The sequence below is a fragment of the Sphaeramia orbicularis genome, chromosome 9 (genome assembly GCF_902148855.1).
Source record: "Sphaeramia orbicularis chromosome 9, fSphaOr1.1, whole genome shotgun sequence".
Classification (NCBI taxonomy): domain Eukaryota; kingdom Metazoa; phylum Chordata; class Actinopteri; order Kurtiformes; family Apogonidae; genus Sphaeramia; species Sphaeramia orbicularis.
In genome coordinates this window covers 25588446-26108749 of record NC_043965.1, presented here as the reverse complement: position 1 = coordinate 26108749, position 520304 = coordinate 25588446, and the positions used below count along the sequence as shown (strand labels likewise).

General features: G+C 39.1%; 23 protein-coding genes across 62 annotated transcripts; 15 read left to right on the top strand and 8 right to left on the bottom strand.

Moving 5' to 3' along the window:
• Positions 1 to 11089: 11089 nt before the first annotated feature.
• On the top strand, positions 11090 to 12654 carry cmklr1 (chemokine-like receptor 1). Its single transcript, XM_030142460.1, has 2 exons — positions 11090 to 11223; positions 11352 to 12654. The coding sequence occupies exon 2, from the start codon at positions 11375 to 11377 to the stop codon at positions 12458 to 12460; it is 1086 nt and encodes a 361-aa protein (XP_029998320.1). The 5' UTR covers positions 11090 to 11223; positions 11352 to 11374; the 3' UTR covers positions 12461 to 12654.
• Positions 12655 to 14240: 1586 nt separating this feature from the next.
• On the bottom strand, positions 14241 to 48635 carry wscd2 (WSC domain containing 2). 2 transcript variants are annotated; one of them, XM_030143375.1, is made up of 11 exons: positions 48402 to 48635; positions 48083 to 48263; positions 38729 to 38869; positions 29867 to 30783; positions 25749 to 25863; positions 23056 to 23240; positions 19905 to 20026; positions 19648 to 19822; positions 18573 to 18737; positions 18287 to 18487; positions 14241 to 16056 (listed from the first exon to the last, which is right to left on the bottom strand). In XM_030143375.1, exons 4-11 carry the CDS (start codon positions 30255 to 30257, stop codon positions 15704 to 15706), a joined length of 1707 nt encoding a protein of 568 aa, XP_029999235.1. In that variant the 5' UTR covers positions 30258 to 30783; positions 38729 to 38869; positions 48083 to 48263; positions 48402 to 48635; the 3' UTR covers positions 14241 to 15703. The 2 variants fall into 2 exon arrangements, with proteins under 2 accessions (XP_029999235.1, XP_029999234.1); XM_030143374.1 differs by lacking the exon at positions 38729 to 38869.
• Positions 48636 to 63813: 15178 nt separating this feature from the next.
• On the bottom strand, positions 63814 to 88475 carry LOC115426168 (sodium- and chloride-dependent GABA transporter ine). Of its 3 annotated transcripts, none has more exons than XM_030144164.1 (13): positions 87958 to 88475; positions 84644 to 84778; positions 77318 to 77528; positions 77056 to 77188; positions 75351 to 75485; positions 73408 to 73511; positions 72669 to 72793; positions 69583 to 69695; positions 67339 to 67479; positions 67131 to 67230; positions 66897 to 66997; positions 65972 to 66139; positions 63814 to 65833 (listed from the first exon to the last, which is right to left on the bottom strand). In XM_030144164.1, the coding sequence occupies exons 1-13, from the start codon at positions 88160 to 88162 to the stop codon at positions 65720 to 65722; spliced, it is 1785 nt and encodes a 594-aa protein (XP_030000024.1). In that variant the 5' UTR covers positions 88163 to 88475; the 3' UTR covers positions 63814 to 65719. The 3 variants fall into 3 exon arrangements, with proteins under 3 accessions (XP_030000024.1, XP_030000025.1, XP_030000026.1); XM_030144165.1 differs by lacking the exon at positions 87958 to 88475 and adding an exon at positions 81181 to 81300 and having other exon boundaries at positions 84644 to 84746; XM_030144166.1 differs by lacking the exons at positions 84644 to 84778; positions 87958 to 88475 and adding an exon at positions 81181 to 82813.
• A 3923-nt stretch (positions 88476 to 92398) lies between these two features.
• On the top strand, positions 92399 to 109382 carry limk2 (LIM domain kinase 2). The gene is made up of 16 exons (XM_030144433.1): positions 92399 to 92656; positions 92897 to 92993; positions 98581 to 98716; positions 102101 to 102210; positions 102557 to 102742; positions 103014 to 103119; positions 103833 to 104044; positions 104132 to 104318; positions 104430 to 104516; positions 104761 to 104892; positions 105449 to 105505; positions 105979 to 106044; positions 106302 to 106476; positions 106568 to 106623; positions 106909 to 107066; positions 108052 to 109382. Exons 1-16 carry the CDS (start codon positions 92641 to 92643, stop codon positions 108257 to 108259), a joined length of 1989 nt encoding a protein of 662 aa, XP_030000293.1. The 5' UTR covers positions 92399 to 92640; the 3' UTR covers positions 108260 to 109382.
• A 944-nt stretch (positions 109383 to 110326) lies between these two features.
• Positions 110327 to 116821, bottom strand: pik3ip1 (phosphoinositide-3-kinase interacting protein 1). The gene is made up of 6 exons (XM_030144434.1): positions 116581 to 116821; positions 116272 to 116400; positions 115586 to 115702; positions 113839 to 114006; positions 113659 to 113737; positions 110327 to 112023 (listed from the first exon to the last, which is right to left on the bottom strand). Exons 1-6 carry the CDS (start codon positions 116690 to 116692, stop codon positions 111807 to 111809), a joined length of 822 nt encoding a protein of 273 aa, XP_030000294.1. The 5' UTR covers positions 116693 to 116821; the 3' UTR covers positions 110327 to 111806.
• Positions 116822 to 118558: 1737 nt separating this feature from the next.
• LOC115426360 (thyroid adenoma-associated protein homolog) lies at positions 118559 to 135441 on the bottom strand. The gene is made up of 31 exons (XM_030144431.1): positions 135252 to 135441; positions 134978 to 135158; positions 134807 to 134893; positions 134697 to 134724; positions 134460 to 134608; positions 133646 to 133768; positions 133429 to 133570; positions 131438 to 131583; positions 131271 to 131355; positions 131060 to 131196; positions 130467 to 130664; positions 129673 to 130384; positions 129377 to 129529; positions 128234 to 128343; positions 127983 to 128143; positions 127726 to 127895; positions 127479 to 127643; positions 125830 to 125975; positions 125606 to 125743; positions 125422 to 125526; positions 125126 to 125326; positions 124848 to 124998; positions 124494 to 124746; positions 122755 to 122991; positions 122475 to 122679; positions 122209 to 122397; positions 121224 to 121471; positions 120959 to 121129; positions 120586 to 120849; positions 120296 to 120498; positions 118559 to 120200 (listed from the first exon to the last, which is right to left on the bottom strand). The coding sequence occupies exons 1-31, from the start codon at positions 135368 to 135370 to the stop codon at positions 119950 to 119952; spliced, it is 5628 nt and encodes a 1875-aa protein (XP_030000291.1). The 5' UTR covers positions 135371 to 135441; the 3' UTR covers positions 118559 to 119949.
• Positions 135442 to 140022: 4581 nt separating this feature from the next.
• tctn2 (tectonic family member 2) lies at positions 140023 to 144745 on the top strand. 4 transcript variants are annotated; one of them, XM_030144471.1, is made up of 18 exons: positions 140023 to 140186; positions 140330 to 140443; positions 140603 to 140673; positions 140884 to 141085; positions 141172 to 141272; positions 141385 to 141584; positions 141681 to 141801; positions 141907 to 142060; positions 142151 to 142234; positions 142319 to 142435; positions 142532 to 142609; positions 142704 to 142805; positions 142900 to 143017; positions 143102 to 143205; positions 143346 to 143493; positions 143588 to 143731; positions 143854 to 143942; positions 144440 to 144745. In XM_030144471.1, exons 1-18 carry the CDS (start codon positions 140090 to 140092, stop codon positions 144553 to 144555), a joined length of 2160 nt encoding a protein of 719 aa, XP_030000331.1. In that variant the 5' UTR covers positions 140023 to 140089; the 3' UTR covers positions 144556 to 144745. The 4 variants fall into 4 exon arrangements, with proteins under 4 accessions (XP_030000331.1, XP_030000330.1, XP_030000329.1 ...); XM_030144470.1 differs by having other exon boundaries at positions 142316 to 142435; positions 142535 to 142609; XM_030144469.1 differs by having other exon boundaries at positions 142316 to 142435; positions 143346 to 143490; positions 143585 to 143731.
• Positions 144746 to 145518: 773 nt separating this feature from the next.
• atp6v0a2b (ATPase H+ transporting V0 subunit a2b) lies at positions 145519 to 159593 on the top strand. Its single transcript, XM_030142848.1, has 20 exons — positions 145519 to 146084; positions 146333 to 146411; positions 146841 to 146938; positions 147405 to 147542; positions 147684 to 147781; positions 149357 to 149483; positions 149984 to 150066; positions 150155 to 150248; positions 151011 to 151223; positions 151493 to 151643; positions 152443 to 152582; positions 152687 to 152844; positions 153010 to 153100; positions 153296 to 153414; positions 153511 to 153721; positions 155446 to 155565; positions 155651 to 155770; positions 155856 to 155973; positions 156493 to 156664; positions 158728 to 159593. The coding sequence occupies exons 1-20, from the start codon at positions 145968 to 145970 to the stop codon at positions 158828 to 158830; spliced, it is 2550 nt and encodes an 849-aa protein (XP_029998708.1). The 5' UTR covers positions 145519 to 145967; the 3' UTR covers positions 158831 to 159593.
• Positions 159594 to 160630: 1037 nt separating this feature from the next.
• dnah10 (dynein axonemal heavy chain 10) lies at positions 160631 to 187250 on the top strand. The gene is made up of 78 exons (XM_030142901.1): positions 160631 to 161026; positions 161165 to 161256; positions 161372 to 161480; positions 161560 to 161675; positions 161847 to 162060; positions 162987 to 163144; positions 163393 to 163623; positions 163850 to 164040; positions 164179 to 164377; positions 164567 to 164761; positions 164972 to 165142; positions 165386 to 165562; positions 165656 to 165782; positions 165944 to 166100; positions 166197 to 166348; positions 166449 to 166613; positions 166703 to 166910; positions 167031 to 167187; positions 167284 to 167763; positions 167852 to 168010; positions 168088 to 168204; positions 168296 to 168398; positions 168524 to 168702; positions 168844 to 169055; positions 169236 to 169396; positions 169538 to 169767; positions 169854 to 169976; positions 170068 to 170301; positions 170414 to 170637; positions 170727 to 170996; positions 171111 to 171294; positions 171403 to 171537; positions 172225 to 172377; positions 172547 to 172735; positions 172857 to 173003; positions 173272 to 173463; positions 173575 to 173693; positions 173785 to 173943; positions 174037 to 174172; positions 174271 to 174393; positions 174491 to 174622; positions 174720 to 174936; positions 175650 to 175769; positions 176065 to 176210; positions 176720 to 176872; positions 176956 to 177216; positions 177300 to 177472; positions 177562 to 177655; positions 177769 to 177936; positions 178057 to 178245; positions 178512 to 178683; positions 178775 to 178978; positions 179064 to 179144; positions 179390 to 179587; positions 179685 to 179846; positions 179959 to 180133; positions 180366 to 180547; positions 180681 to 180817; positions 180897 to 181114; positions 181266 to 181487; positions 181647 to 181794; positions 181912 to 182191; positions 182388 to 182617; positions 182736 to 183009; positions 183116 to 183220; positions 183356 to 183510; positions 183597 to 183751; positions 183879 to 184059; positions 184166 to 184366; positions 184584 to 184793; positions 184903 to 184998; positions 185109 to 185280; positions 185376 to 185507; positions 185700 to 185911; positions 186019 to 186186; positions 186306 to 186486; positions 186571 to 186716; positions 186923 to 187250. The coding sequence occupies exons 1-78, from the start codon at positions 160795 to 160797 to the stop codon at positions 187067 to 187069; spliced, it is 13677 nt and encodes a 4558-aa protein (XP_029998761.1). The 5' UTR covers positions 160631 to 160794; the 3' UTR covers positions 187070 to 187250.
• Positions 187251 to 189299: 2049 nt separating this feature from the next.
• Positions 189300 to 251323, top strand: emid1 (EMI domain containing 1). 3 transcript variants are annotated; one of them, XM_030142874.1, is made up of 17 exons: positions 189301 to 189963; positions 195592 to 195705; positions 198486 to 198589; positions 238343 to 238432; positions 238531 to 238592; positions 238691 to 238823; positions 240361 to 240405; positions 240487 to 240594; positions 242757 to 242864; positions 245592 to 245681; positions 246032 to 246084; positions 246203 to 246265; positions 246341 to 246385; positions 246607 to 246651; positions 246834 to 246845; positions 248928 to 249012; positions 250348 to 251323. In XM_030142874.1, exons 1-17 carry the CDS (start codon positions 189791 to 189793, stop codon positions 250479 to 250481), a joined length of 1464 nt encoding a protein of 487 aa, XP_029998734.1. In that variant the 5' UTR covers positions 189301 to 189790; the 3' UTR covers positions 250482 to 251323. The 3 variants fall into 3 exon arrangements, with proteins under 3 accessions (XP_029998735.1, XP_029998734.1, XP_029998736.1); XM_030142875.1 differs by lacking the exons at positions 246834 to 246845; positions 248928 to 249012 and adding an exon at positions 249184 to 249274 and having other exon boundaries at positions 189300 to 189963; XM_030142876.1 differs by lacking the exon at positions 246834 to 246845 and having other exon boundaries at positions 189302 to 189963.
• Positions 251324 to 251515: 192 nt separating this feature from the next.
• On the bottom strand, positions 251516 to 254560 carry rhbdd3 (rhomboid domain containing 3). The gene is made up of 5 exons (XM_030142885.1): positions 254035 to 254560; positions 253551 to 253934; positions 252618 to 252744; positions 252270 to 252521; positions 251516 to 252138 (listed from the first exon to the last, which is right to left on the bottom strand). The coding sequence occupies exons 1-5, from the start codon at positions 254195 to 254197 to the stop codon at positions 251970 to 251972; spliced, it is 1095 nt and encodes a 364-aa protein (XP_029998745.1). The 5' UTR covers positions 254198 to 254560; the 3' UTR covers positions 251516 to 251969.
• A 1687-nt stretch (positions 254561 to 256247) lies between these two features.
• Positions 256248 to 264507, top strand: ewsr1b (EWS RNA-binding protein 1b). Of its 7 annotated transcripts, none has more exons than XM_030142864.1 (15): positions 256248 to 256333; positions 256809 to 256845; positions 257074 to 257125; positions 257323 to 257446; positions 257557 to 257752; positions 257838 to 258100; positions 258721 to 258880; positions 261900 to 261937; positions 262504 to 262536; positions 262641 to 262756; positions 262841 to 262970; positions 263061 to 263171; positions 263387 to 263513; positions 263638 to 263994; positions 264150 to 264507. In XM_030142864.1, exons 1-15 carry the CDS (start codon positions 256318 to 256320, stop codon positions 264184 to 264186), a joined length of 1797 nt encoding a protein of 598 aa, XP_029998724.1. In that variant the 5' UTR covers positions 256248 to 256317; the 3' UTR covers positions 264187 to 264507. The 7 variants fall into 7 exon arrangements, with proteins under 7 accessions (XP_029998724.1, XP_029998722.1, XP_029998721.1 ...); XM_030142862.1 differs by having other exon boundaries at positions 257308 to 257446; XM_030142861.1 differs by having other exon boundaries at positions 257305 to 257446; positions 261903 to 261937.
• Positions 264508 to 267773: 3266 nt separating this feature from the next.
• On the top strand, positions 267774 to 291610 carry gas2l1 (growth arrest-specific 2 like 1). Its single transcript, XM_030142837.1, has 5 exons — positions 267774 to 269006; positions 277763 to 277870; positions 283173 to 283269; positions 284108 to 284408; positions 286900 to 291610. The coding sequence occupies exons 1-5, from the start codon at positions 268308 to 268310 to the stop codon at positions 288950 to 288952; spliced, it is 3258 nt and encodes a 1085-aa protein (XP_029998697.1). The 5' UTR covers positions 267774 to 268307; the 3' UTR covers positions 288953 to 291610.
• A 247-nt stretch (positions 291611 to 291857) lies between these two features.
• On the top strand, positions 291858 to 319368 carry ap1b1 (adaptor related protein complex 1 subunit beta 1). Of its 6 annotated transcripts, none has more exons than XM_030142843.1 (24): positions 291858 to 291916; positions 293584 to 293644; positions 295379 to 295484; positions 295590 to 295725; positions 296413 to 296658; positions 297012 to 297202; positions 297315 to 297536; positions 297651 to 297771; positions 297901 to 297996; positions 298787 to 298902; positions 300001 to 300166; positions 300814 to 300912; positions 301278 to 301537; positions 303122 to 303326; positions 303530 to 303550; positions 303780 to 303866; positions 304477 to 304506; positions 304596 to 304733; positions 304824 to 304969; positions 305052 to 305181; positions 307360 to 307444; positions 309225 to 309311; positions 309945 to 310099; positions 317839 to 319368. In XM_030142843.1, the coding sequence occupies exons 2-24, from the start codon at positions 293608 to 293610 to the stop codon at positions 317911 to 317913; spliced, it is 2955 nt and encodes a 984-aa protein (XP_029998703.1). In that variant the 5' UTR covers positions 291858 to 291916; positions 293584 to 293607; the 3' UTR covers positions 317914 to 319368. The 6 variants fall into 6 exon arrangements, with proteins under 6 accessions (XP_029998703.1, XP_029998704.1, XP_029998701.1 ...); XM_030142844.1 differs by lacking the exon at positions 291858 to 291916 and adding an exon at positions 291960 to 291981; XM_030142841.1 differs by lacking the exon at positions 291858 to 291916 and adding an exon at positions 292081 to 292226.
• Positions 319369 to 320639: 1271 nt separating this feature from the next.
• rasl10a (RAS-like, family 10, member A) lies at positions 320640 to 334819 on the top strand. The gene is made up of 3 exons (XM_030142896.1): positions 320640 to 321677; positions 331713 to 331837; positions 333967 to 334819. Exons 1-3 carry the CDS (start codon positions 321462 to 321464, stop codon positions 334235 to 334237), a joined length of 612 nt encoding a protein of 203 aa, XP_029998756.1. The 5' UTR covers positions 320640 to 321461; the 3' UTR covers positions 334238 to 334819.
• Positions 334820 to 337105: 2286 nt separating this feature from the next.
• On the top strand, positions 337106 to 383873 carry osbp2b (oxysterol binding protein 2b). 7 transcript variants are annotated; one of them, XM_030142849.1, is made up of 16 exons: positions 337106 to 337644; positions 341543 to 341590; positions 343391 to 343599; positions 365730 to 365980; positions 370212 to 370410; positions 371564 to 371687; positions 372340 to 372406; positions 373151 to 373303; positions 373404 to 373649; positions 374141 to 374261; positions 374909 to 375012; positions 377032 to 377127; positions 377473 to 377657; positions 377798 to 378018; positions 379301 to 379318; positions 380116 to 383873. In XM_030142849.1, exons 1-16 carry the CDS (start codon positions 337487 to 337489, stop codon positions 380256 to 380258), a joined length of 2343 nt encoding a protein of 780 aa, XP_029998709.1. In that variant the 5' UTR covers positions 337106 to 337486; the 3' UTR covers positions 380259 to 383873. The 7 variants fall into 7 exon arrangements, with proteins under 7 accessions (XP_029998709.1, XP_029998711.1, XP_029998710.1 ...); XM_030142851.1 differs by lacking the exon at positions 341543 to 341590; XM_030142850.1 differs by lacking the exon at positions 379301 to 379318.
• Positions 383874 to 385278: 1405 nt separating this feature from the next.
• LOC115426199 (plectin) lies at positions 385279 to 400042 on the top strand. The gene is made up of 27 exons (XM_030144205.1): positions 385279 to 385368; positions 385501 to 385593; positions 386087 to 386174; positions 386257 to 386363; positions 386432 to 386486; positions 388014 to 388511; positions 389753 to 389827; positions 389915 to 390010; positions 390146 to 390225; positions 391424 to 391516; positions 391598 to 391710; positions 391816 to 391903; positions 391995 to 392114; positions 392777 to 392890; positions 392983 to 393213; positions 394142 to 394204; positions 394305 to 394400; positions 394580 to 394681; positions 394758 to 394940; positions 395035 to 395166; positions 395889 to 396121; positions 396197 to 396323; positions 396418 to 396501; positions 396593 to 396798; positions 398171 to 398234; positions 398352 to 398549; positions 399249 to 400042. Exons 1-27 carry the CDS (start codon positions 385279 to 385281, stop codon positions 399288 to 399290), a joined length of 3471 nt encoding a protein of 1156 aa, XP_030000065.1. The 3' UTR covers positions 399291 to 400042.
• Positions 400043 to 400308: 266 nt separating this feature from the next.
• On the bottom strand, positions 400309 to 403577 carry ccdc117 (coiled-coil domain containing 117). 2 transcript variants are annotated; one of them, XM_030142892.1, is made up of 6 exons: positions 403110 to 403577; positions 402668 to 402863; positions 401526 to 401573; positions 401177 to 401446; positions 400862 to 401008; positions 400309 to 400707 (listed from the first exon to the last, which is right to left on the bottom strand). In XM_030142892.1, the coding sequence occupies exons 2-6, from the start codon at positions 402808 to 402810 to the stop codon at positions 400464 to 400466; spliced, it is 852 nt and encodes a 283-aa protein (XP_029998752.1). In that variant the 5' UTR covers positions 402811 to 402863; positions 403110 to 403577; the 3' UTR covers positions 400309 to 400463. The 2 variants fall into 2 exon arrangements, with proteins under 2 accessions (XP_029998752.1, XP_029998751.1); XM_030142891.1 differs by having other exon boundaries at positions 401526 to 401576; positions 403110 to 403573.
• A 112-nt stretch (positions 403578 to 403689) lies between these two features.
• Positions 403690 to 407844, top strand: tcn2 (transcobalamin II). 2 transcript variants are annotated; one of them, XM_030142877.1, is made up of 10 exons: positions 403690 to 403792; positions 404088 to 404155; positions 404637 to 404826; positions 405121 to 405290; positions 405654 to 405806; positions 406420 to 406592; positions 406695 to 406869; positions 406965 to 407145; positions 407223 to 407341; positions 407456 to 407844. In XM_030142877.1, exons 2-10 carry the CDS (start codon positions 404098 to 404100, stop codon positions 407515 to 407517), a joined length of 1281 nt encoding a protein of 426 aa, XP_029998737.1. In that variant the 5' UTR covers positions 403690 to 403792; positions 404088 to 404097; the 3' UTR covers positions 407518 to 407844. The 2 variants fall into 2 exon arrangements, with proteins under 2 accessions (XP_029998737.1, XP_029998738.1); XM_030142878.1 differs by having other exon boundaries at positions 404088 to 404160; positions 404642 to 404826.
• Positions 407845 to 409190: 1346 nt separating this feature from the next.
• Positions 409191 to 412389, top strand: LOC115425373 (deoxycytidine kinase-like). The gene is made up of 7 exons (XM_030142890.1): positions 409191 to 409762; positions 409870 to 409979; positions 410058 to 410257; positions 410809 to 410956; positions 411095 to 411210; positions 411606 to 411705; positions 411891 to 412389. Exons 1-7 carry the CDS (start codon positions 409501 to 409503, stop codon positions 411915 to 411917), a joined length of 963 nt encoding a protein of 320 aa, XP_029998750.1. The 5' UTR covers positions 409191 to 409500; the 3' UTR covers positions 411918 to 412389.
• Positions 412390 to 412508: 119 nt separating this feature from the next.
• spaw (southpaw) lies at positions 412509 to 414855 on the top strand. The gene is made up of 3 exons (XM_030142886.1): positions 412509 to 413083; positions 413474 to 414285; positions 414372 to 414855. Exons 1-3 carry the CDS (start codon positions 412960 to 412962, stop codon positions 414522 to 414524), a joined length of 1089 nt encoding a protein of 362 aa, XP_029998746.1. The 5' UTR covers positions 412509 to 412959; the 3' UTR covers positions 414525 to 414855.
• Positions 414856 to 417975: 3120 nt separating this feature from the next.
• eif4ebp1 (eukaryotic translation initiation factor 4E binding protein 1) lies at positions 417976 to 423327 on the bottom strand. Its single transcript, XM_030142900.1, has 3 exons — positions 422871 to 423327; positions 419975 to 420154; positions 417976 to 418561 (listed from the first exon to the last, which is right to left on the bottom strand). Exons 1-3 carry the CDS (start codon positions 423004 to 423006, stop codon positions 418530 to 418532), a joined length of 348 nt encoding a protein of 115 aa, XP_029998760.1. The 5' UTR covers positions 423007 to 423327; the 3' UTR covers positions 417976 to 418529.
• A 1824-nt stretch (positions 423328 to 425151) lies between these two features.
• ank1a (ankyrin 1, erythrocytic a) lies at positions 425152 to 515876 on the bottom strand. Of its 13 annotated transcripts, none has more exons than XM_030142814.1 (45): positions 515550 to 515876; positions 478143 to 478235; positions 460160 to 460261; positions 457626 to 457724; positions 456999 to 457097; positions 456612 to 456710; positions 456250 to 456435; positions 456026 to 456124; positions 455831 to 455929; positions 455622 to 455720; positions 454907 to 455104; positions 454712 to 454810; positions 454485 to 454583; positions 454277 to 454375; positions 453785 to 453982; positions 453594 to 453692; positions 453417 to 453515; positions 453115 to 453312; positions 452884 to 452982; positions 452183 to 452281; positions 451400 to 451498; positions 451226 to 451318; positions 451004 to 451076; positions 450796 to 450816; positions 449019 to 449139; positions 448756 to 448834; positions 448279 to 448394; positions 447966 to 448190; positions 447595 to 447749; positions 447292 to 447503; positions 445233 to 445437; positions 444887 to 444983; positions 443669 to 443897; positions 443068 to 443196; positions 442833 to 442952; positions 442656 to 442740; positions 441294 to 441368; positions 440879 to 441010; positions 440622 to 440777; positions 435526 to 436183; positions 434869 to 435217; positions 432049 to 432132; positions 431546 to 431698; positions 430169 to 430267; positions 425152 to 429032 (listed from the first exon to the last, which is right to left on the bottom strand). In XM_030142814.1, exons 1-44 carry the CDS (start codon positions 515673 to 515675, stop codon positions 430196 to 430198), a joined length of 6126 nt encoding a protein of 2041 aa, XP_029998674.1. In that variant the 5' UTR covers positions 515676 to 515876; the 3' UTR covers positions 425152 to 429032; positions 430169 to 430195. The 13 variants fall into 13 exon arrangements, with proteins under 13 accessions (XP_029998674.1, XP_029998677.1, XP_029998679.1 ...); XM_030142817.1 differs by having other exon boundaries at positions 449043 to 449139; XM_030142819.1 differs by having other exon boundaries at positions 449109 to 449139.
• Between the last annotated feature and the right edge of the window lie 4428 nt (positions 515877 to 520304).

The following is a 520304-nucleotide window of genomic DNA, read 5'->3' as shown; positions in this document are numbered from 1 at the left end:
TGGTATCACTGCAGCATCATTCTTTCCCAACACCACCCAAACTCCAGGCTTCAAAACAGTTGATCAAAAACCATCATGAAATTTTTAAAGTCTATGGTGATATTAACTAAGACTCCATCCATCCGTCCAACCATCCATCCGTCCATCCATCCGTCCATCTGCCCATTTCCCGAACAGCTTAATCCTCATGAGCCTACCATGAGGTCGCTAGTTTATAGCATGGCTCAGATGTAACCCCTTAGAATTTTCTTTGTTTAAATCACTGCACAGGTTGCTAGGATGAATGCAAACAAATGAGGGGAAGTGCTCATCTTTTAATGTATGTTGTGAACTATTCACACAAGCAATTAATACAAATTGTCCGTTTTTGGACTTATGTTACATATTGTATTCATAAGATTAGAGACATTTTCCTTCAGGCCTGGTGTCATGTGCTCTGTCTGGTGCTAGATGTGGTCATCTGTTTGAAGGCCTCAGTAACAGGCCAACAGGTGAGTGGATGATGTGTGGCAGAGACAGGATAATAACATAATTAGGTCTGCCACTGTGGGGCAGCCATTACCGGGGACCCCCATCAGGCGCCTCTTGCTGTTTCTCTTATTATCTCACTTCCTCACTATTCTTTGTTTTCAAAGGAGTGGGAGTGCAAGCTACCAGTTCTGTCAAATACACCAATTCCAGCACTAACAAGCACATCTTACAGCACACTGCAATGACTCAGCAGTGGAGGCTCATTATTTCGTTCACCCACAAAGATATGACGGGACTGTGACTTTGTTTGGTTTCTTTGGTAACGTAAAGGGAGTGTATAACAATTCCAACACCATATAAAAGGATTAAGCATATTAAAACGCCACTGGGGGATCAAATTGCTTATGTGGAATCCTCATAAATTGCTCACCTACAGTTGTTTTGTAACTGTTCTTGAAACTTTGTAAATGCAGACTAATGATTCTACAGCAGGAGAAGCAATTTTATTTAATGGACATGTTCTCCTTCTCCCCTTTTAAAAGCAAAGATCTCTACCTGTGACATATATGTTACACATTTTAAGTTTTCATATTTTACATATTGACAAATGCTCACAACTAAATACAAACAAATCAAACCACCGCTGCTTCCTCCCATAACACAATGATCACTGTATGTCAATGACAAGTGCTATTTGTTCTCCAAAGATATTTAATGCCAGAGGCAACTGATTAATCACTGCAGGCCCATATGGTAATCATGCAAATCAAACAAGGATCCCATCTGGAGGCTGGTTTAAGTTTCTAAAATAGAAACATATAGCCAGTGGCAGCTTTGCTTGCATGTCATGATCCTCTTCCACAGGCCTCCACACTTCAGAGGAGATAGACCTCAACCCAGCTGTCTTCAAGTGAAGCAAAGGAAAAAGTGAAAAAGTATCATTTTTGAAGGACCATCTTCCAAATGTTCATTTTAAGCTCAGTGGCATTTGATAATGATATATTTTTTTATATTTACAATGATTATTATCATGAATGTGTGATTGTTGTCATGTTCTGGGAAGCACAATCTAATGATATAACACTTGATTACAAGCACAAATCCCATAATCATAAGGCAGGGTCTCTTCGAGGATTAAGGGCGTTAATTGACTACATGTTTATAGGATCTGTCTGATCACTCTAACAGGATTTAGATGGTTAAGAGCTGCGCAGAAATGAAACAGATCTAGAGTCGTAATAGAGTATGATACCAAATTCCATAATTTATGATGTGTCAGCTTTCTGTAAGAAAGAAGGAAATGTGTAGCAGATTGACACTGCTCTTTTCCAGCCACTCACACTATGCAGTTTCAAATGTTCTCTCCTCAGTGGGTCCTGCATCACATGGCCTCCTCTTGTGCAGTGGAGTTTTATAGGCAATTTCCCTCTGTCAGCTCTTTCTACATCATAAATTTCCAGTTCGTCACAAGAATAGCACAGAAAGGCTTTCAGTATGTGAAAACCATGAAATACCATGAAATGAAAACATGATATAATCCATTTTAACAAAAGGGTGTCAGCATTTGTCCCATATGTAACATAAAAACTAGCCATTGTGTGGGAAAATAATGTCATGGATGATAATGTAGAGCATGGCCTATTGACTGTAGTCTAAATGAGAGGAAGATGTATCTCTGAACCCTTCTAATCCCTCAGGATAAAAGTATGTTAATGTAAAGATTTAACATGGAGTCATGTCGGTCCATCTGTGCTTATAACTGTTGGCAAACAGCCAGCTATAATTCCCCTGAGTGTTCAACATATGTGTGCACACATACAGTATGTGATTAAATGCATGTCTTCCCCTCCGTCTCTTTCTTTGTCTTTCTGTGTCTGTAGTAGGTGTACAGAAAAAACCCTGAAAGTCCTACTGATCTCACACCTCTTAATCACACCTTCCTTTGTAGTATAGTTATAGGAGCAGGGAAATCAGTACAGGTTTTCCTTTGTTTCATCACCTCACATTATAACTACAGTTACATATCCTTAATGGTTTTCTATCTTATACATTTCAATTTGGGATTCATGATTGTCAGCTAAGTTTTTTTTTTTTTTTTACCTTTCCTTTTACAACAGTCTAAAATGGTACATTACTGAAACTCTAACCTTTTTTCACACAACATCATGACCCATCTCAATGTCAGACATCTATTGTTGACGACACTCATGCCACGCTGAGGAGAAAATCAATAATACTCTGGTCAGAAGTGAACTGGGATCCGATGATTGACTCGCCCACTTAACTTGCAGCTGCGTCAATGACAGGTTCTAATTATTCACAAAGGCATTGGGTTAGACACGAGTGCAATAGGGGCTCTATGCACAGCCCCACTACTTCCTGAACTTCAAGTAGCTCCTTTATTTCTTATCTTTCATTATTGGACACACTGATTAATCCAGGTGTGCCTGACCACAGTTGTCACAACAAGAAGTAACAGACACACCTGGAATAATCAGTGTGTCCAATAATGAAAGACAAGAAATAAAGGAGCTATCTGAAGTTCAGGAAGTAGTGGGGCTGTGCATAGAGCCCAGTATAGTGTATGGCAGCATATCTTGCCATTTATTTATCCCATGTGGTTTCAAGGAAAGATATTTAATGCAGATACTGTCACTAAGACTATCAGACTTGGTGACAGAGAAGTGTTTTAGATGTATTTCATATCTGTTTCACAAGTGAAAACTCTCCCAAAGAAGTAACATAAAAAAGAGTAAGTACCAACTATCTCTAAATGTTCAACTCAAAAAACACTTAAATCAAATTCTGTGAGTAAATCACTTTCTTTACAAAGTTGGCTTTAGTATCACATTTGAAGTGTAATATTGAACAGCATTTTCAGTAATTTCAGCACATTTTCAGACCTGGTAAAGATTCAAAAGAGCCTTAGCTCAGTAAAGTTAACGCTAAGTTAGCCAAATTCATTTGAATGATGATTTAACAAATTTATTTCAATGAAAAATGACAAGAACTAAGAAAAATGATAAAAATAAAGAAAAGGGCTGAAAATGAAGAAAAATTACAAAAAATACAAAAATGAAGAAAAATTACAAAAAGTTGGAAAGTGATGAAAGAGGCCAAAAATGTCAGGAATTGAAGAGCAAAGATAAAAACAAAGGAGAAAAAAAAAGCATAAAATTACAAAAATTATTGAAAACGAAGAAAAATTATGAAAATGAAGAAAAGTGACATAAGATCACATCAGATGCATCAGTGCAGTTGTGGTGATCTACAGTTTACATTGCATCAAAGTGTCTCAGTTATTAGGAAAACTACACTGGCCTAAGCAGTAAAATCACTTACAAGGGGTTATCAACAAATAAGAATGGATTTTTTTCTAAAATATTTAATACAATGATTTAGTGATTGTTTACACTGCAGATTTTTCCAAGCCTTTAGTACATAATACAAATAAATGCATTTTTTAATCAGGATGTGATTGTGGCTATGGTGAGGATTATCTGTCTGATCTAATAGCTGTTGGAGATAGCTGTTCATAATGGTGGCCATGGATCACAGTAGTTTCATGTGCCCCGCATTTCTTTCTGAACCACTATGACAGCGCTCACTCTGCTGCTCAAGCCCAACACATTAAAGCTATAATCCATAGTGATTCTAATAATAACAGCAGACTGGCAGAATGGAGTTGTATGAAGTTACAAGACAACTTCCTGAGGTTAATGCCTCTGCTTTGTTCTGCAGATCATTTTAACCCATGATTATCTATTTCTGATACTGTGACTCAAAATCAGCCCATTTTAATCTGCATTGTGGAGATGATTTTATGTAAGCAGCTTTCTGCTGCAGCCTGGTGCACTTCTGCTACTCTCTAATCTATATAATGCCTTTCTCTGAAGACAATAATGTAGTAATAATGCTCAAGTTACTGCAAAATACGATTGAAATGGCGCAGTGTCTTGGCAGGAGTGTAACCTGATACAACAGAGGACCCTCCATTAGTCCGGGGGGGTGGGGAATATTGTTGATTGCACCAAAAGTGAGTGAGCTTTTTCACTTCAAAAGGTTTAATCAATGAAGACATGTCTTGCTTAAATCACTTCTTCTATTTATTCATTGTGGCCAAGCTTGGGGTCAGTGTAAAATCATCCTGGTTGATGACTAATGCATTCAATGACCTGTTGTCATTTATTCACTGGTGGAGTTGAGTACACACAGCAGGAGAATTGGTGACCAACTGATGCCATGGAAACAGCAGCTTTGTATGATGAAAGTGGTATTAAAAGTAAATGTGGCATAATCATTGAAAATGTATAAGCATAATAATAATCACTGAAAATGTAGAAACCAAAAGTTCATTCTTCACCCCAATCAGGTCTGGGCTGATGTACAATATGTGTGTGTGTGTGTGTGTGTGTGTGTGTGTGTGTGTGTGTAGGTGTGTGTGTGTGTGTGTGTGTAGGTGTGTGTGTGTGTATATATGTATATGTTGTAACTATAGTCTGATGGCAATAAAAAAGACTGAAGTAAAGAGAACCTTCACTCTTGGCTCCAGTGTTTGCTGTGAAAGCCTGACAGATTTGTGACTCACCACAATCTCACATGTTTTGGTCACTTTTCACGGAAATGGTCATTTTCGCTTACTGCTGAGACCAAATATCACATGTTGGCTTTTTTCCCCACATCAGCTAAAAACACAGAAAACAAAACTCACAGTGAAATTTTGGGTAGACAAAACAAGCCAATGAAAGACTCCATCTCAAAGGACTCAGTGGACACAAACATGGTGCATCATCCTCAAGGTTTGTCATTCATACATGAGGTTAGCCTTTGAATGTGCAGCATCTGCCTGGATTACAGCATATAAACAAATTATGAGCCATCTAAAACAAGGGAATGTCCAATAAATACAATACAGTGTCCATGGTATTTGTAGACTTACACCTATTTGGCAAAAATATTATTCTTTCAGAGAAATATATGCATACAGTAGAACAAAGCACAACCCACTGTGACTGGAACACCCCTTTCTATAATCCCACAAAACAAATCACAGGATGATTTTACAGAATATTACATATATGACCATAAATGGTGATTCTGTATAAGCTTGGTTTCAGTTCCCCGTCGGACTCATTCCGCTCCATCTCCTCTTTGTCATAGAATCCCTCATTTCCTCCAAGGATAGAAAAGTACAAATGCCCCAACAGACACGGGCATATGGACACTTTCTACCAATATTCTGTTGTTAGACTTGTCACTTAATATAAACAGTATGGTTAGGTGACTTCATTTTTTTAAGTGTTGTCTCATTTTATTTGGGGTGGGAGAAGAATATGTTATGTATATTGCAGTGTTTCTGCCTGAGTGCTGCATATCTTGTGTAAAGTCTGGAAAAGTGTTTAAAGTTGGACTAAATTAAAAGGTGTATTTGTGGTTCATCGACTCCTTGGCTGGTCAGTGATATTTTCTTTGAATTATCATTGTGGTTCGAGCAGTGGACGTGTGTAAACTAGTCGACTTAAATAGGCCTGATGATTTGGTTTCAAAATATAATGAAAATGCCTTTTTCTAGATCAGACCAATATTGATCTGAAGTCTTTCCCATTACCTTATGTTTCAGTGATGTTTCAGTGAGATGAAGAAAATCTAATTCTGATGCCATCAAAGGTGACCCGTCATGTGTCAGTGGGTGGGTGGGAGGCATCACAGTGGACAGCTGGATCTGGAAACTCCGGGTGTATGTGGTTATTAACTCCAGATGGGAAGAGCACCTGTACTAGCACAGCTCCAGTAGATAATATGCCTGAAGCACCTGTAGAGGGAAGACCAGATATTTTGATCTTTACTTTGTTTATTGTTAATATTTCTTTGTTTTGTTTACCTCCGCCTTGATTTTTTTAAAGTCTTCTTCAGTGAAAATATCTTGTTTTTCCTTGTTCAACATTGTTACTATCTAATGAATAATATGATAACTACTCCAAATATTGCTGTTTTCCATTAAACGGCAGTTGCATAGTATATTAAACATTTGCCAAATGATCACAAATTAGATTTCTAAAACGGAAAATGTTTTAGGTGATAAACCCACTATTTCCTAACATAATCACGGAAGGGATATTGAGTAATCTTAAAATATATGGACGAAATAAGTTTAACTAACTAAAAGAATTTTCTGAGGAAAGGTTTGAAACTCATTGTTTTTACAATGCCTTAAACATAACCTGTATTAACTTGTAAATATAGATATTTAGCCTGACAGTGTAGGGCAGAGATATAAAAAAAAAAACAACTCTTGCTCAGGGGCTGCATACAACCCAACATGACCTGAAGTGGGCCGGACCAGTAAAATAACAGCATTATAATCAATAAATAATATCAACTCCAAACTTTCCTCTATGTTATAGAGTGAAAAAAGTAAAATTACAATATGAAAATGTTCACATCTACAAATTATCCTTTAAACATGTGAATAACATGAACAACCTGAAATTTCTTTAGAAAAATATGTGCAATTTTAACAATATTATACCTCAGCTTATCACTGACACATATGCATTACAACTTACAGATCACAGTGGATCTACAAATACACAAAACATTTAATCACAGGCAGAATATTGTTCAAATTGCACTTATTTATCTTGAGATATTTCATGTTCATATTTGTTTAGGTTTTTCACATTTTTTGTGAAAGGATAGTTTGTAAATGGAAATATTTTCATGTAACTTTACTTTTTTTACACTAAAACATAGGGGGAAATTTGTAGTTGTCATTATTTATTGGCTATTATGATTGTATTTTACTGGTCTGAACCACTTGAGATCAAATTAGTCTGTATATGGAACCTGAACTGAAATGATTGTTAATATCTTTTTCATTCCACAAATTCATCCCATGGACTGAATTGCACCCTTTGGGAGGCTAATTTTGGCCTGTTAGTCATGTTTGACACCCATGGTGTTGGGCAGGGGTCACCAACCTGGTCCTCAAGATCTACTACCCTGCATGTTTTAGATGTAACCCTCTCCCAACACACCTGGTTCAATTAATGATCAGCTCATCATTAAGCTCTGCAGAAACCTGATGATGATGTAATGGCTTCTAGGTGTGCAGGAAGAGGGAAATATCTAAAACATGCAGGATATCAGCCCTTGAGGACCGGATTTGAATCCCCCTGATCAAAAACATCCAGGATAGTAGATCTCGAGGACCAGGGTTGGTGACCCCTGGTGTAGGGAAACAGTGTTACAATAATTCAAGGGTTTGCCATCATTAAATTTGGGTCATTGTTAAAAGAGAATGAGAAATTAATATTTAAATGCTGCAGTGTCTCAAAATACAGTGAAAGAGCAATTTGTAGACCTTTTCTCCATGGTCAGTGTTTAAAGGAACCCAAATGAATACTATAAGTTTTCTGAATTGTTACTTTTCTGTTATTTTTCTCTTCCCTAGCTTAACAATGCTGCTACATTGAGAGCAGTGAGTAGTAATGAAGACAATGAATTTTGATTTATTCTCATGGATATTTTTTTCTCTAGCAGGACAGGTTGACCTTCTTGTCCGCAGGTCTTCTGTCGGCTTCACTCTGTTGAATAAACAATGTTTCAGTAATGCACTCAGCTTTTGTATGCTGCACAAAAGCTCTCTTGGTTTAGTCTCTAACAAAGTGGGGATATATTTATTATATGTATTTACTTTCCTTGGGGCGCACTAAATGCACCTCCCAGAAAGACTACACCTGAGTGACTGTGTGTGTTGTGTTTGATTATTTATAACTTCGGCCTTCATTAGGAAATCTAATCTCCAGGGCAGCAGCAGGTCTCTGTGTTCTCCATGGTGAAAGTGATTTTACTGAAATGCATCTAAATAGGTCAGGTAAAGCACACTGAATGCAATTAAATATTGCCTCACTTACCAGAGGGTTGTGTGTGGTTCAGGATTTACATGCATTAGCTTGTTTCCTGAACATGTAAAAATGTCTCTTATTGTGATAATGAAGAGAAAAATAAGGCATAAGAGAGAAGATGAAAGAGAGGTTTTTCAACATATATTACTGTATATCTTTTTATGTTGGGTGGTGTTTGGTCTGTGCAACATTGAGTTCTAAAAGTCACGATTGCATTGTGCATGTGTAATTCCTACATTCATAATGTGTCTTCCTTGGTTAATTGCCTTTCCTCACCATTGTGATACTTCCTGCAGAGTTGTCCAAATAATGGTTCAGTCATTGTTTAACACTGCACTTAATATTGTTATGTTTGTATAGGTTAGTGAGCAATTAACAAAGGTCAGGATGTAGGAACTGTTTGCTAAATGTGCTACTACTGTTCCAGGAAAACATAACCCTTGTTCCCTGAAAACGCTTTTTCTGTTTTCTTAGAAACTTTTTAAACCTCTGGCAGTTTTTGATCAATATCAGGCTAATCAGCTAACTTGAGCACAAGTTGTGTGTCATCAGAGAAGAAAAAAATCCACAGATGTTCAATTCTGGTCATTCGGTATATTTAGGTTCAGCTAATCTAATTTAAGGACATATAATGTTATAGAACCTAGACCTGAACAACTGAATCAACCCCACTGAAACACAGTCCAATCTTAATGTTGCTTACTTCTAATTGTTCATTGGAAGGCTTTTACTTTTTTGTTTAGTTAAATCCAGGAGATGACTACTTGTTTTGGCCAGGCAGTGCATTAATGCAGTTCAGTTTTTTTCTCCTTTTTTACATGTGATCAAGATTCAAGACACTGTAACATCACCTCTAAAGTTATTGATTCAGGATGTAAAAATGCTGAAATGGAATACTAAAATGTAAATATATTTAACAGGACTGGGATTGTCTCTTGGTACAGTCTAATTAATATTCTCCACACTACATCTTTAATTCTATGTTTACAGATGCCTCTTTGGATTCTTCAGACTTTCCTCTTTGTTTTTGATCATGCATACATAATATAAGGAAAACACTAAAGGTGAAAGCATTAATCCTGATTGGGCAAGAACGGCAGCTTTTGGTGAAATAAATGTTACAGGAAGTATCATTGAGATGAAAGCTAAATAATTGTAAATGACTAAAAGCTCATGTTTACTAGGCTCATGCAAATGTACACAGACACTAAAATCTACCCTAACCTTAATGGCAAACTACAAAATGCCTGAACTTTAACTTTAAAATAACTCTTAACCCTCAAATTAAATAATTTATGTTACAGCAACCTGCACTTTGTCCCCTTAAGGGAGCTGAGTCTTCAAAATGTGAAGTATAAACAAATTTACATCCCTATAACACACGCACACTCTGCAATATGTATTATGCAGCATTTTTTTCAGCAGTTTGGGTCTTTTTTCTTGTTCTTTGCAAAAAGATGTGAACGCTGTTATTTGCAAATCAACTAATGTGTGTAAGTTTTTTCGGAAATAGCATCACCCTCATTTTATTCAAATGTTATCTATGAAAAACCATAAAAACTGTGTATTTATTAAATGAGTCTGTTTTACTTTTCCTCTGTCTTCTTCACTTGTCATGGCTTTACCATCTGTGATTCTTTTTTTCTTGCAGCTGCTGTTGCTTCGTTGCTGTCATGAGAAACACTGAATATTGTGGATGGATACATCTGCCTCATGATTATGATTCCATGAAGCAGGACAACAACCCAAACTGATGTTAATGATAGCAGCCGTGTTTTCTGGCCTGTTTTTACAACAGCTGTTGCTTCTCTGTGTTATTAGAAACATCTGCATCAAATGCTTTGGGTGAAATATTAAATTAAAATCAGTGTGTTTATGCCCTGAGAACATCATCATTTCACCCAGTGCTTTATGGTTTTATGAACACTCCTCCGTCTGGTTTGAATGGACACATCTGGCTAATAACATGAATCTGGCCAATAAAAGACAAAATTACAATTCCAAGAAACAGAAAACTGTAACATAAAACACAGGCCAGTGGAAGAACATGACGGCTCAACGTGAAAATATTACAAATTAATATCTTATAATTGATTTGGAATGGTGACCAAGTAAAAGTGGTTTCTCACAGATTCGGCAAGAAAATGAGCCAGATCACTACAACGTAAAATTCTATAATCCCCCTGGGTTGTTTTAAAGAATGAGTATAGTCGATGGATGGAGGTAAAGGCAGCATTTGGGTTCAGAACTCATGAAGAGACAGCTAAATTGCTGCTGAATGGAATTCCCATTCCCATAATGCACTTCGCGACAAAATTTCCGAAAAGGCCTGAGTGACATTTTGGTTTGTTATGTAAACAAGTGGACAGTGTGTATGATGGAGTCATCTTTGAAGTTGTTCAACGAGAGGGAAATGATTCAAGTGCGTAAACACAGAAAGACAAATGAATAAGTGATAATTAGGCTGTCATTTGGGTTTTACACATTTAAAAAAAAAAAAATTGTGTTGAAAGTCATTTGCCGCTTTAAATATAATTGTCAAAGCTCAGGTATCTGTAAGCAAAGTATCATTTCCCTCTCAATGGTTGGTTGGATGTCAGTTATGGTGTAAAAGTTGTATGTGTTTTCTGATAAACAAATGTCTTTACAGATGAACAGTGTCAGAACAAGAAAAAAATGCAGTACTGAAAGTCTTCAGAGGATGGAAGTGTTGAGAAACCACCCAGTCAGCTGATTGCTTAGCAGCTGGTTGTGTTTCTGACACTTCTAAAGGAAGCATAGAGTTCTGCTGACACTCAGCTCTGGACATCATCACGGTAACAGCAGCTGATGACCTGTTCTGAAGGTATTTAAGAGAGTATTATCAAATTTAATGCTGCATTTAATTTGGGCTAAAATACAGTCTAATGGATTCTGTTGGAAATATCTGATCAAAACCTGACTTTTTTCTTAAATTTTCTTTTCTTTTTTCAGAAAATTCTGCTCCTTGAGGCAAAATGGATATTTCAGATGGCTACCAATTTGAGTCCTTTGATTATAATAATAATTACACTTATTATTACACTGAGGACTATGGGGGCAATTTTACTCCCCATGAGGAGCCAGTTGTTCAGCACAAATCAACATGTTTCAGTGAAGTCCTCTGTGTGACTCTGCTGTTGGTCACTGCAGTCATTTTTTTGCTGGGCTCCGTTGGAAATGCTTTGGTGATCTGGATCGCTGGCTTCAGGATGAAGAAGACGATCAACACCACCTGGTACCTGAGCCTCGCCATCTCGGACTTCATCTTCTGCGCCTGTCTCCCCTTCAGCATCACTCACATGGCCATGGATAACTGGATCTTTGGCCTGTTCATGTGCAAGTTCACCTCCTTCGTTATGTTTGTCAATATGTTTAGCAGCATCTTCCTCCTTGTCATCATCAGTGTCGACCGCTGTGTGTCTGTGATGTTCCCAGTTTGGGCCCAGAACCACCGCTCTGTTAAAAAGGCGTCTGTTGTTGTTTTTCTGGCTTGGGTTTTTGCCGTCGCCCTCAGCCTTCCCTCTATCATTTTTCGAGATGTTGCTACGCACATGGGTAAAACCAGTTGCTATAACAATTATAACTCAGACCGACACATTCACAAGATAATTGGAGTGGTGCGCTTCCTAGCTGGGTTTGTCATCCCATTCCTCATCATCATCATCTGCTACTCTATCATCATCCTCAAAATTAAAACCAACAGAATGACCAAAATCTCCAAACCGTTCAAAGTCATGACTGCACTCGTTGCTGCTTTTTTTACCTGTTGGCTTCCATACCATGTGTTTGTCCTACTTGAGCTCAACCACCAGAACTACGACCACAATGTTATAACCATTGGCCTCAAAGTTGGAACATCTGTGGCAGCAGCAAACAGTTTCCTCAACCCTGTCTTATATGTTTTCATGGGCAATGACTTTAGGCAGAAATTTAAGAGCTCAGTCATGTCAAAAATGGAGAGTGCGATGGGAGCGGAGGGAGCGGAGGGCCGAACCACAAGCCTGTCTCGGTACCTGTCTCGGTCCAGCTCCGTGGACGGCAGAGCCTCTACACACATTTAGTAGTTTCACACTGTAAACTGATACTCAGTCACCCTCTGACCGACAACACATCTTGTAAAATATGTAAATTGATTAACAGCAGATATGATAAATGTCTTCTCTCACTATGAATCAAGTCAGTAAGGATTCACCATGCAAGGTTTGAAAAAGCTGCTACTTGTCTTTCACAGCAAAATCAGCATCTACAAATCTAAGAAAGTACATATATTGTGTTGCATTCAAGGACTTTAGCCTTACAAAGCAGGAGGAGTGTTTCCAGAGCAGTATTTGTGGAATGTTTTGTGCACAGTTTTACCAACAGCAAACAGGGAGATTTAGATGTGAATTAAAAGATTATGAAATAGAAATTTATGCAGGAACATTTGCTTGTTTTGTAGCAAAGAAGTCAGATGTTTGTGTTTTTGAATAACACATATGCAGTGGTTGTGGTTTGTGCAATAGATTTTTATCTTTTTTTTTTTATTTCTGTTTTGTAAAATAAGGATGCCACCATTATAATCTGCTCCATTCTATTTTTTGTTGTAAAGTCTGTTCCACTGAATGTATATATTTTCAATTGCTGAGGTAAATAAAGTTATAGACATGTGTTACTCCCGGGCCACAAAAACAAAAACAGATTGGTATCATGTTGTATCAAGATGATTTTCTTTAAAATGACGCTTATCTTTGGTCACTAAGACAAGAAAGTCTTGCAATAACTGTATCTTTATGTTGTTATAATGTGAAACATTTCATGTTGTCATACTGATAACTAATTGTGTTTCATGTTATAATTTATAATATTCCATAAAGTACCTTGGTATACATGTTGTATAAGTGCGTATGTTATGATAATGTGAAAATATCTGGGAATGTGAAAGAAATGATTCAAAAAAAAAAAATCTGGGTATGCAATGAAAATATAGTGAAAATAATTTTTCATAGAAATAACTACTTTTCTGCGGAAATCTCCATCATCTAGTGGCAAAAAAAAAAAAAAAATCCAGATCTGGATCCAAGCTATCTTCTAAGAGGACTGAGATATGAGACAGACCTACACTGTGGAATATTTTCGTGTCAAACTGTGCTGTAGTTTTTAATTTACAAGTGTAGATAGAAACAGACAAAAACAATTCTGCTTTTCATCAGTTTTATAAAATTGTTCGTTTCCTCAAGAGGGTAACTCCATATACTGTGACGACTGTGAACCTTGTGTACACAGCAACCCTTCAAGTGGCCTTTGGTAAACCCACTTACTTCCTCCTTCTCACCAAAATAAGAGGAATCATGACAAGAACACAAACATGAACACATCTTGTGATTTTTTTGATGTTGAAACAATGAATGTCAGAGGGAATCCAGACTCTAAAGGTTAGATAAATCAGTAGAAATGAATCACGGTGAAACTTTACACATGATTTACTTTTAAAGCTGCCATTATCAATGTCTTTCTAATAACAATCATTCAAATAGTCACTCGTAACAGGAAAAGGGTTCAACTGTGGTGAACCTGCAGTAATTTATCATCTAACTCCAACTAATAGCCCTGCTAGGTCCCATATTACTTATCTAATCACCAATGTGCTTGAGATTTAAGAGCACACAGGTCGTAGCTGATTCACTAATGATGATCCTGGAATAGATGGAAACAAAATTAAACTGAACTAAACTTGATTTCCACTTGACATTACTTTTGCAATTTGGAGGCAGTATTTTCTTTTATCTTCATGAGCAAAAACTCACCATTCCATTCCATGCTTCTTCTTCATTCATTTGTAAAAGTATTAAACCACAACACAAATACCTTATATTAACTTTTATTGGGCCTTCACATTACATTCATTCCATAGAAAATACATTCAAATGTGACACCTATGTTTCAAAAAGTGCCAGCAAGTCAATGAATAGAGCCAAGAGCCAGTAAAGTTTTAAAGCATGTCTTAAAAATAGAAACAGCTTTTCATTTGCTTTTTGCAATAGAAATATTTTGATGTGTCAGCGCACACTATAAAAATATATACTGTATATATTGTACAGAAAATGGAAGTCAGTCAATGTTTTCTGGATCTCACCAGTGGTTTGTTATGTATTTATATATTTGTTTTTTTAAGCATATGGCAAAGCACATTGCGTAGCGCTATAAGTCGTGCTGCTTATAAAATCTGAGCACATTTCACACATTTTTCACATGGTTGTGGACTGTTGAAAATTTTTTTTGTACGTTATTGGGAGTAAAAGTACTACCAGCCTTTTAATCAGCTGAGCTCTTACTACAACAAAGCAATAAAATAAAACTGTTTTCACATTCAGCATGATTAACTGCCTTAAAACAAAAACATCTACCTTAAAACGTCTACAACTAAAGAAAACCTCCAGTCTATGACATAATGTCTAATTCCTCAGTGATCTTTGGGGCTAGTGTTGCACAGTGATGTGCTTTTTGGATTTCTGCATCAAGTCCAGTGTTCAGAAAACATATTCAACCAAATTAGTCAATAATAACAGAGATAAATATACGCTGTAGAGATAAATCCTCTTCTCTCCTTGAATCAGTGCCTTCAAGAGGGATTTCTTCTTGAATGAGAGGAGCTGAGAATTGAGTTGTTTACCTCTTTTTGTTGAATAACTTACAAAAACACACAGTATCTTCATCAGGTAGTCATCGCCTGCATATTGCATTGTGTTCCCTTCAATAAAGGGTTTGACATTTTAAAGTTTTCAGTGACCTTCATCTATAAAATAGTAACTTGCTCTAAAACTGTGATAGCAGCAGAAATTCTTAATCTTCTTAATCTTTGTGATGCAAAATAAGCTCATGACACACTTGAGAGTTTTATATTGTATCATTTGGATCACTGACTATGAATCAGCCTGCAGAGTCAGACGTGCCTCTCTGTAACATCACAGCTATATTGTACCGTCGTCATGTTAAGGCATGTGCACATGCCAACACAGCACATGTGCATAGAGCAGGATAAGAAGTGCTTTTCATAATGATCCCAAAAATAAGATAAAAAAACCCAAAAAATAATCTCTATAAAAAAAGCTGCACTACTATAAATGCATGGAGCTGTTCAAAAGAAGATGGATAAAAAATAAAATAAAAATAGGACCATAAACAGACCAATTCATCCCTACTATGACATGAAATTATGAAATTAAATAGAAAAAACTACTGAAGTCATGTAGTCTACAAAACATGGTGCAGAATCACAGAAGAGTCCAATTAAAAGAGTGGAAAGACAAACTTAAGGATCACATATATCATCTTGGCATGTATTCCTCTGGAACTCCAGACATGTTTCTTTTCTTCAGGGCAGTGTCTACTGTTCTGATTAGTTCATTGATGCTAGCTCGCATTTCAGGTGTATAAGGGTCATATTCTAGCTTGCGTAGCCCAGAGCGTTTAAAGTTGCCATCCTTTTGGCCTTCGACGCAGAGCAGCCGGTCCTCAGAAACCTTCAAACCCAGGAGCTGAACCATCCCTTTGAGCTGGGAGAACAGGTCCCTCTTCAGATCCTCAAAGTGGACCACATGGACTCTCTTTCCATAATGTAGCCAATCCAATGTGTGGGACGCCCACCAAGGAGCGTAGTTCTTCACAAACTCAGGCCACTCTACAAAAATGAGAGCAAATTAAAAGAAAGAACCCATTAAAAATCTGCAAGAGTTGGTGCAGTGAGTAAAGGTCCTGTAAATGATAAATACAAAAAGGAAAATTCAGTACCATTTTCACAAAATGCAGCACAGTGCAGGTCTATAACATGGTAATTGGTTGCAAAATAACTGAACTGTTGTTGATGGCACCTTTTATAAACGTAAAAAAGCAACCCTGTTTGCAGCTCTGCTAAATAAGATATTAATAAGCTGTTATTTGAGACTTTTGGAAGTTGGATAAAAACAATGACCTGTACATTTTACTCTGAGAGTTCATTTTTTTATCACGTCAAGTCCAACACAAAAAAGCAGTGACCACGTGGAAACATGAGGGGAATTAAGAGGATGTGAGAATCATGAAGGTCAAAAACTGAGGTCTTTTAGACGAAAGTAATTTTTTGAGAGGTTTTGATGATTAAATTGGCATTAATATTTACAGTTTCATTTCTGAGGAAAAGTCCTTCGCTTGCAACTTTTCATCCAGCGATAATCTACAGGCCCATAAAAGCAGCAGCTGGCAGAAGAGGTGCTGCATTAGCACACATCTTTACTGTTTGTAGAGGTTGTGTTTTTAAGTTTAAAGCCTGCAGCACTGAGTTTGCAGTGCTGTCGCAGAAAGCAATGTGCGTGACACCTGCAGAACCAATGTGGACAGAGTATTATGGACCGCTTGTACAGACACAAGCCGTATAGAATAACTGAGGGACAAAATATGACCACACTGTGTCCTTGGTGTTAGGTTTTCAACAAAAACCACAACTTAAAATAAAAAAGACCAAAATACTGTCAACTCTCATTGCAGTCTTGAACATCCTCTTGAGTTGAAGGTTGACTGAATATCAAATCGAGCTACTTGTGTTCATATTAAACCAAAGTAAAGATGCACAAGTTTTTAACTGAATCAACCAGATGAGAAAATAACAGGTGGGGCTTTGTAAAATGACATGCCCTTAAAAAAATGTGCCCTACCCCTGACTTTTGGGGACACAGTGAAAGGTAATGGGTGTCTGTAATTTCATCTGAGCCCACAGTGTCTGCTGTACATGGTGGGTCCTGTACACAATGTCACGCTGACTCTCAAACTGGAGCTCCTGTCTGTATTCGAAGTGGCAGCTGTCACAAAGCCTTTCTCTTACTGATGTCATCACATCATTTCCCACCGACAGAAGGAATAAACATTCATTGGAAATGGCAGGCCAAATGTGCTGATGTTTTCACAAAGAGAGGCAACTGCTGGGTCGGCAAGTCTCCAGCTCTGGAAAATCGATTAAACCTCAGAGAAAAGTCAGAGAGACGATACACGGACGAGACAAAACCAGTTGCCATGGTTACCAAAACACACGTGGGTGGCTGAATGAATGGAGGAAAATGGAAATATGGGATGAAATATGAAGATTGCTACAGAAATTAAATCCAGACTTTGATCTAATAAACAAAGAGCTACCTCACCATCTTAAAAAAACAAAACAAACAAAAAAAATACCCTGTGATCAACCAGCACGCAAACAAATACAACACAAAGCACGGTGACGCACTAAATGCAACACAACACCTATTGACATTTTTGTGTTTGTACTGCTCTATCAAATTACATGAAGCATAAAATTTCTGAGGAACAAGTTGGTTTTACTTGGTGACGCAGCTCCAGCTCATGAGCCGACTTAGGCTGAGGTTAGTTGGCTAACTGTTTCATTTCTCATTTCAGTGTGTCCTCTTCAAACTCAGCCACACCGCACTGGCGAATAAGGTCAAAGCCACTAAAATAGCCATATGCCTCATTTTATTAATCATTTCCTCCATTTCATCACCGTTCTACGTCACTATCTGTTTCATAGCCTATTGATCAACTGTTTTTCCTTGTTTTGTAATACTTAAAAAATGAATAAGCCCCTTTTTAAATCCCACAATCACTTCTAGATGTTTAGTTTTCATATACTGGTTCCTTTTTCGACAGCTTAAATATAGAGAAGAAAATCTTGCACTAATGAATGGTTTTTTTTGCAACAATCCTTTGTTCCATTGAGTCACTCATCAGATTTATACCATTTTTTCCTATATTGTTTGCACTGATTTTTCATATTTTCCTTTAGTTTGAAAGATGATAATATTCAAAACTAAAGATGTTTCTATTTACACACAAATTGAATATAATATAAAATCATATATTAGTTATTATCTTCAGTAGCTCACCTTTCCCTCTCCAATGGGCCTGGGAGGCAAATCCAATGTGGCCTCCATATTTGCGGTTAAACTCTGCCATGAGGGCTTTGTAAGGGTTTCGGATCATGAGGATGCTGGAGTCAAAGGCTTCGATCTCCTTCTTGCCGCTCTCATGAGTTTTAATGCAGATGGTTCTGCCGCTCCTCCAGTGGTCTCGTTCCCCTTTGAATCCTGTCAAAGAAAAACGTCCAACAGTCAAAGCTTTCATCCACAGAGGTGCACTGAGGAGCTGTGGATGTCATACACAGATATTTACCTTTATTATAAAGGGAGCCATCAAAGTAATAGCTGCCAGTGTAGAAGCCGGTGGCGAGCTCTATGAGGTGGCGAGCCCAAGTGTTCCCGGCCCCGGGGAAACTAGCAAGGGCCACAAGCTGCTTGGAGCGAGTTGAGAGGAAGTGACGGTCCATGCATCGGTTATCTAATAGCAACACATAAACAATATTAGTTTATTATACATGTACATATCAATGAGCCACTGAAAGGTCAGGCCTTGAATAGATTCTGAAAGTGGATCGTCTCCTGCTTATTGACATAGTTTCGTAATAACAAGGGCAAAAAAAAACCTCTCATGTTGAAAAATTGGAATGAAAGATATTTCACATCAACAGACAATGAAAATATGCTACAGAAAAGTCCAAAAGAAGAAATATTTTCAGTTTTAATTTTTTATTGTAATAGAGTCCTTTTTATAATAAATGACTTAACCCTCAAAGACCTACACAACCACCAGCCATCACGTCTGATGACTCTGGAACCTCTACTTATATCAGTTCATTTAATATGTTAGTCAGTTCAAAAGCCGTGTATTAAAAAAAAAAAAACAAGATTGTGCAAAATCCTGAGTGCAGAATATTCAGATAAAGTAAAGGCACTTCAATTTCTGTTTTCTGTCTTTTGTTTACTGGAAACTGTTTTGCTGATCCAAGCCACCGCTGTTTGGTGCAGTCAGCAAACACTGACAACAATGCACACAGCGGACACTGGACTCATGGAAATGGTCACAACTTATTGTATTATGAAAGAATGTTTAGAAATGTTTTAGCAAAAAGAAATAAAGAATAAGGGGCAGTTTCTTTTATAATATACTCTGTAAACAGACTGTCTAGATTGTTTGTCTATGAAAGCGGATCAGTCCACATTGAGGTACTAGAAAAGGGAACTGCCAAACAAACAAAGTATCTTCGTGTTTACAGAAAGTGCTTACACCCTTCATACTGCGGTGATCTCTATGCTTTATGTGTTTCCTGCCTGCAGGGAGTGGTTCATGCTTTCTTATTTGTACTAGGCTATATCTTTACAGCAAAGACAAAGCTGTCACCAAACTTTACCTTGCACCTGCGTCTGATACACCACAAAGTATTCTTCATTCCCACAGCTCTCAAACTCCTCGCCCTGGCAGTGGTGCAGGCACATGTTCTCATCCTCCAGCTCGTGAAGGGAAAAGAGTGGCGTCGGAAACCCGCAGTAACATCGATCTCCAGCCAGGACGGCCAGGGATTTCTCCTAAAACACAGCATCCATTACATACTGAACATACACTTATATGACCCATGCCTGGATATGGACACACCCAAAGCCTCCTCACCCTCTCCGTGCACATGTCGACACACTTGTCCACAGACATGTTCTGAATGACGGCGCTGAAAGGCAGAGCCAGAGTGACATTGTCCGGCCTGTGGAAACAGCCCTTGAAAATGGCGCTGCCGTCTGAAAAAAAAACAAAAAACAAAACAAAACCAGAATGTTAGTCTCTAAGAGCACAGAAAAACACTATATGCTCCAGTTTTATGGTTTCTGAGCACGGCGTCCATCAGCTTGGCTTCTGTCCAGTAACCCCGGCAGTAGAGATCCCACTGGGACCCTCTCCTGGGCTATTGAAGCCCTGACCTGCCAGAACCCTGAACGAACAGCATCACTCTCATCCCTGCAGTGTGTTGATGACCTTCAACCTCCCATCCCCACTCTTATCTGATGGAGAGACCATCATAAATCACTACAGCAGAGGAGATCTGCTTCCCCCTTTCCTGGACTTTTCACAGATGATTTTTCATTTGGTTATCCTGGATTAGCATGTAGATTAAACTAAACCAAAACAGAAGAACCTGAGAAAACAGAGCGCTTCAGTGTATGTCAGCCATTCTTGGATATAGTACATAAGAAGTGTCAGCACATTGTTTTATATTAATATTAATAATCAAAAGAAACACTTGAAGCTTCTTTACCATGACAGATAATGGCCAGTTGTTCAAGCAGCACTAAATAAAGTATGTAAATGGAGCTTTGTATCAATACGAGCACTTCACTAAGCTTAGAGAGCTTTACCAAGAGCATTAACTATCAATGCTGGGAGGCTTTAAATCAGTGTGTGTGTGTGTGTGTGTGTGTGTACAGTGTCTTATGTTTTATTTATGTATGACCTTCTGCTCTGATTAAACATGCATCTTTAATCTTATGTCTATTTTTCTCTTTGTTTCCCCACAGTATGTCTGTTATGAATGCACCTTCTGTTATCTGTTGTTGCCTTTGCACATTGTAGAGCATTATAAATCATACTGAAATGTATTCTATGCAGCGTTCAAAGACACAAGCAGAGGCAGCACAATCACGGATGCAAATACACAGTTGAGTTCAATCACATTCATAAACACAGTCTGTTCTAATAAAATATGGGCTGTACACCAAAGAGATTGCTAAATTTTTACATAGGTTTATCAGAGTAGACATTGCAAGCACGAAATAGTAACTGCATGTAAGAGTCAGAAACCACAAAACAGCCACTTCAACACATTTCCTGCATTTCCTCTTTGTTATTCAAACCATGGCCCTTATGGTAGAAATCAAGGTCAGAGGTTAAATGTAAGAGCCAACTCAGCAGTCTGATTAAAAGCGATGAAAAAAACAAGACAAATATATAATAATCCTTCTGAAATGAAAAGACACAGACCACTCTTTACACACATAGTGCATCAGGCTTATATTGTATGAGGCAAAAATTGAACACACACTGTGAGAGGCATCTGATAATTTGATCAAATCTGGCAACCATTTTTAAGACATGCAGAGGACGTAGAGTTTTGGAATGAGCCACACTACCCATATAATTATATTTATAGAAGTCTGAAACCTTACCAAAGTGAAGAACCCTGACTAGACATTTCCCTGTTTTTTTTGTTTTGTTACCTTTACGATGTGAACTGCAACAATACGATTTCTATACCACTGTTTAAACCAAAATAATATAAATACAATTATACAATTATTGTGCTGATGTGGGTGTAAATACTGCACTACCTGTGAGTTTGCTGAGTACAACCTTTTTTCATTACATTTGTATGTTTTTTTCATTTTTGCATTCATGTTTTTTTGTCTGTTTCTTCCATGTAAGTTTCATACATCAATAAACAAACTTGTGATACTAATAAAAAGGACAAACTGAACAAAGAACGTATGTTTATGTAGATTCAAGACTCTTAAATATGCACTACAAATTGTCAAATCCTCTGACATTTCGAACTTCTCATTTCTAAACTATTTCTCAGAAGTGGAAGGCATATAAGGGGAAAACCATTCAAGCAAAAAGGGAAATAATATCAGAAATACCCCATCTTATGGCCAAGCCTTTCTTAAAAGTTGTCAAGAAAGGAACAAACTATCTTGCTACATGTTGAAGTGTACTACGTCACCCCCACTTCTTCCTGCAAATGATAATTAGCATTTCCTTCCTTTGCCTCAGCTTTTCAGCTGCAGTGGATGTTTACAGTCCAGACATTTCTAACTGTATACGAGTTAAACCCCACAGCACAACCAGACGGTGACATACACCAGAACAAAACCTGCATTTCTACACAAAACAGTCACACATGTTACATTCCAGAATCACTGTGAATACTGCTTTTATCCTGGTTTTATTCTATTTGTTAAGTTTTTCTCTATTTTATCTAATATTTATGTATTTGTCATTTTAATTTACGTTCGTTCTGTCTTATTACTAGCTAAACAATCATCTGCAAAACACTCTGACCAGCAATGATTGTTTAAAAAGGGTTAAGAAATTTTGACTGAGTGATTGACTGATTGTTCGATGATGTCTATTATCCAGAACCCTTAGGTCTGTTCAAGTGTTCAACAGGGATGTTTTACTCAAGTCTACCTTTAAAGCATGACATTAACTTTGTGTTGGGTGACTACTCTCCAAAAACACAATTTCAAGAGAGAAGTTTGTGCAAAGTTATTCTCATTTTTTAAAGAGAAAAATGCCCTAGTATAAATAGGTTTAAAATAATAGTATTAAGTATAAGTACGTTTATCATTAAAATGTGTTCTCATTGTAAAAAATACTGTGTATTTAACTTGACTTAAAAACAATACTTAATAATACTGAACTGGATTCAACCAAAAACAAATTAAAATAGTGGTTTAAATGAGGAACAAGACTGTCTACCTTTTTCTTGTCTACGTTTTTCAGTGGAAGACTCTCATTGTTTTGGTTATAAATCTAGCCAAACTCTGCTCAATACAAGAAAATGTGGTTGTATTTTGTATTTAAATGGAAGTAAATAATGATAAAATAACACTGAACTTCAAGAAATGTTGTATGTGTATTGAAAAACATTACAGTACTGTATTGTGTTCACCTGATAGCCCTGTGACTGTCTGCCTGGGTGTGCTGGGACCTGTGCGTGTTTCCTATGTAGCCCAGGGGAGACTTTTTTGTTGTTAGTCAGTGTCAAACTCACAGCGGCGTGCCGACTCCTGGCTCAGCTCCAGCCGATAGATGGACAGTCGGTTGGCTCCTCCACACACGTTACTCTTTTCGCCTTTGCACTCCATGTTGCATTCAGACTCTGAGGTGTTGGGCGCCTGGATCTTGTGACCGCAGTAGCATTCTGCGCCAAACTCCAGACCTGCGTACATGTAACCTCTGAAAAGAGAGGAGAAAATGATGAACAATATGGGAGCACAATGAGGCTGAAGTGATTGTACTCTAAGCCAGTTATCTCCCAGAGACTGGGTCATGACCCACAGGAGATTTTATTTAGGTTCAGTTTCTTTTTCAGTTGAATGTCATGTCACATAGAATGAACAGGACTTGAGAAACACACTAGTTCTCCATTCAGTCAATACTATTTTTCCTTTAATTTATCCATTCACATAAATCTGACATTATGTGTTATTTCTTCCATTAAGAACATTTCTACAGTGACATTGGTCCTTTGTTGGTGGTTCTACCTTCCTCCACTTCCTTGTAATAGCCTTTTACTTGTTAATAGTATTTTGACATGATACACTCTGTTCTGTGAAACTATAAAACATAAATATCTCACAAAGAGTTTGTATCCTACTTTTTATTGTAAGAGCTTACATATAATTTCCAAAAGACAAGTAATTGATAACTGGTTTCTGTTATATGATCTGTACTCTCGACTGTTTCTGATTGAACTGCTTACTTTTCATCTTCAGTGGATTAACAATAATCAGATATTTTTCTGATACAGCACTGAAACTAGTATGGTAAAACAAGAATCTGTTGTGTATTCTCTCTTCAAATGGATATATTTGGCTTTACTTATAGAGTATCTGTAATGTTTACTGTTATATCTTCAGTATTATGTGCATAAAGCAAATGTGGCTCAATGGTGGGATAACCTATATACTCATATTGGAACATGAGGAGGAAATGCAAGTAAAAGTGGTTAAGAATGCAATCTACCTATGTTATCTAATGCTATATTTGTCAAGATGATTTGTTCATTTGTAAAAAAATAAAATAAATAAAAAATAAAAATAGGCCAGAGGAAATAAGTTTGGGAATAGGTGTAGTTTTACAGCTACTAATCACTCAGTCAATACAAAACCAGATGATGGGGGACATTGGGAGTAAATATGGGACCAAAACCAAACACTGTGAAATGATTTGTCCCTGTTCCTCTTGACTGAAAATGGGAGAAGTTATACTTGTTGTGTGGTTCTGAGGCAAAGCCAATTATAACTGAGTGCCGTATATTTGATAGCTAAATCCATCACACAGGACCTCTTCTCTCTTATGGACCCCTCATGTTGCCTCATGGAGGATTTGATTCCCATAGGCCTTTCGGATGCAATTATACAGCTAAACACTCCTCACACAGGTCAAATCCCATGGGCTGTCAATCAAACACAGACCTCTGTTTGCTGCTGTGTGCTGGTGGCTGTCATTTGTTTGCCTATTTTTTGTATTAACCTGCTGCTCTAGAAAATAAGGCAGACAGGAGGAGGAAGGAGCTGAAAACAGGCATCATTCTGCTCCTGTTCTCTGCTTTGCGAATCACTGATGGATGTAATTCAAAGCATTCAATAGAGGCGTCCCTGGTATTCCACAGGGAGAAAAAAAAGGTGAGAGAAAGATGGCAAGGTAGCAGAGAAGGAAAGATAAGATATGAAGGAGCAGAAGAGAAATGGAGGCCAGAAGCAGGAAGCTCACATAAATGAACTGTGTTTGAAACAGCATGGCTCCAATTTAGTTTCAGTTGTAAGTAAAATAAATCAACATATGTGGACACCTGAACATCACACCTTTACACATATATCATTGCAAAAGCTAAACTGAGATTATTCTGTTTGGAAGAGTAATGATGAAAAGATGAGCTACTCAAAACAAGGATCCCAGATCATATCAAACATATGCCAGACTTAGATTAAAAATCTAGATTTCTTCAAGGATACGGGGACGCTGACATTTGTGAACTGATATGTGCCTTTCTCTAAGTGAAATAACTGCGAGCTAACATTATCATTTTGTTTTCTCCCTGGGTGCTGGATAAACATATTAAAACAGATTTAGACCAAAAGAATTGGGACAAACAAGATATATGGCTACAAATGTTTGGTAATACATTGTAATTTAGTTGAACAATTATGTTATTCTTCTGTGCTCTGTGTTTACTTCTGTGCCTGATTTCCATTATGTGACTCAACTGAAAAAAAATTTATTTATATTCATGATCTTGTTTGCACTGAGCTGACGTTGATATGTGACAAGCCAGTATTGGCCAAGAACAAGCGCTCAGATTTACTGCACATGAGGAACCCAACTTTAATCACAGTCAGGTTTCCATTGCTGGTTCTTCTGCACCGTAATTTTTCTTTTATTTCTCAAACTGTCAGTGAGCATCAAAAACAAGGAGAAAGCAGAACCACCAAGGCCTCAAAGGCTTATAATAATTCAACCAAACACCTAGTCTTTCAATGTTAGACATGAAAAAAAAATCAGGATCTGCCTGTTTTTATGGATTTACTTCAAAAATACAAAATATTAGGGGTTTATCTTCCGCCACTGACCCAACCTTACCAAGCTTTATAAAACTCAGCACAGTATTTTTTGTGTGTTTTACTGCTGACAGACAAATAAAATATATGTCATGAATGGATGTGTCGGTTGTTTGCATCATACCTTTCTGCACAGTTGTCCTGGCAACGAAACACCGTCATCTTTTTGTAGTCAAAAAAGGAAACTCCTCTTAATGCTCTTTTCTGTGTGTCATCAACATAGCAGCCGATGTACTTTGCTGAAAAAGGCAAAAAAATACAAGTCAGTTGTGTTACTACAAGATGCAGACCTATAAAGTATGCACATAATGAATATAGTACAGGAATTTACTAATGCTGCTTAATGCATAAAACCCCCAAAGTCTGTTCTTCAGAAAGACTGCACAGCGTGGCAGCAGAGCACATGAGAAGTCCAAACTGGGGCAATGTCTTTATTTATTTATAAAGACACACATCCCCTTCTAGTGGCCTGTTACTGTAGTGGCAGTCATCTCTCTGCATTTTTCAGAAGTGGGAGGGGGCAGAGGGGGTTCTGAGGAAGAGACACTGAACCTCTGCAGAGGGAAACAGAAACAGCGATCCTTCAGCAGTGTCATTAAAACACTGTTCCCTCTGCACAGACTCAGGCTGTACCTTTAACAAACAAACCTCTCGCCATCTGTGCAGTGCCATTACCCCCCTGAACCTCAGTTAATAGTCTAAATGGGTGAAGCACACAGCCCTACTCCCCTGCATTACTTTAATTGTCATTGTCTAAAGGCCTGCATTTGAGCCGCATGTGGTGTGCTGCAGAACTCGGCTGTAATCTTCCTAATAACTACCGCTGCGCTGGACAATAATCTGCTCCATGATGAAGGGAAGTGCTTTAGATGAAGCTGCATTGCATGTGAGCCATGATATAAATGAAGCAACAGTAGGCCTACGGCCAATGAGTTCTGTATAGAATGCACGATGAAATAGTTTGTAAATTGTACAGATTTTGTCATTCATTTTAAATAACCATGATTCTTCATAATAACCATACCACTATACAGGATTGTGTTGTGTTTTAATCTACATTCCTACGCATGAGTGACATTCCAGTCTACTCCTTTTTCCCCCTCAATACATTGCACTTCTCTGCACCCAACAGAGCAAATGTGTTTATGTGCTGCAGTCGGCATCTTGTGCTGCAATATTCCCTCCAAAGGAAATTCAGAAGATTACACTTGGAGTGAGAAAAGGGAAAAAAGGAGAGTCTCTTAACCCAAACATGAGTGGTTAAGACTGCAGTGTAATGAGAAGGGCTGGATGTATTGGAGCAAATGAAAGCTTTGAAGCTATTAATTACTCTATCATCACGTTCAGCTGCAGTCCTGGGAGGTTAGCGTTTTAGAAAAGGAAAAGATAGGAGGGGAGGAGGAGGATTGAGCCAGACCAAAAGAAACCTACATTTGATCAGATAACCCAAAGCCTCAATATAAACTGTAAACATGTTTGTTTTCTTGGTCCTCAACTGGAAAAATAGCTCAAGAGGATGCCAGTAAGAAACATTTTTCTGTAATATTCTGCACTTTAAAGCACAGGAAACGCCTGTATACAGTGACTCTGTTTATGTATCAGCGTCACTTATCTATTCTCTCTAGCAGCTTTCTCCTCTTTACATTCATAGTGGTTGGAGTTTGACCTGGAATGAACTGGGTTAGTCAAGAAACTAGTCAAACAGACAAACCAGGGATCGTTGTGTTACTGTGGATGGTTCTCCACCGGGTTATACTGCACGGTAAAGGGAAACCAGACACTGGCACAATCACAATAGAGTTAAAACAAAGTCACTGTGTAATGATTTATGAATAGTTTAAAGTCTTGTGGATGGTTTAAAAGAAACATGGAGACATTTTCCAGTAAAGACATTCGAGCCAGATGTTTAGACTGTGGGACCAAATGTTTCTAACTGACCAACTCATTTATTTCTTTGTTTTGGTGGATTCATAACAATCATAATGCACTCCATCTTTAGATTCGTGTGAGGGTAATGACGTGTGTTCTTGCCATTTCAAAACACTGCAACAACTTGTATATTCAGCACATAGTTATGATGAAGGAAAATGTTGAAATAATGAGACTTACCGATTAGTAGCAACTCAAAAATGTAAAAAATGAAAAGTTTAATAATTTTGTCTAAGTAAAGTAACTAATTACGGTAGATGTTATAACTCGACTTACATATGAGTAACAAAACAACAAAGCTTCTATAAACATTACTATAAATCAGTAATATGCAGGTATATAGCCCTTTTCTGACTGCACAGTAAATGAGTCTGTACATAAGCATTTAGCCCAAAACAATATACTTTTATGTAACCTGTTTGTAATAACCAACATTTTGATTAGTAACTGTGGTTTAATTACATATCATTCATCCATCCATCCACACATTTTCTGAACCGCTTAGTCTCATCTAAGGGTTGCGGGGTGCCGGAGCCTATCCTGGCTATATATGGGAAAAGGCGGTGCACACACTGGTCGTGTCTAATTACATATAATTTCTCAGTAATTCTAACTGATTGCAGATATTTTCGGGGCTTTTTACATTTATTACCAACATAAAAGACTGGGAAAGAGAGGGAATAACATGCAACAAAAGACCTGGACTGGAAATTGAATGCAGGTCACCGCAATACGGCCTTGGACCATGTGGGATATGGTCTACCAGGTCAACCACGGGACACCCCGATTATTATTACACTTATTTTGTAATTCAAGTACATAATATTGTTAGATGTAGCTAGTTTCTACCTAATACTATTTATTGAATAAACTGTTGTCTCTGTTGACAGTCTTGAAGGTGTTACATATACACTTATATACTTTATATTTCAACTTTATGTTTATACTCACAATGTTTCATGGTTAAATGGGTGTAGTTTGGAGATTTCACTTACATTCCTTTTATTTTATCTACATCTACAATCAATTAGCCTATCTCAACCAAATACATTATTAAAATGTTAATGCATCGCCACTGATAATGAAATATGACATTGTTTTCTGCTTATTGTAAATATTTAGTACATTTTGATTATTATACTTAAGTACTTTTAAATGCACACAGGTTTTTCACTTGTATCTTGAATCACTTCCTTTCGTCCTGGACTGAGGGAACTGAAGGAAAGGAGGAGTGGGAGTCTATGACAGGAAGGTTCAGGTTGGCCTGAGGGTATTTTATTGAAGACATATTGCCTTTGTTTTTAATAATTTATACTCAGTCCAGCGGAGCCGAGATGGTTTAACATGGTAAGACAAGCAGAGACAGGGGAGAGTGCCAGGGGTAAATGATATCTTCTAATCAGCACATTTGATCATGTTTCATTTGGACAGGAACCAGTATGCAGGATATTGGTGCCTTTAAAGGTCTGGGATGTCAGCTTTGTTTTGAATAACAGTCCCTCAAAGTATATCAGGAACAAGGTCTGTGCTTGGCCAGACATTTGCTCATGCTGATGTTTTCAAAAGACTCTGTGGTTTGTCACATGCTCGTGCAGAGTTTATATGTAAACATTTTCTTTGGGGATTACATGGTCATGGGTTTACGATAAGATAAAATTGAAAATCCTGTTATCATGAAGCTGCGATGCGGCTGAACATGTGCCGAGCGGCCACAGATGCAGCGCAGTGTTCGAGAGCACTGACAGGAACGGGGATTTAATCGTACTCATCATCTCATTCATGTCAAGAGATTCCCTACACTGGAAAATCACATCTATGAATTCACAATCACTGAAAAAACTTTGCATCAATTATGCATTAAAATGAAGCGTCAGAGGGACAATAGCTGTTTAGGAGTTTGAATCAGATATAAATCAACCTCTAGAAAATTCAAATTCTGTTTCATATTATAATCTGCTAAATATTTTACAACAGTGGGAGGTTATTCATAATACATGCCCTATAAATATTAACCCAGTTCAGTATTACACAATGAGAGACCTGCAAGCATTTTACAATTCTTGGTAAAGGCTGCGATCATTCCTTTTTTTCATATGAACTTACACATTTTATTTGTGGCCTGTTGTGTGCTGCATTTGCAAAATTTAACAGCTATGTAAGAATAATGTGAAATCTAACACATGTTGTAGCTGTTTTCTTTTAAATTTCTGAAGTAGGAGAAGATGAGAAGAGGCTGTGGCGCTGAATTTGGAAAAACTACTGGACTGCAAACAACATATCTGCAACATGCTGTGAACTCTGAGTGAAACCCACCTCGTCCTTCATCCATGTCTTTGGCATTACGTCCTTTAAGTGCACGGTTCCAGTTATTGGTGTAATCACCTCCCCTGCGCTGCACCTCCTGGCCCTCGTGTCCAGTCTTTTTCATCCACGGAGGGCCATACCTGTGGCCGGACTTTCGCGTGTCCTTAAACACTCTGCTCATGATCCCAAGCCCCCGGATTTGTGACATTGATGTCCTGCTGCCCATCTCTGCAGCTACAACAGAGTCCCTGCCTCTTCGGGTTCCAGTGCTGCTGTCCCCGACGAAGCCAGAGTGCAGGAAGACGAGACTCCCGGCCGTCAGATAAAGGAGGATGAGGGAAAAGAACCGGACAGGTTTCCTGCGGAAATAGCGCTGTATCTTCAGCAGAGGCTTGGCCATTCTGGCTCCCCCTGCCACTGAAATACACGATCCCAATGATGAAAACTCATAAATCAGAAGAATCAACACCAGTTCTCGCTTCTCCAACCAAAAACTGGACACCAACTAAAACGGTGAGAGAGTCGGTAAAAGTGTCCAGTTCTGTCTGACAGTCATCCAAACAATAGCATGACTTTTCCTTCACTCAAGTCTGTTCAGTCTCATGAGGAAGACGCCTTACATCTGTGCAGCGCTGGTGAACGCGTCCACGTGAGACTCTTACCCGCTGACAGCCCAGCCCTGAGAGACGGCTCTGAGGCCACGGCATGAAAGGTGAGTGGCGCTGAGTGAAAGATGATCGCTCAACACTTCTTTCACTCTAGTTATCAGCCCACATAGATGCCACACCGGCTCTGCAGTGGCACTTTCTCCCACGTTGTGCAGAGGGAAGAGGGTTTTATTTACAGGCTGAGCTGAGATCCTTTCGTCTTTGTGTGGTCGGCTATTCACTGAGACGATCTGGGAGAGAGAGGGCGTGACTCACCATCTGCAGTAAGGACACAAGAAAGGAGAGTAAGTACACACCTGAGTAAGCTTTATCATAGGTGGAAATGGAGGAATAACATCAGCAGGATACAAAAGCATGAGATCAGAGCATCGCCTGCATTGAAAATACATCGCAGACATCCTACTAGGATTTCAAGAACTGTCGTCAGAGACACTGAAACTGACCTTTCAAACAATATGTTGAATTTATGTTATTACACTATTGGTCAAACCACATTCTTATTGTTTTGTTTCCTGTCAAAATCACATTAGTGGAAACAAAGTAAAAGACTGAGATAAGCGCAGAAACAAATAATGGGATTTAAAGTAATTAGGTTTCATCATAACTTATCATTTGTGGTAATTTTCTCCACAGAAAGTCAGAAATGCATGACTCCAACAAGCTGAAAGTTAAATTGTTACATTATCTATAATGAATTAGTTGAAGCTGAGAGAGAAAAAAGACACAAACTGCACCCTGTAGCATTTTCACTGATTATTTGGGAACTTGTGTATTCAGTAAAGGAAGGGAATTAAAAACATAATTCAAGAAGATCTAAAGAAATGATAATTGGTCTAAATATGCAGCAGGAAAAGATAAAAAAAAAAAAGGTTTTAAGTGTTGAAAACTATTACAATTTTGGAAAATGGTGTATCTGTAATGTATTATGCACTGCCTTTAAAATGCACTGGAATTGCTGCAAAGGCATAATTATGGGATTTGACAAATTACAACATTTTTGAGAGGGCTGAGTCCCGACTTCCCTAAATTCTCGACTGCCTCTCTCAAAGGGGTCTCTGTTCTGGGACGAGCTACAATTTGAAGGTGTAACGCAACACTCCTCAGGGTCAGGGAATTTTCCACAACATTTGAAGGGACACTCGCCCCTGTGGTTTTCTGTTTGCCCAAAGACAAATCCACAGAATACTTGTCACCTGAAACCCCACTGGTGGCACGGACCCCCCCCACCCTCCCCTGAGCTTTCCGCCCGTCTACTTTATCCTCAGGCAGTCTGGGAAGAGTCTTGGACACTCAAGGAGAAACAGCTCACATTCTGCTCATATGCTCCAACCCACAGCTCCTCATCCTGTCTCACTTATCAAAGCTTTCTCTCTGCATCCTGTTCGGTCGCTTCTAAATATGTACAAGGACAAGTTATTATTTCTTTTATTCGGTGTGTTTTTTCTTAGATTAAATCTGTTTTTTGGTTAAATAAAGTTTCAAGATGACAAAATGTTAACGTCTGAGTGACAGATGAAGGTTGTGGAAGCTGACGAAACTCTTAAATGCAGTTACTAGGCATAATAATTCCTTGTATTCATTGCTACACATCAGCAGCTGTACAAACAAAACTGAAAAGTGACTCCTACACTTAATCTGTAACCATGGCAATATCTAAGTCCTGTATCAGATTTTTCTCCTTGCGGTTGGAGGAATGATTTATATTTCAGTACAAATGAGATACAGTGAGTTTCATACAAGCTCGCTTTTGTTCCAAAGTGAATAATTTGTTTGCAGTAGGGGGTTTGAATCATATCTAGGTTAGGTTCCCTGCAGGGTTACAAGGTCTGTATGGAAGAAAAAAAAAAAAACCTGCATATTTCCATCTCAGCATGGAGGGAAACAGTGTGCTGAAAATGAGGACTAGTCACCTGACGAGGCGGATGTCCGACAGAGTCCTACAGAGTCATGAGCAATGACACACAAGGGAGCATTGTTCTGGATTTATGTGAACACAGGTCATGTTATGGTGACTACTATTAAACAGAGCTGAGGAAATGTCTCCAGTCAGAGATGCATTGATATTTGGACCTCATGATCGAATGCCAACGACTATTTTCTCCCCTACTTGTAATGCACTGCAGACAGATTTATGTTTAGTTTATGAGATGGCTCACACTGATACTGAAAAGGTGAACAAGTTGGAAAAAATGAAACACAAACACTTTATTACTTTAATAAATTAGAGTTTTCATTCATCTATATTTTACTTGAGTATTGATTTTCTGACAAATTCTTGACTTATACCACCTACAATTACCCATTTGCATCCATTTTTATTTTGCGTCATTACACTTCTCCCCAACATCAAAACTAATTTCATCCATTCATATGGGTGAAAAAAAGCACAGAAATGATCCTCACTGGCACATGTGATGTAATAGATGAAATTAAGATGTCAAAATGAGATGAAATTGACTCAAAAGACATTATGAAATCCGCAAAATAAGAAGAAAAGGTTGTCAAGTCTGTCATCTCTAATTTTGTTATTTAGTTAATTTAGCTTATTTTGATTTAATATTGTGGAAAAAATGAGTGGAGCGTTCTTACTCAATAGGACAGAAACAACATTCAAGACAAAACAAAATGAAACACATATGACATTAACAATATTTTGAGTTCTATCTTACATTTGACTTTTATACTTGGAGTACATGTCAGAACCTGTAATTCAAACAGTACTTATTAGTATTTTTACTAAAGATATCTGTACTTCTACTTGAATAAATAAAGTATTTTTTTCTACCTCTGTTTATATTATACACTGCTGTGGACTCATGTAGTCTTTTGAAGACTGTTTCTTAAAACAAAAGGCACTTGCTTATATTAACTGATGAAAAAGCAGACATGTGTGGGAATACAGAAAACTGAGGCCATGGTCACTGAGATGCATCGAGAACCATTAACGGGTAAATTAAATCAAGTGAGCACTGTGAGGCCAGTGAAGAGCGACATGTCTATTGTTAAATGGCATTTATTTGCATACGATCTGAAGAATCAGTGCACAGGTTCATGAGGATGAGCAGATGGAGAAATTAAAATAATTCATGTGACAGCACTCCTTCCCACTCGGCGTCTCACCTCGACAACGGGGACACACACAGGTTAATTACTGGTATTTATAATTCATATCCCCACAGTGATAAATATGGAAACGAACTCTACTTATGGGTAATTTCCAAATTTAAATGACAGTTAAAGAGTGTGGATTGATGCATGATGCAGTAGCCCTCATGTAATTTCACAAAAAACAAACAGGCACATCCAAACATATTCTCTGCTCTGGTATTGACAGAAACACATGACCTACTGTAAGTTTTTGTTCCAACAAACCTTCACAGAAGACTTCTATCTACATTCTGTGTAGAAAACAGGGCTACGCAGATAAAAATCAAGAACAACAGACAAAGGAAGGGGAACTGCAACAGATAAGAGACAGGAGGTGCTGTAGACGTCCTTTTTCCAAATCACGGCAATTACTCAAGTGCAGCGGACATGAACTCACTGGCCGCCCATTAATTCACATTCATATTAAATGAGCCAGCAAATATTTAATCACAGCAGATTTAAGGGAGGAAGCGTCAAAGTTAATCTTTGGTGAGCAGCCAACTCAGCTTGTGCTGCAGAGAAATGGATCCACAAGTCAATCCATAAAATATTGTTCATGTCTGTCCTGGGACTCATCGACTAGAACAGGTTTGAGCTCCACAGAGCTGCAGTGAGCTCCACAACACTTTTACCAGCTGTGGCTGTCATCCAGCTGTGAATATGGGTGAGTTCAAAACATGAACCGTACAAAGACAGATGACACCAACAGTGCAATGCTTCTAACAGTATGCATTCCTCTGAAAATCATTCTCACACACCGAGGAGGTCGGATGTTAGGGGTTGGATAATTTTTCCCAACCAAAGCAGATATGAAAAAATGCAGCCTGGATACATGACTCTGCATATGTTATCAATTTCCACCACCACCACCCCCCCACACCAAATAATGATTGCCAAAATGAGTTCTTTTCACTTGAATGTGGGTGAGGCTTTCTAGCCGCTCGACCTCAAAATCTCCAGCATAAATCACACTAGCTGAAGTAAATTAGTTATGCTGTCCTCCCATAGTTTAAAATGAGTTTTGGTTGTGATGTTTTCACAAGAGTTAAAATTGGAAAAAGGCACTTAAAGTGGGAAACAACAATATGATGAACTGTATAAAAAGTCAGCACTGATAGTCATTACACGAAGAAGGAGAAACACACATATAGTGGAAGGAAGAAGAGGTTATCAGGTACAAGAGCACGACAGGAAACCTGCAGACGTCTTTACAGTGTTTATGGTACTGTATGCGCATACTCTCATCCTGCAACAAAACTAACATTTACTGTAACACTTAGGAAGCCTTCAGCTCTTCAGCAGCAGAAGGGTTAACAGCAGAGCAGCCCTGACCCTCCCCTAACCCCAAGGCCTGTCTTTCCGCTCTCCTGGTGTGTTTTGGCCTGGCAGTGCGCATTAGCCATGTTTGTCAGATCAAATCAAACTAAGGATCGCATTCCTCCCCCGGTGATAACACTGACTATGCTTACGTTCAAGTTACAGCAGGGATCCTCATTTTCCAGGCCATCCAACTTATAACACTGACTGGTCTGACACAGACCTCGATCTGTATAAAGATAACCAGAAAGCAGACAGATTGTACACCGGGATCAAGATTTACACTGATGGGTTTTGTTTCAATGAATCTGTAACGTGGTCAGTAAATTCTAAGTGAAAAAAACAAATATCTTGCAAACTAAAGTCATGTGAAATGTCCTGGAGGTATAACAATGTGAAAATGTTACTCTCTAACCAGACTGCAGTTTGCTTGTAAAAAAAAAAGAAACGCTCACATAAACTGCTCAGATGCCAAACTTTTGCTTCATTGCAGAACACATTCAAGTGGCTCACTCGGCACAGATGGCGACTCTTAAGAGTGCATGACCCTTGAGTACTGGTGTGTGAACACGGCAGCTTCCAATAACAACAGCACCCCAGTGCCAAAGCAGTTTTCTTCACTTAGTATTTGGCAAAAGGGTCTATGGTATGTGCTACAGTTCTGGCTTCCCATTTCCATGTCAGTCATTTTAATTAAGCCAGGGTTTGATCTCCGAGTGCGCCGGCATCAGTCATTGGCTTCTTGCCCAATGAACTTAATTACTGGTGGCCACTCAAAAGGAAGCTCGAAAGATGTTAGCAAGGCAGCCTGCAGGAAGCCAGGAAAGAAGTTTCCAAACTCGTGATAAGCTTGCTTAAAATCTGTCATTGTTACTTTTATAATGAAAACCAACAAGAAAATAACAAGAAGGCTATAAACCATTTGTAGATGACAGATGACATTTACTCCCTCTCTGCCACTTCACATATGTCTAAGAATAGCCTTCCACTACACACACTATCATCTGCTGTGCAATATTTAGCAGTTGGCTACGTGTTTCTGATCCAAAGGTATGTGATTAAATGTGGAAAGAGCAAGCCTGATTTGGAAAAACTGTGGACAAGCTGTGATTTGGCAGCAAAAATATTGTATTTCATTAACCTCACTTTAAAGGTCTATTAAGAGACTAAAGACATTAAATGAATGAAACTGCTTTAACATATTTTAGATTTCATTCAGAGTATCATTAGATTTCTATTTGATCAGAACTTTTGTTTCTGACCATGTACTTTTATATAATGTAAATGTGTATATTATAGTTTGTATTAGAGTGGCAAATGCTCTGTGAATATAAAAGCTATATATCTAAATGTATTAAATGAATAAAAAGTAATGCTGTGGGCAAAATTAAAATAATAATCTGGGCAGGCCAAGTTATTCTGACAATGGTCCTGAAATGTTCAATTCACATTTTTCACCAGTGTATTATGACTGATATGTCTATATCTGAATACAAAAAGTAAAAAGAGGAAAAAATGGTCTAGAAGAATGAAAGAAATGTCTGCTTTACTTGGAAACACCATTTAGTTTTCAATTCCCATTTAGCTATAATAGTGATCTCACTCTACATTTTATAAATAATTTTGGCCACAATATCAACCAGTTTTTCAGCCAGTAGACCAGGCAATGCTGTGCTATAAACCTGCCTTCATCACAAGAGGCACTTATCAAAGAGAGTGGGTTTTCCTGCCTCTTGGTGTCATAAAATGATTGCAGTGTTTAGCCCTGCCAGATGCACCATCTCCATGCCTGTGGGTAATTACAAATACCAATGCATTTGATGTGAGCGAGACTGAATAAACCAATCACAGCGAAACTTTTAAGCACACCACTATGAAGCTTAAAAATTAAGCCTAGGATGGCAGGGAAAAAGCTCATTGTAATCCTGATAATACTCAATGGTCCATTAAGCCCACTGGTGACCTTTTATTCTGAAAGAGAAGAGGTAAATTAAAGCATCTAAAAATAATGTAATCCTCCTCTTTGGCTGGTGCACAGTAGCATTAAGCCACAATGTTGTAATTGAGTGACTGATGATCATGAATTTCCCCAGTATGTGGTGATAAGCAACGGGTAGAGATGACAGCAAATGGAAATGAAGTAATAGTAGCTCTATTGTGATTATGGACACAAAGCAGGAGATCAATTAGGTAAAGACAAAGACGGACAAATCATTTCCACAATGTCAGGATTTGAACTAAATCTTTCCAGTTGTCGGCTCGTTAAATTGTGAAGTATGTACACCATAACTGCTGAAAACACCCCTGATGCTGACGGAAGTGGTATTTTCCTCTGCAAATCTACACAAAATACTAAGATTCCTGTTGTGTAAGTCTCTGATCCCTTCACTCAGTGGTCGCTGCTCCCACATCCCACTTGGCCACATAGATGGACATTTGAGAAACAATCACTTGAATCGGTCCTCTCTAATGTCTTTATAAAAGACGTAATTATTCTGCAGTGGGGAGGCGCTGTCAATGGGAGATCAAATGATGTCTTCCTCTATCCAACCTTAACAAAGCTCCTTATTCAGGCCTGACAGAATATCTGCACTTTTTTTTTCCCAAAGAGAAAAAAAGCCTTTTCCCCCTTCTCCTCTCTCACCTTCACTAAGCACAGAGGATCCCTCTGTTTTAATTAAAAGTTCATTCTCCCAGCTCAGTTATGCTGTGAATCCCAGTCCTCTGTGCATGAATAGATTTAAGCCGGACTTGCAAAAGGTTTCTGCAAATGTTTAGTTGGTGTGGTGGAAGGAGGAGGAGTGAGGAGGGAAATAGGAAATGCCTATGTATGGAGCAACTTCTAACAGCACGTCAAACTGCGAAAGCACGACACAGCTCAACAACTAAGAAACACAGTTACATATTAACTGAGGACGAGACACTTTTTTTTCTGTGTAGGACAATGAGAAAAGCTACTGTTCACATAACAAGTTTTGTCTGCAGAAACAGAGAGTGGCTGTTTGATTCAGTTACAGTAAAAAGTGACTGTCATCTTAAAAATCTCGGTAAAAGCAAAACCAACAGAACTTCAACCATAATCTGACCTGATGACTGATATGGTTAAAGAAGCTGTGGCGCTTCTTTGTGCAGCCAGGAAACCGCACAGTCATTGTACCTCTTGTTCTCAGGAAATAGTTACAAACCACCACTTGAAACACAAATTGATAGTTTTCTACGTGTCTACTCTTAAAAAGGTTAAACAAACAGGGTGAAACATGTAAATTAGTCAGCTGATAGGCAGATTGTTTCGTGGGAGGCTGTTTTTCCTTTCACTCTTTCTACTCTGCAAGTCCAAGTCAATATTTTCATACTTATTTGTGACACATGACACTGAGGCTGTATGAGCTGTCTCTAAAAAGGTAAGAGTATTTCACAAAATGTTCAAGCTTTTTTTTTTTTGGATCAGAGCTACATAACTCACCGCAATCACACGATCAGCCTATTTTCAATTGTACAATCACTAAATGCCGCAATTTAATGGTGTGTGTTCGGTGACGCTGATCAGGAAGGTGTGTTTTTAAATTGTTAGTCTATAATTGAATATTTAAGTTGAAAAAAGACACATCAGAAAGTGATCAGAAATCTTTGCATTTCCTTTTCTCAAATCCCTCTACACTGTCCATAATCATCACTACGTGACTTTCTCAGTCAGAATACGATCCCGCAAATAGGAAATTACAAGTAAAAACAAACTGACGTTGCTGTTATGAATTCCAAGAGCAGTTTTCAGCAGTGGTGTCTTATCATAATTTTGTAGACTCAGTGGTGTGTGGGAAACTTATTCTCAGAGGAAGATGTTGACACAACTGTCCCTCTGTATCACACAGCTCCTTCTGGTCTGTTGGACAGAGTAAGAGCACAAAAACAGTCGGGTGTTCAGTGGTGCAGTGAGAAAGGAGACACTTTACTGCAGGACACACATTCAAGCTCCTGTGTCAATGAGCACCCACTCTGCTGAAGTGTCCTTAAGCAAGAATCTGAATCATCCAGCACTGCTGTTACAAGGCTAACCCTTAACTGTAACCTTCTGCAGTGGAGGAGGACTGAAAAAGCATTACATATTTATATCGACGGTAATGTGATAAATTGAATTTCAGTAAGGAATTACTTTACCAAAGGCAGCAACTATTACTGTAAGATGTGGAGAAGAAAGTGCTTGAGGACCACTAGAGACCGTCTGAGTGAGGATGAAGTCAATAGCATTTGAAGTGATCAATACTGACAAAGTCTCACTTCCCTCTTTTTCATTTTCGAAAATGACTAATCCCACACAGCTGCATTTATTTTCAGGAGTATCTCCCTTTGCCTGGTTTATCCATTGGAGTTTTCAGCAACTTTTTGACCAACAATATCCATGATCACTAGATAAGCCCTCAGCTTCATTCCAAACTGGGTAAAGAGAGGATTAGAGAGGTTACTTAAGATGTTGATAGGTGAAGCGTTGATCCCACCCTGTGCACCACAGGCTGGGATCATTCCAGACAATACAAAATCCAAAACCAGCCTGTTGCTGTCTCAGCATGACGCATGCTTAAGGCATTCATTAAAACATTCAAGTATATTGCAATTCTCAGAAAACAGCAACATTACTACATTAATCCAGTGGATACAGACATGAGCAATTTTGTAAACTCCATTCACTGCCTTCAAAGAAAATAAAAATTGACTGCATTGACACAAAAATCAATGACTCCGCAGTAAAGTAGGATGACATTGATTATTTTAATTATATGCCAGTTATATAAAGACTAATCAATTCATCATTAGTCTATGAAATGTCAGAAAATTGATGTAAATCCCTGATGCAATTTCAGAGATTCCACAGAGACATCGTATTTTGTACAACTGACAATACTACATGGTTTTTTCATAATACAGAAAAACAATATGTAATGTAACAAATTATCTACTACACTGAATCCAATTCTAGTTACAAGTATCTACATTTAACTCTTCAAATTAGATGCATGTGCCTTTTAATGATTAAACATTAGGCATTTTGACAATCTTCTTGGAAAAACAAGGCTTTTTGGTTCTTTTTTTCATATAATTAAAGCTGCAGGAGCTAAAATTACAGACATAAAATGGAATTTGAAAATACACCCTTTCCTTCTGCAGTTCTCTCTTCCATGTCCAAATCAAAAGGCTAAATCCAAACATAAATGACTTACTGCTGCGGAAAAAGGAAGCCACTTTTCCAACTGTCCTGTCGAGTAACAGAATAGAGCAGTATACACATGACTGATCACATACACACACACAAACACACACACGCACACACACTCCTTTCTCACCTTTCTAAACACTTGACTGTCAAATGTTTGTTCCCTCTAAGACACTTAAACTACAATATCCTGAATGGTAATTATGGAGGTTTTGCTCTATAGCAAAACAGCAACCAGTTTCAACTGATTGTATCATTAGTAGATCAGATTACAGTGTAAACGTTAAAAACTATGCAGGTAAAACTCTGCTTTACTATTAAAGATGAATACAAATGTGACCTTCTCCCAAGTGCAAAAAGCAGTTCTGCTACATTATTCAATGCATACATCTCGGCACCCAGACAACCTAGAGCTAAATCCAACTACTTCATGTCCCATTGTTGAGTCTTTTCAAAGACTATCTATAAGATTACACACACTGAAGGAAGAGAAGACAGTTACAACACAAGTAGACACAGCACAGAAAAATGCACAAAATTCCCTCAAAAATGTTGCAGTTGAGCTGTATGTTTGCTTGCCCCTCTAACTGCTGCTCTACACAAGTACTATTTAGTTGTTTGTGATGAGCTGAGCAGCAAACTGGGTGCAGCCGGCTGGATGCATTCATTTGAGGAACATGAAGTGTGTGTGCAGGGTGCTCTGTAAACATGCCTTGCAAAATGTGTACTGAACCATGGGCCTCATCAGCATCACGCATATCTGCCTGTAAAGGTCGTACAGCACCAGGGGCCTGCTGTCAACAAATCTTTCCCAATTACATATGAACATCATTAGACGCCTTGTTGCTCATACATTCTATTTTTAGTCAGCTGTTGTTGTCATTAAGTTGTCATTGTGCATTTCATGATTGTCACATGAAGTCTGAAATCTGAAATGACAAACCATGACAGTGTAAGTGAAAGTCAGTCTTCCACTTCATTTTTAATGCTATACTTGCACACATTAACTGTTACTGTAATTATCAAACATTAAATGTTAAAAAATACTGTAAACATAATTTTCATTTAAGATTAATACTGAGAAATAAACTGGTATAGCTTGATTAGAGGAAGTGAAATGTAAACATTGTGAATAATTGATAATATACTGACTAGGAAATTACATTAAGATGCTTATTTTGCTCATCATTAGCACATAACAGTAATCTGAGCACAATAGTGTTAAAAACCTTAAAGCATGAATGTGAAATCTAAAGGAAGTTGAGGAAAGGTCACTACTGCAATAATGGAAAGGTTACATGTATACACAGGAGAGCACAGTAGTATGCAATTAAATGCGCCTATGTGAGTGTGTGGAAACTGAAATGGGGGAAGTATCTGGGGATTCAGGCTTTCTGACAGCTGCCTGCTTTGGGCTCACAGCAAAGAGCGAGCCTCAGTGCCGAAGCCTTTCCTAAGATGAATAAAATATGACGAGCGCATACAGTAGTGTTTCAGTGTTACTCTGATGCAACACGGAACAACATCTCTAAAGCAAAGGAAAAAATGGACAAAAGCTATGTGTGTGTTAGTGATTGTGTGTTTACAACTGTGTGTCCTCAGAGAAGGAGGCAAAAGTACAAAAAAGTAGAATAATATATGCTCTTTAGCCCAGAATGGATAATTTGATCAAAATTGCTAAAACCATTTCCTCTCTTCCAGTTTCTCTACAAACACAAATGTTCTGCTCTATACACATTATGTTTGATGTTGAAATGCATCAAACCCATAAATATTAACCATTAATATAAACCCAGAGTTTATGTAAAAGGCTTCTACCGCTGGTGCCACAATGGAGCAATTAACACAGGCTGCATATTTTTTAAGTAATTTGTTTTAGTGCCTCAGAAATTCAAGGAGGTTCATGCTCAATATATACAAAACTGGTGAAAAAATTAAGAGACCGCTCCAAATGTCTAGATCTGCATCCCACTAAAAGCCTCTGAAATGGGATCAAAAGGAAGATGGAAGATCACAGGCCACCAAACACAGTTGATCTGTTTGCGTTTTTGTGCCAGGAAACGGCATAAAGCACCAACTGTAAAGTGAAAGACTGGAGGAGAGCGTGCCAACATGCTTGAAAGCTGTAATCCACAATCAGGGTTATTTCACCAAATACTGCATTGATTTCTGAACTAAGTTCAAACATTACTATTGTGTATATTATTTTTATTCTTCAAGCGCTGAAAAAACACTGCCTTTCTTCTTAATTTCAACAGTTGTCATTTTCTGCAAATAAATGCTCATAAATGACAATATATTTATTTGGAATTTGGGAGTAATGTCAGTAGTTTGGAGAATTAAAAAAGATGACTGTTTTGCTGAAACACATAAAACTAGTAGCTTCATAAGTGGTAGAGTGGCGATTCCTGATGTTATTTTACTGAGAGATAGCAGGGGTTAACTTTTAATCTTAGCAATGTGCAGGAATAAGTGTGCAGAAATACAATCCAAACACAGACTGTTGTTTAATGAGCAAATTGTTGTGGGTTCTGAACAAACAAAGGACGGCAATTAAAGTGCTCTTGGTCCATTCTAATAGTTCTATAAAAAAAAAGTTCAAGATCCACCACAAAAAGTCAAACAATGCCAATAGCGCAGCCTGTTTTGGCCTCAGTTAATTTACAAACACTGCTGGTCTGTGTTGAAGTTGTCACAACTGACTCAGGAGAGAGTTACATCCAAGAGTCAGTGAAGCGCTGGGTGGAAGTTGGAGCTGAGTCACTGCCTGCCCCATAACCAGCCTGTGAAAGCCATGAACACAGTCACAGAGGCACAGAGGTGACGGGTGCGTGGTTGACCAGGCGTGCTTCATTTACTGTGTGTGATCATTCCTAACATCACGGCCAACCTGGGCAGCTTCACAGACAGATGGAGAATATTAGCGCTGCAGAAGAACTAATGTGCATACTTACCCCCAGATACAGAAAAGTAGCTGATAAATGAATAGACTTAGACACTTGTGCTGCTTGGTGGTGCTGGTAAGTTAAAGGATGAACATAAGGCTGGTGTAAGAATAATAATCCTTAAGGCTGAATATATATATACAGTATATATATATGCTTGGGTATTTTTATGCATATATATGGAGAAATCCCAGTAGATGCAATTACAGAGCATGATCTATCAGGAGAATATGCTACATTTTCCCTTTAATGACACACTCCCCATAGAAAATACACACAAAGTAGTTTATCTGTTTCAATGCTAGGGTGTTTTATAATTCCATGATAAACACAGTGGAAGATGGGGGGTGTACAAGCACATCCAGATTTGACCGACTAGTTAATTTCTCACCAATGTGGGAAATTTCTCCAGTGGGTGACATTGCAATTAGAGCTCAGCACACTGAGAAGAGATCTGAAGTTGCTCATGACACTGACTGCACAGGCTGACGGACCCAGAGGAGCTCCACTCCTCCGACTCTTTATCACGTCGGGGCTCCTGCTGCTGCACTGCAGTATTGTTAAGATGGGGCTCATCAAAATCCCTCTCTAAAGAAAGGCCTGTCTAATTCTTCATAGTGCAGTCTGCATCGAAGATCGCTGCTTGAGAAAATACCTCTGGGCTGCTCACTAACATGTTTACAACATACAACACTAACATTACCGACCTAATAGAGCTTTAAAAAGAATCCTTTATATGCTTGCTATCATAAAACATCCCAGCAAACAAGCCTGAAATCAATGAAAACTAATTAGGATGTTTTTATCATTATTTCCACATTAATTTTCATGTGCTGCTCAAGTTATAAATTATTATAACGTGGGATCTCATTGAGCCGTACCTAGGATCTTTATTCTGACATAGAGCACTTACCAAACATAAACGCTCTCATACTAACACCCCAGTAGTACTGAGACTATTTTGTCCTCCAGTTTCCAAAAAGTGGAGTTGGTAAACTAAATTTCCCTGTTTAAAGTCTCGGCTGTTGCCAACTTGGAGCTCTGTGGGTACAGCAGGTAACAGAAAACAGAACCCAGCACTTTAACACTGACAAAGGCCTTTTTGTGAAGGAGGGATCAAGTTGAGGAAGGGACAACAGGGTCTGCTACTCAAGGTGAGCAATTACAGTGGTGATGTGCTAATCTCAGTGACTGGCAGTGTCTCAAGGTCGGCGTGGAGCACGCACAATGAGCCTTTATTTCCACATTTATATTCCCTATCTCATACCACTCAACTTTTGTTCATATTTTCTCACTTACTTTCACTGCCTTTTCTTTTTTCTCCTTATGAAGTATGTACTCTCATATGCATATGCAATGTAAATATTCTGCCTCGAATAAGCATGTAGTGTCAGACATTTTCAGAAGGCAAACACATAGTTCAGGTCAGTCTGAGGGGAGCCGAGTCCATGCCACATCTGGGATCTGACTGACCTTCGGCTGAACAGTAACAGTGTTGTTGCAATAACTCAGGTTTGAGGATAAACTGGTTTTGGAAGAAAGAAGACGTCTTTCTCTTCCCTTAAAACGCTTCTGTTTCTTTAACGTAGTTTAGAATATTTCATGCCTTAACACATTCAGACACTGTATCAGCTCAATATCTAATATCTTTAATAGTAGACAGTTTATTTTCCTTGTTTTGTATAAGCTAACACTCCCTCATTCCACAGCTCCAAATTTTATGACTTGATAGTTTTCTTTTCCGGTTAATTAGATTTTTTCTTGCTTGCTTAAATTTGTACTATCATTTATACACCAGATAAAAACACACACAAGTGTATATCACGTCTGAATATTTATTAAAACCATTTACTAAAACCATTTTCTTTGTATATTATGTATATTTTTGTAAGATGATTGATAGCAAGACATAACACCAGGGGATTTGGGGTATTTAAGACGGCTTCTCAGTATATATTTTCTCCAGAAGTCTGAAGTCTTGAAGAGCAGTGCTGCTTGAAACGTTATAGCTGGAATAAATCTTTGCACAGGAGCTACCCTGGTGTGTGGGGTTTTTTTCTTGTTCAACTTTTGTGATATTATTAATTACTCTGTGTGACTACTCACTAATGGGGATATGCATGTTTTGATGTTTTACAACACCAGATAAAAAACATGACTTCTTATTGCATCCCTATTGCAACACCAATACTATACTACACATGTTATGTACATGTAAAGACACAATAATGATCTAAACTAATGATGCAAGGAGTTTTTTCTGAAGCTCCACATCGACAAGGAAATAAAAACACTTGTAACTCGGCTCAATCTTCCACTAACGAGGACACAGACACCATTAACACCCCACAGTTCACATTAGCTTCAGTTGGATAAAATTCTCTCCATCCTAGCCCCAGCAGGGAGCCTGTCTGTGAAAGAAAAGCCACAACTAGTCTGAGTTTGAAAAACATCACTGGTCATTTAACTTTAATCCAGTCATTGTTGCATATATAAAAAAGGTCTTTCTTCACATACACTGTTTGCAGATCAAAAACTAGCTCAACAGTTAGATAGATATTGTTTGTGTTGTTTGCTGCTGAAATCTGTGTGTACTGACAGAGACTTGGCCTTATGTTAAAGATTAGATTTTGGATTTCGCCTGATGTCTGCCACACAGTATTGCCTCAACTGCCAGTCTAGTCCGTGATTAACTAGATACTTCTTACGGAAAAGGTCTGGTGTCGTAAATAATCCTTCCATAAGCTGAAAATCTGGCTGAGATGTGAATGCAGCATGGCTGACCCACTCCTTGGATCTATGTAACCGTAACATAGTTTTAAAGGCTATCCTCTTTTGCAAATAATCTTTTCTTTCAAGGAAAATAAAATGAGCAATTTCAAAACAAAATGTTAAGTGCACTTCAATTAAAATAAAACGCGATGTCATAGTGTGTGAATCTATCCGCTTTTGAATGTCAGATGCTATAAACAGTCGGTAACTTTCAGCATGTCACTGGCGAAGACAGCAGAGTATTTAATGCCAAGCTATTTTTGTATGAGCTTTAATGAGGACATCCTTCCTTGGCGGTGATATATGAGGAGCAACTACGCCATTAAATGTCCACACCGCTACTGTAGCATTACACCACTGTTACTGCAGTGTGGTGGTCAGCATAAGCAAACTCTAATTCCTGTCAGTTCCTCTGGCGGTCTTCAAAGCCTGAGTCTATTGGACATGATCCATGGCACGTCCCTGAGAGGTCGCCAAGAGGATGAAGAGATAAGCTCTGGAGGAATTCAAAGCCTTCTCACTCTGCTGCTGGCCACCCCATCGACACACCAAAGACTTCACATCTGAGCCACTTCTAGGTTCCTCTCTGTGGCCTGAGTAAAGCTCACCTCTGATAAAGACCTCAGCAGTAAATTTACAAAGACATTTTTGTTTCAGGATCCAGTCCTCACAGATTCACACCACACTGAGTATCAAGAGTGAGTCCCACTGGTGATGTTCCATTTTAATACAAGAGGGGCTCCAGGTGATATAAAATGCTGTGACTTTGACCATTATTATTCACAAACCAATGTCAGCAGTGGCAACAGCACTGTTTTTCAGTTTTGTTTTGTTTTTTTTGGCGTACAAATATGAATAGCTGCTCTTGGCTTATTTCTCTGGCGTCTGCTAACTTGTGCCTCAGGGTAGACTGGGCCCATGGGACGGCACAGCCACTACTAGCATCATTAAAATCAATGTGAATATGTGATTTTATTTTTAAAATGAACATCCTTGCATTTCTGCACAAGTGTAACCTCATTACTGCAATAATGCGATGGAAAAACCCCATTACTAGAGGGGTTCAATTAGAATTAGGAGGTAAGGGAGCTTTAATTTTCATTTTCCAGTGATGTTCATGGTATTGATTAATTTTGCTTGGTCTAGATTCATGAGCTATGGGCTGAACTGAGCGCTGTAACAAAAGGTCTGTATGGTTTTTATTTACTGCAGTGCCATGTGCTGAAATAGCAGCAACACAAGCAATTAATGCCATTCATCAATTGATTTTAACAACATTGCGATCAATCTTAACAACCATTATCTTCTTCTACTTCAACACTTCTCACTGAGCATTTGGTTCAATACAATGATCTACAGTACACTGAGGTCATCAGAAACAAGAAGTGGATGCTGCTGAATTTGCATTATTCCATTAAAATTGTAGTAGTGTGTGTGCGTATGTGTGTGTGTGTGGGGGGGGGGTAATTAATGTCCCTGCAAATAAGTGGAGCTCTTACTCTATAACTAAAGGACGAAATGAAGGGAGAAAATGCACTTCAGGTTCTTGGCGAGTCTGAAATTGCAGCTCTGGTTAAAAATTAGCAGGTGGGCTTTAATGAAAGTCAAACCACTTCACACTGTGGAGCAAATGAAGATCCTGTTCCCTGCTGCTTATAGTTAAATACTAACGCACCTTCAGCACCTACTAGACATGACAATTTTCTTAAGTCACTTTTAACATCTGTCTCCGATAAAACTAGAATCTAGTAAAAAAAGATAAAGCTGCCACTCCCATGTTAACTTGCCAATTCAACAACAAGTAAATAATAAAACTCAGGAGGTTTTTATATGCAGTAGACAGACATATCAGGACAGATCAGGACATTACCTTTAGTTGATTAGAGTATTTTCATGTCTTCAGGTATCAGAAAGATCAGACATATCACCTATAAGCAGACAACACCTCCTGCAGCTATACTTCTTTAAAAACAAGTGTCAGTTTCTTTGTACACACTGAAAAAGGAGTGATCATATAATAAAAGGATGATAATAAGAAGCTGCAGTGGCTCTGGTCCAGTTAACCAACAGTGTAGCCACACAGTCCTGTCTAATATCACAAATACAGACAACACCAGCAGCTTCTACCTTCTGGATCAGATTGAATGTATTTGTTCAAACCTTTCCTTACCTTAAAGGCGGCTTCAGCAGATGGTTTGGACGCAACTCAGCTGAAGATGGTCATGTCTCGGGCTCAGGCGTGATGTTTCATCTCCGCGATTTTGCAGCCACATCCGAGCAGCAGCAGCAGCAGCAGCAGCAGCAGTGTGTTGTCTGAAAAGCTGGTTTTTCTGCGTCCATCCGAAGGCCACCTGCGTTAGTTGGACAGTCAGATTAGCTCGTGCGGTTCTTCAGTGCTGTTCAATAACGTGCTGTAATGAAACGCTACAGATTCTAGCTCTCAGTCGGAGAAAAGGGGGAGTCATGGGAATGGCCCTGCAGAGGCTCACCAGTCCGTCCGAGGCGCAGCTCAAACACTCCCTCCTACGTTGGACTCGTTCCCGTCATCCTCTCGGGTCAAAGTGTGGATGAGATGCAGGCGGTGGGTCGACCTGTCTTCTTCTGTCGTCTGTCCGATGTGAAGGAAGGCTGTTTGACGGTGCGGAGAAGCAGCGCCGCACCGTGCGCTCTGCTCTCCCGCGCGGACCAACAGCACTGCCTGCTGTACTTAAAGGGACACAGCAGAGGCAGGAGCGGCGCGAGGACACACGGGCTGTCTGAACTGGGCGCGAGGATTCCTGGCCCACACAGATGTTTGACGCGGAGTGACAAATGTACAGATGTGGGGAAGTTCAAGTGGGTTGTGAGCATGTTGTTCACGCTCACGCAAAGGGATATAGCTTTCATAGACACAAAAGTCAAATGTATACTTTAACCCTCCGGCACACTTTGCTCTTCGTTTTAAAAAACTTCATATTATTTTTCACAATTTAAAGAAGGAATTCAAAAGTTGTTCATTTTTGCATGATCTTTAAAATTCTGGCCACCAACTAAAATTTTCACATTGTAAACAAAAGAAAATTACAAGATTAGCATCTGTCTCCCAAGTGTGCCTAAAACGCACTATTTCTTACATTTGATATGTATGATTAGGGCTGACCTTGATTTACAAAAATAAAATCAAATTAGAGCAGAAAAATAAATCAATATATATTTAATAGTTTGATTTATAGGTGTGCATTTTTGGCACACTTGTTGAAGGATGCTAGTATTTTTGAACATTTGACGAAGCGCCAAAAATAATAATACAAATTAACCAGTGTTTGAGTTAATCATTGACATATGCCAGGCTGCAAAAATCAAATAATATGTGATCCACTTTTTATGTAGTATACTGAAAAAAAAAATTTTTTTTTTGTGTTTTTTGCATCCAAAAAAAATGGTTAGTTTACATTACAAACACAGCATTTAAAGGGTTAAAAAATGTGACAGTTATTGAGTATTTGGTATTTTTATTTATGGCTCAAGTTGATGAAATAGAAAAAAGCGTAAAAGAATTAAAAACAAACTGTATGAATTTTTTTTTTTTTTTTTTTACATTATTCCACAAGTGCGCCAAAAAGGCTCACTTGGTGCTTAGCAATTACTAAGCACTTGTAAGGGCCTTGGTGGACGGGACACCGAAGGGTTAAACCTGGACAGTAAAAACCAAGAGTGCCAAAATAACTCTTAGAGAGTTGAATTTAACTCTGTTTCAAACAACATGTGGTCCCACTCAAAATGAGAATATAATTTATTCTATGGCCAGTGTCAAATTTTCAGAGTTAATTCTACACAATTCAGTGTTGAAATTAACAATGAAATGTGTAAAAAAAAAAAAAAAATTAGCACTGGTGTTTTCACACTGTTGTGAGTAATAACTTTGTAGTTATTTTTACCCCAAATTTTGTTACTAATTTTAATTAATTAATATTGAAACAATGTAGAGATGCAGGGGGTTGTGACATGATTTTCTAAATTTTCTTGAAGTGGTTGTTAGAGTAGTAATATAGATTAAATGATTTACTGTTATACTCTAAAATATGGATATTTGCTTTAAGGCAGGGGTGTCAAACTCCTTTTAGTTCAGGGGCCACATTCAGTTAAATTTGATCTGAAATGGGCCAAACCAGTAAACTTATATGGTAACATATAAATAATGTCAACTCCAAACTTTTCTCTGTTTTAGAGCAAAAAAAGTAAAATTACATTGTGAAAATGTTTGCATCTACAAACTATCCTTTCAAACAATGTGAATAATATGAACAAACTGAAAAAATAAGAGTAATTTTAACATTATTATGCTTTAGTTTATCATTTTACAAATGTACATTATAACTTACAGATCACAGTGGATCTACAAATACACAAAACATTTAATAACAGGTGTAATATCGTTAAAATTGTACTTACTTCTCTTAAGACATTTCAGGTTACTCATATTTGTTCAGGTTCAGGTTTTTGCAATATTATGCTTTGTTTTAGTGTAAATACATAAAAACATTTACATTTACAAGGTGAAAAATTTGGAGTTGGGAGTATTTATAGGTTATGATTGACCCACTTGAAATTGAATTGGTCTGAATGTGGAACCTGAACTAAGAGGATCATTAATATCTTAGTATGATATTTGCATTTCACAAATTCATCCCAAGGGCCGGCCTGGACCCTTTGGCAGGCCGGATTTGGCCCCCAAGCCCCATGTTTGACAACTGTGCTCTAAGAGATTCAGACAACCCAAGAAGTGCCTTTTCTTTAAAAGCGCCAAGGCCATCACATTTTAAACCATGATTGTAGCGACAATCAGATAAGGTATTGTTCTGCCTACAGGTTTGACTAATGGTGTCACATCAATAAAAAAATAAACATAAAAAGGCCAATAAACATTGTAAAAATGACACATTAACCTGAATAAACATTATCACAACACCCCCCAAACCCTTGCACAAAAAATAGAACACAATAAGTAGAATGTCCTGTACCCATAATGCAATGTGGGAGACTGGCACTAATTATCACTCTGTAGAGTTGACTTTTACACTGCATCTGTGCAGAACTTTACACTGACTTTTAACTCTACTGTTAGAGTTTGTTTACTCTCCATAGAGCTATAAATACTCTATCTAGGTTAAAATAGCTTGACTGAAATATTGACACTGCATTTTTTACTGTGTGGGGTGTCACTTATTTTAGTTCAGGGGCCACATACAGCCCAATGTGAGCTCAAATGGGCAGTAAAAGAATAACATAATAACCTTTAAATAATGTCAACTACAAACTCAATGGTTCAGAGTGAAAAAAGAACAATTACATGATGAAAATGTGGACATCTACACACTATCCACCATAAACATCTATGAACAACCTGAAATTTAAGAAATGTGAGTGTAATGTGTGCAATTTTATGCCTCAGCTTATCATTTACACACATACATTCACACACAAATATATACAACACATGTACAGATTGCAGTCATACAGATATACTAAGGCACAAAACATTTATTAACAGCCATTATATTATTAAAACTGTACCTTTTTCTAACGATATTTCCGGTTGTTTGTATTTGTTCAGGCTGGTCACATTTTATTGTGAAAGGATAGTTAGTAAATGTAAATATTTTCAGAATGTCATGGGTGCCACACTCCTTTTAGTTCAGGGGCCACATACAGCCAAATCTCAACTAAAATAATAACATAATAACCTATAAATGATGACAAGTTCTTGTTTTAATATCTTCAGTGTCATTTTTGCACTTTGCAAATGTACCCTACAAGCAAACTGGACCCTTTGGTTGGCCATTTTTGACCCGCGAGCCATATGTTTGACACCCTAGATCTAAACCATCCAAATGTTGTGGGACAGGATGGACCATAGATGTGCGATCCTCTGCTGTTTCTACTGATTGATATATCTGGAAACAATACAAAGTGGTAATGTACTTGGCACTAACTACATCTAACTTCCATGATATTGATGGAATTGGCTCAGGCAAGAGTGCTATCAGGGATTTTAGGGCCTGTGAAAAGAATAACACTCTGGAGCCCATCACTTCATTGCTGCAAGCCGTGCAATCCCTGAAAATATAACACTGCAGCCATGGATCAATAATCTGTTTTCAGTAGATTTCATGATTTTGCGCAAGATTGATGAGAAAGGTACAAGTTCTACCTGTAAGTCATGGGCCCTTAGAATCATTATCAGTTGTATCCCCCTTATGGTGCCCCTGGGCTCAGGGTCAGGATCCAGCTGGACCCTGATAAAGACTAACTGACTCAAATTTGTAAAGTGCTATATATTCAACCATCATTCATACATTAAAGTGTGCACATGGAGATATGGGGGATGTTTAGGGTAGCACAGATGTTATTGTGTATGTGTGCAATACAGATGTTAATGATTGGTCTTTAACCTTTATAGTGCCAAACTCACAGCAAAAATCCAAGGGCTGCAAAAAAGGCAAATGAGCTAAAATACAAAAGCCAACTCAGGCCACGCACCAGTGTCACACAGTTTTGATTAATTCTGTGACTTGTTTTGCCTGTTCTGCATTCACATTTTAATCCTGCTGCCTGTTTCTGCTTCTCCAACCTCCAGATGTTCAGCTGCAGTGTGCTTCCCTGCTGTACACGAGATTTCTAGCATCAGATCAGGGCGATCATCCATCCTGTTAAACTGCAAATCTCCTTGTGTGTTAACTGTGCTCTTCAATCAGTTTTATCATTCTGTCCCTGGCGGTCACTGCTGTTAAATCAATAGCTAAGAACAACTGCATCATTAGATCGTCCTTGAAAAAACAAAACAAAACAAAAAAAACATGTGGGCAAATAAACATTCACATGCAAACCAGAGTGCACATCTGGACACAGGAACATTTACGTAACAGTTCTGGCCCAAGTCCACTTAGTTTCAGAATATGAGAGGATATTTAACAAAGGAATGAATTTTTAATGAGATAGTTGTAGGTTTTTCTCCCCTACAGCACCAGTACCTGTAGTTTGAGTTAACCGCTCCCTTATTACAAGCTTAACTTTAGTCTGTCCTTAAGGAATCATGTGCTGACACAACAGAAATGACTCTGCATATTTCACTTACATCAATTCATGAATTGGTTGCTGTCTGTGCTGTCGCCCATAGCGCTGTCACCTACAATTATTCTCTTCTACATGGTGACTCAGCATTGCACTCTAACTTAGAGGGCCACTCTTGAAATTACCACTGTGCATTGGTGTTATTACTCATGCTGCATCAGGCAGACTGCAGCCAAACAACAGTGTCTGGTATGTGAGAGAGGCAAATGCTTTTGTGGGTTTCTCTAACAACACTGAAATACAAAGACATGCAGATACACAGAACAGACTTACAAGGTGTTTTGTATATCTGCATTTGCATACAGATAAGAGACGTTCTTCTTGCTTTTTGCATGTTTCTAGTTCCAAAGCAAGAAATCGAGAGTACATATCTGCATTTACATACAGATAAGCGACGCCCTTCCTGCTTTTAAGCATGTTTCCAGATCCAAAGCAAGAAATCAGGGGTACATTATGCGCTGCATACAATGAAGGCAGTATATTGACCTCTGTGTGATCACCACTGGTACATGTCTACCTCACATAAAGAGACAGAAGTAAATAAACAATAATGGGCTCATTGTGTTAAAACTCTGCACTCTCCAGGGGATATGTTGGCGGTGGTATGACGGGGGACGGAGAGAATTTACCCTGTTTTCAGATTGTGGTCAGTTAAATTGTTCTTCTGATGGTTCTGTTTCATGTCAGGATTTGACAGATGGCTGTTGTGCATACAAATAGTACACAACCCAGCAAATAGCTCAGATATGAAATCACACGGTTGGATCTGATCCTCATTACATCCTGTACAGCTTCACGTATTTAAAGCAAAAGCAAAAGAACAGTGTTTATAACAGACAGACAGACAGACAGACAGACAGACAGACAGACAGACAGACAGACAGATAGATAGATAGATAGATAGATAGATAGATAGATAGATAGATAGATAGATAGATAGATAGATAGATAGATAGATAGATAGATAGATAGATAGATAGATAGATAGATAGATAGATAGATAGATTAGGGCTGTCAAAATTAACACATTCATGTGGATTAATCCATCATCATGATTAATTAGATTAAAAAAGTTTTACACAACTAACCCATCAGAATCACTCTGAATGTCTCTGCCAATGCATTTGGGGCGGTTTGTCCAAGTAGAGCTACTGTCACGCATGTGCATTTGACAGTCCTAATATACACACACACACACACACACACGCACACGCACACGCACACGCACACACACACACACACACACACACACACTTAAATTCCTTGTTTTTAAAGAGAAGTTTTACACAAAAGACCAAACTCTTCTGCTATAAACAGACCCTCACAAAAAAGTAACAGGAGCTACTACAGAAAAAATCTCAATACTGCACTTTTGGGAGGGGAAAACATGTAATTTGTCATATACTATGTGACCTAGTGCATTGTGAACCTCTAACGCACTCCCAGAGGAATGACAAGTATTCACTCTAGCAGTCAACATCACATGCAAGGTAGTAAAGACCTCACACTGATGTCAGCCGACAACACGAGAACTGTTGTCACATTGTTATCGATCAGTTTCAGGTTGCTCCATGAAAACTGTCACGAAATGAAAATCAAAAAACCCCAAGCTTTGAAAAACACCATTGTCATGATGCTGGGGCATCAATGACAAATTTAAGGTGTGTTTTGAAGTGCTAAGCCTAAATTAACTGTCACATGAGATCAGAGGCAGGTAAAGTGCACTTGGGAATGTAAGTGTAGCCTCCAGTGAATGGGGAACAATAAAGTGTCATTACTGTAACTCTACCTGCCTGCAACGTTGACACAATTTCTGCCTGTAAACATTCTTTTAAAGGCGGTCTTTCAATTCCACATACATGTAACTGAGACGCAGAGGAAGAAGCACGAGTTAGTTCTCATCTTGACACTACACGTGAGCTTACTGTAGGGCAACAATTAACTTAGCTCTAATTATTTTCTTGATTAAATGTAGTTAATTAAAGTTTTTTTTATCTTAAGGTACTGGAGAATATCGATGTCAGTCACTTTTAATTGTGTTAGACAATAGCTCACTACTATAAAAAAAAAAATACTACTGCATTATATTTAGAATATATTCAAAGAGAAAAATAAAAAATCAGATAAAAACATTTACACAGGTACATTTTCCTGAGACAGTATGCTGTATATTGTTGATAATTCTCCTCAACTGATACAAAACATGCACTCTAACACTTTTGAGGCCATTGTCAATGGAAGTGAGGCTGACTGTAGCCGTGAATAACAAACACAGACATCGACCGAATTGATCTAGTTTTCGTTTTCTCTTTTTCTGCAGGGATATTGCTGATCGTGCTACTTTCTCATGTCAATTGGTTGATAATCACGTGTCATGTTTATTGATCTGCTTAGAGATTTATTATCTTCCCTCTAGCCATCTACTCATAGGACCCATCTGTGTTTTCGACCAGGCTCAAGAGTGAAGCCTCCTCAGTCTGATTTTTGACTGTTTACTGTTGTTATTTGCTTACTGTGTTTGTTTTTTTGATGTTCAGCCATTGAGAAACCTTGTCTTTTCTTTTTGGAATTGCTATCATTGATTTGACACAGGAATAACACAATCAATAGTGCAGTGGGTTTGGACTGTGTTTGACCTTTAAACCAATAAACACTTGCTTCCTAGTCCGCAGGCGTCTTTTTGGCAATAGCTGCAATTACATAATCGAGTTTTACAGCTCATGTTGTGAGTAATTCTTGTTTTTGAGGTGATATTTTGAGTATGTGAAAGAAATTTCGCTGCCATCAAGGACATTCTGGAAAAATCTTTGTGCTGACATAAGATGAACAGAACAGCTTTCCTCTTTAACAGTCTCTAATCTCTTGCATAAAACTCCTAAATGTTTGCATTATTTTCATGAATTTCTTTATAATGGAATGCTATACTTGTTCTTATGATAAAGACAGAAAATCTTGATCACTGTTGCTCTTGTGTGAAGACATTTAATCTCAATGAGTATGTTATATAAAGTATAAAATCTACAGTACTGATCTGATTGTGTAGATTAGCACCCAGGGGAATACAAGTCTCAATAGCCTCCTACATTGTTTCTCTAATGACACAATATGATTAAGAGGTTTTTTTCTCATCACTGGATGTTAAGTGATTTAAGAATAATGTTGCTGCTGTTGATACTTATGACTTTTTTTTTTTTTTGCTCTTGTTGCCTGGTGATAGAAGCAGTTTCATTTGTACATCTCATCTGAAAGTGGTGCAGAGGTTTCACTCAGATACAAAAATACTGTGGCTTCCTGTCAGAGCCATAATTAACATTAACGTTGCGCTTCATGTTCAGCTGTTTGTGTCATGATTTTTTCCATCTTCCTGTTCACCTACTGCCTCTACCTAACTTGTGCTGATTGTGACAGGCTGTAATGCTGTGACTGACTGAAGTCGTACATCATGTTTCCCTGACACACACTGACACTGACTTATTTTCTGTCAAACGGTGCCCTTCAGAGAAACATTGTGGACTAGGACTGGGGCGATAAGCCAGTCCTTCACAAACGAACAAAACACGTGTTTGTTACAGAAGAATTCTTATCTTAATCTGACTGGAAATTATGTTCTGTTTTGTATTAGGCTTCAGTTAACATATTATGTAACACTGAGAAACTAGATTACGGCTCTAACACAGTACATGATGTATGGGGTTGTAGTTTAACAAATGTTGATGAGATGCCTTCTGATGAAGTTAATGTAGTAACCGAGGGGTGCTGTGTAAAATAAAACAGTTCTGGATGGTCTGTTTCTTATAAAGAGGAGGGAGCAGGTGGAGATTTACTGAGGCAGCAGTCCTCATCTATTAAACTCGGCCACAGGTATAAATAATTCAACAGTCTTCTTGAAAACTACCAAAAAATATACCCAGAATTTTTTAAAGGTACACTGAATTAATGAGAAACATGAATTAATAATAACATCATCTTAAGCCTTCAATATAAATCCCTTTTAAAAGCACTCCAGCAATCAACAGAAGAATCAGTTTTTACATTAAAAAAGTCCTGCCTAGAGGATGAGACTTAAAAAATCAACCCCGCTCTGTAATTGTTATTCAGAAAGAGTCTCAGTGTCGTTGCTGCAGCCTGGGGTAGTATTACAAGAAACCTACATCCTTCAGTCACTATAAAAAAATAATGCTGTGTTTCATTTGATCCTGGTGAGTTTGCTGCCACTCGTGGTCACTCGTTAAATGCGGTAACACGGCTTGGGATGTTTAGTGTTTTGGTCAGTCTCATTTCCTTTGTTGTGCTATCGGTTTCACCTTACACCTGAATACTATTAAAAAAACATGATGTTTTATCTATAGCTGCGTTTTATTATTTGTTTGGTTGTCTGTAAATGAAACTATATTCAGTATAAGTTTTACATTTATGAAGGAAACCAATGTCATGCTGATGTTTATGTAGAACTTTAATCCAACAGCCATCAAAGCTATTTCACCAACAATTGGACAGCGATAAAACGTCCTTCTGTTCAAAGACTAAAAGGGGGGGGGGGGGGTGTGGATTTAGAAACGACTCAGATATGACACATGCTTTCTAGTGGCTTTGTTCTGGTCCTCTATATCTGCCAAACTGTCTGAGAACTCCACCTCTCCTCTTATGTTGACTTTGGCTCTTGTTTTATTAATGGCTGCAGTGTGGCTGATGAGTGACAACCAAGACAAAGAAGAACCATGGGGTCTACTGCTTGGGTGTTTGTTCATGAGGATGTGTGTTATCGTGACTGAAACAGAGATAGCAGGGGGTTTCTATTTTATAATTTCCATTCAGAAACTTCACAGCCGTAAAACCCGAGACATACTGGACATTGTTGGGCATCAACTGGACAGTAACTGAGCTCAACATGTTTTGGTTCCCACGCTTTTAGGAATTCAATACACTGTTTCATGCCACTGGATAAAATCCAGTGTTAAACACATCTGCCTTTAGGAGCAGACACTAAAAATAAATGGTCTCAAATGCCATTTCAAACACAGGGCTTTCTATGTTACATCAAGATAAGGCTCATATAAGTGGCTCAGCACAAACTTCAAAAATACCCTAGTTTAAGCAATTGTCTTCAGTCTTACAGTTTTATAACTTGGGTAATTCTGCCAAAGCCACTTAGGTAAACACTGTTACAAAACTCTGCTGCAACGCTATCCTTGTCTGCGAAAAAATAATGAGGTTAGAAAACCATAATTCATTCATGTGTTGTGAAAACTAATTGAGATTATGCTTCTTGATCCAAAACCAATTTATTGACTTCAGTACATGTGCCAATCCAAGGCCTGATGTGCATTAACCTACTTTACTGCTAAAGGATGTTTTTGTTTTGTTTTTTTTTCTACCAACTGAGGCGTGTTTGTTTTAGAAAGCTGTGTCACAAAACACATTTTGATAATTAGGGTTTGTGTCTCTAAAGGAAATTGCAGGGTGTCAAATTGTTTAGTCAGGACCAGAACACCAGTCGTTCACTGATAATTATACATCACTGGAAATCATTCATACATGCACATTCACCCACACAAACACACACAATGATCTCTGGTGTCTAATTACTAACATTAATTCAGCTAACTGGTAAGAGTCATGCCTTTTGTTCTTCACTCTTCACTGCTTGTTTCCATCAGGGTTTGTTGTTTATTAACTTTGAGTGAAAAACAATATGGATTTCTGAGCAGCTGTCAAATGGAAACTCAGTTGTGTCATCATCTGTTCTGAGCATGCCCAGGAGAGTTGGCCCACTTCATGTTGCAACAGGCTGCAGTGACATTCTGCTTCACTTCTGTCTTTTGACTGTCACCATAAATAAGATCAGATGACCTGAAAAAGGAAAGAAAGTTCACTTTTGTGTCGTGCAGTCCACGCTCCTGCTGTTTAAACAGTAAAAATCAATAAGGATCAACATGACTGCTGGATGTGTAGCATAGTGCTTTTATTTTTACACAACTGAAAGAACAAACTGCACCACACTGATGGATGGAACCACTGCTTTTCGTTCTGTTCATTAGAATACACTTTTCAAACACTGAGTTGTAAATTATTAAGTATTGAGTTCAAATCAGCTCGAATATATTTTTGCTTAATAATCCAAGGAAATTCCAGCTGTCTCCTCCTTGGATTAATCCTTGGAAAGCTACAGCCAAAAAGCCATGATGAGTGTTGAGGATAAGCAATGGAAAGAAAAAATAGAAACAGAATATTATCATTAGCAGATTACAAGCAACGAGGAAGAAATCTGAGTCAGATCATGTCAGATTAGGTTCTTTTACATGACAAACCAGGAGGATTATCTGTGTTACATTAAACAAAAGATGATCCCAGTGTAACATTGATATCAGTTGGCACTAGTCATATTTATTTCTTATTGGAAAGATCTAGAGAAAAACTGGAGTGTGTGGATGTCTTTAAATAGTGGTTTTTCTGTTTGGATTGTTGTCCATTATGTTGTAAATGTTGCATGTCTCCACAGCTGCTATTAGTCAGATCCCACAATAGAGCTTTTAAATAACAGTAAAATTAAATTTAACAATAGGTTGGAGTTTAACAAATGTGTTTTATGCCATCTATTTATAAGGGTTTGGTTTTATTTAGTGTTTGTAAGATAAAAATAAATAAATCACAAATAAAAGGAGCCATAAATCTTAAAACAAACTGACTACATAATGCACACAAAATTTAGGTGAAAGTTGATTAATTCAAAGACACACTGTTCTGTATAATGTGAAGTTAATGCAAATGCAAACAGACAAGTAGAAACTTCTTCAACCCTCAGAGAGGCTGGATTTTCCACATCAAAAGCACCACACTCTGCGGCTACAGAACTTTAATCTCTGAACATCAGTAAAGAGATTAAAAACACATTGATATTTTGTGTGACAAAAGATATATGTCTTCATTCCAGCTTCATCCAAAATCAAAACAGTCTACGCTGCTAGTTCTTTAGTATGAGCAGAAGAAAAGCTGACTTAAAAGCTGTGCTCCAGGACCCAAAAAACAAGAAAGTAGTTGTATGAGCAGATTTCAGAGCTGTTGAGTTCATATATATTTCATAAAATATGTTCTAATGTGTCCTGCGATGAACTGGCGACATGTCCAGGGTGTACCCCGCCTTAGCCCAAAAGTAGCTGGGACAGGCTCCAGCGATCCCCGTGACCTTAGTGAGGATAAAGTGGGTTCAGAAAATGAATTAATTAATTAATGTTCTGATGTTAGCACATGACCATCTTTTCCCATTCAGCCTCAAGCACCATTATGGAACTTTAAAAAAAAAAGACGTACTGTATCTAATAAAAAAAATAAATAAAAAAAAAACAAGCCGATTAAATCACAGAAAATGGATGTAGCAAAGCACATCCACTAGAAAAAGAGATTAGGTTTACAAATCTAAAACAATTTTTGCAGTTAAAATACATCTTTAAACATACTACAGAGTGTTTTTATTTGGCTCGCCCTCCACTAGTTTGCAGTCTGCACAGTTAATATATCATAAAAATTTACAGGCAGGACTTTATTTGAAGACGTTCTAATGCAAAACTCTGCGGACTCATGATAACCACATAACAGCGGTTCATATTTGGGAAAAAAGCCAAGTGATGATATGAGCTGTGGCCTCATTATCAGCAGGAGGTGAGCTCTATTTAGGGATGGACTTCTTATGTATGCGCATCCCAAACAGCCTGAAAACAAGCTACAGAAATCCTCATTAAACAAAGGCAACTATGGAGCCGGGGCACACTGTAGCATCCAGACCTCAAAAGCTCCATCTGCATGTGAATAGCTGGCAAGATATACACATTAGCATTTTGATGGCTTGAAGTAGAAATAAACAAATATGCTTATCAGACATGCTGTACAAATCCTCTATGTATTGCTACCATGTAAACCTGGCTGTGAATATAAAAACAGAAACTAAATTTAAAAATAATCCAGGGCTCAGCTGCAGCAATTTACCTCTGCATCCTCTGCAAGGTCAAATCTTACCTCTGGACCCGCACTATTCATGATTTCTTCACTGTAAAAAATCCAAATACATGTTGCCTAAATGTACAAATGAACCAACTGTGAGGTGCACACAATCCATACATTTGACCACACATCAATTTATTTTGAGATGTGCTTCAGCAGACTGAGAATGTGTTTTATACATGTCAGCATCTGCAGTACAGAAAGTGTGTGCAAACAGACGTGAACTCATAAAATACGGATTAAAATACAGTTGTTTTTTTTTTCTGGGGGGGGGGGGGGGGGGGGGTCTGCAGAGTCTACAAATGTATTGTAACACAAAAATATGCAACCAATGTTTAGAACAATATTTAAAAGTTTATTTTGGGGCTTTTAGACTTTAATTAAAGATTACACATTTCTAAACTAATTTTACTTTAATTAATATTTAACACAACCACATGGTGTTTAACAGGGTTAAGGCTGTTTTTTTCTGTTTAGGAATAAAAATATTGATGAGATGTGTTCTAATTTTGTAGAAAATGACTTGGTCCATTATTGATGAGTTAGTACCGGACAGACACGACAGATTAACATGACTAAATTCAGTCTTTAAATGAGTGTCTTCACCATGATTTCCCTAAATTTTTTTTTACTTAACAAATAACTACTGTGTGATCTGGGAAAATGAAGCTCTGGATGTTTGCCCTTTAAACATATCTGATATCCATCCATGCAGAAACTGTAGATGCTGCTGTGTCAGGGATAATATTTACAGAACAACACAGTGAGTTATTTATTTATTTTACTTTTCACCTATAAATAAGCAAAAATTGCTGTAAGTGAGTGTGACCTTAAAGAAACATGAATGGGTATGCGCCTGTGTCTGTGTGTGTGGTGCCATGTGGATTCAACATAATGTAGGACCAGCTGCTTAATAATGAGCTGAGCCTCCATGCACTGGACCACCTTACATTATCTGCAGCATCACACCCATGACCAGCGGCAGAATGTCATCAAGCCTGATTTCTGCTTCCTGTTCTTAATCATCACTGCACGCACACATACATGTCCACTCAAATTAAAGCAGATGGTTTACTCGTCCTTTAACATACCACACTGTAAAAAAGGAGAGTAAAATAAAGACCTTACAAGACGAGTTTGTGCGCCATTGTTGTTTAGTGGTGTACATTCTCCAAGAAATACCTGACTACATCTGAAACATCTCCAAATGAGTTGCTGCTGAATCAGCTTCTTATCTGGCACAAAAAACCCTCTTCACACCCCAGAACAGAGTAAGTATTTGACCTCATCTCCGAGGGCTTTGCCAGTTCAGGCTTGCAAATATTTCCCTCCAGACCTGTATAACCTTTAATTTACTGGCCCTTGGGCTGCCATGTCTATGGGTATTGATCAAACCCCACTTCCAGCACTAATTTAGAGCCCTTGATACATAGTGTCACGAGGGAAGCAGGAATAGACCATTGATTCACATATATTCCTGCTCAATGTAAAGGATCTCTATTCCCTTTAGGGCAAAGTGTTTTTGCAGCTTAATGTGTTGATCAGGACCAGTAGACACTTGGAGACGTCTTTAAATCTGAAGCTGTATGAAATCTGAGGCTGTATGTATAGAGCTCAAGCATATACTTACTTTAATGCACAAAAATAGGAGCATCAGTGCACATGCTGTAGTATAATGAAATGCTTATTTTATGTTTACCTGCAGTAAATCATGTATAAATGAGATAACACACCATCATGGAGGATGTCATTCTTAGAATTTTAAAATGGTTCATAGAACACAAGTGAATGGAATAGTAGTATAAACAAATGCAAAATAAGATTTTGACAATTTGTAATGCCACTGAACACAATTTAAAAAATTGCACAACAATCAGCTATTTAATTGTGATGTAATTCTAATTCTGTTAAATCAGTAATGGATATTGTAAAGAATTTGTTTCAGTTCGTTTACATTTTATGCTACTCTGCTGCCCCCTAGTGGCTCTCTAAGGTAATGGTCCACATGAAGTTTTATAAGTTTATTTCCATTTTATGTATTTGTACATCATAAACAGCAAGAGAAAAAACAAACACACAAAAAACCAACAACATTCAAACAAGTAACATCATTGTGTAGGAGAGGGTAGAAGCCAAAAAAGGCTTATGTGTATACCTCCCTGGAAATAAACAATAAGTTGATTCAGTGACACCAGAGAAGTGAGCGAAGACTTTTTATTATTTATACAAAAAATGTTAGACAAACACATCTTCACACTGCTAATATATATAATGAAAAGAGTAAGAAATAAGATAAAAATAAACATAGTCATTTAGCTTGAAATCCAAACAAAAAATAGTAAAACAATCATACATACTGTATGCAAGATTCTGAGTATTATGAGCAATCAGAAAAACTGCATTGCTTTACAGTACAATGATTTATTTGCTGAACATGAGTTTATCATATTGACCCTTTGACTTTTGGTGAGGTTTCACTGTGATCTCAAAGTTACAATAGAATGTCATGAAACTGCCACAAATTACAGAGCTACAAACGAAAGCTCAGTCTGTTGGTAAAACGGAATGTGGAAGAGTACTGTGATGTGATTTATGGAGAAATAAAGTTTCAGCAGGCTTCTACACCAAACACAAACTGCAGCTGCCATCTTCACTGACCAATTAATGATTATTAATTAGCATCACACACAGATAATATACTCAAATTTAATCGGTGAAATCACAGTGTGGTGCTAAAATAAAAACATGAAGTTGTTAAAATGCTAGCTATAGCTTTGGAAATTGCTTCAGATGTTCTTAACTTCCATTTTATTTGTTACTGTTTTGTCAGTATAAATATTTGAGTCCTTTGCAATTTCTTTTCTTTTCTTTTTTTTTTTTTTTTTACCTCACATTTCCTGATGGCTCCACTAGTCTGTTTCACTGATAATTGTTGACATTTCTGTACCTTGCCACAGTGGTCTAATAATAATTTCCAAGACTGTATATGTAGCTTTCTACTCAAATAAAACAAAGAGCAACTTATTCTTATCTATTATCTTTGTTATTTTAACAGATAACACACTGTATGGCAAGAGTTAAAACTAAAATTATGTAGCTTACCACAACATTTAAAGTTTGCAATTCTATAAGAATAAACAGAAGCTTTGGCTGTCAATTAATTATTGATTATTAAAAAAAAAACAAAAACACAAAAGGCACTTTAGGCAGGAAACAAAGTTCCTTGACAGTGATGTTCATTCTGTTCAGTGTTTAAAAATTAACCAACATGTTTTTTTTTTTTTTTTATAAATATGGAAATATAACTGGAGTGACCACATAAAAAAAATAAAATAAAATCAAGTAATAAACAGGACCTCACTTCATTTTATAAGCAATGCATGTTTTCAGTTTTCTGCATAAAAGGCGCTGTTAAATGAAAAGTTTGTTCTTTCCAAGACAAGAGGTCAATGATTAAAACACTTAACACTAGTGTAAAACCTCACGCTTAAGTTAAATAAATAATTTTTCACCAGAGCATATGTTTGTGTTCGACAGATTGTTGCAATAATGCTGTCAGTCAATAACTGTGGCCTCATGGTTTAACAAAAAATGAAACTGAATTAGATGCAAAGTCCCTGTGAAGATTATCCACTTCATTATCTCAGTTTAGTTTGATGACAGTAGATCAAAGTACCACTTACAATCTCTGCAGGCTTGTGACTTCCCTTCTTCCAAAATGGGTGAAAGAAAAGTAAAAAAAAAAAAAAGAAAAAAAAAAGAAAGTCAAATGGATTATAGCAAAGTAACACGATCAGACAACAGCCACTGCTAGTAGAGCGTGAGTTGGGCATAACATTAACCTGCTGCCCTGATCACATGGGTGAAGGAGGGGAGGCAACGGTCAAGGAATTTCAGAAAAACCTTGAATGTAACTCTTTTTATATGAATCAACTCTGTATTTAAATTTGTTTCACTTTTCATCCTTGTGAATGTTCTCAGTAACTAGAAATTAGCAAAGTATAATCGTTCTGAACACCACAGCCTCTTACTGTTCACATTTTACCCAAGTTCACACACACTTTAGATACACAGACACTACAGGCCAAAGGTTGTATGAAACACCGGCTGCCTCTGTTGGAGATTAATCCATTGTCCTGGTCCAAAATGTGACTGTCTTCGTCACAGATGTGAACGCTAATAACGCAGACAGTCGACACTAAAACACAGCCATGAAGTTATTGAGACTGTAAGAACATACGACGATCACCTGAATTCTACAATAGGAAACCACAAATTATACGAGAATATAAATTAACAGAATTCCCTGTTGCGTTTGGAGGACTCATCAGCTGCTTTGTGACGTATTAGACCTCAAAGTTTTGGTCCACAGGTATGTTTAGATGAAAAGGTAACCACAGGGGTTGACATGACACAGCCTCTCATGACGCAAACTCATTGACACATTGCAAGGAATAAACGTCAGTGCAACGTCTGTGCTTTTACTGATTGACACGCAGTAAACTAGAGCAAGTAGGACACATTTAAATGTCAGTCTTTGGTTGCTGCATACATGACATTAAAATAGTTTACGTAGTGGATAAAACCTTTCTTCTTCTTCTTTTCTTGTAATTTTACTGGAAATATCAGGGATGTTTTTGAGTTTGTGTTTTAGATCTTTCAATAGGATCTACCACTGGGGTTTAGTAACTTGAATCCATGGTCATACCACTGATTTACACAACGTTTCAGACACTGCGTTGTCCAGGTTTTGTTTTTCTGGCAGGGAGTCATCTGTATCCAGGTCTAGTGTAGGCGTCACAGCTGTTCTCAGCCTCTGAAGGTTAAAAAAAAGCAACATTTCAGAATTACGTCAGTTCAAAAAGCACAAAATATATGGAAGTGATAATAACTCATATTTATTCAGTATCTATGGATGTAGTAAAACTTAATCGGTTCTTTACGTTGCCCCTACCTGAAGAATTGAGCCTTTGTTGATGTAAAGCTCTTGAATGGCTCCCAGTGGGATCCACACTATGGAGACCAGTGAGATGCACCAGCCCACTCCCTCAGCCCACTCTGGGTAGGTGTACTTGCCATAGTGAGCAGGAGTGTATTGGATGATGCTGGACATCAGAATGATCTATATAGAGAAAAGAGTATAGTGTTGAGCACACATTTAACTGTTTTAACTGATATGATCCTACTGTTCATTAAGGTTGCTGATGATTGTCTTTTTATGGTTGTTTTATTCCTGTTACAGTTTACATATACACTTAATGAGGAATAACAAAATAAACTGCATGGAGTTTTCCTTCTAAGCTTCGTAAACTGAATCTCCACAAGGCAGATTTGACATAAATAACCAAAATATACAAAGAGATGACAGAAAATGGCAGGTACTAACAGAGGTGAAAAAGATGACAGTGTTTAAGGAGCTAAAGGAGAATTCAGAAAACACACATTTACTATGTGTAAATAGAAATTTGGAGATTACAGATTGATTTGGAAATTTGCTTTGTACACAAAGCAGTGTAACATACAAAAAATAGCCAAATAAATAGAGATGACTGGATTTAGATATGCCAAAAATATAATATATATATAAAAAAAAATAATGAAAAAGTTTTTGGTGTGAAATTGTTGTTTTATTTTTTATTTTTTTTACATAGAAAGCTCTAACCAATAGAGAGTCAAACAAGGGGGGCATGCTGCTTTCAGGGTCAGACCAGAGGCTTTGTAAATCTCAAAACTCACCACAGATAAAATAGACATCTACTACCCAACAATGATGTGAACTGATATAGAAATTATTTCCATGCATGTGTTTTTTAGTGGAGATACTAATAGAAATGTGCGGTGCCTGCATGGGTGCTGATTTCTACAGGTTAAAACCTCACCAGCACCAACACAGGACAGAGCAGCCTCCAGCACAGAAGAAAGTAGATGTGGGGAGGTCTTCCTAACATCCTCTCAACCATACAAGAGATGTTTGGTACACCTGAAAAACAAATCCACACACTGAACAATTGTAGTATGTAGTAACACAAAGGATGAAACACACACTAGGCACTCAATATGCAGCAAAACGTACAAATGGGTTTGAGTTTATGAACTTTCTGTGAATTTTTTACCAAAGAGCCAGCAGGCAGCAACGACTTCAGAGAAAGCCAAGAACATGAGAGAAACCACAGCTGTGTAGTGATCCATCAGCTGAAACACATAGATTCCTCCCTGAGCAGAGATGGGGTAGAAATGACAAAATATAGTTCATTAAGTGTTCCAAAATGTCATTTATCTGAGAAGCTCCAGGGTTTTTTGCTCATTTCTTTCATTATCCACCTTGGTTATATGAGGAATCCCCAAAATAAAGCAGATGACGCACACAGCCAGGACCAGCAGCTCCTCTCGCTTTAGGAAACGCAGGATCTCGGGGCCAAACTCATCCTTTATGAATGTAATAGCCACCTCAACGTTTGCAAACTGGAATATGCAGAGAGAGTAAGAGAAATACATGTATGAGTTAGACATACAAGTTGAAAAAAGAAAACAGTGACACCAGAGCTAGAAAAATACTGATACTATATGAGAGTTTTAATTAAATATTAGGTTTTATATATAAGGCATGGGTACATATACAGCTGAATAATGTATGGCTATGTAAATTTACAAAATACTGATATTTAAAACCAAAGAGCTAATGGCAACCAATGTTACCTTCTGTGTCTTCATTTTGTTTTACTATTATTTATCCCCATTTAACAAGTAAATCCTAATTATATAAACATAAAACTAGACACCGTTTTTAAGTCTTTCAGCCCTTCATCACATTATCTTTCAAACATAAAAACGATACATGATCACAATATATGTTTTCTGTATAAAACACTGTTTTTGTTTCTTTTATTTGGTTTTATTTTCTACAGATACGTAGCTAACTGCTCCTGAGACTGTAGGGAGAAAGATTGCTTTAGTTTAAGATGCTTTAACCTAAAGAGGTGCTTGTTTTAATTTGTACAAAGGGTAGGTGTAATAAGCCGTAATAAGCTGTTGTTGATTACTCTTTGCACTTTCAATAGAGACAAAAACAAAACTAACTGAACTGAACTGATATATTAGCAAACCTCAGCTGATACTATTGTCCAGCCGATGTATCAGGGCATCCCTAGAAAAATATATAAAGTATTGGTTGGATAAATAATAACTCATCTAAACAGCCATTGGTTTCCTGATCTAAAATAGTGACCCACATTTAACCATTAAACATATTTAATAATTCAGGTAAACTGCCATTTCTCAGCTTTTCAGTGGCATCAGATGTGTCTTGTTTCTATGTTGAGAGGCTCTGTAGTGAACATGGAAACATCATTATCTTCTGCAACTAATTCAACATCTTCTTCAAAAATTTCTGTGCAATAAACCATACTCATATGTATAATCTTTATACATATATATATATATATATATATATATATATATATATATATATATATATATACATATATATATATATATATATACATATATATATATATATAAATAGGTAAATGTAAATAGGTGTATGTATGAGACTCTCCCCTATCTTTTTTTATAGCCGTTATTTAATTGGAGGGGTTTTACAAAGTATTACAAAACACAAACATACCCATATATACTTAATTCATATTTCCCCACCCGTATTTACATCCACTCATAAAGAGACAATTTCCCATGTTCACGATGATGAATAAAAATAAAACATCTGTATATACACTTACACATAAATTTACATCAACACACATATATATACAATAACAAACGCACATGCGCTATCTCCCCTATCCAACCTGTGGCATGTGCGGCATGTGCACAACTGTAAATAGTATTTATAACCTTTTTGATTTGTCTTTGTCTGCTGTAAATCTGTAATTTCCCCTTGTGGAACTAATAAAAGGAATATCTTATCTTATCTTAACATTGATTCACCAATAAAATCCTTGTAGTTTGACAAATGACAGTGGTTGTAGGTTTATACGTTCAGCTACGAATATATTTTGCTGAGAAAGTAACGTTTTCCTCAATTTTCTTTGTTTTGGTATAATAATTTTCTCATCTATATGATTAGTAAATTAAACATATAAAAATACTGTCTTTAGACTGTAAAATGTAGAAGTTAATTTATCACCCACATAAATAGTGATAAATTACTTAAGAGAAAAAGTCATTTGGGAGTGTCCACAAAAATAGTCCACTTTGTAAAAACAGTAAAAACAGATAAAATAAGCATCATTTTAATTTAAAATCCAGTCACTAACATTCTTTGAACTTCTCATAATGTGTAGATCACCACTGAGTATTTATGATCTCTTCCTCTATCACCTACATAATACGGTAGGTTTATTTGTAACAGAACTTTGTTAGACAAATTTCATGTATATGACACTATGAATTATGAAGCTACAGACAGCTTTAAAATAAAAGTAGTGAACAGTCTAATCCAACCATAAATCACTGAATTATCAGTAATCTATTCCACATTTCCCACCTGATTCTTCTATTTTGCTTCTTGTGTTTTTCTGTGCTTTTCTATGTTCAGGAGATATTTACCTGGCTGTCAAGGCCCAGACACAGTAGCATAAAGAAGAAGAGGGGAGCCCACAGCTGGAAAACCGGCATAGTGGACAGAACTTCAGGATACACCACAAACACCAAACCAGGACCTGAAACATCAAGAAGTAAATGCATACCAAAAAAACTGACACATTATGAGTTAATTTTTTTCTCCATAATTTAATTTAAAATAGTCCAGTTTTCATATATGTTCATTACCAAAAAAATTGTTTTTTTGTTTTAATTTTGATTATGGCTTACAGAAAGTGTCAGTAGCCTTTTCTGTGGTTTTTGTTGAGTGTACTAAACCACTAAGACTAAGGCATTTATGTTGTTTAAACACTACTTTGCTGAATCTTTAAATGAAATGTTCTGATATTTTGAAATTTATTTTTCTACTTTTTTCACAGCTGTAGGTTGTAATTATCTGAAATTAAAGTTTAAAAAAAGGCTTGAAACATATTCACTTACATGTAATGAGTGTAGTATATACACAATCCTGTCATAAACGTATTTTTTTAACAATATGTGTCATTTTTGAGATGCACCTGTATATAGCCAGACATGTTGCTGTTTAGACAGAGCATTCAATATTAACTTTGCAGTAAAATTCCTAAAAAGTGTTTAAAATGGTCAGTGATAATGACTTTTTTTTTTTTTTTTTTTTTAAATTTTCATTTTAGGCTTTATTTAAGCATGGTTTCACATATGAGATACTATAGACTCCCATCAGATACTATTTCATGAAGGAATGAAATGACAGAGCCGGACAGTATCTTGTTATGCTAAACAGTCAATAAATAATACATTGAATTGATGGTACAGAAGGAGAGCAGAGTACGCTTTTACTTTTGCCTTGTAAATAATCACATTGAATATAGTGTGCACCTTAGAAAACACACTTTAAGCTGATTAAATTTCACGTAATTAGTATATTTGGACATATACAAGTTTATTATTGCAAGTTAATACTCCACCCAAAATATTTTCATACATAATGCAGACTGTCCTAAAGCTCATTGGGGTTTTTTTTTGGTAGGCCGACACATTTACAAAATACCAGGTCAAACATGTGATAGTGTGATATGAGCCGACATGGACACTGCAGAGGATTCTTATCTAACCAAAGAGCTGAATGCTGCCCGTCTCTGCTGTGAATAATACATCAGCTAAGTGACAAAACTCCTGTTGAGATCTGACCTTTAAGCTTTTGCTCAATGGTGACAAAAATAACTGGTTTAAGAGTCTAGAACAACGTTCTAAAAATGATTCACATGGTTAGTGATTAAAACTATAAAAAAATGTGTCTTTACTTAGATTTTGCCTTTGCTTCACAGTGTTTAAGTACTAAGTAAATGCAACTTGCAACTATTTTTACAGAGTTGTGAGATTAGTGACGTTGTTAAACTAGTGAAGTTCACATTAAGGTTGATGATAATCCCCACGTTGCCATTGTATATACACTGTCACCCATAAAGTTGGAATAATTTTGTTTGCAGACACATTCCTGTTTTTATTCCTATTTTTACATATCAGTAATCACCTTTGACCAAGTACAATGATTAAATACTGAGTCCCACTTACACTTTATCTATCAAGAATTAATCACCACATCACCTTATCACCATAATTTCATGAGAAGAAGTAAAATTATATTACAGAGGAAACCAGAAAGAAAATAGTAATGTTGCACTGGGGCTCTAGTGGTAAACAGGGCAGTGGGACATCTCTTCACTGTTGTTATTTCTACCATATTTCTGCCGACACAGTGATCACTCCTGTTATGTTTTTTTCCACACCCACTCAGGACTCATAATATTGTCAGGCATCTGAACTCTTACATCTAACATCATAATATTACAGAGCCGGTAAAACACGCCAGTGAAATTGGCAGAGGTTTTAAAATAAACTGATCATGAAACTGAACAGAATGATGTTGATAAAGTGATTAAGTTAATCAAAATATAAAAGTCTTGTGGAATTTACACAGTAATGACTGAGTTGGAATTACTGAAAAAGATCTACCATTATTGTTACCTTCACTTTTCTAAGCTACACCAATTTCATTTTTCACTCAACATAGTACTCATCTTAGTACTCTGGTACCATTTCGTCCAGACGTTTAAGAATATTTTGCACGATTATACATTTTAATAATAATATTAGGGGAGATTATATATTAGGGAGGGATATTATATAGGGAGACAATATTAGGGGAGATTATATAAGATGAAATATATATATATATATATATATATATATATATATATATATATCATCTTATATAATCTCCCCTAATATTGTCAACTTCATCTAAGTTTTGTTGAGTGTATTTATTACTGCTGCTCCGATGTATGGCTTTATATGCATTTCTTGCTGCTCCCTGATACAGCACCTTACTGTCTAACTACATACTACTACATATTGTTTGTATAGTGTTTGCTCTTATGTCATAGTTGTCTTTACTCCTGTTTGCTGTGGTTTTATATTGTTATTAAATGTGTGTCATGCTGCTGCTACACTGTAATTTCCCAGTTTGGGATAAATAAAGTACATCTCTCTCTCTCTCTCTCTCTCTCTCTCTCTCTCTCTCTCTCTCTCTCTCTCTCTCTCTCTCTCTCTCTCTCTCTCTCTCTCTCTCTCTCTCTCTCTCTCTCTCTCTCTCTCTCTCTCTCTCTCTCTCTCTCACTGTATCTCTCTCTCTCTCTCTCTCTCTCTCTCTCTCTCTCTCTCTCTCTCTCACTGTATTTGTATTTTATTGTATTTTTGCCAGTGCATCTTTCAGCTAAGAAATACCTTCTAATCAGTTCCAATAACCGTACAGTATGCTATCCTTGGGTGAATTGCACTCTGCATTTGACTCAGACGTGCACATCTTGAAGTACCTCTGTGCTGTTTTTCCATGGAAAGAGGCAGAAATGGTCCCAGGAGACAGAAAACAAAAGAGGCTCTGACAGCAAACAACAGCACTTGGAGTCTGTGTGTTTGTGCACATCTCTATTTCTGTTACAGCCTGACTTTATGGACTGTTTCCAAGCTTTGAGATCTATTTGTTGTGTTTTTAACCTCAGCTTGATACTTACCATCTGTAGCTATATTGTCCACTGGGAGGTTATGTATGTGAGCCATGTAGCCAATAGCTGAGAAGATCACAAAGCCAGCCAGCATGCTAGTAAATGAGTTAGTTAATGATACGATTAAGGCATCCCTGGTAAAGAAAGAGGACAAAATAAAGCACTTTAGCCAAGCTCAGGCATAGGAGAAACTCAGAAAGGCAAAAATATTGGATTATAAACAACTATATCATTATCAAGACAACAGCACAACTAGTGATTTTCAGTTTCTTGTAATGCTTTCTCCTTAGAATTGACTCTCAGTAAAAGAAGACATTCATCTCAGTTCTCTGCTGAATGGGTGTATGGACTAAAATGGCAGCTGACCAATACTGTGACAGCAAATCCAATCTATAAAAAACAAACCAAAATTGAGCTACTTTCATAAACAACTACTTCATTTTGTTTCTGTAGCTGGAAGCAAAGCAGATATCTGAAAGCTGCTCTTGTTCCACACGAAAAAATACACGTGGTCTCTCATCACATCACATCACCCAGAGGAGTAAAGGGAATGAAGTATCTGAATTTGTAGCTTTTGCAGTCATCTGAATTAGACATAGTTTTCAAGGTTTGTGGGGGCTGCCAATGTTAGGACTGGAGAAAGCTCAGAAGAAACACACACACACACGCGCGCGCGCGCACACACACACACACAAACAAAAAGACCGACTACAACAAATAATACACTAGCATACAGAAAACACTTTACCTGAGAATGTTGTTGTTGAATTTGTTGTAACTAGCCATTGACACCATGGAGCCAAATGCTATTCCAATGGAGTTAAACACTTGTGCAGCTGCATTTACCCACACCTATGACAAAAACAAACATGAAGATTAAATTCACCTTTGTTTGGTTTAATGTAATTTAAAATCTGATTTCAACTCATTTCCTTTCTGTGAACAACTGTGTATCAGATTAAAAATATTTCCATTTGTTCTTATTCAATTTTAAAGTTTTAAGTGACGGGTGATGTATAAAGACGTTTTTGGGGTGTGTTTTGTGCCACAGTCTAGATGTAGCTGAATTTTTCTAAGTAAATGAACATCGGCAATGTTTTTCCTTAATCTAACTTTGCTTTTTGTGCATTTTTACAGTACCTTTTACCTCTATATTCTTGATATACTCATTTGATTTCTGTTTCCTCACTCCCTGGTGCTGATTGGCCAAGGGGGCAAACCTTGTATAAACAGCGCTTGATGATTCAATAATCAATCAAGTGTGATGCATGAGAGCCAGTAAATGGAAATTGGCAAAGTTATTAAATCAAAATGTAAGGTGCACTGATTCGTAGCATAAACTCATGCGCTAAATATTTGGTAAGAAAACACTCCACCATTAAAGCTGTGGAAAAATTACACTATATTTAGGCTATAGATGCTCTTGTTCATTTGCATTTATTAGTCTTCATACATTTTTATTTGCTTTTACCTTATGATTTTATGATTTATCAGTGAAGTAATCTTGTAATAATGGCCTAACAGATGTGTAATATGTAGTCTGTGCAATATCTATCCACAGACTTGTTTTCCACCTATGGGGCACTGTTTATCTACATTATTTGTTATATACAGTGTTTTAATGTGTAGTATTGGTTGCAACATACACTATGCAAAAGGGAAATTTCCCCAAGGAGAAAATAAAGTATAATGTATCGTAAATCAAGCAGGAAAGGGAGATCTGATCATGAGTGGACACTTGAGACCCATGTGTCTAGACTCATTAGACAATGCCAAGTGTGAACAGACACACTTAGAGCTGTCCACTTACGATCAGATTGTGAAGAACACATGTTAATGCTGGGCTTGAGCGTCTTTCTCACTTTGCCAAAAGTGTCCTTAGTGTTGTATTGTTTTATGCAGTTCTATATAGTTTTACTGTTTGTGTTACTGGCTTTCCTGTTTTGGGATTTTGTTTTGGTTAGTTTCAAGTGGCAGCTTTTGGTTCTGGCAGCCCAATCAGTTCACTAGGTTGAGCCTGTTGTGTTTTTGTTTTTTTTTTCCTGGGCAGGGATACATTAATCACTTTCTGTATTTTCACAAACTGTTTAATATTAAATCTTGTTTTTGGCACTAGTTTGTTGTGGCTTCTCTCTTGTAACAGTAAAGTTTAGTTTTAATAATAATATACCGTCACAGAAAACACTATTAAAACAAATATGTATTTTCATTAATATGTATGTTTTCAAATAGACTCCATTTTTAATATTTATTTTTGCACATTCAAAACTAGGTTTGCCTAGATTTCTTCTTTGTCTGCTTTGAAACACCGAGCTGGAATTGGCCTGGGAGCGTGAATGAACCTTCTGCCTAGTCATCACCAGGGTCAGAGGAAACCATCACTCTGGTTTAGCTCTGGTTGAAATTTCCAGAGGTTCTTATTCTGGCAACTTAAACCCTTAAAATCCTCAAAGCTGATGATGACCCGAGATGACCTTGCTCTTTCCTCGACATTTGGCTCAGTTTAGCTTTTAGTAAATACAAGTTCAAAGCCTCTTCATATAAAAATTAGGCTTTGTTGTAAGAAATGTGGGACATGTTCACATACTTCCGTACTTGCTGAGACACACATAAATATCTGATGCCAGTGTGTCACCAGAGTCTTTTCAGTTGGCCTACCGGATGATGTTACTCATTCATAAACAGTCTCACCTTAATTTCAAACAGTTTGCTCCACACAGGTGTCACAAAGTAGAGAATACCATCCATGGCTCCAGGAAGCTGCACATTATTAATGAGCAAGGCAACCAGGATGAAGTAAGGAAAGATCGCTGTGAAATACACAACCTGTGTAACACAAACAGCAAAAGGCAGAGAGTGGAAGTTAACACACTCTAATGACATGTTTAAGCGGTGAAGAGAATTGTGCTTTTCTTTAAAGGAAAAATCTCACTCTATACTAGGGGGGGTGTCAAACTTATTTTCGTTCAGGGGCAGCATACAGACCAATTTGATTTCAAGCAGGCTGGACCAGTAAAATAATTGCATTGAAACTTAGTGAATAACTAGTGCATTCATTCATTCATTCATTCATTCATTCATTTTCTGAACCCGCTTTATCCTCACTGGGGTCACAGGGGTCACTTGGAGCCTATCCCAGCTACATAGGGGCGAAGGCGGGGTACACCCTGGACAAGTCGCCAGTTCATCACAGGGCTGAACATATAGAGACAAACAATCACTGTCACATTCACACCTATGGGCAATTTAGATTAACCAATTAACCTATCAGTGCATGTCTTTGGATGGTGGGAGGAAGCTGGAGTACCCGGAGAGAACCCACGCAGACACGGGGAGAACATGCAAACTCCACACAGAAAGGTCCCACCCCCCGTCGACTGGTGTTGGAATTGAACCCAGGACCTTCTTGCTGTGAGGCACGAGTGCTAACCACTGCACCACCGTGTCACCCATATAACTAGTGCAAAAAAAGTAAAATGATATTATGAAAACGTCTGCATTTACTAATATCGCAAACACTGGGCTTTAACATCAGCTGCTCTTTTACAGTATTGTATCTTGGTTACTTCCCAGATGAACTGGATTCAGACGATGCATACCTTCTAAAGATTTTGTTGACATCAGCTAAAAAATCCATAACAAAATGTTGGCTACAGAAGGAACCACACACAATGGGGCTTTTCATTTCAATAGTAGAAAATATAAGACTGATGGACAGGAGGAGCTGGTAAAAACACGCTGGAGAAAATGGACAATCTTTACAAACGGTGACAGTACTAATTAAAAATGGCTGATGTATACATGTTTATGTTATAATTGTCATCCCCAGATCTCACTTTCTTGTTCTTGTTTTGCAAAATTAAAATGCTTATAAATAAAAAGTGTAAATAAAAAAAAAAAAAAAAAAAAAAAAAAAAAAATGTCTGCATTTACAAAGTAAAAATTTGAATAACGTGCACAACCTGAAATTTTAACAGTGCATTTTCAACAACATTGTACCTCAACTTATCATTTATACATCAGCATTACAGATCACAGTGGATCTATAAATGCACAAAACATTTAGTAACAGGAATAACGTTGTTAAAATTTTAGAGTTTGGAATTTGGGGTTGCCATTATTTATAGATCATTATATGGTATTTTACTGATCTTGAGATCAAACTGGGCTGTATGTACCCCCTAAACTCAGATAAGTTTGACACGCTTGACCGCTAACATCTTGCACTTCACAAATTCATACTGTGGGCCAGATTGGAACCTTTGATGGGTTGGTTTTGGCCCACATACCATATGTTTGACACCTCTGCTCTACACCAAAGAAGCGTGTAAGATATAACAGGTCCTTATTCCTCACTCTGCATAAATACATTCACATGAAGAGGAAATGTACCAACCTTTCCTGTGGATTTGACTCCTTTAAATATGCAAAAATAAACAATGATCCAGGCAGCAATAAGACAGCCAAAGAGTTCCCAGCGAATACCACCAGCTTCTTCAATGCTACCAGTTTTCTCCAGGAGCCTGTAACTGGAGACATAAGATGACATATATGGATTTTTTTTTTTTTTTTACTAAAGTTGCAATATATCTATTATATCTATATTGAACACATTTGGTTATATTTTTATAGTTTCAATCACAATGAACTCTTCTCACTCAAAGAATTGCTGGCTTGCAGACTGCAGGTGGGTTGCATTGCCTGGGAAACCACTGGAGCAGTTCTCCACAGCATTCCAAGTGTTGTTGCAGGATGTCCAAGGGAGGGACGCTTCGAACGAGTTGAAGAGATAATAAAGTGCCCAGCACATGAGCACATTGTAGTAAGTGGAAAACACAAAGGAGATAACAACAGTGGCCAGACCGACACCTGTGGGGTGACACAGAATGACGGGAGAAACCCACAGTGAGAGACGGACCCTGCAAACACTTTCTCATTATCATCTGAAGTACAGTTAAGTGATTGTAAATACTTTCTCCATAGGATTCAGAGTAGATTATTTGGGCCTAGGATTAAAATTGTGAATACAGCACACAAAGACCTTCACACAAATGTAGACAACTGAAAAAGGAGAGTTTGACACAGTAATCTCTGTTGAATGGCAGCTAAGATAAAGTGGAGCAAACTTGGCAAATAGATGAAAAGCATTCCCAGAGCCACGGATTAGAAATACCTCTGTGTCATTTGTGACTGAACTGCAAAAAGGTGAGACCAAAGTCTTGCAGCAGAAATTAATAATTCAGTCTTTTAACACCTGTGATACTCAGCTGTGTCACGTTTCAGTGTGAGTTATGTGTCTCCTTTCTGTTCTTTTGTGCTTCTCCTCAACGACTCATCAACAAAAGCGTGGTCTCTGAGTTGGAAGGTGCTGAGTCAACATCAGGGCAAAATTTTAACCAACGTCCAAAAGCACAAGTTGAATGAGTTCATTTCCAGCTACAGCTTTAACTTTTTTCCAAATTCAAGTGTCTGGCATGTTTTCCAGGTTGCTAGTTTAGTTTTAATGTCTGCAATACAGTTGAAAATATGCTAGAAAAAAGAAATCTTCTAAAGTAAATATTTAACTAAAATAAGAAACTACAATATAATCTGACAGTCTGTTGTTTTTCCTTCTACATCTATTTCATCATTACTTTGTATTGACATTATAATGCTATAACAGTGTGTCACCTGTTTTTGGAACATTATTTTTTTCTAGAATGTTTTTCAAGGTCACATGTTCTTAATGTACATGGCGCAGGGTTTTCTCTTTGGTTATAAGACTCAACACTTAAGCTGTTGGAAAAGCAAACACCTCTCCTGGTCGGATTTCTCTACCACTCTGGAAAGACATCACTTTAGCCTATATAGACTGTTTTGTGCCTTTTTTGTGATTAATTGTAATGTAATTGTAATTCTGTGTTGACCTCAGTGACTAGACTTTTTGTGTTTCTTTGAGTTATTTTGAATTCACTGAAAAAACAATAGTCTCAAATTCTGAAAAAAAACCAAAAACACATCAGACCATATCACAATAAAACCACAGATCAGTTATAGCACTAGTCATTCATTTCAGCTTATTGCTTTCTAAATCTACAAAGTATTTCATATTTCATGTATCTTTTCCATTTTTATTTTTTTTCATTTCACATTGGCTTTACAAACCACAGGAACCGTTTCCTTTATGTTATTCTTATTCTTAACTCTATCAATAAACACTAAAATGAACCTGTTAATGTTACAATGCACAGTCATATAAAAAATATCAGCCAATAAAAAGAAGCATGACTGAGGTTCAGACCTTAAAAGACCTGGATAAGGTTTTGGGTACTGGTTCATAAAGATGTTATTTGACTTTAAGTATTCTAAGTTAAAGTTTTTGTAGTGTGTCTCTAGTGTGTAAACTGCAGTTTCTGAAAAAACAAAACAGAACACAATAACTGTGCTGCTCCCACTCATGTTATGTAGCATCTTTGTTATTGTGATTTTAAGCATGACCGAAGCGTTGTGTGTGTTGTTTAAGCAGTAATGGAACAAAACAAACTGAATGAAAGGAAGTGTCAATCAGGTAAATATTTCTCCACTGTTTTTAAGCAGTGTATGAACATGAAGCCATCTGAAAAATTTGTTTTTGCTGTAATGGAAAGGCTGGAATGCCACGCTCCATAGGATCGATTGTTTCTATTTGGTAAAATGGAAGGACAGCCGGCTGAGAAACAGCCCTGTGTCAACACAACAGAGCCAAATTAAAACCTCTGTGAACTCCTGGATCAGCTAGAGCTACCACGGTAAATCACTTCCTTTGTTATTCCCTGTTTGCCTCGTTCACTCTCCACATCTTGCTTACATAGCCGACTGCTCCATTGGTGGACCAGACACTCCCGAGTCATATCAGCCTGCTGGACTCAAAAACAAGGCAGAGCAGACAACAACACCAGGCATCCTCCCCTGTAAGGCTCCACTTCCTCATGGAAAGTTTTAGGCTCCAACAATAACTTGTGCCCTTTCTGAATTAGTTTATGGTAGTATGGTGGTATCTTCACTTATAGAAAACACTTCAATGGAAATGTTTCAAGGGACACCTATTTATGTGAGTGGGAAATACATTCATTTTAACATTTAACAGCTCAAATATGTTTTAGAAGGTTTCTGTTCAACTTCAAAACCTTTTGAACATTTCAAATGTACAATGTACATCTGAGTATTGGATGATTTTGGGAATACTGAATCTGAATTAAAAGGAGCACAATAAGGCATTAACTCATTCAAATACTGATCAGAACTATATGTTTTGCTCATCAGCTCAGTCACTGGTACATTTTAATTTACAAAGCAATTTTGGGAAGACTTCCTTCTTATTTACGTTCACTGTTAACCTGGAATCATAGCACTTACAATCTCCACTCAATGAACACTTTGAAACTGTTTGTTCCAAAGATAAGGTCTGAATTAGTTTTCAGCTCCTGATTCCTGGAACAAGCTTCAGACTGAGCTGCACCTACAAACACTGATTCCTCTGACTGATTTTAAAGAGAGCGTTAAAACTCTGGAATCAAGACTGTTGGTCTATAAAAGTTTCAAATGATTGTATATGTTTTTTTTTTCTATATTTGCACATGTTTTTATTATAAAATTGTAATGATGTGACTGTATCCCTGCCGTTTTGGTCAGGTCTCGCTTGAAAAAGATACCCCCATCTCAATGGGACCAACCTGGTTAAATAAAGGTTAAATAAAATTTAAAAAAAAAGAGATAGAAACCTTGTTAAACCTGCTGTGGTGGATACTTACATAACCACAAAAGATTCAGCTGTTGTTGAGATCATTATATATATTCTATATATTCATGTTTTCGATGCATTAGTGAACCTGTATGTAAAGTATAAGTAAAATGTCAGCATCTTTCATGTTTTTATTATTAGACATATCTCTCCTGCATCCTCCTAAGTCTACATACAGTGTTATGATCTGAGGTCACTTCAGTTGGTCAGGTCTACGTTCAGTAACATTATGCGTCCAAAAAATGAGGTCAGCTGAACCTGAATATACTGAATGACCAGATCTGAACATCAGTGGATTTTTTTCTTTGTTGATGACACAGACATATTCCGAGATGACAACACCAGGATTCATCAGGCTAAAATTGTGAAAGAGTGGTTCGGGAGCATGAGACATAATTTTCAGGCATGGATTGCACCCCCCAGAGTCCAGACCTGAACCCCATTGAGAATCTTTGGCATGTGATGGAGAAGACTTCACCCATTAGATCTCACTGAGGCAAAATATCAACTAATCCACACAATCCTGAAATAATAATCATTTCATTTAATCATTTGATTTCTGATCTCATTTCAATAATTACATTTCATCCACTTATTCTAATATAAAACAGAGCATCCTGCAGGAAATTAAGCATATTTGTTGATTTTAGTAATAGACAACAGTGAGCATCTAAATCCCTGCTCACAGCTGCTGTGAGCTCCTATCAAGCTCACTGAGTTGCACAGTTAAATCATTCAAAAGAACATACAGAGGAAAACTACCTGCTTTTGGCCCTTGTTTAGCACAGAGCATTAACCAGGAAGAAATGAGCGAAAAATCAATGGAAGGACCCATACGTTTTGACCGGGTAGAAAATCTCTGTCTTTAAAAAGATAAGAAAACTTTGGAGAAAAATCTTGAGTTAGAATCAGTCAGACAGCAATTGAAAGTCACACCCAAAGCAGTTATTGTTGATGGCTGGGCTCTTGTCTGATTTAGAGGATGATCAGCTGCAGGGTAACTACCAATCATTTCGCAAACACCTCATGATGATTTTTTTCCCACTGCAGGCTATAAAAAACAACCAGTTAAACTGATGCACATGATGCATTTGCCTGATGTTTAAAGAGGTATTGTAGATTAGGAGCACATGACAATAGTCACCCATAATTAAAAGAATTATATTTACACTGGATCAGATTCAAGTATATTGTCTTCATGGTTCAGATAATCGATTAATTAAAAGCTGACCATTAATTTGATTTAGGTGAATGCCCTTAAAATTTAAAGTGAGGATAATTGTATTTTTATAGCCCAGTAAAACAAATGCCTCAAGGTGCTTTATAATACACTGTTGCCCATAAATTTGGAACAAAATATTGATTTACCTCTTCTCCAGAAATGATTGAGACAATGTGATTTTTTTCTTGATAGATAAAGTGTAACTGGGACTCTATATAATCATTGTATCTGGTCGAAGGTGATTACTGATGTGTATAAATAAAAAAAGGGAGAATGTGTCTGAAAACAAAAATTATTACAACTTTATGGGCAACAGCGTATATAAAGCAGCCAAATCAGTCAAACAGGCCCTAATTACAGCATAATTTCAATTAACAAGTTCTCATCCATCAACATGTGAAAACAATTCAATTAATAAAGAGAAAAAAGGTAGATTTTTATTTGAAAACTTGTAAACACTGAATGATCTGTGAGTTATTTTTTCCATTAGAAACATAAAATACGGACCAGCTACACATATACAGATGAGTGAAAAATTAAAGGGAAAAAAATAACAGAATGAGCTTTGGTTGGTCATGTGTCTTTAGTGTACCCTGGCTTTGAGTCTATGAGTCTGTGAACTCTGTAAGAGTCTTATGAGTTTATCCATGTTTTTAATAGGGACTGATGACCCCTAAACTGTCTTTTTCATTTTTACCAAAGCTTTCAGTGCCCTCTGATGGCCTCTGGATGGACCCCGAGGGCATTTTCCTTTAATTTGTCACACATCTGTACAAGTGGATTGGCATCAAAAGCATAGTGATAGAGGATCATGGGATACATGAGGCAGAACATTTCATTTAATAGGTGCAGAATTTGAAGAGAAAACTGTAAAACTGTAAAAATATTGAAATATGTCCTGTCTTGTCCTTTGAAGTTTTTTTGGTTTGTTTTTTACTATCTGAAATACAAACACTGACACTTTATCGTCCAGTAAACTCAGTGACTTGCGTCCAGTCCAAATCTGGTGGGAGTGCATTCTTGTGAGATTCCACTGTAGGCAACTGTGCAGGTTTCTTGCACCATTTGTAACATTTTGTGCCTCAATATAAAAACCCTGGGTATAAAAACATAAATAGATCACCATTTAAACAATTTGCCATACAGTAAATTTTAGAAGTCCAGTATATTATAATGGATAGTGGTTAAAAATAGCATGGTTTAGTCATTTTTTATTGAATAAATGTAAACACAGTCTCTGTAGGATATGAAAAAAAATTACCAGTAACGTTAATGCATAGTTAGGTTTCATTTTACAATTTGAAAATAAAATTATAAAATAGGTCAGTACAAACACAACTGTGGTGTGTGCAAAAGTGTTCCCACGTCTCAAGATTTACAAGCTCAGATCTTGATCAGCTAATATGTCAACAATTCTCACTAGTATGTATGTATGTACGTATGTGTGTGTATGTATGTATGTATGTTTGTGAATGTATGTATATGTGTGTGTGTGTATTTATGTATATATGTATGTATGTGTGTGTGTGTGTGTATGTATATATGTATGTATGTATATATGTATGTATGTGTATGTATGTATGTATGTTTGTGTATGTATGTGTGTGTGTGTGTGTGTATGTATGTATGTGTATGTATGTATGTGTGTGTATGTGTATGTATGTATGTGTGTGTGTGTGTATGTATGTATGTGTGTGAATGTATGTATGTATGTGTATATGTACGTATGTATGTGTGTGTGTATGTATGTATGAGTGTATGTGTATGCTTGTATGTGTGTGTACATGCATGTGTGTGTATGTGTGTATGTATGAATGTATGTGTGTGTATGTGTGTGTATGTATGTATATATGTGTGTGTGTGCATGCGTGTGTGTGTGTATGTATCTATGTATGTATGCTTTTTTCCAAACTAGGTATTACTGTTGCTGATAATACTGTCCTTTTTTCACATCCTACACAGATTGTGTTTATATCTTTTCAGAAAACAAAATCACCAAATCATGCTATTTTTCCACACATGCCCACATTTTTTGCATACATTCATTTTAACATAAGGTTTAGACATATAATATCTAAAAATTGGCAGCTTAAATATGTACGAAAAGAAGACTATTAATGAAAGGGTGTCTGTTTTAGACAGGCTTATAAGAGCACATGTACCTGGTTGCCAGTCCATCTGTCATTTTGGCTTTAATGTCATTCATTCATTATCAGCCCTTTCCTGGTGGAATAAACCACACTCTGTAAAACAGCATTTCATTGTGTTTCTATCATACAAAAAGATAGAAAAAAAGGCCTGTCTTCTGATGCTTGGCACATAAAGGCTGTTTGAATTTTCCTTATTCACATGACTCAGCGCTGTCTGCTCTGTGTGGTTGTTCCTTATTTGCTTCTATATATCCTGTTAAGGCTTAATATGTTTTTATTTATTCTTTTTACCTTAAGTACACTCAGTACATTGGTCTCAAATAAATAATTCACTTGATAATTTTAGATTTATTTTAGTGTCTAGCTCACTCCATGAATGTACATAGCCCTAGTTCATGAGCTGCTCATTGTTTGCACTGAACTGTATTGATCAAGAGATGGTTAATAATTTCCTTTTTAAGGTGGTGAATTGCTCAGAAGGGATTTCAGTAAGATCTGTTTTATGCGAAGAATCTAATGTAATCATATAATATAATACATGGTAGTAACAAGAAGATAAAACCCTCAGATTATGTATTTCACTCTTAGGAAGTAATTGGCTTCAATATTAAAGTGAAAAATATTATTTTCCTAAATGTAACTGAAGACACATATGATTTATTTGATAATAGATTTAAATAACCTGCATTTAAAAAACCAATAGTGAATAAATATTAATATATTTTCAGGTTTTTGGATATATAAACATAAGCATTATAAATATTTTTGACGTTTGTGCATGCATCCATAGTGCTCCATATACTTTGTGCCAGTCTTTATAAACATGCTGAAAAACTTCCCGAGAGTCACTTACCTTTTAACAAAGGACAGATTTTGGCAAAAGCATGCACTGGCCCTAAGCGGGTATACTGCCCAATTACGAACTCCATGAACAGCAGAGGAATGCCGCACACGAACACCATGGTGAGATAAGGAATCATGAAGGCACCTAATCGAAAGAATACAACAGAACAGCCTATTATCACCAAGTACTTTTGTGCAAGGAGTTTGCTTTGGTAGCAAATAAAATAGGAGCAATTGAAATAAAATCAAAACATAACCAAACAGATATTATACATGTGGGTAGTAGCGATTTGAGCTGAGGGGATTGTTACCTCCGCCAAGGAGGTTATGTTTTTGCCAGGGTTTGTTTGTTTGTCTGTTTGTTTGTTTGTTTGTTTGTCTGTCCGTTAGTGTGCAACATACCTCAAAAAGTTATGGACAGATTTTGATGAAATTTTCAGGGTTTGTTGGAAATGGGATAAGGAAGAAATGATTAAATTTTGGTGGTGATCGGGGGTGGGGGGGGCCCACGGGGGGGCGCAGACCAGAAAATGTCATCAAAATCTGTCCATAACTTTTTGAGTTATGTTGCACACTAACGGACAGACAGACAAACAAACAAACCCTGGCAAAAACATAACCTCCTTGGCGTGGGGGGGGGCCACGGGGGGGCCACTGATCAGCCTTGGCGGAGGTCTGCGTTCTCCGAGTGCTTCTAGTTTGATAAAGGGTATGATCCTAAACACTTCTTCTCAGGTATCAGTGATCCATATTTAGCATAAGTGTAACCAGAGCCGGTCTACATTTATGTAAAGACCCTGGAGTGAATAATGTAATAATGTTTTACAGTGGTGCCATGTTCTGGAGCAACGTTCTGTTACACATTAAGTTGTTAAACACAACAGGGGGTTTATAAGTCAAGTTATGGTGTTGTTGGAACAGTCTAACAAGCTTGCACACTCCACTCCACTCGTAGTCTTGTTCTCATTGTATGGGATATTTTTATTGCTTTGTTAGTGGTGAGTGGTGCTGTTTAGATTTTATGGTAAATGCCTTGCACGATTTTTATCTTTTAAAATCTGGGAACTGTAATATAAACATGTTTTTACACTTTACAATGTGTTCCTTTGGATTTTCTTTGTCTGCCCGATCGTAACTTACATACATGAAATCAGCCAATCAGTGACTGAGGACTGTTGTTATGGTGAAGAAACTGTTTCTCAAGTTCGTGGTTTTGCATATGATGGACTTCAGTTTTTCAAGAATGTGTGAAAAAGTTGAAGGCATAGGTGTCTTGTTTGCAGTGCCTTGAAGTGATATCAGACTGCAGGTTATTATCTCCTCAAGCTTCTACCTTTCCTCTGTTGCAGCACAAAACCAGACAGTTTGTAAAAGAGTAGAAGTGCACCAGTAATGTCTTTAAGTCTGCTGAGCCGTCTTATCCCATAAAGACCCAGTGCTACTTTTGTGGCCATTCCCAAATGAATTTTTCTCTGTATTGAACCTTTCTTAAGTGATTTATCATCATTTATCGTGATATTATCCTCTGTATTTTGGATTTTTTCAGTAAAAATCAGTTTTTTGATATATTTAATTCACTGATCATGTAAATGTTCATTAAAGCTCATATTAAAATTGACGGTTATTATATCAGAAACAGACAAACTGAAGAAAAAGTGACTTTTTCTGTAAAATATCTCATTAACTGAACATAGAATAAGAGTTTCCATCCACTGTCACTGACCCAGCTCCATGGGTTTTACTTTTGAATCAATGTTGTAGAAGATGACGGTGTCTCCACGTTCACTATGGAGCCTCTGATCGTCCAAATGGGTCATATCTGATGACCATGAAAAGATGACAAACTGCATTTTACACCAATTATTTACATGTATTGATAGGATTAGTGGATCAACAGTTATTAAACATTTGACATGACTAGATCATTTTGGTCGCCAGTGGATGTTTGGGTATTTATGGGTTAATGAGTGAATGAATGTTGGTTGGTTGGTTGATGAGGGTCAGTGTGGTGGTGGGGAGCTTTTCCCCAGAAGTTCATCAGCATCTCCACTGTCTGCAGAGCACTGAGCTTACGGTTGTTCTGACTGCACCAGCTCACCTGTTCCTCCATCTCTGTCTTGTGTCCATTCACAAATTTCCAAGGTTTAACAGACTCATGACAGGTGCTGTCGGTTCACAGTGGGAGTGGGGTGAGGACTGGGGAAGCAGTGCTGTGGTTTCCTTTGAATGCATGGAATGCACTCTTTCTGCATAGAGTTGGATTCCACAATGTCTAGTACAGTTTCTCAAAATACGACCCAGTATGTATTTGGCCTGTTTAAATCCATCCTCATTCCCACTCTCCTCCTTCTGACCACACAATATGTTTTAGATTAATTGTGAACCAAGGTTTGTCGTTATTATAAATCACCCTAGTGTGTGATGGAATTCAACTACTGTATGTTAACAAAGTAACACAAAGATGCTACAGTCAGCTTGTATTCACAGTGACTGCTATGAAAGCGTTCCAGTACGTGCAGTCCAGGAAGATGCTACAGACACAACTCATACCTTAACAAATTTATAACCCCTTGTTATTTTTCACATAGTTTGACTTTATTGCTGTTTAATAAAATATGCATTGATAATTGGTTCTGAGCTACATGGTATAGGTCCCTCTGTTCACACTGATTTTTATTAAAGAGACACAAAACAAGAATCATTTCACTATTTTCAACTGCATGCTTGACACTTATTATTCTTCATTTTTATTAATCTGTTTTCCCAAATGAATTTAAGACAGAGCTGTGGTTTAATCACATCAGCTCAGTTACTATGGTAAATTCTTGCTGAGTCATTCTTGGCTGGATCATAGCAAAACCATGTCTGATGGTAGGATGATTAATAACAAACATACAAATGCTACTCACAATTTGTCACAAGCTCATTAAAACTACCTGTGCATCTGCTCTGGCTAATCAAATTAACCAGAGCTTAAAAGAGCATGTTTTATCTGGGTTACATTCATGAATCTCCTCAGTCAAAGAGGTAGAATGGTAACCATGAATCACACAGAATGAATGAATGAACAAACAGATATAAGCTGTTGAAATCTCCTTAAGTGTACAGAATGGCACCAGTATCCATGATGTAAGGGGAATATATATCAGAAAATTAAAAAGTAAATGACTAAAATATGTTTAAGTAGCCACCAGTGTGGTCTCCTTTAAGTTAAAACACCACCCTCCTCTTTGGGAAATAGAAACTAAAGCACTAACCCCTGTGAGTGTGAGACTGCATTAGTGACAGTTCATTCAACATGTCTGAATCCTCAGCAGATCTTACCTCCGCCGCTCCTGTAGCACAGATAAGGAAACCTCCAGATATTGCCTAGTCCCACCGCGTACCCTACCGACGCAAGGATGAACTCGATGCGTCCACTCCATGTGGGTCTCTGTGTTTTAGTGTCTCCACTCCTGTCGGCGCCCACTTTACCATCTAAGGGTCTCAGAGCACAGTCTAACTCATCTGAGCGCATCTCCACCTCCATCGTGAGCTTTCACTGTTACTATACACACCTCACAGAAAAATGGGGGGGGAAAAAAAGAAATAAATAAAAAATCCAGATTCTAGAGTCTATCTACTGCATCAGTTAAACGGATTTTATCGTCATCATCATCATCATCTAGCTGTTTGATCAGGACTCAAGAACCTCATCCAGAGTCTGTTACATGTGCTATTAAGTCACGGCGCAATGACCGGTATCTGCAAAACCACGTCTTTTCCGCACTCGATCGAGTCCGTCTTGTGTAATGTGACATAACTCCAGCCTACATGCGTCCTTAACATCCCTGCTGCTGCCGCGCGACCACTGCCAAGCCCACGAGATGTGGAGCTACGCCTCCTTTCAAAGTAAAAGTCCACCAGCAAAAGCAAATGCCTGAAGAAAATGATCCAAAGAAAAGAAAAGAAAAGAAAAGAAGAGAAAAGAAAAGAAATTTATTTAATACCACTCATTTCCCGTAAATCATATATTACAATATTTCAATCTCTTGCATTATTTTGAGATGCAAGTAAGCCTACATTGTATGTAAAAAAGATATGAAAAATAACAATAATATTTATATAACTAAAATAGAATAACAGCTACAATATTAATTATTAATACTTTTTTACCCTCACACCCAAAAAATAAATCTGGAACTTCATCATTCACTACATAAAGGCCCTCTGTGGTGACCAGTACAACTGAAATGTTGAGGGATTCGGCTTGTTTTGACATGTGTGTTCAACACAAGTACAAATGTTTTGGATTTTTTTTTTTTTTTTTAATGTTGAAAAAACAATAAAAAGAATGCTGATTAAAAAATCAGAGTAATTTGCATTGTATTGGCAGGCTTGTGAGTGAGATGGTCACTGCAGAAAGGTGTGCCTAGTAAAACTGGACAGGACTGCTAAAACTGGCATGTTCATTATTTTTGAAAGGTTCATTTTTTTTTTTTTTTTACAATGCACCACATATGGATAAAGGGTCATTATGCTTTCTTTACTATAATCTTGTGGGCCAAGTGTCTTGTAAATTTTTTAGATGTGTTTTGTAATCAGGTATACCCACAATACGAACCAAAAATCCTAGTTTAATCACATTGTCACTGTATAACTGATGTTCCACCCTGATTCCACAGTGGTTTATGTATACATGAGCTCCAAGATTTGCACTTGGTAAATATATGTATCCTTAATCTGATATAAGAAACAATGAAGAGAAACTTAATAATTATTTATTTAAAAACAAAATGTTTTATCACTATTTTTGTTGATTCCGTAAAGATAACTGCAGCTCACTCTGACCAGCAATGGAAAATTGATGTAACGCTGACGTATGCTTTTATTTTGAAGGATAGACTTCTGAGTCGAAAGTTTCCCATTATTCTTTATTAAATATTTGTACCATAGACTATGATTTGTACGGATTTCCTGCTAATAATGTTGTTCCCTAATTTGACTTAAAGCTCAATGAACCAAATTCAATAACTATCTTATATTAGGGGAATAGTTGTGTAGACAGACCTCACATGTCTGCCAAAACATAGATCTGGCAATGGATATTTTGAAACATTTCTAAATTACTAAAGGTCCGGGTCTCAAGGCTTCAAAATAGGGATTACAATAGAAAAAAGGGAACTGTTTGCAGCCTGAAGGAAATGACCAAACACTAGTATTGAGTGAGGTAAAGTGGTCTACATAGATACAAGGAAAGCTTATTGTGCTTAGTTCTAGGGAGAATGTTGATATTATGAGAAGCCGCAGATTTTGTGTTTCTCCAAAAACAAGTACTAAAGGTTTAAAGGTTCAACACAATATAAAAAATAATTTAGTGATTCACTTATCACTCCGGACAGAAAACACATTAACCATTTTAGTAGTTGATGTACAATGCTGTGCAAAAGTCTTGGACCAGCTTTAGCTTTGTTCTGTGCTGGGTTTTAGTGGATTTATGTATTTATTTCTCAGTTTCTTTATTAAGCTACAATGGAAAAATGAACGGAAAGTGTCCACAATATTAAAAACACAAAATAAAGCAGAGCCAAATGGCTTCAGCAGGCGAAACTCAGTGTCCTTCCACATTTAGTACATCTGGAACTTTCTTAGGTTGACTGTATGGACATTTTCTGAAATAATCTTGTGGTATATTTTACTAACCTTTCTTCAGAACGTCCCAGAATCAGACTTGGACTTGTACCTTCTTCTTATATGTTCAGATCATATTTACCACAGCACAGTTTCTATAATATTCATATTTTTAATCAATTTAATTTTTGATGTTTAATATTATTTACATATTTCCTGTATATTCTGGTTGTATAGATCTTGATACAGAAACTGAGAAATGCCTTTGTATGTGACATTGCTAAAACAACTAATATAAATCCTAATATTAGTCACACTTATACTGCTATAGAATAACAAATATTCTTTTCATAAGGTAGCAATAAAAAATCACACATTAATATTATATTTCATCTGGCCCAATGATTGACAATTAGGTCAGATGTAGGTGATGTAGATGTATAAATGGCAGGTTTTTGTAATGATGCCACCATGTTTTTTAGATTAAAAAAAGGGGGAAAAAATTATTTTCAATATGCTGTGTGTAAAGTTAATTTGTCTGTTGAATTATTACACCCATTTACACACATGCGTTTCTCAAGGTTAAACCTTAATGATTAAAATCTGTCTGTCTATCTGGTAGACAGTAGTAAAAATTATTAATTTCAAGGCAAAAGCCCAGAACGATACTCAGTTATAATAAAATGCATGCATCATGCTTTAATGGAAGCAGATCAAAAATTGTAGATTGAATGGGTTTCAATGGCATATTTTTTTGTGTTGAACAGTATGTATGTAACTTTCACATACACACTGTACAGTGGTGGAAAAGTTTTTGGACATTTGTGATATATTGCATAAAGAATCATTGTTAGGTCATTGAATTCTGCCAAGTATTGGGCCATTCTCAAAACCCACATGCTGACTTCTGCCTGTGCACTGTTCCATTAAGGCAGGGGTTCCCAAAGTGGGGTACATATACCCCCACGGGTACTTGGAAGAAGCCCAGGGGTACTTAACATTTTTTGGGGAAAAATACATTAAATAAGTCATCATGTACCGATTACAAAATAAATAATGGGAATTAATGCTGAAATATAAAACATAATAAATACATTCATAGTTTTATTGTCAATCATCTTGTTTGAGCTTTGGTAACATTTTAAGAACATTTCTATTTTATATTATTTAAAATGAGTTTATTTGAGTAAATAAGGAATAATTTTTTGTTGATGAAAGGTTCATTTATTAAATAATGACCAATTTATTTATTTTTCTTTTCAATGAAAGAGGGAACTTTTCTGTTTATATTTTGCAGACAAAACTAACTTAAAAAAAAATAGTTTTTTTTATATATTACAGTAAACTATATGTTGTTTGTTTACAAAGTTTTGAAAATATAAACAGACACCTTTGGCACAGGAACAAATTTTGCCTCATTTTTTTTTATCAGCAAGGCTGAGGTGAGGGTTGGGGGTACTTGGCTAAAAATATACATATATTTCAGGGGGTACTCCACTGTAAAAAGTTTGAGAGCCACCACATTAAGGTAAAAACCGGATGTTTCAGCTAGCTAATGCCCCTTGAAACACATTAAGGGCATGACATGTTGAAACTGTCAAGAATTTTGTATTATTTTTTTCTTAAGAAAACAACAACAAAACACATTTGCATTTGTTTGTCTGTCTGATGCAGCCACATCTTTTGAAACACAAAAAAGATTTTTTCCAGAAACACGTTATGATAATATTTGAGATTATGTAAAATTTTAAGGGTGTAAGAAAACTTTTTCCACCACTGTATTTTTGACTTACTGCAGGAGCGGATCTGGAAATAAGAAGATAAAATACACAATCTTGCCAAAATTCACGCCTTATATATGAAGACAGCCAAAATTCTAAAATAAAATAAAATAAAACAAAATAAAATAAAATAAAATAAAATAAAATAAAATAATGAAAACTGCATAAAAAGTCTTACACAGTATGTTTTTATTTATTTATTTATTATTGTTCATATTTTTTGGTGCACCCTTTCTCCTCCTCGTCCACAGACTCATGTGCGTTACAGTACTCTGTCCAGCAGATGGCGCTACCGTCGTTGTGTTGCGGTTTGCGGACCTCGGCTGTCTCCCTCTTCCAGGTGCTGCCGCTGGAGTCCTTCCGCTCTCCGTACAGGAATGTGTAGCCTGCATTACGTCACTGCCAGCGGCAAGAAAGCAGCCCCGTCCAGGAGGAGTTGGGTTACTCTTTTCAGAGGAGTATTACAGGGATTTGTGTGTTTTTTCCTGGTCCTATTCAGAGTTCCAGAGTCCTGGGTGGACGACGGGGAGGAAAGTGTGAAGCAGCGCATCTCGGCTCCTGCCTCAGTATGAAAAAGTAGAAGGATCTGATTATCGACGAAACCCCCAGAAAGTAGATGGAGGAACCAGTAGGTAAGAGATTTTCGACTGTAACTTTACCCTGAGAACAAGTTAGATGGTTTCCGTGAGGGAAAGTGCAGTAGTACCGTCATTTTACACAGCTGCAAGTTAAATACTTGACTTTTATGCAGTTTTTGTGCCGTCGAACAAACCTGATATACCACACTTTCCCTCAGACAAATGCTGTATTCGGACCTTTAATGAGTTGGGTCCAGTGTTGTTTTGAAGTGAATATTCCGTGGTTTCTTTCAGGTACAGATGGTTGTTACTGTTCGGGCTGTGGAGAAAGAATTCAAGACTCGTTTCACATGAAAGTCTTCCAGGACACCTGGCACAACGCCTGCTTTCAGTAAGACTTCAGTTTGTTATTTTACACATGACTGCAGTGACCCTCTTGTACTGTGAGCACAACTTTTTTTTTTTTTTTTTTTCTCCAAAATCCCATGAGTGAATGCTTAGTTGGGTTGCATGGAGAGAGAAGGGGGGCACAGTTTATTTTCTGTTCGTTAACATACTTGCTTTTTCTGTTTGCATGTACTTACAATTGGCCTTATGTGTAATCCCAGAAGCTTCTGTCTTGTAGCCTAAACACTGGTTTAGATCTTTTGTTAACAATTCGGCATTGTTCTTGTGCCTCTCTGCACAAAATGCACCATGTAGGATGTCATTCCTGCCAGTGGCTCCGGTCACAGCTCACATGTCTGCGTGGGGACGCCACAGATCCTTAAATTTGGATTGGTCAGTGAAAAGGTCCAGTTATCCTGTAGGACTTTACCCCGAAGCTTAATGATTGCCACGCTAGACTTGATGTGCACACAGTTTCACAGGTCACTGCCCAATAGTGTCAAATCTCAGTGTGTGGTAATAAACCACATACTGCACATACCGAGGCTATAAAACACTAGGGGGTTTCCCCTTGGTTTGATTGAAAGATTCACCAGTTACCACTGTTAGATGAGATTACACAGATTCATTATTTAAAAAAAAGGAAACTGAAAGTTATTGCCCCTTCATTAACCTGGATCTGGTCAAGTTGTCATGAACTTACACTGAGGCTGTATCTTCATACATTTAGTCACAGTAAAAAAGGATTAAGAACTGAAGGCCTGGGTCTGTGAATGCGTTTGTGTGAAGCTGAGCAGAGGCCACATACAATTGAAAATATCCAACAAACCATTGATTTTTATGATTGGACTTTGGCTTTAGAGGATGTCTGGCGTGTACAAAAAGCTGTAAGAATAGAACAGATTTAACTATGGCTTAACTTTGGCTCTGCATTTGTAGGAGTCAGTCAGAAACACTGAAGTGTCCTTACATAACCCTGGAGATCACTCTGACTTAATAATACACGCAGTATCATTTCAGAGGCAGAGCTCCTGACACAGCGACATTACTCACAATCGATCCTCCCCCCCGTGTCTGTATTTTTTTACTCCCTCACATTTTTGGCAACCTATTTCATAGCGTCATCTTTGTCTGAAACCTCATTAGTTTTAAATGTGTGTTTTATTATTTTCATTGTCACTTGTCCAAATGGGCCGAAGTTCGTCCCCTGAGGTCTGGCTTTCAACTCCAAAATTGTCCTTTTCATTACAAGGGTCAAAGTATCACTGCTACTGCAATAATACTCATCCAAAACACACTTGTGTATGTGTGAGCCAGTAATTCTGCTCAAAGAGGTAACCCTCTGTACACTTGAAGAAGGAAGTTGTCAAACAAAAATAAAACATCCTTTGTTAATGTGATACCCCCTGTGCTGCTCCTATTGTTTATTGTCCACATGCTGCCACTTTGCCCTCTGTGTACCTCCACCTTGTGTAACATTCTTACAACGTGACGTCATTCTTGTTCCAGTAAACCTGGCAGTGTTTTTGAGGCCTATAGGTATCGGCACGTTCAACTGTGCTGTGTTCTACATTCCTAGACAACGATTCAGAGATGTGAGCCCACTGTCCCAGACTTGTTTTTTTTTCACTGAAGGAAAACAGGATATTTCCTTTTTCCTATGTTTTGCTGACTGGAAGATATCTATGCAGTTAGCATCATATTAAGACATTCAGTTTTATTTTTTGCATGACATAATAGGGCATAGACTCTGGTCTTTTCAATCTACTCTTATTATATTTTATCTGAGGGTCAAAGAAATGATTTGCAAACACAACATGTAGACAGTTATTATATATATGATGGTTTTGGTCAGACCCAGTGTCATTGATCATATCACAAAAAAGCAGAGGAACTCTTGGAGCATGTGCTGAAAGTCTGACTGAGCACAAAAGACAAAACCACAGACTTTTTTAACTGGCACATACGGGAGGTTATCAACTGAATCCATACTTAGACTTTTAAGGACTTGATCTTTTGAATAAATTTTTCTGTTTTGCAGGCTGTATATTTCTGATCAAATGAAGCACAGTCACCAATTAACTTAGAAGGTACTTCACAGAAAAAAGTCTTAATATTCACTGGTTTTAGCTTTTAATTTTCACAGAGGTTAAATTTTTATTGTCACAAACTAATAAACTGATCGAGTCAAACAAATCACTTGAATTTTCCACTTAAGATGTTGAAATAATTTTGCTATTTTATGGACAAAGTGATTAACAGATTGATTAATACAATAATTTCATTGAAAATGATATTATTTGTCTGCTGTGACTAGATTTGTTCTAAATGATATGCATGTGCTGACTTAAATTCTGAGGTAACTTGTTTCTTTGACTGTTTCTATTACAGCCATTTCTGTCCTTGTGAAGCTGTGAATTAAAACGCAAACACCTTGGCCGCTGCTTTCGTTTAAGATTGTTAGGAAGAACATTTAAACACGCCCTGTGATAAGAACCCATGAAAGGTCAAACACTCCCTCTGTACGTCTTTAAGGCCACTATTAAAGTTCCTCTCTTACCATCTCTACGCCAACAAAGTAATACACTCCAGCAGGAATGTGGATTTAAGGAAATGAGTAATGTTTACTTTTTAGTGTTTGTGCAGACAGGACCATTGCATTGTTCATTGAAGAACCACCTGATTTCAGGGTGCCCGCCCCGTTCACTACTATGATGGACAGAGGGAAGTCAGGTGTTTTCATAAGTACACTTAAATCACATTTATCTTGATTTATTATAGTGGAATAATGGACAGTAATTATTGTTTATCAGGTGGTTTTGTCTAGGAATGTTTTTTTTGTTGAGAATGAAGTGGGTTAAGTGGAAGTTTCTGTTTTTTTAGCCACACCTGAAGATATTGCCTGTCATACATGCCAGTTGAAAATCTCCACCTTCTAGTTTTTGTCATCCTTGTTGATTTGTTGCTTTATCTGATGAGACTAAATAGCTGCTTTGGTATTGCTGCACAATATTCATACTGAGATTTCCTCCAATCTGTATGAGTCTACTATCTCGATGAATACTACTGTAAAGAATATTCTTTGTAATGTAGCATTTGAAATAGTTGTGTGTTGTTGTTTTTTTTTGTAAATAGGAATGTTAATTTACATGTTAAAGAAAAGGGTTTTGTAGTTAAAGAGCAGCACTTTTACATCTGTGGTCAGTGTCTTAGTTGGGCTGGACTGTTACTTTTCAGATAAACTCATAAATAGAAACTACCGTTTGATGTGTGGCCTTAGTCCAGCTGTGATCAGAGCAGCACATTTATGTTTACTAATGCAGTGTTTACATCAGCAAACTTGTAGCACCACTTCCCTTCATCATATCTGTGTGATGAATCAGACTGGACTCATTATTGTGTCGTCTTCATGTTCATTCTTTAGATTTGTTGCCCTTTATCTCATATAAACAGGCTGTTTAGTTTCCTCACATTATTCCTCAGGAGGACATCATCATGGATGCCACTTGATGCTCAGCAAACAGCCTTTAAAGCAGTGTTTTGTCTGCTTTGCACTGGGCTTTCCACAATGGAGACATTAACATGTGGTCTTCTCTCTGTTAGACGGTTCCCTCTTAAGTAAAGCCAGAAAACTCTGAAATATCTGGAATCTCTGCCAAAGTCAATAAACGTGGATCAAGTCTACCTGCAGTACAGAGAGCAGCATGATGTATTGGGCTCAAACAGAGGTCGTTGTCAGAAGAGTCCACCAGAAACCTTAGATTAAATAAAACCACATTCGTACTTTAAAGTTACACTGGATATTCTTAATATTGTAAGGGGCACAAATGCAAACATTGAATGAGCTCAAGAGTCAACAAAGACATCAGTAAAGATTGAACATGAATGGAAAAGTAGTCAGGCCAGTCCAGTGTATCTTTGTTATTGTAATTCTCTCTATTCTGAAACTGGAGTCAAGGAATAATTAGTGCTGTAAATAATTTAACCCATTCACCAGCATCACAATGTTTAAACAGGTATGATATGTGATTGTTTCTCTGTTTGCACCAGTGGCCACAAATCACCTAAATAACAGTTCAGAGCCTGCATTCCCTCTCAAATTACTTGGTGAAAAAGGTGAAAACAAAAAATCTGAGGAACTCATGGAGCATGTGCTGAAAGTCTGAATGCAGAGGACAAAAGACAGGACTGCAGACTTTTTAGTAACCTAATCTCTGACGGAGTGCATCAGTCGGAATTAAAATTTTGTAGTCAAACTTGCTGACACCATTTTGCATAACCAGTGGAGCTTGTTCAAGGAACACTCGTTGCCTGCAGGTTCTTCCCAGGCTGCTGGCAACTTTAGCATTCCTCCCTCGGAACATTTTGTCCCGAAGTCATAACAGTTCCCTCAGCTGGAGCGTTATTATAGTGAGCATTTAATGTGTTTTAATTAATATTATAACCATCTAGTACAAAGTGTCCATTTTTTACAGACATACTAGTTACCTTACTTTCAGCAGACTGACTGCTGAAACGGTCTGGTGGAGACGGAGGATAAAGCCATGTGACCAAGGTCCCATGGTGTGCACCTTTGACCCAATGCTTTTATATTTACATTAACCTAGATAAGACACTGTACAAAACTGAACAAAAGGTTTAACTAAAAACTGTAAATTCAGCAGCTTACAGATGTGAGGATTTTACCCCTGCAGAGCTTTGTCTTAAGTACATAGTTTTTGTCAAAGTGGTGCCTTATTTTTCACATTTTAACAACTGTATCCTATTATGGTGCTGGAAATTGGCAAAGTATTGTGGAGGCCTTTGGTGTTGGTTTGCAGATAGAAAGCACCAAACGTTCTTTTTATGCACCATCTGCAAAGGCTCGCTAAACTTTCCTTTTTTAAAGTGGAACAGTTCTTGGAGCTCTTTGTTCCTTTTTGTTCTGAAACACAGCACAAATAATAGTGCACATAACAAGACCCAGTACAGAGGTATTTACTGTCCCTCTCACCTTATTGCACGGAGAGAAAAGTACATGTTGTCATTGTTGGGAATTTGCCCCCAGCTAATGTTCCTCTCCTATGTTATCCTAGTTGAAAGCTGTTTGTTCACCAGTTTGATTGATGGTTTCTACTCAGTACATCTTTTCTCATAACCCATTTTAGTGCTATATCGAATGTGAGGTATAGTTTTTAAGTGTACAAAGGCTAACTGATACTGGAATCTTACCATTCACATATCAGATAAAATACTGGTAAAGTCTTTTACAGAATAAAAACACTGAATATTTTTTATTTCCCCTTTAATTTCAGCAAAAATGGTGGACAGATAAATATATTTATTGCATATTACAAGGAGTAAAACATAAAATTGTTGTGTTTTTGAGAATTTGCTGGAGATTGTGTTGACTATTGTGTATAAAACACAGACCTGAAACTCACATTATTCTAATGCTTCATGAGTTTCTTTCATGCATCAACTGCATGCCTTTGAAAGTATCGACAGGTCTTTCAGGTCATGCTCCAGGCCTCTGAATCTCTACCATGAAATGCTCAAGGCAATTGCTTTACAGCTGAAAAAGTCCCTGTTAACTGCTGTTATCCTTGCAGGTGTTCTGTGTGCTGTGACCACCTGACAAATTGGTACTATGAAAAGGATGGAAAGCTCTACTGTCGCAAACACTACTGGGAGAAGTTCGGAGAGCTCTGTCACGGCTGCTCTCTGCTCATGACTGGACCTGCAATGGTGAGTCTGTCAAAAACACTTTGATATGTTCATCCAGATTTTGAGACCATGGTGAAATAACTTGATTAAATATAATAAGCTCTTCATACTTTCAGCTTCATGTTTCTTATTTTGTTGTCAGTTAAGTTCTGGGAATCTTTGTGTCCAGGTCTTCGAAGAAAATATCCAATTCAAACACCACAACTTTTCATTTCCGCTGCTGTGGAGTCTATCAATGAAACACAAAATATATAGTAGTAGATAAAGTTGCAGGGGATCATGGGAACACCACATTAGCAGTTGAAAATGCTGCCATATATAGAAATCATACAGAAATGTTTTTTGCAGTAATGCTGAAGTTAACATTACACTTAGTAAAAAGTTAACATTACACTTAGTAAAACAACAGATTTCTCTAGATTTGAACATGGTCTGAACATAAGTAAACAATTCAACACAAATCCATCATACGGGATTAGTATTTTTATATATTTAATGGAGAAATGTTAATTTTAAGCCAGTTGGATTCACATTGAATTACTTGGGGACCTACTTGGAGGAAACAGGTATGAAGATGCATTATGGGAAAAGTAGCTAACCTTTTTGAAAACTGACTCATTCCTTAGAAGAAAATAGAAGATACCCCAGCCTCTGTTGCTTTTAATGTGACTAATACCCCTCCATATGCTTCTGTTTTGGTTATTCCTCTATAATGAGCATTACAGCTTTTTTTTTCTTCTGCTTTGTGATTCTTTCAGGCTGTGGTGTAATAAAATCGAACACTGACTAACACCGAGTCAAGAGTATTACACCACTGTTACTACATGTTCTTGACAATGCTTTGAAAGTGTGCCTAGCCATGATCTTACAACAATCGCCAAAACTTTCCCCCTCTACTTAAATAATACCAGACTGCCCACAGAGCGTGTCAGTGCTGTCTGTGTTCCCGTTTGTCCCCACCACTAAGATTAATACTAACATGCATTAAAGGCCAGGGGGCCTTCTTTTGTGGGAATTACATCTACAGATGAGTGATACTTTACATAGCATTTGGATCCGAGGCCAAACTTGTGAATGAGTTTCCCCTTCTTGAGGCCCCATGCTGTTCTCTACAGTTCACCTCTAGTACAGTAGGAATCTAGCAGTAGTGTTGGAAAGATGGTTGAACATGAGGGGGGTTTGGAGGCTGTTTTTTTTTGGTCATTTTCAGTCCGCTGTGGTAGGATGGCTCTGTATCTCCTACTAACTGCACTGTTTTTAGAGATCTGTTGTTGCATTCCTACCTGTTTGTTCTTGTTTGCAAATACCATTCTTTCACACTCTGTTGGTTTATGGCGACCTGAGCGAGCTTGTCTCTGTTTTCAGTTTCATTGCACATCTTGAGTATCTTGATGAAAGTTTTACCACTGCAGTGAAAAGAATCATGACAAGATAATCACCAGTTTTGTGAAATTTCTGAAAAGTAAATTGGATTTCAGTCAAATTACAAAATGTATGTCACAACCAAATCATAATGCCTTGAAGCTCACTGGGAAAGTACCCATGGGTGCTCCTATATAAATCTGAGGAGATTGATTTTGATCCAGATTTCCAAGTTGAAACATGAAATTCAGGTGACACCAACACTTGCTGATCACAACCGTGGGGTCAGTTGCCATAACTTGTCCAACATGGAGTCAGTCTGAAGTTTCTGCCACCAAGAAACACACATAATGGACTCTTCTATTTAGTATTGGCATCCTGCTTCATCTTTCAGTGTAGCCAAGTGTTTTTGGCAAAGCTTAATTAGCACTGCAGCCTCGTCGCAAGAAAGAGAATCATTGTGGTCCAGGGGCAGAGGAGGGTCATGCAGAGCTGCTGGAGCTTGTTAGGCATTCAAGTCCAGAACACTATTGTTTTTGTCCTGTTTTCATTTGTTTGTTAGATTATCGATTGACTAAAAATGGCTACTGTATTTGAGGATGCTGCAAAGAATATTTCTGGTGCATCTGGTGCATATTACTGCCTAGTATTAAGTCTAAAATATGAGATCTTTCCTCACTTTGACCTTATTTTGTCGACTCTGCATGGCTCAGTGATACTGTTAAAGCCTGAGGCAGGTTATGACTGTGGTTCTTGGCCTGGAGTTGGGGAGTCACAGACAGACAGACAGACAGACCGATATGTCACAGTGACTGACATCACTCTAATCTCTTTGTAGCAGTAGGGAGTCCTTTCCCAGCACTGACTCAGAGCTGTGGGAAATGTGGCTAAAACTGCGTTTTGCATCCGCTGAGCTTAAATTGTGAGTAACTCAACTTATATTTTGGGTTTCAAAGTGATCATCACCTCATTTTATGTTCACACTGCAAACTTTACAGCTCAATTTATCTTTACAGCTTAGATCAGATTTTGTTTGGCTGTTCCTGTTATTTTTGCAATGTGGTCTATGTTAGATTCCAGTGTGAACTGGTCAACCCCGAAATGACTCACATACACTAGAGAATAATAGTAAAGACAGACATCCTGCACAGCATGCTTGGTTTGAGTCTTAAGCCTCTTTAAACTTGGCTTGAAGGCTCTAACTTTTCTCTGACATGCAGTCCCTTTTCAGCCAAATCTTGCCTTTACAGTAGTGTCATCCCAAATCACAACTGTCTTCTGTGTTTGTACAGAATACAGAATATGACTTGATCTAGAGTGGTGTAAAAGTTGCATTAATTCTGACATGACTGATAAAAGGTTTCACTGCATATATCAGCCTTGTATTCATATCTATAGTATTTAGAGCCATTTATCTGTTTTGAAGCCCATGTGATTTCTGCCATTCAAATTCGCATGAAAAAAACAGGCATTACATATAAGCAAAAAACAGATTTGCATAACCTTAAAGTCTTCCTGTAATGTTTTATTCACTTGCTGTGCGTTGTTCTTGCCTGTACCTCCATACGCACATGCCAAAATCTGGCAATGTTGATTTCATAATAGAGCGTTAAACTGTGATCAGCTCCTAATGTTTGTACGGGACAGACACATTATCTCATCTTGTGTGAGAGGACAGTAAACAAGATGGGGTGGGAGTACAGAAAGGGAAATCAGTCAGGACAGGCCACGTTAATGAGAGAGAAAGTCTATGACAGGCTGTGAGCTGGTTCAGGAGGTTGAACTCGTGAACGTCAATGGCTGAGACCTGCAGAGTGAGATGACATCATAGCTGATTCCAGACAGGCTGAGAGGGAAGCAGGTGTTACCACTGTGTCACTGCTCACAGTGGGAGGAGGGCAGCACGCAACCCAGAGCATTACACACTCATATCTGACGGGTACAGAACCTCAGAAGAGGACAGCCACCGCACCATCAACATACTCCTCCTTTCTGCTTCATATCGTGGGAGTGAACATCAGGATATTTTGTGTGTGCTTTCAGGTGGCTGGGGAACACAAGTATCACCCTGAATGCTTTGTATGTCTGAGCTGCAAGGTGGTGATTGAAGACAGGGATACCTACGCCTTAGTTGAGCGGTCGAAACTCTACTGGTAAGTCAAGAATTTTTAACACTGCTTTCAGTAAAGTTGGGAGAAGTTGGAAACACATGCAGGAAGCAGTTAACAGTAGAACAATATTTTTCTACTTAAAACAACAGCTTTAATATGCAGGCTGATTAGATTATGTAAGAAAAGGTCAGGAAGTTCTTAGTCTTGTATGAAATGCGTTTATTTTTATTTGACAGTGGTATTTGTAGGACATGCATCATTGTCCTGAACTTAATGCTCATATGTCAAGTGTCATCAGCCTTTTGATTTTTGCACCTTTTGAAGAGTAAATTGCACACAAGTGCAAGTCCACACGTTATGATTCACACTCTCTTCTTGTTGTGTGTAGTGGGAAGTGCTACAAGCAGGTGGTCCTCACGCCCATGTTGGAAAAACGATCCCATGACTCAATCCTCGACTCCGTGCCCCACACAGTGACCCTCGTCTCAATGCCTTCTGCAGCCAACGGCAAGAGAGGCTTCTCGGTATCTGTACTGAGGGACGTCAGCGGCTCCGTCAGCGTTCAAGTCAAAGAGTAAGTGGCACTTGACACAGGCTTATCTCCGTACCTGTCTCACTCTCATGCAGGGGTAGGATGAGCAACGCCTTACGCAACTGATTATAGGTTTATTTAATAACACACTTATTGCATTTAAGTGTGTCGCCACAACAAATCTGTGTTTATTGATAGATGAAGCAACACTGTTTGAGCTGTGTTCAGTAGCACATTAGCAGAGAGACACAGTTTTTCTTAATCACGTACATTCACAGTTAACATGTAAATTTTTTAACTGTGTTGTCACCAGGGTCAGAGGAATGCTTATTAGTCCAGAGGTGCGGAATGCCATCCATGTTGGGGACAGGATCCTGGAGATCAATGGCCTCCCAGTGGGAACACTTATGGAGGAGGAGGTAGGTTTTATCCTTTGTGCACATCTCTAATGGCCATAGAGTGGACTAACAGAAATAATTATTTCATTAATGTACTTTTGAACAACTGTTTTGAGGAAGTAAATTCCTGTTAAGAGCTGATACATTTACTTAAGTATACTTTATAGACTTTTATATATATAGTATATGACAAATGCAAATGTGATTTTGGCATTCCTCACATTCCTTCACCTTTAATACATTCCTCAACCCAGAGAGGATGGTATGTGGAATGGCAGCACTTATAGGCTCATTCCCACAACCTCACCCTCACACCATTGCATGCCTTCCATTTCATTTTTGCTTTTGATTGTTTTAATTCAGTCCACACCTATCCTGTTTCCCTGTTGTTCTGTTTTAGCATTGCAACTCAAATGTTCAATGAACCGTTGATTTCAGGTTCATTACTTTTGCTGCAGTCATGCCTTTAATTATTTTTGAGTCTCACTGTCTTGGTATCCAGTCGTAGTCTTCTGCTGTGTCTCTGTGACAGACAAACTTAACATTAGCTTCTCTGATTTTGGCTTTGATAAACCATTGTTTGATTTAAGAGTTTCTGTTTTTATCTAACAAAATTTTGTTCAGCATCCTCACATGTCCACATATTTGTGATTCGTATTTTTTTTTTTTCTTTTTAAACGGTAATACCGACCGTTTATCCTTTAAAACTTTCTTCACTTTTCCCTTATGTTTAGGTGGACGATCTGATTCACCGCACCAGTCACACACTGCAGCTGCTTATAGAGTATGATCCAGTCAGGCAGCGTTTGGACCGTCTCAGACTGGGATCTCCACAGAGGCTAGGAGTCCCAGCGACCTCCCGCATGCGCCTGTCCTCCCCCTCTAATGCGGTCCTGGAGAGAACTGATGTGGTTGATGATGGCACACTCAAGAGGCGATCGTTAAGGTATGTTAAAAGGAAGCAGAGAAACGTGGGAAGTACAGCACACACAGTTTTTATCGTTTTTAATCAATTATGCAAACTCTTTTCCAGACGCAGTAACAGCATATGCAAGTCTCCGGGGCCGAATTCTCCTAAGGAACAGGCTTTTATTTCACGAGACATTGGACGTTCTGAGTCATTAAGATCCTCCAGTAGCTGCTCTCACCGTATATTTAGGCCATGTGATCTCATCCACGGTGAAATCTTGGGAAAAGGCTTCTTTGGACAGGCCATCAAGGTCAGCCTCCAACTGTAATTGATTGTTCAGCTTGTATTTGATATTTGTACATATCTATTCTTCTGTTGTGACATATGTCATACATATCAGTTGCTTTTGTCTCGTTGACAGGTGACTCATAAAGCCACAGGAGAGGTGATGGTAATGAAGGAGCTGATCCGTTGTGATGAGGAGACGCAGAAAACTTTCCTCAAGGAGGTTAGTAATCTGTAACAGGAGGCCTCCACTTCCTCATAGACAGCCGAGTCTTCCACCTCTGCTTGAAGCTGAGATGTATTATCCTCATAACTGAAAGCACGAGACACATTCCAACAATTACCTCTTTGTAGCCTCTTATTTCAGGTTTTTTTTTTTGTTTATCATTTCTTGTGAACACTAAAACATAAAAAATGTTCTGCTTGAAAGCCTAAATGTATACTTTTTTTTTTGTCTTAATTCTTAGGTCAAGGTAATGAGGAGCCTAGATCATCCACATGTTTTAAGGTTTATCGGTGTTCTATACAAGGACAAGAGGCTCAATCTGATAACGGAGTTTATCGAGGGAGGCACTCTGAAGGATTTCATCAGAGACACGGTGAGTTAAACCCATTGATTCACTTAACGCTCTTCCTCTCTTCTTTCACAGAAAGGCACAAACAAGCCTTAGTGACAGCAGAAATAGCTGCTTGTAGTTCCGAGGCCTGTGGGAGGGGGCTGACCCGGAGTAAACTCTGCAATGATAGACTCTATGGTGGGCTGGTTTCTTGGCATGTCCACTGGCCAAGACGAGGAATGAGAAAAGTTGTAGAAAGTGTTCCCAGGTGTAATTTAAAGAGTTGTGTTCCCCTCCTCCCACAGCTGACCTTTTTTAAGGAGCAAGTGAGCACAACATCTGGGTGGGTGTGAAGAGGGAGAATGGAGTGATTTTCCACTGGTGTGTTACAACAATGTCATGGGTTTAGATTTAATCTGCAGGTTTAATTCTGTCTAATGTCATTGTAGGAAGCTTTTTCTGTTGAAAGGTCTTGTTTTAAGATAACAAACGCCTGCCTCCATAGTCTGATGCATCATAGTTTTCTGTTTACTTAATATATTCAAAAAGAAGGCGGTATTCATTCCTCTTTCCCTTTTTCATAACTCTGGACTAACAGGACCCCTTTACATGGGAGCAAAGAGTGAGCTTTGCAAAGAGCATCGCCTCTGGAATGGTGAGTTGTCCTCATGCAAGGACTCTGCTACTATGTTCAGTGGTAACACTTTTTATTTTGCTTGACTATGTGTACAATGTACTTTAGATACACAAATACAAGGCATATTTAAATGAAGCATTGCAGAGTTTCATTTTGTATTGCACATGTGTGATATAGCGATAAACACAAGTTGATAACTTCTCATTCAGAGATGAATGATCAAAGATGGTGACAGTGGATGAAGAAGTGTGTTGCATACTATATTTTGCACAAAAGCTCTTCTTGCACTTGTGTGAACTTTACAGACAGATCAACTTTATTTACCTCGCAGGGGAAACTCATTTTCCATCTTCTTAAAAAAATAAAATTGTGTAAGAATAAAATTAAACAATCATCAGTCTATCAGACAAAGGTATTGTTTATTCTGATGGCAACAGGAATGTAGGATCTTCTATAACATTCAGTTTTATGTCCTGTCCTCTTTCTTTCAGGCTTATCTGCATTCAATGAGTATCATACACAGAGACCTCAACTCTCACAACTGCCTGGTTAAACTGGTAGGTGACACACACTCTGAAGCTGTTACACATTACAAGATTATGCAGTCAGGCTCTGTTTAAAAGGAGTTAATGTAAAATCAGCTGAGTTTAAAAGGTCTAAAGGGCAACGTTACACTGTACAACCCTACCTTCTGTAAAATGTTATTGTTAACTTTAGGTTTACTTATGGTTGTAATAAACATTTCAGACATTATAGGTTGATTAAATACAAATAAGATTCAGAGTGAACCTTTGACTCTATTTTTTACCGACAGGACAACACAGTGGTCGTAGCAGACTTTGGGCTTTCTCGACTCATAGTAGAGGAGAAAGTAAAACCACCTCCTGAAAAATCTTCCACCAAGAAAAGAGTGTTCAGACGTATAGACCGAAAGAAGAGGTACACAGTAGTGGGAAACCCTTATTGGATGGCTCCAGAGATGCTAAATGGTGAGTGAGGTCATACATAAGAGTCTCCAACATGAACTGTAAAAGATAATTCAGGTTGGTATATTTACTCTTTTATTTTATGTATTTTTAGGGAAACGTTACGACGAGAAGGTGGATCTTTTCTCCTTTGGAATTGTGCTTTGCGAGGTAAGACCATAACAAATATAATTTCCTTGTGATGAATGCAGTTATATGTCAGTTCATGCTCACACTTGCACAACGCTTACACAATCACAGCAAAACATGAAACATGAGCATAAATATTTTCCATTACCTACTTTAAGAATTTGTCCAGTCTCTGCCTATCCTAATAACATACCTCACAAAGAATATCTCACTGTTAATTTACTGTGTAGTAGAGTTATTCCTTGAAGTTTGTGTTGTACAATATTTCAATTGACTAATGGTCACCTCTGGTGTCTCATGATCCAGATTATTGGGAAAGTCTACGCAGACCCAGAATGCCTCCCCAGGACTTTAGACTTTGGTCTTAATGTTGGCAAGTTTGTGGAAAAGTTCCTTCCTGATGACTGTCCACCAGCTTTCTTTCCACTGGCTGTGGCCTGCTGTGACCTCACTCCAGACAACCGGTGAGCACCTGGTTTCTCGCTAGTAAACTTTACGTTTTGTAGAATTGCTGGTAAATCCCAAAATAGTATATTATTGAAACTGCACAACAGTAATTTGTGACTACCATGAATACCAGACTGCAGGTTTCCATAATGCAGTAAAGGTGTTTCTGGAAACTCTTAACCTATGCCCTCCCTTTTTCACAGTAAAGTTGTATTTGGAATTGTGTATTCTATGCATTCTAGTTCATGACAACAGTTCATTCACCTTATGCTCGCTCCGTTTCCCTTTACACACAGAAATTCCCCCAGATTCTTTTTTATTGTTTTACCCTGTAGAGGGCAAGCTGTCAAAACCACTTCCTATCTTTCTTTGTGAAATATTGTTTTTCAACCTTTCAGTCATTTTCTCACCATTTGTAGTCCAGTTGGTGACCTTCACTCCATTTGGCTCTAGGTCGAGATCACTTTTTTGTTGTTGTTTACAAGTTATCTTTTTTAGGAACAAGTTGTAGACCTAAATTAGAGGAATGGATTTTTATTTACAAATCATATGAAATAAGCCAGAGAAAATATTAAATATATTATTATCATCTTCAGTTTAAGTCAAAGCACATTTAGAAATCACTACTTTCTGTTTTTATGTGCAGCTTTTATAGATTCAACCGCTTTTGATAAAATTAAGTGTAACGCCAAAACAGAAACAAGTAGTCCATGATAAAGATGTATATTATCTGTGGAGAAAAAATACACAATTATCCTGTAAAATTCTTCACAAGTGACAGTGTGTTTCATCCAAATGGCCACATAAGAAAAGCCTCAAGCATCACAATGTTAAGAGTCTTTATAAACAGTGGAAAAAACCACTAAAACCTGCCATATGTCATCTTGACCTGCCTGCCTCTGCACTCTCAGAATCCTTCATCATGTTTTCTGTCAAACTTGTCAGTCTGGTTTTAACCTCAAACCCCTCTTTGTGCCCTCTATGCCCCCTCCCCTTTCACAGTCCACCTTTTCAGAAGCTGGAGGACTGGTTTGAAGCACTATCCCTCAACCAGGAGCTGGGGATCCCCCTCCCCGCTGAACTGGATGAACTACAGCAGAGTCTAAGTCAACTTCACTGGCCCAAAGATGGCTCTCCAACCCAGAGTACAAGTCAGCCGTCAACACCAACACCAGCGTCTCCAGACTCCGTGACAGACAATGGCACTTAGGTCCTGTGTCTTCATGATCTGTAGCCTGTGACCCCTCTCAACTGCTGCACTAACATGTGAAAGACAAATGGAGGAAAATGAAACCCGAGCCATTTTAGAAACTGGATGACCTGCAATAGCTGGACCAATTCTCCCAGTGTGGGATGTTTAGTGTGAGAGTGCCAGTGCACTGCAATGTGAGTGGAAACAGTGGAGGAGACGCATTTCAAGACAACAAGTGTTAGTTACTAATTGTTATCTTACTTAACCCCACTCACAGGGTTTTACTGATGTTTACTGTGTATAAAAACAATATGCACCTTCCTGTGGTCCTGCTCCTGTGAGCGGTGGAGCATCTTTGTACTGTGCAAGACCTTTTTGTTCACATTTGATGAGTCCCCATGTGACAGCAGTTTTGCTATTCTGCCTTTGAAATTGTTTGCTACATGTGGAATGCACAGAATCAGTCCTTGCCCAGGAGAGGAATCGCTTCACCGTAGCAGCAAAGAAAACAAAGGTGTTTGACGTTGTGGCTGATTGACATGTCTGAAAAAAAAAGAGAGATTTAAGGCAGTACAGGAAGCAAAACACACAGGGATCTTGAAAAGGTCTGACACAAGAAGGCAAAGGAATGTTGTGGCTTTTATTGTCTAGGCACCACTGATCTAATTTTTGACGAGACAGTAACAAGTATAGTTCTGCAATACTGTAATGATGTTATTTCATTTCCTAAAATGTTGAATTAACCCTTTTGATTTTTTTTTTTTGAGTTCAAAAACCTGGTGCTTGTTTTAACAACACATGAACAGAAGCTCTTTTTACATATTAGGGCTGTTTAAAGTTACCATAAGATGTGCTGCCACACATCATTACTTAAGATGACCATACAAAGTTGCTTTGTGAAGATGAACTGGATTTTTTCTTTTTTTGTTTTTTAAGAAACATATAAATATGTACATACTGTGGTTCTAATTTTATGTTATTTTGTAATTGAAACTATAAATTTGTAGATTTTTAGACATTTCGCCAACAGTGAGCGTTTTGGCCTTTCTTAAATAGCATCACATAAGGTACTGACGACCTGTTGTAACCACTATTATTTATATCACTGTAGTGTTTCTTAAATAAAACTCCTAAAAGGTGACTTTTTCTTGTCATTATTTAATTTTGCATGCTGCTAGAATCACTGCTAGTACTTACAAAAATATTTTTTTAATCAAAATACTGAAGCTTAAGAAATCAAAGAATTTTCATTTTTGTAAAGTACAAAATCAAATTTAGGAATTAGAAGTTAAAATTATTTTATTATAATTCATAATTGTCTTAATTTGCTAGATGTTCAGTGCTTTCAGGCTCTTTCTTAGATGCTGTTTTACATGTCACATGCATTTGTCCATTTTTTGTCCCTTCTGCAGGAGGAAACTATGAATAAGGTAAAGTTGAGGTTCCAGTTTTATTTCACTGGTGTTCCTTCTCATACTGTATGCTTTGTGTTTGTTCCCATAACTGAATAACTTCTAGACATGCAACCCGTACTTGAAATATTTATATATTTCCTTGTTCTACTTGTAGATTATTTCCTCTTTTGTAGGAACACTATTTGTACAGTGTTTCCTCAAACTATTTTCTCAGATGGATCCCAAGATGATGTTCAAGATTCACCAATAGAGGGAGCTGGCACAAGCAGTTCGACATGTTACACAACTTCAAATGGCAGGACATTTCTCAAGAATACATACATTTCTACTACACCTTTTTGTATTTTTGAGTCAGACAGTTGGCTTAAAAAAGAGCTTTTAGTGTAAATGGTTGCACGGTTAATTAATGAGGATGATCATCTTTGTGATAAACTCATTCATTCAGTCATACCTTGTATCAACAATATGAAATACAACATAGAATTTATGGGTGGTGAAGGTCTGTGGATATGATTGGATGTTACTAACCACATAGCTGTAGTCTATCATGGATATTACAAATAGCTGATTCTCCTCTGCCTGGACCAACACTTTTCTTCTATAGTACAGGGAAAATAATTACATCAACTTATAATGCAAATTGATTAAAAAAATTACATCGGTCACGGGGTTTGTGTTTAAAATTTTATTTCAGTCTCAGCAGTGAAAATCTGACATTCATACAACCACAAGACCTACAATTCAAATGGTGAAGAACAATATTATTAACATGTTGCTACTATGGAGAAAATCATTACATCCAGCACATGGACACATAAAACGATGGAGCAGTAGTAACCGAAGATCGCCAGTGACACGAACAAACAAGTTCTGGAGTGATAACAAATTCACTGACAAGAGGTGCAAAATAAAATCTTATATGTTAAATGATGTCGATCATCAGGCTTCTTGTCTCTAAATGTTGTATTTAAGATGTGAAAAATGGCCCCTGAATACACACTTACAGCAAGTAACCAAGTGCATGCATTCATGTTTTTGAATCAATAACACCAGACTTTGGACTTTCTATCCTACTCCATTCCTGACTCTACCCTGAAGCATCAAGTGCATAACTCAAAATGTCTGAATCTAATCTAAGCACTGGGCTTCTTCAGCACGTCAACACGCTTTGTTCAGCTCCGAAAAAAAAGCAGACTCAGTTTGCCTTTTTTCCTCATCCCATCTGCTCTGTGTTGCAGCAGTGCCTTTTTGTCCTGAGGACTAACTATTGTCTCTCATGACTCCCGAGAGCATACTGGATTTCCTGTCACTCCTTAACCTGTGGAAGAAAAGGGCATGTCCTCTTTCACGTATATCGAAAAAAAAAAAAAAAAACGCCATCATGCTCTGTAACTGCAATGGCCCATCAGTTGAGTACACAGAAAAATTAAGAAAAGATATACAAATACATTCAGAAGAATCATGCTAAGGCAGTTTCTGAGTTGTCTTCAGTGGGCTTATTTTATCTCATGTTCCCTCCATCCTGTCTCAAAGGAGGATGACTATTTTTGGACACATAACCATCTGTGTCACCATTTTGTCTCCAAGACAAAGCAGTCTTTATAAATACATGTCTGTGTCTTCCTTCGGCACAGCCTCTACGTCGACACAAGTGAAAATCAGTTACATATTCATACTGTAACCACACCTCCTGTGGAGAGCACCTTCACATGGAAACAGTAAAAAAACAAAAGATTATATGAGCTGTCCCTCAGTCAAACACCAGTTTCATCACACATTTTTATAAACACTGACAAGTCAATATCCGCTGCATATTCATGCTGTTAAGGAGGGCAGCCCATTCGCATTTCCTCAGCTATCAAAGTTATCAAACATGAAAATTAAAGACTGTGTGACAAATGCTCCTGAACAACCAGTTTACCTTAATTGTGTCTAGTTGTTAGGAAATACGTTTTCATCTGTGTCCGTTATCAGATATGTTAAAAAAAAAAACAACAACTGAGGAAAAGGGACACAAAGAAGACAGCATTCAGATCAAGTCTTTGGAGTGAACACCACTTCCCTACTCGCACAAAGGAGAAAAGGACGGTGGGAGTTTCTTGGTCCACTAAAAATGCATCTAAGGTCCAATCTGTGGACTATGTGTCTACTCATGCTCCAGGAGTACCGGCTTGTTGGCCCATAAGTGGGTCCCCGCCCTCAATTCCCTCCTGTACGGGCGTCGTTTCGTTCTCTGCTGTAATGACGATGGTGTTCTCGTCTATCAGCTCACAGGTGGGGTTGGAGAAAGCCGACAGCGGGAGGGTGATTCTTTGCATCTCGCGCTCGTAAACTCGCTGCTCATGCTGCTTCTTTAAGTCTCGACCCCTACATGAAAACACACAAAAGAGAGACTGATTACACTGGAAAAGAAACCACACAAATGTTTTATTATAGTTCTGACTTGAGGATTATACAGTCACTATTACACTCATCAGCAGTAAGCGCTAACTACATTTGGGAATAAAAATACCCACTGCTGTGCCGCCTTATGTAAACTTTCAGCTTTGTTAGTATGACGATAATATGCAACACAGCTTTCTGAGGGGCCACCCAAGCTAAACACTCCACGATAAGACACTTCAGATAACATATTGTACGTAGATTACAAAGCTGCCTGGTCTGTGGAAATGACCGGGGACAGACGGTGAAAGGAACGGCAGTGACAGGCTGGCATTTATTTAGCCCAAGACCAACAGCACGAGGCCTCCTTTCTACTGATCTTGAGCCAAAAAACAGGAATATGCTCATGAACTAACACCGCTTTCAGCCTGCCTGCTTCATTACAGCATTATGTTCAGCTCTGATTTCAAACATCACAGTTTTGTTCCGATTCAGTGCATCCTCCACTTCTTCACACCTGTCAGAAATTCTTGAATGTGAGAATATTTTTGCTTTTCAGAATGATATTTACAGATTGTATATTACAAGACTGAATGGAGAAATGTGGGTCTTCTCTACAGACACTTTGGTCACGACTACAGAGGATCATAGTTATATTTCTAGATGAGACGTCTGCATTGGATCACATCCATGTCAGTGCAGTAACTGCTCCTCCTGATTGGTCGAGAGCCCTTCCCACTGGGGGTATACTGTGAACACTGGTCGTTTCCAGCCAGCGAGGACCATGTTACACTCTGGAAAAAGTGGACATGACAGCACTTCCAGCCATGCTTCTATTGCATTACTGAAGGTGATACGAGTGTAAGCAGAGGGCAGGTATTACATCTCTGACATAACAGCTGCTCCTCCTCTATAATAATCGGCTACTAAAAATAGAAAACAAAGACACGGGCACTGCTAATCAGATTTGCCATCCACACACAGATCTGTCAGGGCATTTTGTAGCTTGCCAAAGGGGATCAGGGTCCCCTCTTTCACAACACTGGGGCCATCTTCTTGTCTATTATATAACTGTGCCGAATGAGCAGAATTCTCTTGCCAACACAACCCCTCCTCCACACTCTATTTTTTGTCAAGAATGTAAAATAAGATGGCAGGATTTTTCATTTCCTGCCATTTTCCTCAGTGTCTTATTTTGTGGTTATTGTAATGAGGGTATCTGAAATGGCTGCTTTACATCCAAGTGGACAGGAGAGCATATTTCAGGAATATGCACAACAGCTGATGCCCTCTTCTCAAGAGACCATGATCATGCCTGCTAACACATTTATTAACATTCATACTGGCCTTCTCAACAGCACTGTAGGTACCAGAGGGAACAAGAGTGCACAACAGGGCTCTACAGCACCAACTTTTAGATGTACATGCTGTAATAATGACATCTTGGGAACAGAAACACACCATATGAGGACATTTAGTCACTATTTTCAGTGATCTGTGATAACTGGATGTTGTTATTGATGTTCTGTCCTGTGCTTTACTACATAGTACCTCTTCCAAGTCAGTGAACAGATACTTAATAATCATATGTTTGCCTCTTGGTGTGATTAAGTTACTCACCTCTTATAGAAGTAGCCAAATGTGATGCCTGCACCAAGAATGATTATAATGGCCATCATGAATATGCCGAGGACATAGCCTGGAGACCGAAAAGAAAAATCCAATGTTACAAACTAAGAACGGTCAGGTAAGATCAAATAGCATAAATTGAATTCCGTCTGCACACTGGCTACAACGTACCAAGCGTGCCAAGGTCTTTTTTCTTTTTGGGTAATGTCCGCACTCTTTGGCTGATTCCCATTACTGGCTGTGCATCGACTTTCTTGGCAGGCTGAAAACTCTCTGTGGAAGGGGTAGTTCCTGTAGGGTGGAGGGATTCAGCTTCTGGTGCCACAGTAGAGCTTTCCTCTGAACATACAGTGACACAAAAGAAATGTTAAATGACTTTTAGTGAACGTGCTATAAGTTCTGTTAATGCTGATGAACTGTCAGTAGAAGCTAAATCACATTAAAGTAAAATTCAGGTGTACACAATTTTTAACACAGTCACTTTCACTTTTATTTTCCTTTTATTTTCTCTACCATTAGCATCTCTTACTATACCTGCAACTTTAAAACTGACCATATGTGGTTTGTGAATCATGTACTCTTAACACTGTTATTATCTGGCAGTTTCCGACTCGTGTTTTACTCTTAGACCATACCTCTCCTTATAAAATATCATGGTGTATTATACAATTGTTAAACTCAAGATTGTTGTAACAATGGCTTTAGTTGAGCCCTTTAAAAGTTGACTTTCCTGCTTTGAAAGGAAATACATTTATTTTTCACTTCTAGACCAAAACAATATCATGGAGATCTCTTAACATGGGCTGCTTCAGACATTCATCAACTAGTCGTCATCCTTTACTCACTATTTTCAGTATTTATTTGACTCCATGGTGTTTTAGTGTCTTATACTGTATATATTTGATTGTATAGTGGTGAAAACGCTTGTTGCATTAATGCACTTTACATAAGCTTAGCTTGACTATAAGTGCTTCATCTGGACAGTGTGGTTTCCACTTAGTGCTTGTCCAATAACATTACCACTGACCAAAGACCATCTAAAGAGCAGGGAAAAGCCCTGGCACTGCTCTTGTGTAATTCTAAGAAGGTAAAATCAGTTAGAGGAGTGGCAAGCACATGAATTTGTAACATGCGTCACATATAAACAGGCTCTGCACACTCGAGTCTGGTTTCAAGAGGCAGGAAGGTTCAGCTGCGGAAGTCAACATCTGCTCTTCTACTCTCCCCCATAGAAGTTGCTGTTTACGAACTCTGCTGGAGTTAAAGGGCATGAAGTCATAAATTGCAGCAGCCAATTACCTGCCGTCTCTAAGGGGAAGACTTTTCCTCTCTGCCAATGAGTTTAGGTTTGGGGTGTGGTCAACGGCTTTTTTCAAACTAGTTTCTGACATGTGACTGCAGGGCTTTGTTATTGTCTCGACTTTGCTTCAGAAATCAGAAGGAAACAAAGGCCAAAGTAGATAAGACTTCTCAGAGGAGCTTAACCAACTGACCTACAATATTCATATCTGTGAAAAGTAAACCATTAATAATCATTCTCTAACGAGCGGAATGGAGAAACTTTCCAAAACTTTTTGGTTGACCCATTTCGTTTAAAACTTGGCTCCATCCTCTCTCATTAAGTTGTTTTTGTGTTGTCTTTTGTGTGAACTAATTAGAACATTTGCATTTTTTGCTCAGAACCTGCTTTATAAAATAATGAGACGTTCACAGATACAAGGAGAGAAATTGCTGACAACATTAAAAGTGGTCCAAAAAGTTTCACAGAACAATATGAAAGATAAGTTTCCTTATACTAATTACTAACTAACTATTAAGTTTAACAGGTCAGGTCACCCATTTTGACCCTTGTGAAATCCTTTGCAAGTCTTTCCCACAATTCTTTGTTAGAATGCACACCCACCATGTATAAACCTACCTCTGCATGTGTCAATGGAGCAGAATTGTCTCTGAACTGCTCCATCTGGGCCAGCAATGTAGCACCAAGGCCTCTCAGAAGAGTCTGGGTTTCGGCAGTAATTGTGATCTCCCACACCTATAGGAGGAACGATAAAAAATACACGTTTGTTTATTGTCACCTCATGGAAATATAGGCTCGTCTTAGTCTGTCTGTCTGTTCTGCTGTGTGGGTAAACCACTGGATTCATTAATCATTAACAATACTTCATCACACTACAATGAACAGGCTGCCATGAGCACAAAGAAAGGAAACAGCAGCTGCAGAGTGGAAGAAGCCATTTAACACTGTAAACAGACAAATCAGTGGTGCAGTAAAATAAAAAATGACACATGTACTGTGCATATCCTGGTTTTTCTTACTGCTTTCTGTTTTATTAAGACGAGTTACAAAGTCATGTAGCAGTTTCCAATCTGTTCAACACTGGGTCAACGTCTCAGCAAACATGATATGGAATGTTTGTGTCTGTAAAATGTGCCTCCTGTAGCAACATGTTTAGTCTAAAAACATCACTGACATTTGAAATGTCCTAACTGCTGCCAGCTCAACTCCAGCACAGTAGAAAACATCAGATGAATCATAGTTACAGCTCTAATTTAATGGAAAGTGCAATGATGTTTCCAAAAATAAAGCTGCAACATGTTTACCTGTTTGTGAATCTGGATGGCTTATAATATCATAGTCCTTTGTAGAGTTGGTCCAGTTTAGACAGGTCAGACCTGAGGAGGAGCTCTGTTGTTCCCCTCTGTACTCCACTCCATTAGATCTCATACAGTCTGCAGGAAAACACAACAAAACATCAACAAAAAGCCTCACCATCAATGACTGGACGGCCAAAACAACTGATAAAACATCCAATGTAAGCATGTGTTAGAATTTCAATCAATAAGACTATATATTCTGTGCTTTCAAACAGATCAGCGAATATAAATGAAAAAGAATATTTGAAACCTTACCTTTTTGATTCTCATTGGGTGCACTGCTGTCCACAAACGCCACGCTCAGGAAAACAATGTGCAGAGAGAAAAACATTTTGCAGAGCTGACGGGTTGAATACACCGACAACATGGTGCACAGATGTGCTTTTACTGCTACAACAGAAAACTACAAATACACAACAAGAAATGGCTAAAATGGACGAAGAGCCTGTGCTGAATGGATCAGACACACTGCTCCTGCCGTCAGTCCCAGCCCTTGTTTTTGAGAGAGAGGAGCTCAGCTTTCTTGGTAAACAGCCTTCAGTGGGAGGAGGAGGAGGAGGTGGAGGAGGAGCAGATCTTTGCAGAACAAACCTCCAGGTCCTAGAGCCTCCCCACGTTCAGACGGAAAACAGCATCAGCTGACGAATACTCTGGCAACTAAGGATGGCATGCAGCCCTGCAAGAATAAACACACTGTCAAACAGAAACGCAAGAAGAGGGCCACTGTTTATTAGATAGTTTCACATCTGATTTCTACTGTGAAAAAGGAAAGACTGCTGGCTTATGTTCTTCAACTTTTTACTTTTCCATCTTCCCATCCAAGAATAATTTCCATACGGATGTCATTTTTGGTGGTTGTCTAAAAATAGTTGATCCGTTTTCCCTTTTCACTTCAAACACTCTGAGCCACGGTTTCCATTTATAATCCCCATCCACAGTCTTATCCATATGGAAGAGCTGGTGCATCTGCTTTGGTGCAGCACATGTGCTTTTCCTGTTTGCCTGGGTCATTGTCTGCAGAGGTGTGTGTGTGTGTGTGTGTGTGTGTGTGTGTGTGTGTGTGTGTGTGTGTGTGTGTGTGTGTGTGTAGGGGGGCTGTATACCCAGAGCACAGAGGCCCTGTCATTGTTGGCTGACTGGTAGAGAGCAGCCAACTCATGACTCAGTCTGTGTGCACTAAAGCCACTTTTCAAAGCTCAGCCAGTTTTCAGGCAATTACTAGTGCAAACACACAGCATCTGTCTGTTTCTCTCTGCCACACAGTTCATTCAGAAGTACATCCATGGGGGGCAGGAGCCTCTGCCAGCATCCACTGGGTGGGACCAAACCAAATGGCTGAACCCAGATAATACCTGAACTGCACTTATGTGACTGACTGAGAGTGACTCTTAGCTCAGGACCAGATTTGACGTATGTTTACTAGATGTTTTTGCCTGTTCTTATCTTGCCTTCTACTTATCTTGTACATTCAGTGATGGCTGAGAAAAAGCAGTTACTTTAAAACTTAGATACAAGACACAAAACAATTGTTGGCACACCAAGGTTAAGATTAGAAGATGACATCCGCATTTTTCTATGGTATTATGGTCTTCACATATCAGTGTCCTATGTCCTTGGCTGTGTTTGCCATGTGTTCTTCACGGTCATAGCTGTGAGGCAAAAGCAATAGTCTTTTTTTTTTTTTTTTTTTTTTAATTTTTTATACATATACACATATTAAAATATGTAATTATTAAATTCAGCAGCAATAATAAATGCAGTTCTTTTCTTCAGTGTAATTCTTGGATTTAAAAATATGTTGCCCATAATGTTGGGATAATTTTGTTTTCACATTCCTCTTTTTATTTATTTTATACATCAGTAATCACCTTTGACCATGTGCAATGACTAGATACTGAGTCCCAGTTACATTTTATTTATCAAGAATAAATAAGATCATTTCATGAGAAGAGGTAAAAACATTTTACTCCAAATTTATGGGCAACAGTGTACCATTTTCCTGCCTTGTAATCAACATGTAAAACAGTGGAAAAACACAACAGTCAAGCCTCGAGTGATGCAAACAGACATTTTCCTGCTTGAACACAAACACACACCTAATGGAAGCTGTTGTGCCTACTTGGCCTTGGTTCCTGTTGCCATAGGTAATCATTTAAATAGCAGGAAACCTAGAGACTCTGCTTTCAAAGTAACAAAAGCAAAGACGTTTATTGAGTCATGTGGTCATTTTGCAGTTCTTTACACTGCTGGAAATTCTTCTTTGTTTTCATAGACAGCACAGTCTGTCTTTGTTTTGAGACCACAAAAAAATCTGTCAAGGACTCAGGTCGCATTCTAGGTGTCACATTTAAACTTTGACGTGATCCTTTGTCTTATTTGAATCATACCAATGTCAAACTGTTTATTGTAATTTTTTATTATTATTTATTAAAATTATTACAAAATCCACATCATCAGTGTCAATAATAATATTTTGAGGCTCACACTTTTAGTGAACACTTAAGTCATGTTTTGTCCAGAAAGATGTATAAAATGTCTGCTCTACACTTTTCATTAGTATCTTCATTTAAAATCTATGTTTTTCACATTCTTAACAAGACTTACATCAAGCTGTGATACTAATCTCCTGGGGATGGATAGTCCGGGTGTTAATTTTGGCATTTATAATGTGGACATATGTTGCATAAGATTCAAGTACAGACCAGTAAGACAGGATTGATGTCATAGACATTACATAATATAGGTACTCAAAGGTACAATGGTGTATAGAAAATGGAAACCTGAAACAGACTCTGCAGTTTACAGTTAGAGTAAGTATTTTCCATACAAACATATAGAAATCCAAGGAATAAAAATCTTTGGTGATGAAGCACTGCTCCCATACTCTGATCTATCACGTTTTCCAATGACCAATGTCCAATGACCAAAATAGTTATGAAAAAGGTCACTGAACACGACATTGACTGTTTGATGCCAATGTGTGTCTAATACAGAGAGCCTCCACTCTCAAATAAAACCAGTGGGCTATCTGATGATGTAAGCCTGCGCTAGTGTGTGGTTGGTTGCGGAGCAACAACCAGCTCTCAATCAGATCCAGTCAATCATCCTTAGCCCTCATGTGGTTGTGGAAAATGGACACTTATCCAGGCAGAAGACCTCTAATGGAGCATTAAACCATACACTATATTCCCTGCTGGGCACAGAGCAGACAATTTCCCCAGATGTTGTTGCATTACATCACTGCATCAGTCTGAGCCCTACTGCTATTGTTGCTGGTAAATGTTAATAAAAATCCTATGAAAATAACTGGACAAAACCTTCCTTTTGCAATAAAAGGTAGCATAAAGACAGATCTGTTGTTGTTGCTAATGTGGGTGTTTTTATCAAGGGTCTGTTCACTGTAGGAGTAATGTGATGATGGATACAACAGGCTGCAGCCACTGAACCCTTGCATAACTTATCCAGCCTGCCAAGTGCTGATGTACTGCAGCATCAGCAGTTGCATCACTCATTCAAAACTATGACTGTATATGTACTGCGGATGTCATAAGCATTCCTGAAATATCCGCAGGTAACTTTATCCTGTGCACCATGAGCTCAATGAGTGTATGCCATGTAAGCTCCTCAGTTGTGCCACAGTGACAGATCTCCAGCCACAGCGGGTGTTAAAGCAGATGGAAAGTGGACACCATTCTGACTGAACTGAGCACAAATGTCCTGTACACTGTTGTGAAAACTTGAGGGATCACAAAGGTGTTGCATATCATCAGATGTTTTCAACAGTCGTAGCAGGAAGGCTGCCCTAGCGAACAGACCACACAGGGTGCTGTGGAAACGGGGGTGCATGAGCAAAGACACCCAGGTCAGCAGCTCACCTAAGGAGAAAAAAACCCACTTTGTAACACTGTGAATACACAGCAGCTTATTAAACAGCTTACATGAATCCCATTCTGAAAAAAGATAATACTACCTGACAGCAGCTCTTGACAGACTGCAAGGCCATCTAACACCTGTGGAGTGTTCTCCTCTGCCCAGGCACTCAGGCGCTTTGCCAAGGCAGAGGATTTAGAGTAGCTGTCAGCCATCTGCAGCAGATAAGGCAGCACCTGTGCAGACATCACTGAGGGCTCTGCAAACACATTGGCCTCATCCTGCTCATACAAATTGCCGCACCTGAACAACAAAACAATTACAGTTAAACAACATTCAATCAAGGTATCTCTGTTTGGACAAGTTTATTGATTTAGTTAGGTGACACACCCTATCTCTAAGGCTTCTGTTTGCACAGATCTGAGGTCAGGCTGCTGCAGGTGACTCAGCAGCACCTCTAGTGTACCAGGGGTGTCCCAGCACTCCTCCAGCATGTGGTCCAGCAGGAGAGGCATAGCTCTGTTGACCTGCATAAGGCATATACTTCCTTGACCTCCTCTTGTGGTATGGTGCAGCATGGAGACAAAACAGGCTGCTTTCATCCTCACCTGCAAGTTTTGGTCTTGCAGCAAGTAAAGGCCTGTGTTGATCAGCCTGTCCAACAAACATTAAATATTAACACTTTACGCTACATTAAAACACCAGTGAACAAACATCAGTGTGTATCATTTGAATGAAAATCATACTTGATAACTTTAAGTACCTGATCTTGATGGCTGGCTGAGTGTTAAGTTCTCTCAGGCTGGGGTTTATTAAAGGAACTCCAGCAGCACACAGAGCCTCAGCACAAGCCATTCTGAGCACTTCTGGGGCATCAGGCGACCGGTGGCATTCCAAGATATCAAACCAACGCTTAATCATGGAAATCTGAAAACTAATTTTATCAAGATAAACATAAAAAAAATCACATTTGCAGGTAGAAAATATTCAGTTTGTCAGTTAAGAAATTATAAAACCTGGATTCTAACCAATGGGGGAGCAGGATGCTGACAGCACACAGAGTCCAGGACAGAAATTCTGGCCCACCTCTTTGCTCCTCCAGATTCACAAGTAACAAATCCAGACATTCAAGTACAACCATCTGTTCCAGTTTGGGACACTGTGGTGGATGTTTCATTGAAGGGAAGTCACTGCCAGTCATCACCTCTACCAGGGCTGCCAGGTAAGTCCTGTGATATTCTACACAGTGACTCAATAACGCCTCCTTCAGGTGTGTCTAGAAAGCAAAATATATTGGTCATTTAATCCTTGAAATGAAACGGACCATGAACTGACAGCTTTGATGAAAATGGAAGCATCCTGCTTTTATTATGAATTCATGTAAAGACTCCAGTTTTGTAAAATAACATTTACAGCACAGCATTAGTGTTAAATCTCAGCAATGAACCGTTTCATTAAATAATCAAAGCACCTTGTTTACCTCAGGTCAGAATGGATAGAAATATATACATGTTGCAATAGATTCTATTTACCTTAAATTATAAAGCCCTACAAGTCTTTGGAGGCAATGCATAATAGTTTTAAATAAAGAAATATCGATTTTAAGTAATAGTAGTAGCTCAAACTGCTATAGTCCCATTTCATTTCTAAATAAGAGCCACATGATCAGAAGTCACTACCTCAATAGGATATAGAGAGAGCAGAAGCCATGATTGGGTTGTTAAGCAAAATGTAGGGTTTGTCAAACTGAACCTCCATCAGCTTTGAAGAAAGTTATCATGAGCTGGATGCTTAACTGTTCTGAATTCCAGAATATAACACTTTATACACAGTCTTCCTTATATACGAGAAGATTTGCCGACATGACTGGAAATATTATGTTTAAACCTGTCTGTGTTTCCTCAGTTTTCTCATGTTGAGCTCTAAGACAGTTGTTATTGTGAAAGTTGTCCAACAGGTTTTTTTTAGCTGTTTGTTTCAGTGCTGAAGTCAAGGGAGTAGATCATGTCTCACCTGCAAAACCCTCTGGATTACCCCTTTCAAGCCGGTCTTCTGGGATCTCCACCCATCCACCACCCACGCAACCAGTGTAAGTTTCAAATCAGGACTCAATGCAGAAAAACTGTCCCAGATTTGACCTGCCCAATGTAAGTCTGCACATAGAAACTGGATGGCTCTTTCATGGAAGGATGACAAACCAATCTGTAGAGGTGACAAATACAAAGGCTTAAAAACAAAGTCTGCTGTACATCTGTGGGTGGTGTCACTGTGTTACACACCTGAAGCCCTTGTTGAGGCATTTGGAGTTCATGAGTTAATGTGTTGCTGAGCTCTGAGAGGAACGTGTCACCGCAGAATCTTCTAAGAGACTCTACCACGTCAATGTAGGCTGCTCTCACCAGGGGGCAGCGCTGAGCTTCAGTCGCCAACCACATTGAGGCTTCTACCTTACTTAGAACCTCGCAAAGGTCAGCCGGAGGGGCACTACAGAGACAAACGCCAGGATTTCAAAGTCTGAAAACCTGTCATGAATAATAAAACGTGTCTTTTAAGCCTTACCTGTCATCACACAGAGCTCTGTCTAGAAGAGCTTTGATCTGCAGCAGCTGTCCATGGAGCCGGTTATGACAACAGCTCTCCTGTGGCCCTGGGACCTGAGCCATCAGTTTGATGAGGATGTTCATGTACTCTGAGGTGGGAGTCATGGCAACCAAAGCCCTAGAAGCCATTACTCTGACACTGTAAATGGGACTAGCAGAGAGCTGGAGTAAAGGTGGCAGGAAGTCTGTCAGTGTTCTGAAACAGAAAAACAAAGCACACCAATTTCTCAAAAAAATGCAGTAAAATTATGCAAAATTAATGACTATCATGATGAGTTTCGAGATTTTCATTTTCTACACCAGCCATACAGAAATGTGATGAAATATAGGCTGTAACATCATGAGTCATGTTGCCATATAAAGTATACAGCATGCTGCATACACCCTCTGGACATATGAGGATATATATTTAGAACGCAAGTACATTCAGAACACCCGAGAAAAAAATTACAAATGTACAAATATCAAAAATATGTTCCACATGTTCTAGACATACACTATGTAGACATAAGTATTGTGGCACTTTAAATTCAGGAATTTCATTCAATTATTTTAATTGATTAATAATTTTATATTGCAATAAATATTTTTATTGTGTCTATAGGGTTAATTTTGTTTACATTGCCGTCTATGCTAAATACTTAAAATTTTACTTGATTTTACTCAATTGATTTTTTTTTAAAATCAGTATAGTTATTTTAAATGTTCTACCTCTAGATTTCTGAAACATTTGTCATGTTCTGAACATAAATAATCATGTTAAACCACAAGTAACCATCTGGTTTCTTAAACTCTCACTTAGGAAGAAAGATCATCCTTTAAAAGTAAAATAAATTGATTTGACATTTATCATTATAATTATTGAAAACATCTGACATGGTAATGACATGGTAATATTTTTATCATGTCCCAAAATTTTTGCCCATAGAGTGTATACATGAAATTGTTTGAATTTCTCATTCATTTCATGTACAGTCTGTAAATATTGACAAGATTCATTTCATGAAATTCAGTCTATGTACTGTTCTGTACAAAAGTCCTACACTATCATCAGGTTTGTTAGTCTAGTAATGTTCTAATGACCACACATATGTATTTCTCAGTCTGCATTAAGATACAATCTAGATGTCAAGTGTGTACAGCAGTAAGAACAAAAGTTTCAGGGGAAAAACAGCTTCTATAAACTGAAGAGGTCAGTTAGTGTAACCTCCATTTGCACTTAACATGTCTTTAACCCTTTTGTTCAGACAATACGAAATTTAGCGCATTCATTTTCTGATGTTTTACACCAGATTTCATTCAACACAAGTCAGATGTTTCAAACTGTTTGTGCTGCTTCTTATCATGGGTTCAGGGGTCACACTAAATTGTAACTTTAACCCTTAGAACCATTTACTTGAGGGTTTTTTTTGTGTGTCTTTTCAGGCTATGCACATATTTCCCATATTTTCTTGTTGTATCTACAGAACAAAGAATAAGAAATAAATATGTATGCTCATTTCAACCCTGAAAAAACAACAGAGCTAAAGGTGGCCTCAGGCTTTTGCACAGCATTGTACATAAATTACATTTGTGTACAGAAACAAATAGTTGGTTTCTTAGCTATTCTAAAGCCTGTCTAACATTTTGATGGATTAAAAACCTCTATGCTTTCAAGTGGTAAGTTGAACGTTCTCATGTAAAATAAACAACACTCACTCTGTTGAGTCTTGGACACCAGGCTGGAGTTGGGCTAACAGAGTAAGAATTGGGTAGAGGGAGGGCTGGAGGTGAAGCCGGGCCTCACTAGATGGACCCTGAAGAACCTGTGCTGCCCGCCTGAACTCTCTCAGAAGGAAGGGCTGGAGGGCAGGATAGTGGAAGAAAAAGGCAGCAGGGGACATGCCATGCTGCGCGGGGCCACCCTCCTCACTGCTAGGCCACTGGCCGAGTATTCGAGAGCTCAAAGAACCTGGAAACAGATGTTTTGCATCATGTGGGGGTCTTACTACAAAACCTCATCTTATGAATACATAGAAATCAAATAAAGCTCTCAATGTGCTTGTGTCTTACTGTAAAGTTGCAGAGCAGCGTTTCTCATGGCCCAGCAGGAAGAAGTGAGCAGAGTGAGGGACAATATGGCAACAGCAGGAGCAAACTGAAGGACAGCGACACCTAGACCGGTGCCACGGACGAGGGCCTGCAGAGTGTGAACCGCACACACCTGACAAGGAAAGCAGGGTGTTATGAAAAAAGTGCAAAGTTACAAACAGACCACAACTATGTGACCACTGTCTGTAATTGTGGCCCTACAAAATAATTGGTTCATTCCTGTTTGTGTGTCTGTGAACCTGTGGGAGGTCCAGTGTTTGATCCCAGTTCTCAGGCAGAGGGGTGCTGGCGGTCTCCAGTAACGTTTGCATACTGTGGGCTAACAGTGGACGTGCCTTACTGGCCTGCTCTGCTGAAAGTATACACAGGATGAGCATTGGTAACCCTGCAGCCCGCCGGGTGACAGAAGTGGAGCTAGGGGATTGGATGACCTGCAGCCCCTTAGGAAATCAGACATAAAATATAACTGTAGTACAACATTCAGGCATCTACAGTATATTTACAGCATTGATCATCACGGGGCATAATAACTCACTTGTTTGAGCATGTTGGCTGGGATATTCCTGATCTCTGGATCATTGGTGCTCAGTAGAGAGGCACAAAACCTGGTGAAGCCAGCACAGCATCCCTCTACTGCCCCCTGGTGAAGACAAATGTGTGTTTCAGTAGGGAAATTACTTCAGATGAACACAATCTTTAGGTGTATTTGTAAAACATACCCAGTGACGACATTTGAGAAGAATATTCTTAAATACTTTCGATGCTCTTATTAGATCTGCTTTTGTTAGAGGGCACTTGTTGGGTTTGGATTTGGTGAGAATTTGCTCCACCAGAGAACCTAAAAATATTCCTGTTTCCTAATAAGAAAAAAAAAACACAATTAAAATCAAAAAGTCTTACCTCAGACATGACAAATTGGAAAATTACATGAATTTCTGTTCACCTTGAGGGAGACCCAGCAGCAGGTGAGAACGAGGCTGTGTTCTTCAGACAGAAGCACACACTCTGTGTCGCCTTGGCTTCCTCCAGATGCTTGGGTAATCAGAGAGGTGATGGCATTGCCCATATCACAAAAAGAAGGGGGCGCATCTAAGACAGAAGAGAGCCCTTTAAATCCACCTGCAGATGGTGACTGAAGATCTTTTATGCTGTTACTTGAGCTGTGTGACTTGACCATCCAGTATAAACACATATATAATTTCACAATTCACACTATTTTTTACACACATTTGACAACACTTACATTCTTCTATATAGGTACAGGAAGTTTTTTTGCTTATTTTATACAATTTATCATGAACTTCATTTTGCTGCCACAGTTAATTAGTATTCCATGTTTCTATTTGTTTTACAGTATTCATTTATTTTTTGAACAGTTCTGTTATTAAAAGGGTATTATATGTTTGGTTTTGATATTTTTGACCAGATTTTCAGGTCTGAAGTATATTTTTAATTTGTATGTGAAGCGTTTTCAATATTTTTACCTTTTTTACAAACTAAAATGGACAAAAATATTCATGTCAAGTACTTTATATAAATTGTGATGCAAAATAATATTATTAAGTATCAGTTAAATGCATCCCCTCAAACCCATGCTAGTACTGATGAATTCAGAAGGGGTCGACTGCTGCCAGTGTAGTTCAGAGTAGAACAGAAGTTACATGACATGTACAATATTATTATGGGTTTGCTCCTCACTAGTGCTTTCAAATAACATTGATCCACACTCACCATAAATATAAGACCAGGGACAGTGTGTGTTTCTGTCTAATTAATCAAATGAATAATTGGACCAAAAGTTCCTATTATTAAACTGGTCATTTGTTATGGAATGACCTTCCCTCACATATCACGCTGTTAAACTTAAACCTGGCTTTTTAACATCAGAGAAGGAATTTGTTATGGACTAGGGTAACAGACTAATAGATACATTTTTGCAATGGTATTGATATTGTAACCATTTGGGTTTGACTGTATTTGTAGTTTTCACTTCTTTTTTGGTGATGTACAGTTGTGGAAAAAATTATTAGACCATCAAAAGCCATCAAAAACAATGGTTATGCAATCACGTGCTAACTCCTGTGTATATCATGTGACTAAAACAGACAGAAAAGAAAACATGAATGCCTAAAAGCACTGTTTTTGGCAGTACAATGCCATAGATATTGATGTAAGAACTGAAGTGATTTTGGTTATTATTAAGAAACCATGGAAATTGGCCAGATAACAGCTCTGAAATTAAACTCTTATGAGCTATTTTTGTTATTATCATTATATTTATCTAAACAAATGCATCTCTAGTTGTACCAGGCATTAGAATGAACAAGAAACTGAAGAAAACAAGGGTGGTCTAATAATTTTTTCCACGACTGTATATTGGATGATGAGGAATGTTTTTTTGTATTATGTCATGGATGTTGTTTTTCATCGTTTTTTGTCCATTAACATTGGGGGACTCTGTAAATAAGTGTTTTGTTGATCAATCACAGACAATGTGCCATCCCGTAGTATTGATGGTCATTTAGGTATGAAATTACCGATGCCAGGAGACGAGACTTTGGTCATATTGCACAGCTGTAAATGCTCCATTACCTTGCTCTGTGGCACAAATGTCCTGGTCTCCATACAACACACCCAGAAGAAGCAGAGAGATGTTCTCCAGCAGGATCAGTACGTCACAGGTCAGACTGGGGTCAAGGTCATCGCAGATGCAGCTGGGTGACTCCAGCAAACACCTCTGAAGAGCACTTAGAATACCTGGAACATTAAGTTTAAAGACTAAGAGCTTTTACTAGGGATCCTCAGAGATGATGGAACATGTCATTGCCTACAGTCTCACCATGTATCGGCTTGGTCCTGGCAGCCAGCATCATGTCGGCTTTGGCTGTTAAGTAATGCTCCTCTAATTCTTTCACCAGAAATCTGACAAAGTTGAAGGCTTTGGTTTTAGTTCCATTGCTGACAGTCATGTTACCATCCAGTCTGCTGCCCTCAGACAGGTCTTGTGATCTAAAGGTAAAACAAATGATAACCACATATCAATCACATTGGAAGTAGGCATATGTTTATGTGAGGATATGAGGAGGCAGGGCTTACTTCAGAAAGAGCACCTTCATCATCACAGCTCCCATCTGAGCCTCCTGCACCCGGGGACTGCACAGGAGTTGTTTGGTTCGCATGAGCAGCACAGCAGCGACATCATCTGGAAAACTTGGAGGGAAAAATCTCAACAACAAACCTGCTGAAAGCTCCCGAATCTGTGAAGAAAAAAATACTGACTTAAACCTTCAATCTTTATGTTGATCTGTAACAATAAAGAAATAAGAGTCATGATAAGTCTGCTCTACCTCATTTGTAGAATCCTCTAAACAGCTGATGAGGATGAGCTGTTTAGTTCGGCAGAAGAAATCCCACAGTCCTTTTTGTTGAGCATAATTAATAAGACACCCTATGTTCACTGTAGAAAAGACATGTGGAGCTCATCAACATAAGAACCCACAGTAATACCAACAATATGGATAGATGAGAAGTGTAAGGTATACTAATGGTTCTCAACCAGTCACCTCCTCCCTGCAAATAACCTGTGTCTTTTGTCTGTTTAACCCATTAAGACCCAAACATCAACCAGTGATCAAAATCATCTACTGATCTTTAAATGTTTAATACCTGCTGATCCACTAATCCGATCAATCCATGTAAATACTTGGTGTAAAATATAGTTTAGCTTTTCATGTTCATCAAATATGACCCATTTGCATGTTCAGAGGCTCCATAGTGAACGTGGAAACACTGTCATCTTCTACAACATCCTCTAGTGATATGGGGTTGTAACAGCAAGAAATTAATTAAAAATCTAATATAATGCACAAGTACTCATTAAAAAGGAATAAAAGCCAAATAGGACTACAATCTGGTGTTATGTTGATCCTTAGTAAATGCACAATAATTAGTGATCTGACAATATATGACAATATGAAAAAGTTGAAACCCTTTGACACCATATGTTGCTGCAGGTAAATAGAACATAGGATTAGTTATCTAGCAAAGAAGTATAAACAATTACTTAAATGTGATGTAACTATGAAAGTATTTCACATTGCACGCTGAAAAAGATATACTTTAATGTCTAAGCTAACATTTTTTTAAAAAATTGCCTAAATGTATTAATAAACAGGTAAAATAGTAGTTTATGGGTAAATATTTGACTTTACAAAACAAATAGTGTTATATTGACTCAGAAAAGATAATCCATAGTCCATGTTAGGGGAATGTAGTGAGCCAGTTGAGGGGAATTTGAGCTTGTGTGACTGCTTTCTAGTGGTGCAGCAGATAAAAACGTTTGGGAACCATTGATACATAGCACCAAATAGAAGCACCATATACTGTATATGGGTATATTTTCTATTTTTTTCAAAAAGGAATACAAGCCAAATAGGACTCTATATGGGTATAGTTTCTATTTTTTTCAATCACTGGCTTTTCAAACTGACCTGGAGGTTGTCCTTTCTTCTTGCCTGGGCTCCAGGTGTCTGTGCAGGTTTCTAACACTGCAGACAGCAACAGCAATGCAGTCTTCTTCCTTTGATAGCTGTGTCCTGGTGCCAGATAACAGTATGGAAGCTGAGCCAACCACTCCACAAAACCTAGAAAAAAAAAGTAAGAAAATGTTTCTAATGAGAGTGATAAAACAAAGGGTATGTTTACCTCTTAATCTAAGAGTTATCTGTCATCCTCATCTGTTGATATTTTCATTTTTGTAAAAATTTTTCTCATTGAATCATCTCACCTATTCCCTGGTCCAGTGTGTCCTCTGCCTGCTGTGAGTGGGCAGCATCTCCTTTCTTTTTGCTCTTTTGTCCTTTGACAAAGGATAAGCAGCTATCTCTGATACGAACCAGGAATCTCTTCACTCCTGCCTGAAAATGCTGGCGAAAAGGCGACGACTCACAATTTAAGTTCTGAGGTATAAAGTTCCTTATTATCGACAACTCCTCTTGGGTTGGAGCCTCTTTGGTCTTTGGGCTGCAGCAGAGGAGGCTGAACGCAGCGAGACGGACTTTATCATCTGCAGATTCTAGTGCTAGACTGAGGATTTCAAGACCTGAGCTGCCCTGCATAGCCCAGGGAGAGGATCCGGTTGTGGCTCTGTAGGAGCTCATGATGCAGGCCCAGGCGTGGAGGTGTCCAGGATGACCTGGATCCAGAGGGGTGAGCAGAGGCTCCACAGCAGAAGGAAACACTTGAAAGGTGCAGGGCAGCAAGTGTGTTGAGCTGTTGTTTTGTAGAAGAGCCATATCAGAAGTCAACGCCTCAAGGAGGACAGACCGCCAACGCCTTGTCCAGTGATCAGCAAGATGCACCTCACTGAGCGAATCACCCAGTTCTCGCTTCTGCTGCTGGATCAGACACTTGTACAGCTCTGATCCACATGGAGACAGGTGATTGGTTGACAAACACTTCAGGAGATGATCGGATATTTCAGGATAGTGATCCAGCACCTTATTGATTGAAGAAAAGACAATCAGAATCATCACTTTTCACTCTACTACACTGTTAAATTGTAAGAATGTAAATTCTCACCCTGTCAGTACCCAAATATGGGAGCAGAGCACAGAGGTGATGATACTTGGCTTTGGTTTCCCACGGCAATTTGATTATTCTCTGAAGCAAAGTACAATAAAGAGTCTTCTCTGTGTCACCGCACTGCTCACAGTCCATCTGGTAGATGTCCAGGAACAGAGCAAAGGCGCTCCGAACTAATTCTGACACACCTTCCACCTGCCATTTCATACACACACAGATGTCACCCAATCAGTTACACTTTATATGAAGAGTGTGTTTCATAAACATTAGCGCATTTCACAGACAAAACATAAAACATCAAAACAATAAAAGAATAATGACGATAAAATAAGAATGTAACATCTACAAACCAAATTTAATAAAACACCATGTTGAATAGTATGTCTTAAAAAACTTGATGGTAATATGTTGTCTTTTAGGTGGAAATCTGACTAATTTTGAAAGGTTTCATTCTCCCACCAACTGTATTGTGATAGCACATTTTCAGATTGTTATGGTGCATTGTTTCACTGTGCGTTTCCACATTTCATTTGCGTTCTTTTAATAAATATGTTTTTGGTTTGAATTATGACAGAATAAGTTAGACTCACTGGGCTGTCAGCATTAGTCCAGATGATGTGAATGAGCTGCTGTTGCAGGCTGCTGTTGTCAGGCAGAAGGCGGACACCTGCCGTCTTCCAGATATCAGCCAGACATTCTTTAACTTTCTTCAGCCATAGCGTTAACACTGCAGGAACATGTCATATTTGAAGTGATGCATGTGCTATTTAAACATGAATAGCCGAGATGGACATTACTCACCTTCAAATGCAAAGTACTGACAGTTCAGCTTCTCCTCACATAAACCATAAACAAGAGGAAACAAACCGTCCAGGAGCAAACACATCTGAACACAGGAAACAGCGATTAATGACACTGTAGCGCACCAAAACATAAAAACATATTTTGCATGAATCAAGTGGATTTACCTCTGTGGCATCATCATGTGAACTGAGTAAGATGTGAGGTCGGCAGCAGGTCAGGAGGCCCCTGGTCACAGCCAGCCGGTCCACGCCGTCCTTTCTGGAGGAGCTGCACTGCACCTGGAGAACACCCACAGCCAGCAGCCACGACCCTGGAAAACAACAGGACATCTGTCAAGAAACTAAAACATTTCACACTCAACTGTAAAATCTTTAGTGCTCACAGCAATATCTGGATTTAATACAAAATATAATTTTGCTCCATAAAAATACATCATGCAGAATTATTGCTGTGAACAAGCAAGAGTTTAAGACCCTTTAAGGCAGTGTTTTTCAACCTTGGGGTCAGGACCCCACATGGGGTCGCCTGGAATTTCTAGTAATTGATAAAAGATAAAAAACAAACAAAAAAAACAAAACAAAAAAAACACCAACGTATTAATAAAAACTACATGGTGAGTTGAGAGAGACAATCCCAATACATAAAAGACATGACAAACTCTGAAGCTGAAGCACTGTGGTACTGTTTATCTTTCAAATGTTCATTGTGGTCAGTTTCAGATGCTGCAGCTCTTTCATAATTCATAGTTTGAGTTATTGTTTGTTCAGTATTAATTGTCATCCTTATAAATCCAAGATGGACTGACTGTACATATCCTGACCAAGGAAAACAAAATTCTCACTTTGTGCAGTAATCTACACCTGGATCTTCTATCTCCATCCATAATAATATACATTTTATAGCCTAAATGTCATCTAAAATTAACATTTATTTGCAATATAGTTTAGCAAACTATTCCATGATCAAAACAAATGGATTTTAGCAAAAAAAATTTCTCCGTTTTGAATGTCTGGGGTCGCCAGAAATTTGTGATGTTAAAATGGGGTCACGAGCCAAAAAACGTTGGGAACCACTGCTTTAAGGCCAGTGACCAAAACTGATTTAAAATGTTAAATTACTTCTGAACCACTACTCCTATCAATACAGGTAACCTGTAAAGACCAAGAACTATTTTTGTGGCAATGTCCAAATTAATTTAACCTTTCCTAAGTGATTTATCACTATTTATCATAACATTATCCTCTGCATTTTCAGTAGTAGGTATTTTCCTATATTTAAATTACTTATCATGAAAGTAAAATTAGAGTAGAGAAAACTGAAAAAAGTGAGTTTTTCAACAAAACATGTAATTAACTGAATGTAAAAACAAGTGTCTAAAACCAGTGTAATTTGTCAAACTATATGGGTTTTATTGGTGAATCAATGTTGCAGAAGATGTCTGTGTTTCCACGTTTACTACAGAACCTCTGAGCGCCCAAATGGGTCATATCTGATAACACTGAAAAGCTGACAAACCACATTTTACCTAAATACATATATACTCTGATCTTCTGATATAATAACCTTAAAATCAACATGAAATTAGTAAATAAAGTACATGAGAATACCACAAAAATACAGAGCGCAGAGGATAATATAAATAAATTGGGGAAGGTTGAATGTTGAGAAAAATGCTTTTGGAAGTTGCCACACGGATAGTTCTCAGTCTTTAAGGCTTACTGCCATAAACAACAGCTAAAATGAAGAAGGGGAAAAAGTCACTTAACTAAAAAAAATAATAATTAAAAAACAGCTTTCAGAAACATGGTAAATAAGACAGAATGGAATCAGAGGTAAAATCTGTGTTGTTTTTCTTCCCCCTTGACACAGGGGTTGCTATAGTACTTCCACATATGTTTGAGACTGAAACAATAACAGGCTAGTTTTTAATAAATAGTTGTTTTGCATAGTTATTTTTTAAGCTTCTGAAAATCAAGGGTTTCTTCATTACACCTGAAAAACCAAGCTGCATAACTCAACTAAACCTAGTCAGTTCTTCAAAACAAAAATAAAACTACTTGAGCATGAAAGAAACGAAACTGGAATAAACAAAAAAGCTTAAAGATCAGGCAAAACATCCTGACATTTTTAATAACATGATACCTGTGTGACAGACCTGAGTGGGAGACCTGGAGCAGATTCCACGCTGCTGCTGCTCCTGCTCCTGCTCCTGCTGCTCCTGCTCTGTGTTCTGATGCAGTGTTCAACAGCATGGCCACAGCGGTGCCTGCCAGCAGACGAGCGTCCCTGTTGCAGCACTGAAGCATCGAACAGACTGAGTTAAAGCACAGTAACTAAGGGACGAACCATCTCCAGGTATAACTTCAACAGACCTGTCCGAGTACGATGTCCATGAGAGCCTGCAAGATGTTTTGAGCTGCTCTGCTCCCATCCTTCTTCTCCCAAACTACAGAAGATACTTCAGTGGATAACAGCTGAAAGATCTGCAGACACACCTGTGGAGATCATATGTCTTTAGGTCCAGTGGTAGAAAGTAAGTACTGGTTTTACATAATTGGATTTCCATTTTACAGGTTTTCTACTCCTATTTTCTTCTGCAAATATTTAGTTTTGTTGTTTTAGCAGGGTTGTACTGAGCTTGGATCTTTATTTCTAAGATACAACAAAATGTAGGATATATGCACAGTTTTAAAAAACACACACACAAATCAGATCTAAGTTTGCAATGTAGATAAAAGCTTTTACATATTGTAACATCTATTTAGATTTAGACCTTCTTGAACTCTGTTGGGTCGACTATCCGGAAGTTTTCTTAAATAATCTCAATGTAATATTCCAAGATTCCTTCAAAATGTCCCACAGTTTTTCCTTTACACTTCTTTTATTCTTTTATTATTATTATTTTCTCTGTCTAGTTGATCCCATATAGCTTCTATTATATTCCTATTTTTCCTAAAATGCTGTTTACAAATCCATGTATATTCCACTTGTATAAATTGTGATACAGACAATGACAAACGTAAACACTAATCATTAGAACTTTAACCCTAATAGTGATCTAATATTTTGCATAGTACTGTGCATGTATTTTTTTTTACTGACATAAACATAATACGGCATAATACAGTAAATTTTACTGCTACTTCAACACTTTTATTTATGTGACACTTTTGATTGAGGACTTACCTTCACAGTAATGTAACACAGTGGTCCATCTCTTAGGGAGTCTTGTTGCAGTACAATAGGGAATAACTCTGCCACTTTATCCAGCAAAGACAGATATGACTCTCGCCACACCTCTCGACCAACACTGCTGTCTTCCAGGAACATACAGACTTTAAAAAGACAGAAGCAGCAATGTGAGAAAAAAACAAACAAACATATAAAATCTGAGACAAACATTTATTCTACGGTGACACCAACCTCTCTGCAGATCCTCCAGTGATAATATCTGGAAAAAGAGACGAGATAGGTAAGCATTTTCAGTACGTTGATGCAGAAATCTGGGCAGTTGTGTAAAGTGAGCGGTATACCTGGTCAGTATGGATCATGGGGTGCAAACACTGTTGGATTTCCCTGAAAACCAATTGGTGGTTCACCTTTGCCAAATGCTGCAACATCTGAGAAGTTAACAGGCCTCAATGAGATGACATTTTTATACAAATATTAATTTAAACTGTGGAAAGATATAGTGTGAGGCTGACCTGGTCTGCTTTACGACATGCTGTAGATATATTGACCATCTGCAGCTGCAGAGAGATGAGGAGTTTGACAAGCAGCAGGAGATGCCTGTCCTCCAAACCCAGAAGCTGTGTGTGTGATATGCGCCTCAGCAGCTGCACAGCCTCCTCTAAACACCGCTCTTTGCATCTCTTCACACTGCTCCTAGACATGAAAACCAGTATTACTCACATAAACTGTAGGAACAGGTTTCATACACTGTGTTTACAGGAAAAGGGGAGATTTAAATCATCCAACCTGGAGGATTCAGACAGTTTACCACAGAAGAGTGTGAGGGTGTGGCTGACAGGTTCCTGTGGCTGGTCCTCGGTGATCACACAGTCCTGAAGACTTGTCAACAGATCATCAAAGGACATTGTTTAGCTCAGTTTTCTGTCCGGACCTCAGGTGTTTTCAGACACACTGGAAGCACGTTGAAGCACCGGTCACGTGATAGAACTCTACTTCTACTTCGCCAAAATAGATTGTGTTCTTGGAGAAACAACAATATGCTGCCACCTAGAGGCTGTGTTGAATATAACCATAGACAGGGGAGTGCAAAATCTACCAGGTTAATATTAGAGATGACATCAGCTGGATTCGCTGCAAAAACTGTACATAACATGCTCACAGTCAAAAGAGCCGCTGAATATTCATTCCTTCATTTTCTGAAACCACTTTATCCTCACTAGGGTCATGGGGGTCGCTTGGAGCCTATCCTAGCTACATAGGGGCGAAGGCAGGGTACACCCTGGACAAGTCGCCAGTTCATCACAGGGCTGAACATATAGAGACAATCAATCACTGTCACATTCACACCTATGGGCAATTTAGATTAACCAATTAACCTATCAGTGCATGTCTTTGGATGGTGGGAGGAAGCCAGAGTACCCGGAGAGAACCCACGCAGACATGGGGAGAACATGCAAACTCCACACAGAAAGGTCCCACCCCCCGCCGGCTGGTGTTGGAATTGAACCCAGGACCTTCTTGCTGTGAGGCACAAGTGCTAACCACTGCACCACTGTGTCGCCCTAGCTGCTGAATAATTCAATAATAATCCAATGCTGGTTTTTAGTACTGTTAGTCATTTTATTTTGTTCTTAGGGTTGTTTTTATGGATTTTATGTATGTTATGATTACAGTTTTGGACAGCTGGTTTTAGTATAATCATAATTTATTTATTTCTCTCGTAATCTTATGCACATATTGTTGATTGGTTTGAGCTCAGTTGTTTTTAGTCTGTCATAATCTCTTTTTGCATGTGTGTAATTGTACTGTCTACACATATTGCACATATTATTCTACAGTTGTTCAGCACTTTGCCCACAACAAATTTCCCCTGGGGAACAATAAAATACATTTGATTTGATCATTTGATCTTATACTTACTGTATTTATAGAGCTTTACTTTACTTGCCTATTTACAGTTTATGGCACTTTTTACTCCTACTCTACAGCATCTCAAAGTACAAACCCTGTACTTTGCGCTTTGCTACATTTTTCTGACAGTGTAAGTTGTGTGTTCTGATAACATTCCTGTCGAGTGAAAACATATGCATATCTCCAAATGTTTTTGCTGTTTGAGATAAACTGCAGGATTAAGTGGTCTTTCATGTACTGAGAAAATACTGGTCTTCTTTAGAACGGTCTTGGATTATTTGGAAAATACATAGTCACAAAGATGAAATTCTGCTGTTTTTAGCAACGCATAAAATATTTTTTTCTCCTAAGAATGGCAGTAAAGGAGGATTTCCCAGAATAAGTGTGTATACTACATAGTTTTACTAAAGATTGCAGAACTTTTACATGCAGTACAGTATTTTAGCAATCTGATGTTTGTACTTTTATTTCAGTTAATGATTTGAATTAATTGAAACACTGTTCAAAATGATACATATCTGCACTATTTAATCTACCTGTAGTTCTTCCTTGAATCACTGATGACCCCTCCAAGGATGATCATAGACCCCCCCCCCCCACACACACACACACACACACACACACATACACAGACACTTTTAATTAAGTGATAAACATATTACTTGTGCCAATAAGGGCATGTTGCATACCATTAAAAGGCTTAGAGCCTCCATATTTTTTGTGATATTTTAGCATTTTTATCAAAATCATGAGCACTAAAGAACAATTCATCATAAAGTCAAGGCATGTGTCGAGGATTATTCATATTCCTTTTTAGTCCATAATAGTTAAACACTTTATTAAAATGTAGTTATACATTAAATAACATATGTATTAGCATTGTAACATTGTTATTGTATCAACATCTGTACTCTGTGGAGTCAACGACTCAACCCAAACAAAGAAATATTTAATGCTATTTCAACAATATACGTACTGCATGTATTTGGATGAAAAAGATGTTCTTCTACATTGCATTTGTATATATAAGTTATTTATTACAAAAAATGTTCGCTATAACTGTGTAACAGCACAACAGGAAAGAGAAAAACTAAGGATCAGGCTCTCACGTAGTGTGACCCTATGCTCTCATTGGCTGACGTTCTCTGACGCTGCGCTCTCATTGGTTGATGTTCTGTGACGCTACGCTCTGATTGGTTGATGTTCTGTGACGCTGCGCTCTGATTGGCTGGCATTCTGTGACGCTGCGCTCTCATTGGCTGATGTTCTGTGACGCTTCACTCTGATTAGCTGATGTTCTGTGACGCTGCGCTCTCATTGGCTGACGTTCTGTGACGCTGCACACTGATTGGTTGACGTTCTCTGACACTGTGCTCTCACTGGCTGACGTTCTGTAACACTGCACACTGATTGGTTGATGTTCTCTGACGCTGCGCTCTCATTGGCTGATGTTCTGTGACACTGCGCTCTCATTGGCTGGCATTCTGTGACGCTGCACTCTCATTGTCTGACATTCTGTGACGCTACGCTCTGATTGGTTGACGTTCTGTGGCGCTGAGTTCTCATTGGCTGACATTCTGTGACTCTGCACTCTCATTGGCTGGCGTTCTGTGACGCTGCGCTGTCATTGGCTGGTGTTCTGTGATGCTGTGCTCTCACTGGCTGGCGTTCTGTGACGCTATGCTCTCATTGGCTGGTGTTCTGTGATGCTGCGCTGTCATTGGCTGACGTTCTGTGACGCTGCGCTCTCATTGGCTGATATTCTGTGATGCTCTGCTCTGATTGGCTGGCGTTCTGTGATGCTACGCTCTTATTGGCTGGCCTTCTGTGACGCTGCGCTCTCATTGGCTGGCGTTCTGTGACGCTACGCACTGATTGGTTGATGTTCTGTGACGGTGCACTCCCACTGGCTGACGTTCTGTGACTTTGCGCTCTCATTGGCTGGCGTTCTGTGACGCTGCACTCTCATTGGCTGGCGTTCTGTGACGCTATGCTCTCATCGGCTGGTGTTCTGTGACGCTGCGCTCTCATTGGCTGATGTTCTGTGATTCTCCGCTCTGATTGGCTGGCGTTCTGTGACACTACGCTCTTATTGGCTGGCGTTCTGTGATGCTCCGCTCTGATTGGCTGGCGTTCTGTGACGCTGCACTCTCATTGGCTTACGTTATGTGATGCTGTGCTCTCATTGGCTGGCGTTCTGTGACGGTGCGCTCTCATTGGCTGACGTTCTGTGATGCTACACTCTTATTGGCTAGCCTTCTGTGATGCTGCGCTCTCATTGGCTGGCGTTCTGTGACGCTACGCACTGATTGGTTGATGTTCTGTGACGCTGCACTCCCACTGGCTGATGTTCTGTGACTTTGCGCTCTCATTGGCTGGCGTTCTGTGACGCTGCACTCTCATTGGCTGGTGTTCTGTGATGCTATGCTCTCATTGGCTGACATTCTGTGGCGCTCTACTCTGATTGGCTGGCGTTCTGTGACATTGCACTCTCATTGTCTGACATTCTGTGACGCTACGCTCTGATTGGTTGACGTTCTGTGGCGCTGAGTTCTCATTGGCTGACATTCTGTGACTCTGCACTCTCATTGGCTGGCGTTCTGTGACGCTGCGCTGTCATTGGCTGATGTTCCGTGACGCTGCGCTCTCATTGGCTGACGTTCTGTGACGCTGTGCTCTCACTGGCTGGCGTTCCGTGACACTGCGCTCTCATTGGTTGACGTTCTGTGACGCTGTGCTTTGATTGGTCGATGTTCTGTGACGCTGCCCTCTCATTGGCTGGTGTTCTTCGACGCTGCGCTCTCATTGGCTGATATTCTGTGACGCTGTGCTCTCATTGGCTGACGCTCTGTGACACTCCAATCTCATTGGCTGACGTTCCGTGATGGTGCGCTCTCATTGGCTGACGTTCTGTGATGATGTGCTTTGATTGGTTGATGTGCTGTGATACTGCACTCTCATTGGCTGACGTTCTGTGACGCTTCACTCTCATTGGCTGACATTTTGTGACGCTCCGTTCTCATTGGCTGGCGTTCTGTGACGCTGCGCTCTCATTGGCTGGCATTCTGTGACGCTCCGCTCTCATTGGCTGGTGTTCTTTGATGCTGCACTCTCATTGGCTGCTCAAAACAAATAAATGAATGAATGAAAAAAAGCCTGTTTTGTTTAAAATCATTGCTTCCTGGTGCTTTTTAAGGCTAAAAACTCAAAAAAGACTGTTCTAGGTAATTTGCAAATGCCCATGTTCCTGTGACTTTAATAAAAGAAGCCTCAAATCATTGCAACTTTCACCGCAATTTTTTGGAAAAGCTGCTGCAAAATCAGGCATTTTAGGCCGCAACAACCAACAAAAATCCCTACAAATCCTGGAGGGACATATATATATATATATATATATATATATATATATATATATATATATATATATATATATATATATATATATATATATATATATGTATATATTTTTTGTGTGTGTGTGTGTGTGTGTGTGTGTGTGCGCGCGCGCAACTGTGGACTCTGGAGGGTTTCCTATACAGTCTTCGGCTCAGTTTAATGCAGATCACAGACCTGTACCACTCCAGACCAGCAGGGGTCGGTCTTATACATTTATTTGTCAATGTGATTTTCAGAGTAAGAAGATTTCCGGTCTGTTACCAAGACATCACTAACAGTTTACAAATATGTCCACTTTATAATCTGAAGTGGATCTAATGGCTAACGTAGTAGATGTTTTCTTTTTGTCGCCCAGTTCATTCCGTCTCCTGTGTGTTCTGCTGTTCATTTCCCTCTCTGACACTCAAACACTTGGTAAGACTTTTAACTATACCCGCCATTCATCTGTTTTAACCCTAACTTAGCTAACGTTTACCTTCGCTTTAATGCTTTTATAACTAGTACAGTAGCGAAGTTAAAAAGCTAATGAACAGAAATGTCAACCACTTGCTCAACAGTATTTCGGCCGCCCTATGTAACTGCAACTGGACCCACGGTTTCAGCACTTTTACTTGGAAATGCGTCGGAAATATCTCTGAATTTGCGGACAGTATTACCCTCAAACACAACAGGTAAAGCTGTAAAGTCCAATAACAAAGTAATATCTCTGTACGAAATGATTCCGCTTACTTGCTCACATACTTTCCCTACAATAAGAATTATTACTAAGTCATAACCATTAGTTATAGTTATTATTAGTAAACTGTGATAAGATATTTTTTGCTTTACAGGTCGCTTTGGTCCTCCATCATGTTTACCTGGGGTAACACAGTGGAAACTTACAACGGAGCCGATGGGAAAGGTATGAAGCCCCAAATCCACTGTTCCCATTTTTAGTATCTTTATATTGCTGAAATAACCCTTAATTTTCCTATCCATAGGTGTCAAAATAAGTAGAATGCTCCAAACCTAATGTATAGACATTCTAATTTAGTGTGGATGTTGGACAGAGTGTATTTGTACTTTTCATTTCCTTTCTTCTCATGTTCATGTCATTTTTTTGGTTCCACAGACTGCCATTCAGGTCCAGCTACGACTTAATAGAAGTCTGCGTTTGTGTGGGGACAATGAGACAGACACAGACTGTTGTATAAAGCCACTGTGTGTTCTGGAGACCCTTCAGGTGTCTGCATGTGTGGGCAGTACATCCCTGGCATCATTACTTATCCAGGCCGAGATATATGCCCAGTTGTTTCCTGCTAACGATGGATTTGGTAAGTCAAAAGATCCTCAAATCTGATCATAGTGGAATTTTTGATACAAAGAATAGCAATTTGCAGTATTTTCCAATCCATTTCAGATAATAAAACCATCATTCCAAACCAAGTGTACCAGCCACTGGGTTCCTGTCCTTGTGATCTCACATTCAGAGCTTGTGATGTGAGATGTTGCTGTGATAAGGTATTTACATCCCTCAGGTTCTTACATACTATTAGCCAGGGAGTTGTACATTTATCTCAGATATACAGCACCTACTTCATGACATGAACCTGTTTTTATTTCCTGGTAACAGGATTGTTCTACTGAGGACTTGAAGCTGTTCCAGGCCCATTGTCTCCCAGGGCCCTTTGGTGGACAGGTTACTCCCCCTCCGGACTATCAGTGTTCTGTCCAATCCTCTGAAAACTCCCCAGATTGGTTTCCTTTTCTATGTGTCACCTCTCCACCTGAAAATAATCCTTACCTTGGGTTGTTTTACCAAGGAGACACAATGTGAGAACACTGACCAAACTGTAACATATATGTAAATTTTGGGCTGTAGGTGGTCATATTTTCATCATACATTTTTTTCCTATTTAACCTTGCTAGTACGCCAAAGCCTGGCCCATCCTTTGGAAGCCCTGTTTTGTCAGCACCAGTACCAACAAACGCGTACATGGAAGGAAGTCCCATTTTGACAATAAATGACGAGTACTTTACTGTTCCCCAGGTAAACTATGTGGTTTGTGTTTTTTAAATGAACCTTTTGTTACTAAATTGTGTTTATTGACAGATAGAAAAAAAACCTAATACCACTTGTATTTATGTTCAACAGAAAATTAATGGCCGATGTGTGAACAATGCTCCTGTTGCCTTTTTGAAAAACTTTGATGTTGAGTGCATCACCCTGTTGCGCTCCTGTCCCACTGGATCTCCCCTGCAGACAGTACCAACAGATTTGATGATAACCATCAATGGTGGGGAAGGGGGTATGTTTTTCCACAGATGTGTAAAATCACATTCTAGAGGTATTTAATCCATATTCCCACCTGTTTACACTATTTTCTAAATTACTACAGATGATGTTCCAGTTGATGTAAGTGATGAAGTTGCCACCGACTTGAGACAGTTTATTTCAAGCACCGGGGTTCTTGGTTCTTCAGGTACGGAGAGAGTAGCAACTTTTAAGATTGCATTTAATTTTACATCGAGATATTTTAATGTATTTTATTTCCTTAAAAAAGTAGGACAGGTATGTGAAAATATGACCTTGGCCTTGGATTACAAATTCTACTGGAGAGGAAATGGCATTACACAGACCACATTAACACGCACTGTTGGAACTGTCACTCTGAATGATAGTGGTAAGAAGCCATTACATTTGCAACAACTTTTTTATGAGGAGTACAAATTGATGGATGTTTGCTGAAGTATGGGCTCATTTTATTCTATGTCCTTAACAGTGGCAGTAACTACAAGGTATTCTGCTGTGTTTCTAAATGGAGAATTCATGGGTGAGCCCAACTCAGGGAACCCAGGTAAGAGCAAGAGGCAATATTTAATCCACTAATAGTCATCAAGATGATTCAAAAATACATGGTACTGTGGTTTACATGGAATTTGTAATTACAGGATATCAGGTGGGAAAGCCTGTTATTGGTGGAATCATGGATTCTTTCGTGGAGAATAATACAGACTCAATACAAAGGACATCAATCAACCTTTGGAGACCAGGTACTTCTTAGTTTCTCAGCAGTCAGAACTTGTGTCATTAATTAATGGTGTACTTTACAAAAAAGGCACAATATGTTTTTTTGATCCTTAACAGTGAATAATGGACTCTGCTCCACTGCTGAGAAGAAACCCATTCTTTTTGGTGAGAATTCGACATCAGGATGTCTGCTACCTGTCAGCCAGCAGAATCTCACTCAGTGTGACCTTCTGAGGTGAGTTCCAGGGTTCAGTTACTACTGTATATGTAAATGTAAATACATTTTTCTCACACATTAAAATATTTTTCTTCATTTTAGAGAGGCTGTAACTTCTCTTCAGAGAGCTTTGGTTGAAGCCACATATGTATCTAAAAATGGACGACCAGATGCTCTAACAATGACAGACTGGGTTAATATAAGCTGTAAGTAAATACAAGACAATTACAATATACATTTGTTAATTAACCGTTCGTCATGTTTACTTTCTTTTTTGAAAATTAATTCATATAAAGTTTACTCTCTTCCATTTAACTGAGCATTGCGTGTGACATACAATTTCCAGTTGGAAGCCTGAACTCAAGCATGCCCAAGGAAGACACAAATAGTTCATGCAGTGATATTCCATCCCATCTGCACATCCATGTTTTGAGTCTTGTCACTGGTGTAGTAGATGGCGTTCCTCAAAAGTATATCAGATCTGTACAAATAAAGTGAGTATAAATGTGTTTTATTTATTTTAATTCACAATCTTCTCAAGTAAGATTGAATAAAGTTACCATGAGTATTATTCTGTATTTGTCCTAGTCACAGTATGTCCAGCTGGAGACTGGAGTGTGGAGGGGGGGACATCTCTGTGTGTGTCGACCCAACAGAGACCCAGCTGTTCCCCATCACCTCCTCAGTCACCTTCACTGACATTCTCCTCAACACAGGACCACCAAAAACCAGGTGATTCCTCAGAGAGTGAGACTTCTCTCACAAAATACCTGTTTCTGGGAGTCAAATACTGTATGTTACTTCTGCATCAGCTGCCTGACAGAGTGTGTCGGTCTATTTTATTTATTTTGCAGGTTTCAGATCAACTTCACAGAGTATGACTGTAACAGGAATGACATCTGTTGGCCTGAACTTGCCTTCCCTATGACAAAGTTTTATACAGGTGGGAAATCTTCCTCTCTTCTCCTGTTCAGTCATCTACAGTTGGCAGCATTTCTTTTAGTTGTTTGGTTTTAGTTAAAATGACTAATCCCATCATGAAAGATGAAATGATAGCATTGGCAAATACATATAATATGGATTGAATTAGATTTATTATTGAGGTGTATTTTAATTTAATGTTTTTTGTGTCAGAAAGGATATACATTTTAACACAGTCTGTAAATGGTTGATCAACATTTTCAGGTTTATAAGATGTAGTAAAGATGAACAGAATGTTACTACAATATTATTTTGAATAAAAACAAGAAGATATAGCCTCTTTTGTATATTTCCTCCCCTTGGCTCCTGCAATCTTATCGGAACAACTGTAAAATGGGAAAGAACCATGCAGCCTTATCTGCAAATTTATAAAGTTGAGCTCAGTGCAGTGTTGTAAAACATGTAAGACAGAGTGCCTCAATATGATGGTAGATTCTAATTTCATTTTCTTTTTCACAGGTGAGCCATATTCTCAGTCACTGGCTAAAGGCCTTATTTTGGTTTTCTTCTTTATTGCTGCTTCGGTTCTTGGAACTCCATGGAGACAAATCAGACAGGTGTGGAATTCACTGTAAAACCCAAACACTTGCTGGAAATGCAGCAGACGATATAAGCGGAAGGATAAAAGGAGAGTGGGGCATCACTGATTTTTTTTTTTTTTTTAAATTAGTAGGCAATGTTTATATTATTAATTATTTCTGGTAAGCTTGTGTAAATACTCGTGTTGGTACAAACTTTTGTAAAGAATAAATATTTTTTCTACCAGTGTTTCTTGGGTTCAATAATTCACCATGTTCATCATATCATCATTCTTACAGATACTTTAGATTTTTAGTTATTTCAAAAATGAAGACTATTGTATTTGTTACTGTGTTATCTGTGATATTGTTACGTTGTTCTTGAAACCAGAGTTTTCATTGTTCAGATGGTATTTGTTACATTGATGATAACTGCAGTTTTCAGAGTCAGAAAGCACAAATGACCTTCACAAACTGCAAGACTACATTTTACATTGACTGTCATGAAATCACATATCACTGATATAATATTCATCCCATTTTTTGCCCAGTGTGAAGCTCAAATTTGTTAGGGGTCAAAAGCAATGTACTGTACTGTAAATTCCCTCAGATTTTTAAGTGAACTGCAAAAAAGGCCTGCACAAAGAGTAGTTTTCGGACATTTACTACAACTTTATGAAATGTCCACAGTATTACACTAGGACAAGACATTTGGTCACTGAGGTGCTCCAACAGCACCATCAATACTTACAAATAGTCTCCAAATAAATTATAAAGCGTAAAACTTTTTAGAATAATATTGGTAGATTTTGTGGTAAGATATAATTTATAAAAATAATCAAATTAAGACTGGATTTAATTGTACAGTCTGTTCAGAGCATGTTTTCTATGGTGAAGAGCGCTGCCGCTATTCACCTTCAGACATAGATGAGGGTATAACTAACCCTCAGTTCTTTCACAGACGTCTAGTGCGCAGACTCCGGGAGGCGGCGGTCATTGGTCAAAGGTACATTTCGCTGCTGTGGAAGTTGATCGTATTCAACAGTGTGAAGTGAAGTGACGTGGAGTACTATCGATATGTCAAAGTAAACGCCATTCTGAAACTTTACAAAGTATGGGAAGAGTTATGGACAAATTATTGGATATGCGACGACATCGGTCTTAAAACCGGACTTACGTCTTCAGATTCAACAAAGACGAAACAAGTTTTGACATCAAGAAGAATACGCTAGTTGCCGGCTAGCTCCTTAGCTAACGTTAGCAGAAACAGCTTCATCTGTAATGCTAAAGGAAGCGTCAATGCAACTCCGTTAAATATTACTGTCGACATTTAAGCATGTAAAGGGCTACGAATAATATAACGTTTAACTGACCGAAAACAACTTAACTTATATTTCACTCATACAACAGCCACCCAACTTGTTAATTTGCTAACATTAGCTCCCCGATTGAGAAGGTAAACTGTCAAAATGGGCTCACTGCTTCGGAGTGAAGAGATGTGTTTAGCCCAGCTGTTTCTACAGTCTGGATCCGCATACGACTGCATCAGTGAACTTGGAGAGCTGGGACTTGTGGAGTTTAGAGATGTAAGTCATTCAATTCACTGTTTATACAGTTTATTGACTCTTAAGAAGTTGCTGAGTATGCAGGAACCCGAAGAATGCAGCATCTAATCTTACCTGTTTATCAGGACTTACCAACAACCATCTCAGCGTAATCAACACCTATTTTCAATGATTTTTTATTTTTTTTACTTTTCTACTAGAAGGTGTGAATTTTACATTCGACGTGCAAATAAAGTAATTGGTTTGAATGTGTTTTGCTCCTATTTCAGCTCAACCCCACTGTGAACGCTTTCCAGCGAAAACACGTCAATGAAATAAAAAAATGTGAGGAAATGGAACGGATTCTTGGTAAGGATTAAGTGATTTGTTTTTGTTACACTTTTGAGATGAGTTTAACAGCAAACTCATCCACTGTAGTTGCATTGCAGGCCTACGCAATGGGTGGGTGCAGGAAATGCAAATATTCCCCTTGACAGATGTACTAAGTAGCAATGGTAAAGCTGTGAAGGGACTTTAGAAATAAAGACAGTCACAGAGTGCCTTCTATCTGAACTGAGTTGAGTGGCCCTAGTCATGGGAAATGTCAGCTGGTTGTAGATTTCGTTAAATGAAACGCTGTCTTTTCCTAAATGAAGGCTGTTTTATTAGATTAAGAGAGGAGAATAACACACTGTCTGACTGTTTGGAAACTTCATAGTGCATTTTAAAACAGCATTTGTGTTGTGGAAAATAAAGGAAACATTGCTGATGAATGATTGTTCTGTATTTTTTTAATAGGATACCTTTTGAGGGAACTCAAGAAAGCAGACATTTCACTGCCAGAGGGAGATGTGAACCCAGTGGCTCCTTTACCCAAGCATGTCATTGCAATAATGGTCTGTTACTTGCTTGTTAACTGAATTTATCATCTTGTATTGTGATATGAATGAATGCTATTGTTACTTAATGGCTGCAGTGGACTATACCTTTTTTGTGCACCAGTCAGTTTTTGATTGGTGTGCTCTTTCATTGTGCTTACCCAAATGAAATCTTAAGATGGCCATCAGTCTGAAACTCTTGTCTGTCTGTAGATTTTAGATAAAATGATTACATCATTTGAACCATTACAGATTTAGAGCACAATTGACCAAACTTGTCAGTCAGTTGTGCTCATAAAAAGGAGCTAACCCAAAAGTGTCTTGTTCAGTAGCTAATGCAGGGTCACTTTATCTTAGGCTTACTAGTTTAATGGTTTAAATGTAGAAATACACCCTAATTCTTGTGTACTTACAGGTAAAGGGTATTTATTCACTAGATAAGGTGTTATTACTGTCATGATTGGGTTTCTGTGTGTATTCACAGGAGCAGCTTCAGAGGCTGGAAGTGGAGTTGGGTGAAGTCACCAGGAATAAAGAGAAGCTACAGAAGAATCTGCTAGAATTAACAGAGTACACACACATGCTCCGTATCACTCGCAACTTTGTCCAGAGATCCGCTGAGGTTAGTGTGTCATGATATACTGTTCATCTAAGATATGTTTTTTTTTTTGTTTTTTTTTTTTACAATGTTGAAATTAGAAAATTTTTTTCTATCTGTTATGTTTTCTCACTTACCTTTTGTGTTTCTTGTCTTACTTTTTAGCGAGAGCCCTTACAAGTACAGTATGAGGAGTTTCCTTTTCTAGAGAAAGAGACAATGATGGACTATAGTAGCATGCAGAGGCTTGGGGCCAAACTTGGGTGAGTTTGTTTTAGTCAAGGAGCAGCACGGCGGTGCAGTGCTTGGCACCGTCACCTCCCTGGGTTCAAACCCAGGACTGGCATGTTTGCATGTTTTCCTGGTATAACCGAGAACACCAGCTTACTCCCACAGTGCAAAGACTTGCACCTAGATAGATAGACAGTAGGGATGCAACGGTACTCAGGAAAACCGTGTACCGTTCGCTCTGCTCTGCACGGGACAATCCGCCCTTATGGACCGCAGGATTTCAATTTTGCAATTGATTTTGCGTTGGCACTTTATATACTGCTCTCTCTCTTTCTCTCTCTCTCTCTCTCTCTCTCTCTCTCTCTCTCTCTCTCTCTACCTCTACATGTACGTGAGCATGCAGCGTGGGGAAGCCCCGCCCCTCAGTGAGAGACAGCGGATAGAGAAACGGCTTTAATCTCAACACTCATCACAGTCCTGCACAGATCCACCACTTTTCCAAGCCTGCACTCACCTGTACCCACATACATTGTACCCGTCTACATTTGATCCACAACCCGACTTGACCCGCGATTAAACGCATTGTTTACACATTAACACATTTTTAAATACCGAGACATGCTATTACAAGGAAATGTGTACAGTAGACATCTGTGGCGTTTTTATACTGCCGTTTTTTTTTTACATCCCTATGCAGAACAGGAATAAATTTATTTAAAGACAGCCCCCTTTGGGCCTTATGTGTGCACACGCCTGTTTTGTATGACTGTTTACAAGTAGTCTAGGGAGAAGAAAGGGTTATTTTATTCAGTACAGTGAAATAAGTTGCTCCTACTGTGAAATTCAGATTTTGCTGACAAGCAAAATAAAAATATAATTTTGGGAGAAAAAAAACTGTTCTCTTTACGCACAAAACACGTACTGAAACTGTGGCCCAAGAACCGAGGTTCAGACTGAACCGTGGGCTACCTGTGCCGTTGGACCCCTAATAGATAGATAGATAGATAGATAGATAGATAGCTTTATTAATCCCCAAATGGGGAATTTAATGGTTTAATTGGTATATCTAAATTGCCCGTGGGTGTGAATGTGACAGTGAATTGTTGTTTGTCTGTGTATGTTGCCCCTGGCAACATGTCCAGGGTGTACCCCGCCTTCGCCTGATTGTAGTTTAATGGTCTGCACAATCCTTATCTATCTATCTATCTATCTATCTATCTATCTATCTATCTATCTATCTATCTATCTATCTATCTATCTATCTATCTATCTATCTATCTATCTATCTATCTATCTATCTATCTATCTATCTATCTATCTGTGTGTGTGTGTGTGTGTGTGTGTGTGTGTGTGTGTGTGTGTGTGTGTGTGTGTGTGTGTGTGTGGGTGTGGGTGTGTGTGTGGGTGTACACACACCCACACACACACATTAATTTCTTGTAATAATAGCTCTATGGGTGTTAAGAAGGACATGTCACATAAATGGCATATTTCATGTGTTATACACTTCAGAAATTATCACCTCTGTTTTTGTGAGGATATTTTGAGAGTTTTTGCTTCATAGAAGATTTAAGTGTGTCTATGATGTTTTCCCTATTCTCTTGCAGTTTCATCTCAGGACTTATTCACCGTGTAAAGATTGAGGCCTTCGAGAGGATGCTTTGGAGAGTGTGCAAAGGTTACACTATCCTCAGTTATGCTGAGGTTGAGGAGTATCTGGAAGACCCTGACACTGTAGGTTTCTCAGTTGTAACAGTGTTTGGACTAAGGTGTTTGGTTTCTCATCTTTGCATTACAGAGTAAGATAAAAATACCAATACGTCAACAATAGGAAATAGTGACATGCATTGCGTAACGTAGTTCTGCTCTTAGTTTGGCATGTTACTTATGGATCTTATTTCCTCTGTTAACTTCTTGTCAAGATGCAGTAAAAAGCAGTTTTTTGCATTGATGAATTAAATATTAAATAACTTTAGAGTTACTGAGTTTAATACAATCATCTTTAACACAGCCTTTTTTCTCATCCAAATACAGCTTCTGTAGAGAATGTGTGTTATTTTCATCATTATATAAGAAGAACTATTTCATTAACCTATAAAAGTTTTATAAACAGTCAAACAAAAAATTAACCTGTCAAAACCCTACTCAAGGCTCAAATGCTTCTTTTTATCACCAGCAAAGCATCTGAGTCTTGTCAGTGCTAAATAACACTTCCTCTTCTTTTCTTCTGACAGGGTGAACCTACAAAAAGTGTTGTGTTTTTGATCTCTTACTGGGGAGACCAAATTGGCCAGAAAGTGAAGAAGATCTGTGACTGGTAAGGGAGATAACTTTGATCATCTATTCTCTCCGTCAGTTGCACTGATTGGCTTAAAAAGACCTCATGTCTGTTTCCTCCCCTGTAGTTACCACTGTCACTTGTATCCATATCCCAGTAGCAATGAGGAGAGGAATGATGTGGTGGAAGGACTGAGGACTCGCATCCAGGATCTGCACACTGTATGACATACATTTTTTAAGAGTCATTGCATTTAATAGGTGATGTAGAAAGTAGTTAAGTCAGTTTATAATCCACTAAAAGGTTACTTGCAAACCTTTTTGTCCCTTTCTTTGTTAAAATACAAGCTAGAGAAGTTAAAATATGTGATCGATGGGTGTTTTGTATCTTAAGTAAACTTTATCTTTGTAGCCATTTTCACAGTTTAAAATCACAGATGTATTTACAATAAAAGTGCAAAGTGGAATTAGATAAAGATAACGCATTTAAAATAATACATTAAAATACATCATATTAAAATAGCAATTAAAATAACACAACCAAGCCACCCAGTCAACTAAAAGCTTGTTTAAATAAGAAATACAACATTTTTCACTTCAAACTTAAAGTCCTTTTTTCACTGAATCATACTTTTTCTTTATGGTCAGAGAACTTAAAAACTAAATAAACATGATTAATTTTCTGAAGGATTAACTTGAGCTTTTTACCAGTGAGTGACAGTTTAATTGCACTCTGTGGTTTTGTATCGTGCATCAGTGCACACTGGAACTTTAACCTACGATGAGTAGAAGTCAGTCCCTCAAGCACATGATCAACACGAGGCCTCAGCTGAATGTATTGTTTCAGCTCCCCTTAACACACACACTTGCCATACTAAAACAAATGCAAGCTTTTCCACAAATCTCTTTTTCATTTATTCCATAGTATTTCTATATTTAAGTATTGTTTTCATGTAAGACTTTAATATCTTTGACTGTGTCCAGGTTCTTCATAGGACAGAGGACTATCTGAGACAGGTCCTGATCAAGGCTTCAGAATCCGTCTACACTTGGGTCGTCCAGGTCAAAAAGATGAAGGCCATCTACTATATTCTGAACCAGTGTAGTTTTGATGTTACCAACAAATGTTTGATTGCTGAGGTTTGGTGTCCCATCAGTGACCTACCAGCTCTGCGGAGGGCCCTGGAAGAAGGATCGGTAAGATAAGGCTGCTCTACTTTTGACTTTTACTTTCACACAGTTTCTTTGTTTGTTCAACCAGGGCAGTTATGTCTTTGACAGGGGTTTTATTGTTAAAAGTGCAAAAGCAAGTACTTGAAGAAAGATTGTTTAGAAAAAAAAATGTTCTATGTAACTTGATATGCAGTCTGTGGAGCTATTGTATGCACTTAGAAAGGCTGTATGTGGTAGTTTGTTAAAGGTACTTAATGATAACATGCTGTTTTGTAATGACTTTGATATTTCAGAGAAAAAGTGGATCAACAGTGCCTTCCTTTGTCAATCGTATCCCCACCAATGACACTCCTCCTACGCTGATAAGGACAAACAAATTTACCTCTGGCTTCCAGAACATAGTGGATGCCTATGGAGTGTGCAGTTATAGAGAGGTTAATCCTTGTAAGTGGGCTCCTTTTACTCCTTGAGTCTTGAGTATATGCAAACATTTCTCATCAGGTAATGGTCCAAAAATAACGTGCTCAGATCTAATTAAATTGCAGTCAGAACTTCATTAATTAGATTTGACATTTTGAAAGCTCTTTTATCAGTCTGTCAAAAAAACCCAAAACAACATTACTGCAACATGCTCAGGATAATGCTTTTGTAGCCATGACACACATCATTTGACTTTAAAGAGGTTTATACTTTTTACAGTGGTGTACCCCCTGATGTATACTTTTTCAGCCAAAGGTGTCTATTTATATTTTCAACAGTTTGTAAACAAACAACATACATTTAACTGTAATATATAAAAAAAAATTAAAAGAAATGTTGTGCAAAATATAAACTGAAAAGTGCCCTCTTTCATTGAGAAGAAAAATAAATAAATTGGTCATTAATTAATAAATGAACCTTTCATCAACCAAAAATAATTACTTAGCAACTCAAATAACCTCATTTTGAATAATATGAAATAGAAATGTTCTTAAAGTGTTACCAAAGCTTTAACAAGATGATTGATAGTAAAACTACTAATATGAATGTATTTATTGTGTTTCATATTTCAGCTTTAATTCTCATTATTTATTTTGTATTTGATACATGATGACTTATTTAATGTATTTTTCCATAAAAATTTCAAGTACCCCCTGGGCTTCTTCCAAGTACCCCTGGGGTAATGCATACCCCACTTTGAGAACCCCTGTGTTACAGTATATTAATATAGTCCTGATTTTTTTGTCCACTTTCTCCTTCTTAGCTCCTTTCACATTCATCACTTTTCCATTCCTGTTCGCTGTGATGTTTGGCGACTTGGGTCATGGTGCTATCATGACTCTGTTTGCTTTGTGGATGGTGTTGTATGAGAACAACCGGAAACTTAAAAATACCAGAAATGAAGTGAGTGAACAGTCCAAAGCACCTTGTCATGTAATACTGTTATAAGCTAATATGGCATACAGTATGTGTGAAGTGTAGCTAAATGAGTTAATGTGTCCTTGCAGATCTGGAATACATTCTTTGAGGGCCGATACATCATCCTGATGATGGGTCTGTTCTCCATCTATACTGGTCTGATATACAATGACTGTTTCTCAAAGTCCCTTAACCTCTTTGGTTCTGGATGGAGTGTGAAAGCCATGTTCAATGCTGGGGTCTGGAAGTAAGTGCTTCATGACAACAGGGATTCCATTGTGACATCTTTGTTTTGGTATTGTACATTTATGGACCAACATATTGAGCATCTTCATAGATATGAAAAAAGTATAATGTTTTAGAGAGGTTTACATTTATAACACACATTGGTGATATCATTTGTGCCAAACAGGGATGCTGACTTGCGTGGAAATCGTTTTCTTACTCTTGATCCAAATGTTACGGGAGTTTTCAATGGTCCCTATCCTCTGGGAATTGACCCTGTGAGTACAAAACATTCAGGACTTACCACCAAATATGTCATGGTTTCTCATAAGACCTCATGCAAATGTATTTTCTGTTGTTTTTTTTTAGCCATCATCATGCTAACAACAGTGAAATCACCATTATTACAGTATACCACCAGGAATTGTGCACTAACACTGTTTAACACAGTATGACATTTTTCCATTTTAAAGGTTTGGAATTTGGCATCCAACCGCCTTACATTTCTAAACTCCTATAAGATGAAGATGTCAGTGATATTGGGGATCATACATATGAGCTTTGGAGTCATTCTCAGCACTTTTAATTACTTGTAAGTATCACTTTTATGTAAGTTCTTCTTTTCCCTTAATGACAAAAAATGTATATCTAACATTATTTGTTGCTTTTCCTTTGTCAACGCAAACAGGCACTTTAGGAAGAATTACAACCTGTACTTGGTGTTTCTCCCTGAATTGTTATTCCTACTGTGCCTGTTTGGATACCTGGTGTTCATGATCCTCTACAAGTGGCTGATGTTCTCTGCTCAAGAATCCAAGGAGGCACCAAGCATCCTCATCCATTTCATTAACATGTTCCTCATGCAAGGTGATGCAGTGCAACCCCTCTACCCAGGGCAGGTAAAGAACTAATATAATGTCCCATTTCTCTGAAGTGGAACTGACCGCTTCTCTGTTCTTTCTGTAAAGATTTAGTATATTCCAGTTGAAGAGAAACTGCAGGTTACACAGATGATACATTCTATAGTAGCAATCTAGCTCCAAAAAAATGCCACTTGGGGGATTTTGAAGACATTTCCAACTCATGATGGTGTGTAAAAATAAGGTCCACCATGGATGTGCGTTTAATATTTTATTTACTTGCAAATCTTAAAAAACACCTACAAAAGGGATGAATGACTTAAAATGAGCTCATACACAAAAAGACAAAAAATACTAATAACACCCATTCAGACGGTCACGCACAGGCACTTTTGAAAAACTGTGTGGCTTCCCATGGCTCTAATTTCCTCTCTGATCACTTGTGTCTCCCTTATTCAGGACTTGCAACTGATGTCACTGGTCATGTGATTGTTGTTTACATCGCCATATTGGTAGGCACGCTATCTGGATCCAGAAAGTCAGAACTGTTGCTTTATATCATGTTTTTCTTTTGACTCGTGTTTGTGTGTTTTGTTATTTGCGAGTATGTCTGCTTGTTATAAAGGCACCATAGATGAATTTCAGTGTTTACTAACAACAGTGATGCGCACGCAACTCGGAGGCAAAGACACTAGTACCAGCTCCCAGCCGGCTCACATCAGCCGCGTACACCTCCAGGCTCTCCCCCGGAACTCGTGAACGAGCCGATATGTTAGCTCTAAAACGGTCCAGTAACTGTCTCTGTTCATAAGCCGATCCCATCTTTTCTTTCACGGCCGCATAATTTGACTTGACCGCATGGGGAAGGCTGTCCCATAGTAGAAAAGCAGACTTGCACAGACGGGTGGGGAGTATTGTCACCAGCTCCAGCCGAACTCACCGGTGTCACCCGCCGTAGCTCTGACTGCCACTTCCAGCTGAGGAAACTCTGGCTGCCATCGCCGGCAAAGGGAGCAGGTGGATCCACAATCACTCTCTCTCTATAGGGTGATAGGTCAGGGGAAGTCCTCCTGGTAGGTTTAAAGGGGTCTTCATCACCATACCACATGATGACAATTCTTTTTTTTTTCCATGCCGCTAAGCGCAACAGGCACGCAGGCTAACTATACTGAGAAGCTACGCTAACCGCGGTAATAACCATAAACAGCGGTCAGCAGAACAGAACCACCGCTGCCACCAATGGAACCAAGCGGTCTGTATGCCGAACTTATAATTGGTGAAAGCTAAGTAATAAACGGCACACAGGAGTTTAGCAGGTCCATCGTTTAACACGCTACGAACTTGGCGTGACTTCCGCCTCCGAGACTTAATGTATGCATAGGCCACATGAAAGTCATCTGTTGCAACCAACCCCAACACATGTGGTTACCATGATCACACTGCTTAAAGCTTTATGTTATTGTAGATCTACAAAGGAGAAAGATAAATATCACCAACAATGGGCAATTGTACTATCCAAGGAAACCTTGCCTACCAATATGGCATCGTAAACAGAAAACCACGTGATCATGTGACATATGTGCAAAACCTGAATATAACCTCTGCTAGCTGATTACTACCTATGCCCACAGGTGTGCAGGTGACCCTAGCAACCACGTGCCTCACCACAAATGCACGCCCACTTTCACACGTACAAACACACACGCAGCACATGTCTAAATTGGCTACAACACATTCATTCTGTATTCTTTTTCATCCTCTAGAATGGCCTGCAGATATTTCTAGTTGTTATTGCTGTGCTCTCAGTACCTCTCTTACTCCTGGGGAAGCCTGTCTACCTTTACTGGCTTCATAATGGCAGCCGTCATCTAGGAATATATAGGGTGAGTGTTCAAGTCCTAGATATGTCTGTGAATTTGTGTGTATTTTGCATAAATGCAAACAAGTAAAGTGCTTATACGTTTCCAGGGATATGAGCGTGTGAGACGTGATAGTGAAGAGGAGCTCTACCTGCTGAGGACTCATGACATGGAAGAGGGCAGTAGTCACAGTGATCTCTCCACCAGCGGAGAACACCAGACAGAAGAGGTCACCAAAGCAAAACTACCCAATCAGTTTTCACTGTTCATGGGTCAGTGCTGTATACTGAACTTTTATGTTTTTTTTGTTGTAGTTTAACTTGGCAGACGAGCTCTTGCATCAAGCCATTCATACAATAGAGTACTGCCTGGGATGCATCTCCAATACTGCCTCTTACCTGCGACTGTGGGCTCTAAGTTTGGCACATGCCCGTGAGTATCACAGTCAACTAACAATGCAGTTCATGCTGACCATTCAAGTACTTTGCACTTCCTTCCACTTCCACTTCTTTCCTTCCATGATGAAGGCAAAAAAGAACAGTTATACAATACATCAGACTGTCCCTATTAAGTAAACACAAGTTTACCTCTACAATAAAAGTGCCAATTCATATTCAGTTCCCTTCTCTCCTGATGTAAGTAGCTGTTTTTGTGCAGCAGATGTTGGGGAAGACAATAATCTCTGCACTTTGTCACAGTTGCTGTGTTTCCATGAATGTATCTATTTAGAAGCGTCACCTTTGAAGTTGTTTGTGGATATGTCCAAATTGGAGAAAAATACTCATTTGAGGTCATTGTTTTGCATAATGTGACGTGGTACGATCTTTATCGGAATGAGTTCTTATAAAATGAACATTTTACTTCCTCCACTAGCTCCTCCAGGATATTCCCATTAAGAGCTAGTGTCATAGCCATTATAATGGATGATGCACTTTTGTTTCTCCTGTACAGAGCTGTCAGAGGTACTGTGGGCTATGGTGATGCGGGTAGGACTTCGAATGGACACCCTACTTGGGGTTTTATTCCTAGTACCTGTGTTTGGCTTGTTTGCCGTTCTTACTGTGTCCATCCTCCTGGTAATGGAGGGCCTCTCTGCATTCCTTCATGCCCTGCGACTGCACTGGTAAGCTTCCACAGTAGATTTATCAGTAATGGGCCAATGGGGTTTGAATCATTAGTGTTTCTCAAAGTCAACAAAGAATCCTCAATGGCTTCATTTCCAGGAGTAATTCAATGAGACTGTCGTTTGAAGTATTTTCAAGGATGCTTAAATGCATGTTCTGTGCTCTTTAGGCACCCACTATCTACTACATGAATATCTTTAAAATGCAACTAAACAAAAAACTGCTTTGCAGGTGCAATATGTCTCTAAATTTAAGTGTCTTACTGTTGTCTAGCCATAGTACTACTTTGATTGATACTGCCAATTAATCCAGTACTTTAACCAGGGTTCCCGCGAGGTCTTAAAAAGTGTTAAAAGTCTTGTATTTACAAATCTGCATTTAATACCTTAAAATGTGTTTGAAAGGTATTCAGTTTGATATGGTAGGTCTTAAGTTATGTTGCCATAAATTTTTTGGCTGTATTGTGTTTAGATGTTTTTGAAAAATATCAAAGCTGCAAAGAAAGTAAAGTTAGTGAACTCAGTTCCAACCCGACAATTTATATTTACCTCCGCCAAGGAGGTTATGTTTTTACCAGGGTTTGTTTGTTTGTTTGTCTGTTTGTCTGTCCGTTAGTGTGCAACATAACTCAAAAAGTTATGGACAGATTTTGATGAAATTTTCAGGGTTTGTTGGAAATGGGATAAGGAAGAAATGATTAAATTTTGGTGGTGATCGGGGGTGGGGGGGCCCATTTCCAACAAACCCTGAAAATTTCATCAAAATCTGTCCATAACTTTTTGAGTTATGTTGCACACTAACTGACAGACAAACAGACAGACAAACAAACAAACCCTGGAAAAAACATAACCTCCTTGGCGTGGGGGGGGGGGGGGCACTGATCAGCCTTGGCGGAGGTCTGCGCTCTCCGAGTGCTTCTAGTTAAATTAGGAATCAATTATCGCTAACTTTGCGGCCCCCAGGGAGAAATGACCCGGAACAGTGGGAATCAAGATGTTTGAGTAAATACATACATTTTCCTAAATTCTAGGAGTCAAACGTTTTTGCCAGTATTGTTGTCAAATGGGCATGAAATTCTGTTCCAAGTAGTCTTAAAAAGGTCTTAAAAAGTATTAAATTTAACTTGTAGAAACCTGTAGGAACCCTGTTTAACAAAATTCTGTAACAGAATGGTTTTGAAATTATCATTATTATTATAGACTTGATTTTGTTGTGGTCATAGTGTGGGAAAAAAATGTAGATCACCATCCTGACGGATCAGATGGTGAATATGAACATATGAATGTGAATATTTCCTGTTATATTTATGAACAGTGGAACAATCAGCTAATCACCAGTCACTTTTAACCATTAACTCATGTTCATACTGGGGCATCAGGCTGCTAATATACTATTATGTAACATAAACAGGGCAGACAGATGAACTGTGAGTTAAACATCACATTTTGCATTTCTATGCCTGTATTTGACAGACTGTCACTAGGTTTTGGGACAGATCACTCATGATTCCGCTTGAATATCATATGCAAAAGTTCTGTGTCATCATGTCAAGTGTCCACTTCCCTGTTTACTCCTCTGGTGACCCTAGGTCTCTCATCTGGATTAAAAATCACAAAAATGCATCACTGATGAACATCAGAAATGAAGTTGGTCAGAGAATTTTGCCAAACAACTGTTATGTTACTGTAATACATAGGAGACATATATTTCTATTTTTCAGTACCATTAGGAAAATCAATAATGTCTGAGCTTATTGATACTCCAGTCTTTAATGTTTTGGCCCCAGTGCCCATTTAGAACCAGGGTTCAGTCCCCATCCATACACATATCAGCTGTATTTCATAAGTAAGGCCTCGTGAATAGACATGGCTGGTCTGCATTTGGGTTTTCCTTTCCGTATATGCATTACTCAGCCATAACCGGAATACTGTTTCACTGTTGTGTTCTCTGCCTGGAAGGAAGGGTACATGTGCAGGAGCAGACTACCATCCTGGACTTTGAGAAACACCCATGTCATTTTTGTTCTTTTTGTATTCCTAACAGCTGTTTGTTTCTTTCACAGGGTGGAGTTTCAGAATAAATTCTACAGTGGAGTTGGAGTGAAGTTTTGCCCTTTTTCTTTTTCTCTCATGCCTTCCAATTTTGAGCATGATGGCTTACTGTAAAAAAAACAAAACTCTCTGTATATTATTAGGGTTGACCAAAGCCAGAACATGCCAGCAGGGTTCACTGTTGACTGATGTATTCCAACAGAGTGATAGTGATTTGATACATTTCACATTGCTCATTTGCCATGTAGGGAAAAAGGTATAGAATCAAATATGCTAATCAGAATTTTCTGTATTTAGTGCAAAGGTATGTATTGCAGGGTATTATGCACAAAGTACACTAACAGTATGGGGGAAAAAATTATACTAAAAAAATAAAACGGTAAACCCCTAAATCTTTGTTATTAGGCATTATTGGCAATAGCGGTTGATGAAACTTACATGAAGGAAAGCGTCATCCAAAGTAAAAAACAAAACAACTCAATTTTAAGGAAGATACATGCTTTGAATACAGTATGTTAACAAAACTAAGTGAAGGATGCCCTCAAACTGTTGGTGGTCTGACATGTTAGGGTTAAATTTTAGTTGATATTGTGTTTTTAATGAGATTTGCTTCTAGACTTAAAATTGTGAAATTATATCACATTTTGCTTCACAAAGATTTATCCAATTTCTTTTTCCCTCTACTGTTGACACTAATTTTGGTATGATTAATTTGGTCTCTTTTGCCTTTTTTAAAAACACTGGATAATGAGACTGTACAGTCTATCAGTTATATGGCATACTGTGTTATTTTTCACTTTGTTTCTGGTTTCTTATCTTGTAGTACCAGAAAAACTACTAATGATGTTTGGCTTTTCAGCATTGAAAAGTGCTTGGGCAAAAATGTGACAAGATGTATATACTTTAACAGAATTATTTTTTTAATTTATTATTTTTTAAAATGTATAAGCAGAATTAAAGATGAATGTTATTGGGATGTAATTTTTACTTTAATAAATTCACAGTTGCCTCAGTGTATACTTCTATTAATAGAAAAAAAATCAATATTTTCTTGACTCTTTTCTGGTGGTTGGGAGCCAAGATGACAAGACGGTTATCATGAGATAACTTTTGATATGTCTGATACCTCTTTGGTTTAGCCAGACATTGTGTTCACTCTTTATGTATCTGGAGACAAACTGTATTTGAATTCTGACACCCATGTTACAGATTTCTTCACCAATTCAACAGCACAAGAACAAGGGTGTAAAATGGAGATTAGTATTAGTGACCAACTTCTGTTTTCTGAATGACATTTGTGCTGACCTGCAGCCAGAACAAATGTCACAACACGTCTCCTCTTGTATCGATGATTCTCAAATGTGATGTTTCTAATAAAATATTATTGTTTTAAGCTTTTTAAAACAACAGAATTTCCCATTGTGTACAAATTTGTGTTCCTGGAAAACTGAAGTTTGTAAAGTTGCCTTATTTTGATGCTATTTAAGTTGAATGTACACATGCACAGTCTTATGTATTAAAACTGTAGTGTGCATTGTAGGGCAGAATTATTTTTGAAAGCATACTTTCATTCATATATATATATATATATATATATATATATATATATATATATATATATATATATATATATATATATATATATATATATATATATACAGTCACAGCAGAGATTTTGACTTGTCACAGTCCTAGAAGAAGAATTGTATTCTGTGAAAAAGATGTATTTGTGGCTTTAAACTTTTCCTCATCTATTTTTACATTTCTGGTTCATTAAATTTGTAAATTAAATAAACCTATTTGTTGATTTTTCATTTCATATAAGTTAATAATTAGAACTGTAATAATGAAACGTTTGCCTTTCAATCATGACTCTGGGAAATTTTGCCCAGTGTTAACGGTTGTCATAGCAACGCTAACAGGGTTGCTGGTGATCGTCAGTAAAGTTAGCGTTAGGTGTTTTTGACAGTTAAGTCCAAGACAATGTAAGATAAGTTTAAAGACTACGACATTTTGAAACGGTAAGAAATGTTCTGTTCTTTTTGAATACCAGCAAAAGCCAGTGGTGTTTAGAAAATATGGTCCACGACGATTTACGGGTGGAGTGGATCCGACAGCGTGTCTGCACCGGGTTCAATTTACGGCAACAACATCTAGACTGTTTTGATGAGCTGCTCAAGAAAGGAGATGGAGAAGAAGAAAGGAAAATTATCCGCTTCTTGAATGTCGTATCTGAGGAAGACTTCCCGTCGTGTCTCATGTTTTTCAAAGGTGTTAGAGAGGAAGAAATAGAGATCAAAATTCCTCTGGGTAAGTTAATATTGCTAGGCCACAGGTAGCTCAGTGCATGTCTACATCTAGTTAGATTGTATAATGTGAATAGTCCATCAGAACATACGAAGAGCTTCAACCATTTTTTTTTTTTTTTTTTTTTTTTTTTTAATTCAGGCAACACAGACAGTGAAGATGTTGAGGAAACCAAAAGTGGAGACGACATAACCTCAGAGTCAGATGAGAGAAATGAACCAACCCCTATTTATGTGAGATGGATCCTCACTTCAGTCCTCTGAATTGTACCTGGAAAACTTTTTCATGTGTCACTGATGCACAGAGAGATATAACAGTTAACCTTGATTCTGTTTTTTATTTTTTCAGAAAACTGAAGCACAACTTGTCTATCATGTCGAGCTTCATGTAGAAGTGAACAAAGTGCCAGAGAGCTTCGTAAAATCTCCTGTTCTCTACTTTATGAGGCGTACAAAGGGTGAGATGACAATGGAGCATCACAGTCAAAGCAGGTTCATATAAAAGCTTTAACCACAACATTATTGTTTATCTTACAGAAACTGTTGTCGAACCACCGGACATGAAAGAAGCCAATAAGATGATGTCAAGGCAGTTTAACTTTCACCTGTCAAATGGGCACACCCTTCTTATGCTGCAGACCAAACTTGCTCATGTATGTTTAAAACATACAGTAACAACACAACAGTCAGCCAATACACTGAGAAGCAATACTACTAAAATGACTGAAATTAGAATGCTCAATATCAAGATCTCTTTAAAATTTTATTTTCTAATTGGACTAATACAGGAAAAATATAGTTATGTATGGTTTGTCTTTCTCCAGATATATACACCCTTTATTACAATCCAGCAAATGCAGAATATTGATGGAGGTGCTCGTACCAGAGAAGTGCCATCTCAGGAGACTAGTGGAGAACCTGGAAAGGTGCAACCACTGAATACTAGTCAGCAATATGTGATCCGTGATGAGCTACTCAACAGGTTGCACAAATTTTTGGGATTTATGAACAGAACTTATCAACAACTACAATTTCAAGGTTTGCTTTATTAATACACAAAACACTACACTTTTTCAAAAATGTGAAAATTCAAGGAAGCTATCAGAATTTGTCATTGTCAAACAATGTTAAAATGTCTAAAACACAGATGTACATATATATGAAAGTGTATAGTATGTTTTTGTATAATTGACACTATAATTATTGCATTTTATAAGAAATGGAGAATTTAAATGAAAAAATTATGCGGTGACGTTAAAATTTTCTTTGATTTGAATTTTATTGTAGACAGAATGAATACAGCATAATCCATGTTTTGTCAGGTCACATTCATTTGTAAATATACATCCATTCCTCACATTCACAAATGGCATTTTTAGTTGTACTTTGTATTCTGGAGTTTGACAAAATTTCTCCACAGTAATCCTGTGTTCAGTACACCTGCACTAGATGAATGATAGTTCCTCATGTGTTGTCTTCTGAGGGGTCAGAGATCACAATGTTCACCTTAGACTTGAACCGTTGTCCATTACACACTACATTACACATTACAAATATCATCTACAGTAGATTCCTTGAATCTTTTGATTCACACAGTAACCTACTCCAGTGATAAACTCAGTGAAATAATCAATAAAATGAACACTGTAAGTTCTGAACTGTTTACATTGAAGTGCAGTTAGTTTTGGTCCAGTTTCATTCTCTCTTGTGTGGGCTCTTAGAGTTTCAGTTGCTTTTTAACATTAATGTACAATGTGAATCTAAAATAAACTCTGCCTGTCACCTTCCCATCAAACGTACCTGACATGCCTACATACATATCTGTCAAAACAACATTCAGACATCTTATTGATAAACATTGTTCATTATTATTATTATTATTATTATTTTTTTCCCAAATACTTAGTTAACACAGAATGTTTGATATAAGTAGTGTAATCTAAAAATCAGTCTTTGTTCTGCAGATGAGATCAGGCTCCACATCCCTGATCTAGACCTGAAGCCTGATGTGAATGTCCTGCTTGCTGATCCAGAGGTGTTAGAACTTCTGGAGCAGTGTGTAATGAACTGGCAGACTCAAATTACTGTTGTTCTTGAAGAACAAATGAAGAAGAAGCCACAGGTTTGTGCTTCTCCTTATACTTTGGATTTCATTTCAGGTATCAGTCAGTGTACTTGATGTTAAGTGCAGCCTTCACATGTATTGTTGCTACTGAATTGCACAATGTAATTTGGTTAAACTGGTTAAGTGTAAATGTTTCTGTGTAAATGAATATGTTTGATTCAAAAGTTAATTACCAAGCATAAGCATGACACATACACCGATAGTGATAAATCAATATTAACCTTTTTATTTTCTAATTTGTCCAGGCACCAGGGCCTATGGCTGAGATAGTTTTTTGGCGAGAGCGTACATCTGTTCTGAGTGCTCTGAGTGAGCCATTTAAAAAACCTGTGGTAAAGAAGATCTTGGAGGTGATGACCAAATCTGATGCAGGCATTATTCAGGTCCTGGAAGGAACACTGGCTGAACTTACAAAATACAGAGTGGAATCAGAGGATAATTCTCGCTTCCTTGGTACCCTGGAAAGACACTTCATGGTGAATTACATCTTTTTCATACTCTCACATGCTTAATAAACCTTACATTTCCCTAAAATCTCTAAAATCCCTACATAACTCCTTAGACCTTACTCTCCTTTAACAGAAAACTGCTTGTAAACTTCTGCACTCAGCTGCAGTACAGGGATTTGCCTTACAAAATCACATCTGCAGGGATTTGTTGTACAATTCTAAATTCCCTGAAATGTTCCATTGTCTCTTGTAGAATTTGGCAACAGGAGTAAATTTTGATATCATGCTGGAAACCATTCCTCCTCTGATGAGCAGCCTGCAAATGGTGTGGATTATCTCTTGCCACTATAACACAAATGAGCGTATGGTCCCTCTAATGGAGCGTATTGCCTGGCAACTGTGTGAACGTGTGGCTGTAGTTATTGACGTCCACACACTGTTCAAGTATGTAGATTTCAGTTTACAGCTGCATTGAGATGTGTCTTATCTTGTTAGTGTTGTACTGTTCAGTAGCTGTTTTCAGTCTTTCTTAAAAATGTTTTGTAACAGTTTAACTTGGTATAATGTGCTGTGCATTGATAGAGATCAGAGAGAGGTGGCCAAATCAAAGGTTCATGATGCTAAGCAGGTACTGGACCAATGGAAGTCATCCTATTTTGAGGTACGCGCTGACATTGAAGAATCAGGCAGAGTTGGACGCTGGGAATTTGACCGCAAGAAACTGTTTGAGCGGACTGATTACATGGCTTCGGTTTGTCAAGACCTTTACAATATATTACAGGTTAGTGTGCATGCTTTAAATACTACTTCTACTACTACTACTACTACTACAATGATGATAATAATAATAATATTAAGAAGAAGAAGAAGACGAAGAATCATCATTTTCATCATCACAACAAATAACCGAATATGCTAACATTAACGGAAGCTCAGATTTTCAGAGTTCCCCTGGTTTTGTGTTGTGCAGATTTTAGAGGAGCTTTACACCATCTTTGGCCCAGAGCTAAAAAGTGTGACTGGTGACCCAAAACGCATAGATGAAGTGCTGTGCAGAGTAGACAGCCTGGTCTTGCCAATTGAAGAGATCAGTTTTGATCCCTTCTGCATCTCTAAAATGAGCAACTGGAAAACGATAATGCAAGACTTCAATACTACAGTTCAGGTAAGTTTAAGGTTTGGAAGCGCCTGACAGTAATTAAGTTGAGCAACACAATCTACTCCACACCCCTGAAACAAAGAGGTAGGCAGTTTGCACCAACAAAATGGTCTGTGTTACCCAAAACTCTTCTGTTTTTGTCCCCTTTTCCTCATTATGTGTTAAATGTGTGCCTTAGTTATCAAGTTAATTCAGCTTAAACGCATGTGTCCTCAGGCTATTGAAGGAGAGTCCATAAACTTCATTGACCAGTCATTCAAGACACTTCGCTCTTCAGCGGCTGCATTTGATATGCTCCTAAAATTCAAGCACATCCGCTCCAGAGAAGCCATCAACAACCATTTGATGAGAAAGTTCAATGACATCTTGGCACAGTATTGCAAAGAGGTACTTTTCAAAGACGAATTCTGGTTGATATTTGATTTTTCAGTCCAGTATGAAGTGTAATCACATTATATATTATTAGACTGAAACCAGAAGTCATTTCAGGAGTAATTACTCCATGCATGTATGTGGCCAAAATCTAAATAAATGACATTATAAAACAGAATGCAAACATAGTAAAATATATGTTAGTTACCTCTGGTATTATTTATTGCATTTACCATTAATGCATTGTTTTTGTTGTAGGTCGACATCATAAATGTAATCTTTGAGGTCAATAAGGACAAACCACCTCTAAATAAGAACGAACCCCCTGTGGCAGGAGCCATTAAATGGGCCCAATCTCTTTCCCACCGCATCAAAAAACCCATTCTTGCCTTCCTGAAAGTGACAGAGATGATGGAGAGTGAAATGGGCAAAACAGTAAGTCATTTCATATTCACACAGTTGTTTAGGTCTGTATATATTTAGTGTTTAAAATATTATTTAAAATGAGATTTGCTTCATTCTGCTCAGGCCAAGGACAAGTACAGGCAAATGTCAGTGAAGCTCAGAGACTATGAGATGAAGAAATATGAATGCTGGAGGGCTGAGACAGAGTGCAACTTGCCTTTGTTTATGAAAAAACAGCTGCTGGTAGCGAGTACCAGTCAAAACAAAGTCCAGGGAGACAGAGTACGTATCATTCACCTTTTTAGTTAGTTAAAACTCTGACTCAGTATTCTACAACGGAAGACAGTTATTCTCATTTTCTCTGCTTCTTTGCATTTGTTTGGATTTTTTGCCATTTAAAGGTTGTCCCAGCTGCTGAAATCAGTTTGCGGAGAAATGTGCAATATATTGTCAACTTTGCTCCAGAGATCAAGGAAATAATATCTGAGACAAACAATCTTTCGTCACTGAGCTACTCTGTGCCAGATCTGGCCAAGAATGTTGCTCTACAAGAAAGCAAATTCATTAGGTAATGATTCTCATCAATATCTATATAAAGACTACATTTTCAGTTAACTGCAGATAAATTAATGAGTGGCCTGTCCTGTTTCAAACCTGGTGTTAGGTATCTTGATGAACTACACAGCCTTGTCAACCGATACCACTCTGTGATGGACAGTCTGACTGATGCAAAGGTCATTATGCTGGTTGATCACATCAAAGCTGTCCAAGCAGACTTGGAGTTTGGGTGTAAAAGAGTCAACTGGAATTCTTTGGGTATGCTAGACACAGAAGCTGCAGTTTTCTGAAGATCATGTGCATTCAACAGTTTTATTTTTTACATGTAAATTCTCGTGAATATCCTGTTGAATTTAAGGTATCGCTGATTTCAACAATAGAGGTCTCCAAGCTGTGTCTAAGTTTGAGGCAGTTGTCAATCAGATTCTGAAGAATGAAAAAGATATTGACTCCAAGTTGCAAACCATTGTGACAGCCAATCTATTGAAATTTTCAGTCCCAGATAAAGTAAATGACCCACCAGGTAGGACTAATAGATGCTAATTTTTACTTCTATAATAATCTGTAAAAATCCCATTCTTATTCTTGTTAACATCATGCTTTTTGTCCAAGGTGTCAAGCAGTTTTGTGAAAGTATTGAGCAAGAGAGAACCAAGATGCTGAATTTGCTCACAAGGAAGTATGCTGACATTGGACCTCTGATCACTAAAACTGAACATTTGATCCTGGGAACCAGCACCGGTAAAGCCAGGTGTATGGCAGAATACTATATGTACTGGGAGCGTAAGATCCTAGACTCACTTATAAAGATGGTGCTGAGGTAATGGTATCATTTTGTAAATTATTAGCATTCTTTAACTAATAATGCTTCAGTAGTAGGTGTTCTGACTCTGATGTGCAATACAAACTGTTTACATATCTTGTTGACTTTCACATTCAGGAATATTCAAGCCTTCAATACTACACTGATGGGAAACACTCCTCTCTTCCAAATTTATGCCATCCTGTCTGCCCCCAAAATTGTGATGCAACCTCAGCGGAATGAGATTTACAAGTTAATAATGCAGTGTGTCAGAGACTGTGTAGAGAGCACAAAGGTAGAATCATCTCTCCTGTAGCACTGCATTACTGAAATATTACTTATGTGTCATCTAACAACAGAATGACTTGATTTGCTCTTATGTTTGTTTCAGCATTTTGTGCGATGGATGCATGGTTCCTGCAATGAATGCCCTTCACAACATGTGGGTGGAGAAGATGAGGTGGTGACATTTAGCTTCTACACTGATGTATGCCAGCATCCACAGATAAATGAGAGCGCCATGGCTGTGTCTCAAAACATCCAGCAGCTGCTCCACTCTGTGGAGCGGTGCCTTAACCACTGGAAACACTATCGGCCTCTTTGGGAAAAGAATAAAACCATTGTCCATGAAAAGTTTGCTGCAAAAAAACCACCATGTGTCCTGTATGATGATAAGCTGCAGTTCCTTGCTCGTATTGTTCAGGAGGCATTGCTTGAGCCTCTGTTTAAGAATGAGCACAGCATCTATCTAAACCTGGAGTCTTTAGCACAGACAGTGCAGGAGACTGCTGAGTCTTGGATAAGTTCATTAGGTAGCTTCTTCAACAAGTCTGCCAAAGATGACCTCTTCAGTTTGAGAGATGAACTCAAGGTACTGAGCATGCTGCATTGTCTGCGTACTACTTTGCAAAAATGTATTTCTTTTACTTCTTTCTTATGATTCTTATCTTATATAACAGCATCTCACTGAAAAGCTGAGGCAGAGTCCTGACACTTTTGAAGACCTTAAATCTGTCCTTGGCACAATCTCACACATCAGGGACATGTCTCTGGATGTTGAGATGAGGTTCCTTGATATCAAAGAACGATATAGAACAATGGCCATGTACAAAATAGAGGTACTGCAGTTCTGTGCGGAAATGTGCTTAATTGTAACTTGTTTTCTTTCGAGGACATGACATTGTTTCCCATGCAGGTTGGAGAAGATGAACTGGAGCTGGTGGCTAATATTGATCAGATGTGGAGGGACTTATTTACAGAAGCCAGACAAGTCGATCGTAGTCTAACACACGTCAAGAAATCTTTTGTTGTGGTAAGGCATCCATTCTTTAAAATACGGAAAAATGTTTTTACTTTGAAAAGATAATCACTTCTACTCCATATTCTGCCCCAATTGTACTCAGATTACCCAGGAGAAAATTGCAGAGTTTCAGCAGGATTTAACAATTTTTGCTGAAAGCTTCAACATGCATGGTCCTGGAGCTGTGGGAGACAATTTGGAGAAAGGTTCTAGTATACTCATATGGTGTCTTTAATGGCAAGAGAACAGAAATATATGTAATATATAAGAAATATATAGAATATGGAAGATTTACTATGTAAGATTGCTCTCACCATTTTCTTCTTTTCAGGACTGACCATTATGGAAACATATGAGGCAGACCTAGCAAAGACGGTGGCAGCACGACAGGAGTTAACTAATGCTGAGAAGCTGCTTGACCTACCAGTCACTGTGTACCAGGAGATTATTAGTATACAGAAGGATATGAAGGGCCTGAGACAGATTTATGATCTGTATAAAGCTCAACAGGTGGGACATAGTGACTGGCTGGCTGTGACTTTAAACACTTGGCATCATTACTGTAGCAAATGAATGAATGAAATTGCGTGGTAGGACATCTCAAACATGTAGTTTAAGTATTTCATGCATTTTTGTTCATTTTTTTTACAGAAAGCAAAGGAAGAGTGGTCTACAACACTTTGGGTGGATTTAAACATCCAGTTACTACAGGAGGGCATTGAAAGTTTTATCAAGAACCTGAGGCAGCTGCCCAAAGATGTGCGGGCGCTGCCTGTGTCCTTCTTTCTGGATGGAAGGCTGAAGGAGTTCAGAGAGTCACTGCCCCTTCTGTTGGACCTGAAAAATGAGGCACTAAGGGAGAGGTTAGTCTGCTCACAAGAACCTCACAAGAATCAATTAAACATTACAATGGCATTAATATGAATGAAATGTTAAATGTATAATATCCAGTATTGTAATATAATGTATATAATCCAGTATAATTGGTGGACTTCTTTTAACCACTTTAGATAAAAAAAAAAGTTTAATATTTTGGTTTACAGACACTGGAAGGAACTGATGGACAGGACAGGCACAAGCTTTGAGATGAACCCTGAAAGTTTCACGCTGGAAAACATGTTTGCTATGGAGCTCCACAAATACACTGATGTCATAGGTGACATTGTCACCTCTGCAGTAAAAGAGCTCAGTATTGAGAAGGCAAGCTGCCTTTTTATGAGCTTGTTCATTCTATTTATTTTCTGTTTACCTTTCAAATTATAAACAAGTGATGAAATGCAGATATACAGATATATTATGCAGGGGAAACATTATTCATACATGTGTTGTATATGTCTCCAGGGAGTAAAAGATGTAGTAGAGACCTGGGAAAACATGAATTTCAGTGTGCAGCCTTATTTTAAAGGCACCCAGGAACGTGGTTCTATCTTGGGCTCAGTGGATGAGATCCTGTTGAATGTCGACAATGATGCCATGAACTTACAGAGTATGGCAGGAAGTCGTTTTGTTGGACCATTTCTGGGAACTATACAACAATGGGAAAAAGATTTGTCCCATATTAGTGAAACCATTGAGGTTAGGACAACAAAATCTTCCATCACACTTTATCTGACCTATTCAATATCTTTTGAAAAAACATTTTGTTTTGTTTTTTTGTACAGGTATGGCTGCTGGTGCAGCGAAAATGGATGTACCTGGAAAGCATTTTCATTGGAGGAGATATACGTTCACAATTACCTGAAGAAGCAAGGAAGTTTGATGACATTGATAAAAAGTTCAAAGGAGTTAGTGTCATGAATATTTTACCCTGATAACAAATATTGTTACATTACAGGACATCTATTGATGATATTATCTCTTTGCGTATCTGCATAGATAATGAATGATGCAGTGAAGGACCCAAACATTAAGCGGGGTTGCCTTGTTCCTGACCGGCTAACAGATTTGCAGGCCCTCAGTGATGGTCTCGAGAGATGTCAAAAAAGTCTCAATGATTACTTGGACTCCAAACGCAATGCTTTTCCTCGCTTCTTCTTCATTTCTGATGATGAACTGCTAAGCATTTTGGGGAGTAGTGACCCTGCTTGTGTCCAGGAGCATATGATCAAGGTATCAGTCTACTTCGGAGTGAGAGTAAATGCATGTGAGTGTTTGTGAAACAACAGATGTATTGTATGAAAACATTGCTCTTGATCTCTCTCTCTTCTCCTCGTCCTACAAGATGTATGATAACATAGCATCTCTGAGGTTTGATGTGGAAAGCAATGGGGAGACCATAGTTGGAGCCATGGTTTCTGCAGAGGGTGAAGTGATGGAGTTCAAGAAGCCTGTCCCAGTAGAAGGCCGAGTGGAGGAATGGATGACTGGAGTCCTGTTGGAAATGAGGAGAACAAATAGACTCATCACCAAGGAAGCAATCTTTCACTACTGTGAGGACAGGAGCAGGTTTGTCTAAATTCTACATATGTCAGTTTTTTGTCTTGGCTTATCATAAAACTGAACCACAATACACTTGACATTTCCATATTTCTCAGGGTGGATTGGATGTTGCTTTACCAGGGGATGGTGGTTCTGGCTGCTAATCAAGTATGGTGGACCTGGGAGGTAGAGGATGTTTTTCAAAATGTGAAGAAAGGAGAAAAGCACGCACTAAAGAACTACGCAAAGAAAATGCACCAGCAGATTGATGAACTGGTCACACGCATCACACAACCTATGAAGAAGAATGACAGACGAAAGATCAACACTGTCCTTATCATTGATGTCCATGCAAGGGACATTGTAGACAGCTTTGTATTTAAGAGGTGATCTTTACCATTCTACTTTTTTTCAATTTAGCACCTTCTATTACCCAGTTTCATTGCAGGAGACATTGTAACTCAAATGTCAGTGGATGAATTATCTCAATTCTGTTTCAGTATAATGGATGCTCGAGAATTTGAATGGGAAAGCCAACTGAGATTCTACTGGGTTCGGCAACACGATGATCTGTTTGTGCATCAGTGCAGTGCCTCTTTCTCTTATGGCTATGAATACATGGGGTTGAACGGTCGATTGGTCATAACCCCACTGACAGACAGAATCTACCTCACCCTCACACAGGTCTGAGCAGCTTTTTAAAGTATACCTAAACAGACCCTTCTTAATTCATCTGTAAACTTATGTCAGTAACATGACAGATGTGAGTGTGGGAATGATGTTGTTATGTAGGCCCTTTCGATGTATTTGGGTGGAGCCCCTGCAGGACCGGCTGGTACAGGAAAAACAGAATCCACTAAAGATCTGGCCAAGGCTTTGGGCCTACTCTGTGTGGTTACAAACTGTGGTGAGGGCATGGACTACATGGTGAGAAACCTACATTTGCAAGACTAACCTCTACTTAAAATATCTAACATCTGTGTTTCATTTTTATTCTACAGTTTCTTAATATAAACAAAAAACAGACATTAAATTTCACACGTAATACATTATTGCATGCTGTCAAAGAAGTTAGTATTATCTTAATTCCTCGCACATTTTTTACAGTACAAATAATTCTTTTGTTATTTTCTTTCCAGTGTGTGTGCGTGTGTATATGTATATATATATATTTATATATATATATATATATATATATATATATACACACACACACACACACACACACACACACACACACACACGTATATATCTATCTATCTATATCTATCTATCTATCTATCTATCTATCTGTCTGTCTGTCTGTCTGTCTATCTATCTATCTATCTATCTATCTATCTATCTATCTATCTATATATATATATATATATATATATATATATATATATATATATATATATATATATATATATATATATATATATATATATATGTATATGTGTATATATATAAACCTCCACTGCCTTAATAACATGCAAAGTCTGTAATGATCTGGCAAATATTCTCGTGGAAGGTGCTTGCAGCAAAAGGACCAGAATGTTTGTTTGACACTGAATTTAGTCTGTCTTCAGATTTAACCCTTTTTGCTTGTTTCGCTCTTCTGTTTCTCTGCAGGCTGTAGGGAAGATCCTTTCTGGTCTTGCCCAGTGTGGAGCCTGGGGCTGCTTTGATGAGTTCAACCGGATCGATGCCTCAGTGCTCTCAGTTATCTCTTCCCAAATCCAGACAATCCGTAATGCTCTCATTCTGCACCTTAAAAGGTTTAGGGTATGTGGACTCTAGGAATGGAGAAATGACTAAATGTATCAAAATTATAAAAAAAAAAAAAAAAAGTCAATAAATATAATCAAATCTTACTTATTAGCCAAAAGCAGACATTAAGACTGTGATTGACTATTAGTCTTACTAATTGTCACTTTCTAATTATTCTCATTAGTTTGAAGGCCAGGAGATCAGCCTGGATGACCGAATGGGGATTTTCATCACTATGAACCCGGGTTATGCAGGACGCACAGAGCTGCCAGAGTCAGTCAAAGCCCTTTTCAGGCCTGTGGTGGTTATAGTGCCTGACCTGCAGCAGATCTGTGAGATTATGCTTTTCTCTGAGGGCTTCCTCATGGCGAAGGTGAGACATGAGTGCAAACTAAACATTATTAATGTTCTCAATTTTCATGTAGGCTCACAAATTTCCTTAACATGACAGTTATGTATTCAAGATTTTGTTTCCCCACTCTTCTTTAATTCAGCTTCTGGCCAAGAAGATGACAGTACTCTATAAGCTTGCTCGTGAGCAACTCTCCAAACAGTCGCATTATGACTTTGGGCTGAGGGCTCTAAAGTCTGTACTCGTGATGGCAGGAGAGCTGAAGAGAGGCTCGCCAGATCTCAATGAAGTAAAAAAAAAATATATATAAAACAACACAAAATACATTTATCTTGATCTGATGATGAAATTACCTTTTTTTCCCCATCAGTATGATGAAATGGAATACTTATGGAACTATGCAAATCTCAAAAATAAAATGCTTAACATCTGTAGACCACTATGCAAAATGAAAATGTTAACATTAACAGAGCAGTGGTCACAGAGACAGAATCATTTAAATTAAATTTGTGCTCTTCCTCACCTGTTTACTGTTTTGTCTCTTCCCCTTTCTACAGGATGTGGTGCTGATGCGTGCCCTCAGGGACATGAACCTGCCAAAGTTTGTGTTTGAGGACGTGCCTCTGTTCCTTGGGTTGATTTCAGACCTGTTCCCAGGGCTAGATTGTCCACGTGTCCGCTATCCTGACTTTAATGATGCTGTTGAACTCATCCTGCAAGAGAACAAACATGTCATTTTACCTAACCAGGTGTCCCAACAGGGTCTTAGCTTCCAGTCTACTACATTCAGACTTGTGTGATAAAGTGTGATAAAATGATATTTTAGAGGGAAGAACTGATTCACTGTTATTGATTTTTAGGTAGATAAAGTTGTGCAAATGTATGAGACCATGATGACCAGGCACACAACTATGGTGGTGGGACCAACAGGTGGAGGAAAGTCAGTTGTAATCAGTACCTTATGTCAAGCTCAGACCAAGTAAGTATTTGTTTATGCCATATTGAGTTTCATGCCACTACACTGAACATCTGGTACAGACTCTAATAGTGTTATTTTATGTCATCAACAGAATGGGGTTACAAACAAAGATGTATCCTCTGAACCCCAAAGCTATGAGTGTCATTGAACTGTATGGTGTTCTGGACCCTGACACACGAGACTGGACAGATGGGATCTTATCCAACATTTTTCGTGATATCAACAAGCCCACTGACAAAAAAGAGCGGAGGTAAAAAATAATGAAATAAATAAATACAGAAGACCTAGTAAGCTTTCACAAAGCTTTGAAATACAACATAAAGTCCTGAATTTTAACTCACAGGTACATCCTGTTTGATGGCGATGTGGATGCTCTGTGGGTTGAGAATATGAACTCAGTGATGGATGACAACAAGCTCCTTACTCTAGCCAATGGAGAACGGATCCGTTTACAGAACCACTGTGCCCTGTTGTTTGAGGTTTTTTCAAAATCAAGTCTAATATGAATATTATTTCTTCTATTTTATTTGACTTTTCTGCTGAGCAACTTTTAGTGAAACTTCATCATATGTTGCAGGTGGGAGACCTGCAGTATGCTTCCCCTGCTACTGTTTCTCGTTGTGGGATGGTTTTTGTTGACCCCAAAAACCTGCGATACACTCCATACTGGCAGAGATGGGTGATCGATAAACCTGTCAGGGTATGAGAATTGACCTTGACAAAGACAATGCAATAATTGAAATCACTTGTAGTAATATTAATAATAATTCAGCCTTCTCTTTTTCATGTTGTTGTAGGATCAAGAAGTGTTGAACAAACTGTTTGAGAAATATGTGCACAGCTCCATTGACATGATTGTGGATGGTATTGTTGATGGCAAACAGGACCAGAAACTCAAGACTATAGTCCCTCAAACAGATCTGAATATGGTAGGCAAATATAATCTATCCTAGAATATATCAGTTCATAAATAAATACTTATTCTCATGTCATGTTGGATTAATTCTGTGTTACTGTTTTATTCAGGTCACTCAGCTGTGCTTGATGTTGGATGCCCTGCTGGACAATGAGAGCAACCGTGCTAATGTTGTGGAATGTTATTTCCTGGAAGCCTTGTACTGTTCATTAGGGGCCACACTGCTGGACAAGGATAGGCTCAAGTTTGATGAGTTCATTAAAAAGCTGTCCTTCTTAAACACAGTGCATGACGAAAAATCTTTGGCTGGACCTGGTGAGATTCCAGGTAAAAAAAAACAAAAACAGAAAACCTGTGTGATTCTGCCATTATCAGTAGTATGCATATAGCGTGTTAAATATACCCTAGTTAGTTTTTGTCACCTGGTGCATACTGCAGGGGGATATAGCAATCAGCATGTCTGTTTCTCTGTCCAGCTGTCTGTCTGTCATCATTTTGTTTCTGGAGTGTAACTGTTAAACAATATGTTTCCACCAAATATGTTACATTATTTCAGTTATGTGCTGAAGTGGGTCCTTGCTGTTTGCTCTGTCATTCATCCATGTTGTCAGTCATGTTATTTGGCATCATTTTGTTTCTGGAGCAGGACTAGAAAACCATTCAGTATTTCTTCTAGCAGACTTGCTGTAATTTATCAGTTGTGTGTTGGATTTGTACCTTTTGGATCTTGTCTGTTTGCTGTCATTTAGTTTCAGCTGCCATGTAAATTCAGTTTTTTCTATATGATGCTGACTGATTGAAGGTTACATTTTCTGAAACTATTCGACTCCCAAGTCAATTTAACTAAGCTGTATCTGTAACAAGCACCACGTTTCAGTTTTGTTGGTTCAGCAAGATATGCCCTCATCTGATGACTCTTATGATTAATATTTAAGTTTGTAGATTAGTTTTAATATGTCAGAGTTATTAGAGAGTAGAAATGAATATTCAGTCAGCTTTTTGGTTGTATTGTTTTAAACATTATCTCTGCCTTCATGCAGTTTACCTGCCAACGCTGTATGACTTCCATTTTGAAGGAACACAGGAGAAGTGGATTCCTTGGAGCTCACTGGTGTCCAAATATATCCACAACCCTGAAATGAAGTTTGCAGATATTCTAGGTATTGGTCAGTTCTTTGAACTGTTAAGGGACAACAAAAATTCAATATACATTGAATGGTGTATATGAATTGAAAGTCTTTGCCTTCTCAAACTATTATTTTTCCTCACTATTTCTGTTTTTCTAGTTTTAACTCCTTTTATTTCTTTATGGCTACATACTTCTGTTTTTACTTTTTGAATCACTTAATTTTAATTTATTTTAATATACTTGAATTTATTAATCAGCACTTTGGGCAACATTGTGTTGTGATCTTAAATACATAAATATACCTACCTTGCTATGTCTTGCTCTAGTACCAACAATCGACACTGCCAGAACAAGCTGGATCCTGGAGCAGAAGGTGAAGATAAAGAGGCCGGTGCTTCTGGTTGGAGAGTCAGGCACTTCAAAGACTGCAACCATTCACAATTTCCTTAAGAACCTTGATGCTGACACAAAAGTGAGTTTACTGTCTAAGTGTGGTTGAGTAAATTATTACCCCGCCCCTCAAACGGGAGGCAAGGGGTATTGTGTTTGGTTCGGTTTGTTTGTTTGTTTGTTAACACTCTAGCAGCAAAACTATTGGTTGAATTCATACCAGATTGGGTTTATAGATTGCCAGTGACCCAGAATAGATGTCGTTACATTTTGGGAAAAGTAGGTCAACGTTAAAATTTTTTATTAATTTTTAAAATCTTTCTTTCCCCATTTACTTATAATGGGGGAAATTTCACATCTATAAAAACATCAATTTTGTTTCAATTTACTTTAAACTTGGCACATACAGTATATAGAGGCAATTGATACTGTATGTGGACATGACCACATGTATAGACATGATGACATCACCTGGATAGATGCCAAAATAAGCTACAATACGTGCGGGAGATGGGGTTTGTTGTGCCTGGGACCACTTGTTTCTAGTTGTGTCCAAGTTGTCTTTTAAATGTATTCTCTTTCTGTTTCTAGATTACCCTGACCATAAACTTCTCATCTAGAACAACATCAATGGACCTTCAGCGGAATCTGGAGGCCAACGTTGAGAAGAGGACCAAAGAGACATATGGGCCTCCGATGGGGAAGAGACTGATTGTCTTTATGGATGACATGAATATGCCGAAGGTTCTGCCTCCAAATGCTCAATTAACTTTGTTTTACCATTTACTGGGCTTATGTCTTACATAATGTATTATATACTTATCCAGGTGGATAGCTATGGCACACAGCAACCTATTGCATTACTGAAGCTCCTACTGGATCGAGGTGGCATATATGACAGAGGGAAAGAGCTTAACTACAAAACCCTAAAGGATCTTGGCTTTGTTGCTGCTATGGGAAAAGCAGGAGGGGGAAGGAATGAGGTGGATCCCCGCTTCGTCTCACTCTTCAGTGTCTTCAGTATCCCCTTCCCTGCTGTGGAGTCCCTTCACCTGATCTATGGTTCTATTCTCAAAGGTCATATGAAGGTGAGTAGCATTTTATTTTATGCAAATCCAGCTCAGTAATTCACTTCCCTCACAATCCACTTTAATAATACCATTTTTTTTAGACATTTGAGGATGTCCTTCAAAAGGTTTGCGACCAAGTCACCTCCTGCACGCTGGGGCTATACAGTAATATCATCAAAGATCTCCCACCCACTCCCTCAAAGTTTCACTACATCTTCAACCTGAGGGACCTATCAAGAGTCTACAATGGACTAACCCTCACCAGTCCTGAAAGGTTAGCTGAAACTTATGAACTTAATTAGTAGATAACACACTTCATTAAATGTTGGTGTGTCTAAACATCTCCTGATTTTCTTTGAACAGGTTTTTGACTGTTACCCAGTTTGTGCGTGTCTGGAGAAATGAGTGCCTGAGAATATTCCATGACAGATTGATTGATGAAACTGACAAAGCTTTGGTAATAGTTAATTTTATCAATCAACATGTACTACAAATTACCCGTCTATCTAGAATTATGAATCTTGCTTTAAAATCAAAAAGTGATAATCTTGTAATGCTGTTTCTCATTAGGTCCAAGGTCATATAAAAAATCTGATTGATGAGCATTTCAAGTCAGACCTAGAGACCATCATGAGGGACCCGATTCTTTTTGGAGACTACAGGACAGCCCTCAGTGACACTGAACCAAGAGTCTACGAGGACATACAAGACTATGATGCATCAAAAGCCTTGTTTCAGGTGTTGTAGAAGCTCTGCAGGGAACCTACAGAATACTATAATAATGTAACTACAAGCTTTTGTTAGAATATTCAGTCTGTCTTCAAATGATAGTCAAAAAGCACTCTTTGTGTTCTACAGGAAATTCTTGAAGAATACAATGAAAGCAAGTCAAGGATGAACTTAGTACTTTTTGATGATGCATTAGAACATCTGACTCGGGTGCATCGCATCATTCGCATTGATCGTGGACATGCACTGCTTGTTGGTGTGGGAGGCTCTGGAAAGCAATCCCTCACCAAGCTAGCTGCCTTCACTGCCGGCTGTGAGGTTGTAAAACACAAGAACAATAATGGGAGTGCGATGTTTCTCAATGAGTACAACTGTATTCATTGCTACATACTGAAATCAAAGTGCCATTTGTGCATCTTGGTTTTTGTATGTGTTGCTCAGTATAGCTGTGGTTTCAATGAATGAATGGATTTGAATGATCTCTTTGGGGGATCTACAGTTCAGAAAATATCCTCGTATACTTTAAAATATCATGATTTAATGATACATATCCATCATGTAATAATGGACTCTTCTTTTCCCAGGTTTTTGAGATAACACTAAGCAGAGGATATAGTGAGTCAAATTTACGTGAAGATCTAAAAACACTGTACTTGAAGCTAGGAATTGAAAATAAGAAGACAGTGTTTCTATTCACTGATGCACATGTTGCTGAGGAAGGATTCTTGGAGCTCATTAATAACATGCTCACATCAGGTTAAATATCACTCCTATCCTGACTTTATCTCTATATTCAATCAAACAACAGTTGCATGATGATCTCTCTGTGTATATGTGTGATGTATAGGAATTGTTCCTGCTTTGTTCCCGGATGACGAGAAGGAGTCAGTTCTCAACCAGCTTCGTGACGAGGCGCTCAAAACGGGGGCAGGTCCTTCTAAAGAGAGTGTATGGCAGTACTTTGTCAACAAAAGTGCCAATAATTTACACATTGTCTTGGGTATGTCTCCTGTGGGTGACACCCTGAGGACACGCTGTAGGAACTTCCCAGGTAAAATAAAATATAAAATAATGCAGACTTCTCTTACTATAATTTAGGACTTTTTTTTTGCTAATTGTGTACATTTTTTTCTCAGGACTGATGAACAACACAGTAATAGACTGGTTCCTGCCATGGCCGCCACAGGCACTACTTGCAGTGGCTCAGTCTTTCCTTGGTTTGTGGTTAAATATATATTTATATTGACATCCATATATGGTATAGAAAAAATGTAGCTTGACAACCATTCTGGGGCTTGACTTTGATGAGACCCACAACTGGAATTTCATAGCCCCTCCTTATAGTACATGCCACAGTTTCCAACTTTGGATCCCTATCTTAGGGAGTTTCCTGTCTACATCCTTGCTGTCAGCTGTCTTGTAAAAGCTAAAGTAATTTTCAACATGCTGTTTATTTCCACAGGTGAGAGTCCAATGATTCCTGAGGCACACTCTGCAGAAGTAATAGCTCATGTATGCATGGTTCATAGCTCTGTTGGAGAGTACAGTAAGCTATTCCAGCAGAAACTTAGACGTTGTAATTATGTTACTCCAAAGAACTACTTGGACTTCATAAATACCTATTGTAACCTCTTGGAAGAAAAGGACCAATACATTTTGGGTGAGAAGAGGGAACATGATAAAATAAGTGCATCTGTGGACAGAGTTGGAGTGTGTTGAGTATGGTTAACGTTGTAATGTGTCTCCTACTGTTCCAGCTCAGTGCAAGCGTCTAGAGGGGGGATTGGATAAGCTGAAAGAGGCCAGTGAACAGTTGGCTGAGTTAAATGTCAAACTAGCAGAGCAAAAGGTAGTCCTAGCAGAAAAGTCCACAGCCTGCACAGCTCTGCTCGAGGAGATTTCTACAAACACCACTGTTGGTCAGTAGTACCTGGAATTTTTTACCCACGGTTTTAGAATACAAATATATTGTAGACATACAAATCTTACCACACATTATTTAAAATACCAAATCATGACTTTTCCTTTTAGCTGAGGAGAAAAAGACCCTAGCAGAAAGTAAAGCCAAAGAAATTGAAGAGCAAAACAAAGTAATAGCCGTTCAGAAGAAAGAAGCTGAACATTCTCTAGCTGAGGCTCTTCCAGCATTAGAGGCAGCCCGCCATGCACTTCAAGACCTGGAAAAATCTGATGTTACAGAGATCCGGTAAGCTCCATGTCTGTTGTGGAACATTGTTTTCTGTTTCTTGTTGAAAAAGCTAATAATGATTTGATTGATATAGCAGTAGTTTGTTTAATATTATTGTACTTTACTAAATTTATAACAAATCATCACTTAAAAAACTGTGCGGTTCTGTTTCAGACAAATGTGCTGTTTAATTTTTAAACCATCTGTTTGTTTGTCTCTCTGTCTGCCTTACTGCTTCACCATTGTACAGATCCTTTGCCAAGCCTCCCAAGCAAGTCCAAGTGGTCTGTGAGTGCATCCTGGTGCTACGTGGCTACAAGGAGGTCAGCTGGCAAGCAGCTAAGGGGATGATGTCAGAGGCTAACTTCCTGCGCTCATTGATGGATATGGACTGTGATTCCATAGCTAACAGCCAGGTCCGGACTGTCAAAGGTATGTTTCACAATCAATGGAACCCTCAACATTAACAGCGCTAATAACAGTAATACCTATTTTGATTATAATGTTCCATTTGTATTTGCCAAATATGCTACAGTTTTCTTTTCTCTCTAATTGCTTTGGCTAGGTTTCCTAAAGAACCTTCAAACTACCTTTGAGGAGATGCAAGCCATCAGTAAGGCTGGCTCGGGAATGCTCAAGTTTGTTGATGCAATTATGGGTTACTGTGATGTGGCCAGGGAAATAAAACCCAAAAGAGAACAGGTAAAAAGTCTGCAAATACCACTGCATCATACTTATAAAAGGGGGTACAATATAACAGTTGCATCCCACATAATCTTAGGTAGCACGTCTGGAGAAGAACTTCTTTCACAGTAAGCAGGAGCTGGAGCGCATTCAGAGTGAGCTGAGTGAGATCCAGACAGAGCTGGAGGCACTTAGAGAGAAGTACCAAGCAGCTATCACAGACAAACAGCTGCTAGAGGAGGAGGCTGAGCTCATGGAGAGGAGACTGATAGCTGCTGACAAACTCATCTCTGGCCTTAGCTCTGAGAACAAGCGGTGAGGTTAAAAGGCACAAAATACCAAAGTGTCACATCACTCACAAGCCCGTTGAAGAGCTGCTTTTTCAAACATTTTTTGATTTCCTTTTCTCCTTCATTTTCATATTTTCTCAATATCCTTCCTTCCATTTAACTTTTCAAACTTTCAGGTGGACACAAGATTTGGAGGAGATGAAACAACGACGTGTGCGTCTGCTGGGTGACTGTCTGATCTCTGCTGCTTTTCTGAGTTATGAGGGCGCCTTTAGCTGGAGCTTCAGGAATGAAATGGTATACCAGTTATGGGTTAAGGACGTACAAGAGAGAGGCATCCCCTTAAGCCAGCCATTTAAGGTGGAAACCATCCTAACTGATGAAGTGGAAATCAGCAGGTAAGTGAGAATGTGTTATGTGGAATACATAAAGTATATGTATGGTAAATATGAACTGGGAAACATGCTCCTTCAACAGTTGTCTTGAGTAAAAGATCAGATTTTAGTAGGAAAGACAGGAGGATAAACTTTTGTTTCAACATAAACCTTGTGTGACAGGTGGGGCTCAGAAGGCTTGCCTCCAGATGAGCTATCAGTGCAGAATGGAATTCTAACAACCAGAGGCAGCCGTTTCCCCATGTGTATTGACCCTCAACAACAAGCCCTCAACTGGATTAAGAAGAAGGAGGAAAACAACCATCTCAAGGTAAACATACGTGTGCTTATACTCACATTATATATTTTTACTGCTCACAAGAACCTGAATGACATTTCAGAGTCACAACATGTGATCTTGACAGTAGGATCCTCCTTTTTTCAACAGATCTCATCCTTTAATGATCCAGACTTCCTGAAGCAGCTAGAGATGGCCATTAAATTTGGCTACCCATTCCTTTTCCAAGATGTGGATGAATATATTGACCCTGTGATTGACAGTGTGTTGGAGAAGAATGTAAAAGGAGCAGAGGGCAGGCAGGTCATCATGCTCGGTGACAAGGAGGTGGACTATGATCCTAATTTCAAATTGTATCTCAATACCAGACTGTCCAACCCTAAGTATTCCCCATCTGTTTTTGGAAAAGCCATGGTCATTAACTATACTGGTAAGGGTTTTTTTTGGAGGTACTTACAGTTTTTGTGATTTTTATATTGCAATTTTTTTTGGAGGTACTTACAGTTTTTGTGATTTTTATATTGCAATTTTTTTTGGAGGTACTTACAGTTTTTGTGATTTTTATATTGCACTCCAAAACGTTTTTGTCTATGTGTGCTTATTTATTGTATCAATACTGTTTGTAGTGACCCTTAAGGGCCTGGAAGACCAGCTATTGAGTGTTATCATGGGCTTTGAGAAGAAAGAACTGGAGGAGCAGCGTGAATATTTGATCCAAGAGACAAGTGAGAATAAGAAACTGTTGAAGAACCTTGGGGACTCTCTGCTCAGAGAACTAGCCACATCTACTGGAAACATGTTAGACAACACAGAGCTGATCTACACACTGGAGAAAACAAAGTCCAAAGCCAGTGAGGTGAGACGGTTGGAACTAGAGTACACTTAAAAGCATTTGAACTTTACTCCTTTATTTAAAGTTTGTTTCTTCTTCATCATTTTCTTATTATTATTTCTTGTAATGATTTCCTCATCAGGTATTTGAGAAACTAAAGCTGGCTGAGAAGACATCGGTTGACATTGATAAGCTCAGAGATGGATACCGACCTGCTGCTAAGCGTGGTGCCATCCTGTTCTTTGTACTGACAGAAATGGCTTTGGTGAACAGCATGTACCAGTACTCTCTTGCCTCCTATCTGGAAGTGTTTGACTTTTCACTACGTAAATCAATGCCTGACCCTGCTCTGGCTGTAAGACTGAAGAACATCATGCACACTTTGACGTACAATGTCTATAACTATGGATGCACAGGTAAGATCAGTGGGAACAGGTGGAAAATGATTAGTATCTTAGGATCAAGTACTATGTGATTATAATTCCTCTGCACAGTTTTATAAACCAAATTACGTATTCCTAGGGCTATTTGAAAGACACAAGCTGCTCTACTCCTTTAACATGACCATCAAGATTGAACAAGCAGAAGGGAGAGCACCTCAAGAGGAGCTGGAGTTCTTTATTAAAGGTGAAACGTTGAATTAAAACTTATTTATATCGTAAAAAAAAAAAAAAAAAGTAGATTGCAATAAACACAAGATTGCCCAAGTATGTGTGAAATTTTTGTACAAATTGTTCTTATTTTTCCATGTAATGTGTAAAGGCAATCTGTCCTTGGAAAAGAGCAATCGTAAAAAGCTGTGTGACTGGCTTCCAGACCAGGGCTGGGAGGACATAGTGAAACTATCAGAGCTCTTTCCTGACCAGTTTGGTTCTCTGCCTGATGATGTGGAGAAGAATTGTGATGAGTGGAAGTCTGTAAGTAACCACAGTGATTCCAAACAATTAGGTCATTTCACTTGACTGATTGAGAATTTAACTTTTAATGTACTCTTTTTCCTTAGTGGTATGACCTGGATGGACCAGAACAAGCTTCATTCCCCATGAAATATGAGGAGAACTTGTCAGCTTTTCAGAAGTTGCTTTTGCTACGCTGCTTCCGTGTCGATAGGGTCTACAGAGCTGTAACTGACTACGTTGCTGTGACCATGGGAGAGAAGTGAGGCTGTTTTCACTGTGCTAGTGCATTTGAGGATATCGCATAAATTGTGTAATTGTTATTATCCTTGAATGTTCCGTGATCCATGTTTAACATAGTTATGTGAATACGTTGTGTCTCTTTTCAGATACGTTCAGCCTCCTGTGATCAACTTTGATGCAATTTATGAACAGAGCACACCATTCTCCCCTATTGTTTTCATACTGAGCCCTGGCTCTGACCCAGCCAGTGACATCATGAAACTAGCAGAGAGATCAGGCTTCAGAGACAAGTTCACATTCCTTGCTATGGGCCAAGGTCAAGAGAAGGTACTATAAACATTCCCCATTTCACAGTTATAAAGCTTTATGTGTGATCAAGTGAAATGACTGTAAAGAGCCAGGGATAATCCTGTTTCCTGTATCTGTGATAAAGGTGGCCCTGCAGTTGCTGGACAAAGCAGTGTCCCGTGGTCAGTGGTTGATGTTGCAGAACTGCCACCTGCTTGTAAAGTGGCTGAAGGAACTGGAGAAGTCCTTAGAAAGGATCACCAAGCCGCAGACAAGCTTCCGCCTATGGATCACCACAAACCCCATTGATGACTTCCCCATTGGCATTCTGCAAAAATCTCTAAAGGTGAGGCACGATTCCTTTTTATCATAGGAGTGTTCTTCCTGCAAAATAAATGTCCAGAGATGAATTCAAAAATGGACAAAATCACTTGAATATGTCCGATTTATATTGTGGATTGCTGGATTATTTTTTATTGAAGTAAGCATTAAAGACTGGATATAACAACAATTCAGTGTATTACACTGACATTGTCCTTAATGTATTTTAACGCTGTCTGCAGGTAGTGACAGAACCTCCCAATGGTCTCAAGCTGAACATCAGAGCGACGTACTCGAAAATCTCCCTCGAGTCCTTGGCTACGTGCCCACACCCTGCCTTCTGCAGCCTAGTATATGTGTTGGCTTTTTTCCATGCTGTTGTGCAGGAACGACGTAAATATGGCAAAATTGGCTGGAACGTCCCCTATGACTTCAACGAGTCAGACTTTTTTGTAAGTGTCACAGGTGTCATTTAAAATCCACTGGAAATTTTTATTGACCAAGATTTTTATTTGTATTGTAAATTTTCAATTCATTAAACTGTGTTACTGTACTCAACAGGTGTGCATGGAGATTCTGAACACCTACCTGACAAAAGCTCACGACCAAGGAGACAGTAATATTCCATGGGGGAGTCTTAAATATCTTATTGGAGAGGTTAGAAGGGTTTCATGTGTTATGACATGGGATATATACAGTGCATGTTTTCATTTAACAAAAGGGTGCTTTGTGTTGCTCATTTACAGTGTCCATGTATTTTTATATAGGTGATGTACGGTGGGCGAGCCATCGACAGCTTTGACCGCAGGATCCTGACTGTCTACATGGATGAGTATCTTGGAGATTTCCTCTTTTACACCTTTCGGCAGTTTAACTTCTTCAGCAACAAAGATGTCATTTATAAAATACCTTCACATGGGCCCAAGAAAGTATATGTCGGTCAGTCTTTACTTTGCTATCTGTAGACTTTCTTTTACATAAAGAAAAAATTCTGTCACCACTCACGGCTTTGAGTGTGCCATTGTCTCTCACAGATGAGATTGAATCCTTGCCACTTGCAAACACACCAGAAGTACTGGGTCTTCACTCCAATGCAGAGATAGGATACTACACACAGGCTGCTAAAGACATGTGGACACATTTAATAGACCTGCAGCCTCAGACAGGTATGTCTTTTAATTGTCTGCATGCAAAAAATATTGGCAAATGCTACCAAAGAAATCCCAAATTTGTTCATTTTTGAACCTTTGATTTTGGGTTTTCAGCTCTAATGAAGAGATACTGTTGAAGCACAATACTCCCAAAGATACATACGAACCTCTCTTGAAATAATATTTACTTTTACTATGATGCTTTAGGTGAATCCAGTGGAAGTATCAGTAGGGACGAGCACATCGGTCAGGTGGCACAGGACATTCAAAGCAAGCTGCCTGAATTGTTTGACCTGGATGTAATCCGCAAGAAATTTGGAACAGACATCTCCCCAACATCAGTGGTGCTCCTTCAGGAACTGGAACGATTCAACAAGCTAGTTCTCCGCATGCAGCACTCTCTGGCTGAGCTGCAGAGGGTGAGACCCACAGACAGAAGATACAGCAAATGGAATTAGAATAACAGATTGATATTTTGGCCTTGGGCTTTACACAGTTTTTACATTTGCATTGTGAATTCACATAGGCCTTGGCTGGTGAAGTAGGTATGAGCAGTGAGTTGGATGAAGTTGCTCGGGCTTTGTTCAATGGTTACATCCCTGCTATTTGGAAGAAACTGGCTCCTGACACTCTAAAGTCTCTTGGCAACTGGATGAGTCATTTCAAGAAGCGTTATGAGCAATACCACTCCTGGGTGAGAGAGGAAACACACACGTCAACACTCATAAACCTGCTCAGTACATTATCTTGAATTGTTGACAGATGCATTGACAGTACATTTTAGTGTCCGGTGTTTGTATCTTATGGACTTAGGTTGATGAAGGAGAGCCAAAGGTTATGTGGCTATCAGGACTCCATATCCCAGAGTCCTACCTGACTGCCCTGGTCCAAGCTGCATGCAGAAAAAATGGTTGGCCTCTGGATCTTTCTACACTCTACACACAGGTGACACAGTATCGCAGTGAGGATGACGTCACTGACAGACCTGGACAGGGTAATGAAATGACACCCATCATTTGTACTGCAGAATTATTAATGTTAAGTTTTAAAAGATGATGAACAGTTCTTTTCCTTGCAGGCTGCTTTGTATCTGGCCTATATCTGGAGGGTGCAGACTGGGATGTGGAGAAGGGCTGCATAGTGAGGAGTAAACCGAAAGTTCTGGTTGTTGAACTACCCATACTTAAAATTATCCCTATAGAGGCACGCCGCCTCCGGTTACAGGTACAGACTGAAAGCATTATACCCCACCTTCATATCTCTATAGATGATAATAATAATAATAATAATAATAATAATAATAATAATAATAATGATAATAATAATAATAATAATAATAATAATATAGATTTATGCAATTATTTTGTTATTTTAATCTAATGTCTCTCTGTATTTGTATATTTTTTATATATTTTTTTTTTGTACCCCAGAATACACTGCGGACACCGGTGTACACTACATCCTTACGGAGGAATGCAATGGGTGTTGGGTTGGTTTTCGAGGCAGACCTGTTTACCATGGTACACCTCTCCCACTGGGTGCTCCAAGGAGTCTGTTTATGCCTTAACGCTGACTAATGACTAAAGTCAAAACTCTACAGTAAGAAACTAGACAGTTTTCATTGAGTTATATGTTAAATTAAGGACATTGTGCCTGATTTTGACACCTTTAATTTGCTATTTTCACACATTAATGTTATTAGAACTGATTATATAACTTTTCAAATAAACTGAAATATTTAAGGAAATTGTGGGTTTTTTTGGGGGGAGTAGATATTTTTGATTTTTATTCGCTAGGTGGCAGCACTCAACCACACTGAACACAGAACACTCTGGGAAGTTACTCCAGGGATTTCTCTCTGGGGTTAATGCGTCATCTCAAGTGCCAGTGGGTTACACTGAGTCAACATCTTTGAGGCCATAAAGGTACTACTTAATTTTCAGTCATTGTGTTTACACATAAGCGTGTTTGATTTTCTCTCATTTATCTCATTCTGATGTTGATTTTGTTAAATGTCCACCAGCTAATGCATACTTCTGCTGAGGCTGTAAGGGGAACATAAGCTGCTGCATACAATGGAAAATGTAATACTGACCAAAGGCTGCTAAAGTTTTCCACTTTTCCGAAGTAGCTTTTCAGCCTTCCTCTACAGTATAGGTTGCAGTGTTTGCTTTATTTTGACATTTAACAAACAGATCTAGTGCAGCACAAAGTAATTTAGGCTGCTGAGGTCAGCATGCCAAAGCAGGTGAAGTTTACTCCAAACATCACACGGCCCCAGAGGATCTGGCAGCTGGTGCAGCAGTGATGTCACAGAAACACAGAATTAAAAACTGCAATAGTTTTTAGCCATAACGCACGCAACATACATCATGCAGTCTGAGAGTGCAGCTGTAATCAGGGAGGGTTTGTAAACTCAGACTAACACAGAAACAACCAGCTACTTAAACTATAGCAAAATGTTCCCATAAAAGTCCCTCGTCTTGTGCTTATTACAGAGCTGTGTAGGCCACTAAAAGCCTCCATGAGTGGTAAAGGTTAAAGTTTGGATATACTTCTTTGTATAACCAGATCAGGACCTGTGTGTGATCATATATAGAAGGGGAGAGTTTATGCTTGAACTCTGAACTGAAAGAACACAGTTTATAATGAAATTACCCTGTATACCTCTGAGCATCTTCAGTAACTGCACACCTACAAAGACAATGGGTAATGGAGCTCTTTCTGTTGGAACAGAAAAAAGGGAGGAAACAATGGAAGCAGGAGAGTAACTACTCAAGAAATGACAGATAAGAAAAAAAAATCCTCTCAATGTAACCGACTCCTTCCTCTGCAGATGCCAAAATTATTTTCAGCTGCTCATGACTGGAGGGATTTACATTAACCCTAAACTGCTCCGGTTCCTGCTTGGCACTGCTGCCTGTGCTGAGTGGCCTAGTAAAATGCCACGGGTGCCCTGAAACAAAAAAACACTGACACATCACTTTCCAGTCAGCTACCCCCACCCCAAACAGTTTCCGTTTGTTGTGATTGAGAGCAGGTGGGCTCCCTTTGTCCCATTCAAGTGTGTATACTGTATGCATCATTATTCCTGTATATAGGATAAAAGATGATCAGTGGGGGTCAGAGTGTTACAACTATTACTGATGAGTAGAGGACACCAAAAAATATGTCTTAACAGGTTGCATTGCAAGTACTCTGTGCAATCTCCTGCATCTTTTGCAGCTGGTGAACTCTACCCACGAGACCTGAGAGGTGTAGTCACCCCAACCACAGATATAGATCTCGGCCCCAGTTTTTGGCTGCACTACCAGGTGTTTAGTTTGGAGCGGGCCAAAGTTCTGTGGTTGCTGGCTGCTTGCACTGTAACCCTACATGTCCCACATGCATGGGCAGAGTGAGGTTAAAGTAACCTCAAATATGTGACTGCCACTGTCTGACTGGGCACTGATGACAGAGACACACAGACCGGATAGATAGATAGATAGATAGATAGATAGATAGATAGATAGATAGATAGATAGATAGATAGATAGATAGATAGATAGATAGATAGATAGATAGATAGATAGATAGATAGATAGATAGATAGATAGATAGATAGACTTTGTGATCTAAATGCACTCAGTCACTGTGCTTCATAGATCTGTGTAGTGGTATAACTCAATAAATGAACACATAGTTCATCATCTGTTTTTTTTTCTTGTCCAGCATTAAACTGATGACCCTCAGAGAAGCAGTCCATACTTCATTTAGAGCATACACTATGTAATGCGTAATGTTGAGTCACCTTAAGCATACATTGTCCTCTGTGAGGTCGAAACGGGGCAGGGTAAAAGGACCCAGCAGGCTGTGCTGTTAAAAGACCCGGGGACATTATAAAAGTGGTTTCATGCCCGCTGCTGTGAAGGCTGGAGTCGATGCGCGCACAGACGGAGGTAGGCAGAGAAAGGAGGACAACAGCCCAACAACAAGGCGCACAGACGCACAGCCAAGGTTTACGCTCACATGTCGGATCTCTGTCATAGGTAGACAGACGGGAAGCGAGGAGCGGCTTTTCCTCGTCTCACTTAAACGTTTAACAACGTCTATTTCAACAGTAAGACTGAGAACCAGAGCTCATTTTTCCCTGAACAGAAGTGCATGTTTGCGCCTTCAGCGGACGGGATGCGCGCCTTCTCTCCAGCCAAACGCCCCGGTGCCGTCTGACACATTCCCCCAGAGCTGGAGTCTGTTTTCTTACCTGGGGAAGTTGGACTCTCTAAAACTTTTCTGGCCCTACTTTTGATGCCACGGAAATGGGTCCGCGCCAAAGGGAGAGCGTGTCCTCACTTTGCAGGAAAAGTTTGCTTTGGACCGGACTGCTTCTGTGGATGATCACATTTGTTGACGGGACCTGGAGGACGGGACTTTACAAAACCTACTCCGGGACGCAGACAGCAGCCTCTCACAGCTCAGTCTATCAGAAGAGGTAAGAAGAAAAAGACATTTGTTTATTTATTTTGATTCTGTTTTATTTATTTATTTATTTTTTTGCATTGCACAGGTATATGCACTATAATCTATTCTCAAACCTCTTCTTCACTGACACTGCAGAGCTACTCCCATCTCTATCCATTTACCGGGTTCTATTGTCTTCCTGACAGTTCTTTCCTTTTTCCTGTGCTGGCAGGACACTTTGCTCTGCTGACACCCATCCTTACTGTTGTCCCAGAACACCCACAGATTCTCTGTGTGGCCCATATGGCTCCTGAAAACACCTTCACTCACACTAAGGTGCATTTTATCCCTGCAGCTGTGGATGCAGCAGCAGCGGTTTAACATCTGCTTCTTTTTACCTATCTGGGTGCTCTTCAAAGAAATGCATCTGTACGATATACATGACAGCCACAAAGCACCACCTTTAAATCACCATGTCTCTACATAAAACCACAGCTCTCCTGTGGATCCCAGAAGTGAAGACAGGATGCATCTTTGTGTTCAAGAGAATGAGTGATGATTTCTTTCTTTCTTTCTTTCTTTCTTTCTTTCTTTCTTTCTTTCTTTCTTTCTTTTTAACGTCTGCAGTAAAGCTCAGAAGATCTCACAGAGGTCATTGATGAAAACAACCTGAGCTGTTGAGGATGATGAGGGTGTTTCTGAAGTGGAGTCTCTAGACTAAACAGCACTAACCAGCATGCATCCCTTCTGGAGAGAGAGTCAATGTTTAGTTAGAGATGATGAGAGGATATTTGTTTGATGATCTTATACATATGTCAGGTGTGTGTGTGTGTGTGTATGTGTGTGTGTGTGTGTGTGTGTGTGTGTGTGTGGGCCAGAGGCTGAACCCTCTGATGAGTCCTTCACTCTCAGGTGTGTCCAGGTGGCTTTCAGCAGCCCCCGGCCTCGCTCCACTGGCTCACCTCCCCACTCAGCTCCTCTGTCACTCCTGGATTGGAGCTTTGAGGCCATGTTTACTAAACACAAGCAGCTGGGACTCTACCACATCTGGGCTTGTTTTCGGAGGGAGAGATGAGTTTACAGTGAGTTTGCTGCTGTTTGTAAGTGGCGGTAGAGACACTCAGAGGGAGCCGCTGCCACTGCTGCTGCTGAAAGTGGGGCTGAGGCAGGGGTCAGCAGGTTTGACATGACATAAGAGGAACTGAAGGTCTAGGTCCACCTGCTGTCTGGCCTGATCTGTGAAAACATGTGTTTACAGTGTGTCAACAAAGCCAAACAAGCAGTGGGATTTCAGACAGAAGGACAATTTTATGTAAAACAGCAGAAACCCACTGCACTGAAAGTGAATAAATATGAATTTCCATACACAAGGAAAAGAGAAAACAACATTACCAGACACAGTAGCTCTCACTTCACACAGTGATTACCAAAATCAAAGGGGATTAACAACTCTTGAGTAATTTCTTGACTGGTGCAGTCGCTCTGCAGAGGAGCTGATAAAGTGCTCATTCACCCGTGTCTTCCTTAACAACTATATGAGCTCAGTGCGCTAAGGGGTTACAAAGGTAGCTGTTCCTTTATTTCTTGTTCTGCCTGTGTCTTTATCCTCCCTTAGAGGACTTGTCATGGTCTGACAGGCAGTCTGAGCCCTGTGGCCGCCCTCATTCCTTACCCATCTTAACCATATCCGTGTTTCTGTAGGCATGGGAATGAGATGACAGGGATTCCACTGACTGAGCCCTGTGTGGCTTAAAGCGGAATGCCTCTCAAATATAAAATAACTTTCAATACAAATCTTATATGTGCTCATGGAGAAGACTTTATACATAGTTGAAAGCAGTCATGCAAATACTCCCCATCACCTGGTCTCTTTTGACTTCCAGCCTCAAACACTTAAGGATGCACATACCATCACATGCAGACAGACACTCAAAGCTCACAGGTGTCCTCACCTGAAAGCTTAGAACAGACAAAGACAAATGAGAGTTTCCCTTTGAGTCTCACTTAGCAATGACCTACGAGGCCTGACTGCGGTGCTTTCATCCTCCTTACTGTTCTCTGCAGCTTTAAACCTGTACTATGATGGCCCACCACCCCGTGTAATTGCTCATACTAAAACTCTAATAATTTATTTCATAATCTTGAATTTTAGGTGAACAGAATCAAAATGATCATAACTGGATTATGGCCCAGTACAAAAACATAACTGTTATCAGTAACAGTTTTCTGATAAAGTTAGAATATGTCACAGCATTCCATTATAAATGATAGATGTACCACCACAATTTAATAAGTCAGATTCTCCAGGTGGAAGGGAACAGGCTTGTTTAGTATGGAACCCAGAAAAAAAACTGTGTAAATTTAATGCAAAAATGACCAAGCCACTAAATTTCATGTTGTTCATTCCCAGTTCTATTTAGTCTCTCAGTCTTTTCTATCATTTTATTTCACCTTCTGCCTCTGTTGGTTTCACTGATTCTTTCTGCTCTTCTTGTCCTTGTACACATTTATCTTATACCTCTTCTTCATCCCATGGGACATGTGGGCTTCATTATGGTCTTTCCTTTCCTTTCTGTTTTTTTGTTCCCATGGGAAGCTGCCTTGTTTGACCCTTATGATAAAGTGACCTTTGTGTGTCTCCTCCTCTCCTCTCCTCTCCTCTCCTCTCCTCTCCTCTCCTCTCCTCTCCTCTCCTCTCCTCTCCTCTCCTCTCCTCTCCTCTCCTCTCCTCTCCTCTCCTCTCCTCTCCTCTCCTCTCCTCTCCTCTCCTCTCCTCTCCTCTCCTCTCCTCCTCTGGCTTTTTGCCACATCTGTCTTTTGTCCTTTGTTCTCCTCAACTATTTTCCCACAGACAGAAATCTAGAGAAATTCCTTTAGATTTCTGTCCTGCAGCCATTCCGACATATCTTTGAGTGTGTCCGTCCTCCTCCCACAGTATGTGAATGTAGGATGGACAGAGAGGAGGTTGAATTTCTATTATGTCCCAGAAGCATGGACTTACTGAGATGTTTTTTGCCTTCTTGTCAGTTCACATGGTCTAACTCTGAGCTTCTTCCTCTGTTACAGTCTCCTGCTGGAAGTGCACTAATGTAGTGGTGTGTGATCATGAAAGATGCAGGCTGCACGTATAAAAAATGAAATGAGGGCACACACTGTTACTAGAATAGAGCATATAAGCTTCTTTGTCAAGTCCATTGTCAGCATTTACATTCATGTAGAGTCCAGTGTGTTTTTGTTTCTCCTTCCCTGTCTTGGCAGCGGTAGTTTTGAAGAACAGATGGGCCCACACTGATTTTTCCCGTCCCTTAAAAATTGTGAATATCTCTCTTAACTGTTGGCTGTATGTGACTGCATGAGATGGCTGATGATTTATTTAGCTTGGGCTAAAGCATTCTGATTGTGCCATATGTGCTTAGAGACCTGATACTCACAGAGGGCCTGCTCTGTGCTTTTGCCAGTGAAACAGCATGGTGCTGGTGGGTTTCACACTTCATACCATACAGACGCCTGCACAAAGACAAAAGTGATGACTATGAGAAATGTAACATGCAAGAAGTGGGTATACACCAAACACCTGTATCCCTCAACATCCACATACCCAGAGAAAATGCAGTGAGTCAAGACACAGTGGTTCTTTGTAACAAACTGAGAAGAGTTAAAACAGGGTTAAATCTTTTTTCTTTTACAATAGTGATGCCACCTGTCCCCAGTTAAGATTGCAATCTAACATCCAGCCTGTTCTCTGCACAACAGACAAAGTATTTTGTATGTATTTGTCTTTAAGCCATTTGGGAAAAAACATATTTTCCCAACTGGTTCATTTTCTTTTACTGTAGCACCAGTGGTTGGCACTTCCTCTTTGGTAATTGCATAAGTGCAATGCAAAGAAAGAAGGGGAGGGGAGACCATAAAATCTACCCCCACTTCCCCCTCGTACCCCCTGGTGACAATCTGAGCTGTTCCCAGGTGAAACTGCCTCTCAGCCTGGGAAACTCTGATGTTTATCTGTTGGGCCTGAAGGATAAGTGCTGGGGAGGAGTTTGGGTTCGTAGCCCCCACACCGACCCTCAATCCCAGCCTTACCTGACCACAGCCCCTCTCCTCAACTGTCTGAAATTTTCCACTGATGATTAGAACAATTCTTTCTTGACAAAGGAAAGCAATCATAGAGTAATCATATAGATAAATGTTCGTTTTTGTCGTTTTATGACTAATGGATATACTGTACATGTGGTGTTGGCCTATATTTAAATAACATGTGTGGTAAAGGAATTCCACTTTAATGAGATGTATAAGATGATTTCAAAGGGTCTTCTTATTCTGGGGTCTGATTTTAAAGTAAAATACAGCAAATTAGATAAATGTCATTCTGTAGTCTACATAATGGTTCAAGAAGTCTCTCAGTCGTCAGTCAGCTGTGTGCAGTCAGGGGAATGATCTTTGAAGAGATGCAGGCATGTGCAGATATTTCTCAGAGGTACCCCCTCTCGTTGGCTCAGGTCTGTGTGTGCGGTCACCACAACATGTGGGGATTGTTAATGGGAGCTGGTTCTGGGCTGCTTCGCATCCTCTGCCTTTGGCAGTTTCCTTTAGTGTAAACTGTCTTTCACACACACAAACATATGGTCTCACATATTGACAAACAGACTCTGGCGGGAACACCCTCCCACTCTTGCAAACACATTGGCAGCAGAACACACAGAGTGTAGTTCAGTGCTGCGAGCCACAGACTCTCCTTTGTGGTTGCCACATAGAGCCCCCTCTCTATACATCCATTGATTGTGTAAACACTTCCTATGGTAATTGATTTCCATGTTTCCTCCACATTTATAGCCATATGAAGGAAATCAGTTTATTTGTCTACTTTATAGTCAATAAAACAATGGTAACATGTGGTAGCTCCAGCAGTCAATGCTTGTTTTCTACACATTAGTTCATCTGCTTCCATCCTGCAGTCATTTCTTGACTGGATGAGTAGTTTGATGGACATTTGGTGACTTTTAAGTCAGTCTGCTGTATGTGAACCCTTTGCCTCAATGATATCCTCAGTATATGGCCCTCAGCTCTGACATTTTTCCCAGCAGGTCAGTTTCTGTACAGACTTGGTGAAGTGTCTCATGAAGCCTCTTGGGAGGTGGGAGTGGAGTCATGACCCATCATTAACCTGTGTTGAAAAACTCTAATCTCTGCATGGGACCTCATCTTCCTCTCTGTTCCCTCCTGAGGGACTTTATATCTTTTAAGAGGTTCGAGCCGAATGCAAACGGATGTGTATTGATAGAGCAGCGGCTGAAGTGTAAATAAAGCCCACAATGCACTCCTGCAAATCTCGTGGCTGATTAAAACCGTGTAAACACCATAAAGGAGGTTCAAAACAAAAGGGTGGGGGAAGGGAGACAAGAATCAAAACTCTCAGGAAGACAACAGACAGCAGTATTGAATGTGACTGAAACTCATTTCCTTTTGTGGACAGGCTGTAGTGTGTGTGTGTGTGTGTGTGTGTGTGTGTGTGTGTGTGTGTGTGTGTGTGCATCTGTGTGAAGGAGTCTTAAAATATCCACTGGTCTTGAGATTCTTGAAATGAAAATCTGATTGTCCTCTTTGTCTAATAAACTACTTAAGACATTTTTCTTCTCTACATTTGTGACTTCTCCTTCAGGAACTGGTGTCCCCATACAGTGACTAAAACGGTGACCTGCCAGGTGCAGAATGGGACGGTGCTACAGCGGGTCTACCAGACCTGCCGCTGGCCACAGGGATGTACAGGGGGCAGGTGAGAAAATGAAGAGACATCACCTCTAGTCTTACTGATGCAGCTCTGATGAACTGAAGTGAAAAATCTTTCCGTCCATTTTCTGAACTGCTTATTCCTGGTGAAGAGTCAGGGAAGTGAAAAATCCAAGAATCCAAAACTGTCAAGGGAATTTCCACCACCCTCTGTGATCAGGTTCCAAATGACAAAAGTGATGATCTTAGACACAAACTGAAGCAGCTACTTTAAAGTCTGAAGAAAATACATTCAGAGATTTGTTTATGAACATATTATGTTTGTGTATATTTCAAAGTGTACAACAGTACTGGATTGTGGCGTTATACTATTACAAGGTTTTTCATCAATATTCTTATTTTTGGACAGGTCAGAAATAACAGCTCAGTGACTCCCTGGAGCTGTAATTAGCATAACCATCGACAGAACACTTCAGATATCAGTTATAGATTTTTAAAATTATTTTTATACTTTAGCCCAAAATAAGTTGTAACATTTCTCCATCCACAGCAGCTGTCTACTTTTTTTTTTTTTTTTTTTTTTTTTTTTTTTAAATTTCTGTGACATTTCTCCTTGTCTACTGGCATTTACAAGTACAGAATACTGATTTTGAAAGACCTAGAACCATTTTTGTGGCGACTTCCAACTGAAAGTTATTCTACATTTAACTTTTCCTAACCTTTAGCAGCATTTATTCTGATATTATCCTCTGTATTTCATATTTTTCAGAGTGTGAAAATCTGTAATGTTCCTCCATTCAATTTACTGACCATATAGATGTTCATTAAAGTTCAGCGTAAAATCAAAGTTTATTATATCAAAACAGAGAAAACTTTAAGTGAATGTAAAACAAGCGTTAAAAAACCACTGTCATTTGTCAAACTACATGGGTTCTGTTGCTTGCAGAAAATGATGGTGTTTCCATGTCCAAATGGATTATATCTGATGCCAGTGAAAATCTGAGAAACTGCTAACCCTAAATTATTTAAATGTATTGAGCGATTTAATGGTTCAAACATTATTAAACATTTTAGATCAGTAGATACTTTCCATTTAGGTCTTTGAGGTTAACCAGTAAATGTCATGTGAAGATCTCTCTTGGCCTGTGTGAGAGGCAGCAGCACAGTTAACAAGATTTAAACAAACAGGGTTCAGTCAAAAAAAAATCATACAAATCACAATAAAATAAACTCAATAGAACAAAACAGAGAAACGAGATAAACAGGTATTCATTACCAGTATCAGTATATAAAAATGCAATCGGGCTAAACCTCTACAGCCATATGTGCCTTCCTCCAGCTCATTTAAAAGCACTTTGAATCTGTTTAATAATAACAGCTCCTTAAGTTTCAAGACATTTCATAGATCGCTTCTCTGTTTGGAACAATCTGCAGTGATTACCATGATTGTGAAACCTAATTTTATATACTTAGTAATTTTTAATCATTCAAATATGGAAGGGTGGATAAATATTTCTTCTGTGGTGTGACAAATTCAGAACAGATATCACTATATATTAAAACCTTCTGTGCTTTTTTTTCACCTCTGACCTCACTATATACAGGGTGTCCCAAAAAATGTATACACACTTTAAATAATTGTAAAGTAGGTGTTTATTAAAATTCATTTAATTTTCCAATTGTAATAGAATTTACAAACATCATTTTATTGTTTTGTCTGTTTCTCCTGTTCTCGAACTGACGTCCGTTCTGGTCCAAGCACTGGAAGTCTAGTGGTGTGAGGTCTGGTGAACATGGAGGGTATTCAACCAAACCCCTCCGTCCAATCCACCTGTTTTTCCAGTTCACCAGACCTCACACCACTAGACTTTTTTTATGTGGATACCTAAAAGACAAAGTCTACCCTATGAGACCTGCAACAGTCGCTGAATTGAGAGCAGCCATTGAATGTGAATGCACGCAAATACCAAGGGAATTGTTTGGTGATGTGTGTGATTCCATTGCTTGGCGTTGTCAGCAGTCTGGACCAGAACGGATGTCAGTTTGAGAACAGCAGGAACAGACAAAACAATAAAATGATGTTTGGAAATTCTATTACATTTGGAAAATTAAGTGATTTTAATAAACACCTACTTTACAGTTATTTAAAGTTTGTATACATTTTTTGGGATGCCCTGTATATTCTCAAGATACATAAATCATTGCTGCTGTTAAAAATATTACCAGTTTAGAATGTTAAAACATGATATTAAACACCTTTGTCACTTCTTGCTTCTGTCTGCAGACAGTAAAAAAAATGCACAGGGAAGTATGTTGATGGTTACCAAAAAGTGTAACCATGTCACAATCTTTTCATTGTGTGCATAAGAACTCATTTCATCAGCAGTTTAAGGGTTTCTTGATGATATTGATGGCTTTCCATGATCAATCCCTATCCCATGTGCTACAAGCCTTATTCACTAGCATTCAGCTTCTATTTTAAATCTGATGTTAAATCTCTTTTACATGTCCCTTGGTTACAACAAACACTACAATGTGACAGAGCTTTAACAGTTGCTTTTTCACAGTTGTGCCGTCAGCTGCTGCCAGATGTTAGATGTAATGGTTCCATCTCAAATCTGGGTTAAAAACATGATTTTATTCATTGGCCTTTGTGGCACATTGTTGTCATGCCTGTAACTCTGTATTTATCCCTTTTTGTTTGTTATTGCCACCAGCATTTCTGAACTTTTACGAACTTGCAACATGCTCTCGAAATAAACTGTACTTACTTAGCACATTTATTAGCGTTTCACCCAGACTTTAAACCTTGTGTATGTTTTCCAGCTACAGGACTGTGGTCAGACCCTCCTATAAGGTGGTGTACCGCACTGTGACCTCTCTGGAGTGGAAATGCTGTCCAGGATTCAGTGGAGCTGCCTGTGAGGAAGGTAAGTCTAGACAGAAGGTGTTCCCATATCCATGTATAATTTCATACAGCAGGTGAAAGAAATGAGCAACGTTTGGGATTTCCTCAGCGGTCTGTCTCACCGTGTTGATTTTTCATTCCTTCCTCTGTTTCCTCTTTTCATTACTGCTGATTGGCATCTGTATCTTTTCTCTTTTTGCATTGCTGCCTTGTAGTCAGTTTTTGTGCCTTCCAATACACGTGTCCAAGTGTATGGGCATGCTTTAAAACAGGAGTGATTTCCATTAGTCTTACATAATGCTGCTTCTGTGTTCTAAATGAAGTTAAGAAATAAGATCCCTTGGTTCCTTCAGGCTGAGTCAGATACCTCCACTGAATTAATCACTTATTATGTGTTCAGTTTAATGTCTTTGGAGTACGTGAGGTTCTATTCTTCTGTGTGGTTTTACGGTCCAGCTGGAACTAGGCCTTCACCCTCTTAAAGTACCATGCTAGCACTGCTGTTTTCATTTTTCAGCTACAGTAGCTGGCCACCACACACCGACACATGCACACACACAATGCAACACACACTCTATGTATAATGACTTCCCCTGGCACTGGCCCCCATGTCTCAGCAGTCTGGAGAGAAGGGTGGAGCATCTGTTTATACTAGGACCCAGGACTTGACTGGGTGTAACATAAATTGTTGGGCTTTGCAACACAAAGGACAATAAATGTTTACAGTGGGTAAAGTGGTCACTTTTTGTGGTGCTAAGAGTGGAGGCTGTTTTTATCTTTTATTCTCCTGTTTGTAGGTGAAGCTAACTGCTGCACTGTACTTTCAGCCGGAGATGTAACCCTACTGCTTCTGATCACACATATTAAAACGACCTGAATATGATGCTTGTTTGAGACCTTCCCACTCTCAAAGTCACATACTCATTCGCAGTTAGACAACCCAGACTTTACTTAACAAATGCAGAGGAACACACAGTCAAACAGGGGGAAATTATCCAATTAAGTTGTTGCTGGAGGAGATTCCCCTCCAGTTGTCATGGCAGTAGGGGGCTGTCGAGCCAGCAGGGATGCTGGGATTAGCCACTTATCTGAGCGTCGTTCCGGGTGGTTTAGATCACAGGCGGCGCTGAGTGGAAGTGACAGGTCCCATTCACAGGGCCTTTACTCTCCGGCACCATGGATGCTATCCAGGGCCACCGGCGCTTTGTTCTGCCCCTGCCGCGTGAGTAGAACTTCTTGCCAGCGCAGAACCTGATACCCCGTTGCCGTCGGCCTCATTCACTGCTTTAAGGAGAAATAAAAGCTTGCCACACGGACAAAGCTGGAGACCGGATTGTGCTTAAATCTGTTGCTATACTGTTGCCAAGTGAAGTTAAAGCCGCACTCATAGTTCAGTGGGTGCAACTTTCACATCCAAGCTTTTAATACCTGTGTGGAGCTCCATCTGTAGAATTGCACATGTTTCTTTGTGGATTTTCAAGCATAATGTGAGAATTTGTTTGACCTTGAGTTGAACTGAATTAAAAGAAATGAGTAAAAAAGCACATCCTTTATATAAGAACAAACGACCATCTTGAAGGCTCCTCTCAAAACTAGGTCTGTCTAGGACACACACACTAAAAACACTTTGCTTCTAATCTGTTAAATCTCATACCTAGTCAACTCTGGATGATCTTTAAATGCTGGTTATATACATTCTCACCCATCATCTCGTTTCCTTTGAATATCTGTTTTTCACAGACTGTGGAAAATGTGAATGATCCACTCACTTACACACACTGCCCTGCTCCTACCTCCACATTTCTCTCACCGGGCCACCCTAAAAAGCCCTTGGCCGTGTCTGACTCTCAAGGTCGGTCTGCATTACGACAGATCTCAACAATGCCCATATAACAGCAGGAATCTTGGGTTTAAAGGTGCAAGAAAAGGAAGGAGGGTTATTACAATCTGTGAGTGCAGCCGCTGATTCAGTTACATTTTACATGGAGATGAGAGAGTTGTTTTCTCTTGTGTCCCTCCGTTCTCACCCCTTGGCCTGCCAGCCAACTGGACGACGTATGTAAGTCAACAAGTCCAGTCTGAGGTAGAGATAACATGTCTCTGTTTTAGTTTTGGGTTACTCCTTTCCAAAGCTAAAGCAGCAGTGTGTGAGAGATAAATGAGCCAACATTATGGGAACAGATCATGCTGTCACACAGTCATACACTGGCTTGTGTGGATTTTTTGGCCTGTCATATTCAGACTGAGCGATCCAAAAGCAAAACATTACATCACACCCAGGCTGATAAACAAAAGCACTCCATCAAGTCCAAGCAGAGTAAGATAACACTGCAACAGACAATCACCTTTCACATTCACTCTTTTTCTTACTTCCTCGCCCCAACCTCAGGACTTGGCTGGAATTCCAGGCCAGTGGTGTAATTACTGGGTCCTAATTGTTTTCTATGAGGTTTGGGAGATATTGTCTTACTTCTGGACCTGGAACACAATGGTCTTTATCTCTGATTGAGCCGGAGAAAAAAAAAAGTCTAAGTATTTGCAGATGGAGGCACTTTCATAGCCTGCCAGAAACAGGGATTTAATGTATGCCTGGTTGGCTTTGGCATTCCTAGTAAGTAAATGCTTGTTTTCAGATGGGATATCCCAACTTATGCTACATCAAACACAAATATCAAAATTATACTGCATTTAGAGGCAATTTATGATACGAGAATATCAAATGTATCCCATAATAGCAGTATTATAATATTAGAGCTGGCTCTCAAATACACTTGTATACGTTACATCACATCATCACACTCCGCTGTACAGTAGTGAAGGATTTTTGGAGACTAATCACTGATAGAAATCTGTCAAATTCATTGATGTTTTACACGTTTGCCTCCTTTTTGCTAATTCTGATTGACTCTTAAAAGTGTGAGGTTGAGGCGAGAGACAGTAGTTGACTTTGCTGTTCTCATTTGATTTATAGAAGAAAGCACTTAAAAGAAATATGGTTGCAGCTTATCAGGAGGGGGGGTGCCGTGCAGCAAAACATATGGGGGAACGTAGACTTGAATTAGCACGGCTGTCAAAGCTCAGCCGCGGGGGTCCCCATCAAGCCATATCTTGCAGCCAAGCGGAGGCTGCGGTTTTTGGGTCGCAATTACGATATGGCTGGAAGGCAGAGGCGCGCTGTCTGTAATAAGCCGCAGAAATGTAATCTGTGTTTTCACAGCTCAGCGCGGCTTATCACAGGCCTACACACTAAACCCTGTGCTTTAAACATCAGTCGGCTGCAGCACGCCATTAGCAAAGGAGGAGTGGGAGTGCGTGGACGCCGGTGTATGTGTCTGTCTGACTGTTAGAGTGAATGTGTGGGTGGGAGAGCGAGGTGTGGAGGATTTGTACAGTGAGGGATGCAGCTGTTTAGTGTGATTAGCAGCTTTAATGGCAGCAGGCTTTAGTGGAGGTAGTCAGACCCGAGGTCAGAGGTGAGGAAGCCGAGGAAGAGCAGGTGACCTCCACTCCCACTCCTCTTGGACCACACAGAGCACCACTATCAAAGTCATTATGCTGACCAAACATCTTATGATTAAGAGTCGTCAGAGCAGCTGATTTATTTAGTTTCTGTCACATTCCTGGATTTTCCTACTTCTGAACTAAGCAGATGTTAAATCAGTTATTCTCTCTTGCTCTCATTCATTCACAAAAACAGATTCAATGTCAAGCCTAGCTGCATTCACACCCACATCACTAGCATTTATGTACCCATGAGAAGTGCTCTACACAGACACATAAATCACATGCATACAGCGGGGAAGGCTGCAGCGTGCACAAGAGCCACAGCAGCTGATATTCTTGGTTATGTAAATGGCCAACGCAGCACAAGTGCTGAGCTTAAATTGGAAGCAGCTGAAGTTAAGGCAAACTGGGCAGAGGGCCTCAGATGAGATTAGACATTGCAATCATCCAACCCTCTCAGCCCCCACTGCTCTGCTCAGGGGACTTGTCATAATAGTCATTAATTAACAAGCAACACTGAAGAAAATTGCCAAACTAACCTAAAATTAAATAAACCAAACTGGGACGTTTTTTCGCTCTGTGCCGTCCTCTTTCTCTTGTGACAGTGCTGGTATCTACATCAGGGCTATGAAAAAACCCAAATTATACCTCACATACAAGCTCAAGTATTAGAATAAAATACATACTAATAATTATAATAATGTAATTTTAATATTGGTTTATTCTGAAATGTTCCATACAAACCACATACAGGGTTTACATTGTACAACAGAACCTTGCAAGCAGTGGAATAATAATAATAATAGGGTCATAGTGCTTAAAATTATAACTTCCAGTGTGTTTATGGTTAACGTTGCCTATATATAAAGAAAACGAGAGGCACAAAGATGTGGAATATCATCTTCCAGAACAAGAACGAGGCTTTCAGTAAATATGATAATAAATTAAATCTATTGAACATTCTGTTTTATTTATTTGATATCCTCACTTTATATAAAAATCAGTTTTGCTTTGGATTGCTTTATGCTCCATTTGTTAACCTGCATCTTTTTCTCTGAAGTCTGTCCTAAATTCTGAAATAAATGCCAGTGAGCTTCAAGAAATACAGATCCACAGTTCTTTGTTGAATCATTTTTAAAGTTTCATACATACTTAGCCTTGAAACTGAGTTAAGTTTTATGTATCTGGCTCCTGGACTGGAAATGCCTCTTAGGCTCACTGATTTATTTATTATTTCCCAAGACTTCCCCCCGGGAGGGCATTGAAAACTGTTTTTCCTGCAGTCAGAAAGAAATAAAGTGGGCCTAGTCAGCACTGCAAACTTTTAGGGATGAAAATAGACACACACAGAGACACAAACTGTGGCAGCTGGAGTATTCTTCTGTCCCTAATAAAGCAGAGGCATTTCCCTTCACCCGGTAGTTTAAGTGGACCATTGTGCTGACTGAGTGACCCACAAACAGACAGGCACTTTACAGCCTGACAGATCACACAATCAGAAGCAGAACGCATAAAGAAGACTAAGATAAAGTGAGTTTGTAGCAGGGCTTTCATCATGTTAAAGATAAAGATGACAAGAAACTTTAAAACCCCAAACCTTTTTTTAAATCCTCCTCACTAGTGGAGGTGTAGGACCTACCTCCTCTCTCTCATCTCTGATCTCCTCAGTAACTTCAGCGTCATTAAAGCTGCATTAACCCTGCCTGCTCCCTGCCTTTCAACATCTTACCATCTCTCAGCTCGAAGGTATAGAATGGCATGATGTAGGTAATGTATAACACAGCGCTACTGTCCTTAGGTAGGCTTTGAGAAGGTAATGAAGCATATTTGGCATTTTGACGTCAAAGCCAAGACAATGGCTGCATTGATGGTGTAGGTACGCTCAAGGTGCTGTTGGTGCCATATAGCTGTGATGAGTTCAACGGACTCAACTGCTGCAAGCAACTTATTGAGGAAGACTGCCAATCTCTTTCACAACCCTCATGTTACTGCAGATCGCCATCACATGTTGGCCTTCTTTACTTTTATGACGAAAAATGACCTTTGAAGACACATTATTTTACAAAAGGCTGCAAATAAAGGTTTATTATGTACCATTTACTCTCTTAAAATATACAAAAATAGCTGTGCGCATTGTATTTTATATGTTTTATCAAGTTTCCAGCAATGTTAAAATTCAGAGGCATCTTAATTTCATGTAATGTAATGTCCCTTTTTGTCTCCTGTCACCAGCGTACAGTATTTGCGGCTGTTTTGTTAGAATGAAATGACGTATTGTGAATTCATATCACTAACGCTATGTGAATAAAACCTTTATTAAACTTTAATACATTATCTTTCTTGTAAATTTGTTGCTTGAGTCATGGAAGATTTTCATCAGCAAACAATAACTTTCATGATCCCATGTTACTTTATAGCCTCAGCAAACTACATTTGACTGCAAAAATGACATACTGAGCCTTTAACTGTGTAATCAATTTAACAAGAGAAAATAGTAAAACCAAAATGATCCATGAACTTTGCAAGAACCGCAATATATCTAATGCATGTCTGTAAAACACACAGAAAAGCTGCACCCATCAGTGTGTCTTTGCGCCCACACCTTGTTAATTCACATATTGGTTTATAAAAACATAAAATAACATTTGCTTTGCTTTTAGGTCAGACATTTTTCTTTCACACTGTTTCTTTCCACTCCCAGTAGTCGTGATGATCTAGCTACTCATTTGTCACTGTTATGAGTTCATAAACATATACAACACCACATAAGAGAGGTTCAAGTGTTGTGGCTCCCTGGGTGGGGATTTTATGAAGCCGACCTTCAAACCTTCTCAAAGCCGACGTACACTAAACCACAAACAGACCACCACATCACAGAGATCTTGCTGTGGCGTGTTTTGGTGACATCATTTATGGCTGCTCGTATCTCAGACCTCCCAAATATCCCCCCTCTGGCTTGATCTCCGTTTCCCAGCCTCTTCTTGCTGCACTTCTGTATGCTGCTCTTCATTCAGCTCGGACTTAAAAAATCGCAGTTGCCCCCATTTGACTTTTGAGCTGTACTTCGAGCTGGTCTTTGCATATATTTCCATTTGCTCATGTGGTTGATACGGTGCTCTGCAGGGATGAAGGGAGTGGTGCTGATGGTTGTGATTAGTTCTGGGCCGAGAGTGAAGAGGAGGTTTAGATGAACTGCACCAGCAGTCGGTTTAATTAGAGACATGCCTGGTTGGCTTTCGGAGCTCAAACCTGACAGAAGAGCCGGCATTCCCTTCAGGAAACAGCCGTCTTGACCAAAGAGAAATGACCTCACTTGATTGGCTCCAAGCGGGAAGAGTTGAAGGTAGAACATGAGATCAGATGTCTGATATATAAAGCTAAAGCTGGCTGCAGAAAGGTAAGTAAGTAAGAAGCTGCACAGTACGATAAAAATGACCTGAGAGTTCTACTACTGTAGAGTAAACATAAAGTATGTCTGTGTTTTCTGGAAGCAAAAGGTCAGCTCAAGATGATTACTCGTTTAGAAATGATTTATTGTTCTATATATTGTCATTTTTTGTTTTTACTACTTAACTTATTGGTTAACTGGCCTGGCACCTACAGCAAATTTTACATCATCAGTATATGAAGACCTTGGCTTCAATAGTGGGCGATGGCTGCCCAGCCAAAAAAAAGTCTCATACACACAATAATAGATGGACTGCGTTTAGCTTGATTATAGGCTGCATTAACGATGACATAATAAGTATGACACCATTTATTTCTGCCCATAGTTCCATTGGTTTTTGTCCAAGATCTTATATTGAAGATGGGAAAGTCAAACTGCCTCATAAAGTCTTCTCCATCATATTGTAAACGTTCTCAATGGGGTTCAGGTCTGGACTCTGGTAGTGAATCCATATGTGAAAGTGATATCTCATGCTCCCTGAACCACTCTTTCACTGTTTAAGCATGATGAATTTGAGGTTATCTTCTTGGAATATGAATAAAAAAATCAGCTGATGTTCAGCCCTGGTCATTCAGTACATTCAGATTCAGCTGACCTCATTTTATTAACACAGAATGTTGCTGAATCTAGACCTGAACAACTGAATCAACTCCAGATCATACAACCAACCCCACAGGTTTGTACTGTAGGCACTAGGAATGATGGGTAATCTCTCCCAAAATCTGGACTCATCACATGACCTGTTTGTACTGAAACACAACTCAGTCTTTATGCCCTTCATCAAACTGATGATTGTTTAAGAAATGAGAAGCTACTGGCTGCATTAGTTAGAGTTAAAGAACTTGTTTCCAGCTTAAGCTGTAATCATTGCAGTAATAATTAAATGGATCGCTCTTAGCTATTTGTTCAGTTAAATCCAAGTGGTGAATGTTCAAAGTCTGTTAAAGGTTGAAACACATCATCACATACTTTATATTCAGTAACGATATATGTATGAAGCCGTTCACAAAGTCCAGGTCTCACACCGAACCTAAGATGATTCACTTACTGATTTATTCATAAACTATGAACATGATGATGAATTTGTTTTCCTCCAGATTGAGATTATTAATATGTCAGACTAAACATAAAGATATTTTACCAAAAAAAAAAAAAAAAAGAGGTTGGTCGTAGATTACTTATTTACGGAAGCCGAGAACAGCCTTGGATTTACATATTCTTTTATGGTTGTTATCTTGTGATAACAAATTAATTTATTTCATTACTTACATAATAGAGAACCATATACAGAACTCATATACACTTACCACATCCTCCACATCACAGCCTTCAAGAGCTGCTGCTGACATGTGCTGTACAGAGCAGAACACACATTCAACAGCAACTTACCAGTAAGTTACAGTAACTATGAGAAAATGAGCTTTGTTATCTCGAGATAACAAATTAATGAATTTGTTTTCTTGAGAAAATGAACTTTGTTATCTCGAGATAACAAATTAACTCATTTGTTATCACGACCATGTAATGACCATGAAATAATATGTAAATCCACAGCTGTTCTTGGCTTCAGTACTTATTAGTTAGGTGTTCAGTTAAGTAGTTTTTCAGTTTCTCAGATTCAAAGTTGTCATTTGCTGATTTATATGCTTTTGGCGTTTTCCTTCTATTATTATTATATCAGCCGTTCACAATACACTTCTTAAATTTTACTTTTTGTTGAGGACTCATCACTAGATATTGAGCACATTATTTCTCAATTTGCTAAAATTTTATAACATTGTTTTTTTGTTTTGTTTTGCTGTTAAAATGTAGTTTTCATATCTTACGTGGTATTTATTATTCGATGTTTTGATACATAATATAAAAAGTTTGACTATTGATATTTGCCTCAGCACATACACTTAAAGCCCTCTTCAACACAGAATGAGTATGCCTTTCATGCATGCAGCAATGTTTAACTTTTCTAGTTTATAGACCATGTATGATCTGCATCATTTAGGAAAAAGATTGCATCTCCTTGCTGTCCTGCTTGTTGAGGTTATGTCTCAGGGGTGCTCTTCAGGTTGGCCTGCTTACCCTTTCATGTATCATTTACCGTCTCCCTCTTCTTGTTCAGATTGTCTCAGGGGTATTGAGGGATGTGGACATTGTTCAGGAACTGTGGTATGCCTCAGTGGTCCAGGTCTCGACTTTGCAGCAGAAGTAAGAGGTTGTGGTAATGCTGGTGTGGCTGGTGAGGCAGTTTCGGGGCCGTCTTGCCAGAGAGGCCCAGCGGGGTGAGCTCATTAACAACAGGACGTATCCCTGAACCTCTAAACCCAGACCTGCATTCCGCCCGCCCCACCACCCCCTGGGAGTCATCCAGAGGGGGTTTAACAGCCCTGGTGTTTTGGTTGGAGCCTTGCCACAACCAGAGCGCAGAGCTGAGCTGTGCATGACAATTCCACCTCCTCAATCAGGCCCATAAATACAGTCCAGAGAGGGTGTCTGTGTGTTCCTGCTTCCTCAGGTGTTTATGACCCTCTCGCTCATTCATGCTGAGTGCGCAGTCAGGGCCTGGCAGCAAACAAACACTCACGCTCACACACATACGGACATGTTTAAGGCACCAAAAACACCTGCTCCCACAAGCACAGACACATATATCAAGTCTGTATCTATAGATACACACATGACCCAGACTAAAATTAAGCATGCGTTTTAACAGTGGGCATCATGTGGGTCACACAGACATGAAAAAAAGCAATGACACATGCTTGCTGAGTTGCTGCAGTCAATAAACTTGATACAGGACACAGACCCATACCAGTTCTGTCTCCTTTTGCACGCAGCCATATATCAGTTTCATGTGCACGTTTTGACAGATAGGCTGACAGGGCAGTAAATCACTGCTACTGTGCCAGACATTGGCTCTGTCTGCTGCTATCAGTGTTAATGGATGGATGACGTCACAGCTTCTTTACTCAGATGGCTGATCTATATGTTGTCATCGTAAAGGACTACGCTACACCTGATAGAAAGAAGTGGCCCCATGAAGCCACGTCTGGTCAAGTTTGTTTAAGCTTCAGAGTTGGAGGTCAGAGTTGGTAGTGCACGCAGACCTTACTAAAGTTTACTTGAGCACAGATACTTCTCTTAAGCCTTTATCGGGCAAGTGACTATTTTTGGTAATTTCCACATACATTACAAGACAGTGACAGCCACAGTTACAGTGAGGACAGTAAGGCAACAATCTCAGGTCCAATGTGGTCTACAGGGTCTGTAAGGTCCACCTCTGCATGAACAGTGAGTGTACCTGCTTTGTTAGGTACCATGAAGTAATGGTACTAATGTAAGGAGTGATGTTCAAAGGGATAATGTGGATGTGGACAGGTGTCTGCATCAGCACTTATGTTGGTCTAATGTTCTAAAAGTGATATTCTAATGTTCTAAAACGCATTACCTTATATATGTTTTTCTTGTATTCTTTATATTTATTTCATGGATTTTTTTTAATATGGTAACTTCATTGACCTTGATTTTCTACATAGCAATAAAAATTTTTGAAAAATTTCACAAAAGTAATAAAGTCCTCCAATAACAGACTAAGGTTGAAATGTTGAATTTCAGAGTATTTCTATTAGTGCCCTATAAAGGGTTAAGTACTGATATGACTTTTTCATTCAATCTAAGAAGTAGCCTTTAACCCTCAAAGACCTAAACAGCTGTCGGCGACCACAAGTATCTTCTGATCTCTGACATTTTGAACCCCTAATTCTATCAATATATTTTAATAATTTAGGTAAAATAGAATTTTTCAGCTTTTCACCAGCAATAGATGCTTTTTTTGGGATGTTCAGAGGCTTTGTAGTGAATGTGGAAACACCATCATCTTCTGCAACATTAATTCAACTGTAAAACCCATGCAGTTTGATAAATGACAGTGGTTGCACACTTGTTTTTATGTTCATTTAATGATATGTTTTACTAAAAAAGCCACTTTTCTTCAGTTTTTTCTATTTCAATATAATAACCTTTGAATTCACTCTGAGCTTTTATGAATGTCTTCGTGATCAGGAAATTAAAAATTGGACCAATGGCCCTGTAGCTTACCGGCCAAATTGAAAGCTTTGGGAAATGTATCCAGATGCCATTTATTATCATCCAGTTATGTGTATTTATTATATTACAGAAATAGCCCATGTTTTGGTCATATTCCAATCAGATCTGTAAAAAATTCAAATTCCAACGTGATATCATTGATACTTACTGATTTATTGGATCAATCCACTTCCTATGTCTTATAATGGGAAAATTTTTCAAAGTCGCACCAAATCCAGAATCAGATCCAGATCAAAATAATTTCAATACCTTGTGTTGACATCATCATAAAGAAGCTGTATACCAAGTTTGAAGTCAATCGGAATTGTAGTTTCAGAGGAGAAGACGAATGAAATTTTTGTAACGGACGACAGACGACGACAGACAATGACAGACAACGACAGACGACGACAAATGCTGCATGACGACAATAACTTACGGCCTATCGACTGGTAAGCTAAAAACAGGAAAATACGTTTACGATACTATTTTCACTGAAATGCAGAGAATAATAATATAATAAACAAAAGCTTAAATATAGAGAAAACTTCATTTGGACACACAAAAATAGGATGTTTATACCATCTGTTTCTGGCCCATACATTATATTAATATAAGTTTCTTTCTGTCAGTAACAAAATATTAAACATTAAAATGACTTTCCTCTGTTGTCAAGCCTCAGTGTTTGTGTTAAATCTGTTGTGCATGAAAAGTACTGATGGATGCACTGAGTGACCATCTTTTCCATGCTTTACTGTGACATGCGTTCATGTAAAAATTGATTTTGGTGCAACACAATGATGCAAAATAAAAACAAAATCAGTATTTCCCCTGAAATACTGTATTAAGTCTGAAACCTAACAAGCCTGTTTTCAATATATAAGGAGTAGGAAGTACATATATTTGTTTCACTGTGTTATATTTGTTGCAGGATCATCTTTTCTGAGGGATATGATCTTTTGACATGGCACGGTGATGCACAGTGAATGTCAGTTTCATTCAAATGCATTAAAACTAAAGAGAGTCTTCATAGTTGTGTCAAAATGTAGTTAGTAAATGAATAAAAAACTCTACTTAAGTACAGTAACAAAATATTTATACATGGTGTCTTCTGACCTTTATACTAACTTTGCCTCAGTGCTGCATAGACACAGTATGTCCTGTACATTATCAGGCTACACCAGACTGAAATTATATACCTTATCATAACTTTACAATGTCACGCAGCTATAGGAAGGAGTCCACAGCTTCAGAGAACCTTTGTGCTTTTCTTTCCTATTTCCTTGACAGCAAAAACATCTTACATCTACGGCGGCTGTCTGCACCGGCTTTGCCGCTACATAACACATTAACAGTGAACTATAAATCTGCCTTTAGAGGTTTGTGTCTCAAAAGGGCAAACACTCCCCTAATGCTTCTTATTGTACATAATAGAACTAATGTCACTGTGAACATCCTGCATGTACACATTTTTACATCTGTGCAGATTTTGTATTCCTTGAATATCTAAATCCGGATCTGAAATTAGGTGAATACTGATACTGGATATGTCAGAAACCACAATCAAAAAGTATCTCAGACTGAACCACAGACTGCACACAAATTGGCCCATCTGAGCCTTTTCAAAATGGTTACCCTCTTTGGACATCCCCCATCATTACACCCTATTTACGAAAGACCAAAAGGATTATTCTCAGTTAATGCGTTTTATATGAACCCTTCACTTTGCCTGTGTAAACCTAGCCACTCGAGTAAACAGAGACCTATTGAAGCACAGTTACTAAATCTGCGGCCAGATGGGTTCTTGACCCCAAGACAAAGCAGAGAATTACAGTTTGCTCAGAAAGTCCGGCTCAGCTCTCACCCCTCTCTCTTCCCCCTGGCCTTGCTCAGAGGGGGGAGATAATCTATTCCCCTCTCTCCTGGATTGAGACAGAGAGGAGTGTGTAAAATGAGAATGGCTGTACTAGTTAAAGGGTGGCACAGCTCCAGTGGGACACGTTTCCCCAAGTGTTGCCAGATAGAAAAGACAATGACAGCTAAAGAGAAGAAGAGGATGTGTTTTTCTTCCTCTCATGGTGTCATAAGCTGACACTCACAAAGAAAAAGGATGCCACTGTTTTTTTATCCATTAAAAGGAAAAATATTCTAATGTACATAAAGAGAAGGGGAAGCGGAGGGGCTTTCTTAACTGGAAAGGCCTGTTCATGTTACTGTTAAAAGGACAAAGAACAGACTGAAGTAATAACCATGATGAGCATCAGTCATACTTTTTCTTCGAGCCATAACCACAAAGTTCCCTTTGAGGTAATTTATCTTCTCATAATGTAACTGAACTGTAGAAATAAAATTAGATTTCAGGCTTGTCTTTGTAGGCTCTGTCTGACCAGCTTACAGTCCATGCACTGCTACACGGTGGGTGTGGGGCTGTAGTCAAAGGGACGCCAAAAGGGTGAAAGGGCAGGGAATTGAGGGGTGCAAGGTTTTATGCTCTCCTGCAGAATAATGGCAAGTATTGTTCCTGAAGTGGCAGCGCTATATCAAGACTATCATAGGAAATTTCATGACATACTCATTTGGTGTCAGTCTTAAATTTCTAAGAAACTTCAGAGCTGCATGTTGTGAGCTGCTCATGCTAAGAGAGTACAATGTGTCCCTTTTAGCGCCTTGGTATCAGTAAATCAGCAAGATGATTAAAGCTGAAGTGGCTCAACATTTAGGAAGTGAAGAAAAGATGATTGTCCGAGATAGACGGGGAAAACTGAGTGTACTTGTGGGTTGGGTTCATGTCTTTTTATTATTGCGGTCTCTGCTGGAAGTCTTTGTTCTCCTTTGTTGTTTTTTCCTTCATCGTAGTCTGCATTTGCGGCCTGCATGAATTTCACCAGACAGACGATCCAAGGTCAGTGTGAGTGACAGCGGAGTCTCAGCCTCAGACTGAAATGTTTCACTGTAGGTGTGTAACTGCGATGGAGGCCTTGCACACTCTCAGATCCGCACAGGGACAGGAGAGGGCACGCAGGGAGATGAATTACAAACACTGCTCAGGATCATTCATCCATCAGAGCAGCTCCTTTAGCCAAGCTGGAATTCCTTTCCCTTGGCGGCACCTGACAGTGCAGAAACCCTAGCCCGAATTACTGCCTGTTCACTTTTTGTTCCAAAAGTGCAGCTGAGCAAGTTGGAGGTTTTCAGTCAGACTGAGGCAGCTTCTGTCAGCAACAACCTGCATTGTTCTTTCTGGAAAGTAAAGTGCCTAAAGGATCAATCTGAGACACTCTGCCTGATAGAAAGGTGGAGTTTGGATGGGAGATCTGCAGTTTGCCTTTCATTTGTCCTTAAATTTTTTTGAAGAAATTTGGGTTAAAGTTGTTGATTAAAACTGTAGATTCTGAAGGTGGATGTCATGGCTACTGAATGTGACAATTCTGACTGACCTTGTGGTTTGATTAACATTCGCCTTCAATGAGGTATCGCATATCCTCAGTTTGTTTTATTACTGCACAAGAATACTTTTGCCTTCATACACAGATAAATCTAAACTACTTTTATATAAAAACAGTCATAGTACTACATCTTTTCAATGCCAGTATCTCTGCAGCTTACAGGTTCATGAACAGTACAAAAACAGAAAGTAAATCAAATTGCTATGCATTGCAAGTAGAGGTATGAATATTCACTGGTCTCACAATTACATCCAATTATGACTCTCATATCACAATGCAGAAATTTCCACACCTCTTTTTTTTCAAGTATGTTTTATTGATTTCCCATTTTAATGAACATACAGTCGTAAACACATTATAACACTCCAAACAAACAAGAAAACCTTTCTAACCCCCCTCCTCCCACCCTCAATAAGATCTACAATGAAATTTCCACATATCTAATTTATTTGTGCTTGTATGTTTGGTCATTTATGCCATATTAGAAAATAGCTCTAGGGGATGAAATGATGCTATGTAGTTGAAATAGAGATGGTGAATGACATAAAAGTGAAGTCCCTAGCTGAGTTCCAACCTCAGTTGCTGTTTTTCATGATCACCATCACAAACATCAGGCAGTTGTTTGATCCTTTATAATGAATTATTTGTCTGAGTTGCTCAAAAACAAATTATCCACTTATTTTTTATTCCTAAATGATTGCTGTTGTCCTGCCTGTCTCCAGTCTAACAGCTGATTGCCAGCTGTTGGACTGAAGATGCTTTAAATGCGTTTAGAGATTTCATAATGACATCTTTCCCTATTTTATTTTACTTTCCCATCTAACCATTTCACTAAATAAAGTGAACCCTGAAGGTGCAAAATAACCACATAGAATCATATCAGTGAGCTCCTGCACTGATAGTGGGATTAACACTAAACTTTGTCATTATGTAAGCTGCCCTGAGGTTTGACTGCTCTATCTTACGCGTGAATTAGAACACCTCTTTGTAGTCTCTAAGCCTTCAACCCCAGAACCGCACAGAAATTAACTTAGAGGAGTTGAGAGCTAAAATGACTTTCATTTTCCACTTGTGTTTTAGTCTTATCATCTCACCGCCCAATGATGTCATGGTTAAAACTTTATGAAAGCTTTAAACTGGAGTGATTTTTATGGCGTACTGGTGTATTGTTTTATATAGATGGGTGTATAATAACTTTTAAAGGCTGATATGCCGCAAATTGTTACTTGTGATATTTATAGCTTTCATAAGTAGTTTAACACCCTTTAGATAAAACTGAAACATCAGTCCTGTCGGCACAATTGCCCTTCATGTTTCATGTGCAGGGAGAAGTTGGAACTTAATCTCTCAATGGTCACTTTTATGAATTAGTTAAAACATAATAAAACACAGAGGACTGAGACTGAGTAAGAGGATTAAGAAGTGCTGTTGATGGTTTTGGTTGACCACTGCATCTTGAAAGACTTAAAAAGCTGTACTTCATGAGGACATTCTGTTCTGTGACCTTTGTTTCTGCTACTGTGAGAGGAGGAGATGAAGAAAAAGCACTTGTTTTACTCACACTCACCTTCTTTATATCTTAAAGTATCTCGGCATGATATACATCAGACATTTTTGGGCCTGGAGTCAGACAGTGGGACACATCCATCCCGTTTTTCTGCAACAAATGCCTGTAGAGATCAGGTCATTCTTAGCCAAGACCTCCACGTCTGCGACAGAGCACAACTCACACTGCCAGATATCAGAGGGGAGGACAGATGCACACATCACGTTAACTCCACATACGCACATACATGTACACGCACACACCAGACAGATAGACAGTGCAAACATACACACATGGGAGACATACTTAGTCAACAGGCCAGATGTTTTATCTCTTCATGTATGTGTCAGAACTCGCTGTTCAGAGTCTGACTGAGGAGTGTTAATCTCTGGAGGTTGGAGCTCGGCAAGTCGCCACAGGCTGCTGCGACTCAGACCGCTCTGATAAATTGCACCTCGCTGATCATGGGGGGCCTCGCCTGCATGTGATTTAGTCCCGAACAGCCATGAAAGACCCCTTACACCATAAGTCTTTGACAGACCTAGTGTGACTACTCCCCCATGGCTCTCTTTATGCTTTATGAAACTCAGTAATGAAACTTTATCCTCCCCTCACTGACTGTCTAAATACAACCAGTCAGCTCTAATTTACTTTTAAACTGGTGTTATAATGACATAATTACTGAAACAACAAAATTTGTTCATACGATGATTAATAACGAACACTGTATGATTAAAATGCCAAACATAATTCCATATTAATCATATCAAAATAATAATTTTATTTAGGTTAGTTCTTGCCACCTGCTTGGCTCCAGCATTTAAAGTTTATTTTACATAATTTAGACTTGTTTTTCCAATTGTCTTACAACATGTATATTATGGTATATTATGTGGTACTTTTCAATATGAGAACTGCTAATTCTGCATGTTCTCCCCATGTCTGTTCTCTCCGTTGTTCTCCAGCTTCCTCCCATGATCCAAAGATGTGCAGATGAGGTTAACTGGTCAATCTGTATCACCCATAGGTGTGAATATGAGAGTGAATGGTCATCATCTGTACATATCAGCCTTGTGGTGAACTGTCAACACGTCCAGGGTGTACTCCGCCTTCACCTGTTGGTAACTGGCGTAGGCTTTGGCACCCCACGACCATCTTAAGGATTAAGCAGCTTGGAAAATGAATGACTGAACTGCTAATACTTATACAGATCTCCAAACAAACTCAAGCCACATGCCAGATCTACACTGACTTTTATTTGCCTCCTGAAAGCTGCACAGAAATAAGTAAATTATAATCCAAATGATCAGTCCACTAATTATCAATCAACTGGACCCCTTGTTTTTTGTTGGAATTTCTACACTGATATTGCTTGAGTCCCAACAGAGGACATTTTCTCAACATTTTTGCTTCTCCTTGATCAGCAGTTTCACAGTGTGTGGGTGTGAGGGAGTGGAGGGAAAACTGTTGTTGAAAAACTTTGTGAATGCCAACAGGGAGGAGTTTGAAGGAGAGCTTGTGTTCTTTTGTAATGTGGTGCTGAGATAAGGACAGCTTCAGCCACATCAACCCCTGCTGGAGCCCCACCAGATCGGATGACCCCTGTTGACCTGAAACTGTGATCACACAGTCTGTTTTATTAGCTGACAGCAGCACCATGATTGATTGCACTGTATTGTTATCGCCTCATTGGGTCTGTTGTTGTTTTTTTTCTGTTTTTAAGGCTGTGGTTCCCCGATGTTTTGATCTGTGCTCCTCTGATCCTGTAATCTGCCTCCACTCCCCTTCATGGAAGCCTCTCCTCTGTATGTGAGCTCTTTCATCCTCGATGTCTTCACACAGTCAGCACTGTCTATGGGCATGTTGTGTTGAAGTGTCTTTTAGAGATAAGACCCTCATTCTGGTGTGATGGCAGAGGGGTAGATGAGGAGGGGAGTGAAGAGAACATGAATAGAATTACCCCTTCTTCCTCCCACTTTTTTGCTTTCTTCTCCTCTTATCTGAACTCCTTTTGCATTTTTTCCCAGAAGTTTTCTCATTTCTTCCTCTGGCTGAATCATAGCAGAGACACTAAATCACAGTCCTGTTGCAAACTACAAACTGTGTGAGTGTTTCTGTGTCTCAGTCATGGAGCAGTGGTCATAGTCTTCAGCTGGATCGGGACAGAAAAATGGACATCAAATTAAAGCTGGGGTGCTTCATCAACTAGAAGTATCTCTAGAGTAAAAGAAAGTGAGACTTGGACCTAAAATAACAGCGAGTGCGTCACTGAGAGCTTTCCTCGACTGAATCATCGAGTGGCCCCTAAATCCCTACATCTGCTCTACAACTTGGAGCGCTCATTCTACAGTTAATAAATCTGTCATTAAAATAAAAATACCCTAAAGTAAAACACTGTTGATTTGAGCTCATAGGCTCATTTCTTCCCCCAAAAGTAATTTTTACACCCGCCACAGTTATTTCATGTTAAAATATGGGACAGTGTCATTTTATTATGAAAGGTATGAAAGCATGAGAACCATTGGATTGTTGCTTAAAATCGTAATTCACACAACTCACAGGTGTGAATAAACTTTTTTCTTCTTGTCCTGTTTATTCTTTTTCCATTTCTTTTTCTCATCACGTCTTAAACATCCATACAGCTGTCTGGCTGCACATTTTATGACCCTTATCTACGAACAAGACCCCCCTTTTTCTCGTGCCTGGATTTGTGTGTACTCAGCTCTTGATGCCTCACTTTAGCTTATCATCCCTCAGTAGAGCACACAGAGCATGCATACTTATCTCCAATGGTGCAAAACACAAACAAACCTTCGCCCCTGCATGCATGAGGGCCCACTTTATTTCGGTCTGTCAGTGGAGGCAGACACGAGACAGAACCATATGTTTGACGCTGTCCAGGCCTGAGGTGTCGTCACTGGGCCGGATGGTAAGGGATGTCCTTCTGTTCCTGCACACAGTGCAGAGATGAAACATGTACATGCAAAGAGACACCTGTGCAGAGGGCACATGAGGTATACAAAGGGCCTTGATGAACAATCTTCCATCTGTGCTGGTAGAACAAAGAGCTGCAAGATACTCGCTCTATCTTTAGTGGCATCCGCACACAATCAACTTTTGCCAGACTCTGGGTGTCACAATACTGTTTATCTGCAAGGTGCTGACAGTCTGAATCCTCTGAAGGTCATTTTGTTTACACTCTGGGGAGTTTCCAAAACATGGGGCATGTAAATGTTTGCCATCAAGATAAAGATGCTTCTGATGGATTAGCCTTTGAAATGACTGTATGCAGTAGTTAAAGTCATCCACAACATCGTTGTGGGTTATATTTCCTGTATAGGTACACCCTGGTTGTGTCTTCAGTTCCTCGCAGGGCCAACATATACATATGCTTATGCTGCTGCTATATGCACCGCCAGTTTCACTGTACTGTTGTAGCAGACCTTCAAATAAAGTGTTACCAGAATTTATTTATTTTTTTACCCTTTTCACTTTTTTTTCCTTGCATATTTTTTATTGTAGTTTTATTCTACCCTATTTACTGTGTATATATTCTATTTTACATGTTATTCTTTATCTTCTTATGTTAAAACCAAGACCTGGGCAACTACATTTTGTTCTATCATGTACTGTTGATTGAATGATAATGAAACTGAGTGTGAGTCTGAGTCTGAGATGAACACCCATATTCACACTCACATTCACAACTATGGCAATTTACACTGACCAATTTAACCTTAATTCTTAACACTCAAATTTAATAATTTCCCTGAATGTTGTAAATGAAGAAGATATTGCTTTCATCTGTATCTGTATATGTATGTGGTAGCGATAACAGATAATAAGCAACATAATAAGTAACAGATATACCAATACTTGTGGAACAGTCCAATCTTTTGTAAGGCTATGCAGGTAATACGTATATGTAAGCTGGTGAAATGAAAAGCCTTAGATGCCAGTTTGTCAATGGCTGAAATCCTTAGCCTGATTTTACACTACTTTTTGATGTTGACAATCGCTTACTTTTTTCTGTTTGCTTCAGTCGATGATCTGATGAAAGAACTGATGACTGTGCATGTTTCATTCACATGATGTCTCTACCTCTCATACAGCTTTGTGCAAAATTTTTGGTATCTTAAAATGACATGACATGGGAGTGTGCATTTGTGGTCATGTGACTTTGTGACTCTAACAGTGATCTGAGTTTTTGTTTTATATAGGATTTCATCCATGTGCATGGTTTGCATCTCCTCTCAGGTGTATTTTCCACTCAGTTTTGGTCTTTATGTCCCCACAATGTGAGTTGTATCCCTACAGTGTCATTTTGTAAACAGGCTGAAATCCACGTCATTTAATACAACGCAGACTTCATTTTCCTACACAGAAGGATCTGAGGGTCTGTTTGTTTTCAGACTGTGCCCTGAAGGTCTCATCATGTTAATTCCTCTGTTGAATCTTTAACAAAGCACTATAACATCTTTTCCGTCTCTGTGTATTTGTTTTGCTTTGGGCTATTTTGGTAATTCCTGTACTTAGCACATTGTAGTGTCACAATAAAGACTTCCCCCACTTCCTGTATGTTGACTTAAGTGGATTAAAGAAAACCTTCTGTTTTTCTGCCAGAGTAAGGGTCAGACACTGTATGGATCTGTTGAGGTCACACAGATCAGTTGGCGTGTTTGTTTTGTCTGTCTTCAGTTTTGCTGGATGTATATTTAGCTACTTCAAGCCTGCCATGTTGTGCTACGTATCAGGAGAATTAGGTCCAGATTGTTGCACAGCCTGTCACATACATTATATCTTTATCATGAAAGGCTCACTATACAGTGCAAAGTGCAGGTAAAGCCACGATTAAAATCTCCTTCATTTATGATTTGCGTCCTGTGTTTGTGTAACCTCTGTGAGCCGAGCTCCAGCATACCTGCGTTATTGCAGGAGTTAAATCTCAGATCCTCGTCTTACCTCCTGCGGGCCAGCCATCAATCAGCACAGTGCCAGTTAGCGCTGTGCAGGATTAGCACAGGTTTGACCTCCACCAGGTGTGTGCGACCTGTGTCACCGTCTCACATCTCTTGGACGTGGTGTTGTGTTCCCCGGTGCCTCCCTGTCAGTCTACCTGAATGTGGGCTCAGTGTTCCACACGCTATCACCCTGAACCCAAAAAGCCCAATCAGCTTTGATCCCACCCTGCGGCCTCTGGAAGTAAGTGGGGTCTAATCCCTAGAAAGCCTTAGAAAGACACAGAGGAATGCCTGGCACACAGCACACCATTCAAGCAGGGATTAGACTGAGAAGAGCTCAGCTTCACACAGTCATTTACTCCACTCACTCTGTGTACGTATATACATGGGCTCCTGTTGTGTGCGTGCACATGTGCATGTACACAAACCCTGCATGAATGTGTTCTGTGGGTAGGCGGTAATCTTAAAATCACTACAGGACTTTGTTAACGCTGCCAGAAGGCAAGGTCTTATTAGGTTGAATGCCAATTAGCAGCATTTGTCAGCTATAAAACAGGTCTTGCATTCAGCGCTTGGATATGTGGATTTTTAAAGCAGGAGGAACTTTACTGAGACCACATCATCAGTGCCAAGAATGAGAATGCACCAGCCCAAAATTTGTCAAAATGTGTGTGAATGTAGTGAATCTTTATAAAATTTATGTTTTTGGTAGTTATATCCAAATGGGAGACAACCCAGGTGATACTAATGTGACAGATGCATCATCAACACTACATTAGGAAATATTTAAAAGGAGGATCACTGCAGTGGAGTTTGTCCATTTCCAAGGAGGGCTTAAACTGCTTTGGTAACATATGATGCCCCCGCAAAGACTCTGTGTGTTTACTCTTATATTCAACAAGAATTATGTCCCACTAATGCAAATGTATGCAAAAGCCAACATAAAAAAACATGTTCTGCCCTTGCTGCAAAAGTGTTTTCAGTTACAAAATAACACCCCAAGCTCCTCATTTTAATACTTTTGAACTGAATCACTAGTTTTGGCCACATAATTTTGTAAAATGATGATAATGTGTTCATATGTTTATAATTTCACTAGCTGTTGATAAATGACATGGTTATTATATTACTGTACTGCAAATGATGTCAGCTTATCCGTGTGTACTGTAAAGGAGAAACAGGGAAACAAAGTGCGTCTGAAGTTCATTCTTCTTTCCGCAGTAATGAAATAACTGTTCATTAATTTGTCTGTCTGGAACCTGAAGTAGTTCTATAAACATCTGCAACCCAGAAATCAAAGGCAGTACATCACAATCCAGTTTGATAACGCCATCCCTGCACTAACCACATTTTTTTTAATACTCTATTGATCCTCTAAGGACAAAGCTGAAAGCCAAATTCACAGTCTTGCTGCCTTTAATTATAGCCTCATTTTGCACAGCAGCAGGATAAGTGTGTCTACAAGCAGCAGTACGAGCCGAGGCCTGTCTGTCAGCACGGTGAGAGGAGGGAAGCAGCAGAGTCAGGTGGACAACTGTGTTACTCAGATTCACGTCACAGATGCACAACGCTGTGGTCAGTTTCTGCTCTTTGTGTGTGTTTAAACAGGTGCACGGTTACACAAAAATGTAAAATGATGTAAAGAGTGATGCTCAGATTTGGCATGAAGCGGATGGTGAAGACATTGAGAAAGCAGTGTGCAGTAGACTCATCAATCTCCAACTGAAGCTGAAGTGCAGAGAGAGTGATGTTGATCCTGGCGCGTTGCCACTGCTATGATAGCTTACCCATATGTGACTGTTTGTATGCAATAGAGTGAGTGAGCATCAGTAGATTTCATATGATCTAATAAAAGAGCTGTGTGTCTGATGTCAAGGTGGATGATTTCTACTCTTTTACCTCAGAGTATTCTAAGTAGCTCCTTCCTGCGGTTTCCTGAGATTGTACTGTCATTCTGCACTTTAAGTGAATTTTTTATTTAAGAAGAGAATATGAGCCATCTAAATCAAAGGCTGCTGTGTCGTAATAGTGCAGACTGAGTCATATCGACTACACAGATTCTCTTCATACCTGTCACTTGTTGGACAAACAGACACATCTGTCTTTTATCATCCAAACTACTCTGCACTGTATGCACTGTATTATTATGTGTGTATTTATGTGTCTTTGTTGTAATTTATTTTGATTATTTCAATTCCCGATGGGTTCCCTATGCTTAAATAATCAACGACGTACCAATCTGTGTGTATGATCTTCTGTGATCATTTGTATCGACCACTAATGTCACTTTCCTCCCTTCCTCATACCGATGGCATGAAGCAGATATCCTTGTTGGATTCTGTTAAAACACAAAACGTTGTCAAACAAAGAACACTATGTATCACTTATATTTACTTTAAGGTTTGTTTTTTTTTTTACTATGCACAAAAGGTTTCTTAATTTTGTTCACACTGTCATCTAAAACATTCACAAAATGCTTGAAAATGTGTTTATTTTTACCTAATTTTACTCAGTGTTGATTGTTTTAAATGATAATTGTTTTATATATTTATTTTTTAAACTATGATTAACTATTTCTCAACTACAGTTAATTTCCCCCTTTTTTATGAACTCAGATGTACATGGGGTTAGGGCTGAACGATATGGACAAAATTTCATATCTCCATATTCATGCCATATATCTCGATATCAATACGATACGATATGACTATGGGTTCGGTGAAAACCAAGCATTTTTCAGAAAAATACAAACGTCATAATACAAAAGAATGTGGAAAGTGCAGTTTTATTTATAAGAACTCACTGCCAGTCATCAACATTAACATAAAGTATGAATAAATAAATTACAAATAAAACATTTTACTGCAGCTCTGCTTTACCAATAAATAACAAATATATGCAGCAGCTGGTGGAAGGTGAAACATTGAAAGTGCATTGAAGTGCAACATGTTATATTCTTCTAAAAACAACATAACTGTTTGCAGAAAATGCTATTCACAGAACAGAGGTAGTTACAGCACAACTTCTACAGATCCTTTGCCAGGAACACTAGCTTGTTAACCATGTCTGGCTTCAGACAGGACCTCTCACAACTCACAATATTGCCTGATGCACTAAAGATTCTCTCTGAGGGAGAGCTGGTGGCCTGCATGCGTAAGTATTTTCTTGTCATGTTGCTAAACTGGGGAAAGTTCACTTTGTGAGTTCTCCACCACAGAAGGGGGTCCTCTTCGTTGTCAGTTGTGGAGGACTGCATGTAGGTGCTCAGCTCAGCTTCTATGGCAGCAGTGGGATCGATATATCGATATATTGTTGCTTTTTTGATATTAATATCTTGAGTGTTCATATCTAGATATAGATATGATAACGATATATCTTTCAGCCCTACATGGGATGTTTACACTGTATGTTGTATGGAGGCACTGAAAGTTGATTGTGTAAAATGTGAGGGGACTGATAGGGATGTAACTGCAGAAACTGAAGCCAATATTAATAATAATTATTGTATAATAACTATAAAATTATATTATTTGTTTTCATTACATTGGCCTTAGAATACACAGGTGTCTAGTTTAAATGTGCATGACTGTTACCTTCTATAGTGGAGTTATTATTCCCTTAACCAAAATGGCCAAAACAAACCAAAAAAAAAAGCAGTCGCTGTCTTTAACAAGTGTCTTTCATGAGGCTGTGATTCCCTGTAAACTGAGAGGATTTTGTACTTAAAGCATACTGAGACTGTTTCAAATTCCCACTGTAGACCATCAACATTTTACAACACACTTCATCATTCAAGCAACAGTAAAAATGATGATAGACGAGTCTTCTTAAAGCAATGACACTTGGGAGATTTTTCCTCAACACTTTATTCCTGCAGCCTTTTATTTATATTGGCAGTCATACATGTTTATGGTGAAGAGGGGGACAACTGATGAGAAGATGTTTCAAATAAAATTTTGTCTCGTAGACTCCTGTTTCTGTCCCATGTAGTAAAGTGTGTGGTGAAACAGTGGTCCTTTAGCTGTTTCGCTATGTCACATCAAACATTTTTCACCCTGACAGACCTCGGAGCAGTGCTGAATACCTTCAGAGTAAAACGATCCAAGCTTATGGAGGCAAAATGGAGATTAGGGTGTTATATGAGACGTCCCAAAGGAAACTGACAAATCAAATGATTTGTTATGGTGGAGGAAATGGACAACGCTCTCGAAGAGAAGCTGAATCATGAGGAAAATTGAAACAATAGTGAGGAAAGATTTGGCCCACGTCTTACCACACATGTCTTCTGCTCTGAGTTCATTTATAGCCCTGCAGAGTGAGGCAGGTTTATGGTTTGCTATTGAAGCGGGATATCATCGTAAGGGGAGTTGGAATGGCTGCAGTCTGGCAATCATGACTTGGCTTTGGACAAGTGCAGTCACTATCACATCGTCATTGTATTTGACTGGAGCTTTTGTGTTTGGTTGTCATGGATCCTGCTGCACAGTTGTCAGAGGGGACTTGATTGTTTTTATTGTTTACATGGGTGGTTAAGGAAAAATATATGTTATCGAAACCTTTTTCTTAACAAGACTCGCTCTCATGTATACGCATACACAAATCACACCACAGGAGGGAAATTACATTTGGCTGGTGTGGCAACAGGCCCCTGAGCTATAAGAAGTGAGTGTTCAGACCAACCTTGGACAAATAAACTGTGTGTTGAAATGGACGTGTCCTTCAAACACTGAGGGCAAAGGATTTACTCACCCAGCGCTGAGTGTGTATAGTGGAAGACACAGGGCAGGATGTTTAGCTGAAGGTTTGAGGATTGGCCTGCGCTTTGCTTGGCTGCAGCTGTGGGCAGAGAGCTGAAGCGCTTGTCAACCTCTGTATGGTAATGAACAGGGTCAGAGTAAAGGGTCTGCTGGCCAGGAATTCAGCATGTTTTTGCAGAGAGCAGCAGTGTGTAAACTTCACTTCTCCACTGCCATTTTGTAATACAGTCATTTGAGTCAACATCTTTTCATTGTTTAGTCTTTGCAGCCTTTTGTTAGGATGTTTCATCCTTCTCTCTTTAACCTTTCTTCTATTGTTTACCATAAATCAGATGAGCATCTCTGAAGGACAGTTCTATGACACTGAGGCTTGGGTGATATTCTATCTTTAGCCAATTTTCCTATCAATAATGAACACTATCTAGATTTTCAAGTGTATTTAGGGCTGCACAATGTGACAAAAATCTCATGACCCCAGTATACAACACATGGACCAAATTATTGTCAAACTGAATCCAGGTGTTTCATTTGTAACAGGGCTGGGCTATAAAACTATAATATAAATGTCATAATATGATTTTATATTGCAATAAGTATAATTGCAGTTAACACTCTATTTCATATTTAGGATTAATTTTCTTTACACTGTCATCTAAAACATTCACAAAATGCTAGATATTTACTTTGTTTTCACTGAATTGTACTCAGTGATGAAATTTTATAAATCATTATCATTTTTGTTTGACGTATCCCAGCATTTTTGTCTACATATTGTAGGTAATTTCATATCCACATTTGATGGGTTTTATCCTCAATGAATAAACAGTTCATATGAAATGACCAAGTCTTTCTTAATAGTACACTTTACAAATAAAATGTAGTCAAAAATATCAAAACCAAATTTAACAGTTAAACTGTTTGCACTGTAGCAACAAACAAAAATGAACACAGGTCTGCAAAAAAGCATTGGTCAGTAAATACCTAATGTACTTCTGGAACTCTCTCATGTTTAAACTGTATCAGCAGAATGAGGCTTGCAATGTAAATATGTAAAATAAATCAGGTAAACAAAGCACTGCCTGCATCTGTGCTGTGTCAAAGAATGTAAAACATTGTCTAAAAGCAGAAAATATTGCAGTAAGGAGTGTGATTTGTGACAAAACAAAATAAACTTGTTTGGAGCAACGAGTAGAGTAATCACAAAGTCAAACAACAGAAAGCAACGAATTTGATAGATGACAGATAATTAAGCAGGACTTTCTGAAATGTGTTGACTACAGCTTTACAAGCATGAATAGCGTGGTTTTCTAGTATTGTTTTTATCATAATAAGAACCTGGAATCAGTTTTTAACTATTGGTACAAAAAGCAATATTGGTATGTCTAGATGGAGCAGATAAAACCCTACACAAACTCTGTGATTGTCTGAATGCTCTTGATTCTTGCATAACAGCACTGTGGCTCATTTCACAGCAGTTACAGTTTTATCATAACCGACAGAAACAAGGGCCAAGACTATGAACATAAGACCCAAGTAGTAATAAAGCACAGCTATCCTTTAAAAGTCACCCAGCTACATTTAACGTTGACGGGTTTGGCTTATTTTTCGGGTTATAAAGTGCACCCTGTCCAGCAGTGTGCAGATTATTTTTGGATGGTGTAGTCAGCAGCAATAAGATGCAGTTAATGTGTTATAGGACATGCGTGTGTGCGGAGGTCTAATTCGGATCCCAGTTGTTTTTAGAGCTATTGTTTGTAGGCCACTTGCGGCAGCGTGTTGGCCGAGGGGAGTGGGGTTTCATTACTGTGGTGTGTTGGGAGTGTTTTTATACAGAGAGGTCACAGACAAGACGGTCCCCTCCCTGCCACACTAAAACAGCAGCAGAGCACTGTGTGGTTTTACCCAGTCGATGCTAGTCTGCGGCCCTCGAGTCCTGTTTTCACTGGTTTCCCTGGCGACCGCAAGAGAGTAGCAGACAGACATCAAGACAGAGAACACGGTTGCACATCACTGGACAAGATGCCAACCGAGTTCACCAAAAGAGAGTGTTGCCAAGGCAGAAGTTTACAAAGCAGCTTTTATCTGGGTTACACAGGGTCAAGAAGGAGGAGCTGGGTTTTATCGAGCTGCTGTGTTATTGTGTCTCTCTTAATAAAATTGAAGGGTGTTAGCTGGATCCTCAGCCTGTGCCACACACTTTTATTAGACATCTGCTGCTTTGAAGTGGAGGAAATGTTTAAAAACTGCAGGGTGGATTTGTTATTCAGCTTGTCCCAACCACATACTATCTCAAATCTGCACGCTACAGTTCGACATATGTGCCCACTACTTATTTTAGCCACTTTACGCAAACCGCAGCATTGTTTGCTTTCATGGTACTGAGGGAATTGTTTCCATTTTGCTTTACCCTTATGGTTTTTGTTTTTGGATACAAGTAATTTCTACATAGTTATTCAATTTTTATATTCATTTAAAGTGATTAAGTTTTATGGTCTCAAATTTGTTTATATACCATAATCTCTTCAGCATTCCTGACTCTAACTTTTTAGATCTCTTCCACTTGTGCTTGATGTAGACATTTAGAATAGGTGGCAGAAATGCACGCATTCTTTAGTCAAACAGAATTATAGATACAGTTTAAAAAAGAAAAAAAAAAAGCTTCCTGGAAAAGCATAAGTATTGAGTCATCTTTTTTTTACTCAAATTTAATGAAAGGAAAGGTTCTGAACTGGATAAGGACATCTCTACTACCTGTTTTTGTGAAAAGCTAATTATTGGTAATGATTGGACTTAAATGCATTAACCATTAAAGACCTTCAACTATTTTTGTGGCAATTTCCAAAGTTATTTCCTGTCATAAATAATTTATCAAAAGTTATCGTATTCATATATGAATATGGGTGCTTCTGTGAAACTGGTGACTAAAAACAGGACATGGGGGCTAAAAAAATCAAACCAGATGTAGACTAACGTTATGAAGCAAGTTTGGAAGCACTTTGAGTCTATTTTAAAACTAAATACTTACTGAGATAAAAGAGAAACTATTTTTCAGATAAAACACAGTCTTATATTATTTTACATTATATTTAATCAAAAATCTGCATGTCACATCGTCAAAAGGACACAAAAATTACGTGCTTTTTTAAAAATATCTCTTTCCGCTGTTGAAAAATTATTTGCGATTTATATGCGTTTAACTTGGCCGGTTCTGCATGTAATGCAAGTGGACACGATGGGTTACATACAAAACCTGGAATGAGACTGAGATTCATGAAAAACCTGCATGTCTGGATTAGAAAAACCACTAGGATCATCAAATTTAACACAGTGTCTTTATTTATGGCGGTATATAAGACCATTTCAAGTCATGTGGTCCAGATAAAATACACTGACACCTAGGTAGTTTTTCTTGTCCCAGTTTTGTTCCTGTTTTTGGCCCCAATATTTCATTAAAAATTCATTAATCTTGGGATGGCTCAGAACAAGAGTATAATTTTTTTGCATTTATCTGAGGTCATCATTACATCCTGGGGGGAAATATTTCTAAATTTCTCTTTTATTATTGGGTCTAAAAAAGCTGGCAAAGTGCCAGATACCAAAATGTACTCAGTTTCATAGAAGCACAGATATATAAATCTGGAATTTTTCAGTGAAAATCAGGTATTTTCCTATATTTAATTTACTGATCATGTAGATGTTCATGAAAGCTCAGAGTAAATTCAAAGGTTATTGTATCATAAAAGAGAAAACTGAAGAAAACAGTAGTTTTTTCATCTAAATGTATCATCAGCTTAACAAGTGGCTACAACTACTGTCATTTGTCAAAGTACTGGTTTTATTGGTGAATGAATATCGCAAAAGGTGACAGTGTTTCTATGTTCACTACAGAGCCTCTGAAAATCCAAATGGGCCATATCTGATGGCATTGAAAAGCTAAGAAACTGCACTTCATCTGATTTATTTACATCTGCTGATAGGATTAATGGTTCAAGAGTTATTAAACACTTGAAGTCAGTGGATGCTTTTGGTCACTGGTGGCTATTTAGGTCTTTGAGGGTTAAAACTAAAGTAAAGGGCTTATATGGAAATGCATAAAGTTGAAAATATAGATATTTGTGTTAAAATATGGGGCGTAAATGTAAAATGATGTCACAAATGCTCAAGTAAAGTAACTTTACTTAAGTACATTAGCAAAGTATTGTTGTTTCATTACTTTCCACATATAGATGGTGAGATAATCAGACTCTCTGAGTTTTGGTAAAACCACAGAATAGCAGTGAAACGCCTACACACTAGACAAGTGTTAACAAACAGTGGAGGTCGGTCTACTCTACTCACTGATTAGAGGCAAAGGTGGTGAGTGATTGTGAAACAAAGCTCAACTTTCTTGTAATTAGTATCTACAAGTGCCTTGGAGGTATTCTCAGCAACACTGGCCAAACCCCTCTTGGGTAGATAGTGATGGGTCTTTCCTTACTGGAAAATGCAATAAGCAGGAAGCTGGACAGGAGGGAGGGGAAGTTATGGAAGGTGAGCGCTGCATCCTGTGCAGAGAGGTCTACCCTACAACTGTCTGTGCCCATTGAGGCCAGTCTCCTGTTGCAGAATGCCAAAGGGAACGCTGGTGTTTAGGCCAGACAAACACCTCCTCTGTCAGCAGACCACAGTCGCCCCCACCAGTCAGACCATTCAGCCCCGCACCGCTCTGTAATTACACACCGTTGCCTGCTAGGGAGGGGGGCGGGACGGGCAGACAGGCTGAGATACAGACCCTGTCACTGCCATCAGCATCACTGCAGGCATGTGCTGGAAAAACAGAGAGTGAGAGATGTAGGGACGTAGGCAGAGTGAGTGAGAGGGAAGGTGAGGTAAAGACAGCCCTGTCTGGGACCAAGAGGCGGGACGAGAGGCAAGAGACCCTCCTCCTTCCTGTGAAAAATTAGAGGCTGTGTATGTGAGCACATCTGGATGGACTGGAAAAGCTGAAAGGACTGATGTGAGAATCTGCAGAGCCAGTGACAAACTGTAGAAGATCAGTCTAACAACACTGCTGATCACCCTCTGAATGGCCTCACATATCTTCATGTCATTTCTGTGAATTATAGAAATGTTTTATGATTTATGCACCTGTTTTTAGAAGGTTGTCAGGAGCAGAGTTTCAGATAAGTCAAAGGGAATCACAAAAACACACTGTCCTACTCCAGTCAAGGCACAGTTACAATTATTTGATAATATTTTATAAAAGTTCAAGTCCTGCTGGTATTTTTATGTTTATGCATTTGGCAGATGCTTTTTTCCAAAGTGACTTACAGGTATTTTTCAATATACCTACCTCCTAATTATTTCATTAGTTTACCTTTTTCCACAGTTAAAATAGGGTTTTACAGTTATTAGAAGGAACAATATAATGTCACTATGTAATGTATGTAGTATTTTGTATAACATGATAAAAATGAAGCTCTAAATCACATGTAGTAATAGATTTACTCTAAGTAGAGATTTCAGATTTACAAATGTTTACATTAAGTTTAAAATCCAAAGTTTTTAATTCAAAATGCATATTATGTCAAGATTTCTAGATTGGTTCTTTGTATATAAGCTCTGTAGTGTTTTGGGTTTTTCAACTTTACATTCATATTTAAAGGCCCTGACAGCTCTTTCTTAAGGCAAGAAAAGTACCGGGGCCAATAAAATGTACTTTTCCTGCATGTCATCCCCCTGTCTCCTGACTCTCTCTACTAATATGTCAGTTCAATAAAGCATAAATACTGAAAATAAATGGAGAAGAAAACAAGACAAAAATAAGAGAGTCACCGTGTATTTTCTGTAATATTTAAACACAGCCAGCTGCAATGTTCTTCTAATCCTAAACCTAAAACTTTTTGGGAGTCAAGAGCTCAACTCCAGTCTTTGTTTCTCTGCCATCCACCCCACCCCAATATTTTATTTTTTTATTCTGGTGAGTGGTTTGTTATATAAGTCTCAAACAAGGCTTAGTTGAGTGTGCAATGGATGGGATTTCTTATTCTCCATTGCAATGAAAATGCACATAGAATTAAAATCACCACAGAACACACAAATCATCTCTCATTATTTCTTTTGCCTGGTCCTGGTAACTGTTGGAGGTCTAGCTCTGTGGAGGGTGTGGTGCAGGTGGTGTGGAGTGTGCATTGCCCTGTGCTGCGTTGGCTAAAGTGTCAGCGCTGATTGATGAGGTGAGATGTGTGTGCAGGAGGTGAGAACCCCTTTGACCCTGCACACTCTCACCTCAGGGTCCTGAAGGCGATGGCATGGCTTCATTTGCAGTAGGTTTTTGCAACACCTTCACTAGACTTGTTAACCACAGCAGATGTAAGCAGACTGGCTCGACGCACTTGTTTTCAGCCCAGACATGATGTGAAGGTAAAGATTCAGCTTCACTTCACTTGTGTTATCAATTACCTGGTCGATTGTTCTACTGAGGCTGCGTTTCCTTCTCACCTGTAATTGACCAGTCCAGTGTGTGGGCTGCACTGCTCAGAGGTGGGGAGGCAGAGTGGCAATTCCAAAGGAAGGAAATGATGAAGTGTGTCCCACCCTTTGAGTCAATCACCTAATAAAAGAAACCTGGGACCCTGGGAAAGCTCAATAAACGCTGGGGTTCAGGTGCAGGTTTGTGCTGGGGTCTGATGACCAAACAGAAACCTGACAGTGGTCTGGGATGTGGAAACCCAGGAAGGATCTGTTAATAAATGCTGATTTTATATCAGCTGAATCTGATGTGAATGAACCAACAATTCATACTCATTTATCCCTCATCATTTGGTCTTTTTATCTGTCCATCCATTTACTAAACCACTTATTCCTTATGAGGGTCAGGGGGGGGGTTCCAGAGCCTATAACAACTACTTATGGGCAAAGGACAGTCTTTTTACAGTACTTTTTTATGTACTTACTATATGTTAGACAATATCCATTTAACATAATAATGGGTGTTTTCAGAAATTATGTAAATCACCGGCACCTTTTACACAGCACTTCTGTTCCAGGAATATTTCACCTTTATTCTGGAATGATGTCTGTGTAAACAAAATGGTGGGATCATTTGGTCCCACCTCTGTAATGCCTCTGGAGGTAGTAACAGAGCTGTGATAAAGGTGGAATCATGATTCTGGAACACTATGTAAAAGGAACACCTCTCATTCCACAACCAAAGTGGGACATTTTGATGACGTATTGTGTGTATGACCCCCGCACTGGGGAGATTTAAAAATGAGTGCGGCCATGTACGGTAAACAAACATATCAACACGACCAGAAAGACCAGAAAAAAGCTTCATTTGAGTTTGAATTAAACTTAAAATCTCTACCAAGCTCTACCAAGTGCTACAAGAACAGAGTCATCCCTGCCTATCTTCAAGAAGCTCCTGAAGACCCAGCTCTTCCGAGAGCACCTCCTGTCCTAGCACTTTCAAACATTCCATTTTAAATATTCTAATAAGGTTTTTCCCAGGACAACCACAGATTCTTTCACGATTATCTCTGGACCTGCTGCGGTGGTCCGGCCTCTTCCCTGCCCTCATCATCACCACTCACTTATCCTCAACCGCCTCCATGTGTCTCCCCCTACTCCCCCCTTCTCCCCCTCTCCCCCAGTCCCTATCTCTATCGCTCTCTCTTTTTCCCCTTCTCTACTCTCTCTCTTTAACCCCAACTGGTCAAGGCAGACGGCCATCCTCCAGGAGTCTGGGTCTGCTCGAGGTTTCTGCCTGTTAAAGGGAAGTTTTTCCTCGCCACTGTCACCAGTCACAAGTGTTTGCTCCAGGAGGATTCTGTTGGGTTTCTGTAGAATTGACTTAGAGTCTGGTTTTGACCAACTCTATATATAAAATGTCAAGAGATAACTTTTTTGTGATCTGGCGCTATATAAATAAAATTTGATTGATTGAGTGATTTAATTGGTTTTCCCCTGTAAGTCGCTTTGGAAAAAAGCGTCTGCCAAATGCGTAAACATAAACATAAACATAAACATAAAATCTGCACTGATAAAATAAACATAGCTGTACTCTGTTTGTCCTCCATTGTTGTTTTGAAAGCCAACACCACAATGCTTGGGGTATTTCTGGTGCACAATTTATACATCACTATACACCCCTTTGATTATGGAATGCAGGTCTGCAGTGTAAAAGTCCAGTCTGTCTCCCCTCTGTAACTCCTTTGGCTTGGCTGTGGAAATCGGTCAATGGTGGGCAAAAGGTGGGATCACCATCTCACCTTTTTCCCGGGATCTCTGAGTTAAAGGGGCTACTGACTCATTTGCTCTCTCTCACTTTTATTCCTAAACCATATTTTTTCATTTTTCCATTAGTCCTTTTACTGTCTTACTGTTAACATTACTTTACAGCAAAACTTAAGTGTTCCACATGTTAAGGGAAAGGAAATATGTTGTCTTTGTTTAAATCTGAAGAGTTTTCAATAAGCAACTGCTCATCTGATAGAGATAATCATAATAATGTAAAAAGAGGTATTCATGATATTGATTATGTTGTTTAAAGATTATAGAATTATAAGGTTATTGTGTGTAAGCATCCTCAAATACAGGTCTGTTTGATAGAAAATGAGGGAGGGAGAAAAGATGAGTGAAGGTAAAGTAGGATTCCTTCACTTCAATTGGTCTCTCTTGTTTCAAAAATAGAGAACAGAAACCGCTCGCTCAGCACACATCTGCCCGGAGGAGCTACCTTGTTCAGCTCGGTCTGGTTTATTTGTGGAGTTAAGTGTGTGTCTGTGTGTATCTGTGTTTACCTGAAGGCAGCAGTAGTCTTCAGTCTGTCTAAGGCAGCGAAGACAGAGACAAACGCCTCCACCGGTCGGCTGTCAGCACCTGGTCACTAATGATGCTGCAGCGCTGAGCTCAGCTAATTGACCAGACAGAGATGGATCAGGACCTTGCGCTCTGCTGTGTCTGCTTCCTCTGCTGTACGCTTTTTGATCTTCGTGTTCACAGCAGCTCTTGCCAGACACTGAATCTATTCACAGGAACTTCAAACTTTGAGATAACACAGATACACTTAAGACAAGAGTGCAGACAGAGACGGTGCTGCTCTCTTTCTGTCTCAGTTTGGTCTGTATACGCTTACCCTCTGCTGTAAACCATATGAGCAGACAGTAAACTTTTACATATGCATTTATGAAGCTGCTTAAGCCTGTCTGTTGAAGCTTTCAGCAGGAACAGAGAACAAATAAACTTAAGGAGGTGATGAGCTCAGAGGATCAGCTCTGGAGCACAGTTGAGTGTGAGATGTGCGTTTAACGGGGCTGGTTGGCAGGGCTAACAGGGCTCTTAGCATGAGGGCTCTGGTTTATTTTCACTGGAAGAATGACCTTGGCCCTTAATAATATAGCTTTTGTGTGTCACAGTCTCGCACACAGTTTCTGACTTATACAAACATGCACACTACAGCACAAGCACACACATGAAAGTTTGTAGAGTGAAAGGTGCAGCTGTAGTCCTGTCACTGTGCCCTTGGCTCTGACTCCGGTGATACCAGCGGAGCTCTAAGTGGATTTATAAGGTATTAATAAAGAAACTGGAAAAGTGCAATGATAACATAATGATCTAGTAGTAATAACAGCTTGTTTGTGTTCATTCATAATCTGAAGTGTTATTTCTTTTGAAGTTTTTATGTGTAGTTGTGTATGGCTGATATGAGTGTTTTCATTGTCAATTAGTCTTTGGTTATTTTCTTGATTTAATTCATTAGTTATTTGATCTATAAAACTGCTGAATATGTTGATCTGTCCTGTTCAATTCCACCAGTCGATGGGGGTTGGACCTTTCTGTGTGGAGTTTGCATGTTCTCCCCGTGTCTGTGTGGGTTCTCTCTGGGTACTCCGGCTCCTCCCACCATCCAAACACATGCACTGATAGGTTAATTGGTTAATCTAAATTGCCCATAGGTGTGAATGCGAGAGTGATTGTTTGTCTCTATATGTCAGCCCGGCGATGAACTGGCAACATGTCCAGGGTGTACCCCGCCTTTGCCCATAAGTAGCTGAGATAGGCTCCAGCGACCCCTGCTACCCTAGTGGGGATAAAGTGGGTTCAGAAAATGAATGAATGAATGAATGTTGATCTGTGTATCAGATTTTGTCCAAAACCCAAAGTTACAGACATTTCTCCAGAGAGGTATTTTTCAGTTTTAGGGAACACTTCATTTTCATCTCCATCAGTGGTTCCCAACCTTTTTTGGCTCGTGACCCCATTTTAACATCACAAATTTCTTGTAACCCCAGACATCCAAAACAGAGACTTTTTTTTTTTTGCTAAAAGTAAAATAGTTTGATATAGTATGTTGCAAATAAACATTAAGGCTAATTTAGCCACACAGTGTATATTATTATGGATGAGGGCAGAAAAAGTGAGAATTTTATTTTCCTTGGTCAGGATATGTACAGTCAGTCCAGCTTGTATTTACAAGGCTGCAAATTAATACTGAAAAAACAATAACTCAAACTAGGAATTATGAAAGAGCTGCAGCATTTGAAACCGGTCACAATGAACATTTTAAAGATAAACAGTACCACAGTGTTTCAGTTTCAGCTTCAGAGTTTGTCATGTCTTTTATGTATTTTGATTGTCTCTCAAATCACCATATATTTTTTATTAGTAAGTTTTTATTTTTATTTTATCAATTGCCAGAAATTTCAGGTGACCCCATTTGAATTCCAGGCGACCCCACATGGAGTCTTGACCCCAAGCTTTACAAACACTGACCTAGATGGCTGGAAGAGGAGGTGAATAAAATTCAGGTGGTTGGAATCTGTAATCTGAAGTTTATGCAATGCAATTCTAAATCCAATATCAGCATGTTCAACTTAGTAAAAGCCACCTATTGTAAGTCTTGGTTTAAGTTTGTAACACATTTATATTTCTGCTGTGTAAGATTTTGGGGGCATTTAAGAGACAATATTTGCAGAAATAGAGTAGAGACAAAATGAAACAAACACTGATGAACAATGATGGCGTACAAGGAAGGTGAGGGGGATTCTGATCGTTGAAATCTGCAACTTTACCACTAAATATTACAACCTGAACCTTAAAAATCTAATATGAGCTTTATATTGAAATGACATGTGATAACCCAATGCAGATTTGAGACATGTCTGGACAATCAAGACACTTAACAAGTGCAGTGCATGTCAGGGCCAGTAACAGTGCACTTTAAACATATGTATATCCACTACACTAGATATTAATGGCCCTGACAGATAATATTATCTTTTAATTTGATAGGTGTTTTTTATTTATTCCAACAGATGGAAAAGAGAGTGATGTAGAGCAGAGAAAACACAAGATAAAAACTTCTGACAGAATTTGATCTGAGGCCCACAGGGCTACATGTGTGGCTTGGCAGACCTTTTGCTCAGATTTCAGCAAACTAATATATCGGTCTGTCTAACCTTCGCCCTCAACTGCATGCTCAGAAAGACAGCATGGTGTAAGGCCTCCTTTCAGCCCTCAGAGGGATTCAGGACTCCGTAAAAAACTCAGCAAGGTTTAATTTAGATGAATTCGGTCTCAAATAAAAGCGTACGTTGTGCTATTTTAAGCATTTTATCACCAGCACTGGCAAAATTCCGTGTTCACTACCACATAATAATATCTGATGCATAATAAATTGCCTCATAAACATTGTATGTAGGCCATTTTTCATAAGCAGCTGAATACACAGTCATTATGGATCAGGAAACAGATATCCTTCTCCTTGTGACCTTCTCTCTTATCTTGCTCCTCTTCCCATGAGGTGATGGCGTCAGCAGGGTTGAAGATTATTCGGAGGGTGTTTGTAAATAAATGACAAAACTCGATGTGTGAGAGAAAGAACAGTGTAATGAGAGACCGAACTGATGTCAGGACAGACCGTGGCCCACTGAACTCTCGGTGGGGGTATTTCTCTAATGAAGAGATGTGACTCACTCGCTGATTAGGGCCCCGTGCAACATGGGGGCAAAAGGTCAAATACATTCACACATTTCTACGACTTCTCCCCCACTGGGGCAATTAGCCCACTGAGAACAAAGAGAAGATACAATGAACCATGTCCAATGGGGGCTCTCATTAAATGCTATGATGTTATTGTTGGCCAAGACTGATGCTGGATGCACCCCAGTCATCCTTTTCACACCTTAAACACTCATGCATACACACCCCAGCTTTGAATTTCACTGTGCAGGAGATAAAATAGAGGGTGTTTGTAATATTTAAAATTAGCCTGTGCAAAACAGAAAGAGTAAAAGTGTCTTAAGAGCTGTGTGGGAGACAGTTGTCTTTGTGCCAAAGCCAGCTTAATGCTTCATACAATACTTCAAGTGTGGGTGAGGGGATCTTGGCGCTTGAATGTTCTTTACTCTAGAGGCAGAAGAGGTGCTGTTGGGAGGGGAGGGGCAACAGCTAGATTTCCTATCCAGAGTCTCTTTGTAATTGAATGCAGCCATCTACACGAGCCAAGCTCCAAAGAAAACATCCCCGGCATGTATACGTACATGTACACACACACACCTCTTTGTGTCTGGGTGCACCACAGTCTTCTCCATGTGGACTGAAGTGGGGTACGGTCAAGTGAAGAGCAGATCAAAGGGCATGTCCTCTTTATCTCTGTGCAACATTTACATTGTTATCAAAATGTGGATGAGGTCTCTACAACCTAGAGTGCATGCCATAACATTTCAGTCTCAGGTCTTACATGGCTTAAATCCGTCTACACTCATAATCCTCTGAGAAATACCCAGAACCCAAAACACTGAATTCATGAGCACAAAGGTTGAGGATTGGAATTATTGGAGAGGTCTCAATTTACCCCAAACCATGTGTTCTGTGTACTTTTCATACTCCTCCTTTGGCCTTTCTCTTCCCCCTCTTTGGGTAATCACTCAGCCCGTTATGCTTTCCTGTCTTAAGTTCCCAAATGTTTATTTTCCTTCATGACAATAAGCTCTCCATTTTCCTTTTCTGCTTTGGATAAAGACAGATCATGACATCTGATGTTAAGTGAGGCTGTAGAAGGAGAATACAGTTCTCCAGCTCTAGCTCGGTGCTGCAGGTGCTATTTCATGGCTTCATTTAGTATAGCACTTGGCTTTGACTATGTCTGCTGGCCACTGAATGGAAAGACGTGCTTCCTGGTGGCTAATGAGGTGCTGAACCCAGCCTCTTGTTTGCATCAGGAGCACCTGGGACGACCAGAGCCAGACCAGGCCAGACAAAGGAGTCAGTCTAGCATTTCCACAAAAGTCTGCCCATTCAAAACATCCAGAACTCAGGGACACAAACTCCCACACTTCATAAAATGAAGGCAAGACAGAGTGCAAGTCGAGGCTGCCCATTCTCTCTGCACAAGGAAACTATTGTTTGTCTTTACACGCCCTCTCTCCCAGGCCCTGTGATTTTATACACCGTATAGAAGCAAGGCTAAGGGAAAGCAACTTGGCAAAGATGCAAAGTGCACACTGTTTGCTTCTTGGATATGTAACAGAGACAAAAGCTGCAACTGTCTCTGGTAATTTCCATTTCTGCCCTCCTTGCCCTCCACCGACTGATTGTCAGCTCGTTGTAGGTGATATAAAGAAGCACGCCTTGAAACACTGATGGAAACAGTGAGAAGATGATATCTGGGTTCTCTTTTTAAGCAAAACATCTTCAAACAATGCAGACGTCTTTAGAAGTATCAGCTGTGAGCAAATAGATTTTTTTTTTCCTTTTGACATTATGACCAGGCTTAAACTCACCACTATCAGAGAATGGTTAATGACCATCAGAGCCCAGCAGATAAATGGGAATCAGTATAAGCGTTAACAATCAGGTTATGATTTAACATACATCATGAGATAACATACTGTTTTCAGCTTTATGAACAAACTCAACATATCTGGAGAGTAAGTGAAACAAAAGGAAAATGTGTGTACTACTATACTCTCATCCAGTAGTGAGGATGAGGATGATGATATATTAGTAAAACATGAATAACACTAGTATTCTTGTATGCTTGGATACAGATGCAGGGAACCAGCTTGTGGCTCAGGAAGCTATAAGAAAACCATCCACACTCCGCCGCCCACCTGCTCGCACAGGAGAGTCGATCTCAAGTAAGAACACTGTGACTGCAAATGCAAACCAAGACTTTAACACATGGAAGTAACATGTTGATGAGTCTGATTTTGAGGAACCATGTTGTGTTTTATAGATTGTCTCAACTGCAGTCGAATCACAGCTTTGAGTGACAGGTTGAACTCACTGGAGGCGAAGGTATCAACCGTAATGGATCACTGGGAAATACAATAAATCTACTTTAAACATGCTTGTTGTTTAACTGCTCATACTTGTTTTACATCTTCCTATAACAGGTCCAATTACTCAGTGCCCCGCCCTCCATATCGCATCGCCACCTTCAGGGTAAAGGTGGAACAGCACCAGAGGCTTCCTTACTAATGGGGGCCGTTCCTGCTCAGGGATCTCCTGGTGAGCAAGGACCAGCAGGTAGATACTGTATCTCATTCTGTCATGAATCAATAGCCTAAGTGGGAAAAATTACTGCACATTTCCATTAAATGGTATCCTGTGTTTTATATTTTCAAAAAATCACTTCTAGCAATGCTCTCCACCGCCAGCAACTGTTTTTCACCTGCTCACCTCTGCTCATATCCTATTTCATCTACTGTAGACACACTTATTTCCTTCAGCCCCAGTTGTCTATACCGCTCCCTTTCAGTGGAAAGTGAACACTTCACAGTATGGAAGTCTTCTCCTTACCTGGACTGGAGCCCAGCACTGGCTGCAGCTTTAAAGAACAGCATTTAGATGATTATGTTTTGTTGTTGCGGTTGTGACGTGTTACAGTGGTGCCTCTGGGAATCCTCTATTCAGTCTTTAGGCTTGTTAGTCCCCCATAATTAGCTGTGAAAGATCTTCCAACAATGTGCTATACCACTTTAACCATCACTTATTGGTGAACCTGTTACTAAGGCCAAATAGCTCTGAAAAGTAACACCTGAAATCACTGCAGCCACATAATAATGCTGCAAACGAAATGAAGTAAACATTATACGACTCCTAAAAGGGTCAGTGGGATACATAGTACAAGGTAGGTTTGTTCTGACATGTGAGTAATGTAATTGTTTTGATTAATTCAACTAAGTAATGTCAGGCTCTACAACAAACATTATTAGCTCTGCCATCCATCTGCAGTTACCCTGTGCAATACTTTTAGTCACTCACTGCAAATCACTCACCTTACATAAGAGATTATTATTCTAGTTTCTGTCGTCGAGTCCGAGATAGGTAGATGCACAGTCTATGTTTATATTTCTTATATTTTTTACTCTACTTATCTTAAATATTTTTGATCCTGGAACTCTTTTTCACTGCTGCTCTTGTACTCTGCTGTTGTAACGCTGTAATTTCCCCATTGTGGGACAAATAATGGTTTTCTTATCTTATCTTATCTTATCTTATCTTACCTTATCTTATCTTATGTGACTACTTTTCTTGGAATATATCCACCTGATCATCCTCAAAACTCAAAACAGTTTCTTATTTTTTCCATTGTTGTCTGACAATGACCTAAGGCTTTGTTGAGAGGCAGAGCAAAATGCGAACAAGAGTCAAACCAGTCAAGCGTAACACTCTAAATTTGAATACATACTGCCAAATGAATGGAGTTTGTCTAGATATACAGACAACACCTTGTAACCCTTTCTACACATGACAGTGTTACATGGTAATTTGTCCTAATGACTTTGCGGATCCACATTGTCCAGAAATGAGGGCATCTCTGCACTGGAGGCTTAAAAGTATGATGTAAACATGATTACATTTATTTTGTAATGTAAGTAAATAAAGTATAACTGGTTACTCCCCAACACTGGAAACAAACAAGAAATGTTTTTGCTCTTGTATTTGCAGAAAATGTAGGTGACCTCATCATATACCTCACTTTATTGTCTCAGACTTATGCAGAACCTCCTTCCATTGAGCTAAACATCTTATTGAACCCATCACTCTGCTTTCATTACAGGGCCTCAGGGTGAAAAGGGCAGAGATGGCCTTCCTGGCAGAGATGGTAAATTGGAACATGTAAAACCATTTGAGATTCAAACCAGTTACGACTCCACGATTACTCATAACTGTTTCCTCCTCTTAGGGAAGCCAGGGTCTCGAGGGCTGCCAGGTCCCGCAGGGCCTCGAGGGGAGGCAGGAGTAAGGGGCCCATCTGGCACTCCTGGATCGAGGGGATCTTTAGGACCGGCAGGTAAAAGAAAATCGCACAAGCAAAGCACCATGCTCCCTGTTAGCAGACAACTGTGAACTGAGTGAAACAAATGAACCTCGTCTAACAAGATGTTGACACAGTTTGTCAATAAGTGAGTCGTAAAGACTTACAGAGTATATTGGGAAGTTGTGTATCTTCACCTGCCCACTTAACCCCTTGTATGTAGAACAAGGCCTTTGAATTGGCTACTGTTGACCAAAGATTTGTGGCAACAACAGTGAAAAATCAGAGAGATCTTCTGCAAAAGACTGACCTGTGATATCCTCTTCCATAGTTTTTGTCTTGCTCTCAAAGACAACCCACAGACCCTCCAGTGGGTTACAGGGAAACGTTCCAGTGGCTGTTGGTAACTTACAGGAATTTGGGCATTTTGTTGGTTTGCTCTTAAAATCATATGTTTCTAAAAGTGCTTTTTCAGTGGGCAGCAAAACTATGTGTCTTCAGACTGCATTTATGTATACTGTTCCCAACATGTGCTGCAGCTCATGGTGACCTACCAGAACAAAAACGGACACATAAATCTGCTCTTTGTACTCACAGCTCCCTGCTTATGCACAAAATATAAATGACCCTTTGGAAAAAGTAAATCCACCGGCAGCTGTGACTTGAATAATAATAAATGGCAGTGAAAGTTTGTCACAACATCTGCTCTCGCTATAGGCTGTTTTTTCTCAGCTCTGGATCATAAAGGGAGTGCCTCTCCTTTCAGGGTAACATATGACCCTCGCTCTGTGCCTGCTGCTGGGTAAAGATGAGATTTAGAGCAAAAGTTACTACAAACCCACTGTCTGAACACCGCCATGTGACTTCAGTCTGAAATGAACATGAGCTATATATACACACAAATCCTGGCTCCTTATGATTTCCATATGCCTGTGGTGTTATTGTTTTTTCTATATCCATTACTTCTTAAGTACCAAAAACCAGTACTACATCTTGTATCCCAGGCTATGTTTTCCTTATTGCATAGATTTTTTTTTTTTTTTTTTTCAGTTTTAGGAGAAAGATAAACACTCAACTGGAATGCATCCAATGTCATGCAAAATGTAGACAAATATGCTTTCAAGCAAGAGGTTATGGGAAACATGAGAGAAAAGTGAACTTGTGATGTGAGGAGATGTGACATTGCACATTACAATGAGTCATGATTAGTTAAAGATTTTAGTTTTGCTAAGTTTGACTCATATTTTGATGCAGCATCTCCCAGGTTGCTCCAGGGAACCATTACTCTGCAGGAAAATAGAAAATAGTTTTCCCCAATGTGTCACACTGATTCTAAAGGGACACTTTGAGTGGCCATTTGAATTACTGTTTTTGCTCATATAGTCTGTGCAGTGCAGCCAAAACACAGCCAGTTGTGCCGCAATGTTTACCAAGACTAAGTGAAAACGGCCCACAGAGGTGTCAAATCAGAGCTATCATAACATTACATTGCAAAGCAATAATTATCAGACTGTCACTGTAGGTTGCATTACCTCACTAAGCCATGCATAAACAGAGAGGTGGTGAGTCTGGGTCTGTCTGAGGGCAAAAGGTGGTGTTTAGGGGCAGTTGAGCAAATCATTACCTCAGGAAAGTCCACACAATGAGGTCAGGTGTAGTTATGGCGCTGCCTTTTTTCCATTATCAGAGAAAATAGCTGGGAAAGTAAAGCAGCAAACTTTTACTGACCAGGCTCCTACTGCACCTAGTGGTGTGTCTGATTGTGTTTAATTTACTATGAACCAGTGCCAGTGACACTTTGCAGACTTTAATGGTGTTTATTTGAGTTTTCCCATGTCTTTTAGAAGGTTCCCAGCACTGAGCCATTAAAGACCCTCCTCCTATTAATTACAGAGAAACTGCCAGTTCACACACTTCCTTTACTCTGTCCAGCTGTGGATTTCGCTCCATGTGTACACACACATAGGCAGACAGAAAACCTTACACTCATGTTGCCTAAGACACTGACATGATACACCAGTCACTTGCTCCATTTCCTCTTTTAAATGTCTGTCATAATTTTTACTCCTCTCATCACATCATCCATCATCATCCATTTATTTGTCATATGATATTCTACTGTTCACCTCCTCCCACTGTAATTTCTGACAGGTCTTTACTGTTCACTGAATTGATGTTTCTATCATCCTTTCTTTCAGGCCCTCGTGGTCCCCCGGGGCTTCCAGGAGACAGGGGTCCACCAGGCCCTCCTGGTCCTCCAGGTCCTCCAGCGCCAGCCAGTGCACGCATCCCAGAACCAGACAGCAGTAAGATCCTATGCACTTAACACAATATACATGCACCATGACACTACTTAACCAAATAGTTCAAGTCATTCTCTGAAGTACAAATGACCTCAAATATAAGTTTTTACTCTTTTGTTTACACTTAAAATCACTGTGACATGCTTTCCTTGACATTGTTTTGTTTGGCTTAATAATCAAGTGAATTTAAGGAAGCAGAGTAGAGTAGAAAGATATGGAGATAGATAGAGATAGATAAGACAAGGAAGGAAAAAATGTTCTCACTGCAAGAACATGCAGTGTTTTAGTGCATTGGTATCTAATGCTATGTGAACAACTCAACTGAGGATAAGTGGTGAGTTAAAATTGCTAAATAAAACTGAACTTTGAGCATTTCAAGGACAAACTGAGCATTAATCGAAAACAAACAGTCTTACAAATGTAGTCCCTCAGTGGGTCTTTAAGTACATCAATAGTCACTACAGTTCTGTTTTATTTAATGTATAGTTTTTAGATGTGTCCACAAATGCAGGTCTTTCCATTAGTTTCCATTATATTTTAGAATATATATCTCAGGAATGGTTTAGCAGAATAACTTTGGATTCTGTGAAAATGTTCACTTTGACTCAAGGAATAGCTGAGGGGATATTGGTGACCAAAGGTCAAAGGTTAAGTTAACTGTGACCTCATATCTGTCCATTCTCATGAAGGTGACTTCAGGAATGCCCACTTTGGCACAAATGTTAGGTTAGAGGATGAAGTGATTACACGTTGGTTGCCAATGGTCATTATGAACGCACAATGATTTTTATCCATGAGTGGCAGTGAAGGAAAGCTCCATGAACAGGATAGTGGATGCATCTGATCAGACTCATGGTTCTTGTTATTCTTTGGCTTTGTAAACATCCAATGATCATTTTTGTGCAATTTATGAATTCTCACACTTTTATTTTATGGACATGGAACTGTTTCAAATGTAAAAAATCCAGATGCATTGTCCTTTTCTGTCAGACAACCGCTTCATCAGATTCTCCTCACATCAGATTTTCTCTCTTTTAGCCAAAGCAGATAATGTGAGCTCATGCCAAAACAGAATCAGTCTGCCATGAGCTTTCCTCTGGTGCATGAGTTAAAACACATAAATGTGTTCTTAGTATTGTCATGCAGGTCGACTTCCCAACTGAAATGACAAACCGATATTCACGCCTCTATACCAGCCTCTTAAACATGTTCTTTCCTGCAGTGTGGAAGCTCTAGCGAGTTTTAGGATTAATGATAAACAAAAGAAACAAAGGGAATGAAAAACAGACAGGATGACAGTAATCCTCTAACTGCCCCTTCTCTTTACTGTCTGTCAGCCAAGTAGAACAGAATCAAAAACCACTGGGTGGAGGCAGAGACTGCTCAAGATTGACATAGACTTCACATGCTGAGATGAGAACCTGTCCACCACTGATGTCACTCAACAGCTTCCAGATGTAGTCTGCTCAGACGGGGGGGGGGCAAATGGGGGCCTATAACGGCTCTTTCAAGGTCAACGCATCAGTGGTTTTTATATGTGGATAAAGTGGTAAAACAAAGTATGCAGCATGCAGATCTGTACACTCCAGGTTCCTGAGTGGACCGAACTGTGGGTACGCTGAGGTTGGCATGACGGTTTCTGAGACTGTGAGCCATTTCTTACACATCAAAGTAACAGCAGGGAATGTGGGGAACGCTTCCTTTGGAAAACATGAGCTTATTTAGCTTTTATGTGGGTGTCAGGAGGTTAGAGTTCCCCTCTGCAGAACAGGAGTGAGTTCCTAAACCAGGAGCCACAAAGTCATGTTTTAAGAAGGAGGTCTGTTCACTCTGAAGTACAGTTGTTTACAGCTTTTAGTGTATGTGTGCATTCCCACATGTTTGCAGATCACATTAAGTTACAGACACGGGTAAGAAACATGCACAGAGATGGAGTCAGAGGCAGCAGAAGGAGGCCTGGTTTACTTCTGGTCCCAATCTGTTAGCTATATGCAACTACTGTATCCCACAGCTGGAGGATGTTTCTCGTCACTTTTAGTTCTCTTCCTCCTCCTCTCTGTATCTCCTGATTGGATCGGTGTTTCCCGTCAGAATGAAATGACCCAATGACCGCACACTTCCTCTATAGCTCACACATTTACCACCCTCTTCCCTTTGCTCTAGATTGAGTAAGTTGTTGCTCTCCTGTCAGTGTTCTTCCACAGTGGATGCAGAAAATCTTTAGTGAACTTTGACAAATCTTTAAACTTTGCTGTCAATGTTTCTGAACATTTCTTGGTGAACTGTAAGTCTTTGCTGATATCAGAAGGTGAACTCCCAAGAATTTGTTGACAACACTGCCACCTGGAGGCAAATTTTATGTAATTAAAGGCATAGTCTACAAAGTATGCATCCTTTGTGTGCAGCATTCACAAGTGTGTCCCATATGCTTATGCCTCAAAAGAAGTGCAGTACACATTATAGACTGCATATAATTCAAAGCATGATTATGAATGTGTATTCTATTTTTGACAGTCATTGAAAACAATTACTGGAAGCAGTTAGTAGACGCAGGTTAAAGCCCCAATGATTGCATCAAAAAGAAAAATTAAGATAATGTGTACAATGTCAGCATTGGTTCATATGTTTATGTTATCTTTATTCCTGTCTGCAAGTACGGTTACAATCCAGGAAAGTAACTTTTGTATTTCATTAAAATGAACACTTTTTTTTTTAAATTCTTATATCCAGATCGAGGAAAAGACCCCTTCTTCACCAACACTTTCCATGACTCTCGAGGGTTGCCTGTTCCAGGACCTCAGGGTCCTCCCGGGCCTATTGGTGAGAGTTTATTAGTGATGCTCCAGAAATACTCTTTGCAATGCTTTTGCATACGGAAAGCTTTGAAAGGTTACTGCCAGTGTAAATGCAGATAAACTCAACTTCTCTCACTTCATTTGTTTGCATTACAGTTATATTTTCACTGTCAGGGTGATGGTGTACATCTGGATTTCTATGCAAACTGTTGATGTGTAACAAGGTTCACATATTTAACACAATGACTTAAATACAAATACTGTGTTCTGAGAGGTTCTGTGTCCTTCACTTTGAACTGTAATTAAAATCCAGCACCACATCCTCCCAAAACACAAAAGAACTTGGTGCCAGTTCTAATCCTTTTTAATCCACAGGTCCACCAGGTCCCAAAGGCCCAGTAGGACCTGCTGGTCCACCGGGACTGAATGTAAGTAGTGCATAGTAATCACAAACAAATAAAAATAATTACTGTGTTTTTCTCTACCATACTCATTGCATAGTTAAAGTATTATTGTCATTTTAAATTTCACATTTCCTGGATGCAGGGAAAACCTGGAGCTCCTGGAACACTGGGCCCAGTGGGGCCAAAGGGAGAGCGAGGGGAGAGAGTGAGTACAACACCCAAGGATGGTTGTAAGAAGCTTTTCCCTCTGTTTAACTGCAACATGTCTTTGGTTTTTCAGGGTCCTTTAGGTTACCCAGGAGAGAGGGGCTTCAGAGGCGAACCGGTAAGCTATCTCCACTCTGCAGCACTGAGGATTATGGCCTGAGTAAACAAGTGTATGGAAGAAACATCAACATATGTCATAGCTGGTTATATTACCGCAAAGTACACTAACCAGCAGTGCTACAAACCACACTGACCAGCTCCTTCTGTCAAAGTAAACTGCAGCTCTGAGGTCTTTTTATAGTGAGACTCAGCTTTTCTGTTGTTAATATGTCTTCACAGGGAGCACCAGGCCCCAAGGGAGAGCCAGGAGAGAAGGGTTTACCGGTAAGACTGTAGTTAGTGGTAGTTCATGATCACACATGGTGATGTATAGCGTGGACAGGAGGCTTTTATGTTTGATAACAGTTTCACTAAAGACGTTAAAGATACCTTTGCTGAGCATTAAATGTTTACACTTTGTCTGTCTAATCCTTACTTTTCTTTTTACCTCTTTCACATTTTACAAGAGCAATCTAAATGTAAGAAAATTTCATTTACATCGTCATGTGTTCACCTTGCAATGCAGTGACTCTATCCGATGGCCTCAGTTAAGTCTAACCACAACCTACATCTCAGGTTATGGTTATGACATTTGTATAATGATCATGTTTGTGGCTCTGATTGGCCACAATGTGGTGTACGACTCTTTTTCCATATTTTCTTACATGTTGATAGTCTTTTCTTCTATTGTTGTTTTTGTTTAATTATACTTATGATTTTAGCTGGTGATCTGTTTGACTTTGTGTGAGAAATCTTTTGGTGTTAATGTGTTATGTTTTTGTTAGTCCTTGGGGTTGTGCTCTGGACTGCTGTCCCCTATCACGATGCTGTCCTCTTGACCCTAAAGCTGTCTGACTCCCTCTGCAAGCTACTGTCCCCATGGCTACCTTTCACAGTCACCTTTTCAGCATCTGACTTTGGCATATACATGTGAATACACAAACACAATGAACAGTGTCAACCCTGCAACAACACAATGTGCCAGAATGAAAAGCAGTCAAATGTACTGAAATAATTTTCACTGCAAATTTCTTATCCTTTTGTGCCATTTTATACCTCACCTAATTGATTTTACAGATGCATTGTCCATCCCTGTTAGACAACCAGAACAAAAACAGTTGTTATTGAACCTTTACAGAAAAAAAACTGAAATGTATATGCCAAATCACTCCATATGTGTCAGTAGTGGCAGGTCCTGTCGGATTCAGAAGTGTTGTGTTCTGATGTGAGTGGAGTGGATACAGCTATGTTCATATATTCCACAACATGCATGACTTCATCCTTAAGTAGTGCTGCACATGAAAGTTTTTCTCTGTTCATATTTCTTGTAAAATAACAAACACTGTGCTGTTAGAAAGAAACAAGGCAAGGCAGCTCCATAATTCTAAAATTGATTTATAACTGTTTAACACTCAGCTACAGGTAACCCAAAACATCCACTCATCTAAAATGTTTAACAACTTTTAAACCATTAATCTGATCAATGCATTTTAATAATTTAGGTAAAATTAAGTTTCTCAACTCTTCAGTAGCTTTAGGTGAAACCCAGATGCTCAGAGGCTCCATAGTGAGTACCGATTCACCATGAAACCCATTTAGTTACAAAAGTGACAGTGGTTGCAGATGCTCACTTTTTTCTTCAGTTTTCTCTGTTTTGATATAATAACCTTTGAAGTTACTATGAACTTATGAACTACTTGGTCAGTAAAAGAGGATAATATAATAAATGGCGATAAATCACCATTTTTATGTAAAGTTTTATGTTTTATATAAAGAAAAAAAATCATTTGGAATTTGCCACAAAAATGGTTAAGGGTTTTTAACAGTTAAAGTAAATTGTCGTTTGTTATTAATTAGTAACCCTTTGCCTTTTTTCTTAAACACATACTATGTCCTGCGTTTGTGTACTAATCAGAATGTTTCATACTGGAAATCACTCACTCAACAACCTGCAGTTGTTTTCTGCATGCTTTGTTTGGTGCTTCCAGCTCTCTCTGTCTGCTTAACCTCTCCTCTTCAGCTATTTTTGTTATGTATTTTATGTCTTTTATTAAAGGGATAAATCACAAACCCATTGCCATTTAACAAAAGAAAAAGAAAAATCACTGTAAATCTATCTTGGCTTCAGTCTTGTAGTTAGTGATACTTAACTGTTGCGACAACAGCAGTCATTAGGAATGAAGCTGTGTTGCTAAAATACCTGCCTGGCTGAACCGCTGGCAAAAAAAAAAAAGGAATGCAAATGGCATGAATAAGTCTGAGTCCTGAGAGAAACAAAACCAACAGTGTTATGTCACCAACATGACGCTGGTCTTTAATGTGCATGCTGTTGTTGCCCAGCCCAGCATGGCAGAGAATGACTTATAGCAGCATGGCCAGAGAATGATGGAGATACAGACAAATTCAGGGAAAAGATAATGTCAAAGAGCGCTGGGCAGATATGTGGACTGTTTTAACCTTCTAACTGCTGAAATGTATTGAGAAAAAAACATGACTTGCATCTTGGCGAGCAATTCTTTGGCTTGTGCTCCTTACCTTGACGGCTGTATCTATCTTCACAGGGGGACGGAATACATCAGATCAGAGAGGCGCTGAAGATCTTAGCCGAGAGGGTTTTAATCCTTGAGACTATGATCGGTATTCATGGTGAGTAGGAGGTCTGAGGCAGGGTCAGCTTTAGGCAGGGGTCAAAGGTGAGGGGTCCCACTGTACCTCACTGCAGAGACAGGGGAGTGGGAACAGTGGCGAGCAGCCCCAGGACTTGGGCTGGTGTTTCCATCCCCTTCACACAGTCCCCCTGTCACTGCTTTCTGATAGGACATTAGCTTGCAGATGTTCCAAGACTTGCAGGCAGACCTTGAGCTTCTGGCTCGCAGGGTGACGCTGCTGGAGGCTATCATCTGGCCAGGTAACGCTGAGACATCCTCACCCACATCACCCACTGCTGGCCCCTTCATATAGCCACACTGATCTGTTGAGTCCAGAAAATGTTGCTTGAGTGTTAGTATATAGTTTGTTAACCGCTTGTTACTGAACTGCTGAATGTTGACACTGAAAAGTTGATGTGTTGTAGAAATATCCGTTTTGTATCAACTGTTTTGTATGTGATGATGCTTACTTAAGTCTCTGAAGACCTAATTTCTCATTCAGTCTATGGTCCAACTACTGAATTTCCTAATTTTCTGCCAGTTTTAGGGTGTTTACCCTTACATATTTGTAGATTTTTATTTTTATCTGTGTTTTTTATGGTAGTTTTTGCAGTTGATGGAAATAGAGTGTTATAAGCATCTCTGCACTAATCAGAATACTTACTGAATCAGTCTGATCAAACCACAAAGGCCTAAAGAAGTATTGGATCTGCTTTTGAATCTTGACCGTTTGAACAAATTAGTAAATTTGACTATTAATGTTTAGTTATAAATGTCGCTAAGAAAGTAAACTGGTTTTCAGAGGTTTTAACCTTTTAATTGATAATTATTTTTGTGGATTCATGTGTAGCACTGCATGTAAAGTGTGTGAGTCTAGCAAGTAGTGCTGTGGCAGTTAATCAATTTAATGACTGAAAAATTAACAAATTGTAGTGATGACTTGTTTTTTAACTTTTCAGCTTGTGTTTCAAGGTTTAGTGCCAAAATATTTGATCATTTTAATTCTCACCATTAAAATAAATGGTCTGTCTTATTCTTTGTTGATAATTTTATAGATCATAAAAGATTAGACTGAATTAAAAAATGACAGTTGCAGCCCTACTGGCCAGATACACCTCTTTTACAGCAGGAATGACAGATATGTTAATCTTACTAGTTAAGTGATAATGTGAACATAAAACCTGCCAACTTGTGTCAGATCAAAATAAAAAACGACTCCTAATCCTTCCATGTTAGCACATTATTGCATGTCAGAGTAGACCTGGATTAGGACCAGTGTCCACACACTGATGGACAGGGAGGCCCCATTCCAACTGCTGTCTTTCTTCAACAGAGCCTGATCTAGGGTCTGGGGATGGACCGTTTGGCACAGCCTCCCCTAGTTTCTACAGAGATAAGCGAGCAGGTGCGCTTCCATATCGACTTGCTTCTCCTCTGTCCTCCGACACCAAGGTTCGAGGGAAGTAGCTCCCCGCTCCCCCTGAGGATCACAGGCTGGGTTGGCTCCCCCTCCTATAGGTCTCATCGGCACCCAACAGATTTATAACTGATCTCATACACTCTCTGCGCTTCACTATCAGATTTAGAAAGGGGGACACCTCAGGGAAAACCCACTGAAAACTCCACTGTAACCCTCCTCCTCCATCGGGACCAACGTGTTTGACCCCCCCCCCCCCCCCATTGCATTTATATTATTGCTTAACATAAAATAAGCAATAACACTCATCTGTAAATCATACACCCAGCAACTCCTTCCGTATCTCATTACGTTGGCTGCAGAAGTTAAGGGAAGCCTCGGAATAAAGATCTATGATAAAAAAAGGAAGAATCTGAAATCTTCTATGGTGCTCATGGAGCTAAAACCGCTTGGACAATAAGGGTCATTTAGAGTAATCAATTAAGAGAAGTCAGGAGTGAGAAAGAGACTGGATTTAAGTTTGTATTGCTTTCATAATGTTACTGCAATCTGAAGAGATTCCATTATTTAAGTATATTGAGCATGTACAGTTTGCAGGACACAATTACACACACAAACCTCTTCTTTTAGTATTAATTTTGTTATACTTCTATCATATTGTTTAACTCAATGTTATGTAGTGCACTAAAAATATGAAGTCATCTCTATTCTAACTGAGATATGTGTTGCTAACAGTGATTTGTAGTTTTCTGGTGTGAGTGTTTTCCTCCACTTAAAAAAAACCCTCTGATATAGTGATTTAATACAGAAAAGTGTATTTGCATTTTATCTGTGCAACAAAAAAAAGCACTAACACTTGCATTTGAGTTTGGTTGAACTGAAGCAGTCTGTACAAAAAAAAAAAATTAAACAAACATGATGGGAAATCTGGTTGTCCACCGACATCTTTAACACACAAACACATACACACAGAGGAAACAGCAAACCTGTTAATGGAACTTGAACATTTTTTTTTACCAGTGATAAGCTGGTAAACTAAAACTGCTTAAACTGTCCAGATGAAAAGACTTGGTATTGTTTTTTCATCTTATATCAAACTTATTGTGAACTATTTAAAATGATCAACTGTAGTTTATTTTGTAATCTGTCGTGTAACCATTTCATACTTTGAACTTTTTTCTTGCAATTGTGTTATTGTGTTAAAATAATCTTGTCTAGATGATTGATGTAATAAAATGATGTTCATTTTTTTTTTACGTCATTTGTCATTTTTGTCACACTACTCGTTAAATACTATTGTAAATAAATGGCATCCAACATTCCAGATGTATACTTTATGTGTAACAACATAAATTGTATCCTAAACAGTAAAGCGTGAATCTAAGTAAGTGTCATAGTTGTGAAAAGAGAACAACTCTCCCTTTTTTCCCCCCAATTCTGAACATTAAAAAAGGACATAAAAGTAGCCCACAGGGAAAATCTAATACTAAAGCTCAGCAAAACCCAAGCATGAGTCAGCCCACTGCAGGTGAGGTGGCCTAGTTACTCTTTGGAGGAAGAGAAGTCTTTCCTGTGGATACCATCACAGCTTCTTCCCCAATGCTGTCATCAATAAGCAGGGAAATGGCGCCATCTAGCTGCTTTGATGCTGCTAACGCCACAACAGCTTTCTCTGTAGGGAAACCCATCTTCTCCAGCTGCTGAAGTCTAAAAGGAAACAACGCCAGTCTTTTAATAAATGATGAATAATTGTTTGTCTAATTATGTAAATGATAAAAACATTTAAAAGATTGTTTGAGTGTTTCAATAAGTGACTAATTGTCAGAGGTAAGACTAACCGCAGAGAGGAAACGGATGATTTGGGCACCTCCACTTTAGCATCCGGGTTGTCAGGGGCATCCTGCAGGGAGGCCAGTATCCCTGCTCTTAACATTTGTTCCTCCAACACCTCGGCCTCAGACAAGGTAGCAGATTGCTCCATTATCCAGGCAGGCATTGGCTCCACCCATGGGTGCTGGTTCAAAAGGTAGGGATCCCTCAAGGAATGATCTGCCTCATTTATTTTTGGCACTGGAGAAAATGAGCTAGATCTGCACACAGGTAAAATCGATAAGCACTGTTACTGTCATTTGCAAGTGACCGTGGATATTTAATAACACTTTACATGTTAAACTGGTTGGCCATACCTCCGTGAGGTAGTGTAGGTGGGCAATCTAAGCCTGGCTGAGGTGACAACATATGTCCAATCAGGAATGATATCCAAGATTCTGGTCTCTTCCAGTTCCTGTAACGTCCCAATGAAGGACTGACGATCTGGGACTTACATTAAGAATAATAACCAAACAAATTTGAGGCTTATTAGCAAAAAACTGAAGAGTAAAACTAAAGTTGAGCAATATTTTGAACTAATTCAACTGAGCTTTTTCTCTCTGAAAGTCATGAAAAATGCCTGAATAAAAACATTGGGATTAGTACACTCTTGAATTGGAAATAACAGATTTTTTTTTCACCATCTGACCCAGTCTTAATTAAAAGTAAAACTAGGTGTCTTAAAATTAGTCAACCAAAACAAATTTTCAAAAATACAGAAACAACAAGCAATATAGCACAACCTAATACAAAACAGAGTTGCAGGTAAAGACTGCTTATTACCTAATACAATATTAAAGTCATTAAACCACATACCCATAAAGATGATGCATTCTTTCTTGGCATATAGGAAATTAAAGCTCTCTTCAAAACTCCTTAAAACCTACATGGAACATTCAAACTATGTAAAAATGCAACCAAATCTTGTCAGATCCTCAAACTGAAATCACACTGAAAGAAAACATAAAAAATTATAAGCTAAGAAAATGCTCAGAATGTCAATAAGTCTGGCCTGTATAATGGGTTAAATGATCCCTTAAAACTGTATCCCTTGTAGGTTAAAAGCAGTAATTCTTCCTACTGTCATCAAGAGGCTTGAAGGACAAAGGTGCACCACCCATCATCAACAACCTTTGCTTTGGTGCACTTACATTCCAGGAACAAAAGGTGAGATAATTACATTATAAATTATGATTATACAAGTTTATATTGGCACAGCCCTCAAAGTGCTGTGTAAAACTGTAGGATACAATTGTGTCCGATGCATATGGCACAGAAATGAAGCAGAGCAGGTGTCCCAGGCAGCAGCATCAAGCCAAGCAAAAGAAGAAGCCAGGGAAGAAACCAGACTGGCAAACACCTCAGTAATCTCCTCTGTGTTACTTGTCGACACTGTGCAGTAAACAGAGCCAGCTGGATCGCAGAGTAACCACAGAAGCGACTCGCTCCAACCCCACCGACAAACAGGACGAGGGTGTAAATAAAAGGTAATAAGGCTGTGGTCAGGATGGAGAGGCTGAGGAAGGCGACTGTTCCCCACCGACGCTCCTGACAAGGTCCGACCAACAGCAGAAATGCAACACTGATGAGCAGAGAGGGTGAATCATCATGACTGAAGGCGTACAGGAACACATCTGAGGAGGAGAAAAAAGACACCACAGTTTTACCTCCACCAACATTTTATAGGTCTGCATGTGAACACTGAAGCAGGGCGTCAATAGCAAGTACAGTTACCTCTGAATCTCGGAAATTCTCCCCCTGGGCCAACGCTGAGGTTTGCTTGGACACCCCCAGCATAAATCAGCAACATAAAACTTGCTAGTAAAGATGTTCCTATAAAGAATCCAGGGCGATCTGAACCAAACCAAAACCATACTGACAATATGCGATCTAGCATTATTTAACAGCAGCTGTATTTTCTTCACTCGCTTATTCACTATGGCATAATCCCCATAAACTACCATCTATATGGGCTCACAATTAGCACGAAAATCATGGAGCAGGAATCTCCAACCCTCTTTATTTATTTGCCATTAATATGACAGTGAGCACGCATTACTTTTAACTTGGCTAGCCGCAAATACTCCTTCGTCTATCTTTGCCGCTCTCTAACAACGCGTATAACGAGCCTACACATTTTACTGCAAATTTAATATCCCTGCTGCTCCTCTTACCAGAGAAAACATACGTGTATATGTTAGAAACTAAACATGCCGGCATAAAAAAGAACAAGCAAGAGGAAAGGCTAGATGCTCAGTTCCGTGTTATGTCACGTGGTGTGATTTGTTACGATGTCATTGGCCGTTTTAAAACCATGGAGACGCTTTGCTGCCACCTATTGGGCAGACTTTATCAAGACGTTCATGATGGCTATGAACGAGTGGAAAAAAAGCAGGCCTAGTTATTACCAAGAATTTTTAGACAACTTTTCTTCTCTTATTTATTTATTTATTTTATTTTATTTTTTTACTTTATACTTTTCTGCATTCATTTTGCAGCTTTTAGTTACTGATTACCTTTTAACTGAAGATTTTACTGAATGAATAATATTACAAACCATTCACAAACACCACACCTTAAAGGAGTACACTAGTGGTTTTAGGTCTTTTTCCATTATGCCATTGTAAAAAAAAAAACAATCTCTGGTCACCTCACATTTCAAACTATTATTGGACAATTACCAGTTAGGTTTCAGTTTTAATAATGTAGTGATGCCAAATGGTATAATGACATCGACCACACGAGTATTTTCAGGCTACTTTATGTTTAATAATAACAATAATAATGGACTGGATTTTGATGGCACTTTTGAAAACATTTCACATTCACACACTGGTGGTGGTAAGAAAAATCTGTAGCCACACTTGCAAACTAGATAGATAGATTTGAAATCATTAATTACAAAGGAAGAGGAGTATCTTCTTCCCTGAAGGGAATTTTTAATCTTTAATTAACCCTCTTATCCATTTAATTATTTAATCATTCGTTGGGACAGAATGCATGAGTGGTTAATTAGACAGAGTACACCTTGTAATACGTCTTTAATTTACTAATGCTTATTTTTTTATCTTCTTAAATTAATTTGTCTTGCTGCATATACTTACTTCAGCAATGTTATAGTCCTCTTAAGGCTCTGAGTCTCACCTTCATCAATTTCATTTCTTTTCTCCTTTTTTTTTGTTAACTGTGGGAATAATTTTTCTTGGCAGTTCTTGGTTCAACTGGACTAGTTTAGCTCTTTTGAAAACGTTTCGTCTCTCATCCAAGAGACTTCTTCAGTTCTAATAACTGGTGGGGGAAACTGGAGTGGTAAACCTATAGGGGGAACGGTCTGCGTAGGTGTTAATCCCAATTTAAGGCTCATAAAGTGTCTGTGTGTGTGTGGGGGGGGGGGGGGCAGCAGCATTCCTGGGGGTTAGGGTCGTTGTTGGGTATTGTGTGTGGGTTTCAGGATCGTTGACGAGGGGTGGGTCACTGTCCAAAGCCTTCGGGGGGTGCGGGGGTGCGGCTTGGTGTCAGGTGTGGAAGTTTGTTGGTTGAAAACTTTTTGGGAAAATTATTTAAAATGGTGTCATAGGTTTTTAATAGGTAGTGTCTCAGACCACCACCTCTGTTCAGTGAAGAATTTTCCATTTACACAAAAATGGCTTCTTTGACTCCTCTCTCAAACCATTTGTGTTCTCTGGCCAATATTCTGACATTGCTGTCCTCACAGGAGTGTCCTACACAGACATCTGTGGGAATAATAATAAAATGTTAAAAAGTCGTGCATCACACTATCAAAGTTGTATTTTAATTAAATAATCTTCTACAAGATCTTGTGGATTATAATTAACTCCTCCGCGTCTAATATTTGAGTTTATTTATTCTTACAATGTGAACTTTTGCGACTGTTTCATGCTTTATTCACGTCACGTGACGCTACATCTCGCGACATTATACAGTTTCTCTGACGTGAAGTACCCTTCCTCCACACAGCCGGCTTTGTCAAGTCGTCTCGCACACAAGCAACCCAAAATGGCGTCGGCTCCAGGTAGGTATAAAATCTAAAATAAATGTTAAATATTTTTGAGCAGTTTATTGGTCATCTTTAGATACAATATTGAATTGGGTTGTTTTCGAAAGGTTAGACTTCCATAATCCACCTTTTAACCCCGTCGTTCCATAAAAACAGTTCAGCGTTAGCCGGTAGTAGTTATAAGGCCTAGTCATGCTAGTGCATCCAACTCATTGCGACGTTTTCTTTGAAATGGGTTTTATGGTCTGCATTTTGAGGACGATTATTTACGTCGGGTCGTCCTTTGTTTAGAAGTGTGTTGTTTAGGGTGCGTACCTATGCGATAAAATAGTTTTTTTTCTAAAGTAGTGCTTTGTCGAAGAGTAGTCGTTGCTGGGGTACAACGCTGACGGCCTTATCACTAGCTGGTGTACGCATGCAGTTAGCATTAGCAGGCCAGCTGGCGCGCAAATAATGCCGTGTTTGTTAACGTTTACCTTTCTCTTTACAGATTACAGTTCATACAATCAGACCAGTGCCCAGCAAGGGTGAGTTTGATAATTTCACTAATGACTGAATAGTTGGTTCATTTTAGTGAGTGTATGTTACTGTTTGTGTTGGTAATTGAAATACTTAGTGGCTTAACTGCTCTTTGACTGTTGAGGTTTATGCTATGGACTCGTGTATTAGTATTGAGATGTTCGTTTATGACAGTAGATTTTGAAATGTTTGTATGCTGTAAACCCTTCCATTTATTGTTCCTACTGTATATGCAGCTATGCTTCTTACAGTGCCCAGCCTTCACAAGGATATGGACAGTCTGCACAGGTGAGGTTTTTAGAGATAATTATCAAATTGTATAGTCTGACGATTTCCATTTTAATTCAGCAAGGTTTTAATGGGCATGCCCATTAATTTGTGAATAATTTAGTTAGTTTTGTTATGTTTAAGTAATTGTCCAAATGATTTCTAAAGAAACCGGGGCTTGAATGTCACTCTAATTTTAGCAGGGCTATGGTCAACAGGGCTACAGTGCATATGCCCAACCTGCTGCAGCTGACAGCAGTTACAGCCAGACAACACCTGCAACTGGAGGGTATGCTCAACAGCAGCAACAGTATGGGTCCTCATATGGCCAGTCAGCATCAGGTAAGTCAGCAGTGTGGACCTGACTTGTTAGTTTGTAAATGATGTAGAACATGATCAATCTTAATATATTCAGATTTATTAAACACATTTATTCCCCCTTTATTTCTCAGCTGGCTATCCTGCTGCCCAGGCTACTGCTCATGGCTACTCCCAGTCAACCCAGGGTTATGGTGCCAGTGGTTATGACAGTACTCCTGCAGCTGCTGCTCCAGCTGCCTCTCAGTCTTATGGCTCTCAGCCTGGATATACTGCCCAGTCTGCTTATCCAGGCTATGGCCAGCAGGCAGCTCCCACTGCACCACAGAGGTATGTATTCCAAAGTAAAAATCTAAATCACTAATGTTGTTGAACAGCATGCTTATCATTTTCTTCATCCTCATGTCTTCTACAGTTACAGCTCTAACAGCCAACCGGCTAGCTATAACCAAAATAGCTACTCTCAGCCATCAGCATATGGTCAACAACAGCCTGGCTACCAGGCCCAGCAGTCAGGGTATGGCCAGCAGCAAGGTGGCTACCAACAACAGACCCAGCAGCAGCAACAGGCTCCTCCTGCCTACCCACCCCAGAATGCAGGTTCTTATGGGCAGCCTCCATCCAGCCAATATGGGCAGCAAGGTGGACCACCCAGTTACAACCAGTCAAACCATTACAGTACGTTTTCCAGTTTTCAAACTTATTCCATCTCAGTAAAAGTCCATTGTAATGTCACTGTAAACCAGTGTTTCCCAACCACCGTGCCACAGCACATAAGTGTGCCATATGAAATCATCAGGTGTGCTGTGGAAGATTATCCAATTTCACCTGATTGGTACTCTAAGTGAGCAGCATGATATAGATGCATACAGCTGCACGCACCAATGATCCGCTGTACGTCGACAGTCTCCCGTTTCCCTTTGCAAAGTGAAAGAGAACCAGCCCTGATATGGTGCATTCATTTGAGCCCCCTCACTAGGGATGCGAGGATCAGCAGGTTACCTGCAGGACCCGCAGATCAGGTTGGGGCGGGGGGATATTCCTCTGTTACAGTACGATGGACCTCAGTCCGTAAGCCGAGGGGTCACTAACGCACCCCTCTCAACTTTCTTGTTCCAAGTCTAAATATACATTATATTTCAATAAATAAATGTATTTTTTTGTGACATTTTTATTTGGTAGTGTGCCTTGTGATTTTTCTAATGTAAAATATGTGCTGTGGCTCAAAAAGGTTGGGAAACACTGCTGTAAACAAACTTTGCCTCATGTGTTGACACACCCGTACTCCTTTTCTGTAGGTAATTACAGACAAGATGGCCAGGGTGGAGGGTCCAGTTACTCAGGCTCTGAACCTACAAGGTACCCAGGTGGCAGTGACAACAGGGGACCGGGCAGGGATGGCTTCGACCGAGGAGGAATGATGCATCGGGGTCGTGGTGGCATGGGTCGTGGAATGGGGTAAGTGTCTTTCTTTAGCACTTAACCGCACTACTTTTGCTTTTACAGGTGGTGTGGCCATAAAGGGCAGGGCTGAAGCAACTCCCTGTTGAGGAAAAAAATAGCAATTGACGTTTGTTCTCATGATGTGAATCGGCCACAACTTTGTAGCAATGTAATACTGATAAATTATACATTATTGTATACATTAGAATTCTGTAATAATCCCAAGGACTACAGAAATTTGACAACAGTTGAGGCTATGTATAGTTTCTCTCAGCCCTGCCTTTCAGTTGGCCAAAGGTAAGAAAAATATTCATTTATTTGATGCAAGTTATGATCAGAGACCTGTGCATAATCATTAGTCGAAAAGCTTATCAGAAAAGTTGGAGCTTTTATCAAAAGTTTTGTTAAATATCAAAACGTGTATGTAAGATTGGTCAGGGAATGTAATAGGATCATATTTCAGATCATTTATCATCTACATATTAACAAAATTATGAGTTTCACTCAGCAACATCTTGATAATTAGCCTTTTTGCTCTGAAGCGCTATTTAGTGACAAACCTAACTGCAACCTGATTTCAGTTCAAAGTTACTTGTTTTCCTAACAAAACTAAACTCAGTACTAAAGCATACTGTTAGTGTGTTGTTTCAACACAAGTTGGTTTTTTAAGGGATTTTTAAATACACAGGCCTCATGCAGTGCATTTTGTTACAGTACAAATATATATATATATATCTATTTTAAAGTTTCCTGGGGTTCAACTGAAAAATATTTGGGTCAATATATTTCCACTTAAGGTTTCTAAAGACAAATGCATTCACTGGTGTTTTCATTTTGTGGTTGTTTTTTTTTTTTTTTTTTCCTCGAGGCTGTCTCTGGCAGTAAGAATTTGTCTTCATTTGACTGACTTAATGGGAGAAATGGCAAAAAGGGAAAGTGGTTCCATTTTAAAACAGTCAAATAAATTATTGGTACAAGACCCACATGAGAACAAATATTGAGCACGAGGAGATTGTCAAATTTCTTCTTGGAGTTTCAATGAATTCTGGTCAATCTGTATCTTTTTTTAAATGGGGTTTTCAGTATATTGTGGTTAATACTTCAATATCCATTCAAGCTACAATTCATCAGTGAACACTGGAACGTGCATTAAGGTCAAAACACATTAAGAGCAAATTTGATGCATATCATGCTTTTTTTTTTTTTTTCTATTTGCCAGTTACGGCGAAAATATTGTGTGGTGTCCTTGACTGATTTATTTATTCATTTATTTTTCTCCACAAAGTTATCCAACCCAAGACAGTGAGTGAAATAAAAACAACTGGAAGAACAGCATGGGTTAGTTGAGACAAAGTACACACGTCAACTAGGGCGGTGCAGATGCATTCAGTTCATGGTTTTTAGCTTAGTGTGACTAATCTTTGATCGGTCATAGAGCTTGGCAGTCTGTCTATCATATGTTTCTACTCTCTGCTATGAAAGTGTATCATCATCATAGTTAAATTAGAGCTCATTAACTGGTCCTTGATACTTGACCGGTCAATCAAATTTGCTCTTGATGCAGATTGGACTTTTTGAACCATTTGATCCTGTTTAGCGTATCGTGTCTTCTGTTCATTTTTAGCCGGAAATGGTTTGACCCATTCAAAAAATCAAACTAGCTCTCTTGAGCAGGAATAAGATGTTAAGTTGTCACAAAAGCCATGGGTGTTCTGGTGGCCAGATTTTAATCTGTGGTTTAGATGTAATCCTAATAACACAAAACTGTACAAAGTTTCCCAAAAAGTGTAAACAAGAGCTGTCAGTCTTCATACAAGTTTTTAAATTATTTTATTAATTTTTGAATTTCCAGGTACATGGCTATAATTTTAGCTGTCCATTCTTCAAAATGGTGTAGTTCTCAGGACAGTTAATATTTTTTGGTTCATCAGTGTAAACCCTTTTACACAGAGATTTTGAACATCTGCCTTTTGGCTCAGGGAATACACGCACACAAATGCAGATTCATTTTCAAGACTTTAATTTAACAGCATTGACTAAGTCTAACATTGAAATGGAAAACTAGACATAGAAGCATGATTACATTTAGAAATTGAGGTGCAGAATAGATGTGTTATAGGTTGTTAGTTTGGCACAGGTTTAATTGTATGTTCTGGGGGGAGGTGGGGGGGGGGGTCACCCAATGTCATTTTGAAATGTTTAAGATTGTTTTTGTGGTTTGAAATACAACTGTTTATCACATTCTTTTGAGCACCTTTTAACATGCTTTGTCACATTTATACCGTACAGGTAACACTGAGAGCCATTTAAAATCATCTATTCTCTAAAAAGTATCTGTACTCGGTACAGAGTCGCCAGCTTAAGCAGCAAGAGGGAGCTTAAACAAAGATTCGGGTTCTGCCTTTTTTCAAGACCTGAGGATGGTGTTTCTTTTATGAAAACATGATGGGCATTTTTATGGATCAAGTGTTTGTTTTTAATTTAAAACTAGCAAATGTAAAAATGTTTTTTTTGTTTGTTTTTTGTTTTGTTAAACAATGTATAATTGTATTTATATTTTTATTACCTGGTGGATGTAATCGCCTTAATCTTGTAAAATTTCAGATGCATTGTCTGTCTTTACACATTTGAGTCATAAGTTTGGAACCTGTTTATTAAATAAGTGCATTTCTTTGTGGGTACAACCATGTATACCATCAATGCATCTGAAATCTTTCTACATGTATACAAATGTTTGCGCTATGTCACATTTTTCCAAGGCAGTGAAAATGTGTTAAGACATTATTATACCTCTGCACTGTATCCACTACTGAAAACTGTCACTGAACTTGTATTCTGTTAGAAAAGGAATGACACTTAGTTAATCCACTTTTCCCCTCAGTTAGATTGTACATTGATAACTTTGGGGGGTTTTGAAGTTGCTGTTAAGATAGTTAGAATGTTTTCATTAATCCTCAATCAAGCCACTTTGCTCGAGCCATGGAAGTGGCTGTAAAAGGGAAATCGCCTTCATATCTCCATTTATTCCCCATAGCAGCGCTGGAGACAGAGGTGGCTTCAGTAAGCCTGGTGGTAAGTTAACGAGTATTACACTGGTTAGTCCATTCAAAGCCTTAAACTTTTTGAGATGTACGTTTTCGAGTATTTATCAGTGTTACATTGTGGTATGTAAATCAACACATCTGAAAGTATTGGGGAAATTTTGTTTCAATGCCTGAGACCATTTTCCTTGGGGTACTCGGTATTATTCAGTCATGGCTTACGGTCTTACAAAGAGTTTTTAACAGGTTAATGACAAATTTCCACTGGTAACATTGTCTGTTTTACTGGTTAAACAAATCCATGAACTGAAGTCTGGGGTTTTTTTTGTGGATTTCTTACTGGTCTTAGAGGCTTTTCAAACAATGACAATTATTTGACCAAGGGTTTGAGGTATTTTATTTTCCATTCAATATATCTCATGACAATCGTGGTGAACCATAAGGTGCCATTTTTCACTTCCCAATATGGCTGACAGTGTCTATAAGGGAATGGCTTCAAAATCTTTTGTAATACTCCTCAGGTGTTGTACATTTGACTCAAGTTGCAGTTACTGATTTTTCTTACCCTGTTTCTCTATTGCGTCTGATGGACCCCAGGACCCATGGGTGGCGACAACGAGCGTGATGCTGGTAAGTCATGTTAAAACATCTTCATCGTTAGCCCTGACTGTTTCTGCAGTGGACACCTGTCATTCAAAAGTCCAAACTTAACAATGGATTAATTCCTTTTGTAGGACGCCCTGAAGAGCAGGATGACTCTGAGAACAGCACAATCTATATCACTGGATTGACTGAGAAGGCTACCTTGGAGGAGATGGCTGAATTCTTCAAACATGTTGGCCCAATCCGGGTAAGAAAATCTCCTACCTTTAAATGAGATGATGTGAGGAAAAACTGACATTGAATTTTTAAACAAATACGTGTGTATGTTCAGATGAACCGCAGACTGGGCCAGCCTGCCATCAACATCTACACAGACAAGGACACAGGAAAACCCAAAGGAGATGCCACTCTGTCGTATGAGGAGCCCATCTGCGCTAAAGCAGCTGTGGAGTATTTTGATGGTATGTTGTACTGATTGAGCATAATGCACCTGATAGAATGATAAATGTATCTAAAAGCACATTGTAAGGTTATCTGATTCTTAATTGTAGGAAAGGAGTTCCAAGGCAGAAGACTGAAAGTATCCATGGCACGCCGTAAACCTATGATGGGTGGCATGAGAGGCGGCATGCCCATGCGAGATGGCATGATGGGTCGAGGAGGTAAATGAAGGGAATTGCTGTATAAGCTCAAATCTGAGCCAGTAAATCTGTAAGCATAAACTGTTCATATGAAGCACAAACGTCTCATCTGTACATCGTAACAATTTACATTTAGAATAGCAATACATTTTTGGCGCTTTTAACCTCTCCTCATGAAACCACCTGAATAATTTATGACAATGTGATAATTTGAGGAAAAACCTTGTCTTCATCAGGCATGATGGGCCGTGGAGGAGACCGTGGTGGATTTGGGCCACGAGGTGGTCCACGTGGTATGGGACGAGGAGGACCCACTGGAGGCAACATGCAGCAGAGGGCAGGAGACTGGGAGTGTCCTAACCCGTATGTTACACTCTGCACAGCACTGACATGTGGCTGAATAACATGAACTGTATAAACGGTATTTCACAAATTGCATTTATGTGACCTGGGTTACAATATTCACTATGTGATGTTACATTCATAGGGGTTGTGGAAACCAGAACTTTGCGTGGAGGATGGAGTGCAACCAGTGCAAGGCTCCCAAACCTGAAGGACTGGGTGGTGGCCCTCCATTCCCACCTGGAGGTGACAGAGGCAGAGGTGGCATGGGAATGCGTGGAGGTAGAGGTATGGACCGCGGTGGGCCAGCCGGAGCTGGAGGCCCAGGTGGCCCTGGAGGGTTCCGCGGCGGCTGGGGAGGTGATCGCGGCGGCTTCAGAGGACGTGGTGGAATGGATAGAGGCGGGTTCCGCGGTGCAGGGCGTGGAGGACCACCCATGGACAGAATGGGTGGCAGAGGTGGAAGAGGAATGGGCCCACCTGGGGGCAAGATGGATATGAGGTGGGATTTGTTATCAGTTTTAGCATCACTTTGTAATCAGATGCTCTGAATACTTGTAGAACTCCTGACAGCACTGAATTGTAATGTTGAATGAAGAGTTATAAAACGAACAATAATGACCTGATCTTTATATTGCTCTTCCTCCTTTTTTTCAGGGACCACCGCCAGGAGCGCCGGGACCGACCCTATTGAAATACTTCTTGACCGTTCCTCTTGTGGAATTTGATTTTTAAGACAACAACTTTTAATTTATGATTCCATGTTTTGGTGGCAATAGAAGTCTCCTGTGCGGTTAAATTCAACATGTTTTCTTATTTTAGTTTGCCCATCTTTATGCTACATTTGTACTTTGCATGTTTGTTTTTTTTGTTGTCATTTTTTTAAAAATATGCTGTTAGTTTTCACATCGTATTGTAAAATGCTATATTTTTCATTCGTTAACATGGTTCCCCTTTCCCATGACTGACAATTGTATGTTACATTTGGGAAATAAAATTTTACTGATTTCATGAATGTTTTGTGAAGTTACTCATACAGACAAATCTGAAGCACAGTTAAATGTTGAAGTAAAACCCTCCACTCTAATCTGTTACAACATCTGAAGCAAAGAAACTCCTCCTAACTGCCCCTCGGGGATGAATAAAGTTTACTCTGATTCTGAAGCTTTCTTTAAAAAGGGAGCCACACATTGGCAGGATGATGCAGATGAGTAGTTGGATTCTGGTAGTTTATCCTGTGTTATTCACTGGGTAGCGTATGATACCATTTTTGTAATGGTGGGCTGAGGAATGGAATCAACACTTGTGAATTTTTTTTTTTTTCCATAGTCTAGATCCTGCAGAACAGGCAGGATAGTAGCTCTCGAGGACCAGGGTTGATGACCTCAGTTTTAGATGTTTCCCTCTTCCAGCACACGTGATGAATAGCAGGCTTCTGCAGAGCTTTATGATAGGCTTGTCATTTGAATCAGGTGTGTTGGAAGAGGGAAGCATCTAAAACATGCCGAATAGTAGCACCCGAGGATCAGGTTTGGTGACAAGTGGTCTGGAGAGTACACGTATTCACGTGCACATCTGACCTACTGTTTGTACATCTTTTTAGCCAGTAGGTGGCATGGTTTTGACTTAAATTGCTGGTGCTGCAACTCTGAATCTGAGTTAATTTATAGCACATTCTGTCCCTGACATCTGCCCAACACATGGTTATTAAAGTTTTCTGCTTTATTACTTGTGCAGTATCACATCTTTTGCACTTCGTCTTTTTTTTTTTTCTCTGTATAATAGTTACATTCTTAGAATTTTATTTTTGGTGGTGGTACAGTTCATCTCAACAGTTTGACTCTGTGTTGGCATGATTAAAAATAGCCCAAATATTTATTATGTATGTCTGAAAACAAATCTGTTGCAAAGGAAAGCCAAGAGTTTTAAGTAGCTCAAAAGTTCATCTTTAATGACTAATGTTCTAGATGTAACTTTTACATTATTGGGTTTCTTAAACGTATGACATATATTGCAGCTGGCATCTTAAAGTGGTTCTCACTTGCAGTGGCCAGTTGCTTATGTGGATTAATAGAGTGCTGAATTCTCTCCCCCAACCCACCCACCCACCCTCTGTCTCCCTCTGACAGAAAAGCTGATTCATCCAGGCCCAGAAAATGATCTCATCAACCCCCACCTTTTCCCTCTCTCTCCCTCCCTCTCTCTCTCTTTTTCCCTCTATCTTCCGCTCCCTCCCTTCCTTTCTTTCTCTCCTTAAACAGACATCCCCCTTTTTAAATGAAAACAAGTCCTCCTCATCGGTGGGCTACGCTGAAATTTAAACAATCACACATTGTATCAGACAGAATATTTTAAAGGGGAAGTCAGACCATATACTGCATTTGCACTCATGTAAATATGTAAGAGTCAGTTTTAAGTTGTATTCACTAATGTTTTTTGGGATTCATGGCAACTTCTAATCATGCACTGCCCATTGTTTCTAGATTTATCTGATGGTACATCTAAAACCACAACTTTGTCTGGTGTTTGTCATACTATTTAAAACCTGTAAATCAAGTTTCTCACACCAAGGTTTTACCTAAAAACACCTTATGGAGTTTTGAAGCTATGTGTCAGTGCTTTTAATTGTTTATTCTCAATGCGATGAGAATAATTTGATGTAAACACAGACTCAGACTCATTCAACTTCACACAAAACTTGTCTTAACTTACCCTGATAGTGTTATAAGAGCAACCTTGTTATCTTGCATAGTATGTGATGTTAATCACTTTTTAGCATCCACACAGCAGATCATGTGGTCCTGAATTAGTTACTTGTGCTTTGTTTACAGCCTGCTTTGCTTGACTGTGTAAGAGTGTGACTATCTCCCTTCTAATCCTCAATCTTCTGCTGTTTTATGTTTCAGGACTCAAAGGCCTTATCGCCTCAGGTGTGAGACATTCATGCAAACTGATATATACACATTTATTACATGTTACAAACCAGTTAAAACTTTACTGAACTTCTTTGTCTTCTCATCACTTAATCATTACTTGTGTAGAACTTGTGAATTTCTTGGAAAAAGCACTCTTCCTGTCTCATGATGCTTTTAAAGACCTTTGTCACTTTAGGTTTAGGCGAGAACCCACACAAAGACCTGTTTGTTTAGAGTATGAAATCTATTTATGTGGAAACTCAAATAAATATCTGATATTCTCATAAGAAGGGCACAAGACCAATGCAGTCGGTCCAATAAATAAATAAATAATCACAATGTGTGAGATATGATAAGGATGAAGAAGATGGATCTAGTATTTATAGTTAGTGGAGAAATAGTCATTTTGGACCAGTTACATCAACTGTCTGAAGTATCTTTGGGGTATGAATAAGTCTACTGAAAACTTGTTTTCGTTTTTATGTAGGAAAATGTGTCTATTTGTAGGTATTTAATGTACTGTTGCCCTTCTTGGCCAGGTCACTTTTGAAAAAGAGATTTTTAATCTCAGTAAGGTTTTCCTGGTTAAATAAAGATAATAAATAAAAGTCTAAATTACCCCAGTTTACAGAGGAGTCTGATATATTTAAGCTGTATTTACCTCCGCCAAGTAGGTTATGTTTTTGCCAGGGTTTGTTTGTCTGTCTGTCTGTTTGTTTGTCTGTCCGTTAGTGTGCAACATAACTCAAAAAGTTATGGACAGATTTTGATGAAAAATTTCAGGGTTTGTTGGAAATGGGATAAGGAAGAAATGATTAAATTTTGGTGGTGATCGGGGGTGGGGGGGGCCCACGGGGGGGCGCAGACCAGAAAATGTCATCAAAATCTGTCCATAACTTTTTGAGTTATGTTGCACACTAACGGACAGACAAACAAACAGACAGACAGACAAACAAACCCTGGCAAAAACATAACCTCCTTGGCGTGAGGGCACTGATCAGCCTTGGCGGAGGTCTGCGCTCTCCGAGTGCTTCCAGTTAATTATTCAATTTGACCTGTTTTAACAATTGAGGTTTTTTATAAGTGATTAGGGGCAGTAAAAAAGATTGATCACATGACCTGTTGATGCATAATCAATAACCAGCAATCATTGATTTCTGATTTTGAGTCAAATTTTAGACCTTTTGACGCTTAATCCTTTCTGTTTGGAGGCTAATGTGTTCTATCTATATATCATGGTGATAAATGGTTACTTTAGGATTCTAAATAAAAGGGTTAATGCAGATCTGGTGAGTATGGGGTTAAGTTTTCCTCCTCCGCCTAACGTTGATCCTTCATAATGGGATGTGCCACCGAGTCGCTGTGCTGGTCTAAAGCTACTGCAGGTCAACATATTCAGTGCAAGAGGCGGCGCAACATGGGCTGAGCCTATTTACAGCGAAGATGAGCAGAGGACTGTGCTGTTTCAGTGGTCGTGATTCCATCGATGAGGAGCCGTTTCACTCCCACACCGTCATGGTGACACGTGGATTTTTGTGGGGAAGGGCACCCACCGAACACCCGGCGGATTAACCTGTCTTCTGGTGGGAGTGCGTCCAGGACTGTTGCGTTTTCATTCCCACTCCACGTCTTAGCGATGCTCTCATTAAAGGAAACTGGTTTGGCACAGACATCCGGAAAACGCATCCATGCGCCACGGCAACTCCGCATCACGATATGCCTGTGACAATACAGAGCTCGGATTTAAGGAGCTCCGGTAAGAAACCACACATGCAGATCGGCATGGGTGCGTCAACACGGTTATTTCCCCGTATTTTGCCGATGGGGCTTTGGAGCGCAGCTGTGCAATGAGACAATTGGGAATTATCAAGTAGACTTTATTGATACATAATCCGACAATATGGCTGATCAGAGCAACATCCAGTCCGCCGCTTCCAAGAGTATCCGGCCCTTTAAATCCAGTGAAGAATACCTGTACGCAATGAAGGAGGATCTGGCGGAATGGCTCAACACTCTGTACGACCTGGACATCACTGCGGACACCTTTATGGATGGGCTGGGGACGGGCTGCGCCCTGTGTCGGCACGCCAACAACGTCAACCGCGCTGCGCAAGACTTCCAGCTGGAATACCCGGAGGCTGCACAGTCCATGAAGGTGCCATCTAAAGATGTGGTCTTTCAATCGCGCAATGTTGTCCCCGGCTCGTTCCTGGCGCGAGATAATGTGTCCAATTTCATCAGCTGGTGCAGACAGGAGCTCTGGATCAAGGATGTCCTCATGTTTGAAACCAACGACTTGGTGGAGAGATGCAACGAGAAGAATTTTGTTCTGTGTCTCCTTGAGGTGGCGCGACGGGGGGCCAAGTTTGGCATGTTGGCCCCCATGCTGATCCAACTGGAGGAGGAGATAGAAGAGGAGATCCGGGACCAGGAGGAGAGTCTGCGGATCGATACTGGGGAGCCGGCTGAGCAGAGCCCCCCCAGCAGGTGTTTCAGTCGCAAAGAGAGCACTCATAGTGTGGAGGATGAACCTGATCCAGAACCCTTCATCTGGCAGCAGAAAAGAGTTTTATGTGACATGCGAAATTTGGATGAGTTGGTGAGTTGCTCTGAGATTAAGAAAAGATTGATACAATAACAGTATTCATTAGTAGCATCATGTTACAAGCTGTTTGTCATAACATCATAATTAGGCCCAAGTCCCAAATTACTTGTAAGAGCTCTCATTAAAAAAAAAAAATTGAGCCACAGACATTGCTTTTGTTCTATTTCATGCTAAATGTGAATGCCCTCTTTCACAATCTTCCCAGAACAAAAAATATCCAGTGCTGTTTTCTCTGGCACTGTTCAGTATGAAGCAGACCAAATATGGCCCATATCCCTCCCTCAGTGAAACAGGAAAGTGCCAAAAGTGAAGCACCCTCTCTGAAAATAACATGTTCATGCAATGAAGAAGGCATGCTCTGCAGATTCTCTGAAATGTGTGCGTACATGCACCATAAACAATAGACTAACCTGTTAAATTCCTGCTCACCTGAAAGGTCAGTGTGTGCTTCACCCAAATTCTTGTTTTCTCCCACAAGAGATCTCTGGAAAGTCACAGGTCAGATGAATGACATTTCTCTTGCATTCTTGTTGAAATGTCAGCTCAGTCCTTACATGTTTGCCTGAGGTAGAAGTGCATTTTTCACTTCTAGCGTCAAGTCAGTTATGGTGCAAGTATAATGAGCTGCAGACAAGGAACACATTTAATTAGACACCATTTCTGCTGTGTGTTTTTGTTTTTAAGATCCATAAAACATTTCTTGTCTTGTGGACCTCCTGTTAATTGTCTCATCAAAGTGGTTGACCTTTGCCATGGCCTGTCAGACAGCAGCACATGACAGAGTTAACAATCCCATTAGACCAAAGCTAGTGAACAGACAGACATACAAACAGGACCTCAGGACATGAGTGGGGACTTATTATTTTCTTGTAGATGAGAAAAACAATGCAAGTCTTTCACACTAAAAATGTGAGATACAGCAGGCGGTCACACTCATGCCAGCCGGGCAGCAGAGCAGAGCTGTGCTTTGTGACCTCCATGGACAGAAATAGGAGGATGTACGTATTCAGACTGAGTCCACACAGACTCACTCATATGACTACCCAGGATTATCCAAGGTGACTGCTTTTAAGTACAAAAAAACCCAAAACACTGCAGAACATCAGAGCGTATGCCTGTCTTTTACCTTGTCTGTCATCTGCACTGACACATACCTCAACTCACACAGAGTACAGTCACCTCCATCAGACAGCGAAGGCCAGACACATTTCACGGGTTTGACTGATTTAGAAAGTGGCATTCCCAGTCATCATGTATCAGCTGAATAAAATCTCCCCTCTTTCCAGTGTGTCTGTACTGCACTGAACAGGCCACATCAGCAGCACCAGCTCTTTGAATGAGAAACCACAGTGGCTATTAAGGATATGTAGATGGAACAGTATCAATGGTGTTTCCACTGTTAGCTAAGTTGTATTAATACATCATGTCTAATAGCTTTAACTGTTATTCCTCATTTTGTGGGCTAGACTGTGAGACATACTTACGTAGAATATCTGTGGAGAAGAAAATGAATAGCAAATCCAAATTGCTTAATGGTGTGATCAGTATCTTTTCAATCAGCACCTCATTTAGTTCTCACTGTGAGACGTAAGACCATTCATAACATCAGTCACAAGTTTATCCTGCAGAGTACTTGTGCGGTCTCTCTTGCATTTCTCTCTAATGTAGTAGCCTTACAAGAGATTAGTGTCCCTTAATTGCTGGAAACCTCATCTCTGGTAGTCATGAGAATCTGACAGAGAGAAGGAAAGTTAAAGGGGCTTAGTTGCATTGGTTCACAGCTGTGACACCACCAGACAGTTTGTCTGCTGTTTGTAGTAGAAGGACATGTAAATAGTCTGTGTTCCATATTAGCATTTCCACATTTTTTCACACAATCACCTCAATAAAAACATGCTCTCCGATGACTTTATTTTCAATCTGCTTTTGAAAATGCATAATTTATCCACCTATTCATAAAGTACTTCTTCATATCCAATTGCTTTATTGATTAAATGTCGTGAATTAATTACCAGAGCATTAACTCCCACAGAGATGCATGCCCAAGCCTCAGAGGCAGAAAGAGAAATGCAGCAAATGTTCAGCTTTCATTCAGTGATCATATTTCCAGTGTAACATTTCAATTTGATTCAGCAGTGGAGTCTGGATAACAACCATTTTATCACTTTTCACAACATGGACATAACATGTAAACCCATATTGGATTAACCCATAAAGACCCAAACATCCAATGGCAACCAAAATCATCTACTGATATAAACTGTTTAATACCAGTCAATCCATTAATCCTATCAATACATGTAAATAATTGGTGTAAAATGCAGTTTGTCATCTTTTAATGGTCATCATATATGACCCATTTGGACATTCAGAGGCTCTGTAATTACCATGGAAACACTATCATCTTCCACAACACTGATTCACCAATAAAACCCATGGAGTTGGATCAATGACAGTGGATGGAGACACTTGGTTTATGTTCAGTTAACGATATAATTTACTGAAAAAGTTGCTTTTTCCCTTCATTTTCTCTGTTTTTGACATAACATTCAACTTTAATTTGAGCTTTTATGGACAGCAATTATAATCGGTAAATTAAATATAGGAAAATACAGGATTTTCACTTAAGAATTCAAAATACTGAGCATAATATTAAAATAAATGGTGATAAATCTCTTAAGAAAAGTTAAAAAATAAGAGAGCTGCCACAAAAGTAGCACTGGGTCTTTATGGGTTAAAACAAAAGTGGAAAATTTGATCTATGCATTATTAATGTATTGATGTCCACTGAGTACTTTATGTCAGTATCTACCAGAGGAACACTCCTGTAAGCCTTCAACTCAAAAGCATCTCCATATTGTTGTTTGTTTGGTAACAGTGTAATCTAATGTACATTGTTTGGTACTAAGATGGTTAATCTTGTTGAGTTCAACAAGACAATGTAAGTGCAGTTATAATAGGATTATGTGTCTTTATTCCACTGTCCGTAGTGTGTTCTAACATTCAAAGTACTAATAAGCCCGTCCGAGGTCATCTAGTTAATTCAGCCATCTGTGAAGGTGGATTCATCAAAAATAGCTAATTAAATGTACCACAGTTGTTAATATTGCTTTAACAAACAGTAAATTATATGTTTTCACTCATTTATTGGACTTAGTGTGATAAGTACAGTGTGATTTTATAAGCAAGTATTAGGTGTTTTATGTGATGAAAAGCCACTTTACTTTTGTGGTTAAAACAAACATTGATGCAAACACTCAACACTATGTCTTCCCACTGATCTGACGCTGTATGTGATCTTACTCATCTCATTCTGGAATGACTCGCCACTAAAGTTGAGGAAGTGACTGGCGTCTTATTTCCTTCATCACAGTATGAATCCGTCATTAAATGTTCCTTTTTCCTCTCCTAAAGACATATTTTCACTGGAGTGTTAACAACAGCAGCTGGCTTACATCTTTGTATACGTCCACATAAAGTTTATCCTTTGCATTAGAGGATTTCATATCACCACTGGAAAGGATTATGACAGGGACTTTGATTGAATCTGTGTCTTCCCATACGTTATGCCTCAAGCAGCTGAAGCCAATGAAGCATGTTTATGTGGCTATAAGAATAACCTTTGTGTATGATTTTTAGGTCTTGCTATATTACTTGATCGCTCATCAGTGAACACCAAGCACATTTAGTCCTGGGGGCACAATGGCTATACAAACTGGCATACATACTGTCTAATAATTCTGCTTACTGACCCCATGTTGAAGTCTAATTGTTCAAATGTTTATTGTATGCATCAACTCTTATACACTTCGTAACCATAAAGATAAGACCAGAGGAGTCTTATAGCTTTTATCACCTTCTTTTTTATGTATGGTCACTCTTATAAACTGGTTCATGTCTCTTCTCACCCCAGGCTCTGACATTCAGCCCTTGTTTAGTTCATACATGTGCAGACCACCATCCCATCCCCCACCTCTCTCTATGGTTTACATGCTAAAGCAAAGGGCAGGACAGTATGTTTTGTTGGTGGTATGGATGAGGTGAAATGAATAGTCTGCTACTGTTGCCTACAAAGTAATCAAAGGTTTTCATCTGAAAGACGTTAGGTTGCACACCAGCAGGGCAGAGGGGAAAGAAATGGGCGTATTATCCCTTTTATAGACCTTTCTCTATTAACCTTATGCTCTATTTCATGTATTCAGGAAATGAAAAAAGGGGTAGTAGACAACAGATACTGTGCCTACAGTGACTTTACTGTACACTCTGTTAAACCTGACTGGAATGGATGTTACCGTAGGAGGGTAAGCGTGAGCGAGCTACAGTAGAGAGAGAGCCAGAGTGAGAGGGAAAAGTAGGTCATCATGCTTTGCATTGGGTCACACTCAGGCTTTGCTGAGAGAGCATTGCATCCTTCACTGTCTCCTTCTTGAGCCCCCAGTGTTTTGGAAGTGTTATTGTATTTTCCTCTGTACAGTAACAGCACAGAACAGATATGTCCTCTCATTTTTTCCCCTCAGAGCACAGCGCCAAAAGAGCTAACTCAACACTTTAAATGCTTTATGTCTTTATTGCAGCATTTAATATCAGCTGATCATTTGCATGAATAGAATTTAATTGGGTGTTTATGTGAATAGGCTTCTGTCTGTGGAACTGCTTTTGGTTATTTTATTTTCTGCATCAGCCTGTAGCCTCGTGAAACTGGTCTCAGGTGTAGACTATCATGTCCTCCGGAGGACATCAATTCCTCTAACCTTGGTTGTCACACAAAGAGTGCTGAGTGTTGTTGTGCCTCATCGCAGCAAACCGGCAAATGAGGTAGACAACAGCCTGATCTTTAAGTGCCCACAATGAATGATTACTTTGTTGTTTGACTGATGCAGTTATTCACCTCATAGTTCTTGATGTCCATTAGATTTCTTCATCCTCCCAGCTCCCGATGGGCTGTTTGTCATGTGGCCAAGAGATAGATATTGATTTCCAGAGCGAGGCAGAGACCTGCTGTGGAGCCAGTGATTACATTATTCTTCCAGCTTTTACAAACTACACAGGTTATAAGAAATGTATAGGCATGTTATTGTTTCATAATAGCAGCATATTGCATTTGTTCTCACTCTGAAACGGCTCTATTATTCGACCCTTTCTCTCCACGCAAAGCAGTGGTATTAACTGACATACCTGACCCTAAGGCATTTATCTATGTCTGCTTTTTCCTTCTATCTCTGCTGGTCTGGCCCGTTCAACCAGCATGCTAATGGTTTCTAAATACTTGAATTTCCATCATCTCAGACTGTTCTCCCCCCCTCAGGCTACTGACTCAACACAATTAGACAAGAAATTTATTCAAACATTCATCACCTCCTCAGTCCCTTCAGGTTATTCCAAGGCATAATTTGTGCAAAGGAATCTGTTTTGTACTGAAGAGATGTAGAGTGGTCATTTAAAGAAGTCATCCTGAGTCCTGGACCTTAATCAGGGGTTTTCCTGATGACCCAGATGAAGACCTCTAGCTGACACACGTTGGTCTAGCAATAACCTTGTTCTATATGCTTTATAAATATGAGCTCTTTACATTTTATTCCTCCTTTATGCACCTTGGAAGTAGGTAAAGTTGTGCCAGAACCCCTGCGCTGCTCCTCGTGTAGAATGATTATTTACAGAGGAGTCGTATATTCAAGCTGTCAGGTCAGTGTTTTAGTTAGGAGTCGAATTCTGGCATGTAGCTGTTTTCAGAGTGTGGGAATACTGACTTATAGGTGGTGAAGCAATAATGCTTCAGTTCCAAAAAATGTTCCTCCTGCCAAGAAGATGCCCCCATTGGCCGGGTTTTCATGTGCTTCCATGCTTATCTGATGTTACGGCGGTTAAATCTCAGTCTCCAGTAATGACAGAAATCCCTAAGGCAGAACCAAAGAGAAGATTCCTGTTCTCTCATTTTTTTGTAATTCACCTTGAAAAAGCACTGTATTTACTTTACTATATAATTTTTAATCCACCTTTGAAATTACTGGATATTCAGCTGTAAACTTCCTTCACTCTACAGTCAGACACTGAAGTCAAATCCTGGGAACGCCTCCTGTAAATTCCTGCAGAATGAGTTGTTGTAATGTTCACATTTTATTGTTGAAGTTTGGCAATAATTATCCTCAGTGTAACAATCATAAAGTGAGCCAGTTACAGCAGGCCAGCACACCTATGTTTAATGAAAACACTAGAGCAAACTGTGTGGTCGCACACAGCCTGTTGACTCACAAGAACTGACAAACTTCAGATGAATGAATGTGTGACTTCTTTGGACACATTTAAACCACAAAACAGAGACCATATTTAATGTATTCACATAATGATACAGACCTTATACATTGTTAAGCTTTATACATACTACTGGTTGCGTAGTTTTGTTGTAACATGTTATTCCACTTATGAACCAGTGAAGAAAATAGGGTATAGAATCTAAACATCTTTATCACTCCCCCTCCCATTTCCTCTGAGCATCCCCAGGGTTTGCTCGGTCCTCTGTATCTCTTCCATGAATGGACCTTCAGATGTTAGATTGTGGCAGGAAGGAAAGGAATGAGGAGATTGTTGACTCACACTGAGAAGATATGACGTGATCTGAGCTGTGGGACACTGAACACAAACTGTATCCTCCTTACATTAAAACTCCTTGGAAACAGACACGAAGTTACTCAAATCGAAGGGAGTGTTTCAGTGTTGCTTTAATGTAAACATCTTGATTTCCATTCACATCTCTGTAATCTTATTTTAAAGGAGATCCAATGTATTCATATTTTAATGGCATGCTCTGGATTGCTAGGTTTTTCTCTTTTCCTTCTCAAACATCTGCAAGTCCAGCTGAAAACATCTCTCATGTGACCTGCATACATCCATAATTCATCCTTAAGTTATTCACTGTCACAGCTCCACTTCCGCATGTTTCCTGCGTGACCTTGCCTTTCTCCTCCCACTCTATCTCATTCTGTGTTTGTGATAGTATGTGTGTTTTGGTTTCTGTGAGTCCGGGTGTATTCATTGTTGACACAGTTAAGACTGGGGAAGGGCACACATTTATGTCGAATGCTCCACAAAGTAAATACTTAAAACGTCTGAGCTGCTATTGACTGGCTTATTAGAAAAAAACATCCTGCTGTTTGTTTCACGAGACTCTGTGTGTAAATACTTCACCTTCCCTCTGGAAGAAAGCTTATGGCTTCAGCTGAACAGCGCAAGGGCAGTCAAGGGCTGAATGGCTGTACTATAGCAAGAATGAAAAAAAAAAAACAAAAAACTGTACAGTTATAAAAAGGGAAGGGTAATGCTGTGTGTGTCTGTTACCATAGCAGTCTTTCCATTAAGTCACTGGCTGGGGTTTTTTCCAAACAGCTCGTCCACCTACAGTCTGAGTGACAAAGTGGACTCTGTGAGAAAGAGGGCACAAGCAGAAATAGAAATGTAAGCATAACAAAGAAACTGAGGGTGAATAAAGGTCTCTTTAGCCTGCTATAAATAAAGTCTAGATAGACAATAAAGCAGAGTGTTATTAAAGAGGATAGCGGATAGGCATTGGCAGGTGAGAGGGAGAACAGAGAGGCAGGTGAGCTGCTGTGTCTTAGCACTGATACTACCCTCTTTAATAAGCATGAGGTAGAAAGAAGGCTGCTATTTCAAGAAAATAACCGGGTGCCTCCTTAATCTCCTAAATGCACCATAATGTAGGTGTTGTAGGCACAGGGGCTCACATACACCACAAGTCAGTCATATCCCTTGAGCTTTGTATACATCATGAAAGGGACTATAAACAGTCAGAGGGTGGGAGCTCACAACCAGGAATTTCCTTCTGACATGTTATTTCATCCCTTAAATATAAATTAATGCTTTGTACAGTGGCCACCCCAGCAGTACAGTACATGTCCATGTCCTACTCATATCAGCGCAAGCATTATTCTTCTTCCTGTCCTTTTCCCTGTCCACTTTGTTTCTGTACTTTCTCTCACTCTTGGTCCCTCCATTCAACAAGTGGCCACACGCCTTTGTCTGAGAGAGACGCCAAGAAAAACATCAAAGTTGGCCAATCCTGTAAGAGCCTGCACCGTCTGTGCAGTGCAGGCAGATCTCACTCCACCCTGCAGTTGTGTTTGACTCCAGTTGCCTAATAAGCAGCCCAGACCACAGCAAGGGCACCGGCTCCGACTCTCTCGATCCAAAACCCATCTGGCAGCAAAGGCCTGCTGACATCATCACCACTAGTCTGGTGGTTTTTCAGAGCTGTTTCTGCCCTGTCTTGATGATGTCACAACCAAAAACACTGTCATGCAACAGCGCAGAGAGGGTGAAACACACAGTATTCATTAGTATGTCCACATATGTATTCCTGTGCTTTTGTGACACGTTGCGGTGTAGTAAATGTTCTTGAGAGATGAGATGCTTTTAATGTGGTTACAGAAAAGGGGCGGGGCTCTCATTTAGAAGGAGTAAGTGGAGACAAAAGTTGACAGGAAGATGACGCACACTCCAACACCCACATGTGCTCATGTATCTACCCTGCTCATTCCTCACACCATAAAACAGCCATTGTGTTGCTGACACATAGCACTGAGGACCAGCAGCATGTTGGCTGTAGATATGTGACTAATTAATGACATCACACATGAGTGGTGAACTGAACAGGAAGGGGTCACTGTTCCTCTCAGGTGTGTCTGTGTCATGTTTGTTTGCTCTGAATTTAACATTCATGCCCTGTTTTTTTTTCTCAGGTGCGTGAGATCCTTGGTCGGTGTTCCTGTCCTGCTCAGTTTCCCATGATCAAAGTGTCAGAGGGGAAGTACAAAGTGGGAGACTCCAGTGCATTAATCTTCATAAGGGTGAGTCTCCACTATCAAGCACAAAAAAACTGTCACTAAAAACCATATTTAACACATTTTGTGCGCCTGAAAATGTACAAGATAAAACACGTAGATTAAAATAATAACTGGAATAGCACATACCTCCTAAGGCCCAATCTCACAATGTAGAAAAGGTGATACAAAAATTCCACCCTCAGCCCCATTTTATGGTCTGCTCTATAATTTAATGGGTTTGTCCTTGGCCCTACCCCTCCAATGGGTCTCATGAAAGTTAGTGCAGTTGTTTTTACATATTCCTGCTGGCATACAGATAGAAGTTGCAGGCATATATGCAGTCTCCTTAATGGAGGATTTATACTTCCCTTAGAAAAATCCTTGTGATTTAGCAATTTTAAAAAGCTACAAATAAAACACAGTGATCAAATACTAATGAATCACCTGCACTCATATTTTACTCTGAGATTTTCTGTTTTGGGCAACAACATTAAACATAAGGTACTTATTCAGAGGGAAGTTTTACTGCTAACTGTATACATTTAATAAAAGAACAAATGCCCTTTATACTTAGTGACTTTAACTGAGAGGATATTCCTTATAATCATATTTTTCTGAACATCAGAAGTCAGATGAGGCAAGAAGCATGAGAAAAAACAAAGGTGAAAAGCAAAAATATGACTCTTCCAGTCATCCATTGGCATAAGATCTCCCAGATCACTATAATCAAAATGAGGACAGAAGCTGTATAACATAATGAAACAAACTGTGATACCTATTGAAGTATTTTTCATGTGTAGGTGTATATATTTAAGGTATTTTTGGCACATAACAGAGGAAACTGCAAGTGCCTGCAGTAATTGCACGGAACCATACGGTGAAGGCATCTGGCCTATCTTGTCTCAAGGAAAACAGGACTATGCAGCAACAGATAAATAAATTAGCTGTTTGGCTGCATCAGCACATGCTGCAATATTTTATATGCAACAGCACTGTGATTTTTCCTCCATCCTTAAGTGTTTACAAACTGCTTACTGCTGGCTCTCTCACAGGACTCTACTTTTTTCCACTGAGACATAAATAGAGCTTTTAGGTCATTTCCTGAGTTGGCCCTTATCTCGACTGTTGCATGTTTCTGCTGGACTATTTGTCTCATTTTCACTGTAAGAGCTGCCACTGTACCCACATGAGGCCTCCCAGGACCAGGCAGGAAGGATTGGTATATACCAGTGATCGATTTGGTCTCACTTACCTAAAATGTACCCGAGCCAGATTAATGGACTCTCTGGAAGGCATTCCAATTTGTCTGATCTTACAGGATAAGTCCGCCTGACTCTCAGCAATGTCAATATTTCTTCACTTAAACAGCACCAGTCAGTCGAGACAAGGTGATACGATACATAGTATGTGTTGAAATGTTTGGTCTTTGTCTACATTTACAGTCTGCAAGTGTACGTTTTTAAGTTTGAGTTATATTAGAAGACCTTTTAAAGCAGTAAAACATCCTTCACTTCAGGCAAAAATATAAATACTTTACCCATTTCCTAACCAGTGATAATTTTCTTACAGTCAAGTGCATTGTGTGTGATGTGAAACCTCGTATCTGTTTGTTGGAGCAGCCATTTTAGCGTGACAGATGTATTTAAATAGCCCTGTTTGGAGATTGGGAGTGTGTCTGTGTTTGTGTATGTGTGTGTCTGAGCCTTTGCTTGTCAGATTAGCTCGCTTCATACCATCTCCGCCTTCTCCTGATTCCTCAGTGGGGATGTCGGTGATTATGCATATGCCCGGGCAGCTACAAGTGCAGCCAACACACTTCCCTTATTCTTATGAGGGGGAGAAACGGGCTGCGGTCTTTAAGGCCATCCCCCCCCCCCCATTCATCTGCCAAAGCTCTGGGGCTGACCAAAGGGCTGAAGTGGAGAAAGCAAATGGGCGAATGGACCGTATGAACAGAGGGCGAGTTAATAAGGTGTCTTTGTCCCCGGGGAGGTTGATTCTTAAAGGGAGGAGATGCCCTCAGTTGTGGGGACACAACAGCTGAAGTGACCCATGTGCTTAATTTGTGAACTTATGAGCAAGATTTAAGAAGAAATTGGTGCAACACGCCCCCGCTATGATGACAAGAAGTCTCTCTGTTCACTGTTGCCATAGAAACAAGGACTGGGCCTCAGTGCACTGGTGAAGCACTGATACCCCCTCAATGGTTTGGAAATCAGGCAGCTGAGCCGCAGATCTAAAGTAGAACATGATCTCTAAATATCCATCGAGCTTGGTGAGACTCCTCAGCAGGACAGCAGCATCATAAATTAAGTATGCATAATGTTTTAAGCTTTTTGGATTTGGAAATGTTAGTGTAGGGTGCAGTAATGTTCTTTCTCTTCCGTATTGTGTTGTAAAATAACTGCTTTCCATATACTGTAGTAAAGCATATATCTGCTTTTGTCTTAACAGTGCATACAGTAGACCTTGGCTTTGGAATATCACATGATGTCTGTGATCTGATATTTTATATTTCATTAAAACTCAATACAGGGATTATCATCATCGCATGTATTATCAATTCATTAAATGACCAAAAGACTTTAAAGAAAGAATATGCAGAGCAGACAGAATAATATTCAATAACAATTAGAAATGGACATTTATCCTAATTAAAAAGGTCATATGCATGGATGTAAATGAATCAATCATAATAGATACACCATTCAGGCTGCATATCCAGAAACAATTGAAAAACATTTTTTTCCGGGATGCACTAACATATCAACTGGATGTCAATAAAAGCCAGTGTCAGCCTTGTTGACTGTCACTGGTTTATCAGTAAATAACTATGATGCCAGACAAGGGTTTTTTTCGTGCTATATTGTCATTGAATATGTGCTTATTGAAAGTTTATTGAGTTGAAACAGGTGAAATGCTTTAAAACAGCTCAGATATTTGTCATGAAAACACCTTTGTGGCCCTGGCACTGAAGGGAGATAAATGAGATCAAATATAAACAAAAAAACAAACAAACAAAAAAACACTGATGTAAGCATCAGCTTAGTGGTTATTTTAAACAATGGTGCTGGTATTTTTGCCGACACGTCTATATTAAATTGTCAGAGACTCAAATGAGTGATTATAAACAGATTCACTGGTGACGGCAGATCTAGTGTATGAACTGCTTAGACACAGCAAAGTATACTTGCTGTGTTGACAAATTCCAGATGCAGCGTTTTGTTTGTTAGCAGATCTTTGTACTGCTTTTCATTTTGTAAATTTAAAGTTATTAAAGCTAGAAATATGGCAAAATATATACAGCTTTGAATTCAAAGGACAATGTGATATACTTTCACGCAAAAAAACAATGGGAGAGAGACCTGCAAGAGGAAATACCAAAAGAGATATGGTCAGAGGGATGGAAGTCTCAAAGTTACACAACAAACTCGCAAACCTGGAGGGATTTTTGTTGGAAATGTCTGGTCCACTTCTTTATAACACCTGTATGAAAATCACATTTTTTTGGTGTTCAGTTTTCTTGCTGGAGGGAGTGCGAATCACTTGAGGCAGCTCAAGCACATGTATTCTGGTCCTGTCCTGAAATTGTTGGCTTTTGGGGAAATATGATCAAACTGATGTATTTGGCTTTTGGTATTCATTTTGATATGTCAGTGGCTACTTTGTTTTTTAGCATTCCCCCAGAGGAATTTTGGAAAAGTGATGTATATCTGCTTAGACTACTGCTGGCCGCAGGCAAAAAAAGCCATCACCAAATATTGGCTAAAAAAGGATCCTCCCTCAATCTCCTTGGTAATAAAAATTGTCAATCATATCCATTTAATGGAAATGATGACCCACAGTCTCCGTCTACAACAAGATAAGGGTGTAAAGTATTGGAAAAAATGAGACTTTTTCATTCAGTTTATGGACAGTAAACAGTAGGTAAATGTCTGAATGTACCTGTGACCATTTCTCTGTTTGTTTTGTACCTTTTACTATAACAAATAAGACACAAAGTATATATATATATATATATATATATATATATATATATATATATATATATATATATATATATATATACATATATATATATATATATATATATATATATATATATATATAGAGAGAGAGAGAGAGAGAGAGAGAGAGAGAGAGAGAGAGAGAGTGAGCGAGAGAGAGAGAGAGAGAGAGAGAGAGAGAGAAAGTTATGCTATAAATATGATGCGTCATGTGGCCCTGCTCTCAACTACCAGCAGATGATGGTCATTTAGCGTCGGACACTAAACCTGTTACTGACATGAAGCCAAAGCATTGGAGAGTAAGCAGTTTAAACTCTCAGGTCTGATAGAGATAAGCAGATCAGCTGTTTTGACAGATTTGATGTAGTCAGGGAGCAAGGCAGATGAAGAGACTTGTAGTGGATTGGCAGTGATTGTATTATATTAGATAAAAGGTGGCACATGGTATGTCTGCAGCCTATCTTGTCACATTGAAAGATCCAGGGATGAGATGCCATGCTGCATGTGATTTGGTGAACATATCCTCTATGCCAGCCCACACAGATAACATTATGGCTTAGCCTTGCCTGCCCTCTGTGACACGAACACAACCTTCTCAGCATGTGGCTGGCAGACCCTGTTACCTAACCTTAGGCAGTGGATGCATCCACGGGACTGTCACATCAGGCAAACGTGATGCTTCAGTGAAGGCGGCCTCTGCCTGGAGGGACTGAGACTCTTTGGTCTGATCTTGTGGATGTGTGAGCCTCACTGAGCAGAAGTGAGTAGGATGTGACATACCCACCAACCCCCTCTGTTGTGGCCATCTAGCCCCTTTGCCTCTGTGATGCTCTACTGTAAAATGAGTGGAGGAGAGGACAGCAGGGGGGAGTTGTTACCATGCTAATTCACCCTGCTTCCCTCTGAAAACACAGGGAAACCAGCTGAGAGGCATGAGAGTGGGAAGCCAAAAAAGAGTGTCTTTCACAGCATTTGGGTTCTTTATTATGCTACCGTTCTCTGTTTAATTGTGAGTTGGCATGGCAATGAACAGCCCTCGTAATGGCAGCAGCTGGGGGTGATACAGGACACAGTGGAGGGATGGGGGAGGGGGAGACAGGGGCACAGGCAGGGGTGCATCTTGCTGTTATGTAACACTGAGGGCCCGCCAGCCTTTAGCAAGCTGCCCCACTAGAGGAATTTGCATATCTATTGTCTTAATCTGCAGTATGCATGTGTGTGGTAATGCAGCATTTAAAAAGTTTCATCCATTTTACCTTGGCGTGTATGTCACTTTCTGTTTATCTACTAAAGTCTGGTTTTCTCTTTTCTCCCCTCAGGTCCTTCGTACTCATGTGATGGTGCGTGTCGGAGGGGGCTGGGACACATTAGAGCACTATTTGGATAAACATGACCCTTGTCGCTGTGCAGCTTTTGGTGAGGTCATTTCCTATTCCCTGTTAGTCCCAAACAAAACAACTACTTAAAACACAACTTCATTGTTGTGTGTTGCATAATTCATAAACTCTCTACCTCATAATCTATTTAATGTTTATACCTGATGTGCTATTTTCATATATTGTGTGAAAAATTTGACAGATAAAACGAATCTTTCTATATCATACTGAATCCATCCCAAACTCCAGGCCAAAGTCATGATTGAATGAAAGTTGGATAAAAGTATGTTAGAAGAAATATGCAGTCTCTACTCCCTCCACTACTGCGTGAATCTTAACACCAGAGACTTGTTTGTGCTCATAAACTGAACACCTGTCAACAGTTCAGTATTTTCATCCCCTCTGATTATCAGCACAGTGATACATGCCCTTAAATATGTTGGATGAGACCATTCTTCCTTGTCCATGGGCCCAAACTGCTGCTAAGGGGGTGATGTCCAGGACTGACCCTCTGCTGTGGACAGCTGACATGAGCTGAAATCATAATTGCTGTTTCAATGAGGCCACACTGCAGATCATACCATATTAAGTGATTATGGAAACAGACCTTTGTGTTCTATAAATGTTCTTTAGAAATGATGGGATCATCAGGATTTTGATAGTTAGCTTGTTTCTTAAATGGGAATGTATCTCTCATTTACTGTCTCCTGCCTTTACCTTTACCTTTACCTGTACCTTTACAGCATTGTTGTGATTATTTCAGAAGTATTTCTAGGCCTCTCTTGATGGCTTTTATCCTTGTTGGTGCTGTAGGTGTTTATAAAGGCTGTCTGATAATGTCATTTAAAGTTCATCTAAATATGTATCTGTATCCCCAGCTCACCGCTACCACCAGGCCAAAGCCAGTGGCCAAAGTCAGGGCGCTCAAAGCAAATCTTCGAGTGCACACTCTTCTCGCTCTACTAGCCCAGGTCCACACTGGCGAAATGATGGCATTGCACCTTATAAACCTCCTGACAGACGCAACGTAGAGCCACCATCAGCTCCATGTGCCTCCAGCCGACCTGGTCGCTCTCAGAACTCCTCTGTTCCCACTGAGGTCGACAGTGGCATGGCACGCAATCTACTCCCACGGCCGCCACGGGATCGCTCAGAACCCCGTCACTTTAATCCTCTCAGGTGAGTATCTACGTAACTGTGTGGATAAGAGTGTGATCGTGATAAGTAATTAATCTCTCACAAGCAGGCGGGCAGGGCATGTTCAGTTTTTCCTGTTTGCTCTTTGGTGCCATTGGGATAGCAACAAGATGAAAACACACACAGAAACTATACATGCGTACACAGCAAATGCACATGCCAGGAAGCCACAGCTTGGAGCAGAGAAGATTTATCTAATCTCAGGTGACATTGCCCTGATAATTCCATCCCACACAGCCCTGTTCCAGCACCCCCTTGTGGACCAGCACCCTCTTGTGGATACAGGGCAATGACCAAATATGTGTACAGAGCTTTACTGTGACCCTGCTGCCCCCCCCCCCCCCCCCCCCTTACTTTCATTTAGATGATTAGACTATTGACTACCTCTAATGCATAGGGCTCTGTGAAAGCTGTTGGTGTTGTGAAAGTCTCTGGAATCACTTTGAAGGCAGTAACAAATGAAATTAGATCTGTTTTTTCCTAATTCACTTGGAGTGTCATTGTTGGAGCAGTGGCCAGTGTGATGGCATGTTAAGGCTATTATATGCTTCCTTGTCTATGAATATAGAGAGTATCTTTTTGTGGACTCTTTATTGCAGTTTAGTAAAAGGTTTAGTTGGTCACATACTTTCCCTATATGTCAGAGTGTGAGCATGCCTTTGTTTAACACAATTAGGAGCTCAGTGGTGGTTTACTTTGGCTCCTGGCCAATGTGTGGCTCATTTCTGTATTGAGCGATGGCTCAGACGAGACGTCAAGGCAACAGCTCAGTCAAATTAACCCTGTGTGGGTGAGGAATCCCTATTCAGACTAGATGAAGTCTAATCTGACAACTATCCCTAGACAACTGTTGACAGCTAACAGGGGAAGTAGGTCAACAGGTGGGTTGCATGCAGGCTAGTAGCCACGCCTGAGCACATGCAATTCAATTTATTAGGATAACTTCAGAAGTCCTGGATAATAAAACATGAATTTAAAGCACAATTTGTGATACCAGATGTCTAAAAGTACAGCTCAGCATCAACACAGAACTAGAGGCTGATGTGGTTTATAAACTGATTGCATGCTCTTCTAATACATGGAGACTAGACAACACAAAACTCTGGCCGTTATATTTGTGATAATCAGCTCATTTTATGTTACTATAAATCTGATCACCACTTAAGTTTCATTCAGTTTTATATAATCTATTTTATTCAGTTCACTGTATAATGCATGCATTTGTACTCATCAAATCTGTCTATATATGCTGTTGCTGTAAGTGAACAGTTAAGATGATTATAGAAGTAAACCTGATGGTCCCACCAGTGCGTGACAGTGGAGTGTGGTCTAGTTGAGGAACAGCAGTGCAGTGTGTTGGGTCAGAAAATCTGCAGGAGCTCTAATCCTCCCTCCACTTGTTCTCATCTTCCCTGTAATCCCCCTGGCTGTCATGGCCCACTGTTCCAAGAAACATCAAGATTTTGGTCAGTGTCAGGTTCACAAATCCTCATCATTGCACATTACATGTAATATTTACTGTAAATCTGTAGCTGGCTTGGAAAGTGAATAATTGAAAATAAGTAAACCATACTGAAAGCAGTGGTGGAATGGAAAGTACTTTCACTCAAATACTGTGCTTAACTACACATTTGTATTTTCATTATATGTAACTAACTTTACTCCACCATATTTCAGAGGTAAATGCTGTACTTTTTCCTCCACTACATTGGTCTGGCAGCTTTAGTTACTTTTCATATGATTATTTATATATATATATATATATATATATATATATATATATATATATATATATATATATATATATATATATATATATATATATATATATAAATAATATATATATTTATATTTTCATTATGATTTTTTGAATCCCAATCCGGTCAAGTATAAACCATGTCTCTCCAACATTTTTTTTTACTATTAATTTTTGTGATAACATTAAAGATTACATGTTCTTGTTGAGGTTGATAAAATCTTGTACATCTTGAACTAAATAAACTCTTGAATGCCCCCTTGGATTCACTGGAAAATGCCTGGTCACAAGGTTGAAAATAGGACTGTTTTTCTGAGCTCATGAAAAATCGACTTTTTCTGAAACCCCTTCAAGTAGATAGTTCAACTTTTAACATCTATAACAGTAGAATGCCACGTAGACATTAATACAACAATAATATTACATACGTTGATGTAAGTAAGATGTGGAATTCAGATGTAATTCAAAAGCAAGATTTGAATACTTTTTGTATTTCTCACGAATATATTATAATATTCAATGTGCTATTAAAAAAAGTACATATATATATGTATATATATATATATGTATATATATATATATGTATATATATATATATGTATATATATATATATATATATATATATATAAGTGTAAAATGAAGAGGAGTAAGACAAATGTTGCCCTCTGTACTGTTGGATTGTCATATAATTTCTTTCTTTCATCAATTTGTTGTAGGAATAAGGAGACAATGTTGCCAGTGACAAGGCGTTTGTCTGGTGACAGTGACTCCTCCACAGCTTCCTCTAAGGGAGGAGGAGGAGGAGGAGGAGGAGGGGGGCGATACTCGCTTAGTGGCACCTCAAGGCGCTCTGGTGAAGAGGTGATCCTACTTGTCAACCGCAAAGAGGGGAAACATGTGATTGAGAGGCCTGGAGCTGGAAATCAGAGCTCATCTCTGCGTCCATCTCCTCGTGCACGCAGCCATTCTCGGGAACGCCCTGCACTTGCTCCATTACTCAAACCTAATCCACCACAAGGTTCGTCTGAGGGGGCACGAACACCACGCACAGAGAGGGGACGATCCCTTGGAAATGAAGGCCCGAGGAGGCTTCATGCTCCACGGTCACACAGTCAGAGTAAGTTGCCCAGCCGTACTAGATCCAGCGATGCAAGCCCAGGGCCTGCCTCCCGCTTCAGAGATCCTCAGCCCCCGTCTTCAGACAAACGAGATGATCTTCGGGCCAAGCAAGTACCACCATCGTCTCCTAGAATGGGTGGGCTTACCAAGAGGCAACCATCCTCATGCTCTAACTCGCCTCTCAAAGGGATTCAGAGCAACAGCAGCAGTCCAAGTAAGAAGACTGTAACGACTCCAAGGCCTCCTGCTCCTCGCTCCCCTTCCATCGGAAAAGGTAGACTACTACCACCAGTCACATCAGGAGGCCGACGTTCACCACACTCATCCCCCCGCAATCATCATGGCCCACGGTCCCCTCGGACTTCACATGGCCCTCGCACAGCTGGGCGAGGCCACCATAGGAACTGGTCTGGTCAGGACCGTCAGGAGCCAGAGGAGGATGGACCAGGCTTCGGCTTCCAGATGCTGCCAACGCTTGACCCCCAGAAGGAGCAGGATTTGTATCGCAGCTTTGAGGTGGAGTTCTTGGCTAATACACAGCAGGCAAGGGGAGTGTCCAGTCGAGCTGCAGGAGGAGTGACCCGGCAGGGAGCAGTGACTCAGTTAATGACAGTGGTTGCAGATCCTAATGTTACTGACTCAGCCTATTCCTCCTCAAACTCCTCTAGCTCCTCCCTGAACGTGGGGGCAAAGATCGGAACTTTGCCTGACCTCAGGGAATCCAAGAGAAATCCACGTCACTTTCCACTGGATGACCCCTTGAATTTACTTTATGGACACAATTTTGGAGGACCACACAACTTTGTTCAAGGAGAGTCTGAACACTGGGGGGAGAGAGCAGGAGGTCTGAAGAAGCTCCCAGCCATCTCTAGTTCCATTGAGGAGAAGGAACATCTTTCTTCTTCTCTGCCTGACTCAAACTTTGACAGATTAATAAATCAAGTCCCTTTACAATCTGCTTCCCACTGTAGGAATATGAATGGAGACCATGGAGGTTGTCCTCCTACAGGGGAGCTAACAGACTGCCAGGGTCAGCTCAGTTGGGGAACAGGACCTGAAGGAGACATTCCTCTGCAAAATCACCAGCCAGACTTACCCTATGATGTTGAAAATGGTGATGGCCTCCCACCTCCAGAGGCCTGCCCCTCACCAATTTCTTTACCCCCCTCAGAGGACTGCTCCTTCCAGGATTCTTCAAGTGAAAACTCCTCTATGTGCTTTAGCCTGAGTGAATCCCACTCTGAGACTCCACCACCGTCTTCACCTCTGGCCAATGGAGACACAGATGGAGAAATGTTGCAATCTAGGAAAGAACACAAGAAGACTGACAGGGTATCCCTCATTGGTAAGCACAAGTTGAGACCCAGGATGAGACCTCGCACTGACAATAGACCAGAAAACAGCCCTTCACGTATTCCCACACCAGTCAGCTACAGAGATCTACAGGCTCATGACACGCTCTCCCCGTCCCACACCCCACCATTGTCTCCTCAGAGCTCCCACCCTACTAGTCGTTCAGCCTCCTGCAAGAGTTTGCACCAGGCCTTTGCAGACATGATCCATCCTCACCCATGTTCTCCAGCCATGGGCAACAAAGATTGCTCCTACCCTGGACAGTCAGGGAGCCTTGACACTGAAGCTTGGATGTAGCACAAAACCAGAGGCATTGTTGTCATGAACTGATTACTGACTACTGTGTAAAAAAGACTTCAAACTGGGCTATAGACTGTTTTCACTGCATGTCAAACACTTTTTAAACATAGTTTGTCCTGTGAATAACTGCAGGGGGTTCACATTGCTTTTTGTTTTGCACTCAAGCCAAATTATTTATTATTACCAAAGGAATGGTTTTTAATATTACTTTTACTTTAATTTCAATGTGTGCATGGGGATGCTTTTGCCAATCATATGGTGTTTTTTTGCAAGACTCTAGTTAAATTCTCATGGTTGATACAAAAACAGAGAGATAGAGAGAGAGCATATGTGCTGTCATGTGCCCGCTCAGGGGCATGGTAAAGTGCCAGGATTTTAAGCTGCATCGCTAAAAACAGTGTAAACACTAAACCTGAGTCAGATGGATTGGCTCCCTCTTGTGGTCTACCACATCATCTCTGCTTGCCTTGTTAGTCAAAATACTGGTAACATTCATTTTCTGTCTCCCCACATCAGTGGGCATCATATATAGGGGTTTTTGCTCACTATACTATACTATATTTACAATATACTAATAGGTTAAATAGACACATTCAGTGTTGGTCTGAATTTATGAACTCTACATCCACATTCAGTATCTGTATAGTTGTCCTCTGTTATTAGTGTAAGATGTCACTTTTTCAAAACAAACACTAGATGTTTAAAGAGATTTGTTTTTAAGTGTTTAATGTGTTGCAGTTTTCCACTTTATATTTAAAGCAGTAAAACATTTTAGTGTACTACAGTGTAAAAAAAAATATGAGGAACAGTTAAAGTAATATTACTTTGTGTCATTGTCACTGAAACAGAAATGTTAAGAGTTCTTCCTCTGACCAAACTCTACTCTGGAATACAACTAAATGTCTACATGTATAAGTTTAAGAGAGTGAATGTGTAAATACACGGTGATGTGCTCAATGAGAGATGTGGGTATTTTGTACATAAAAAGGCATTGGTACAATATTATGTACATATTCACTGTATTAGGTTCTGTGCTGCCTTAGCTATGCAACATTGGTGTTGGAAATGCCTTGAAAATCCCCTTTGCCTTAAAATGTATTAGCAGGATAGTTTTGAATGTTTTTGCTCTTTGTCATTAAGATTCATTTAGTAACACTACAATGCCATCAAACAATTGATGAAAATAGAAAATGGAGTTTGAGTGTGAATGTGAATGTGAGGGGAAAAAAGTGAGAATCATTGCCAATTTTTCTTATTTAAATTACACTTGATGTAGATGTACAATTCTTGAAAAAAATCATTTTTATTTATTGCCTGTGTGCTGTTAGTTGTGTTGAAATACAACAAACCAGATAACCTACTTTGCAGATGGATTTCAAAGGCAAAGCACAAAGTGGGATGACATCTAGTGGTGGAAGAAAAAAACATTTTATTCACAGTAAAATGTCATATTGCTTTTTTTTTTTTGGCACAGTACCTTTTTCTGAAGCCAATCAGAGCCAACAACAATGGTATAGAGAATGACTTTGATGGACAAAAAATGACTGTGACTTGAGTGCCCACATGTGTGCAATAGTGCATGAATAATAGATACTGTAACTGGATATTAAGGTTCTCTTGTGGAGTTCTTGCACAGTTTCAGTCCAGGTTCCAGCAACACTACATCTGCTTGGGCAATTAATACATGGACTTTGTAAAATACATATATTTGGAATTAAGGATGTGGGAATTGTGGGGTCAGTGCTCTGTAAAGTCCCTTCAGAAATGTTTTGTCAGTAAGAAATATTGCCAAATTGCTTTTATGCAGTTTTAGGTAAATGTATTTTGCAGTGCACTGACATGGTGGGAGTGTACATATATTTCTGTGTACATACTATGTGAGAAAATTAACAGAAGTGGAGTAAAGGGTCAAGTGATGTTGGTTGTATTTATTTATTTATGAAATTACATTTCACTGGGCTCAAATGACATCTGTGTCCTGAGTGCTTTATGTGAACTATGCGTGTTAAGGGAAATAAGTTGAAATGGAGTCCAACATGTACAAACATCATGCATTTCATTTTTGTCTTACTTCATTAGTACACCTTGAACGGAAGTCTTGTATGAGAACAGAAGTGACTCTTATTAAAAATATACCATTTTGCAAAATTAATAAATAAGGTAATTCAATGCTGACTCATCCTCACTGTTACAAATAATTGATTCATTTTGTTGCTACATATAGGCAGTGTGTCTCTAATTATTAATGTCACCCATATGAACAGATTGTATCAAATATTTTTTTAACCAGTTTATTTCGGCTTATTCTAACACACATATTCAGACAAACTGGCATTTGGAAAAATGATACCAGTAATGTGAACTGTGACTTCATAAAAACATAATCAGTCTCTAAATGTGATCTTTGTGCTGCACAACTTTGCAAATTTAATAAAACTCTCTCTCCTTCTCTCTACCCCGATCAGCAAAATTTGAATGTTTATGATCAGACAATGTTGTTTGCTAATGTTCTTTTCACTAAACTTAAGTTAAATGTACAGATTGCTTGACATTGTGGAATTTGTTTGTATGACATAGCAATACTGCAATATTTCACTGTTTTTTGAAGTTGCAAATACTGTCAAGTTGTTCTTGTAATAAACATTTTTCTCTGCAGTTTGTGTATAAGCCTTGATCATTTTACATGCAGGACTTTTTGCTTGGAGTTGTGTACAAAATATCTTTGCATAAACCTTGAATCATACTGTAACCACGATTTACACGAAATATTCACAGAAATGCAGCCTACTATTGGAATAAATAAATGAAAAAACATGATGTACATGCTATACAATTATGAACAATCCTCTGAATGAAAGATGACGTTGCTTTATTGTTTGCAAATGTTATTTTGTGGAAAGACGGAAGTAAATCAAGTGGGAGGAGACGAAGGCCGTCATCACAGCTTTTACGCCTGTCACGGTAAGATGTTGGTGGATTTTCTCTCCAAATTCATTGTGTGGCGAGTCTAAATTTAACAGCAGAAGGTACGCTAATTCGTTTGGTAAGGTTTAAACTAGGCAGATAGATTAAGAGCTTAACTATCCCGGCAAAGGCTTCTCTAAGCCTCTACTTAGAAGGTCATGTCTCAGCTGTGCTAGCTGGAGAAGTGGCCAGGCTTTAGCTGACACTGACAGGCACACTGCACAACAGGCAGCTAGCCTTTAGCACCAGTTTCATTCATCTACCAGTAACTACCGCAAACATGCAGGAATGGGCGAATCAGTTATGCGTGAGTAATTGAATGAACAGCAGCGTTAGCAGCCGAGTTGTCTGCCCTATTTTTTAAATTGGATTCACATTTCTGTTTTATTTTTACAGAAATGCACACTCTCGAGTAGGCTATGCTAACGTTACCCGTCACAGTAGCCTGATGCTAACAGGCTAGCACACGCTTCCTTAACAACTACTTTTTAGTTAGAAAAGCAAAGTCAACTTTAGCAGACATGATACTTGTAGTACTACTTAACTTACTGTCTAATGATGTGCTAATACTATAATGACAGGAAAACATGATAGCAGCGCGAAAATATACCGCAATGTAGCTGTTTTAGCAGTAGCAGCTCAGTGCTAACGGGTCGTATTCGGTTAAGTTTGCATCAGTACACTGTCAGTGTCAACAGTTAACTGTAGCTCAGTGATCATGAAAGTGTCAAGTACATTAGTATCATGTTCTAAACTTCGAAACGTCCAGTTCAGTATCACAGATGAGACAAGTTATTTTTAATATATCATAGGCCGCTAGCACCAATTGTTTTTTTTGTTTTTTTTTTTTTTTCTGATATCAAATAGATAAGTGTCTACTGTACTTTTACTATGAATGGTTGTTCCTGTATTACGTGCTAGCATCTTTACCTTGGAAATTTTCTTTTAATTTTATGGAAAACTGTCCATTTTACCACCGTTACCTTACATCCAATCAAATTATAACACACACACACACACACACACACACACACACACACACACACACACACACACACACACAGAGTTTGATTAATATTAGAGATATGCTTCAACAGTACCTTATGCCAGAGTGATAAATTGGACAAATAGTTTCAATAATCTTAATTTACTAGAAATGGTCATTTAAATAGAGTTCACCTGTTGAATTCAGTGTTTGGAACTTGGACATATTTACATTGTAGAAGTGAGCTGTAAATGTTAAAGACAAAATGCAGCTAATCACATTTTTCAGATATAATGATGTGTTATTGTTATAGTAGTATTATCTTAAAGGAGAACAGTGTTGCATTTCTTGATCAGGGGTAAAAACAAACATTTGGAAATGTGTAATGGACCATTAAACATGCTGCAGGAAAAAAAGTTGACTTAGCTGAAAAGTAACTATCAAATACATGCTGACTAAGGGGTTTAATGTTTTTTCAGTCACTTTGCTAATCAGAATTTTTTTTTTTTTCTATGTAGTGTCAGCCAGTTGTTCAGGAAAAGACAGCAGTTCCTCTTTTTTCCCTATGCTTGCACTTCTTGTATTTCCTGTTGCTCTTGTGATGCCCTGTATTTTCACTTAGCAGAAGATTTTAGAGAAAAAGAATTTGCGTATTGTTCTCATCTTCTTTGTTTTACAGGAAAACCGCCAATTTGGATCCAAGATGACAGACTCCAAGTATTTCACGACCACCAAGAAAGGTCTGACTTCTTGCATATTTGAATTTGCATATGTACTTTTTTGTTATGATTTTACGGTATCTGATTTAATTTGCCAGCATTTATGTTTGTAATGTGATATCTTTTTGGAGTTGCCATCTCTTTTAAAATCATTTCCTTTAATGCATTTGATATCTTCACAGCAAGTGGATTTGCTGTGTTTAAGACTGTAAATGTATGCTCAGTTTTAGGATCTTAGAGATCTTATGTAAATAGATTCATGTTGGAATAGAATAGATCTTTATTGTCACTGCCACAGGAACAATGAAAATCAGTTTAGCAGCTCAATTCAATTTAACAGCAAAACACTTAGTGCAAAAGGGACTGTATAAGAAAAAATAAGATGAAAAATATCACAGAATATTTAGAAAAAGTAGGACTGTGCAAAGGCTTCAGAATAAAATATTAATACACATATGTTACTAAAGTATTACTAGAACTTCTGAAATTAACAGAATATACAAAAAGAAATATACATAGCTAAATCTATACTACAGATGAGAGGTAGAACAATAGCTGCTAAAGTGTGAAGAGCGCTGAGTCCCTGTGTCGATACGCAACGCCATTTTGGTTGGATTTTATGCTTTTCTTTAAAATATGATGAGCTGATGAATAGATAAACATCATGTGCACTTAACTATAACTATAGTTTTTAAGTGACCTGAAGATTCTATCGCTGATTCTCAACTGAATAGTGCTGATTATTGAAAATTAGATTAGATATACTGAACATAGTCTCAGAATTACCCATGCTGCTGTGTCTTCTGTGTGTGAGTTCAGACAGATTGCCAAGTTAATGCAAACAGATTGTTGTGTCTTGTATAATATGTAATAATATGTAATCTCTCTGTTTTTAAAAGATACGTTGAGACACAAATATTTTTTCTTTTGGTTTCTTTCTGTATTTTCTGTGATGTTCCCATGTGCCACTGACATCTTGAAGGAGATTATGGGTTTATAGTGCTTTGGGAGAAGGAGAGACAGTTTAAGACCAACATAATCAGTGTATATTTGCTGTAATTTGAACAAATAGATACACACATTAACTGATCTAAAATGTAAACTAAATAAAGTTGAGCCATTTTCAATTATGTAACAAGCTACGCAGGAACAGCAAAATGCTTTACTTTTATTCCTCTAAGAAATGATTATATGAGAACATGCTTTTGCCAAAACAAATTTACAGTAAACAACAAATCACTGTCTGTATACACTCTTACAGTGCTTGGGAAAAGGCTTCTGTGTTCCCTGAGAAATAAATTACCACCCAATCTTGATTAACCAGCTTACAAAACAAATACATTGATTTGACAATGTGATTAGAATACATAATGCATATAATGACTTTAATCCATTGCAGTACGAAGTTCTGCATATTTCCAGACATCGATTTTTATTTGATTGGACTGTATTGCACTGTCATTAATCATATTAAAAATTAGCAAAAGACAACAACTAATTTTGTTAATCCATCTGAGTCAAATGACTTTGAAGTAGATCACCGTATGTTGTAGTTTCAGAAAGTGCTTCAGATATCAACATGTCTGTTGTGTATTTATGATCAGCTATGATAGGTGAAGAATACACTGTGCGTTATCAGCAGTGAGTGTATTTGCTGTCCAGTTTCAACATTGTGCATACTGTGCATGAATTACTACTGCACTCTTTTCCTTGCCTGTGTGACACCTGATTTTCTTTTGTCTTCTGTGCTTACAGGTGAGATCTTTGAGCTTAAGGCAGAGTTGAACAGTGATAAAAAGGAGAAAAAGAAGGAGGCTGTGAAGAAGGTCATTGCATCTATGACTGTTGGAAAAGATGTCAGGTGAGGCAAGGCTATTGACGTCAGAATCCATCATGTTGGTGTTACTTAACAAAATTCCTTTCATTTTGACTTTATAGTCACATAGCATATTTTTCCCCCATCCAGTGCTCTGTTTCCAGATGTTGTGAACTGTATGCAGACAGACAACCTAGAACTGAAGAAGCTGGTCTACCTCTACCTGATGAACTATGCCAAGAGTCAGCCTGACATGGCAATCATGGCTGTTAACACCTTTGTAAAGGTTAGTAAAAGGAATACTCATACTGTACTGATTAGAAATGCACGGGTGCAAACAGCATTTGTTCAGCATTGTGTTACTGGTTAATTTGAATCTGCTTGTACTTGTTTTGAAGAATACTTATCCGTACTGCTGTGCCACATAATTTGGTTCCATTTCCCTCTACAGTCTTTTTCATTTTATTAAGTGAGGCAATTAATTGATATCTGTATCAGTTTCAGTTGAATACAGTCATATGTAGCCTTTGTGAATGAGTTTTGCTCTTTTCAATAGTGCATTAATAGTAAGGCTTCATACAGTTTATAGTAAGTAAATATCTTACAGTTTTCTTATGCAAACAAATTATATTGTTATTAAACTGTGATAACTTTTAGATGCTCTACAGCAGGGGTGGCCAGCCCTGGTCCTGGAGAGCCACTATCCAACATGTTTTAGATGTATCCCTCTTCCAACACACTTGATTCAGATGATAAGCCTATCATAAAGCTCTGCAGAAGCCTGATAATGACTGTCAGGTGTGTTGGAAGAGGGAAACGTCTAAAACATGCAGGATAGTGGCTCTTCAGGACCAAGGTTGGCCACCCTTGTCTACAGTATTTGTTGGATTCTGAAAAAAAAAAGTGAAACAATTTTAACTCTTAATGAACAGCTGAACCAAGCTGACTAATTATCCCCTGAACTCCCATTTAGGATTGTGAAGACCCAAACCCTCTTATCCGAGCCCTTGCTGTTCGCACCATGGGTTGTATCCGTGTTGACAAGATCACAGAGTACCTCTGTGAGCCATTGAGGAAATGTCTGAAGGATGAAGACCCATATGTGAGGAAGACAGCAGCTGTGTGTGTAGCAAAGCTCCATGATATCAATGCCCAGTTGGTGGAGGATCAGGGCTTCCTGGATACCCTGAAGGACCTCATCTCAGACTCCAACCCCATGGTATGTGCCAGATTTGTAACAGAGGGTGACACAGCTGGGCAGGGGCCACAGCTCTGGCTTTCACTGATAAGCAATAAGACTTTTTAGCATTTTGTTGGTACACTGACCTCTGTTTTAGATCTTTGAAGGAGTGATATTTAGCTTTTTTTTTTTTAAATGGAATTATGCATTTTAAAACATTTCCCTGTGGTCTACATAAACTGTAAATGCTATCATAACTATTAGGGTCCACAAATACACAAATAAATGTACCAAAGACTAATACAAGTGGGTTTAGCAAAGTATGACCCCTTTAATGTATGTGGCAGCTACAGTTTTTTGTTAAAGCTGTATATCTTTTTTTTTATTTTTAGGTGGTAGCAAATGCAGTGGCAGCACTGTCTGAGATAGCAGAGTCTCATCCCAACAGTAATCTTCTAGACCTGAACCCTCAGACTATCAACAAGTTACTGACAGCTCTTAATGAGTGCACAGAGTGGGGACAAATCTTCATTCTTGACTGTCTGGCTAATTACACACCTCGTGATGACCGCGAGTCCCAAAGGTAAGACAGCGCATCAACATTTTTTCCTCCTGCATGCCAATTACCACATATTCCCTGTATAACTTTCAACTTGTTTCCCATCATCTGTTTTAATAAAATCTTCATCTTGTAGCATCTGTGAGCGTGTGACGCCACGGCTCTCCCATGCCAACTCTGCAGTGGTGTTATCAGCAGTAAAAGTTCTAATGAAATTTATGGAGATGCTGCCCAAAGATTTGGACTACTATGGCACACTGCTCAAGAAGCTTGCCCCCCCTCTGGTTACTCTTCTCTCTGCTGAGCCTGAGTTACAATATGTGGCCCTCAGAAATATCAACCTCATTGTACAGAGACGGTAAATGTTGGGAGAGGGTCTCCCTACTGCTTTTGGAATAATCCACTCCCATTTTGTTAAGGCTATTTTATATATTTGAATACAGTTAATACTAAATGTTTCTGTATTCTTTAGCCCAGAAATCCTGAAACATGAGATGAAGGTTTTCTTTGTCAAATACAACGACCCAATCTATGTCAAACTGGAGAAGCTGGACATCATGATTCGCTTAGCATCTCAAGCAAACATTGCTCAGGTAAGACATTCACTGTTTTAAGAGCAACATCATTTTGTTGGGAAAGTAATGGATCTATTAACTCTTCAGGGAAGCACCAAGTAATCCTGACTGGACAAGTTCACGTGACTGTTTTCTGTCACGTTGCAGGTGTTGGCTGAGCTGAAGGAGTATGCCACAGAGGTGGACGTGGACTTTGTCCGCAAAGCAGTCAGAGCCATTGGCCGCTGTGCCATCAAAGTTGAGGTGGGTAGAAATGGAGCAATACTGTTGTCAAATGCTTTTATTTGTGCAGATTATCAGTAAAGCTTGTGTTTACAAAAATGTTCATGTTAACTTGTACTTGAAGTTAATCAGTAACAACACTTATAAGTAATACCAGGGTTTTTTAATAAACACAAGGTGGCTCTGTTGTCCCATTAGTGCTGTCTGTCATACATAGACAATTAAACCCCAGTATATTGCTGTTCACATTGCAGATGATTAACAGTGCATTTCTTTATCATAAACTGTAAATCTTTTTTGCCATGATTTTTAATCAATTAATAAGTCCACAGTTAGATGTACATTACAAAGCCACTCTTTTGTTCCCTTAGTAATATCTTAGGTTGAAAGGTTGGGATGCATTCTTTTTTTTTTTTTTTCTTTTTTCAATTTGGTTTTCAACATTAAGTCAAATATTTTCCAACCATGCTATGTCTAGTATATGTGTAACAAAACAAAATAATAGCTAATAAGCATTAAGGGAGCTTTTTCAAACATCGTGTCAACTTCCCTTTAGTTATAGGTAGTCATTTTAAATACACAGCTGTAAAGTGTTCACTCAAAGTGAAATATATTTCTGCTAGGTAAATAGAACTGGAGAAATATTTCAAAGTGAAAGTTTTCTGTTTCCCCACTTAAATCACATGTGGAAAAAACAGTCATCTGTCTCTTTTGCAATGTATTTTTTTTAATTTTGAATATGTATTTTTATTATAAGTATTAATCAGTGCGGATTATACTATACAGGATAATTTTTCTCTTCATTCATCAGCAATCAGCAGAGCGCTGTGTCAGCACCTTGCTAGACCTCATTCAGACCAAGGTGAACTACGTGGTGCAGGAGGCCATTGTAGTCATCAAGGACATCTTCCGCAAATATCCCAATAAGTAGGTCCTTCTTTGACATCACTGTCATCGGTTACACATTTTAAATTAGCACTTCATTCATTTATTTATTCACATTCTGTGTCAGTTCCACATAATTCCAAGTGTTCAATCAGTGCATGCATTAAAATATGGCTTTTGTAACACTTGAATGTTGCATTTAAGTGCTGTTAAGTAGCATTTTAAAATTAATATACTGAATAGTGCTCAAACTTTTACACTGGTGTTGTATTAGCTCGTACTGTTACTAGTAGATGCCTTGACTGTTCTACTTCAGACTTTTATACTGGTTTTTACAATCAGACTTTAAATGGTTTGGACAAAAAAATCTTTTCATGTTAGCAATCTGTTCATGATACATGCATTTTGTCCGTGGAACCACACTGAGTGTTTGTAGTGGACAACACTGAGCCTTGATTGCACCTAGTCAGGGGTCAGGCTGACTCATGTGGAGCGTGACTTTTGCTGGGGATAGATGAGAGTGGTTTCATGTGCCAGACATAAACCTCTCCCACACAGCAGTAGTCCATCACCCTGGGGCTGTCAGAGTCCAAGCAAAAAGCTTGCACAGCTTACAGCTTGGATTGACTGGAGCCTTTAGCTGTATGAGTCACTTCTAAGTTAGATTTGTGCTTATTACATTAGTTAAACATCAAATAATGGTGCTGCTTTGCTGAGTCTTGTGAGGAAAAATATCATGTAAATGAAGCACAAGTGAGTTATTATCAGCTGTTTAATGCAGATTAAAAACACTGCATACATTCATCAGCCACTGCAGAAAATATCAGCTGGAGCATGTAATCTAGTAAAACCCAAAGGCCAAACCAAAGCTAGAGGCATACTGAGTATTGGATTTACATTTGTCAGTTTGCCAGAAAATGCCACTCTGAATTCATGCTAAAATTGCTCCTTATTTGCTGGATATGAAGTAGGCAGTTGTTTACTAATTGGTAGGAGACAATGTATTCACCAAGATGTTTTTTGCTAACTAAAAATAGGTTAACATAACTTTTAGTAAACGTAAATGGATTTTTTTTCGGTCTCTCATATTACTTTTCCAACATTTGAGTGCATATAGTAAATTTTGTCTGACATTTCCAGGTATGAGAGTGTCATTGCTACTCTGTGTGAAAATTTGGACTCCCTGGATGAGCCAGAGGCACGCGCAGCCATGATCTGGATTGTGGGAGAGTACGCCGAACGCATTGACAACGCTGATGAGCTGCTGGAGAGCTTTCTGGAGGGTTTCCATGATGAAAGCACCCAGGTGTGTTTAGGAGAGTGCACACTAGTTGCCAATTTTATTCAAAATGTGGTGTGAAAAAGTGCATTTTAATGGTACCAGCACCAGTAATTTATGCTTGATGTTGGCAGTTTATGTTGTGCATAGATTAGGATTTCGGAAAAGCTCTCAAAATGAAAGAGGTAAGCCATATAAAAATGCACAAGTCTTTAATTATCCAAAAATGACATAAAGAGAGCACTCCTTTACATCCATAATGTACAGTTGTTATTTCTGGATCAGAGGCGGATTTTAGAGAGCCTTGCTTTTGCACTGTAGAATATTATGCCACTGTTCGTTCTAGGATTACACTAAGCTTTGCTTGGTGAGAAAGCTCTCCCTAAGTAATAGGTTGGTTCATATATTATTGCTTTGGAAATACTTAAGTGATTATATTAAGCAATTTGTGGGTATTGTATATTAGCGGCTCCTCTTTGTACTGTTCCTTGGTTACAGTAGATTGCTTCAGTCTAATCAGCAGGGAATGGCCTCCATTGGAGCCCTGCTATTAAGACTTGAGAAGTAAAAGAAATGTCAATTCATGGTGTGCATTCTGTGCCTAAAATGTGATGAATTTTAAAGTAGAATTGATGAGGAGTTGTAATGTGTTTTATGCGTCCTCCATATTGTAGGTACAGTTGCAGCTACTGACTGGCATAGTCAAGCTGTTCCTGAAAAAGCCCACAGAGACTCAGGAGCTGGTGCAGCAGGTGTTAAGCCTGGCCACACAGGTGAGAGTACAAAACATCCCCTATGTACCTTTATATTTAAAAATACACATTCTAAAAATGTAAATATTAAGATAAACACTGAATAAATAAGTTTCTTTACACCTATGTGTGCAGTTTTTATTTTTAGCCATATTTGAGTTTAGTCAAAGACTGCAAAACTGTCTGCGTTTTAATAAAAATATGCAGTTTGCTTCATACATTATATAAGTCCCAGCAATACCCAAGGCTCTTTCAGTTTTTGATTTCTTTCGAATTACTGTTCAGCCTCTCATTTTGAGACCGTGAAAGAAAACAGTCTAACATTAAGTATTTATTAAACTTACCATATAAATAATAATCCTTCATGCCTCCATCTCTTTTTCCAGGACTCTGACAACCCTGACCTCAGGGACCGTGGGTACATTTATTGGCGTCTGCTCTCTACGGACCCAGTGGCTGCCAAGGAGGTGGTTCTGGCTGAGAAGCCCCTGATCTCTGAGGAGACTGATCTGATTGAGCCTACACTGCTGGAGGAGCTCATCTGTCACATTGGTACTCTGGCCTCTGTTTACCACAAGCCTCCCAGTGCCTTCGTTGAGGGCAGCCGTGGTGTTCAACATAAGAGACTTCCAGGCAGTGCTGGATCGTGAGTCATGCACTTAGTTTTTCTCCCCAAGACTCCCCAATGGTTTGTTTTTCCAAGTGGACATAGCTTGTGGAGTCTGGTATCCTACTTTGATTTAAATTTGCTGAGTAATGCACTTTATTTGTTTTTTGTTTTTTTACTGCAGAGCTGTTTTTCTTTGTTCCTTCCTGCCTTCAAATAGCACTCATGACATCTAGAAGTCATTGTTCTTTAGGGCTGAGTAAAAAAATTGATTTGATTGATCTTAGATCGATTTCGTTTTAATTTTGCGTAATCAATTAATAGTGGATGAGATCAATTTTTCAGAGCAGGACCGGGAGTACGCAGAAGTGCAGCCGGCCCCGTCTTGCGAACCCCTGGGGCGTCTTGATCTCGTTCGCGATGGCTCTGGCGCGGAAAAGACGTGGAGGAAGGGTGGGGAAAACCCCTCCGTTGGAGGTCCTCCTGGCCTCAATCTCGAACCCGCAGTGTGAAGGAACTGGCTGCCCGGAGGTTCTCTGATGCGAGTCGTGGAAGCTGGTCGTTCTTGGAAAATTAACTTGGATCCATACTATCACCTATGGCTGAGTATGGAGTTGGAGGAATAGTAAAGCGACGATGTCCAAACGCTACGCTACCCCCCCCGCCCCTTCTGACCACCACCACCCCCACCCCCCACCCCCCACCCCTGAAATGTCATATTTATTTCCTTTCTTATATCAATATTGATACCAGTATTGATGTGTTGCATGACCGCGGTAGTCAAATAAACAGGTTACAACTCAAAATTGTACTTTGGTATCACTAAATTAATCTGAATCAATAAATTAATATTGAATCGAATCGATATTGGATCGAATCGAATCGTGATTAATCGATTCAGAACTTTATGAATCAAAATCTGATCGATTATAAAAATTGGCTATAATACCCAGCCCTATTGTTCTTTGCACATGATTTAGTCAGAACTGTTTCATCTCGAAGTCAGCTATTTTAATTTTCATCAGCAGTTTAATAACCAATAAATGCTGGCACATATATTGAATGAATCTGTTCTAGTACTGTATGAATTTTTTTATATACCACCATATCATAGTGTTGCAAAAGCAGCTGTAGTAAGCAGTAACACTTTCAAAAGGCAACATAATGTTGCTTAGTTCTAGAGGTGCTACTGTGTGTCATGTAGTATATTGAAATGGGGCCATTATTAATTGTACTTGTAAAAGCTAGAATACTGTAACGTTACAGTTAATTACCCTCAGTTTACTTTCTCAGAGAAACAACCCAACTGTAGAGGGGCTTAGTATGTTGCAGCTTGAACAATAAACATTAACATTCATACATGTTGTTTCCTATATTGCATTTTGAGCAGCAAACATTATGTTAGTCATGGGCTTAACAAATAATGAAAATAAAATATGTTTATGTACAGAAGAATGAACTACAAACCTACACACATCTTAAAAAACGCTCTTATCCAAGTTATTGGTCATTCTTCCAGACACTCCCATATGATTACAAAAACATACCATCATCATTGCAACACACAACTTTTCAATATTACTTTCTTTTTGTTTTCCTTTCTCACTTATTTCTTTTCCACAGTGGGGAGAGTGTTGATAGCCCAGATACAGGCTCAGCTGCTGGAGTCTCTGAGGCCCCCCCCGCTGTTATTCCCTCCCAGGGAGATCTCCTGGGAGATTTGCTCAATCTGGACCTGACACCTCCCACCACAACTGGACCACCACCACCCACCTCTGGCATGCAGATGGGAGCTATGGATCTTCTTGGTGGAGGACTGGATAGCCTGGTAAGTCTTCTATATACTGTTGATTCAGTGAATGTGTCACTGATGGAAATTCTGATGTAACATTTATGAGCTGATTTCAATACTAGGCTTGTTGCCGTTGGGATCTTTTGACGATAATGGAGGTCTTCTTTCTACCTTCAGTGCTTTTTTTTTTTCTTTTGACTTGTGTGTTTTCCTTTCTTTGTTCAATGCTGCACCTGCAGATGGGGGATGAGTCTGAGCCGGTAACTACATGTAGGGAGGGGGAACAATATTTATAGACTACATTAGTCCATTTTAGGATTTAGTAGCTCCTTCCCATTTTAATCTGTAGCTCTCATACATCCGTTTGACATTTTCATCCATCATTATTCATTGTTATTATCATGATACCTACAGTAAGCATGTTATTAAACCCATGAGTCCAACTTTTCTTATTTCTGGGCTCTGCATTGTGTTTCATCTTTCAATCAGCCGCCCATTCCCCTGCGGACGGACACTCCTCAGTCACCTCAGCTCTCACATCAGTCCCCATCGCCCCCAGATTACAGCCCTACTGAGGTTGGTCCAGGGGACCTCACTGAACCAATAGAGGCCAGCACCAGCCTAGAGTCCCCTATTTGTCCCCTGTCGTACCACTGTGTCCTGAACAATCCCCCCTAGCATTTCATCTGTGCCTGTTTGCACTTCACATTATACTCACAGTTTTCATGTTTATACACCCTAGATTGCTTTAAAAAAAAGGTTAGCTGTGGAGTTTTTTTTAAAACTGTCTTTGATATAGTTTTGCTTTGTCACCCTTTGGTATCACACTGTATTTTTGAACAAACCGTGTAGTTGTGCACTGTAGTTCACTATTCACCACCTTTTCATCCCTGAAGTAGACACTTGTGTAGTGATTTGCATTTGAACAAAAAACAATTTTCAATGCCCAGCCACTCCAGTTGGATTTATGTGAACAGTGAAAGTTCTGTCACTTAAAATAGGAAAGCAATCCTGCCCTTTTTGACTATGTTAACAGTGTAAACCCTATAGCCCTCATTAATCACTAAAAAGATGTCTTAGAATCCTGCACCTCCCCTTTCATCCACCTCAAACCTACCACAGATATTTTTTTTATATCTCTGCAGTGGTTAACTTGAATTTTTCTGCTGTTTTTCCCTCTCTCCAGCTTGGCGGAGACCTTGGAGGAAATCCTGCTGTAAGTCATTTTGTCTGTGTTGTTTGGACTGCTCTGTACAGGATGACATTGAAATGTATTAGGATAACACAGTGCTTTGTGACCCACAGATGGCGGCTGGTTTTGGTGCTCCTCCAGCTGTTATGCCAACCTCTTTCAATGCCCCTGTTAGTGGCGGTTTGGATGACCTGTTTGATCTTGGAGGTGGAGTTGGGATGCCAATGGGATCTTACAGCCCCCCTAAAACAGTGAGTATAAACAAACAGGGATGACACATAGTATAGAATATTGTAACTATGGTGGAATTCCTAATAAAAATAACTGTTGTCTCTGCTTAGGTTTGGCTTCCAGCCATGAAGGCTAAGGGTCTGGAGATATCTGGTACCTTTGCCCGCCGTTCTGGGGTTATCCAAATGGAGATGACCCTCACTAACAAAGCTATGAGTGTTATGACTGATTTTGCTATCCAGTTTAACAGAAACAGGTAAGGACACTCTCTGACCAATGTGCTGATATTGCTGATCATTTCTTTTTGTTTTTGTTTTAAACCTCTCTCTTCTCCGTAGCTTTGGTCTAGCTCCAGCTGGTCCGCTGCAAGTTCTTACTCCTCTTAGCCCAAACCAGAGTATTGAAGTGAGCCTTCCCCTCAATACTGTCGGACCTGTCATGAAGATGGAGCCTCTCAATAATCTACAGGTAACTGATGAAAAATTGAATAATCTCAGTGGAATTAAAGTTCTGTCACTTAGTATGAGAAGTTACACTACTCACTTATCTAGCCTTGAACCAGTAGGTCTCTAGGAGTGAATGGAAGATTGAAGAGATTGGTGTGTTTTGCAATCTTTCATTTGCAACTTGCACTTTTTGACTTGTGCTGTGAACCTGTAGTGCACTTTGCACATTAAAGAAGGACAAAAAACCGAAACCCTGTCTAGCCTCTCTGTAATGCTCATAGTTTTCAAGTAAACTTTGTAAAGTGGTAGCTTTGTTCAGCTGCTGCCACATCCATTTAGTTAAATCATGATTCGTGACTGAAGTTAATGCAAACTGAAGATTATTTTCAGAGGCTAAAAAGAACCACAAGATTACACAAGCCAGCTAGCTTTTTTCATTTATTTATTTTTTTTTGGTTTTGGGCTGTACAAATTTAACTGTCCCAACATGGCTTCCTACTGAGCTCAGGGCCTTGGCGTCAATTGGATCAGTTGAGTCAAATTTGATGTAAAAGAGCCAGCAGACATGGATGTGGATGAGTTGCTCCAGATTTGATATATTATTATCTGCCTGGTACATATGTGCTAAATGAATCACATAATCCAATATAATTAGAAAAAAACTTTACTTCAAGTTTAAAGTGAGAAATGTTTATAGATCTTTATGGAAAAAAGTTTGTCAAATATGTAGAGATCCTTCTGTGCCATTAGGTTATGAATACATGTCTCTGTATCTTTGTAATGTTTCCTCAGTCTCATAAGCCATTTAGCCATATCAAATAAATTCCCATGCTGCGAATATTACTAAATTAAAACATAATGCTGCCCCCAGAGCTATTGTGATAAGTTTCAAATATCCTGTGGATGATTCTTTTAACTGGGCAAAATGGTGGGCGAGGAGCCTGTGCAGCTGGAGAGTGAAGATAAGGGTATCAAGGGGGTGACAGAGTGGGAGCAGTCATTAGTGGTCACAGAACACATGGCTTCTTTGTTTCTCTTGGCCTCAGTAGCTCCACTAACCTTTCTGCTCTACTGCCTCTAGGCTGTACCTTGATGCAGATGACTGTCTGTTTCAGCCTATTCTCAGATATTTTACTTCGAGAGGTTCGCTGTTATTTTTGTCTGCATGATAGATAATATCCAGGGACACTATTTTGAGTGCTCTTTTGTGTTACTGATGTTGGGCAGTAGCATTTTAAGCTCATACACAGCCACAATCACTAAATCCCTTTCATCACAACACAGCACCTTTGAGAGGAGTGCATTAGTAACTATGGATCCCAGTTATATGGGCTTTTTTCACCACACTAAGACCTTTTTTTTTTTTCTTTAGACATTTATAGAAATATGATAGAAAGCAGAAACTGGATGTAATGAAACTCAAAAAGTGGTGTTAAAATTAAGTCTTACAGTATTCTTTTTAGTCTGACTTGGTGTGACCTCTTCTCCTGAGTTTACTTCAAAATAGAGCTTTGCATTTTACATGGATTTAGAGTAAAGCTTTTTTTCATTTGGTTATGACACCTTGTGTTACGTGCAGCTCTGCATTGCACCCAGAAATAGGGCATGAATAATTCAGGAGTCATTCTTGTACCATCCTCTATCTAACTGTCCTTTGCTCAGCACTTCTCTGTTGAGCAGCTTGATCAATATCTCTGCCTCCCACATCTGACTTCAGCTACTTCCATTATACTTTTATCACCAGAAACTGTCGGCTTTGAGAATTGTATGCAAAGCTTAGACTCACAGATGTGTTGTAGAGCTGCTTTAATTGGCACTGTTCTGTGTCACTTATTTTTGTTTGGTAGTTTATTTTTAATCACTCTCTTATTTTTATCCCTTCTCAGATTTATTTATACCCTCTTCCAAAGCATTCACTGAAGTTTCATATTTATTTATAGCTTCATATTCTTCACCCTTTGAGCAGCTGTACTTAGGAGTGTGTACAGACCAGTATAGAGAAAATAGATTATTCTGTAGGATACACTTTGCACTTATGTGCAAATGTGTTTGCAAGCCTCTTGTTCAGTAAACACCGCACACCACACAATATTGCACATCCTTGAAGGACACTTGAGAAGTAATTACTCATGTATTGCTTCTTGTTTCTGCACTTGTCGTCCTCCTCTACCCCCCTCCTTGGATGTAATCACTCACACAGGTGGCTGTAAAGAACAACATTGACGTCTTCTACTTCAGCTGCCAGTACCCCATCAGCATGCTGTTTGTGGAGGATGGAAAGATGGGTGAGTGTGTGTGGCTAAATCTTTTCACTCAAAAGCCTCAAACTCCTGCTGACGTAAAGAACACTTACGTCAGTCTTTAAGTGGGGTACATTATTATGTGGAGTGTGTGATGTCAGTGTACACGGCCTTGTGCACCTGCCTTCACTCATACAGAACTTGGGGTCATATATTTTCTTGTAGATTGTACAATGTCCATCATTTTGAGATCTTTACCTTTAAAATATTCTGTCAAAATATGTTTTTGTCTTAATGGGCTAGCATCAGGACTGTTGAAAGAAACTGAGGATGGTAGTACACATCCAATAAATCTATCAAAGGTGATTGTGGATCTTTGGAGTACATTTCATTAGACCAATTTGCAGTCATATCATCTTTCTGATCACTTTGTAACAAGTCATCTGATATTAAAACAACAGAAAATTGACAGCTGTAGTCACCAATCACAGTACAGGACCCGTCAGTCCAATGAATGGAAACCGATTAGGTAGTCAAGCAAAAAGTAATGTCACATTCCCACATCTCTACTGCATAAACTGCAGCAGGAAGCCCATTATCTAGTGTGGAATCAGACTACTCAGATACCAGATTGACCTTCTTCACTACATTGTGTACATTTACCCTTGTCACGGTTCATGTTGTTGTTGGGTGTTATGACAGTATATATCGTGTGACAGTATTAATATGTTTTTGTGTAAAGATTTATTAGGTAATACCATTTCTGCTGTGGTACCTCTCTCACACATTATTTTGTGCTTTCATGGATCCAGCACTCTAGTAAGGTGAAGTGATTTGCACTGTAGGACTACTTGGCTTGTTAAAGAGTACCTGTAGTGAATTTTTATTGCTAGCTATTTCAAAAGATCACGTATAATACTCGTGGTTCTGTCAGGTAACTTGCGTCATAGTCTCTTGTCAAGTATGCATGAGTACTAAGTCCCTGCTCCGTCAGTCAGACATGGCCAACGACATATTGCCTCTTTCACAGGCTGTTCGAGCACCAGTAGTGACGCAGACTAGTTATGTTGTCTGAGTATCTGTGCTGTGACAAACTGGTCACTGACCTCATGCAGCAGACACCAGTCTACGATGACACATTATGGGCCAGTGCTTGGTCTCGTCCCCAGGACAATGGCGGAGTACAAAGCTTACGGCTGTACAAACAAGCACAAACACATGCTTTCCACTCAATCTCACTCACTCACTGACTGCTGCTAGTTTACTTGCACTCAATCACCTGGAATCTATGATGGTACATCACTTATGGCCGGCAGTGGCTGACCCATAGGTTCTGCTCCTGTGCATAATTCAAGTAATAAAATTTCAGTTTTTTTCTTGTTTTTTTTTTTTTTTTAACTGAATTTGTGCCTCTCTTGCTTATACGTAATACACAAAGCACAATTAATGTAGTAAGCATGACCAGTACAAGTACAGTGTAAAGTCGGGGAAACACGACTGATCTCATTTGTATCTTGGTAATATTCTTCCTATTTTCAATGCAAAAGCTTTATTTTCAAAGAATTTAATCCTTATGTTAATAAGAGAAGCCCTTTTGTTTTTGACTTAAGTGTTGTCTTGAGGGAGATAGTTATTTTGTTTTCATCGAAGAAAAAGAAAGAAGAAAGTTAATGCGATGACGTTCCACTTCATGCTTGAATTTACAGAATAAATATCGTTACCATTTATACAATTTTTATGATATAATATAACATATACATGTTTCCCTCTCCTATTGTGTACATTTTAGAGTGTTGATATTCATCCAATTTATCTCCGTCCACAGAGCGACAGGTGTTCCTGGCCACATGGAAAGACATTCCTAATGACAATGAGTCCCAGTTTCAGATCAAAGACTGTCATCTCAGCTCAGGTGAGAATGATAATGAGACAGCACAGAGCCCTGTCGCTTCCAAACACTACTGAACTGCCATATCCTGCAGCTTTTTCACATATGAAGCTAGCTCAGCCATGCCAATGTGATCTGAAATTCACATCCTCCCTAATGAACTAAATTGTATTTCATGAGAACTCATTGGCTGCAGCTCATATTTATGTGTGATAATTTAGTTTTACACAAGCATGAGAGCAGCTGAACTGGAGAAGAATTCCTAATGACAGCTTAATGAAGATTTCCACCCACAGATTAAATTTCTTCATGAACAAAGAAAGAGAGCTTCACATCCGACTGGGGCACAGCAGACAGAGGCTGGGGAGAAAAGTTAATTTCGAATTAGTGACTGTATCTTTGCTGTGCAGACAGCCAGGGAGCGTAATTTTAGTGGATGATAAGTGCAAAAAGAAATCCTGCACGGTCTTGTGCACTGAATGAATTTTCAGCAGACAACCAGAGACCATGGCAGGAGTGTCAGTGAGTGACACTTTATATGAAATAATAATAGTTATTCACAGACACTGAATAACATAAAAGAGCTTGGGCTTGCACACATAGTCAAAATGTGAGTGGTTAAATACTTATGTTTATTTTTGATTGTTCCCCCAACAGATGCTGCCTCCAACAAACTGCAAGGTAGCAACATTTTCACCATAGCCAAGCGTACAGTGGAAGGCCAGGACATGCTTTATCAGTCCATAAAACTGACCAATGGCATCTGGGTGCTGGCAGAGCTGAGGGTGCAGGCAGGAAACCCCAACTACACGGTCAGTATTGGTTGAAACGGTGCCACATCATTATTGAGTTTGAATTTATAGTTTTACTCCCAAAAGAAATGTTTGGTGCTTCATTTCGTAACACAACACATAGATATGTCTCTAAATGTAGGTGTCCCCTATTTGTAAGAGTAAGGGGGTTACATTTTGTTACATACAGAGAGGTTTAACATGATAACAGGGCTTTAAATAATATGTTCTGTATGTATTTTCCAGATAATTAGGCTAAATTATTATTGATAATAATAATTGTAATAAATTACAGTATTTGCTGTTTTGAGAACATTTGAGAATATACAAAGCAATATAGCCTTTCAGATACAGACAGTATCTGCAGCCAGTGGCATGAAACACTTCTATTCATGATGTTCTGTTTTTATTTTTTTTCCCTAAATAATATGCATCAAGTGGCATTATTAATAACCATTTATAGTCTGATACAGATGCAATTTTTACAAGTAGTTTGATGTTTGGTTCAATGTTTATTCTTAAGTCACTTTGAGTTTGTGAAATTATTTAGTACTTATTCAGGGATTTATTAGTTTTATCTAAATGCTCAGTTCAACAGTTATCTGATTTCTAATGAAGCCAAAGACATTGTTTTACAGACATCCAATGAGGTGAATATAATTTTGATTAATTGATTGATTTCCTCTGTTGTTTTGTGCTCCAAACTATTCATTTTTATTAGCATTATATCTGCTTTTAACAATCCAATGTCAGTCGACCTCTACAATCCAGTATGTTATTGAAATAGAAAAAAATCATAATTTATGAGGTCAGGCAACCATTTCCCCAGATAGTAAACATGTGTGTCAGGTTATAAAAGGAGGTGGATAAAAACAAACACAATCCAGCCAATGACCTACTAACTTATTAACACCATAAAATGTGGTCGTGACTTTCATATGTAAGGAACCCATTTTTGTAAATGTGTTCATTTGTATGCGAAGGGGAAAAGGTTTTTTTTTCCCCCATTATGTGTACCTCATTAACTCTTAACTATCCTTTCCTTGTTTTGTCAGAAGGTAGCCAGTGCCTGGTGATCTCAAAATATATAGTTTATTCAAAGTGCCCTCATTGAAAATCCACTCTGCCCAAGATAAAAAATGTAAAATTGGACAGCTATTTTAGTTTCAAGTATGCCTTCCAATGTTTAGTGTATCTCTGACCACAAATATCTTATTACTGAGCTTTTCTAATGTCTGGCAACCCAGCTCCCACACTCTCTAAACATTTGAATCCTCTCCTGTAAAGTGTGCTTTCACCCTTGGGGTAATTAAAAAAAAAAAAAAAAGAAATCTTACTAGCCACTTACATCCAAAGTCTTGTGATGCATGTGAGTTGGTGCCTTTCCACTGAAAATCACAGTAATAATAGCGTTCCTCTTTATAAATTCCAAAGCCGCCAAGTAACATATTTGTTATGCAGTCTAGTCAAGTATGTAATCTGTTTCTCCAAAATGACCAGAAGGTTTTGAAATTGAATGTTCAAGTATAAATTGGCCGTGTTGTTAAAATTCCATCTCTTTTAATAGTCAGTATAAAAACCTTCCTGAGTTGTTTTTTTTTCTAACATTACAACGCAAAAAAAAAAAAAAAGCGATTGTGACAGTAACCAAAATACTGACATCGCTGTTTGTTGTTGATGGAGATGAATGATGAGACCGACATGACAGAGACTGATGGGAGCTGCAGGGCCAACTGGTTCATTGTGCTGCGTTCTAGCATCAGCCACTCAATCTGCATGTGTTAACGTTCATATGCATTTGTTCTTATTCTCTGTTATAAAAGGTTGCATGTCTCTGCTCTGTCATTGAACCATGGTCCATTTTAGTTTAGAAATTCTGCATGACTAGTCCAGAATGATGACCTTGGTGGGCTTTTCTTCTCTGCTCATCACTCACTCTGCTTCCAGATCATGTTTTTATTCATAAGCTGGCATTACCTGCCTTTTTGTTTTCCTCCATCTAGACTACCCAATTTATCAGTCACCCACTGCTACCTAATTTTAGGATTTTTAATTGTTTTACGCCCTTCGCAATTTCATCGTCTTTTCTTAAATTGCCTTGCAGAAAAAATGCCTGCAAGTAGTAATTCAGTCATTGGAATTGATTGACATGACATTCTTTGGGTTTATTTATAAAGTATTTTTCTTTTCTTGCTGTGTCCTGTGTGTTTTACTTGTCCTTATTCCAGCCTCTCATTTTGTTTTGATGTTAATTTTTCAGTCCAAATCTTCCCTCGCGGGGGCTGGCAAAAGCTGCAGAACATGATATAAATTATAAATCGTCCGGTGAAGACTAGACATTTAAGTTAACTGCGGCAGTGTGCAGTACAGTGTACTACAGTGCGAATTTTGATAGTGTCTCTCTGAGCTGCTGACTGCCTCATGGTCCCAGCGCTCTCTTGGCACCGCACATTAAAGCCAAGCTGCCAAAGCCTTTTGTCGGCAGCTATTTTTAGACCTGAAGAAGTAAAGCCCTGCCTCCGTGTGTTTTGTGGGTTTTATTGTGAGATAAGACATTAGAACATTTCTGATTACATTGCCGTGAGCAGAGAGATATGCGAGCTTGTTGGGTTTTTGTGGCTGCTTACCCATACTGCTTTGAGGTTTGGCCTCAAACTTGGCCTATTTTTCTGATATTTCAGACTTGTTTGAACTCTCCCATGACGCCACTACTTATATCAGGATTTTATAGCTCTGTCACAGTTCCATTTTACATATTTCCAACTCTGGGTTTTAATATATTGCTTGTATGCATGCTTCATTATATGGTTCTATTGATGTAAAATATTTTAAAAGTTACAAAATCTAATACCCATGAGAGATATTTGGATAAACATTTTGCTTTCTCTCTAAACTTGCCCACTTTAATTGCACTGAAGCTGAAACCGATGAATATACACATAAGTACAAGGTAGTTGGAAATTGGGGCACAGCTGATTGTCTTTTTTGACATAGAGCAAAGTGTTCTCATCTCATCTGCCATCTCCCGTCCCCATGGCAACGATGTGACCAGAGATGTCTGATTTTCTGTCTGTCGTAAGCTGATGATTTAAAGTTTTTTTTGTGTGTGTAAGTGGGTTTAAATAGAGAAACGGACAACGCAACAATGCCACGCACTCTAATGCAGTACATTCACAGTTGCTTTACACTAGAACAGGTAATGTGGTGACTGTCAGAGAGACTTCAGAGATATGTGTAGTGGTACCTGGCATCTGTCATTAACCTGTGTGTGCACCAGACCATTGACAATATCTCAAATCAGTGAACTGTTGTGTTTAAATACTGGATTTTCACATCAGTGTGACCTACTTTTCTTTGATTGTTAGCTATTGTATTCTGTTGATTAACCAAAAACTGATGCTTTATATATATATATAGATATATATATATATATATAGATATATATAAGCATTTTATTTTTCAGTAACATTTGTGAGTTATTTATGTTAAATGAGTGTGATATCAAGATACCATGGCCATATCATACATATCACAGCTTTTCTGCAAAGGACATTTTTGCAGCTCCATCATAAGAGATTAAACATATTAAAACTCCCCCTAAGGGAGAGAGGTAGGGATAGAAAAAGTCAGAAGAAAGTAAAACAAAAGAAAATCCATAAACAATTTTCTACAGGCTTGGCAGAAAATTGAAAATGCCACAACTTGTACTGATATTGTAGTTTAACAGAAGTTGTGACACAGTACATTATTTCCCATAATGCTCACAAATGGATGCAACTTAGCATGTGGCAGAGGGTCTAAAGTAATTGCTTACCATAAGGAGGCATCATTTTTGATTAATATTCCAGTTTGAGGTAAAGTACTATGAAAGTTAATATGAAGCTACAAGTTGTATAGATCTATTAGAAAAGGATTAATTAAGAAGTAAGCAGCCATATGTCTTTGCTTCCCCACATTTCAGCTGGCTTACAGGTGGTGTTTGTATCCTTTTCTTAGAAGCTGCTTATGTGATTTCTTTTTCTTGTGAATTAGCGCATTCAGCTTCATCTTAAATTACGTTAGTGAGGAGGAAAATGTTTTCAGTAGGATATAGCCATTTTATGCTGCATCATTGTTATGTAATCTCCTTCATAATTGAAGTTCTTGGTCTCACGTTGCTGAAATAAAGCTGGAAAATAATTGTGATCTGTGCCTCTCACAGCAGTAGAAACACATTTAGGTTATTACACCGGCCTTCATCATTATTCACCTGCTCCTTATCTCTTGCTGCCACTGGTATTTCCTTGCATTTTAACTACAAATATAATACTCATGTTCTAACAATAATTGTGAATACAGCTCTACAGTGAAACACCATCTTTCGAACACTATTAAAAGTGGGTTCTGCAGAACGGCTACAACATCCGCATTTCCTTACTTCCTACCCCATGCTGACAGGAGAGCGGCTGCTTAAATGTTGCCAGCAGTGTCATGCATTAGTAAAGAGTCCTGAGTGTACTAAGGCTACACTTAAGGAGTGGTGCATGATCACTGCTATTCCACTCCAGCTCACTGGTATCTACCACAACACATTCCATCACCTTTGTTTGATCTTGAATTCATTTAGTCCAAGAGGAACCTGGAGGGAAATGCATCTCAGTCACTCCAACATCTGTGGCTCATAACTAATCACTGTAATTATAATAATTGTGCTGGTATAAGGGTTGTGTTGACAGAATACTGGTTTTGCAAATGTAGATGCAGTGGTGTAAGAGCCCTTTTTTGAACCACATGGAAGAGCAGAAGAAGACAAAAAAATTCAACATTAATAGAATTTAATATATGTTTAATGCAACATTAAACATTTCATTAAACCAAAGCAAAAGCTGTGTTTGTGGATCTGAGAAGTAACATCAGCAAAATGATTGCAAAGAAAACTCATTTTGTGAGGCTCTATCAAATTCTAAACCTACCTTGAGCTGTGAGTAACATCAAAGAGCAGAGCGATTGGCATCGTATTTCTCATGTGTTGACATTTCTATCATTTGGTCAGTTTATCTGTCTATTAAGGCCAGATTTAAAAAAGCATTTCAACAGAAAGCGTTATCATGTCTTCTATTGACAAGTGTGGTCAAAGGGGCGATGTAGTTGTTCTGTTTCATTACCAAGGTCTCATTTACCTTTTAACACCAAAGTTTTCCTTGTCATTATAAGCCTTAGGTGCAGCACATAATTAAAAAAAAAAAAAAAAAAAATACTCTTAAGGTTCCTCTTGTGCTATGAGGAGAAAACCTGCTAGAATAGAAATACAGACTTCAGTTTAAGATATTTCAGTTCATTTCAGTTCTCTTTTGACTGTCAGTGATTCAGACTTTGAGCAATTTTCTTAATTTCATGAGTTTTCTCTCATTTCTGGAAGCTGAAATGTTTTTTTAAATGTTATTTAACTAAAACTTGTGCATTTTAGCTTAATTTTCTTTCATGTTTTATTGTGTATCATATATAGTATTTCAGGATTTAGGAAATGGCTCAAAGAAATTGATAAATATAATCGTTGATCAAGTTATTAATAATAATAATAATAATAATAATAATAATAATAATACTATTATCATTATTATCATTATCATCATTATTATTATTATTATACATAGGACTCACACTTTGAAAATCAGATTTCTAGATTTTTGTTTTCAGCTGTTATAAATTTTCTCTCCATACTGGAAGTTTTTTTTTCCTGTTTCTTTGGTTGAGGTCCGTGCATAAACACTTAACTAAAACCTTTGAATTTTTGCATAGTTTTGAATCTGTTGTATTGTAGATTACCTCCATCATTAGATTTAAGTAACAATAACAAAAACATAACAGTATGCAACCCCCTGCAGGTATAACTACAGGTTATCTGATGGGAAGCTTGAGTCTACATCACAGTTTACTAAATTGTATGATGTGTCTTGTCATTAGGGATTCTCTTCGTTTCAAATTCAGTTTATTCATGTCTGAGTTAAGTGTGATATGCAATGTTGAAACTAGTAGTACTTTGGTATTTTGAGCTTGATGTGTCTGGTCTTTGAGAGCTACTTTGATAAAATGAAAGTGTCTGAGAGCTACTCGTGTTTTATATTATTAGAAACATTTCTCCCCATAGCTGATCTCAACACAGATTTATAAGCTTCATTTCCAAAATGTTGATGTGAAATGGTCACATTTTGTATCCTAACAGCTAGACCAGTTTTTTTCAACCTTGGGGTTGAAACCCTACATGGGGTCACCTGAAATTTCTCGTAATTGATAAGAAAAAAAAATTACTAATAAAAAATCTTTTGTAATGATTCAATATGTATTTCATTATAATTAAAACACCACACATTTTTCTTTATAAAAGTCAAGTTCAAATAAAATGCAGAATATAATATCTGAGAGGGCCTATCTTGACTGACCCAATCATGTGACCATGTGCATTACTCCACTTCAACCTGCCCAGACACAGTCGCAGTCAGAGAACCGGACTGAACAGAGAATAGAAAGATTTCTTCACCTGCCTGGCCCCGCTAAGACATCACCAAGAGAAACTGAGAAGCAGGCACCAAAAAGGACCATTATATACATATATAGCTTAAATGTCGTCTAAAATTAACATTTATTTGCAACATAGTATAGCAAACTATTACATGATGAAAAATAAATTAATTTTAGCAAAAAAAAGGTCTTCATTTTGAATGTCTGGGGTTGCCATAAATTTGTGATGTTAAAATGGGGTGACGAGCCAAAAAAGGTTGGAAACTACTGATCTAGACTGTTGCCATATGGAAAGTCACATGAAACATTTTGAACTCCAGTGACTGTAGTATTTGTTACATCTTTTATCGAGTGACATACTTGTATATTTGTGGGGGGAAAATATTTTATTGGCTCCTCATGAGAATTTTTTTTTTTTTTTTCCATTTTCCTGGCTTTTGGCTGTGGTCATTTCTAAACAAACTTGACAGGAGTATGTTTAACTGACAGCTGTTTGGCAAATTAACATTATATCCCAGAAGGCAATGGGATTTCTATAAATCTGTGTGAATAGAAATCTAAATGGGTTTACTATGTAAAAAATAGCGTACATATTCTTTGAGCCTTTAATGAGACACTCTTCTAGTTGGAGAACCCTGGTCTAAACACCACTTAACACATTTTTAATCAACACATGTATGCAGGGTTCCCGCGGGGTCGTAAAGTTTTTACAGATCTGCATTTAATGCCTTAAAAAAGTCTTTAGAAAGTATTAAATTTAATATGGAAGGTCTTAAGTTATCTTTCTGTAAACTTATTTGCTGTATTGCATTAAAATGTGTCCAAGCTGCAAAGAAAATAATGTTAGTCGACTCAGTTCCATCCGTTCCAACCCGACAATTTATACTGAAATTAGGAACCAATCATCCCTAACTTTACAGCCCCCTGTGAGAAATGACTTGGAGCGGTGGGAATCAAGGCATTTGAGTAAATAAATACATTTTCCTAAATTCTAAGAATCACAAATTTTTGCTAGTATGGCTGTGGAATGGGCATTAAGTTCTGTTCTAAATAGTGTTAAAAAGTCTTAAATTTAACTTGTAGAAACCTGTAGGAACCCTGTGCATGTTAGCCAGTCCCTTGGTTAAAGACACATAAGAACTGACCCTGACCTCAGTTGTCTTAAATGTGCAGAATAAATTTCCCTACAGAGACAGGACAGAATAACTTGACTTAACATTTAATCTTGTATGACAAGTTGTAACCCTTTCTGTCTCCCTCAGGTCTCCCTGAAGTGCAGAGCTCCAGAGGTTTCCCAGTCTGTGTTTCAGAGTTACGAGGCAGTGCTGAAGAACTGAAGAGCCCCCTCCCCCTCCGTCGGCCCAGCCACTGCCCTCTCAGACCCCCGGCACCTGCTTCTGCCCTCCTACAGCTGCCCTGCCGACCATATTCCAACCTCACGCAGGGCAGGAGCCTCTTCCTGCTGCACTGGGCCTGGATACTGCACTCTGTATGTCATCCAGCTGTTTAATTAGGATGGTTAATGATCTATTGTACCACTTTGACCCACTGCTTTTTTTAAGACTAGTTCCTCCTCTTAGACAGCTGTACCCCATCATACTTGTCATTTCAGTTTCACAGAGATATTAGCTCATGCAAAATCTGTGAGTAAACCTTGAGCAGGACCTCCACCCTTCTCTGCCAGAACGATCCTGTGATGACATTTTTTTTTTGTTTTTTTTTTCCTTCAGGGAAAGAAGGCTATATGACTTGTATTCCCTTGACTGTTTTCTCTGCATGAGGCTCTTTAATCATTATCTAGCCCCATTTCTCTGCAAATTGGAGTCTATTTTTAGCGTCTGCAATCAGCAGGTGAATCAGCGCCGCCAGCATATTTATTTGGGGTATTTTCAATTAAAGTGTGAGGGGAAAAAGGCTGCGTCTCTCCTTACCTTCTGCCTATTTGAAGTGGAAGATGGTTGCCTGGGCCTTGGAAGAGACACATAAATAAACACAGTCTACATAACTGTTGTATTTGGCATTTTATAGATTTTCTTTAGTATCCGTGGTTAGCAGTAGGATTAGATCCTCTACTGGCCCTCAAAGCAGGATGTCTGATGTGTGCTGTGTGCATGGAAACTGTTTGTTGCTGTCTGTTTCTTTAATTTTTACATCATATCTGGAGGTTTTATAGAGAGAAGCAACAGTTGTTATCAGTCAGCTCTGTTACTTAGTCATTCCATGGTTTAATTTGTGTTTGTAGTCTTGTTAGTGTACATCTGGTGAATTGGGAGAGAGCCTGAGGTGTCCCCTCCAGGCATCAGTAACAACCACTCAGATTCTCTGCCACTTTGCTCCGTCTGTATTGTCCCCGCCGCTTTTTCAGCACCACGGTCAGATAAAGACGTAGATTAAATAACTCTAAACTCTGATCTTATGGTGTGTAACACTTCTGAATAATAAGTGTAGGTTGCATGCTCCGTCTGATTAAAGAAGGCCACAGTGGCTGGCGTCTCGGACTCTACAGATTAATTGGATCCCTCTTTCGAGTCATTACACTGAAGCCCCTTCATCGGCCCTACAGGAGAGCTGTGCACCTACGCTAACACCTTTTAGAGATTACTACAGAGGCGGCTGTGTATTCTGAGTGTGTGTGTGTGTGTGTGTGTGTGTTTTTGTCCGACATGACAGCACATTCATATAAAATGCTGTAAAAAATCAGATGTTTAATCAAATGTTTTTGACTGAGTGATTTTGTTCATTGTGTGTACATCATTTAAAAAAGGACTATTAAAAGTTTGGATAAATCCACATTCTGAATATTTTTTGACTTATGTTAGAATTTAGAATACTTAATACTTAGAAGTTGCCGACTAATGACATCTTTACATGAAGCAAACTGTTATGTTTTTTTTTTGTTTGTAAAGTCCATATTCCCAAATGTTCCAAGGAGACAGTGCCTATTGTCTGATGTTAGACTTTGTAATCACTGCTGACCTTTGAGTTGTTTATAGTTTCATTCTCATGGGCTGTTGACAAGTCCTATTATCTTTGCATCCTAAGTCTGCAGCCTCTCCCTTCAGTGCCCTCCAGCCTTTTTCAGTATGAGAGAAAGCTGGGGTTTATCCACAGCCGACTGCATCCGCTAAGCAGTGTGGCTTCTCTGAACCAGCAACAGGGTTTTAAAGCCCAAGTTGCTTGCGTAAGCTTAACCTGGATGAAAAAAAATAAAAAGCACATCCTGCCCTCAGATGTGACTGTACAGACAGCTCCACACTACCACATTGAACTGGAGGAAGTCTGCTTTTTTTATGTACTTCAGATAAGTCCAAAGCTGTGACGAGGTTCACAGTCTCTATCAAAACGATCTATAGTATTGATCCTGTAGTGGGTGATTACATTCCGATAGGGGGCGCTTATGCTCTGTTTTTAGATCAAAGAAGATGGTTGGTCTGTCAACAGGGACGTTAAATTATTTTTTAGTTTTTCTGAAGATTGAAATCATGTTTCCACATTGTGATGCTAGAGATGCAGATGGAAGTTTAAAACTACTGATGAAGCTTCAGTTATCAGCTGATGTGTGGGTGTTTTCCCAACATGGCATCAGTGGCATCCCATTGTTTTGATAAATTTACAGTGATCTACATGATTCAGTCTCAGAATAGTTATAAAACCGCACACTGACAAAAGAAAACCCCAGATAAAACATCCTCAAGCCGGTAACAAGCTTGTGTCGAGTTATTCGGAGGGGTCAGAAAATGTGAAGCGTATCTTCCTCTCACTTGTCAGTAAGTGGATTTCTGTCTATTGTGCGTCGCTGCCATCCACCAGTGATTGATGGGACATATCGCCCCTGCCCTGCCCCCTTCAGTAATAAGTCGTGTCCCTCACAAAGATGATGTTCAGCCTTGCTTCTCGATGACCCTCGCGGTTAGATGATGTATAGTGTGTGGCCTATTCCTTTGCAATTTATTTGTGGCGTATCGCAGCTCAGCGCTTTCACACGCCTTGCGCACAACACGATCCTATTGGATGAGCGGGGCAGGGGGATATTGCAAGTGATGAGAGAAAGAGAGAGAGCAGTGCTCACCAGCTCAAGTCTTTCCAACGGAGGAGGCACAGTTCTCGTTAATAGGCTCCAGATGCCTTTACAGAAAACGCACGTCTGCCGTCTGCGCGGACTGCCTCCTCTTTCTTGAACCACTCAGGTGTGATTTTTCTCTTTCTGACATCGAAGGGTGAAGATTATGGGGTTGTATGCAATTTCAGAACACGTGGAAACCTTATTTGTGAGATTGGCCGCTGTGCGCCCGTCTTCCCTGTGATGGAGGAGCACGGTGGTGGTGCATCGGTGGAAATGAGTGAGAGGTGCAGAGGAGATAATCAATGAAGAGACTGAGGGCTCCTGAACGTTTGGGCAAGGTCAGAGTCTAGCCTAGATGAGATTATGTCCATGTGGAAACAACAAGGACGGACTTTTACGCTTCCTCTCGGGGGACGAGGTCGCCTGGGGATGTCCCCTGAAAACCAAGAGTTTCTCTCTGTGTGTTGGATTGCAGAGGCAGCGAAAATCCCTCCATCTGCATGATCATGGTTGAGCTGGATTTTTGACAACCTGCAAGCTGCATGCCTTCTTCTTTCTTTCTTTCCTCCCACCATTCGCCTGGAAATAAAAGTTTCCTCGCTCTTCTCGACGGGTGGGTGATTTATTCGGCCATTGATTCGTTTAATTGCCCGCAGTTGAACCCGGTTAAGGTGATTTAGAGGCGGCTGGTTAAAGGGGCAGCGGGTGGGTTGAATACCATCAGAGCAGCAGTAAACAGCGGCGGCCAGCTGTTTGTCCTGGACGGTCACATCTGTCTGCTGTCGTCGTCGCTGTCCATGGTGCTGAACTCGAGCTCCAGGAATGGTGGAGACGCTGAGTATCGCAGTCATCGGTGCTCCCGGAGTGGGGAAAACTTCTATAATCCGCCAGTTCATCTATAACGATTTCTCGGAGGTGTACACGCCGACCAGGACCAGATATGTGTACAGACCCTCCGTCATACTGAACGGGAACATGTATGAGCTGAAGATTTTGGACGTCCCGCCAATCTCCTCGTTTCCATCCAGCTCCAGTCAGGTACAAAACCACTGGAAACACACTTAGATATATGCTCATCTAAAAACACCCAACTTTATTAAACCTTTAGGATTAGAGCTTTACACATCTAAGCTTTATTAATTAGTTTTTCAGGTTGCCTCAGGACGCTTCTCCTTTAGTACGTTCCTCCTTATTTTTAATTTTTAATTTTATTACAGCTGCCGTCTGTTCACAGCCTCTGGTTCTCCTGAAATACAAAACACCAATTTTATTTATTCTTCTATCACTATCAGATGTCCCTACTAGTTGCTATGGAGACCTGACTGACTTAAAGCCTAGGAGAGCTTCACTTTGACGTTGTAAACTCTCCGTGTCTCTCCCAGCCCTCCTCATGAGGAAGGAATGCCAGCTTGCATATTATTGTTTATTAATCATAGCATCTATTCTACAACCACGCAGCCATTTTAGTACACATTTGTAAGGTGAGAGGTTTAACTAAGATCCAGCATCCAATTTGAGCAATTAACACGGTGTTGCTGCAGGTTATTTGGAGCCTGGCTTGTGTGCACAGAAAATAAACTGAGGGTCTTGATGCAGGAGTCACTGCAACACCTGGTTAAAGTCTATTTTAAAAATAGAACAGGCTGCCCTTTCATTCTGGCTGCAGGTCACATGCCACACCTCATTAGATGGGGGCACATCTGATTCCAGGATCAGAGAAAAACTGCACTATAGATCCGCACTCTCAGCCCTGCACAGGTATGAAGTGAGATTGAAAGATTGGTTTTATTCCTGCAAAGAATTGTGAATATTTACAGAATTAGCTCAAGATTTATTAAAGTGTTTCCTCCGAGTCATTAAACAGTTTAACCCATAAAGACACAGAGCTACTTTTTGACTGTTCCCAAATGAATTTTTCCTCTATATTTAACCTTTCTTAAGTGGTATATCACCGTTTATGATAATATAAATCACTGTATTTCGTGGCTTTTCAGTGAAAATCAATTCACCAATTAATTTAATTCACTGATTGTGTAAATGTTCATAAGACCTCAGTTTAAAGTTGAGGCCTATTATGTGAAAAATAGAGAAAACTGAACAAAAAGTGACTTTTACTGTAAAATATATCATTAACTGAACATAAACCCAGTGTCTCCGTCCACTGTCACTGATCCAACTCCATGGGTTTTACTGATGAATCAGTGTTGTAGAAGATGACAGTGTTTTCACGTTCACTACGGAGCCTCTGAACATCCATATGGGACATTTCTGATGACCATGAAAAGATTACAAACTGCATTTTACACCAGTTATTTACATATATTGATAGGATTAATGGATCAACAGGAGTTAAACATTTTAGATCAGTAGATGGGTTTGGTTGTTGGTGGATGTTTGGGTATTTATGAGTTAATTAACCTTTTTCTTTTTAAGTCAAGCTCTTCGACACAAACGCATTTGATGTTACAAAACTTTCATCCTATCACTACTATCTCCAATTTTTATTCTTGTTCATACCTTTCAGCAAAATGCTCTAAGTTTCTACATAAAACCTACTTCTGCATGAAACCACTTATAATTACTTCTATAACAGCACTGTCTGCAAGAAAAAGTTCATCCAAAACTCTGGTTTGGTTAAAAATGTCCTCAAAGGACACATGTGAATACTCTCATGTAGTTTTTTTTAAAGAAGACAAGAAATTCATCATCTTCACATTTGTTCTCAGTCACGTTTGTGCATAATGCAAAAAACATGAAACCCCAGAAACATAGAACTATGTATGAAAATGGTCTTTGGTGTTTTTTTATTGATGCTTTTTGCTAGACAACTGTCCATTTCTGCCTCTGTGGAGCGGCTGTAGATATAAATCTCCAAGGTCACCACACTGAGCTGCCACACAGTACCTGACGACTGCTGCTGCTGATCATTTCTCTCCTGGCTCCCTCTGTGCCACACATAGCCCCCCCCAAGAACAGCGACGGTTATCACACTGTGATGTGCCACTGTGAAAATGAGATCAGGACAAAGTGAAGAAGACAAAAAAGTACTTTGAACAAGAGGCCTCCAAAAGAGTTTGTTTATAGTGATCTCGGAAAGCCTGGTGTTAACAGAGGAAATATCTAACAGGCAAGCAGAGGCCAGAACAATCATCCTGTAAAGCTCCTCCAGAGTGACATGTAGCTGTTCTACTAGCTTGAGACATATTTACCATTTTATGCAAGGTGTTAAGAGTTCTTTCTGTGCTTCATTGTTACGTGTCCATAGAGACACTAAGAAGAGAACATCAGATTGAGTTCCCTCTTTCTTCAGCTAAGTGCTGCTAAACCTCCATCAGGGAAAAGATACATGTGAGCAGAAAGCAGAAATAAAACCTGTCTCATGAGATTATGTGTGTGTGGGTGAGTGTGTGTGCCTTCTGTCACACAAGAAAGCTTCAAACACACATCTTTCATCATGTGATATTGGAGCATGTTGTATCATATTGTGTGAACATTTCATCCTCATTTCAAAGTGGCGGTGCAGTGAGCGGGTGCCTGTTGGCAGGCCTTTTGTGGAAGGTACACGGGCATGGAAAACCATTAGCTGAGTGCTGCCACAACATTTCTATCAAACAGATTTATAGCTACTCATTTGCTCAGGAACGACCCTGTGAGGGCTGTACACTTTTTCTTCTCGGTTCCTGTCATGTCCCTCTTGTTCAGAGACATGGTTTCTTCCTTTGTCTGGTGACATTTTGTATTCATAGTGAAAACAGCAATGAGACATCAGGAATGTTTGACTCATAGCCGACCTGTGTTCTGTATTTACCCTGCAGGCAAAGAATTGTAACCTGGGTCAGGGGCATAGAATACAATGAGCTACCGCCAGCTGAAGAAGGGCGCTCACAAAGACAGCTGATTGAAATTTGCTTGCAGTACACAGCAGATTGAATTAAAGCACAGTTCCCTGCTACAATACTGCTGGGAATAAAAGACCAACAGAGGAGACAGCAGGAATTTGCTGCAGTCAATTAGGAAGGTTGCGCAGAGTTTAATGGACACTGTTGAAATAAAGGCTACCAAATGAGGTTTTATAATGTCCTCTGAAATTTGTGATGAATAATCTGCAGAATAGAGTGAGTCAGTACGCCTCCATGCTTATGCAGCATGGCAGGTTCTCATCAGTTCAGATTATATTTGAAGAAAGAACAGTAGCGTTCTGGCAGGCTACTTGTGTGACCTTATTTCACCATGTATTTCACCATGTAGACAGCCATTTTTATCTCTTCCCATGTTGGAGACAAGCGGGGTTTTATTAAGCTGTGAGGCTGTGTTGGCATAATGATTTGTTTACTTTGCATTATGTCTGTATGTTGCTGATGGCATTACATTTAGATGGCATCTGTCATGATTTGTCAATAGCGTGATGCAGATAGATTTAAGCCTGATTCAGCAATGATATGTAGGTATGTATATATTTTAATCTTTTTTTTCTTTTGGTCTTGCTATAATGTATCTCCATGACTTCCTCCCACATACGATACTCTCTCTCCCTCCTTTCGCCTTCTGGAGATTTCTCTCAGTTTTCTGACAATACTGTCTGCTTCTCATGACACGTATTGTGTTATGCTGAATCTCACAGACATGTTAGATGATACAAGCTTCGCACTACTAGAAGTCATGTAGTTAAACCAACTTTTTTAGTATTTTGGTCAAAGATTTTAACGTCACATAACAACACTGTATACAGTTTATCTAGTTATGAATGATACTATCCACTTCACATTTAAAAAACACATTGACTAGGAAATAACAACAAATTAGTCTCACAAGTGACACAATGTACCATTTACTACAGTAATTGCAATAAATGGAATTGCTAATCTCAGTTTTTCTATGTACAAATTATCTACCCTTATTAAACTGCAAATAAATACAAGAAATAACAAGTTTCATTCAGTTTAAAACTTAGAAAACAGTGCCTTTTTAATGCTGCAAAATCTGCCTCTGTACTTTTTATATATTGTTGAAAAACTGTTCTCAATCCCATTAAAAAGTAACATTTTGAGGCTTTGGGACTATGTGCGAGGAAACACCAACTAGTATCTGTATGTCGTCTTTTAAAAATGTTAGCTCAGAAAGTGCTCAGGTTTTAATGGTTTATGTTAATACTGAGTAATGGGGGTTTCATTTACATGGGATGCAATGGATTTTAATTGCAGTTGACCTGTTTGCCCTGTGGGTGACATATTTCTAATTGCTAGGTTCCCTTCCCCCACCAGGGTTACAGCGGCTTCCCTCCCGGGCGCAGGTATCGATCCATCACAACTACTCATTAGCGTTAAGCTTGGTTGTAATATCGCTGGCAGCTTTGTCATAGCCTACTAAAAACTGACCACAGCCTGTGGTTGTCAGGGAAACATGTTCTGTTTGGCTCTTGAGGAGTAAAAGATAAGATGCTCTTTTTCTGCACAGTGTTGAGAAGACCGACTGGAGGATACAGACAGTGGCACCACACTTCACATTCACGCTCCCACAAGCACACTCTCACATCCTGAAAGCACACACAAATAAACATGCCCACACATGCATTTTTTACATTTATTTGACTTCAGTTTGTCAGCCAGTACGCTTTCCTAGATCCAGTTCTTAATTTCACTGTTGCCTTCACTGTCATTGCTTTTGCTTCTTGTTTGGGTTTGGAGGATTGTTGTTTCTAGCCCCTCCTTCCCATTTAAAAACAGGACTTGGATGACAAAGAGATATGAGATAAGAACACAAGCTTCTATTTTTAGCCACACCGCAACGCAGGGATGCAACTGAACTGATGTGTGCATCTCATGTCGTCAGTTGTCTTAATTATCAGACAACAGTAAGCTGTGATCATACATCTATTCTATTGGGGAATATGTGTTGCTTGTTTAGCAAAAATACAATATATAAATAACATCCTCCGAGGTTTTTGTTTGCAAGGCACCACTTTGGTATTGTAATGCACGGGGCATGTTACAATTGAAGTGTCAGAGGGAAATTATTGTAAGAATAGGCCACTTTATGACATATTTCCAGACACCCCCCCCCCCCCCCCCCCACACACACACACACACACACACACACACACACACACGCATGCACACACTTTCTACCAGTTTTCACCACACGCTCCCCCTCGCTGCCTGCCTCCCTCATACCCTCTGCCTTCAGTTTCACTTTGGATGGCAGCGATCTTAGTGCCACATGTTTGTCTCCATGCCTGATCAGCCTCATTATCTCCCTGCTGATGTGTTAGGCTTGTCTCTGCTTCACACTCACCTAGACACAAACACACAAATGCACTCCTCCAAATTGAATGAAAGCAATTATTCGTCGCTGACACAGATGTGTAGGCATTATTATCATTAGAAGTTACACTGATCATTGTCTGGTCCCCTTCACCTCCTCTGTCACAAATTATCGGTTGATCTTATTTGTGCAGATTGCTTGTACAGTGCTCTGATTTGAGAAGCATATTTTCTCTAACCTTCAGAACAATGTAATTAGATTGCTCATGTTCCTATTTCAAGTTGCACAGGCTGTGGGAGGTGGCAGATGAAATAATGAAACCATGAAATGGAATGAAAGCCCAAATGCTAATAAGCATGACAAAGGTCTGAAAATCAGCACTTTGATATTTATGTTTTCAAAGTAACATGATGCAACAAATAGACGACAGCATTTGTGTTGAGGGTACAGGTGCATCAGTCACAAAAAAAACAACAACAAAACACTGCTGCATGAAACAGAGTGGCTTTGAAAACCGTGGTACTGTCAGGAAAAACACAGATGTACTGGTGAGTGTATCTGGAATTATATCAAATATTTCCTGTGTTGGACGAATTAAACATTTAAGCCTGTTTGCACTTTTAGTCAATCAATCCTTTTTTAAGACTTAATGTTAAGGTTTACTACATGTCTAATGACTGTATTTGTATATTAAAGACACAAGTGACAATTGTGTCAATTTGAAAAATACCATATTTTTTATCAAACCAGGAAAACCACAAATTATGACATATGTGTTCTTAATTTTTGTCAGTTGCCAGTTTCCCCATGATGCAAAGGTCTCAGTTCTTTTCAGGTACCACTTTTCAGGTATTTTAGTTTATTATTATTATTATTATTATTATTATTATCATTATTATTATTATTATGGATTGGATTTATATAGTGCTCGAGTTCTAGGAACTCAAAGCACTTTACACCGAATCCATTATCCATTCACACCACAGTCACTGGTGGTAAACTGCATTTGTAGCCACAGCTGCCCTTGGGCAAATTGATGCAAATGTAGCTAATAATCCACGCCAACGGCCACTCCACCCACCACCAAACATTCGTTCACGTACATACACCAGTCTAAGAAACACTGGAAGCAAGGGGGAGTGAAGTGTCTTGCCCAAGGACACAACAGCAGACAATAGGATGGGATTCAAACCTCTGATTATCTCTTATTTAACTGTTACCATTCTAAGTCAGAATCTGGTGATCACCAGTGTTACAGAAAGTGAAAAATAACTCCAACTTGCACCACATATTTCTGCTGTAATTAAATGATGTATCCATCATAACACACAGCAGAGTAAGAAGAGTTAAACTGCTGGATGAGGACCTGAGCAGTGTCCCTCTTTCAGACTGAATGTGAATTTGGTCATAGTGAGATCAGCTCTGAGGTAGGTTTGAAATAAAATGTTCTTTTAAACAAACGAACACAGTCTTTGCTTTAGTTTGTGTATTTTCACAGTTTTAGTAGCTTACTGTACTGTCAGCCCACAGCCATAGTGACGCCTTACAGAGTTAATTCCATAAAAATAGGACACTGTTTAAGGTGTAAATAAAATAATATTTTATTCATGTTAGAACATGTTTAAAATAAAAAATTAACAACATGAAGTAATTTTAAATGATGGCAGCATTTTGGAATATAAAATCAACTCGTTTAGACTTATCATTGTAGAGAACTATGGGAGAGGTCTTTTAACACTGCAAGTTAGTGTTGAGAATAACTAACTGGTTAATGTTGACAAGGGTTGAATATTAACCACATAAAGAGTGAACGCTTAGACTGTACTAGTGTTAAACTACAAACTTTTCCAAAAGTGTTAGATCAACATTTGGTGGTGTAGATCCATACAGACACCTCAGCTGTGTTTAGGCAAACTCTGACAGAGTTAATTTCACTTTGCTGATTTTGCTGTGCATCGCTGCTGTGGTATGTAATTTATGCATTGCAGCAATTAGCTGCATAGATTACAGCAATTTGTTTCCTTTCATATTACCCAAGGTCTTCCTACTTTATTATTCTGAAAATGGAATGAAATTGAGATTAGTTAAGCAGTCTCAGCATTTCCGTACCGTTTACAGCGCTGCAGAGGTCATGACACAAGTCTCCTCGCCTTTTGATCCACTGCTGCCTTTTTCATCTTTTCATCATTTTTCCATTCCTGTTTTTGTGTTTTTCATTTACCTTCCACTGCACATCTTTTCTTCACACCTCCTTTATTTCCTCTATTTTCCTCATCTTCTTTCATTGAATCAAATGCATGTAAATTCATTGCATGCTGTTTCTGGCAGTGAGGGTGCCAGGATGAATAAAAGTGTGGGTCACATCGTTTTTGTTGAAACAAATGTCCCCCAGTTAGGAGCAAATGTACCAAGTTGTGTTGTGAGCTTTAATTACAGTCTGAAACTCATTACCATCAAACGAATGTCCCTGGCCCACTGAATGTGTACTGAATGACAATGCTTAACAAGGACTGACAAAAGTGATACAGAAGGTGTCCTTATTTCTCACCTAGCAGGAGACTCTGTGTTTGCTTATCTCAACCTCTGCCATTGTCCTTGAGTTTGTGTAGCTAGGACACTGTGGAGCACTTTTCCACATGGCAATCACCATGTTTTATGACTTTGTTCTAGGCTGTGAGTCTCCCAAACCATGCCAGCTCTGAGACTTCATTCACTCTGCACTTATTCATAGAAGAAAGCAGTGGAGACAGGCAAACTGACTTTAAGCCAAAGTGTTTTAGAATAATTACAGGAAAATACATTTCATGCTGCTCAGCTCCTTTCTGCTATTACTGTATATAGACAGGATGAGTGTGATTTGGATTGCTCTCTCCTGTCTGGTGTATATGGTCCTACCTCTGCGAAAACATTTAATTCCTGATAGAGATAAAAGGAATCCCCCCTCGAAGTGATTGTTACTTCACCAGTAGACCAGCATAAATACCTAAAATAAGCATATTCATTTATGTCTGAGTAACTATAAAGCAGTGATTCTCAAACTCTTTCAGCTCAAGACCCAAAAGATAAATTGATTGTCTCACTTGGACCTCAACTTAGAAAATACATTATGAATTATCATAAATCTATATCTATTTACTGACTCTTTCACTGTCAAAACAGGAAGCTGGATTTTTGTCTTTTTGCGTTTTGTACATCAGTTTAATCTTTTTATATCTCATATGGGGCGTTTGTCCTTTAAAAAATTTTGTGTTGTTATGTCTCTTATATCATGTCCATATTAGGTCATTTTATTTTGTGTCTTTTGCATCTTTGTCTTGTTAAATCTTGCATAAGGCCTCTCCTCTTTATTTAACACAGCTATAGTGGGGTGGTCAACATTCATAATGTTTTCCAGAGAATACTTTTTATGTTTTTTTTTTTTAGGAAAATGAATTCACATCATAAATTGATATATACACAGTAAATAGGTAACAAACTACCATTGGATAATTACTGCAGTGATGAAGTTCTTTAAGTCTAACTGATACAGTGAGTAGCTTCACATTTCACAACCATCAGTTTCAATGGAAAAAGTCATGTGGTCTGATGTGTCCAGATTGACCCTGTTCAGAACGGGATGAGCAGTGGATGGAGTGATTACCCATCATGCTTAGTACCTACAGTACAAGCCTGTGGGGACAGTGTTAGGATCTGGGGTTGATTCAGTTGGTCAGGTTTAGGTTCAACACTGTCATGTGTCCAAAAAATGATGAATATAAATGTTATGACATTGCATGATCTTACTAAAACAATGCATGGGTGGATGCTTGCTATCATCAGAGCTGAAGGCAGTCCAGTGAAATGTTATTATATGGAACTTTTTGATTTTGACAGGCTGTGTTTATTCTTCATCCCGATAAAAATAGTTCCATAAACCATTTTGGGTGCTAATCTTGTGTTTGTGAAACACAGCTGGAAGTACTTGTGTCACAATATCATAGAGCCATATCTCATCTGGTCCTCGTCCCCTTGATCCATGTATGTATAACTGAATATTGAATTAAGTGTTTTGGTAGGCCTGGCCCACCAGCACTAGGACAGAGTGTGTTGTACACTGTAAAGACAGTAAAACCCACAGAGGCATATTTGTGAACTGTGATGTGAAGTCATAAAAAATTTTTTCTTTGACTGGATTTAGAAGAGGATTTAACCTTTTTCTGACAAGCATGAAGAAAGTAAGAAAATGTTCACTTCTTGATAAGTTACACCTTAAAAAGTGAATTAAAATATTCTGGCATAGCTGAAGTTCCAAAATTGCCTTATTAATGTCCATATCAAATGTTTCACAGATCCAGAAGCAGTCTAACAGACTTCACAGTCTACAAAGGCCAACTGTGTTTTATGATTCATCGTCATGAATAAACACATTTAATCTCTCTGTTTTTACAATTCACTCTCTGTAGGTTAGTTGAATATTAAAGGAAAACTACTTTAGTGTCTTCATAAGGTGCCTCTAGAACAGTATCAATGCACCTGGGTATTCAATCTCAACAGTTTTTCTGAAGATATTCCATCATTTGATGTTTTAATGATGGTGATGGAGAGTGCTGGCTAACATGCCAGTTTAAGGCCTCCCATAGTTGTTCAAGAGAGTTGAGATGTACTGACTGTGAAGGCCGTCACATATGATTCACACCATTTTCATTCTCATCAAACTATTCAGTGAACATTTGAATAGGTCTTTTTTTTTTCTGGAAGAGACCGCATCCATCTGTTTTTTTATTTACAGTTATAACTTAAATGCTTATGTCTTTGTCTCTGTCTACCTTTTAGGAGTGGCTGGATTTGCGCTGCAGAGGTGTTCGCAATGCCAACGCCTACATCCTGGTATATGACATCTGCTGTGTGGAGAGCTTTGAATATGTCAAAATGATAAGGCAGCAGATAGTGGAGCACAGGTACAGTCAGTTAGTGAATACACAACCCACTGACATACAGCTTGTTAACGCTCACTGATGACATATTGTGTCACCCATATGAGGACAGCACATAATTTCACAGTCCTGTCATGAAACACAATCACAAGTACAATTACATGTCTGTGTTTTGTGACAGTGATAGATGGTCTGCTTGTGGTGATCTTTTAATTCAGGACACACACACACACACACACTCACGCACCTTGCATCCTGACAGTTCAGTAATGACATTTGAGTCTGGTGCTGCTGCATGAGAGTAGCTTGTGTCCACACTTGATTCTTTTATATATTTATTTGTTGGTATTTTTTTTTCATTACTTGGCCTTTTGGAGAGTAGCAAAAATAGGAAGTTCATGAAAGAAGCAAAGATAACATTTGACAAAGGTCTCTGTCAAAAGGACACCAGCTAGTGATAACAAGAAGACAAATGAAAAGGCATCACATGCTCTGTCTTCCTTACATACATTATCTGTATATATTTACATACTGATAGGAACAATGAGGGTCCACAATGATGCAGACTGATATGACCAAACTGCACTGCTCATCTTCACATTCATGCTGTTCTTAATGTGTGACCATCAATGTTTATGGCCCATGACAGAAAACCATTATCAGAGCAGCTTTGGAAGGAAGGGTGAGTGCAGGAGGAATGGAAAACAGGACAAATGTGTAATCACAGGACAAAGATGTGAGGGCACAGATGTGTGAGGAGGCAGGAAAAGAGGGGAGGAGGAACATACATTATATAATGTAGCCATTGCATTCTTCAGTGTTTATCTTGCTCATGTGCTTAAATATAAATAAATGTATCTTCCGTTCATTTCATTTTTTCACACACACAAATACTAAAATATATATGCTCTGTAGTTGCTGCTCAGCTCACGGAAACCCATTCAGAAACAGAACAGCATTTTCTGCTCTATTTTTTGAGCCCTGTAGCATGAAACCTGGCTTCGCTTCAGTGACTATAACAGTGTTGTGACCCCCCTGTCACTCCTGTATAGTTTCCCCCAATTCTCCCACGCAAATGCACACTCATACTTACATACAGTGCATCCTGTTCCACTAAAACACTCAAGCACAAGCAGATTTGCAAGGAGATATTTTTAAGTGTGTTATTTGAGCGCAACCTGTGAGAAGGAGAAAAGTGAGATGATCATTGTGATGTGTTTTTCTACATTGACGTTTTTAAGAAGTTGGCCTCAGGGGTTTGAGAGTTGCACACTACATCTCTCCTTCTGTAACTTCCTCTCTGTGTAGCGATTTGTCCATCTGTCAAGGCAGACGCAGAAATATGAGGGTATGGAAGACTTGTCAGAGGATGAGAAAAATTAGCAACATTTATTCCCTGGATCAGAAAAGATTAATTGTTAAAACAGCAGCTTTAATGATCTTTACCTCTGTGTGTAAAAAAACAAACAAAAAAAACAAAACAAAAAAAATATATATATATATATTTTTTTTTATTTTTTTTTATTTTTTTTGTCTATGAGGAAATAATCTCATATAATAGTTTTTATTAATTTTTTTTATTCATATTTTTAATGTTTTTATATTTAATTAAAAAAAGAAAACAATTATTAAAGCTCTCAGCTCCAGTAATTTGGCATTAAACCAAAGAGCAAGATCATTGACATCCTATTTTTCTAATTAGCCTGCTTTGTAGTATTTTCTCCACAATTCAATTCAAAATTCCCTCCATTAACCCAATTTTCTGCATTGCTATAGAAAATACTGTATATATGTTAAGCAGGCAAGACGGGATATTACTGTATTTGTGGATGTGATACTGAGTGTTGATGTTTTTCATTAACACTATAGGACTATGAATTACAAACACAGGTCTTGACGACTAATAAATGCCTACCTCTGGCTTGCCATACGTTTTCTTAATGCTGTAAATCAGCAGTCGCTGCACAGTGTAGTGGGAGGCCCCTTGAGCCTGTGAGCTCTAATCCTCCAGTCCGCCCCCACACACCTCACAAGGAAGGAAAAACTGCACACAGACATCTTGCACACGCCCAGTGAACCACTGTGACAAACACCAGCACGACAACATGTGTACTAACAGTGCCTTTTCAACCTTTTTCCACATCCTCCTGCAGGGAAGGCAGCAGCAGTGAGGTGCCAATTCTGGTGGTGGGCAACAAGAGGGATTTACAACGGCAGCGCTTCATGCCCCGCAGAGCCGTGTCTGTCCTGGTGAAGAAGACCTGGAAGTGTGGTTATGTGGAGTGCTCTGCCAAGTTTAACTGGCACGTCGTCCTGCTCTTTAAAGAGCTGCTGGGCATTGCTGTGGCAAGGGGCATGCGCCAAAACCACACTTCCATCCGACTGCAGGGGGCACTACAGAGGAATCGCTGCACCATCATGTGACCCGGAGAGATCCCTCCACCCCTCTCACCTCAGGAGTGAAGTGGCAAAGGGAGGAAAAAAAAAAGGACTTTTTATCTAAATGGCTGGAAAAATACCCTGTGGCCTCCTGCTTTACTGAGCTGATTTTTCATAATGAGGTTTATTAGACTTCTGCGCTGTAAAAGACACTAAATTTCACTATGGTCATCTAACCACTTCCTAGTGAAACTCTGCCAAATGTGTACATGCAAAGAAAGAGGTAGAAGTGGAAGCAAAGGATAACCACTAACATAGCACAGTCCCCCCCTCACCCCCACATCAGCTAAACATTTTATGCTGTGCTTCCCAAATTATACAGCAGCAGGTGTTGTTGAGGACTGTTTTGTGGTGGTAGTTTTGTCTGACAGGATAGATGCAGTGTGTTTGAGACTCAAAATGGAGAGGCAGCAATATCTAGTCTTCCTTTTGAATTTTATCACATTCAGAAAGGTCAACAGCAAACCTGACATAATTAGATTCATTTGAGCATATGCAGTTCATGGTCAACAAGTTAGAAAGATGAATAGCTCGTACTTCATTTCTGGCAAAATCACCTTGAAAGGTACAAACCAAGTAGTTGGTGATTCTTTTTTGATTCTGATTAACACCCCTGGCAGAAAGAGAATTTTTTATCCATTTTATCCGGCCCCTGCAACATACTTATGGTAAAGCTGTTGTCCAGAGTAAAGATGCTTTAAGGTTGTCTTGCAGCAGAAAATACTGCAGTCCCTTATCATGCTGTACTGTAGGACTTTAATCTACTCCCTCCCCTCACTCAGTGTCTGTTTTTGATGAATACATTCAAACCAGGGAACTGGGGACCTGCAGGAGGCCGCAAAGCCTAAAACACGAAACATGCTCCATGTGGATATTTGTGTGTGTGTGTGTGTGTGTGAGGTGTGTGTGTGTGTGTGTGTGTTTGCGTGTGTGTGTGCGTGTGTGTGTGTGTGTGTGTGTGAGAAAGAAAGTGAGCATCAAAAAGAGGGAACCAGAGCGAGGTGGGTTTTAATAGCTGACATTCAGACAGGAAAAGGACAGATGCAGCAAGACAAGAGACAGATGTTGAAGCTTTGGATTAAGAGGGAGCAATAATATCTCACAGGGACAGACTGACTATAATAACCAATTACATTAAAATGCCTCACATACACTAGACGTAAAACATTCATGCACAGATATCCTGCAGAAATAAGAACCAGAGCTTGCTGACTTCTTTAGAATCCCCAAGAGGTGAACATCAGACACACAGTAATCCTTAAAAGGCGATTATTGCAGTATTTGAATAGTATCTAATTGGTAATGTTGTGAAATTAACAGTTGCTTTTTCATTTGATTAGGCCAAGCTATGTACTTTGTGAATATGGCTGCACTGAAAATATGCAGACCCATTGTACATAAGAGTGATTCATAGAGTAATTGACTTGCATGCTTTTGTTGGTAGAGCCAACGGGTCAGGGTTTAATTGCACTGATGTGAAAATGTGATCTTGTGTTTAATTTTTGTAATACATGGTTTTCTGATGCTGTAATGAGCAGCTGAATGGGGTGAATGTGATTGTTTTTCACTGGCATGTGAGAGCACAAGCTCATGATTCTGTAAGATGTAGTGTTGAACCCTTAAATCAGGGCAGGTGGCTGTGTTAGCTCTTTTGATTTTCTAGTTCAAAAAAGAAATATGTAGCAGAGATACACTAGAAAGCAACTGCGTGTAGCATGAGATCTCATCAGTTTGTCTGTGTGTGCATTTCCAAATAATAAGGGCTACAGTTTTTTATCGGACACATTTCCTGTATTTATTTTTACTGTGTTAGTACTGTGAGTATTTTGTTTCATTTTATTTTTGGACACGTGATGAATTATTAAATGCATTTGAGAACACCAATCTCTCTCTGGTTTACTTGTCAAAGATGTGCAACGCATCTCACCACATTATGATAATTTTGACAACATTGCCATCTTGTGGTAAATCAATGTTATCAGCATATCAGGGGCCAAATCAGGGCCAAATAATCATAGATTGGACCACTTCATGAAGGGAATGAATAGGAGATGGCAGAACTTAATGACTATATTGTATCGACTATGAACAGGTTATCATCACTTCAATCAAATTAATTTAGTGACAGATTATATCAGTTGGCTGTCAGATTAATCACTGTAGTCCAAAATAAAATAATACTGGAATTATTTCGGCATGTCTGTTAATAAGATCAAAAGAAAGTTTATTTGTGAATCTTACATGATAACACATTATTTATAGCTTCAAAATTTCTACATGCACTTGACGATTAACTATAATTCCTATGCTGTGATAACACTACCTACTGTTGATCTTATTCAAGAAATGTTTACAGATCTGCATTGTATGCACGTTATGCACTGAAACAATTTTAACTGAGCAAGCTTGAATGATCCAGGTGTGCATTAGTTGTGATCATCTTCAGCAGTGCAAATTTGTGATTAATAAAATTACAAGAGATACCGCCTGTATTTGTTGTAATCCAGGTTTGTGGGTGATCTACATATGAGCCTTAAAACTTAATTCAGTATCCTAACATGAACTCAGGCTCTACTAACATGCACTTTAATAGTAGTGACGCACTGTTCACTATCAGCAGCAGCAGTGATACTGTTTATGTCTCTATTTGTGAACTACTTAAATGACACTTGACATAAAACTAACGCCCAGTGTGTGGTGTGTGGTGTGGTGTTACTATCACTGTATCACCTGACCGGTATCAACAGTCAAACCACATGTCAAATGTTTAGGAATGTTTAGATAACAACGTCACGTGGTACAGGTCTGGAGCCCAGACTTTAGTGATAGAGCAGCCATTCCCATTCAAACCTGCAGTCAGAGCCGCCGCTCACACTCACATTCATGTCCTTGCACTTTCTGCCGCTCTTGTCATGGATATAATTGTTCATTTTTTTGTGAGTGTGATGAGGCGATATGGACACTGTGTGAATTTGCTCTCTATCCAGTCCGGCTCTGTGCTCTGAATCCTCTGCAGTCTGCATCAGCTAAGTGTCTTGGCATCACTTCTCGTCCTTCCTCCGGTGTCCATTCCGGCGTCATGTGAAAGGGACTCTCGGTGTTTTCTCTCGCCCTAGACCAGACCCTCCTCCGTCGAGCTCATTCGGAGTGCCGACGCTCTCGTCCCCAGTCCGGTGGGGTAGTGTCCCTGTCCCCGGTTATTCCTGCACCCTTCGGCGTGCGGCGGAGCGGAGGATGAGCGAGCAAGGGAAGGGCTCGGCATCCGCCTCAGCCGCGGCCCCGGCACCAGGGTCGGATACTTACAAAGGATGGCTTTTTAAATGGACCAACTACTTGAAAGGGTATCAGCGGCGATGGTTCGTCCTCAGCAATGGCCTGCTTTCATATTACAGGTAAATTATCAAGATGCGTGCCTTAAGAAAGCTGAAAATAAACGAAAAGTGAGTGCACGGCAAGTCATATTTATCCATCGGCGCATCATTACAGCTGGCTCAGCTGGCTAACAGCAGGCTAAAGCTAGCTGTCAAATGGACACTCAGTTGTCTGTTTACTTGTGGTGACAGTGACAAATGGGCATATGTCTTAAATTGACTGAATGTGGGTAGTGGAAGGGAACCAGAACAGACTGACATAAGTACACCTTATTATCACTAAAGCTTCTAACTCAGTGAAGTGTCAGAAATAGGCTACAGTAGGCACCAACGTTAGCCTGCTAACTGGGCTAACGCACTAGCTAGCTTCAGTCGGTGGGCTCTTGACAGCAGCTGACACAGCTGTCCAGCCCTCACAGACATTAACATGACTTCATCCATGGATCTTTAAACGTAGCAATCCTGTTTTTCAGCCTTTATACGCACGATATATGAGCTTTTAGGTCTATGTCACTTTTTCCAAATGTTAAATTTCCTCATGAATGCCCAAGTGACTCAGAGCAGCTCTTTCATTCATTCACTGAATTAGCTAACTAAGGTTACTAAGTCAGTGTAACGAGATACGATGCAAGAGGTGGTCGCTATCATTATCATTCTGTCTTCACTCTGAAACACGCAATTGCAGGATGCAAGCTAAAGTTAGCCATACAATAGCCTAACACCTGTGGCTCAGGTGCTTCTTGTGAGGGAGTCATGTTTCCACAGGTGTGGGTGTTGAAACCCGTTGTGGAAACAGTGGATGGCTCATAATGAGTTCAAAACACGGGTCAGGTCTCTGAGTGACTATTAGCTATGCAGTGTTTCTGTCAGCACTTCACAAATGTATTACAGTGCTCATTGACGGGTTATTCGGCTACTTCAATTCGTTAGAGTGAATTAGTTTACAGTTTTTGTGTAAAAAATGTAGTTGCTTTAAAGTCTGACCCATTTAGACCCAAACCCCCACAAAATGGCAACTGCCTACCATTAGGGAAACTACTGTATGATGGGTCAAATGGTAACGCTACCATTATTGGTAGCAGGTGAATTACCTGTTGCATTGTTTGGTCTGAAGATGATACAGCGCATAATACTATTTAAGCCATCGGTCTTGGATGTAGGAATAGACAGGCATGATGTAGGAGAATGTTTAACAAAATAAGGATTTCTTTAACATGCTAGTTTCATAAAGAAGACTAAGAGATATTGAAAACCTCAAAGTCAACTAGGTGGTATTGTGTTTGGTCTGGATAAAAGCAATGGATTTTTACTTGTTGCGACTGTTGTTCACCTTGCCTGACCCACTTTTTCTAATTAAATGGTTCACAGCAGAGTGTAGGGAGCACCCACAGGAGTTAATCTTCAGCTGCTGTTAGTCAAGGCTGTGACTGTTTAATGCCTTCACACATCAGATATGATTAAAACATGTTCTAACTTCCTCTTTTAATGTGTTATACCAACTTGTAAATGTTTGCAGTAATAAAATAATTAATGTGACATAAAGCCTACCGCTCTAGGATAATTGTCATCTTTCATTGGGAGGTTAGAGGGCAGAATCAGCAGCAGAACAGGATGAGATGCACTGCCTTGTTTATGACGTCTATGGGGTGAATCAGAGGGCATGGGTATGGGTCCACCAACTGGGAGGCACAAATGTTGAGTCACTGTTCTGCCCTGAAGCCTCAACAGATCTGCATATTAGCAGTCTTCAAAAATTGCTTCAGACTGTGCTGATCACTGTACAGATAATGTTGTCTATAGTGGCTGTGTTTCCCAGTATAAGAAATGCTCTCTACCATCAGGTCCATTTCATACCATGCTATAGTCTTGTCAAAACATTACAGTGCTACACTTTCTCAAGCAGCTTGATTGTCTTTTGTTGTTAGCAAAGTGTTATTTGACACAGTGGTATTGTAGCCAAAGCCCTAATCCTGCCTGTACACATGGTGAAAGGAAAGACGCCTGTTGCTGCTACCCTCTATTAATAGTCCATTATGTTGTAAGGTGATTGCTGTCCCTGCTGTAAAGGTAGCCCATCGACATCTGAGCACAGAGGCAATGAAGCGCACAGGTTGTCCCCTCCACTGATGTCCTCCTGGCAGGCCACATTGTGTGTCTTACTCCAGGCTCTGTGTGTGTGTGTCACTCTGTACCTTCACCATGGACAGCAATCTGCTCTTCTATTGTAAATGAAGTGAAATGGTCAGACAACTTTGTAAACAAAGAAGCATGTATATCAAATGGAAATTGTGTTGCATGCCACCTATACTTGTAAAATGTCAGCAGAATATTTTTTAACTGCTCTCATGAATAGATAGATTTAAAAGACTTTATTTAAATCCAGTTTTTTTCTCCTTTTATGTGGTTTAATGCTGTCACTAAGACATATGTGATATTTGGTGGAAAAACATGACTACTGAGCCTGTCATACAACATCGCATTTAAACCCCTGTCGACTTAGGTCACATTAGTTGTGGTACAACATGTATTGACCATTTCACTGTTTGGTTTGCAGTGTTCAATATTTGCTCTCCCTTTTCAAAAAGCCAGTTTATATTTCCCTTTAATCGATAGTGAGTGACTGCCATTTAGAAGTCGTCTAGCCAATAACCTGAGGGATCTCTTTAATTTCCAGACCCCACTGTTGTGAAAGCAAAGGCTTAGTCCTGTAACTTGTTGCTGTGAAGCCAAAGGCCAGCGGCAGCCCATAATCAGTGCTTTGACTTTGAGTAGAGATTTACGTACTCAGCACTTGTGCCTGTTAAATTGTAATGAGTTTCGGAGAGATGCAACATTGCCCCATTGATTACTTTAGCTCTGACGGTGCAGGACTGGCCGTCTTTTACGCCACATCAGCCTTGTGTCTTATCTTTTTTTTTTTTTTTTTCAAATCACCCTAAGAGCCTCATTGTGCAGTTCTCACCAAAATGAGTGATAAGATCTTTGTCTGTTCACTGGACTTCTTTCATTTTTAATTTCTTAATTGACTTTTCCTCCCACTTTTAATACTCTCAGCACTACTTACTCACCTCTTAAAGCAAATCCGGCTTGGTGCTTTAGGGAAGATTATAGAGCATTAAAGCTTTGAGTGCTATTGGAGCTGCCATATCGGTGAATTCAGCCTTGTCTTTCATAGTAGAGTGGACCTGCCATGTTTCCTTCTCAGCCACAGCAGAGTTACTCGATAGCATCAATTCAAGTGCTCAGTAGGGGGTTCAACACAATTAGGTCCCTGTGGAGAGTCAGGTTTATGGTGTTACTCCTGGTACGCAAAGCTCTGGCAACAGGGAGGGCAGGAGAATGGTGAGCGAGCCAACCTTGGGCCCAGCTAGAGGGTAGAGCCTCAGCTGAACCCTGTTTACTGCCCTGGCACATCAGCAGAGTGACAGAAAGAGGAGGAAGAGGTGTAGGGAGAAAAGAGGGGATGCTGTGATCTAATCTTGTTAATGGCCTCTTAGTTGATTTTGGCAGTAGGATATTGTGTGTGCGTGTGTGTATACGTGTGTGCCAGGGCAGTCCTTGTGTTATAATGTGAAGGTGAGGGCAGTAGAATGATGCCAGAATGAACAAGGAGTCTGATCATCTTCTTTATCACCATCTAATTGCTTCCATATTTACCAAAGGGCTGTAGTATTGTTGCTTTGATTTTCGGCTCTTATGTTTGCTTTCTATCCTCAGCACAATACATTTTCAAGCATGTCTCTTGCTCTCTCCTTCACTATCTTGTGAGATTATAGCCTCCAGCCACAACAAAACCTATCTACATTCTCACACTGGTTACTGTGTCCTATTTCCTTTGCCTGTCTCTGTGTCCCCGTGTGCTTATGGCAGTCTGTTCTGTGTTGTTCACTGGTTGATGTTCTGTCATTACATGCTTCAGAACGGTGGATTTGTGTTTTATGAGGATGTGTGCACAGGGAACTGACAGGTAAAGAACCCTCTCCCAGCTCAGCACAACATTCCAGACCCTCAGCTGCCCCCACTCACCTTCGCCTTCTCCATACTGGTGCCTTAAATGCCCCTGTAGCCCTTTCTCTCTCCCAGCTTTTGTAGTTTCCCTGACTGGATAATTTCTTGGCCTGTGCATGGCCTTGCCTCTCCACAGGGCAGAGGCGATCAGTGTGAATCTCATCTTACTCATCAGCAGCACACTCAGTTTGTTGACCCACTTACAGCCAGGATTGTACAGCTGAGCTTGGCTGTGTGAGGCTGGAAACTGGGCTGTTCAGGAACCATGCCTGCCCTCCACGCGGTTTCGCATGGCCCCAGTGTGGTCTTGTCTGCATAACTGATGTGTACTGAGCACCAGCAGAAGAGCAGTACACTGAAGAGCTTGTTCTAGATTGGCATTATAACAAGGCTTGACTTCACCCAGTAGAAGCAGTGTGAGGGAAGTCCCTGCCTGGCGGAACTTATAAATACACTTCAACCTCTGACTTAATAAGGCACCAGCCACCTTGTCAGTGTCAACTGAGACCGGAGCTGGTGTAGAGCTTAGCACTGCTGAGAGGCAGCTGCTCGTGGCAGTGAGGACTCACTGAGGATGAATGAATGGGTGTTAACACCCACAGACAGATACAGATGCATCCACATGATTGCATGACTGCATGTTTCAAAGTGGCTGTTTCCCCACTTGTGAATGGGCAATCATGTGACACGAAAGGCTGAGTTATCTCCATGCTAATTTCACTTAAACTGAGCACAGCATTTGATTTTGCTGATTAGCTGCTGCTTTGTAGTTAAATGTGTTAATCAGCAAACTCAACTGTCTGTAGCTGGAATTAAAAACTGCAAACACTCGCCTCTCTAACGGACATGATGGTCCATGCCTGCTCTACAGCTTAGTTTGTCAAACCATGACAAAATGTGACAGAATGAAATTTGTTTTAGAAACACATTTCTTCTTAAGACCTTATTTCAAATATTTTTACCATAACTCAGTTATGTACATTATTAAGCTGTGCAACCTTTTATTTTATTGGAAGATTTTCTACAAAACCTACAATTTCACATTGACATTGACTTTCTCAGTACATACTGTATGTATTTACACATGTACAGAACTCCCTTGCCCTTGCACTTTGCTTCTAATCTCTTGCTCTCCTGCTTTGGCGTTCTCTTCCCAGCTATCGCTCTCTCTCTCTATCTTTTTTTTGTACCACCATTCAATCTCTGTTCTCTCTTTGTTCACACTGTTATTCATTGTTTGGTTTTGTTCACTACACAGGCTTGGAGCCTGACAATGGCCTTGTTATCTGGACTACTGTGGCCCACGGAATGTGCAACAGTTGCCCTTAGTGGAGGCTACACCGAATGCCCACACTCAGAACAGGGGCATAGGGTCAAACTGAGTGAAGTTCAAACTTTTTATTATATTAGCAAATGCAAGCTTATATTTCCAGAATGGATGTGTTACAGAGAAGGTGTGACTAGGTACCTGCACTGCTGCTTGGCTTTCAGAATGACTTGCCTGTGGCAGTCTGCTGTCCCTTTTTCCCCTGCTTGTGCTTATTGGTTCAAGGAATTTTAATTGTACAAGTTAATCCTACTCGCAATCTTCCTGATTTGTATTTATAATTTGCAGTGTTATTTTTTAATAAAATACAGTGGGTGATTAAAAATGATAGAATTTATCAATGACAGCTGTTTCCTTGTGTCTGCCTGTCTTTCGCTCTTACTCTCTGTGTTTCTGTCTTTGTCTCGTTTTCTGTCTGGTGCTTCTTTGCAGGACTCAAGCAGAAATGGCCCATACATGTCGTGGAACCATCAACCTGGCCACAGCGCACATTGATACAGAGGACGCTTGCAATATTGTCCTGAGCAGTGGTGGACGCACTTACCATCTGAAGGCTAGCACAGAGGTGGAGCGTCAGAGATGGGTTACAGCTCTGGAGTTGGCCAAGGCTAAAGCTATCCGCATGATGAATGATCAGTCAGGTAAGGAAAACTGGAGCTAGTGTCATGTAAAATATTTAAGCAGGGTACCATGTTTTTATTCTGTCATATTTTACAAGTGAAAGGAGAAACAAATACTTTAGGAAGTTTTAGATTTATAGCCCACAGAGAATGAAAAATAGTGCTGGAGTCACTGGTAGAAGACGTCAGGCACAATCTTAACTAGAAGCACTCGGAGAGCGCAGACCTCCGCCAAGGCTGATCAGTGGCCCCCCCCGTGGGCCCCCCCACCCCCGATCACCACCAAAATTTAATCATTTCTTCCTTATCCCATTTCCAACAAACCCTGAAAATTTCATCCAAATCTGTCCATAACTTTTTGAGTTATGTTGCACACTAACGGACAGACAAACAAACAGACAAACAGACAAACAAACAAACGAACAAACAAACCCTGGCAAAAACATAACCTCCTTGGTGGAGGTAATAAATAAAGGCTAGGCTGATAGTGTGTATATCAGAGCATGTTTAACTTGTAATTCACTTTGTTAGTTTAGTGATTACAATCAATGCAAGGTGAAAGGTGTGCTCAGGCCTGCCTAGATATTTGATTATTTTGGATTTTTTGCCAATCTGTGTTCTCCAGTGCCTGGCATTTGATATTCAGCACAGCTGGTGTTTCTGTTAACATTCTCCTTTAATGGCAGATTTTAGTGCGAGCCAGGAGAGGGCAGCGTTGTCTGCTCCATCAAGTTGGAAAACAAACTACACTATGCTAATGGTACCGTGAGAACTGAGCTTCTATTCAGCCTCCTCCTGACAACAGAATACTCTCCTTTCCAAGAGGACTTATTCTTGTATGGTTGTGTGAGGTGTTTCTGGTCAAAGGCTGTGGGAAAAGCCTGGGAGAACCGTTTTTCTTCACTTCTTCACCCTGGCATCATCCCAATGCTTGTCTGCACAAGTCTTTTGCAGACAGGGTCTACAGAGACTGAGACAGGCTATATATTCCTCTGGCCTCTGTTTGAAAGTCAGATCCCTAAATATAGAGTGGGAGAGTATGTGAGTGTATTTTTAATCACCAGTGAGTTCCAGTAATGGGTAGAGAAATAGTGCTATATTTACTTTTTTGAAAAGGTTGGATTTTTTGAATTTATTGCATATGGTCTTAAAAGAAGCCCAGGTGTCAATGCCAGTATCAATCTTTGTTGTTTGTCCCATTATTTTATGAAATCCATTAAAACAAATCAGAATCAGAATAATCTGTTTCCATGTATTTAAGACACTGGAGATCATGAATCTTCTGCCAGGGTCACGTATCAGATTTATCACAGTCAATCAGAACTGAACTGGAGCTTCATATGATTTGAGCTTTCATTTGGTATTCATAGTGAAAGAATATGTCCTTTTGTGTGTGTGTGTGTGTGTTTCAACCTTTCCTTTCACAGTCAATTTGTGGGAGGAGGATTTAAAGGAATAATGTGTGAGAGAAGTGTCTGAGTCTGCAAGATGTGTATCTATTAATACAGCTTATGGAGAGGAAAGCTTTAATACGTCAGTGAATTGATTTGTGTTATCTTTGAATGCTTTAAAAAAAAAAAAAAAGAATTTATGGATAAATGTGCTATTAAGTTTTTTCAGAGCATCTAATTCTTTGCTCATGATATCAGACAAACATGAGTCAGCTCTTCATTAACCCACCTTCCCTTTCTGTCAGCGCATAAAGGGCTCTGATCGATCTCTTCAGAGGAGAGCAATGTAAACCCTGAGAACAACATGTACCATGTGTTTACATAGACACAGAATGACCTGTATTCCCATCACCATCTTTTATTGTGCTCTTATTAGTTGAGCTTAGCCTTTTTCATTTAATCCCGTCTTTCTTTCTCCTTTAAATCCAATATATATTGTGGCTTTTGTCTACTCTACATTGACTGACATCTTTTATCTAAATCTGACCTCTTGGCTCTGTTGGTTCTATGTTCATCATTATGTAAATTGCTCACTTACTCTGATATCACATCTCCATCCATTCTTGTCAATTGCTCATTCTTCAAAGAGTAAAATGTTTTAATGTACTGTGGGCAAGACCAGCTTTGTGAGGCTTTTTTTAAGCATGTGGTCAGCAGGTGGCAGTGTTTCCCCTCCCTTCACTATGACCCATCTCATGGCATTGTTTTTGCTGCTGTCATTGAAAGTGGAGTTACAGCCCGTGGAATCACTAGTTTTAGTGTTGACTTGAATTTATGTGTCTGTCAGGTTCTCTTGTTTGAACCAAACAACAGTGGAAGAAGTGAAATTGAACATAGTTAGTTAAAAAAAAAAAAGAGAGAGGTGCAGCCATTCATCCCAACCAGCAGTCTTTTTGGATCCAGCTGAGCTCACTCTGACAGCTGAGGTAGGCACAAGACTATACAATGTCTGAAGCTGATCAGTAATCGAAGTGCAAAAACATGCAGACCAGTGCCATAGACCTTTTTCCTAGCTGACGTTTTGACTTGCTCAGGCAGCAAAACACACTGGTGTAATTGGTATCACTGATAATTGCTGTATCCCAGGTAGGGCATTAGTTTCAGGCTTTAGGAGTGTGCATTTTGGTTCAGTGGAATGACCTTTGGTAACTAAATGGACTAGAGCCACAGGTAATGTTACCAGTAACACATGTGTTTTGCTTGCTTGTAGAAGCCAGAATATTTGCTGTGAAAAAGGTCTATTGACCTGTGCCACTGTATGATCAGGTACTCAGTCTAATCATGCACAACACAAATTTTAGAGACTATTTACATGTGTGATCAAACAACAGTTTCATATTAACCAATAAGCATTTACAGCTTTGGAAATTATTATTGGACCATAAGTGACAAGTTAACGCTTGTCATGAATGTGCCTTCTTAAATAATTTTTTGTGTGCAGATGTGTGCGTAAAATCTGGGACACATGACACATGAAGTTTTTGGTTTTTTTTTTTTTTTAATATTTTGCAGATTTGATGAGAAATAAACTGCAATATAGCACCAGAAAAAAAGTTTATCCATAACAAATAGGATAAAAATTGAGAACCAATATTCCAAAAACAGAATATCAAACAGTAATTTTGAAGAGCTGTTCTACTAAATTGTGAAATAAGTGGTGTAGTAATTATTTCTAAAGCTGTGAATTTGCCAGGTCTTTTCCACTGTGTATTTTTACTGTTCTAAATCTCCACCCCTGCAGACAGCATACAGTAAAAGGTAGCCCACTGTCCATGGTCCTGAAACAAATGGGATATCAAAGGGGACCGCAGGAGAACAAATTCGGAATGATGCTTGAACACACTTCATTACTTGTATTTCAACTTCTCCCTCTCTCCTCCTACCTCTTGCTCCTGACTGTCTTTTTTCTCTCCCTCACATTCACTTGGGTTCTTGCTCGTCCTCTCTCTCTCTCGGTCACCCTCTCACTCGCTGTCTGGTTTGCTTCTTTCCACTCCTCCACCCCCCTCCCGCTTTCCCTCTGCCTCCCTTTCTCCGTAAGCCGTTTTCTCCGCTTTTCAACCGGGAAGGTTTAGTTCTGAATGGAGTGACCTTCTTCTTTCTACCACTCTGCTTTTTTCACCCATTTCTGTCGCTTTAAAACATTTCTATTGTCCTGCAAAGTCTGGGGAAAATAGAAACCGGATAAAGCACATTCTCTCGTGTAAGTATGGGGCTTTTCTTCCATTCATGTTGAGCCCAGGAATGTGTGTATTCATGAGCATGCATGTGAATCTGTTTAAGATGCTGAAATGCTACTGTATTTTAATTTAGGAGCATGTTTTATATTTATGACTCTTGTTTAGTGGATAAGTCATGGATAGAAATAGTTGCCATTGTTAGACAAATGCTGAATACATGAGATCTGCCACAGAAATGTTAAAGCGAATTATGAAGTTAAACTTAGCTTTATAACTGAATAATAAACTATTGACTAATCTTTCTTCATCTGCCACTGTAAGACAGATCATGTATATTTAACTTATTGTTTATCTCTATTGTATATCCTTTACATTGTGACCAAGCTAGTTACATTGAACAACCAGTATACTGCGTTGACTGAGTTTTACTACACTGGTGTCCAGTTTAGGATGATAAAACCGTACAGAAAATGCGTGCGGTTGCTTCTCTTCTGCAAAATGAATTGATGATTGAATTTTTTTATGCCTTACAAAATGAGTTTAATGATTTGACAGTGAAGTGAAAAGCCTTTTTGTGACAGATCTTTTTGATGTCTCTGGACTGTTATACCCATATTTTACTATATGGGTTTCGTAGTCATCCTGTACTTTGAAGCTCTGTCTTGTTTATATTAGCGTATTATTTATTTACTTTATATTTTATCAAGCTGCAGATGCTCTGTTTGCAGTAGATTCCTTCGTGTGTGCGTTCTTCTTTCTGAGCTTGTGAAAGGATGTCCAGAAGAGACAGGTGGTAGGCTTATTGTACACATAAATTAGTTCTGTGGTGGTTATGTGTGGAATCGCTTGTCCTTGTTTGTCTTGGATGTAAAAACTTGTGCAGACAGAGGTCGATTTACTAGATCATCTCAGTCTCCAATGATGAGGGAGATTGAAACAGAGACATCAGTGAGATTCAGGCTTGTAACATAACAAACATCAATGTGAGATAAAGCCAGTCACTTCAGAGAGCAGAAACACTGTGGCTGTCCAAGTTGTCAAACAGCCAAATATAGTTTTCTTTTGAATTTTTAGCCATATTTTGTGTCTTATCTGTCCATGTAAGCAAGTGTATCTGTGAAAACAAACACTTTGTGTCTCATAATGGGTTTGACCTTTTTCAACTTCCCTTTTCCTCCATGAAGTTCATAACTCACCCTGCTCTGTCAGCCACCAGCTCTCTTTTCAATTTCCATTCTGAATCTTTATTGTGTACCTTCAGCTCCATGAATAGAAATGCCAGTCTGTTAATGTGTGCTTCATTTTGCCTCTTTGGTCTAGATTATAATTTTATGGATGGATCTGTTTTATTTCTCTTTTTACCTCCCCACCCTTTCTTCTCCTGTTGTATATTTTTTCTTGTCCTTCGCTATCCATGTTCTCAAAGCAACACAAGGCAAATTGTGAAAACAATGATGTTTCATGACTTTTTAATATCCTTTCTTGTAAGATTAGGTAATCCTGACTCTTGCAAACTAACTATATGACTTACCATGGTTAGAGATGTTGTGGATAGTATGGTTAGTTAAAAGGTCCTGTATATCAAATTAAACTACTTTACATTTACACCTATGAGCACTGACAGGCAAAATGGTATTAATTTGCATTAATTTGGTATCTCATTATGATGGGATTAGTCAATAGGTGGGATATGTGAGGCAAGTGAACATTTAGCCCTTAATGTTGATGTTTTAGAAAAGGCAAAATGGGCAAGAGTAGGGATCAGAACAACTTGGAAAGAGAGAAATTGTGATGGTCAAATCACTGGGCCAGAGTATCTCCAGATCTTCTTGTTCATTCCCAGTGTAAAGTGGTTAGGACCTACCAAAGTGGTCCAAAGAACAGCAACTGGATCTCAACCAATTGAGCATCTATGGGACCATAACATTATTACCACCTGTCTATTATAGTTAGTTCCACAAAACCAGCTCTGACCCAAGGTCTAGACTCCACCAGCCCTCTGAAGGTGTTCTGTGGTGTCTGGACCAAGACGTTAGCAGCGGATCCCTGAAGTCCTGGAAGTAGAGAGGTGGACCTCCATGGATCAGATTTATTTGTCCAACACTTCCCACAGATGATCAATGGTCCTGAGATTGGGATGTCCTTCCATATTCCATTTTTGGTCTGTACTAACCACTGCAGACCAGGAACACCAAACAAGACCTGCAGTTGTGGAGATGCTCTGACCCAGTCATCACCGTTACAACATGGACCTGGTCATAGTCACTTAGTTCCTTACGTTACTCATTTTGCTGCTTCCAACACATTAGCTTTGAGGACTAATTGTTTACTTGCTGCCTAATGTATCCAACCCAGTGAAAGGTCCCATTGTAATGAAATAATTAGTATTATTACAACTTCTCCTGCCATAATGTTAGGCTGATTAGTGTACCTCTGCTTCTTGACAGTTTGATTTGATGAACACAACAGCCAACAGGTCAGACATGCTAAAAAAATTATGAAAATTACATTTTTTGCTTTTCAGATTGTATGATGGGTCTTTACAACATGTATATGAGAGAACAATTTTATAAATCTATGAATATAAAGTTTAAATAACATTTTTTAAATAGAAGCTATATATCTGGCAATAACTTTCTTTTCCATTTTATTGTAGTTTTGTCATGAATCTGTTTGTGGCATCATAATTAAATCTGAATGCTGTGCTTGTGTTCATCTCGCCTTCACATGGATATTTATTATTTGAGTACTATTAACTTCATTTAATGTACCCTCAGTTTAATGGTCTATAAACTATTTGAATCATGGATACACAATGCCAGTGTGCTGTGTTGACATGCTACATTGTTCGAGCCTCCATTACATTCCTGGTATATTGTGCTCTTCTCTGGTGTACAGGGATTTGTCGGCTCCATCCTGCTTTATTGTGTTCAATGACCTGCTATTTGCTGCATGAAACTTGAATTCATTATTACACTTGCATTGTGTCTCAGTCAACACCCTCAATTCTCTCACTGTCACTTGCAGTCTGTGGCTGTTCTGCTTTATCAGCAGCCAGAGGAACTGAGTATAGGTTCACAAGTAGCTCATTAAAATACAAATTAGTAAAATGTCTACCAAGTTGGTCAAGTAGGACAATGAGCATTCAATACCTCGCTCCGTTGATTTATTTCAGTTGGTTTTTCTCCAAATTTTATCCTTGGTGGATTTCTCTTTGACGCAGTTTTTTCATTGGTCAGGTCCAGCTGTTAGTACCAGCTTTGCTCTTTTGCACACTAGGAATATTTTTCCAGATATGTAGTCTACCACAGGGCTGTTGAATCTTTATGTGTTTTTATCTTTTTATCTTATATTATGATTTGGTATTACATACCAAGAACTGCAAACAGTGAAAAAGTCATCATTTAATCAAGTTTTTGGTGCAGTAGAGTAAATAAGTAAATCTGAGTAGGGTTTAGTGGTGTGTTGGGTGCAGTAGTTGGCACTGTGGTCTCACAGCAAGAAAGTCCAGGGTTTGACTCTAGCCCACTGCAGGAGGGCATTTCTGTGTTGGATTTGCATGTTTTCTCTGTGTTTGCATGGGTTCTGTCCTGGTACTCCAGAGTCCTGCCATTGTTCAAAGAGCTTATTAGTTTACTGGTCAATGAATGGTTGTTAGTCCCTACAAGTTTGTTGTTATCACAATTTAATAAATAAAAGAATGTTCAGTAGTGAAGAGGAAGCTAGCTGTGTTAGACTGAGGAATAAGAAGCAGACTTGTATATGGTGATGGTCCATTCACAGTTTGGTTTACTAAAATTATTTGGTACATGATTTTCTATTGTGATAGTGCTTTATGAACAGACACAATTTAGATATAAAAGAAAAATGTTAGGGTCTGTTTTTGCTATTAAAGTTGTAGCTAAGTTTATTAAAATGTTCACCGTCATGGTAGCAATATAACAGTAAACCATTGTCTTCATTAAAGGCAATCTGAAGCAAGCAGTCGATTTCTCTGGAATGACAAGTGTGCATTACTGTAACAGTGACTGGTGCTATTGTATTACTGCAGTTTACAATGACAATCCATGAGAACATCAGGACAGTAACAAAGAAACTGAACCGACAGAACAAACAGAATATATTTAATGTAATATATCTGAACATTGAGGAGATCTGAATGAAGTCTGTTGACTGTTCATCATTAATATGAAAAAGATTAAACAACAGCTGGTGTTCATGCAAGAATAGTAGACTCCCATAAAACAAAGAGTTGTCCTAATTTGTCTGTTTGCCTAAAACTATTTAGTTTAGATTCTCAAACATGATAATTCAGCACTACTCCAGAGACAATCTGAAAATGTAGCTAATCTTTATTGTGTTGTTATTGTGTACAAGAAGCATAGTGTATGTCCTGCTCACTGAGGGTGTAGACAAGTGGACATAGGTTTATTGGGAGTCTGACGGAAAAACATACAGGTAACTGCTTAATATCTGAATCTTAAATAGAGGTCAGGTCATGCTGTGTGATAATGACTCTCGCCAGCACAATAATAAGTCTTCCACAGCAGAGTTTGGCTGCTGAATATATGCTATTTGGAAAGTTAGAGTCTTGACCTCAAGCCTATTAAATTCCACATGGAAGACATCTCAGAAGTATCACTGAACTAAAACTATTTTTAATGAGCAATGGTTCAAAACACTCCTCGTTTTTGAAGATCTGGGCAGCCACTATCAAACATTTGGTGAATATTTTTACTTTTATGAACGGTTTAGCACTTCCTAAATATAAAATCTAAGCATATTATCTCAGTCCAGATGACAAAAACAATCCCAATTTATGCTTCTGTGTTCAAGATTTCGTGAAAATTTTACCCCTGGGACCATTTACTGTTTAGATCAATGCAAATTAAAGGCATTTTTTCTCTTTTTTTTCTGTTATCTCAGGATAATAATAATAATAATAATAATAATAATAATAATAATAATAATAATAATAATAATAATAATAATGGATTGGATTTATATTGCGCTTTTCTAGACACCCAAAGATAATAAACATTCTTATACACAACAAAAGTGATGTGGTTGCTCAACAGAAATGTTCATACTTAATCACCTCTCAAAATAGCTGATGTATCAAATAGAATAATCACTGCATATGCATAGGGAAAATATTCTAAATACATGTCTTGGAACATGTTCACGCAAGGATGCTTTTGAAGACCTTTTCAACATCAAAATCTGGCACAACTCACAAGAGGTAGTGCACATTGCCAACACCAGCAGCTGCCATGTGAAGATGCTACCTGGACTTGAGTTTGTTTGTCAGTGAAGACTACATGCATACAGGGCTGGATGATTGATTACCCCAGAGAACTGAGAGCTAGCCCTAATTTCACTCTGCTGCACAGGGCACTGATATGTAACGTTGTGTCTGTTTGTGATCACTAAATTATCAAAGATGATGCATGTTTTCTTAACTATGAGCCAGTACAGCCTGACACAGGAAGCAATTATGCTCAACTCGTACATTTGTGGTTAATTAAAGATCTTTCACCTCCCTTGGATAAGCAGGTTATTATCGCCACAGGAGAAGAGTCAGTCCATAAGGAGACCTCAGACTCAGCTTGTAATTCACTGCAGTCGATTTTTTGTCTTCCTTGTTCTTACATGCAAGTGGTCTTCTGTTGCCTCAGTGACAGAGAAGCAGCCCAATGTCTAGCATAATGCTGTAGATCAATAACATTTATCTGGCTGCAGCTGCTGGAACTGACCTAACCTAATCTTTTAAATGGTCTCAGACTCAAGAATATGACTTCTGAAATGTCATGTTTCCTGGTGAAAACACTTCTGTCTTGCTATGAAAGTCTTTTCCCCTTTGAACTGAGCATTTTAGCTGGATTTAATGAGCTCAGTGTCTTTGCTTTTAGCCTGGGAGGGCTGTTTGGGTTCCTGGTTTGTAGTGCAGTAATTGGTCTAATGAGACTGTTACTCCTGTTCTTTAAACACCCTCTTGCTCTTAGTTTGTCTTTCAGAGGTATTGGCCTTCAACTGACTGCTCGAGCAAATAAATGTACATTTCATCCAATAGTCTTTTTAACATGATTATAATCACTTTTCAGCATCTGTATCTGAGGGCTTACAGTTACAAAAGTTCTTTACAGTGAAAACTATAAGCAAGAAAAATGGTGGTATGTAGAAAAATGGTGATGGTATTCATGTCAATAAAATACACAAGAAATTATAAGAATTTATCGACGGGGGATGAGACCTTTCTGTGTGGAGTTTGCATGTTCTTCCCGTGTCTGCGTGGGTTCTCTCCGGGTACTCCAGCTTCCTCCCACCATCCAAAGACATGCACTGATAGGTTAATTGGTTAATCTAAATTGCCCATAGGTGTGAATGTGAGAGCGATTGTTTGTCTCTATATGTTCAGCCCTGCGATGAACTGGCGAAATGTCCAGGGTGTACCCCGCCTTCGCCCCTATGTAGCTGGGATAGGCTCCAAGCGACCTCCGTGACCCTAGTGAGGATAAAGCGGGTTCAGAAAATGAATGAATGATAAGAATTTAGCAGTTTTCACACACAAAGGCCCCAAAAGCTTCATAGGAAACAACTAGATATAACCAAAGAGCAAAGAAACCGATGTTAAAATGCTTTCAAGACAGTGTTTTTGTGCAAATGAAAGATGTCTGCGTGTCTCACCAGCCAAAGCTGAGTCTCTTTGCATAAACTTGCTGTAAGAAATGATGAAGGTCAAGTATGAAATTAATTGAGGTTTCATGCTTCGGTGCCCCCCTAAACATGCCCCGGGACGTGCAGGCTATGCTATTTATTTACAGTCCAACAATCTTTCCCTGTCAGCATTTCTCTCCTCACCTCACTTACAGTCAACAGCAGCACTCCCTTGTTACCTGATTTTTGCTGTTATCAGATATTATTACAGAACGATTACAACGCAGGCATTACAGTATACATGCTGTGTATGTTAGTGTGGTGGTTTTCTTAATTAAAAGGGAAAAACAGTCTACTGTTAGCCTAAATTCCATAATTGTCTTTTTTAATTTAATCCATGGAACGAGAAATGTGTCACATCATGTAAAAATCTCAGTAGTTGCTTTTGTGAGTCAGTAGTTAATAGATATTTGCATAAAGTTGCAATAAGGAAAAAATCAGAAAAATACACCAAAATTTTAATAGCCTTATCCTTTCTGTCTGTGATTCAAGATGGATGACATAACACTGTGTCATACTGCTGTCGGAAAGTGAAGAAAAAACACATCACAGGTTTGAGAACTGCCATGTTGCTTCTGTGATAAGTATGTGCAATAAAAACCATGTCTGACAAATTACAGACAGTGACTGGTCATTACAGCTGTAAATCATCCGATATTGCCTCTTCTGTGAAAAGTTCGATAGGCCAAAGTTATTTTCTAGCTTTGCAAAACATAAAGATGAAACGTAGAGAATGTGCAGGAATCTAGTGTCCATTCAGACTATTGAATCAAATTATGCTGAAAGATTTTATTATGTTGGAATTTTTGCCAGCTGAAGTACACTGACAGCATTTATTAATAACACCACTGCCTTCATTTGGTATAGAAAGTAGCATCGGCCTTAACATAAATAAAAATATCTGTACTCCTGCACAAGGAAATCAGAATACCATGGAGACCATGATTATGAAGCCACACAATACATTACTATCAATAAACACAAACTCATAGCTCAAGGGGAGGACATAGTGTACAGGTTGCTGTAGTGACCTTGATTTACAGTAGATAATGATGTGTGCACTGGCATATCAAGAAGATAACCTTCACTTGCTTTGTAAAAGAAGTGTGTGAAGCCTGTTATTGCAGCAACCACAGTCCAGATTATGTTGAATCTGTAGCTCTGCATTGATGCTGACCTTTCTGCAGGAGGTTGGAGTTAAATTGAACTGTCAACAGCTAGTGATCAGGAGCAGAGAGATACTGACAGGATAACAGGACAGAAGAGGAAATGACCATTTACTGAAGAATGTTTTGCTCTTCCACTGTAGAGCCACTCTGAGATAATACGCTGCTTAATCTGAAATCTTATCGTCCCTTCATGTCGTGTCTTACATGAGCTCCTTGCAGTGCCATTTATGAAGAAATACAGGCTTTTAATACCATTTAATACCATGTCTGCCATTTAGCTTTCTAGAAATGGCTATCTTCTACTGTCAAGGTGCTGAAGGGGGGAAAAACAGAGTGGAAGCAATGCATTGTGGTCCTAGTTGTGTAGATGACTGCTGGCTGCCGAGTCCTATCTCCTCTCTGTTTCACTCTCTCCCTCCCTCCCTCCCTCCCTCCCTCCCTTCTTTCCTCCCTCCCTTCTTCTCAAATCTGCACTGCACTGAGAGAAGCATGTGGAGGAGAATTGTAAATGTGCAGAGCTTTCTAAATGTGTGTATGCTGAGTGTGTGTGCGTGTTTCCAGGAGAAAGACAACCAATGCAGGAGAAGAGATAGGAATTACAAGAGGGAGTGCCTGCATTACTCCCCACATCACTGTTTGTACTGTATGTATGATTGTGAGCATGCATGTATGTGTGTGCATGCTGCAATGCTGAATAGGTAGAGATATTGCCTTGGTCCCCCCCTATCGCTGGGATTATGTAGCGGCCCAGGGCAGTATTGCGTCTCAGGGAGCGAGGAGTGGGATCAGGCCTGCACAAAGTGGGATGAAGGGCCGGAGCTGCTGGGAGCCAGGGACGGTCCGCTCCCTCTGCAACTCAGGCTGTCTGAGTAAATTCAACCAGGGTCAGTACAGCCACTGCTGACGCTACAGCACAGGAGCTTGGAGCTGTCACACTCATTTCCATCTGCCCAAGAGAAAACCTTCCTCATCCCGCTATCTCTTCTACATCGTGTGTCTGAGAGGCAGCTGTCATTTCTTCATCCACTTTCCTCTGTCTCTCTCAGGGATCTTTCATCTGTCGCCATGGATCCTCAGATTTCTGCAGCCTCCTTCAACATTGCAACACTTCATGCTGTAAAAAATTCTCCTCACTGCATGCAGTCTCCTTCCCTCTTTTGCCTCATTCTCCTGTTCTGCTCTCCCTCAGTCTCATTTCCTCTCTTCTTTGCGCCTGCTCCACTTTACATTTGCATATGGATGAGTCGGAGTCTGCCAGGCCTAAGTGTTGTGTTGGCAGCCTGCATCTGTGTACGCTTATTATGTGTTTAGAATTCATTGCATCATCACAGACTGTTTCAGGCGGTGTTTCCCAGGGTCCTAAAACCTGTCTTTGAGTGAGTGTGGTGGCAGGCAGACTTTTAATCTGTTCTTATATTGTATGAAGGTGTTGAACAAAGGAAGTATAAACCACTGATTAATAGTATATTTGCACCCCACTCTCAGGAAATACTGCCTATATAACATGTTGGAGGAGAGAGCACAGATCAATATTCTGTTACCGCTCAGGACAGGTCAATGTCTTCATATGCAGTGTGCTTCTTCTTGTTCATTTATGATTATGTTGATAGCTTTGGACTAAAAGTAAGAAAATTCCTTCTTAGTGTTTCTGTCTTTCCACCTCTCTCACTTCATCCATCCTTCTGTTGCCTATAGCAGAGTTGGACATTGTTGGTTTGAACAGCTGTGCTGTTGAGCCCTGGGCTCTCTCGCTTTACTTTGGCAGTCTAATCACTAAAATGAATTTGACTTACGTAGTGCATGGTAATGTTATTTAGAGATTCTTGACAGTTGGCTTTTGCACATGTTCCGTAATATTAACATTCAGATATAATAAAATTACACAAAGAACATGAGAGAACTAATGCATCACATCTCTGAACTACTCTAATCTAATAATCTGAAATTCTCTAAGGACAAACTAGAACTTGCTGTTCTTTGTCAGTGTCACCACAGTTTACTTGGATAGATCATCAGAATCAGATGAATACTTTGATCTTTTGGCTTAAGTCATAGGCCTATTTTATTAATATCTTCCAGATCTTTACAGTCTCTGAAAGAATTATCTGGGTTTGTGAGCTTGTTGTTGTGATATTTTGAAACACTAAGTTCAGTACTGGAAATAAGATAATATGGAATATGGAAGCCTCATACATTTACACTGAAGTATCTCCTTCAGCTGGTATGGAGATGAGTTCGTAACTATTTTTTTTAATGTAAATCAGTTCAGTGGTGCAAAGCATAAGTTAGAATTCATTGTAGAATCTTTGTGAATTCGGAGTTCATCAGTGTTAAACAGTGATTCAGGGCCACTTCACACACATTAAATTGAAGTGCTCATTGTTCCCTGCTAAGCTTTAAAAATTAACAAACAGCCTTAAAAATGAGACATCCTAACACAGCTGAATAACCTGTGACAGGCATTTCTTGTTGACAGCCACATCATCCTCATGAATGCAGTGCTCCCACTTTTGTGATGGAATTAGTATTTGATGGGGAAAAAATAGTAAACAGCCTTAAAATATAAAACTGATGAAAATAACAACTATTATTAATTTTAATAAGAATGCCAACAAATCAGACCTGAAATCTGACAGGCACGAATTAGTTCTAATTCAACCGCCCACCATTATATTACTGTTAAAAATAGGATAAGTTCTACGATGAGACATTTTCTGCATCATTCCTTTCTATTATCATATTATTTAAAAATGTGTGTGACCAGGAAAATTGTACTGTGATTCCGACATTGTCAGAGAGCTAATACTCAGTAGCATCTGCAGTTGTCCTTCAGTGGAAACTGAAAGTGTTCTTGAGTTCTTGGGCTGCTATGAGGAGCACAGTTACAATGAGAAGATTGTTGACATGTAAAACCTCTTCTGGAGCTGCACTTCCATGTGAAATTCCAAATCAATTCGATAATCAGTTTTAGTGAGGTCTGTTGGAGTTGCTCTGATTCTTTTCTGCTAGAATGAAGGAAACTGTCAGTGTTCATAGCAGTCAAGATCCTACTTATGTCCCTCTTTCATGACACAGCTCCTACACTGTACAAGTTTTTTAACAAAGGTCAGAAGGAGTGCAGTGTCAGCTGTAGTGCAGAGCTCTCTGCCCTCATCATTTTTAATTTTTTGACTCTCAATACACATGCATTAGTGAGTTCTTTAGAGACACTTTCACTATCTGCTCCTGAAGGCGGTCACCTCTGCTCTGGTGTGATGGAAACCTTCATGGCTCATTATCTTAAAGCACTGGCACTTGGACAATAAGCATGATGGATCACATCTTATAGTGTTTTAGGGTTTCTTTCACATGGATCATGATTTTGATAAATGTTTCTTTATTATCAGCAGATCAAGGAGCAGTTGAATGGGGAATCAAATTGGATCTCAACATACTTCAGCACAACATGTTTACACCACCTTGCTAATTTTTAAGTCTGAGCAGTGTCCTTTTATGACATGTAGTTGTTTATAGCAGTATCATTATATTGTTTTATATAACTTATTTTCATTTATTTTAAGAAATGTTTTGATAACCAGTCAAAAACGTCCCATGGCTGAATCAGTATATTAAATATCTGACCAATTGAGGGTTTATCACTTAAATGCAAAAATCTGAATATTCATTGCTACCATTAACATGGACTTTGCCAGTAATTCCCTGCTACAATATAATGATGAGTATTATCTTGCCTCAGGATTATCTTTGACTGTTGACAAATTAGTATTGTCACATGATGTATTATATCATATTACTTAGCCCTAGTGCATGAACTTTAAACTTCACACTTCGGGGAGAGACAGTTTTTTACTTTTTAAGTAAGAAGTGATATAGTTTCCACAGGCTTTACAACTGTAGCATTTTTATATCTATAGAATGCGCTAATGAGCAGCTATTTTTAAGAAGCTGGAAACGAAGCAATTAAGAAACTGTATGTCTCACAGGCTTCAAAATGCAGTCATGTTTGTGTACTAGCTCTCCTTTACACAAACCAAGGCAGCTCACTTACATCTGCAGGGGCTGTTTGCATGCATGTAAATGAAGAATTCATGTCTGCAAGCATGTTGTTGGTCAATGTATTCTTACTAGTCCTGGGTGCATGAGTTCTAATTAGGCTCTTTGTCCCAGTAATGATGGGAATTCTGTGGTAGATATAAAGTACAGTACATCATATGGTCAGTTAATAGCTTACTGCAGCATAGTGTTTTGGACAGTAAACATATGCTTGTGATTCATTGTTTCTGTGAAGCAGCATTTTTTTAATTGTTATTTTTATTATTATTATTATTATTATTACCACACTTCCTGAAGATGCTGTCATAGTCACAGGCTCTACTTCTTCAAATGGGCTCAGTTAGTATTCTTAGGTTGTAGGATAATTAATGGCTCAAGCTTCACACTGTAGGAGTCATGCAGTAAGCCATTTTCCTCTCACGGGTTTGATGCACCAGATGGGAATTAATAAAATTTACTCCGCATACTAGAATATAAATCCACAGTTTAGGAGTCAGCAGGCTGATTGTTTTCTTTTTTGTCTACGCTTGCAGATTATAAAATGTTACTGAATTAAAACTTATTGCTTCGTTGCTACAGTTTGCCATTTCTTCTTTAGCTATTTGCTGCTTTCTGAGAGCGTTCGATTGGATCCTTTGCCAGAGCTGTACTGCAGAGCTTTGGGGACAGTGATGAGTTGCACTGCACAGTTTCTCATTTGCTTGTGGAGAGCTGAGCGCAGTGTTACTGGGTTTAACCTGCTGTCTCCTCTGTTTGTCTCCTTGTGATGTATCTCAGGGGAGGTATGGAGCCAGTTAGCAATTACTGGCCAGGATTACACTCCATTCCCCTGGGACGCATCCTCTCTCTTCATCTAGCTTGTTCTCACTTCTGTTTTTGATATACTTCTCATATTTTCTCCTCTCTCTTGCACACTTCATCAAAACATTGAGCTGCAAAACATTTTATCTCCCTCTCACTTTGCTGTCCATGCTGAAAGAAGTCTTTTCCTACCAAAGGCTGTGTTAGATTGCAACTGCCTTCAGACTGGGTAATTGAAATCAATATCATAATAATCATGAGGGATATTACAATTGTATACATCACTATACAGGCTGTTTATGTAAGATGTGGATTCTTGAGAAATGGAAAAGGTGTTGTGATGACATGAGTCATTTTTCATCTTTTCACTTTATCTGCACTGGCATCCGCATATACAGTATATAAAAAAGGATATCAAACTGGATATGTAGATAAATATACTGAAGTCAAAGCATGCCTTCCATCATAAAATTGCCAATAACATAGTTTGTCTGCAAACTCTTAAGATGACGAAAGGGAAATGAAAATAAGATTTAAAAGGTAACATAAAACATGATTCCCAGAAAAGTTGTGGCAAATCATCAGTTTGACTACACTGAGGTTTAATATATAGATGGAGCTAGGGCTGCAACTAATAAGTAACATTTCTCTCGTGAGAATAGAAGAATAACATCAAAACGTGAAATTCAAGAAACTGCAACATGTATTTATCTTACAGTCACTGTCTGCATGTTAAATTGCTCCATAGTCAGGACCTCATGCTGATTCTGATCCATGAAAACATGGTAAGACTTATAAATCCCATGTAAATAGAAGTATGTCCCATTATTTCCAGATCCTAACTGTTGTTGTGGTTAGGCCTTTTAGTATGTTTAAATATCATCTTTAATCCACAGGGGCAGTCCATTCCTCCCATGTGCTTGGCTGCTTGTTGTGCTGCTCGATACGTCCTTCTGCCACAGGGTGATGTGTTGTCAGCCAGAGGCCTGGCTGCACTGATCTGACAGCATGTCCTCAGGGACAAACTGAGAGACAAGCCCTGACAGTGGGATTGCATACTACTGCTCTCCCAATTACATTCGTCTGCCCCCTATTCTCCTGGTTTTCCTCTCAATCCTGTGTGCTGTTGTCTGAGGTGGACAGTATGGTGGAAGTGAGAGGTAAAGAAGACGAACATATTGCGGAGGAGGATGGATGTGTCTGGGTGTTTGAATGTTATTGATTAAAGGAATAAACTGGCGAAAATCAGTCCATTTTACACATAAATATTTGCTTAAATGAATCATCTTTTGAGAAGGACGAGGATAGAACTGGAAACGGATATTCATTTCTGTTGATCAGGGTGTTCGCCGAGGTGGTACGCTGTGGGGGAGGGGGAGGTAGTACGCCCTTGAGGCATGACTGGCGTTGTAATGGGCTCCTGGCCTTGTCCCGTGGTGTTGCTTTCACTTTGGAGAGTCATCCATCCACATCTGTTGTTGTAAAGAACAGGTCTAGAGATATGAGGGGGTGAGCTAGGCATCCATAGGTTATTTATCCACACAGATCTACTTTAAAACCATGTCTTGACTGTTTATTGACATTCTTTGTGATATAAAATTGATATCTTTTGTTTAGCTTCTACCTTTCCAAGATTTAAACCTCTGCTGTAGTGCTTGACATTTTACAGATTATCTGGCTCAGTGAACCAAAACAGCAGTGTGAAAAGGACATTTGTAGCATATTTCTGTTGGCTTCATTTTGTATTGAAGAAATCTTGTGTCATGGTTTTTCCTTGTTATCAGACAGTCTGCAAAACACAAACAGTAGCCAAAATTTGTTTTTGCAGCTTGTTTGAGCAGACAGTCCTCTTGAGTTTTTGGAAAGAGTGTTATATTGCATTGATTTAATTAAAAAACTAGACAAATGTACATGATACAAGCACACATAACGCTATCTGGAAGTGGAAAACATCCTCATCATGTGATATATATTCTATATGCTCATCCTTCGAGTGTGGGACTGGTACAAGGTCAACCTTCCTCTTTCATCAACAGAGACACTGTCCTCTGCTCAAAAGTCTCAAAAGTGTTGAGCAGCTGCAAGTACACAGAGGTCTTCAGCTCATGCTTGTTAGTATCTTGTGCTCATTGGACCACATTTGAGGATGCTTTCTACTCATTAATACTTGTCAATGTGCTCAAACTGCATGCAAGCTCCTGGTTTTTAATGCGCAAGTATTTTGAGATTAAACTAACACCATAGAATTAGTTTTGCAGGCGTTGGAAGCAGTCTCCTCTAAACAAATATGCCCTGGTACATGTGACAGTTTATTTTTAAGTGGCATTGCTTAGAGCTGCTGAACTCATTGGCAGAATGAGGGTGAATAATAAGAGCAAGGCTCCACTGCAGTGCACCCTAGCAAATATATTTTCTGAGACACGGGGTGTTTGGTAATGTTTGACCAAAGAATTAACACCTGCCAATTGCCTTTATCATAAACTGGTGATTCACATGTGCTCCTATTAATGGAATATAATCTATAAGGCATGAGCACAATTAACCTTTGATGAATCCAATAGTTACAGCCCACAAATGTGTTATTAATTTTTATTATTAGAAAGTGAGGTAATGGGTTCAGTGCTCTCCATAGGAACAGTGTTGGCTACTATTTCTCTTGTGCTGCTTGTTTTACACTGATCCACCCAGTGTCCTTCTAACAGTACTCTGAGTATCCTAATATTATCCGGAGGCTGCTCTGTAATTTCACACTGAGGCAGAGCACTGGGGTTACTGCAGCTCTGTGGTGACTGACTTTGAGTAACCTTGATTTTTGTATCAGGATAAATATGATTTAAAAAATTTGATTGGTTTTGTCTATATTCAGTCTCACTCTACAAGGGCCAGGAAACATCATGTCACGTTTTCATTAGAGGTCTTTACACTACAGTCAAAACACAAATTTCAGATTAGGATATAATCTTACATGAATAGGAAGAATCTGTTTTATTGAAAATCTGAAAGCTACAAGAGCAATCTGATTGTATCAAATAAAAAACACATGGCTTTTAAAAGTTACATCTTTACATTTGCACATTTTATTGTTCAGTAGTATATTAAGATAGTGTCATATGATTTTGGTTGGAGAGGCATGTGGCAGGCCTCGTGGGAAGAATTTCAAAAGTGGTCCAACTCACCATCTAACTTGTCTATTTAAGGACTTTCCTGCCATGGTCATGCTTTATCAGTTTAAGGCTCATTTCATTATCCTCTTTCCATGCTCTTTGGCTTTCTCACTCACTTCTTTTACGGTTTCTTGCGTCCCTTTGAACGGCAACTCCCTGTCTCTCAGCACACGATCCAGTTAATATTTTTTTGTTGTTGTTTTTTTCAGCAGTGTTTTTTCCACCTTCTTTACCTGCATTTCACTGCAGTGACTTTATTGAAATTCAGTGCAATTTGACTCCTTCTCTAATGCTTGCTGGAGATGGGTGGATATTTTAGATTTCCTCTGGGGTTTTTGGTGCTCTAGAGCTCCTGTGTTGACCTTTACTTGGACCATTTTGTTTGTGTGTCCTTCTTCTAATAGCCAGACAGTTATTTTCTCTCTGAAGGTTTTTTCACCATGTCCACATGTTACCTCAGGGACTAGAGCTGAGTGACCTGTGTGTGATCGTTGGTTACCTTTGAGTGAAAATGGATGTCCAAGAATTCCAACATGGTGAGCTTTTTTATGAGTCCTTCTTCTTCTATACGCTCACCTCACGTCAGTTCTCTTTTTCTCTTGCTGCTATTAACCTAAAACTGCTTTTGTATATAGTCTTAGGTTTCTGTGCTGCTCATAGAAGGTTATCATTGCTACATGATGTGCGCACCAGGCTATCATCATCCTTAGAGATTCACGTTATATTTATACAGTGTAAATAGGCTCGACAGAGGTGATGGTCTCTTCTGCTTCGAGGTCACAGTAAGCTGCCATGTTTTTATGAGTAAGTGTTGCTGTAGTGCTTCTTCTTCACAAAGACTGTGACAGTCGTTGCTATCGGCTACACTACAGACCTTTTCAATGTGAGGAAGTGTTCTCTGCATGCCAGAGAGTTGACAGCACCAGAGGAGTACTTTTTAGAAGTGAGAGCATTAGAAGGTCAGAAGGTGGAAGAGCGGTTCGGAAACATTCTCTTTCCACTCAAACCTTTAACCCCTTGGTTTCAAAAATATATTTCCCTGTTGGAATAATTAAAGCAGGGGTGTCAAACTCAGATCCTCGAGGGCTGGTATCCTGCATGTTTTAGATATTTCCCTCTTCCATCACACCTGGAAGCCATTACATCATTATCAAGCTTCTGCAGAGCATGATGATGAGCTGATCATTAATTGAACCAGGTGTGGCTGGAAGAGGGAAATATCTAAAACATGCAGGATACCAGCCCTCAAGGACCGGAGTTTGACACCCCTGAATTAAAGTCTCTTCCTCTTCCTTCTGGAATCACTCTTCCTCTTAGTGCCCCTCTTCTCCCTCTTGTTTTCTTGCTTTTTCTTCATACTGTTCAATATAATAAATTAGTATAATAAAAATGTACATGTTCTCATCCGTGCTTGTTCAGGAAGCCAGATATTGAGGGGGTTTTTTTTGTTTGTTTTTTTTTATAAATGAGTTTCCTGAGTGTGGATCAATACATTTTTTTTCACAGTAATCTTGGCCAAATGAAAAGAGGAGAAAAAAAACTATGCTGAGACTTATCTGTTACGGTTTGTTGTCATTTGTGGTTACATTTAAGGTTTCTGTAAGCCATTAAGATCAAAATTTATTCCAGTTATCCAGCAATTAGTGAAATAATGACTTTGCTGTTGTAAACCTTAATGTATGAGCACTTGTGAGTATATGTTTTCACTTTTATCTTACTAATGTCTGTGTATAATGTTGAAATCCACAGTTATAAATTATTGTTATAGTAAAATGTTAAATTATCATTAGTATTTATTCACATATGATACATTTAATTCCCCAAACTGACAACCAACTGCAATCACAGCTCCTAAGACTCTAAGATACCAAGGGGAAATCTGAAGTGTATTACTTTCCATGTATTCTTATGCTTTCACTACATACACGTGCATCCCTGTACGTGTTTTGTAATGTAGAGCTGACACTGCAAGGCTGGTGTCATATGTTCTGTGTAACCCCTGTAACCTTGAGTAGCCTCTTTTAAGTGACATCATAGAGACAGAGAACTGTGACAGCAGTGGTTCATGGATGTAGACCAGCAGGCTGTAATTCAGTGCCCTGACGCTGCTTACATTTACTTCTAATAATCTCTGAAAAGTCATGTTTAGTGAGTTCCTTTCTTATGAACGCATTAATATGTGTGTCAGAGGAAGTCATCTGTAAAATCAAACTAATTTCATCAGTGAAGCAGTTCATTGTTAAAAGGTTTGTCGTCATGGTGACTAAGTATTTGTCTTTTCATGGTCTATTGACTTTTGCGTAGTGTTGTAATTAATTAAACATGCATACAAACCAAAGATAAGTGAACAACACACCATAGTCACCATGAGTCCTGAATGGACGCTGGACAGTGAAGGTCACTAAACAGTGATGAAACTAGATATTTATTTGTCTTGTTGTAAGTAAAGTCAGTGCATCTTCATTGGTCTGGATTGAGAAAAGACATAATTTTTGGTTCCGTAAAAGTGTGCAAAGAACTATTTTACACAAACCTCTCCAAAATATTTGTATGCTTGCAAATCCCCATTCTTCTCTATGATTAAAAGTGTGTGACCTTTGACCTCCTTCCTTCCAGATGACTCCGGAGACGAGGAGCCCACATCTCAGTCGGACCACAGTGAAATTCAGGGCACTCTGAAGATACTAGTGAGCAAGCTCGATGACCTCAGCACATGTAATGACCTGATTGCCAAGCATGGAGCGGCACTGCAGCGTTCCTTGAGTGAACTCGAGGGTCTGAAAGTCCCTGTGGAGGGAGGAGAGAAGATCAAAGCAGTCAATGAGCGAGCCACCCTCTTCCGCATCACTTCCAATGCTATGATCAATGTAAGTATCAGGGACAGACACAGCTACAAAATGCAGCAGTTGACCATGTACTGCATGTTTGATCGTGTGACAAGAATACCAGGCATCTTAAATGTCCTGAGGAGTGATGAGGGATAAGGTCACCTCATGGGCTATATCCTGTTCAACTTAAATACACAAACCCCAAAGTGGTTATTGTAGATAGGAAATTATCAATTTGGTCTTTAATTTAACTTAGATTTTTAGATGTTTTTACAAGTGCATAACTAGTTTTAACTTTATTTTGAAGACTTGACTGTTTTAGTATAGTATTTAGGCAGTCAGTTTTAGGGCACCATGAACAATTAACAATAGGAAAGAAATGAAAATAACCCTGATTTTACCTGCAGTGGTATTTGTTTTAGTTCCAGTTTCATTTTTGTTGTTGTAGTCTTTATTTACTTTATGTTTTTGAAAGCTGACATTTTCAGGTCAGCAGTTTTAATTTTCATCTATATTATAAAAGCCAAGTGGCCTCTGTGTCCGTGTTTGTGTATCTGGGGACTCACATAAAATCCATAAAGAACTGACTGCTGCACTTTGGCACACTTATGTATTTTTAGTCAAGGAACACAATAGCGAAAACAGCCAGTTGATAGGACCAATATTTTGGGAGACATTAGTAATTTTGGAATACAATAGCCTTATAATCACGTTGCTATAACTACAACACTTTGGAGGTGACTGCTGGACAAATGCAGTACAGCATGCACAAATACACAACAGCATAAAAACTACCACATCTAGAACCCGTGGATCCCCATGGGTCAAGATGATAGTTAACTATATTACCTCTGACAGAAAATTAGCTGATGGTGAGTCTGTGCACATTATGATTAATTCAGAATACCGCTGATTTTAATGTTTTGGTTTTTTTTTTATTACAATTTAACCTATTTCTGAATGTGTCCAGATTATTATAATACAAGCCCAGTTTAAGTTGCCATTACATCAGGTGTGCAGGTTGTGTTTACAACGATCAGAGTAGGACAAACTCTACTGTATCTGGCCCTGCTCCATTCTCTGCAATGATAAATACCACAGGCTTTACAATGTGTGAGTAGTGGATGGGAGCTGAGAGAGCATTGAGGTCCTGAAGGCATGACACTAGATATGATTGCAGATGGGGGGGACAGGAATAGCCCCTGCTCCCCCCTCAAACCCTAGACCCTCCCTGCCTGGTGAGGAATGTCAGAGCTTTCTAGACCACAGTTAGCAGACAGACCTGCTCTGAGTCAAACCAGACAAATACAAAAGTGTTCTGCTTCTCTTGGTGGCTTGGATTTGGTAAAACCTTTGTTTTTACTTGGTTCAGAAAATATTTGGTGTAGTGTGTGCATGAGTGCTTGTGTCTTATATTTTCTGATTAGTATGTTGTTGCTGTGGTTAATGATTTTAATTCATAGTCTTCGTTTGATTGCAAGAACTTAAGATTTTAAAATTTGTTGGAAGATTAAATATGCTGCAGTGTGTGCTGAAACAGCTTATTAACATACTTGAGTCTAACCATAGTAATGCAAAAAAATGTCATGTAATGTCAATGGATTTAACACATTTGGTCAAAATGGTGAGCCTCTACCTTCCTTATGTCACGCATTTTTTAATTAATTGAAATGGGAAATCAGATCTCACAGACTAAGCACTAAAATAGATAAGACCATTAGTTTTCTCAAGAATGTACCTCTAATGAGAAAGAAGTGTTGCCACTAACTCCCTGTAGTGATTTCTGGTCTTTTAAATGACTTTCTTAAAGGAAAGAGCATTGCTGGATATGAGTGTTTGGCTCTCTGTGGTTTTTGGTTGCATAAAGGCTTGACATGTCAGTTCTTAAGATTTATTAAAGTTAGGAGAGAAGAGACATTAAGGGGTGGAGGAGGAGGAGGAGGAGGAGGCCCTATTAGCAGGTCAGAACTGCATGATCCCAGTGATCTGAGATCTGAACACTCAGTTCAGGTAGTGGTGACTTCTCACATGTACCACTACATTTAAGCACTTGCCTTTTTGTGTTTGGGCATATTAATACACCTACCAATTTACATTTGTCCTTTTGCAGAGTTCATCTAACACTTTTGATTTGATAGTGACACTTTTTTTTAAGTATGTGTTCTTAACTGCACATCAACTCCATTCATAGCTAAATACACTCGTAACCTTTCTTAACCCACTGGAAGTCACATGCAGTCTGTGTTCGGACTGGAGACTCAGCATAAAAAAGTGGAAGTATCAAACTTTTTCAAGTGGGTGTTGAGTTTCATATCATTGTAGAGTCTGAGGAAGTGCCCCACGTCACATGCACATCCACATTTAAAATGAACCTCAGACCTTGATGTTAAGACACTTTACATAAACCTGCTGAAGGTAAGAGGGGATTGGGGATAGATTTGGTTTTCCTATGAAAAATGTTGTCATTTTAGTGGTTTCTGTAAAATGCTAAGATAGAGATTTTTTTTTATGTTCTTGACAGTGTGATTTTGAAATTTTGCTGCAATTTAATGCATATGATTTTTGTAAATATTCTATTATTATCACTAGATAGTCACAGTTCAATATGCCTGTGTGTGTCATATTTCCATTTTTTGTATCTGTCTTTAAAAAGTAATTTCTTTCTTGACAATTTGTTTAGTTGTCTTCTTTCAGTACAAATGTTTGTGCTGCATGTTTTAAAGGTGATGCATGAAAACTGAAAGATACAGAGACACCGACAGCTACATTACTCTTGTTTTAGCTGTGAATAATAATTTATGTGTCCGCTTTTGCTTCTCTGTACAGTTATTCAGTCAAATTAAATGCAATTTGATAAATAACAACAAATATGATAAATGCTAGCGCATATATTTAAATTGCAAGCATGAATTTAATGTCTTCAGGTTGTTGCAGACTCATTACACATGACTGATTGTAGCTTTTTCATAATTTTATAAATGTTTGTACTCTGTATCTGTATAATCTGACCATGTTTGAAACTGATTTAAGAAAAAGGCTGCAGTGAGATGATCCTGAAATGTTTTCTGGCTGGGTAGATATCTGTTGTACTTGGAACAGATCAAGTGCAGGGTCAGGTGTTACCGCGTCCTTTTTTCTCTTCCTGCAGCCTAAAGGTGATACATCCTGTACATCCTGATAAACCCTCTCTGGCCTTAGAGAGCAGGCATCATTTAACATGGTAACACTTACATGCCTCTAGTTTGCTGCCTACGGCCACTACATTATTGTGCAGTTCAAACTAATTTTCTATGTCCTTTTTGCCTTTGGGCACTTCTTTTCTGCTCATGGGGAACTACAAAAGCATGTCCACATAAAATGTTACAAGAGTGCCCAGTTGCGCTGACGTGGTTTCAACATGGTTCTTCAGAAACTGTTCCCCTGGAGGCCTACTCGCTGACAGCTGAGTGTCTGTCACGTGACATGTTCTTCAGGCATGTTGTCAGTTATACAGCGTTATTTAGGTTCATTGACCTTTGGGTTTACCATGAGCCAAGGCTCTGAGTCACATAATGTAGTGGCAGCAAGTGCTGACATATATTATATATTTGATCTGAAGTAACCTCTGCAGTAAACCCAGGGCAGCAACAATGATGCCCCCTCCTTATTCAAATACAGTCTGCTGTGCAATCATGGACTTGACCTCTAGCTCATCACTCACTGATGTTTACACTTAACTCTGACACAGTTTTGACACAGCAGGGACACTCAGTAAATGATCAGCAGACAACTAATTAACATGCTATTAACATACTAATGAAGTGATGGTGAATAGCTTTGATTACAATAACCTTATTCCATCCCATTGTTTATTGCTTAGGAATTGTTCAGCCTCATCAAGTGAAGATTTAGCTTCATTTGGCTTATATAGTGAGTTATCTGTTCAAGTTCAGATATACGCATAAGTGCATGTTTTAAATAGCCATTGAGGTTTGATTTTTAGTGTTGGTGTCGCTATGTCTGAGATCAGCTGTATTGTAAAGCACTTAGAAGAGACGCACTCTCTGCATCATATGTTATTTTCAAGCTTGTCATTCAATCCAAAACTCTCAGCTCTTGGAAATGGATATTAACCTGTATCTTTGCTGCTGTGAACAGCAATTTTACACATTGATTTTCATTATTGTATTTTGTGGAAATTTAACCATGGTGCTGTGTGTGTGTGTGTGTGTGTGTGTGTGTGTGTGTGTGTGTGTGTGTGTGTTTTGGACTTGTGTGTATATTCCCCCAGGCGTGTCGAGACTTCCTAGACCTAGCAGAGACTCACAGTAGGAGATGGCAGCGTGCGCTGCAGTATGAGCGGGAGCAGCGTACCCACCTAGAGGAAACAATTGAGCAGCTAGCCAAGCAGCATAACAGCCTGGAGCGAGCGTGGAGAGAAGCACCCACGCTTGTTTCCAGCCCTCCCAGTGCCCCTACCACCAACAAGGGTGAGCCTGGCCGTTACTGTGTTACTTAACCCTGGTGTGTGTGACCTGAGGCTTTGTATTATTGACATTCCTCATTTTGGGAACCCATGTGGACCATAGAAAACTTAAGTTCTGTCAGCAGGTCTGGATTGGATTAGCATTAAGCTATAGATGGCAATTACTTCTATTAGCAAGCAGAGGTCATGTGATCTCTTATCTCAGTCTGTCCATTTACTTCTCTGCTTCTCCCTATAAACAATCAGCCAGTCAAGTACAGAATGTCACAGTTTAAAGTTCACTCATATGATGACTTGCCTAGAAGTTTGTTTTCACATTATTTACATCACTGTGGCTTCTCCTCTGTCTCAGTAGACCATTAATGTTTTTTGTTCAGATTGTTTACTAGTTAGATTGGCTGTTTCAATTTTTTCTTCATCCATAGTATGTCATGAAAGACTAGCATTAGCTAGGAATTCGTCCAGAGTTCGTTCGTTCACAGAATTAACCCTAACCTAATTGTAAACCATGCTTGTTACTAAAAACATATAGTACTTTTGCAAATATTCAGTACAATAAGTGGCAATAAGCACTATCATCTTTTGAAGTCAGCAATAGGAGAACAAAACAGCAGTCGTGCTGCCAGTCATCTTAATTTATCTCCACTTATAAAATAACCTTTGATGCTTATAACTAATCTTCATTAAATAAAATATGTATTCCATACATATTACGTTGTTCTAACAAGGAGCAGGTATAAATATAAAGTATCCATTTTCAAGAAAAAAAACCCAAACAAAAAAAATAATGTATGACTGAAGGGCTTAGTTTAACATCTTTTCTTTGACAGAGTCTTGTTTCATTACAAAGTTTTCTAATGATATAATCTGAGGATTTGTGTTTCTCTGTTTGAAATGTACACAAAATGGATCACTGAATATTGATTGTTGGACTCTGAATATTGGAAGCACACCCTGAGGTACTTACATAATGTAGACGAGTCAACCAGCAGGAACATTGCCAATTTCACTAAGCTGATTATTCCTTGATTAATCACCATGGGTATATGATTATGCTCCACTCTCTCTTGATCCCTGTTGAAGACAGGCACACCACCTTGTGATACTTCTGCTAGTTGTGTGTTCTGTTTGTACTCACTGTGTATATGTCCCGACAGAAGGGAGTAAGAGGCCGCTGAAAGAAGAAGCAAGTGATGAAGATGAGGATACTGAGTACTTTGATGCCATGGAGGATTCCCCTGCATTCATCACAGTGACAGCCACTGAGAACACACAGCACAGGTCAGTCTCACACAGCAATGCAAGTGCCAAGGGAATTTTGTTTTTGTTTGCTTTATGGAAATAATGGATGATGCATAGAAGGAGGTTTAGTTGTGCTGATATGCTTGTGTGTAATAACTATAAAACATTTCTGTGCATTCACCAATTTTTTTTATTCATAGTAATTTTGAATCTGGGTGACAGCTGATGCTCCGGTTGTGGCTCATGTGTGACAACACAGATAACAGAGCAGTTTACTGTTCACTCCTTGATTTTGTCAGATGTGCTCTTTTTCTTGTGTAGATAAAAATAACATTAGAGTTTCAGCCCTGTCTGGTTTCCTGCAGCACATTTCTGTTTTTGTTTTACTTGGTTCAGTACACAGTCAGCCTCTTGCTGTCAAGTTGACTTGGTTGTGTAGAGCCTGTGTTGTATTCTTTACTTTTCATCAGTCCTAGGTGTGTGTAACGTATCTTTGTTGTAATGTCCCACCTTTAATAACACATCCCCAGACGATGAATTAAAGTGTTACACAGCATTTACCTGAAATACCCAGCATTCTGGTTGCTCTCCTGTGTGTATTGTATTTATAGTGTGTATGTGAAAGCAGTAAAGGTGAGATGGAGAGAGAGGGTGGGCCAGTGCTGATTGTGGGTAATATTTTCTGTTCCAGGCGATCTCAGAGTAATTTGAGTGGAGCAAGTGGAGGTCATCCCAATGACTGGAATCAGGACGACCATGTAAGTATTTGTCCTCTAACAAATCTGACTAATAGGCCTGACATTTCTGAACATTGCTGACTTTTGTGATCTCTGTATAGATTAATTTGTGCTGTTAGTGAGCTCACAGCTTATTGATTTAGGTATATACTAATTGTCTTCTTCCTGCCAGAGATCCTCATGTACTCCCTATAAAGCGTCTTTCTTACCCTGTGTTCATCCCCTCCTCATTGACATGCACACACATGCACACATGTATATATAACTATAATTGTCTCAGCTGAATGCCTAATACTAAAGCCAAGTTTTAACTCTCAATGCTGTGAGGATTAAAAGGCCTCAAATGTGTTCACTACACCAAGATGCCCTCTCAAATATAGATAAATCTTAACATGTGCCCATGAAACTAGATAAAAAGTCACTCACAAACAAACAGCCATTGTCTGTGTTGCCTACTGTCTCATTGTCACCCCTGTGGTGCCAAAGATACACAGCTGCATCATTCTCCTACATCTTAATTACCAGTCAAACATCTGCTCCTTTCTTCCCACATCCCCCTTGCTGCTCCTCCTCCTCCTCCTCCTTCACATACGTCTATGTTTTCAGTTCCTTATCATCCTGTCACTCACTTGCTGTCTCCATCTCCTAGTGGTATACTGCCAAGCTGTCCGTGAAGCTGAAAGCATCTCTCAGACTTTTATATATCAAATATTCTTTGTATACAAAGACCACCTACCCATCCTCCACACTCTCATCTGATCTCAGGTTTCTTCAAGCTGTAACGATGTGTCAGGGAAGGAGCTGCAGCCTCGCAGACAGCGGCGGACTCGTATCCCAGACAAGCCCAACTACTCCCTCAATTTATGGAGTATCATGAAGAACTGCATCGGCAAGGAGCTCTCCAAAATCCCTATGCCTGTAAGTAGGGGAAACATGATCTTATTTCTTGTATTTGTAAACTAAAATCCTGTGTTAATTATATCTCATGAGTTTGTCTCTTCCTTCATTTCTCCTTAAGGTAAACTTCAATGAGCCTCTGTCAATGCTACAGCGTCTCACAGAGGACCTGGAGTATCATGAACTTCTGGACAAGGCAGCACGCTGTGAATCCTCCCTGGAGCAGATGTGCCTGGTCGCTGCCTTCTCCGTCTCCTCCTACTCCACCACAGTCCACCGCACAGCCAAGCCCTTCAACCCACTACTGGGCGAGACCTATGAGCTTGATCGTCTGGAAGAGTTTGGCTACCGCTCGATATGTGAGCAGGTAACAGCACGGCTGACACAGTTACTGATATTGACAATATTACAGTGTCTCAAAGCAAGTTTTTCTGACTAGAGGTATGAATCCTCTCTGACCACACATTCAGTTCCATTATGATTGACCTGTCAACCATTCAAATGTAGATCTGTTCCTCAGTTTTCTATAACCTTGTACATGTACACATGGCTACTTTGTGTTCAATATATAAAGCAATCAGGTAAATCTGAACTTCTTTATTTAGAATCTGCGGTCAGGAAAGTGACAGCAGGCTGTAATGTTAAAAGCTGTATCTATTCAAAACACTCCACTACTCAAACATAAAAGTAAAACTTAAATCCTTCTATACTGCATTACACATATGTGAATATTCACTGGCCTCATAATTCAATTATAATGTCCTCATCACGATGCACTCATGAGTCGAGAATTTTTTATACCTCAACTTGATTATATGTGTATCCGCCGTTCTGCGTCTTGTCCATGGTTCCATTCAGGTGAGCCATCATCCACCTGCAGCTGCACATCATGTGATTTCCCAACGAGGCTGGACCCTTTGGCAGGAAATCACAATAGCCAGCAAGTTTCGTGGCAAATACCTCTCCATAATGCCTCTGGGTAAGAATTTTATTTTCAGTTGGGGAGCGAGCAAAGTGTATGCATAAATAAAAGTTCTGTTCTGTAAATTGAACCAGCACCATGAAGACTTTAGTTAAGAAGGACTCCACATCCCTCTTGAGAGCAGCAGGCTACAGAGCCCACTCCTACATAATCCTAAAGCCAGAGAAAAGGATGTGAGAATGAATTAGGTGGGGTTTATGACCCTTATGACACAGACATAAAGTATGGTTATAAAGGAAGCTCTCTATTGGACTGGGACGGCAGAGAGCTGGGGTTTGTTGGCTCAGATAAATGAGAGATTTGATAGATGCAGGTCCAGCTATGGGATGCAGTGGTATTTATCTGGTGTCTCTCATTCGTTATTGTATGCCTACTGGGAGGTGCCAAGAAATAGTACAAAAAACTCTTAAGTGGAAGGTGTTTATGATGAAATACATGAGATTAGTCATTCTAGAAGTAGACATATTTCTGCAGGGCATAAAAGTACAAGATGGCATTTTTTACGGTGTAGAACACTGCAGGTAGAATTGACCACAAATCACGTACTTGCTCACTACTTTCAGTGCAATAATAGTATTTAAGTGATAAAAGCAGTTGTGATATCTCTTCCCTGTTGTAGCTGCTTGTCCTTGTCCTTTTTCCAGGTGCCATTCACCTGCATTTCCACTCCACCGGGAACCACTACGTGTGGAGAAAGGTCACCTCCACTGTGCACAACATCATTGTGGGCAAGCTGTGGATTGATCAGGTCTGTTTGCAAGCACTTCTCATGTTTAACGATTTTTCCACAGCACTGAACTCTTAACCCAGAGTGTCTCTGACCTCCCAGAGTAGCCCACAAATATTTTTTTCTTTCTGTGTTGTTGTAACAGTTGGACACAGACTAGCAGAGTGAGGCGTTGTGAAGGAGAGAATCTGAGCAGAGCCTTACAGCACATGAATAGGGAGCTTCACTATCTCTGGGGATTTATCTTTAGCTTTGATCTCTAATAACACCCGAAAATAACAGCTTCTTCTTTCTTTGAAATGACCCAGTTCTATAGGGGGAAGAGTAGGAGTAGCAGGTCTTACAAATGCATGTCTGTTTCTTTCCTCATATACATATGAATATGTCATATTTAAATCTTTGTATTCTTTACCAGTGTGTGGGTTAAGTAGATGTCCTGACTATAGAATCCTTTGAGATTATCAGATCAGATGAAATTATCATTATCAGCTCTGAATGAATTCATCAAAATATAAGAACACTAATATTTCCAGGAAACACTGCCTGTTAGTAAAACATTCATCTTTCAATCACTGAAAGTATGTGACTTTTAAGGTAACAAAGCATGCACTGATTTATCTGCTGAACAAATAAGATGTTGTTTCACTGATAGTAGTGGCAAATATTTATGTTGTGTATATATTAAAGGTTTTCTCATAAATTTTACATGACGGAATTTGTGCATATTCAAAGATAGTGTAAGATAGGCCTGAACTATTTTAAATGGTTAACTTTTTATGTGTATATTAAAGTTTTCTTTACTTCCATGGCCTAAAGCAGAGGATAAATAATGACAAAAACAAACTGGATTGAAAATAACATCTGTATTTGTATCAGCTATCGGCCAAATTATCATTTTATATATCTGTATCAGCATCAGGCCAGAATTTTGCAATCCATGCATCTCTAAAGGTAACAAGTGGATTTTTAGTCTAAAGCAAACAAAAGGAAACTTATTAACATCTAACATTTCTCTCCACAACACACATTGCACTTCAAGTATTATACAATTTTCACTGTATAAATCCTGTATTGTTCGCATCTGATAATTACGCTAATGTCTGATTTTCATTTCTATTTGCAATACATCAGGATTCAGTGAAGCCTAATTAGTTACTAATATGAGAAGGTACAGTATCATACACACTACATGAGCTTTTTTACTTTTGTTAAATCAGTCTAGCAAGAACAAAACCACCTCTGCAAAGACAGATTTCTGTCTGCCACTCTGTAACCCTCTGGTGCAGAGCAAGGGCATCTGAAAAATTCCTCTAACTCAATCATAGAACCTAGTTTTGCTACAACTTTACTTTCCACCAACAGACAGACAGGCAGACCGCAGCAGTGTCAGGAGCAGAACAACTGAAGCCGCAGGGAAATCTGCATAGCACTGGCATATTGTAACATTACTGGAATTAAAGCCAGCACTTTTTTGTTGGTTTGACAATTGTGAAAATTCTTGGCATTTTCTGTAAGATATGTTAAAAGGAAAATACATCTGAGGTAAAGATGCAATAGGTATGGCAGGTATAGCTCTCAGAATTTACTGGAAGTGCTTATAACACTGCTGCTACTAATAGAACAGATATAAACAATGCAGCAACCTCCTCATTAAACAAAGGCTGTACACCAGCACCAGTTGTCACTCCATTTACTGCCTTTAAGCACAAAGAAAACAACTCTCTCATGAAATAATCAGTACGTTCTTACCTTTGACAGATAATAATGTAAATAGGAAAACATCAGTTATTATGGTAAGGAGCTATATAACAGATTGGAGCTTCATGGACCTTAAAAGAAAAGCAGTATTAAGTTTCTGCATGCTGCTAATTCACTCTCTCTGCTAGTTTTCGCGTATCTGTATACAGTATGGTCTTGCCATTTGCCATTTTCACTACAGAATACTCTGACACTGCTGTAATCACACTGAAATGGCAACAGTTCATGTCATTAACATACAGTATTATTCTTTCTGTACTTTTGTATACTCTTTATGTGCAGTCGGGGGACATTGAGATTGTCAACAACAGGACCAAGGATACCTGCCAACTCAAATTTTCTCCCTATAGTTATTTCTCCAGGGATGTTCCACGGAAGGTAAAGGCATCTTTCCACACTTCACCGTTACTCCTGTTTTGCATGATGTCATTGGGTGGACTATGAGTTTATGTAATGCTGCCCCCTGCTGGACAGTACCGACCAATAGTTTTGTTAATGGCAGAAGCTTCTATCTTGGGTATTCCAGTGACATAAACTCTGAGTCACCCAAAAACAGGAAATACTTCTCCTTCTGTTGTAATCTATTGATTAGGACTAAAAAAAAAAGTACTTAAGAATCAATTAAAGGGGACTGTAGGAATGATGCATCTGGGTTCAGAGAATAGACTGCTCTATTTTAATCCTGTTGTAAAATAACTTGTTTACCATTTAACTTCCTTGCAGGTGACAGGTGTGGTGGCAGACAGTGGAGGGCAGGCGCATTACATTCTCTCTGGTACGTGGGATGACAAGATGGAGAGTGCCAAAATCATTCAGAGCAGTCGAGGAGGTAGTGGGTCAGAAGGAAAACAGAAGACTGTCTACCAGACTTTGTCCCCCAAACTGCTGTGGAAGAAGTATCCCCTCCCGTAAGTGACTGTCTCAACAGCCTCATAAACAAATTATTCACATATGAGTCACAGCAGCTCTATAACAGCTGCAATGTCCAGTCCATATCATTGATCAGAGAGCATCATCAACTCTCTAACCACTTCTTTCTCTCCCTCAGGGAGAATGCTGAAAACATGTACTACTTCTCAGCACTGGCGCTGACCCTGAACGAACAGGAGGAAGGTGTGGGACTGACCGACAGCCGTCTGAGACCAGATCAGAGGCTGATGGAGGAAGGTCGGTGGGACGAAGCAAACTCAGAAAAACAGAGGCTAGAAGAAAAACAAAGAGCTGTAAGAAGGAGGAGGGAAGCAGAAGCCTCAGATGCTCAGGATGAAGGTATGAAATAGAGAAGAGAAAGAGTGGTGTCAGATCAGTGTTGGAGCTGCAAAGGAAATGACAGAGACAGGAAGGGTATAGAGTTGAATAGTTGGAGGACATATCAATGACATAAAAAGCTCTAATTTTCATGATCACAGTGAACACTTTCAAAGCTTTACAGGTTTAGTATTCTACTTTAATTTCTGTTAGATGCTAAATACTTTGCAAAGAAATGGTAATATAGTTAGCAGTTTAGATCAGTTTGGTTAACAAATTTAATTTTAGCTACATTTTGTAGCTGTGATGCAGCACTTATTTGTAATTAGACACACGTACAATCAATTAGTGCAACAACTCGAGGAACATTGAGCCAGGTGCTAAATTGAACTAGCCAAATCCTGTGGGAAATATGGGAATGCATTTTTCTTCAATTAAGGCCTTAAGTCTAGTTGTTCATTCTTTTTTATTTATAACACAAGGGCTGTACCAGAATGAGAATGATGCCAGTCAAGTCATATTTGAACTAATAATCTGAAGATTAGCTCATTTTTTGATTTATTGTTTCTTGTCTGACAATCAGTAAATAAGCAATGTTGTTGCATTTTATGTGGTCAATGATAATATACCATATGGTTGGAATGGCAGGTTATGATATGTGGAAAAAAAACAGTGTCCAACTTGAGTAATGGCATGGGGTAGTCTGTCATCGTCTAAAACATCAAAACCCACCCCACATCAGATAAATGGTTGTGATTGGCACAACTGAAAATCCCTTTTATTGAAACCACTGATCTGCCAGAACAGTTCATTTGCATCTTAGATCTTGTTCCTCAGACTAATATCATACCACAGTGACAGAGCATGATTTCTCAGATGTACATACTTAAAATGCATAAAGATACAGATGTAGATACAGATTTAGATCACTTTTTCTTCTTCAGGAATAAACTCACGGTTGCATTGTTTGTGCATTGGGGAAAAATATAACAATGAACATTTTGTTTGCATTAGTCCTCCCACTTTGCAACTATCTATGCTCTATCCTCACTATTAATAGAAGTATAGTCTCTGAGTTAATTACTATGAACTTTCTGATTAAGTACAAGGTATTGAAGGTAAGAAGTATTTGTTTGACATGTAATATACAGCAAAAACTTAATGGAAGCAAAAGTGAACTTTACAGTGAACTCGGCAGGAATGTTTCATCCTGGTGGTATTCCTGTGTGTGTTGTGTGTAGGTTACGTTGTATTCGATGTACCCATGACTTGTCTTTCTTTTCCTCCCTCTATTGGTGGTCAGAGTGTGATTATGACTCTGGTGAGTGGGGGTTGCCTTTGCCCCTCTGTTGTGCATCACTCCCACACACACACACACACACTCACTCACACACACTCACTCACTCACTCGTCATCCTCTGTGTGTCCTCTGTGTGGTCTGCCCCTGTGTGGGAACTGCATGATACCCCTTTTTCATGTCAGTTTTTTCAGATATGACTCAGGAAAAAAAATGCCTTTTTCCTGCACACGTGACATTTTCATTTAGAAACTGCTTCAGTAATATGTTACATGTAGTAACAGATAACAGCGCTGCAATCAAGTATTTTCAGTGTGTTGTGGTGAGGCCACATTAGCAAGAAGTTAATTTACACTGCGTTATTTATTATCTTATCTATATGAATGCTCGTGGTCACTTCAGTGGCACACTGACCAGCAGCCAACACGTTGCTTCAAGTTTTATTCAGTGCAAATTAGAGCCATTTTTCAACCATTATGTTTCTACGATTGTTCACTACAAATACCTCCAATTTTTCCCTTTTTAAGCTAGGTTTCCATATTGAGAAACAGATGGATCATTCAGTTCTGGGAGTCCCAAAACTGTGATTATAGTTTTCTCCTCCACTGTGATCGATCAAGGTTCTTACATTGCATACCGTGTTCATTTGTATTTTATTGATGCAAGCTTTCCCAAATGCAGTGTGCAGCGATTGATTGCTTCTCATAGCATATGTATTGAGGAGAATTGATCGCTCTGTGAATTGCCTGCAAGTGTGGCTTTTCCATCAAGAGTGCAATTAAATAGCAACGGTCGAGTAACATCTGCGCCTTCTCCTGCAGGTAAAGAATATGAAGGATACCAGCCGCTATGGTTTCACCAGAGACGGAACTCGATCACTGGAGAGACAAACTTTGTGTACAAAGGAGGTTACTGGGAGACAAAGGAGAAACAGGACTGGAGCATGTGTCCTGACATCTTCTAACCCAGGAACTGACCTTGGATCACACCAAACCTCATCGGACAGGGAACTGCTCGACTTCTGCGCCTTAAGAAACGGGGCGTAGTTGGCTCACGAGCACTATATGGACCTTTTGTGAGCATGGGAATGTGTATGTTTCACACACTCTCGAGATACACTGTACCTCCAAAATGTACACACTCACTCTGTTTTTTTTTTACACTGGGGAATAATAAGGGTCCTTCCTTTGAGCGAAACCCCTCTGACACTAACAGAAACAGCAGTGCGATACTGTGTGGATGAGAGCCGATGCTGGAGTTGAAACGCCACACTATAAAGGCACCTGCTCACTCCGAAAATCAGGTGCTTCTTAATGCTACCCACAATGCACTTTTCTTTGTTCACCCCATTAAGAGTTTTACAAATTGGATGCAAACTCATATCAACACAGTTCATTGATAAAGACTAACAATTTTCGAAAGAGGTCAAAATATCAGACATCAGTATTTCAGCGGTGAAAAGAAAATGACCTCTGTTTAATTCAGCACAATTAAAAGTATGCGAGGCCCTCTTTATGAAGCTTGTATTAGTTTTCTTTTTCTATGAGAATTGTTTAAAGTGCACATTTATTTGTCCTTTTCCTTTTTGCTTAAGAAAGAGACTTAGAACTGAACACAGTGTCTTTTAGATTTCGACAGTTTGATGAGGCAAATCATCTGTCTCCTACACAACAACTGATTTTATGAACAGATGAAATATGCAGCAGTGTGGAAATCTTTTTTTATTTGGTATGAATGTCTGGATTCTGAGTCTGCCCCGTAGTCAACTAGACTATCGTCCAAGTAGAGATAATACAGCTGCTTATTTAGTTCATATTTTGGATATGAATTGCCTCTGTGCTTCAATGCATTGCACTCATCTGAACATGGTTTAGACATCCACCATTTGTGGTTTTGATTAGAAAGTTTCTAGAATAGACAGTCCTTCTGTTGTAACACATTAGTACAGTTGCTACAGTACATGAAACTTAAAAACATCCATATCGCTCTAATAGGAACCTTCATCAAGCAACTGAATTAGCACTTTTCACTGTGGTTGACGATAGGTTAGTACATATCTCTGTGTTGATGTTGAGAAAATTTTCACTCTGTACATGTACTTTACCTTGTCTTCTGGTGCTCTCCCATAGCAAAACGTAAAGTATCCTTGGTGACCATTTTTAGTGACATCAATCTCAACAATCATGCAAAGTATGAAGTCAGATCACAAAGATATTCAGTCATTATCATTCAATATATCCAGGAAAATGTCCGTTTCTATAGTGTGTATTGCACTAGTTCCACAGTCAGTCACTAGTTCGTAGTTCAGATGTTTCCAGTAGGACTACGTGAGACCGAAGCGGTTTCTCCGAGGACTCCCGAGTGTCTTCAGCTGACAGGAGGTCAAAGGTTACAGAAGCAGACAGGGCTGGTTCCTGTAGCGCCCCACTGTGCAGTCAGCTGCAGCTCACAACAGACTACCCTCGCCGCCGCTCCGGACTCACCACAGCTCTCATGTAAAGACCTCCCATCTAGTGTCTGTGGATATGCTGATCTGGAATCAGCTCACAAATGTCCCCTCAGTCGTTTGCCTTTATTTGACTGAACAAGGGAAAGAGTCCCCTGACCTGTGCACTACACGTCTAAGGTGACAAGAGTTTTGAAAACCAGTTAGTATTTTTTTGTAATTATTGTTAGGAATGTAGAATTCAAGGCTGGAGGTATTGTATTTACCGTCTAGTCATTTGTGTGAATATTTTGTGATAAGAGAATGATATTGTAAAATGAAGAATAATTATACTAATCTGAGTATTAATTTATCTGTACAGCTTAGTTCAAATTGACTGAATGAGCCCCAATGATTTGCTGTTATTTTCAGTTTTAATTTAGATATTTTCTGGAAGGATGGAAGCTAACTCTGAGACACCCTTAAAGTGGCTGCAGATTTCATGTTTTATATTTTAAGAAATGTCTTAACACATGGAAAATATTTTTTTTATAGCGTCCTTGATACTAGCACATCAGTAACCATAGCTGACCTACAGTTTAATCAGTCCACACATCTGGCGAATCCTTCAATGTGCAGATCATAGGATGTGAAAAATACACTGGGAAATACATGTATTCACGTAGACAACCTCTCCACAGTTTAGAATGAAGACACTTTTAAGGATGATAGTGCGAGGTGTTTATTTTCTGAGATAAGATATGAATTAAATGTTATTTTTGCACAAAACGATGCCTCTAAACATTTACATTTTAAGTTTTTGATTTGCAGTTTATCCTAAGCACATTTAATTCAATTACTTAATCTCTTTGTAAAGCTTTTTGCTGCACGGCTTCTGTTTTCTGCTCGTCTTTCCACCTCACACAGACTCACTTCCATGAGCATGTACATACAAGTACAAGCTACTGACAGAGGTTGTGTACACTTTAAATCATATCAAGGGTGTAACATAAACAGTGAGGATGCACATTTTTGCAGCGAGATGTCTCATTTTGCTATTTTGAAAGCCTGTCATTGTGAAGTTGAACGCAGATCACAGCTGTAAATGCTGAAATGAATGATGATGAAACTGTGCTAATGGAGCGTTGGTATGTGATTTCTTTTCTCAGCGATCAACTTGAGGTTCACTAAAGATTTACTTTAATATATTGTGTTTGAGATGATTTTATATTTGAAAATACATGTTATATTTTGAATGATAATGGAGAGCTCATCATATGTTTAATCGATATCTTTCCAAATAATGTGACCTCAGTACTTGATGTTGACTTGCCTACTGAAGTTGCCCCTGTGAGGGCCTGTACAGTATCGGACAGCTGTAGCAATAATGCAGTACGGTGTAGATGTAATGGTTCCTGGCTGTTGTTGCTTCATCCAGAGCAGTTGTCTGCCTCATGCAGAAAGGGAAAAAAAAACAACCAAAGTGTATGTGGAGAGTGTACTGTAGATTAAAAAAACCTCTTCATCTGCCTTCCCTTCTCAGAGGGATTCAATGTAAAACCCCCTCCCCTTGTTTTGTTCATATCATCTCACCCTTCTCTTAATTCACTACGGTGTGATTTAGCTTTAATTTTTAATGCTTTTATTTTCTGTTCTGATTTCTACCTTCTCATGGGTGCCATTACTCTTATGTTGGTGTTTTCATTCAACATGTATGCATAATGAGTCAGATTAGCGTGCATGTGTGACACACGCTGTCTTCTCATTTGATGCTGCTCAGTTCTAAAACAGGAGTAAACTAATAAAGATGGGGAGTCGTTTCTTGCCTTGTCTAAACTGAACCCTGCTTCTCCTCGGACTGCGAGATAAGGGTGATGTTAATAATCTTAACAGTCACAAAAATCATGAGACACATCACAACAGCGGCCTAGTGCAGGGCGTCAAAGGTCACTGACATGCCTTGACTACTTTTACTCCCCAAATACACACAGGTGTATTCAGGTGTGGATTCAACTGAGGTTTTGCTTCTTTTTTTTTAATTGTGTATTTTCTCCTTTAATTTATACTTGTATAACATTGTCTTTAAACACAAAGACACAATAATGAAAAAAAGAAGATAATAAAGAAGATAATAAAGTTGTTGTTGACGCTGGATGTCTGTCTCCTGTAATTTCTCCAGGGCAAAGGCCTAAGTGTAGTTGGACAAATGTAGGGGTTAAACTCAACTAAACATTTATTCACAGACTGATGATGCAGTTCTGTACTGAGGTTGTGTCTGCTGCATTTTATCAAGAATACAGGGTTTTAGTAGAGAGGAAAGAAATGCATACATGACTATTTTGTAGTTTTATCCAAGTACAGTTTTACATGTTACTGTTTAGTGTTCGTATTATTTCCCCATCAGTTTTTATGAAACACCACTGAAAATGAATGAAGCTTAAATATTTTAGGATGGACCATAGTCAAATGATTGAAGACACTGAAGATGAAACACCTCTCTTTGATTTCTGTTCCAGATATTTGTTGCATCTCATTTTCCTCTCCCACTGCTGATGTTTCTCTTCTCCTCTTAATAATGTTGGAGAAACTACTTCACTGGGGAACATGTTAGAATAACTTTACCAAGACTATCCAAAAGAAATAGAATGATTAACTGACACTACATTGAAAATCTGCTTTGTAAATCATCGAAGTGAAAACACAACAGAATATGAATGTATTTGTTTTAGTTTTTTTTATGTCATTGGATAACAAAAAACTTTTTTTTCTCCTACTGTTGGAAAAACACTTAATCTTGACTAAAGCAGGTATATTCATTCCAAATTTCCAAATCTGCCATTAAAATTTCCCCACGTCGGATTTTGTGCTGTGAGAACATATATAAGTTGCTGTGCCTCCTAGTCAGTCTTCAACTTGGACTTTTTAGGCAGGTCAAAGTAATGGATGACTGATGGTGAGTGGTTATGGTAAACTACAACATCACACAATATAAATGAAAATTATTTATTTGCTTTATGGCGCAGAATTTGAAGGTCCAGCAATAATGCAGTTAACACAATGCGAGATGATTTATTATATTATTATTATTATTATTATTTTTATTTTTTTTGCAAAAGTTTGGTAAAAAGGAATGAATTGCAAAAGTGCATTAGTAGCCTAATACTTGTTCTCTGGGCGGAGGGATAAGCCTTACATAGAAGGATATTGAAAGTTTACCTTTGATGTCATTAATATGTTGTCTCCATGTTAGTTTATGGTCAATAACAACCCTAAGGAATTTTGTCATGAATACTCTTTCGATCTCACTATTACACATTTTTAGTTTAACATCAATGATCATTTTTTGATGACTTCCAAAAACCATACATTTTGTTTTCTTGACAGTCAGAGACAATGTATTGACATCAAACCAACATTTGAGCGTTTCCCTTTCAACTCTGTTCAAAAGTTCATCCAATATTTTGCCTGAGCAAATTAAATTTGTGTCATCTGCAAAAACCACAGACTTAAAGAAATTTGCTACACCAAATAAATAAATGGATAAATAAATAAAGTTGACATGGGGTCAGTTGTGGTCGTCCCCTTGTTGTGTTGTTGCCGGTCTTCACTGAATCTGGACTATTTCAACAAACTCACTAAAGCTGCATTGGTTAGAATGTTTGTTTCCACTGATCTGGCGCTAACCCTGTCCCCATTCGCGCTGCACTGCACCTCCCACTGGTCTCCATAAACCTGTTTGACCGTTTCCTAGGCAATGCACTGACGCCTCTGTCAATCATAGCTCCTTGCAGCAGCAGCAGCAGCAGTATTAGTAGGTGTGCACCACCACAACACCAGAACCAAGCTCTGCATTGAAGGAACGCCTCACCTCAAAGTAAGTGGGTTATGGATCACCAACCTCCAAATGTGGTATTGATTTTTTTTTATTACACATTAAATGACACACTAAATGACGGCCCAATTGGAACAGTCGTTTATGAGTCAGTGTATTTGTGTTGTTCTGTCTATATTGTTAAAGTCTTCTCCATATCCACTGGTAATGTCTAGTGCTTCTGGGTGGTTATATTCTTCTCCTCCCTCATTCATTTTAAGTTCCTTCAGTCCTGTCTGTCCAAACATTTGAGGAGGAAAATCCTAATCAGAGTTACAGGCCATGTTTTACAACCCGGACATTTGACGATCATCGTGAATAGAGGGAAGGCAGACACAAGAATTTATGGTTTCTCTGGTGAAAAGGAGTTAGTTTGGTCTGCTAAGAGGCTAAATTGTCTTGGTTTCCAGGACAACTGAGCAACATAAACCCCCCCACCCCTAATGCCTGCTCAGCCAGCCTTAACCCCTGGTGTGTTGTGTCTCTGTGGTCCTAGAATCTGCCTCTTCAGAAGGACATGGATGACAGAAGCCATATTGGAGCAGAGAGGGACAGAGAACATGCGGATGAACGTCTTTACACCGGTCTGAAGTTGGACATCTTTCTTGTCTGTGTTATTATCTTAGTAGTTTGCATCCCCTTGACCTCCTGTCTTTGTCCTGACAGACATCAATGACAACAGCGCCAACTTCAGACTGGATTCTCCACCATTAAAACCAGACCACTGTGACCTCCTTCTGGATGCAATCGATGCACAGCTTGTTGAGCTGCAGGTCTGTGAGTTCCCATTCTTTAATTCCAATGTACTAAATATAAATCTTATCTTATCTTATGTGTGCAGGTTCATTCCCAGAAAAGTCAGGAAGGCGTCATAGATCATGACTGCACCAGCACAGGTACTTCATGTCATACTACACATCTTTTACCAAACATACGGGTTTATTTTCTGGTAAATCCAGCATTTTTAAAAATCCTTTTAGCACCTCTTAGATGGAGCCAGTCTGTGAGTAAAGACACCGGCCTTGGAAGTACAACTCAAACAAATGACACGCCCATGTCTTGTCTTGACTTGATGCACACTGCAGTGGAACAAACATCAGGTAAGAAGTCAGTATGCTTTTTGGTCAGCTGTTAGAGCTAAAGTTTTCAGATCACGCTGTCTCTTAATGTCGTTTAACAAAGTTTTTTGCCTCTACATAAACAGTCTTTCAATATCCATCTTTGTATGTCTTGCACAGTCCCTTCCTGTAGGTAACCACTGATGAAATGTCATTTTGACATCACATATAGATGATTATTTCACAAGGATGAAGGATGAACAAAAAATGCAGAGATGTACAATTGCAACTGTAGCATGCAGCCATGCTCAGTGTTTATTTTTACTTTTTTTTTCTTGTTCAAAGTGTTTTTTATTACATATTGAGTCACAGAAAAATATAATACATTGTTTTTGTTTGTTTGTTTGTTTGTTTGTTTTTGAACCCAAACCCATGAACATTCCCACCCTGTTGCACCAAAAAAATAATAATAATAATAAAAAAATACAAAAAATAAAAAATTGACAATAAGAATAAATAAATAAATAAATAAGGAAAACAGATAGTCACAGACTTGTATTAATAGGACTATTGTGGAATAATTGAAGGATCTACCTTTTTTATGTGATTTAGAACAGGTTGCCAGGTACTGAAAAACTTATTGGCACATCCTCTTACAGAGTATCTGATTTTTTACAATGTTAAATGATGTAAAAGATCTAGAAACCAAGATTTAAATGTTGGAGGTTGTTTATCTTATCTTATTTTTATTTGTTTATATAAGTTTAAAATATTTTCGTATTTTTTTCTCTCAGAAAAAAGGAGGTGCTGTTATGTAGAGCTTAGACACATTTTCATGGAAAACATTTTGATTGCATTTTGATATCTAATGAATTAATAGTTTTTAGGACCTGTTTTGTTTTAAATAAATATTCATTCAAGTTCGGCAATTTTGTGTTGTAATTCCTCTTATTGACCTGTTAAGCCCATACCTATGAATAAACAGTGTATATTTAATTGTATATTTAAACAACAATGGTTTTTCTCAATAAATTTGGGTTCAAAAGAAAGGTAACACCTGTGAGATCGATGTATAAGTGTCAGAATCATTATTAAATGTACTGTTTCAGCATAAATGCATCTAGAATACAGAAACAAATATATGATTTTCAGGTCCACCTAAAAAAAACAGCACATTACTTAAACTGAAATCCATTGTCATGAACTTAGTTAGTAGGGCTGAACATAGTTAAACTGCTGAACTTGATCAGATGCAAAAAAACTACACATGTGGATTTAATGTTGGCCAAAACCATTTCTTTTAACCCTCTGTGACCCTGTGGCTGGTTCTAACTCGGAGTGGTTTTTTGTCTGCTGTACCCACAGAGAGCAGCACCAGCCACCAAGAAACACCTGCTATACGTGAGGACCTTAAACAGAAACTTTCAGCCAGAGGAACAGGAAACAAAGAGGAAATGGAGTCTCACAGGGAGCAGGTGATGTGGAGGTTAGAGAGGCTGCTTGGAGATGCCTGTAAGGACGGAACGGCAGCAGGAGGAACTCACCGCCTCTCAGACAGTATCTGCACTGAGGACTTTGTGAAACGCTTCAGAGAAGAGATGGTAGAACTGCCGTTGGTAGAAGGAAGTGAACAACCAGACAGAGTGAAAGGAGCTGAGAGGACAGAGATTTCAGACAGTGACACTTTCCAGGGTGAACAAAAGGGACAAAGGCTTCCTTATGTGGGAAGGAGAGGAACAGCAACCACTGGGACAGAGAAAGGACTCTGTGACAGCTCAGAAGCCGAGATGTCGCATTTTAGAGAGAAAGCTGGAGCTGGAGAGAGATACACTCCTCCACAGAAGCACAGCGATAACGACAACAGTGAGTCCCACCTTCATTATCTTGACAAACCTCTGGGAGAAAACACAGAGATGATAATATCAACATGATTATCTTTAATTAGGGCTGTTCGTTTGAGCACACATGAGGATTATGGGAAAAAAAAGTCAATCTGTCTTCCCATCTGTATCTCACACTTCTCCAGATTAAGATATCACCATGGCATTATGGTGACGTTTGCTTTTGACCAACACTTAAAGTACAATGTACAGTCCCCTGAGTATGAAGACTAAAGTTACTGCAAACCTAACCTTTTGTCTTCAAATGAGGATAATAACTTGAAGTTTACACAGAGCAGTACTACCAGAGGATGAAACATTTCAGTTTTTCTTCTAAAATAGCAACTTAATATTAAAATAATGATATATGTAAATTGCAGTGGAATTTGTGGTTAATTTTCTTGCCTAATTTAATGATTTTTTCTGAAGTGCTACCCTAAGATTAAAGGGGTCATATTTTGCTAAACCCACGTTTATTAGTCTTCGGCACATTTATTTGTGTATTTGGACCCTAATAGTTCCAAAAGTTTGAATTTAAACCCTCCAGGTGCTGTAAAGCTATCTTTATATTCATTTTGGCAAAAATCAAGTGGATTTCTACAACCTGTTTTTATTTCTTCTTAATTTGTCATGTAACTACTTATATCACGACAAGTGCACATATAAGGTCAAGACTTCCAACAAACATTTCTCCGAGTACGCCATAATTGTTTGTCAGCAGCAGCGGTTGTAGTCCATACTGAAAATATGTCCAGACTTTGAGTTGATTACCTAAAATGTTCAGTTGTTGGTTGAACGGGACAGAGCAGCACAGACAACAACCTGGAGGGGGCGGGGCCTGAAGTGGCTCATGTGCATTTAAAGGGACAGCGCTCAAAACGACCTTTCTGGTGTCATTACTCAGAAATAGGGTTGAAGATGGACCTGTGGAGTTGAATTAATGAAGAATTCAGATCCGAGCATAGCATTTACAGTTTAGGTAGACCACAGGGAAATGTTTTAAAATTCATAATTCCATTTAAAAAAAAAAAAGCAATATACCACTCCTTTAAAACATCTCCTATAGTAGTAAACCAACATCTCTGTCCTATCTGACAGGTTTGTGCTGGGTGAAGTTAACTATTGGTTTAGCATCTTTTACGGAATTGACCAACTTGTCTCCCTCTGACTTTTACTCTTTTTATTCAGTGTACAGTGTACTGTTCTTTGTGATTCCTTGTTCAGTTCTTCATAGTTCAGAGGGCGTTACAGAGAAGCTGCAGATCTACACCTCCTCTCCTAAGGCCAGATGTTTGGCAGGTAATACACACAGATTTCACTGCATCTGCACTATCGGTCTAATGCTTGTAAAAAATTATGGTCATAAGCTGGTTGTTTCTTTTATAGGAGTACCCATGTTGAGTTTTGACACAGTATCCATAGACAGTGACCTTGACTCGATTTCTACAGAGCAAGTCAGACAACACATCCACAGACAACCAGGTGAGACCTACAGAGACTGGCCAGATGAAAGGAACATAGTTAAATGAATGAAACTCTAAATAAATGATATGGAAGAAACTCTAACTCATATTATTGTGATTCCCCAGGATGGAGCAATATTTTTCATTCTGTCAGAAATGTGGATGAACTTTGTAACAACCAAACTGATGATGAAACAACCACACAGGAAGAAAGTGAACCTCAATCTACATCAGGTAAAACAAGGTCAGACAGTATCCAACCACATGGCATTTACTGTCTATACTGTATATGTGTGAGAGTTTATTCAAACCTTCAAAAAACCCGCAAGCTTTACAGTAGTACTGCACTATGTCATCATTGGCGTAAATGCACCCTGTCTTTGTGTGCAAAGTTCAAAGATCTTGTCTTCAACCTGTGCAAAAGAGAAGTGTCCCCCTGCAAAAAGCACAACATAAACGAAGAGAGTCCCACAGGTAACTCAATGGACATGAATGATGTTAAAGCTGTTTTTCTTAAGTACGCTGTTAAGTATGCACTACATTATTGTGTGTATGTTCATGTGTTCCAGGCGTCTTTGTTATCTGAGTGACACAGATGAAGAAATTAATTGGAACAGAAAGTTGAGGTCTGAGAAAACTTTAGAAAGGATGCAGTCGGATTGGGAAACACTGAGAGAACGACACTCTGCCCTCCAACAAGTGAGAATCCACTGTATATTACTATAGACCAGGGATGTCGAACATGTGTCCTGCAGGTCCAAAACTGGCCCACGAAGGGTCTAATTCAGCCCACGAGATGAAGTCAAGAGTGTCTCATTTTAGTTCAGGGGTCAAATACAGCCCAACTGGATGTCAAGTGGATCGGATAAATAAAATAATAGCATTATAAGCTATGAATGAGGACAACTCCAAATTGTTGTCTTTTAGTGTGAAAAAAGTGTAATTACATAATGAAAATAATTACATTTATAAACATTCCTTTCACAAAAAATAGAAATAATGTAAGCAGCCATGAACAACCTGAAATTTCTTAATAAATAAGGGAAGTTTTATTAATATTATACTTGTTGCTAAATGTTTTGTGCCTTTGTAGATCAACTGTGGTCTGTAAGTTGTGTAAATGAGAAGTTGAGGCATAATATTGTTAAAATTGCACTTTTGTAATCTAAATCACCAAGAGAATTTTTAAAATTGTCTATAGTTTATTATACTGTTATTTTACTGGTCCAACTGGCTTGAGAACAAATTGAGCTGTATGTGACCCCTGAAATAAAATTACTGTGACACCCCTGACATAGGCTATATAATTGTAGAGGTACATTCTTTGACACACACTAAGTTTTGTAAAATCCAGTATATTAATGCATATACATGTTATTATTCATCCTGTGTACAGCTGTAAGCATCATTCATGTCTGTGTGTTTGTTCTAGAAATGTCAGAAGGAGGAGGAGACGCTATGTTTACACAGGTCTCAGTTAAATGAAGTTCAGCTCTCCCTCTCTGAACTACAACAGAAGAAACAGGTGAAGTATGGTTGACAAATTATTCAAGCAGTCTGCAACAGAAGCTTAATTAATGCTGACAGTTTATTGTTCATATCTCAGCATGCATTACAGGAGCTTGAGCAGCTGACTGCAGAGACAGCACAGATGGAGAAGGAGAAAAAGAGTCTGGAGTCTGTTCTGAGAGAAAGAAGAGCAGAGAAGGACTCTATCTGGTAGATAACCAAACATTTTGATTGTAATAAAACCATGGACATTCACATAAAATACTTATTTTTTTTTATTAATGTCAGTTTTCTTAAAGAGTAATGTGCTTTTAGTTGTGAGCTACAAAAGCTACAGAGGCAGAAAGAGCCTGGTTTTTATGAGGCCAGAAGCAAAGACGTGGAACTTAAAAACCAACAACAGGTAGGAACAAGTAGCCCTTTGACTGTACTCATGTTTTAATATGTGAAGTGTTTTCTTAATATTTCACTTTTTTTGTTCTACTGCATCACAGCCCAATGTCGCCATGTCTGTGCTGGAAAGGGAGGAGATAGAGAGGCAGCTGGATAATGCCAAATCTGAACTATTTGCAGAACAGCGACGTGCAAGAGAGAAGATGGAGTCTATGCAAGAAGTACAGTATTAAGGCCTCTACTTATTTTAACCCATAAAGACCCAAACAGCCAAAACCAACCAAAATTATCTACTGATCTGAAATGTTTAACAACTTCTGAACCACTAATCTTATCAATATATTTAAATAATTGGTGCAAAATGCAGTTTGTCATCTTTTCATGGTCATCAGATATGACCCATTTGGACGTTCAGAGGCTCCATAGTGAACGTGGAAATACTGTCATCTTCTACAACATTGATTCACCAAAACCCATGCAGTTTTAAACATGACAGTGGAGGGAAACACTTGTTTTTATGTTCAGTTATCAATATTTTTGCTGAAAAAGTCACTTTTTCTTCAGTTTTCTCGATTTCTGATATAATAACCTTTAACTTTAATCAAAGCTTTTATGGACATCTACATGATCATTGAATTAAATGTAGAAAAATACATGAATACTGAAAAATGCTAAATGCAGTGGATAACATTGTAATAAATGGTGATAAATCACATAAGAAGGGTTGAATAGACAGGAAAAATTAATTTGGGAACCGCTACAAAAGTCACACTGATTCTTTATGGGTTCATTTGTGAATTCATTTTTAACTGTGAATTATATAATGAAATTGTATTTACAACAGTGTTCCAAAACTTGTCTGAATCAATATGTTCATGAACAGAAGCTGGAGGAGTCTTGTGAAGAGCTCCAAAGGGCCAAAGAGTCAGAGAGTTCACTCAGGAACAGGTGTATCTGCTTGGAGGAGGCACAGAAGTACACAAAACAGCAGTTTGAGGTGAAAAATATCAGATAAATGTTTCATAATCTGTTGATTCAACCAAGAAAGAAAATCCCCACAAAATGATTCACCAATTCTCCATCTCTTAGGATCTAGAATATCAAGTGATTGAGCTGCAGGATGAACTGCGAGAAAGTAAGACCAGAGTGGGAAGTCTAGAGAAGATGTTAGCCCAAAAGGAGCTCCAACTGATGGAGAATCAAGAGCAACATAGTTCTTTACAAGGCAACAGAGATGAATTGAAGGGGGAGCTCCAGCGCATTAAAGCTCAACACTATAATGCACTGAAAGAAGCCCAGGAGCAGGCCACCAAAGTGACCGTAAGAGAGGAATTTGAAGCATCATCCTTCTAAAGATAATGTCTTTTTACCCCACTCGCCGAAGGGGAGGCAAGGGGTGTTGTTTTTGGTTTGATTGTTTGTTACCTTAGGTTACACTTTTGCTGGCGTTGGTTCGTCTGTCTGTCTGTGTGCAAGATAACTCAAAAAGTTATGGACGGATTTGGATGAAAATTTCAGGAAATGTTGATACTGGTACAAGGAACAAATGCTGACAATTTGGTGGTGATCGGGGGGGGCACGGGGGCCACTGATCTGCCTTGGCAGAGGTCTGTGCTCTCCGAGTGCTTTTCTAGTTAGTTAGTTAGTTAGTTAGTTAGTTAGTTTGTTTGTTTGTTTGTTTGTAAACACTCTAGCAGCAAAACTATAGATTGAATTCATACCAGATTGGGTTTATAGCTTGCCAGTAACACAGAATAGATCTGATTACATTTTGGGAACAGTCAGTCAAAGTGCAAATTGTTTTTATGAATTTTTAAAATCTTTTTTTTCCCATTTACTTACAATGGGCAAAATTTCCAATGTCTGTAGCAGCAAAACTATTGATTGAATTCATACCAGATTGGGTTTCTGAATTGCCATTGACCCAGAATAGATGTGGTTACATTTTGGGGAAAAGTAGGTCAAAGTTAAAACTACGTAGGATTTTTTAAAATCTTTTTTCTTCAGCTATTTGCTTGTAATGGGGAAATGTCTATAAGTTTTTATGTCTATAAAAACATCAATTTTGTTTCAATTTACTACAAACTTGCCACATATGTAGAGGCAATTGATATGCTGAGATCAGCACACACATAGACATGATGACATCAGCTGGATCGATGCCAAAATAAGCTACAATACGGGTGAGGGGCGGGGTTTGGTGTGCCTGGCACCACTTGTTTTAATCTGAATTCATTTTGTGCTACAGGAAGCAGCACTGAAGCAACAGAAGAAAGATTTGGCTTTGGCCCATGAGATGCAAATCCAAAAGGTGACAGATATCACTAAATTATTGATTCTGAAAATGTTGCAACATAAATCCAAATATTATAATATGATATTATATATAATGATTACGATTGTGTCTTCAGATAAATAAACAGGCTGAAGAGGAAAAAGCAAAGGCATTGAAAGAACAGGCTCTTTCTCTCACAAAACACATCGGGTCATTACAAAATTCCATTCAGGTCAGTGTTTCCATCTGAACAAATTAAATCCACTGTTATTCTACCTCTATGTGAACTCTCTGTTTGCAACAAAACTTCTACATGTTATTGGATGACTCCAGTATTGTAACATTATAATCAACTCACAGATGTTCAGAAACATAACTTATTTTCGAGAATTGTCTGTTCTAATTTGGCAGCTAAAAGAAGAAGAAGCCAGCAATCTGAGGATGTGTCTGGAGAAGAAGAAAGAGGAAGCGATGAAGCGTGAGGAGGAGATGTGCAGAGAAGTGTCAGATAAGGTACCCCGGTAATCCTCTGGCAGATCTAAGCGAACACCTGCTTCATGACTGAATGATGAATTATTTTGCTCTTTAGGTGCATAAAGCGGTAGAGGCGGAGAAGAGGAAGAGGGAGGCAGAAAAAGTGGAAGCTGTGCAGGTGCACTGCGGGATACTGGAGGAACAGAACAGAAAAAGTCTGGAAAACATGCGGAGTAAGATACAGCAAGAGAAAAGTAAAGGACTGGCACTTCAGTGTAAAGTGGTGGATCTGCAAACAGTAAGAGGACTCAGAACCATGGTGTGTCATATTTTTAATGCTTTAAACAGGTCATTAATTTTCTGTGTTTGTATTGACTTTCTTCATTTATAAGAGAGTGCAGGAGTTGGAGGCTGAAAGCTGTGCACAGCAGAAAGAGCAGGAGTCTCTGCTGGCTGTAATCTGCAAAACACTGAAAGAGGAGCATCAGGCTGAGCTGCAGAGGACGCAGAGGCAGATGGCACAGGTACAAGAAAACCACAGACTTACCTGCAGACACAGCACATAGAAGTAATAAACACTAATAAACATTCATCGCTTTGAAAAAATGTACAATGAACTTTTTCTGAAGAGGTAGGGAAGAAGGTGGATGTTTTGTTGGCAGACATGTGAGTCTGCAAAGTATTTAATGAAACCATTTATTATACAATTATTTAATTATCTCCAATGGAAATACATCACACAATAACAGAATACAGCAATTACAGTATTTTCATTATATTATTTTCTTTTTATTGTCTATCTTTACATTTATTTTTTTCATCCACTTATGTGAAAACTTGGTATTTTCATGTGTAAGTTTGCGTGTTTAACATGATCTATATTTTTGTGTATTATTTGCATGTTCTATGTTTATCTTTTTGTTCAGTTTTTTTCTTTGTGAAGTGTTTAACAGCTTCAATGAAGATTATAGAAAATAAAAAAATAAAGAATAGGATTTTTTTCATGTTTTGGTAAAAGATGAATTGCAGCAACAAATATTATATTCAGTGGTTAATTTCACAATTCTGTTTTGAAATTAATACTGTAAATGCACAGGTTAAAGAGGGGCAGACAATATAAAACTGTTCTTCTTTCTGCTCCTTTTTATTCATAATGTGGACAGATTTCATTTTTCTGTGTCTTTCTCTTATTTTATGAATGAAATAAATAAATATGCCCCTAATATGATGTGGCCTGTGGTTGTAGGAGAGTCAGAGGACAGTGAGGAGGCTGGAGAAGGCTGTTCAGATTGCAGAGAAAGAATGTAACAGACTCAGAGCAACGTTGGAAGAAAAGGAGAGAAGTCAGAGTGAGGCCACAGCTGAGGTGGATCGGCAGCGCAGACTCTGGATCCAGGAGCTGGAAACAGAGTGCAAACATCTATATTACTTAGTGGACCAGGGTGGAGACAAATCAAGTACTGGGCAGCTATTTTCCAGGTATTACAATGAAGTGAGCACCTGTTGGGTAATAGACATGTTATTACTTTCTAAATGCGATGCCTTTTGGTGCAGTTCTACAGTAGCTGAAGCTCTTACAGCCCTGAGAACCATAAGAGAACAACTGAAGCACTTCATTTGTCGTCTGCATCGGGAGCTCAATTCACAGAAACAAACAACTGAGCAGCTGAGCAAGGACAAGGTATAGTTTAGTATTCTGCAGAGTATGTAAAGCAGACTGACGGTGTGTGGAAATAGATCATCTCACATCTATTAAAAAAATACTAAACCAACAGGAACGAGAACTGAGCATTCAGAGGCAACAGCTAAGGATGGAGAGAGACCAGGCCTTGGATTCACTCAAGGAGCGTCTTATCCAGGTATGAACTGACACTGAGTGATGCTGTGTCCGCTTTTTTGCAAATACACCCATCAGTTACAGGCCATTTAAGACCCATCACATTCCCACAGGAGCACATTGAGGAGCTGAGCAGTCTGAAGTGGGCTCATATATGCGACGGAGGATCGGAACAAGTGGCGGCTTCTCTCCGCAAGCAGCTGAAGGCCAAAGACCTGGAGCTCAGGCAGGTTCAGAGGAGTATGAGTGAGTGGAAGGAGCAGACTGCAGCCCGTCTGGCATGCAAGTTTGAAGAGGAGTTGACGGCTGAGTTGGAAAGGTAATAGGTTCAACTAGAAAACTGCATCAATTTAATCAAAGTCAGTTTTGCCATATGTACAGCACATACAGAAGACTGAAACTGCAAAACTCTAAGGCCCACGGTGCAACAGGAACATAGTAAAAAAATACATATACATATATATGTACATAAAAAATATATAAAAATGTAACTATAAACATAGAATATTACAATAAAGTGAATGTAGGCAATGAAAAACACAACCAAAGTGTGGAGCAGTGACGTTGGTGGATGGACGGACAGGTAGATAGATAGATAGATAGATAGATAGATAGATAGATAGATAGATAGATAGATAGATAGATAGATAGATAGATAGATAGATAGATAGATAGATAGATAGATAGATAGATAGATAGATAGATAGATAGATAGATAGATAGATAGATAGATAGATAGATAGATAGATAGATAGATAGATAGATAGATAGATAGATGTACTTTATTGACCCCAGTGAAAATAGAATGCTTTATACATTCATTCATTCGGTCATTCATTCATTCATCTTCTGAACCTGCTTTATCCTCACTAGGGTCGCAGGAGGTTACATTATACATAAGAATACAAAACTAGAAAAGCACTCGGAGTGCGCAGACCTCCGCCAAGGCTGATCAGTGCCCCCCCCCCCCCGTGGGCCCCCCCACGCCAAGGAGGTTATGTTTTTGCCAGGGTTTGTTTGTTTGTCTGTCTGCTTGTCTGTCCGTTAGTGTGCAACATAACTCAAAAAGTTATGGACAGATTTTGATGAAATTTTCAGGGTTTGTTGGAAATGGGCCCCCCCACCCCCGATCACCACCAAAATTTAATAATTTCTTCCTTATCCCATTTCCAACAAACCCTGAAAATTTCATCAAAATCTGTCCATAACTTTTTGAGTTATGTTGCACACTAACGGACAGACAAACAGACAAACAAACAAACCCTGGCAAAAACATAACCTCCTTGGCGGAGGTAATAACTGTAAGGTGCAACATAAACTGTACTGTTCGGTATAATGAAGGTCCAAAATGAATGTAATTACTCTGACTTCATAGAATCCATAACAACAGAATAAATAACCAAAAAGTGTTGTCATTTTCCATGTTGTAAGTTTTGCTCTAATTTCATTCATCCCACAGGTGCAAAGCAAAGTTGTTAAAGGGCAGGTAACTGGTTTCTATCTGTACAGCTTAGACGACATATGTACTAACCGGCTGTCTGTACTGAAAAGAGCATGATCTCACCTCCACTCACTAATATGCTGTTTTAGATGTTTAGAGCATCTCATGAAAAGGTGTGACTTCAACTATAGACATGAAGCTAAACGTGCATCTTGCGCCAGAGGTATTAATTATCAAATCTATTTCACAGAAAGACGTTAAAGACACAAGATGAGAAGCTGAAAAGGCCTGAAGGGATGACACATAGTGCAAAGGTACATGTTTTACTGCCCTACCTGGGTGACATTATCATCAAACACTGAAAGTTTTGTGACACATCTGACACTTATTGTTGAATATTCTTACAAAAGCTTGTTTCTTCCTCCCATTAGGAAGCTCAGATTTCGGTTCGAGTTCCATCCCCTCATGCTGTGGACTCTGCTGCCTCCAACAGCCCATCAGATACAGCCTCTTTAAAGCTTCTGCGTTATCTCCAAAGCAGAGTGAAGCAGCTCCGAGTAGAAAATCAAACCTTCCACTGGAGCCCAACTCCCTCAAGTACAGATTTATCAGGATCATATCTTAATACAGTGAGTGAGTTAATAACTGGAGTGTAAATTAAAGTGTGAGTGTAGGAAATAAAGGAAACAATATTGACATCTGCACCTACTGTAATGCAATGTTTCACTGTTTAGTCTTAGAGAATAAGAACTATATAGTACTGTGAAAAAGTCTGAAGTTGTGGTTAGATTTGATGTTTTAGCAAAGTTATGAAACAAACGCATACAATTCTCAGTTTCTGTAGATATAACAAAGATGGAAAATACACACAACATAAAAAACAAAAACTTCAGGCAAAAAATGCTTCCATAAGTGTTTAGTGTGACCTCTTTTTTATATTTAACGTGTCTGTGGCTTAAGTCTTTTGTACTGACAATATGACATCACCTGCACTAATCCTCTGGTTTTTACACCATGTTTCATTCAACACATGTCAGATGTTTCTTATTGTTTGGACTACTTTTTGCTATTAGGTACAGAGGTCACACTAAATAAAAAAAAAATACATGTATTCTGTGTGTTTTTAATACTGTGCCCATGGTTTACTTGAAGAAAACAGTCATAAATGTCATGAATGAATGTTCATTACAACCCTGCAAAAACAACAAAGCAATAAGTAAACCTAAGACTACAAGCAGTTTGAACACAAAATATTGTCAAAGTATTGTATGTATGCTTAGTTTCAAATGTAATCTTTGTGTCAGTTAATACCAGTGTTTCCCTTACAGGCACCAGACAGCGCCGGGATTCACTGCATTTCATCGGGATAGTCGTATATGATATTATATGTAGATTACTCTGGATGAACACATGGTAGTGATGTAATGTTCTTGAAATCTGTCTGAAGATCATCTAGAAATAAATCATTGACTGTTACATGTGCTTAAGGTAGCAAATTAACAAGGTCACAGTGACAAACTTAAGATGACGTCAATACGTTCACATTCCTCTGTGTGATAGCAGCCAAATTTATGGCTTAAGCTTACAGTGAAGTGCGAATAAGTGATGAGCTGACAGTGGAATTCATGTGAGTTACAGCATGTCATGACCTCATAAAGATGGGAATCCCTTGTATAATATCCAACATTACATGACAGGAAACTCAACAATATAGAGCAGTTCTCAGATGCGCTCTTAAACACAGCACAATAATTACTCAAATATGACCAACCTTCTGTGTTCAATGACTTCAGACACAGTTATCCAGTGAAAACAATGAAGAGTGTTTCCACAGATTATGTAAAGTTTATTTCAAAACAAAAATAAGCAATAACACTTACTGGCTGGCTGTAATTCTGGAGATGTGCATTAGAAAATACAACTAAAAAATTTGCATTTCCTTGACTTCTTCAAGTCTTTATAAAGCTCTTACAGAGGAAATACTTGATAAGCACTAAAGGAAGAAAACCTTTCTACCACAAGTACAACTGCAGGCGGAGTCATGCTGTGAGCAACTGCATGGAGAGTTTTTGTAATGTTCTCCTAAATATGGCCAGATGAAGAATAAAACAGTAAAAAAAAATCTGATGCTACTCAACAATGTCTAACAAAAAATATTTACAAAACATCAGCAAGTTTTTGGCCAGGTGAAATTATTTACATGTCATGGCATTATCTAGGGAAAAGGCCAATTCAAGTCATATAAATCTATTGACGTAAGGCTGACTATAGAAGTCTTCAGATCCTGGCTGTTGTCCTAAAGATAAATTAATTTCCATAAAAGACAGATTTGTGGTCACTGTTACTGATATACCATAAATGTCCTTAGATGTGGTTGATAGGAATTTGTATCAGACGATGAAACCAGAAGAGTTTTCATTAAACAAAAGATTAATTTCACTGTCCTGAACAGAACTACATGACTGTGAAGCCAAGATACCAAACAGACCGAACTCAAACAGGTTTTTCACAGTCTTTTGCTTTGGTGGAACATTTCAATTCTGTTACATTTCCATGTCTTCCTCTCCAGAGCTGTGGGCAACAGGGAAGCTGTACAGAGGAGAGTGTGTGTCTGCTGGAGGACTGGAAGGGCTAAGGGAGGTGTGAGGGCTGGGAGATGGGCATGGAGTGGGAGGTTGACGGGACACAGTCTGTTGTTTACGCTGTTTCTGTAAAGAGCCTTTTAGCCTCCGACAGAAGGGATCGTCTGGTGGCCGCCACAAGACTAACTCCATACAGGAATGGCTCCTAGGAAGAAGAAACCCAAAGGCAAACATAAGCATCATGGAAAAATATCCGGAGGTTTTGCACAAATAAAATGTTTTCAGTGAAACATGACCCATGTTGTTTTGTTTTTCTGACATGAATTCAACATTCTTGATACAAAGTGAAGGGCACATACACAGATTGGGCTACAGTGTGAGGGAGGATATCACTGATGCCACGTTGTAGACCTTCCTTCAAACTGTCAGAAATCACTAGTACCGGCCGTCTTGGGGCTGGCTCTGCATCTAGGTCCTCATCCTCATCATCATCCTCCAGCGTTATTCTGTATTACATCAATACTTCAGTTTTCACTTTCAAAGTTTCAATTCAGTTCAGGTTAACTGACACACAAAGTCAATGTTTTCTTACAACATTTTTTGTAGACCATAATGCATGAAGACAAACTACTGAAGAAACTGCTGCATGTTGCTTAATTTCCACTTTAGCATACCTGTCTTCAATCTCTTGAAGTTTCCTCTGAGCTGCTTCTATCTCCATGCATGAGCTGTCTGTCTCAGGTCTGGGCAGGGCAGAGGGTTGTGATAAAGTCATGGTTTGAGGTGCTGGGCAGAGCTGTGGAAGTGTTGGACTAGCTTGCTGTGCAGACACAGAAGAGCAGCTGTTTGCAGCAGGCCACTCAGTGGACGTGCTCCTGCTAGAGTTGTTCAAAATGTCTACTTCTGTCTCCACCATTAACCGCCGCCTTTTGGCACTGCATCCTCTGAAAAAACAGATCAGATATTTACCAAAAGAAACCTCAAAGTGCTCCAGCAGGTCTTGTTATGATTTCTGTCTCTTACTCATCATCAACTCTCCGTCTGTGTTTCCTGAGGCACCGTGTCTCCCAGCTGCTGTGGGACAAAAAAAAATGAAGTTAAACCTCAGCAAAGGTGAGTCATATTTAAGTCTTAAACCAGAGGTGTCAAACATACTACCCATGGGCCAAAACCACCCCAAAGGGTCCAATCTGGCTTGTGGGATGAATTTATGAAATGCATAAATTACACTAAGATATTAACAGTTGAGGATGACGAAATCATTTTAGTTCAGGGGCCACATATAGCCCAAATCAATCTCAAGGGGGCCAGACCTGTAAAATACTATAACCTATGAATAATGTCAACTTGAAATGTTCATCGTTTTTGTAGTGTAAAAAAGTAAAATTACATTAAAATGTTCACATTTACAAACTAACCTCTCACAAAAAAAGTAAATAACCTGAACAAATATGGACAGCCTGAAATGTCTTAAGAGAATTAATTGCAATTTGAACACTATTATTCCTGTTACTAAATGTTTTATGCCTTTGTGGATCCACTGCAGTCTTTAAGTTTTAATGCATATGTATAAATGACAAACTGAGACATAATATTGTTAAAACTGCACTTTCAGATAGATAGATAGATAGATAGATAGATAGATAGATAGATAACATTATTGTCATTTCAGGACACATGCAAAATAACCGTGCACTACAATGAAATTTTGTTGCACGACTCTCGAACAAAGTATGAAAAATAAATACAGTTCTCTAATCAATCTCAATATGTAAAAAGTGCTATGTTATATACAAGTGCTGTGTGCGTACAATTTAAAAAATCAGTTTTAAAAGTCTGTTTATATATATATATATATATATATATATATATATATATGTCAATAAAAATAATATCTGGCTGTTCTGCTCCTCACACTACCAAACCGCCTGTTCAGTTAGTTAGTTTGTAGGTGTAAACATTTTCATAATATAATTTTACTTTTTTTTTTTTTTTACTCTAAAACGTAGAGAAAAGTTTGGAGTTGACATTATTCAAAGGTTGTTATGTTAATATTTTACTGGTCCAGCCCGGTTGAGATCATATTAGGCCGTATGTGGTCCCTGAACTAACATGAGTTTGACACCCCTGCTTTAAACTGTAGCTTAATAAACAACAGTACTTACTTGTTAGAGTGTGGTCCTCTCTGTAGATGTCCAGATGTACTCGGAGGCCCGAGGTCAAACTCTGGCAGATTTGTTGGGCCCGAAAATGAATACATGGCTGGAAGGAACCCCAAATCACCGCTTGTGGGGACAGAACGATGCATGATGATTGAAGAATAGATTTGAGGAGAGACACAGCCAGACACCGACAGGGGATCTGGAGGACCGGTGTGGTTGGGTTGAGATGAGATAAACTTATAGATTACATGAAGCTCTTGCAGCTGCTGAACTGAATATCTTCATTTATGTTTACACTGTTTCAGTTAATTATTCATCTAGCTAGCTACATCGTCAGTGTAGCATATTACTGTTTATAGCACAAAATAACTTCATCCTTGCACTGAATAACAAGTCTCGACAAGTTTCTTACTTTAAACCATAATTAATTTAGCTACAGACTGACCTGTACAGCTGTCCTGCCCCTCGGTGTTTGTGCCGTTGTTGATGTTTTGCTAGCAACTTAGTCTCCGTTCAGCTTTCCTGGTTTTCCTTTGGCGTATATTCCTGAGTTCCCAACAGTGGCGACTGCATGTTAAAATACTAAAAACATAATGCTATATTGCACTCTATGAGCAGATATTCCCTTTAAATTAACTAACGGCCCTGTAACGTAAAGTGTCGTGTGAACGAGTAGGTTTATGACGTTAGCTCGCGGCAGAAGAGTCGTCAAGGTTCTAGAAAGTGCGTACGTTACGTTATCAAGGGGATTTCTGGGAATTGTAGTTACTGGTGGACAAACTCATAAGCTACCATTTCTCTGTGTTCAAATACTAATTCAGTACAGTAGTAGAGTTAACTACAATAAGTTTACCGGACCTGATGTGATCAGCTGTAGCTTCATAACATTTGTTTCTTTGCCCCAGCAGCGACAAGATGATATATAACAATTAAGATGAACACCCGCCTGTGTATTGTTGCGATCAAAGAGTATATACGGTTTACAAGATGAATAACAACTTCCTTTTTCAACGCGTTGTCATCACCAATGACGAGTCATGTGACAGTGAAATACTAGAAGCTGTTGTCTCTGCTTGTTTCGTTACACTGCTCTGATTCCTCACACTGGACTCTTTAGGGGAGACGACGGTAACACATTTTTTGTTTACTACACCATTTGAAACTTTCACATTCCAACTAATATCAAATTTGCTGTAAAATACTCTAACAACGTCTTCACTTTAGTTTATACATACCGTAGTCTTATTTTTCCAGCAGGCAGATATTGTACGCATTTAGATTTGATTTTTGATGTTTTTCCTTCTATTTTACATATACACTCAAGTGCAGACAGTTAATTTGTGTATTCTTTGCTTATAACTTAATGTTGTTATTTTAATGTATTTGGCCAATTGTTGATTTTCTCTGTTTATGTGTTATCCAGTTTGTCCAAAATGCACTCACTGGTTATAATTACAGTCCTACTGGCTTTTGCTGCTGGCAGTCCGTGTAGTAAGTATTCTTAGTCTTTTTATGTTTTGTTTTAACACTATTCACTGATTTACTCAGACCTATAGATAAATAAAACTCTGGAAACAACGCACTTTACACATTACTCAAACGCAATAGCTGGGACATTCACCGATTTTGCAATCAGCTGTTTAGTATTACTTTGTCATCGATAATGTTGTGCAATTGTCACAAAAATGCAAACTACAAGAGAATTGAGGCCACACGTTTTTTGGTCTTCTGTGATAATGGTAATACATCATACATAGGAGACTGAAGACTTTTAGAACATGAACAAAGCAGTGAAACTCAGATTATGTCATAATGGTCTTTGTTTCCTCTCTGCTGATGCAGCACTTCTGATTCTGCAATTATTCAGTTCATGTTCATGTCAGCAAGATAGTCAAAGTATTTGTATGTATATACTCAAACATTACTTGATTTTTTTTTTTTTGTGAAAATGTATGTAACTTGTTTTATGCAGATAATGAAGAATCCAACAATGAGCTGCTCCTGTCACTCAATAAGAATCTTCTTCGCTCACTGGAGACGCAGGAAGGACTTCCTAACCCCAGTATCCACCTAGCATTACGGCTCTCTGACCACCACAACCTAGCCAAGGAGAGTGAACACCTGAATCAGATGAAAAATCATTTGCACAATGACATTCAAAAGTAAGGTGCTGGTCATAGCAATACAATATTGTGTAGACCAGGGGTGGGCAACTTCACTCCTCGAGGGCCAGTATCCTGCATGTTTCAGAGATTTCTCTCTTTCAGCACACCTGGAAGTCATTACATCATTATCAGGCTTCTGCAGAGCTTGATGATGAGCTGATCATTAATTGAACCACGTGTGCTGGAAGAAGGAAATATCTAAAACATGCAAAATACCCTCGAGGACCGGAGGTGCCTACCCCTGGTGTAGACTGTTTCGTTTCCTTCATATTAACACCTGGGTTTTCCCAGTTCTCTATCTAACAGTAGGTCTGTTGTTGGCATCTTGGCATTATACACATTGGCTTTAAAGTCCTCTTGCTATGATCTCAACACCGTCACCTTCACTGTCGGAGCAAAAACTGAAACACTGCTGACACACCTAAAGAAGCAGATGGAGCAAGAAAAAGAACACCTTGCAAGTAAGTTTGACATTTTGAAGGTCAATAGTGCCGTAAATGTGTTCTACTTGTCCTGTCACATTGAGTTCACAGTTTCAGTGTTGATTCATTGTGGGCACTTCTTTCAAATGAAATTACATCAAACAATAGAACACTTACATATTTTTTTCACTGTTGGGAAGTACAAACTAAAGTGATTTTATTGTCAATATTTTAATTTCAGATTAAACACAAACATATGTAAATAACCATAAATAACCTTTTTGTGCTGTTTCTATAGTAATATACAGAGTGGCATCAGTGTGATGACAAATTACCATTTAATTTCTTGATCCTTTTACTGACTCTAATTTTGGTTTCTTTTATTTATCTCCTTGTTCACAGCCAGCCACCGCCCTTTGACCAACTACTACCAGTACTCTCTGGGTGTGCTCGGTCTGTGTGTGAGCGGAATTAGAGTCAATCATCATGTCACCAACAAGCTCATCAGGGCAGTTGAACTCGAACACTTTACACATGGAGATGTTCAGAGTATTGGTGAGTGAATACATCAAATATTAGAGGTGTCAGCAAATATGAGAGGATGATACATCTGCTACAACAAAAATCAGCTGTGTCGTTTTTCTAATATCATATTAGTAAACCTTTAAATCAAGTTATTTTTGTTCATTCCTTTTTATTTTAGTGGATATATCTGTCTAAACTCTGTTTTATATTTAATATGTATGTATAGTTGGGAAAAAAATGTTAGACCACCCTTGTTTTCTTTAATTTCTTGTTCATTTTAATGCCTGGTACAACTAAAGGTACATTTGTTTGGACAAATATAATGATAACAAGAAAAATAGCTCATAAGAGTTTAATTTAAGAGTTGATAATTAGCCATTTTCCATGGTTTTCTTGATAATAACCAAAATCACTTCAGTTCTTACATCAGTAACTTTTGCATTGTACTGCCAAAAACAGTGCTTTTAGGCATTCCATGTTTTCTTTTCTGTCTGTTTAAGTCACATGATGCACACAGGAGTTAGTACTTGATTACATAACCATTGTTTTTGATTACTTTTGATGGTCTAATAATTTTTTCTGCAACTATATATATATATATATATATATATATATACACACACATTTTGTTTTCCCTTTGTAGATACCTATGCAATGGCAGGGATGGCACTTCAGTGTGTGAAGGGCTCTGGTTCTCATGTGCAAAATGCAGCAGAGCTTGACACAGCTCTTACCAAGATACAGCAGACCCTTTTAGGGGCTCGTAGAGATGATGGTCATATAGGCAATGAGTTCAGCACTGGACTTGCGGTTCAAGTAAGTATCTTCTTCTCTTTTTATTTGTCTCATCCATTCATTGCAAAACATTTTTTAACTTTAATGTAATGTATGTAAATGTAATGTATTTTATCTTCAAAGGCCTTGTTAGCAATGGGCAGCCACATTTCAGAGTGTTCCTCCTCCATGGAAGCCATGAGGACAGATGCCAGGAGCAATGTATACCATAATCCCATGGCCATATCTCAGATCCTTCCAGCTCTCCAACAGAAGTCTTACTTGACTGTTAAAAGCAAGCAGTGCCTCAATGAGGACAGTATGTGCATTGTCATTTCTAATCCCTTTAATAAATGTGATTTTAGATTGTGTTTGTATTCTCACTGTGTTTTTCCTGGTGTCTGTCCTGACTAGACACTCTAGTGCTGGAGCCCACAGAGCCTGTAGTGGTTTTACCAAGTGGAACCAAAGTGGTTGTGACAGTGGAAGTGGTGACATCCAGTGGAGCAGCTTCTCTGTACTCTGTTGAGGTGCCAAAGGGCAGCTCGTTGTTGGAGGCTCTGGAACTTCTCTCTGGAAGAAATGCTGGCTTTACGTGAGTTCATAGAAATAACTGTTTCACCATATCCTATATGATCACTTCAGTGGGTAATCTTTCATTTTATTTTGCAGGTTTGAGAAGGAATTGAGCCTTTGGGGGCCATTCCTCAGTGCAGTGAATGGAGAGCAGGCCAGACAGAGTGATCGCAGATACTGGCACCTCTCATCAGATGGCACTGCCCTCAGTCAGGGTGAGGACATGCAAATACAACACACTGTCACCTGTCATTAGCAGATTATTTTTAGATCTCTTCTCTGCCATTTCAATACTACTCTATTAAAACAATGCTTGTTTGCTCCTGCAGGTATCGGTGACTACAAGATTCAGACAGCTCAAAAGATCACCCTCCAAAACACAAGCTACTGAGAGTTACATAACTACTGCTAATAGTACAATCATTGTTGAGGATCAAATGCAGTATTTCAGCATGACCTTTAGCTTTCTATGCTTTGTAGTTTTAACCAGTAGTTTCATCTGTAATTGTCCAAAACACCATTGCAATAATGTCACAAATTTCAAACAGCACTGTTAAACTCCTAATTTACAACCAATTAATGTGAATGTTGTTACTTTAGTGTTTAAATCTTCTTTTGTATGATGGGTGTTAATTGAATGCAAATGTCTATTCACGTTTAAGACTGAGTGTGTGATTGTGCTTTTGCAAACTAATTAAAATTGTTCTGATGAATTTAATATTAAAGAGCTTGTGTGTTTTTGGTTAGAAACTTGGGAAAATTACAGCTAAACTGAAGTTACTTAACCAGAAGATAATTACAATGATATGCAGGCTATACCAAATCCTTTTTGAAGTGCGACATCTTCCTGGGCCAGCGCCTCTCTCTGTTGTCTGCATGGTCAAGCAGACAACAGTTAATAATGCCACCTAGATGGGATATACTGGTCTACAATTTTTTATGTTTTTTGAAAGTTTCTGCTTCAGAGATTAAATGTGGTGATAGTAAAATCAATTGGAAAACAAATGACAAAAGTGCTGGTTTGCTGATGTTTTCAAGGTAGATGATAAAGTGTTATTACACACATGAGTGTGTGTGTGTGTACACACACACACACATATATATATATATATATATATATATATATATATATATATATATATATACACGTGTGTGTGTGTGTTTGTGCACATTTATAAAGTAGATTTATAAATCTTCCACTATACAGAACATGTAAAATGAATGTATTGTAATTTGCACTGTTTTGAAGTAGATCTGGTAGCTTTGAGACAAATATTCCTTTTGAGTAAAACCCATTATTGTTAATTCTTGAATTTCACATTTTGACCTAAGACTGTATCTTGGAAAATTTAGCCAACCAGCATTTTCGACTTAATTTCTTTATCAATGATTTACACGTGGTAAAATTTCACTACTACTGGAAGCATTTTACTCGTAGACCAGTAATACTGGTCCATCACACACTACTGAGCTGATATTCATTTTTACAGCTCAGTCAGTTGGAGCAATGCAGGTTTTTAATGTGAAAGTCACTCACGTTATAAAGGGAGGAAAATGCCCCTTATATTGCCACATGCATTTTTTCCTTGATGACTGGATTAACTGTCTTTGAAGCGAAAATGAAAAAATACCGATTAATTAATATACATCATAAACTTTTAAAGTTTAGGGAAAAATAATTGAGGTATTTCAAGAGTCTCGTGAAAAAACATTTTAGGTTCATATGGACAATTTTCAGCAAAATTTAATGTGTAAAAAAAACTGTCAAACACAGGTTAAGGTTTGGTTAGGATACGTAATTTCTTCAAGCACATGCGGAGTATGTTGACAAATTGATGTACTTCCGGGTTTAACGAAAAGACTGCTGTTTTGACTCCAAATTAAAAGTATTTTTTATTAAAGACATCTATAAGTTCAATGTAATATTAATAACAATGTTTATAAATGTTGTATATTATTATTATAGTTTATCAACTATACAATCAAAGAACTTGACACTTATATTTATATTATTTTGTAATATAGAAATTTTATTACGAAAATACACCCTAAACATGCCGGAAGTAATTTTGTTGCTAAGTAACATTCGAGCACATTTTCTCATTAAAGTTACTTTATTTTGTAGGACAAGTACGGATGTGTGGGTGGAGCAAGTGCAGTTAAATATTTAACAAGGATAATGAATGTAGTGTTATATGGAAATGTACGTATAAATCTCTCATTCTTGTCGAAAGTGAAGGTTACATCACGGAGAGGATGAGCTAGCTAACATGAGCTCAACTCACCGGTAGTGTGCGTAGTTCACCAACGCCAACCATGCAAATAGGGTGCCAAACAGGATAAACCATCTGTATTTAGGAACCTGTGTCTCCCGATGGCGGGATTGTATCGATTTGCGTTTTTAAATCGTGTTTCCAAATTAAATCCCCCCACAGGATTGGTACCGTTCCTCAGGTTCGGCTATTATGCGCCTGGATCTCCTAACACCGCCAAAACACAGCCGACAAAATACCTTACTACTATGGCTCAGAAACTAGGCCAGCACGAGTTTCCCTGCTCAAGGCTTCTGTCAAGCACAGCTTCAAATAAAGATGGAAGAGCTCGAATGAAGAGAGTGTCAATCGAGGGCAACATTGGTAAAATCAGAGTTTCTGTATAGCAATTTAATCTTATACATACAGATCAGTGTGCAAATATTGATTAATCTCCTGTGAACTCAATGTTGTGTGTCTTTACATGTCAGCTGTGGGAAAGTCGACTTTTGCGAAACTTTTGACGACAGCATGTCCAGACTGGGAGGTGGTAGCAGAACCTGTCAGCAAGTGGCAGAACATAGAAAGTGGTACTTCTAAGGTTTGCATATTTCTTGATCTCATCACAAAAAACACTACAAAATCTTGAGAAAGACAAACTGACCATGTACCTTTTCAGGGGACAGATAATTCACCGCAGAGAACAGTCAGCAACCTACTGCACATGATGTACCAGGACCCCCAACGGTGGTCATACACCTTTCAGACATACTCCTGTATGAGCCGGCTGAGGACACAGCTGCAGCCTCCTCCAGCTCGCCTGCTGAACACAGAGGGGATACCTGTGCAGGTGTATGAACGCTCAATCTACAGCGACAGGTGAGGAATAATGAAAGATATTTTTAAAAATTCTTTCATTATTGGTAAGCCTTATGACCTCAGACTGTTTTTGTGATGGCTTCCAAAAAGTTTTCCCTACATATAACTTTTCTTAAATGAGTTATTACCATTTATCATAAAATTACCTTTCACATTTTGTATTTTCAGTGGAAATCAGGTCTTTTCCTATAGGTAATGTACTGATCCTATCTATGTTTATAAAAACTCCAAAGTAAATCCAAAGGTTTTTATGTCACAATAGAGAAAACTGACTTAAGCAAAATGTACCATTAACTGCCCATAAAAAACAAGCATGTACAGCTGCTGTCATTTGTTGAACTACACTACAAACATTTTACTGGTGAATCAGTGTTGGAGAGGATGACGTTTCCCACCTCTGAATGTCCGTATGGGTCACATGTGTGTTTAAATGTAGGGATAAGATTAGTTCTGTTTAGATCTCTGAGGGTTAAAGTAGAGACAGTTGCACTTGGGAAACATTTTGAACCTTGTTTTTCATTGAGCTGAATTTCATGTCATTACGCTTCCAGATACATCTTTGCTCTGAACATGTTTGAGCTGGGTTGTATCAACTCTACCGAGTGGGCAGTCTACCAGGATTGGCACTCCCTCCTGGTTCAGCAATTTGGACACCAGGTGGAGCTGGAGGGCATCATCTATCTCAGAGCCCCACCACAGGTCTTCAGGAAATACACTTAATCAAACAGAAACTTACAGGAATTCATATCTTAAAAATCGGCATGTGGTTGTTTTTGTACCCATTGCTTGACATCATTCACAGATGAAATACCACTGTACTGTGTATTTATCTCTCAGGTATGTATGGAGCGTCTGCAGAAGCGGGGAAGGGCAGAGGAAAAGGGAGTGAAACTAGACTATCTGGATAAGCTTCATGTTCAGCATGAGAGGTGGCTTGTTGAGAAGAGCACAGAGTGAGTGTTACATAGAATACACATCTGCATTATTTGTGAGTTTTCTTCTTTTTTTTTAAATGTAGGAGAACAAATTAAAGAATTCAAAGGTTAATTCAGATAATTTAATTTAATGTAAAATCAAGTCAACACTTTCTACCATTTCTATAAGTGTGTGTAACTCACACTAATTATATTTTTGTTACAGTAAAATAACAAATACACTGTTAAATGAATTTATTAGTGAAATGACCACTGGTGTGTTGCTGGATGCTGTGCTCAGATTCTTTGTCACAATTTTTAATGCTTTTCTTTGCGGTTGTTTGTTGCTGTGAACAGATGACAGTCAGCGGCGTGTGATCTGAAGACTTTATGCTGCTAATGTAATTCAGAGTCTAATGCAAGTTTCTTTTCAGGGTACATTTTGAGAAGTTGTCACGGATACCTGTGTTACATCTCGATGCAAGCGTTGAGTTTCAGAGTGATTCGGAGGTGCGGGAACAATTAATAACAAAGGTATGTTCATCTGTTCCACTTTCACATAATACTTGTAATGCTACTATCAACCATACGAGGCTCTGTCCTAATGTTCAGGGCTCTTTGTCTTTGGTCTAATGTGAATATGCGAACAGATCTAATGTGTGCACTGTGTGTTTGTATCTGATTGCTGATGTTCTGGTTCCAAATCCTTTCATATACAGGTGAAGAACTTCTTTAACGCTTTATGAGAAGATGACCCTCAGCTGTGAGCCAAAGTTGGAAACACCTCAGACCAGTCATAGACCTCATCCAGTCAGTGTCTTCACTGACACAACATAATGTGAAGGGAGCATAAAGCAATATAAAAAGGTTTTATAAGGATCAAGGACCATGAAACACAAACACACACTGTGTAATATTTATGAAACTGTTTCTGACTTCTAGACTTTAACATGTTGTCATTGTTTTTATTTGTTTACTTATTCTACTTGAAATATATCCAATAAAACTCATATAGCTGAATACCGAAACACAGGTCATTTTTATAGCTTGTGTAAATTATAAACTAAATCTGTAATGTTACTGCTATGAAGACCTGGAAACATTCTTTACGAGAAATGTTACCAGTTTTGTGCATAAATAACTCTCTGGTGTTAGAAAATCAGACATTATTGTGCTGATGCTGTTTGTTCATAAATAAAACTCAATTGTTTTACATTTAAATTTTGAGCTGTAATGTGTATTTTATTATTTCAGATATACCTTTCCACTTAATTTCACATCTGCACTAGAAACTGAAAGGTGCTAATGACAATATGGCATTTAGTGGTTTTGTTAATGATTTCTACATTTACAGAGGATTAAACTCCTGAAGGAATATAAAAGCTGAAGTAGTTTGACAGGACACTGACCTTGGCTACATGTGTCTCTTCGCTGCCCCATGATGTGCTCTGATGATCAGAGGGGGGTGTTCAGATGCCTGGAGTGGCCCGGGGTCATCAAAGGGCAGCTGTCCACTATAAAGGGGCCAGTCTGGAGCTCTGTCTGCACACAGCATCATTTCTGCCTGAGACCAGCTGGAGGAAGGAAGGAGATTTTTGCCTCTCTTGCTGTTGCTGTATAAGCTGTAGTTGAAATGGAAGCTAAATTCCTCAACACTTTCTGCTCAATCCTTTTCATTTCTTTGGGATTATTCTCCCAGCCAAGGTGTGCTCATATCACACAGGCCTGGAGACTAGCTCAGCTTTCAGAAATCTGTCATTTAATCAGCGCAGTAGATATCCTCTGTACATGATGCAGCTGTATCGCTCCTTCAGGACTGCTGATTCCTCATCAGCTGTCAACACCTTCACTACAGGAGGTGACAATCCACCAGCCCATAATTCTGACTCTGTTCTGAGTGTGATGGCAAGAGGTGAGTAAACGGAATCTGTATTGGACAGTTAATATATTACGGATATTTTACTATATACATTGGTATTTCTGCCCCAGCAGCTCTTTAGTTGGTATGTTATCAGACCCTCCCTTTTTACAATCCACCAAGTGTCAAAATGCTTATTCGACTTTAAAGGCTTTCTCTGTTTTATGTGAGAGGGTGTGTATATTAGCCCTCAGACGTGCCCTTGCACTGGGGGGTTCAATACACATCCTGTTCTGTTCACCCTCCCACTCCAGTGTTTTGACATTTGTCCAGAAATCTGGTTTTCCCAGAATCACCAAGACTGCTGTCTGTGAGTGAGAGAGCTTGAGTTGCCTTTTATTTACATACCTCATCTCTTTTTTTTTTTTTTTTTTTTTTTTTTAGGTTGCCACAAAGAAGGTGAAAGATGGACATTTACATTTGACATGTCATCTGTTTCTACCAGTGACCTTATCCAGCTAGCAGAGCTTCGGATCAGACTTCCAGCTTTCTCTTCATCTAACCACACTACTGTGGCGTTGTATCACTCCAGAAGGCAGAGCTGTGATGACCTGGGCAGCAAGTCATGCCAGGAGGAACGACTTTACCTTGGCAGCTTTAGCACATCACCCAATAGCACTGAGTCCTCTTGGAAGGTTTTTAATGTGACTGCTCTTTTAAAATACTGGCTGTACCAAGGAGATGGAGTGTTGAGCCAAGAGGCTTCAGGAGAACCAGAGGCAGACCATGGGAGTGGTACTGGGGATGAAGAGGAGATCAATAGCAAGTCACTTTTTAAAAATCTAAGAAAAAGGCAAAGAATGATACACTATCCAACCACAAACCGGGTCATGTTGGTCATCTTCTCCAAACAAAAACAAAAACAAACAGCGTATAGTCTCATTCATACCGTGGAGAACTCCAAGTATGTTGAACAGATGGACAGGGTCAACAGTGACAGTCAAAGTCGACGCCACAAACGGAACCAGCTGGATGCGGGTGTGCGGGTGTCTGCGGGAACAGCACCCACAGGGGCACCAGCATACGCTGTACAGCACCCACTGTGCAGGAAAGTTGACATGTGGGTCGACTTTGACCACATTGGCTGGGATGAGTGGATTATCCACCCAAAACGCTACAATGCATACCGCTGTGAGGGAGAGTGTCCCATCCCACTGGATGAGTCCTTTAGTCCCACCAACCATGCATACATGCAGGTAAGACAACAGTCTGTTTAACTGGGTTTTACTCTTTGAAATCTTGACGTTGCGTAGTGGTTGATTCATTTTTGTTTCTATTTCAGAGCCTCCTGAGACATCACCACCCTGAAAGAGTGACCTGCCCGTCCTGTGTGCCAACACGCCTCAGCCCCCTGTCTATGCTGTATTATGAGAACGATGATCTGACCCTGAGGCACCATGAGGACATGATAGTGGAAGAGTGTGGCTGTCACTGACACTGCTGAAGTCTAGAAGGAATTTTTCTCCTGAACATAAACTGATCTGATGTTACACATGGACCGGTTCATTTTAATCATGGATGTCACCTGACACTGGATGCACATATATTGAAATAAGAGCTGAGATTGTTGTCTAAGTATTTTACAACTAATTATGGAAGGATAAGGTCATAAAAAGCTGAATGACCCAAGATGTATTCCATCTGTACTGGGTGGTAAACTGTATTTTGTTTTTGTAGTATTGAGTAAACTCATTATGCAGATGCAATATGTTTTATCTATTTATACATTATAATGTATATTTTGTACATAAAATATGAAAAGTATATTAAAACATTTTATTTTGAAAAGAATGCTGTCTTTTATTTTAATTGGGTGACCAAACATTCTCTTTTGCCCAGATATGTCCTCTTTTCATGTCAGTCCAGAGGGTCTGGTGGTGGTGGTGGTGGGGAGTGATTTTGTTGTATACCTGAACTTTAAATATATGAAAGTTCTAAGTCATTTTTGAGTAAACTTTGAGAATTATTTGAGTATCTCCAGGCAGTCCCAAGTATTAATTAAGTCTTTCCAACCAGGGAAGGTAGGAGGTACATAGAATCAGATGCACATACTGAATGTTTTCAGCTTGACAAAAAGTTTTAACCTGTTCACAGATACTCATTTCCGTCTTACACTTTTTTGACTGGAAACCAGCAAAGATTTGTAGTATCTGCCCTCCTCACCTCTAATTCACATCCTTAACAGTGCATGTATCGTCACAGGTCACTAGAGTCTCTCTGATCAGGCTTCTTTTGTTGATTGTGATCAAACAGGTACGCTGAGTGAAACAACACACACACATAAAGTGAAGGATGATTCAGCAGAGGGACTGAGAAACAGTAGCACTTGTTTTTTTAGGGTGGGGGGTGTTAGGAAACAGTCAGAGGTGACAAGGGGAGACTTCAGACCCAAAACAAACAGAACAATGAGAAGCAAAGAGACAGAGTCAACGTCTGGATGCTGTGAAGCTACTGTGGAGGAAAGACAGGGTGAACTGGACCTGGTCAGCTGAAACTGTTCAATCCACACATCAGTTACAGTTGGATAAGTCCTCTGGTAACTTTCATCTTTATCAATTTAACAGAAATTAGAGCCTTGAGCATATACAAGACTGTACTTATTGATTTTAACCCATAAAGGCCCAGTGCTGCTTTTGTGGCAGTTCCCAAATGACTTTTTCTTTATTTTTAACATTTTGTAAGTGATTTATCACCATCTACTCTAATATTATGCGCTGTATTTTACATTTTTAAGTGAAAATCGGGTATTTTCTGAAATTTAATGTACTTCTTATGTACATCTTCATTAAAGCTCAGATTAAAGTTGAAAGTTATTATATCCAAAACAGAAAAATGATGAAAACCATTATTTTTTCCGAAAAGTACTAAACATACTGTACTGAACATAAACCAAGTGTGGCCATCCCCTGTCATTAATCCAACCCCATGGGTTTTACTGGTGAATCAATGTTTTAGAAGATGATTGTGTTTTCATATTCACTACAGAGCCTCTGAACGTCCAAATGGGTCATATCCGATGACCATGAACAGACGACAAACTATATTTTACACCAATTATTGACATGTGTTGATAGGATTATTGGATCAACAGGTATTTAACATTTTATTTTAGTGAATGATTTTGGTCACCGATGGATGTTTGGGTCTTTGTGGGTTATTTCTCATCCAGGCTAATTTAAGTAGTAAAAAATATTAACCAATACTGTCTCGACATGACTCAAATTGATGTGGTCTCACATTATAGCTGCTGTATATGAGTCTGTAATTTGATTTAACTAAGCAATCAGGTAAGATCCTTCTATTGGATAATTACTGTGGTGATTAATATGCTTTATCTGCAAATAATTCTTTAACTCTGATACATTGAGTAACTTCTCATTACTACAGCAACCATCAGTTTGTTACAGAACATAAAGATTGGCTGGTGTTTCAATGGAAAAAGATCATGTGGTCTGATGAGTCCAGACTGACCCTGTTCCAGAGTTATGTATACATCAGAGTGAGAAAAGATGCAGATGAAGTGATTACCCATCATACCTAGTGCCTATAGTACAAGCCTGTGGGGTTAGTGTTAAGATCTGGGGTTGATTCTGTTGGTCAAGTCTAGATTCAGTAATGTTAAGAGTCCATTAAAATGATAGAAATAAATGTAGTGACATTATATACATACAACAATGTCATGGCAAATCAAAACTAAAGATGGTCCAATAAAATATTAACACAAGACAGATTGTTTATAATCTAATTTGTAAGGTGTAATCACTAAAGGAGTGGACCTACAAGTCGACAAACTGTGACAAATTAGTTTAAGGAATTGTACGATAGAGAAGCCTGTTTTAAAGATTAGGTTCAGACAAGATGTGGGATATCAAAACAGGGCTACCTAATACTCCCTTAAGCGCACCGTGTATTTCATTTACAAAATGTAAAAAGATGAGGTGGAGAGTTTGTTTTACTGCTTTGGTACTTTCTTTCATCTTCTTTTTCCACTTAATTTACAGGTTTTACAAATTTTGGCTGACCACATTCGGTTCTGTGGATAGGTGTGATGGGGCTGCAAAGTTATATTATTCAGATTACAGGTACAGTACTCCTGTGACATTTCTGAGTAAAATTAATATTGCAAAATTTTTTGATATAATGATTAGATAAGGATTCATGTCAGTTCATTGTTCCTCCTTTTTCAGTTACAAATTGTGTTAATTTTATGTTTGTTTTTTTTTAAAATGTATGTTTTGTATTTAACTGAAATAAACATTCATTCATTCAATATTTTTGTTCATAATGGTCTCCTTGGTCAACTTGTTTTCTTTGACTTCTGCACATACTTAATAAACTCAACAAAATCATCCCTAATCTCTTTGCTCCTTATGTAAATACTTGTCAATGACAGATTTTTATTTTCATTCCTCATTATCCAACATACATCTGTAAACTTCCTCAAGCAGAAACCTCACAGTTATTTATGTATAAACGTTCAGACACAGTCGAACAAGTTGTCAGCAGCATGAAAATGAACTCTGTCATCACAACTGTCGCACTCTTAGGAAGGAACGCCTTTCTCCTGAGTGTGTACTGTACAGTCGTATATTGACCCGTTTATCCGGACCAATGACTAAGGTTATCAGCTGGCAGTGACGGCTTTGAGGAATTCCACTGATATGACCATTACTGAGGGCAGGAAGTACTAAAGGCTGCTTTAAAGTTAAGATGCATCATTTAGAAATGTGTATTGGGCTCTTCACATAAAAACAGGAAACATTTGAACTCTACAACCCTCAGCTTTATTCTGATTTTTTACCCTAGATTTTCAGATGCTGCTCATAAAAACACGAGAACAGTGAAATGATTTAAGGCAGATTTATGTAAAAATATTTGACAAATACAACTGTTAATGCAGTTTGTTTTAATGCTTTGTCATCTCACAAACTGTTTGAAAATCAAAATTTCATCAAAATTGTGGTTTACATTCTCTGTATGTCATTTCAGGTGAAGATTTTAAAAAGCACGGTTAACAAATTTGAGTTTTACAAATTTCAAGGAAATATCTGTAAAGAGGACAGATATAAATGCACATTAAGTGACAAATCCTTCTGGAATGGATGTACAAGTAGCAAAAAATAGATTTGTTCTGATTTTTATCTTAATTTCTATTAAATTTATCTCAGTGGTGAAGAGGCTGTGTTGGTGTTAAGTACACCTTGGTGTAGATTCTCAAGAAGGCACACCTTTTCACAAAATATTTTAAGCCTTGAGGAAGCTGGAAAAAAAATTTGCAGATTTTTTTTGTAACAAGAAAATGAAAAACAGACTAAAGACTGAAAGACTAAGACACTGTCAATTGTAGGCAAATTTTGTTCTTCATGGAATGAATGATGGTACTCCTGAGCTACTGTTCTCATCAGCAAGTCTGTCTTCTCAGTCCTGGTTCCAGCATCACCTACATGTCCATCTGAAACTGTGCATCTTCACCTTAAACAGATCACAAAACAAACATCAGGAGAAACATCTAATACTTCAAGAAAATAAGATGTCATTAACTGGATAATTATTTTTAAAAACATCTGACAGTAACTATAGCAAAAGAGACTTTAAAGAAATGAGAATCACAGTAAACATCAGACATTTTTTCAGGATTTAAAAGTGTAAACTACTGTTGTTAGTGTTTTTTACCTCAGTTAGAGGAAAAACTGTGTATTCAGAGTGTAGTGTCAAAGTGTATTCAGAACTTTATAAGTGAATTTCAGAGTGGGGACATTCTTAAACCAGAAGAAAAAGAGTGACACAAACGGTGCTAAGACTGGATTAGTTGGAAAGTCAAACCAAGGTCTAGCTTTGTGTTGCTTTGTATACATTTGTTCTCCTTAAAATCTGCAAATTTCATTAGCAGACTAATATGTCCTGCTGTAATCACTTATGTGCACTGCTGCACCTTCCTTGTACTTGACATCAAATGGATTATAGACAGTGTTTGACATGTTTTTAATTCATTTTCAATTTCATCTGTCAGTGTTGGATTTTCATCTTTGTCTGTTTTATGCAGTGATTATCTTGTGTGACTTTCTGGGATTGGTCCGATTTCACACCATACATGAATCAAACCATGGTTTAATTTGATCCAGACCAAAACCACCACTTTGGTTGGACTAAAGCCCAGCTGCTTGGTCCTCATTACAGTCAAATAAGGTTTAAAACCTGTAAATGTCTTTAGAATCAAACTGTCTGGTCCAAAGCTCCAGACCAAATGAGCCAAGTATGAAAGACATCTTTATTATCTGGATACTCCTAGTTCATTTTAGATTTCCAAGGGGCTCACAGTAAAATTTCTCTGGATGCAACTGGGTAAAAATCAAGCCAATCACAGTAACAGACCCAGACTAATGCCACTGGTGGGCAGGCAGCAGTCACCAGTGGAAGCCTGTCATCATATCAAACCAAACCTGGCACTCCCCACATCAGATAAATGGTTGAGACTGGGTCACATTAAGTTTGAATGAGAGCAGTGACAGACTAATCTACCAGAGCAAATGAACATTTGCCTCAGACAGATGTGTTTGGTTTTCAGTCTGCTGTAAATAAACTATAACAACTCTGAAAAATCCCCTCATTATGCATAAAAACCATCTGCTGCTTCTTTCTCAACCAGCTACTAATGTTAGAGTAAATGACCCCTGTCTTAAATACATCAGCTAAGAATTAAATAAAATAAACGGCAGGATACTGTTTCCAAAAACTACAAATTGATCTATGAAAGATAGTGGATGGTAGTACTCAAAAAACAGCAGTAATCTACTGTACATGTGTAATGGATTCAAAGTTTGTCCAAAACTCTAAAGTCATTTTTAAAGACTAAATGAATTTACATTTGACTGTGTCTGAACATACCAGTGTTGCTGCCACCAGGTACATGGACATTGTTCAGTAGTTCTCCTTTCTTCTCTGCGGCATCTTTAGAGGAAGGACTGGTCACCCCTGGAATGTCAGGAAGCCCCTTTGGAGGGGTCTTGGCCACTGGGGAGCTACGACACTCTAACAGGAACTTTCGGTCGTAGATGATCCTGGTACCTTTTGTGTGAATAGACATTAATATTAGAAGACGGATTTGATCAAATTAATAACAGTAGCAACATCTGAAATATTTTTAAGCATTGTCCAAACAAAGCTATTAAAGATGATGAATAGTACATGGATATTCTCGCACTATGTTTGAGATTCTTAAAAAAGATAATTAAAAAGAAGTAAACTTGCTCACATAAACAGAGACAGGACACTCGGGAACAAAGAGGATAACTGACTGTTTATCATTGGTGAATGCAAAATGTCTGTTACATAACTTTATACAAAAAGTCACTCCTACTTGGAGACCTCCAGCAGCTCAGATGTCTCTATTTTCCACGAACTCATAAATGCAACATGTATTTTTGGATGTGGGTCCCAACCCTCCAAGATACAAATGTGAGCTGATGTGTGTCAGGAAATCCATGAACACATACAGTATTAAACAACTTGTAATCAATGCAATAGAACAATGATGATTAAAAATAATAATGCACTGTTATATTTATGGACCTGCAAAGATTATTTGTCAATGAGTTAATCAACAACTATTTTGATAATTGATTTTCTGAGCACTTTTTTTGTTTTTTAAAAAGGGTTCCTCAGATTCCATGTGGTTAAATCCGTGACAGTAAACTGAGTATCTTTATGATCTGACGTAACAAAACATTTGATGATGTCATGTTGGGCTTTGGGAAACACTTTTTCAGCATTTTCAGATATTTTACAGACCACATGATCAGTCGATTAATCAAAGATGTAATTAATCAACACTAAAAGTAGGTTCTGGGTATGACCTTAAACTACATTTAACCCGAAGAGGGATGGGCACCGCCAGGTTGCCAGATACACTACATGATGACAACAGCAAAAACTAAGGTGGTACTGCCATATCACCAGCACCTCTGGCCTTGGAAAGACCATTCTGCAAGGCACTGTGTAAGGCGGCAAGAGGGAGAGAAAAGAAAAGATGGGAAGATAACATCAGAGAATGCACTCGCTTGAACCTCAGTGAGGAAATGAGAGCTGCAGAAGACAGAGAAGGATGGAGGAGGGTGGGCCACAGATCATCTGTGGTGGCCCAACACAACCACATGCTGTGGGATAGGTAAGGTTAGGGAAGGATAGGAGGACAGGATAAGTTATGTTATATATGTTATAAATGTTAGAGTTCCAACCCTTCATATTTCTTGAAGGAAGGAAGGAAAAGTACGTTCCAATCCTAATTATTTCTTGAAGTTATGATATGTGCATGTGAAATTAGTTATTTAGTATTGATGGAAACACGCCTATGACTTCTAAACATTTGTGGTTTAACACATTTCTAACCTTTTTAGTCAGTTGTATGTAATATAATTGCATGTTATGTTTTCTCTCCACATCTTTGGTTTATACCACAGGTGCCAAATCCAGCCCGCCAAAGGGTCCAATCTGGCTCCTGGGATGAATTCGTGAAATGCAAAAATTACACTGAAAATATTAACAATCATTTTAGTACAGGTTCCACATTCAGACCAATTCAATCTCATAATAACCTATAAATACTCACAACTCAAATTTTTCTCTTTGTAAATGTAAATACACCCTTAAATGTCTTAAGTGCAATTTTAATAATATTCCACCTTTTACTACATATTTTGTGTATCTGTAAATCCACTGTGATCTGGAAGCTATAATGTACATGTGGAAATGATCAACTAAAGCATAATAATTTTAATGTTACACTGAAGATACTGAAAATCAATGGAATTAAAATAGTTTTAACTCAGATTCCACATGCAGACCAATTCAATCTAAAGTGGGTCAGACCAGTAAAATAATATAATAATAATATCAGAATTTTTCTGTTTGTTTTAGTGGACAAAAAAAAAAAAAAAACCCAAATTACATGAAAATATTTACATTTCCAAACTATATTTTAGCAAAAACAAAATGTGAATAATCTGAACAACTATGAACAATCTGAAATGTCTTAAAAGAAGTAAGTGTAATTTTACCATTTTTTGTGTATTTGTAAATCTACTGTGATCTGGAAGTTATAATGTACATGTGAAAATGATAAACTAAAGCATAATAATGTTAAAATTACATTTTTCCAATATCTTCATGTTATTTACATTGTTTGAAAAGATAGTTTGTAGATGTAAACATTTTCATCCTGTAATTTTACTTTTTTCACCATAAAACATTGAGAAAAGTTTGGAGTTGACATTACTCACATATTATTATGTTATTATTTTACTGGTCTGGCCCACTTCAGATCAAATTTAACTGAATGTGGCCCCTGAACTAAAATGAGTTTGACACCCCTGGTTTATACTGACCTGAGGTGCATCTGCAGCAGCTGGACACTAGGGGTCGCCAAAGTCCCACAACAGCTGATGCAACCCACCACTAACATTTTCTCATTTACTGCATACAGACTAAATTACCTCGTCGTTGTGAACATTAATATTTTAGTCTATATTCAGGGGCTCATTCTGTGTGTTTTCTCCTCACTTTCTGAATAACCATTGTGGTTGCAGTGTTAGCCGTTAGCTTACACAGAGCTAGCATCTGTCTGCAGGCAGTGACAGCGGACCTCATGGTGTTAGCCTCTCCTTGAACACAACAACAGAACAGCTGTCTGGGCAGTAAAAGTACATATGATCTATGGCTGCTGGGCTGAGGACAGGCCCTCTGCAAACACAGGTCTCTACACAGGGAGTGCATGGACAGGACCTACCTCCAGGGGTGGTGCTGAACAGGGTCCCTCCGGGAGTCGTGGAGTAGTCGTGGGGCATGTGGTCCGTGTCGCTGATAGTCACCGTCCTGGTCGACGGGATGGCCTTGGCAGTGGTCTTCTGGCAGCCAGTAGTCATTTTCTCTTAACTAAATTAACAACAACTAACTAACAAAATATGAATCAGGCAGAAAGTCTTGGTTTTACAAAACAACAAAGCCACACCGTGCCAGCTTCAAGTACTCAATAGAATGGCTGCTTTCGGATAAATTAAAATAAATACTTATGTTTTCAAAGTGCAAATAATAAAAGGTAGGATCTACAATTGTCACATTACAACAAGCAGTCTCACAGGTGTCCAGGTTCTTTGTTAAAAGGACCTGAAAACACTTCCTGCGCTTCACTCACCCTCCACAAGCACACAAAATAACACAACAGACACAGCACACAGACAGGCTGCAGGGCAATGGAACCTGCACAGCACACACTGGGCTAACTCTGCCCCCTAGTGGTGCATAGTATATCTACAAGTACTGCAGTCACTGCTTCTCTAACTCTGTCAACCCCAACAAAATTTTAACAATGGTTCAAGTATAACTTTTATTGGAAAAAACATCAATATTATAACCATTCTTTTAACTTGTCTTTGAGTAATATGTAATGCAATTTAAAGACAACTACAATTTTTTTTGCTTGAATCAACAATAAACTCCCTGAGACAATACTTTCCCCTTGTTATAACTATAACAATAAGGTAACTTTTTTTTTTCTTTTAGAACGACAAACAAATTTTTGGCTCCAGAGATGAATACTTCAACAGTACCAGTGGCTGCAATGAGCCTGTTTTACATTGCATATATTCTCAGAACAATAAAGTTCAAACTGTACAAGCTGGACAAAAACAGATTCATTTTTATTTTTGCACCAGTAAAATACTTGTCCATTTTCCAAACCTACAGTCTTTGTCTAGTAGAAGTGAGAGTTCAGCAGTGGATTTCTTTATTGTACATCCCTATAATGAGTTTGAGATGCTCCAACTCCAAAACATTAGTTCTGCCCACTCCACATTTTCAGAAATGCTGCTCTAGTCAGTGGTGGAAAGAAACCAGGAACTTTTTTTCAATTACTGACCTGAGTGTTTTGTACAAATTTGAGGCACTTCACTTGTGTCTTTCCATTTTGTTTTATACAGCTTCATATTCCTACCCCACAATGTCTCAGAGCACATTTTTATATCCCCATATTTGTCTTGCAGCTTTAATGGTTTTGATTAACAGAGGGGTGAAGAGTTCCTTTTTGTCTTGAGAAAAATCCCATTATTCTTTTTGGGTATTTGCACAAACTGAAAGTAAGGCTGGATGTCTGTGTCAATTCTCAGTGGTCCAAGTCATTGTCCATCCTTTAGTTTCAAAGTCCGACTACTGGTTTTTGTCTTTTCCTTTTTTCTTTTTCTTTTCTTTTCTTTTTCTTTTCCTCTCTCATCTATGTGACTTCATTAGTTTTATTTGCGGCAAAATAGAACCAAGAAAACTGAACTGAGAAGAAATGTTTTCAAGAACAAAAACCAGTACAGTTGAACTCAGAAAAGAGCCAAAAGAAAAAAAGTCTGGTTTTCTGAGCTCAGAAAGTTGACTTTTAAGAAGAAAATGGTTCTCACAAGATAGCTACAATACAAACATATGAGATTATAGATGACATATTTCTGAGTAAAATGGACTCTTACAAAGTGCGTTTAATTGATAATACTTGTATGCTTTTATTAAATTAACATGTTGAATGTAGATCCTTTAGACCTGAGTATTTCTTACACCATTGACTGTAGTGAACCACTGAGCAAAAAGTAGCATTTTATAATCCAACCAGTGAATCACTAAAGTAAAAGATTGAGTCATTCATATCCAGTAAAGAGCCATTCCAACTTCCTTTGATCTTGTTGATGAATTCCCAGCAGTTTCATTGTAGCATTAATCTTTAGCATTCATGGGCTGTTAGTTTTTATAAATCTATGGTTTTACATAACTTCACCTGATTATTCTATTAAGACAGATAGTAGTATTATTGTCCACTGGCACACCAGACTTTGCATTTGTAAAGATTAACTCTCATTTTATACAGTTACATTACATATTTACTACTTTTGTGATGTAGCAGTGAAAAGTATTTTGTAGACACATCACTCATTTCCCCCATGGTCCTGCAGAGGCAAAAGGTTACAGCTAATCCATTCATATTTTTAACACACAGGCTAAATGTTTCACACAAAAGCATACACACCATACGCAAAGACATTTCATTTCTTTATTAATTTTGTAAATGTTGAGCTGGTGTACAGAGTAAATTGTCAATAGATGTCAACGGATTTGACTGGATTAAAAGGCTTTTACATGTATATTTTAAATTTGTGTTTGACTCTCCATAACAATAAAAAAAGCAAACAAAATAGGTTAAAATACCCAGAAGACCCCTATTTATCCCCAGATTGCAGGCATTACCCAGAACTCAACAGTCTCTTGGTAGCTACAGCTGTATGATGCTAAAAGTACATCCATAACATAACTAGAATCCCAGTTGACAAGTAAGGGTGCATAGCATTCTAAGTAAATATATATATTTATATATATATTTTCATATATTTCATATATATAGCCTTTTATGTTAAAAACATTTTGTGTGCATGTGTGCAGTTGCATTCCTTAGTATTGAGTAATATGCTATTGCGTTAATAATGTCTTCAATCCATTCTAAAGGAATATACACATGTTCTCTAGTTTTTGCAACAGTAAATATTTTTGCATGAACTTGGTGCATGGCATCATCTCAGTCGTCCCTTAGTGCAGAGCTTTCCATTATTAACCACTCGGAATGATCCACTCCCTTTGCTTGCACTTAACTGGACTCCTCGGTTCACATCACGTTCACACCGTCACCATGTGGAAAGCCTTAGAACGGGCTCAGTCTTATATTTGGTAAGGGGGCAGAAATAGATCAGGGATGGGCTGTGTTGAGGAAAAATGCTTGTCATCTTGAAAGACTAGCCATCGAAGCCACCAAGTCTTGCCACAGTTCCATGTACCTTTCCTGCCAAAGATCAAAGTGCTTACTCTATTGTGTTGTAATCAGACCCCCCTCCCCCTCCCATCGCTCTAACCCTGACATCAGCAGTTGATTTATAAATGGCCCCTGCTTCAGAGACCAACCCAAGCAGACCATAATTATGAGCCCTTAGAGAGCAAACATATTCATTGACATAAGGGATTATACACCATTACACTGCTGTGTATTCTCATTGACATCTAACTTCTGTGGTTATTAAAAAATATACTAAAATACAAATTATATTTGATGAAGAGATACTTGTTAAAATGTCAAAAACCCATTCAAGACTTTACTCTTTAAATCTCTCATGACATGTTGTGTGGATGGTTTGTATGCATGGTTGAGATGAGAATAAAGTTATATGTTTGATAATCATCAGCAGATACTGAGTTGATACAACAGACTGCATATCCTATCTTCTACTTAAACACAGAGCCAACACATATGACTACTTTATAACAAGACTTACAGTATATCAAGACTTTACATTCATCATCTCTGCTGTACTAAACAAACACTGGATGAGTGCTTATTGCAACATTTTTGTGACTTACATATATTTCTATAATAAAAGCATTCATTGTCTAACATAAAGATGAAAGAAATGCATGTAGTTAGTTGATATAATGTGAGATGGCACGCATATTGAGGTAAATCAACATTAAAAAATATGTGATTTAGAGTTACACGTATTGTCAGAGGGTATCTGCCCTCTGTCCATTTGCAGTATGTCCTCCTGTGATATTATCACAACTTTTAAGTGTCCCAAAATCCAGGACTTAATACGTGATATTAAGAAAATCACACACACAGTCACACAACACACTCGCACTCACTAGGATTTCATTCAAAATGCATATGAATGTCCATAAGGTTTGAAAAACTATAACTTAACACAGCTATGCTCCCTGATGAGTAACAAAAATCAACACTGGGCACTTTGCAAATGGGATGGTTGGTATGAAATCATACCCATATTTGCCCAAAATTAGTGTCTAAACACTGTATCATGTGAGGACAAACAGTTACCCACTATTGTTAAAATCTAATAGGGTTTTGTTTCTACATAGGCAAAGTGATGAAATGTGGAATATTAATGTACTGACATCATTTCTTAGTGGAGCCTAAAGCTGTGATTAACAGACTGAAAGCTCGAGCTTAGGAAGAACATGAAATATGATCCTAAAATCCTCCCTCTCCTTTTGTGTCGCACACTCATGCACTCAAATACACACTGACAATCCTGTCCTTTTGTAAGCAGTTATTGCTTCTTCTGAAGTACAGTTAAGACAGAAAATCATGAAAAGAAACATAAAGAAAGGAGTAAAATAAGAGACGAGCTTCTAGAAGGGTCAGACTCACAGTTGCGGGTCAGTATTACAGTTTCTCATCACAGTGATTGGTGACTGACTGTCTTTGCTACACTCCAAAGAACTGTCAAGGAGACAAACATCTAATCTCAACACATCCTCAACCCTCGACACGGCACTTTCCTTTCTCCAGCTGACTCTTCTTAACCAGTCAAACCAGTGCTACATAATTACCAGCATTTCTGCTACGGTACCCTCATCAAGTGACATCTTCTGGTGGTGCTGAGATGGTCTATAAACTCATCTGGTGCTATCTACATGATGAGGTCACACAGACATTGCTACAAGCTGAAGGTGAGATCCTGCCCCCTGTTAGAGGTGGACAGGACTGCTACATCTACTCTGAGAGGCTGACTGTCGGGGCAGGGTGAGAGGTGGAGGTAGGGCGATAAGGGTGAGATTGAAGGTGAAGAGAGGTCATCTCACACCAAAATCAGATTAATACACCTCACAAGGATACAACACACTGAGGACAAGAAAAGGCGGAGAAGTGGGATGGTATAGTGGGTAAATCTCTTATGACATTCTTTATATATCTCAATGTCCCCTGCTCCACAAGGCAAATATCACTCTGAGGAAAGGATAAGAAGCAAGTTCACCTCTAAAACCTGCCTCCCACAGCTGAAACACACCCATAGTACAGTAAATAACTTACTGTCTATACTTTGACATGTCAAAAAATAAAATGGGTGAAAGCACATGAAGACCACAAAAAATAAAACAACCTGACACACAGAAATCTGACGTTAAAAACAGGCAGAGCGACAACAATTGTATGTTCTTGTACCCACAAAGATCTCAAGATATATAGAATAATATATAGGTTCAGAGTGAACGAACCAAACAAGAGAAACAGGGAGGGGTTATCCTTATGACCCTGAAACAGCAGCATCAGTGGCATCGCATAGGGATCTCATAACATAAACAACACACGTAACACACAGTCACGTATAGCAATTTAGTGCATATGATAGTATGTACAACACCAATATCCTTGGGTAATAAGTGTAGCTTTACTGGATTTTGAGAGCACTGGGACAGGTTTAAAACTAGTTTGTGAAGCTCTTCGCTGGAAAAATGTGGCAGGGAGAGGGAGGGGGAAAACCTGTTGCCTAGAGATTATTATATATTTCTGGTTAATTTAGTCTCCCTTTTTTTAAAGGTTGACTGATAACCTTTTCCTTGTTGATTTAGAAAAACAGGCCAGTGGTTGACCATACCCTACATTGCATGCCTGTCCCATACAGCAGTGTATCATCAGCTTCCCTCCCCACCCAGTACCCACCCCTTGTATTCCCTCAGTATTTGTAGTTAAAGACAGGCCATGCGGCAGCAGTCACTCATGCTGATACAGATAAACAGGAAGCACATTTTGGTTGCTAGTTTTTTTTTTTTTGTTTGTGTTTGGTTTTTGTTTTATATACGAAATCATGCTTCTAGCCTAGTAGTAGATGTTTTTTTCATGGTTTCTTTAAAAAAAAAAGGTAATAAAAACTACAAGTAAATCCATATCCTTCTCTTCTGGCGCGTGCTGATAATCGGCAGAGCCACTGTGGCTGTCATTGAGTTGGTTGGTGTCTGTTGCCATTCATTTCTGTCCTTCTGCCTTTTTATGTGTGTTCTTCCTCTTGTCAGCTGCTGCTGGTCATGTGTCCATGTAGGATGGTTTTGGTGAAGGGGTTGAATCCTGTGGAGAACTCTGTGGACAGAGGAAACATGGTCTTTCAGGGCGAGACACAGATTTGTCAGGCCACATCTAACCAAAGCAAATCTCATAATAACTGGGCACACAGCATGCAATCTGCAGTGAGTCAGTGTAACTGACTTAAAATTGGCTTAAATGTTTGGTCAAATAGCACAAAAATAAATCTCTGTCATTAAATGGCCTATAGATTAAATATTAGTATTCCAAATAGCTTTTAAGCACAAATGGTTGGAAAAAGTGGTTTAACATTCAGTAGTGTGTTACTTGAAATATCAGTAATCTCAGGAATGTCATGGCCTTTTCATTAGAAAGGGCAAGTCGCACACTTACTCACAACCACACTCACACAAACACATACAGACTACAGTGGCTCCACATAGTAATTCATGGGATGAATAGCCTTGCAGCTTTGACCTTGAGGACTGTCTTCTTACTGGATCTTTTTTTGATGTCTAATTTGATCTGATCATATTGTACTAGCCTTTACTTGTCAAAACATGCAGCTACACGTCATTTGGGCAGATATAAACTAGTCCTAAACATGATTATTTTACTGTTTCTGAACCAAACCTGAGTGGTTTTGTATGGTATAATATTTGTGCTTCAGTGTGCCTGTTTCTGTGCACAAAGATCAAGAAAACCTGTTTTTATAGATATTGTTTTTTCATTATTAATATATGCTCTTCTAAATGTCATGAGACAATATCTACTCTGGTTTATGTTGATATTTTTGCAACCTCCAGATTTAAGGCTGAATACTATATCACCTTTTAAACAAACACGATACATTTGGTTGCATAGACCATAAGCTGCATTTAAACCTACAGATACTTTAATGTTATATAAAACAGTTTAACATAGAAGGAAATAAAAAAAACAAGATTTTAACCAGTTTGCTGGTGACTTTCATGTTATAACTTCTACAAATATAGAATTAAAAAGGACAAACAGGAGTCTATGTTTATGTATTAGTTAAAGAGAGGTTTCAAATGCCATTTTGCTGTGCCAGCATCACATTACATATCATTAGTACTGAATAAAAGGCACATTCAGATGCATTTAATCCAGAGAGACTGGATTAAATGGTCTAGCTCACAGGTCAGACGAGGCACTGTGGGTCAGTCCCGTACCTGCAGGGACGCAGCACTCAGTCTGCCTCACTGCTTAACTCTCCGCAGACTGGCACATTTCACTATCTGAGCACCTTTCTTCACATCCACAGTATCGGGCTACATCAGGGGGAAGGGGGTTGCAGCAGGAAAGGTGCAAGGAGAGCCAGAGGGTAAGGATTGAGGAGAGGCGGGATGATGGGAGCAGGACAAGAGGTTTAGGGAATATTAGTAAAGGGAAAGAGGGAATGTAACATAAAGAGAGAAAAAGAAAAGGCAGAAAAATATTGATTGAATGTTAAGGCAAGAAATAATGCCATCAGGGAAGAGAGCACAATAGTAGAGATAGCAGAGGAGATGTCACAGAAACACAATAGATACCAAAATAAAGGGAAAGAAGGGAAAAAGAAAGAAAATATGTATAAACAGTCGAACAAAGACAGAAGTGATGGATGGCAGTTGGAAAGACAGTTGAAGATAAGAGGGCATAAGAAACATCTACATTTAGGATTCAGAGTAGATCTGCGTCAAATAATATTTCAAGGTTCAGATGATAGGGATTTCAACACATAAAAACAACAAATTAAATTCAAGAAGGATAACACAATCAGAGCTGCCTGGTTATCATCTTTATGTGTTTTAACCCCAGTCGTCTGCTGGAGGTAAAGTAAATAATATTTAACCCAGCTCTGATCCAGAGTCTTGCAGGTCTGAGTGATACAGAACACAGTCACAGTTTATGGACTATAGTCTTTAATGAAGAAAAAATAAGACAAAGGAGTCAGTCATTGAGATAAATGAAGGGGACAGAATGGAGAATAACAACACAGCAACGAGCCACAATGTATTCATTCAGTCATAAAAGTACAAAAAACAAACATATGAGCTGCAGGTCCAGCTTTGTGGAAATGATGGATGCTAAAATGTGCTGGTTAACTGTGAGCACTGCACCCAAAGCTGTAACAGCACCGAGCGTAATGGACTTGTGCTCCATTTGCATGCAGAAGATGAACATGTGGCATATTTGGGTGGAGATTAATGGAACAATAAGTCACCAACCACACTTCTCATTCAATTTTTGTCAGATTGACACATTAAGAAACAGGACTTTTAAGACTCACACTGTGTTCTCAGTCTGTCACCACAACCCCAAAGCTCATGCAGGTTAAGCGACTTCTGAACTATTGGGGGATGTGTGTGAAACTACAATAAAGTAAGACGTTCAAGCTCACTGCAGCAGCAAATCACAAGAAACAACATACTGCATGGATTTAAATCATGTTGGGTTTTCTACAGTATTTGATGTATTTCAGTCCATTTGGGCTGTAAGGCCTCCCTGCGTGTTCTAGCTAAAGGAAGCCTCGGGTATTGCGAGCTGCCTGCAGATCAGAAGCCCACCTTGCTGCTGTCGCGACCCAGGATGGCGTAGCTCATGAACTGCTCAGCATCAAGCTCCAGCTCATTGGCGTCCTGCAGAGAACCCTCCACGCTCACCTCCTGAACCCCCTCCTCACCTGAACCCTTCCCTCTGCGCACAACCTTCCGCACAATCTGACGCATACACACACACGGACAAACAAAACCACACACAGGAGGGTGGAGAGAGTCACGGATGAATGAAGACCATGAATGAGTAAACACATTGGTGACATACTTAAAAAGAAGCAATGATAACAAAAAAAAAGTAACACTGACTGTCATTTAATAATAATACTAAAACAGCCTTAAAATCAAATATAATAATTTATGAAATGTGGAATGAGATGACTTTAATGATTTGAGCTTTTAAATGATTATCAGTTTAATAATCATTTCTGTGGAAAGATGGTGTGACATGAAGGAAACAATGACTGAACTTCAGTTTAACAGTGCAGTGTAAAAAAGAGGTTGAAATGTCTGACCTTTTTTGTGACAATGTTTCCATGTTCATCCGTGAAATGTTCCTCGCTCACTTGTTCTCCAGGAAGATCCTCTGCGTCATCGCCCTGTAGACAGAAATACATTTGTACTCTTGATACCACAAACTATACTGCCTTTGGGTGAGAATTTCTGCTTATGAAAAGCTCATTTATTCTCATAACAGTACTGATCATTTCAGCTTACAGGCTGCTGCATAAGTACTGTTTTTAGTAAAAAGTGTCGTTGTTGTTGTGTGCCCTGAGTGAATACAGCAGCATGGATTGTGAACCCAAAGCATGTTAAAATAACCCTCGCTGCTTTGTCTTCACATTCATACCATGAAGTCCTCTACTAATTGAAAACACAGAGAGGCATAAGAACGACAGATGGGTGAGGGGTTAGAGGGCTGTTTGTGGAAGCGTCTAAATCTAACTAATGTTTCTTAGCGACACATAATTAGAGTTGTTGAGGATCATGACAATGATGTTATAAGCACTGATAACTTACAGAATGTCAGCTCTGCTATTTATAAATCAAAGCAGGTGCCAGAAAAGTATGTTGCCAACAATGGCTTTTGTAGAATAGAAACCAAATATATTGTACTTTGAAATTCATGGTATGTATTGGTACTGAGAGAGTTCCAGACACAGTAGGGAAAAAAATACCACAGAGCACATGTGCCTTTTAAATACAGTCCAGTTTTAGAGCCCAAGACAATCTATTTGCATACCATCAAAGACAAACTTAGCCACTTCCTAATGGGAATCTGCAGCGGCTTAACAGAACGTCCCCATTTGACAGTGAATCAAATATGATTAATTTTAGTGAAATTATCAAGGACATATACCACATTTCACCATTTGTAGTGTAGTGTCACTGCCACACATGTCACGCCCACTTCACCCAAAATTCTCCACATACATAAACTCCTCTCTGTATTATTACTGCCTTCTGTTAGTTACTCTGCACCGCTCAGCAGTGTCTCTCTTACTGTACAGCATTTCTCCAAATGTCCATCTGTGGCAGTGGTACCTGGAGAATAACTCTGCGACGGACCACTCTAGTGGTGACGTTTTCCTCTTCATCAGCCACTCCTTCAACTTCACCAAGCTCACGGTCCAGCTGATTGTGTATGTAGGTGAGAACGGACCGCACCGAGCCGCTAGCTATGTGGAGGACATTCTGACAGCTGATGACCAGGAAAGCCAGCAGCACAAAGCTGAAAAGGAGCTCCGTCACCAGGGCCCACATTGCCCCACTCTGATCCCCAGCAAATCAACACAGCAACAGGCACACGGAGAAACACGACTCAGGCTTCACTCCCTTCAGATTCAGTGACTCCGGTTTCCCATGCAGCACTTCTCTCAGCACAGAGAGAAGGTAACAGCTGCAGCCTTTGGCCTCTTGTCACTGGTTCAGTCGCACTGTTGTAAAGCTTCTTTCAGTTCATATCCGTTGTCCATTCACTGGGGCAGTGGGCCCTTTCCTCAGGTCTCTATTCCTTCTCCTTCCTACCGTCAGGTCAGGAGTACCCAGGCGATGACATCAAATCCAGGCAAAGCAACCTTGAAGGCTTCTGTTCACACCTCTCTCTCTTTCTAACCACGTGATCTGTGGTCTTTAAATACTTCTAGCTACCACAGTGTAACCCTGTGGTCAGAACACTTAAACGCTTGTACACTAACTTCCTTACCACTCTCATTACTGCAGTTACAAACTACTGTATCTCTCACCAACACAGCCTCCTAGATACAAATCTTCCAAAACTACTACATCACAGACAATAGTGCAGCACGCACTGCTTCTAAAAGCAGCAACAGGAATGGTGATCCAAATAAAAGGGCTCTTTATTTACCCGTTTGAACTCACTTATAGCAGCAAACTCACAAAGGCCCTGAAAGCATTTGTAACCTTTCTATTTTTGCTCTCGCCCAGTTTCACGCCTGACATTGTCCTTTACAGTGTAATATGTCGGTGTTGTGCCAGAAGGTTAACCTGTGGGAATGACTGGGGTCTGGATCGAGTAACATGAGTGGGACAGTGAGAATGCTGCTATATTTGGCCTGACATGCTGTCCGTGCCCATCTTGGGCTCAGGCTGTGTGTGTATTAGTGCCTGTGTGTGTTTGATAGGTGAATGTTTCTAAAACTAACTTCAGCCTATTTTGTACCCCATTCTAACAAAGAACCATGTGTGTAAATTGCAGTGATTTGTATGAATGCAGCTTTGGTAAATTATTACTTTTTGTTAAACATGATATTTCTGAAATATTAAAGGTGGAGTAAGTAATTCCTGAGAAAGACACGTTAACTGTTATTTGACCTCAAACCAAACAAACACACACTTTAGTGTTTCTTGTTGTTTCTTCTAGTTGTGTGGATGTTTATGAACACTCCCTGTTGATGACTGGAGGGGGTGATGTGTGCAGTGTTACGTGAATGTTTCCCAGCCCCTTTGTTTTTGTATTCCCACGGCCAAAGCCAGGTCAGGTGTGTGTACAAACCCTGGACTGCAGCTTGAAAGTGAAGTCAGGACATTAGTATAGTACTGAAGTGTAATATCATTGGTGGTTACTACATGCTGGCTTCATAAAGGCTTGGTTCCCATAGACTGACACTGAACTTCTATCTATAAATACTACGTCAATACATTTTTACAGGACTCATTATAGTTTCATATCACTTTAGTTAAGTGTACGTACAGAATAGGCAGTCAGTGGACTGTGTGTTTATGCAGCGTTTGAATAAATAAACTTCAAATAGTATATTCCTTTACAACTGATTTTTACGTGGTATGTGAACAGAGCAGAACAATGCACTGACCTGGCCTTTGAGGCGGACGTCGTCCCAGGCCCTCAGTTCAGGTACCCTGTGTGGGAAGCCCAATCCTTTTTCAAATGGCTGGGTACCTCTAAAGTGCCCTCGTAAGATCTCAGAGTGCCCCATGTCCCTCACAGGCTGAAGAAGGGCTTCCTGGGATACATGGGACTGGTCTCCATCCATAGCATTACGTACTGATGACATCATGGTGTCCATGGCCTGTCTGGGTTTAGGCTGAGTACCCACCCAGGCCTGAGTAGGATCAGTAACAGGGATCCACCCCGGGCCTGTCTGTTCCTGTAGGTAGGAAAGGAAAGAGCCTCCACCACCTCCATTTCCACCATTACCTGACCTGCAAGGAAAGAACAGATCCCTTAGAAGGATTGGAATGACCTTTCTCCAGAAACCTGGACTTTGCGAAGTACATGTACATGTGAAACATGTGCAGTTCTTCTAAGAAGTAACAGCTCTGATGAGTCAAATTGGCAGGCACCTGTATGTTTTGATAAAACTATTGATACTGGCATCACAAGAGGATTATGATATGACAGGTCCCTGTATCAATATTTTATCCCATGTCTATTTAATAGCATGCAACTGAATAACTGACACAGATTTATTGCTTTGCTAGAGTTATTGTGACTTTGCTTGATCACTCACCTGTCTCCATTTCGATCTGCGACACAGCTCAGACCAGGTGACTCACTCAGCCGAGCGTACACCCTTTGCTGTCCTGCAACAAGAGAAAGCCCTTCCTCTGAGCCCGGCTCGCCTCCTCCTCCACCTCCTCCTCCTCCTCCTCCTCCAGCTCCATCTCCACCAGTCGTATTAGTTAACGCTGATGCCTCCGAACTTGCCTCTGACCCCTGACCGTTATTCAGCCCGTTAAGATTCATCCCAGCGATGGTACCCCCAAGCGAGGCTGGTGTGGCAGTGCTAAGTGAGTCAACACCCATCTCTGAATCGTCTTCCGGAAGCTCAATGGAACCACTCAGCACCCCACCCCCTCCACTGGCTGCACTGGCCTGACTGGCCGGTCGACCCAGACTTCCATATGGCAGCCCCAGCAGACCCTCTGAATCATCAGCATTGCTGCACTCCAACGAGGAGTCCTCCACAGGCACCAGGGAGGGGCTATTGCCTGACGGCCACACCTGCACATCAGACATCTCCATGAGCGTGTCCTCTTCTGTGGTGGCTATTGGTGCACAGTCCAGACTGGAGACTTCCTGCCAGTAGGGCTCAGCGCCCAGCGGGGAGGGCAGGCTGTACTGCATGGAGGCCGGTGAGAGAAGCTCTTCCTGCGCGAGCCCATAACCTGGAGCGAGACAGAGAGAGGCACACTGACACCCGGCCCCCCGCCTCGCTCCCTACCTCGACCCCACTAGCACCTGGTCCCTGGGAGGGGGTAAGTGCCCCTGCCCAGGAGTTGGGCATCGAGGGGAGGAGCAGAGGAGGCTGAAGGGACAAATGGGAGAGGAAAGGGGAGGGAGAAAGGGAAGGGGTAGGACAATAGGAGCTGGAACAAAGGTGCAAGGAGCTTAGGACAAGAGAGCAAGGGCAGCTTTTAGAAGAGGGGTTGTCAAGCTCGATCAGCCAGCGCTGATGGTGAGAGCAGCAGTGGCAGCAGCAGCAGACACAGCCAGACGGACAGAGAGACTGAGACTGTGGTTTGGGCCCAGCAGTGACTGATGCTGCTCTGCTGGCTGCCACCTGCAGGGAGACGGACAGGAATTAATGCCTCTACACCCGACCAGGGGCCGGATCTCACAACTGTCCATCTAGGACACACATTTAATCACACAGGAACATGCTAGAAACACACTCCTTCACTTTCACTTTCAACATACATACGCTCACACTCGAACATGCATGCATTCAACCCCACTCATTAACAGGCAGGTTATTGTTGTCAGGCTGGTTAGCATGCACGCAGGCAATTTCATACTCTCTTCAAACACAAGTACTCACACTCATGACTCCATACACACAGTTTCCTGCTCTCTCATAAAGAGAGCATAATATATTGTTACTATGAAATCAACATGAGAAAGATTTATTAACATTTTACATGAATATGAAGCCTTGATTTGTTGCTGCAAAGAAAAACTTGGATCATTTTTGAAGGGCAATTTCATGAAGTAGTGAAACTGCATATTCTTAATGTGCTGTGGACTCAGGTCACTCCTACAAGTAGCTTTAATTCACTGTGTAAATTTATCTTTTCTTTTTCATAAAGGCGGACCTGACATGAAAAAGCACAACAGAGGCCAATGCAATTAAGCTAGCAATACTAGCAATTAGCACTACAAGTAAGAGTGGTATTTTATCCTGCAAATACGAATGATAATCCTTGTATCCCTTGTAACATAATCACAGGGAATTAAGGTAAATCATGTGAACATTTTGATGAATGATAAAGTGAGCCAAATGTGAGTGGAGCTATGAATAGCGGCAGGAAGTGTTATCAGGAGGTACATTAACCAGAGGATGAAACAGAGGTGTACAGAGCATGTAAATCAGAGCCAGAGGAGGAAATGATTCCCCATCTGCCTAGGCATGTTTCTAATCACACCGGGAAGCCAAAGAGGAAACAGAGACACCCTGTACTGTATGTGTGTACTGTGTAGCTCGAACAAAGCCGTGCACAGCCTGGGGTGTAACTTGATTCATGTTTGCCAGAGCTGCTGTCGAGTACTGCTGAGTCTGCAGTAGATATTTCTGACTCCAAGCGGTCATAAAGGCCTCTTGTCCTACTTTGTTTTTTCATTTAGCCTTTTAGCCACTGTTAATTGTCAATAGGGACAAGTAACAACCATTTATATTGTATTTGTGCAATGTTTTAATGTGACAAAGTGTTTTTTTTTCCTCCTCTGAGTTCTTCAACAAATCTATTTGTGTTGTCTTCATCAAAAAACAAAAATGAAATTTTCATAACTTTGGTCAAGAAAACTGCTGATTGCTTATGTTTTGGTATCCAATATCAAAGTGTGTGTTCATAAAAATGTACTGCAAAGCAGTGTTTGTTTTTGGTGAGTCTGAGTGGAAAACATTTTGGAAAATTTGTCTTCTTTGAGTTAAAGCATAAGTTTCTCACTCCTCTCTCTGTGTTTGTGAGTGAAACAATGACAATGAAAAGAACTGATCTGAGACAAAGGAGAGATTCAAAAAGATGAAGGTGCTGACACATCATAAGTCCCCTGATTAAAAGAAATCAACACAGGATATATACTGCAGTGAAGCCCATTTAAACACATATAAAGAAAATATGCTACTGTTATACATTGAAATGCTGGTACAGAGGGCACACATCTATATGCAAACACAAAGCTTAAACACACGTAGAGACACTTAAACGAAGTGATAAATGAGTTGGCTTAAAATAATATGCACATATAAAAAAGGGAGAGACATCAGATTTATCCTTGTAAAACTCACAGAAACACATTGTTCACACAGAATAACTCATCAAACACAGTTTACACAGAATTGGTGACATACAAAACAACCACAACATTCATACATGAACAAAGCAGACACAAGTCACAGTTCACAAAAAAGGTTTACGGCCTTTTTTTACCCCCCTAGGACAGAGACAGACAGTAGAGTCATTCTCAGAATGCATGCCATGCAAACATGCATGTCTACTGGCCAATCAGTATTAAATGCCAAGCAATGTCTGATACATTATCTTCAAAGAGCCAGTGTTACTTCTGCCCCTCATCCCAGTGTCTCCATGCAAACACAGGGGGAGATGAGTGATGAAAATCAGCCTCATGCACATGCAGACAGGAAGAAGGGAAGGGACCGAAGGGACTGGAAAAGAGCACAGAAAGAGGAAAGAAGGGCAGCGAGAGAGAAAGAATAATACAAAATAGGGTGATGAGCACAGACAGAAACAGTGTGAGAGAGAGCGAGGGTCACCTCCCCCCTCCCAGTGGGTGCTGAGTACACAGTCTGTGTGAGGGGTATCAGTTACAGAGCGGACACTTAAAAAGGTGGGGTTTTCAAGACTACAGAAATAAAGAAAATGCACAACTACTCGCAAAAAATAAAGATAAAGATGTGGGTCAGAGGTCAACATGAGGTCGGCATGAGATCTGAGTTCGGAGAGGAGTGAGAAGGAGGAAGAGTAGGGCGGCTAGGCTGCAGATGACATGTCCAGAGAAACACAGAGAGAGGGACAGATTCACAGGGAATGAAAACAGGGCTCCCAAAAGGACATTCAGTGCACCAACATTAGCCCTAAAGAGCTTCAAACTATTCCCCATGCAACCACAGGCAGAAAGAATTTCTATGTCCCATTAGAAGAGCATGAAAGAAGTGGTATAAAACCACAACAGCCTAATGAATTTCAAACCTGTAGATGATACTGAATAAACTGTGAGAAATGTGCTTACAGTGGGCTACAGCTACAAAGGGAAACTGATCATTTTCACAAACTAGAGGAAAAGAAAATGTTATTGTTATAGGGTATAGTATCAATGATTCTTTATCATTTTAAATATTCCTTTAGATTTTGACCTGACTGACATTAACGCTTGGGTGAATAAAATGTGCTGTCTCAAACAAATCAAGAAATACATAAGCATTAAATATACATCTAAGGAGCAAGGAAATAAAATGCATTTATTTTTGTTGCAGCTTTTTTATCCTCAATGTGTGTGTGTATTTATTTGATTATTTCATCTTGTATTAGACTCTTTTTCCCACTGACTCTGTTACAGATCACATTCAGTCCTCTACACTGTCTGGACGATTACTGTAAGGTTAGCAGAAGACCCAATAACAGAGTGTTTTTAAGATCCATAAAAGTAACCACAGTTTTACACAAAAGCAGGAACGGCCTTTGGGAGGCAGGTAGCCGGACAGATAGACAGACAAGACAGATACACTGTTATCAGATTCACTGCAGCTGTGATCTGAACGTCTCCCTTTTCACCCTTTGACCCTCATGCTCATATCTTTATGCATTGTTACATCTCTGAGTATTGCTCCAGTTTCCACAGAAAGGACCTCAGACTGACTCTTCATCTGCACTGAATACAGAGAGAGTCTGTCCAGTCACACCAGTCCAGAGGTGAAAATGGAGTCAATAAGATGTAGAATATGCATGTGTGAAGGAAACCATGAGGTAAAGGAGTAAAAGACTGAGGACTGACAACTGGATAACTACACTTATGGTCTATGTGGGCCGATCATGTATGACAGTGTGTTGTTTGATAGACAATAGAGCATTTATGGTCTCTATATTCATAATGCTTTATACAAAAAACTTAAATCTTCACAAAATAACAGCATCATTTACACTTTATGCTATTTATGATAGGATGTTTCATTTGTCCATCTGTGGAGTTTGAGTGTTTTGCTCAAAGGCTGATGGAGGTGATGTGCTTGAGAACTCTGGAGATTCAGAAAATAAACATTCTTTTCTGTATTCTTAACTCTATAGATTCCTGTTATACATAGAAAGGAGGTTGTACAGTAGGAGTGTCCTGAGCCCTTCTGCATGTTGCTGGAGTAAAATCCTGCAAAAGTGTAATGTTTGTGGCAGTTTCCATAAACAACATCATCACTGGGTGTAAATGTGACAGACATGGGAACAACGGAGAGATTTCAGGAAAAAAAAAACTTCACTTGTTCATCAGAGGGATTTGGGGAGGGAGGAGGTATGTTTATTGGAAAGGTGGCTCGGGATCAAGACCAAATGAGGTATGGTTAAAGGGCTGCATTGTGGGATTTGGGGAGGGGCTTACCATTGGTCATACCAGGGGAGAGGTGGTCTCTCTCATTGTGTCGGCGTCTGCTGAGGTCACGGGAGCCTTGTCTTGTTGTTTGAGGCGGCTGGCCCTCCAACATGTTGACTATGTCCATACGATCAATACTCTTTAAAGCTGTGTACAAACTCTCCACTGCAATGAAGATGCAAATAGTAGACATAGGCACGAGAAAAAACAAGCCGGAGGAACAAAAAGAGCATTACCACAAAACAGGTAATGAGGAAATGTCTTACTCTTGGCCCTCTTGCCTTCACGAGTGGCCCACAGGTTGAGCAGTGCCGAGCTTTGTTCTAGCAGCGAGTTTGGATTCTCCACTCTGATCTTATTAATGTCATCTACACTGAGCTGGAGCTCACGTGCCAACTCTGTTTAGAAAATGAGAAAATCAAGTAAACATGGGAGATATTTCAAATTTTTCCCTGTCTGAGGATATGCTGTCCTTGTACATGAAATGTTATGTTGCATCACTGTAGCTCCATCAGGAAAACACAAAATAATTAGTTCCATTGGCTGGTTTCCCTGTTATAACTTTGTTTAATCGACAGATGGCTAGGCAAGCTTGTTAGACATAAGGTAAACATGGATGGGTTACAACACATACCAAAAATGTACACAGATAAAGCAGATTCAGTGTTCTTGTTCACTGACCTGCCCAGCTCAGCCCCAGCTGCTCTGCGATCACAGCCATCTTCAGCTCTGTCCTCTCCATGGCACTCATCGACGCTGCAAAAACCAGACACAAGGCCATAAAATCTATGTCTGTAAATTTAAAAGTTGACACTACCATATGCCCCAAAAAAAATTACAACCGGACTTTCTGCAATGATAACTTTAAAAATAGTGAATCAATCAAAATGCAATTTCAGGGCATGAAACTATAACTTATTACCTACATCTTGCTGAAAACCTCATTCGATTTGCTTCAGTGGTCACGGAGAAATGGGGATGTTTGTAAAGCATGTCAGAAGTCCCTTCCCTCCAAGTTTTGTAAGGAGACGCATTGTCCATTGTGTTCAGGCCTTACAAATACAAAATTGTTTATTGTGTTCTCGCACAAAAATATCTCTTTTGAAAAAGTCTCTGAGCAGGAGTTAGTTGCTGACCAACCATACCGAGTCTGCAGTTTGAGAATTGGATAGGTAAGAATCAAAGTGAAATGCTTGTCAACAGATGTTAGCTTCTCAGAGAACAAATGCAAAATGGTAATTGAGAGATCAATACATCTTTAAACAACACAACCTCACACAAGTACACACCATTGATGTAATGTTATGCACAGAATTTGAATTCATTTGTTAGTTGCCCTGTCAGTTATGAGCAAAATATTTTCATTCATATAGATGCCAAGAGCATCCAAGTACCAAACTTGGAAGAAACGAACCCATGACCTGCTTTACAAAGATCCACATTTCTCCGTGACCACTGAACCAAATTAAATGGGGTTTTCTGCAAGATGTAGGTAGCAAGTTATCGTTTCATACCCTGAAATAGCATTTAGACTGTTTAATTGTTCTGAAAATTATCAATGCGGAAAGTCTGATTGTAATTTTTTTTGGGGACATATGGTATGGGAAGAAATATGATGAATAAAACCACTTGTTGTTGCATGTTGCATTGTTTTGTTATTTGTCTGTTAAGGTGGATGTCACCAGCTTGCTGTAAAACAAATCTACCAAAAGGTACAGATAAAGTAACTTGACTTGACTTGAGATGATTTGACTTGAAAAATATACATTAGCCTTTTAACATCTGCCAGGTCCCCTATGACAAATTTTAGGTTAGGGTTAAATTTAAGCCCTTTTTAAAACTGTACTTATATTGTTTTAGTCATATCTTTAATGCAGAAACTAGAAGATGTTTCCTTTCACATGAAGCCTAATAACTTGTATATTAGGGTTCCCAGAGGATAGTGGACATTAAAATATTAAACAATATTATGCAGTAACTCATTTCACTATAAGGTAACAGGCAGGCATATGCATTTAAAATGAGAGAGTCACTGTGCCATACCCATAGCAGGTTCATTTAGGGCACTATATCTTTCTCTTAAGGCCAGCGGGGTCAGAGTTCGCCTTCGGTCTTCACTTCCAATAATCTGCAAATTACAAGCAAACACCAATGAAGCCTGTCATCTCAGAAAAAAAAAAAAAAAAATGCATTCCACTGTGTTTAAACTGAGGACTTTACCTTGATACATGGAGGCATGGTAATGTTGAGGTTGCACAGTACATGCTGGCTGTCCTCATATTTTGTTGACTTGCGCAGAAAAGACAGAAAGCCAGTATGGTCTTTACTGCTGTCTCTCACCTTTAAAGACACAAACAACAGGAAAGAAATGAAGACACATGTAGAAATGTATCAGCAGAGTAACAGTAAGTCATAGGCAGAGACATTTGACGAAAGATCTTTAAAACTATTATACCTTTACAGAGACGGGCAGTCGGTTATCTCTGAAGGCCTGGAAGCTAAAACAACGAGGCTGCTGGGTAGCCTTTCTCACAGGTACAAGATTCCCTGAACACTCCAGATGAAGTGGCATTCCCTCCATCACCTGCAAGCAGCAAGTGGACATCAGAAATGGGAGGAAAAATGTAACCCATTTACAGACTTGACGAGGTGTTTATGATTACTGCAGAAAATGAAAGCCGCATTTTAAAAGTTGAGTGATAATACAATGTTGTTGTGGTTGTTACACAAAAAAGTATAAATTGTTAACTAAAATGTCCTGTGGATCTCTGAATATTAAAACAAGTTGAATTGTTGGACACCAGATGTTTCTGACTCCCCAAAAAGCTCATCTTCGGTGTCCAAGCAGTGATGGCTTCCAGTTTCCATAATGCAGAGATCACAACTGGCACAAATATGGCTGTAATATCATAGGTCCTGCATGTAAGTGAAAGTGTCAAACAGTACTGAAACTTTAAGGGTTTTTTAGTAGAAGGGATTTTAAGATGACAAACACTCTAAATTAAAAACATTTCTGCCACATTAGAGGGATGTTCTGCTCTTGTCTCGATTCTGACCTCTATGTCTCTGCTTCGAGCGACTTCTGTAAAGTTCTCATGTTGTTCCAGGGTTTTGTCCATCTTGTCATCAGTCATACAGTAGCAGCGCAGGCGACCCTCACGCAGCTCATTCATCTTAGCAAACACTACAAATTTGGCCATGTAGGGTACAGCTGAAAGCTCTCTGTAGAGGAGGTTGGCGAAGGAGACGGCCTCAGCTGTCCGAGGGCAGTCTGCAAGCCAAAATCTGAAAGACAAACACATGTAATAACAGAATTATACACACTACTGTCGTCTTTACTCTTATTCATAGTTAAATTTAAACTGGTGGCTGATTAAGAATGATTAACCCTTTATTGGGCAAGTGACTATTTTTGGTCAGTTCTGCATACATTACAAGACAGTGACAGCAACAGTTACAGTGAGGACAGTGATTCAATAATCTCAGGTCCAATGTGGTCTACAGGGTCTGTAAGGTCCACCTCTGCACGAAGAGTGAGTGTACCTGCTTTGTTAGGTACCATGAAGTAATGGTACTAATGTAAGGAATGATGTTTAAAGGGATAATGTGGATGTTGACAGGTGTCTGGATTAACTCCTATTTCATTTAATTTCAATTCACATGTTTATGTTGTTGTAATGTTCTAAAACTGATGTTCTAATGTTCTAAAACACATGTTCCTTTCAGCTTACATGTGTTTTTCTTGTATTTTTTATATATACTTCTTGGATTAAAAAAATAAAATAAAATAAAATTTAAAAAGTTAAATTTAAAAATTTAATTTAAAATAAATAAATAAATAAATATACACATATATATATATACACACATATACTGTATATATGCATAGACAGACAGACAGACAGACAGACAGACAGACAGATAGATAGATAGATAGATAGATAGATAGATAGATAGATAGATAGATAGATAGATAGATAGATAGATAGATAGATAGATAGATAGATAGATAGATAGATAGATAGATAGATAGATAGATAGATAGATTTTTATTTTTTTTGGCCACATACGGGCAAGGAACCAAATACAGTAACTTCAGTGACCCTGATTTTCTACATGACAATAAAAACCTTTGAAAATTTTCACAAAGTAATAAAGTCTTGTCATGTCCTCCAATAACAAATTTTGAATTTCAGAGTATTTCTATGAGTGACCTATAAAGGGTTAAAAAGGCACATCACACTTTATTTTTATGCATTCCCAACTGAACTCACCGTGCTGACACATTAGTTGTAAAACTGGCACAGTCATTAGCATACATAAGCTTAGTGGTGCCAGTGATGTCTTCCCATTGGGCTGGGGCTGTGCCACCTGGGATTCAGACAGAGAAGAGAGGAAAAAAAGAATAACTCTGGTTGGAGTAAGGGCCATGCAGAAAAAGCCTGGTCGTATTGAACAAAATAAGAACACAAGTTATCTTTATCTAACCATTGCACTGACATTTCTCTTTTAAAATCAGCAGTTTTGACCCATAAATATCCTCTTGTCACTGATGGAAACAGCTCCCTCCTTCAGCATATACATCTGCTTTCTCATCCTCCCAGCTGTGACATGCATTACCTATGACAGAACAAAGTAGTCGCAGACTGGTGGTGTCCCCCTCCCCAGAGTCTCGGGGGCTGTCCCTCCACGAGGGCGGTAGTGGTATACGCAGACCGATGGGTCGGTGGAATTTGCGTCGTCGAGGCTCCACAGTCACCACTGGGCTAAAGTTAGCCTGGTTACCCAGCAGCTTTGCAACAAGCTCATCTGGAACTGGCTGAGCCTATGGTTGGAAGTAAATGGCAAAGAAGGGGGAACATAACATGGGTCCAAGTTTGATGTGTGGTAGAAAGGAGATCAGATGAAAGAGAAATATAAGAACAGGCCATGAAGAAATGAATAGTGGGTGGAATGAGATAATGGGACATGCATGGGGTAATGATTAATGAAAAAAGTAAAAGTAAAAGGACAACCCAACAGGAAAAAGTTAAAGATGAAGAGAAAGAGAAGTCCAGAGTGAATAAAACAGTTCATGGTTCATATGATACAATAGATGAAAGAACAATAGCAACACAAACTGCTTGTATAGCTTAGCAAATTTATTTTATTGTAAAATATGTGTTAACATGAAGCTTTTACACACACACACACACGGATACAAAGTTGATATCAAAAGGCACTGTGGTGTTCACAAGGCCATTACTGACATGAACACTATAACATTTGATTAAAAAGATCAAAAAGTATGAAAAATAAAGCTGTAAAAGGAAATACTGGAATGATAACCATGTCTATATGACTTTGTTTCTGTTACATTCACAGTTTCCACATTAGAGGTTATAGTATGTGTGGTAGCATATTAGTAAACAAAATGGTAGCATATCATACATTCACTTCTATGATTAAATGGACAGCTGTTGAAATAATATAGGCAGTCATAGGTCCACTCATATCTACGTCACATGTTCTTTAGTCATGTAGTACCTCATAATTTATCTAAATTCAGATCCTGCATTTACAAGTTTCCATCTGATCTTTAAAATTCATAAGTTGATGACCTACATCCTCTACATTTCTGAAAAGTTAAAGTAGGTGTGAAATAATTCAGTCCTGACCATAAAGTAGAATATACTGCAAGTGAGAAGAAATCATGTAAAAAGAGAAAATACTTTCTGTAAAATTAATTAAAATTTAACTCCATGCACTTTTGTTATAAACATGACATGCTTCAAAATGCTTACAAAAAGAAAATAAATAAAATACCAACAGAATATTGAAATGAATGTGAATGTGGGGTTTCTGTATATATGGTTTTTATCGCACTCATTAAATTGAATCATTGCTAATTAATATGCACAATTTCATGAAAGGGAACCCAAACCAAGATATCATTTCATTGGATTCTTAGAAATATTTCTTTATCAAAACAGTACTTTATATGCAGTGATTATACTACTCTATATATGTAGCTGCATATATAACAAAGTGAATAGAAGAGTTAAAACTGTTTGTCTTTGGTGTACATGTTAGAAAAACAGACAAAAATGTATCTGGGTCCAAAAATGGGGCTTAAATATTAACAAAACAATGATGCAGTTGAATAATCTTTTGTCTCAGCTGTTTTCACAGTTTTTAGCAACTTTTCTGTTTGGATAGATTTCCCAGGTAATTTATGACAACAAATCACTGGACACAAAGTGTGAACTTAGGGATTCAGACAATTCACTTAAGTAAAATCTTTCTTCTGTTTAGATAATGTTTAACTAATATTTAGATATCTTAAATTCATGTGTTAAAACTCTAAATACAGGATTTTGCTGCTAACAATAATAAATTAGTAAAAAGAAATCAGAGAAAATAAAAAAACAACACATCAGCACCAATTAAAGAAGTCCATAGTTGTATGAAGGTGCCAAGTGCATGCACTGTGAAATACAAGCAAAAAGGTCCACTAAAAATGGGAAAAGCAAACACAAACAGTAACATAAAACTAAACGAGGAAAAATGGTACCAGTGCTGATATGATCAAATCATTCCAAGATGAAGCAAAGTACATCCAACATGCTTTTTTCAGGCAACACAGGCATTAACGATTCTGTCTTTCTTCTCCTTCCTTCTCCTTATCGTCCCATCTCACCTGCAGCCCCAGGCGGACTCGTTTGGTGACTGCCGTCTCAGGAAATGTGGCCTGGACCATTGGCACCAGTTTGCTTGTCAGCGAACCCCCTTCTGGACCAATCAAGTCGCTTTCTTGCTGAACTCGTGACACAACAGCAAAGTAAAGGGGGAAATCGGTGGAAATGATTCGTCGGATTCGTTTCTTTCCGAGTTCCTCTTGACTTTCTAAGTCTGAGGAAACAGAGGATGCTTAAGTTCTCAGAACGTCATCCCACCAGTGAGCATCACACAGTATTATGATGATGACAATTTAAAGTCTTACCCTCATCCATCCCATTGAGGATTGTTTCTAGCACCTCATCGCCATAACGATTGCGATGTTCTTTCCAGACAGAGCCGTTCTCACTCCTCAGCACAACCAGTTCCCGGTCGCCATGACCCAGGGCAGCAAAGTGTGGAATCTCCACAATTACTGGCCTGCCACACACCATGAAAATATTCACACTCAAATACAAAAATCACATAAAATATGCTAATGTTTTTATTCATATTTTTTAATCAAAACAAAATTTTATTCATTTATAGAGGACATTTCACATTATCTGTTAAAATTTCAGGAGCAAGGCTATAGCTAAAACCCAAAAACCACTGACATCATATATTTTTTTTTAGACATTTCAGTTGGTTTCTCACCCCAGGAACTGCATGCCAGCTGGACCCAGAGAGATGATTCTGCTGGCCAGCCCCTCTCCCTCAACCAGAGGAGGGGGGCTGGTCAGCTTCTGCGGCTTCACCAGGCGGCAGGTGATACGGGTGGGTGCCGCACAGGTTCGAGGAGGTATGATGACACGCAAACCATTATGCCTGCTGCCTCGCATTGAGCCGCCACGAGCATCAACCATAAAACTGACCAGGAACCTGTTTACAGACACGATTACAGTTATACAACATATAGTTCATAATAAGAGGTTTAATTAATTTTTTTTTATATCACTGCTGTGCTGACCCGGTGTGTATGGGGCTCGCCACTGGGCTGACATTGTCTGACGTTTCGGTTGCTGGGCTGCTGGGAATCAGTGAGTCCTCATCATACTCTTTTGGCAGTGGAAGTGGAGTATGTTGCTGTAACAGAAGAGACACAACTTGTTTATTTCCCTGTTAAGAGAGGAAATGAGTATTACCCTTGCCTCTGTATAAGGACAATTCATTTAACAACGCTATTTTTACAGAGGGTAACTTATAGTTCATCTCAAAAACATTCAGGAGGATACTACATTCAAAAAAAAGTTTAAATATGTGCTTTCAAAGTCATCTGAAAGTAGTTGTATTAAAACAACTCCAGTATTACAAAAGAACTCAATGTAACTAAAACCAGACCCATGAACAAATAAAATGACTGAGGAAGTAGTAAAGGAATCTCCACTGATCTCCTGCATGCAACTGCAAACTGTGTCATCCTGCACATCGCTGCTCTGTACTGTACCTGATCTATTTCGTGCTCTTTCAGGATAACAGTCTCTGGAGACACTCGGGGAATCCTGGGAATGGCTGGTGAGTAATTTCTGTAGCATGAAAAGAGAAAAAAACACAAGTCAGATTGAAGAAGATTCGTCACATCTCAGCTCCTCCCTAGAGCTCCTCCCTGGTGTTTAGTGTGTGTCTATGGTGCATCCCCCTCTTTCCACTTGTCAGCTTGTGGCTACCAGCCTGGCTCTCTTCCCTTCTTCCCAGCCCAGCCCCCCTTACGCTGTGCCCAGCCCTCTCTCGTACTCCAGTGATTTCTTGGGGGAGAGGAAATCGTCATCATGGTCTTTCATGTCATCCATCTTCATGTACCTGGCCCCTTCTGTCCCCAAGAGCTCCTCTCCTTCAGAGAACAACATGCCAAAGAGAGCGAACAGACCGTGGTCAGGTTGGTGAAACAGCACAAGAGAAAAAGAGAAAGAAAAACATAATTGTTAACCAGCAGCTAGTAGGGTTAGACAACATGATGATCCAGGATTTAGGAGATGGCTCTGTGACTTGGGGGTTAGGCTGGTGACATAAGGTACTGGACACAACACTGGGAATTATTAGTGAAAAATGAAATGCATCCACTTCTACAAAATGCCAGAAACCCTTGAAAATTTGGTTAGGAGGACAGAAATAATATAGCAGGTTGTTGTAATCAGTTATAGCATTTGGCTGCTGAGTCCAACAGTTTTTATTCAGAACCCTCAAACAATATTATATTAAAGAGAGAGGACACATTATAAATGTAGTCTGGAGCATTGCAAGTCTCATAAAAGCTCAAAGACAACAGCTTTCTAGATCTCTGGAGAGAGCATAAATCAGCATAATCACATTCCAAAAACTTGCTGCCTGGTGTATAAACAGATTTAGACATCAGCTCCCACAGGGAGTCAGGTATTATGAGATTTGCTCTAAAAACATGCACAAAACAGTAGCAGTCCACCATGATGCACAACATCTCCTCAGTACAATGAAGCTGAAATGTTTCCTCGATGTGAGAAGAGGTAGTTGTAGTACTTACCCCTCAAAACACAAGATAAGAATCCACCAGAAAGAGCGAGTAGTCCCTTTGTGTATAAAAGTATGACCATACCAGCACAGCTTGTCTAAGTGTGAGTGAGTGTATGTAGGTGGTCCAGAGTCAAAGTGATGTGGTAAAGTAGGTGAAGTAACACTATGTCCTGATCATATTAGTTAGCTCATGTCCTGTATATTATCTATCCGTCTCTGTGAACCATGCATGTGTGCTATATCCTGTAGTCGAGGTGTTACCATAAGCACAAGCTACAGATATCATTTTTGCATTCTGGATATGACGTGTGGCTTTAAGACGGCGACTCAGCTACTTTCTATATTTAGAGCAATGGTGACAATCTGTTGGTGAAATTATCAGGACTCTAAAAATATATTGTCCTCTGACATCATAGCTGGTGGTTGTGTAAACTTAAACAAAGTTAAATATCTGTAGTTCACAACACCAGCTTCCAGCCCAACAAACACAGTTTCCACAGCACAACACAAAACACAGATACAATATGATGCAGTACGTGATCAACACTACAATAAACAACAATTTTAGCACAACACGACTGTGATTAGTAAAGCAGAGCAGGCTTTATGTTTCTTAACCGGACTTGATTGATTGATTGATTGATTGATACTTGTAACAATGGACTAACCACATGTAAGTGGAGTCTACATATTTTGGCCGTGACTTTAACTGTAAAAACAATAGTGTGAAACACACCAGCCTTTGTGCCACTAAAGAAAAGGACACCTGGGTAGTTAGTGAATGAGGGTGTTATTGAAGAGACATATAAAGGTTACAGATATGGGTGCTATGGGTGCATGCCAATGAGAAACCAGAGCCACCATCACAGTGAGCACCACTACAGAGGGGAAAAGAGAGGCAGGGAGCTAAGGATGGAGTGAGTGAGCTTGAAATGGAGCCACACACTTTAGAACAACGACCTATGAATGTCGCACAAACAGAGAAAGAGGCATTTCATACCTAATGTTAGCTGTGCAATTCCTATAAAAAGGGGTGAAAGGGCAAAAAAAGGAATTATATAAATATTAACTTGACAAAGGACAAAAACCTAAAAGCTGACCCCCATAGTTTCTCTTAAATGTGTCTACATCAGCCATAATCTACTGTTGGTCCTTTGCACATTGCTTCTTCATTTTTAACATGTATAAGAACATTGTTAATGTATTACCTTCATCCTCAGACACATCAAGTATCTCATCAACAGTTTCTGGGAAACTCATGCGATGTTTCTCTGTAGAAGTCTGCAGGGAAGAAGGAGACAGAACAAATCACTCATACAAGTTTGAATGGGTTTAACTCAGATTTTCAGCAGCATTTCCCTGTGATTTGCATGGCCATATAATGACAGCATTATGTGCAGAGAGCACACAGTAACATTACAAACTCTCACCATGGAAACCGTCTCCTCAGTGACAAGTTTGAGGACGTCAATAACAGAGATGTAGCCCAACCTCTTAGCAATGGCCAGAGCAGAGGTACCATTCTAAAAGATACAGAAGAGCATATTGATAAGAAAACAGCAAACCCAACTTTAGAAACTTTGACAAAAAATGACCCTGCTCACTGTCGTGGTCTCATTTGGCTGAGCTCCATGCTTCAGCAATAGAGTCACAATATCTGTGTGTCCTTGCTGTGCTGCCTGATGCAGAGGTGTGTAACCCAGCTGAGGGACAGAAAAAAGGCCAACATTAGCTTTCATTACAGCACATTCCATTCATAAATGAAGAATTAAATTGTTATGGCCAGAATACAAAACCTCCTATCTGAAAAAAATCACTTTTTTCAAGAAACAAAAAAAACGTTTAGTTTTTATTATTGTATGGTCTTTGATAAAGATATCCAAGCATATTCTACTGTTCTCAGACTCTCTTTCTATATTATGTGTTAACAATACATACTATATACTCACCATTTAATGTGAAAACTCAAATCTAAAAATTTGCAGGTAGGAGGTTTTGTTTTTTGGCCATCGATATGATCTAATCAGTTAGCCACTGCTCCTAAAATGAACCGCTGTGACTATATAATGCACTGAACAGCGATTTTGTTTACATTGTAAAATAAATAAATAAAAATCTAGCCCTGTCAATCCAATTCTGCTTGAACAATCAGGTTTTAACTGAAAAACTTTCACAAGGTTTGCCTAGATGTTAAAAAAAAAAAAAAAAAAGAACCCTTTACATCAAATTATAATGTAAAAGTGTCAGTCATGCTATAACCTTTTCACATACCCTGATATTTATCATTATTATATTTGCTAGAGAAAACAGTAAACACAATAGTGTTGTATCTCATGCACAGGATTATTTTGTTGCAGTTTTATCTGTGGCCAGAGGGAGGCACCCACTCGTGTTTTGCTGTTGACATTGGCCTGTTGCTGCAGAAGGAACTTCACCATTTTGATGTTGCCATAGTGACACGCCACATGGAGGGGGGTGTAACCCATCTGAGACAGAAACAGTGAAAACTCTCAAACATGAGCTATACAACCATTTAACAGACAAACAAAAAGTGACATAGAAGGGCTGATGACATAACTCTGGGATCTTAATGATTTTTTAATTTGTCCATTAGAGTAAGTAGATTTCACCTCATTTGGGATTAAATGTATCATGAATATTACATTAACTAATTCCTTACACTCACAAAAATGACTCACAAGACACTGAGACAGCATTTTAGGAATGACAAAGGAAACATAAACTCTTTTTTGCACTGGGAAGGGAGTAATAACTGTAAAACTGATCCCAAATAGTGCCCAATAGACAATAATAATAATAATAATAATAATAATAATAATAATAATAATAATAATAATAATTATTATTATTATTATTATTATTATTATTATTATTATTATTATTATTATTGTATCTTAAAGTCCATTCTGAACTTCCGAAAATTCTGACCTGCACATTTGTAATAGATCCAGCTTTGGATACTAATATAAAAGATGCATTAAATATCTTATAGATTACCCATGTATTAATGGTTTATAATGTTATTTATTCTGATTATATTACATGTATTCAACTGAAGAAGCCTCACCCGTGTAGCTGCATAGACTGAAGCTCCTTGTTTCACTAATATATCAGCAATGCCAACATGTCCTTCCTGTGCCACCAGGTGGAGTGGGGTCAGTCCACTCTGGAAAAAAAACGTTGATGATCAAGTACATAACATACACACATCATACACATTCACACACACAAATATTTCTCATTTAAATGAACCAGATAACCACACAAGCCCTATTTTTTTGTATTCAATGTGCTTTACCTTGTTGCCAAGGTTGACATTTGCCTGTTTGGAGATGAGCAGGGACACCATGTCAGGCCTGCCTTCCTGCGAGGCCAGGTGGAGAGGTGTTACTCCCTGTAGTGACTCAGCATTGGCTGATGCACCGTACTGCAGCAGGCTGTTTGCTACCTCCACCTGGTTCTGTTTGGACGCTATGTGGAGAGCAGTGTAGCCATTCTGGAGCACAGGAACAGAGAGTGGTTAGAAAAATATTCCTCCATATGTCTTGACAATGAGCCATCAAGCATAACTTGTGTGTAAATTTGCATATAATGATTTACCCTTGCAGCACTATGTGGTGAGCCTCCTTTGCTGACAAGCAGGTTGACAACATCCAGGTTGTTGTGATGCACCGCAACATGAAGTGGAGTCAGACCATTCTGAAAAACAGGAACAGTGTTTATCCAAGTTTGGAAAATAATGCAATTCACATGTACAGGCAAATCTTAATATTTTACCTTGCCAGCAGCATTAGGGTTGGCTCCTCTCTCCAGCAACAGCTCTGCCACATCAACTTTTCCATATTTTGAGGCCACATGAAGTGGCGTGAAGCCTTTCTACATGGGCATCAACAGAAGTGTGGATACAGTATGAAGTTGTGGAACACAGTCATATGGATTAATAATCTAACAGTCAAAGGCTGCCTTACCTTAGTCATCTTGGTCTGCTGAGCCTCCATGTCTAGAAGGATGCGGACAGTTTGTACGTGACCTTCCCGGGCAGCGATGTGTAGGGGTGTGTGTCCTGCTGTGGTGGTGGAGTTGGGGTTGGCTTTATGCTCCAACAGCAGCTTCACTAGTTCCTTGTGGCCCATCCGAGAGGCACAGTGCAGAGGAGTTTGGTCATCCTGGGGAGAGAGAAGAGGTTATTCTTCTCTAATCTCTATACTATGATCTTCTCCAGTTTCTGTACGTCACCAGTTAAATCAAAAAAGTCAAAAATAGACTATGGTATGTAGAGGGAAATTAGATATTAGATACAAAGCACTGTCTGTTTTAACTGCTCGGAAAGGTTGCTCAAATAAATCTAATTTCATGGCTACATGTATCACATAACAAAATGGGGCTTTGAGTGCATTCACTAAAGTGCACTAAGTCCATGGATGTACTGTATGGATGTTTTTCATGAGTGGACTCATTACCTTGGCTTTAGCATCCACCGGTGCTGCATTCTCCAGTAAAAACTCTGCCACCTCGAAGTGTCCTGCCCGAGAGGCCATATGGAGAGGAGTTTCCACCTTCTATACAAACAAAAAAGAAATAAAAAAAAAATGGTTAAACTCATCACTATCACAAGAAGATCACAAATACAAAGAAGTATTGTTCTCCAGAACCTAGATAACAACTCACAACATTGGAAGCACTGGGAGAAGCTCCTTTCTGCAACAGGATCTTCACAATGTTGAGATGACCCATGAATGACGCCACATGCAAGGGGGTCAGGCCCGACTGTTCAAAAAAGAGCAGAATGAAAACGTTCTTAAATAAGATATTTGTTAATTTGTGGATTTTTTTTACATGAAAACTTGATGTAGATTAGAAACTGAGCTTCATTTTATCTGCTCCTGTTTTCCCACCTCAGTCACAGCCTCTAATGATGCCGAATGTTTTAACAGGAGGTCCATCACTCGCATGTGATTCTTTTTACAAGCAATATGCAAAGGAGTAAAGCCATTCTGAAAAACAGAAAATATGATGGAAAAATAAATCACATTGCTACTTCGGTCTAAAACAAGATGATGTGTGGTCATATGAGTAGGCATTTTACTGACCAATGCCCTAGAGTTGGGTTTGGCTCCTTTGTCCAGCAGTACTTTGGCCATGCGGTGATGCCCACAGTGTGCTGCAACATGAAGAGGAGTAAGGTGGTCCAGGGTGATATCATCAATCTCAGCATTATACTGCAGTAGCTGCTTGACACAGTCCATGTGGTCCCCCTGTGCTGCCATGTGGATTGGAGACAGGCCATTCTACAGGCAGAAGAAGAAACAACATGTGTTGGTTCTGTAATGTCAGAGCAGGAAACCACAGTTGGATTTAGCAAGGGAATAACAAACTTCAGCTTTCATTTAGTTAATCAATTATAAAAATAAATCAGACTGGTTGTCAGCATCTTTCCTGAATCCTCATGTACGTGAACTTAAAATGTGAAATGGAGAATATTTTTGTATTGTGAATATTAAAACCTGCCCTCCAGCATATTGAGTACAGCAACGTAAGCACAAAGCATCATTCATAAAAACTGCTCAGTCACAGGGGTTACAAAAATATCAACCTCTATTGAAAGTTTTAGTGATGCACAATAAATAAATAGTTATTTTATAGGTGGGTGACATAATCTGACAGTCTGTTTATTCAACTCCTTGCCAAGTTTTGAGGCCATTATTCCTGCTGATTTAAATGTTCTGCCTGTCACATATCAAATAAATAAGCTTTTGGACAGAGCAGACGAATGAGGTTCAATCAGGTCGTCTCTATATGGTTTACCTTAGTCTTGGCCTGGATGGGGGCTCCATGATCCAGGAGGATCTCTATAATCCTGACATGACCATTTCTGGCTGCACAGTGCAGTGGAGTCAGCTCATCCTGGAAATAGAGGGCATTTAGAGATTTAGTTAATGATGCATCAAATTAGAAGCAAAGACAGAAAGAAGCCTGAAGAGTTGGTGGGACAGTAAGATAGATATCTACTGCACCTTGGTCTTGGCATCGATTTGCGCCCCTCTGTCCAACAGGAGTCTGACCATGATCACATTTCCCCTTCTGGATGCTATGTGTAAAGGAGTGATGCCGTTCTACAGAAAAATACATCTATACTTAGAGAAAGGCCCAAAGAGAACAGATAGCAAGGACAGGAGTTTAACGTTTCATCGTCATAAGTTCTTACTTACCTTTGGGGTGAAGTTGACATTGGCTCCTCTGTTGAGCAGCAGCTGAGCTACGTTCAAGTTTTCATAGTGTGCAGCAATGTGGAGGGGTGTGAATCCAGTCTGTAGGGACACAAAACAGTGAGAATGTATCACAACCATGACAGGGACACTAAACTAACACTCACACCCACTGTACATGGGCAGACGTATCTGCAGCCTTGCATACAAACACATGGTGAATGTACCTTGCTCAGTACGTCAGGATTAGGGTCGTTCTGCAGTAGCACCGCAGCTGTGCGCGTATCGTCATTGCGTGCTGCGATGTGCAGCGCAGGGAGGCGGACCTTTCCTTTGGTGCCGTAGTTGATGAGCAGGGCTACGACGTTTTCATGTCCCTGCTGAAGAGCGACGGCCAGAGGAGTAAATCCATCCTGCAGCACAGAGGGGAGATTCAGAGGACCAGTTGATTCATAGAGAGAAAGTAACAGAGATGTACGTTGAGAGACTTATGGAACGGAACACAACAGGACAGTGATTCTGGATCAGCAGGGATGGGATTGAGGAGTCTGAGATTACTAATTGAAAACTACTCTCAGTTCTTTGGTACCTCAGTTGGAATGCTCTGATTGGCTCCGTTCTCCAGAAGAAACTTCACAACCTCTAGATGGTTTTCTTGTGCAGCCATGTAGAGTGGAGTGAAACCCTTCTGTCTCAGAAAGATGCACAACAGACACACACATACAGCCGCAGCAGCAGGAGAGCCAACAGCACCGTGGTGAGCAACGGCAACAGAAGCAACAAGAAGATAGGAAGACAGTTACAGATGCACACACAGGGATGAACACAGAAAAAACACACCGAAATACAGGAACAAAGACTCATGTTAACAGATGTAATTGTTAATACAATGGTTTCACAGCAAAGTTGACATTGTAAGTGCTTTACTGAGGAGTCACTGCAGTGTGTCCTGTGATCACTGTTGGGAGAGTCTCACCTGGGACTGAGCGTTGACATTGGCCCCGTAGTTAACCAGCTCTGTGACCACCTGCTCCTGCCCTGCCAGGGCTGCAATGTGCAGGGCTGTGTTCCCTTTCTGTTTAAACACAGACACATAAAAACTAAAATACACAGTGACAATGAACATTAACAAAGGTTTTATGTACTATCCCACATGTAAATTAGAACAATGTGTGGACCAATCTTGAACTCATATCTGACATGTACATTGGCTACATTTTTTTAAAATAATGTTTATGTTTTTTCCTGTAAAAACTGATTTGATTGGTCGACTGCACCTTTGTAGCCATGACCCATAAGGACCAACTAGCTGTTGAGCAGGCACACGAGTGCATGGAGAAAGCACTTTGTTAGACATAAATTAATAAATGCTTCAAATGCAGAATGATTCATCATTTTTATTGTTTTCCAGGAAACTGTAAAATACCATTCAGTATAGCAAGATAACTGCTTTTAGTCATCACTTAGACAATCGGATTGCACAGCGATTTTGACATTTATATTTGTTGACAGTGAATGTGTTACCGATCTCACTCCCACATATTAGTTTCTGTCCACTCCATTTTTGGACATAACATTGTGGGAGTGTTGTGGATTATCTAACCTTTGTGGTGGTCTCCAATACGATTCCATTGTGGAGTAGCTCCAGCACCATTTTGACATGACCTTCTTTCGAGGCCAAATGCAGCCCGTTGAGCCCATTCTGAGTGAGAGAGCAGAGTACATCTCATACTGAAGGGTCCTGAACTCTTTAATCTGTCCTGATTCAAAAGAATTAACCATATGCATATAGACATAAACACGTGCGGGCCATGCTGACTGAAACACAGGTTTGTTATCACAGTGCCTGTAGCACTCACAGATTACACCAGGCAGATACTTACACTGGACACCATGCATGCAGGGCTTTCAAAATCAAAATGGTCATTGGCCAAAACAGGATGAAAATCAAGATGTAAACATTTTTATTTTTGATTAATGGTGGTGAAGGAGGAGGAAGACGGGAGGGGGATGGCAGGCCGCTGGTCTCGTGGCTGGGAAGAATACGAGCCGTGTGGGATAGGTCTGACCTCACACAGCCTTCCTTCAGCCGCACAGGACATGTGAGGTTGGACCTTTCCCACACCACTGATATTATTCCTCTGAGTGGGGAGACCACAGCACACCATCACTCTACTGCAGACAGGAGAGAGAGGGAGACACCAGGGGAGGGAGGGCAATGGGGGAGGAAAAAAGTAAGAAAAAGGTCGGTGAGTTAGAAAACGGTACACAAAGAAATGCAAAAGGGTCTTAGAGCAGTTGTTAGTCTGAGAGGGAGAGAAAAGGGTAGGGGAATATAGGGGACGGCAGGGGTGAGGCAGCGTGCTGGTGAGCGAGCCATGGCAGAGGTATCCACTCAGACAAGGACACAGACACAACTGCCACAGTGGAGCTGCCATCAGACCAAAACACTGTACAAACAGCATCAGTACTGACACACAAACAGAACAAAACAACCACTGCCTTGGTTAAAGTCACAATCTACAACTGTTAACAGGTTGCCACAAGAAACAATGATCAATATCTAAATAGTAGGATAGTAAATACATACTGTTACTAGTGATGGTTTATGTGGGAGCAGTAATAATAATAACTTGCAGCCAACATTTAAGATTTTTATTTCTGTGTGTACAGTAGCTCAGACATGTGTTGAATTTTTAAAATCCTGACTTTACCGCCACCTAGTGGTGTACTCAAAGTATACTCTGAATATACTGCAATCTTCTTACTAGATTTGCATAATTTTACTGTTAGAAATTAGAATAAAATATTTTACAGCTGCAATGCATTTTGGCTTACCTATACACATATATTGTAGATAATCACTTTAACACTCTGAACACCCAAACACAGCAAACAACAATCACACAAGTTAATACATCACATATAAACCCAAATATTACATGAAACAATTTAGGATAAATATGTCTATCAGTGGCTTTTACTACTCTGATATCAGGATGTATTTCTTGTTTTTGTTTTTTTTTCATCATACAGCCACAGTACTATGTCAATGTGCTCAAATAACACTGTTGTTATATGAGGTCTGTTATGAGGCTTGTGAATAACCCTCTTAGAAATCCTGACAGAAGCATTACCAGCAATAATTACAAAATGTTGAGGACAGCATACGTGAATGGTAGGAAAACCATGAGTAAGTTAGATTAATGAGCCGGAGAAATCTCTCGCACACAGTTTTTGGCCAAGTTTCAGTAGCCTGCAGGCAGCAGCCCTAGCCCACTAACACTGCCTCTTCCTGGACACTCTGGGAACAACCGTCAGAATAAAGGAGGCAGGATGGAAGACATGGAACGAAGGAAAAGCCCGTGCTCCATTTATTACCTTCCCTGGAGAGCCTGTAAACTGTACCTGCCACCTTCAGCCACTGATTAACTGTCTACCTGAGCATGCATATACGCACAGTTCATGACAGAGTGCACAGGCAGACATAAGCACAACACTTACCAACTCAAACACATCATGCACACTGGACACTTAAAATACATTCAAAGTAAAATGAATGTACAATATGTGGTGGTAAACATAAAAATATGTTTCCAGATACTTCATTACTATGTAATTCAACAAAATCACAACACTTGTACAACTTTTGTGTAATCTAAGTACTTCTTTGTGTATGTTGTGGCATAAAATAACTGTAGTGCAAGTGGTTTGATTTGGCTCTGATCAGATCCAAAGTAAAAACCTAATCATTTTACTGTTTTTAGACACATTAGCAAAATTGCACTGCTTTGTCATTCACACGTTACTGTTCTTTCTTTGAATACTAAGTGGGAAGTCCATCCACCATTTGTGTTTTTATTTAATCAGTAAGAAAGGAATCGGGGAGACAGAATCTAAAATATATTTTGGCAGCAGTGTTTGAATGTGAGCTATGGGTGGTAAAAAACACTAATAAATCATATAATATTTCTATTTGCTTAACACTATAAAGGGAAGAGTTGATTAGTTCTTCAGATGCAAAAAGCCTTGTTATAAATAAAAAGCCAAGAATGGAAGTGAAACTAAAATTTGGCTGATTACCTTACATTTGAGTATTTGGAAAAGTTAATACTTCATATTGAATCATTCTCTCACCTGATTGGCTGTATTAATATCTATGCCATTTTTGATATGTTCCAAGGCCTTGTCCAGGTTGCCAGAACGGGCCGCTCGGAGAAAACTGTTGCCAGCATCTGCCTGTAAGGATAATAGAAAAAGGGAAAGAAAGGGGGATAAGGGGTATAAGAGAAAGTGAGAGACACATAAAGTAGAGGAATAGAGAGGGAAAACAGAGAGGGAGACAGAATCTGGTTATTTCTCTTTTAGAAATGCATTTGAGGACAGAGAGCGTTCATTGGTAAGAGGACTGTTATCCGTCAGTTTTCCTCTCATTTCACTCCTCCCTTGGGAATTTGGATAGTGCAGTTCGAAAACCTGCACCACGCTATAGAAACTCCTGGTCTCCTGGTTCTACAAGGCCCAGAAAAATTTGTCATGAGTCTATCTGCTGCTCTGTACACAGGTGATAAGGCAAGTGTGATAATGCTGACAGTCTCCGGTGTGTCTGTTGTGCCCAGCAGACTATTGGCTCGATGTCTGTGTTTATGTGTGTGTGAATGAGAGACAGAGAGAGACAAGGTGAATGGAGAGAGGAGAGAGTTTGGTGAGTCCTGGTTCATGGGCCGGCACATGGCACGTCTAGCGTTTTTGTCTGTGTTTTGTTTGTGTCTGAGGGCTTCATGCCTCTCCCAGGCAGGGGTGCTGCTGAAACAGGATCACTCATGCGGCACAGGGAGAGAGCGAGAGGGAGGAGAGGGAGCTTCCGAGGGAGAACCACAGACTGCGACTGCGGCAAACCCTACACCTTCCCGTTTCATTTACATAATCTCCTCTCTCCCTGCTCCTATTCCCTCCCTGCATCATCCTGCCTCCATCTGAACTGCGCGACAGGAAAATCATCCACCCTCCAACTCTCCACTGTGTGCTTTCACACAAATACAGAGAATAAATGGATTTTTACACATCACTCATTACATTTTCCAAAAGAAGATCACGGTTCAAATCTTATGGCAAACTTAACACAGTGTGTTCGGCTGTGCTTGCTATTGTTGTGACAGGCTTGTTGGTCTTCTTTTGACAGAGAGGGAATGAGTCTGGGTTAAAACGAGAAAGGATTCACATGCCTGAAGTGAAGGCATAGCAACAAATGACACAACACACCCTCAGCATGACACCAATGGCACAGCGCTGTGCAAAGAGAGTGGTCACTTAAAAAAGAGAGGGAGAGAGGGGTGGGTAAATAGAAAACTTAAAGGGGGAATCTGCTTCCAGCTGACTGAAGCAGGAAAACAAGATCAGACAGTCTGGCATTCAGAGTTCAGAAATGAATAGTAGATATAGTGTGTATTTTCATTCTCATATCTAAGAGATAAAATACAGTACTGTGTGTGACTTGACGCTTATCAGATGAACTTCCTACAGTGTGCAACCCCTTGTGTGTAAAGTCATAAATTGTGGGCTTTTAAGAGAAGTATCCTGACACATGCAGAGCCACTTGCCTCTGAGTCATTCTCACAGTAAAATGTGTTTTGTTTTGAGCTTTTGCAAACAGACAATTTTTCACTCAATTTCAGACCACTGAGAAGCTAACATTGGCAACTCTGGAGTACAAAGTGTGTGAGTCACACACACTGACAGGCAAAATAGTCATTAGACACCCACATGCAAAATAATACGCAATTATTTAAAGGGATGAACTCAAATGCAACCAATACACACACAAATAAAACAAGCATCTCCTGTAACTGAAGTCTGGTTTTCTCAGGGTTCTTTTCATCCACTCACTGTTGCTGAGCTGTCCTGGTAAACCATGTTCACCCTCTTCCAAATGTCCCACTCTTTTGTCCACTTTCACTTCGAAGAAGATGACACATCACAAACCTCCTCCCTGATCCTATGACCCTAGTACACCCCCGATCACTGCACACACACACCTGTCACACAAGGCAAACTGACCATAGATGTGTGACCACAGCACAACAACACTGCTGTGACATGTACATTGTCTATGTATAGCTGTATATGTGTGTATATGTGTGTATAGGACTTTGAAACCTTATTTTGCGTGAATAATAGAAAAACTGTTTGATAAACAGTCATGGATTTATATTTAAAAGCAGAATTATCCAGCACAAATTATTGTATTGTATTGTATTGGAGCTTTCTATAGTGTTACAGAATGTAGACTTAGACTGTGTTCTTTGAAATATTTGAAGACTCTTCCCTGGTGACACAAGAAAAATCCTTTCATTTAAACAGGAGCAAATACAGCTGATGCAGAGATGCACACAAACCCACTGCCTATTTCAGTGTGCATGCTCCTACAGTACTCCAAATGGTGGCATGGTAACACCATGGTGACCATGACTGAGGCCCCTCCGCCGATACCCCTGCACCCCCTGGACTCGGGCCATTACCCCCCAGAGAAAAGCCAGACCAAATTTACAAGATGCCACAGACTGATGCTAAAATCCTGAGAAAAGTCATACTAGCAAGATGTCGGTGGTTACAGGAAACAGCATACCTTCATTATATGCGTCCATATGTCTGTGTCTATATCTTTTTGCGTCAATAACCATGTGTTGTTGCGAGATAAGGATGCTGAAGAACCACACCCATTTATTACATGGACGGGTCTAAAAATGCTCTGTGGTAATACCTTTGCTTGGTTTTTGCTGGATTTCAGTGTGATGTGGATGAATGTGTCCCATTCTTTATTATTTCCACAGAGAGTGGACAAGCTTCAGGCTCACAGGCTGAGCAGAGATGAACAAGCTCATTAATCACACAGTTTGCAGAAAAAGAAACAGACAATAACCTGCTCAGCAGCTCCATGCTTAGCATTAGTAATATCAACAAACTGTGTCATGCAATGGGTATGCAACTGTCCTCAGGGTAAGACGGCAAAAGCTTCTCCATAATGAAGCTCAAAATTACCAAGTAAAATTATTCTCCTATCTCATCACAGAAAATCCTCTGCCCTGAACTCATCCTCTTTATCTCGGTTTATCTTTCCAGTTGTCTTTTTTCCTTTTCTCTTCCCCCTTTTCTTACTACTCTCCCCCCTCCTTCACCTCCTCTGCCGGTGCTGCAGCAGACAGAATGACATCACCCCCAAGCCGGTCGACTGCGGTGTTCGAAAACTCTGTTTGCACGTATATGTGGACGTTAATATATGAGGAAGTATATTTGAGATCAACATCAACATCCTGTCCATGAAAATCCTCTGCAGTGGATTACAGACCGAGAGGCTCCTCATTTTCACAAGAATCATCATGTTACACACAAACACACACACACACACACCTGGATCTTGAAGAGACAGATAATGAAAGGAATCAGCTACAGTGTGTTTGTGTGTGAGGGAAAGAAATAAGATACTGTAAGGCATGAATGGAAAGCTGTGACACTAGAACAGATAGACATCTGGTTGCAGTTGCCTTCAATAACAGTATTTTGGATTTCACAGATACAGCAGGGTTGTATATCATTGTTATGCTAATTCATACCTGAATTAAATGTTTATAAATTGTTCATCTTCCACATCTTCACGGTAGCTTATAGCACGGGTTTGAAAGATTACATACTGCAATCACAGTGCCCACGTCTACATTTATAGATCTGATAGTAACATGGAAACCCACTCCTCATGACACTCATATCAGATAAATACTGTAAGGAAAACACAGTGAGGAGAGTAAGGAGCCCTGGTGTCAGAGGTCCTCTCCCAGTGGAAAAGCACATGAGATGAGGTTAGATTAAGTATGATTAATGACTAGAGGCACTACAACTCAACTGAGCATTCATTTAACTCCTCCTATCATTATGTCAGTTGCAAGATGACAAATTTCAGGGCCAAGGATGCTCCCTAGGTTGGCTCAAAGGTAATGACTCACCATTTTTGTGCAGCTCATTATGTTGTTGCTTTAAATATATCTGGACTCAATAACCATCTGATAGATTATGAAGATATGGGCCCTCCGGCTGTAGTTTGGGTAGTGTGCTCTTCCAAACAGTCCAGTCTAGTTCTGAACAGGCCTCATTGCTGAAGAAAACCAAGCCAAAGCTTCTGTGCCAATGCAATCAAGAAACAAATCCTGCAGTTCTTCCACTGAATGTCAATGGGAGACTTTTTCTGCCAAAGATTAAGGGTGATTTTACTGGGATATGGAACTATTATCTGCTTCAGGAAATCTCAGCATTGAAATGAACATAAAATACCCCAAACATGGACATGGTCCCCTTTGCTATCTCTAACACGCTTCCCCTATCCCTGCCTGTATCGCACATACACATACACATACACATACACACACACACACACACACACACACACACACACACACACACGACAACATGAATTTGCAGGCACAGCACCAGGTGCAAATCATAAATATTTTAAGTGCCACCACAGCTATTTGTACACCCAGCAAAAAGGTGAAAATAAGGTGCATACGTATGTTCAGCATGTCACAAGCTCTGCTTTACTTGCAATAATTCAGACTTTCCTGAACTTTAAACAACGCAAAGAGTGCACGCACAACAAACTCTTGATAATACGTGTGTTTTTTTTCTTGGTAAAGAAAGTAGCATGATGTATTTAAACTAACAGTGTGATTGGGTGGTTTCTGTATGTTTCAGGAGAACATTGAACGGCGGATATGGAAATTCCTGCAGAGTGCTTAAACAGCTATTTCATCACCCTTTTCTGCTGACTTGCATTTGTTCTAGAAATTGATTTTCCTTCTCTGTCCTTTTTTCTCGGGCCTCCATCTCTGCCTTTATCTTTCAGGCTGCTTTAAGAGGTTGAGCAGGCAGAGGCTGTTTCCGGCTACAGAGATGTAGTAAGTGTAGAGTCAGTCAGACTGAGACCCATGGGACCGTTCAGCTCTGGACACATTTACAGGAATCGAGCATGCAGGGCACTGGGATGAAGCTGTTACATTCCCCTACTCAAAACTGTCTGTATGTAAATCTTCCTGTCTGTTGCACCATTTGTCTGCCTGCTACTATTCCGTTTGCGACGACGCATCTTGTCCAATTTTACTATTTACTTTCTCACACTCCCAGCCTCCCCCTCTCTGAATCCCACTGTTTGTCCCTGCTTTACTCATGGATTGTCTCTTTATATGTGTCTCTGCTGCAGCCTCAGCGCTCGTAGATGAGATTGTCATGGTTATTGTGATCTTTTGTTGGGATGACAAAGGGCGTGAAAGCCACAGGGTGGAGATAGGGTTTGGAACTTATGGAGAATAGGATCAAGATATGGTAAACATCCTGTGTCTTACTGCACAGTAACAGAACAGTAATTATGCAAAATATAACGGCCTGGAAAGACCTAAAGAATATATAAGTAACTTCAGGGCATCAATAAACCAGACTGAAGTTTAATCTTTAAAACAAGCATAATACATCTGATAACCAGTGACAGATGTACACTGCAAACCAAATATTTGTGTTGCACCTGCTAAGACAATAAAGTAGAGAAGTATTGAGTAAATGTACTGTATGCAGATTTTCTCTTTGTAACAGTAATGTTTGTCTGCTAAGTGACAGTCGGCCACTTTAAACTCTTTATAGGGCATTTTTCTTATCTTTGACAGAGATTCCATAAAAAGAAATGTTGCAATGACTGGAAAAGTTGCATATGACAGAGAAGTCTGAGATAAAGAACCTCTGTAAAACTGACTACAGCCTAAACAGAGTAGGCACATTTCTACAAGTTGCATCAAACTCAGTAAAACCTCACAACTGCTTCAGCTATTTTTTCAGGTAAACCACTGAACAGGCTCTCACATTAGGCAGCACATTAAGGCCTTGGGAGCTGTACGCTGTTTTGCCATTAGCTTAGTAGATTAAACAGTCTATAGTCAATGGAGTCATGCTGAAAGAGTCTCATTAATTGACCCGCTAATCAGTTTACTGACCTCTGGTTTACTTACCACTGCTAATCCTGGTTGACATCATACAATCTGAACATCAAACACAGCAACAAATGAAGTCAAAAACAAGATTAAGGACGAAAACAGAAAGCGATACACACCCACACATACACACTTGAACTAATCTTGTGAACACATGCACCACAACTTTCAAAGATACTCGCTGTCATTCCCTCCCATGTTGCAGTGGGAGGCTCCGTCTGAAAGGCTTGAGCAGGATGTTTTGGTGTGTGAGGACTGACTGATTTAAAGGCTCAGGATGTGTTTTTAAAGCCCCTACAAAGTTAGTCTGTACTCCATGAGTGACAAATCGACTTCTTTGTGAGTAAAATCAGTGCTTACTTACACTGTGTGCATCTTTTCTTTACACAACACTTTTATGTCCTGTATCTTTAAATCGTATTTAAATAGATGAGCATATTTGGGACTAAAACAAGGATAAGCAGCAAAAGCAAAACCAGGAAACAGTCCAGAACAGTTTATAAGGATGTACAAAGAACAGAAGGGTACTTAGCAAACAGAGGGAGGCGTGTGCTGGATAAAAATATGAGCTGAGACAAAATAGACAAAGAGCAAATACAAATACATCAATATTTATGTGTTAGTGACAGTAAATATGAAAAATAAAGCACAAATGGGAATGAAGCCAGTGCTGGCCCATCACGGACTGATATGAGGATAAGGATAGAGAGTGCTGGCAGGTGCATAACAGTTGAAAAAATGCAACCAAGGATTTTGCAATAGAACAAAATACTGCAAATAAGACAGGAATGGAGTATGAATGGTAGAACAGCATAGTAAGAGACAGGATAATATGAGGAGACACAGAGACTGACAGGGAAGGAGATGAAGTGAGAGTGAAGACGGAAGGTGAGTAGGAGAACAGCAGAGTTTGTGGTACTCACTCCAAAAGTGACGGTCTTGACTGGCATGCCTGTTGGCCCTCCAGTCTCTTTCCTACGTTTTTGGTTTCCCTCAAACACACCGCTGTCTTTTCTGTTGCCCCCTGCGAGTGCTGCGACACAGGGCACGCAGACCCCCGTCCAACGTAAACACCAACACACACCCACCCAGACACATACACTTGAGTAAGCAGGACCCAGCGTAGTGGGTGGAGAGACCGAGGGAGGGTGGGGGTGAGGGGGCCCAGGGGTTTATCTCTGGAGGAATGCTGCCTGTATCTAAAGACGCACATTTCACACACAGCCAAAAACAAATGGGCACCCCCACACTCTCACCCATAGGTTTCCTGTCAACATCCTGGTCCACATTTTGACAGTTTTTTCTCTTTTCTGCAACTTTTTTTTTTTAAGTTCAACCACATTTTTTCAACCAATTCCATCTTCTCTTTCTGTCCTCCACTTTCCGTTCTGCTCTCAACCTTGTACATCCTCTCCATCTTTCAGGTTTTCTTGCACCCAACGCTCTCTGTCACTCCAACTTTATCCCTCCTTTCTCCTGTCCCTTCTTCCCCACATGTCACGCCCATCTCTGTGTCTCTTGTATGTTTTGTGACAACCAGACAATCATTTTTTTTCACGGACCAGGCAATACCAGAATAGCGTAAAGTTTACTGTGGAGAATGGGTGTGTTTTTCAGAGTGGGTCTGTTTCGGTCTGTGAGGTGACTTACAGTGACAAAGCGCCCGGCGGGGGGGTTGCTACCACCGCCCCGTGACAATGGGCCAGACACACGGGGCGGGGGGAGCATGGAGAGGCCAGCCTCTCAAAAGGCCTGCCTCTTTAATAAAGCGTCCGTCATTCCCCGCTTGAAAAGGCCTCCTTTTCTCTACCTCTCCCCTCCTCTCTCCCTCTCCTGGCTAAATGCTGGGAAAAGCACATCGCTGCCAAAACCATGCAGAGAGATAAATGCTTGTAGGAGAGGGGAAGGAGGGGGGAATGTAGAAAGAAGGCTACGCACTACTCAGTGGCACTGGACCGTGACCTGGGCAAAAACATCACGTGGGGCGTCTCCTGTCCACAGCATTGAGCTTGGACAGTGATGAGAGCTCCACTGCCAAAGAATGTGGAGCAGGGGACTGCAGACACTAATGTCCGTGAAGACATGACAAATTGTCCTGTGTCTTCCATGAAACTGGACTGCAACTCTTCCCCTCCGACATAAACTTCCTCCAGCTCACTCTGCAGAGACTCAACTAATCTGAGGACAAGAATGATAACTTATCAGGGCCTAAGTGATAAGACCTCTTAAAAGTGGCAGAACCAAATGGGTGATGATGGTGGTTAGGCATCTATTATGTGCTGGCAGAAGACAGACAGGGCCAATACTGATCATCAGCGATCATGGAAGCTGAAAACTGAAATTTGGAACTGATATTGATAAAACTTCATGACTGTCAAATCAAGAGGAAAACACAGTCCAATAACATGTATGATTTTTTGTTAGTTTTAAATTGGATGGATTATAAATATTAAAAACAAGTAAATAAATGATTTTGTTAATTAATTCTCATTTATTCATTATTTGACTCTTAACTGAATAGCAATTCATTATTGTAACTGTTGACATTGTAAAGACAACATTTAAAGTGAAAAGAGGATGTTTTAGCTGTGAAAACTGGGGCGTGTAACCAGTCAGATAATACTGTTTGCTACTCGAGTCTAAATAAAAAACCAACATATTTATTTTATTTGATTTTAAATAAAAATGATATGTAAAATACTGGATCTGGTATAGTCTAACTCTATTAATGACATATGGGTATGTCACAGAAACTCGGCCCCCTGATTCCAGAACTTTCAAAAAATACACCAATTGGTAAAATATTTGTTCCACTCCTGCAGACATGTGGCTGAAATGCGGAAAATAAGTTACAAAGAGGCAGCACGCCTGTAGTAGTGTGTGAATTGCAGGCATCACCAGAATCTTGGCTCCAACTCACTTCCAATTTGCAAAGATGCATTCTTGTGTACAGAGCGTCATGGTATGTGAGGGAAGTTGCAGGTCATTAAAAATCCCAGGACACACTCCTGTTTTGTAACAGGGCTGATTTAGATTGGGGACAGACGTGCCCTCTGCACCCTGTGTCGAGTTCCTCTTGTTGGTAGGATAAAGGGCTACAGCTGTCCACGTGTGCTGCTTGTGGTGGTTTATTGCCCGTGTCCCTGTGAACACTGACTAGAGTTAAAAAGATGGGGGAGGAATCAACATAAACACTAAAAGTCTGTCAGCTGTCTTTCCTTGACTTGACGTACTGTTTGCCTTGGTTTGACCTTTCTCACACAGTATCGACTGGCTAACACCTCACAGATTAAACAAATATGATCTGACATATTTATTCAACAGTCCAGATTTGACTCACATCTGTTGAATTTCCAACTAGATTCGAACCAAATTAACAGCAGATTCAGGGTGGGAACACAGCTAAGGATCAGGTCTGTGATACTGACAGAGGTTGTGAATATTTGGAGCAAAAGATATAAAAAGGAAAACATCAGGTAAATGAAAAGGAATAGAAAGACTGCAAAAGAACAGATGCAGCTTCATAAACGAAAAATAAAATATTTAACTGTGCAATTAAAATTTATGCAAAATATCTTACTGATGCTTTTATGTGTTTTCTGTTTTGGATAATGGCCCTTCTAGTGTTCTCATTAAGTTCTGTAATGTTGAAGTGCAGTGACTTTTCTAGAGTGTGTGCAGGGTTGAGCTGATTACTGCAGCTTTGGCACAAGATTTGCACTTACCCAAGCACGCAAGATACATATTCAACCCCTTATCCTTCACTTCAGCTTCTCATAAGCTGCATTAAACTTGCCTGGCCTCTGAACTGACAGTGGAGCCATTTACGACAGCATTAAAAGCAGCTGGTGTCAAACCTGTCCTCTGCAGGCAGCTTTATACATCACATATCAGAGCACAGGCGCTGAGAAATTCACACATAAACATCCTCATACATACATAAAGATGGCTCAACAATTGCACATGCGCCTCAACGTGACAAAGCCAGAATGACCTGTGGAAGACAAAAACAGCGAGTTAGAAATACTCGAACGAGGGAGGAGAGGAGGAAAGATGAAGGCAATAGAGAAGAATGACAGGCGATATGTCAGCACAGGGCCAGGCTTCCATTAATCTTCATAAGTGGAGAGGTAGCGATGGGGAAATACAGACTGAAGATGTGCAAGTGAAGAGCAAGAGGGATCAGGACTGTGCAGAGTATCTGTCGTCGCATCTTTCCATGTCAGTTGTATGCCAGGGGTATCAGAGCAGTAGCTGAGAGGGCATACTCCATATTTTATAACAAAGACTCTACCCATCAGTCACAAACCGGGGTTGAGTCAGCATCAGACAGGATCCAAACAGCCAGACCATAATTCAATCAGTATAGTTAATAAATGCAAAGCTGAAGTGGTCCAACTTTTCAGACTTCATCCAGACTTAATGTATTGTCCTGAAACTATGCGACATAAACTCTCAGACTTGGAGTTGACCTGCTGCTGCTGACATAACTCTGTTAAAGCAGGACATCATGGAAGTATAACACAATTCCCCAGAGACTATAACAGAGGTTCCCCTTTTTTGGCTTGTGACCCCATTTTAACACCACAAATTTCTGGCGACCACAGACATTCAAAACTTTTTTTTTTTTGCTAAAATTAATTTTTTTTGATAATAGTTTGCTCTACTATGTTGCAAATAAATGTTAATTTTAGATGACATTTAGTCTATATAATGTATATTATTATGGACAGAGGCAGAAATGCCAGGTGTAGATTACTGCACAAAGTGGGAATTTTATTTTCCTTGGTCAGGATATGTACAGTCAGTCCAGCTTGTATTTACAAGGATGACAATTAATACTGAACAAACAATAACTCAAACTGTGAATTATGAAAGAGCTGCAGCATCTGAAACCGACCACAATGAACATTTGAAAGATAAACAGTACCACAGTGCTTCAGTTTCAGCTTCACAGTTTGTCATGTCTTTAATGTATTGTGATTTTCTCTGTCAACTCACCATATATTTTTTTAATAGTGATTTTTTTTAAATTTTATTTTTATCAGTTACTAGAAATTTCAGGTGACCCCATTTGAATTCCAGGCGACTCCACATGGGGTCTCGACCCCAAGGTTGAAAAACACTGGACTATAAAGTGCACTGTGTCTTTTAAGGAAGATATACAACTTAGAGGAGATTTAAATCATATGTCACCTGCTTATTTACTTCTGAACATCACCTGACTGATGCAATCTGGGAGTTTTGGCTAAAGGTTACATTTTTTTATACCTTTTTTCATACCTCAGCCTGCTCCCATTAACATTTACTTGCATTTGATTGATTGAATGAAAATCTCTAACAGACGTAACTATTGAGTTCTGATGATGAAAGATGTAACTGAATTCATATCTACTACTGTTAAATCTTACCTTTTGCCCTTTTAATTTTAAGCCAATTCAGCCGATTGCAGCGTTTGTCTGAGGGCCCAGAAAGACACAGTTTGTACAGATAATTTCCAATGAATACCCAGTATCAGCAACTAACTAAATACATTTAATTAAGGGCCATAATAATCCAATAAAGCTTCTGTTTCAGTCCCTTCACTGCAGGGCCAGTCATACTTCTCATCACAGAAAGAATAGGACCCGGTGAAGAGACGTCAGGAATAAAAAGACGACATAAAAGATATATCGAAAGACCAAAAGGTTCACTGCACAGGAGAAAGAGAAGGACGCCTCAGGCCCAGTGGCAACTGCGATAATAAATAAATGTGCCTGAGGAGCTTCACTGAGCGTGTTCCTCAGTGGATGTGTGTCTTCTTCCATTGTATGATGGCATCTTCATCTGCACCGCTATGCTGAGTCAGTGGCAGATTTCTCTTTCAGCCCTCCTTCTTATTCCCACTGTTCCATCATCATGTAACATACACTCAACCAGACTCTAGCAAAAACGATCCTTGTCAGATAAATACAGATTTGATGTATCTACCATGCTGTTTTCCGCTTGGAGAGGTAATATCTCCTGCCTCAGGTACCAGATGCTGAGCTACACAGTGTATCTGACACTGACATGTTAATAAATATTAAATAGAAACAATTAAAGGAGATGCTCTCATCAGTCAGAGCAAAGAAAGCTAAATGAAGGACTGTAATATTGACATGAATTAGTCTAACGCTTCTGGCTGCTTACTAATGCTGCCTTACACACACACACTCTCAGGTTTTCATCAACATACATAGCACACACACGCATCCACCCACTTTGCAGTACATGCAGGTGCATAACACACACGCTCACATTCGACACATTCATTTGTAGCTCAACCATCCATATGCAGGCATACACAGGCAGCGGTATACTCAAACTGAATAAGGTCGTGCAGTGTCATGTCCATTCCTGTTAGGCAGTTGCTTATAGTGCAGAAGGCGGTGTCAGAGGCTGGTCGTCATATTCAGGTGGGAAAATAATCTACTATTACAAAAGGTCAATAGTAGATAAAGACAATTCAGTAAAATAAGTGTAACCTGACTTTAGAATATTGTATTATTGTCATTTTGTCCCTGCACTCTCCCTGTAAGGTCTTATTCATCAAAATCCCTTATTGGGTTTCCAGCTACTCTTCTTTAGGCTACACACATATCTAATTTGCAAGCCACTGCAAACTAAGTATCATTCAGGTATATGAATCATATTTTGTTCCCGGGGTCTGTTTGCTCTGGAGGTTTCGGATTAAAACACAGAGAACTGAATGTGATCTTTAAAACTACAGTGTCAGGGTCCTGTTCAGACTGTAGGCATCACTGGTTATTAAGTACACCTGAAGATATTCTAATGTGTAAGACCTAAAGAGACTTGTTTAAGTAAGTTCCAAGTTTCTTCAGAGGCAATGTTTTATCACTGTTGGCAAACACATAAGAGGTATTGTTCAGAATTGAGCCTTGATTTTGGTCACAGTCTTGGGTAATACCTTATTTGGATAAGACACATACAGAGAGCTTAGAGAGTATCTGTAACTTTTTTGACAGTGAAATTCAACTATTTGGCTGTTTTGCTTTGTCTGTAGATGAATCACTGCATACTATAGTATAATCTACAGATCACCTACAGATTGATTTATTTCATCCATGAAGTATGCACAATTTTTGAAGATTGTTTTTAATTAAAGTTATACTGAAATTTAAATCTAATTCTTTTACATAATTCTGTTGAATAACATAGTGAACACTCAACATCAGCTTATGAAACATTACAGATACTCTCTAAACTTTCTGTAGGTCAGCTATCCAAATGAAGTTCTATTTCTGCCCTTCGGATTCTAAAGGAATCTCCTTCAGTCTTTATGGAATATGGGGGAATCGAGATGCCCTTTTCCCCTTTTAGTATTTGCAGAGTGTGTCTTCGGGTTTCCGACCAGCACTTCTTTTGGAGTATACTTCCACCTTTACCATGCACTCTGCGCATTCATTTAGAACACATGCACATGCACGCATGCATGCACATTGATTGTCGCTCATTTCTCTTTCTTTCTTTTGTCAGAAAACATACACACAAAAATCAAAGTTGTTGATAACTGAAAATTAGTCACATAGTTTAGTCAAAAACTTTAAAATATTATGTTACTTGAAAAGGTTCAACAAAGTTGATGAAAAAAAAAAACAAAAAACAGTTGAACCAAATAATTTCACAATTTTGTAATATTTGAGGAATATATTTGAGGAAAAAAGATGCTTTAAAAGGTAAATAGTGCAGAGTTGATACTAAAGAAAAGTGATAAATCTCAAATAATTTACTGGGTGGAGTTCAGGAGTCACACAGAAAAAAACTAAAGGTCTAAACCAATTTTAGAAAGTAAAAAATATTGAATTTCACTTAAATCCTAGCTGGCAGAAGCCAAATACTCACTGGGAGCTTTAATGCATTTTCACCTTTACAACAACTACAGTGACTTTTATCATAACTGTTTTATACTCCTTCTACTTAATCTATTTTTCATTTGTCATTTTCCTACACCAAATTATCATGTATTTATAAAATACACAGGATGATGGAGATGGGGCTTTAAATATCTAATGTACTTAAAATCCACAGCACTTGATAAAGCACTTTTTATATAAAATTTATAACCTGCAGTTCAACATTAATTTTTACTGAAGGCTTCATATTCCCAGTACATTTAATTGTCAACTTAGAATAATGAGCATCTTCAGTAGGTTTAGCCCTTTAGGTTAGAGTTACTTGGGATGGCTCCACTGAAAATATTCTTTGTAGGCCAGATTGTTCCCACGAGGGTCTCAGTGTTGCAAAAAGCATGAAAACATCAGTTCCTAATGGGTCAGCAAGATGAGGAGACTCCTGCTCCCTTCTACAAGTTGGTATCAGGCCAACTGAGACATTATTACACAACTTCTGCAGTTTTGCACAAAGGCAATAAAGCCTGCTCCACCTTTAATCTGAATTATGTGACGCTCATATCAATGACCCTGGGACAAAAATGAGAGTTACAATATCTAAATACGCCATGGCCTTTCACATGTAAATTAAACTCTGCCCCTGTAGCCGAAACAAATTACAGCCAACTGCTGGTGGCTGGACTTGAATGGGCTTCCTAATGTAGTCTGCATCTACAGTGGGCCGGGGAGCAGCTGGAACAGAGAAACTGAGACGGGGGAGAATTTATGTGACAGTGCAGAGTGTGACAGTTTGCTTTTTTTTCATATTGAGTCTGCCATGCAGCCGTACTGTGACGAATGGGGCTTGGCTCCCTGAGCATCTGTCTCCAAGGACTCACTGAGGGGTAATTAGAGCTGTGGGATGATAAGGGATATTCTGCAACCCCACTAACTATTAAGGGTGGCAAAGGGGACGGAGCCTTTACATAGACCTTTGACATCTCATATTCTGTTATAAAGGGCGGGGTGGGGTGGGGTGGGATGAGGCATCTGATCAAGCGTTGGATTTTAGTGTAAATTAAATCAGCCCTCAGGGAAAGAGTTGTGGTTTTAAAGAAAAATCTGAGTGTTGCTAGGTGTTTTATATCACCAAGCTGCTCAACTGTCCAATCTGCATGACCCTAAATCCTCTGATACTAGCCTGATCTGACGGCTGAGAACAATAAAATTAAGCTGGGGTAAACTTAAAAGGAATACTGTACTCAATATTCATACCTCAGGTCATCAGTTCTGTTGCTTATAATAGAATTTTTTTCACCACAGTAAATATTTAGATCTTAGAATTCAGTAACATTACAAAAAAGGTCCAAAAGTACAACTAAACCTGATTTAAAAAGTTTATGAACAAATTTCATAAAATGATTATCAACGACTCTATTTCAGAGTTACTTCCTGATTCATCTTTGACCTCCTTTATGGGGGGTTTAATCTACTTCTTTAATCTCCAGTCAAACAGACAAATAACAGCAGATATAAAAGCAACACTTAGGATGTACTGCAATAAAAAGAAACTGCATGTGCAAATCTACACTCAGTCTAAATGTGTCAAAACTTTAGTCAGAAGAGTTGAGGTGAAGTACAAATTTTTTTCTTTTCAATCAAAACATCATTTAAAACTTTTCATTTTGCTTTCCTCATCTAGCTGTTGCACAGAGCCTGAATCTTAGGTGAATCTTAGTTTGAACCAACTGTTTCAATCACAAGAAAAAGACTGTGATTCACAATTATGACTAACAAAAGTTGAACTAAACACCTGTCCACTGAGAGCACAATTTATGGAATGAAAGTGCAACGAAAGATGAAACATTTATTAGCAAATAGAAAAGCCTTTGGCATGTAATTTTGATTGAAAAGAAAAATCACTTTCATGTGATTTTGACTGAATAGAGAACAGCGTTTGCAGTGCACTTTCCTGATTGCAGAATCAAAGTTTGGCTCTTGTGTGTTTGAGGATTGAAGAAACAAACTGAACCCCACCTATCTGTCTGTAATATGGGACCAATTATGACATTAACATAGTGAAAGGTGAACTCCTTGTAGTTTTTCCACAAAATAAATTAGTTCAGAAAACCGTCCTCGTCTTGAACCTGTCTGATATTATTGACATTGTCACATTTCAAGAATTCAACATTTACTTTATTACAACAATATATGCATATACAGTATCATAACTGGTAAAACCAATGTCTGGAGCTACTAAAATCAAGGCTACTTTGTTATACAGTATCCTTTTCCTTTACGACACCTGACTGGGGCGGCAAAGAAATATACTGTAGTAAATGTTATTTGGGAAGCAGACACCCTGTTGCAGGGATTTGGTTTAAGCTGCTGTTGTTTTCCACTGCTGTGTTGGCTTAGGGCCAGTCAAGGAGACTGAGCTTCTGGACAATCTATCACTGCACCATTCTTCCTGTTCTCAGGGACACACAGCTTGTATGAATCTGCTGCCACCCAGAAGTCAATATATACAGCGTTGTCAGTAAAGTTTTATTTGCTAACTGGGATGTACAGTTTGATGTTAACTTTAGACTAAGTTTATAGTTCTGGCACATTAATGAAAGTATCTTCTTTCTCTCACACACACAAAAGGAAGGAGAAAATACCAAAGAAAAAAGGGAAAATTCAATTTTCCACAATGCACGCACATTCATGAGCATCACCGAGGGAAAGACTCCATATTGTTATGTGTTAGGCCAGTGGCCAAGGTAAACTGTGCCTGATTGTGGTTTACATACTTATCCACTTGCCATCTAGGTGCTTCCTTTATGTGACAAAATGTACTCACCTTATCTTTTTAGATTGTTTTTCACACTGTCAAATGATCTGCTTTGTCAGATGAAGACCATTTAATTAATTTAACCCCCTCCCCCAAAACTAATTTGTGATTTACTTAGACCCAAATGATGCTCCAGTATTATGGGAGCAATATGGAGATCGAAGGAGTAGCTTTAGGAGTGTAAAATGAGAGCAAGAGGGGAGCTAGGATCTGAGGGGAAATCATCAGGGGCAAGAGTCGTCTGGAACAAGTTTCCCAGCAGCCTTATTGCACTCAGATGATCTCTCCTCCGCAGAGGGGATTCAAGATCATCTATAAGATAGGTGCAATGAAACCTTTGGCAAATGTATCCCAGACTTTTTAAACAGATAAAACCAGACAAAACACAGGCAGAGGCACATCACCGACATGGGAAATACACAACAGCCACAATACACAACACTGACACATCACAGGTTCTAGAGCAAGACCGGCACGACCACAACATCTACAGCACTCAGAAGAAACACCACAACGGAAACTACACAAACACAGACACAAACACAAACATTCAATCATATTTAACACTAATACACAGTCTGAAGCCATGCACAGACTGAAACAAAGCATGCACAGAAACATACTGATAAGAATAAAGACACACACACACCTCACTACACACTGTTTCGCTTTCACACAAGCACACATCTACAAACACATTGTGAACTAATCCTAAACACAAACACAGTGTTACAAATGACACAAGCATATTTTTTTAATCAGAAGAACCCACAGGAAAAATACTTGGACTGTTGGCTATTACCGCTACTGTGAACCTGTGTTGTGCGTTTTCGTGGTAGGATGAGCAGACGTACTAAAAACTATATCAGAGCTATATTTTGCCCGTGGACTCTTGCCATGTAATATGCTGCTTGAGAACATTAACTTCAATACTATCACAGACACTGATGTTAATAAATATACAGATACACACTCATGTTATATAGAAATATGAAACTAAAGTGAAAAAAAAACTCAAAAGAAAAAACAACCAAATGAAAAAATTAAAATCAGCAAGTTAGTACAATACGTCAAGCAAGGACAGGAACAAAGAAAAAGCTCCAGCCTGATCCCACGACACCTGACTGAATCAGCTCACAGCACAACAGTGACACTAGAAAGTCAAAGGAACCAGAACTACAATACCATAAGCAACACACAACAAAAACAAGAGAAGATAGATAAAAACAACAACAACAGCAGAACAACAACAGTGACACAAACTTTAAGTGACAGATACAAGATGGTCATAAATACAGAATATATATAGATATATATATATATTTATAAACATATACAGAGATATATAGAAATAGGAAAAGCCAGATATACGTGTTGCAGATATTTACTTCATCATCATAGTGCCATACTCCTTGGCCATCCGGCATCTCAGAGCTCACACTACTGTCCTGATCGATTAGCCAGCGATGCACGGCGTGGGCCTAAAAGAACATACGACATAAAGACAGAGCCCAGTTAATCGCAACAGTGAGAAGCACAGAGGTGGAGAGACAGGAGAGTAGAGGGGGTAAAGCAGAGGAGAGGAGGGGGAGAAAACAGCAGAGGAGCGGACAGAAAACAATGGCAAAGAAATGGGAAAGCTTCAAAGAGGAACAGGTGAACATCATATTGAGACACAGGTAGAAACAAGGCGGAAGAGGGAGGGAGAGGAAGAAGAGAGCAGGAAGAAGACCCACCCCACCCCATCCCACCCAGAAAAACTCTCCCTATGGGAAACAGGTCAGGTTAGGATGAGTGGTATGAGCGTGGGAGCACAATGTGGCAGGAGATATGGGCATTACACACACTTTTGTGAAAGATGGACAGTCGGACATGATGGAGGAGGCTCTGGTGTGGATGGTTTGTGGCTCAGAGATGCATCGGCTGTTGTCGCTGTAGAAAGCCGCGATCTACATCCGATTGAGTCGGGAAAACTCTGGTTTGTAGAAGTGGCATCAGGACACATAGTTTTGTACTTACCCAGAATGCACATACAGACATATACAACCACATATGTGCAGTGCAGTAGGAAACAAACCACAGATAAAGATCTTTGACAGAAAACAGAGTGAAACCAAATCTGTCCATTGATAAAGAAGAATGAACATGTTACAATAATTAATTCAACTTTATTTTCTAGCAGAGACACTCATTTCCATTATAATGTCAGGGGTAGACATACTGTACAAGGTTTGACAAACAGCAGGAAACAACTCAGACAACAGTGAATCATAACAACATGTCTGTCACTGCAGACGTTAACCAGATAGCGCTGACTGTCTGCCCTCTCAGTGAAGCAGACAAACAATCTGACTAAACTCTTCTTCCAGACAGACAGACCGACAGACAGACAGAGGGATAGAGAGATAGGGATAGAGATTCAGATCAAACACATACTGTAGCCAGCTCTAGTCCCGGTCACCCTGGAGCACTCGCACACAAACACACACACACATACACACACCACAAACCCCATCTGTTACTCTTGACTGTTGTCGTGTCAGCACCAAAAACAACCGAACACAGCTTCTTTTGTGACGCTCGGTCCCCCTTTGCGGTAGAAATACTTGTCAAGATTTGCACCGGGGTGAAATCGCAGAATCCAGGGATTAATTACCCTGTCATGGCTGCTACTGCACATTTACTGTTTACTTTACGCTAGCAATTTTATGGTACTTATGTTGAGTTTTTAAGATGCAGTGATGCAGGGTGTCATACCTTGAGACTGCAAAATATCCATTTCTTTTACACAAGAAGACCGTTTAGCACACTCAACTGTTGAGACTGGCTGTTTGGAGTGTGGAAAAAAACAGAAATATAAAGTGTAAATGAGTACATGTACAAGCAAACACCTATAAAAGACAGTTGGAAATAGGTGAACATGTGGTGACCAACTACCTGCCTCGCCTTAACCAGGTCACAATAGTGAACCAGTCATGAATTTAAGTGGTTTTCTCTCCACTTTCTATTAAAAGATAAAACGGAAACTGCACAAAAGATGGACTCAAGGTAGAGAAAGGGGAGATGGAATGATTCAATCCAGAGACCCTATGTGGTAAATCTTCTGCAATGTGAAGTACAGTTAACAACCAATCTTACCCGTTACCTTACCTGTTACCCTAAAGTGAATTTATAGTCATAGGCCCAATCATAATAGTAAGCCAGATAGGAAAACCTCAGCAAAAACCACAGGTTCTGTCAGTGAAAAAGAAAAGCAAACTTTGCTGTTATGATTATGACTTTAATCAAAATCACAAATCTGTCAGTGTAATTACTATAATATGATTTTTTTTGTATATTGCTCATCCCTAATGAATAATAGTGAAAACGTCCTCATCTCTGAGGATTTTTCTGTTTATGCTAAATTTGTGATGTCATTTGAACCACTCAAGGACACAGGATCGGGACCTTCCATGTCAAGTGATGTGTCTGTGAAGACAGATGCATTAGCGGGTAAACACATAGCTGGGAAGGACGACACATAGAAACAGAGTCACCTCAAGGGTACAGTGAATCAAAGGTTGACAGCAGAGGCCAAAGCCTCTTTTAGGATGCACAAAAATAGACAAAACAAGCAGAAGAGAGGACTAAAAATGCACAGCCAGAATTCACTCTATTCACCTGATTAATTTTTTGAGCACTAGTTTGGACTTTTTATGACATTCAGTTGTGACAAAACATTGTAGTATCAACATTTAGTATCACTGTTTGTGTATGTGTGTGATGAAAAAATTCATATTCATATACATATGTGTGTGCATGTGTGTGTTTGTGTACGTGATGCACAGAGGCGTCATCCATAGTTTGTGGTGAGTTACAGAGCGTATCAGCTTAAAAGAATAATTGGATTAAGTAGCAGACGGCCAGTGATGACAGAGAGGGGTGAAGGAGAGGAGGGGGAGGAAAAGGAGGGGGAAAGAGTGAGGAAGAGGGGGGGGTGAAAGGTGCTGATAAGAGTAACAGGCCATTTACTGTGGTGCCTCTGGGAGCCTCAGGGCAGCGAGCAGACACACAGAGGGAACTCAAACTGTTACGCTGTAGATTAGAAGGATAAAGGGATAACACATGTACTCTCTGGACAACTAACCAGCAGCCTCTTGGCATTTGGGTATACTTTACATCAAATTCCAGACAAGCATAAGACAACCAGTATGAGTCAAGTAAAGTAGTAAGTAAAAGGACACATCATTTTCTCTCTGGCTGCTTTATGTGCTTTTAAATACTCAGCCCTTGGAGTGCAGTCACTCTAGAGGCTGTTACCTCTCCACATTCAGCTTATCCTTCAGTGCCAGCTGCAGACGCAGTGCTGCAGATAAAACTGAGGACAGCTGTCTGAAACAGATGAACCCAAGTCACAGGAAGTCTCATATTAAAAAAAAGAGGAGTGAGAGAGAGACAGTGAGAGAGAAGTAGAAGACTGATTAGGAAGTAATCCATGGAAAAGGGGCCTGATGAAACAGGGCATTACAAGCTTTCGTGGTTTCTCATTTGTCATACGTAGGCTCAATCTGTTGTGTGTCGACAGAGAGGACCTCAGGTAAAGCAAATAAATGGAACAGAGTCTGGAAAATACATTATTGGATCCAAAATCTTCCTCAAACGGATGAAGCTGTACAAAATGTGAAATGAATACACATTTTTCATATGTCCTCAGCCAAGACATCATGTTTTTAATGACAGACAAATGATAATGAATTAGATACAGATCAAAAATGGACTTTTTTTGCTTGTTGGGGGCATTGAAAATGACATAGATATTCACAATGACAATAGAATCTTTTATCACACAAGAAAAAAAAAGAGACAGGTGCATCTATATGTAGCTATACTTCAATAATTCAGGCTGCTATAGTTATTTTCCAGCTATCAGAAGATTATAACCATGCCCACATAAATACAGACAGACATAACAAAACAGTGCAAAGTTTACATTAGATGAAGACTACAAACAGAAATTCCTAATATCTATTAAGAAATATTATTAATGTTACAGTCCCAACATCAGGGCGACACGGTGGTGCAGTGGTTAGCACTCGTGCCTCACAGCAAGAAGGTCCTGGGTTCGATTCCAACACCAGTCAATGGGGGGGTGGAACCTTTCTGTGTGGAGTTTGCATGTTCTCTCCGGGCACTCTGGCTTCCTCCCACCATCCAAAGACATGCACTGATAGGTTAATCGGTAAAACTAAATAGCCCATAGGTGTGAATGTGAGAGTGATTGTCTCTATATGTCAGCCCTGTAATGAACTGGCGAAATGTCCAGGGTGTACCCCGCCTTCACCCATAAGTAGCTGGGATAGGCTCCAAGCGACCCCCGTGACCCCAGTGAGGATAAAGCGGGTTCAGAAAATGAATGAATGAAGTCCCAACATCCTCTGTGAGGGTGAGGTGACTGTTTGAATTACATGTTACCACTGACCACATCAGGTCTCAGAATATGAAAAAAACAGGCCAGAGGATGAATGCCTACACAATATTACACCACAGAGACAGCAGTAACCTCATTCACATCAGAAATAACCATAAAGACATTTTACAAAGTTCCATCTCTGTCCTATTCCAAGCTACAATGAACACACATGTGGAAATCAGGATTGTACTCAAACTCTGTGCTTTTCTGTGTGTTTATTTTATCTTTAACAGATATTGCCCTGTAAATAAACTGTAAACAACTATCTGTGTCTACTGACAGAATGCAGCAGTTAAGTGTGCTCCTCTTTTACTGTCAAAGACAACAATCTGCTCTGGTCTTTTACGTCCATGTGTCCCGTATCAGGACCTTTCAACCAGCTTAAGAACCAGGCACCTTTTTCAAAACACCTATTCATCAGTCAGTTTGTTTTAGTCCTGCAGTGCATCAGCTTCTCTCATGACCGTACACTTTCCATTATCGTCAAGTGCAGGATAAACATCAAGTAATCAAGCTCTAATGCCATGAGTCAAGCTAGGCCAATCCCTGGCTACTTCTTTGTGAAAGGCTGACACAGTATCTAAACTAAATGGACCCCTACTAAATTATTCAACTCTTGAGAAAGAAAAAAAAAATCAAGTGGAGTTATAACAAGACAGCATCATCACTGAGACGCTGGACAGTAAAGAGCTCTTCAGAATCCCCTAAGACAACTGATTTATCTGGTCTTCAGTTCTTATTTCAACACAACTTAACTGAACAAATCACTACGGACATGCCCCTAACGTGATAAACTATGTGAGTGATTAAAGAAGAGTAATCATTTTGCAGACCTCAGACATTGCACACAAGCATCATGACTGTAAAAAGTGTACGAGAGTCTAAATTAATTAAAAGTTACTGTCCTTTTCTATTATATTATATGTAAATAAGACTGGGCGTCATATACAATGACCAACATGTGAACATAACCAGCTACTGTAAGTCTCAATCTGCCTGAATCTTCACTTTACTGTTAGGCATTACTTGAAGTGCATGTGTTTTTTTTTTTCTTTGTTTTTTTAAAAGGGATTAGTCTCTGTATTTAACCCTAAAAGACCTAACCAAAGCGTCTACTGATTTACAATGTTTAATAAATATGGAACCACTAATCCTATCAATACATGTAAATAAATGAGGTAAAATGCAGTTTCTCAGCTATTCATGGTCATCAGATATGACTCATTTGGACGTTCAGAGGCTCTAATAAATGTGGAAACACCGTAATCTTCTGCAACATTGATTCACCAGTAAAACTAACGTAGTTTGATAAATGAGAGTGGCTGTAGACACTTATTTTTACATTCAGTTAATGATATTTTTGGTGAAAAAGTAAATATAGGAAAATACCTGATTTGCAGGGGATAATACTCTAATAAATTGAGACAAATCACTAAGGAGAGATTAAATGTACAGAAAAAATAATTTGGAAGCCGCCACAAAAATAGTTTTAGGTCTTTAAGGACTAATAGCCACACCTTGTGATCCAACTATAGTTACTGTAATTCAGCTGTGATGCAAAATCAGTACTTTGCTAATACTTTAATACATAAGGACATGTTTCCACAAATTTGTTTTTTTACATTTACATTTTGTAAATAATCATTTTGCATAAAAACAAGTAAAAACTCCAACAAACAACTACCACTATCAAAGATCTGATGCCATTCTAATACTTAGTCTCACAGATCTTTAGTAAACTGTACTTTTATTTGTGACACATGCAACAGCCCTTGCTTGACCACAGAAGTATTTCAAATGTGCAAAAATACCATCAAATTCTGAGGCCACAAATCAAGTACTTTTCAATGTTATGAGTGAAAATTTCAATTTAATGTCAGGTTATTGAACTAAACTTGAATTTGGTATCTTTTATGAATAACAGTGATATCAGAAAATATTCTTAATAGTATATTGTCTTACTCAAATACATATGAAAGGAATAAATATTGACAACATTCACAAATATTCCTGATACATGTACATGTTTAGAGGTGATACAGCTGCTGATACGGGAAGGGTTGTTCAATAACTAACTATTGGGAGTTATCAGAGGATTGTATTGATGTCAAACTCACTGGGATTCTGAGTGCATGATAGAGTTCACTAGGATCAATTCACATTCCTCAGAAATATGTCTAATTGTGATGAGCTGAATGTACTGATGAGATGTCAAAAACAAAAGTAAAACTCATATTTAGAAACAGTCTGGACATCAGTTCCTTATGATATACCAGTAACTATTTCTCATGTGTAAAAAGACCAAAAGAAATGATCTAAATGTAAACGCAAGAAATCACTACTGTGTTTTTAAGCTGATGTAACTCTTCCCCAAAAAATGAATAAGACATTATTGCTTGAATTGAGTAAGAGGTTTTATGTGTCACAGGTGTAAATGAGAGTAAAGAGGAGACTTCCAAAGTGAGAGAGAGTTAAGAGACAGCAGAGTGAGAACGAGCAGTAGAGTTCTGCAGATCTCCACCTGATAAATAATGTATGTCAAAGAGCTGCCAGGTCTGTGCCCGGCAGCGACCAGCCTGAGCTTCATCAGCAGAGGAGAGGTGTTTCTAGAGGGACACAGGTGGAACTGCCAGGTGGGATGAAAGGGAAAGATGGTGCAGTCACCTCCACCTATCACCTCTACCCTCTTTTTTTCCCTTTTACTCTCCGTCTAAAACTCCATCTGGGCACCGGTGTCTGACAGATACACACCTGTGTACAAACATGTGCATAGTCATCCTATTCCTCCAGTGTTTACTCTTACTGGTCATTTTCAATATGGACAGTAGGAGGTGCACACAGTTTAACTCTGATGAAATAAAAACTACAACAGTAAAAAAGTCTCACACAGTGAAAGTCTGTCAGAGGAATCTAAAAGTGCTATGAACCAAATAACCTCCAACTGACGATTCAGTCAATCTGCTTTAGTTATGACCTCCTTCTTCATTTTCAACTGCTGTTTTCTTTCAGTAAATAAATCCTTTTACACTAATTTATGAAGTGAAACAGCAGTGCAGACAATATCACACCTCCTTAAATTTCTTTTAAACCTCAGACTTCCAATAATGGGGACTGGCCTTTGCTCAAGCTGACACAGTGTACACCTAGTTCAGATTTGCCAATTTCTTTCATATTGAGATTTATGGGAAACAACTACCAAACAATTAGCAACAAAATGAGTCAAATTAACATCCAAAAGGTCACATGAAACACATGAGAGCAAAGAAGACCCATTAGGTAGAACCTTAAATATAGTACTACAATTAACCTGCTCTATGTCCCAGTACTTTTAATTCAAACGTGCAATAACTTGTTGTTACCTCTCAGTACTCTTATTATTATCATTCTTTTTATAATACTCTTTTTTACAAATGAGTATTTGTGCTTTTATGTGCAATAACTGTTTTTTTATATGTTTTAGCTGTGTTTATGGTTTGTATCTGTCTTTTTTGTCATATCTTTACCTTTTTCTAACTCTTTCTCTGGGAAAGAATTCCAATGTACCTATACTGCTATGTATCTGTGCAAATGGCAAATAAAGTCTATTCTAACACCAAACGTAACATTATGATACATAATAATTTGACATTACAGATGATGGGGTCCTTATTTTATCCACGTAATCTAAATGTCTGAGTCCCACCCTCTACTCTGACTCTGCACACGTCAGAGATCATTACAGTAAGTGTGACTAACACCACAGCCCACAGAGGACAAACTACTTCAGTGGTTTCTAAAATAGAGAGAAAATACAGCATAACCACCTCTGATTTCCAACTCAGTATGTGTCTTTTCTGTCTTCCTCAAAAAATACTGTATCAGAATAGCATGTGAAGGTAGTGTGCTTTAACAAAAGACCTTTTTGAGAGTGTAGGTACAAGTACCTATTGACACCAAACTTATGTAAACTTTTGTGTTCCTGCTCCAAAGCCTGTTAGAGTGAGTAATGTAGAGCCATCTCATGTTATTGTTCTTCTGAAGTGTTTTTTTTTTTTATTTGATCTCCATCTTCTTTAGAGGGAAACATTAAGGGAACGATTAAACACAGATTTATGAGAACAAACTAACAAGTCAACAAAGGATTATGTGATTCAAGACAACTACAGTGAAATTTCAGTGATGTACAGGGTCTACTGTAGTTGCAACACTTTGAAGTTCAACTGTGACACTGAGCAAGCAATATTTACATCTGCTCCATCAGCGTGAACCCACAGGACATGTGACGTTTGGGCCAAAGCTTTGTCAAAGAAAGAAGAAATGGAAAGAAAGAGGAGACACAAAAAACGATGGCAAGACATGGAGGGAAGCGAGTTTAAGTTTTCTTTATGTATTTTATCAATGACATTTAGACGCACCGCCTGTCCCACCCTCCTATTTTTCCCTCTTTCCATTGAAAACGGTTACTCTTCCATTCCAGACTATTTTTATCCAACATTTCATTACCATAATAAAACACATGCATGAAAAAAAAAATAAACTCAAAGAGACAGCGCAGCCAAAAACCTGGATTTGAGAGGCTTATTTTCATCTTTCTTTCTTGTCTTCTATTCTTTTATGTTGCTCTTTTCTTTTCGCTCAGAGAAATGGAAAGAGACATGCCTTTTCTTTCAGCCTGTGCCTCATTATGTTGCTTTTCAGGTCTGCTCTTTTGTATGTGGCCAGCCCAGAGCCATGCACAGGCATAGTGGGGCAGCCGGTGGATTACCCAGACTCACGTCAACACTTCAACAGTACAACCAAGCACTCCAACAAACGCCCCAGCTGAGAGTACCATGAACGCTACATGCTTTAATAAGTGTAGCCAAACAGCCATGCCAAGACTAAACCAAAAGCAACAGCTGCTGTGCCACTGACGTCGGTGTGTGGTACATCAAGGTCTTTAAATCCAGGGCAGGGCTATCATAATATGGACAGAATGCATTACTGTCCATGGATAATTAGCATGCAGAGTGTAGTCTAGTCACATTTTGTCATGTAAAGCCTGAGATTAATGTCTGCTTCTGAAATTGAGCACAACATGACATGTCTGTGCTTAACATTAAGCCTGTAAAACATATGCACATTACAAAAGATTCTGAAAAGGAGACTGAATATAGCTACAGTGCACACGGGTGGAGAAAATTGTCCTTACCCTTAAAGATTAAGTGTAAGTAAGATTTACTCATGTTTGTGCTGGAGTCTGTTTTGTGCAGGGAGCTGGTTGTTTGTTAATGTTAGCTAATTCCATTTCTGAGTTTCCCACAACAATTAACAGCCTGAACACTGACTTGGCTGTTTGTCCTGGAAAATCCCTCTGCTTGCCTTTATTCTGCTCCTCTACAGCAACGTTACATATCATTAGCTTAGAAATAGCATTAGCTGATGTAAACAAACAGTAACTCAAACACAAACTTCACATAAACACAAGTACACAAGCAATTATTACATATTAAATGTTTGTAGTTACTTGTTATAAGAGAAATGCAAGTACTGATCCCAGCACCATGTCACATAAGTACAACTTCTTTTGTGTCTTTGTAATCCACTCATCTGAAATACATACGACCTTAGAGCACAATGCGCTATTGTGGGAGCTCATCACACACAAACACTGCTATTTTTAAAATCCACACGCAGGACAATGAACATGTTCTGGAACATATCTCTTGTTCATGTATGTACATATAAAGTGTGTGTGTATGTCTGCTCAGCATTTGCCAGAATAAAGCTGGAGGTTGAGGCGGTCATCCATCAGAGCTGTACTCTCACCTCTCCTGGGACAAAAAGACAGATGCCCCCTCTATCACCGCTGCATGTAGTGCTCATTAAACCCCTTTGCAGTAGTAAGTCACTGTTTCTCTTACTCACACCTGTATTTAATCGTTTGTACACACATTCTTATGAAAGGTCACAGTATGTAGCGCATATACATATGTGTATTAGTAAGCCTTGAATCCAGGGTTTCAGAATTTCATAGTTTGTGAATTTCAGAGGTTTTCAAGCATACTCTAAGGGCACATAATAATAAATGTACTGTGTGAGAAGACCAGCCACAGACCCATGGTACAAACACCACCTAAGGAATCCTCAGGCAGTCCTGAGACTGTACACACTACTGTGCCATAACATGGATAGGCAATAAAATCCCATTGATGGCTGCTGCATAGCTCTTAAGATGAATCTTTATTGCAAGCATCCTTGATTAAATTCACAGTGGGGAAATTGAATCTGAAGGGTAATATTCTCAGGAGGGAGAGGGACAAAAACAGCAGCCAGTGAGCTGTGAGGGTGAGAGACAAAGCATTAAGTCTGTCAAACCCCACAAAAAAATGGATTTGTCTTTCCAACCTTTGCAAAGATTAAGATCCCCAAAAGCCTGAAGAGTAAGCTACAGGAACTGTGATGAGTGAGAAAATGACATTTTCAGAATTCCTCTAATGTAAGACCTACCAACTTATTGCACCATCAGCCCTGTTGCTGTCTGCTCACATTGAAACCAGACAGCAGTATTATACTTTTACCAAAACAAGATCATTCTGGTTTATTTATACTATTTATATCGCTGTACTTAAGATAACTGTTTAGTCAAAAAGACTATATCAGGTGTTAGATTATATCAGATGTTGGATACTTAAATCTGAGTTGATAAATTGCCATACAAATAACTGTGATTAATGATACTATGTTTATTTCTGTTAAACTTTGCAGCTTTATTTATTAGCACCGAACTTTGGAATTCCTCAAATTAATTGTATTCTTGAATGCTTTTGTTAATAAAAATTAACGTGTCAAATATATACAGCCCTTTACTGAAATATTGGACAATGCTGCAAAATCAAAATAAATGACTATCACTAGATTTCCATTGAACTTGTAGTGGAGGGAAAATGAGGTGCAATTGAAAACAATGTGGAAACATGACAAAATATGGTAATCTAATATAATGCTAGATTCTCCCCTTTGTTTTTAATGCAAGTGGTGATATTTATTGTATCACAATTACGTAAAATAATCAGCATTATCTGAAGAAATATTAATATGGTAATCATGTATAATAATTGTGACTGGCCTATTGTTCTGGGCTATTTGAGCATCCAGGCAAACCTCATTCAGTTACTGCAAAACGCAAGTAAAAGCGCTCCCTTACCCACCATTTCCTCTCTTTGACTATCATTTTTCCCTCCTTCAGTTGCTGACTCAGCCCTCAGGGAGGTGCCCGACGTGGTTTCAGTGGGATTAGTGAACCTCTGCCGATGGTAAACGTTCATGTGTATCCATGTACATAAGCCCAAATATGGTGTAAAACTCGATGGTACATAATACATGAATTTTATAGATATTTCATCATCATACCCGAAGTATGTGTGAGAGAAGATTTAATCAACGTATTAATTAATGCACCTCCAGACATGGAAACACATCATTAACCTCTGCAGCTTAGTGATAAATGATAACACTATTACTGCTACTGGTTTGGTAACAAAGTGCTCATTTTCAGGCCAAAACCAAATATAGCGCACTATTACAACTGCAGCATTTACAAGTGGTATCCACGTCTCCCCTGTTGCTGTTCACTCTCAGCTCTGCAGTATGGAAAAACACTACTGCATTAACATCACTAACACACATACACGTGTTGTGTTTCTGTGTGTTTACGGGACACAACATACACGTACATTAATTTCTTGCCCTAATGTTAACCTAACCATAACATCTTTAAATCTTCAAAAGTAATAATTTGTGTCATGGGACCCTGGTATTTGGTGTTCATAAAGAAGCTGCTGAACACACATATAGACCTTTGTGCATAACAGTATTGTGAGGACAGCTGTTGACATATGCATTCATTGGACCCCTATCCTCACATTAATTATCAAAAATGAACAGCTAATTGTAAACTTAGCCCTAAAACTAAGCAGAAACCCTAGGCCTTTGAAGGTCCATCTGAAGGAGAGGACAGGCCACTCTTCATACACTTCATCCATCAGGTCCTCACTTCACTGGTTAAAAATTCACACTGGTTTTCACAGCGACTGTCATACAGAAGAGCACACACAGCCATTGAAAAGCCATTTTCTGTGCGTTCATGAAGAGGGCACGTTGAGTTCCCCACTGCAGCTCTTCTCTGATTCTGTAGTCAGCACTAACGGCACGTGGCTTAAACCTACACCCATGTGCACACTAGGACAGGAGTTCAGATACACACACTCACACACCCTTGGACCTACCTTTACATACACCCTTGTATTAATGCGTCTTTGCACATGCCTGCACATATGACTGCACATGCACAAAGAGGCCAATGTAATAAGACTCGCTCATATATTTCATACACACAGTCAAACACAGCGGGGAAGTTAAATGCATCTAAAAATAGCACCCCATTGGCACCCCCACTGTCCTCATTATTCCTTTCATCGTCCTTATCAGCAGTGAGGGGCTCAGTGCTGGACGGTCAAGCCGCTTTCATGGAGCTTTCCTCACGTCCCCGCCGACGCTGACATGATCATACCCTCTTTTCAATTCTTGTCTTCCATTTCTCCCTTCTGATATTTCCTTCTTGCATCCTCGGGTCTATTCCCTCTCTCTGCCTGCTTAGTGGGAAGCACTGATGACTGGCACCCACCACAGTGTGGAAAGAATAAGATGAAGGAGGACACGAGGGCACATCCCAGAGGAAAACCTTTATCTTGGCAGAGTGGGCCCATCGATGCAGAAGATGAACCAAAGCAGATGAACCAAGCAAAGTCAGAAATAAAAGAGGAGACGATAAAAGGACACAATACGGCAAAAACAAGAAGATCAAAAGAGGTGAAGAAGAAGGTGAAAAACAAGTCTTCACAGTCCACACATTACAGCCAAACCTCTGCAGTACTAACATAAGTAGAATTTTGGCTGCCTCATGTATACACCTCAGTAGCAATGACAGAAAAATTATATTTTCATCGTCACCATAATATGAAGATCCATGCAATTAACAAATGACAAAAGACTCATGATGAAGAAGGAAGAGTAGTGGAAATTTTCAGAAGAAACAAAAAATTAAACTTAATTTCTTTTTACATTTATCATGGGTTTTCTAAAAATCCAGTTTGTTCATAACAAAATGATTTTAAAGCAAATCTTTCTGCAGTGGCCATTGGCTATTCAATATTTGGGGTCTATGTTTATACTGTTATGACCTGTGCAGGTAATATACACATTGTTGTTAACTTCCTCTGTGATGTGGTGTGCTATCGCGAGAATCTGTGGTGATGTAAATGTGGAAGGATATTGTTTTTGGTGTTATGACTGCATGAAGGTGCTGTGATGGAGGGAAATAAAATAAGTTTCTGAGAAAAGTAAAAATTTCATACTTTATCGAGTTTACAATTGTCAGTGCAATATTGAAAAAAGTTAGCACTTATTGCATTTTATCCTTATACAATGCATGTCTACAGCTAAGTATGCACAACAATCTGACAAAAAGGGATGTAACATACATGCCGTAGACAAAGAAAAGCTTAAACATCCAGTATTTATTTAGTAGAGAGAATCTAATGTTTTTAAGTATGAGTTGTGATTAAACACCAGCAGAGGAGTAAGGATAAACTGCTCTATGATGTTTCGAGATGATGCATTGTGTAGTCTGTAAATCTGAATGGGCTCTTAAAGTAGGTTAATAAACCTAATGTTGAAAAATGATGTGACAAAACACTAATTGGCTGACAGTGCTCTTTTGAAGAAGTTTACTTCAGTGTAACGGAAGAGCATCCATTTTGTGCTATCAGTACAGCCTCACGGCAGACTGGATGAAATCTTCTGCAATATGTGCGTCACACAGATATGAACACTTTTGTGATTTTTTTTATGTCTGTAGTGTCCATGACTGTTTCTAGTCTCCAACATTCACAGGAACAGTTTGTTAGGACAACAGCCTTTAGGGAATACATGCCAGAGAATATAAAATTAGACGCAGTGTTAGAAAAAAACAGCTAAATTCATTTGATCCTTTTTTAACATGCTTGAAAACTTGTAAAGTGATGAAATTCTTGCCTTTTGGAGCCAATAACAGAAACATATAAAACTGTTTGAACCGTTTTACAAATCTGCACCTCCATTAACTCATAAAAACCCAGTGTGGCAACTACAAAAATGAATTTTTTCACTATTTAACCTTTCTTAAGTGTTTTATCACCATTTATTATAATATTAACCTCTGGATTTCGCTTTTTTTTTTTTACGTGAAAATCAGATATATTTGATTTACTGATCATGTAGATGTTTATAAAAGGTCACAGTAAAGTTTAGGTTTATTATGTCAGAAATAGAGAAAACTGAAGAAAAAGTGACTATCAGCAAAGATATCAACTCAACATAAACCAAGTTTCTCCATCCACTGTCATTTATCACCATTTTTTTTTTTTTTTTTACTGGTGAATCAATGTTATAGAAGATGACTGTGTTTCCACGTTCACTACAGAGCCTCTGAATGTCCACATGGGTCATATCTGATGACCATGAAAAGATGACAAACTGTATTTTATGTCAATTATTTACATGTATTGATAGGTTTAAGGGATCAGAAGTTACTAAACATTTTAGATCGGTAGATGATTTTGGTCTACAGTGGCTTTTTGGGTCTCAATGGGTTAAGTCTCCTCCTTGCCTTATTCTAAGATGAGACTGACAAAATAGGGGCTCCCTACTACTGCACACCTGTAGCCTGACAAAAACACACTTCTGCCCACACAAAGCATGTATTCCCCCTCAAAATGAGACACATACCAAGCACAGATAAGTCCCTAACCCTCAGCGAAGTCCTCTGAAACAGGAAGAGAGCACTTGTATTGGGATTTGACGGGTGAGAGTGGTTCAAGGGGGCTGTCAAAGCTGAGAACATACACAGAAGCAGGCAAGGAGAGGCTGGGGTCGCTTCAAGGACTCAAAAGAAAAGCAGAAGAGAGGAAAAAAATGTGAGCGTATGTGGACTGGAGAGCCGTGTGGAAATAGAAAGAAGCAGTACAAAAGGGAAAGGAGAAGAGAGAGCAGAGAGGGTTGGATGTGATGAGAGCGAACATTGTAAGTGAAGCCGCACATGATGAGAGGGGTCAAGAGGGAGAAAAAAAGGAGAAAGTGAAAAGGTGATACACTGTTAGCCCTGCTAAAGGAACGTGTTTTTACAGGGAGGTACAGTGTGGGAAAAGAGAAGAAAATGAAGAGAAACAGAGAACAAATTATCATCAATGAGAGGTGGCCTACTCAGTGAAAATATTTTGGATCAAAGGAAGAAGCGCTGACAAATCAGTTTTTTCTTTATTTTTGTCATGTGAAACAAGGAAGGACGCTGATAAAAGCTCAAGCTTCTCTCAGACATTAAACTAAGACACAGATCAAGAATTCATCATAATCACTTCAATGAAAGTAACAAATGAGTAAAGTCCCATTCACTTAAGTACCTGGATAACAGTTTTCATCGACATCATGTTTTGAACATATCGTGAGATAAACACATGACACACAGCTGCTTGAATCACAATGAAAAAGAGAAATCCAATCGTACCAATCAGATGGAACCCCAGTTAACCATCAGTTACTCTTAAATAAATTAGTGTTAATTTCTCCTGACTGTGAATATTGTTTTAATGTTCATCTAAATTGCAGACTTTTCTCCTATCGTGCCAGCTGATGACAACACCACAACATCAGCATCCCATTGTGAGCAAGCTCAAAGCTACTACACAGGATCAACATGAAAATATGTGAAACTGTGATTTTCATATAATGAGGTGTAAGTGTGAAATTGTTTTTGTGTACAGTTTTGTTATAGTGTAGTACCATGAAGGACACTCTGGTGTGTACAAGTGTTTGCACTTTTCTCACTAGGAAGGACACACACTGCTGAATGTATGTAAAAATATAAACGGCCACATCAGCATAAAAAAAAACCCAAAGAAGCAATGTCTCAAAATAGTTACAACCTTAGACAGCACATGCTTCCATTTTGAATAAATGGAGCATGAAAGAGAGATGAACAGCCAAAACAGCCAAGCTCAACACCCACTGCCCTATGACCTCCTCAATCTGCTCCAAACACACACACCTTCCCCAGCACATGTACTTGTGCATCTCTCTCATGTTGAATTGCCTGCTCTGTCATGTTCAGTGTTCAGACTCTTCCTTCTGCTTGTGATATGGAACATGTGTTTTCACAGGCATACGCTTGACAAAGGTGTCCTTGTTGCAGTAGCCCACACATCTGCATGTACGTAAAACCAAGGGCCATCAAACTCTGCTGAACAATGCAAAATAATCCTGAATGCATACGTCTATAAACCTAATAATAGTCTGGTGATACTTTTCTTATATTTCTCAAAAATCCAAAGAAAAGAACAAAAAAGTACCAACTAAAACAAATATTAGCTGTGTATCAAATCCTGATATATCTTATGTCCCTGTATGTTTATTTTGAGTCATTTCCACATTCATTCTGTTGTTAAAAACAGTCTCCAACAGATTTGATGACATTTGTTTTAACCTAGCAAACCTTATTTCAAGAAATCTTACCAAGATAAATTTTCAGTTGTTCCATTGGCAGATTTTTTTTCCCTTGAATTAAGCAAAAAAGAAAAAAAAATCTTGAAGTAAGCAAAAACAATCTGCCAATGGAACTAGTGAAAATTATCTTGGTAAGATTTCTTGAAATAAGATTTTCAAGATCTATTGTCTACAAATAAGCTCTTATATCTCACTTACAAGTTACTCTTTAGGTGATTATGTCTTATTTTAAGTGTGATGAGATATTTTGACTAGCAATAAGAAAATCACACTTGAGAAGATTTGGATTTTTGCAGTGAAGGCTTAGAATCAGTTTCCTGTTTCTGTCAGCAATGATTACACTAATATTATGTATTGTATTTGCATTATTTATTGTTTTTATTGTATTATTTGTAATTTCAGATTTGATGTTGTTATGGTTTATATTGTTGGTGGCCAAACAGATGTACTATATGTAGCCTGTGCAATATCTGTCCATACACTTCATCATATCATGATCGTATCATAATCTTGTGAGAATCTGAGCTACCGTTTTTCAGCAAACACATTGGACCTGTAATAATATTAGTCCCATGTAAATCGATATCTCTGTGATTTGGTGGAATTTGGAACATTTTGGTTTCCTACATGCGTGTTTTCAGCCTATATTGTGATAGAGGATTGAGAAGGCCAGTGATGATAGATGAATGTTTTGGATGGAAATTTAATTAAGTATGAATATTCACCGAAATATCAAACTTTCACCCTCTTGAAGAGCAAAATCCCAAAAAGGCGATCAGATGGATGACATGCATGATGGCTACAGTAAGGAACATTCCTCTGTATTTCAGTAGTGATCTGTGAGTGGTGAGCCTTGACATTAGACCTGGTGAACAATATCAGTAAATCTGAGTAAAAACAGACTTGACCTGCCCCATGTGAGTGCACCACATAAAACACAGAGATGGAGGGATAATTTCTAAATCACTGGAGATCCCAGTTCATACTAGTCCTGTCCTGTATTATTACATTCACCTACAACTCTAATAAATTTAGAAAATTCTGCAAACATGAAGAGGATCAAACCCATAAAATTAGGATTTGTACACATGCAGACACATCAGTGGAAAAGCACATGAGACCTACGTGGAATGAAACTACCAATACCCAGAGACATGACCTGTGAACAAGTAACAAGTCAATTTACATTTTCCAGTCCCTCCATTGAAGTCAAATGGTAATGATGCCATGGGATAATGATTCTCTGTGGGTTTGTTAGATTTAGATTTGCATTTAGCAGCACATTTAAATGTTTCTGTGACCTTTTAAGCCCAGAGCACTGAGAAATTGTACTAGATGAGACGAGGAGAAATGAAAATCATAGAGTGATGGAAATTAAGAGAGAAGAGAAAAAAAGAGGTGAAGAAATACTTTAACCTCCATATCTCTGGTAAGAGGATATAATCTTTGAGCAAATGGAGTGAGAGGCTGAATTGATCTCACATGTGACATGTGACCTTTCACATGAATTAAGCCATGAATATGAACACTCCTGGCCATAATGCAGTAGAGCAGTATTACCACTGACCGTAGTGAAAGAAGACACTATTCTCCCACAACCACCATGTAAGAGTCATGCTGTATGAGTGGTTTTGTAATGTGAAAAATATTGATGTATAAAAAGTATTTCTGTAACATGTTACTCAAGACAGCATCTCTGCAGATCCTCCTCCTCTTCTTCTGTGTTTTAAACTTACATAAGTCTGTGGTGCCTTTGTGCACGGACGGCACCAGTACAGCAAAAGGTCTGTGCAATGTAGGAGTGAACTATCTCTCTTTTGATAAACTGCAGTAAAATGCAGCAGGACTGCTTATAAAGACACATCACCGTGAAAACGACTTAAAGAAATCCAATTTATTCAAGATATCGATACAACAGTTAGTGCCGTCATGAAAATAAATCCCTTCGTCAGGTCATAAATGGCTATGTGCATCTTGAGAGCTTGAGGACCGGAGCTCACCTCTTCTGCCATTAAATCATTCATAACCCTGCAGTGCTGTGGACCACGCAGTGCCAGACCTGCCTCCACCAATCTGTGTCTCTGCTCTGACAGTAAGCACACACACTACTAGATTCACTGTTTTAAGCCCTGCACTAAAAGCAGTCTCAACAGACGGCAATTACAGATGCTCATCCAAGCAGGCACACACATTCACCAACACTCAGACAGTTGGTATTTATTTCTGTCTCCATGATGTTACTCCTCACACCTGTATCCCATTCTACCCTCTGTGACAGCATGAATCTACAGTATAAAGACATGTCAAAATCTGCTGCTCGCTCTGATAGTCTTTCTCCACACGGCACTCCCCACACCATCGATCAGCCTCGTCTCCATATTCATGAGCTCTGCAGAGGGTCTGGAAGGGCAGAATGGACAGCAATTCTTGACAGAGGGGGGTTCCCTAAGACAGATGTACCTACATAAATTCCTGCACTTATCAATACATCTGTAATGAAAAAGAAATCTTAGTTTAGTTAAACTACCATTAATGAAATTTAGACACATCTGTCTATATGTGTGCATTTATCTCCAAACCTGTGACACAAAATCAACAGCACAACATGTACATTTTTACACACAGTGTTGTCCTCAAGGATGGTCCAGATATGGATGTGAATCTGGAATTTCTTTTCTTTCAGGGATTCTACACCGTTGGGCACATTTTCTCAAAAATTAAGGCAGCTGTTGTTTAAGAAAAAAAAAAAAAGACACCTATATTGGAGATTCTCTAAATCCACCATATGTGACGGACATTCATTCCCCATCTGATACTTGTACTAATCACATCCAGTGACAATTGATGATCAACACATGAATCCAGATCATGGGAGAATGTTTTAAAGGTCAAGAAATTGATTCATAACATACAAAGAATGTTGTGTACATATCCACAACATCGTGGAATTATTCAGTGTGATGGATATTAGTTTTATGTCATTACTATAGTATCAGATATGAAATATATGAAGAATACTAATAAGGACAAGAACTAATTGAGGTTAAGTGCCTTGAAATGAACAAAGCATAATATGATAAATAGTCTCATTTCAAGTGGTGGAAAATGACGTGGAAGTTATGATGAAATAAGACATTTCTGTTATTTTCATTCAGCTGATTTTGTACATGCAAGTGGGAACATCATGATTCCGCAAATTTCTTGGAGGTACCTCAAATAATTATGACCAGACAACTATTAAGCACAGAAAACCTACAAATCCTTTTGTCCTAGTTGATGACTTTTATTGAATTTTGACCTGAAACAAGCAGTAGCAGGCTTTCGGAGACTGTAAGTTTTAGTTAATAAAACCGTCAGGGTGGAGCCCTACATAATGAACTGTGGTGATGAGATTATTTATAGGAGCCAAGTAAGGCTTATAAGGTGCATAAAGAGAAATGTTTGTCGTACTGGCAATTAAACAGACACCAATAAATCACGTTATGGGTCAACGTTACTTATTAATTAGTACATTACAATGTAAGGTTAGGAACAGAAAACAGTACAATCAATAGCGCTGGAGGTAACTGTCACTAAACATACTGTTTCTCTTAGATATCTGGAAAATGATCATCAAATATCTGTTTTAACCTCTTCATCCTTGAATTTCGTCTCTGTGACAATCAAGCCCATGACTGAACAAGTGCAGAATTCCTTCATGAATAATTGATGACTCTGCGTAACAGTATTGCAGAACAGCATTGAATTACTGCACTGGAGCAAAGGGAGAGGCGGGTGTGAACACAGCTTGTGTGTGTACTGCATGCTCGGCTGGTATCTGGGGCAATGTGTGACTCTGTGTGTGTCGGATAAAGACGGAGCCCTCCAGGCGACACAAACCAAACACAAAACAAACTGATTCCTCCCACATTGTCAAGCCAGGTCCTCCACATTTACTGTCCTCTCTGCCTTTACTCTCCTCAGGACATGTCCATGTCTTGTGGGTGATCTTTGAATTAAACTGTCAGCATCCTGACTGCATCAAGCTGTGCAGTAAACCTGCTCAGATACTGACCAAGTCACAATGAAGTTAAATGGAAAGGAGATGCAACTGTCTTACAGCCAGCAGAGGGAGCTAATACTAGCTCATATTTCATCTGTCCTCACATATCAATCCATTTGTAATGAATCAAAATAGTAAATTAAACCTTTTATTGTGCATCGAATCTAATTGATCCACTTTCTTTGTATAAGATACTCAATGCTTAACTGTCTACCTGTCTATCACATGACATTTCTGGTAGTTATTTCCAGATGCCTATATTACTCTCCGTCTGTTCTTTAAGGCTGAATGTTTACAAGCGATACAGCAGTAAACTTTCATTAATCATCACCATAGAGCATACAGACAAGTTGAAAGATTATATTTGTAAATATCCTATTTAATGTTGCATCCACATCAGCTCCATTTTGCATTTTAGGTGATGAGAGCAGTAATGACATTTAAACTGGGGGAAAATAAATGTCACACTGAAGATAAATTATCAACAAAACTGAAAAGGTTTACTCTTGACCCTGAAAAGTGTTTTCAGTGTATGACAGACTATGTAAAAAAATAAAATCCTCTAGTGGTGCATTGCATAATTAAGTATATTGTGCTAAGATCAGTGGGGTTTTAAGCCAGAAATAAAGATTATAAACTGCAGGATCTAAAATGTGTCAGCAGACATCAGAGGACAAGTAATGCCTGAGCTATCAGCTTATTGTGGATCTACACCATTAAAGCCAAACAAGAAGGATTTACACTAAAACAAAACATTTTACTGCACTTACAATCCAGATTTTCACACTCACCCGAACATCTCTGCTCAATATCAGGATATTCTAAGCACATTACATAAGAACTGAGGCTGAAGAGTTCAGGGATACTACAGTGCTGAAACAAGTGCATACACAAAAATAAACCTTTTGAACTCACACAATGCTGCAAAAATCACAATCTAACAATTAAACTCAGTTTCTTGCTCAGAAAGAAGCCTTGTAAGTTGCTGTAAGTTGAAACACATGAGAATATGAATGCTTATATCAGCTGTAGATAACAACATTCATTATATCAATATATAATTTACACAGAGGACATGATATTTCGATTGTTAATATCATCTGATCAAACTTAAACTTTGAGGATAAAGATGGCTCAAGTACATGAAGAAGGAGCAAGAGAGCACTAAAGGTTGAAAAATGGGTGGGAATAAATACATGAGTAGGTGACAAAGTGGATTCAGTTTCATCAACTCAGCAGGAAGCAAGAATTGCAAAAATGACAAGAACAGAATGACAGCATGGGATGTGGGGTAAGAAAACTGATGAATGATGGGAAAAAAAGAACAGTCTTAAATGGAAGTTGCTTAATAATGACCTTCAGACCACTGACAAAAATAAAGGAGGGGGTCAGTGGAGAGACAGAAGAGATGGAGAAAACAAAAGAAGAACACAGATGTCTTGTTAGAGAGTGGGAGTGTCTTTAGACTGTGTTTGAGCTACAGCCATAAAGGATTTTAAAGTTAAGGAAGGAAAGTGACAACATAATATAACACTGTACAGCTGTGATATAATGTTACAGAGGTTACAATTCAATATACTGTGATATACTGTATTAATTATGCATTTAAAGAAATATGATCATTCCAATTTTCATAATTTCATTTTAGGAAAACTGTATAATTACCTGCATAAAATCTAAATCAACCCATAACAATACTGACACTACATCTACAGGGGGTTTAAAAACAATACAAAATTAACTTTTTTCACATAATAACAAACCATAAATTAATAATCAAGTCAAATGATTTTGACACTCACTGTAAAACATTCTAATACTCGTGTATACAGCCTTGGAAAACTGGAAAGCAACTACAACGGCACATGTAAAATATCTCTCTAATGTATACTGACATACTCTGTTTCTGTTATGGAAGCATCGTTGAAAATTTTTACATATTTTAACTCTTATCACAGATACCAGACTTTAAATGTGAGATTGAGAATAGACTGTAAGCTTTTCAATAGTTGACAGGTTCATTAAAATATTATAAGCTTCAGTAGAGCCAATGGTGAGACATTTAAGGCATGACTAAATACTGCAGAGTGACAGTTTCTTTAAAGCATTGACAATAAATCAAAACATTGATCTAGGAGTTATTGTAGTCACATGTAGAATGGCCCAGAGGCCGTAACATAGTCATACAAAAACGAAGCCACAATGAGCCCCATACCCTCACTATAGACGTGCACACATTAGCGTCAGATGCAGAAGCCTTCCACCAGCGTGTAGGCAATTAAAGGTCATGCCTAAGGGTACGCTGAGGCTAAAGTCACAATACTCTATACTGTGGCAAACATTTTCTCCATTACCAGCAGACTAACTGTCCTGCTCTGCCTCAAGCCCTGCTATATATTCTCCTTCACTTAGAAGGGGAGTGGGGGTAATGGGAAAAACGAGAAGAGCAGCCAAGGAGTAAGAGGAAAGCACATGGTGAAAGCAGCCAAATGCAGAGTAGTCAAGATTTAACTCCAGTTGTCAATAAAAATGAATAATTCACCTAAAAGACATGCCAGATCCTGAAGCTGTCAGTCTCCTCATACCTCCCTGATTAACACGATGGGACGTTGACCAAACTGGGTTGGAAACAATAAAATCAAAGAGGCCATAGTGCACAACTGGCTGACCTAATCCATATGGGAAAGATGGATTTTCAGTGAAGCATGTTGCTGTACAGGAAATGAAATATGGATGTGAGCATAGAGCATCTACTGTTGGGGAGTAGTTCGCTAAAGGACAGTGTTTCTGTGTTTGTGAAGGAGGTAATTAGAGCCGTCACTGGGCCAGATGTTGGTGTTGAGCAGGGTCAGGTTATCGCACACACATAGGGGGCCCCAAGTGGAAGGAGGATCAAGGGCAAAGCAGAAAGATCCAAGTATTGCACTGCTGTCCTCTAACAGATTTACACTGAAGATGAGCTTTTCTGTCAAGATAATCACAAAGATACCAAAAGCGTCGGTCATGATATATTAAAAATGAGGACATGTTTAATAAAAGTGACCGACTGGCAAACAGGCAGGAGGACACACAAATGAGATGATGTCAGTGTTCATATTATGGTTAGACAGTCCTCCATAATATCACTAGGTGGCGGCATCCAACTCTCTCACAGAACACCCAATGCTGTGCTGACTAAGGGCTGGCTGACAGTCGATGTGCGTGTGCCAAGTCTTCATACATGTGTGCTTACATGTGATGGTGCGCGAGGTGCGGGTTGACCTTGTAAAGCTGCTGCATTCACGTAGATTCTCCTTCATCCTGTGCCGATACTGCTACAGTCCCACAGGACCATACCCCCCTCCTCTGTTATCTTCCCCAGTTTGTAATCCAAATTGATTTAATATGGAGAGGAAAATGCAGCAACAACATTATCTGAACAAATGACTGTTTACTAAATCACACGATTTATAAATGTGTGAGGTGGAATTTGATTATTCCATATCTACCTACACAGCACTCCCATTTTCTTTTTTTTCCAGCCTACTGAAAACATTAGACTGCTGTAACAGTTAAAATGACTGATGCTCCATCCCCCTTCCTGCATCTTACTGCTGCTCACTTAATCGCCGTTGCTTTTCTCTCTCTCTCAATTGGGATCCACAATGTTTGGTACAAATTCATAGATTGGGGGAAGAGAGGGAGGTGGAAGGAATCGAATGCATGATGTTGCAGTGTTGCAATGTGCCGCAAGTAGCTGCAGCAGAAAGGGAGAGAGAGGGAAGGAGTTGTAGTCTATATCGAGGCAGGAGAATTGATTATGGGAGGGATGGAGGAATGTACTCTAGGAGAAAGGGAAAGGGGTGGGCACCTGGCTCTGCATCTGCTCAAGAAAAATCTCTGGGGTCAGCCAATTAAAGGGAGGGTGACACCACTATCCTCCAAGCTGGCTAGTAAATCCTGCACCACAAGACAACCCACGTGCCTCTGTTCAACAAACGTGTGATCTCATACAATGACACACAAACAGGCAAGGACACACACACAATGAAGACCTTTTAAAGTGCAAATGAAGGCAGTTAAAGACAGGCCACAACTATTTGAGGTGTAGGGATCATATTCTTTAAAGGGGTTATAGGTAGTATTGATATTCCAATCTCTCAACAGCAGGGGGAAGTCACATACCAGAACACAGAAGGACTACCAAGACTATGTATCCACAGACTCTATCACTCACTGAATAAAGTATAAAGCTCATTGTTGGGGCTCATCTGTACAACAGTATCCTCTATTTTTCATCATCAAATTGGCACCAGTTATTTTCACAGTTGGTCAAAATAACAGTGTCTCTCTCTTCACATGTTGTATGAGCTGATAGTTTACATTATAGCTCCGTTAGCTTAGCTCTGTTTTTAGACAGAGGACACTTAAAATAAAACCACACATTATCTTTGTTTCTGTACAGTTTGTGTTGTCACTAAAGATCTGTTTGGAATTGTAGAAATACGGTCACAACTGTCACAGTTTAGTCTGAACTGTGGATCAACAAACAGCGAATGTCAAACAAAGTTGCTGATGCTACAATTTCAGCATCAAACTTTGTTCTTTTCATTTGCAGCCTCATCATAAGAGTGCTGAAATATGACTCATTACTCCTCTAGTGGTCACATAAAACCACCGGGCATGAAAAGATTTCGTTTTCATTTCTACAATCAAATACATTGGCATCTTTAGCATAACTTCATAGTTCTTTATTCTAAACACTAATGATAATTTAGGCCATTTTTAGTACTGGAAAGGGAAAATACAACATATAGACCCTTTAAAAGTACGAACAAAGATGCAACAGCATTGAACCATTAGTAGATTGGCTGTGGGTACAGACTGTCCAATGCCATGTTTCCACTGCATGAACCTTCCCCAACAACTAGGATCTCTGGAGAGGCCACAAGGACCAGGGTCTAAATTTAGTTCAGGGGACTTTATGTTACCCCTAAAAGAGTCCCTGCTCAGGGTTAGTACTTTCTGATAATTCAGGAAGTTTGGAGGTTGAACTTGTAGTGCAGAACATTTGTTTGGCCAGTACTTGGAGAATTTTACCTCGGACACCACTTTTAAAGTGCAGCTATATATACATGTTTTATAATGCCATAGAGCTGCAGAAAAAGTACATGACAGCTGCAACTAAATCCAGACCTTTGTTGTATAGTTTCTTGTACAGTGGTGCCCAAAAATGTAAAAACTGCTGCTGTTTTTTTCCACACATAAGGGGACTAATTGATCAATAGACCTCAGTAGAAATGTAGACCAACAGCTAAAGCTTCCATTCTTGGAGATTAGTGTTCTGGGATTAAAAGTTCTAGATACTTACATACAACTCATCTGCCTGGGTTAGGACCACTAACCAACAAAGGAGAAACATTTGGGGAACACACCCCTTCAATATGTAAACCACAGACTGTCTCCTAAATTAATGGAAAAATTTTATGGAGTTTTTTATGAATACAAGAAAAAATATATAAATGTCAGCATGTTTTGTTAAACTCATAGTTTGATCAACACGTCTACAAAAAAAATGTAGCCCAATTTACAGTAATAGGTGAGTAATACAACAGGGCTTCACTATGACTCAAAGAAGGTGCTATTGAGCTTCTAGCATTTTAACATTAAACCATTACCACATTTACACAACTTGAGATTTAAGTAGACTACCATTAGTGGAAAAGGATGTCACAGTCTCTAAACTACATTTACTTTATGAAAATACATTGTGCACAATCTAGACACAGTGAAATATCACACGATAAGCTTCACAACTGCAGAATTTGAAGCAGAAGTGTTGTATTAGCTGCAATGGGTTTAGCTGGTACCCAAGGACTGCCAGGGACAGTTGCCAGAGACACTGACGAAAATAAATGCTAGTTATGGACTTTATAGTACAGAGAATCAATATACTATATACTCAAAGTTATTAAATAACAAGGGTTTGAATACATCGCTACAGACTGAGCACCTGTCACATGGATAAATGAGGGTTGTTATGTTCTGTGTCATGTTTTATCCTCCATCTGATCCACACTTTATTGGCCATCGTCATGCAGAGCATCACTGTGCACACTGGGTGGGATGAGAAGTGAAGAGGATCAAATCAAAGTGACATCACCTCTCTCTCCGGGGATACAGATGAAGAGGTTTACACATGCCTAAGCTTTTAATAACAGGTCTGCAATGCTTCCGAAATGTGATGATACTTGACACAGGGATTAGATGACTCCAAAATCTGCACTCCATTAAGTAAGATGTGCCACCAGGGAGCACAGAGCAATAGCTCAAGGCATCGACAAAGGCCACTCCTGGTCAGGTGTTGTCATCCTCTGTTACCCAAAAACAAAGGACAAATGTAGGAAACCACACCTGGTCCTTCTCCTTAAAAGCCTGACTGAGCTGATGTAACATATATACTGTATTTCAGCACACAACACTAGACTGTGCAGGTTTAATTCAGTCAGGAAATTCAGGCTGCAATCATGAACTCAATCTTCTGCTGCCCATCACATTAAATGAATCAGACTTTCTCTATTGTCCGCACTCAGAGAACTGGAACTGAGAATTACAGCCGGGAAGCTGTGCTGCCGTAATGACCTACTGTACTGTTGGGTTTTGAATTGAATTATTCCTCTTCCCTCCGGTAGACAGAAAAAAAAGGAATCATCATATCAATCAGGTAAATAAGACACCCGTCATCCAATACAGAGGAAAAGGGCGCAGAGTCACCCTGGGGTCACCCACACTCCTCTGATATTTCACTCCTTTTTGCTCCTTCCCTCCTCTCCAGCTCTTCCCCTGGGCTATATTCCTCCAGTCAGAGCGCTCGTCTTCACACCAAACACTTGCACAAAATCAGAAACACATAAGGAGCTTCCCACACATGTAGAAATGCAGTCTTACACCAGAATGTTCGCTTTGCAGGCAGAAGCACACATATAACACTAGTAAAAGATATGCTCTGAAATGAAGTATCCTTTAGTAGCACTCAAATGTAAATCCTCAGATCGTTTCATGCGAGTTGTCCTTTAGATGAGGAGTTATTACCGCTGATTCACACTCAGACATGTGATAATGGTAATGCACCTTAATGCTGGATGCCACCTACTATAAAAATGGGGAAAAAAATGGAGAAGGAGAAGTCTGTTCTGAGCTGTAGACACTGGCAGATTCAGCAAACTATAACCCACTCTTGCTGTAGTAGAGGTGAGCAATATGGTTTAAATCTATCATGCAATATGTAATTTTATCACAGTAACAGTCATACTCATCAAGTTCAGTGTGAAATGGGTTAAAATAACCTTAATATACTTAATCACATTTGATTATTTTCTTCTTTTATGTGGGACTTAAGGGAAACCACCAAGGTATAAGGTCTTTCCTGTTCAGATACAACTAATTCTGTCACATTTGCTGTCTTCCACAAAACATGTGTCATGGTAAATGATAGACCATAATATAAAACTGTAGACATTTTTCTGATGCACAGTATATGTTCTTATATTGCCCTACTGAAGAAGGTAACACATTTTCATGTGGTTATACATGAATGTAACAATAATGAAGAATCTTAGTTTCCATGTCTACAATTCTTTCATTTTCTGTAACCGTTTAACCCTATGGGGGGTTCAGGAGGCCGGAGCCTTTGTGAAGGTGCAGGAGACAAACAACCATTCACTCTTATTCAGGCCTACTGGCAATTTAGATTGACCAGTTAACCTCTTAGATGCATGTCTTTGAACTGTATGATGAAGGGCGAGTACCTGGACAGAACCCACCCAGACAGGGAGAACATCTAATCTCCACACCAAATGGAGTTTACATTTGTACAATTACATCTTCCTAAATCCAACTAAATCCTAGTGAACCTGTATAAGGAGATCTAACAGTGACATCCCTTTGTTCAGTTTTCAGATTCTTACAAAAACACATAATGTCTGCGATTAAATAAGATTGATCCTAATATAAGATTCTCAGATTGTCTACTCAGTAAAAACTGCACCAAACACCTACAGGTTAAAGCAGAACACTTACTCTGAGACAAATAAAATCTTTTTCTACAGAGCAAAGTAGAACAGATCAATACAGTAGATGGTAGGCTGCACACTGCAGAGGCTCCTGGCTATCATACACATTAGTTCAAGAGATGCTGCGCAGTGTGAAAAGGGAGGGCTCGGAGTACCTGCACATCAAACCTCGCTAAGCTCCCTATCCCACCTCCTGTCCTTTCCTCACTCCTCTTTCATCAGCCAGAAGGAGCTTAAAGGGAGAGAGCTCAGGTTGGGTAACGGACACCCAAAGCTTTCCTTTTTCACAACAAGCTGTTCAGCAATGACATATCAAATTCCTCCAAGAAGATATCACCTCACATTATTTTCCTCCCCTTCCCCTCTCCAAATCTCACTCTCCTTTATGGAATGATGGGGATCCATTTCAATAACCCTGATCTCTCAATTCTTGTTGAGTTACGTAACAGCTGCACTATCAGAATAACAATTGGGAGGAGAGATTAGCGCAATCGACCAAGGAGAGATAGAGAGGAAAATGAAGGGAGGGAGGGATGCACTAGAAGGAAAATCTAAGGAAGCCCCTCTCAATATGACACATCATTTCACGTGCAAGCTTAAAAATGAGTATGTATTACAGTGCAGTAGGAGGTAGTGCACAGACGAGCACTGCTACTGTTAATGTGTTTTTTATGGTTAACACAAGCCTGTGTTGAAGACACATGCATTGCCGAAAACACTGCAGTAATACGTGTCAATTCAGCATCATTTACAATCATTAGCCGGGAAACACACCAATAATGGTTTGAGTCTCAGAGGCTTATGAGGATTATCAAAATCATTCATCATGTACACTTTCATTGTATTCTGCAGGTAATAATCTAAATTCAGGCGGTGTTGATACTTAAAATGAAAGAATGGATAGTGCAGTGAGATGGAAATGGAAGACCACACTGATCACGTTTAGAAAATAATCTCAGGCTTCAGAGTTTTGGGAAAGCCGAGGGCCTGCTGAGAGGGACGGCCCGGTAGATGCTTGATGTTATTTTGATTTTTTATTAAATTAATTTTTTTCTTTTTTCACACAGAATTGCATTGCACCCTTTGAGAATCAGATCCACTGCCACTACCTGCTTTGAAATCTCCCAGGCTCCACTGTGGGTGGGTGGAAGAGAACTGGCCTCACGTGCGCCTTTTCTTTCCTGCTTTAATTAACGGAGACTCATTCCCAGGCTCCTTCAACATGAGTGAGTGCCCTGGTCAGGCCTGCTGAGTCATCCATCTGAGGGGTTCCACAGGGCCAACCTGGGCCGCAGCTACACATTCACACTTTAATGTACAATATGGAATTCATTAACACACAAATATGCATTAGTTGAGTTTAGGTAAAGAGAAGAGACACAGCAGAGAGCTACTTTTCCTTTTACACATCTTTATATTGCTATGTCTAATATATGAACACATCATCCCCCTTGCTGACATAAGCAGATCTTACTGTATCTAAACTGTATTCATCTAACACATAACACCCATGTTTTATAATGAACCAAAACCACTTAAATCATTGTGCCTATATACATGACCATAACAATCAGATAACTGGGAGTAATCCGATAATTGGCGTCATCAGATGCGACGTGCTTACATGCACTTTAGAAATCCGATAAACTCTGGTTTACATATTTCAGTCTATTATTTGGAGTATGTATGTATGTATGTATGCAAGACATGCACTTCCTGTCATTCAAAACATCCAGTCTTGTCGACCATGGCAATGCCTACAGTGTCAACGTTGGCTGTCCTAATGTGGGAGCTAAAAAGACTACAAATAGGTTACATGTTGCTGCTATCCATTTCATTTCTTTGGTTACCTTTTCCCTTAGGCTTACATTGTCACTGTGTAACTTCCGTTTATATAGTTTTGTTTGTTTGGTTGTTTTTTTTTTTTACACATTTGCAGATGTAAAAAAAAAAAAAGAAAGAAATCAGATTAACCTGTGTACATGTATGAAGACATCGGAGTATTGGGGAGAAATCTAGGTGTGTTAATCCAATTTCTCATAATCAGATAACGACCATTAAACCTATCAGATTATCCTGTTTACATGATCACTTGAATAATTTGATAACTCCAGAAATCTGATAATGATCGGAGTATTAGTCTGCATGTAAACGGGCTCAATATCTGGTGCTACAGAGAAATCTTGTAGTCACAACTGATTTGCACAAAACACTAAATCTGCTGAAACCACTGATTTTCTGTTAATCTTTAAAGTTAACTGTCACACCAATTCTTGCTATTAAAATATGAGTGTTTCTGATTTTTTTAAACTGTCAGTGTAAAATGGGTTTTGGATTCATTGTAGGTAGGCAAAACTATGTAAGGCAAACATGTCACGTCAGACTCCAAAAATAAAAATGCTGGCAGCTCAAACATTTAATTAAATGACTCGAAAGATAGCTGCAAATAAATCTATAAACAAAAGAACACAAGAATAGCAGCTCAACACATTAAAAAAAGAAAGTAGGAGAAACAAGATTCTCCCATGTTCCCTGTAGTGAATCCATTTTGAGATCGATGTGGACGAACACTGGCTTCATCAGTCCATGTGTTGCAAAACTGCCCAAACATTTCCAACTATGGGTCAAAAATATTTCAAACCCTGTCAGAGATTTTACAAAAATGACTTAACCCAGATCCAGGTTTAACTTTATTTGGTGATGATGAACCTGAATTATCTGACACTTTGATATATTTTGTGAACTTGTTAGCACAAAGGCGTATTGTGTTACCATACCAAGAGAAACAGCCAGCATCCCATTGAAATGTATGAAAATTACATGACACAGTGTGGATGCCTCGAGGTAAATCATTTTCACATATTCTGGTCTTGTTCAATATTGTTCCCTTTCTGGCAGGAGGTCTATAAAATTTTGCAAGAAGTATTCCAGACAGACATTCCTTTTGAGTTTGAATCGTTATACTAAGTTCTACAACCATAAAATGTCTCCTCTAATGACAAACATTTATTTCAGATTTGCTGCTTGTAGGAAAGCCAAAACAAGGAAGTGGCTAAAAACTAGAAAAACTTACAGTGAAGGAGTGGATTGACATCATTTCTGACATTTTTAAGATGGAAAGAATTATGTTTGCAATAAGACTAAAACAAGGTCTGTTTCTGAAAAGATGGGAAAGATGGTTTAGGTATGACACACCGGTTCAACCATTGTTTATCTAAGGCCATGTCTAATGTCCATTTCACCCCTTTTTTCCTTTTTAACCTTTTTGTATCAATGTTTTTTTTTTCTTTTAATTTTTTAGTATCACAAATGTGCACCCCAGGATTCCTGTTCTAGGGAGTTTAGTTCTTAATTTTGTATTGTATAAATTACATCTTTTGTATTGCTGAGGGAGGACCAATCAACCAATCATCCTTATCTGTATTGTCTGTGGAGTCACAGGGGTATCGCTGTGTGATTCAGGTGCAATTTTCAGATGAATGGATGAGAATGGTGAATTGGTATGTGAATAAACATGTAAACCATGGAAAATCCTAATAAAAAGAGAAATGAAAAAAATGACATGACATTTATAAGTAGAAAAGAGGAGATGTGAACATGTTCATAATATTGCAACCATTCCTTAATTTTCTGTTCAGTGTAATTCATGAATGGTGTCTGGCTGGTGACATCCTTTATTTTTGGGGTGCATTTTATTATTTGTAGTTCGGAACGTGTAAGTATCTGTAGAAGAAAACTATTTAATTGGATTCACAAGGTCCTAGATGAGACTTGAATAAAACTTAAGTTCACAAAAGTTGCAACACTTTGGTTAAATGTGACAGCAGCTGTAAATTAAATATTTCACCATCTTTCAAAGATTGAACAAAAATTATGTTTTCAATTTCACTTTCTTGACAGCAGGTAAGCAGGCTGGCAGGAGTAATCAACCCAGCTAGAGTTGGCTCTGATAGGCTTAGTCACTGCTGCAGCACCTCTAATCCACTGCACCAAACCACACACAAATCAAACACTGAGTCGTACATGCACATGAGCACTGTACTGGCTCCTACGTATGTCAGTATAGTACCCATCTCTGTCAGACATCAAACACATTAGCCACCGTGTATGCTCTGCGTCCTCTTCAGGCAGGGAGGGTAAGAGATTTTGGAGGACGGAGGGTGAAGCAGACAGAGACGAGGGTGGAATAATGATCCACTGCTGCCACCTCTACTTTATATGAAGATGGAGATGGGCACTTTGATATCACTTCTTTGTACTGTTCACCAGCAGCCATATTCGCTATACAGACTTTTGCCATGTCTTTTGTTTAACTTGAAATGATAAGCAGATTTTTCCTTTAACGTTGCCTGATGGGCTGCGTTACAGAGTATATCTGTAGCCAACACCTCTGAGTGCCAGACACTGTACAGGAGCAAAGTAGACATAGTGCATCCTGACTAGACCTGCTGTATTGATGAGTCTGAGTACTAACACCACTAATGGGTCAGGCCTCAGCTGCCACACTTCTCCCTACACTTCACAGTCTTACAAGCAGAAGTCAAGCTTCGCTAAGCAGAAGCTGGATGTAAACACTGATGGTAACTTTATAACAAGAGAGTTTTGCAGATCACACTTAAAGTCACTAACATAGGAAATACTTAAATCAGAGCTGTACAATACTGAACAAAGTCACTAACTTAGGACATACTTAAATCAGAGCTGTACCATATTGAGACTTGTGGGCAATATTGAAATTGCAGTTTGAGTCTACTTGATTGGTTATTAAAGAAAATTCACATTATTTATTCAGAAATATCAAGTCAAAGTCAAATAAACGACTTAACCTTTAACCAAGGTTAACCAACAGAAAAAAAAAAAAAAGTCACCGAATCCAAAATATCACCATAATAGATATTTTATGCATTTTTTCCCCATTTATACAGTTAGATCACCCTAAATCTAGACCTTTATATTGCAGCCTTTAGCAATCATATTAATAATACATGTTGATATTGCCACTACAATTGTGATTTGACTAACTATGAAGCTGTAATTAAAATGTCTAAACATAGTGACATGTATATGCAAATAAACAGTAGGTCTTGAGATATGAGGAAAATCTGTGATAAGCATTAGCAATGGTCAATATTACAATGTTAATAAAAAATTATAAGTAAAATATATTGAAGTGTGCATTTTATGTAGCTATACAGGGCCTGTGTTTCTTAATTCTTTTCACATCTTCCTGTTTTGAGTCTATTTTGGATATTCACTGCATTTTAAGCAGTCCTCTGCATTGTGTCTACATATTCATATTGTGATGATGCCAATGACATTTATTGCATGAATATAATTTAAGACCATTTTAGATTTACATACATATTCCCATACAACTTTTCTAAATTACTAGCCAACTCATACAAGCTGCCTACACCTGAATGAGTAAAAGGCAAAGAATTAACAGTAAAGTAACTTGTACTATGAAAAGGCAGATCTCTATATGGTCAATATCCAAGAGAAATAGTTTCTATATTTTATGAAGGGGGGACTTGCAATAGGCATTTCAGTTGTCCCTCTGCCATACTTTCATTATAATGCATGTAACAATATCACCCTATTGACATTAGTGTTCTTTTTTGTGGATATGCTTTGTATAATTCTTAAAAAGAGGATACATATGGAAAAGCAAGTGAAAGCTGTTACTTATCAACTACCAAACAATGTTTCATGACTGCAAGAGTCAAAAGAGTCACCATAAACAAAGTTTTTCACAATTATTGAGTCCCCAAATTGCAAATATATTAAACAACATGTAATGTTCTCATTCTTTCCTTTCTTTGGTTATTAATTCTAGGTATATATTTCCCATGACCTTGGGAATCTTCAAAAAACCTAAATACAGTGATACATATTTTTTGTGCATCATGCTGATAAGAGACAAGTGATCCACATAGCAAAGCAGTACTTCATCCCACACTCTCATACTACGTACAGAACTATTGTCACCAGGTAAAACACTTCAACATAAAGGAGCTTTAGATGTAGACACAAACGCACATACAGAATGAGGTGAAAATAGGCGCTGACTCCGACAATAGGGCTTTGTTCACATCCTGACAATGCTCATTTTTCAAGAGGAGCAAACTCATCAATAAAAGTAATTTGAGGACAACATTATCCACTGCTCAGCAACTGACCTGTGCTGTATAATACCACTACACCATGAAGCCAATTAAAAGACATTTTTACCCTCTGATGAGGAATTGTTAGCTTTATGAATCTGGACATTCATCAGTGGGTATAAATTTAAGCCCTTGCAAGGATGGAAATAATCATAAAACATCAAAAAACACTGTCCAAGACAAACACTTAATTAAAAAAAATATATAATATTAGCAATGGTGGAAATGAAAAGAAAATGATGAGCAACTCAAAGAAGTTCTGTGAAAGTTATTGATGCAAAGGCAACAACATGAAGCATTTACATTTAAGTCTAACTAGGGGCCCCTAGAGGCCAAAATAATCAGTGGACCAAACTATACAAAACATTACAGAACCATGTGACAGATACAACCTGCAGATCAACAGACATTTCTATTGTTTTTTATCCTTCTTTCTTATTTTACTTTAATCTGAACACATAAATCAGCCACTGATTAATAAAGCAATAATTCAATGTGCAAGATATGTATCAGTTACAGAAAGCTGTGAGAAATCCCTCATATCATTGTGCAGTATAAATAAATTAAATGACTCCAGTTAAGAAGGAAAATGTAGCTTATGTAACAAAATCTGGCATGAAAACCCAATGATACAGGGAAATTAGTTGGAGTATGTGTGTTAATGTTTGTGAGTAAACTGTGTATGGTGTTTCAATAAAAGATGTAGGTCTGGCACAAACAAAGTGTTGACTTTGCCTACATCATGAGGATGGTGACAATCCCCAAGAGTCAGTTGATACATGACTCAGCTATAAGAACAACTACTGAAAACAGGTGTTTAGTGTGAGAGTGATTTGTTAAATGACATGCATGAAAATATATACAAAAATGCAATTAGGCAACTTATGAATTATGGTCTGTGCAGTCTGACTGTGCAGCTGCAGGCTTTATAGAGGAAACAAAGAAGGCATGAAAGAAAGAAACAGATAAAGAGAGAGAATTCCCCCTGTATTAACATCTGCTCCAGAAACCAGGAATGGCAGTAAGCCAGTGTTTAAAAAAAGGAAGTGAGGTTGGGAGGGGGAGCTGGAGGGGAGTCAGGAGGCTTATTTGAAAGACTTAAGCTGCATGGTTACGTAAGTGATATGGGATCCTCTGAAACCATACACTTTGAGTCAAACTTGCATTAGTACCCCCACCAGAAATGTCATCCCTCCTCCCCTTCGTGCTTCATCCATGCAGGCTTCCCCCTTCTTGAATCTCATCTTGCCAGATTCACCCTCGCTTGCACACAGGGATTACAGACACACAGACAAGCATCTCTGCACTCCCTTACACAATCCTGTGTTTTAGGAAAAGCAACATCTATTAGAAGAGATCAGAGTTGAATCTGGAAGAACTGTCACTGTGTACAGAGTGGCGGTATGTGAGGAATTCGTGTCCCTCTCAAATAAGGAATAACAGGAGCAAACCTCTACCAATCCGCCACAGGTCATAAAACCTTTCCCTCTTTTTTCTTCTTGCCCTTTTTCCTTCTGTGATTGTGCCTTGAAAACTCCTGTTTGCTAGAAGCAAAACAGAAAGAAAAAAACTCTTCCCCATCCCTGGCCTTCCAGTCCTGCCTCCCCTCTCTGGGAAAGCAGAGGAGCTGTACTGTGTTCCTGTCCATAACACTGTCTCTACTGCATCAGCATCAGATTGGTTTACAGCCAGCCTGGCACAGTGCAGGCTCACAGGGCGGCTGGACTCATACTCATTTGCTGAAGACCAGTTTGCCACCAATACACAACAGTACAATGTGCGGATGACTCATTTTCATTAATGAGTTTGAGTGAAATGCGACAAGCGGCCAGAGAAATAAAGTCGACTCTGCAGCTTGATAATATGTCCCTGCAGTCGGTGACTGGTGGAGGAGAGATTTATTGTTTACAACGAACCCTGCCAGTCGCTCGAGCGCTGCCTGCCTGGGACTCCTCAGTCAGACAGAAGCCTGCAGGTATTGCTCTGCGGTCATTACAATGCCACATAGAGGGAAAGCAGAGAAGATAACAGACTGTTGCAGACAGAAGAAAGCCCACTGTTCTTGTTGGATAATTGGTGCTGTAGAAAAATATTTGCTCAGTGACACCATACCGCAGTGAGAAAACAAAGAAAAAGAGGAGACAGAAAGAGGGGACAAGACAGAGACAGAGACACAGTGAGAGGTAGAGTACTAGACTGCCTTATCAGAGGGCTTGGACAGGACAGTCAGTAAAGCAGGTATAAAGCAGTCGAGAGGAGTAGGAGAGCATGCAGTGTGTAGTACCGTTTCCCTGTGTTTGTATGCACAGGACATACATGTGTGCCAGGGAGACTGTGTGTTCACACAGTAGAAACGCACTCATGACTGGTTTCCATGTGTGCCCCGGCACCCCCTGATAGGAGCTTAGCATGACAGAGAAAGAAGGGGGGGCGTCTCAACCTTCCTGCCCCCCTCTCCAACCACCCCTCCCTCCCTCTCCACCCTATCCCATCACCCCACCCCTGACTACCCCACCTGTGAATGGTCCCAGTACCTTGCGCTTTTTATCCCGTGAGCGGCTCCTCTTCTTGACTCTTTCCTCCTCCTTCTCTTTGCGCTCCTGCTCCGCCTGGGCTTCTAAATCCTTGTTCTTGCGAAGATGTTTGGCCGCTTGTGCCATGGCGGTGGTGGGGGTCTAGGTGGTGTTGCCTTGTCCAGATGTTACAGCAGTGGTCTGCGGAGCAACGGCGCTGGGACTTCTACTTGATACGGGCCAACACTAGCACTGCTGCTGTGTGTTCCTCTATGGCCCTGCAGAGTCTGAAAGCGTGCTCACCCTCTGCCTCCTCCTCCTCCTCCTCTTCAGCAGTGCAGTCACACACACACCGGCAGTCCTCAGCCGTCTGCTGTGGGATGCTACTGCAGCGCAGCTCTCTCTCTCTCTCTTTCTCTCTCGCTCACTCACTCTCCCCAAAGCTCACACTCTCTCACTCTCTCAATTGCTCAGTAACACTTCCCTTGTTCATTTTTTCTGCTGCCTTCTTCTCTGGTCTGTCGTTCTCTGTGCGGAAGGAAAAAAAAGCAATGGTTTTCCTCTTTTTACTTGTTTTCTGTGACTGTATCCTTCACATATGTCTTTCCTTCACTGCATGCTGTTAAACCGCTTCAACACCCCCCACCACCATCACCCCATCAACAAAGATTAAAAACGGATGAACTGACAGTCAGTTGAGAAATAGCCCGAGCAGCTTTAAATCAAAGTCAGCTCTCTTTCCTCACATTGCATTGATTTTGTTTCCTTTTCCTGTATTTAATTTCTCTGCACCTAATAGTCCTACTGTGTGTCCAGCTGTGGAGGGTCGCTAGGCTGCACGGGGAAGCTTTCATCACTGCAGCCAATCACACTACCAATCACACACACCAAGGGAAATAAAAAAAAAAGCTAAAACATGCATGAGGGGGAAAAAAAGCTGCCTCTTACTCGTTTACTCTCCCCCTGTATCTGCTCCCTCCTCCCTCTCCACTCTTCAGGCGCTGCAGCAGACAGCATTGGTACCCGTGCAATGATGTTGGTGCAGTGTGTTTGTGTGTATTAGATTCAGGCTGTGAGCAATAAAACACTATTTCTTAACACTCCTTGAACACCTATTGTAATGTGTGATACAGACGCTATAGTAATAGTAGAGTGAGCTTTGCTTCATTGGCTTTTTTTGTTTTCTTGCCTTTCTCTCCCTTTCATTCCATGAACCTCGGTGTAATTTCTGCACACAGTAAAACACATAGGGGGGTGTAAATAGTCTATTAAAAAATCATGCCTTTTCTGTACCTTGAGCTCATGTACAATGTATGTGCGAAACAGAAAGAGGTGCATAGCTAGAGAAGTGCTGATGGAGCTGGCACCTGTTTACTGGTATTGCTCTGCCTCTCCTCGCTCTCCCCCTCTCCTCCCCTCCTTTCTCTCCTCCTCCCTGAGATGCTGCTGACGCGGGCAAAAAAGATCCTTTAACATCTCTCTTTGCCTGGCTCACTATACATCACACGCACAGTTCATACTGATACACAAACACACTGTCCACACACATGTACAAGTGCTTTACTGCATGCACACACAAACAGGGGCAGCTATGAGTAGCTGTTATTATATTTTGCAGCCACATCTTAATTTCTGGCTCATTGTACCATCTTCCATTACTCTGAATGACCACATTACAGAAAGTGCAAACAGGCAGGATATTATTTCTCCCGACCTAATCGCCTCAGTGTTAAATCTCTTCTGCTATTCTTAATTATCAACTGGTTCTTGACAGTTATCATTTACAGTCTAATGACTCATGATATTGAGTCCATTTTGAGTGAAAAGTGGCCTTTAGGGAGTTAAATTACATTTTGCACACTTTCTATGAAATGATGTTACAAAGTTAAGAGTGCAGCCATGTTTAGAGCTACTCGTCACGCTCTTCACTCATTATCTGCTGCTGCTTCATGTCCATGTATTTATTTATGTCTTTCTCTCCATGTGTTTTTCCACTGTTTTCCTGCCAAGGCTTCCCCTGATCTGATAGCAGCTCTTTATACTGCAGCATACTAATGAATAGGACTGATGATATTGCCTTCTGTCTGCAATGCTACTACACAAATCACTCGCTCATATGGCTCAGCTATGACACAAACAAACACAAATACTGACGAGCTGACAGGTCTGTGGCAAGAGATCCATCACAATATTGAGCTCTTGGGGAATATGCCTAAATGAATCACCACCGGGACTGACTGAACTGGTAATAAGCAGATTTTTGCTTAGCCAACTAGATTTGTCTTGTTAGGCTATACTCTTGCTGAGCTAATGGAGGTGCAGTTTTACTGTGGATTTTAACACAGCCTGTGGGACCACTTTACAGTAGCTGGATGATCGGAGGCTAAACCTGGGGCAGCCCTGAGGAGATCGTCGTACATACATTACATATTAACATGTGTGTCTCTAAAGATTAAAGCAACACAGCCACTGGTCAGTGACACTCCCTGGATAAGATGATGAGAGATGCGTGTCTCTGAGGTATCCACAGATAAGTGAACAAATCCCTGTAAAAGGCACCATGCCTTTTAGCTTAGCAGAGAAGCCAGAGTTTCATGAAAGCATCAATAAAGAAATCATTTAAATTTTGATGTCAATTTGTTCACTGTGTTGCAGATAACTAATCCATTCTTAAAGTAACAGCCAATAAGTTTCCTGGGAAGTGTCAGTCTTAAATGGATGTTGTACTTAGTTTGCTTTGGAAAACAAATCAGGGCTAAACAAGCCTTACTGAAATACCAGCATATTTAACATAATGTTTGTGATGGATGCAAATTTCAGCATCTCTATAGAGTAACCTGTTATATTGTAGTTAGTACTGACCAGTAAATCACAATTTCATCATCTTTGTGAAAAGCATGTGCATGATAAAACCCACAAAATACTGCCTGAAATAAAATGAATGAGAAAAATAATGTTATTTCATTATATGCATGCAACAGCAAATGAAATGGACTTGAACTTTTCCACCTCGATGGTACTCAAAGCTCTTTACAATGCCTCACATTCACATTAGTGAAACAGTCACTGGGAGAAACATAAGGTTCCATGTCCTGCTCAAGGACATTTTAACATGTAGAGAGGGTTCATGGATTGGACTACCAACCCTCTGGTTTGTGGATAACCCACTCTCCCTCCTGAGCTACAGCCGCCTCTACAGTCCATTCTAGAGGGTGATGGATAGTGGAATCCTAAAGGACAACATAAGAATGATAGTATAGAGCAAGAAAACAGTGGTAGCCAATATCATCCTTACATCTCTCCCAAAAAATGTATCCCAACAAAAATGGATTAACAATTTTTCATTTCATTACAAACCAGATAAAATGAAAGTAACAAATACCTCAGGTAAATCTGAATCAGTAAAGTTCCAGTAATGCATCAATAATGTAGATCTGAAAGCCAAACTGCACCAACTTCTGCTGACACTAAGCTACAAACTGGTCTCAGGAAATTGCGTTGTATGTCACGCCAGTTCTTATGGCATTTGGCTAGCTATATGTATTAGGGGTGCAACGGTACACATCGTACCGTTGGTATGCCCCTCACGGTTCGGTACGGGCTTGTACCGCGGTATGGTGCATTTGTCTTTTTCAAATTACATTTCCAGACAACTGGCAGCTGACTTACGGAATTCTTCTGTCATTGGTTGGAGCCGGACGCAGAGCCGGACGGAGGCCTTCTACCTCCAACTACCCTTCTTAATATTAACATTTGTACCCACATTAGTAAAGCCTCCTCTGTCGTCGCCATGTTTGTTAATGACTTACTTAAAAAAACTTGACTCTTCTTCATGGTATTCGGCCAGTATGGTAATTAAGAGCGGCGCCCTCTGGTGGATTGATTGAGAAACGCTCATTCCAAAGTACAGGACGCATGGCCACACAAGGAATGGACGTACCTATTTACGTAAATAAAGGAACATAAATGAGTTTTAAGGCTCTCCATCAGCTCCCAGTTATGTTTCAATGCACAGCCGGACTCTGCATCCGAACCGTACTAAACTGTGAACCATAACTCAAGAACCGCAATACATACTGAACTGTGGATAATGTGTACCATTGCATCCCTTATACATATGCATTTTTGACCTTTTGTATGTTATTTAACGCAATCTGATCACGTGTCAATTTACATCAAGATCTCCAGTTCACATAACCCTAACCCTCAGTGCGCGGTATTTGATGTAGCATGAACATGCACACAGAAAGCTTATAATGCGTACAGATTACACACTAAAAGTGGCGTGTATATTTACACAATTAATGATATCACGTTGGTCCACAAGTAAAATGCCTGCAGAGAAAAAGAGTGGAACTATAAAAAGTCTCACTAATAAAGACAAATCAAGCCAAAAATGTGGTTTGGCTGTAGATTCCAACATACAATCTTGTGTCAAAACGTGAAATTCTAAGAATTAATGAGAGAATGGGTTTTACTCAAAAGTAATGTTTGTCTTAGAGCTACTAGATCTACTTCAAAACACTGTACATTAAAATACATTCACTTTTCAGGTCCTTTGTATTGGATTATTTATAAATCTACTATATAAATGTACACAAACTAATATATATGTGTAAAAACACTTCATCATATACATTGCACTTTTGTCATTTGTTTTCCAATTTATCTTATTGAAGCATATAAGATTTAGTACATTTAATCTCTGAAGATAATGTCTAAAAAATAATTGTAGATCAGTGTAGTTATAAAAACATACCATAGATGCCAGTTTAT

Bases quoted from the DNA above. Each gene is read 5' to 3' on its own strand.
- cmklr1 (XM_030142460.1), top strand. From the start codon at position 11,375: ATGGATATTTCAGATGGCTACCAATTTGAGTCCTTTGATTATAATAAT.
- wscd2 (XM_030143375.1), bottom strand. From the start codon at position 30,257: ATGGCCAAGCCTCTGCTGAAGATACAGCGCTATTTCCGCAGGAAACCT. The intron at 23,241-25,748 runs GTATGATGCAAA...CTCTCTTTTCAG, and splicing joins CAGGACAACTGTGCAGAAAG to AGGTTACATGTACGCAGGTC. The intron at 19,823-19,904 runs GTGAGGAGGCTT...GCTGTGTTTTAG, and splicing joins TCGACATGTGCACGGAGAGG to GAGAAATCCCTGGCCGTCCT.
- LOC115426168 (XM_030144164.1), bottom strand. From the start codon at position 88,162: ATGGAGGTGGAGATGCGCTCAGATGAGTTAGACTGTGCTCTGAGACCC. The intron at 77,529-84,643 runs GTAAGTGACTCT...GTCACCCCACAG, and splicing joins AATCTGTCCTTTGTTAAAAG to GTGTCGGTCTGGCCACTGTT. The intron at 69,696-72,668 runs GTAAGTATCAAG...TTGATGTTTCAG, and splicing joins GGACAATATAGCTACAGATG to GTCCTGGTTTGGTGTTTGTG.
- limk2 (XM_030144433.1), top strand. The intron at 98,717-102,100 runs GTGAGTCTGTCA...GTGTGCTTTCAG, and splicing joins TCATGACTGGACCTGCAATG to GTGGCTGGGGAACACAAGTA. The intron at 104,045-104,131 runs GTATGTTAAAAG...ACTCTTTTCCAG, and splicing joins CTCAAGAGGCGATCGTTAAG to ACGCAGTAACAGCATATGCA.
- pik3ip1 (XM_030144434.1), bottom strand. From the start codon at position 116,692: ATGTTGTCGGTGTATTCAACCCGTCAGCTCTGCAAAATGTTTTTCTCT. The intron at 115,703-116,271 runs GTAAACATGTTG...TTCCTCCTATAG, and splicing joins CCATCCAGATTCACAAACAG to GTGTGGGAGATCACAATTAC. The intron at 114,007-115,585 runs GTAGGTTTATAC...CTGTATGTTCAG, and splicing joins CTCCATTGACACATGCAGAG to AGGAAAGCTCTACTGTGGCA.
- LOC115426360 (XM_030144431.1), bottom strand. From the start codon at position 135,370: ATGTCCTTTGATGATCTGTTGACAAGTCTTCAGGACTGTGTGATCACC. The intron at 133,769-134,459 runs GTAAGTCCTCAA...TGATCTCCACAG, and splicing joins TGTGTTACATTACTGTGAAG to GTGTGTCTGCAGATCTTTCA. The intron at 125,744-125,829 runs GTGAACAGAAAT...TTTTCTTATTAG, and splicing joins GCTGCTGGGTCTCCCTCAAG to GAAACAGGAATATTTTTAGG.
- tctn2 (XM_030144469.1), top strand. From the start codon at position 140,090: ATGGCTAACGTAGTAGATGTTTTCTTTTTGTCGCCCAGTTCATTCCGT. The intron at 140,444-140,602 runs GTAAAGCTGTAA...TTTGCTTTACAG, and splicing joins ATTACCCTCAAACACAACAG to GTCGCTTTGGTCCTCCATCA. The intron at 143,018-143,101 runs GTGAGTTCCAGG...TCTTCATTTTAG, and splicing joins ACTCAGTGTGACCTTCTGAG to AGAGGCTGTAACTTCTCTTC.
- atp6v0a2b (XM_030142848.1), top strand. From the start codon at position 145,968: ATGGGCTCACTGCTTCGGAGTGAAGAGATGTGTTTAGCCCAGCTGTTT. The intron at 151,644-152,442 runs GTAAGTGGGCTC...TCTCCTTCTTAG, and splicing joins TTATAGAGAGGTTAATCCTT to CTCCTTTCACATTCATCACT. The intron at 155,974-156,492 runs GTGAGTATCACA...TCTCCTGTACAG, and splicing joins TCTAAGTTTGGCACATGCCC to AGCTGTCAGAGGTACTGTGG.
- dnah10 (XM_030142901.1), top strand. From the start codon at position 160,795: ATGGTCCACGACGATTTACGGGTGGAGTGGATCCGACAGCGTGTCTGC. The intron at 173,694-173,784 runs GTAAGTATTTGT...TGTCATCAACAG, and splicing joins TTATGTCAAGCTCAGACCAA to AATGGGGTTACAAACAAAGA. The intron at 177,473-177,561 runs GTTAGCTGAAAC...TTCTTTGAACAG, and splicing joins ACCCTCACCAGTCCTGAAAG to GTTTTTGACTGTTACCCAGT.
- emid1 (XM_030142874.1), top strand. From the start codon at position 189,791: ATGGGTCCGCGCCAAAGGGAGAGCGTGTCCTCACTTTGCAGGAAAAGT. The intron at 195,706-198,485 runs GTGAGAAAATGA...TATGTTTTCCAG, and splicing joins CAGGGATGTACAGGGGGCAG to CTACAGGACTGTGGTCAGAC. The intron at 249,013-250,347 runs GTGAGTAGGAGG...TTTCTTCAACAG, and splicing joins GACTATGATCGGTATTCATG to AGCCTGATCTAGGGTCTGGG.
- rhbdd3 (XM_030142885.1), bottom strand. From the start codon at position 254,197: ATGCTAGATCGCATATTGTCAGTATGGTTTTGGTTTGGTTCAGATCGC. The intron at 252,745-253,550 runs GTATCCTACAGT...TGTAAGTCCCAG, and splicing joins CATATGCATCGGACACAATT to ATCGTCAGTCCTTCATTGGG. The intron at 252,522-252,617 runs GTATGGCCAACC...ACCTGTGTGCAG, and splicing joins ACCTACACTACCTCACGGAG to ATCTAGCTCATTTTCTCCAG.
- ewsr1b (XM_030142860.1), top strand. The intron at 262,757-262,840 runs GTAAGAAAATCT...GTGTATGTTCAG, and splicing joins AACATGTTGGCCCAATCCGG to ATGAACCGCAGACTGGGCCA. The intron at 262,971-263,060 runs GTATGTTGTACT...TCTTAATTGTAG, and splicing joins AGCTGTGGAGTATTTTGATG to GAAAGGAGTTCCAAGGCAGA.
- gas2l1 (XM_030142837.1), top strand. From the start codon at position 268,308: ATGGCTGATCAGAGCAACATCCAGTCCGCCGCTTCCAAGAGTATCCGG. The intron at 277,871-283,172 runs GTGAGTCTCCAC...TTCTCCCCTCAG, and splicing joins GTGCATTAATCTTCATAAGG to GTCCTTCGTACTCATGTGAT. The intron at 284,409-286,899 runs GTGAGTATCTAC...AATTTGTTGTAG, and splicing joins CGTCACTTTAATCCTCTCAG to GAATAAGGAGACAATGTTGC.
- ap1b1 (XM_030142841.1), top strand. From the start codon at position 292,200: ATGCAGGAATGGGCGAATCAGTTATGC. The intron at 295,485-295,589 runs GTGAGGCAAGGC...TCCCCCATCCAG, and splicing joins ACTGTTGGAAAAGATGTCAG to TGCTCTGTTTCCAGATGTTG. The intron at 303,327-303,529 runs GTAAGTCTTCTA...CTGCACCTGCAG, and splicing joins GTGGAGGACTGGATAGCCTG to ATGGGGGATGAGTCTGAGCC.
- rasl10a (XM_030142896.1), top strand. From the start codon at position 321,462: ATGGTGGAGACGCTGAGTATCGCAGTCATCGGTGCTCCCGGAGTGGGG. The intron at 321,678-331,712 runs GTACAAAACCAC...TCTACCTTTTAG, and splicing joins TTCCATCCAGCTCCAGTCAG to GAGTGGCTGGATTTGCGCTG. The intron at 331,838-333,966 runs GTACAGTCAGTT...ATCCTCCTGCAG, and splicing joins CAGCAGATAGTGGAGCACAG to GGAAGGCAGCAGCAGTGAGG.
- osbp2b (XM_030142849.1), top strand. From the start codon at position 337,487: ATGAGCGAGCAAGGGAAGGGCTCGGCATCCGCCTCAGCCGCGGCCCCG. The intron at 374,262-374,908 runs GTAAGAATTTTA...TCCTTTTTCCAG, and splicing joins CCTCTCCATAATGCCTCTGG to GTGCCATTCACCTGCATTTC. The intron at 377,658-377,797 runs GTAAGTGACTGT...TCTCTCCCTCAG, and splicing joins TGGAAGAAGTATCCCCTCCC to GGAGAATGCTGAAAACATGT.
- LOC115426199 (XM_030144205.1), top strand. From the start codon at position 385,279: ATGGGGTCAGTTGTGGTCGTCCCCTTGTTGTGTTGTTGCCGGTCTTCA. The intron at 394,205-394,304 runs GTGACAGATATC...TTGTGTCTTCAG, and splicing joins ATGAGATGCAAATCCAAAAG to ATAAATAAACAGGCTGAAGA. The intron at 394,682-394,757 runs GTACCCCGGTAA...TTTGCTCTTTAG, and splicing joins GCAGAGAAGTGTCAGATAAG to GTGCATAAAGCGGTAGAGGC.
- ccdc117 (XM_030142891.1), bottom strand. From the start codon at position 402,810: ATGCATCGTTCTGTCCCCACAAGCGGTGATTTGGGGTTCCTTCCAGCC. The intron at 401,447-401,525 runs GTAAGAGACAGA...CTGTTTTTTCAG, and splicing joins AGACGGAGAGTTGATGATGA to AGGATGCAGTGCCAAAAGGC. The intron at 400,708-400,861 runs GTATGTGCCCTT...TCTTCTTCCTAG, and splicing joins CACACTGTAGCCCAATCTGT to GAGCCATTCCTGTATGGAGT.
- tcn2 (XM_030142877.1), top strand. From the start codon at position 404,098: ATGCACTCACTGGTTATAATTACAGTCCTACTGGCTTTTGCTGCTGGC. The intron at 404,156-404,636 runs GTAAGTATTCTT...TGTTTTATGCAG, and splicing joins TGCTGCTGGCAGTCCGTGTA to ATAATGAAGAATCCAACAAT. The intron at 406,870-406,964 runs GTATGTGCATTG...TGTCCTGACTAG, and splicing joins GCAGTGCCTCAATGAGGACA to ACACTCTAGTGCTGGAGCCC.
- LOC115425373 (XM_030142890.1), top strand. From the start codon at position 409,501: ATGGCGGGATTGTATCGATTTGCGTTTTTAAATCGTGTTTCCAAATTA. The intron at 410,258-410,808 runs GTGAGGAATAAT...TTACGCTTCCAG, and splicing joins CGCTCAATCTACAGCGACAG to ATACATCTTTGCTCTGAACA. The intron at 410,957-411,094 runs GTCTTCAGGAAA...TTTATCTCTCAG, and splicing joins ATCTCAGAGCCCCACCACAG to GTATGTATGGAGCGTCTGCA.
- spaw (XM_030142886.1), top strand. From the start codon at position 412,960: ATGATGCAGCTGTATCGCTCCTTCAGGACTGCTGATTCCTCATCAGCT. The intron at 413,084-413,473 runs GTGAGTAAACGG...TTTTTTTTTTAG, and splicing joins TCTGAGTGTGATGGCAAGAG to GTTGCCACAAAGAAGGTGAA. The intron at 414,286-414,371 runs GTAAGACAACAG...TTTCTATTTCAG, and splicing joins CCAACCATGCATACATGCAG to AGCCTCCTGAGACATCACCA.
- eif4ebp1 (XM_030142900.1), bottom strand. From the start codon at position 423,006: ATGACTACTGGCTGCCAGAAGACCACTGCCAAGGCCATCCCGTCGACC. The intron at 420,155-422,870 runs GTAGGTCCTGTC...TTCACACAAAAG, and splicing joins GTTCAGCACCACCCCTGGAG to GTACCAGGATCATCTACGAC. The intron at 418,562-419,974 runs GTATGTTCAGAC...GATCTGTTTAAG, and splicing joins ACCTGGTGGCAGCAACACTG to GTGAAGATGCACAGTTTCAG.
- ank1a (XM_030142814.1), bottom strand. From the start codon at position 515,675: ATGGCACAAGCGGCCAAACATCTTCGCAAGAACAAGGATTTAGAAGCC. The intron at 451,077-451,225 runs GTGAGAGTTTGT...TCTTCCCTGCAG, and splicing joins CTGAGGAGACGGTTTCCATG to ACTTCTACAGAGAAACATCG. The intron at 435,218-435,525 runs GTGAGTGATCAA...CTTTCCTTGCAG, and splicing joins GCAGATCGAAATGGAGACAG to GTCAGGTAATGGTGGAAATG.